Source organism: Mustelus asterias, chromosome 5, assembly GCF_964213995.1.
Source record: "Mustelus asterias chromosome 5, sMusAst1.hap1.1, whole genome shotgun sequence".
Taxonomy (NCBI): domain Eukaryota; kingdom Metazoa; phylum Chordata; class Chondrichthyes; order Carcharhiniformes; family Triakidae; genus Mustelus; species Mustelus asterias.
In genome coordinates, this window is record NC_135805.1 from 80,494,015 (window position 1) to 80,988,120 (window position 494,106).

Below are 494,106 nucleotides of genomic sequence, written 5' to 3' on the forward strand. Positions count from 1 at the left end.
ACCTTCAGGGCCATTGGTAGGGGATGTCCTCCCAGTCTGTAGGGTTTTAGATTCTCCCACAGAATGTGGCAGATATGAACGGGAGACTTCTTCAGTAGACCTCTGGTCATGTGATGCAGCTCTGGATCCAGCCTCCTCATCGCCTGGGTCTTGCTGGGTCTCCCCTGGACTATGGGCCTCAGGCATGGCCTCCTCTCAAAGCTGTTCCAGGTGGCACTGGGCTCTTCACCTTCTCAATCAGAACATTGCCATCAGGAAGGAAACGCTGAGCACTGGCTCCATTCTTTAATCCTCCTCCCTGTGGACTGATAGATGCAGGAGATTAATGTATTAGGGCAAATATGTATTTGGACTCCCACTTGCATACAGTAGGCTGCTGTCTTGCCCTAGTGTCTGTGTTACTAGCTACTCAGTTATACGGCCTTGTAGCTGATGCACACACTCGCAAGTCTAGGTGACCAAGATACCAACCCTGATACTTGACACCTCAATCCCACAGAGGTTGGCAGAGGTTTGGAGACATTTACGAAATATGCCATCTTACCAAAGACAATATCAGACCAAGCTAGAATCCCAGGCTAGCCACACCGACACCCGCTGACTATGGCAAGGTCTGCAAGACATAACAGGCGACAAGATGAAGGCATGTAAAATTGCCGGCTCCAACGCACTCCTCCCTGGTGAGCTCAATGCATTCTACACCCGGTTTGAGCAAGAGATCAGCAAGAGCATGCCCTCTACCCTGGAACTCTGGATGAACCTGTGTCTGGGGTCACCATTGCAGATGTCAGAGCAGCTTTCTTGAAAATCAACCCACGGAAAGCAACTGGCCTGGATGGGGTACCCGGACGTGCACTCAGATCCTGCGTGGATCAGCGGGGGGGGGGGGGGTTATTCACAGACATCTTCAACCTCTCTTTACAACAAGCTGAGGTCCCTATCTGCTTCAAGAAGGTGACCATCATTCCGGTACCTAAGAAAAACCAAGCAGCGTGCCTTAATGACTATTGGCCGGTGGCTCTGACATCCATCATTATAAGAACATAAGAACATAAGAAATAGGAGCAGGAGTAGGCCATCTGGCCCTTCGAGCCTGCCCCGCCATTCAACATTATGAAGTGCTTCGAAAGGTTAGTCATGGCACGAATCAATTCCAGCCTCCCGGACTACCTGGATCCACTACAGTTTGCCTACTGCTGCAACAGGTCCACAGCAGACGCCATCTCCCTGGCCCTGCACTCAACCCGGGATCACCTAGATAACAAGGACACCTATGTCAGACTCCTACTTATTGACTACAGCTCAGCCTTCAACACTATTATTCCCACGAAACTCATCTCCAAACTCCGTGGCCTGGGCCTCGGCACCTCCCTCTGTGACTGGATCCTGAACTTCCTAACTCACAGACCACAATCAGTAAGGATAGGCAACAACACCTCCTCCATGATCATCCTCAACACCGGTGCCCCACAAGGCTGTGTTCTCAGCCCCCTACTATACTCCTTATACACCTATGACTGTGCGGTCAAATTCCCCTCCAGTTCGATTTTCAAGTTTGCTGACGACACCACCATAGTGGGTCGGATCTCAAACAATGACAAGACAGAGTACAGGAATGAGATAGAGAATCTGGTGAACTGATGCGGCAACAATAATCTCTCCCTCGATGTCAACAAAACAAAGGAGCTTGTCATCAACTTCAGGAAGCGTAAAGTAGAACATGCCCCTGTCTACGTCAATAGGGATGAAGTAGAAGGGTCAAGAGCTTCAAGTTTTTAGGTGTGCAGATCACCAACAAACTGTCCTGGTCCCGCCATGCCGACACTATAGTTAAGAAAGCCCACCAACGCCTCTACTTTCTCAGAAGATGAAGGAAATTTGGCATGTCAGCTACAACTCTCACCAACTTTTACAGATGTACCATAGAAAGCATTCTTTCTGGCTGTATCACAGCTTGGTATGGCTCCTGCTCTGCCCAAGACCGCAAGGAACTACAAAAGATCATGAATGTAGCCCAATCCGTCACACAAACCAGCCTCCCATCCATTGACTCTGTCTACACTTCCCGCTGCCTCGGCAAAGCAGCCAGCATAATTAAGGACCCCATGCACACCGGACATTCTCTCTTCCACCTTCTTCCTTTGGGGAAAAGATACAAAAATCTGAGGTTACATCCCAACCGACTCAAGAACAGCTTCTTCCCTGCTGCTGACAGGCTTTTGAATGGACCTATCTCGCATTAAGTTGATCTTTCTCTTCACCCTAGACTGTAACACTACATTTTGCACTCTCTCGTTTCCTTCTCTATAAATGGTATGTTTTGTTGGACATAGCGGGCAAGAAACAATACTTTGCACTCTATTTTAATACATGTGACAATAATAAATCAAATCAAATCAAAGGCATTCCTGCAATCTCTGGTTTGCTGATCAAGCTGAACTGGCACTCCAGCAATGACTGGGTGACCTTTGACCCGTTTTTTATGCCAATTAAAGAAAGCACATCAGAGACTTTCCGTGATGATCTGACAGATATTGAGTAGCTGTGCTTCCTTAAAGGTTTTCCATTCTCACATGCTTCTCTGTTAATGTTCAAGTGGATTAATGAGCATTGTGAAACCACTGACTTATTCAATCTTCTTTTAAAGCATAACAAAAGGCAATGGTTCCAATTGCAACTTCTCATTTCTCTCAGCTGTGATGAAATTTCAATGTTGAGTCTAAAGCCAGTTTGAGGATATCCCCACACCACCTCACCACCTACCCCCTAAAGAACCTTACCCATTGTGCCACTTGCCCATACAAAAACATAAAATACTGGGCTGACAGCATCTGTGTGGAGAGAATAGAGTCAATGTTTCGATTCTAGATGACCCTTCGTCAGATTCCTGAATCCGCAGTGTTTTGCCTTTATCTCCGTGTCACTTGCCCACTTACCTCACCCACCCTACCCACCCTACCCACCCTACTCACCCTATCCACTTAAACATTTCCCTCACCCACCTACCCATCCTCCAATCCTACCCATTCACTCATTCATCCATTTACCTATTTACTGACATTAAAACTGGACATTTAAGCTTGTCATTCGGCAGCCATAGAAAGAAGGCATGTCCTGTCTTTCCTGCAACTCTCCTCCGCAAAGACGGAGCTCTCCAAGGGAATGTTAGGCAGCACATTTATGGGAAATCCAGGTTCGGAAGGTCCTGGAAGAAAGGCGGAGCAGTGGCAAGAGGGAGAAATGTTTGAGTAGTGCAGCAATCCAGCGATGATTGCTGCTCCTCGGAAGGTTTAAATTTTTCAGTGCTGGATGAGCACAGCAGAGTAACAACACAACAAGTGAAAAGAACTGTGTTCCAGAACATATGGGTTGAATATTCAGATTACTATTCATAATCACTGGGGAGAAATACTGGCATGCTTATGGAATACTTACGATAATACCATTGCAGGGACATGTTTTGGATGAGGCACATTCATGGCAGATTTCCATCACATTTTCAGTATCTTTTTCCAGCTCTGCTCATGTCCGAGATCATTTAAATAACATGAAAATTGTTTCTTTCATTTAAGACAGACATGAGGAGGTTTTTTTGTTCTCACAGAAGGTCCTGAGTCTTGGCGACTCTCTTCCCCAGAGATTGGCGGAGGAAAGGTCATTAAATAATTCAAAGGCAGAGGTCAATAGATTCTTGGCTAACAAGGGAGTCAAAAGTTATTGGGGGTAGGTGGGAATGTGGAGTTGAGGCCACAATCAGATCAGCCATGATCTTATTGAATGGTGGAGCAGGTCAAGGGCCTACCCCTGTTTCTTATTTGTGTGGTCGTATGACAGCATTTCCAGGCCAGAACCTAGTGATTTACACTGTAAAGTGGAGGCCTTGGCAACTACTGAGTTTGATGCTGAGAGACAAGTGTGTTGCAGCTGCTAAAATTTGATAGCCTTGGCTGAAGAACTCCATTCTCTGCAGCATGAATTTCCCACTGCAGAATCCTCTATTGTTCATCATGACAGAGGAGTCGGAGATGAAGGAAAACTGAGTGGAGCTAGGAGTCGGCCAGCAATTAAAGAAGACAAACTCACTTAGATGCTTGATTCCTCCAGTGAGAAAGAAAAGAATATGAAGGTCCTGCCGTTATTGGTAAGACCTGGTTGAGGAACTCTGAATGACAAAAATAAGATAGAGAAAGGATAGAGAAGAGCTGTCAGTTTCTGAAAGATGACATGCAGTCTGAATCAGCAGCCCAAACTGCTTTGCCAATGGATGTGAAATCCATCACTCTCGGTGAAAGCTAGAATGGGGAACTTTGACAATAACACCCACGGTTCTATCCCGGCATATATTCACTGGCTGACATGCAATCTTCAGAAGTGTTGATGAGTTAATTCTGTTTGGAATGACTCCAGAGTATCACTGAGGCAGTTTTATCATGCTTCTAGATTCTCCAGAGTGCACGACACCATTGATGGTGTTCATGTCACCCAGAAAACTCTCACAGTCAGTCCTTTGAATTTTGTCAAAAAAAGGTCTACCACACTTGTTATGTAAAAGTGTGCGGCCAGCTGGAAAGGATATATTTCTTGATGTGCAAAGTAAGTGCTGGCCTTATTATGGCAGCAGTCAGAACTTCTCCTGCCCCAGTGATATACTGTAGCCCCTGGCAGCGGGGCGGGGGAAAGGGAGCACTTGGTCCACTTTGGCTTCCATTTGCTTGCTCCCTGCCCTGTGCTCAGAGTATATGATCTGAGTGTCCCTGACCCCAAGGAATATGACCCATTTGCTGGCAGTGCATTTCTGATGCAATTGCAAGAAATTAAGGCAGGATGGCCTTATGAGGTTAGCTACAATTCATTAGAATGGGATTTCCATTCTTGCATTGACTATAGGAAAAGAAGCATTCCCTTGGGAGCGAGTGTGAGGGAGATTGATTCTGAAAATTGTTCAACACACAAATGCAAGTGCGGCTCAAGAGTTAGAATACTGAACTGTAAACTCTGAATGGTCTTTCAATGTCCTTGACATTTCTTATGCCTCTTGTGTTAAGATAGCTCTTACTGCCAGCTGCAGTAGAGATGAATTTATAATTTCAAACGGAAGACGAGAATAATTTTTAGTGGTTGATTTGCAGGTTAGCATATCTCGAGCTGCGCAACATTTTCTTTCAAGAATTGTTAAGTCATAGTTTATAGAAAAAAAAAGAACCTGTCAGCTTATTGCCTTTTAAATACAGTAAATGATGCCCAAGCAAAATATAATGAAAGCCATCGATCCACCCAGGTTATTGTTAAGAAAGCCTTTGAGATTTAGAAAAAGTCACTTTTGGTGACTGTACCAATCTTGAACCACTTGCAAATAGGTTTCAAAAATGCTGCGGTAGTTCCTGCTTGTCGTATTTCACACATTGTTACTGATTGCAGCGTCACAGAGGATTTTTTTTACACTACGACCTTGAACAGCGGAATATTGAATAAGAGCAGAATGCTCTTATTGATCAGCAGAAAAGAAAATAACTGAAGTGGAACAAATGAGCATTCTGCTGCACCTCTGAAACATAAAATTAAAGTAACTCCGCACAACTTCCAAACCCACAACATCTACCACTGAGAAGGACAGGGGCATTAAACACATTACACGCATGGGAATGACACCACCTGGAGGTTTCCTTCCAAGCCACACACCAACCTGACTTGGAAATACATCACTGTTCCTTTACTGTCATTGGATCAAAGTCCTGGAACTCCCTCTCTAACAGCACTGTGGGTGTACCCATGCCATATTGAATGCAGAAGTTAAAGAAACAGCTCACCACCACCATCTCAAGGGTGGTGGCAACAATGCCCACAGACCAAAATAAAATTGTTGGAAGTCAATCATCTCAATCCTGGGAAAACCTTGCAAGAGTTCCTCAGGGTAGAGCCTGGGCCCAACCATCTTCAGCTGTTTCATCAATGACCTTCCCTCCATCGTGAGGTCAGACGTGGGGATGTTCAGCAGCATTGCAACTCCTTAGATACTGAAGAAATCCATGTCAAAATGCAGCAAGACCGGGACAATATCCAGGTTTTGGGCTGACTAGTGGCAAGTAATATCTGTGTCATACAAGTGCCAGGCAATGGCCATCTCCAACAAGAACAAATTTAACCATCACCCCTTCCTCACTCTAAACACCTGAGAGCATGATTTTCCTGGTTTTATGTTTGTCTGCTCATGGCATTCCAAAAAAATAACCGAGGTGAACCAAAGATTACCTGCTTGCAGCGTTACTATAGCTTCGATCTTATTCCCAGCCTGGGGAGTCTATTCAATCTTTGAAGCTTCATCTCTGCAGTTTCAAATTATTGTTTTGTCCACTTTTTTATTTGCTTGTTCATTACTAACATCTTCAGTTTTCCACAGTCCTATGAAATCATTATTTGTAGGATCCCCTCAATGACCTTCTGGACATTGTCCTATTCATCATTACTATTATGGAGGACAAGGAGAAGCAGGAAAAGGAGTATGAGGCACCATGGCAGTAGATGTATATTCCGAGCATTTTATTGTCTTCTATCTCAGCTTCTTGGGTTGACCACTGGCCCAAAATATTTTGAGATCCGTGGAACACCTGGGTATTCACTGAAACTCTGCAAATTAGTTTCTTAGGAAATTATAGCTCAGAGTCAAATTTGGTTTGATAATGCTCATGTAAAGCATCTTTTGATGCTTTACTGTATTAAGAGTGCTTTATAAATGCAAGCTGCAGTTCTAGTGGCCAGTTTGTGGAAATTAAGGCAGCTGGAGGCTGCTAGCCGGTGTTAGCCCCTCAGCCAGCAGGTAAATCACAGTGAGGAGATTCTGAGAGGAGAGAATGGGAGGCCCCAAATACCTCCCCTTCAGCATAAGGCTGTATCTTTACTCTTCAACCTTGATGCAGTGCTCACTGATGCTGCTCTCTCGAACAATACTGCTGCCACCAGCTTGTTTGAGTCTCATGTTCTGTGTGTCTTTCCCTGTAAGGAGTCTAACAACACCAGGTTAAAGTCCAACAGGTTTATCTGGTAGCAAACGCCACTAGCTTTCGGAGCGCTGCTCCTTCGTCAGATGCACTATCAATCGAGCCGAGACTAGTTGTGAGCAAGACAAATAGGCTTTTATTGGCAAGAACTTGGAGCCATCTCTGTCGGTGCTCTGGTCTGAACTAAGAGCAAGAGGGGAGGAGCCACCGCCTTTATACCCAGACCAGGGGGAGGAGACTTGGGCGGAACCAACAGGGATGTGCCACATATACAGGTAACAGATAGCAGATAACAGTGGTTTACCACATTCACGCCCTGTTTAAAAAAGAGAGTCCGTCGGGGGTGAGGCGGAGTGAACAATATGTACAATATTTACAGATTGAGTCTATCTGGAGGCCTGCTCTTCCACTGCGATCTCCATAGTACTGGTTCCGATGTGGTTTCAGGTCGCGGTGTCATTGTGGGCGCCGGAACATAGCTGTCATCCGTGTTTTCATCCGCCCCTCGGGTGCGTGGTGCCGACTCCTGGGGCTCAGGCGAGCTTTCCACATCACGTCTTTCCCTGCCCGTGGTTACTGAGAGAAACAAATGGGGGGGGGGGGGGGGGTGGTGGGGGGGGTGGAGAGACAAACATCGAAGTGTCATGTTGCTGAAAAGCACAGACCCATTCACCTTCAATAAAATAAAGGCAAAATACTGCGGATGCTGGAATCTGAAACAAAAACAGAAAATGCTGGGAAATCTCAGCAGGTCTGACAGCATCTGTGAAGAGACAATAGAGCCAAAGTTTTGAGTAAGGTTGACCCTTGACTCGAAACATTGGCCCTATTCTTTCTCCGCCCATCCATCTTTAGTTGTCCCCTCTGAATCCGGAGTGAACAAGGAGAAAATGAAGAATTTGAAAAGGCCAAAAAAAATTGAATGTTGTCCAACAACTCTTACGATAAATTGGGAGTTGAATGTGGTTTCTAATCACATTTGCCTGGTCAAAAGCGATTTATTCACACACAGTACACCTGCTGGACCCAGTCTACTGAACCCAATGCATTTAATACCCCCTGCCTTGCCAGGTTTAAATATTGTTTATTTCATATTAGCTACTTGATTGTGTTTGGGAACGGTGTGTTCTCTCTGTGGTCAGTGCTGTCCACACGTACCTCTGCATTACAGTTAAGAGAGATGACACAGGTCACACACTTCCCCTTTTGTTCTTTGCAACATGCTTCGATCAGTCTGAGCAAACAGCCTAGCAAGGTTGGGTATAGAAATGACAACTTAATTGTCAACACCACTGATTCAGTATGGATTCTTTTATTTCAGAAACAATACTCTCAAAAGAATTTCAAAGTAATGTCACAGTGAGAACATTATGATTTAAATCATTGGTACGGAGGCATTATTTTATGTAGTTGACAGATGTGGTATATCAAAAAATTGGCATTTTGATAAACTACCTGTAATTTTATCACACAATTATTTCTGACAACATTACTTGATATGTCTTTCTACTGCTGTGCTGATTAATGTTGGGATGTTGGTGGCATTCAGCTCTGAAGGTTGATATACGCTGTGATAACCAGCTGTGTACTACAGCAAAATCTTTAACCTGTAAATACTCAAATCATTAGAGATTTGTATTTTATTCAGAACTATCATAAAAACAATTATGATATGCCATTATTGATAAACAGACTACTATCAAAATAATAGGGCTATATACTTTGTTCCACAAGACTGGCAGCATTAGTACAGGTGGACAGAATAGGTACGAATAAGATTCGTATGGGTGGAAGTTACCTGTTAAGCTGGCTTGAGGTGCCCCGCACCAAATTTGCAGCAATTTCACTTAAATATTAAAATGTATGGGAACATCAGTGTGATGAACACAATTCCCCAGTCTTTCCCTTGAGTGCATAGCACAATGTCAAATGTATCTCCTGCACTATAAAACGTACCATAGATGCCAATCATTTGATCTGCTATTAATATATTTGTGCAATCAGAGAAAATGCCCTAGTTGCAGTTAGAATAAAATGGAACTATATTTAATTCCATGAAACTGATCATTGACTAGAGTTTTTTTTCTACTTCCGTGTTTCTTCATTTTAATAATGCACTGATTTTTATTTATTTATGTACTCTAGGGATGTGGATGTCACCGGCAAGGCTGGCATTTATTATCCACATCTAGCTGCCCTGAGGAGATAGCTAAGTGGCTTGCTAGGCCAATGCAGAAAGCAGTTAAGAGTCAACGCATTGATGTGGGACTCAAATGATTTGTAGACTCAACAATCAATTGCATACCTAGGGGCTGCCCTTTAAAAATTAATCGCCTTCTTTTCTATCGCCGCAATATTGATTTGATTTGATTTATTATTGTCACCTGTATTAACATACAGTGAAATGTATTGTTTCTTGCACGCTATACAGACAAAACATACCATTCATAGAGAAGGAAACGAGAGAGTGCAGAATGTAGTGTTACAGTCATAGTTAGGGTGTAGAGAAAGATCAACTTAATGCAAGGTAAGTCCATTCAAAAGTCTGACAGCAGCAGGGGAGAAGCTGTTCTTGAGTCAGTTGGTACGTGACCTCAGACTTTTGTATCTTTTTCCCAAAGGAAGAAGGTGGAAGAGAGAATGTCCGGGGTGCGTGGCATCCTTAATTATGCTGGCTGCTTTGCCGAGGCAGCGGGAAGTGTAGACAGAGTCAATGGATGGGAGGCTGGTTTGCGTGATGGATTGGGCTACATTCACGACCTTTTGTAGTTTCTTGCAGTCTTGGGCAGAGCAGGAGCCATACCAAGCCATACAACCAGAAAGAATGCTTTCTATGGTGCATCTGTAAAAGTTGGTGAGAGTTGTAGCTGACATGCCAAATTTCCTTAGTCTTCTGAGAAAGTAGAGGCATTGGTGGGCTTCCTTAACTATAGTGTCAGCATGGGGGGACCAGGACAGATTGTTGGTGATCTGGATACCTAAAAACCTGGGAAATATTGAAAATACTGATATCCCTTCCACAAGCCATTGCTATAGCAACAACGATGGAAATTGTGACACAGGCGTAGATTAAACTTTAACTCATTCAAAGCCCACAAAGTTGCACAGAGTTAAAATTAAGCCAATGGGCTCAATTTTTCCCAGTTATTGGAGATGGGCTGTGAGTGAGGTGGTCAGACTAACAATATGGCAGGTGGAGGAATTGGGAGGTGAATCTGATATCTTAATATGCCATGGTGGGTTAACATTAATGGGGACCTTAGAAGCATGTTATCCATTGGATGGGTTTTTTTCCTTTACTCTTTTATGCAATGTGGGTATTGCTGACAAGGCCGGCATTTGTTGCCCAATTGCCATGAACTGAAAGGTTTGCTGCACCATTTCAGAAAGCAGTTAAGAGTCAACCACATGTAGGCTGGACCAGGTAAAGATGGCGGCCATTAGTGAACCAGATGTGTTTTTACAGCCATCAACAATGGTTTCATGGTCATCATTACTGAGGCTAGCTTTTCAATTCCAGATTATTAATTGAACTTAAATGCCATTAACTGCCTTGGTGGATTTGAACACTTGTCCCCAGAATATTAGCCTAGGCCTCTGAATTACTAGTTCAGTGACTTTACCACTATGCCACCATCTCCCCCGAGGCCTCCTTGACTCCAGCTTCCCCAAAATAATGCACCAGACTTCAAGGGCACCTCAGCATTGAAATATCCTCTCTTTTGTGCTGTAACATCAGCAGTGGCCACTACTAGGAGTGAGGCTGCTGAGCTGCTGGTCTTCTGATAGCCCTGGCGATGGTCTGTTAATTGGCTTCCATTGGTAAAATGCCCTGGATTCTATCACCGGCTCCTGCTCTCATCCTAGGTGGTGGGATATAGTCCTCAATGGAAAAGTTCATTCCATGGTATCATTTTGTTATTACTGTCCACCCATGTATTCAACAGATGCTACCTGTTCCAGCAATGATGGTTGCAGCTGGGGGCCGGTAATATCTCTCCTCAGGCGATTTGTCTCTCAGCCTGTAGATGCAGCTGGAATCAAGAGGAAAATCAGAGGCCGGAATTTTCCGACTGTTCATGCCAGTGGGATTTTCCTATCCCGCTGCAGTGAATGGAGATTTGGCTTGTCTTCACTGTGGAAGGGACATCAGTATGTTCAAAGTCTACACTGCTGTGAGAGCATGGTGTGAACAGATGGTAAGATCACATCCAGAGAATGTCAGTTTCCTTCTTCACCAATGCATCCACTGTTCATGCCAAGAATTATCAGACCAATTTTATTTAGCCATTATCCGTGTCCTGTGCATTTCAAAAGCAAGTTAGACACTTGATACAATTTGTAAAGTGATGAAACCATCCCCCACAGTGAGGTGCTATGCGATCTACCAGATGAGTATATTGAGCAGAATGAATCTGGAATGGTGTTACACAGTTTGTAAAGAAGTCAAAATGTTTTCATACTCGGGACTGAATATGGTTTGATTTTTAATAATCACACTTATTGCATTGCAAGTTTAAAAATAAAAACAATGTGAATTAGAACAGAAAAACCCCAAAAGCAAGAACGATCTCAAAACATAAACTGCATGTATACTATAAACTAAGCAACAAGGGTTGTGAGATGAAATCCCTTCAAAAGGACGACACTAAGTAATAGAATTGGTTGCGAAATAATTTGATAAACCTCGGTTCTTTTATCACATGGTGAATATCTCTCTTCTATACTTATCACATTAGCATAGAAATCAGTTTAAAAAAAAAGGACCAATGATATTTCTTCTGCTGCCATAAATGAGAGCACCAAGCTCGTACAGTTTCTGCATTTTCTCACCTAATATAATGCTTCAGTAGCTGTGGAAAACTGCACTGTAGGAGCTGGAGATGTTGGCTCAGTCAGAAATGAAAGCTTAGTGTTCATTGTACATTTAGATTTGACATTGCTTGATGTAAGTGGAACTCATCCTGCTTCATATTATAAATTTTTGTTTCTGTAACTCTGGCATCTAAATTGTCGATTTCCAAATATATTGTGAATTTGATCTTATTGACTTTTAATTCGATTATTTTTGTACAGAGAGAAGTGAGTTAAAGCAATGCACAGGTACTAACGCCAAAATTCCCTCATTCGGGGATTGAATAATCACTTGGTCTGGAAAGGTGTTGGTGAAGTTTAGGGTGGGACAGAGTAAAAATAATCTCCATCTCTTTTTCTGCCTCTCGGAAACTCCTGGGGACATGCATAATGTGATACTATGTTAACTGCTTCAGACATTCCCTAGCAGAAACTCTCTCAAATGTCAGAGGTAAGCAAAAGCTGTTACATGCAGCATTAAATCCTCTTACCCTATCAACTGCACACCAGTGAGTCACTACAAATTGACACCCGCTCGAACTGAGCCTCTAGGTCCGTGTGGTGTCAGAATCTGTGCTGGAGCCTGCGAGGGGCAGATCAAGAAATGGCACAACTTCAGGAACACTTTTTATTCTTTTCTTCCACTGGCCAAGGGAGGCTCAATATTATCAGTGGCTGAAATAAAATAAAACAGGTCAAGGGTCAGCTTGTGCTTGGAGGGTAAACAAGGAGAAAGAAATGGATGTTACAAGTTTTGTCATGCAGAGTTTCAGTGTGTGAGTAAGAATTCAAATGAGAGTCAGAGTGAGATAAAAAGAAATACAGAAGGGTAAAAAAATGTCATGGACGGTACCTTCAGAATAATCAGGAAGATATTTTGCATATTTATCTTTAAGGGAGTGGGAAAGTAACAGAGTAACAGTATTGCAGAACCTGAGTATTTCCGAAGAAAGAGACTTTTTTTGTCAAAACTTGTCATCTTGGACTTATCAGGACATTTACAAGAATACAATATAAGGGAAATCAACAAGTTTACACTATATGAGAAGCGAGTACTGCTTGGTTGGCAAGTGGACTCTAATTGGTTGAAGTGTCGTGGAGAATGCACCAGTTGATGGTGACTGGCAGTGAACTGCCAAGCATTGTTTGAAATTTAAACCAGGCACCTTGAATCTGATTGATCAAAGCATCGCATTGAGGAATGAACCAGTCAATGGCTATCACTTATTTTGTATATATTCCTTCTCTCTGCAAATGAGTAATGTGGTATATGAATTTCAGTACCAGTGCTAGGTATGTCGGCCATACATCCCAAAGGTTGACATGTCCCAGCCATTGTTTGATTAGATTAGTTACTTTTGATTAGATGGCAGAGCTATTTGACAAAGCTAGGTTCATTATTCAAAGTTTATTTATTAGTCCCAAGTACGCTTACATTAACACTGCAATGAAGTTACTGTGAAAATCCCCTAGTCGCCATACTCCGGCGCCTGTTCAGGTCACTGAAGGAGAATTTAGCACGGCCAATGCACCTAACAAGCACGTCTTTCTGATTGTGGAAGGAAACCGGAGCACCCGGAGGAAATGCACGCAGACACGGGGAGAATATGTAAGCTCCGCACAGTGACCCAAGCTGGGAATCGAACCCGGGTCCATGGCGCTGTGAAGCAGCAGTGCTAACCACTGTGCCACTGAAGGAGCAATACTTGGGGCATTTTCCTCCCTTCCCTTCCATGTCCATTCTGTTCACTGAGTTCTCATCTCTTCCTCCATTACTCTGCACGTTTCCTTAAATATATCCCCTTCTCTGTTCTTCCTTTACCCCATGCCCTTGTATCTTCATTGCCCCTCCTTTCCAGTTCTTTCACACCCCTTCCCTCCTCTCCTCCTTTCCTTCTCCATCCATTCTTTCTCATCCTCTCTCCTTTATTGTCCTGGCCTTTCTTTTCCTCCCAATCCATTCCAGAGATATCCTCTGAAGATTATAGATCTGGGGTGACACTCAATGAAGCATTAATAACCAGTTTGACAATGTTGTTGGAAGTCAGTTAAAAAAACATGGATTTTAAGGTTACAAAAAACATTGGCGAGCACTATGTCCAGTTTTGATCCCTACATATTGTGAGTGATATTGAGAGTCTCTGAAAGGTATGGAGGAGGAACATCAAAATGATGCATATTCTTAAAAGGAAGATTTTCTGCTCCCTTTTTCAGGAATGGCAGTGGGAGTTGTTGTCCGGTGTATTTCTAATATCCTGCAGACTCATTCAGCCAGCACTGTGTATATTGGATTTTACTCAAACACCTCTGCATACATCAGGCAAAAGGACTATGCACACGAACCAATAGTAAATAACCAAATCGCAATTTTATTCTAAACAGTAAAAGACTAAGATTTACAACTTTAACAATTCCCTCTCTCTCTAGCTAATTGATCATTTAGAAATTTGTATACTATCCCGGACCCTCCTGATTCTGTCAGTAAGTTGAACTCTCAAGTCTGTCTCTCTCTCTGTGGTCTGGAGGTGAGCTGCTCTTGTCACTACCGTGTCCTGACGCGACTCTGCAGGAAGCTGGAGAGGTGGGTTCTCTCGAACGCTGCCAGCATGGCTTTCTTATACCTCACTGATTACCTTCCGAAATCTACCAAGGATTTGGCCTATCCGTGCTTAGGTCTGATCAGTTTCACATCATTGTTAATGAGTTTCTATAGTGGACCCTTTGGGCCCTGCTTTACCATTTTGATTCTAAGTACTGGGTGGATTTGAAACTGGGAATGTTTCAGATCCAACTTTTAGACCCGTTCTCAGGCGCCCCCATACGCACTCTGCCTGAAAAAATATCAGCGATTCCGTATCGGGCTGCGGAAGCCTGTGAGCGGGGCTTAACGTGCCCAAAATCCTGCAACTGCAATCGGCCCCTCCAACTACGCATGCAATAAAAAATTAAAAAATTCTGCCCCCCTGCCACATCATTCCCGGGCCAGATAATGCCTCCCCCTGGCCCCTATAGACACTGCCCCAGCCCCACAACATTACTGACCCCCTTATCCCCCACCCCCTCCGCCACCCAGATCGATCACTGGCCCCTCCCCCTTCCCCCTTACTGATCTCAGGCAGGGTGGTAGCAGAAATCCCCACTTCCCCCTCACTGATCACAGACAGAGTGGTAGCGGACCCCCCCAATTTTCCTGTCACTGATCTCAGGCAGAGTGGCAGCGCACCCCCCCTTCCCCCTCACTGATCTCAGGCAGAGTGGCAGCAGACCCCACTACCCACCCCCCCACCACGACTTCAAGCAGACAGCCATCTCAGCACTTACCTCCTCACTGCTGGAGCGCCCGAATCGGACTTCTGTAGAGCACGTCTGTTTTGCACCAATTCTGGATGGGCGAACACGGTGGTAATGGGGGAAGTGCCGGTAAGGCTGGGTGTGCAGCCCATTAAGTCAATTTAAATGCATGCAGTGCATTTAAATGGCCGTTGCCCATCGGTCAGTCCCGATCAGGTCCATTTTCAGGCCTTGGTAAAGGGGGAACCGGCACAGAGGCGGGCGCAGATCGCGCTACTCACCTCACACCTGACTTTACCAAGTGTTCGTGCCCGAAAATGGGTGCACCTTGATGGTAAAAATCGGGCCCTTTGTGTTTGTGTTCTACTTACCTAGATGTCTAATTTCAGCTTCTGATATGCATCAAATGTTTTGTTTCACTGATGCTTGTCTGCCCCATGTATATAGTGGTGATTTATTTCTCAGGATATGTGTAACTATCCCTGCTAATATGTCCTGGTGAATCTTTGGTTTTCAATTGTCTAAACTCGAATCTTGCAAAGGGCATGTCTCCAGACAGACTGGTTTGGCCTGAGGTAATCCCAGCAAACCCTGCTTTTAGGCCAATTTCTATGCCAGTCTCTACATCATTTTGCTATGCCTGCACCCCTGGCCTGAGGCTCGTCTGCAGTTGGTTTCCTTCCAACGATTCTATTTTACTCAAGCAATCACAGGCTGCTCCAGGGTGAAGATCTGAGGGAGAATCATTGGGCTAGTATTCCAAAGAATAGGAGTTCTATTTGAACTTTGGCAGTTTAGGAATTTGAATTTCAGTTGAAGAAAATATCTGGCATGAAAAGCTGATATCAATGCAAAGCTATCAGATTATTGTAAAAAAACAAACAATTTCACAAGCTGTGGAGAAAGAAATTTGCCATCGTCACCTGGACATGACTATAAATAACTACAGCCCCACACCAATGCCAGGCCCTCTGAAGTGGCCTAACATTGCCATTCAGCAGTATCAAACTGAGTAAACAGGAATGTGTAATAATTGCTGGCATTGCCAGTCACACCTACAACATGAATATTATTATTTTTAATATGTAGTGATCTTTCAAACTGTCTGCTAGCAATGCCTTGTGTTACCCTTTGCTTGACCAGTTTTAAGTAATTAAATTAAATGCTCGGGCAATTTTTAAAAATTCATTTACGGTATATGGGCACCGCTGGCTAGACCAGCATTTATTGCCCATCCATAATTGCCCGTGAGAAGGTGGTGATGAGCAGCCACCTTGAATCATTGCAGTTCCCGTGGTGTAGGTATATCCACAGTGCTGTTAGCGGGGGGGGGGGGTGTTTTATTTACCCATTATTTATTTACCCACACAAGTCACTTTGCGTTGGAGACATCTTTCTTATCACTCATGTTTCCAATGTTTTTTTTCTCCTTCTCTTCAATTCCATATTCATCTTTCAAATTTGCAGCACAATAGTTATTCCCCAAGAAAAGCTGTTTTTTCTCTACTTGCAAAAGCTTTTTATGCACGATTCTTTTTCAATCTTGTTAATCTTTCAGCATCCTGCTTTGACACAACTGTTTTGCTTTTACATCTTAATTGTTTCACAATGAAACAAAATAAATTGAGATATTGGAATTTAAATGATAAAAATCTTGACAATGGTTTCTAAATATTAGTTTACTTTAACAACCTACATGATTTATTTGTTAAATAAATAAATGGTTTTCCTACATAACTGCAATTATTGCACATGAAAAAAAGTATTCGCTGTGAGAATCACTGAGACATTTGCTGCTATATATTTGTTCTTTATTTCTTCATGGAATGTGAGTGTCTTTGGCAAGGTCAGCATTCGCTGCCCATCCCTAGTTGCCCTCAACTGAAAATTTCTGTTAAGATTCAGCCACAATGAGGGTCTGGAATCATATAAGAACATAAGAAGGAGCATAAGAACATAAACATAATGTAGGAGTCATATGGATAAGAACATAGATTTCCTTCCCTAAAGGACATTAGTGAGTCAGATGGGCTTTGATTATAGTTGCCACGGTCAGCATTACCGAGACTAGCTTTATCATAGAATCATAGAATCCAGAAAGTGCAGAAAGAGGCCATTTGGCCCATCGAGACTGCACCGACAATGATCCAACCCAGGCCTTATCCCCGTAACCCTGGTGTTTCCCCTGCTAATCTCCCTGACACTGAGGGGCAATTGAGCATGGCCGATCCACCTAATATACACATCTTTGGACTGTGAGAGGAAACCCATGCAGACACAGGGAGAATGTGCAAACTCCACAGGGACAGTCACTCCAGGTCAGAATTGAACCCAGGTCCCTGGAGCTGTGAGGGAGTGGAGCTAACCACTATGCCACCCGATTTATTAATTGAATTTAAATTCCACCAGTTGCCATGCTGGAATTAGAACCCATGTCCCCAGAGCATTGGCACTGGCTAATCACTGGATTAGTGTAGTCCTGCTACACCACCATCTCCCCATATAAATGTAACTATTTCATCACTATATTCAGGGTAAGTGCAAGAAATGATGAGAGCTAATATTTTCAGTCCTCCATTTTCTACAATCAAATTTTGTTTCTTGTACAAGTTTTGTTTTATGCTGGAGTATCTGCCATTATGATACCCTCTGGTGCTTCAGTTTCTGATATGATTTGGAGTTGTTTATCTCCTCTTCAATGGAGAAACTGTGAGAAGCTCCATCACCAGAATATGATCCATGTGTACAAGCTGGCCACTAGGGCTCTGAGTGAAAACATTAAATCAATTCTTTATCAACAACAACGAGCAAATGGTTCCTTTGTGAATGTTAGTGAGATTTTTAAAAAGCCCTGAAACAGCAAACTGGCGAGATTATACATTCATCTATCCATCAGCTGATCTGGGGCTGTTAATGCTGACAACAGTAAAAATGTGACTGTCTACTTTTGAAAAGTAGATATTGTGAACAAAGTACGGGGCTCAAATTTGCTGTTCCTTCATATGTTTTTCTCTTTAAGTAAAACTATAGAGTGTCCGAAGTCTCAGATCATAAAAAAGCTGAATCAGTCACCCAGGAGATAATCATGCTCAGATAAATTTAGTGAGGTGTGATGTGATGCTGCGCATTATTCTAAAGGAATGGGGTGAATCTGTGGACCTGGTTTCACTCCAGCTTAAAGGAGCACACTACACCAGGGGCGGAATTTTCCTGTTCCGCCCGCCACAGGAATTGCAGTGGTCAGGACAGGACCATGCAAAGGTCCGTTGACATCGGACGGGATTTTCCAGTCTTGCGGCGAGTGCGGTCAGAAAATTCCATCCCAGATCTGAGTGTGGGGGGTTCGAGCAGTGCTATCATTGAGCTGAGAGCAGCAGAACCTCACACCTCATTTTCACAGAGAGAAAGCAATAAATATAATCTTGCTTTTCTGGGTCAAAGAGTTGGGTTTTTTTCTGGAGTGGCAGATGACGGCAGATTGAAGGCCACCCATTGGATTGTATGTGATTGCCTGCCTTCAAACAGGTAAATGAGCATAAAACCCAGCCCCCATGTGCTCCTCGCACTTATTGTTGGAGGCTAATGTGGAGGGAGTAAGAGAGAGGGGTTTAGGAAGATGGTTAGCAGTGGAGAATCAAAACTGGGGGTTAATCTTTGCATTCCAGGATATGTTGGTAACATGAATAAACAAATTCAGGACCTAAAAATGCTGGAAAAACCCAGCAGGTCTGGCAACATCTGTGGAGAGGCAAACAAGGGTAAATGGTTTGAGTCTATATGACTCAATCTCAGAGCCCTGCATTCATGCGGCCTTCAATTCTGTTTCTTTTCCCATAGATGCTGCCAGGCTTGCTGAGCTTTCCCGGCATTTTCGCTTTTTATTTCAGATTTCCGGCATCTAGAGTTTTTGCTTTTATTTGACCGCAAGACCTGGTTATGTTTTGAATGGTTCCAGCCAGATCTGCTTGTGAATGGCAAAGCCACTTGTCTGCCATATCCTTTCAAGTCTGTATCCCTTGGGCTTAAGTGAGCAGGAATGAGGGGGCGGGGGGGACATTGATGAGACAGCAATGGTATTTGTGGGGGGAACCAGGGCATCAGTGGTGCAGGTGAATGTGCAGTTGAGCAAATCAATAACTGCATGTGATGAATAGAAGGCCAAAAGCCAGGCAGTTGGGAATTTGAAAGTGCAGTTGTAAGTGCACTGGGAGATCATTATTTCCAAGGATGGATAGCAAAGGGGACAGATGTTTGGCCCCCTCCTTGGATGTTCGGCATCACAAAATAGTTTTTCAATATAAATGCTGCACTACAGTACAAAGAATGAGAATTGCATTTGTCATTAACCAGTGGAGTAATGTCCTTTTGGAAACTGCTGTTCTTGTGTCTTCACACTTTCCTACACAAATGTAAAATAAAACATAGTCGGAGGGATATGACTCATTGACCAGAATTTTACCACTTGCAGAATACAATTCTCCGTTGGCCTCGGGAGGATTTTACAAGCCTCGCACGAGCGAGGTTGTAAAGCCCTGTCTGTTGTATCCATACTGGCTGAAAAATCTCTCGAGTCAAATCCCACCTTCCATCTGTTGGTCCGTGTAGGTTGTGAGGTTACGGCACCTGAAGCCCATATCTAAATGGATTTTAAATGCAGTGAGGTTTTCTGCCTCCACCACCCAATCGGACAGTGAGTTTCAGACTCCCACCAAAAACATTACTCCTCATCTTTCCTCTAATCTTTTGGTCAATTGCTTTACATCTATGACTCCTGGTTATTACCCTCTCTGCTAAGAGAATTCCTATCCACCCTATCAAGGGGCCTCATAATTTTAAACACCTCAATTAAATGGCCCTCAGCCTCACCTGTTCCCAAGAAAACAATGTCAGCCCCAATCTTCCCACATAGCTGAAACTCATAGCTGGCAGCATTCTCATCAATCTCCTCTGTCCCCTCTCTAGTGTGATCACATATTTCCATAAGTAATAAGTTATTCAGTACTCTAACTCTGATCTAACTCACTCTTTTGTACAGTTCATTTATAACCTTCCCATTTTTGCCACCTTATCTACCTAAATGAGATAAGAATGAGATAGAGAATCTGGTGAATTGGTGCAGCAACAATAATCTCTCCCTCAATGTCAACAAAATGAAGGAGATTGTCATTGACTTCAGGAAACTTAGAGAACATGCCCCTGTCTACATCAATGGGGACGAAGTAGAAAGTGTCGAGAGCTTCAAGTTTTTAGGTGTCCAGATCACCAACAATCTGTCCTGGTCCCGCCATGCCAACACTATAGTTAAGAAAGCCCACCAACGCCTCTCCTCTCTCAGAAGACTAAGGAAATTTGGCAAGTCAGCTACGACTCTCACCAACTTTTACAGATGCACCATAGAAAGCATTCTTTCTGGTTGTATCACAGGTTGGTATGGCTCCTGCTCTGCCCAAGACCGCAAGAAACTACAAAAGGTCATGAATGTAGCCCAATCCATCACGCAAACCAGCCTCCCATCCATTGATTCTGTCTAAACTTCCTGCTGCCTCGGCAAAGCTGCCAGCATAATTAAGGACCCCACGCACCCCAGACATTCTCTCTTCCACCTTCTTCCTTCGGGAAAAAGATACAAAATTCTGAGGTCACATACCAACTGACTCAATAGCAGCTTCTTCCCTGCTGCTGTCAGACTTTGGAATAGACTTACCTTGCATCAAGTTGATCTTTCTCCACACCCTAGCTATGACTGTAACACTACATTCTGCACTCTCTCATTTCCTTCTCTATAAACGGTATGTTTTGTCTGTATAGCGCACAAGAAACAATACTGTTCACTGTATGTTAATACATGTGACAATAATACATCAAATCAAAGTTTTTAAAGTTTATTTATTAGTCACAAGTAAGGCTTACATTAACACTGCAATTAAGTTACTGTGAAATTCCCCTCGTCGACACACTCAGGCGCCTGTTCGGGTCAATGCACCTAACCAGCACCTCTTTCAGAATGTGGGAGGAAACCGGAGCACCCGGAGGAAACCCACGCAAACACGGGGAGAACATACAAACTCCACACGGACAGTGACCTAAGCTGGGAATCAAACCTAGGTCCCTGGAGCTGTGAGGCAGCAGTGCTAACCAATGTGCCACCATGCTGCCCCTATCTTCAGGGATCTGTGGACATACACTCCAAGATCCCTCTGTTCCTCTACACGTCTCAGAATCCTACCATTTATTGTATTTTCTGGTTAGTCCTTATCAAATGCACAATCCTCTAGACTGAATTCTATTTGCCATTTTTTAATCCAACTGACCAGCCTATTGCCTCATCCTTCTGTCTGCATCTTTCTTCCTCACTCTCAAACACATGAACAATTTTCATGTCATTTGATAAATCATACTCCTTACATTTAAGCTTACATCATTGATATTTGCCACAAAGAGTAAGGGGCTAGTACTGAACCCTACAGAACCCCACTAGAGACAGTCGCAAAGACACCCATCGATCATAACCCTTAGCTTCTTATCAGTGAGATAAGTTTAAATCCAACTTGTCACCTTGAATTTTATCCTATGACCTTTTAATTTTCTGACCAGTCTGCCATATGTCAAAAGTCTTACTAAAATCTCAACTACATCCAACATGCTACCCTATCACCGCTCCTGGCTACCTCCTCAAAAGATTGGACCAAGATGATTAGACTGGAATTTTTGACTGTCCCTAGAGAAGAGAGTGAAATAGTGGAAAGATATTCTGGCTGATGAAGAATTTGGTCGGCCACGGCATGAAAGAAACTGCCAACTATCCACATCCAGCACATGTCCCTCCAGAATAAAGAGTCAGAGTCCTGACCTTCACTCTCCATGTAGCAGCATTCAAACCCTGCAGCTTTCAGCTTAGAAGCCCAGATTCTGCCACTAAACATAGTCTCCTTTTTTGGAGGTAGCAAGGCTTTGATCACACACTGGGGTATGGAGGTCAGCTGTTGCCCCATTAAGATAAATTCACTCAGCACTTATCAAGTTTGAATCTGGAATCTTCCTGCACATCACTTCTTCACTCAGCCTTAAGGATAAGCTTCTATCCATTTCAACAATTTTACCATGATTGGCATTCTGCATCTGATTAAAACAGCAGTACATGCAGCAAAATACTCCCTTTGGTCTTTGCAAGTCTAAAGGTTGATTGGCATTGTCAGTATCCGTTAGTTCCAACACTGATCATTCAGATTATTCACTAATCACTTAAAATTACCTTTAATAGGACATATGAATAAATCAATTTGTACCATGACATTACGCTGTGACTATTATTACAAGAATACTGTGAGAGGTCAAGAATTCTTCAACAGAATGGATTTAGATAAATAATGGTACATTTTAGGAAACAGAATGGTAGAGGAGGTTATTCCTTCACTGCAAGATCTTACTAAAGTGGAGCAACAGAGATATGGGGACAGAAATTTGACTGAGGCGGTGGCACAAAATCAATGGTATCGATTGGCACCCATTATGCACAACACCTGATATTCAGTTCCTTCGCAATCAATAGACCTTTATTGGTAAGAACTCAAATAGAAAAGATCATATATAAGCAGGTGGGCTTTCGATAGAGGGCCCGATTTTACCAAAACTTCACGCCCGAAAACGGGCCCGAAATCGCGGTAAAGTTGGGCATCGGGCCTATACTGCGATCTGCACCCGATTCTGAGCAGATCGCGGCTTTACCGACACCTGATTCGGGCATGGGTCCAGCCCGCGCCCGAATTGGGCGGCCCGATGAACCGCGCGCCCAACCCTACCGCCAAATCCCACTTTACCGTCTTCTGGCCCGATCCGCATCCGCGCTGTAAGCGACCTGCAGAATAAAAGTCTGAAGTCATCACTGCAGCTTCCGAAGAGCGGGGTCAGAGCCTCCAACGGCTCTCTGACCCAGGTCATCCTCTGGTCGGCGGGGGGGGGTTCCGCTGCCAGTCTGCAGCCGATCAGTGGGGAGGGAAGGGGCAGGGGGGTCTGCCGCCACTCTGTGGGCGATCCCTCCTCCCCACCGGAGGAATGAATCTCCCAGAGTAGACGTGCGACCATGCCATCCCACAAAACCTTCAGGATGAAGCGATTCCTTGCTAAGAAGATGAAGCAGAACCGGCCGATTCCACAGTGGATCCGCATGAAAACTGGCTACAAGATCAGTACAAGTCCAAGAGGAGACACTGGAGAAGGACTAGGCTGGGCCTGTAAAGGGATACACCATCACTGGTACACACCCAGCCACAGCCATCTCTCCCGCTCTCTTGCCCCTGCAGGGAAGAGTAATCTGTGGCTGGTAGTGTACCAGTGATGGTGTATCCCTTTACAGGCCCAGCTTGGTCCTTCTCCAGTGTCTCCTCTTGGACTTGTACTGATCTTGTAGCCGGTTTTCATGCGGATCCACTGTGGAATCGGCCGGTTCTGCTTCATCTTCTTAGCGAGGGATCGCTTCATCCTGAAGGTTTTGTGGGATGGCATAGCCGCATGTCCACTCCGGGAGGAGGGATCGGCCACAGACTGGCCGCGGATCCCCTCCCCTGACCAGAGGATGATCTGGGTCCTGCCCCCCTCCTCCTCTCCTCCTCCCCCCCCCACGCCCCCCACCCCCCAAGAGGATGATCGTCAGAGAACTGCTCTCTCCGCTTTTTTTTTCTTTCGCGCCCGGTTGCGCTTTTTCAAATTCTTTTTGAACTGCGCATGCGCAGTTCAGAGCTCCGATCGGTCCGCCAGCACTAAGCCCCGCCCATAGCGCGAATCGGACTGTAGCCGACAAAACGCGTATGGGCACGCTGGAAAGAGGATTCCAGGCTCGGATCTATTTGACGCCCGGATTCGGCACTTAGACTCAAAATGGTAAAATCAGGCCCAGAGTACCATTGAATATAAAGAGCTGATTTTGAATTCATACAAGTAATCATAGAGGACAGTTGGAGTATTTGGTACAGCATTAAAGAGGAGGTGATGGCCTAGCGGTATTATCACTAGATTATTAATCCAGAAACTCAGCTAATGTTCTGGGGACCCGGGTTCAAATCCCGCCATGGTGGAATTTGAATTTTTTTTTAAAATCTGGAATTAAGAATCTACTGATGACCATGAAACCATTATCAGAAAAGCCCATCTGGTTCACTAATGTTCTTTAGAGAAGGAAATGTGCCATCCTTACTTGGTCTGCCTTACATGTAACTCCAGAGCCACAGCAATGTGGTTGACTCTCAACTGCCCTCCAAGGGCAACTAGGGATGGGCAATAAATGCTGGCCAGCCAGCAACACCCATATCCCACGAATGAATTTTTAAAAATTAAAAAGCACATTGAAGTCTTGGGAACAATGCATCGAATATTCACTATAATTTATCAAGTAAGGAGGATTGTTGTTATGAAGAAAATCTCAAAGAATTTTTTTATTTTGCAACAAAAGAGAAGATTAAGAGTGGCTCCAATAGTGGATTCCAAAATAATGAAAAGTTTTCCAAAGTAAACAGAGTGTTTATACTGGCTAGATCATGGCCATGGATTGCCCCAGACCAAGGATACTCATGGCAAGACAGAAATAAAGATTAGAAAATCTTTTTTTTAATACAAAGAGTTATCAAAACATGAGGTTTATCACAATTGGTTATTCGGGCAAAGATATAAAAAAGAACAAGTGAACTAAACATGAAACAGAGCTCTGCAGCAGATCATATATTCTGCACCCCTCTCAAACTTCACACCACCATCATCTACATATGGAGGGTAGGAAGGGGAAAACCAATGAGGCCTCTGAGAAAAACTGATCAGCCAGCTTTTTGGAATAAGGGATCATCCATCGACCATCCCACCTACTTTTATCAGAATGCCCTATGAGCACCCAAAATGCCCAGATTCCTAAACAAATTGCATTCTATAATGTTTCTGATCCGAAACAAGTTCTGACCCCAGTTATTATTCAAGATAAATTGACCGATGAGACTTAGACAATTTTTGAAATGTTGCATCGTAAATGTGAAAATTAAATTGTCAAACATTCATCAAATAATAAAAAACATGGTTTCATCAATTATTACTAAAAGAATGGACTGAATTGATTAATACAAGTCAAGCTACCAGAAGACATGTATAATAGGATAACAATGATTTACTACATTATCAGACAGGAAGTTGTAATAAATGATTAAATATGAAAAGCTATTCTTAATGCATTTCATTTTGTAATAAGATCTCCTCTCCGCAGCTGTCAACCTTGTTAATATGAGCATCTAATGTTGTAATGTTTCACTCTTCACCTATATAAATCATGGAACAACAAAGAACTATAAAACCCTACATGAGCAGCCAGAAATTTTCTAAGTACAACAGGTTGGATTTTGTGATCAGCAACAAAGCAACAATACTTGCTCTTGACCTTGAAGAAAGCTGTCCATGAAGATCCAGCAGCTCTGTGGTGGGGATATGGCTTTTCACAATATCAGGTTGTTTTTGGGTGCCAACTCAAGGAAATCTCCAGGCATCCATAAACAGTGATGTCATCAAGAAGATATGCAGCCAATCGCAATGAAGTATTCTCATAGACTGTAAATCAGGAAGTAAAATTCACTGAATCCCTTCACTTTTTAAAAATTTTACAGACTGAAATGTATGAATGGAACATACAGCTGGGATTAAGATAAAAGCTAAAATATCATAAAAATAACAGAAAAAAATGCTATTTTAAATATGTGTGAAATTTCTTATCATAATGGAGAAATTCAACATTTGGCAAATATACAATTACACTTTCAGGGCTAGTCAGGATCTACAGCAGCAATGATAAACTTTGTATGCTATAAAAACCAAGTTACACCTCACTCAACAAGATATAACTTGTTGTGAAATCATTTTAAAAGAGAATATACTAACAAGTAAGTAGACAGGATATAAAACGTGTGGCCAGCGGACATTGTTCAGAGGAGCTTTTAGTTAGTTAGCAGCATGTGTTGTGAAAGAATTGCAGCTGTACTTTCCTATTAACAATAACTGTTGAGACTTTATGGTAAATCTGTCTTCTGAGCCACCATAGAACATAGAACAGTACAGCACAGAACAGGCCCTTCGGCCCACGATGTTGTGCCGAGCTTTATCTGAAACCAAGATCAAGCTATCCCACTCCCTATCATCCTGGTGTGCTCCATGTGCCTATCCAATAACCGCTTAAATGTTCCTAAAGTGTCTGACTCCACTGTCACTGCAGGCAGTCCATTCCACACCCCAACCACTCTCTGCGTAAAGAACCTACCTCTGATATCCTTCCTATATCTCCCACCACGAATCCTATAGTTATGCCCCCTTGTAATAGCTCCATCCACCCGAGGAAAGAGTCTTTGAACGTTCACTCTATCTATCCCCTTCATCATTTTATAAACCTCTATTAAGTCTCCCCTCAGCCTCCTCCACTCCAGAGAGAACAGCCCGAGCTCCCTCAACCTTTCCTCATAAGACCTACCCTCCAAACCAGGCAGCATCCTGGTAAATCTCCTCTGCACTCTTTCCAGCGCTTCCACATCCTTCTTATAGTGAGGTGACCAGAACTGCACACAATATTCCAAATGTGGTCTCACCAAGATCCTGTACAGTTGCAGCATAACCCCACGGCTCTTAAACTCCAACCCCCTGTTAATAAAAGCTAACACACTATAGGCCTTCTTCACAGCTCTATCCACTTGAGTGGCAACCTTTAGAGATCTGTGGATATGGACCCCAAGATCCCTCTGTTCCTCCACAGTCTTCAGAACCCTACCTTTGACCCTGTAATCCACATTTAAATTAGTCCTACCAAAATGAACCATGTTCAAATAAATAAGAATAAAAGAAATGTGAAAACAAAATTGGCTGAATAACAGGAAGCAGAGAGTAATGGTCAATGGAGATTTTTTGGGCTAAAGGCAGGTTCGTAGTAGAGTTTCCAAAGAGTCGGTATTGGGACCCCTGCTTTTCCTGATATATATTAATGATCTAGACCCTGTTATGTGAGGCAATTTAAACATTGCAAATGACATGAAATTTGGAAGCATTGTAAACTGTGAGGAGGACAGTGTAGAATTTCAACAGGACTTACACATGTTAGTGGAATAGGCAAATAGATGGCAGATGAAGTTCAATACCGACAAGTGTGAGGTGATGTATTTTGGAGGAAGAACATCAAGAGACAATATAAAATAAGGGGTAAAATTCTAAAAGGGGTGCAGAGGGACCTGGATGTATATATACACATAGATTGTTGAAGATGGAAGGACTGGTGGAGAGAGCAGTTCACAAAGCATATATATTCTGGGCTTTATTAATAGTGGCACAGACTACAAGAGCAAGAATATTATGCTGAACTTACGCAAGATACTAGTTAGACCTCAGCTGGAATATTAGGCACAGTTGTGGGCATCACATTATAGGAAGGATGTGAATGCACTGGAGAGAGTGCAGAAGAAGTTTACAAGAATGGTTCCAGGAATGAGAAACTTCAGTAATGAGCATAGATTGGAGAGGTTGGGACTGTTCTTCTTGGAGAGAAGAAGGCTGAGATGTTCAAAATCATGGTGGGAGTGGGGGGGAGTGGACAGAATAGACAGGGATAATCTATTCCCCCTTGTTAAAGGATCATGAATGAGAGGGCACAGATTTAAAATGATATGCAAAAGAAACAAATGTGATGTATGAAAAAGGTTTTTCACACAAGTGGTTTGTGTCTAGAATGCATTGCCTGGAAGTGTGGTGGAGACAGGTTCGATCGAGGCATTTAAGAGGGCATTAAATGATTACTTGAATAGAAACAATATGCAGGGGTATGGGGTAAAGCCAGGGGAATGGCTTGAAGTCATATTGCTCATTTGGAGAGCCAATGCAGACGCAATGGGCCAAATGAATCCGTTCTGCGCCATTATGATTCTGTGAATCTGTGAAATCAAACCTGCATTCAGTTTACCAGCCCCTGTGAGAGATTGGTAAGTTTATATTAAACAAACACAGAAATACAACACGGGAGCAGAAATTGGTCCTCTTAAATAAAATGAAGAAGATTTGACAATCACAGGAAAGGCCACAGACAAAATATTGTACTGTAAAAAGGTTGTATATGCATTGCAGACCCCAGGAGATGGAGTTCCGCAATAGACACAGGGCAATGAATACCTGATTTGTGCTTGATCAGCGGTGAATCAGCCATTTGGAATTGGGCAGTTGATTTTGAGTTAAACAGTACAAGCAGCGGGACCATCGCAACACCCTTGGGTGCCATTCCTGCGCAAAAGACAGAAAACAAGACAAGAAGAGAGAAAGCCTGAGCTCTGGAAAAAAAGAGCAAGGGAGAAAATTAAAACACACGCCAGCTGCATTGCTGAATCTCTCCATGGAGTAGAGAAGCCACAAATCCCCTATTGACAACATTCATAAAAGACGAGAAACATCAGGCAGATGACTGCTAACTTCCCCAGCATGAACTGATGTCCTCTGTGGATTTAAGCTTCTTTATACAGGATGGAGCTATGCTTTTTGGATTTATCCATCACAGAGCTGGGTAAACAAGCGGTGAAAATAAAGATAGTCGTTGGAAATGAGGGGTTGCATAGAATCAACACTTCAGGTCGGTCTGAGGAGGAGGAATCCTGCCAAGCTATGGAATACACTGGAGAATCAGCTTCATGGAAAGATAAACTTTAGAATGCACTGTTTAGAGCTGATCGCTTACAGACAACAGCCACAAGAATAAATCGATCACTTCATCAGGAGGTGATGTGATGAGGGCAATGACTGAGATTTATTTGATACTGAGCTGTCTGAATGAATAATGGAGCTGGAGAGAGCTTCAATGCTGATTGTGGCATTCCGAAAAGATCTTTTGGAGAAAAAGAAAGGTCACGATATTGACAGAAAATATGAAGCCATTCTAGCTGGACGACAACACCTGCAAGTGTTAGTTGTGACTACCAATATTGGTACGGTGTCTAGGGCGCAGAAAGCAAGCAAGCCATATGGGAAGTGTGGTCTACTGTACATACTGCAAAGCAGTCCTATGTTCCAAAGTCTTTCTAAGTTAGGTAAGAGGAATGAAGTGCACGAATTCTGGTTCTGGAGGTGTGACCAAAGGTAAGATGCAATCAAACAAAGGATATGTACAGCAGACTGGCAGCAACAACAGGGAGTGCACCAGAGATCCACATAACTGAAGTGAACACTTCAGCAGTCAAGGGCATTCAATCGCTGATCTTCGGGTAAACGTTCTCCAAGGTGGCCTTCACGACACATGACAATGCAGAATCGCTGAGCAGAAACTGATAGCCATGTTCCACACACATGAGGACAGCCTCCACTGGGACCTTGGGTTCATGACACACTATCTGTAACCCCCACAACTTGCCTGGGCTTGCAAAATCTCACTAACTGTCCTGGCTGGAGACAATTCACACCTCTTTAACCTGTGCTTAACCCTCTCTCCACTCACATTGTCTGTACCTGTAAAGAATTGATTACCTGTTAAGACTCGCATTCCAACCATTATCTTGCAATTGAGTTTGTGTCTACATATGTCCTGTTTGTGAACTGAACTCTTCACTCACCTGATGAAGGGGCAACGCTCCGAAAGCTCGTGCTACCAAATAAACCTGTTGGACTTTAACCTGGTGTTGTGAGACTACTTACTGTTACTCCACATAACTGCACGTACTTAATGGGGCAAGGAAGACCACTGTGAAGATACAGAATGAAAAGATCTTCAACTGAAAAACGAATATGCTTTCCACATTGTCTAATGTAATACAATGGATGTTTGGCTACCTTCCAGATTTTCCATCCTGCCCTGAACAGGCCATGATAGCTTTGGCAATGGGAGATCAAAGCTCCTTTGTTGATATGGACTGCCCTCCATTGTGTGCCAATGGCTAACTGTCACATGATCAGAACCCCACTTGTGAAAAGCTATTGTTAAGAAATCCAGATACTTACCTTAGTTTTAAATTGTAAGTCATGAATCAGGAACTCCAGCTCCCAGCAGGCTGCAGGCTCTTTGCACATGCACCAGCGAGGATACAGGTATGCAGCTCATGTCCAAGAAAGGGAGAGAGAGAGGAATCAAAAAGAGGTCCCAGAACTAGCAAGGCAGAGAAATGGGCTCCAAGTTAAAGAGAGCTGTGTGGAGCAAATCTGAAGCAAAGTGGTCTTGTGAGAAGCCCAGAAGATCCGCGAGGGCAGCCACTGGTTGATGATTCCGTGCTGTGGGCTGTAGGGGTAAAGGTACCATTTTGAAACAGTGGTGCTCTGCTTGGCACAGCCAAAGATCCAAAATTGAGCTTGGAAGGCGTATCTGGAATGTACTCGGAGATCCAGTAGCAGATCAGAGGCGAGGAATCCTGCGGCGAGTAACTTACCTCATGACTCCCTAAAACCTGTCCACCATCTACAAGGCACAGGTCAGGAATGTGATGGAATACTCTCCACTGCCTGGATGAGTGCAGCTCTAACAACACCCAAGACAAAGCAGCCCATTGGATTGACACCCCATACACAAGCATTCACTCCCTCCACCACTGATTCACAGTGGCAACAGTGTGTACCATCTACAAGATGCACTGCAGGAACTCACCAATTCTCTTTGGACAGCATCTTCCAAATCCGTAACTGCTACCATCTAGAAGGCCAAGGGCAGCAGATGCATGGGAACACCATCACCTGAAAGTTCCCCTCCAAGCAAGCCACCTTGGCGAGTTGGAAATATATCGCTGTTGCTTCACTGTCACTGGGCCAAAATCCTGGAACTCACTCCGTAATAGCACTGTGGGTATAGCTACACCACATAGACTACAGCAGTTCAAGAAGACAGCTTACCACAACCTTCTCAAAGGCAATTAGGGATGGGCAATGAATGTTTGCCTTGCCTGCGAAGCCCACATCGTATGAATGAATAATAAAAGGCAATTCCTATAGAATAGAATCTGTACAGTGCAGACTGTACAGTACAGTGCTATTCAGCCCATCGAGCCTGCACCAGCAACAATCCCAGCCAGATCCTATCCCCTTAGCCCCACATATTTACCCTGCTAATCCCTTGACACTAAGGGGCAATTTAGCATGCATGGCCAATCAACCTAACCCACACATCTTTGGAGTGTGGGAGGAAACCTCAGCATTCGGAGTAAACCCTCACAGACCTGGGGAGAATGTGCAAACTCCACACAATCAGTCACTCTAGGCCGGAATCGAACCCTGGGTCCCTGGTGCTGTGAGGCAGCAGCGCTAACCACTATGCCACCGTGCTGCTCCTGTGAAGATTGAACGAGGAGGACAGTAGCTTTGCATGACAAGTTAAGGACAGCACTTGTGTTGGTGCAAGTTAGTCCCAAAGATTTGTTTCCAAGACAACTGCAAATAAATTTATTTGGGCCCCACATTTGATTCTGGCAAATGTCTAGGCCCCCTTAACAAGATCCTTAAGAAGCTTAAGTGGCCAATAATTGGCAGCGAGCGCATTTTGCACTTTCTCCCCATTCCCCTTCAGCCCGTTGAAAATTCAAAACTGTTCTGAAGGCATCAGGATCTTGAAATGCCCTCAGCCACTGCAATTTTCAAAGCCCACCACATTTGCTCCTGACCCCATAGCCCTTTGGAAATCCAAATCAGATATAAGATATTCTTTAATATTGGCTGCATATGTAATCTGCTCTGGAAATTGAAATGACTGTATGTCATTAGAGCTCTGCTTTTATGGTTTATGATGTTATCAAAACCTGTTATCATCATGAACATTTTAAAATATATTAGTGAATCCCCATGGCATTGCTCCTGGTGAATCAGAGGTTGTTTGATAATGATAGAAACATTATACCATTAATGCTCAATGCGGTATTGTACAAATGGAATTTACTTTGGAGGAATGCTGCAAATTTGGAATTAAAAGTAATTCCACTTTTAGGACGGAATTTTCCGCTCCCAATTGTGAAGGTCGGGGCCACTAAATTTGACATGATTGAAGAAATCAGATCCCTGTTGGTGGAAAATTAGTTTGAAATTTTGTTTTTCTGGCTTTGTGGCAGGAAGAAGCCAGGTTGACTTTCCCACTGATCTGTGTCAGGGACCATTCATTCAAATCTCATGACTTCTCATTAAAAGGTCAATGTGCGGGAATTATGTTACCCCTCCAAAATAAGTACTCCGCCAACAAATAATTCAAAAAGTCTGTTTTACAATTGTATATAAGTAGCGTGCACCTGACAAGCTTCATTTCACCCATGACTTGGAGATCAGTAGATGCTTGGAGGTCTAATGCACCAATGAACAAGCAGGGCTTCTTTACAAATGCTGCACATTTAGACAAGAATCTATTATGTTCAGATGCTGCAATGTCTATGCTCTTAATTGGCACCTGATCCTTACAGAGGCATATAGAGTCATAGTCATAGAGTCATAGAGGTTTACAGCATGGAAACAGGACTTTCGGCCCAACTTGTCCATGCCGCCCTTTTTTTTTAAAACCCCTAAGCTAATCCCAATTGCCCGCATTTGTCCCATATCCCTCTATACCCATGGTACCCATGTAACTATCCAAATGCTTAGAAACAGGAAAGGCGCAGTCACTATGTTGGGGGTGTACTACAGGCCCCCCAACAGCCCAAGAGAAGTGGAAGAATGGATATGTCAGGAGATACTGGATAGGTGCAGGAAATATAGGGTTGTTGTAGTGGGAGACTTCAATTTCCCTGGTATAGACTGGAAATCGCTGAGGGCAGGGACTCTGGATGGGGAGGAATTTGTAAAATGTGTACAGGAGGGTTCGTTGGAACAATATGTGGACAGCCCAACTAGAGAGGGGGCTATACTGGACCTGGTACTGGGGAATGAGCCCGGTCAGGTCTTCAAAGTTTTGGTTGGGGAACATGTGGCAAATAGTGACCACAATTCTGTTAGCTTTAGGATAGTGATGGAAAAGGATGAGTGGTGTCCCAAGGGTAAGGTGTTGGATTGGGGGAAGGCTAACTTTATTGGGATCAGGCAGAAATTGGCAGCTCTTGATTGGGAGAGGCTGTTTGAGGGTAAATCCACATCTGGTATGTGGCAGTCTTTTAAGGGCTACAGGACAAGCATGTGCCTGTAAAAAAGAAGGATAGGAAGGGTAGGATTAGAGAACCGTGGATAACCAGGGAAATTGAGGGACTGGTCAAAAGGAAAAGAGAGGCGTATGTTAGGTCCAAGCAGCTAAAAACGGAGGGAGCTCTGGAGGAGTACAATGAAAGTAGGAAAATACTCAAACGGGGAATTAGAAGAGCAAAAAGGGGTCACGAAATGTTCTTGGCAGACAGGATTAAGGAGAATCCCAAGGCATTTTATTCATACGTTAGGAACAAAAGGGTTGTTAGGGAAAAAATCGGACCTCTCAGGGACAAAAGTGGGGACTTATGCTTGGAGCCCAAAGAGGTAGGGGAGATCCTAAATGAATACTTTGCGTCGGTATTCACAAAGGAGAGGGATGTGTTGACTGGGAGTGTCTCGGAGGGGAGTGTTGAACCGTTGGAGAAAATCTCCATTACAAAGGAGGAAGTGTTAGGTTTGTTAGAGAATATAAAGACTGACAAATCCCCAGGGCCTGATGGAATCTATCCAAGGCTGCTCAGGGAGACGAGAGGTGAAATCGTTGGGCCTCTGACGCAAATCTTTGTCTCGTCACTGGACACAGGTGAGGTCCCAGAGGATTGGAGGATAGCCAATGTGGTCCCGTTATTTAAGAAGGGTGGAAAGGATAACCCGGGTAATTATAGGCCGGTGAGCTTGACGTCCGTGGTGGGGAAGTTGTTGGAGAAGATTCTTAAAGATAGGATGTATGCGCATTTAGAAAGGAATAAACTCATTAACGATAGTCAACATGGTTTTGTGAGAGGGAGGTCATGCCTCACTAACCTGGTGGTGTTTTTTGAAGAAGTGACCAAAATGGTTGACGAAGGAAGGGCCGTGGATGTTGTCTATGTGGACTTTAGTAAAGCATTTGACAAAGTCCCTCATGGTAGGCTAGTGAAAAAGGTTGGATCCCATGGGATAAAGGGGGAGGTGGCTAGATGGGTGGAGAACTGGCTTGGTCATAGAAGACAGAGGGTGGTAGTGGAAGGGTCTTTTTCCGGCTGGAGGCCTGTGACTAGTGGTGTACCGCAGGGCTCTGTATTGGGACCTCTGCTGTTTGTGATTTATATAAATGATCTGGAAGAAGGAGTAACTGGGGTGATCAGTAAGTTTGCGGACGACACAAAACTGGCAGGACTTGCAGACAGTGAGGAACATAGTCAGAGGCTACAGAAGGATATAGATAGGCTGGAAATTTGGGCAAGGAAATGGCAGATGGAGTTCAATCCTGATAAATGCGAAGTGATGCATTTTGGTGGGAATAATGTAGGGAGGAGCTACACGATAAATGGAAGAACCATAAAGGGTGTAGAGACGCAGAGGGACCTGGGTGTGCAAGTCCACAGATCTTTGAAGGTGACGTCACAGGTGGAGAAGGTGGTGAAGAAGGCATATGGCATGCTTGCCTTTATAGGACGGGGCATAGAGTATAAAAGTTGGGGTCTGATGTTGCAGATGTATAGAACGTTGGTTCGGCCGCATTTGGAATACTGCGTCCAGTTCTGGTCGCCACACTACCAGAAGGACGTGGAGGCTTTGGAGAGAGTACAGAGGAGGTTTACCAGGATGTTGCCTGGTATGGAGGGGCTTGGTTATGAGGAGAGATTGGGTAAACTGGGGTTGTTCTCCTTGGAAAGACGGAGGATGAGGGGAGACTTAATAGAGGTGTATAAAATTATGAAAGGCATGGATAGGGTGAACGGTGGGAAGCTTTTCCCCGGGTCGGTGGTGACGTTCACGAGGGGTCATAGGTTCAAGGTGAAGGGGGGGAGGTTTAACACAGATATCAGAAGGACATATTTCACACAGAGGGTCGTGGGGGCCTGGAATGTGTTGCCGGGCAAGGTGGTGGAGGCGGACACACTGGGAACGTTTAAGACTTATCTAGACAGCTATATGAATGGAGTGGGAATGGAGGGATACAAAAGAGTGGTCTAGTTTGGACCAGGGAGTGGCGCGGGCTAATTGTTCTTTGTTTCTCGTTTCAAGGCTTCATTCTATGATCATCTTGCTGGTGCCAGTACAGAGCGAGACTGCGGATAGTTGGGAACCTGTCTCGGGGGCAGGGAATTCATATGGTGTTCGTGGAAGTGGAAATGACTAGGGTTGGGAAGCATTTTCCGATCAGGGCCATTGTGATCTCCTGGACTCGTTTCGATCGCCTCAGGGGGTCGGAGAGGAATTTCCCAGATTTTTTTTTCCCCATATTGGCCCTGGGGTTTTTCACTCTGGGTTTTCGCCTCTCCCTGGAGATCACATGGTCTGGAATGGGGGGGTGGGGGTGAGTTAATAGGTTGTAATGAACAAAGCATCGTAGCTGTGAGGGACAGCTCGGTGGATAGGATATTGGTATGTAGATAGGCTGGAAAATTGGGCGGGGATCCTGGATTCAGGATTCAATCCTGGACCGGGGAGCGGCGCGGGCTTGGAGGGCCGAAGGGCCTGTTCCTGTGCTGTATTGTTCTTTGTTCTTTGTTGTTCTTTGTTGCTTTTTAAAAGATAAAATTGTACCCACCTCTACTACTACCTCTGGCAGCTTGTTCCAGACACTCACCACCCTCTGTGAAAAAATTGTCCCTCTGGACACTTTTGTATATCTCCCCTCTCACTTTAAACCTATGCCCTCTAGTTTTAGACTCCCCTACCTTTGGGAAAAGATATTGACTATCTACCTTGTCTATGCCCCTCATTATTTTATAGACCTCTATAAGGTCACTCCTCAGCCTTCTACACTCCAGAGAAAAAAGTCCCAGTCTATTCAGCCTCTCCTTATAACTCAATCCATCAAGTCCTGGTAACATCCTAGTAAATCTTTTCTGCACTCTTTCTAGTTTAATAATATCCTTTCTATAATAGGGTGACCAGAATTGCACACAGTATTCCAAGTGTGGCCGTACCAATGTCTTGTACAACTTTAACAAGACGTCCCAACTCCTGTATTCAATGTTCTGACCGATGAAACCAAGCATGCCGAATGCCTTCTTCACCACTCTGTCCAGCTGTGACTCCACTTTCAAGGAGCTATGAACATGTACCCCTAGATCTCTTTGTTCTGTAACTCTCCCCAACGCCCTGCCATTAACTGAGTGAGTCCTTCCCTGGTTCAATCTACCAAAATGCATGTCAAATATGAGAATGGATGTGGGTTCAAACAATCTAGGACCAAGTCTGCTGCGCGGAAACAACAGGGATCCTACAAGCCTGAATGTTCCCAATGTATTGATCATGGAATTCATGCTGTCATGGCATAATTGCAAGGGTTAGATATCAATAGTTATTTTCAAGGCCACTGGAGATGAACTACCAGAAGCCTGTCTGTGGATTGTAGGACACTGGACTTTTTAGCCTAATTAAGACACTCATTGTGAATGCACAGTCATAACCCGTCCACCTGTGTCCTCCAGGTTAATATCGTCCTGCCAGGACTGGCTTTGGTAGACTATTCAAGGGGAACTGCCATTGATTGCTCAACTGTATCCATTCTCAGACACAAGGAGGACTGGAGAATACAGGTTGCAGGCAGCGCTGCCTAGTTGATGGCTTTTATTAGAATGGGGAGGAGAAGGGACTGTTGCTGATTAGCATAGCTCAGGGAAGACCATCGCCCTGAAGATCAAGATTAGCCAGGCCACAGGAAATCCCAGATGATGCCGGGAAGGGGTCAAAACTACAAAGACGCTTGGCATGACAAAGGATCTACAGAAGACAAGCTGATATATGGAAATAAGGGAAAGATCATGCACAGATGCCTTTACTTATTTGGGGATGTGGTAGCTTATATTTGCCACATTCTCCATGAGGAACTCACATTGCACAGACTTGAGAGGGAGAAGCCAATACCAGTTGCTTTGAAGGTTACCACCACACTGTCTTTTTGTCAGCAGATCCTTCCAGGGCTCCACCCGTGATATTTGCAGCAACACACAAATGCATAAGGGAAGATGCCCTTTTCAGTAAAGTTCACCATTATGTGTAGTTAGCATGGATGAAGCGAACTAAGCTGTCAGAGTTAGATTTGCAGCATTCTCAGATTTCCTGCAAATAGAGTGTGCCATCAGCTGGACACAAGTGATCTTCAGAGTTCCCTGACAGTAGCCTGTGAGATTCATTAATAGGAAAGTATTTCATTTTCTGAATGTCCAGCTCATTTGTGATCACAGAAAACAAGCCCAGCAAGTTTGTGCTAGGTATCCCAGGAACTCATACAACTCTTACATTTTGAGTTACTTGCAGGTGCCAGAGATATTTGAGCTAGTGAGCTGCTTATAGGGTTAATTCCTCAGTGGTGACTGGTGCCTCTAGATGGCATATCTGATGATGCCCATTCATTGGCCACACAGTGCATCTGAGGAGCGATACAATGCTACATATTCCACCACAAGTTCCTTAACAGAACAAACACTTCTTAAAGATGCATTTCTGATGTTTGGACAGGACAGGAGAGGCAGGGTTCCCAAATACAGAGTGTGTCATATATGCACAACCTAGTGCTCTAAAGGGGGAATGTTTTTTGCGAAAGGGACATTGAGAAGCTAGCTGTGTCTTTGAAAGAGGAGGGTTTGGAAGAGAATGACTCTGAAGAGGGTGAGGATTCAGATAAGCCACATGAGGATGTCATTGCCCAGGCATGACATGACCAAGGTGCTGAGACAGCCTCATAGTTACAAGATTTCAGGAGGAATAAGGAGAAGAGTAGTTTTCTCTACTTAAGTTCTCTTCAGGCTTTGATGCAGAGGACAGAACAAAACCTTAATTCTCAACGTCAATATATTAGATCATCAATCTCACAATGATCACAATGAGTCACCTTCTGCCCGAACAATGGGATCTTCCTTGGAAGGTGCAGTGGCCTAGGGAACATGTGGCTATTGTGCAATGTGATAAGCACTCCACCAGTTCACCTTTTTAAGCAATTACACATAGTGCACTCATTCCACCATAGCATAAAATGTCTGTGATCATGGCAGCATTCAAGAGGCTGAAATACCATTGCACACATAAATTCATTAATGTCAGTATGACAGCAGATTAGCAAGATAGCGTTAACAGGAAAAACATTTGTCAATGGTTAGCGCTTGACCATCTCAAAAAGGAGCAACATTTGGACTGGACCAGTTCTCATGGATGCAGTGGCTTCACCTTGCTACTGAGCCTCATTATGCCTTTGGACATCAGGTCACAGTGACCTGTTATTCTACATCGTGCACCCAAAGCCACAAGCTATATCTGCATTGTCCTCACAGAGGGTGGCTCAGCAGGACCATCATTTAATTATTTACATACACTCATGACCTTGCATTGATCAAAAGCCTGCCAAGTTTATGTCCTGCGATAACTTGGCACTAGGGAGAGATGTGGTCCAGTCAGTATTGACACAGCAGTCAAGGACAACATCTTACCTTCATAGATCCTGCTGGGCTCTCAGGAGAGGTGCCAAAGCATTACTTTCATAGCATTACAATCCTTGACATTGTCCATCTCACAAAGGTCACTCCATTCCATCTACCTTAAGTCAATGAGTGCACAGTCATGCAATGAATCTTTTATTCTTTTTATTCATTCATGGGACATGGGCGTCAGTGGCTGGCCAGCATTTATTGCCCATCCCTAGTTGCCCTTGGAAGGCAATTGAGAGTCAACCACATTGCTGTGGCTCTGGAGTCAGATGTAGTCCAGACCAGGTAAGGATGGCAGATTTCCTTCCCTAAAGAACGAGATGGGTTTTTCCGACAATCGACAATGGTTTCATGCTCATCAGTAGATTCTTAATTCCAGATATTTTTTTACTGAACTCAAATTCCACCATCTGCCATGGTGGGATTCGAACCTGAGTCCCCAGAACATTAGCTCAGTTTCTGAATTAATAATCTAGTGATGATACCACTAAGCCATCGCATATCATATCGAATTGTGCATTGTGCATTTACGGAAAGATTCCATAAAGTACTGCTAGGCAGCCAATCAGGAGCAAAGTAAGATCCTCACAAGTACGCATGGCTTCACCAGAGGGAACACACACCCACACACCACTGATATTGCATTCTCTCTCACCGAGAGCAGACATTTCTAATGTCACCGCGTGAAACCAACTTCCACATTCAGCATTATGCATTGGAAGACTGGTAACTAAGAAATCAATAACTCTCAGCCTTGAACATAAAGGCAAAAATAAGCCGCCTCAAGGTATGAAAGCCAGTGGTGATCAAAGATGAATTCTACTTTTCCCCAAAACTCAATGTCATACAAAAATAAATGCAATGGCGAAGTACACTTTAGACTAACAATTCTAACATTTGTTATACCCAAAAACTACAGACATCAGTGCAACAGCATCAGGGTAATCACTAACCTTGTTGACTAATTCTTCTCAGGACAAATAATGTCTGCCCAAGATCCAAGAGTCACAGGTGTATTGTCCATCCATCATTGTTCAGGTTGTAGATAAGGAAATAAATGCTAATCACAGAGATGTGATAGAGTGAGAGTTAATGGAACTGAGGATCCAAGTGGGAGCTCATTGGGGTTGATTTTGGATCCCTAAATGAACATAGGACCTTGCATCATATCAAATAGCCACGGAACACTTGAGACTTGGGGAGGGATAAATGCAAAATAGGTTTAGAGCAGTGAAAGTTATATACAATTATTAAACACCCATGCATCATTGTCTTACCATACTGCTACACGTAGGTGGAGCCCCGCCAACCACAGTAGAGGTGCAGGCAGTCTGCTAACCGCTATTCCTTGTTTCTGTGATGACTTTGGTGGGCGTCCTCTGGTGGCCTGAGGCCTGGACAACACCTGCCTGCAAAGGGCCTCCTGCTCGGGGCAGGTGCAACTTCCTCAGCCTGACTAGCTAGAGTTGATGGAGTCACTTGCAGGGAGCTTTGGAGTTGCTGAACATCCTTAGAGTGTCCAGAGTGGATTGCCCTCAGGGTGTGTAACTGGTGCTCCTCCTCCCTTTGGGAGCCCATGGACCCCACCCAATTCCTTAAGGAGAAGGGATGCCTGGAGCAAGAGTTGGGTTCCCCATTGCCCTCTCACTTAGCCACTGTTGGAATGCACCCAAAACTAGAGTAATGGTGTGCAGGTTGGAGTACAAATCTGGCTGGAATTGGACCTGGGTCTCCAAGGCAGCCATTACCCTTCCCATTGAGATTTTGATGCACTCGAATGCCACAGCCATGACATCAGACAGAATGTAGTCAGATTCTTTGATCCAGTCTGTTAACAGCCCCTGACAATTCTGCCTAATGTTCCCCTGCCTGTCTACATATCAAACACTTCTCTCAGGGCCAATTTCAGAGTCTCATCATCAGTCTCTGACTCAGCAGGGGTCTGGCCTCCTGCAGTCCTCCCAGTGTCAAGGCCTCAGTTGTCATTGCCTTTAACTGCTGTGGATCCATGTCTGAGGTGTGAACGCAAGCCTACTCCAGAACTACATACCCTGGTGGAGGGTGGAGGTGGATCCTGTGATGGGTCTTCATCAGATTGTTGTTCTGCTTCTTCATCTGAGCTGGTCTGGGGGCTGGGGATGATGCACTTACTGTAGGACATCTTTCACCTTTCCTTGCTGGTTGCTGGAATAGAGAGAAGAAATAATTAATGGTAGAATCGGCAGGTTCCAACATTATAAGCCACTGTTCACATGTGGCCAAGTGCAAACAGGATGCACCCTGAGCAGGTTTGTTGAGAGAGATTTTGATCTGATTTGATCTATTATTGTCACATGTATTAGCATACAGTGAAAAGTATTGTTTCTTGCGCGCTATACAGACAAAGCATAACATTCATAGAGAAGGAAACGAGAGAGTGCAGAATGTGGTGGGGTGCCAGTCATAGCTGGGGTGTAGAGAAAGGTCAACTTAGTGCAAGGTAAGTCCATTCAAAAGTCTGACAGCAGCAGGGAAGAAGCTGTTCTTGAGTGGATTGGTACGTGACCTCAGACTTTTGTATCTGTTTCCCAACGGAAGAAGGTGGAAGAGAGAATGTCCGGGGTGCGTGGGGTCCTTAATTATGCTGGCTGCTTTGCCAAGGCAGCTGGAAGTGTAGACAGAGTCAATGGATGGGAGGCTAGTTTGCATGATGGTTATCTCACCTTAATTAAAGTGAGATTAATCTCACCTGCCAAGTATGAATGATCCCTTTCCTCTCCAGTTTGCCCAGTGGCCTGCTCTTTGTGGTTTGAGAGTCTTCAAATCTGTGGTCCACTTCCTGTTTTTGCTCTCTGCCGTTGTTGTGGGAGATCTTGTCCTGCATAAAGACAATTGGATGGACTGTGAGCAATATGGATGAAACAGCAGTTCAGCAGCATGCTTGTGTGTGTGCTGAGACCTCCGCAGTAAGGGATTAAAACACCATTTGTACAGCACCTCACATGAAATGGTGATCTGAAAGCTGCTGACAAACATTCAGTGCTAATGTCCCATCAGCTGGTAGTGTGCAACATCCCTGTGGACTCTAACCCTTACGCTGTGTGGTGAACCATAGATGGTTATCACTATGGGGATTTGTACATATGTTACTCTTGTTACTGTTGGGGCTAGGGTTGGGGTGTTCCACCTGTTGGTATTGTTCTGTGGTACACTCCGGTTGGCTCCGCCTACCCATAGGAGTATAAAGGTCACTGCACTGCCTTTAGTCTGGGATTGTATTGTTATGCAGTATGCTCCATTCTTGTTACTAATAAAAGCCTTTATTTCCCGGGTACGATCCAGCCTCCCGAGTGAATTAATCGCGTATCAATTTTATTAGTAACAATTTTGGTTGAAAAACAAAACCATGGAGCAAAGGTTAAAACCCGATCGGCTTACCTTAGATCCGCGTGCCGCTGGAGCGCGAACACTTTCGGCCATTGGTTGAAGTGTTTCCAGGATTATATCGACGCCTCAACAGCAATTCAAAACGACGCCGATAGATTGCGGGTCCTCCACGCAAGGGTAAGCGACACTGTGTATGCAACAATCCATGATGCCCAAGACTACAAAGGGGCCATCGAACTACTTAAGAAGCTGTACAACAAACCGCCAAACGAGATTCATGCTCGGCACCTACTAGCCACTCGACGGCGGCAGCCCGGCGAAACGACGGGACAGGACCTGCGCGAACTTCAGCAGCTAGCCAGAGCCTGCAATTGCAAGCCAGTGTCGGCTACTCAATACATTAACGATCTGATCCGAGATGCGTTCGTGGTGGGAATCGGTTCATCCTATATTCGCCTGCGGCTGCTAGAGCAAGATAACTTAGACCTAGCTATGACGGTGGAATTGGCTGATGCGATGGAAACGGCCTCCGGCCAGAACGGTATTTTGCTCCGCGTGTGGGAAGAAAGGGCACTATGCTAAAGTGTGCCGAGCTAAACCACCTTCGAAGCCAAGCAGTGCGGCGTGTGACGCTCCAGGATATGTCTCCTCGTCTCCGGCTTCGTCGAGGTCTTCAACCACGTGCGATTCACAAGCGCCGCCACTCCTGAGGACGACGACGCAAGACACGTGCGACCTGTGAGTGCCGCCACTTTCAACGCCATTGACCACGTGCAATCCATGGGCGCAGCCATTTTGGTCTACACCGACGGTAGATGACCAGCAGGGGTCATCATCATCGACCATCTCAGCTGCCTGCAGTTGCAGTCAAGATTCAACGGTGGCGTCAATCATCCTGGACCAGGCCAAGCCTCACAGACTCGACAAGTCCATGATGGACATAGAGGTAAACGGACGCCTGATACATTGTCTGTTTGACAGCGGGAGCACGGAGAGTTTCATTCATCCTGACACCGTGAAACGGTGCGGTCTCCGAGTACAGACTGTCAGGCAGACAATTTCTATGGCGTCGAGGTCCCGATCTGTTACCGTTCTTGGGAGCTGCATGGTAAACCTAACGGTGCGGGGCACAGTTTATGAGAACTTCAGGCTCCTCGTGTTACCGCACCTTTGCGCTCCGATACTCCTGGGACTAGACTTTATGGTCCACCTGAGGAGTGTGACCCTGCAGTACGATGGGCCACTCCCTCCACTTTCAGTGGGAGAACAGCAGCCTCCAAATTGCCCAGCGCGCTCCACGTGCAGTCTCTCGACACTCAGAATCACCCCGCCATCTTTATTTGAAAATCTCGTGCCAGGCTGCAAGCCCATCGCAACTAAGAGCAGGCGTTACAGCGCTGAGGATCGGATCTTTATTCGCTCTGAGGTTCAGCGGCTCCTCAGGGAAGGGATCATTCAACCGAGCACTAGCCCATGGAGAGCACAAGTCGTGGTGGTTAAGACTGGAGACAAGCCCCGGATGGTCATAGACTATAGTCAGACCATTAATAGGTACACGCAGCTGGACGCGTACCCTCTCCCGCGCATATCTGACATGGTCAACCAGATTGCGCAGTACCGGGTGTTCTCCACCATTGACTTGCAGTCAGCCTATCACCAGCTCCGCATTCACCCAGAGGACCAAACATATACGGCCTTTGAGGCGGATGGTCGTCTCTACCACTTCTTAAGGGTCCCCTTTGGCGTCACTAATGGGGTCTCGGTCTTCCAGCGTGCAATGGACCGAATGGTGGACCAAAACGGGCTACGGGCTACCTTCCCGTACCTGGACAACGTCACTATCTGCGGCCATGATCAGCAGGACCACGATGCCAACCTCCTAAAGGTTTTACGCACTGCGTCTCGCCTGAATCTGACCTATAACAGGGAGAAGTGTGTATTCAGCAAGCGCCGCCTAGCAATTCTCGGATACGTGGTGGAAAACGGGGTCCTTGGCCCTGATCCAGACCATATGCGTCCCCTCCTTGAACTTCCCCTACCCACTAGCGTCAAAGCACTGAGAAGATGCTTAGGCTTCATTTCGTATTACGTACAGTGGGTTCCCAATTATGCGGACAAAGCCCGTCCGCTCATAAAGTCTACCTCTTTTCCCCTGGCAGCAGAGGCTCGCTTAGCCTTTGAAGGGATAAAAGCTGACATCGCGAAAGCCACGATGCACGCTATCGATGAGTCCATCCCCTTCCAGGTGGAGAGTGATGCATCTGATTTCGCCCTGGCCGCCACACTTAACCAGGCGGGCAGGCCCGTCGCCTTTTTCACTTGCACCCTCCAAGGCCCTGAAATTCGGCACTCCGCTGTGGAAAAAGAGGCCCAGGCCATTGTGGAGGCCGTCCGGCATTGGCGCCATTATTTGGCTGGGAAACGATTTACCCTGCTCACGGACCAGCGGTCCGTGGCATTCATGTTCAACAACACGTTAAGAGTCAAGATCAAAAATGATAAAATCTTGAGGTGGAGAATCGAACTCTCCACCTACAACTATGATATCATGTACCGTCCGGGGAAGCTCAATGAGCCCTCAGATGCCCTGTCGCGTGGAACATGTGCCAGTGTGCAGGAGGACCGGCCCTCCACAATGATCTCTGCCATCCGGGGATCACTCGGCTCTTCCATTTTGTAAAGGCCCGGAATCTACCCTACTCCGTAGAGGATGTCAGGTCGATAACTCGAAGCTGCCAGGCATGTGCTGAATGCAAGCCGCACTTCTACCAACCTGACAGGGCACACCTCATTAAGGCCACTCGCCCTTTTGAAAGACTGAGTGTTGATTTCAAGGGCCCCCTTCCTTCGTCAACGTGGTTGACGAGTACTCCCGATTCCCTTTTGCCATTCCCTGTTCAGACATGACCGCTGCCACGGTTATCAAAGCTTTGCGGGATCTTTTTACCCTGTTTGGTTACCCCAGTTATATCCACAGTGATAGGGGTTCGTCGTTTATGAGTGACGACTTGAGGCAATACCTGCTCTCTAAAGGGATTGCCTCAAGTAGGACTACGAGTTACAACCCCAGGGGTAACGGGCAGGTCGTAAGAGAAAACGCTACAGTCTGGAAGGCTGTCTTACTGGCGTTGAGGTCTAAGGGTCTTCCAGTCTCCCGTTGGCAAGAAGTACTTTCTGATGCGCTCCATTCAATCCGGTCCCTCCTGTGTACGGCAACCAACGCTACCCCATATGAGCGGATGCTTACCTTCCCTAGGAAGTCTTCCTCTGGGACCTCACTGCCGTCTTGGTTGACGTACTCAGGACCTGTCCTCCTGCGGCGGCATGTTAGGACCCGCAAGTCCGACCCTTTGGTTGAACAGGTCCATCTCCTCCACGCCAACCCTCAATATGCCTGTGTAGCATATCCTGACGGGCGAGAGGACACGGTCTCTATTCGAGATCTGGCGCCTGCAGGGGACCTGGAAATCCCTGTCGCTCCCGCACCCCTGGGTAGGGACCCCTTGCCCTTTATCTCCCCTCCTGACACGGCGCGGGCAGTAGCGGGACCACCACTTAATCCTCTTATTCCCATGTACAGCTTGCCTGAGTCCAGGAGATTGTCGCCACCTCGGGGCTTACCTGAGTCCAGGAGATTGTCGCCACCTCATGGTCCACCCGTCCGTGAGGAACTGGAGGAGTCACTGGACACCGCCTTGGAGAGAGGGTCATCACGGTCACCAGAACCGGCGCTCCCGCCAGTGTTGAGGAGGTCGCAGAGACGGTGCGGCCCTCCGATATGACTGAACTTGTGAATATATGGACAGTTCGTACTGTTTTTTTGCCCCACCGGCTTTTGTTTTTAAAGGAGGGGTGAATGTGGTGAACCATAGATGGTTACCACTATGGGTACTGAACCATAGATGGTTATCACTATGGGGACTTGTACATATGTTACTCTTGTTACTGTTGGGGTTAGGGTTGGGGTGTTCCACCTGTTGGTATTGTTCTGTGGTACACTCCGGTTGGCTCCGCCTACCCATAGGAGTATAAAGGTCACTGCACTGCCTAGTGACCCTTTAGTCTGGGATTGTATTGTTAAGCAGTATGCTCCATTCTTGTTGCTAATAAAAACCTTTATTTCCCGGGTACGATCCAGCCTCCCGAGTGAATTAATCGCGCATCACGCTGCTTGATGATCTTATGAGAGTATGAGTTTAAAGTGAGCAGGCATTTCATTACACTGGTGGAACACAGCAGATTGTTCATCTTTTTCTGCGCTGCAGGGTGGTCCTCTGTTTTTACTACAGGTGCTGGCCTCATTGGCAATCTCTTCATAGATTAGCACAGTCAGGTGGGAAGACCTACTGCTCCCACTTCTTGGAAAGAGGTCTTTCCTGGGTGATCAGGACAATCCCCAGGCAGGCGTTGCTGAACCGTGGGGCAGAGGGTTTGGATCTTGTGGGCACCACAGAGTATCTGAATGAAGCGACACCCAGCTTATAGTCACTGAATATCTGCCCAGGTGGCATTTAAATAAGATGGTAACAGTGGAATGTTCTTATTAGAGTTGGTTATTTTCTTGGAGCTGCCATTCCACTGTCATAACTTTGCTAGAAGTGTTACAAAAAAGCCCTATTTACATGCAGGGTTTCTATGGCAATACTGGTCAAGTGAAGGCAGCAGATTGGCACCAGCCCCACGGAAACTCTTGTGTTTTTTTTCCAAATTGTTGTGACTTACCTCTTTAACAAAATCTGTATTATTTCTGGTAAAGGTACAAAGATAAATGTTGCTGAGAAGCACCATCTCGCTGCAGCTGCTATAAAATTTGATTTTAAAAAAAATTGTTGGAACCTGGGACATCTAACCACATTGCTGTATTACAGCAGAGGCCTGCAGGTCACAGTTGACATTGTGTAATTCTGTCACTATCCGAGGGGAGACAGACTAACTCAATTTTTCTAAGCAATGTGTATATGTGTAATGACCTTGAACTGTGTAAAGCCTACTCTAATTCACTACTAGACATGTGTTTCAGCTTTCAGGAAATTACACAGCTTTGTAGGTATGCCAAGCTTGCTTAGGATGCTTTGACTGTCACTTTTATTTTCCCGATCACACCATTCTTCAATGAAGTATATATTATATAAAACTGTCTGTCTTACCCCACATGCATTCAAACTGAAGTTCTACCCCTCATGTTTGGAATCCACTCAGATTTACAGGTATCTCCAAGCTATATAACATTCCTTGGAAGCTGTTCTCGCTGCATCCTGAGTTCCACACTCAGTGCCATGCATCGCCATACGCACACACTCGATATCTCTCCCCAGTAACACTGACTCACCCTATCCTTGCCCCCAGTTTCATTTCATTTTTTGTCTCATCCGACGCCTTAAGAAGAAACATTTTCTCTTCCTGTCAGGTGCAAAGGAACACAGGCTCCAACAACTCATTGATACCAACACCCATCCAGGACACTCCTCGCTTTCCTGTCCCTCAGATCCCATCCCTGCAAACCCCAACCTTTGCCGTGTATTCACCATATCCTCTGACCTTCCCCTCTCTGAGGCTGAATGTACTGTACTCAGCAAAGGACTTGGCTTCATACCTTTACACCCTCTCTCAATGAATTTTGGGCTCGACATAATGCTGAACTCTTCTTCACCACCTTCATCTCCGTTCTCACTTCTTTGGGAAGGAGTCCTTTCACCCACCTCCAGCTTTCTCCCTCCACTTGGACCCCTCTGTCCGGCCTCCTACCTGCTCTTGATCTTTCAATTCAGGGGACTAAGAAATGCCTGAGCAACTGAATACATACTTTGGTTCTGTCTTCACAAAAGCGGACACAAATCGGTACCAGAAATGTTGGCGAATGCAAGATTGAGTGAGAGGGAAGAACTGAGGGAGATTAATATTAGTAGAGAAATGGTGCTGGGAAAATTGATGGGATTGAAGGCAGATAAATCCCCAGGGCCTGACAATCTACATCCCAGAGTACTTAAGGAAGTGGCTCTGGAAATAGTGGATGCATTGGTGGTCATCTTACAGGATTCTATAAACTCTGGAACAGTCCCTGCAGATTGGAGAGTAGTTAATGTCACTCCAATATTCAAAAAGGGAGGTAGAGAGAAAACAGGGAATATTAGACCAGGGAGCCCAACATCGATAGTAGGGAAAATTCTCAAATCCATTATCAAGAACATTATATCAGAGCATTTAGAAAGCAGTGGCAGGATCAGACAGAGTCAGCGTGGATTTATGAAGGGGAAATTATGCTTGACAAATCTGTTGGAATTCTTTGAAGATGTAACTAGTAGAGTTGATAAGGGGGAGCCATGTCGATGTGGTATATTTGGACTTTCAGAAACCATTTGACAAAGTCCTGCCCAAGAGATTATTGTGCAAGATTAAAGCACATGGGATTGAAGGATGTGTATTGAGATGGATAGAAAACTGGTTGGCAGAGAGGAAACAAAGAGTAGGAATTAATGGGTCCTTTTCAAATTGGCAGGCAGTAACTAGTGGGGTGCCACAGGGATCGGTGCTGGGACTCCAGCGTTCACAATATATATTAATGATTTGGATGAGGGAACAAAATGTGACATCTCAAAGTTTCCAGATGATACTAAGTTGGGTGGGAGGGTGAACTGTGATGAGGATGCAGAGATCCTTCAACATGATCTGGACAGGTTGGGTGAGTGGGCAAATCAATGGCAGATGCAGTATAATTTGGATAAATGTGTGGTTACTCACTTTGGAAGCAAAAACAAGAAGGCTGATTCCTGCCTGAATGGCTGTAAATTGGGAGAGGGGAGTGTGCGGCGGGACCTGGGTTCCCTTGTGCAGCAGTCACTGAAGGTAAGCGTGCAGGTGCAGCAGGCGGTAAAGAAGGGAAATGGCATGTTGGCCTTCATTGCGAGAGGTTTTGAGTACAGGAGCAGGGATGTGTTGTTGCAACTATACAGGGCCTTGGTGAGGCCACGCCTAGAATATTGTGTGCAGTTATGGTCTCCTTTTCTGAGGAAGGATGTTCTTGCCCTCGAGGGGGTGCAGCGAAGGTTTACCAGGTTGATTCTGAGGATGGTGGGACTGATGTATGAGGAGAGATTGACTAGGTTAGGATTGTTTGCACTGGAGTTCAGATGAATGAGACTTATAAAATTCTAACAGGACTAGACAGGGTAGATGCAGGGAGGATGTTCCCGATGGTGGGGGAGTCCAGAACCAGGGGTCACAGTCTGAGGATCCAGGACAGACCATTTAGGATGGAGATGAGAAGAAATTTCTTCGCCCAAAGAGTGGTGAGCCTGTGGAATTCATTATCACAGGAAGTAATTGATGCCAAAACATTGGATGTATTTAAGAGGCAGCTGGATATCGCACTTGGGGTAAATGGGATCAAAGGTTATGGGGGAAAAAGCAGGATGAGGCTACTGAGTTGGACGATCAGCCATGATCACGATGAGTGGCGGAGCAGGCTTGAAGGGCCAAATGGCCTCCTCCTGCTCCTATCTTCTATGTCTCTATGTTAATTGAGAACTACTGACGTGACATCGGCCGTCTCAATTTCTCTGCCCCTCTCATCCACTCTAGCCTGTCTCCTTCTGAATTTGCTACACTTCGCTCTCTTAGATCCAACTTTGACTTTGTCATCAAACCTGCTGGCAAGGACAGTGCTGTTGTTGTCTGGCGTACTGGCCTCTATCTCGCAGAGGCTGAGCGCCAACTCTCAAACATTTCCTCCTACCTCCCCCGGGACTGTCATTGACCTCATCTCCTCCAGAGATCTTCCCTCCAGAGCTTCCAATGTCATAGTCTCCCAAACCCAGACAACCCGCTTCTACCTCCTTCCCAAAATCCACAAACAGGACAGTACCGGTAGGCCCATTGTGTCAGCCTGTTCCTACCCCACTGAACTCATTTCTTCCTATCCGTCCTCTCTCCACTTGTCCAATCCATTCCCATCTACAAAAAAAAGCTCTGATGAAGGGTCATTAGCTCAAAACATTAGCTCGGTTCTCTCTCCACAGATGCTGTCAGATCTGCTGAGATTTTCCAGCATTTTCTGTTTTAGTTTCAGATTCCAGAATCCCCAATATTTGTTTTTATATAGATATATTGGGGGCGATTCTCCCAGCCCGCAGTGCTGGAGACTCAAGCAGAAGCCGTGTAGCGGGCTCTCCGCTGGCACCATGGCCTCCAGCCAACCGATTTTCGGCGCCATCAGCTCTGCGCCAGAAATCAGTGTGGAGCCGCATAAATTATTTAAATGATGATTTTAATCTCATTAGTTTGCCCAGCACTGAAGTCTCCAGGCCCACTAGAGTCTCCCCCACCCCCGCCAGGAATGTTGCACTCCAGCGGGATTTACAACGTCTCCCCACTTGCGGGGAGCTGGCGACCCGACTCGGCTGGAGTGAAGGGGGCCATGGTGGTCCCCCAGTAGATCGGGGGTAAGGAGGTGCCCCCTGGGCATTACCAACTTGGCAGTGCCAGCCTGACACCCTGGCAATGCCCAAAAGGACACCTGGGCACTGCCCACCGGGCATCGAGCAGTGCCAAGGGGACAGGGCCTCTGGGGGCGAGGGGTCCTGCTGTCACTCAGCAATCGGCGGTGACAGAGGGAGGGAGGCCAGCATTCAGGGCTGGCCATCGGGGATTGGGAAGGGGTGGGGGGGTTACCCTGCCCGAGGTGGGGGTCGGGACATGTTCGGGAGGCCAGCGATCGGGTGGTTGGCGGGGGGGGGGGGGGGGGGGGGGGGGGCTCACAGCCAGTGATGTGGGGTTGCAGGGCTGGCCAGCGGTCGGGTTAGCCAGTGATCGGGAGGTTGGCAGTGCAGGGCTACTGTACATGCGTCGCTCTCGGCGCTGACAGATCAGCGCATGCGCAGTGGCCTGCACAGCGCTATGTTGCTGGCCTCTCCAGTGGGAATAGGCCCTGCCCCCTGATTTTTAATGATATACACGCTAGGGCACTCTGCAGCATGGAAGATTCATTTTGGAAATCCCGCTGAAAAAAACAGCGGGATTTACTTTTGTTTTGATGTGAATTCAACACTTAGAATTTTTTTGGGAGAATCCCACTCCATTGTATCTTAAAGGTCAAGTCACCACTATCCCACATGACCATAGGCTGACTGGTGGTGATTCAGCCTAAGGATCACCATGCCTCAGTGAAGGTTGAGGGCTTCACGAGTAACCTCAGCCAATACAGGAATTGAACCCACGCTGTTGATGTTACTCCACATCACAAACTAGCTGTCCAGCCAACTGAGCTAAGGCCAGCTCACTAAAAAGGTAATTAACCTACACAATACAAGCAGAATGGAATAAAACGTTTTCAGAGTGGGATTTAAACCAGCTGGATTTCCCATTTTTTCACCAGGCAGGCTACAATGGTGGGTTGTCTGAGGGCAGAGTTAAATCGTGGTTGTTGTATGTTCTTTGGCCATTAGAGTTGCTTTGTGGAAGCAGTAGATGCATACTGATTTAAATTCACGATCTTGGAAACTGAGACCCCATGCAAAGAGGTCCATTTCTGCATTGCACTGCTGAAGAGGCCAGAGTGGCCCTTTAAATTATGGGCCATCACCTCGAATCAGGTAATGGCTTACTTGGCACAATTGATGCTTTATTCAGTGTCTTTGGGTGGCAGGCTCAGAAGTCTGAATGCCAGCTGCATCCCCTCAGAAGACAAAACCCTTTCTGCCCATTTTACCTCAATTGATCTCAGAATACCAACCTTACTCTTCTCAAAGACCTTTTTTATTGCTCATAGATTCAAAGAAGAAGCATACAAATTGGTAAGAATAAAACAATAGACCAGAGGACTGGGAGCAGTTTAAAATTCAGCAAAGGTGGACCGAGAGATTGATTAGGAAAGGGAAAATAGAGTATGAAAATAAGCTAGCAGGGAACATAAAAACTGACTGTAAAAGCTTCTATTGGTATGCAAGGAGAAAAAGATTGACAAAAATGAATGTAGGCCTCTTACAGTCAGAGTCAGGGAAATTCATAACATAATTTCTTCACCCCGAGAGTGATGAATCTGTGGAATTGACTACTACAGAAAGCAGTTGAGGGCAAAATGTTGTGTGATTTCAAGATATTAGATATAGCTCTTGGGGCTATAGGGTTCAGTGTATTGAATTTGACAAATCAGCCATGATCATGATGAATGGTGGAGCAGGCTCAAAGAGTTGAATGGCCGACTGTTTCTAGTTTCTATGTATGTTTCTAGGTATTGCGGTACCTTCTTAAGTAACTCCAGCCTTTTGGTTTCAACCATACTTCTTATCAACCATTCCAACAGTTCATCATTATCAGCATAAAGAAAGACTTCCTAAAGTTTTTACTTCACAATCCTGAACCTGGGTTCTTATCCTTGGCATATCTGAATTTATCATTCTGGGTTTATTTCTTCTATTTTGTTTAGTATTCTGTATCTTTCTGTAAAATCCCTTCTGAGTAGTTGTCTGAAGAGCACGGTTTTATCCAGTTGTTCCTCATAAGTCATATATTTAACACGAGGGATCACTATTAGTTCTTATCTTTGCATCACCTCTGGGGATTGATGATCTTGTAATGTTGGGTTGACTGGAATATTACTCAGTCCTCCAGAAACAACATAACCAGAGTATTGTACTTCTTCTAGCAACTTGACCTCTACTGATTTTACATTATAATCCACCATGCTACATGTTTAAAGTTTTGCCACTTCGTGAGTCAACTAATGGCCCTAAATCCTGTCCTAGTTTTCCCCTTGACAAATTCCATTTCAAGTGCATGTGTTAATTAATTTTTAATTTCAAATTCAGTAAAGCACTTGTCCATATTGAACTTTATTCACAACTAAACAGCCCAAAATTAAAGCCTTGCTGAGCTTTTTTTGTAGGATTCAGTGAGTCCACAATCCCTCCATTGCTTGGTGTCTACCTTGCATTGAAACTGAGAATATAGGTCATTTATGTACAAAAGGAAAGATACTCACGCAGACCCCTGGGCACCTACGCAATGTCTAACTATTTTGTCCTACTTCCCTTAATGGCTGCATTTTGTTTGCTTTCCCCTTGGTCATTTACCAGTGCAAGTTGCTGTCTTACTGATTTTAGTCGAAAAAGGAGTCTCTCAAACAAAACTGGATGCTGGTCCTGGTTCAGCCATATTAAGACAGCTTGTAAAATTTATTATTTTGTTGTAGAAAGGTAATGATTAGTGATTCTGTAACCAAGTGAAATCTGTTATACTTATTTTATGTAAGTGCTTAACTTTCATTCCTCTAATACATTAAATTTGAAATTTAAATCAAGGATTTTCCTGTGGGCTTCAGGGCTACAATATTGGGACCAAATGGACGTCCTGAGTCCATTCATGCCGGAACCAGGCCACCAAACTATGTTCCCAGGGATGCCTTCTAATTGGCTGCCACCATCCATCCAATTAAGGGTGGCAGCTGGGTCCCCGAGTCTGGAGTGCCAATGGAAGGCCAACCTCCCTGTCAGAGATGGAAACTACTAAAGTTTGCAGGAAGGCACAAGGGTTCCTCCAATACTGGTCGTTGGCAACAAGTGAGGGATACAAGAAGGGTCAAAAGGGTTAGCGCCATCGTACAGGATGGATCAGCCCTCCGCACCACCTCCCCCCCACCCCACCCCACCACTTCCCCACAGCAGTGTGGGTACTGCCTTCAGCCGTTTATTAGTGCAGTGCCTTCCTATTGAATGAAATCTCCAGCTCCAATGCCTCACCCTCCAGCTAACTGCTGGGAGATTGCCTCCATTGAGCTGGTACCCTCTACATGTGGCAGGGGGCTGCTTTACCATCAACAACCTTGGAGGGGGTGAGGATGCAAGAAGGAGAGCGGGAATGGAAAAATGGAACAATGGAAGTGAGAAAGAAGGATGATAAAAATGAATGAATGAGATGAAAAGAAGAAACAGAATGAAATAAAATAAATGGAAATGGGGTAAAGGTGAAGTGGAAAGTTCATGCTCTGAAGTTGTTGAACTGGCCATTGCCTGGTCCTGGGAAAATTCCACAGCAGTGGGAATACATTAGGGAGCTGTCCCAATGTGGCTCTCCCCTATTTTCCCAGTCCTCCCATCTTCAAGCCTGCCCCACAGAGGCAGGAACATTTTGCCCATTGTGTTATTTATCTACTATCTGAAGACTGGAAGAACGTACCAATTTGAAAAGCGATTGCAATATCTGGGGTTCTGTTCAATTGCAGGTGTCATGATCCCAGCTGATGATAATACTGGACAAGTCAGACTCCAGAGTGATACATGGCTTAATAGATCCTAATTTATTTTTTAGAAGCCATGGGGGTAATTTATTGAACAAATACACAGGAGTCTGTTAATAAACATTTAACAAAAAGAATAAAACATTTATCGGACAATGAACTATATCACACCAGACAAAAAGGTTGGAAAAATCTCAATATAAACACAAGATAATGATTCAATTTCCCAATATTCATTTTATCCCAGCATTTTATCATTTTATTCCTTACAGACACAAAAGCCCAGTGAAAAATTCACCACTATCCTAACACCAAGATTTCTTGCTGGCCCAGTTGCAAACAGTTTTCTTCCAGCGGGTTTCTGACCATTAGATTCTTTATTCCCAGCTCTCCCTGAGAGACCAAAAAATATACACCAAACTCACTATTACTTCAACTGCAGAGCAAACGCACGAGTTCCCTAAACTCAGTCCCCCAGCTGCCATGCAGAGAGCTTAGCGCTCCTGTCTTCTTGACACACTCTGAAATTCTTTTCTGTTTTTCCCTATGTCTCTGTGTCACTTGACCACTGTCACTAGGCAATAGCCCAGTTTTTTTCTACTTTGTGTATTTTCCTCAAAATCACAACTTCAACCCATGTCTTTAACTGCAGGGGTTGTAAAGCCTCATTAAAATGTGTTTTTTTTAATTCTTTCAATAAATGCTGGCACAGCCAGCAATACCCACATCAAAGAGTCAGCTCCATTGCTGTGGATCTGGAGTCACATGTAGGCCAGACCAGACAAGGATAGCAGATTTCCTTAAAGGACATTAGTGAATCAGATGGGCTTTTTCTTCTGACAGTTGACAATGGGTTCATCATTAGACTTTTAATTCTAAATTTTTATTGAATTCAAGTGTCACCATCTGCTGAGTGCATTTTCCAGTCATAGGTCTTTAAGTTTCTTCTTGATTGTCCTCTTTCTGTTGCAGTATCTTACTTAATTTTCTATATGTAAATCCCATTCGAATGTATGGGATTTACATATGGCATATGAGAGGTCATTTGGTCCTTTTAGTCCTCTTGCCTTCTGTCTGTAAAAGCAATTAACTGTGACCCAATTATCTGTCCTATTCTTCACTTAAAGAAAATCTTACCTTTGGTGACCTGGGGAGGTCACTGAGCTTGTTCTGACACTCCTTATGCACTGCCACCTCCTCCCACATGATCCACATTGGTATCTGCGATGGTCTCTGCCACAATGACATTGCATTTCTTCAACTTATGTCAGTAGGGTTTCCATATCAGCCTCCAGTGAGTTAGACACTCTCCATTCCCAGCTAAATCTCCCTTATACGAGCAGACATATCAGATAAGTTAGAAAATGATCTCACATTTTCCTAAGTATTTATTGTAAAGTGATTTCAGTTTTGCACTTGTAATAATACATGGAAGTGAGTCCCAGGCCTTTGCATGAAATCTATGGATTACATCATTCAAAGTTAACCCAGGTCCACTTTCTGACCTTTTCCTCCATTATATCAATAATTATATTGTTCCTAACAAAAGGGTATGGATGTGTACTCGATCTGCTTCTCATGTCCAAACATTCTTTACCTTCACATAGTCCATCCTCAACTCTTCCATCTGTTATCCTTCTAGACAATGAACTTTCCACAGATATCAATTATACATTTATTACAAGATCACAGGCATAAAAAACAAGAGAACAAGCAAGCTCACAGGTCCTCATAGCTACATACATTATGAATTTTTTCTATTTTTTTTCTTGAAATGACAGCTTCATTATTTTATTTGTTATGGCTCTGTCAGATTTGCTTTGATGACTAACTTTCTGAAGCACAGCTACTGAAATTATACTCATTCACCTCTGCTGATGATTTCACCATCAGTTGAGATCTTGGACCATGTTTTTCTCATTTCCCATTCTGCGATTCTCAATCTTTTCCCCTCCTTGTTCATCAATGAAAAGATCCCCATTGTCCACATTTCGTATTCTTTAATCTGCCAGTCACTTTCCCTTCTTTCTACCAATTTAGATATAATCTATGCAATCATTTCAGTTTTCCTTCACTCTTTATGGTCTGCAGGAACTATAGTCACCTTGCTAATTTTTTTATTAACCTATCAGCTGCTCTTCCTTGAGCATTTTGCTTTGCAACCACAGCAAGCGAAACAAATATCCCTCCCAACATACCTACTTTCTAAATTAATCATTTATGTATAACTCCTCCAGTTTCATATACTTACAGTGCATCCTGCAGCCGCAAAGGGGAGAAATCAATTATAAATGGGGTCATCGCTTTGCTGGATATTTTATTCCATCCATAAGTATAATTCTGACTGACATCCTTTCCCATCCCATTTTTATTCCAATCTTTGCTCCTCTGCACTTTACCGGCTAAGCTCACACAAATTTTATGGACAGTTTTTCACCACATCCTGGGCAGCCTTCAGTGCTACTCTAAAAGTAGATTTCAATGACTTTAGCTATCTCTTTATACTTGTCCTGTACTTTTTTCCATTCCAGCTATATCAAATTTAGCTTAAACCCTTTTAATGCCTTTCCAAATGTTAGTACATCTAATGGCTGACTGAGTTGATATTTTTATAGTACAGATGTTATACTTTATTTGATCATTTGAAAATATGTCCATTTCCTACTAAACATATTGTGTGCCTCTTTCTGAAAGTAATTCACGTATTTGAATTAAAAGCAGGAAATGCTGGATAAACTCAGCAGGTCTGGCAGCATCTGTGGAGAAAGAGATTATCTGGATGTTCCTTCTACAGAACTATTTGAATGTTTGACCTTTCTGTTTCCTCCTTCCATTCTCTTCTTCACTGACACCCTGTCACAGTGGTTAGCTCTGCTGCCTCACAGCGCCAAGGACCCGGGTTCGATTCCTGGCTTGGGTCACTATCTTTATGAAGTCTGCATGTTCTTCCCGTGTCTGAGTGGGTTTCCTCCGGGTGCTCCAGTTTCCTCTCAGCCCGAAAGACGTGCTGGTTAGGTGCATTTGCCATGCTCTAAATTCTCCCTCAGTCTACATGAACAGGCGCTGGAGTGTGGCGACTAGGGGAATTTCACAGTAACTTCATTGCAGTGTTAATGTAAGCCTACTTGTGACTAATAAATAAGCTTGAACTTTGTCCTCACCAACTCTATATAAGGACATCTCCAAGTCATCATGTCAATATTGATGAAGGGTCACAATTGAAACTTTCATGTATATTGCACCTTCAGGTCCTGATTCTTACAGGAAGAAGCGGAGAGCCTGGTTTACATCTTATTACATTTTAATTTCCACTGAAAGCAAAGGGTGGGCGGCTGAAAACAATCCCATCCATTTCCCAGCAGGATGGTTCGATTAGAATTATCCCCACTTCATTTCCAGAATTTAATGTTTCTATTTCTTTGTCTGTCACCCTGAGCTGTTGTTTTATAAAACAATATTATAATAACAATTTTGTACTTGCCAAATCATATATCCCAACATATTGATGATAGGGGATATCTAATTTTAACTATACTTTATATTTTATCAAATAGTGGCCAAATTTCAGTGACCTGCGTCTCCATCACCATTCTAATTTAATTTCAGGTTCAAATCCAGCTGATTTGGTTTCTTTCCCTCCCTCATCTCATGTCTTTCTCAGTCATTCCACAATCCTTAACACAGTGAAACAATTCATCCTCCTTCACTGCCTGGCTTCAGTGTTTGCCTCCAGAGGAGTACTTGTGTTTGGTTGCACTCTCGCCTGTCCCATAGAAACCATCACGCCTCCAGTAACAGCTTGTCCTCCTGCCTCTACATGGGCACCTCCAGGCCTCCCAAATATTCAAACCTCAGTCTCCCCATTTCCTCATTTCATCCCCCTTGGTAATGTTATTTGTCGTCATCAAGTCAATTTCCATCAGCTGGACTTTATTTTTCAAAATTGGGTGCACTGGGATTGCGCCAGTCTCCAATAAAATGGAAAGGTGCCGGAATTGACAGCCCGTCCGTTTTGGAAACATTAATTAGCAAGCTATTAAGCTTGTAAATAACCCAACTGTCTGGAATTTTTCAGCTGTAAAAAAGCTGTTTGTGAGACTTCTATATTAAATGAGGTGGCAATAGGGTATAGAACAGGCCTACCATCAGGACCATGGTTGAACATAGCAGCAGATTCTGTTGGGGAAGGTGGCAGCATCTGTATGATTTTTAATGACTAACATTTTTAGCACCTTCAATGAATCACAAAGATTCATTTTGAGAGCAGGGATTCCAGCCTTGACCATGACATTACTCGCCCTAAGCCGTATGACATCCCAGCCTACAGTGCCAATTCTCAGAACCCACAAGTTATTTATTCACACCAAGGTGTGATTCATATTCCTCTGTGAATGCAGCTGCAACAAAAAATTCATCACTATATTATTTTTATATTCACTCAAAGTCACAAGAGCTGACTACTGCGACTTCTAAAAACAGGCATGAGAAGCTGGTCTTGATAATAACTGCAAGATTGGAGGGGAGCAAGGGGAATGCTTTGTGATTAGGAAGTAAGCTTCCTCTGCACATGTAATTCTCTCTTTCCTGATGAGTGCCCACTAATTGGCTGCAACACACCTTATTTGGCGTGACAAAACTCTTCTGAGGCTGCCTCCATCATCCTGCCATATAGCATAAAATCCAGCCCCATATGGACAATGACAACACCAAGATCAACAACATTATCAATTCCACAACCTTATTAGCTGTATCAGATTGCTTGATCAAAACATGGATGAGCCATAACTTCGTTCAATAGCTCATCAAAACAATTAAAACCATCTCATTTGGTGACTGTCAATAATTACATGTAATTGAATTGTTTTCCGACCCACTCTAGCCACTCACTGCAGTATGGTCCGTAACTTCATTATCCCACTCAAAGCTCAGCTTCAACCACAACCCCTCCCCTTAAACTCCTCCATCGGCCCCTCAGCATCTCTGTAGAATTGTTTGCATTTACCTCTACCTCGTGCCTTTCATAATTGAAACCCTTAGCCATGCTTTCATCGTCTCTGGTCTCAACTTCTCCAATGCCCTCTTCACTCACTTACAGATCTCCACCCTGCACAAACTTTCAATTTCCAAAGCTTTTCCATCCATCTCTTGTCTTGTTAAGTTCAACTCACTATTTATCTCGGTTCTTACTGACTGATATTGATTCAATGCGCTCCAAGGCCCTGAATTCAATTAAAGTCTTTATCCTCATTCATAAATGTTTAATCCAACCTAACTCTGCATCCTGCCAAATCCTTCTCATCCCACCTGATGCTTTCTTGTCGTTCTTATCAGATCTGTCAAACATCAGTGCTCTGCCTCCACTCCATGTTCATTCAGCTATCTCAACCTAAGTTTCTGTTACTACCTGCTTAAATATTATTACGTTGTAATATTTCTCCCCACTTTTGAAAACTACTGTGCTTTTGCCTATTGCCCTTAAATCATCTTCAACCACTCAATATGTTTCCTGCACAAAAAGTGCAATATCGGTGTAATGTGTATGTTTGCTAATATAATTAAAATTGCCAGTAAGTTTTTTCGGATGGAAACACACAACTTAGACATGTAGCATTTGGCCATAAGGAGTGCACTAGAGGCAACTCAGTTAGGAGAATTTAACTCTCCCTCCAAAATGATGCCAATGGCCTCCATAATAGATAGCTTTGAATGTTATCAGCAGTGATAAGGGAAGCCTAATTATATGATTATGGAATATTTCCAAAGTAAAATTGAACTTTATATTTATATAAAGACAATGCTGAATTGATTGATGTTGGCTGAGAGAGTGTGAGCTGTTTTGTCTTTTGATTCTGCTAAGTAGCTGATTCGCAAACCATTTGCTTTTATTACATTTTCAAATCTACCTTAGACGATTCAGAACCAAGCTGTTGGAATTCATTAAGGGTACACAGAAGAGCCTCGTGTTAACAACTTTGGGTGCTTGGAATGCTTTGATTTTAATTAAATGAGACATCAAAAGACTTTATGAGAAATAGTGCAGAGTGGCTGTTGTAGTCATCCAAGGAAAAACAGAGCTGCTGTTAAAGTTTCATTTCCCTGAGGCGTACCAATCCTAATCTTGGTCAACAGGATTCTTTCTGCTTCAGCAGTGATGCAATGAATGAAATTTTCAAAAGCCGTAAGATCTTTTTTGTAAACAATGGTCAGAGGGTGCCTCCCTGTGGTACATTTCTTTGGAAGAGTGGATGTTGAGCCTGGGCTTATTCATGATTGACCCCTGTCAGTAATACCAAATCAATACAAGTTAAAATGGAAAAGAAAACTCTGATATGAAAGCTAACTATCTAAAAATAATTATCCAATTGATAAATTAGATCATCCATATTGTTTAAAGAACCTCCGCATTTTTCCAAATGTGTGATGTGGAATTGAATTATGAGACAATGTATTAAACCATGAACAGATTAAGCAATCTGATACTGAGCAGTAAAAGCCAGAAAGGAGAAAGGTTTAGTCCCTGACCTATGCTGGCTTTGCTGGTCTCAGTTACAATTGGGACCCCACAGTAAGCTTCGGGAGTGGAACATTGGTCAGGATCATCCACTCCCAGTTGTTATGTTGGGATCACTCCTCTGCAAGGTGATGTTGTGCAAGGATCAAAAAGAGTTCAACTCTGAAACTCAAGTATTAGATTAGAGTGTGAGTATTCATTATGTTGGATCACACATGAAGGCTGACAACTCATCCTATACATTAAAGAGCTGATGTTGGATCTGGGGCCATAGCTCCAAACAAGTCACTCTCTGGCCTGTCGAGGAAGGAAAAAGTATTCTGGTTATTGGGAAAATTGTGCAAAGGTTAACAAGAGATGACTGCCATTCTAGTTCTTGTTTTCAATAGCCTGAGATTTCAGGAATCGTATCCATTTACTTTCAAACTTTCACTTTCTGACTTAAATTACTACTATTAGTTATGAATCAGGTATGACATATTTATGAGAGATTATTAATCATTTCACAGTATATATCTACGGATTCCTAAATATAATATGCCAGAGAACCTTTATTCTCCTATCACTCTTTGTGCAATAATTCCTACTTCATAATCAACTAATGGGATTGCCCTTAATAAAATTGTGTATTATTGAAAATTTCAACATTTTTGGATTTTTGTCAGTTAAAGCTGCATGATTGTAACTAAAATTGAATGTTGATGGCATCCAAGTAGGACCCCCTGCACTTTCCACCTCACCTCCCTGCTGCACCCCCACTTCCCACCCCACCCTCCAACTCCAAGCTCACCACGATGGGTCTTGGAAAATTCAGCCCTGCATTCTTTTCTGAGGCAAACGGTTTGATCTTATCCATCTCTGTTCTGTGACTCTGAATTTCCTCTTTAGAATTCTAAGTTTACAATAATCTGAGTTCTTCCTCCCCATATGAGTTTAAAGCCCATCTGGTTTCTCAGTCATTCGATTCGCCAGAACACTATTCACAAGTCCACTTTAATTGGAGCTTGTACCAAAGTTACAGCTCCCTTTGTCCCCAAATGAGTTTAAAGCCCAATCTGGCTTCCCAGTCATTTGATTCACCAGAACACTGCTTACAAGTCCACTTAAATTGAAGCTAGTACCAAAGGAACAGTTCCCTTTTTCCCTAGTACGGGTGTGACTTCCCCACCAATTAAACTCCCCCTTCCCACGTCACTCTTCCAGCTAATACTTGACCTTCTAATCTGTTTCTTCCTATGCCAATCTACACATTGCTGATGTAAGAATCCAGAGGTCATTACCTATGAGGTTTCATATTTTTATTTGGATGCTGGCTCTTCAGACTCCCTGAGAAGAACTTCATTCCTAGTCCTTCCTTTGTCCTTGGTTCCTATATGGATCACAACAACCCTCTCACTCCAAGTTATTTTTCAACCATACAAATATGTCCTTAACCCTGGCACCAGGCAGGCAACACAATCTTCAGTACTCTTGGTTGTGGGTGCCGAGAACAGTATTTAACCCTAACTATACTATTTCCTATTACTAGCACATTCCTCTCACGTGCCTCTGATTGAAAGGCCCCCTGTACCAAAGTGTCACTGTAAATTTGCCCATCCTCCCTGCAATCTTTGTTCTCATTCACACTGGGAGCAAGTGTCTCAGGTTGTACAGCTTTCTTGTTCTAATTCATCTCATAACTTCAAATATTCTGTACCCATGCATTAGTTGTAAAAATGCAGGATCAGGTCTTTAATAAGACATCACACTTCATGATCCAGTATGAGTACAGCAGACAGTGCTTTAATCACAACCTCTCTACTAATCCTACCTTTGATCTCTACATTCCATGCATCCTGCCACTAAATTGCACAAAGATACATAGAAATGACAACACAGCATAGAGCCAGCAAAATGTGAATGAACTTCTCTCAGTCTCTCCTAAACATTGTTATCATGATTATACTGCCCTTTTAAGTCCCGTGGTTATATCACCATCACAAACTCTGCCAATCATTTTATTACTATAAACACAAGTACTGATCAATATCTTCAGGATGACCAGAGACATGGATGAGTGAAATTCACACATTCCACCAACCCCTCACCTGAGAAAACATCCTTGCCTTGTGCCCATTTACAAAAGGCAACTCATGCTCAGCTGAAAGCTTTTTAAATCATGTGCTAATCCCATAGAAAGTCCAGAACACCGAAGTACATGGGTAGTGTGAATTCTCATTCCCATGGTCTGCCAGTTAGATAAGGGCATATAGCGAAGTTTCACGAGCACTGCACCTGCATTCTCTTTACCAGCCAGAATTACCATCACACTCTCCTGTCCCTGACCACTAACTAACTCTAAACCATTACCCAGCTTCGGGGGTGTGACTGCCTCCTGGATCAAAATGTCCACGTGACACTCTCCTTCCCTGATGCAATGCAATGTCTATACCTCAAACTCCAGGTCATCATCTCTGTGCTGAGGCTCCTTCAGTTATGAACATTTGTGGTAGATGTGCTTGCCTAGGATCCCACCTCACTTTGCGAGGTCCCACATGCACTGCACTGCAACTTCCTGCAATGTCATCTCTAACTAAAATTGTTTTATATGTCTAATGAATTAATATTTTATGCTGTTAGCCCTCAGCATCACCCAGTGTTTAGTTTTGCACATTTATTTTGCTGAGGCCCAAAATTCCCAAGCCATCATCAGAACTGGGTCTGCTATAGGGCATAATGAAAATTGCTACATTCATAGAATCCTACAGTGCAGAAGGAAGCCATTCGGCCTATCAAGTCTGCACCGACCACAATCCCACCCAGACTCTATCCCCATAAGCCCATTCATATATCCTAGCTAGTCCCCCCGACACTAAGGGGCAATTTAACATGGCCAATCCACCTAACCCGCACATCTTTGGACTGTGGGAGCAAACCGGAGCACCTGGAGGAAACCCATGCAGACATGGGGAGAACGTGCAAACTCCACACAGTGACCCAAGCCGGGAATCGAACCCGGGTCCCTGGCGCTGTGAGGCAGCAGTGCTAACCACTGTGCCACCATGTTGGCCCTCCAAGCCTGCATCGACAATGCTGCCCGACTGAACTAAACTCCCCTATCCTATTGAGAGATACAGGGGATGGATAATATATAGGGAGGTGGGGGGGAATATATAGGGGGGTGGGGGGAATATACAGGAGGATGGGGAAATATCCAGGAATGGGGGAAGATACAGGGGATGGATGGGAAGAGGGAATAAAAAAAAAAGGGCGGCACGGTAGCACAGTGGTTAGCACTGCTGCTTCACAGCTACAGGGTCCTGGGTTCGATTCCCAGCTCGGGTCACTGTCTGTGGAGTTTGCACATTCTCCTCGTGTCTGCGTGGGTTTCCTCCCACAGTCCAAAGATGTGCGGGTTAGGTTGATTGGCCAGGTTAAAATTGCCCCTGAGATGCGTAGGTTAGAGGGATTAGCGGGTAAATATGTGGGGGTAGGGCTTGGGTGGGATTGTGGTCGGTGCAGACTCGATGGGCCGAATGGCCTCCTTCTGTACTGTAGGGTTTCTATGATTTCTATGATTCTATGATTTCTATGATTCATGTATTTGTCCAGACGACTCTTAAAACTCAGTATCGTATCTGCTTCCACTACCTCCCCCGGCAGCGAGTTCCAGGCACCCACCACATTGTGTAAAAAATGTACCTCATACATCTCCTTTAAACCTTGCCCCTCGCACCTTAAACCAATGCCCCCTAGTAACTGACTCTTCCACCCTGGGAAAAAGCTTCTGACTATCCATTCTGTCCATGCCCCTCATAATCTTATAGACTATCAGGTCGCCCCTCAACCTCCATCGTTCCAGTGAGAACAAACCAAGTTTCTCCAACCTCTCCTCATAGCTAATGCACTCCATGCCAGGCAGCATCCTGATAATTTTTTTCTGTACCCTCTCCAAAGCTTCCACAACCTTCTGGTAGTATGGCGACCATAATTGAACACAATATTCCTAGTGCGGCCTAACTAAGGTTCTATAAAACTTCAACATGACCTGCCAATTTTTAAACTCAATGCCCCAGCCGATGAAGGCAAGCATGCCGTATGCCTTCTTGACTATCTTCTCCACTTGCGTTGCCACTTTCAGTGACCTGTGTACCTGCACACCCAGATCCCTTTGCCCATCAATACTCTCAAGGGTTCTGCAATTTACTGTATATTTCCTATCTGTATTAGACCTTCCAAAATGCATTACCTCACATTTGTCCGGATTAAACTCCATCTGCTATCTCTCCGTCCAAGCCTCCAACTGATCTATATCCTGCTGTATCCTCTGATGGTCCTCATCGTTATCCGCAAATCCACCAACTTTTGTGTCATCTGCAAACATACTAATCAAACCAGTTATATTTTCTTCCAAATTATTTATATATATTACAAACAGCAAAGGTCTCAGCACTGATCCCTAAGGAACGCCACTTCCCAACGCCCTCCATTCAGAAACATACCCTTCCACTGCTACCCTCTGTCTTCTATGACCGAGCCAGTTCTATATCCACTTTGCCAGCTCACCTCTGATCCCATGCAACTTCACCTTCAAGATAGATAGATAGAGATAGATACATCGACTTCACCTTCTGCACCAGTCTGCCATGAGGAACCATGTCAAAGGCCTTACTGAAGTCCATGTAGACAACATCCACTGACCTACTGTGGTGAACCATAGATGGTTACCACTATGGGTACTTGTACATATGTTACTCTTGTTACTGTTGGGGTTAGGGTTGGGGTCTTCCACCTGTTAGCATAGTTCTGTGGTACATTCCGTTTGGCTCCGCCTTCTTACAGGAGTATAAAGGTCACTGCTACTTCCTAGTAGCCCTTAGTCTGGGATAGTATTGTTAAGCAGTGTGCTCTATTCTTGTTGTGAATAAAAGCCTTTATTCCCGGGTACGTCCTAGCCTCCCGTGTGAATCAATCGCGCATCAATTTTATTCACAACAAAATACCGAAAATTCTGTTCGAAGAAAAATGGAGCAGATGCTGAAACCCGATCAGCTAACTTTGGATCCGCGTGCCACTGGAGCGTCGAATACTTTCGACCATTGGTTGAAGTGTTGCGAGGATTACATCGACGCCTCAACAGCAGTCCAGTCCGATGCCGACAGATTGCGGGTCCTCCACGCCAGGGTGAGCGACACTGTGTATGCAGCAATCCATGATTCCCAAAATTACAAAGAGGCCATCGAATTACTCAAGAAGCTGTACCATAAACAGCCGAACGAAATTCATGCTGGTCACATATTAGCCACTCGACAGCGGCAGCCCGGTGAAACTACGGGACAGTACCTGCGCGAACTTCAACAGCTAGCCAGAGCCTACAACTGCAAGGAGGTGTCGGCTACTCAATACACCAACGATCTTATCCGAGATGCGTTCGTGGTGGGAATCGGCTCATCCTATATTCGCCTGCGGCTGCTAGAGCAGGGTAACTTGGACCTGGCTAAGACGGTAGAATTGGCCGATGCAATGGAAACGGCCTCCAGAAGTCTCGAAACCTACCCCACCGACCACGTGGGAACATCGTGGCAAGTACAGCCACCGCCTCAACTGTACTTGGCGGCTCCTCGGAACTGCACGATAATGCTCTCAACTTCAGACCTGACGGCTGCGGCAGCTCCTGGAGGCCCACGGTGCTATTTCTGCGGATTGGCGAAGCACCCTCGTCAGAGATATCCGGCCAGGACGGTGTTTTGCTCCACCTGTGGGAAGAAAGGGCACTATGCAAAAGTGTGCCGAGCAAAGACCCCTTCCAAGCCCAGCAGTGCTGCGTGTGACTCCCCAGGATCCATCTCCTCGTCTCCGGCCTCGACGATGTCTTCAGCCACGTGCGATTCACGGGCGCCGCCATTTCCTATGACGACGATGCAAGGCACGTGCGACCTGCGGGTGCCGCCGTTTTCATCATCGACCACGTGCGATTCGCGGGTGCAGCCATTTTGGTCGACACCGGCCGCAGAAGACCAGCAGGGGTCCTCGTCGTCGGCTATCTCAGCTGCCCGCAGTTATACTCGGGATCCAACAGTGGCGTCAATCATCCTGGACCAGGCCAAGCCTCACAGACTCGACTAGTCCATGATGGACATTGAGGTAAACGGGCGCTTGGCACATTGCCTGTTTGACAGCGGGAGCACGGAGAGCTTTATCCATCCGGATACGGTGAAACGGTGCGCTCTCCGTCTGCAAACGGTCAGGCAGACAATCTCCATGGTGTCGAGGTCCCGATCTGTTATCGTTCTTGGGAGCTGTGTGGTAACCTTAACGGTGCGGGGCACAGTTTACGAGAACTTCAGGCTCCTCGTGTTACCGCACCTTTGCGCTCCGGTACTCCAGGGGCTAGACTTTATGGTCCACCTGAAGAGTGTGACCCTGCAGTACGATGGGCCACTCCCTCCACTTTCAGTGGGAGAACAGCAGCCTCCAAATTGTCCTGCGCGCTCCACATGCAGTCTGTCGACACTCAAAATTACCCCGCCTTCCCTATTCGAAAATCTCGTGCCAGGCTGCAAGCCCATCGCGACTAAGAGCAGGCGTTACAGCGCTGAGGATCGGATCTTTATTCGATCTGAGGTTCAGCGGCTCCTCAGGGAAGGGGTCATTCAACCTAGCACTAGCCCATGGAGAGCACAAGTCCTGGTGGTCAAGACTGGAGACAAGCCCCGGATGGTCATAGACTATAGTCAGACCATTAATAGGTACACGCAGATGGACGCGTAACCTCTCCCGCGCATATCTGACATGGTCAACCAGATTGTGCAGTACCGGGTGTTCTCCACCATCGACTTGAAGTCAGCCTACCACCAGCTCCCCATTCGCCCAGAGGACCGCAAATACACGGACTTTGAGACGGATGGCCGTCTCTACCACTTTTTAAAGAGTCTCTTTCGGCGTCACTAATGGGGTCTCGGTCTTCCAGCGTGAGATGGACCGAATGGTGGACCAAAACGGGCTACGGGCTACCTTCCCGTACCTGGACAACGTCACTATCTGCGGCCATGACCAGCAGGACCACAACGCCAACCTCCAGAAGTTTTTACGCACTGCGACTCTCCTGAACCTGACCGATAACAAGGAGAAGTGCGTATTCAGCAAGAACCGCCTAGCAATCCTCAGATACGTGATGGAAAACGGGGTCATCGGCCCCGATCCAGACCATATGCGTCCCCTCCTTGAACTTCCCCTACCCACTAGCATCAAAGCACTGAGAAGATGCTTAGGCTTCTTCTCGTACTATGCACAGTAGGTTCCCAATTATGCAGACAAAAGCCCGTCCGCTCATAAAATCTACCTCTTTTCCCCTGACAGCAGAGGCCTGCATCTGATTTCGCCCTGGCCGCCACACTTAACCTGGCGGGCAGGCCCGTCGCCTTTTTCTCTCGCAACCTCCAAGGCCCTGAAATTCGGCACTCCTCTGTGGAGAAAGAGGCTCAGGCTATTGTGGAGGCCGTACGGCATTGGCACCATTATTTGGCTGGCAAACGGTTTACCCTGCTCATGGACCAGCGGTCCGTGGCCTTCATGTTCAACAACACGTTAAAGGGAAAAATTAAGAATGATAAAATCTTGGTGGAGAATCGAACTCTCCACCTACAACTATGATATCATGTACCGTCCGGGGAAGCTAAATGAGCCCTCAGATGCCCTGTCGCGTGGAACATGTGCCAGTGTGCAGGAGGACCGGTTACAGGCCCTCCACAATGATCTCTGCCATCCGGGGATCACTCGGCTCTTCCATTTTGTAAAGGCTCGGAATCTGCCCTACTCCATAGAGGATGTCAGGTCGATAACTCGAAGCTGCCAGGTATGTGCAGAGTGCAAGCCGCACTTCTACCGGCCTGACAGGGCACACCTCATTAAGGCCACTCGCCCTTTTGAACGACTGAGTGTCGACTTCAAGGGCCCCCTTCCTTCGACAGATCGGAATGTGTATTTCCTCAACGTGGTTGACGAATACTCCCGATTCCCCTTTGCCATCCCCTGTTCTGACATGTCCTCTGGCATGGTCATCAAAGCCCTGCGGAGTCTTTTTACCCTGTTCGGCTACCCCAGTTATATCCACAGAGATAGGGATTCGTCGTTTATGAGCGACGACTTGAGGCAATACCTGCTCTCTAAAGGAATTGCCTCAAGTAGGACTACGAGTTACAACCCCAGGGGTAACAGACAGGTCGAGAGAGAAAACGCTACAGTCTGGAAGGCTGTTTTACTGGCGTTGAGGTCTAGGGGACTTCCAGTCCCCTAGACCTCAAGAGGTACTTTCTGATGCGCTCCATTCAATCCGGTCCCTCCTGTGTACGGCAACCAACGCTACCCCACATGAGCGGATGTTTACCTTCCCTAGGAAGTCTTCCTCTGGGACCTCACTGCCGTCTTGGTTGACGTACTCAGGACCTGTCCTCCTGCGGCGACATGTTAGGACCCGCAAGTCCGACCCTTTGGTTGAACACGTCCATCTCCTCCACGCCAACCCTCAATATGCCTATGTGGCATATCCTGACGGGCGAGAGGACACGGTCTCTATCAGAGATCTGGCACCTGCAGGGGACCTGGAAACCCCCGTCACTCCCGCACCCCTGGTTAGGATTCCTTTGCCCATTCTCTCCCCTCCTGACACGGCGCGGGCAGCATCGGGACCTCAACTTAATCCTCTTACTCCCGTGTACAGCTTGCCTGAGTCCAGGAGATTGTCGCCACCTCGAGGTCCACAGGTGTGTGAGGAACTGGAGGAGTCACTGGACACCACCTCGGAGAGAGGGTCATCACCACGGTCACCAGAACCGGCACTGGAGCCAGTGCTGCGGAGGTCGCAGAGGCGGTGCGGACCTCCGATACGGCTGAACTTGTGAACATATGGACAGTTCGTATTGTCTCCTTATCCCACCGGCCTTTGTTTTTAAAGGAGGGGTGAATGTGGTGAACCATAGATGGTTACCACTATGGGTACTTGTACATATGTTACTCTTGTTACTGTTGGGGTTAGGGTTGGGGTGTTCCACCTGTTAGCATTGTTCTGTGGTACACTCCGTTTGGCTCCGCCTTCTTACAGGAGTATAAAAGGTCACTGCTACTTCCTAGTAGCCCTTAGTCTGGGATAGTATTGTTAAGCAGTGTGCTCTATTCTTGTTGTGAATAAAAGCCTTTATTCCCGGGTACATCCTAGCCTCCCGTGTGAATCAGTCGTGCATCACCTACCCTCATCAATCATCTTTGTCACTTCCTCAAAAAACTCAATCAAGTTAGTGAGACATGATCTCCCCTTCACAAAACCATGTTGCCTCTCGCTAATGAGTCCACTTATTTCCAAGTGGGAGTAAATCCTGTCTCAAAGAATCCTCTCCAATAATTTCTCTTCCACTGACCTAAGGCTCACCAGCCTGTAATTACCTGGATTATTCTTACTACCCTTCTAAAACAAAGGAAGAACATTAGCTATTTTCCAATCCTCTGGGACCTCCCCTGTAGCCAGTGAGGACACAAAGATTTCTCTCAAGGCCCCAGCAATTTCCTCCCTTGCCTCTCTCAGTATTTTGGGGTATATCCCATCAGGCCCTGGGGACTTGTCCACCTTAATATTTCTCAAGAACCCCAATACCTCCTCCTTTTTGATCTCAACATGACTCAAACTATCTACACACCCTTTCCCAGATTCATCATCCACCAAGTCCTTCTCTTTGGTGAAAACTGTTGCAAAGTACTCATTTAATACCTCACCCATTTCCTCTGGCTCCATGCATAGATTCCCTCCCCTGCCCTTGAGTGGGTCAACCCTCTCACTATTTAGAGATGTATAAAAAGCCTTGGGGTTTTCCTTAATCCTGCTGGCCAATGACCTTTCATGATACCTTTTAGCCCTCCTTACTCCTTGCTTAAGTTTCTTTCTACTTTCCTTGTATTCCACACTTGCTTCGTGGGTTCCCAGCCTTATGGCCTTGACAAATGCTTCCTTTTTCTCTTTGACGAGGCTCACAATATTTCTTGTTATCCAAGGTTCCCAAAACTTGCCATACTTATCCTTCATCCTTACAGGAATGTGCCGGTCCTGAATCCCTATCAACTTACACTTGAAGCCTCCACATGCCAGATGTTGATTTGCCCTCGAACATCTGCCCCCAATCTACATTCTTCAGTTCCTGCCTAATATTGTTGTTTTGCAAACCACCGCAAGGTACACATGCATTATAAATTACTTGCTCTGGTGTCCTTAGTTCAGTATTAAATGAATAAATATTTCGCTTTATCTTACGACAAAAATTAAGCATAGTTTACTTTTTTTTTTGTTTGTGAAAACAATAGTATGCAAGCTTATCCTAAGCATTTCAAAAAGTTGTGTTGAATTATTTTGATTTACAGCCTTGGTGAATAGTCTTTTCACGTTTGAAAATTGATAGCTCACTGGAGTTTGTTAATATGGGGCTATTATAAAAGAACATTATAAAATAGCACAGGGGGTAGCAGCAAAACAAATTGATTCTATATCTGTGTGATTCAATGCTTCACATTAAGACCAAAATGAAAGAAGCTGTGTTTCATTTTGAATTCCAAAATAGAGCAAAACAATGTTATTAAAGCTTCGTGAAGTTTTGTGTGCATTTGAATGGGCATTGTGCAAATTTATGGATATAATTAGTGCACCAGCTAATTGAGGTTAGACTTTTTTCCTTCATTAAAAATATTAATGAAAACGTCTTAACAAACGGTTATATGAAACAAAATTCGTTGACTCCCTCTGAAGTTAAACCCTCGGCACAATACTGATTAGATGATTAGAAAGCAGTGAAAGACTATTCAGAAAATGCTGGGAAAATTGCTTAAGCACCAGCTGGAGAGGAGATTGGTCAATTTATTCAACTGCACTGCACCACATCTTGCAGTAAATGCACATGCTTTCCGGATGAGTTCATCAAATGCTTAAAGGGGTTTTGTTGATGCTATCCCATCTCTTCCTTTAAAAAAGCTAAGTGTACTTTGATTAGACTTAAGAACCTTTAATTCTAGAGGATTTTGTTTGTTTAAATGGTAAGCACAGAAGCCCTGATTAGGAAAGTAGCTGAATGCAGATAATAAGCACACAATGTAGCTTCTCTCATTGAAGGTCCACTGGTAACATCCTCAGCAATCAACACTTAAACAAAAAAAAACTTCAAAATGAATTATCTGAGTTAAAACCTAAAACAAGGTTACATTTTTTGTGCTCTGATGTAGGGTTCTCCAGACTCGAAACATTGGCTCTATCCTCTCCCCACAGATGCTATCAGACCTGCTGAGATTTTCCAACATTTTCTGTTTTTGTTTCAGATTCCAGCATCTGCAATATTTTGCTTTTATATTACATTTTTTTTATAATCACTGACAAAATAGGTGTGTAAGTAACACATGTCATGCTTTGCGAAATTTTATTAACAGGCATATAAGAACTGATCTTAATCCAGCCCATCTGGTGAAAACCAAGCTGGCTAGGAGTTAAAATGTCCACAGAGATTTATCCTCTTAAACCCCACTACTTTCCTATGGATTGTTGTTTTACTCCTCTCTTCTGAACAGGGACACCCTCTGGAAGGTAGTCAGTCCATCATTAAATTTGCAGATCTGGTTATGATGATAGTTTCATCAAGGCCCAACTGCCTTGGGGCCAATGGGGTGAAATCATTGTGCCCTCCCTGTCAGGTCTACCTGGTTGCTCGAGGAGCAATCATGTTGGTGATACAATGGCACAGTGAGTAGCACTGCTGCTTCACAGTGCCAGGGATCCAGGTTCGATTCCAGCTTTGGGTCACTCCCTGTGTGGAATTTGCACATTCTCTTTGTGTTCATGTGGGTTTCCTCCAGGTGCTCCGGTTTCCTCCCACACTCCAAAGATGTGCAGTTTAGGTTGATTGGCCACGATAAAATTGCCCTTCAACGTCAGGGAGATAAGCGGGGTAAATATGTGGGGTTATGGGGATAGATAGGCCCTGGGTGGGATTGTTGTTGGTGCAGGATCAATGGGCTGAATGGCCTCCTAGGAGCCAGCAGCAGAGGATGTCTGAAAGGCATTACTTCATTTGATTTCCTCATGGGCCTTGAGGAGCACTCCTGCCTCTCATAGCTCATAAGGGAACAATACGCTTATCATATATGCATCCATCCCTGACCAGGATAAGCTCCCAACACTCCCTTCCAACTAATCACCCTGTCCACTCTCAGGAGACCATTCCGGTGGTCCCCACTTCCTAAAATCCCATTCATGCCCATTGCCAGCAAATGGTTCCTGTCAAGTTCGGTATGGAGAATAACGCAGTCTATAAAAATGAGGTTTGGATGTTAAAATCTCTCAAGTTTTAATGCTGCAGAGGACCAAATGGTTTCCTGTCAGCATCTTCCCCACAAACACAAGCTCAAAGAAGTCTAAACAACAGGACTATGGTTGAATGTGTGGCAAAGGTAACATCCTCAAATACCAATCACTGTGTATATTGTTGACACATTTATTCAAGGGTACAGTGGCTCAATAATAACAGAGGCAGAATGGTAGTAATAAGGGAGAGATTTAGTGACCAGAAGCATGGGAAAATCTGAAAGTAGAAGGCCCTGCAATAAGAGTACACAGCATTTGCAGTCATTTCTGCCATAGCCACACAGCACTCCCTGCTGGAAGATATTCAGTAAGAAGTTTAACAACACCAGGTTAAAGTCCAACAGGTTTATTTGGTAGAAAAAGCCACACAAGCTTTCGGAGCTCTAAGCCCCTTCTTCAGGTGAGTGGGAATTCTGTTCACAAACAGAGCATATAAAGACACAAACTCAATTTACATGAATAATGGTTGGAATGCGAATACTTACAACTAATCAAGTCTTTAAGAAACAAAACAATGTGAGTGGAGAGAACATCAAGACAGGCTAAAAAGATGTGTATTGTCTTCAGACAAGACAGCCAGTGAAACTCTGCAGGTCTAGGCAACTGCGGGGGTTACAAATAGTGTGACATGAACCCAATATCCCGGTTGAGGCCGTCCTCGTGTGTGCGGAACTTGGCTATCAGTTTCTGCTCAGCAACTCTGCGCTGTCGTGTGTCGCGAAGGCCGCCTTGGAGAACGCTTACCCGAATATCAGAGGCCGAATGCCCGTGACCGCTGAAGTGCTCCCCAACAGGAAGAGAACAGTCTTGCCTGGTGATTGTCGAGCGGTGTTCATTCATTCGTTGTCGCAGCGTCTGCATGGTTTCCCCAATGTACCATGCCTCGGGGCATCCTTTCTTGCAGCGTATCAGGTAGACAACGTTGGCCGAATTGCAAGAGTATGTACCGTGTACCTGGTGGATGGTGTTCTCACGTGAGATGATGGCATCTGTGTCGATGATCCGGCTCGTCTTGCAGAGGTTGCTGTGGCAGGGTTGTGTGGTGTCATGGTCACTGTTCTCCTGAAGGCTGGGTAGTTTGCTGTGGACAATGGTCTGTTTGAGGTTGTGCGGTTGTTTGAAGGCAAGAAGTGGGGGTGTGGGGATGGCCTTGGCGAGATGTTTGTCTTCATCAATGACATGTTGAAGGCTCCGGAGGAGATGCCGGCCGCTCCAGGGAAGTACTGGACAACGAAGGGTACTCTGTCCACTGTCCACCCAGTCATCCTCTGTGTGCACCAGAAACCTCCCAACTGCTGCTGTCATGATGTCAGATAGCCATTCCGGCTGATTTGATGCACTACCTACAATTTTTGACCAAGCTGATCTATTCAACCTATTTCCTGATACATGCCCAAGATGTATTCAGCTGGAAGGAGGGCTCAGCACTGACAAAGAGCCAGGCATCCAGCCTCCAGGTTATGGTGATTAGGAGAGGTTGAATAAACTAGGATTGTTTTCACTGGAAAGACGGAGGCTGAGGGGAGACCTGACAGAGGTCTATAAAATTATGAGAGACATAGTTGGGTGGATAGTCAGAGGCTTTTTCCCCAGGGTGGAAGTGTCAATTACAAGGGGGCACAGGTTCAAGGTAAGAGGGGGAAAGTTTAAGGGAGATGTGCGGAGGAAGTTTTTCACGCAGTGCCTGGCATGCGTTGTCAGAGGAGATGGTGGAAGCTGGCACATTAGGAACATTTAAGAGGTCTCTGAATGGGTACATGAATAGGAGGGGAATAGAGGGATATGGAACAAATAAGGGCAGAGGGTTTTTTTTAAAGTTTAATTTGGGCATCATGGTTGGCACGAAGGGCATGTTCCTGTGTTGTACCTTTGTTGTTAGGTAATTTAGGATAACCTCTGTTACTGAAAAGTCCCTAGAAGTATCATAGCGTGATTTTTTAAGAATATAGGATTATAACAGCAGGAATATGTCCTATATTCCCTCAAGACTGTTCTGCCTTTCAATAAGTTCATGACTGATATTTGACCCCAAGTCTACATTCCTGTTTGATCCGTTTCCTCTGAAACCCCTGAAGTCCAAATTTCTATTGATCTCAGCCTTGAATATACACAATGACTGAAATTTCCACAGCCCTGAGGTAGAGAATTTCAAAACATCACATGCCTCTTCTCTTTTCCTCAGTCTTAAATGATTAAGCCTGTCCCTGAAACTATGCCTCCATTTCTAGGCTCTGCAGCTAAGGGAAATGGTCTCTTGACATCTATTATGTCAAACCTTCTCAGAATCATATATCTTCCAATGAGATCACCCAATTCTTCTAAACCCCAGAGAGTATGGGCCATACTTTTCAATCTCTTCTCAAGAAGCAACCTTCTCATCTCAGAAATCAATCTTTTAAACCTTTGTTTCATCTCCTCGAAGGGAAGTATATCCTGTCTTAGGTAAGAAGACTAAAACGGTGCACGGTTTTCCAGCTGTGGTCTCACCAAAGCCCTGTACAATTGTAATAAAAATTCCTCACCGTCTACAACCACCTTACAACAAAGGTAAACATGCTATTTTTTTTTTTTATTCGTTCGTGGGACATGCTGGCTGGCCAGCATTTATTGCCATCCCTAGTTGCCCTTGAGAAGGTGGTGTTGTGCTTCCTTCTTGAATCGCTGCTGTCCATGTGCTGTGGGTTAATTCACAATGCTGTTAGGGAGGAAATTCTAGGATTGTGACCCAGCGACTGCGAAGGAATGGCGATATATTTCCAAGTCAGGATGGTGAGTGGCTTGGAGTGGAACTTGAAGCAGGTGATGTTCCCGTGTACCTGCTGCCCTTGTCCTTCTAGAGGGAAGTGGTCCTGGGTTTGAAAGGCACTGTCTAAGGATCTTTGGTGAATTGCTGCAGTGCATCTTGTAGATAGTACACACTGCTGCTACTGTCGGTGGTGGAGGGGTTGAATGTTTGTAGATGTGGTGCCAATCGGGTGGACTGCTTTGTCCTGTTTGGTGTCAAGTTTCTTGACACCATCCAGGCAAGTGCGGAGTATTCCATCACACTCCTGACTTGTGCCTTGTAGATGGTGACTTTGAGGAGTCAGGAGGTGAGTTACTCACCGCAGTATTCCTCTGACCTCTTAATTTCTTATGGTTCCTGCATGCTGACTGTTTCATTGGGTTGTCGTTGCCTGTGGTGTGTACTGTTTAGATACTATTAAGCAGTCTTGTAGAAGTTACCAAGAAGTCATTATTAACATAACTGAATTATGTATATATTTACAATAGAGAGCACAGTGTGGAGAGGGCTGCATGGCCGTCCTTACTTGTTGCTACCTAGCTCTAGATTGCTGACCTAAGCTGTGGGTCAAGTGCATTCTTACATGAAGTTAAAAGTAAAAAGTTAAAGTTTATTTGTTAGTCACAAGTAAGGCTTACATTAACACTGCAATGAAGTTACGGTGAAATTCCCCTGGTCACCACAGTCCAGCACCTGTTCGGGTCAATGCACCTAACCAGCACATCTTTCAGAATGTGGGAGGAAACCGGAGCACCCAAAGGAAACCCACACAGACACGGGGAGAACATGCAAACTCCACACAGACAGTGACCCAAGTCAGGAATCGAACCTGGGTCCCTGGTGCTGTGAAGCAGCAGTGCTAACCACTCTGCTACCGTGGCACCCCCCGGTGGGTGGTTAATCACTGGTGGGTGGTACTGTACTCAGTCCCAAGTTAACCCGTAATGAACCAACTCCTTCTACTACACCTCCCCCCAAGTCTTTATTCTCTGGATATCCCTCTGCCTTTTTTTTCTGCTTCCAGGATCTTCTTTCTCTGGAGCTTTTCATTTGACTTTTCTCAACTTCCTGCTTCTTGAGTGAGGATTTTTTTGGAGCAGAAATTCGTTATTGGCATTTTTTTTTGAGCTCTTCAGTCTTTTTTACAGAGGACGTGGATTTTGATCTTCAGCTGCCACCATGTTTTGTTGAGTTGTCACTACCCATGGTGTGTTCTGCTAGACATCATTAAGCAGTCTTGTAAAAGTCCTTATTAACGTTAGTGAACTATGTACACATTTACAGTAAGGGCACAGGTATGGAAAGGACTCCATGGCCTGTCCTTACTTGTTGCTACCTTGCTCTCGACTGCTGACCTAAGCTCTGGGTCAGGTACCTTCTTACGTCACGAGTGGATGGTACTGTACTCACTACCAGGTTAACTCTTAATGTACCAGATCCTTTTACTACACTCAGCTACTCTGATTCTTGTATCTGTCATTTAAAGGTTTTCAATATTTGAAAAATATTCTGCTTTTCTCTTCCTTTCAATGTGAATAACTTTACATTTCCCCATATTATGCTATTTCTGCCACCTTATTGTCCACCCACTTAACCTGTTTGAGATGCTGTGGGAAGTTACTGAATTTTGCAATGAGTATTGCTGCTTCCTCACCAGGAGAACAGAGGATTTGTGACCTCTCCACACAAAAGTCTGCTGCTCATATGGGGGTGATGGGTGCATGTTACATTTACAGTGCCCCTGGGTGTGCAGCACAACAGGAAGATGGAGACGAGATGAGCATCTGTGTGATGAACCCTGCCAAGTTGGAGCTGGACCATGATCCTTGACAGTGCCAGGTAGCTGTTTGGCAGGTCAGTCAAACACCAAACAGTTCAGTGTTCTCCTGTATGCCCTCCCAGCAAGATCCTCACTGTGGGAAGACACTGAATCTGCCAAGTGAGACATTGACTTTTAAAACCAAGCTATAAATGTGCAGTAGTCCACCTACTGCAGACACAAATTGCTGACATAAATTGTGGAGATAAGTGTAGCCACTCAGAAGGTTGCAATTCAGTGTTGCTGAGCTAATGGGGGACAAAGAAGGGGCGTTACCAAAATGTATATGTATATAAGGCTTGACATTTTTAGAGTTTTCACCTTTTGGAATGTAGCCATCTTGTGCGAAGCAATAAAACGTAATCCGAACTTACTACCAGACCTTGTCTCTTATTGGAAATATGAGACCCAACCCATCTGGCATGAAGACCAAGCTGCTGACAGCGGGCTTCTTGCTTCCAACCACCTTCCCTTAGCCAACCTTTCCCTTCCCGATTTTCTGTTTTCAAATGCTTGAGAAATAACCCTTGCTGATCCACAGCAGCCACAAGAGGAGGAGAGAGAGAAACAGTGCAGCAACTGGTGAAGATACTTCATCTATCCTACTTCGTCTATCCCAATACTCACCTGAGTCCTTTGCAACAGTACTTGTCTGTGACCTCACCCTCCTGTCAGCTAACGTTGTGAGCTGACCCCTGGCCTGGTTACTGCCCACTTATGCCTAGTGATTCACCACATGCAGTCCCCAAATCTATAGTAGCCTCTGCAGCGCCAGTGTGTGAGCTACTGGTTGCAAGTGTCAAGTCAAGTGACAAAGTATCTTCACCAGTGCTGCACTGTTTCTCTCTCTCCTCCTCTATGCATCAGCAGGGGTTATTTCTCAAGCATTTGAAAACAGAAAATTGGGAAAGGAAGGGTTGGCTAAGGGAAGGTGGTTGGAAGCAAGAAGCCCACTGTCAGCAACTTGGTCTTCATGCCAGATCGGTGGCAGAGGGTGAGCTGGGAAACAAGACAGTAACATACCTTCATCCTCAATGTTCACAGTAATGTCAAATGCCACACGATGGGGAGAACTCTCTCATCCATAGGGCTTTGGTGATGCAGGCATCCTTGACTCCCACTGACTCTGTGCTGCTCCCGGCAACATGGGGAACCTTGTCCAGCAAGAGAGAAGTTCAGTTGTCAGTGATTGTGGTAACTACAGAACTGTCAGTTTAACATCGGTTGTGGAGAAATTACTAAAATCTTTGTGCATTAAGGTGAAAATTACTGGGCAGTTGAGCAAATACAAATTGATCAGAAGGTCAGCATGGTTTTTTAAAAAAGATAAATCATGCCTAATTAAGCAAGTTGAATTTTTCAAGGAGGTCACGCACAAATTAGACAAAGGGAGCCTATGGTTGTTAGCAACCTGGACTTCCAGTTATTCAATCAGATTCCACACAAAAGATTATTAATCCTGACAAACCCAAATCAGGACCTTCTAAGGGTCAAGAACACAGGAACTGCAAACATCGAGAATCCCTGCTCCTGGCCCCACCCTTTGTGAAATTGTTGGCATTGTAAGGGTGGGTAAAAGGTTTGTCTCTTCACAAGCCCTTTGGAATCAATGCCAAAGACAGATACAGCAGTGACACTGGTCAGAGAAACCGTGGTTGAGTTAAATTCATCACATCAATGTCTATCCTTTTGCTGTCACACTTTTCTGTGTAGATCTTTATAGCTTTGATGTTCTCTCTTCTCCACCAGTGTCTGGGTACTAATTATAGTGCTCATGGACAGCCAGAAGGTGAGTGCCTGTGCCATCTGCCTGGAAGCAGCATCAGGATGTCTGAACCAGATTCAGGTTTACTGATCGTTGGAATTGAGTAGGTGCCAAGTCCCTACTCACTGTAGCTTGTGGGAAATGATTCAGCTCCTGTGTTAATCCAGCCATTAGACCATACCTCGGGGCACAGAAGAGCTGCTTCCATGGGCAGGCAGCAGAGTGAAGCGCTTTTTGTGCAACTAGCAACAGCACTCCTTCCTTCACAAAAATAAAGGTGCCTTTTCTGGAAATGCTCACTATTATAACTGTATTTGGAGCATCCACCGGTTGTATAATTTATGCAATCATTTAACACTTGAAGTGACAAGGACATAGGACACCAAATTTCTCATTATAAAAGCCTCCCGACTGAACAGGTTGGTATTTTGTTTAACCATTCACATTCCCCCACTCAGCAGCTAAGGGGTGACTTAAATGCATACAAACCTCCCTGATTCCCCTCTGCTGGCCATCTGTTTATCAGGCATATTGCAGGAGGGCAGCAATTGAAAATTGCTCTCCTAATGTGTCTCCGCCTCAGTTTATCAAAGACACCTGCCGACACAACCTCTTCTCATTCACCAGGTATTCCAAACACAGTCTTCTCTTTGACTCCTTTTATTTAAACCTGAATATCTGGCATTCAAGAGGATCCGGCTGGCAGACTGTCAATCATGAAGGCAGTTTAGGGAGGTTTGTAATTGAGGCTGTGTCAGCATCACTCGACATGTTCAGTTTCATGGGTCAATCAGCTGATATCAGTGCTAATCATTATTAAAGGCCAGATCAAGCAGAAAATAAGGGCCATGACCCCTGGAAATACTCTATGGTAACAGTCTGAATTTTCCAATCAGCTAAGAGAAAGACAACCCCACTGAGTAAGAAGTGCATAGAGAAGAGTCGATGACAAGGAGTATAGGTATCTTGGCTATCAGGATAATTTTACCCTGACACAGTGTCAAAAAGGATGCATAGGCAGAAGTTTCTCTAGGCAATCTCCATTTTACTGTTGAACAATTAGGGAAAGAGGAGGTGAACCCGCACACTTTGACACCAGAAGAATGTTTTAACTTAAAATGCTTGGTGGTGGTTGTTATGGTCTATAATTGGAATGCAATGGACGAAGGAGAAACTCTACTTTGTCTTGCATGGCACCATTAATGTCATTAATGAATAATTCACTTTAGGGTGTTTTCGAGATTACTTGCTGAATGCATATGTAAACCAATCACCGACAGGAAATAATCTTGTCAATAATTAGGTAGCTAATTTTGGAACTAACAATTTTGCAACTCCCAAATGAATGTTGTTCCTGCTGTTTCTTATCTAGTCAGTGTTATCTCACCTGAAACAGAACATGTTTTAATTTGATTAATGAAGCCATTCAAATGAAGTAAATGTCCAAAGTTCTGTGTGCTTCTTGTCTCGCAGTGGAGCAAAGCAATTTTTTAATTGAAACAAAGATTCATTGTTAATCTGAAATCCTATAACTGCTGTCAGAAGTGTTTATTAGCCAACTTTACACAAAGATCGGGCGGCACAGTAGCACAGTGGTTAGCACTGCTGCTTCACAGCTTCAGGGACCTGGGTTCGATTCCCGGCTTGGGTCACTGGCTGTGTGGAGTTTGCACATTCTCCTCGTGTCCGCGTGGGTTTCTTCCAGGTGCTCCGGTTTCCTCCCAAAGTCCAAAGATGTGCGGGTTAGGTTGATTGGCCAAGGTTAAAAATTGCCCCTTAGAGTCCTGAGATGCGGAGGTTAGAGGGATTAGCGGGTAAATATGTGGGGGTAGGGCCTGGGTGGGATTGTGGTCGGTGCAGACTTGATGGGCCGAATGGCTTCCTTCTGCACTGTAAGGTTTCTATGATTTCTATGAAGATCTTGCACTCACAATCCATGCTGACACTTCAATTATGTGAGAGTAGTGTGTTGTCAATGTCACCTTCTTTTGGATGAGAAATCAAATGAAGATGTCGACCCTCTCGGGTAGAATTGAAAGTTTTCTTAGCAATATTTCGAGGAAAAGTAGGGGAGTTCTCACCCAATTTACTACTGAAACCGATTATCTGGTCATTTATTACAGAGCTGTTTTTGGGAACAAGTACAAGGAAAACTAGTGGGACTAAAGGCTGACTAACTCTCTGAACTAGATGGCCTGCATCCAAGGGTCTTAAAGGAAGTGGCTGCAGCGATAGTGGAATTGTAATCTTCCAGAATTCTCTAGATTCTGGAAGATCCCAGTGGATTGGAAAACTGTAAGTCTTCCTCCATTACTCAAGAAAAGGAAGAAGATAGAAAGCAGGAAACTGTACGCCAGTTAATCTAACATTTATTATTGGAAAAATGCTGGAATCGATTATTAAGGAGGTAGTAGCTAGACATTTAGAAAATTGTAATACAATCAGGCAGAGTCAACATGGTTTTGTGAAAGGGAAATTGTGTTTGACAATTTTTTAAGAGTTCTTTCAGCAGAGTGGATAAAGGGAAACAGTAAATGTAGTGTATCTGGATTTCCAAAAGGCATTCAATAAATTGCCACATAAAAGTTTCCTGTACTAGATAAAAGTTTATGGCATTGGGGTTGATATATATTGGCTTGGTTAGAGAATTGACTAACTATAGGAAACAGAGTTGGGATAAATGGATCATTTTCAGGTTGACAACCTGTAACTAGTGGAGTGCCATGGAGATGTCTGCTGGGGCCGTAACTATTTACAATCAATATTAATGACTTGGATGAAATGTCCGGTCACTTTGTAGCCAAATTTTCTGATCATGCAAAGATAGATAAAGAAGCAAGTTGTGAGGAGGTTCAAAAGTCTGCAAAGTGATTTGGATAAGTGGAGTGAGTGAGCAAAAAAATTAACAGATGGAATATATGGGAAATATGAGATTGTCTATCTTGGCAGGAAGAATAGAAAAGCAGAATATTTAAATGGAGAGGGACTGCAGAATGCTGCTGTACAGCAGGAGGTGAATGCGCTCGTATCTGAATCACAAAAAGTTTGTATGTGGATAATGGCTAGTAATCAGAAAGGAAACTTGAATGTTAGTCTTTATTGCAGCAAGGATGATGCATAAAAGTAGGGAAGTCTTGCTACAGCTGTGCAGGATATTGGTGAGACCTCACCTGGAATAGTTTGTACAGTTCTACTCTCCTTACTTAAGGAGCAATCTGCTTGTATTGGAAGCAGTTCCGTGAAGGTTCACTAGGCTGCCTAGGATGAGGAAAGATTGAGCAGGTTAGGCATATACTCATTTGATTGTAGAAGAATGAGAGGTGATCTTATTGAAACATATAAGATCCCAAGGGGATTTGACAGGGGAGATGATGAGCATATAATTCCTCTCATGGGGGAATCCAGTACTGGGAGGCATAGCTTAAAAATGAGTGGTCTCCCATTTAAGATGGAGATGAAGAACAATGTCTTCTCTCAGAGGTTGTTAGCCTTATGTATTCTCTTTCATAGAGAACAGTGGAGGCTGGGGTTATTGATGATCTGCAAGGTTGAATTAGACAGATTTTTGATCTAAAAAGGCAGGAAAATGGAATTAAGGCCACAATCAGTTTAGCTGTGATCTTATTGAATGGTGGAGCAGGCTTGATGGGCTGTATGGCCTATTGCTGCTCCTATTTCCTGTGATCTGATAATCTTCCATTGCCTCCATTAAGTGCTGCCCTTTGCCGATGCATTACTAGAGTTGTGAAGGAGATTTGGGAGTTTATCAGATTATGCTCATAGATAGTGCCAAGCTTCCCTCTGATTGCCTTTGGATTCGAAGCTGGGAGGCATATTTTTCCAACACCCAAAGCGAAATGTATTGAGGGACCAGGTATAGTATTTCTTATGTATATATCTTTGTTTGTGATTATAATGAAATTATAGGCCACACCTGGAGTATTGTGTTCAGTTTTGGTGTCCTTATCTGAGGAAGGATGTCCTTGCTATAGAGGGAGTACAGGGAAGGTTTACCAGGTTGATTCCTGAGATGGCAGGTCTGTCATATGAGAAGAGGTTAAGTCGGTTAGGATTATATTCATTGGAGTTTAGAAGAGTGAGAGGGGATCTCATAGAAACTTATAAAATTCTAACAGGGTTAGACAGGCTAGATTCACAAAGAATGTTCCAAATGGTGGGGGAGTCCAGAACTAGTGGTCATAGCTTGAGGATAAGGGGTAAACCTTTTTGAACTGAGGTGAGGAGAAATTTCTTCACCCAGAGAGCGGTGAGTGTGGGGAAATCACTACCACAGAAAGTAGTTGAAGCCAAAATGTTGTTTGATTTCAAGAAGAAATTAGAGAGAGCTCTTGGAGCTAAAAGGATCAAGGGATAGGGGGAAAGGGGGGATCAGGATATTGAATTTGATGATCAGCCATGAATGGCGGAGCAGGCTCAGCAGCCCGCTGAGGGGGACAGGAGTCGGGCTCAGGGCGGGGAGGAGGCGGGGGACAGGAGTCGGGCTCAGAGGTGGGGGGGGGAACAGGAGTCGGGCTCAGAGTTCTCCTGGAGATCAATTTTTAGGTGATCCATCTTCTCTTTTCAATGGTGGGTCAGTGATGTTTGACATCTTTACAATATTGCACCCAGACACAGTGGTGTATTGTGCACCATCCAGGCCTGCCACTGAATGCAGAATAAAACACCTGGTGCATTGTTAACGAGGTTGGGGCCAGATGATTTGGCGTGTTTTCCTGTCAGCCGCCGCTACAGGAAACACTCCACATTCCTGCCCCACCTCAGCACTTAGTCTCAAAATGGGAGAATTCCACCACTGATTTTTTTTTTTAACCCTATTTGCACAAATCCCAGAGTACGCAGAATAGACTGGGTGAGAGGAGGTCTGTACTTGGTGGATTCTTTGGATAGCCAGGGTTCCCCTTTGGTGACAGAAGGTACCTCTTTGGATAGGTTCCCAGGACACCTTTGGGAGATTAGATACCCTTTAGGATTGTTAGAATTGAACCAGGATTGCGTGCTATTTACTCATTGTCCAAACATTGAGGAACTGTCAAGCTATGAAGGAACTATCCAGCTGTTAAGGAACTGTCAAGTAACTGCTCAGCTGTCCAGGAAGTGTCAAAACTGTCAAAGCAGCTCGGGAAGCTTTCCAGAAAAATAGGTGATTTGGCATGGAGGGGATAAAGGAAAGAGGGGTGTGTGTGTGGCATGGGTTGGCAAGAGTAGACACTAAGTTAGTATTGGTGTTCTGAGGGGCAATAATGGGTGAGTAGAAGAACATTGATTGGCATAGTGGGTATGAGGGCCCATGAGGGGTGGGTAGAAAGGCACAGGTCAGTATAGGGGCATGAGAGACCATGGGGTTGGATCCCTATCATGGTCAACATAGGGGCTATGAAAAGCTATGAGAGATAGGTAGAGGCATGTTGACATAGTTTGGCAAGGATGCAGCATAAGGTGTACGTGAGTGTGTGTGTGTGTGTGTGTGTGTGTGGCTGAAGAGATATTTTCTGTTTTCTTTAGTTGTTTAAACACAGTGCTGGAGTATAGAGGCATACATTGTACCCAACCCCCTGCGTACCCAGTAGTCTACGCATTTGTTCTGAGGTCGCCTGCCCCAACTCCTATTTCAGCCCCCAAATCCCGCCCCGAACTCCTAACCCCAACCAAACATCTGAGCTGCAGGTGGACATTTTTAAAGGTCAGGTTCACTGAGCGGAGAAATCCCCCAAATCTGCAAACCTGATCCAGGCACAAAAACTTGGGCCGGGGGGTCTAAAATAGGAACATGTTCTGTTCCTAAGCAATTCCCCATCCAGTAAGCACCACAGTTTCTGATTTACCAAACATCAATTTGGTAAACATCTGAGAAGCAAAGAACTATAAAGCAAAACAATAGAATTAAGGAATTTGTAACATGCAAGTTTATTAACTTATTTTCTTTTTCACATCATTATTGACAAGAGGACTTATCAGGGGTGCAGCTGGTTCCCACACATTCAACGTCTCAACTGCAAGTTTTTCTGCTTCCAACTCTTGCATCTTGAGTTTGACTGCAAATGGTACTCTGATTTAAAAAAAACAAAAATAAAAATCAGTGAAATGGTCCCATGAATAAGGTCAGTGAAATCTTTCCCATTGGCCTGATCCTTTCATAAAGATGAAGGCTATTAACTCAATAAAGCCATCTGTGTTCACCAATTCATCATCTCTCTGTATCCCTCAATCCATTCTGTCTTTCCAGGTCACAACTGTGGTCTCTTGAAGCCATTTATACTGTGCTTTTCAATTTTATCAGGTAATTTAATCCACGCTCTATTACCCTTTGAAAGAAAACAATTCTGCCAGACTTTCAATCTCACCTCAAGTTACTTAATTTTTAAATTGTATTCTCTGGTCATCATCATTCATCATGGTGAACAATTGTTTGGATCGATTTTGACATTTGTTTTCGCACGTTCCAAAGAAAAGCAGCTGAATTTTTTTTCACTTTCATTATAATTTAATGGACAATAAAAGGGCACGCGGTTGACATTCCTCCTCTTAGGGATGGAGCTAGGAAGTTGGGTTGAGCAGACTGAGAGATGGGTTTCGATGGGAGACTCTATCTGCCCCATTTTTCCATGTTGCATGGCTCCACCACAGCCCAAAGAAGAACTAACAAAGCGATAGTGGTTATAATGGCGATTGTAGATGGGAGAGCCAGTTGGCGATCATTCTGCTTCCCTTGTGGTGGAAATCCCAAATGGCCAAATCTGCATTTATTAAAATCTTAACAGCAAATTATTTCAGGGACTTCTGCCCCTTTTCCAATGTAAGTGTCTGACTCCAGCATGACAGGAATGCATGCTGACTGCCCCACAGCTATTTAATAATTGGTTGGAAGTGAGATTTCCACCCTTTGGTCAGAAAGAAGTCCCACTTCAGAGACCAACTGACTAATCTGCAGTCTCAGACTGACATGCAACCTCAGTCATGATTCATTGGGCCCGGATGTCATGTTTCCCTCCATGACAGACCAGATTAAAGACAGACTGAAGAGTGGGGTCTCACAGTGGGACTGGTGAGGGGTCCAGGGAATGGTGGGGGAGGGAGGTGAGGGTCATGATGGCAAAGTCATTTGAGGAGGGGGCATCTGGTGGGGTATGGCAGACCATGAGGAAGATGAGATGGCATCCATTGTGGAAAGGTGAAGGAAGTTGGCCCTATCCTGCCTGAGGTCCTAGCAGGTTGACCTGGCAGGCTTCTCCCTTCCAATCCCTGACCACCTCCCACCGTTCTCAAAATTGAGGCTGGGCCTCAATTGGGAAAAGGGTGGGCTGGCCATCGTAGACCTCATCTGCCCTCTGAAAAATTGAGCACAGTTCAGGGCCAGGCAGGAGAACAGTGGGAAGGCCACCCCAGGAAGTTTACCAGCTCCCCTTTTGTAAACCTGCTGGTGGGGGCCAGTAAAACTCTGCCCATGGTTATAGCAGAATTGGTCCACCAAGAGAAAGTTCTATCCCTAAGCTTTTCAAACTTCCTCCTCTGCACAAGTATCTGCTAACACTCACCTCTCTCAATCCAGCCTGGCATTCCTTCCTTCCAACCCAATTCAACCCACCACTGTACTTTTGTCCCTATTCTTTGTTTAGGTTAGCACTTACATTCAACCCAGTTCAGATGGTAGCTCAGAGTGACTTGAGAATGAACCAGTAGCAATCAGGCCCATCTGATTTTTCATAAATCCAGTAGCAATCAGGCCCATCTGATTTTTCATAAAATAAAATAAATTGAAATAAGACACTAAATCAAATCAATAATATGGCTCTGCAATAGCAATGTTAGTAAAGTATTGATTGAGTCCTTTCAGTCTTGTTTTTTGACCATTGACTTATTGGGATATAAATTGATATTTTGCAGACTCCTCCCAAATTGGTCCATTGACCGATGGATAGATGGGCAGATAAAGGGATGGACGGATGGACGGACAGACAGATAGACAATTGGTTTATTGAAAAATCATCATGGCAGCGATTCCAACTTGTGATGGCATTCCAAATAAAACAAGTAATCATTAATGATAACATAATTATAGACAATCATTAAAATGAAAATAAATTAAAAAATAATAAAAGGGTTGCACATATATGATCATTTCAATATATAAATAATTACAATTCATTACAAAATGCAAATCTCCTTAAATTTCAGAAGCAACTGCCAACCTGGGGAAATCTGTTGGGGCCAGAAGGGGCTACGGGTGTCTACGATCCCAATGCAACTTTTGGGATCTCTGATCCACAGATTATGGAAATGATCTGGATGAATGAATGACTAAGAACAACATTGATAGCCATAAGAATAAGATTTCACATCTGCAATGCCACATGACAGTTCTTGTGTTGTTGAGTCATGGGAATGTAATCTTTGGAATAAACCCAACAGGATTTGAATTGCAAAGAGAGGAAACAAAATCAGTCAGGACTAACTATCAATGTCTAAGAATGTAAAATTAAATATACAAGGGGCAGGACATCTTCTCTGCGATAGCTCATAGAAAATAGCCCTTCGATATTCTTGTATGAAAAATAGCTACTTGAAAGTACGGAATCTGATGGCATGAAATTATAGTCCAATATGAATCAGTGGCCACAGGGGTAAAGGTTGGAAAATGGGAGGAGAAAAACCATAGATTTCAATGTTAATTGAATATCCTTCTGGATTGTTTATTTCTATTAGATAAGACACATGAGGGAGTCATTGCAGTTTTAGATGTTTCGCTTCTGGCTACTTAACTGAAGCAGGATATTAAATAATGTCAAACCACCTGAAAAGTTTGAAGCAGAAATCATTATCCATCTAAATGCCAGTCTGAATTCTTAAACGGAAGATCAGTTTTGTGAGTTTTGCAAGTTGTGAAATAATGAGATTATACAGCAAGTATGTTCTATCAAATTACCTCACCTAATAGTACAATTAAATACCTGGTTAAAATTTTTTCATTCTAATTTATTGTTTATTGAGAGAAGTATGGGAGCAGCTCTTGTATTGAATGACCCCAACTAACTATTATGAAATTCAACTGGCATCAACATTCAGATTGTTCCTACAGACCAGTGGCCTGCTCAAGATGTCAATGAAGCAGAGGTTTATGTTGTCATATCAAACAAAGGATCTGCTCCCACACACTGCTTATTAATCACTCTAAAGCATAAAAAAACAGATAAAAGGATTAGCATTGTTTACAACTATCTCCATTTTTAAACACTCACTAAAATTTGGTCAACTGGAAAACCTAAATTGAATTGGGAGGTTGTTCACTGTGTGGAACATTACATCTAAGTGCAATCCTATCCCATCTAACATCCACATAAGTCTACTTCAAGGAGCAGAAATCATTATCAATCGAAATGTGAGTCTGAATTCTTGGAGGGAACATGAGCTTTCTAAACTTTACATGCTGTGAAATAATGAGAACATTGTACAGCAAGTATATTCTATTGAACTGTCACACTCGAGGAGTTATCCTGCTGAGACGTGGAGGCCTCACTTACTGGCTGGACGATCGGCAAGAGACCCGTACTGCCTTTTTTCAAGAAGGTCCATCAAAGCACAAGCCAATCAAGCAGTGGCAAGGCCAGTGATGTGCCTTCCCCTGGATTCCAGATCCCGGGGATTGACAAATTGCCCACCGAGATCTGCCAGCCAATCAAAGGCTTGCAGTTCTTATGCTTTGCAGCACCACAGGGGAAGAGGTGACCATTTTTGGAACCGTAGGATAGCAGGATGACCCTGATCACAGATAGGTTTCCTGAGGTGGTGGGGGAGGGGAGGGGAGGGGGGTCTCAGGGAGAGGAGTGTAGGGAAGGTCAGCAGCTAGGGAAAAAGGTGTGGCTCTTAACAGGTCCCCATTTTCCCGATGTCCAGTCCCTGAATTAGGTACCTTTGATCATGGGACCCCACACTAGAGGTGAAAAGCTGCCGCATGGTTTTAGTTGCCATGCACGCCAATAGCGACAAGTCTGCCTGCAGCTGATTTGATACCAGCAACGGTAGGATAAGGCCCTCAAGTAGTCATTGATTGGCCACTTAAGGCCTTCACTAGGCGACGGGGCAGAAAGGTCGATCACGGGCCTTCCCACCCACAACCAGGAGGCGGGAAGGTTCCAGTGCAACATTATCCTACCTAATTACATGCCCAGCTTGCAACCAGGAAGAACAAAAGTTTCCAACTTTACAAACTGTATGATTTTTTTTCTCCTCTCATTTGAGCAGCAGTCATTGAATAGCAATCAGGATGCGGCTCTGTAGTTTTCTCAATTTATTTGATTTAGTTTCTCATTGCTTTAACCAGTTGAGCAGACAGGAGAATTAGTGGGAAATATGTAACCGTTTTATCCATATATTCACGCTTGAATTCTTTTACTTACACCATTTTTTTCTTGTGATGATCAATGGTTCCTTTTTTCTGGCTGCCTTTCACACTGATGGTAGGAAACATCAAATTATTGTGGCATTAACTTATTCTTTTTTAAAAATATACACAATGGCAAAGCAAAATACTGAGGATGCTGGAATCTGAAACAAAAACAGAAAATGCTGGAAAATCTCAGCTGGTCTGACAGCATCTGTGGGGAGAGAATAGAGCCAGTATTTTGAGTCAGGATGACCCTTCGTCAGAGCTGCCTAATTACATGCCCTTCTCGCTTCCAGCTTGCAACCAGGAGGAGTAGAATCCTACAGAGCAGAAGGAGATCTTTCGGCCCATCGAGTCTGCACTGACCACAATCCCACCTGGCCCTATCCCCATAACCCCATACATTTACCCTTAGCTAGTCCCCCTGGCACTAAGGGGCAATTTAGCATGGTCAATTCACCTAACCCACACATCTTTGGACTGTGGGAGGAAACCGGAACATCTGGAGGAAACCCACGCAGACATGGGGAGAATGTGCAAACTCCACACAGGCAGTGTCCCAAACCAGGAATCGAACCCAGGTCCCTGGCACTGTGAGGCAGCAGTGCTAACCATTGTGCCACCATGCCACCCCAGTAGAAGTGTCCAACATTACAATCTATATGGATATTTTTCTCCTCCCATCTGACAAAGTGTCATCCTGACTCGAAACGTTGGCTCTATTCTCTCTCCTAATGGCTTTGTATGTGACTGATATATATTATCATATATTTATGTATAAATATGTATAAAAATATATAAATTACCTCAAATTTAGAATCAGCTTGTTCTATTGATCAAAATCTGTAGCTGCCTTAGATTCTTTTATTTGACAATCTATAAATTTAGATGTAACTGTGTATGCATGCAGTAGTGGCATTTTTGTACCAAAACACAAACATATTTATAAATGTTCTATTATTAAGTGATGAATGATGCGATACTCTATATATTCCTTTAATTCCACATACAGGATATTACATTGTGCTTATAAGTTAGCTCAGTTGTCTGGACAGCTGTGTTGTGATGTGATGTGACGCCAACAACTTGGGTTCAATTCCCACACCAGCTAAACAACCTTGCCCCTCAGGTTAAATCATCACCAGTCAGTCCTCTTTCTCAAAAAAGGGGAGAGCAGCCTATAGTCCTCTGGAACCTTGGTGACTTTCATTCATTTCGTAATACTGGAAGCATTCCTCCAAGCACCGCATATGATGTTGCTGGTGGATATATTGAGAGCATCTGGTATAATTTACTAATAATACCGAGAAATCACCAAACAACCTGATGTCCTACCTCACCATCAGCTTTGCAGTTATTTACAGTTAAATTAAGTGTTTATATAATCTGGTGCAAGAGCAATTGCTTTGATCTTTTATCATAAGTGTCTCAGATACTCAGCTATCTCAAGAAAGAAACATGTTGAAGGCTTTCCCTGAGCATAAATGAAACCAACCAGTTTGATATTTTATGGTAACATCTGGTTGTTTCCTTCCTGCGTTATAAAATTGACTCAAACCTCAAATGGTCTCAATCATTCATGTAGCTGCAGGCTTTCCCATTCAACTATTAGTCCGTAAAGCTGTGCTTCTCAATGTTTTGTTCATTCAAAGACCCTCTTCAAATGGATTAATAATCAAGTACCCACCATTAAAATTATAATATAGGACAATCAGAACATAAAAATAGTGCATGCAGAGAGTGTTTTGATAATGTGTTGTCTTTTAGAATCTGCTCATTCATATTCTGATATCAGTAACCATAAAATATGCACCAATATGGCCCAAAATCTTTTTCCTGCTAAAGATCTAGAAGTTTGCAATCCTCCATCTCACCCCAAGACATACACACAGACACACGCACATGCACACATGCACACACACACACACGCACATGCACACACGCACATGCGCACACACATACACTCTCACCCACTACCTGGGTGATCATCGTGTCATTCTCAGCGCTCCTTCATGGACACTCCCCTCCTTGGTGAGGCAGCTGGCTCACTGCACATGTGATGATTGCACCCCATTCCCACATCCTGACTCACACCATGATGCTTCCAGGCAAATATGTTGGGGGTGATTCTCCCAGCAGAGCTGATTTAAATATTAAAATTTGAATTTGAATATCATTATCAAGCCCAGGATCTCCCCTGGATCCCCAATGGCCCGGCATCTCCGCTCCTCCCACCCCCCCACCCTCCCCGCCCGGCCAGGAGTGGTTCACTCCGGCTGGATTTACAACAGCTCCCCAGTAACAGGGAACTGGCGGCTCGACCCCACTGGAGTGAACAGAGGCAATGGAAGCTGCCCCCACAAAGTCGGGGGTAAGGAAGGGTACCTCCTGGGCAGTGCCAACCTGGCCCCCAGCACTGCCCAAATGGCAGTGACAATGCCCAAGGGGCACCTTGGTACTGCCCACCAGGCACTGGGAAGTGCCAAGAGGGTGGGGATGGAGCCAGAGGGGCAGGGCTTATTGGTGGGCCTAAAGGGGGGCAATTGGTGGGGATGTGGAGTCCCGCTGCCACTCTGTATAGGGATTGGTGGCAGAGGGCAGGAAGGGGGTGATTGGGATTGCCATGGGGGGTGGTGGAAGACATCGGGACTTGCCCGGAGAGATCTGGGAGGCTAGCGATCGGGAGTGGGGAGATCAGAGGGGCAGCAATGCAGGGTCACGGGGCTGGCAGGATTGGGAGACCGATCTCGACACTGACACATGTGCAGTGGCCCACTCAGCACTATGCTGTCAGTCTCTCCAGTGGGAATAGGCCCCACCCGCTGATTTTTAATGTGAATCTCGCTATGGCACTTTGCAGTGCTCAGAGTGTGGGAGATTCATTTTGAAAATCCTGCTGAAAAAATAAACAGGACTTACTCTACTTTTCATGCGAATTTGGCACTTAGAAACTTTTTGGGAAAACCGCCCCCGTTTACTTTTGTCTCAACCTCAGCACCACCCTGGGCATAATTGCAAATTGTGCTTCCATATTAACAATTATAAATCATTATACATTTTGTCCGATTTGAAAATTAATGTGGTGCAGCAAATGTTTGATGTTGTCAATGTCTCCCTTCCTCTATGGTAAAGTATGGTCAACAAAAACCCAACAGCCTTTGTGATTATTTCACTGACCCCCACCAAAAAGTCTCCGTGGGCTTTGAGGCATGCGCAGAACCCAGTTGGAACTGCTATTCCAATGATCTCAAGCTTAGGGGTGGCAAGTGACTTGTAGTTAGTTAGCTTTGTAGCTGAGGCCTTCAGTTGACACAAGATAGTCCTCCATCTACATCACAAGGTGCATCCTAAAGTATTGTGACAATTTCAGATTGTTTCCTCTTTATTCAGAAACCCAAACATTTGGTAGCAATACTTAACATTTGCTCCAGCATATATGAGTTACATTCGAAAGCCAATGCCTTTAATGTGAAGTAAAAGAGAAAGTGTTTGGCATTCTCACATAGCTGTCCAGTGCTGATGGAAACTGAGCCGATAATCACAGCTGAATTTCCTATAAGTAAGTTCATGTTCTGTGCTAAATGACAAGTTCAATTCCATTTACAACACCTCGAATACTTGAGGTAGTCTGTGGCTTCATGCTATGAGGTCTGGTAAATATTCTGACTTGAACTGATAAATATCAAGCAACATCTACACTACACAAGTACCAGGCAATATCTAGATAAATCTATCCTGTGCCCATGACATTCATTAGCATTACCATCACTGAAACCCCCAACATCAACACCGTGGGTGCTGCTATTAAGAACTGGACTGCCCACATAAAGATTAGTAAGACATGAGTAAGAGGCTGGACTTTCTGTGGTGAGTGACTCACCGCTTAACTCCCCAAAGCATTTGCATCAATTAAAAGCAACAAGTCAGGAGTCTAATGGAATTCTTCCCACATACTTGACAGAGTGGAGCTCCAACATTCAAATCTGAATACTATCCAGGACAATGAGATAAAAGCAAATTACTGCAAGGAGATGGAAACGCTCATTTCCATTTGGTATCAGCTGCATGGCAATTTCAGGCTCGAGCAGCGCTGGGAGAATCGCTCCCCCCTCCCCACAATCTTTCGCCGCTCATGATCTTACCGGCACCAGATACTCGGCGCGATCAGCCTCGTGCTTATTTCCAGCGAGTGGCTGAATAATTTATTTAAATATATTTAAAATTGAATTTACATAGATTTAATGAGCCCAGGGATTGTCCGGGCTCACTTGCCTGTGTGACCTCACTGGGAGAGGTTCTCCCCAACAAGAAACACAGCTGGTCCCCAGCAAGAGGGACCAGTCGTGAAGGCCTCGTCGGTGGAATGGAGGCCATTGAAGCCCCCCCTCGGGGAGGTCAGGGACAAGGGGGGTATCCCTTGGGCAGTGCCAGCCTGGAACCTTGGATGTGCCCACCAGTCACCCTGGTATTGCCAAAGGTTCTGCAGTGAGGCAGCAGTGCTAACCACTGTGCCACCATGCCACCCCATTGTGGACAGATTGTGGACAGACTTTGGGGAGTCAGGAGGTGAGTTGCTTACAGAATTCCTCAGCTCTGACCCGTTCTTCCTGCCACAGTATTTATATGGCTGATCCAATACAGTTCCTAATCAATGGTAACCCTCCAGGATGTTGATAGTGGGGGATTCAGTGATGGAAATGCCCTTCAATATCAAGGAGCGATGACTGGATTCTCTCTTATTGGAGATGGTCATTGCCTGGCACTTGTGTGGTGATGCGCTATCAATAAGGCAAAAGACTACCGGTGTGCCAATATAAGTGTAGGCTTTTATTCACAACAGAATCAGGAGCAGATCCCAACAAATAACCAACCTGGACTGAACAAGGGGGAGGAGACAGCCACCTTTATACTAGGTGCCGACGGGAGGAACCAAACTGGAAGGGGATGTGTCCAGGTATGACAAGCACACACAACGGTGGTCCATATAGGACAAAGGCACAACTGCGGTCCACCACATTCACCCCTTCCTTTTAAAAGTACAACACGGGGTGAAGCGCAAACAATATTACAAGTTCAGACGAACCGGTGGCTTGATCCGCTGTCGCGATCATCGTAGTGCAGGTCGCAGAGTCGTCCGAGCAGGGAGCGATGTCGGCCCAGGCTCCGTACAGTGAGTGTCGAGAGAAGGCGCCAGGTGGTGTGAAGCGGACCGATCCGTCGTCCCGTCCAGTCGTCGGGTACTGCGTGGCGACGGCTCCGGCGACTCAAGCGAGCTGTATACAGGGGCGAGAGGAGCGAGCAGTGGCCCTGGTGGCGTATGGGGAACAGTGGGAACCGGAGCTAGGGGGTGGGGGGCCGCGACAGGCTCTGGGCACACTACATTGAGGACAGAGACTGAGGGAGGAAGAGGCGTAGCAAACTCCGAGTGGACAACACCAGGGACCGTGGGGCGGAAGGACGTGGTGACCTCAGGGGCACCCGCGGGTGCCAAGTCACGGACAGAAACCGTGTCCTCCCGCCCATCAGGGTACGCTACATAAGCATATTGAGGATTAGCGTGGAGCAATTGGACCTCCTCGACCAAGGGATCTGCCTTATGGGTCCGAACATGCTTCCGAAGCAGGACGGGTCCCGGGGACATCAGCCAATCCGGGAGCGAAGTACCCAAGGAGGACTTCCGGGGGAACGAAAACATCCGCTCGTGAGGGGTCGTATTGGTCACTGTGCACAAGAGTGACCTAATGGAATGTAATGCGTCCAGAAGGACGTCTTGCCAACGGCTGACTGGAAGGCCCCTAGACCGTAACGCTAATAGAACGGCCTTCCAGACGGTTGCGTTCTCCCGCTCTACTTGACCATTTCCCCTGGGGTTATAGCTAGTGGTGCGGCTGGAGGCAACGCCTTTGGCGAGCAGGTACTGCCTCAACTCGTCACTCATGAAAGAGGACCCACGATCGCTATGGACATAGGCTGGGAAGCCGAACAGGGTGAAGAGCTTGTTCAGGGTCCGAATCACTGTAGCCGTGGTCATGTCCGAGCAGGGGAAGGCAGAAGGGAAACGTGAGTATTCGTCAATGGTATTCAGGAAATAAACATTGCGGTTAGAGGAGGGGAGGGGGCCTTTAAAATCAACGCTAAGGCGCTCAAACGCACGAGTGGCCTTTACAAGGTGAGTCCTACCTGGCCGGTAGAACTGCGGTTTGCACTCAGCGCAGACCCTGCATTGCCTGGTAATCGTCCGGACTTCCTCAAGGGAGAAGGGCAGATTACGGGACTTGACAAAATGGAAACGTCTGGTGACACCCGGATGACAGAGGTCGTTATGGAGGGACTGTAGCTGGTCTAGTTGGGTGCTGGCACATGATCCACGGGACAGGGCATCTGGGGGCTCATTGAGCTTCCCAGGCCGGTACATGATGTCATATCTGTAGGTGGAGAGCTCAATCCTCCACCGCAAGATCTTGTCATTCTTAATCTTGCCCTTTTGCCTGGTGTTAAACAGGAAGGCAACTGACCGCTGGTCCGTAATTAAGGTGAATCGCTGGCCCGCGAGATAATGGCGCCAGTGCCGGACGGCTTCCACGATGGCCTGGGCCTCCTTCTCGACCGAGGAGTGTTGAATCTCAGGGCCTTGTAAGGTCCAGGAAAAGAAGGCCACTGGACGGCCCCTCTGGTTAAGGGTGGCGGCAGGAGCAAAGTCAGACGCATCACTTTCCACTTGGAATGGGATGGATTCGTCCCCAGCGTGCATCGCGGCCTTCGCGATGTCTGCTTTGATGTCGTCAAAGGCCCGGCGGGCCTCCTCCGCCAGGGGAAAAGAGGTCGATTTTAGGAGCGGACGGGCTTTATCTGCGTAACGGGGAACCCACTGGGCATAATAGGAGAAGAAGCCCAGGCATCTCCTCAGTGCTTTGAGGGCAGTAGGGAGGGGAAGCTGCATAAGGGGACGCATTCGGGCTGGGTCGGGGCCAAGGACACCATTTTCTATCACGTACCCAAGGATGGCGAGGCGGCGTGTCCGAAAAACACACTTCGCCTCATTATATGTGAGGTTCAGGAGAGTGGCCGTACGAAGGAATTTTTGTAGGTTGGCATCATGATCCTGCAGGTCATGGCCGCAGATGGTGACGTTATCCAGATACGGGAAAGTGGCCCGTAGCCCGTGCTGGTCTACCATTTGATCCATGGCCCGCTGGAAGACTGAGACCCCATTGGTGACACCAAAGGGGACTCGGAGGAACTGGTAGAGGCGACCGTCCGCCTCAAAGGCAGTATATGGGCGATCCTCCGAGCGGAGAGGGAGCTGGTGGTAAGCCGATTTCAAATCGATCGTCGAGAAAACCCTATAGTGCGCGATGCAGTTGACTATGTCCGCGATACGGGGAAGAGGATACGCATCTAGTTGAGTATACCTATTTATGGTCTGGCTGTAGTCAATCGCCATGCGGTGTTTCTCCCCCGATTTAACTACGACCACTTGCGCCCTCCAGGGGCTGGTGCTGGCCTGGATAATCCCTTCCCGGAGCAACCGTTGTACCTCGGACCGAATGAAGGCCCGGTCATCCGCACTATAGCGCCTACTCTTGGTGGCTATAGGCCTACAATCCGGGGTGAGGTTATCAAATAAGGGGGGGGGGTGATCTTGAGGGTCGAGAGACTGCAGGTGGTGCGCGAGGGGCGCTGCTGTGACGGCGCCTTGCAGACGGAGAGCGGGGGATAAGGGCCATCATACTGCAGGGTGACGCTCCTATGATGGCTGAGGAAATCTAACCCCAGCAGTACAGCTGCGCAGAGTCGCGGCAGCACGAGGAGCCGAAAACACTCGTAGATTGTGCCCTGTACCGTCAGCGTCACCAAGCAGCACCCGAGGACCTCCACTGAGTGGGAATTCGAGGCCATGAAGATGGTCTGGCTCCAGGGTCGCATGGGAAGGGCATAGTGACGCACTGTGCGAGGGTCTATAAAACTTTCTGTGCTCCCACAGTCAAACAGGCAGTTTTCTGCATGACCATTTACCTTGATCTCCATTATGGACTTGGAGAGTTGATGAGGCTGCGACTGGTCCAAGCAAATCGATGCCACCGTTGAATTAAAGAAGAATCCATCTTTGTCGCCGTCTGATGACGTCACGGATGAAGCTTCCTGCTCAGCTCGCCTTGATGCCAGTCTCAAAGATGGCGACTCCCGCACTTCCGGTGACCGCATCAAAGATGGCGATTCGCGCGCAGCCGCCGCCTGCATCAAAGATGGCTGCGCCCGCGGAGCACACATGGCTCCACGAGGCTTCGGAAGCGGCTTTGCTCGGCAGACTTTAACGAAGTGGCCTAGCTTACTGCATCCGGAGCAAATCGCGTCCTTCGCCGGGCAGCGACGCCGAGGGTGCTTAGGTAGGCCACAAAAGTAACATTTGGGCCCCGCCGGAACAGCCGTCGCGGTGGAGCCGTCGGTGGAACGGGATGCAAGGTAAGCCATCGTGGCTGTTCTTCGGAGATCTAGGTCATCTTGTTCAAGCAGGCGCTGCCGGATGTATGTAGACTCAATGCCCGCAACGTAGGCGTCACGGATCAGGTCCTCCGTGTTCTGAGCTGCTGTAACAGCCTTGCAGTCACAAGCTCGAGCTAGGACCCGCAGGGCGCGCAGAAATTGGGCGCACAATTCTCCTGGCTGCTGCTTGCGGGTAGTTAGGAGATGTCTGGCGTAAACCACGTTAGGGCTCTTTCGGAACTGCCCTTTTAGGAGTTCGATAGCGTCCGCGTAAGTAGCAGCGTCCCGGAAGATTCCATAGACAGCTTCGCTTACCCGGGTGCGGAGCACGTGGAGTTTTGCGGCGTCGGTGTCAATAGCCGTAGCGGTGTCGACGAATGCTTCGAAGCAGTCCAACCAATGATCAAATTTATCAGAGGCTCCAACCTCTTGAGGGTCTAATGCTAACTTATCGGGTTTTAGAAACTGCTCCATACTGGTAACTGTTGTGAATAAAATTGATGCGCTATCAATAAGGCGAAAGACTACCGATATGCCAATATAAGTGTAGGCTTTTATTCACAACAGAATCAGGAGCAGATCCCAACAAATAACCAACCTGGACTGAACAAGGGGGAGGAGACAGCCACCTTTATACTAGGTGCCGACGGGAGGAACCAAACTGGAAGGGGATGTGTCTAGGTATGACAAGCACACACAACGGTGGTCCATATAGGACAAAGGCACAACTGAGGTCCACCACATGTGGCATGAAAGCTACTTGCCACTTATCAGCCCAAGCTTAAAAGACAATCATCCCGGTATCAAAGAAAAGCCAGGCAGCTTGCTCTAACATCCATTATAATGAAGTGCTTCGAAAGGTTAGTCATGGCACAAATCAATTCTGGCCTCCCAAATTGCATGGATCCGCTACAGTTCACCTACCACCACAACAGGTCCACAGCAGACGCCATCTTCCAACCCTGGAACACCTAGATAACAAAGGCACCTGTGTCAGACTCCTATTTATTGACTACAGCTCAGCCTTCAACAGCATTATTCCGATAAAACTGATCTCCAAACTCCTTGGCCTGGGCCTCAGCTCCTCCCTCTGCGACTGGATCCTGAACTTCCTAACCCACAGACTGCAATCAGTAAGGACAGGCAACAACACCTCATCCACGATCGTCCTCAACACCGGTGCCCCACAAGGGTGTGTCCTCAGCCCCTTATTATACTCCTTATACACCTATGACTGCGTGGCCAAATTCCCCTCCAACTCAATTTTCAAGTTTGCTGATGGCACCACCGTAGTGGGTTGAATCTCAAGCAATGATGAGATAGAGTGCAGAAAGAGATAGAGAATCTGGTGAACTGGTGCGACAACAATAATCTCTCCCTCAATGTCAACAAAGGAGATTGTCATCGACTTCAGGAAGCGTAGTGGAGGACATGCCCCTGTCTCCATCAATGGGGACAAAGTAGAAATGGTCAAGAGCTTCAAGATTTTAGGTGCCCAGGTCACTAACAACCTGTCCTGGTCCCCCCATACCGTCATTACAGTTAAGAAAGCCCACCATACCTCTACTTTCTCAGAAGTCTGAGGAAATTTGGTATGACCACTACGACTCTCTGTCCATTAATATGATAGGCAAAGGAACAAACCATTTGTGTCGCATTTTTGTGCTATTATTTGCATGTCATAAGTGTTTGACATCTATTCCTACTCAGGCATTCAAAAATTTACGTCTATCAAGGCTAAATTTATCAGTGTAACTATGATTCTTGTGAAGTATTTTTGTTAGAAGATAAAAGCTCCAGACAGAGAAATGTATATGATCAGATAACCATATGCCTATCATTGACCTGAGGTGACCCTATAACAATATCTTTCCGAGGGCAGCACCTTGCTGTGATGGGAAGATTTGTGATTCTGAGGGTTATCATTGCTGTCAACTTAATTGATCTGTTCTTTGTTATTTAGAAAGTAAACCATAGAACCCCTACAGTGCAGAAAGAGGCCATTCGGCCCATCGAGTCTGCACCGACAACAATCCCACCCAGGCCCTATCCCCATATCCCTACATATTTACCTGCTAATCCCTCTAACCCTCATATTTACCCGCTAATCTACGCATCCCAGGACACTAAGGGGCAATTTAGCTTGGCCAATCAACCTAACCTGCACATCTTTGGACTGTGGGAGGAAACCGGAGCACCCGGAGGAAACCCACGCAGACACGGGGTGAATGTCCAAACTCCACACAGACAGTGACCCGAGCCGGGAATCGAACCCACGTCCCTGGAGCTGTGAAGCAGCAGTGCTAACCACTGTGCTACCGTGCCGTCCTGGAGGTAATGATGAACCTGCTTCAGGGAATCTCTTTGTTATAATGGCAGCTGTTCCTAACCCAATGGTAGACACTGTACCTTAACCATGTAACTGTTTTGATAAAATGCATACAAGTGACACACTGGTAAGTACGAACGAGTAAATCCACCTGCTCATTTAAAGATATTTCCATATTTTTATACATGATGTTTTGTTTGCAATATTTAATTGATTAGATCTTTTTGAAACTTTAAATCCCTTCAATTTATTTTTCTTTGTAAACAAAACATAATTGAGTTCTGGAACTCAGCAGGTGGCAGCATCTGCTTCTGGCTTTGAAGGAGTGTCAATTTCGACTCAAAACGTTAGCTCTGTTTCTCTCTCCAAAGGTGCTGCTAAGCCTGCTGAGAATTTTCAGCACCTTCTATTTTTATTTCAGATCAGCATCCGCAGTATTTTAGAATCATAGAGTCCCTATAGTGCAGAAGAAGGCCATTCGGCCCATCGAGCCTGTACTGACAACGATCCCACCCAGGCCCCATCCCTGTAACCCCATATATTGACCCTGCTAATCCCCCTGACACTAAGGGACAATTTAGCATGGCCAATCCACCTAACTCGCACATCTTTGGACTGTGGGAGGAAACCGGAGCACCTGGAGGAAACCCACTGTAAGTTTCAGGGCAATCCTCCATACGTTAAAGGACTCAGAAGAAATCTTGACAGTTTAAAAGTGAGCAACTCTGGCTGCTGCCTGATGGAAAGCTTCCCAGAAGGCTCGGCAGATCAAGCATAGCCGGCCTCGGACTGGGATAAGGAAATGTGTGAGCCAGCCTTGAATATGCAAGCAGCCAGTGGAAGTAGAAAGGCAGACACACCTGTGATTTAATCATTGGAACAAAGGCAGATGGAGACCAGCAGACGAATAAGTAAACAAATCAGCGGGGGGCAATGGCCATGGAAATCGGCCCATCCCCAGAAGACAAGAAGACCCATCCCACTAATGGGATACCATTCAGGAAGCTCCGGAGGGACATCAAAAGGACAGTAAAATATCAATCAAGGCAGTTTCAGCCTTTTGTGTTTGGACTTGGCTCAATTTAAACTAAGACTGCGGGTGGCTTTTGCTACCAAATAAACCTGTTGGACTTTAACCTGGTGTTGTTAAACTTCTTACGGTGATCGAAAGCACATTGTCTTTGAAAGTATCTACGGGGGTGGAGTCGATCGGACCCTTTTGAAAAGTCAAGACTTAAAAGATACAGGTTCAAAGCAGAAGGTGTGCTTCAGTGCTTCAGTGCTTCAGGTACTGCAGAGTTGTTTTCAGAGTTGTGGTGCTTGAAAGCCGTTTTGGAAAAGTTAGCTGGAGAGTGTGGCTGTTCAAATGGGCAGAAGTCAAGATTGAGAAAGCAGACAAGCAAGGCCAAGCTCCTCTTCCAGAATCGCAAACTCCCTGCACTAAGACGGTCAAGCTCACCACAAAGGGACCCCTTTTTTTTGGATTGTGAGTATCCCAGCCAACCTTGTGAAGTTCCTGAAGATAGGATAGAGCTTGAGGGAAAGGGGAGGGGTGGTGTATTGTAATTTTAAAGTTCAGTAATCTTGTTTGAACTGTGTAAAGTAAGATTTTACTTGTGTCCGTTAGCATTTCTCCCATAGTGATAGCATAAAGCATAAGTTTTATTCATGTGTGGTGTGGCATTGGAGAGGTTGATTCTATTGTTAAGTAAATCACTGTAAGTTTGAAACTCGTTTTGGAGTTCGTCTTGCCTCTTGTTCTCTCATCGACGCACTCTGGCGAGGTCACAGTTTCAATATCCCTTACCATAAATCCGGAGTCCAGAACCGAGGGTGATCTGAGCGATTCGAACCCACTCACTCCAGGGAGACTGCTGGTCAGGAGATGAAGGATCAGAGTCTCTCTGTTTCTCTCTCTTGGGAACCCACTCGAGTGGTGTGGGTACAGGGTGGCTACTGTCCCACCGACAAGGGAGAGAATCACTCGGGCCTTGGTGGTAGTTCTGGTATAGCTGTGTGATATAAGGATCAGGCTACTGGTCAGGTATAAACGGTGAATCTGGTTCAGCGCTCTCTCCTGCGGGGCTGCCCCAGTGCGACCTTCCCCGATCCTTTGAAATTTGTAGGAGAGAGACACAGCTATTGGCAGACCCCCAAATACCGGCCCGCAAGTGGAGTAAAAAGAAAGATCCCGCTACACCACGCAGACACAGGGAGAATGTGCAAACTCCACACACACAGTGACCCAAGCCAGGAATCGAACCCAGGTCCCCAGTGCTGTGAGGCAGCAGTGCTAACCATTGTGCCGCCCTCTTTTTTTTGCTTTTATCATACAAGTCTATCAATGTTCAAGATACCCTTGATGCAGAAATTCTATTGCTTCATCTGGAAACTATGGTGGCCGCACAGAAATGAATAATTTATTCTTTCTCATCAAATTCAATGGTAAATATCCATGAAGCAAACTTTAATTTTGCACATTCTGTGTAGGTGAGAAAGTGTTAGGATATATATTGCTTCACTCATAGAGAAGAAAATGCAAAGAATCTTATCCAATGTATTGTTAAAATTAGTCCCATTAGAAAATATTGGATAGATTTGATCAAAATTCACAGTAATAGCATGATACTTGATCTGCTGGGAGGCATGTCAGAAATTTTGATGCAGGAAAAGCTCGTGCATAGTAATCAGAAACAGCAATGATTATTCTGTCTTTCACCCCTCCTATCCGAGGGAAGGTAATTTTCCAGCCTAAATTAGGCAGGATTGCTAAGGCCGATGTGTATTTTGTAGCAACTCGATTCCCATGTCTGGATTCACTTTCCTTGGCAGAATTTAATGTTATTCCTAGAGGTGAGTTTCAAAGCAGGGGCCATTTCATCAGGTCAGAGGGTGCCCCCAACTCTGCTCCAATTAAGTCCAGGGTAGGAAGGTTGTCTAACAGCCTTCCTGGCCAATACCAATCGAAGCTCCTAAATGGGCCTTGATTGACAGGCCGGCTGCCTATCGGGTTTGCTTGTGGGCTGCAGGGGCTGGTGTTGTGAGGAGGAGGTTGGTACAGCCCATCCAGTGTCAGGTACTCGAGGGTATTGGAAAGAGGGGGAACACAAAACCCCCTTTCCTCTGCCCTTTCCTCCAACACCCCACCCCCCAGCCAGCAACCCCATGATTCCCATCTGATCCTCACCTGTGTCGCTGATCCTGGACCTCTGGTGCGTGCATTGCTGGCAGCCACTGCCACTCTCTCAATGGCAATGAGGAGCTACTGTCTTCTGATAGCTCACAGCTCATGAGGCACAGTACTTCTGCTCTCATAGAATCATAGAATCCCTACAGTACAAAAGGAGGCCATTTGGCCCATCGAGTCTGTACCAACCACAATCCCACCCAGGCCCTATCCCCGTAACCCCACATATTTACACTGCAAATCCCCCTGACACTAGGGTTAATTTAGCATGGCCAATCAACCTAACCCACACATCTTTGGACTGTGGGAGGAAACCGGAGCACCCGGAGGAAACCCACGCATTCACAGGGAGAAAGTGCAAATTCCACACACAGTGACCCGAGGCTGGAATTGAACCTGGGTCCCTGGCGATGTGAGGCAGCAGGATTTCAAGGTCTTCGGTCCCAGGAAGACCCATCAATGGCCACTGAAGTGCCTAACTGCCACCTAAGGGCCTTCTCCAAAGGAGGCAACACAGGGCTCTCGTGGCTCACCAATGGCAGGTGAGGCCTCGCCCCCACCCCCACCCTATTAGCTGAATTAAGTTCCATCCCTTATTTCTAAAAATAAAGCTATGAAGGCAACAGTGTGACAAGCATAATAACAAAGAAGATTTTTGTGGAATATAACTAGAAAATACTGTAAATATGCAACACTTTCTGTCACTCCTTGAAAGGGTAAGCAAATTCATAATTTTAGATAGAACGCTTCATCAAAGTTATACTGGGAGGTTGGCCAGTCAGGGAGATACTGAGTACTGATTGTGTCTTCAGGAGAAATGGGGCAAGTGTGGAAAATTGGCATGGAGAAAAAAGATGATCGAGGCCCCAAATGGTAAAATCTTGTATTAAAATGCTCCCGGCATGAATCACATATAAAGCAGGGAGCTGGGTCTGCCCGCTTTATGGTGCTCCCAATTTTCTGGTCATTAATTTTTACCTCATTTGGTTTTTGTTCATTAAAGATCATGCGGAATCTCAGTTTGATTCATGCTGCCTGCAGCTGTTTTAACAAAGACCATCATCCATCAGAGCAGCTTAGGATGTGCATTATGTCCAAATGGGTATATAGAACCATCTTCCATCCTGTGGATGTACTCAATCCACTGAAGCTGTCTCTGTTTAATCAGTGCTAACAGACTTGGGAGTTCTGCCTTTGAGAGAACTGCCACATTTGTCTTACTAGGAAATGTAGCACAGACGGCAAGGATGGAAATTGTCGAATTTCTTTCCTTGATAGTTGTAGGTAGTCCATGTTTCACAGCCAAGTGCTGAGAACACAGGACATATAAACTGTCAGCAGGATGGAAGACAGTTGCACACTCAACATCTTTTTGGTGAGGTAGCTGGAGCCACAGGACCAGTGGGGGCATTCACAGCGCTGCTTCAAGGAGCCCAAAAGAGAAAATGCTGGAAAATCTCAGCAGGCCTGGCAGCATCTGTAAGGAGAGAAAAGAACTGACATTTCGAGTCCAGATGACCCTTTGTCAAAGCACTTTCCCTTTTGGTTTCAGATTCCAGCATCTGCAGTATTTTGCGTTATCTGCTTCAAGGATGCTTGTGAATATGGCATGACGGCCCTAGATATCAACTAGCATACCTGGAAGTCATTGGCTGATGGCACAGAAAAATGGCCCTATGGGTTGTGGTGCACCATCTCAATGGCCAGTGACTAGAGCAGTTAGGCAGGAGCCACCAATTCCGTAAACAACGACCCACAATGACACTCAGTAGCTTCATGTGCGGCACTTGAGGTAGAACCTGCCTTTGGAGGATTGACCTCCTTAGACATTGACAGAGGTGCACCAAATGAAGACACCAAAACTTAAATATTGCATCATCTTTCAAAGATGTAAGATTGTCAGAACCTGTGTCCAAATGTACCTTCCAGCCAATAATATGTTAGAGTTTTCAACTAATGCAGATATGAGCATTTATGTTTGCAGCCATTTAAATGTTGCTCCTTCATGCTCAGCAGGTCAGTAGCCAACTTGACTATTGTGGGTGAATAATAATAAAGAACAAAAAACAAAGAAAAGTACAGCACAGGAACAGGCCCTTCAGCCCTCCAAGCCTGTGCCAATCATGACACCCTAACTAAACTAAAGAAAAAAACCTTCTGACCTTACTTGGTCCGTATCTCTCTACTCCCTCCCTATTCATGTACCCATCCAAATGCCACTTAAATGTTGCTAATGTGCGTGCTTCTACCACCTCCTCTGGCAGCGCGTTCTAGGCACCCACCTGTTTTTGAGGCAAAGGCATGTCCAGGTGTTCCAGTGCAAGTGCAGAGCATGACATGGAGACAGGCCGTGCATGGTCATTTTCTGGTGCTCCTCCACAGCTGCAGAGTTTGGGTGTGTGCCTGTGTGGTGAAAAACAATGACCACAGGGCCGGAGGCACCCAAATGATGAGCACATGAGGCAGGAAATCAGGAGCGGGTAGAGCGGAGGGTCAGCTCCATGCAGCTAAAGCGCTGCCATTAGCTCTTTGCTGCTTGAAATTGGAGTTCAGAGTAACCGGGGCAGTGCCAATTCAGTGAAGCTGGCTGTTGGGGCAGTATTTGGATGGTGCAGCTGAGGGGGGGTGGGAACTTAGAGAAACGCCAGAGGCAGTGGCAGCTCAGTGAAGCTCACAGCTGGGGCAAAGGAAAGCCTGTGAGCAGAGGGATTCAGTTCAGAGCAGCTGGGAAGCTGGGATCATGCCCGTGATCAGATACCAGGGTGAGGTCCTGTGAATCCAGTGGGACACTGGCTTGGAAGAAGAGATTGAGCAACTGAACAGTTGTTGGGGCAGTCTCAGTTGGAGCAGGTATTGAGGAAAATTAGAAGAAATATCCTCGAAAGAGAGGAGCTAGAGTTCCTTGGGAAAAATTTAATGCATTTCTGTAACTCACAATGATGACAGGGATCTGGATGGATGACTGTGAAAATTCAGGGACCTGCCTCATTGTGCCCGTCATTCAATATGCCATTCGTGGTATGTTTGACAAAAGCTTGCCAGTTAATTTATTTTTACTTGTTAATTTTGTATGTTGGAGTATAAGATAGAGAATATTGACTGTTTGCTTTGTTGACTATTGTATAGTAAAAAATCTTCTGTTTGTTTAAAACCATGGAATTCTGTGACTTTGTTCTCTTAACATACCTGGGATTTCAAACTCTGTCTACATTAACAAAAAAAAGTTACTAGTTGCTAACCGTATCATAACCATATTTGGGGCTCAGGTCTGGGATCGTAACACAAAGCGTCCACAATAACATGAGGTTACAGAAATCAGCGACCTGTAATAAGATCTGCAGTTCAGCAATTGAGTCCATGAACCAAGCCACATTTATATTCGTAACACTTCCCAAAGAAATCCTCAGCCACAGAATGTAAATTGTAGCTGTAAAACAGATCTATCAGTCACACAAGCCATACTTTGAAAGTGCTGGAAAAAAAATCACATTTGCTATTAAACATGGGATAATTTAGTGTTAGAAGTGGAAAGAAACACTCAAAAGAGTTTGACAATCATTTGTGCATAATAAATGAACAGAAAACAAAATGCTTTATAAATGAAGGGAAAGCAGTTGACAGATTAAAGAACAGGAGTTTAATAAATATGCTGTAGATTTGAAAATGATGAGAAATGATGAATCCCTGTCATGTACGCAGTAGGAGTTGATAACGAGTTAATAATGTGGACAAAGATGGGTTATGAGATGTAATGTTTACAATATGTAATCTGAATTACCTCTGAACTAATCTGGATGAACTTTAAATTGAGTTCAAGATCAACGGAGGATTGAGAAATTGCCTTAAGGTGCGCAAACGATGATATATTATCGAGCTTGCTACAACTGCAAATTAGCAAACTATAATAAAAGTGGAATGAGAAAGGCAGAATTACTCAACTGGTTGTCGCGGTAAAGGATAAGGATTTAGCTGGAAGATTTTGAACTGATGACTATAAATGAGGTTCAGAGATGCATGAGGAATCTCAATAGAAGCGTCGCAAGTTCATTTGACCATTCATCCTTGTGCTATAGTGAAAAAGACTAGTGCTCCAATGCCAAACTTAAAACCCAAATCAATAAGTTACAGTGGTGCTTAAAAAGATTTAAATTCTTCTGCATCTTATGAATTTTCATTTTTAAGTCACTAGCCATGAGGATTTATTATTATTAATATCTACTAAGACATAGCAAAGTGGCAATAGAAATGCTATCTGTATCATCTAAAATACAATTTTCTACATAATGTTACTAGGCCAGCACAATTTCTAAGAATTATAATACTGAAGAAAGATGTGCTAGTTGATGTTCTCTAACACATTTTAGGATGAGGAAAATTTTGATATAAATATATGTACATATAACCATAAGAATTAGGAGCAGGCAAAGTTCACTCAGCCTCTTGAGCCTGATCCATCATTCAATAAGATCATAGCTGATCTGATTGTAATCTCAACCCACATTCCTGCCTATCAATAACTTTTCCTTCCCTTGTTAATCAAAAATGCTGGAAGAGTGCTGTCACTCTTCTCGTAGATGTACCAATAACATCTGGAGATAGAAACATTTTGAGCTGATCTAAACAAAGAAAAATAAAAACAATATATATTCAAATCAGTAGCATTGAACCAAGGAACACCCATGCTGCAACTAACAGCACAAACATTAACTCTAAACCTAGAACTGAAAAGCAGACCTTGGTTAGGCCACACTGGAAGTACCGTCAAGCAGTGGGAAAAGGATTTACGAGAACGATGCCAGATCTGAGAAGTTCAATCTATCAGGAAAGATTGAACAGACTAGGTTTCTTCCCTCTTTTATAGAAAAAACTGAGAGGTAACCTGACACAGGTTTTAACATTATGATAAGGTAAATGTACAGATCGTTTCACTTGCAGGGGAAAGCAGAACTAGGGGCTGCAAATATAAGATAGTCACTAATGAATCCAATAGGTAATTCAGAAGAGACCTCCTTACTCAGAGAATGGTTAGAAGCTGAAACTCACTGAGAGGAATTTTCCTGTTCCGTCCGCTACGGGAATTGTAGCGGGCAGGAGGCGGACCATGCAAAGGTCCGTTGACCTTAGGCGGGATTTTCTAGTTTTGGGGCGAGCATGAGCAGAAAATCCCACCCACTATCCAGATTAAGGTGAATAAGTGCATTTAAGGGGAAGCTAGATAAGCACATGAGGAGTCAATTTTCAATCCATAATATATTGGTGGGGGTTAGATGAAAAACGGTGGGAGGAGGCTCATATGGAGCATTAACATTGACATGGATTAATTCGGTCAACTGGTCAGTTTCAGTGCTGTAAATTCTATGCACAGGATGAAGGTAACCTGCATCGCCAGCAAGAGGAGGACATGAAGAAGAATTACTACATATTATAAGCCTGCAGAAAAGAAACGCAGGCACCATCATAAGGAAGGCTTCCACCAGCAAGAAATGAAGGAAAAAGAGTAACAGGAGTAACTTTGAATACACTTATACAATATAAAAGCAAAATACTGCGGATGCTGGAATCTGAAACAAAAATAGAAAATGCTGGAAAATCTCAGCAGTTCTAACAGCATCTGTAGAGAGAGAATAGAACCAATATTTTGAGAGATGCTCTGACGAAGGGTCACCTTGACTCAAAACATTGGCTCTATTTCTCTCTCCACAGATGCTGTCAGACCTGCTGAGATTTTCCAGCATTTTCTGTTTTTGTGTTGAATATACTTATCTTCTGCAATAATCTTTCATGTGCCAGTTTATCAAATGCCTCTGAAAATCCAACTCCACAGATTATTAACTTTCAGCATCTGCTATTAGTTTGGACCTTAGCTCCTCAGGCTCCCTCAGCAGAATCTCATTCCTTGTTCTAAGCAGGTTGTTGGTTCCTATGTGGGTCATGCCAAATAGATTCTGGCTGACTCAGATCAAATGGAGCTACTGGGCTGGATTCTCCAACCTCGCCCATGCCTGGGGTTCTCCGGTCCCTCTGGCGTGAACAGAGATTTAGCTGAGTGCCAAATTCTCCGTTCTCACTGGCAGCAGTGGCAGGGCTTGAACAGCTGGAGAATTCTGACCACTATTTCTGGTGGCTTTAGGACTAAATCCATCGAGCAAAAAAAGTGAAAGATCTTACATACCAGAGGATGAGTCAGAAAGATTGTGAGGTTGTACATGGTGCAATAGTTCTGCGGGAAGCAATGCAAGTGGTTGTAATTTCATGAGTTGTATCTTTGTCTCAACTCTTTAAGAAGAAATTCATCCTTTTGAATGAAATACAACATATTTGTTAATTTATATTAAATTTGTTTGATTCTGATTCGTGTTAAAGTAAAATTTACAAAAAGTAAAATCTTGTCTGGCAATTTCTTCATTTGAGTGCTGTTCATTAGTTCATTCTTATGGTTCATGTATTCCCATGAGGATCATAATATATAAACCTATTCCTTTTTGTCTGACCAAGTCTCTGTGCAAATGTTTTCCTATGTTAAAGAGACTATATAAATTCAAGCTGATATTGTATCTAATATTGTTTTTCTATGTATTTGAGGAAAGACTCGTATATTATAATTCCTTCAATAGAAGTGAGTGGAGCTGAATCAATTATTTTCTTTTCTAAAAAGAAATACATGCAGCCAAACTTCAACTGGGGGCGAATGATAACATTTACTGGGAAATCGAATGAGTGCTATCTCTATCATCAGTGACACCGCAAGATTATGAAAGAGTAATGCTGGATTCCAGCTGAGCTCTTACAGATTAATATCAGAAGTTTGTGAATTCAGTTCAAAAATCAAGACTTTATGTTGCGACACTGGAAGAAAGCAATATTAAAATGTATGCTTTTTGTCAGCAGTACACTGACAGTGTAATATAGATTAAAGCCATTTTCCCATACCAGTGATGCCTCTTAAAGTACTTGGCAAGGTTTCCCTCTGTAGTCTTCCACCAGGGAATCATCTCACAATGAGTACAGCCAATGTCATGTGAAATAAAAGAGTTACCAAGGTTTCTAATTTAGTCCTGTATTTGATGTGGTGCATGAATCAAAACGGTTGAAGTGAGATCACAAAATCCCCTCTCCATAATTTTAACAGAATTATGAACCTGTTAAAAATAAATGAGTTAAAGCCACTGATAAAGTGGTAAAGCAAGGAATTCCATACAGAGTAAGCTTCCATACAATGAACGATTACACTATAATTTCAGGTCCAATATGTTTTGACTCGCTGCCTGGAGAATTCCATTGACCACCAACAGAACTGCTTGATTCCTATCTCAATTTTAAATTTCCCAATGTGTAATTTTGTTGGTGAAATGTAAATTTTAATAAATAATAGTCATAGCTAGTATTGAAGAAGACGCAAAATTTTGCAAATTTCTGCATCAAATATTTAAATTCACTGTAGTAAAAATCTCAATAAAATACAGTAACATACCTATGGTTAAGCATCAGTTTGATTAAACCAGTTGTGGAAGTCAGAGTTGAGCTATTGAGTATGGCAGGGCTTATCATCTGCCAAGATGTCATTGGGGAGTCCATTTCTGAAATCAATAACTGTGCCTTGCGGCCAAACGAAAGACATATTAGTCTCTTCAGGTTAAATACCTTGCTATGCACACATTATAAATTTCTTTGATCATTGCATTGTCAACTTTCCACTATTTGTCCATCAAGGATCATTCTACCTTTGGGCAAAATTGTTCTTACTGCCTGATGAAAGTATATATGCAGTCACATATATATATCACACAATATATATCTGCAGTGGGTTTTTTTCAAGTAATTCATCAAAGATTGGCAGCTGATAATTTGGCAATGAATACGCCAAAATTGTAACCTTTTCAATAAAGCTATCAGCAAACATTCATTTTTCCAGGTGCAAAGGTCAGAAAAACTGAGTACCAACCTGTTTCACTCAATCACTTCCTCTTTCATGTTACCTTGAAATTTCCAAGACTTTCCTGTGGAGAGAGGTGGGAATGAATTTAAGCCTGTGACTACAGTGACACGGGGTCAACATACCAATGTATATGAGACAGGAAGGAATATTTCTGGCCTCCCACCTCATTTTTCTGGAGGAATGCTTGATGGGCTGCCCAGGCATAGGCACCTAAAGAAAGTTACCATTAACCATACAGAAACACACCACACTTGCAACTCTTCAAGTAGACTTTCTAGTCACCTAATGTGGAGTGTGCTAGTAAGCTTTGCCCTGGTTGTCCAATGCAGTAAGAGTGCTGCTCGTGTGCACGTAACATGAGAAGACTGGAAAAAATGGAGGAATGCAATGGCAGGAGGCAGTCAGATTCAGATTTTTTGTCTGTGCTGAGATATGCCAGTTCGGATGGCAGCTGATTTGGTCTGCCTTAAGTGAGGCGAGAGCGGATGCCCTTGACATCAAGCCAACATTTTGAGTGTGACTTCTTCAAGGAGCTCTTGTAAATAAAAGTCAGTGGAAATCAGGGAGAAAAGCTCTCCACTGGTTGAAGTCATACTTAGACAAAGGAAGACGTTGTAGTTTTTGGAGGTCAATCATCTCAGCAGGGCATGGCTGCAGGAGTTACTCATGGTGGTGTCTTAGGACCAATCATTTTCAGCTGCTTCATCAATGATCTTTCCTCCAACATAAGGTCAGAATTGAGGATGTTCCCTGATGGTTGCACAATGATCAGTATCATTTGCAGCTCCTCAGATACTGAAATAGTCCGTGCCCACATGCAGCAAGATAAGGCCAACATTCAGGCTTGGGTTGATTATTGGCAGGTAATATTCAGGTGCACACTAATGCCAGGAAATGACCATCTCCAACAAGAGAGGTTGTAACCAGCTCCTACAGAATCATAGAATTGTTACAGTGCAGAAGGAGGCCATTCAGCCCATCATATCTACACCAGCTCTCTGAATGAGTGCCATTCTCCTGCCTTCTTCCCGTAAAATTCTTCATTTTCAGATAGCAGTCTAATTCACTTTTGAATGCTTTGACTGAATCTACTTTCACTCCACTATCAGGCAGTGCATTTCAGATCTTAATCATTCGCTACTAGAAAAAGTTATTCTCATATTGCTTTTGCATCTTTTGCCAATTACTAAACCCATGCCCTCTCACACTCAATTCTTTCACGAGTGGGACCAATTTCTTCCTATTTACCTTATCTTGAGCCCTCATGATTTTGAATGCCTCCATCAAATTTCCTCTCGGTTTTTTCTCCAGGAAAACGGTCCTAATTTCTCCAAGATATCTTCTGATATAACTGAAGTTCCTCATCACTGAAACCATTCTTTTTTGCACACCCTCCAATGCCTTCACATTCTTCCCAGAGCTGCATGCAGTACTCCAGTTGAGGCCAAGTTAGTGTCTTATACAAGTTCAACTTAACCTCCTTGTTCTTGGATCCTATGCACCTATTGATAAAGTTTAAGCTGCTGAATGATTTATTAACCGCTCTCTCAATCTCTCCTTCAATGGATGTTTAACTGTTAACCAATCCTTTTAGAATTGTATCCTTTATTTTAAGACATGACCACCTTCATTGTTGATAATGAGGGATTCACCTTCACTGAGCCCCTCACTATCAACAGCCTGAGGGTTACCATTGACCAGAAACTGAATTGGACTAGCCATATAAATACTGTGGCTACAAGAGCAGGTCAGAGGCTAGGAATCCAAAGCTTGTCCACCATCTACAAGGCAAGTTAGGAGTGTGATAGAATATTTTGATTTGATTTGATTTGATTTATTATTGTCACATGTATTAACATGTGTGCCCAAATTCCCCTCCAATTCGATTTTCACGTTTGCTGACGAAACCACTGTAGTGGGTCGGATCTCAAACAGTGACGAGACAGAGTACAGGAATGAGATAGAGAATCTGGTGAATCGGTGCAGCAACAATAATCTCTCCCTCAATGTCAACAAAATGAAGGAGGTTGCCATCGACTTCAGAAAGCGTAAAGGAGAACATGCCCCTGTCTACACCAAAGGGGACGAAGTAGAAAAGGTCAAGAGCTTGACGTTTTTAGGTGTCCACATCACCAACAATCTGTCCTGGTCCCCCCATGCTGACACTATAGTTAAGAAAGCCCACCAACGCTTCTACTTTCTCAGAAGACTAAGGACATTTGGCATGTCAGCTATGTCTCTCGCCAACGTTTACAGATGCACAACAGAAAGCATTCTTTCTGGTTGTATCACAGCGTGGTATGGCTCCTGCTCTGCCCAAGACCGCAAGGAACTACAAAAGGTTGTGATCCAATCCATCACGCAAACCAACCTTCCATCCATTGACTCTGTCTACACTTCCTGCTGCCTTGGCAAAGCAGCCAGCATAATCAAGGGCCCCACGCACCCTGGACATTCACTCTTCCACCTTCTTCTTTCAGGAAAAAATACAAAAGTCTGAGGTCACATACCAACCGACTCAAGAACTGCTTCTTCCTTGTTGCTGTCAGACCTTTGAATGGGCTTACCTTGCATTAAGTTGATCTTTCTCTACACCCTAGCTGCAACACTATATTCTGCACTCTCTTGTTTCCTTCTCTATGAACAGTATGTTTTGTCTGTATAGTGCGCAAGAAACATACTTTTCACTGTATGTTAATACATGTGACAATAATAAATCAAATCAAATCAAATCAAATCCAGTGGGAAATAAATACTGGCCAGTGATGTCCACATCCCATAAATCTATATGATTTTTAAAAATCCGTCTGTTTTTAAAAATCCATATGTTCTTTTTCTGCTCATGTAAAGTAACAGAAATATTTTCCTTACTTTAATTGGCTTTAATTGCCACTCCCACCCACCCATCGGTGTTAAATTCCATGTTCCTGTTCTGCAGTGCATTTCATTTAGACTTTCCAGAAAAGTGGTCAACTTTATAGCATCAACAATCAGGTGACTGATGGCAGCCATTTTTCAATCAGTGCCTTTACCTATTCTTTTTTTTTAAAGTGTCTTCTTTAAACAGTTCAATATGTCTGTAGTTAGTGGGTTAAGTTTTAGGTAGGCCTCACTCACAGTTTCCTTTCATTGTGACAATGCTCACATCCCAAGAACAAATAAAACAATAATGTTCTTACTCTGCTGAAGTAAAATGCCCAGTTGTTCCTGATTGCTACAAATACTTGAACTGTGCCTTTGATGTGGTAAAAATATCCAAGGCCCTTCACAGAAACATTAGCAGACAAAATTTGATAATGGGCCACCTAAAGAGTTATTAGAACAGAAGGCTAAAAGATTGGTTAATGAAGTAGGTTTTCAAGGAGCACTTTAAAGCAGAGAGATTTAGAAGGGAATGCCAAAGCTGAGGGTCACGATAACTGATGATAAGGCAATCATGAGCAGAAGGAAAACAGAGATGCATAAGAATAAGAGGAACGCTGTTTTCATGCAGTTAAAGGGTTTTGGTGATCAGAGCAACAAAGGCGAAGAAGGTCACAGAATAAAAGTTTAAAGTTTATTAATCACAAGTAAGACTTACATTAACACAGCAATGAAGTTACTGTGAAATTCCCCAAGTCACCACACACCGATCGATGCACCTAACCAGCATGTCTTTCAGAATGTGGGAGAAAACTGGAGCACCCGGAGGAAACCAACGCAGACAAGGGGAGAACATGCAGACTCCGCACAGACAATGTCCCCAGCCAGGAATCGAACCCGAATATTAGAAAACAATGAGAATTTCAAGTTTAAGGCATCAGATTGCTTTACAATGATCTCTCTCAAAGGTGAAAGGTGAAACTTGGTACTTCTCCACAGTCAAACAGTCTACTGATCTTCATCAATGTTTAGGTTTGCATATGGCTGCTTTTACAAATTACCCAAAGGTGACAGTGATATTGAAATTGCCCCTGATGTGAGTTACTGTCTTCGAAAGAAAACTGGAAACAATAACCTAACTATATATTTACACACACTCTACCAGTTCCAGCAAACACTTTTAATTTATTCCAATTTCATAGCTGAATGTAGGAAAAATTGTGAATAATAAAAACAAAATATAACAGATGCTGGAAATTTGAAATAAGAACAGAAAGTGTTTGAAAAATTCAACAGGTCTGGCAGTACCTGGGGAGAGGGAAACAGAGTTTTGTATCCCCAATATGACTCTTCCCCAGGACTGAAATGCTGTGATAATTTTTAATTATCCGGTTGAATTATGATAAAGAATGATTGGGCATTAACAGTGTGGCAGTGTTTTGTTTCACTGAATTAATGCTCACTTGTGTTGTTTTCACAAGTAGCTACTGTCAAAATTAGCCAAGTGAAAAATCAACATGACATTAAAACAGGAGTTCAAAAGCAAATATTTTCAGTTCTTATCTGCTAGGTGATTTAATGGCCGTAATGCCAACTCTTATACTTTCCTTCCACTGCTATAGTTTTACAAAAAAATGGTTCTGATTTTTCTTAATGTAAAATAATCAAGGAACTTCACTGGAAAGTATTTTCTTCATCCATTCTTTGGAACACCACAACAGAGGATACCAATAGCCAATGAATGATGGCAACTGCATTGAGAGGTGAATTGTGACAATATGACTATGTTTTGCCAGTCAGTGCACACTGTGAAATAATCTCAATATATCTTTGCTGTCCAAAATAAAATATGATGTAAAATGATTGGTAGATGTATTAACTATGGTGGTGATTTGGTTGTTCTACTCACTGCAGCAAAGTGATTAATGGGATTCAAGTACGGCCCTAGTTGAAGATTTAGCACCTGCACTGGCGCAGTGGACTGAATGGCCTCCTGTGCTACAGTTGCTGCGATCCTCTCTGGTCTATGTGACACTATGAAAGTGAGGAGAAAGTGAACAGCCCCACTGTCGAAAAATTAGCTGGAAAACTCAATGCGCAGAGTTTTGCTATTCTTGCACTTCATAGAATCCTTACAGTGCAGAAGGAGGCCATTCTGCCCATCGAGTCTGCACCGACCACAATCCCACCCAGGCCCTATCCCCATAACCCCACATATTTACCCTGCTTATCCCCCTAACACTAGGGTCAATTTAGCATGGCCAATCAACCTAACCCACACATCTTTGGACCATGGGAGGAAACTGGAGCACCCGGAGGAAACCCACGCAGACAGGGGGGAGAATGTGCAAACTCCGCAGAGACAATAGCCCAAAGCCGGAATTGAACTCGGGTCCCTGGCGCTGTGAGGCAGCAGAGCTAGCCGCTGTGCCATGATGCCGCGCATAGCACTTGAATGGCAGTCACATACATAGAACATAGAACAGTACAGCACAGAACAGGCCCTTCAGCCCACGATGTTGTGCCGAGCTTTATCTGAAACCAAGATCAAGCTATCCCACTCCCTATCATCCTGGTGTGCTCCATGTGCCTATCCAATAACCGCTTAAATGTTTCTAAAGTGTCTGACTCCACTATCACTGCAGGCAGTCCATTCCACACCCCAACCACTCTCTGCGTAAAGAACCAACCTCTGATATCCGTCCTGTATCTCCCACCACGAACCCTATAGTTATGCCCCCTTGTAATAGCTCCATCCACCCGAGGAAATAGTCTTTGAACGTTCACTCTATCTATCCCCTTCATCATTTTATACACCTCTATTAAGTCTCCCCTCAGCCTCCTCCGCTCCAGAGAGAACAGCCCTAGCTCCCTCAACCTTTCCTCATATGACCTACCCTCCAAACCAGGCAGCATCCTGGTAAATCTCCTCTGCACTCTTTCCAGCGCTTCCACATCCTTCTTATAGTGAGGTGACCAGAACTGCACACAATATTCCAAATGTGGTCTCACCAAGGTCCTGTACAGTTGCAGCATAACCCCACGGCTCTTAAACTCCAACCCCCTGTTAATAAAAGCTAACACACTATAGGCCTTCTTCGCAGCTCTATCCACTTGACTGGCAACCTTTAGAGATCTGTGGATATGGACCCCAAGATCTCTCTGTTCCTCCACAGTCTTCAGAACCCTACCTTTGACCCTGTAATCCACATTTAAATTTGTCCTACCAAAATGAATCACCTCACATTTATCAGGGTTAAACTCCATTTGCAATTTTTCAGCCCAGCTTTGCATCCTATCTATGTCTCTTTGCAGCCTACAACAGCCCTCCACCTCATCCACTACTCCACCAATCTTGGTGTCATCAGCAAATTTACTGATCCACCCTTCAGCCCCCTCCTCTAAGTCATTAATAAAAATCACAAAGAGCAGAGGACCAAGCACTGATCCCTGCGGCACACCGCTAGCAACCTGCCTCCAATCCGAAAATTTTCCATCGACCACCACCCTCTGTCTTCGGTCAGACAGCCAGTTACCTATCCAATCGGCCAACTTTCCCTCTATCCCACACCTCCTCACTTTCATCATAAGCCGACCATGGGGGACCTTATCAAACGCCTTACTAAAATCCATGTATATGACATCAACTGCCCTACCTTCATCAACACACTTAGTTACCTCCTCAAAAAATTCTATCAAATTTGTGAGGCACGACTTGCCCTTCACAAATCCGTGCTGACTATCTCGGATTAATCCGCATCTTTCTAAATGGTCGTAAATCCCATCCCTAAGGACCTTTTCCATCAATTTACCAACCACCGAAGTAAGACTAACCGGTCTATAATTACCAGGGTCATTTCTATTCCCTTTCTTAAACAGAGGAACAACATTCGCCATTCTCCAGTCCTCTGGCACCATCCCCGTGGACAGCGAGGACCCAAAGATCAACGCCAAAGGCTCTGCAATCTCATCCCTTGCCTCCCACAGAATCCTAGGATACATTTCATCAGGCCCAGGGGACTTATCGACCTTCAGTTTATTCAAAACTGCCAAGACATCCTCCCTCCGAACATCTATTTCCTCCAGCCTATTAGCCTGTAACACCTTCTCTTCCTCAAAAACATGGCCCCTCTCCTTGGTGAACACTGAAGAAAAGTATTCATTCATCACCTCGCCTATCTCTACTGACTCCATACACAAGTTCCCACTACTCTCCTTGACCGGCCCTAACCTCACCCTGGTCATTCTTTTATTCCTCACATAAGAGTAAAAAGCCTTGGGGTTTTCCTTGATCCGACCCGCCAAGGACTTCTCATGTCCCCTCCTAGCTCTCCTAAGCCCCTTTTTCAGCTCATTCCTTGCTAACTTGTAACCCTCAATCGAGCCATCTGAACCTTGTTTCCTCATCCCTACATAAGCTTCCCTCTTCCTTTTCACAAGACATTCCACCTCTTTTGTGAACCATGGTTCCCTCACTCGGCCATTTCCTCCCTGCCTGACAGGAACATACCTATCAAGGACATCCAGTATTTGTTCCTTGAAAAAGTTCCACTTTTCATTAGTTCCTTTCTCTGACAGTTTCTGTTCCCAACTTATGCCCCCTAATTCTTGCCTAATCGCATCATAATTACCCCTCCCCCAATTGTAAACCTTGCCCTGCCGTACGGCCCTATCCCTCTCCATTGCAATAACAAAAGACACCGAATTGTGGTCACTATCTCCAAATTGCTCTCCCACAACCAAATCTAACACTTGGCCCGGTTCATTTCCCAGTACCAAATCCAATGTGGCCTCACCTCTAGTCGGCCCATCCACATATTGTGTCAGGAAACCCTCCCGCACACACTGCACAAAAACTGCCCCATCCAAACTATTTGACCTACAAAGGTTCCAATCAATATTTGGAAAGTTAAAGTCCCCCATGACAACTACCCTGTGACCCCCACACATATCCATAATCTGCTTAGCAATTTCTTCCTCCACATCTCTATTACTATTTGGGGGCCTATAGTAAACTCCTAACAACGTGACCGCTCCTTTCCTATTTCTAACTTCAGCCCATATTACCTCAGTGTGCAGATCCCCCACGAAGTGCCTTTCCGCAGCCGTTAAACTATCCTTGATTAACAATGCCACTCCTCCACCTCTTTTACCAGCTTCCCTACACTTAGTGAAACATCTATACCCCGGAACGTCCAACAACCATTCCTGTCCTTGTTCTACCCACGTCTCCGTAATGGCCACAACATCATAGTCCCAAGTACCAATCCACGCCCCAAGTTCATCTACCTTGTTCCGGATGCTCCTTGCATTGAAGTAGACACACTTCAACCCACCTTCCTGTCCACCAGTACCCACCCTTGACCCTGATACCTTCCCCAATACCTCACCACCCTCACTGACTTCTGGACTACAACTCCCTTTCCCACTCCCCTGACAAATTAGTTTAAACCCCCCTGAAGAGCCGTAACAAATTTCCCTCCGAGGATATTGGTGCCCCTCTGGTTCAGGTGCACCCCGTCCTGTTTGTACAGGTCCCACCTTCCCCAGAACGTGTTCCAATTATCCACGTATCTGAAACCCTCCCTCCTACACCATCCCTGCAACCACATATTTAACTGCACTCTCTCCCTGTTCCTCAACTCGCTATCACGTGGTACCGGCAACGTACCAGAGATGACCACATGTTTCATCTTGGCTCTCAGCTTCCAGCCCAGCTCCAGAAATTCCTGCTTTAAATCCCCGTCCCTTCTCTTACCTATGTCATTGGTACCAATGTGCACCACGACTTGTGACTGTTTCCCCTCCCCCTTCAGAATCTGGAAAACACGGTCTGAGACATCACGGACCTTGGCATCCGGTAGGCAACATACCATCCGTGAGTCTCTTTTGCTGCCACAGAACCTCCTATCTATCCCTCTAACTAACGAGTCCCCAATAACTATCGCCCTCCCGCTCTCCCCCTTTCCCTCCCGAGCCACAGAGACGGACACAGTGCTGGAGATCCTCTCACTGCGGCTCCCCACTGGTATGTCATCCCCCTCAACCGTATCCAAAGCGGAATACTTGTTGCTAAGGGGAACGACCACCGGGGATCCCTGCACGGACTGCTTCCTCCCAGCCCCTCTCACCGTCACCCATCTGTTTTCAATCCTCGGAGTAACTGTATTCCTAAAGCTTGTGTCTATGGCCATCTCTGCGTCCCTGATGATCCTAAGTTCATCCAACTCCAGCTCCAGTTCCCTAACACGGTTTTGGAGGAGCTGCAGATGGGTGCACTTCCCACAGGTGTAATCAGTAGGGACACTGTCGTCGTCCCTCACCTCAAACATAGTGCAAGAGGAACATTGCACTGCCTGCACACCCATCCCCTCTAGATACCTTGCCAGTACCAGGTAGAAAGTGCAAAAATGAATTCAACTCACCCCTACTCGCCCTTTCTGCCTAAGCCCTGTGAGCCAAAGTCTTATAGCTCACACTCTGCTTCCCACACACTCCACTCCCCGCTCCCGACGCTGCCCGCTGTATACTGCAGCCTACCTTTTATACTTCACGCGCTTAAAAAACCCTTCCCAGACTCCTTTGCTGCCCACTTCTAGTTTTCACTTTAAACTTGAAAAACTGCTGTTAAAGTAAAGGCCAAAAAAATACACACACTAGCTGACTAATTAAATAAATAAACAATTCAATTAATCCAATTAATCTCTCACCAGCACTGCTGCCTTCAATCACCCCTCTCAGCTTGCTCCAGTGGATCAATGAGGGGGAACCTCCCAGGTAACTGACTTTTAAAGTTAAAATAAAAACCCTTCCCAGACTCCTTTGCTGCCCACTTCTAGTTTTCACTTTAAACTTGAAAAACTGCTGTTAAAGTAAAGGCCAAAAAAATACACACACTAGCTGACTAATTAAATAAATAAACAATTCAATTAATCCAATTAATCTCTCACCAGTATTGCTGCCTTCAATCACCCCTCTCAGCTTGCTCCAGTGGATCAATGAGGGGGAACCTCCCAGGTAACTGACTTTTAAAGTTAAAATAAAAACCCTTCCCAGACCCCTTTGCTGCCCACTTCTAGTTTTCACTTTAAACTTGAAAAACTGCTGTTAAAGTAAAGGCCAAAAAAATACACACACTAGCTGACTAATTAAATAAATAAACAATTCAATTAATCCAATTAATCTCTCACCAGCACTGCTGCCTTCAATCACCCCTCTCAGCTTGCTCCAGTGGATCATGTTTGAGGAATTAATAGGGAATTACCAGAGGAGTACTGAAGCTGTCAGATACCAGTGTCAGGCCACAAGCTACAGTATAACTAATATGCAGCATGCTTTCTTGCAGATATGTATTTCTATTTCAATGCCATTTATCACTAAAACAATTGCTAAGAAAATTTTAAAATTCTACAGCATCTTCTATTTGAGATTCTGTTGCATCTGGGAATAACTGGATCATCCTTGCTAGTACAGGAAGGATTTTGAACTCATGTGTAATCTTATCTAGCAGTATGGATATCTGTGTAGGCGTTCTGACTTAAATTGGTTTCATGCTACCAAGCTTTGTAGGTAGCAGAGATTGTCAGATTTAACACTAGTCTTGACAAAACATTACTTATATCTGTAACCAATTTGTATTTTTTATTTGTTGCTTTTTTTCCAATTTAACCACAGTTATGTTGTCATTCATCTCCCTCTTTAATTATAGTTCAGCATTGATAGCATACACATCCACTGTCAGACAAATTCAAATTAAAAGTCTAGACAAATCTAACCTGTAATACTATATGAGTGGATAAAATTAATACTTTTAACAACCAAGCAATTTTTAATTTGTTTTTAAGATATATAAACACTGCCTCGCAGAGAGCTGTTTTTGATTTGTCGGTCAAATAGATTGCAAAGCGTTAACTGTTTGTCAAATTAGGAAACAGCTTGCTTATTTATCTGCCTGAGCTCAAAGTGAAATCTGCTGCTCTTGTTTTTTTTAATGTTATCAGGGACGTGAGCATTGCTGGCTGGGCCAGCATTTATAGCCCATCCCTAATTTCTCTTGCACTGAGTGGCTTGCTAGGCCATTCTAGAGTCCATTTAAGAGTCGACCACATTGCTGTGGATCTGGAGTCACACCAGACCAGGTAAGGACGGCAGATTTCCTTCAGATGGGTCTAAGTTGCATTGCAGCTTTGTGGATCTGTAGGTTAAACGCTGTTGGAAAGTCGTTATTCTTTCTAAGATGCACTTTTATGCTGTAGGCCCCTCTTTCTGCTTCACTGTTTGACTGTGGGTATCTTGGGGAGTTGGTACAGTGGTGGAAGCCATAAGTGATGACAAATTGGGTGAAGTCTTCATTTGTAAATTATGGACGGTTATCCAATGCTATCTGGTCTGGGGTGCCATGGCTCATGAACATCTCCTTCAATGCCTTCACCACGAGCACTGTGGTTGCTGTGTACAAATTCTTCACTTCAACCCATCATGAGAAGTAGTCCAATACAATGAAGAAGGATCTGCAATTGAAGATGAATAAATTGATGCCCAATTGTTCCCATGGCTCGTTAGGCATTGTCAGGATAAGGGGCTCTCTCTGGTTCTCCTTGTGTAGCACACACACCTGGCAGCTTGTTATCATGTCTCCAATTGCCTGGTGAAATGTGATTCCACTACACTGTGGATTGGGCCCATGTCTTGTGTTTGGTAATGCTCAGATGTTGCCAATGCTTTGGAGGATTTCCGACCAAAGGAAGGCTGGAATGACCAGTTGCTCATTGTACACCAACAGATCATCGATAATGGTAAAGCGCTTCAGTTGTTCAAACCAAGTCTTCATGGTGCTACTGCTCAGTCTCTGCTTGGCCACCTTTGTTGACAGTAATGGCAGATGAGGGCACACTCCTCATCACATATTTGTTCCTGATGGATTTATTGGAGTTTTCCTGTGAAACCGGGTGGTGTTTCCTCACCAGTAGAGAGTATGATTCAAGTCCCTCTATCAGGTTGGCATCATGTTTCATTGGAAGGTCTATAGTGACCTGGGAAAGTGTGTCCGTCACTGCTTGGTTTTTTTCCCCGAATGTATACTGTCTTGTATGTGAACTTCCTGAGGTGTAGAAGGAATCTCTGGATTCTTGGGCTTCTTTGCCAGCTCCTTCTCATCTAGCAGTAAGACCAGTGGCTTATGATCGATTTCAGTGGTAACCTTTAGATCAATGATGCAGCCCAAAAATTTCTTGCATGGCCATGTGATTGCGAGAGCTTCTTTATTAATCACAGCATATCATGCTTCTGTGTCCAACAGTCCTCTGGATGCATAATCCACTGGTTGGCAACATCTGCCCAGTTGTTCCTGAAATAAGACTGCTCCAAGGCGTGTGGATGAAGCTGCCACTGCTAAGGTGGTGGGCAGTGAGGTGGGCCAGGATGTCAATTGAAAGCAATGCTTTCATACAACCAAATGTTTGTTCTTGATGTGTGTCGCAGCACCATGCCTGAAATGGCAGGACTAACCCATGAGGAGCAATTATATTGGGGTTAGGCTTATATTTGCTAGAGTTTAGAAGAATGAGGGGGGGATCTCATAGAAACCTATAAAATTCTAAAAGAATTAGACAGGGTTGATGCAGGAAGGATGTCTCCGATTGGTACGGGAATCCAGAACCAGTGGCCATAGTCTAAGGATACATTGGCTCCAATTCAATGTTTGTGAGATGACCATGAACCAAGATGTCCGTGCTCCAGAATGAAAATCCCTGATCTTTGACCTCACCTCAGAAGCTTGGTTGTGTCTCCGCTTGTCATGGTACCTTGACTTTTGGAATCATCTTGGATCATCTGTGCATCTGTTTGTACTCACTTTGTACAATCACTTTGTGATTGCAATTGAAACACTATGCTGAGATTGCTGGGCATTGATCATGCCTCCGGAGTTGCTTGGCTCCATAGTGCTCTCATGGCCATCCACCCTCTAGTGCTTGCTGAGTGCATTGCTTCCCTTGGCCTGAAGTGTCCTTGCTCTTCTGCTGGTTTATGAGCTGGACAGTGGGGGGTTGCCCTGTAACATGGCTTTCTTTCACCCTTAAGGTGGTAAGTGGATGTTGGATTGCCTGGCAATCTGAATGGCCATTCCAAGGGTCAAATCTTCCTCAGTTTGAAGCATAACTGAGAGTGCATCATCCGCCACTCTGACAACAATACTGTCTCTGATTTGCTCTGATTTCAGGATCACCATAATCATAGCCTGCAGCCATTCTATTCAGTTCATTAATGAAGGAGTCATCAAACTTTCCTGGATGTTGACATGTTTGTTAAAATTTGTTCTTTCAAGATCCTTGTTACTGCCCATATTAGAATATTTGTCAAATGATTTTAAAACTTCATCAAATTGTGTTGAGGGTTCATTGATTCCTTGCCTAGCTATTATATCATCGGCTTTTGGACTGGTTGAATAAAGCAGGGTGTTAACCTGTTCAGTTTCTTTCTTTATGTCTAAGACCTGAAGCAATCCTGTATCTAAGGAATCCTCTTCTTCTAAAGTCCCCAATTTTGTGACTGGTCAGGGCCTTGGATGAGCTCAAACTGGTCCGGTAAGGTAGATTTTTAATCCATGGTCATTTAAAATTAAAAGTGTGTGTAGCTTTAAATGCGGATAGGAAATTCTTGATGGTGCTACCATAAGCTTCTTCTCAACAATGTTTCTCGGGCATGTCAGTTTTGACAGGCTGCTGCTGTAATGGCGGACATAATAAAATTTTTGGCAGCAGCTCCCAGGGTCGAACTTTCTTGAGTCTTCCCCAGAGTTTTTGGTCGTGAAACTGTTGATTCCCAGTTTTCGAGCATGTTTTCTAGCACCAATCGGGATTTTGGGCAATTCACAGTGCATTTTAAAATGGCAATTCTGGCCGCTGATGGCTTAACATTTTTTCAAGTTAGTTTTTAGCCCAGCCTTGCTAGATCTTCTGACTCCACACTCTTTGATGTTAAAGATGGGCTTCCATTGGATTCAACTGAATCTTGATTTGATTTGATTTATTATTGTCACATGTATTGGGATACCGTGAAAAGTATTGTTTCTTGCACACTAATCAGATAAAAGATACCATTCATAGAGTACATAGGGGAAAAGGAAAGGAGAGGGTGCAGAATATAATATAAAAGCAAATTACTGCGGATGCTGGAATCTGAAACCAAAAGAGAAAATGCTGGAAAATCTCAGCAAGTCTGGCAGCATCTGTAAGGAGAGAAAAGAGCTGACGTTTCGAGTCCAGATGACACTTTGTCAAAACAGAATATAGTATTACATGACCTAGGGTGTTGATAAAGTTCAGCTTAATATATGCTTTTACATCATAGAAACTAAGAACAGGAGTTGGCCCTTCGAACCTGCTCCAACATTCATTTTGATCATGGCTGATCATCAAATTCAATATCCTGATCCCCCCTTCCCCCATCTCCCTTGATCCCTTTAGCCCTTAGAGCTATATCTAATTTCTTCTTCAAGTCAGACAACGTTTTGGCCTCAACTAAATTCTGTGCTAGTGAATGCCAAACATTCACCACTCTCTGGTGAAGAAATTTATTTTCACCTCAGTTCTAAAAGGTTTACCCCTTATCCTTAAACTATGACCCCTAGTTCTGGACTCCCCACCATTGGGAACATTCTTTCTGAATCTACCCTGTCTAACCCTGTTAGAATTTTATAAGTTTCTATGAGATCCCCTCTTCTAAACTCTCTCCTCATATGACAGACCTGCCATCCCTGGAATCAGCCTGGTAAACATTCTATAGCAAGGCCGTCCTTCCTCAGATAAGGGCACCAAAACAGTACACAATACTCCAGGTGTGGCCTCACCAACACCCTATACAATTGCAGTAAAATATCCTTATCCCTATACTCAAATGCTCTTGTTATGAAGACCAACATACCATTTGCCTTCTTTACTACCTGCTGTACCTGCGCATTTACTTTCAGCAACTGATGCACGAGGACTCTAAGGTCTCGCTGAATATCCATCTCTCTCAATTTACACCCATTCAAGTAATAATAACCTGTCCTCCAATTATTGCTACCAAGGTGGACAACCTCACATTTATCTACATTATTCTGCATCTGCCATGCATATGCCCACACACCTATCCAAATCTCGCTGAAGGATCTCTGCATCCTCCTCAGAGCTCACCCTCCCACCCAACTTTGTATCATCTACAAATTTGGAGATAATACATTCAGTTCCCTCTTCCAAATCATTAATATATAATGTGAATAGTTGGGATGCTAGCACAGAAGCCTGCAGAATCCCACTAGTCACTGACTGCCAATCAAAAAAAGACCCATTTATGCCAACTCTTTGCATCCTATCTGCTAACCAGCTTCCTATCCACCTCAAGACATTACCTGCAATTCCATGTGCTCTAACTTTATATAGTAGTCTGTTGTGTGAGACCTTGTCGAAAGCCTTCCGAAAGTCTAAATAAACCACATCCACTGGATCTTCTCAGTCGACTCTATGTGTCACATGCTGTGGGTGATACCGTACCCAGTCCCACGTTAATCCTTTCTATGTCAGACCCTTATCCTACAGTTTCTTCAAAGGAGCCATAGGCAAAGAATTTGAGGTCTGCAGTGATATTGGCTGTAAAAAAGACAAAGTTTTACGAGCTGAGGTGCACAACTCTGTCACAGCCTTCTTAGAGAAGCAAAGCCTTAAGTGCTGTTCTTCAGTGAGCTGCATATATTTCTAGGGCCTATAAAATTCACTGGGAGTCAAAGAATTCCTCTGAACACATCTCCTTCTATTTGTCCTCTCTACAGTTTTAGCGCTGTTTGCTCCTTCCTTCGACCACTGAAGCCCTTCCACATGCCAGGGTGAGATTGCTAGAAGGACCCCCTATAAAGAAATATGTATGAATGGCAGAAAGCCCAGAACAGTCCACAATGTCCCAACAGGCATTCTGAAATTTCTTAATGTAAAACCCCACCAGACAATTAAAAATAATCTCCTTTCACTCTATATTAACTGTGTTGCCATCAATACTAGACAGAAACCCACAGAAATTCGTTCTGGCCCACCTTACCCGGATTAGACAAGTTTGTGGTCCATACAGAATCTCTGGCCTAATTCTTCCCCAAATAGGATTCTAGGGCAAAATGATACAGTTGTTTCTTTAAAAAAAAGACTTACAGCAGTTGGATACTTCTCACTCCATTTGCTTTCCAACCGGTTGGCCCTCTGAATGAGAAAATCCCAGTACTGAATATATTCAAGCTGCCACGGATGTGACCTCACAGTGAGACGTGACATCACAGAACAGAGTCAACAGATTCAGTTTCCAGAAATACAAAAGATGCAAACTCAACCTCGTCTTCTTTTTCACTTAATTTGAATGTAATTAGAACGACCACGACCTTGCAACATTCCTCTATTTACTCCACAGAATTGTCAATGCAATTGATGTCCAGAAGTGGAGCTGCAGTAAGAGAATTGGTGCCATGCTGATTTAAGTGAGCTAATAAATATTTATGTCGCTGAATGAACACTGTTAAACTGCATTCTCTTTCTGATGTGCTAATAGCTCAGATGATATCCTGCAGTCGTCATTATTATAAGGGGTTTATACTTATATATTTTTCTGACCAGTCCTACTCTTCAAGGTGAAGGATGCTTGTGCTGGGGAAAACTGCACGCCCTTTCCACTATGGATATCAAGTATTCCCAGATTAATCCATAACATGGACCAAATGCAAATTAAAACTTTCTCTGACCTGTTGCAACATGGGCGAGGATATTCCTCAGAGCTGCTCCCTGTCCACTGCTGTAACTTGAGAGGATATGCAAGGAAACTCTATTTGGCCCTAGTGCCAGGCATTAATAAATTCATAAGAATGGTCCAGAGTGGCTCACTCCCTGATTTGTCCTCCCATGCCTTCTTGAAAAGAGGATACGTAAATACATACACACAAACATACTAATTAGGAGTAGGAGTAGGCCATTCGGCCCCTCGAGCCTACTCCATTCATTGAATAAGATCACGACTGATTTGATTGTAAGTTCAACCCCACATTCCTGCCCACCCCCATAACCTTTCACCCCTTGTTAAACAAGAATCCATATAGCTCTACCTTAAAAAATATTCAAAGACTGCTTCCACTGCCTTTTGTGGAAGAAAGTTCCAGAGACTCACAACCCTCTGAGAAAAGATTTCTCCTCATCCCGGTCTTAAATAAGTGACCCCTTATCTTTAAACAGTGACCCCGAGTTCTAGATTCTCCAACAAGAGGAAACATCCTTTCCACATCCACCCTGTCAAGACCCCTCAGGATCTTAAAGACTTACAAGTCGCCTCTTCCTCTTCTAAATGTGAGCAGGTAAAGGATACACTGGAGGAGCAGCCTCCACGTTTGCTCTAGTCCAATGTTCTTATCTATGGTTACTGTGGTGAACCATAGATGGTTACCACTATGGGTACTGAACCATAGATGGTCAGCACTATGGGTACTTGTACATATGTTACTGTTGTCACTGTTGGGGTTAGGGTTGGGGTGTTCTACCTGTTGGTATTGTTCTGTGGTACACTCCGGTTGGCTCCGCCTACCTGTAGGAGTATAAAGGTCACTGCACTGCCTGGTGACCCTTTAGTCTGAGATTGTATTGTTACATAGTATCCTCCATTCTTGTTACCAATAAAAGCCTTTATTTCCCGGGTACTATCTAGCCTCCCGAGTGATTTAATCGCGCATCAATTTTATTAGTAACAAATTTGGTTAAAAAAAAACCATGGAGCAAATGTTAAAACCCGATCAGCTTACCTTAGATCCGCGTGCAGCTGGAGCGTCGAATACTTTCGACCATTGGTTGAAGTGTTTTCAAGACTATATCGATGCCTCAACAGCCATTCAAAATGACGCCGATAGACTGCGGGTCTTCCACGCGAGCGTAAGCGACACTGTGTATTCATCAATCCGCAATGCTCAAGACTACAAAGGGGCCATCGAACTACTTAAGAAACTGTACAACAAACCGCCAAACGAGATCCATGCTCGACACCTTCTAGCCACTCGACGGCGACAGCACGGTGAAACGACGGGACAGTACCTGCGCGAACTTCAGCAGCTAGCCAGAGCCTGCAATTGCAAGCCAGTGTCGGTGACCCAGTATACTAACGATTTGATCCGAGATGCGTTCGTGGCGGGAATCGGCTCATCGTATATTCGCCTGCGGCTGCTAGAGCAAGGTAACTTAGACCTAGCTAAGACGGTGGAATTGGCTGACACGATGGAAACGGCCTCCAGAAGTCGAGAAACTTACATCACCGACCACGTGGGAACATCGTGGCAAGTACAGCCACCGACTCAACTCTACCCAGCGGCTCCGAGAAACTGCGCGATCGTGCTTTCAACCTCGGACCTGACGACGGTGGCAGCTCCAGGAGGCCCGCGGTGCTATTTCTGTGGATTGGCAAAACACCCTCAGCAGCGACGTCTGGCCAGAACGGTATTTTGCTCCGCGTGTGGGAAGAAAGGGCACTATGCCAAAGTGTGTAGAGCTAAACCACCCTCGAAGCCTAGCAGTGCGGCGTGTGATTCTCCAGAACCTGTCTCCTTGTCTCCGGCTTCATCGAGGTCTTCCACCACGTGCGATTCACGAGCGCCGCCATTCCTGACGACGACGACGCAAGACATGTGCGACCTGCAGGGGCCGCCACTTTCAGCGCCATCGACCACGTGCAATCCATGGACTCAGCCATTTTGGTCGGCACCAACCGCAGACGACCAGCAGGGGTCATCATCATCAACCACCTCAGCTGCCTGCAGTTGCACTCAAGACTCAACGGTGGCGTCAATCATACTGGACCAGGCCAAGCCTCACAGACTCGACAAGTCCATGATGGGCATAGAGGTAAATGGACGCCTAATACATTGTCTGTTTGACAGCGGGAGCACGGAGAGTTTCATTCATCCTGACACCGTGAAACGGTGCGGTCTCCGAGTACAGACTGTCAGACAGACAATTTCTATGGCGTCGAGGTCCCGATCTGTTACCGTTCTTGGGAGCTGCGTGGTCAACCTTACAGTGCGGGGCACAGTTTATGAGAACTTCAGGCTCCTCGTGTTACCGCACCTTTGTGCTCCGATACTCCTGGGACTAGACTTTATGGTCCACCTGAGGAGTGTGACCCTGCAGTACGATGGGCCACTCCCTCCACTTTCAGTGGGAGAACTGCAGCCTCCAAATTGCCCAGCGCGCTCCACGTGCAGTCTCTCGACACTCAGAATCACCCCGGCATCTTTATTCGAGAATCTCGTGCCAGGCTGCAAGCCCATCGCAACTAAGAGCAGGCGTTACAGCGCTGAGGATCGGATCTTTATTCGATCTGAGGTTCAGCAGCTCCTCAGGGAAGGGATCATTCAACCGAGCACTAGTCCATGGAGAGCGCAAGTCGTGGTGGTTAAAACTGGAGACAAACCCCGGATGGTCAAAGACTATAGTCAGACCATTAATAGATACACGCAGCTGGACGCATATCCTCTCCCGCGCATATCTGACATGGTCAACCAGATTGCGCAGTACCGGGTGTTCTCCACCATTGACTTGAAGTCAGCTTACCACCAGCTCCCCATTCGCCCAGAGGACCGAAAATATACGGCCTTTGAGGCGGATGGTCGTCTCTACCACTTCTTAAGGGTCCCCTTTGGCGTCACAAATGGGGTCTCGGTCTTCCAGCGTGCAATGGACCGAATGGTGGACCAAAACGGGCTACGGGCTACCTTCCCGTACCTGGACAACGTCACTATCTGCGGCCATGACCAGCAGGACCACGATGCCAATCTCCTAAAATTTTTACACACTGCGTTTCGCCTGAATCTGACCTATAACAGGGAGAAGTGTGTATTTAGCAAGCGCCGCCTAGCAATTCTCAGATACGTGGTGGAAAACGGGGTCCTTGGCCCTGATCCAGACCGTATGTGTCCCCTCCTTGAACTTCCCCTACCCACTAGCATCAAAGCACTGAGAAGATGCTTAGGCTTCTTTTCGTATTACGCACAGTGGGTTCCCAATTATGCGGACAAAGCCCGTCCGCTCATAAAGTCTACCTCTTTTCCCCTGGCAGCAGAGGCTCGCTTAGCCTTTGAAGGGATAAAAGCTGACATCGCGAAAGCCACGATGCATGCTGTCGATGAGTCCATCCCCTTTCAGGTGGAGAGTGATGCATCTGATTTCGCCCTGGCCGCCACACTTAACCAGGCGGGCAGGCCCATTGCCTTTTTCTCTCGCACCCTCCAAGGCCCTGAAATTCGGCACTCTGCGGTGGAAAAAGAGGCTCAGGCCATTGTGGAGGCCGTTCGGCATTGGCGCCATTACTTGGCTGGAAAACGATTCACCCTGCTCACGGACCAGCGGTCCGCGGCGTTCATGTTCAACAACACGTTACGGGGTAAGATCAAAAATGATAAAATCTTGAGGTGGAGAATTGAACTCTCCACCTACAACTATGATATCATGTACTGTCCGGGGAAGCTCAATGAGCCCTCAGACGCCCTGCTGCGTGGAACATGTGCCAGTGTGCAGGAGGATCGGTTACAGGCCCTCCACAATGATCTCTGCCATCCGGGCACCACTCGGCTCTTCCATTTCGTAAAGGCCCGGAATCTACCCTACTCAGTAGAGGATGTCAGGTCAATAACCCGAAGCTGCCAGGTATGTGCTGAATGCAAGCCGCACTTCTACCAACCTGACAGGGCACACCTCATTAAGGCCACTCGCCCTTTTGAAAGACTGAGTGTGGATTTCAAGGGCCCCCTTCCTTCGACAGATCGGAATGTGTACTTCCTCAACGTGATTGACGAGTACTCCCGATTTCCTTTTGCCATTCCCTGTTCAGACATGACCGCTGCCACGGTTATCAAAGCTTTGCGGGATCTTTTCACCCTGTTTGGTTACCCCACCTATATCCACAGTGATAGGGGCTCGTCGTTTATGAGTGACGACTTGAGGCAATACCTGCTCTCAAAAGGGATTGCCTCAAGTAGAACTACGAGTTACCAACCCCAGGGGTAACGGGCAGGTTGAAAGAGAAAATGCTACAGTCTGGAAGGCTGTCTTACTGGCGTTGAGGTCTAAGGGTCTTCCAGTCTCCCGTTGGCAAGAGGTACTTTCTGATGCGCTCCATTCAATCCGGTCCCTCCTGTGTACGGCAACCAACGCTACCCCACATGAGCAGATGTTTACCTTCCCTAGGAAGTTTTCCTCTGGGACCTCACTGCCGTCTTGGTTGATGTACTTAGGACCTGTCCTCCTGCAGCGGCATGTTAGGACCCGCAAGTCCGACCCTTTGGTTGAACAGGTCCATCTCCTCCACGCCAACCCTCAATATGCCTATGTGGCATATCCTGACGGGCGAGAGGACACGGTCTCTATTCGAGATCTGGCGCCTGCAGGGGACTTGGAAGCCCCTGTTGCTCCCGCACCCCTGGTTAGGGACCCCTTGACCTTTATCTCCCCTCCTGACACGGCACGGGCAGTATCGGGACCACCACTTAATCCTCTTACTCCCGTGTACAGCTTGCCTGAGTCCAGGAGATTGTCGCCACCTCGGGGCGTGCTCGAGTCCAGGAGATTGTCGCCACCTCGTGGTCCACCTGTCCGTGAGGAACTGGAGGAGTCACTGGACACCGCCTTGGAGAGAGGGTCATCACGGTCACCAGAACCGGCGCTACCGCCAGTGTTGAAGAGGTCGCAGAGATGGTGCGACCCTCTGATACGACTGAACTTGTGAATATAAGGACAGTTCATACTGTTTTTTTTTGCTCCACCGGCCTTTGTTTTTAAAGGAGGGGTGAATGTGGTGAACCATAGGTGGTTACCACTATGGGTACTGAACCATAGATGGTTAGCACTATGGGTACTTGTACATATGTTACTGTTGTCACTGTTGGGATTAGGGTTCGGGTGTTCTACCTGTTGGTATTGTTCTGTGGTACACTCCGGTTGGCTCCGCCTACCTGTAGGAGTATAAAGGTCACTGCACTGCCTGGTAACCCTTTAGTCTGGGATTGTATTGTTATATAGTATGCTCCATTCTTGTTACTAATAAAAGCCTTTATTTCCCGGGTACGATCCAGCCTCCCGAGTGATTTAATCGCGCATCAGTTACGAGAGCAAAGGCTGCTGGGAGGATAGGAAAATTGGCAACAATACTGTTGTACAGGAGGCCATTCAGGTCAGGGGAATGGAAAGGAATGTGGTTATGATGGAGGATAATAGTCATGATGTTGGCCATGGTTCTCTGAAACCGTGATCAGGACCTCCGATGGGCTATCCTTGTGGCTGGAGAAGAACATGGAACAGGACAGGAAGAATCTAGTTGTTGTGTCCACATTGAAACCAACAACAACATCAATAGAAGCACGAATGAGGTTCTATTGATGGAGTTTGAAGCGATGGAAACTTCGAGGTTTTATGGAGAAGGAATGGGGAAAATTAGGGGACATGGAGTGTGGGTGAGGGGTTATAAGAACAATGTTGGAGAGCTGGGCTGATATTCCAGTAAACTGAGACAGTCTTCCTCGCCAGTCTGCCTCATCATCCACATTCATCTCATGCTGCCTCAGAGATCAGAAAATCCAAACCCTGCTCACCCACATCTCCAGGAGGTGACAATATGACAGGCGATGTGCTCGGGTCTCTGAATCAGGAAATGGCCTAACTCACATTTCCCAAGCCCAACACATAAACCCATCCCCTGATCTCCTATGATCTTGCCATCTTCAAACAATCTATATTTTAAACTCAACCCTGGCATCTTCTGATCACAACTTCTTGCTTTAACTCATTTCCTCTCTTTTGCTCTTTTTAATCTTAGTGCATCTTTCACTGTGAGAATTAGTCTCCCACCTGGGCTTCTCAACTTAAAAAAAATCAGCAAATCTGATGCATTTTGAATGTCAATGTTAAATTATTTATTTCAGCATTATCCAGTGAAACTCTCTAAAATAAACTAATTAGCTATCCTCTGTATGTTCAGCACTTGACTACACAATATTGTCACTTAACCAGTCATGTTCTATAAACCAGCAAAAAGATATTTAGACTGTACTTTTATACAACCCTACTGTCCTAAGGATACAGCTGGACCACAGCAGATCTGATCTCCTCAAGAGGAAATCTCACTTCATGTTAAAGACCACGACCACGCACCCCCCCCCCACCCCACTCACTACGCTCCCCCCCTCCCTCCCCTCCAACATCACCCCCCACGCCACACTTGGCTAGCTTTCTTGCTGTTTTTAAGACAATGTTTAAATCAACTCTTCCCAACCCTCCCAACGCCCCCCCACCCCCCCCCCCCAACCCTTCCCACCACCATACTCTCCTCAGGTAATCCACACTGAACCCCCACTGCTCCACCTGGAACCTCCCTTTCCCTCCAATGTCCTTGAGCATGTTATGAACTGTGAAATTCTTCAGTTCATCTTTCTCTCAACTCCAATCATGTTTCCAAGCCTCCCATAGCTCTGAAATTAATCTAATCAAAGTCACAAATTACATCTCACATGACTGTAGCTATGGTGAACCATCCCACATGGTAATTAATATCATTAATATTCAGAAGGCTGAAGCCATTGTCTTCAGTCCTGGTTACTCTCTCCAATCCTAACCATCGACTCCACCAAATAATTGCCAAATACAACAATTCGTCTCCCAACCTAATTTCACATGTTTACTAGGGGCAGGAAAACAGGAATGTGAATTGTAAACACTGCTCTGCGCACCTATTTTGTGCACAACTGAATTTATAGGCCTATGTTTGCATTACATTCCTGTGCACACAATCTTTACACAGGTTTTAACCCATTTCAATTACTTCAACAGCTCTAGTGCGCCTTCAAGTGGTCAGTTATAAAGTAGCGTTTGGTTACTTTTCCAACTCTTTCCATCAGCTTCCTCCGCATTGGTGAGGACTTCATTGGAATACAAAAAGAAAATTAAATAAATCTACACTCAGCCCCAAGATAGAATATAATAAATGCTGAACAACAAGCATCTCATGGAATCAATTCCATACAATCTATTCAGTTATGTCTTACAAAGAAAAATTATCAAGCAAAAATCCTCAGGAAATTTAATGGTTTGAACATGTTAGGATGAAGAGCAGTTGAGTATTGAGGCTCAGAGCTCCAGGTCACTTTTGACTCACAGACACAGAGAAAAAAAGGTTGTGTGTTATATATTTCAGAAAGTTACAAAGTTAAGGTTTTGTTATCATGTTTGCTCCCATTAATGCATTATTATCAGAACACCAGTGTGAAAGGACCGTTTTCATTACTTATCAGCACTACAATTTCATTTGGCTGTTTCTTGAAAAATTGCTTTCATTGAAAAAAATTGCTTTTTGATGAAAAAGCTTCCTAGTGATACAGTGACTAGGAGTTTGGCACAACTGGAGTTATGCAGTAACATATGCTTATTTCATCTCAAAATGTGTATCTGGGAATGAAGCAAGATGATTTAATTTGCATTTCAATTCTGAATCTTCTGAGAATTTCAAACTGCTCATGCAATATTTAGCCGCAAGTTTTATTTTTCTCTCTGCATTTTCTTTTAAAGTTTATTTATTAGTGTCACAAGCAGGCTTACATTAACACTGCAATGAAGTTACTGTGAAAATCCCTTAGTTGCCACACTCTAGTGCCTGTTCGGGTATACTGAGGGGCAATTTCTTTAGCATGGACAATGCACCTAAACTTTTGGACTGGGGGAGGAAACCGGAGCACCCGGAGGAAACCCATGCAGACACGTTGAGAACATGCGAACTCCACACAAACAGTGACCCAAGCCAGGAATCGAACCCGGGTCCCTAGAGGTGTGAGGCAAGCAGTGCTAACCACTGTGCCACCGTGCTGCCCCCTGTATTTCTACTGTATTTTCTTTTCAAATACAGCTCATTTACTGGAGCTTTCCATTGATTATTGGTGATATGCATCATCAGACAAGCAGAGAGACAGGAACCCTAAGATAAAATTAATTGGTAGGCAAACCTCATTGCCAATCTGCAGACAGCAAGATTCCACAAATATCAGTGAGATAATGGATCAGATCATCTACTTGTATTGTAATAGTGTTTGGCCTGGGGATACTTTCAGTCCAGCACATCTTCAATGATTTAAGCTTAATGATAAAAACATTCTAGTAACTGATAAATAAAACACAAGCAATTTTAAATCAATGCTCCACCTGTCAACATATGGTGCTGCCAATTCTTTGCAGAGTCTTATTAAAGGACTATTCTCCATGGCAAGAGGAAAGTAACCTGGCTCCAGGATGGTACATCTCATAATGGACATTCAGTGCCAAGTCCATTTTCTATGGCAGATTTGTTAGCCTGATAGGCAGGTGTTTGGTATCCCAGGGCACTGATGTTGATTGATAAGCCAATCTGACTCACCAATGGAACATGCATGAGTTGAACTGTAATCAGGGCTACAGTTCTTCACATTTGGCCTCTGGTATCCTTATTAATGATGTGGAGATGCCGGCGTTGGACTGGGGTAAACACAGTAAGAAGTTTAACAACACCAGGTTAAAGTAATTATTTAGGTGTGGCTTTTGCTACCAAATAAACCTGTTGGACTTTAACCTGGTGTTGTTAAACTTCTTACTATCCTTATTAATGCCCCAAAGGGGTATTTCTTCAGAATGTGGGGGAAGAATTGAGTTAATTCAGCAGCATAGTCCAGAGTGTGAAGTCTTCCCAATCATAAAATCATAGAATCCCTACAGTGCAGGAAGAGGCCATTCAGCCCATTTAGTCTGCACTGACCACAATCTCACCCAGGCGCTATCCCCATAACCCCATTCATTTACCCTAGCTGGTCCCCCTGACACTAAGGGGCAATTTAGCATGGCCGATCCACCTAACCCACACCTCTTTGGATTGTGGGAAGAAGCCAGAGCACCTGGAGGAAACCCATGCAGACAAGGTGAGAATGTGCAAACTCCACACAGACAATGACCCAAGCCAGGACTAACCACTGTGCCACCCTATCCTTGTAAATGATTTCTCTAATTCTCTAAGTGATCTTGGAATCAGGTCTTCATTCATTTTACTAAACATTTTCATGTATTTAGTTCATAAGAACATAAGAAATAGGAGCAGGAGTAGGCCATCTAGCCCCTCGAGCCTGCCCCGCCATTCAATAAGATCATGGCTGATCCGAAGTGGATCAGTTCCACCTACCCGCTTGATCCCTATAACCCCTAATTCCCTTACTGATCAGGAATCCATCTATCTGTGATTTAAACATATTCAACGAGGTAGCCTCCACCACTTCAGTGGGCAGAGAATTCCAGAGATTCACCACCCTCTGAGAGAAGAAGTTCCTCCTCAACTCTGTCCTAAACTGACCCCCCTTTATTTTGAGGCTGTGCCCTCTAGTTCTAGTTTCCTTTCTAAGTGGAAAGAATCTCTCCACCTCTACCCTATCCAACCCCTTCATTATCTTATAGGTCTCTATAAGATCCCCCCTCAGCCTTCTAAATTCCAATGAGTACAAACCCAATCTGCTCAGTCTCTCCTCATAATCAACACCCTTCATCTCTGGTATCAACCTGGTGAACCTTCTCTGCACTCCCTCCAAGGCCAATATATCCTTCCGCAAATAAGGGGACCAATACTGCACACAGTATTCCAGCTGCAGCCTCACCAATGCCCTGTACAGATGCAGCAAGACATCTCTGCTTTTATATTCTATCCCCCTTGTGATATAGGCCAACATCCCATTTGCCTTCTTGATCACCTGTTGCACCTGCAGACTGGGTTTTTGCGTCTCATGCACAAGGACCCCCAGGTCCCTCTGCACAGCAGCATGTTGTAATTTCTTTCCATTTAGATAATAATCCAATTTGCTATTATTTCTTCCAAAATGAATAACCTCGCATTTGTTAACGTTATACTCCATCTGCCAGATCCTCGCCCATTCTCACTCAGCCTGTCCAAATCTCTCTGCAGACCTTCTACGCCCTCCACACGATTCACTTTTCCATTTATCTTTGTGTCGTCTGCAAACTTTGTTACCCTACACTCAGTCCCCTCCTCCAGATCATCTATATAAATGGTAAATAGTTGAGGCCCCAGTACTGATCCCTGCGGCACGCCACTAGTTACCATCTGCCAACCAGAAAAGCACCCATTCATTCCGACTCTCTGCTTCCTGTCGGATAGCCAATCCCCAATCCACGCTAACACCCTACCCCCAACTCCATGTGACCCAATCTTCTTCAGTAACCTTTTGCGAGGCACCTTATCAAACGCCTTTTGGAAATCCAAAAACACCGCATCCACCGGTTCCCCTCCGTCAGCCGCACTAGTCACATCTTCATAAAAATCCAACAAGTTCGTCAAGCCCGACATTCCCCTCATGAATCCATGCTGCGTCTGCTTAATCGAACCATTCTTATCCAGATGGCGTGCTATTTCTTCTTTAATGATGGATTCCAGCATTTTCCCAACTATAGACGTTAAGCTAACCGGCCTGTAGTTACCCGCCTTTTGTCTATTTCCTTTTTTAAACAGCGGCGTAACATTAGCCGTTTTCCAATCCGCCGGTACTACCCCAGAATCCAACGAATTTTGATAAATAACCACTAACGCATCCGCTATTACCTCTGACATTTCTTTCACTACCCTGGGATGCATTCCATCCGGGCCTGGGGACTTGTCCACCTTCAGTCCCTTTAGTCTACCAAGCACTGCCTCCCTGGTAACATTAATTGTATTGAGTACCTCTCCTCCTACCAACCCTCTATCGTTAATATTCGGTAAACTATTTGTGTCTTCCACCGTGAAGACCGACACAAAAAACTTATTTAAAGTTTCAGCCATTTCCTCATTTCCCACTATTGAATCCCCCCTCTCATCCTCCAAGGGTCCAACATTCACTCTTGCCACTCTATTCCTTTTTATATATTTGTAAAAGCTTTTACTATCATTATTTATATTTAGAGCTAGCCTAGCTTCATAACCTATCTTTCCTTTCTTTATCGCTTTCTTAGTCGTTCTTTGTTGTTTCTTAAAGTTTTCCCAAGCTTCCGATTCTCCACTATTTTTGGCCACTCTGTACGCATCGGTCTTTGATTTAATACTCTCCTTAATTTCCTTCATGATCCACGGCTGGTTATCCCTTTTCTTACAGCCCTTCTTTATCACGGGAATATATTGTTGCTGAGTACTGAAAAGGATCTCCTTAAAAATCCTCCACTGTTCCTCAGCTGTCCTACCTACCAGTCTGCTCTCCCAGTCCACCTTAGCCAATTCAGCCCTCATCCTATCGTACTTCCCTCTGTTCAAACAGAGGACACTGGTATGGGACCCTACTTTCTCCTCTTCCATTTGTATCAGAAATTCGACCATATTGTGATCACTTGACCCAAGAGGGTCCTTCACAAGAACATCCTTAATTCTACCTACCTCGTTACACGTTACCAGATCTAAGATAACTCGTTCCCTCGTCGGTTCTGTAACATACTGTTCAAGGTAACTATCCCGACAGCATTCTAAGAACTCTTCCTCCATCCCACCCCTTCCAACTTGAGTCAGCCAATCAATATGCAAGTTGAAGTCCCCCATGATTATCGCCGTTCCGTTTTTGCACGCATCCATTATTTGTTTGTTTATAGCCCTCCCCACCTCAACATTATTATTTGGGGGCCTATAGACCACGCCTACTAGTGTCTTTCTCCCCCAACTATTCCTTATCTCTACCCATAACAATTCCATGTTTTGTTCCTTAGAGCCTATGTCATCCCTCACTACTACCCTGATATTATCTTTTATTAACAGAGCTACCCCACCACCTTTTCCTTCCTGTCTATTCTTCCTAAATGCCTGATACCCCTGGATATTCATCTCCCAGTCCTGGTCTCCCTGCAGCCACATTTCTGTAATGGCCACTAGATCATACCCATTAGTGCTGATTTGCACCATCAACTCATTAACTTTGTTCCGAATGCTTCTTGCATTCAGGCAAAGTGTCTTTATTCCAGCTTTTATCTGGACCCGATTTGATGAAAGGCTATCAACCTCTCCCTCGCCCTCTACTCCTTTAACTACTTGAATGCCCTCATTCACATGCACTCGCTCCCTCTCCTCTACCATTGATTTCGTAATTCCTCTTACCTCTGCACCCTCCCTCCCCATAAATTAGTTTAAAGCCCTATCTACAGCCCTAGTGATACGATTCGCTAGGACTCTGGTCCCAGCACGGTTCAAATGGAGACCATCCCATCTATACAAGTCCCGTCTGCCCAAATACTGGTGCCAATGCCCCATGAATTCGAACCCATTCCTCCCACACCAATCCTTGAGCCACGCATTCGTCTCCTTAATCCTTAAGCCAATTTGCGCGTGGCTCAGGTAGTAATCCAGAGATTACCACCTTGTTGGTTCTGCTTTTTAATTTCACTTGTGGATTCCTCTGCTTCCCAGCTCCCTTTCCCCTCACCATGATGTGGGCAATGTTTGGATGGGTTATGTGTCAGCTGTTTCACTTTTCGTATTATCATCCATAAAACTAAAACAGATAGTGGCCTTGCCAGAGTTGGTTAAATTTAGGAATATTTTTTAAAAGCCTGAAATCAAGTTCAAGAGCTCTTTCTATTTCAAAAACAGAAAATGCTGGAAAATCTCAGCAGGTCTGACAGCATCCATGGAGAGAGAATAGAGCCAATGTTTTGAGTCCGGCATCCAACGAAACATTGGCTCTATTCTCTCTGCAAAGATGCTGTCAGACCTGTTGAGATTTTCCAGCAATTTCTGTTTCTGTTTCAGATTCCAGCATCTGCAGTATTTTGCTTTTCACTCTTTCTTTCTTCCTGCCTCTCATTGTAATGGCTTGTCAAAAAATATTTTGATGCCATCTTCTTGAGTCAATATTGCAAGATATCAGGAGCCATAATTATAAGTGACCATTGGCACCAAGAATTTTAGCATCCTGCACAACATAATGAGAGAAATACATTCATTTAGCCTTTGTAACAAATAAGAATTTTGCAACAATAGTGTGTTCTTTGATTACTCAGATGTTACCATGTGATCTAAAAACGAGTAAGTAGAAATAATAAATTACTAAATAGTTCCATTGTGGGGCAGTGAAAGGTCACTAAATATGGCAATTAATTTTTGGTTTATGAGCAACAGGACAAAGTTGCTGAGGCTGTAAATTTATCTTTGGAATGCTTTTCCCACCACATACATATATTTGATAGACAATCGTGTGCCTGAGAACAATAAATCCAAGTTACTGTTATTTTCTGCATCGGGCATAGAGTTCTACAACATTTTTTTTTCGATTGAATGCAATATTTATTGTAGTGTAAATTGAGATCTTATGATGGGCAAGGGAACTACATTGCAATTTTGAGCTACACATTATTTAAAAGGATTGCTAGAAGCTGTTGAGAAAATGGCCTAAGTTTTGTTTGCTTATAGAAAGGAGGAACAGGGGAGTTTCTATTAGGCCTATAAAAAACACTCCACCCACTGCCTGCATGAGGTGACCACTCATTGCGTGCCTCAAATGAAAATCAACCCCTTCCGGTCTCATTTCAGGAAGTGCATTAACTATAATTCTCTTCAGTACCCTGCTGACTTGATGGCAAAACTAAGGACCATTGGCTGACCCTCGCTTTGAGGATGATGTTTGCTCTGTGTTACGAGCTTCTGCTGGGGCCTTGGGGCTAACATCCAATTCTCAACCCACAAATCTCTGAGCACAAGGGCAGATATCCCATGAGGTAGTGGGATCTGGAGTGCATTACTTGCTTCATTTTCTTTTCTTCTTTACATAGTTACTCAAAGCATGATGCAGTCTGATGGACAAGTTGTCATCAATTTGAGTGATTTGTAGCAAGCTCCCATCCAATCATTGATGTCAATGCTGCCACGCCTCAAGTATTTGAAGCATTTTCTTGTCCTCCCCTGGAACATTGACCACTTGAGAGTTGAGAGAACAGGAGCTGGCAGGAGAGAAGTTTATCTGCCATCCAGACACAGTGTCCAGTCTATGAAAATAGATTTTACAATAGTTTTACCTGAATGCTTATGGAGTTGGTTTCAAGAAGGGCACCTGCATTTGTTCGAAAATCTTCCCACTCAATCCAGAGGATGTGGGGGAGGCATGACTGATGCAATTTCTTTTGTGCTTTTATGTGTCACTGATACACAGTCCAGGTCTCACTGCAGTACATGAGTATGGTGACAGAAACTGCTCTGTACAGGAGTTTTGTTGACTTGCGGAGCTCTTTGTTGGTCAAACACTCACTGCCGTACTTTGCTGAAGGTGGAACTGGTTCATCTGACCTAGTGTTAGATCTCCTTGACAATGGTGGCCTATTGATAGCGGCGGCTGCCAAGGTATGGGAAGTACTCAGAATATTCCAGAGTCTCTCCTTCAACATATCTGGAAGATGGAATATTTGATTCACTAGTTGTGGGTTGGCATGTGAATTTTGTTCTGGCAAAATTTCAGGGCAGGCTGAGTATCTTGTAAGCAGAATTGAAGAGATTGCGAGCTGCTTGCAAATATGGTGGAGAGTGGGCAACATGCGGTCATCCACAAACTGTAAATCATGTATATCCATTGTGGTTAGTTTAATTATGGCAAGAAGGCTTTTGACTTTAAAGAGTTTTAAATCCAGAAGGTACTAAATGCTTACACCAGAGGGAAGTTGATGATGTGAATACCCACTGTCAACTAGCTTGCAGATACGAAGGGGGCTATCACTCAACCTTGCTTGAAACTGGTCTGGATTTTGTAGGGGACTGTTTCAGATCTCCCATTCAAAGCAGTTGCAGTCATACCATCATGAAGATGTTGCAGGATTGTAATTAAGTTTCTTGGACATCCACACATTTGGAGAAGAATCCACACGGCCTCATTTTTTTACTGAGTCAGATGTTCTGGTCAGGTCAATTAATGCAATGAAGAGCTTCTGGTATTGTTCTGGAGAACACCAGACAAAGCAAGCTATAATGGATAAAGTCCAATTTTAATGAAGTGCAGTTCAATTTCTTCTCCTGGTAACATAGTCAGTAGAACAAATGGTAGGAATGATTAGAACAGACCTTCCAAGATATGTTTTACTAATTTTCTAAAGGTACAGTAGTTATCAGGATTTACCACATCTTGGATTAGGTACATCACTTAACAGACAAAATTAGAGGTATATATATTTGCCTCCTTCCTCATCTACTTTCTTTCCATCCTTCTTCCTCCTCACTTGTCGATTGTGATTGACTCCGGCATACAGTTTCAAGAAATTAACAACACTCCAATCCCTTACACAAGTGACAATTATCAATTTGCAAGCGTGTATATCAAGTACTTGCTAACTATCCTTACATAGAAATCTACTGCTGATACAGTATGAGTGGCCATGTATGGCTAAAGGTGCTCACGGTTACTCAGAGATCCAGGATAGTTCCAGTTTCTGTTGCAGTGCCTGATGACTCAGATCGCAGGGTCCAAATCACAAATGGCCATTCCTTTCGAGTTAGGACAGTCCACATGAGTCAACTATGCTGACAGATGTACACCATCAGTTCTGAGGAGGAATTCACTATACAAATCTGCAGTCTGAAATAAGATGATTGTGTATTCTATCAAAAACTTAATTAAAATAGTCCAGGATATTTTGATTTTTAAAATGATGTTCACCTGTATCAATTCAATTCATATTTTTCAAGCACTTCTGTTTTAAAGTTAATGCAGAAAAAAAGCAAATAATCAATCTGCGATTACTTAGCTTAAGAAGGAAAGATGCCTCAAGCAGATTCAATTTATCAGCCTGAAACAACTGGTTTGCAACCTTATCTGATCCTCCCTACAATCTAATAGGAACACAAGCTGATGTGTTTGCAATTCATGTAATTTCTGACTGATGTTTCAAATGAAACTTCGTATCTCAAATTTAATATTGTTTGGTTATCTTGTGACAAGTTGTGATTGGAAGGAGCAGTTGAATTCTTTTTGTACAAGAGCAGCAGCGAGAAAGGTTAACCTAAAGGAGGGCAATCCCAGAAGGATCAGATCATCTTTCAAGTAAGCTCTTTAAATTTTGAGAATGTGTCACCCTTACCCACTTTTGCTCTCCTCTCTCCATTTCCTGTTTGGATCCTCATGGTTTTTGGCTCACAACACTGACACTATAATCAAAGTCACCAACTGACATCCTGTATTATTGTGACCACAGCTCATCGACCCTTCTACACTTTCACCATGATTGACAACTGCATTCTAGGAATACTATATACATTCTTGGATGCCCTTACCTCAGTGTTTAAAACAAAAGGTTAATCCCATATGGCCTGAAAGATCCTTCCAGCAAAGATAAAGTATTTTGAGATTCTAGGAGAGGCAGCTGTCCTTAATTAGCACTCTGATCCCAACCTGACAGAGGCTCCGGCACATCAGACTGATGAATGTGTCACGGTGCTTGAGCAAGATAACTTAAAACACCTCGGAACCCAATGATTTCAAAGAGTGTGCCCCCACCCCCCATCGCGATTAAACTCTGAAAAGAGGAAAGGAGTGAAGCATGTAATTAAAAGTCTTTTTTTCCTCAAACTAATTAAAATCTGGCAATTATTGCCACTGACACAGATGTATTCAGTTGAATAGTACCTGAAAGAGAACTGTGTGCTCACGAATCATCGTGACTGGTTACTTTTGAAATTTCCTTTGTGATATTTCAAAGTTGCTTTAATAATACGAACATGTATTTATTATGGAGTACAAGAATGAACCTGCTATGCTGAATTGTAATCTTTTGGGTAATGAAAGTAATTCTGCTGTAGCATGCGAAGCAAAACTGAGGTATTGAGATATACATTGGGCAGGATTTTCCGGCTGCGCTCGCCCCAGAACCGGAAAATCCCGCCTGAGGTCTACAGACCTTTCCATGTTTCGCCCCTCACCCGCTACGAATCCCATGGCAGGTGGAACGGGAAAATTTGCCCCATTGTGTACAGCTTACTGTTGCACCTATGACAGTTTAGATTACACTGATTAATGTTTAAGGTTTCATTTTTTTTTGTATTCCTGTCTGAAATCCAGCTGGTTTGTAGCAGATACATCTGGAAAATAAAGGGGTGAAGCATTTGATAGCAGTGATAAAAGTTTTGATTTGCCTATTTGGAAGCTCTTCTCCATACAGCACTTAATTTTGTAGACCTTGGTCTCTGTTGACTATAATTACTGCTGTTCTTCCTTATTCAGGGCTCTCCTGCCCCTTTAAGGTCCCTCATTAACACTTTGAATGTTCTCATGGGTGTCCCCAGAGCAGAACTGAAGCACCATCATATTTCCCTCCCTTGTGCAGCTAGTTTTGGCAGGTGGGATCCAAACTTGAGTATTTGGTTATCTTTGCTGAAATCGTCACTATTTAATCTTGAGAAGATATTAATTATATTACCATCTATGTTACATAATGTAGTGTTAGCTTCTGCATTTCTGTCTCCAAAGCAATGTTTGATGCTTCTGGTAGATGGATAATAAATTAAACATCACAAATCTGAATTCATCTGGTTTGGTATCTTGTTTTATGATTTTTGCAGTCAATGGTTTTGAAAATGAATCATATTTGAGTGGCATGCTTTAGATGAAAGTGGGTTCACACAAATTTGGAATTTTTTCTTAGAGACACATACTGCTGCTACTGATAAAGGAAGGCTAGTCACTTCACCATTGGATGTTAAACACTTAAAGCTGATTTTCTATCCATTATATCCCCCAGTTGTACTGGGGGAATTTAACTTTACAAATATTGACTGGAAAAGCTATAGTTCGAGTACTTTAGAAGGGTCGGTTTTTGTCCAGTGTGTGCAGGAAGGCTTCCTGACACAGTATGTAGATAGGCCAACAAGAGGCGAGGCCACATTGGATTTGGTACTGGGTAATGAACCAGGCCAGGTGTTAGATTTGGAGGTGGGTGAGCACTTTGGTGACAGTGACCACAATTTGATTAGGTTTACTTTAGCAATGGAAAAGGATAGGTATATACCAAAGGGCAAGAGTTATAGCTGGGGGAAAGGAAATTATGATGCGATTAGGTGAGATTTAGCTGGCATAGGTTGGGGAAGGAAACTGCAGGGGATGGGCACAATTGTAATGTGGAACTTGTTCCAGGAACAGCTACTACGCGTCCTTGATAAATATGTACCTGTCAGGCAGGGAGGAAGCAGACGTGTGAGGGAACCGTGGTTTACTAAGGAGGTTGAATCTCTTGTGAAGAGGAAGAAGGAGACTTATCTTAAGATGAGACGTGAAGGCTCAGTTAGGGTGCTTGAGAGTTACAAGTTAGCCAGGAAGGACCTAAAGAAAGAGTTAAGAAGAGCCAGGAGGGGACATGAGAAGTCTTTGGCGGGTAGGATCAAGGAAAACCCTAAAGCTTTCTATAGGTATGTCAGGAGTAAAAGAATGACGAGGGTAAGATTAGGGCCAGTCAAGGACAGGAGTGGCAAGTTGTGCGTGGAGTCTGAAGAGATAGGAGAGGCACTAAATGAATATTTTTCATCGGTATTCACACTGGAGAGGGACAGTGTTGTTGAGGGGAGTACTGAGATGCAGGCTGTTGGACTGGATGGGATTGATGTTCATAAGGAGGAGGTGTTAGCAATTCTGGAAAGGGTAAAAATAGATAAGTCCCCTGGGCCGGATGGGATTTATCCTAGGATTCTCTGGGAGGCTAGAGAGGAGATTGCAGAGCCTTTGGCTTTGATCTTTGTGTCATCATTGTCTACAGCAACAGTGCCAGAAGACTGGATGATAGCAAATGTTGTCCCCTTGTTCAAGAAGGGGAGTAGGGACAACCCTGGTAATTATAGACCGGTGAGCCTTACTTCCGTTGTGGGCAAAGTATTGGAAAGGATTATAAGAGATAGGATTTATAATCACCTAGAAAGGAATAATTTGATTAGGGATAGTCAGCACGGTTTTGTGAAGGGTAGGTCGTGCCTCACAAACCTTATTGAGTTCTTTGAGAAGGTGACCAAAGAGGTGGATGAGGGTAAAGCGGTTGATGTGGTGTATATGGATTTCAGCAAAGCATTTGATAAGCTTCCCCATGGTAAGCTTTTACAGAAAATACAGACACATGGGATTGAGGGTGATTTAGTGGTTTGGATCAGGAATTGGCTAGCTGTAAGAAAAGAAAGGGTGGTGGTTGATGGGAAATATTCATCCTGGAGTTCAGTTACTAGTGGTGTACCGCAAGGATCTGTTTTGGGGCCACTGCTGTTTGTGATTTTTATTAATGACTTGGATGAGGGCGTGGAAGGATGGATTAGTAAATTTGCAGATGACACTAAAGTCGGTGGAGTTGTAGACAGTGCGGAGGGAAGCGGCAGGTTACAGAGGGACATAGATAAGCTGCAGAGCTGGGCTGAGAGGTGGCAAATGGAGTTTAATGCGGAAAAGTGTGAGGTGATTCACTTTGGAAGGAGTAACAGGAATACAGAGTACTGGGCTAATGGTAAGATACTTGGTAGTGTGGATGAACAGAGGGATCTGGGTGTCCATGTGCATAGATCCCTGAAAGTTGGCACCCAGGTTGATAGGGTTGTTAAGAAGGCATACGGTGTGTTAGCTTTTATTGGTAGAGGGATTGAGTTTCGGAGCCAGGAGGTCATGCTGCAACTGTACAAAACTCTGGTGCGGCCGCATTTGGAGTATTGCGTACAGTTCTGGTCGCCGTATTATAGGAAAGATGTGGAAGTGTTGGAAAGGGTGCAGAGGAGATTTATCAGGATGTTGCCTGGTATGGTGGGAAAATCGTATGAGGAAAGGCTGAGGGGCTTGAGGTTGTTTTCGTTAGAGAGAAGAAGGTTAAGAGGTGACTTAATAGAGGCATACAAGATGATCAGAGGATTAGATAGGGTGGATAGTGAGAGCCTTTATCCTCGGATGGTGTTGGCTAGCACGAGGGGACATAGCTTTAAATTGAGGGGTGAGAGATATAGGACAGATGTTAAAGGTAGGTTCTTTACTCAGAGAGTAGTAAGGGCGTGGAATGCCCTGCCTGCAGCAGTGGTGGACTCGTCAACGTTGAGAGCGTTCAAGTGGTTATTGGATAAACATATGGATGATATTGGAATAGTGTAGATTAGAGGGGCTTTAGATTGGTACCACTGGTCGGCACAACATCGAGGGCCGAAGGGCCTGTACTGCGCTGTAATGTCCTATGTTTTATATAACTCACCTGATTTGACTGGATGAGTCCCACAATGTGGGGCGGGAGGGACACTTGGTGGATTTGGTTGAAGGTGAAAATTGGTGCTGTAAGTGAAAATTAGCCCTGAGGTGCTTATGTATTAGTGGACCAGGCAATGAAGATAGGCTTTCACAATGGCACAAGACACTGGTTGATTGATTATCTCTGGTGTGTGTGCGTGCATGCGTGTGTGTGTGTGTGTGTGTGTGTGTGTGGTCACGCCTCTTTTATAAGTACATTTCAGGAAGTATTAACGTGATGATGAAAGTAAGATGTGCGAGCTGCATTACAAGAGAATAATGACAGAGCCAAAATTTGTACTATTTATTTATCAACATCTTTGAACTGTGAGACAGCCAGTCTGAGCAAATTTAAGCATCTTATTAAACTCCAAGTATAAATAGTAAATCCAAATCCGATTTTATGACGTTTGAGGACAAGAAGGTTTGTCTGAATCTTCAATACAATATTTCTCACAAATTCAAAGGAATTTTGTGCTAATCAATCCTGTATCCCATTGTCTTCCACCATCCCTCCATCATGATTACCTTAGCGCAGCAACTCAATGTTCCTGGGGACCTCCATCTCAAACTACTTCTCATATGTTTGCAATCTTTAATTCTTTACCAGCTGCCTGGATTCTACAACAATTCCTGCACAGTCAGACACTAAATTGTTAATGAGCCAAACTTCTAAAGGGCTCAACATTTGCAATAATAAAGTCATTCGGCTAACCTTGAATCCCACTGGATTGTCAGTCAAGTTCAATACTGGGACACACACACGTAATTTTCTAATTGACTGTAAGTTTTAAATCTAACATCCAGTCCATCAACAAGACTGTCTAATTCCACCACCTCCATCTTATCAATCATCCAGCTCTGACAAAGGGTCATTCAAACTTGAAACATTGGCTCTATTCTCTCTCCACAGATGCTGTCAGACCTGCTAAGCTTCTTCAGCATTTCCTGTTTTTGTTCCTATCATCTACATTTTTAAGTCACATTATTACCACTGAAGGCCTCATTCATACATTTGTCATCTCCAGATTTGATTTTTCCAATGTAATTGCTGCTGACATCCCAAGTTCCAGGCTTCAACTGATTCAGAACTTTAGCACTTATTTGACTTCCAAAATATTTGTTCTTGCCCTTCTCAAGGGTGATTATGGATGGGCAATAAATTCTGACCTTGCCAGCAAGACTCACACCCCATGAATGAATTTTTAAAAGTCTCTCCCTGGGCCCCTCCCTACCTCTCCATCATTGTTCACACCTGCTTTTCAAAATCCTATCTTCCATTTTGTTCTCACAATCGCAACGTCATTCCTCACCTTCAAGAAGCTCTTAAAATCGATCTCTTCAGCTATTCCCTCAGCCATCTTGCCAAGCCTCCTCCTACACTGGCTTAGGTCTGAATGCAATCATGAGGCATTTGGGGACATTACATTATGTTAACGATGCAATATAAAATAAGTTGTTGTGCTAATAAAATTTTTACACCAAAATCCAAACTAAAATGAAGTTAAAGTTCCTCAGCCTTTCCAATCTACTCCTGCCAAACTCCAGTAGACCATAGAATTCCTACAGTGGAGTTGGAGGCCATTTGGTCCATCAAATCTGCACCCACTCTCTGAAAGAGCATCTGACCAAGCCCACACCCCCACTCTATTCCCGTGCATTTACCATGGCTAATTCTCCTAACGTACACAACTTTGGACACTAAGGGCCAATTAACACAGCCAATCCACCTAACCTGCACATCTTTGGACTGTGGGAGGAAACCAGAGAACGCAGAGTAAACCCACACAGACACAGGGAGAATACCCTGGCAGAAACAGGGGGACGATGTAAGGGATGAAGGCTCTGTCCATTCTTGACAAAACCAGTGTTGTGGAGGGTGTCGGAACATTGGGAGTGCCTACCACCTTAAACTAGAATGTTAGCAAATCAGGTCAGTGGAAAGGAGTATTATTGTCAATTGTGGGACCAATTTGGAAGTCCAGATTGGGTTGTGGCTTAGATCTCAGTGCAAAGATGTAATTCAATTTTTATGATTCTGTTTAATGTGGCCTCTTCAAGAGACATTTTACCAGTTTCTTGAGTTCCTGACATCCTCCTGACGGGGCATTACTATCACACCTTGTGGCATTCTGGGGATTACCGTTGACCAGAAGCTGAACTGGACTAGCCATATAAATACTATGGCTACCAGGGTAGGTCAGAGACTGGGAATTTTGCAGTGAGTAACTCATCTCCTGATGCCTGTCCACTATCTACAAGGCACAAGTCAGGAGTGTGATGGAATACTCTCTATGTGCCTGGATGAGTGCAGCTCCAACAACACTCAAGGAGATCAATTCCATTTAGGACAAAGCAATCCACTTGAACTGCTCCCCCATTCACCACCTTAAACATTCACTCCCTCCATCACCAATACACATAAGCAGCAGCGTGTACCATCCACACAATGCAAAACAATAACTCGCCAAGGCTGTTTTGACAGCACCTTCCAAACTTGCAATCTCGACCAGCTAGAACAGCAAGGGCAGCAAATGCATGGGAATACCACCTTCTGCAAGCTCCCCTCCAAGCCACACACCATGCTTACTTGGAGCTATATCACCGTTCCTTCACTCCCACTGGAACATCTTTCGTAACAGCACTATGAGTGCACTTATACCATTTGGACCGCCGCAGTTCAAGAAGGCAGCTCACTATCATCTTCTGAAGGGAAATTAGGAATGGGCAACGAATGCTGACCTAGCTAGTGAAGGCCTAATTCTGCAAATGAATACCTTAAACATGTACAGAGATGAGGAGAGTATTTTTCTCTCAGAGGGTTGTGCAACTTTGGAATGCTCTGCCTCAGATGACGATGATAGCGGAGTCATTGAATAATCTTAAGACAGAGGTAGATGGATCCTTGTTAGGCAAGGGAATCAAATAATTGTCGAGGGTGGATAGGAATGTGGAACTCGAAACACAAAATGACCAGCCATGATCTTATTGAAAGGCAGATTAGGCTCGAGGGCCCAAATGGCCTACTTCTGCTCCTATTTTTTATATTCATATGTACAGCCAACCACCCACGTTTAAACCAAATGACTTCCACTAACCCCATTCACATCAGCAAATTTACAATAATTAGAAGAATGCTAACAATAAGAAATAATTCTAAATTGGCTAACATTTAGTAGCACAATGCAAACAAATTATTTTTTGCAGATGATCTGAAACAAATTGTCAGGGTTGGAACTTTAAAACAGAAATGTAATTCAGCGCAATAATAGGTGTTTTGCAACAGCTGACCTGCAGAGGGCGAAGACAGTCCATAGCATTGCAAGAATTTAGCAGAAAATGTTTTCACCATGGATGATCTGAAATAGTCAGATGATGAACATCTGATTAGATCATGTTGTGCTGGCAACACAATGAATCTTTCAGTTCTGAGTGCCTCTGTCTGTTTGGTTTTTCTCTTTGTTGCCATATGATTCAAATCAGTTACATACAAGCTCAGGAAAGATCACAAAGATCCTGTTTGAGTCATTAGTAATATTTTAAAAAGGACTTTCATTTAATCAGAAATTTTGGATGTGAATCATGAACTATATTTACATTTGTATATACTTTGATTCTTGGTTAAATTAAATTAAAGCTTATCCAGTCCTTTTTCTAATGTTACTGATTATTTTTCTATTTTTCAAAGGATAGGTTTCGATGGTTAAATTTTTTGTCTTCACTGCTGGTAACTAATCTGACCGAATGGTTTGTCCACCATTTGTAGAACCTGCTCAATTCCATTGTATTAATCTGCCTGGAATAAAAATCAAGCATTTTCTACATCAGGTCCAGCTCCACCCAGGCAGCAAAGAGAAAAATTCATCCAGTGGTATTAGTAAGATATCTCAACACAGTAGCATTGTGAGGACAACACTCTCCTCAGTTGATTGCCACATACATGCACATATCAGCTTTTGGATATTGATCAAAAGCAGGAACCCAACCTATTCCCCCCCCCAACACCCACTTCTCCACCTCTCTCCCTCACAGAGATTGCATCTTATTGCAGATATCCTGGGGGCGAAATCAGACAGCTTGATGCAAACCAGCGGTTTTTCCTGTGTGTGTGGTTCAGTTACTCACCAGATAAATTATTGGCAGCAAGAGCACGCAAGTTTTTATTCTGAATCATTTGCCAGGGGGCTCCCGGGAGATACAAAACACAGGGAATCAAAGAGCAAGTCTCCCTTGTGAACCTCTTTGTGACTAGGTCAGGAACTGAATTGGCAGAGGTTTAGAAGAGGTGATTTACATGGCACCTTCTCTACTGTGCATGAGGAGAAAGGGACACTGGAGCGAGAGAAGAAAATACATTTTTCAAAAAAAGTTTAAAGGAGAAAGTAAGAAAAGAAGAAATAAGAGCAGACATAGGTCATTCAGCTTCAATCTGCACTGCCATTCAATACAATTATGATTAATCTTCTACCTCAACACATAGTTAATTCCATTGACTACAATGGTTGCACAAAACTGGCAGCCAATCCAATACTGACAATTTTGTACCAGTCCCTGAAATGAATTTCTACCGAAGGGATTTTTAAAATGGAATGGAACAACATGAGATGCTCAAAGGAGGAGAAGTTATCAAAGAAGTACGGAGACAAGAGTGAGGTGTGATTTAATGATGAGGGCTTTAACACCACTACAGTTGTTTACAGTAGGGATAACAGCATAACAGATATCCAGATGGGTAAGTTTCACTAAGGAGATGATGACAATGTGATTCTCTAGATTAAGCTCATGGATGGCCAGCCCTTACTTAGAAGTGAAGGGCATTCTGGAGAGAGATGTGGAGAGGGACAGCAATATCTGATCTAGTGCAGAGCCCAGAAGGTCAGAGCAGGGAGCAAAGAAAGGCACAGGCGAATATTGGTAAGATTAGTCCTTAGGAGCATTGGCACACAGAAGGGTCTGGGTGTACAGGTCCACAGATTCCTGAAAATGGCAACACAGGTGGATCAAAAAGGCAAACAGCATGCTTGCCGTCATCAGCTGAGGCATTAAATATAAAAGTTGGCAAGTTATGTTACAGCTGTATAAGACTTTAGTTTGGCTACATTTGGAATATGTTGCGTGCAGTCTGGTCGCCACACAACCAGAAGAAAGATGCTTTGTAGAGGGTGCAAAGAAGGTTCATCAGGATGTTGCCTGGTCTGGAGGGCTTTTGGTATGAGATGAGCTGAGATAAACTCAAATCGTTTTCACTGGAAAAACAGAGGCTGCGACCTGATAGAGGTCTACAAAATTATAAGAGGCATAGGGAGGTGGATAGTCAGAGGCTTTTTTCCCAGAGTGGAAAGGTCAACTACAAGTGGGCACAGGTTCAACATGAGAGGGGGCAAGTTGAGGGGAGATGTGCAAGGGAAGTTTTTTTATAGAGTGTGGTGAGTGCCTGGATTGCACTGCCAATGGAGTTGATGCAAGCATGCACATTAGCAACGTTCAAGGCCTATCTTGATATAAACTTGAATGGGAGGTGAACAGAAGGATATAAACCATATATGGACAATAAATAGTGCACCGAAATAAGGATTGAGAATCGGCGCAGGCTTGGTAGACCGAAGGGCCTGTTCCTGTGCTACATTGTTCTTTGTTCTTTGTCAGGTGCACAGAACGGGGAGAGAATAGAATAGGGAAATTAAAGTTTCTGCTTGTTAGGAGGCAGTGCTTGGTACCTTGATGGATTTTACAAAGATTGTAAGAGACACATATGAAAGCTGTTGGATCATTTAAGAGGGAGTCAAGCCTGAGAGGGTGGCAGGACAGTAAGAAGCACAATGAATGCTGAAGAAGAGAGATTTGTGAAGGTAGAATAAATAAAGGGTGGAAAAAAGAAAAGAGGTGTGATATTGTAAAGGATAAAGAGAAAAGAGGAAAAGGGAAGAAAATGGCAAAACAGAAGTCATAGAGTCATAGAGGTTTACAGCATGGAAACAGGCCCTTCGGCCCAACTTGTCCATGCCGCCTTTTTTAAAAAAATCCTAAGCTAACCCCAAATGCCTGCATTTGGCCCATATCCCTCTATACCCATCGTACCCATGTAACTATCTAAATGCTACTACTACTATCTCGCATTTGTCTAAATTAAACTCCATCTGCCATTCATCAGCCCAATTGATCAATATCCCATTGCAATTGGAGATAACTTTCTTCACTGTCCACAATGCCACCAATCTTGGTGTCATCTGCAAACTTACTAACCATGCCTCCTATATTCTCATCCAAATCATTAATATAAATGACAAATAACAGTGGGCCCAGCACTGATCCCTGAGGCACACCGCTGGTCACAGGCCTCCAGTTTGAAAAACAACCATCTACAACCACCCCCTGACTTCTGTCAAGAAGCCAATTTTGTAACCATTTAGATACCTCACCCTGGATCCCGTGAGATTTAACCTTATGCAACAACCTACCATGCGGTACTTTGTCAAAGGCCTTGCTAAAGTCCATGTAGACAACATCAACTGCACTGCCCTCATCTACCTTCTTGGTTACCCCTTCAAAAAACTCAATCAAATTTGTGAGACATGATTTTTCACTCACAAAGCCATGCTGACTGTCTCTAATCAGTCCTTGCATCTCTAAATGCCTGTAGATCCCGTCTCTCAAAATACCTTCCAACAATTCACCCACCACAGATGTGAGGCTCACTGGCCTGTAGTTCCCAGGCTTTTCCCTGCAGCCCTTTTTAAACAGAGGCACAACATTTGGCACTCTCCAATCTTCAGCCACCTCACCCGTAACTATCAATGATTCAAATATCATCAAAGTGATGGGCTTGGATCCAGAGCAGGAGCATGAGAATGGACACTTGATAACTAGGTTATATAGACATGGTTACAGTCAGTGAGCAAGTTGTTGTCTAAGTGCCAAGACAGGTGATGGTTGAGATATATGTCAGAGAAGAATTGAGATGTGAATTCCAAGAGCAGGAAGTGTTTCCTGGGGCAATATTGAATAACTGCTTGCTATGTACAAAATGTGATGATTGGTGAAAAGCAAGACATATTATTGAAGCAAGGAATCGTAGAATCATACAGCACAGAAGAGGCCCTTCAGCCCATCGAGTCCACACTGACACATTAGAAAAACCTGAAGTCCCCCCTAATCCCATCTGCCAGCACTTGGCCCATAGCCCTGAATGTTATGACGTGCCAACTGCTCATCCAGATACTTTATAAAGGATATGAGGCACCCTCTACCATCCTCCCAAGCAGCGCATTCCAGACCATCACCGCCCTCTGGGTAAAAAGGTTTTTCCTCACATCCCCCTTAATCCTCCTGCCCCTCACCTTGAACATATGTCCCCACGTGACTGACCCTTCAACTAAGGAGAACAGTTGCTCCTTATCCACTCTGTCCATGTCTCTCGTAATCATAGAAATCATAGAAATCATAGAAACCCTACAGTGCAGAAGGAGGCCATTCGGCCCATCGAGTCTGCACCGACCACAATCCCACCCAAGCCCTACCCCCACATATTTACCCACTAATCCCTCTAACCTACGCATCCCAGGACTCTAAGGGGCAATTTTTAACCTGGCCAATCAACCTAACCCGCACATCTTTGGACTTGTACACCTCAATCAGGTCACCCCTCAGTCTTCTCTGCTCCAATGAAAACAACCCAAGTCTATGCAACCTCTCTTCATAACTTAAATGTTCCAACCCAGGCAGCATCCTGGTGAATTTCCTCTGCACCCCCTTCAGTGCAATCACATCCTTCCAATAATGTGGCGACCAGAACTGCAGACAGTGCTCTCGCTGTGGCCTCACCAAAGTTCTATACAACTCCAACATGACCTCCCTACTTATGCAATCTATGCCTCAAATGATAAAGGCAAGTGTCCATATGCCTTTTTCACCACTCTACTAACATGCCCTTCTGCCTTCAGAGATCTATGAACAAACATGCCATGGTCCCTTTGCTCCACAGAACTTCCTAGTGTCCTACCATTCATTGAGTATTTCCTTGTCAAATTACTCCTTCCAAAGTATATTACCTCACGCTTTTCAGAGTTGAATTCTATCTGCCCATTTAACCATTCCAGCTATATCTTCTTGTAGCCCAAGACAATCCGCCTCACTGTTAACCCACCCGGCCAATCTTTGTGTCATCCACAAACTTACTAATCCTACCCACTACATAGTCATCTATGTCATTCATATAAATGATGAATAAATACTAGGGGGCCCAACATAGATCACTGTGATAAGCCACTGGACATTGGCTTCCAGTCACTAAAGCAGTCTTCTGTCATCACCCTCTGTCTCCTACAACTGAGCCAATTTTGAATCCATTATATCAAATTATCCTGTATCCCATGTGAATTTATTTTCTTTACAAGTCTCCCATGTGGGACCTTGTCAAAGGCTTTGCTGAAATCCATATAAACTATATCGACTGCACTACCCTTGTCTACACACCTGGTCACCTCCTCAAAAGATTCAATCAAACTTGTTTGGCATGACCTCCCTCTGATGAAGCCATGCTTATCCCTGATCAAGTTTTGCCTCTCCAAGTGGACATAGATGCTCTCCTTCAGAAGTTTCTCAAATAGTTTCCCTACCACTGACGTGAGACTCACTGGTCTGTAGTTCCCAAGTATATCTCTACAACCCTTCTTAAAGAGCGGAACAACATTAGCTGTTCTCCAGTCATCTGGCACCTCCCCCGTGGCCAGAGAGGAATTGAAAATTTGGGTCAGAGCCCCTGAAATCCCCTCCCTTGCCTCCCACAGCAGCCTAGGGCACAATTCACCAGGACCTGAAGATTTATCCACTTTTAAGGCTGCCAATACCTCCAATACCTTGTCCTTGCCTATGCCAATTTGCTCAAGAACCTCACAGTCTCTCCCCGAATTCCATACCATCGTCCTCATTGTCTTGGGTGAAGACAGATATGAAGTATTCATTCGACACTCTACCAATGTCCCCTGGTTCCACCCACAAATTGCCCCCTTGGTCCCTAATGGACCCTACTCTTTCCCTGGTTACCTCTTCCCATTGAGATATTTGAAGAATATCTTGGGATTTTCCCTACTTTTCTCATATCCCCTCTTTGCGTTCCTAATTGCTTTCTTAAGATCCACCCTATACTTTCTATACCTCACTAAGGCCTCCACTGATTTGCTCCCCTTGTACTTTTTAAAAGCCTTTCTTAAAAGTTTAAAATTTAAAGTTTATTTTATTAGTGTCACAAGTAGGCTTACATTAACACTGCAATGAAGTTACTGTGAAAATCCCAATAACAGAGTCAAACTCTGCAACCAATCGATTGACACACAACTTTCAATCTTTGCCACTTTAAATCTTGAAAACTTTGACATGCTTTTTTTCCATTCCATTAATTTTCCTTGCAGGAGATGGAATGAGTAATGAATTGCTAATTTTCTCAGACAACTGCCACATTTAAACCAGTCATCATAGCAGCCATTCTGAACAAAGATTAATTCTAGTTTGGGCATTGGATGTGAATGTAAATTCACCCTGTGGCATTTCACATTGGTTACCTTATCACTGGAACTATCATGAAGCCAACTTTTTAACTGTAATTATCAATAATATGGCCAGCTGTTCTGTAAAAATGACATGAAGCGTTTGGAATCCGGTTAGAAGAGTTTCCGATTGCCATGCATTGTTCAGATTTCAGGTGCATCCTTTCCTGATGTGCCACAGCTTGATATGGCTCCTGCTCTGACCAAGACCACAAGAAACTACAAAGGGTCGTGAATGTAGCCCAGTCTATCACGCAAACCAGCCTCCCATCCATTTACTTTGTCTATAATTTCCACTGCCTCGGAAAAGCAGACAGCTTAGTCAAGGACTCCATGCACCCTTCTTCCATCAGGAAAAAGATACACAAGTCTGAAAACACATACCAACTGACTCAAGAACAGCTTCTTCCCTGTTGCCATCAGACAGATATTAAGCTGATCTTTCTCTTCACCTTATTGGTAACTGTAACACTATATTCTGCACCCTATGACTTCCTTCCACCCTGTATATTCTATGAATGGTATGTTTTCTGTATAGTGCACAAGAAACAATGCTTTTCACTGCATCCCAATACATGTGACAATAATAAATCAAATCAAATCAATCAATTTCACCAATTGGACAACAAAGCAGAGCCTGGCAATAGAATTCTGCACCCCTGGCTTGCCACCACAGTGATATTTACAGTATGAAGAGGGCACGAAGAGATATTCCACTTTGTGTTACGATGCATTAAGTAACTGATAAAAACAATTCTCACGTCACTGTGGTTGTAACGGTTGGAACCACTTGAATTGTTTAGTTTAAGTTTAATGGCTCTCATTTGGCAGTGTGTGGTTGCTGGAAGAACATTTGCTGTTTTGTAAACAAAGGGAAGTTAAAATTGAAGTTGTGGATTATCTGTTATTGTTCCCATATGCAATGAAAATATTATCCCACAGGCTGAACAAAGAAGGCCATGGTATAAATCAAGTTAGAGTAGGTCTCCCACAGTGTAAACCACCATTTAGGGTGATAATAGCAAGACAGAAATAGCATGATAGAAAACATAATGTGGCTTGAACTGGGTGAGAAGCTAGGAGTTTGGTGAGTGAGGGAATGAGTCAATCTCATTCTAACAATCTAGACTGGTCTGTATCTTGATATATAACTGAAATTTACTACATAAGTAAAGTAAAGATCTTCCAGCCTTAAGCAGGGATAAGGAAGCTCTACTGGTTTAGCTCTACTAAAGTAATGAGTTAGTTAGCTAACTAACCTAATCTGGTTTCTGCGATTACAGCAGAGCTGACTCTTCTGAGTTTCAGATAGTGTAAGTACAGGAGACTGAGCACAGCTTGCATAGGGAGTGTGGCTTGAAGTAAGTGAGAAGCGAGGAGTTTAGAGAGTGAGTGAGGGAGTTTGATGAGTGAGGGAGTTTAGTGAGTGAGTGAGGGAGTTTGGTAAGTGGGTGAGAGAGTTGGGTAAGTGGGTGAGGGAGTTTGGTGAGTGGGTGAGAGAGTTTGGTAAGTGGGCGAGGGAGTTTGGTGAGTGGGTGAGGGAGTTTGGTGAGTGGGTGAGGGAGTTTGGTGAGTGGGTGAGGGAGTTTGGTGAGTGGGTGAGGGAGTTTGGTGACATCGCAATGGGGGAGGAGGGAGGTGCTCCTTTCTTTTTCTACCATTTTCACACTCCAGTATTTGGCACTTACATCGGTACAGAAGAAGATGCTGGTGGGTGAGTAACTGGCAAACTATTCCACTTACAATAAATCATTTTAACAGTCAAGATACAGCAGGATAGATCAACCAAATGGAATGTGCCTCCTGTGGTAGGTGGGGGGTTGTGGATGCACCATGTGTCCTAGACAAACATTTATTTTCCAGTTGCAAAAGGAATTTGAGCAGCAGCTAAAATCACCGTGGTGCATCCACGAGGCTGAGAACTATGTGGATAACAAGGTTCAGGAGGGGGTCACACCGCAGGTTAGGAGCGTACAGGCAGAAATGGAATGGGTGACTGCCAGGCAGTTTAAGAGATCTAGGCAGGTAGTCCATGAGTCCCCTGAGTCTGTCTCGCTTGTCAACCAGTTTTCCATATTGGATATTGGAGAGGGCAATGGTTGAGAGGAGTGCAGCAACAGCCAAGTACATAGCACCATGGGTGACCCAACTGTACAGAAGGAGATAAAGAAGAGTGGAAGAGCATTAGTGAAAGGGGATAGTTAGGAGACCAGACAGGTGTTTCTGCAGCCTTAGATGTGACTCCAGAATGATATGTTGTCTCCTTGGTGCCAGTATCAAAGATGTCACAGAGCAGCTGCAGGACATTTTTCTAAGGGAGAATGAACAGCCAAAGGTTATGGTCCACAGTGGTATAAATGACATTGGTAGGTTGAGGGATGAGGTCCCTCTGAAAGCAGATTTAGGAAAGAAATTAAAAAGCAGCATTTAAAAGCAATAATCTCAGGATTGCTCCCAGTGTCAGGTGCCAGTGAGCATATGAATAGGAGAATTGAGTGATTAAACACATAGAATCATAGAATCTCTACAGTGCAGAAGGAGGCCATTTGGCCCATCGAGTTTGCACCGACCTACCTTTATGTTATCTTACCCAGGCTATATCCCTATAACCCTAATAATCCACCTAACCTACATACCTTGGGACACCAAGGGGCAATTTAGCATGTTCAATCCACCGAGCCTGCTCATCTTTGGACTGTGGGAGGAAACCTGAGCATGACAGGGTGGATGCGGATAGGATATTTTCCCTGGGTGGTGAGTCTAGAATCAGGGGACACAGCCTCATAGAAATCATAGAAATCATAGAAACCCTACAGTACAGAAAGAGGCCATTCGGCCCATCGAATCTGCACCGACCACAATCCCACCCAGGCCCTACTCCCATATCCCTACATATTTTACCCACTAATCCCTCTAATCTACGCATCCCAGGACACTAAGGGGCAATTTTAGCATGGCCAATCAACCTAACCCGCACATCTTTGGACTGTGGGAGGAAACCGGAGCACCCGGAGGAAACCCACGCCTCATAATAAAGGGCTGATCATTTAAGACCATTTCTTCACATAGAGGGTGGTGAATCTTTTGAATTTTCTATCCTTGAGGACTGTGGAAGCTCAATCATTGAGTATATTCAGGTCAGAAATTAATCGGTTTTTGGATACTAATGGCATCAAGAGATAGGGGGATGGGGGGAAAATGGAATAAAGGTGGATTTTTGAAAATACATTTATGGGATGTGGGTGTCACTGGCTTGCCAGCATTCATTGCCCATCACTAGTTGCCCTTCAGGAGGTGGTGATGAGCTGCCTTCTTGAACCATTGCATTCCCTGAGGTTTGGTACACCCACAGTGCTGTTAGTGAGGGAATTCCATGATTTTGACCCAAAACAGTAAAGGAATGATATACTTCCAAGTCAGGATGATCAACCATCATTCATTTGATTGGTGAAGCAGGCTCGACGGGCCAAATTGCCTACTCTTGCTTCTATTTCCTACGTTCCTATGTTCACTCCTACTTCCCTGATGTACATCATTAAGCAAATATTGATTTTTTTCTGGGGAGGTGGGGGGGGGGGGGGGGGAGTTTGTAATTGATATAAAATTCTTCAAGCTATCTTATAGGAGCGAGGAAACAAATTCTATCTTAATCAAAATCATATATTTTTTCCAAGACTTGATAGATAGCAGTTCTCATGTGCACAACTGTTGTTACAAAGTCTCACATGAGATGGAGTATTAGAAAGAGAGGAACATGCACAATGTCGAAGCTGATTCATGTCAGCATTGAATTATATACATTCTTTCCTGTGCCATATGTTATGTTCACTATATAGTTATGGTTCAATGCATATGTAAACATCTGCTGAACATATCCACAGATTGGCATCATCAAAAAGGACCAACAATTCTTCACTTCTCTCAATGTTAACAAAAAGGTTAAAGTAACAAGGTACATTAAACCTCCTAAGAAAGTGATGCTTGTCACAGATTGAACTGAACACAGCAAGGTATTGTCAACATTGGTCTCTGCTCTGCTAATCTCATAAACCCCTTAAAAGGTCCTTTGGAGCAATGGCATCCAACGCCGGCTGTCAATCCAAGTTCAAAGCTGACACTGCTCTTCAAGTATGCACAATTCCTCCATCATTTGGTGAATAGATGATTGTGTGTGAAGGTTTACAACTAAATACGTTGCAAAGGCCTTTGCCTAAAGGCATTTATGTTTTAAAATACCCATGTGTATTCAAGGAGTTCACAAAGTAAGGATTAAAGGAAGCTGCTGGCTTTTTCACGTCTGTTCAGTCCTATCAAAAATCACGCAGAATCAAGATCAAATAACACATGAATTATTTTCGATGAATCTATGTACCTCCAGCTTTCAATACCTGCTAAGTTGCTTGAGGCAAGATAGCCGGTTATAAAAGTACAAAATATTCAGATGGAATGTATGCTTGATGGGAACATTTAACTTTAGAAAGATTAATACCTAGAACATGCAAAAGTGCACAAGTTGCTCAGATTTTCAGTGCAAGTTTAGGAGAGGTTCCAGATGTGGTTGGTCTGAGGTGGTGGCTTGTATGTGGTCAAGAAAGAATTTGGGTTAGTTTCCGATCCCCAGGATAATCTTGGAGCAGCAAACAGCTTAGACAAAGATAAGGAAATTATGTTACAGCTGCAGGGAGATTGTACAGTCAGCGCCAGTTGTGCCAGAGGTCTTTGAGATGGATATACAACCAGGAGAAATATTTGGGGTGGAAGACCTTCCAGAAGTTTGCTGTTACCAGAGAATTGAAGGTAGAGTTGAGCCAATAAGAACATCAAGGTCACAGCATTTGTCAGAGCAAATGAAAGATAAATCAGGATTGGAGAAGGCACTGAGGGTCAGTTGTCTCATCACTGGTTGGTGTAATACCCAACAGAAAGGAAGATGGCTGTGGCTGTTGGAGATCAACTATCTCTGTCCGAAAACATCACCACAGGAGTTTCTCAGAGCAGTGTTCTTGCCCAACTATCGTAAGCTGCTTCATCAATGATCTTCCCTCCATCATAAAGTCAGCAATGGAGTTGTTCGCTGATTGCACAATGTTCAATACAATTTGTGACTCCTCAGGTACTGGAGCAGTCCATGTCCAAATGCATCAAGACTTGGACAACATTCAGGCTTCTTGCTGATAAGTGGCAAGTAACTATTTTTCTTTAATCTTTCATATCACGTGGGCATCGCTGACAAAGTCAGCATTTGTTGCCTGTCCCTAATTGCCCTTCAATTGAGTAGCTTGCTAGGCCGTTTCAAAGGTAATTAGGTTTTACAACAATCAACAATAGTTTCATGGTCACAGTTACTGAGATTAACTTCATATTTCAGATTTATGAATTGAATTTAAATTTCACCAGCTTCCATAGTGAGATTCAATGCTATGTTACCAGAATGATGGCATGGGCCTCTGAATTACTAATCCAGCAACATTACCACTATGCCACTGCCTCCTGAAGTGCCAGGCAACCATCTCCAACAAGAGAAAATCTAAGCATCTTCCCTGTTACATTCAATGGCATTACCATCATTAAATCCCCCACTGGCAACATCCTGGGGGTTATCATTGACCAAAAACTGAACTGGAAAGCCATATAAGTACTGTAGCTACCAAAGCAGGTGAGAGCTGAGAATTTTGTGCCAGGTAACTCATCCCAATTCCCAAATACTTGCCACCATTGACAAGACACAGGCTAGAGTGCGATGGAATACTCTCCACTTGCCTAGATGAGTGCAGCTCCAACAATGCTCAAGAATCCCAGCACCATCCAGGACAAAGTAAGTCTCTTGATTGGCACTCATACACCCCCTTAAACCTTCACTCCCTTCAGCACCAAATCACAGGGGGCAATTTTACTGGCTTGTCACAGCCTGGTAGGTTTTTCAAGATTTTGTGAATGATGCGCCTTGGCAAATCGAATGACAAGCGGGACAATTTTGAATGGCAGCAGGAGCCACTCTGTTGGAATGACCTTAAGCTTAGGCATCCCTGTTTTGCTGCACATCTACCATCTTTGTGTGGTGGCTATATCAATAAAAGTTATTTCTTTAATCCTATCTTGTGGCTATGACACTTCTAGTTTTCTGAAATGTATCTTACAATATCTTACAAATTGGCCTTTGACCTTTCAGTACCATTTGGGCTCAAATCCAAGATGGAGGGAGAGACCCAAAGTCAGAGTAAAACAGACAAGTAGCAATGTCAAAGTTACAGAAATGAAAACAAAATTTAACTTAAATTAATGAAATTAGAAGAGAAGGAAATTAGAGAAGAGAGAATGGCGAAAAAGGCAAGGAAGGACAAGTAAAGTTAAAATCGTTTTCTTTCATTCTATGCTGTGGGTTAGGTGTTTATTTTTGCATTGTAGGATTAACTATATAGTAACCAATGCCTAATATTAACTTTATTACTGTAACGTCAGAGTTTATTTTATCACCACATCTTGTGAGTTGAAAATTTGAAAAATACTGGATCCAATCCCCTGAATAAACCCACAATCCTAAGGTTAATCAAGGCAAAACATGTGGAGCTTAGGCAGCTTTGATAGTGGATGAAATGCTTAAGGAAAAGACTGTATTCTTCAAATAAATAACAAATTGGCTTCAATTGATATCTGATAAAGTTTCACGATGCAGCAGAAACAATACTCCTACATAGAGCGTTCTTATTAAAGTAGCAGGACATCTCCTCTTGGATAAAAATAATATTTTCTTTTGAATCACTATTTTCTGAAGATGCTAGAGTTTCTGACAGATGGTGTTTAATGTTCCTTAAAATAATATTTGATTTAGCCCTGTTCAATTAAATTTCATCTGTGAAGATGCAGAGCAGGGGTGGGATTCTCCCAAAAAAATTCTAAGTGTCGAATTCGCCCAAAAACTGAAGTAAATAAGGCTGCTTTTTTATCAGAGGGAGTTTCAAAATGAATCTCCCACACTCTGTGCACTGCAGAGTGCACGAGCGTGATTCACTCCAGAAACCAGCGGGTGGGGCCTATGCCCACTGGAGAGGCCAGCAGCATAGCGCTGAGTGGGCCACTGCGCATGCGCCGATCTATCAGCGACGAGATCGGCACATACGCAGTGGTTTCTGAATCGCCGGCCCTCCCACTCTCCACGGCCTGATCGCTGGCCCCCTGAACATGCCCAGGCCTGGCCCCAGCCCCCCACCCTCCTGGCCTGCCTCGATCTTCCACCCACCCACCCCTACCCCCCACAGCCCCAATCTCCCGCCCTCCCCCCCCCCCCCCCCCCCAACGGCAGTCCTAACCATCCAACCCTCAGCCCTAACCCCCCCAGCAGGCTACCCCACCCTCCCCACCCCAATGGCCAGCCCCGATCGCTGGCCTTCCTCCCTCCTTCCCCCACCAATCCCAACTGCAGAGTCGCAGCAGGAACCCCGCACCCCCACCGATCTCCCCCCTCAGAGGCCCTGCCCCAACAGGACCCCCCCCTTGGCACTGCCCCATGCCTGATGGGCACCCCAGTTTGCCCCTCAGGCAGTGCCAGGAGGCTCATGCTGGTACTGGCAGCCTGGCAATGCCTAGGGTTCACCACCCCGGTGTCTGACTCTCTGGTGGGGCCTCAATTGCCCCCCCCCCATTCACTCCAGCAGGATTAGCCCGCCAGCTCCCAGCAAGTGGGGAGCTATAGTAAACCCTGCTGGAGTGAACCACTCCTGGCGGGGGGAGAGGCTAGTGGGCCCGGAGATTTCAGTCCCGGACCACTGATGGGATGCTAACTGCAATTAGCATAATTTATACAGCTCCGTGCCACTGAGCTGATGCAGAACTGACTCTGCCGGAAATCCGGAGCTGGGAGATGCACGCAGGCCATGGCGCCCAGCGGGGAGCCCGTGAAACGGCCTCCGCCAGAGCCTCCTGACCCACTGCACTAAAAAAGCAGCACAGCAGGATGGGAGAATCACCCCCATGGTCTCTCACGGCTCTAACTATTTTTTAGAGTAATTTAGATTCCTGCAGAATCACGGGTATAGGCTCTTGCATATTGCTGTCTGCTTTAGTGAGAATGACTTGCTACATAAGATGGTAACTACACGTTTGTCATTTGTTACAAAGTTGAATAGAAATGGGTTTTTTCACTCTTTCTGAATTCTTTCTTAGCAAACAAATTTAATATGTGTGGCTAACATGGATCACTAACTTAACCATCTTTCGATGGCCTGGCATAAACTGTATAATGAAGTTATTTTGTTCTATTTGAATTTCACTAGTGTCACTATTTATGGTAGAGGTCTAAATTATTGGGTCAAGTTTCCTAGAACTGGGTATTCAAAATCTGCTCAAGATATCTGTTTGAACCAGAAATCCTCTTCGTCATGCCAGTGAAAAATATGTTTTAGCTTCGAACGTTGCATGTAAAATTCCAAGTACATCAAGCTTCCTGATATTAAGATGACTGACCATGATAGAACAGTTCTACAATTAACAACATTATTTTAGCAACATAAAGCCAGATTTGGAGGTATCTACCTTCAGTTAAAATGCAGGCAAGCCCAAAAATGCTGCCAATGTATTGCTGATCAGTGAGCATCTGAAAGCCAGTTAGGAAGCATTTCAACTGGGACTCCACAGCATTGCAAATCCAATGAGCTACTGCAAAGTTATTGCATCTCCTTCACCAGTGCAACAGTACTCTCAGCTATACAATCAATTAGGATGGATAAGCAAGACAAATCCATATTGTAGCCTAGTTGCAGTTGCAAATGAAATGTTTTTAAAAATATTTCTAAGAACTGTACTACTTATTGATAATATTGCTTCCTTTAAACACACAACCAACAATGAATAACGCAATGGAAATTGATGCAAATCCGTGGGTTATGGACGTCCCAGAGTGCACAGTTTTGAGGGATGTCATTTACACTAAAGTGACTAAACATTTAACTTCTTCAGTTAAGCAGTATTAGGATTGGGCATTGGTGTTTCTGATCAGTGCTGAGGGATGTGCTGTTATCCTTTCGATGTGGTACAAAGTGTTACAGCTCTCTGAGTTATCAGAAAATAGCTGCAGAGTTTAACTACTTTCCTTCTTTAAACATATTTTAAAAATGCTGACAAGTATCGATCACGTTGATTTAATCAGGCCATTTGATCTGACCGTAAGCACAAAACTGGAAGACATAAACTCCATAGGATTATGTAGGATTACAGCATATAATCAGGTCATTCAGCCCATCAGTCCAGCCAGTGTTTATGCTTCACTTGAGCCTCCTCCAATCTTTCCTCAACTAAATCTATCATCATAACCCTCTATTTCCTTCTCCATCAGCAAGTTACGCATTCTCACCATGCTTTGGATAAAGGACATTTTCTCTGAATTGCCTATTGGATTCCTTAATGGCTATCATACATTACTGGACTCTAGTTATGCCTTTTCCTACAAGATGAAATGGTTATTTAATCATTCACAGGATGCGGACGTTGCTGGCTAGGTTAGCATTTATTGTCCATTCCTAATTGCCCTGAGAAAGTGATTGTAAGCCACCTTTTTGAATCTACTGCTGTCCACGTGGTATTGGTACATCCATGGTGCTGTTATGAAGGAAGTTCCAGGTTGTTGACCAACTGACAGTGAAGGAACAATGATGTCGTTCCAAGTCAGGATTGTTTGGGTTTTGGAATGCAATCCCTGCTACATGTCCTACCTGACTTGCAGTAGTCATGTGACTTCTGCCATGAGGGTCTCATTGCAGGCAGCCAATTTACATTCAGTTCAATAAAGACACTATACTAGAAAGAGTGTAGTCTTTGAACTCATAACAAGGATGGTGTGTGGCTTGGAGGGGAACCTGCAGGTGATGGTGTTACCATGCATCTGGTGCCTTTTGTATCCAATCTTTCAAAATACTTTTAAAGACCTCTGATTGATGGTCAGCTCCTCCGCCTTCTTTTTCAAGGGAACAGACCCATGGGGCAGAATTTTCCCATCCTGCCCGCTATGATTCCCGTGGCAGGACCATGCAAAGGTCCATCGACCTCGGGTGGGACTTTCTGGTCTTGGGGCAAGCACAGCTGGAAAATCCCACTCATCCTGTCAATCCTGTCCTGGTGTGCATGCCCATGCATTCCTGGTTTCCTCTTTATAAATATCCTCTGAATCACATCCAGTGCCTTTATATCCATTTTATAATTTTTTTTATTCATTCGTAGCTCATGGACATCGCTAGTTGGCCAGCATTTATTGCCCATCCCTAGTTGCTTGAGAGCATTTGAGAGTCAACCACATTGCTGTGACTCTGGAATCACATGTAGGCCAGACCAGGTAAGGATGACAGATTTCCTTTCCTAAAGAACATTATTTAGGTGGGTTTTTCTGACAATGGACAATGGTTTCATGGTCATCAGTGGACTATTAATTCCAGATTTTTTTTATTGAATTCAAATTCTACTATCTGCCGTGGCGGGATTCGAACCCAGGTCCCCAGAACATTAGCTGAGTTTAATAGTCTCATGATAATACTACTAGGCCATCGCTTCCCCAGTGAGGTGACCAGAATTGCATACAGGACTCTGCGTGGTCAAAATAAGATTTGATAGAAATTGAGCATAACTTCCCTACTTCTTAAATCTGTCCCTCTAAAATATAATGCATGGTTTACATTTCTGTGGCCTTGCTAACCTGTAGCATAACTTTTAATGATTGATGTATTTGCACTCAGATCCCTTTGTTCCTCTACCCCACTTAGACTCTCACTTTCCATGTAGTAAATGACCTCTATTCTTTCAGCCAAAATGTACCACCTCACATTTATCTGTGTTGAACTTCATTTTCCAATTATTTGGCCATTCTATAAGTTTATTCTGCCAACTATGGCAAGGCAAGCTCCAGATATGTGTTTGATAAAGTATCTCATCATGGGGTAATGAGATTACAGGACCAGAGGCAGAATGGATATGAAATTAGCAAAGGTGCAGAAACCAAAGAGTATTGATGAGCCATCGTTTTCCAGTTTCCTATGAAGTTTAGAATAGTGTCGCCGGAGATCAGTGTTCGGATCAGTTTTTTTGCAGTATGTTAACAACTCGAACTTGAGCAAACAGGGCATATTTGGAAAATTGTAACAGGCTTCAAGATGACAACATCAAGCATGGCAGTGGTGAGGGGGGGGGGGTTAAAATCAAGCCAATGTAGCTTTATTTTCTTGTTGTCTAGTATTGGAATAGATACAATGAATTAGCATTTTGTAGATTAATTAATCTGGAAGAAGTAGAGAAACCAGCCCTGAAATCTTGAACAAAATATCCATCTATCTCTTTTGCAATGTAGTAATGATATATGTTAATATATTGGAAAATTTATGTATGAGGTTTCAGCTCTGGGAGTCACCAAACTTGCATCTTCCAAATTAAGTCTCAAATAAGCAAAGTTTGCTGGCCATATTTACCATTTGACAAGTGCTGAACAGTAGGTCCTTCTCCTGAGTTCGTTCCTTGATCAAAGGACATTGTTGATGATATTGTTGTCTCCAACTAAGGACAGATGTTGGACAGAAACATAATTATGTTATGAAGTTTTGTGTGTTTTATTATTTGAATCATTGAGCAAACAGCAATTCAAATGAGCATCTGTGGAGATATTTTTCAGGTTCAGGTGGCCTCCCAATCATTTTGATGAGCTGTCAGAAGTAATTAACTTTTCAGCAGCTAATTAAGCTGGTCTCTGATTCAAGCTTTTGTTTCTGAGCAACATAATGAAGCCCTGGGCCAAAGGCCTGACATACCACAGATATACGAACTTTAGTCAAAGAGAGTGCTGAGGACATTTGGAAGCCAGCTTGTGATGGGAGAGAAACTGTATCACTCTAGTAAAAATGCTGGAATTACAAGTGAGATTCATTTTAAAAGAAAAGGCTCCTATCATTTGTGTTTGGATGGCTAAATCATTCAGAGCCAATGCTCTTTGCTGGATAATTCACTTAATCAAAATGTTCACATCTTCTAACACCCAGTGTTTCAGAACATAACTGTTTATCTATTTTTCCCTTGCATTGTAAATCATTCCTTGATATATTTAAGGGTGTAACCTTGTACAGATTTATTTATTAATGGGTTTATCACAAAAATACAACGTTCTTACTCAGAGGGTCTAATCTATCACAACCAGTTTTAAATATTTGAAAATGATTTTTTTTTAAAAGAACCATGTACTGTTTTCATTGATGTACACTAGCCAGTTACTTAGAAAATTAATTTTGTTTTTAATGAAAAAGTGTCCATTGCACCCAAAAAATAGATTAATTTTAACAGCCTCTTTGGAGATTCGCAAACATGGCTCATTTTGTGGGCAGGACCAACTGCGGGCAATATTTTTTATTTATTAGTGTCACAAGTCATTAAATTATAGAAACCCTACAGTGCAGAAGGAGGCCGTTCGGCCAATCGAGTCCACACCAACAACAGTCCCACCCAGGCCCTATCCCTGTAGGCTTACTTCATTGCAATGAAGATACGGTGAAAATCCCCTAGTCACCACACTCCGGCGCCTGTTCGGGTACACTGAGGGAGAATTTAGCATGGCCAATTCATCTAACCTGCGCATCTTTGGACTGTGAGAGGAAACCAGAGCACCCAGAGAAAACCCACGCAGACATGGGGAGAACGTGCAGACTCCGCACAGACAGTGACCCAAGCCGGGAATCGAACCTAGGTCCCTGACGGAGTGCTAACCACTGTGCCACCGTGCCGCCCTGTATTTTATATGTATTTCAAAACAGCACAAAAGTTAATGAAAACTCACTGTGCACTGAAAATAACTCTTGCTTGAAACTCTTCGATCTTTTATGTTGACTTGTTGATTCTAGACAGGTCATGCTGCAACCAGCAAGCAACTAGCATGACCTAGCAGAAACTGCACCCTATAAAGGGACTTCTTAGGGTTAAAGTCATTCAGTTTTCACTCACCAATTATGATTGTTTGTGCACCACTTGCAAATAGAACGCTTTTTAAACAGCACAGTGCACCACAGCAGAATATTCCAGAATAAAGCCTGGACCCATTTGGTAAAACTTGATCCACACCTCACTCAAAGCTGCTTTAAAAAAAAGTCTAAGGATTAAGTAAATGTGTTTTCAACGTGTTTGATCTTGAAGTTATTTGAAATTAACCTAGAGGAGATCAAACCTTGGAATGTGCATATGTATAAACCGACAGGGATCTTGTCACTTCTCATTCTTAGCTCCATGATTATGATCATTGTATGCATTCAAAGCGAACAACTCAGAAAATAAAAATGTTCGTATCTTCAATACTATGCAGGCAAAAAGAAAGCTGGAAAAAGTCTGTTTAAGGACTGATTTTGGAATCACAAAAGTACTTGGTATAATTGTGAAAATGCGAATGGAATGAGAATTTCATCCCTTTTGAATATTAAAACACATACAAGACCTTGGGAATATTTTTTCTTATTTTTCATTTTCTGATTCCGTGTTGTAAGACTAATGGCACCATTGGTGAGGCCAGCAGTGCCAGAACGATGATTTGAAATACTGAGCTGAGGTGACGCAGTCTCTAAGCTAATGGCTGATATTTTCACAGATGTCAATTTAGGATGAACACTTACATTGAAGCTAGTGAGCTGGGATTAGCGGCTGTGCTTCGGGTTCCAGACAGTAAAACCTTATTTATATTGCTTGGCTCCAGCCTGGCTGGAACTTTGGTGTTGGGCCCATTTCAAAAAATAGATTGTGTTTAAAGGCGAGAATCCATATTCTCTAAACATTTAAAATAAGGCCAGGTAGATTTACAAAGTGTCCAGAGGATCCAAAGTGAACTTTGTGAATCAGGCTTCAACTGCACCAAATTTATAGTCTATGGGAATAATTTTAATTTTGGCCGATAGTGTAAAACGGAAAATATTGATTCATCCAATCCCAATATTCATTGCCACAAAGTCAGTGGACTTTCCAGACAATCCAGATTGTTGTCAAACCATCGCGAGTGAGATTATCGAACCCTGTCTTACACTGCCAAGCTGAGCTGAACTTTGTTTGCCATAGCAGAGTAAAGGCATTCTTACCTCTTTCATGCTGTGAAATTTAGGGATTCCTAGGCAGTGGCGTAGTGGTACTGTCACTGGATTAATAATCCAGAGACAATAAGATCTGGGGATCCGAGTTCAATTCACACCACAGCAGGTGGTGATATTTGAATTCAATAAATAATCTTGAATTAAGTCTAATGATGATCATGAAACCATTGTTGATTGTCATAAAAATCCATCTGTTTCCCTAATGTCCCTTAGGTAAGGAAATCTGTGTCCTTGCCTTGTCTGGCCTACATGTGACTTGAGACCACAACAGTACGGTTGACTCTCAAATACTCTCTGAAATGGAGGGCAGTTAGGGATGGACAATAAATTCTGATCCAGCCAGTGACGCCTACATCCTGTAAATGAATTTTTAAAAAACCTATTGCTTAAGTTAAGAAAAAAATCTTTAAAAAGCTTATAACAATAGTTTCTTGCAATTTACTTGATCTTTTAAAATAAGTTAACTGGTAAGAATCTTCTTTACCCTCAGGTAGGCATAAATGTCACGTGGAACTATCTGGTGATGTCCTGGTCAATATTTATTCCTCAACCAAACTCACTAACAACTTAACCTAACATTATCACATTGCTGTTTTTGAGACCTTGCTGTGTGCTAATCAAGTCTCCTGCTTCCTAAATTACAACAATGATTAGATCCCAAAAGTACTTCATCGGCATTTTGAGGATGCGAAAGGTGCTGTATAAACACTATTTCTTTAATTTTTCTTCCTTATTATAGACTCAGTGACCAAATGGTTAAATCTAGAGATCCTGGAGCCAGATTGTAAAGTGTTGTTGACATGGCTTTTTTATATATATAATTTATGGTTCTACTCATTAAAAGCAATCTTTTCTGATGGTGATCTCATTCCAAAAACTGCTCCAGGTCCAATTTCCTCACACAGTAAATTTTATCATTGTTCATGAACAATAATGAGGTTTCAAAAATACCCGTTGTAATTATCCTGAAATTTCACAATTAAATCATTAAAACATTGTGGGAAATTGCAATAAGCTCAATGTAGGAAATTACATTGACTATTTGAAAGAGTCTTTTCAAAAACTCAACCCGAGTGAGAAACTCGGAAAATGTGTTTTCTGACATTTGTTAAGCATAATATTAGTATTATTCTTCTAAAAATACATGGTTTACAGACCAGTCTTTGTGTTAGTACACGGTACATTTGCAACCGCTTGTGGATAGTTTTAAATTGACCATTTGTTCAGTGTAGAGCTTGCTCACAGTCGAACGATACATTTTAAGGCAGCACAACTTTCTGACAACTCTTAAGCTATAACTCCTTGGGCAAGAGAATGTTGAGAGGAGATTTTATAGATGTATTCAAAACCATGAGGGGTCTGGACAGAGTTGATATAGAGAAACTGTTGGTGGAAGGTTCAAGGAACAGAAGGATTTAAACACATTTAAGGTAATCGGCAAATGAAACTATGGCAACATGAGGCAAAATATTTTCGCAGTGAGTGGTTGGATCTGAAATGCACTGCCCGAGACTGGTGGAGGCAGGGTCAATTGAGACTTTCAAAAAGATATCGGTCGGATCATTATCTGAAAGGAAACTTTTGCAGGGCTATAAGGAAAAGGCAGAGGAGTTGCTGCTTCAGAGGGTCAGCATAGGCTGAATAACCTCCTTCTCGATTGTAACCATTCTATGGCCGGCATTTTCTGATCTCCACAGGGCGGGTTTTCTGTCGGCAGAAATGGATTGTCATTGGCCGGCGGGATCCTTGGCAGCGGGGCTAGCAAGCAGCACGAATGGCCATTGACTTTGGAGGGACTGGAAGATCCCACCAGTGGTCAATGGTGTACCACCTCTAGTGTCAGAAAACTTGTTGTTGTCGGGTGGGGGGCGGGGGGGGGGGGGTGGGAGGGAGCGGGGGTAGTTGAAATCCTGCCCTATAATTCTGTGAACTTCAATGTGAGTTGAGTGGAAAGGCTACAGATTAGGCCAAAACTCAGAAAGATGAGGTACCAGCCATACTTCAGGAATTCCATAGAACCCAATAAGGCACAGAGGCACCAACTGATGCTAAGGAGGTCACTGGTTTAGGAGGCAACAAAGTTGCACAAACTTAAGATAATCCAAGATATCTGCTCTGCTCTAATTCTGGCCTCTTGTGCAGATCAGATTTTAATCTGTCCACTATGGTGGCCACACATTCAGTTGCCAAGGCCTCAGTATCTGAAATCTTTCCCCCTCCGCCTTTCGGCTTCTCTTCCACCTCTTTGACCGAGCTTTTGATTATATGATATCTGTCCTGTTATCTCCTTATGCGGCTCGGTATCATCTTTTGTTATATAATGCTCCTGTGAAATGCCTTGAGGTGTTTCATTACACTACAGACACAACATAAATATGTTGTTTGTTGTTGATATGGAAAAAGTACTTTCTCCAGGGTTAAAAACAGGACACAACACCGCTTCAGTGGCCAGCAGTCCTGGGGCAGCGTTGGCCAATTCAGAGGTTGCCAGTAGGGCTGCTATCCAATTGGACAGCGGTCCACTTCCAGATGCTGCTGGCACTGTCAGAGAGCCGCCAGCTCAGCAGCGGCATTGCTCGCGGTGGCCATTGCTGAAGCTGCAGCTGCAAGGAGAAGACACACTCGAAGGTTGGCAAAGGAGGTCAAGCATAATAGAGCTTGCCCAATTGACAAGGTCACATGGATGAAAGGCACAATCCAATCCAATTCTGCAGAGGAGAGTCCTTACCGGCTTTGGGGCATTCAAAACAGCTCTTCTGTGTTGGTCAGTGACTTGCCTTCATGTTGAGGTGCGCTCACTGTCCCCACCTACCTTAGTAGTCTCCACCCCTCTTGGTGGAACAACAAAGCTCCTGAACTGCCAGCACTCTGGTAAGTCCTTCAGCTGTGAAAAACTGCTGCCATCCTTAATTGGACAGTGAGTACAGAGGCGGCTAATTCGGAAACAGCTTCCTGGAGGATTGTGCTGCCACTCTCAATTCCAGCAAGTGCAGGCTCAGGAATCCTATTTACTCCCGACATCAAGGTGCTGAAGCCCATGGACATTCCAGCATAAAAGTGCTTGATTCTCCAATCTACTTTTTGAATGAGTGGCAGTTATTAGGCCAAGCAGGGCCAGGCATACCATCACTTCAAATAGAACCTGCCTTGGGGAGCGGGGTGGGGGAAGGGGCGGGGGGGGGGGGGGGGGGGTGGTCAGAGTTTGGACTTCTGAAGACACCAGTTGAAGTATTTTTGTTATTGTTGCCTTATCAAAGAGGACTAAAGGAGAAAGAGTAGATGCTTTCTGGGATCGGGCCCTGACATTCTTTAATGGGTCAATACATGGCAGCTGTAATTTGAGCCCTCCTTCAGCAGGTACCCCACTGTACCGCTGGTAGCATGGACACCCATCCATGCTCTACCAATAATTAGCCTATTGCTGACCCCAATCAACATTGAAAGCAGCACCTATAGATTTTTGCCACATCTCTTTTGCTTCATGCAGAATATAAATTAGGTGAATGGAATCATTTAATTAGAATGTGTTTCAGGATAATTGAGAGCAACTGTTTTGACCATTAATCATTCCCAGTTATCAGGCCTATTTAATCTATAATCTGAACAAGATAAAAATGCATCATTTCCCCCCACAAGACAACACTCTATAGCACAATTCAGAATAACTTTAGAGCATGGATTTAATGGAAGGATATATGGCATTTGTAATGCAGGGGAAAAGTCTGAATGAATTGAAAGCAAATTGCACTGGAAACAATAACAGACATAAACCAAAGCATAAGTTCAGCAGAAAAAAAAAGCTTGTATGTCAACTGTTCCATATCATAATGAACTTTGATGCTACTACATTATGTCCCTTCAAAAGAAAACAAATCAAAACATAAAATAAAAAACATTGCAGTTTGTTTGATAGATTCAAGAACTTTGTAAAAGTTTTGTTCAGAATGGAGAGGTTGAACACCCTTAAATAAATAAATGTATTAGAATCATAGAATCATCATAGAATCCCTACAGTGCAGAAGGAGGCCATTTGGCCCATCGAGTCTGCACCGACCACAATCCCACCCAGGCCCTATCCCAGTAACCCCACATATTTAACCTGCTAAACCCCCTGACACTAAGGAGCAATTTAGCATGGCCAATAAACCTAACCCACACATCTTTAGAGTGTGGAAGCTGGAGCACCCGGAGGAAACCCATGCAGACACGGGGAGAATGTCCAAACTCCACACAGTCACCCGAGGCTGGAATTGAACCCGGATCCCTGGCACTATGAGGCAGCAGTGCTAACCACTATGCCACCGTGCTGCCCTATTGATTAAATGAATACATCTATGTTTTACAATATAAATGTTCGCCTCACATTGCTTGTTCCATGTGCTTCCAGTTAAAAGATAGAGCAAAGAACCTCTGAAAGCATTCTCCTTTTTTTGTTCATTTTAATTTATCCGGAATTAGCTGCTGGACATCGTAATGTCAACAGGTCACAGGAAGTCACTGACATCTGGCAAGAAGATAGGAAATGACTGCCGGAGCCAATGATAGGAGATGGCAGCAGCGCAGCAAGATCTGCCATTTAAAGACTGCTGTGCCTGCAGCCCCTACCTGAATGGCTTTTTCTGCTTTGTTCCATTCAATTTATTCAAGCGGTGAAACAATAGCTTTTTAGTTGTATTTATCTCCAGCGACAATGCTTTATTATTATTCCTCAGGGAAGCATTATGAATTAAATGGCACTTGACCAATCATACTTAAAAATGGGACCGGTTTCAAGAACCAAGTTGATGTAATGCCATAACGTTACTATTAATTTCCTCCACTTCTCACGCTGTGGTACAGATGCCAAGAGCTCGCCAGTAATTCACAAAAGTGAACATTCTTCAGGACAGTCCTAAACAGTGAGTTCATAGGCTGTTCAGAGAGTGATACCCTGCTTATCCCTTTGTCCATATTCCTGTGGTTTCCACAGGAGTGATTGGATTTCAGTTTGGAACAGGTTTATTTTGTTCCCCCTAACTTGGGGAATCCAATGGCCAACTATAGCACTTCCTGCAGCCTGGCTGGGACTAGGCAACCCTGTGGAGGAAGGGGATCGAATTTAAGAGCCCCCTGTTTTGTGTGGCTCAGCAAGGCAGCAGGAGATGCCTGTGCGCAAGTAATATTCTTAAAAACTATTTTTATCCAGCAAATATAATCTCACGAATTTTAAAACAACTTCACTTTCCATTTAAAGTTTGTCATTTGGGAAGAAGCGGTAATAATGTATCATATGAGACAAAACTCCTGAATTGCAAATTAGTAATAGTGAGCCAGGCTCACAGTTGGTGAATATCATAACCAAGTATCTGAACCAAGTATTACAAATTTGAATTTTTAAATTAACTGTGTAGTCAATTAAGCAGCCGCTGTAAGTGTAATTGGATCCAGATGTTCAAACTTGATTAGTGACTGCCCAGATTGTTTTTTTATTCAGCAGAGACATGCAAACTGAAATCAACACTCACAGCTACTGCAGCAGTAAATGGATTTAAAAAATTTAACCTTTAAAGTCTTTGGGAATTCTGTCTCCCAGTGGAATGAATCACAACGAGAGGTCAGTGTAACCCACTGGAAAGCATAAGGGACTCAGTTGAACCCAGTTTTTTTCTCATTTTTTTTCTGGACTGCCATGTAAGGGGCAGATACTCCCGACACCAAAGTTTTCTCTTCCCCAGTTCTTTCAAGACACAGCCTGAGACCGAAGACTGCAAAACACAAAATGATGAGGCATTCTGACCTCCTTGGTGGGCAGAAGTGATCCCCACACCTGTCCCCTCCCACCCACCCCTCCCCAAAAAAGATGTAAACCAGACAAGCAGTCTAGACATACAACATGGCTGGAGTCTGCAGTGGGGGGGGAATGGGGAATGTGGGTGTTGAGAGAGGGCTGGAGAAATCCCTCTAACGTGCCAGATTTTGTTGTTGCCTAGGGAAGGTGAGCATGAGGGATGTGTCTGCAATGTTGCCGGTATCTGCCTGTCCCATATAAATGGGGTGTTGTCACATTGACTCTCTACAATCTGGTAAGGTCCATACAGGGGACGTCAGTGGGCACGTTCTGAGTGAACCATTTAGGATCATATCCCAGGGATTTTCAGGGACATTTCCATATGTGGTGCAATGAGCATCATATTTCAGCTTATTAACTGTCTTCATGAACAATACTGTAAAAACAGTAGTATCCTGCTGTTATTGAGTTGCACCCCAAAGCATGAGCTGTAATGTTCCTATCACACAATCAAGGTAATCTCCAATGTGACTGCTAACTGTGCATAAAAGGAAACTTTCGAACAAAAGATTAACTGCTATTAGATGATGAATAGAATAGCAGCCATTTTAACATCCATTGATTTCAGTAGTTACAAACAGAAGCAGTTATGATATCAGTTAACTCAAATCATAGTTGGGAGTTGGAAACATGCAGAATTTACAGACTGAATTTTACCCGGACCATTAGGGACAGGTTGGGAAAGCTGGTAAAGTTGCTGGTGGGTGCCCAGCACCATCATGCCATTTTGTCAGCAGCAGAGAGGTGGTGGACAGCCCACCCAGCCAGAACCTAATCAAGCAACTTAAGTGATCAATTAATGGCCTGCCTCCCCCTTCCCACCCACCTGTGTGGGCACTTGACCAGGTGCACTATAGCAGGGTCTGTAGGGGGCCTCCTAATTGCCCCCTCCACCTCTACTCCTATCCCCCACTGCCCATCTCCCCAAGCAGACTGCAGTTTATACGGCTGGTTCCACACTCTGAGGACTCTCACTGATATTATGGAACAATGACCCCCCCCACCTTATCTCAGTGCCTCTCCTTAGAGGGACTTGTTATTTGGTCCTGCTGCCTGCAGAAGCAGCATCACCCTCCACTTTAGGCCCTGGTGATAGTCTCCCTCTCGCCTACATCAGACCCAACCCTCTATCTAATACACATATCCATCTCATGAATAGGAATCTATCAAGTTCCAAGGAACAACGCAAAAGAGTTCCTACTGAAGTCTCATCATTGGATCGACACCAAGAACACTTTTGTATTGTCCAACAATTCAATCAGAAGCTAGATCATTTTACCAATCTATTTTTACTTATTGGACTGTAAAGGTTTACGTAAGACCATAAGACATAGGAGCAGAACTAGGCCACTCGGCCCATCAAGTCTGCTCCACTATTCACTCACGGCTGATATTTTTCTCATCCCCATTCTCCTGCCTTTTCCCCATAACCCCTGATCCCCTTATTAATCAAGAACCTATCTCTGTCTTAAAGACACTCAATGACCTGGCCTCCACAGCCTTCTGCGGCAAAGAGTTCGACATCTCAAGATGATGTCAGGTCAAATTCAGTTTTAACGATGAGGAGGAAATCCAGTAGTTCTGTGGCAGTTGCATTGTAATTTTATTGAAGAATTGATTTTTCAGGCTGCTGTACATGGGAAACTGTGGGTGTAATTCTCTCAAGTCTCCATCGGCAGCTTCAGATGTGGGGGGGAGCGGGGGGAGGGGGGTGGAATAATTCAGCAGGAGGCCCAAATTCAGTTTTATGTCGGTGTGAATATCCTATGGGATCTCCCACTGGTGACCAGTATGGCGGATTGGGAAACCCGCTGGAGGATGGCGTGAACCTCATTTGCATCCCTCTAATTGAATGCCCGAGCAGAATCTCCCTCCGCCAATGCCCGATTCTCCACGGTGCCAATGGGTAAACACACCAGTGCAAAACCCATTTGGATCAACTTGGCTTGCTGATGTCAGGACCCACCTGAACAAAATCTGGGCTGTCTTTGGAGTTCAGGATGGAGGCCGTCAGCAGCCCTGGATCCCGGACACCAGAGCAGTTGGAGCATCTGGAGTTGGACCATCCAGATTCAGTGTCCTCAGAATGTTCCTGGCACCTGGATAGGATAGAAGACTATTCACCATCCAGGTTTGCCCGCCACAGAATACGATGCAAAACCCCCAGCTGCATAATTAATGAGGTCCGAGCTGGAAAGTTTGGCATGCTTTCTTGCTGGCCTCCGCAGTGGGAAATACTCCATGTTCCTGCCCCCGCCACGGGATTTAGAGTTGAATTCTCCAGCCCTTTCTGCCAGCAGGATCTTCCAGTCTTGTCGAAGTCGAATTTGAGTCACTGACGGCAGCATAGACAAGGAATGCAAGTCACCATCGACATCAACAGGATCGGAATATCCTACTGGTGGCCAGTAGTGAGCCACCTCCACCACAAGAAAACTTGCCGTGGGGAGCTGTATAATTCCACCCTTAGTACCGGGATGGAAGAATTCTGCCTTGTGTGTTCCCTTGGTGTGAGGATTAGGTAAAAGGCATGGGGAAGAACTACCTCAATTGGGCAACCTTTGTCTTTCCTTGGCATGACTTCTTTCATGTTTCATATTACCTAAAGCATGAAATGCTGCGATTGGGTGCTTTTGAAGAACCACCAGGTTTGTTCAGGTTTTCACATATCTTAGTGCAGCCACACTCTGATTTGGTATTGATCCAGGCCCAATCAATCTGACCGTTAAAAGAACAGAAAACAATTTGCATTTGGAAAGCTTTAATAGTTTTCTCTTGTGTTTTAAAATTACAACATTTTTTTACACAGTAAAATATCAAGTATTTTTGTCATGGTTTTGTGGCTTAAGGTTCTGAATATACAAACCTTGTTAACCCATCACAAATCTTTAATGGAATGTCAAAGAGAGATTCTGGTCAATCTGATTTTCTGGATTTTTTTTTCACTGGAACTGTCTATAGCAGTCACAAATGAAACCACACTGCATGACTGTATACTCAGTTCTCCTGTATGTCAAAAAAGCTGAGCATAAACGCTTAACAATTCTTCAGTCTGAGTATACTGAAATATTGATGTGACTCATGTCACCAATGGAAAGTACTAGAAATACACAGCAAGTCAGGATCTGAAGTCGAAAAATATTTTGATGTTCACCAGACCTTCTCTTTCTAGCATTTTTCTTTTTCTTTCAGTTTTCTAGCATGTGCATTATTTCTTTTTATCACCCTCCGGGACTAAAAATTGATGCTCAGAAAACTGGGCAAGCTGACTCTTATTTGTGCGCACTTTGTCACAGTTCTCACCAATTTCAATGGTGAGATCCTAGGAGAATAGTAACATTCAGAATAAGCATTTCCTTTTGTAAATCTTTATCCAAGAGAAGATCACGCTTTGGTCTTGTCCAACTAACCTTTGGTATATTACATTCATACATCCTGATTTGGTCATTTATAAAGTTTTGTTGATGCAATAAAATGTTTTCTGCAAGGACTTTCCAATCAACAGCAACAAACAAGTTGGAAACGCAAAGGCACATTCATGAGTATTTCTCTGAAAATCACTATTCAACCTCTTTGAGGCTTTTGTTCCCTCAAATGTTGTATATCCAGCAAAACATGAAAATTCACAATTAAACTTTAACACATAAAATAACAGGATTTTATCCCTGAGGCACCAGTTCAGATTTGCCACTGGAAAATAAATCTACAAACTTGTTAAATAAGATAAATTCCTTGATGAATTAAGGCTGAGGTCATTTAGTGGATACTGGTAACAATTCATTCTTCAGTTATTAAGGAGGACAAATTGGCTTGAATACTTGGAGAAGTTCTTTCAAATGCTTATTGAAATTAAGGTTCTTTACTCCAGTTACGGCTCTGGAGATGCACCCAGAGCTGAGGATAACTATAGTTCCAGTCACAAACAGCTGGTGGGTGCTGAAAGCACCATCATGTCTTCCAAACCATTACCATATCAAAATTGCAGACCTAGATGACACATTAGTAATAGCGATTCAAACTCCTAGTGGCAGGAATGTCTGGCTGGCCGTTCATCCAAATCTCCCGAATTATCCGTTCTCTCTCTTCCAACCTCTGTGCCCGTTCCAGTTCTTCTGCTGAGGTAAAAACGTTCATGTTTAAAGTTCTCTCGAAGCGGCGGTGCCGCCTGGCAGATAGATCGGAAGTAGTATCAGAGTTATCATCATCACTGTCATCGTCATCATTACTATCCTCCTCATTTGCAGCCTTGACCGTTGATTTCCTAAAATCTGTCCGGCAGGATATCCTCACTACCAAAGCACACAGTGTTAGAATCAGTCCGATGCACACCCCAGACACGAAATACAAAGCGGTCTTCTCAGGATTCTCTGTAAAGGAAACAGAATCAGTTTAAGTTTTTCAATTGCTTTGAATAAGAACATGGTGCATCCTCCTTAAAAACTTGTATGTCCATCCTTTCTGCATATAGAAGCCACAACCCAATTCTCTTATTCAGTTTATCAGAAGATCAGGAGAGCACAGCTCACCACTTCTCAACAGATGCCATCAATGAAAGTGCATCAATGTATACATTTGGGTAAAGGAATGTTCGCTGCTTTCTATCTCCTTGATTTTTATCTGCTCCGTCCAATGTAATGACTGAAATGTTTCAGCTACCCCTATATCCACTTCTAAGCATTTTCCTAAAATGTCTTCCAGTTGATAATAATTGATGCATAACAGCTGTTGCCACTGTTAATGGTCTTGGAGACAGCAGTTAAAATCGATATCTTTAAGCAACTTCTTTAATTTTCATCTAAATTGCAACAGTTAATAAGAGTGGCTTCATTTAGATTCCACTTGATCTGCATCCTTGCGTAGCCCCAGTCCATGCTGACCTAATTCAAGCAGCCCAGGAATTCCTATTATTTCCAATGGCATAATATAAATTCCAGTCCTCAATACAAAAAAGAAATATCTTCTTAACGGTTCAAATGTCACTCTATCCTTCTTAGTTGCGAGCTGTAATTGGCGCCAACCTTTGCATGTTTGCTGAAAGGCTTATGTGCCCTTCAAGTTATTGGTCAGATAAAACTTTTACTTATTTTGCCATTCACCGAAACTCAGGCTGTCACTCTTGTTGACAAATTTATTGAGTCACTGTTATGAGTATTTTCAAATTTTCCTTTTATTTGAATCAATGGTAACCTAAGTGATAGAAAAGGCTTCTACAGATAAGCCTCAGTTTCATTATTTATAGTAGTTAATATTTAACGCATGTAACAATTCATCAATCAAAATGAAATTCTCCTCATTGTAGCCAAGTGTCTTGCCATGCTGCCTTGTTAATCTTTAACCGCCTGAGCCTAAATTTATTCTATAGCCTGTAGCCCAATGTGGTCCTTAAGTATCACAGGGCACTGAAATTTACACCCGGGAAACAAATTCATTTGCATTTTAATTAACAAAAATAAGAGAACATCTATCAAGACAAGTTCATGTGTATGGAAAGATAATTAAACATATTTATTTTCTCTGAGCAGTTTCCTTTTGAGCTCCGACTAAATTTGTTTCATCTACAAAGCTTGCTTTTCTTGCTGAAGCTTCAGATTCTAAACAAATAATGTGTTGTACATGCTTGCTTAGCCAAGCTATCTGTAGATTCACCGATAGATTTGCTTGTATTCAGTCACCATGTGAAAATTGATTAAAGCACTTGGTTAATGCATAGCCATGGGAGAAGTCAGCTGCCAGTGGGAGGGCATTTATAGCTACCCACCCACTGTATTTAACTGTACTCTTACTGGTTGTCAAAGCTTTGCAGTAAAATGTAGAGCACCATCTAATCAAATCACAAGACCATAAATAACTGTCAACTTTAAATGACTCCATATGCACTATTTCAGGATTAATCCTTTTGTCAACTTTACTTGCACTCAAAAATTAAGTTAAAGCTCCAACATTTCTTTTAAAGGCCAATGACTGACTTAAAACTCATTTTTTGGAATAAAAAAAAGAGTTAAAAACAAACGTTCAGGTCTGCAAGTTCCCTGTGTGGACTTGAGAAAGTGTCCTTTTCTATCAATGAATCCAGTTACATGTCAGAGTGAATGTTTTTCTAAATGGACGCAATGCCATCAGCCATTTGTCCAAAATTGGGAAAATTCTGTGTTTACCAGTCTTTTATTTTGAAGTTGAAGGTCGATTTGGAGGGGAAAATAACTATAATACACATTGTTAGATGTAATCAGTTTACAACCCAACAAGGTATGCAACTTGGCAAAACAGGACATTTAATTATTAACTATTGCTTGCAGATGGGCATGGCTGTATTGTATTCAGCAACTTTTTGTATAAAGTGTAACTTCAGGATTCATGTGCCACTTCTGCACCAAAATAAAAAGTGTACTGTTAATAAAATTGAGCAAATGTAGTTTATTTAGGAATTACTGTAGATTGCATTGCAAATATATTACTAATTATGAAATAGTTACAGAAGCAGTGCTCGATATTCATTTGCCTTTTGTTCATTATTCCTGTGTTAGCCAACAGCCACTTTTTTTATGCATTCATGGGATGTGGGCGTCGCTGGCTGGACCAGCAATTATTGCCCATCCCTAATTGCCCTTGAGAAGGTGGTGATGTGTCACCTTCTTGAACTGCTGCAGGTCACGTGGTGTAGGTACACCCACAGTGCTATTTGGAATGGAGTTCCAGGATTTTGATCCAACAACAGCAATATATTTCCAAGTCAGGATAGTGAATGACTTGGAGAGGAACTTCCAGGTGTTGGTAACCCCATGCACCAGCTTCCTTTGTCCTTTTTAGATGGTAGATGATAGTGGTTATGGATTTAGTAGATGCTGTCAAAGAAGCCTTGGTGAGTTCCTGCAGTGCATCCAGTAGATGGTACTCACTGTTGTCACTGTGCATCAGTAGTGGAGGGAGTGAATGTTTGTGGATGGGGTGCCACAGTGGCATTGTGGTTAGCATAGAATCATAGAACCATAAAATCCCTACAGTGCAGTAGGAGGCCATTCAGCCCATCAAGTCTGCACCGATCACAATCCCACCCAGGCCCTATTCCCGCAACCCCACATATTTACCCTACTAATCCCCTGACACTAGGGTCAATTTAGCATGGCCAATGAACCTAACCTGCACGTCTTTGGACTGTGGAAGGAAATCGGAGCACGCAGAGGAAACCCATGCAGGCACGAGGAGAATGTGCAAACTCCACACAGACAGTGACCTGAGGCCGGAATTGAACCCAGGTCCCTGGCTCTGTGAGGCAGCAGTGCTAACTACTGTGCCACCGTGCCACCCCACAGCAGTAGCACTGCTGCCTCACAGTGCCAGGGACCAGGGTTTGATTCTGGCCTTGGGCGACTGTGTTGAGTTTGCATGTTTTTTTGAGCAGTCCCATTGTCACTGATAGTTTAACAACAACTTGAGATGTAAGGAAGAATCTTTATAACATTTAATGTGTTTGGGCCACAGATTGTGTGTGTCAACAATCCATTTCCTTCCTCATTCATTATATAATTTTTCTGTCCTCCTTTTCAATTAGTAATACTCTACAATCACATGAAAACTATGTCAATTTATTGTTACAGCATAACTTTCCACATGATCAAAATTATTGTCAATCATACTCCAGCAAAACATATCAGCATGACAGACAAAATAATCCAAATCATATTACAAGCAGAACCATAAAGTAGCTCCAAGAGCTATTTTCTGCCAGACTCACCGCAACCACCCACGCTTCCCCCACCAACTTAAAATTCATGGTTACCACAAGAGAGACAAACAAGATCCATGCTGACAAGATAAGGTATTGCACCCTATCTTGGGCTTGATCTTAGCCAAAAGGGCAGGAAACGTTGGCTCTGTTCTCTCTCCACAACAAGCAATTAGATAATATTCGCATTTCCCACAATATCTCCGGAATTACAATTCCCTCAGCTCATCGTACTTTCCTGAGCAGATCAATTCTTAGGAGCCATTGTTCACCTAATGTAATAAAAAACAGAAAATTATGGAAATACACAGCAGTTCTGGTGGCATCTGTGAAGAGAGAAAAGCAGAGCTAATGTTTGAGGTCTATGACCTTTTACCAGAACCTCTGCAAATGATGTGAATGCTGCCGGAGATGGGGGTGAAATAATTATGACAGAAACAAACAGGCAAGAGAAGTCACTCAAAATGCTGGAGATCTGAAACAAACATAGAAGGTGCTGGAAAAACCCAAGAGGTCTGGCAGCATCTGTGGAGAGAGAAATGGGGTTAATGTTCCGAGTTCTGTATGGCGGTTTTTTTGGAAGAAGAATTCTTCCACTGAGGAACAGTCTCCAGGTTTATCTTTAGTGCCTGTGTATTAAGGACCATCTGGGCAGGGGGCAGGGATGGTCGCATGTGCACAATACTGGTTGCCCAATTTGCCTTCCATTGAGATAAATGGAGGAGAGACGCAAGGCCCTGTTACAAGAGTGTGATCCTACCCTTTAGACTCAGCTCCTCCTCTAGGCAATGCTTAATTCGGAAGTGGTAAGGATTAAATTGTACCCAGCATTCCCTAATGACTGCATGCTCAAGCCTGTGAGCCTCGCACACAGAGCATCACGGCTGACATTCCCATATTCATTCACGGGATGTGGGCATCACTGGCAATACCAGCATTTATTGCCCAACCCACACTGCCCTTGAGAATATGGTGAGGAGCCACCTTCTTGAATCACTGCAGTTCACGTAATATAGCTACACCCACACTGTTGTTAGTTAGGCAGCTCCAGGATTTTGACCCAGCAATGGTAAAGGAATAGTGGTATATTTACAAGTCAGGGTGGGGTCTGACTTGAAGGGGAATGTACAGGTCATAGTACCACCATATGTTCACTGCCCTTGTCTTCCTAGATGGTCGAGATTGAGAGTTTGGAAGACTCTGTTAAAGGAGCCTTGGTGAAGTTGCTGCATTGCATCTTGTAGATGGTACACACTACTGTCTCTGTGCAATGGTGGTGGAGGAAGTGAATGTTTAAGGTAGTGGATTGGCTGCCAATCAAGCAGGCTCTTTTGACCTGGGTGATGTCAAACAAACATCTGCTAGGTGATCAGTAAGTTTGCGGACGACACAAAACTGGCAGGACTTGCAGATAGTGAGGAACATTGTCAGAGGCTACAGAAGGATATAGATAGGCTGGAAATTTGGGCAAGGAAATGGCAGATGGAGTTCAATCCTGATAAATGCGAAGTGATGCATTTTGGTGGGAATAATGTAGGGAGGAGCTACACGATAAATGGAAGAACCATAAAGGGTGTAGAGACGCAGAGGGACCTGGGTGTGCAAGTCCACAGATCTTTGAAGGTGACGTCACAGGTGGAGAAGGTGGTGAAGAAGGCATATGGCATGCTTGCCTTTATAGGACGGGGCATAGAGTATAAAAGTTGGGGTCTGATGTTGCAGATGTATAGAACGTTGGTTCGGCCGCATTTGGAATACTGCGTCCAGTTCTGGTCGCCACACTACCAGGACGTGGAGGCTTTGGAGAGAGTACAGAGGAGGTTTACCAGGATGTTGCCTGGTATGGAGGGGCTTGGTTATGAGGAGAGATTGGGGAAACTGGGGTTGTTCTCCTTGGAAAGACGGAGGATGAGGGGAGACTTAATAGAGGTGTATAAAATTATGAAAGGCATAGATAGGGTGAACGGTGGGAAGCTTTTCCCCGGGTCGGTGGTGACGTTCACGAGGGGTCATAGGTTCAAGGTGAAGGGGGGGAGGTTTAACACAGATATCAGAAGGACATATTTCACACAGAGGGTCGTGGGGGCCTGGAATGTGTTGCCGGGCAAGGTGGTGGAGGCGGACACACTGGGAACGTTTAAGACTTATCTAGACAGCTATATGAACGGAGTGGGAATGGAGGGATACAAAAGAGTGGTCTAGTTTGGACCAGGGAGCGGCGCGGGCTAATTGTTCCTGGTTTCTCGTTTCAAGGCTTCATTCTATGATCATCTTGCTGGTGCCAGTACAGAGCGAGACTGCGGATAGTTGGGAACCTGTCTCGGGGGCAGGGAATTCATATGGTGTTCGTGGAAGTGGAAATGACTAGGGTTGGGAAGCATTTTCCGATCAGGGCCATTGTGATCTCCTGGACTCGTTTCGATCGCCTCAGGGGGTCGGAGAGGAATTTCCCAGATTTTTTTTTTCCCCATATTGGCCCTGGGGTTTTTCACTCTGGGTTTTCGCCTCTCCCTGGAGATCACATGGTCTGGAATAGGGGGGTGGGGGTGAGTTAATAGGTTGTAATGAACAAAGCATCGTAGCTGTGAGGGACAGCTCGGTGGATAGGATATTGGTATGTAGATAGGCTGGAAAATTGGGCGGGGATCCTGGATTCAGGATTCAATCCTGGACCGGGGAGCGGCGCGGGCTTGGAGGGCCGAAGGGCCTGTTCCTGTGCTGTATTGTTCTTTGTTCTTTGTTCTAGCCTGTTAATGTCCTGTTGAATGCAATTGGTAGCATCCTCACTGCCGGCCATTATTTGTTATTATTCCTCTCAGTATTGGAATATATTTTCAATTTTAGTTTTAGCTTTGATTAAACAGGTATTTCTTTAATGTAACCTTTATAAAAATGCCTGCTTAGATGCACAATTACAACAAATAACTACTTCTACCATGCTGTTAGGGTCTGCTTTTTTCCATCTGTTTAATGACATCCATTTCAATTGCGCTGTAGATAAACTTTTCCACATTAGTATACCCATCCATATGTCGGAATCTATTAAAGGCGCTGAACTATTTCAGTAGCTCACTAGATCATGAATATTCAGAGAGATTTATAAATTACAACACCCACATCTTTTTTCCACTCGAGAGATTTAAGTTCCTCGTGATGCATGGTGGACACAGATGTGGTGTTAATCTACACATATGCTGTATTAAATGACTTGAGTATTAACATTACAGCTAAATTTTAGGAAAACCAAAACTTGGCTCCCACCAGAAATTCTACTTCTTGCAGCTCCTGCCCAGCCATAGTCGAAGAATAAATCAAACATCCACTCCCTCCACCATCGACGCTCAGTAACAGCAGTGTATACTATCTACAAGATGCACTGCAGCAATTTGCCAAAGATCCTTACACAGCACCTTCCAAACCCACGACCATTCAAGAACAGCTTCTTCCCTGCTACTATCAGATTTTTGAATGGACCTATCTCACACTGATCTTTCTCTACACCCTAGCTATGGCTGTAACACTACATTTTGCACTCTCTCCTTTCCTTCTCTATGAACGGTATGCTTTGTCTGTATAGCATGCAAGAAACAATACTTTTCATTGTAAACTAATACATGTGACAATCATAAATCAAATCAAATCAAAATCATCTAGAAGGTCAAGGGCAGCAGATATATGGGAACAGCACCACCTGCAAGTTCCTCTCCAAACCACTCACCATCCTGACTTGGAAATATATCGCTGTTCCTTCATAGCCGCGAGGTCAAAATCCTGGAATTCCCTCTCTAATGGCATTGTGGGTCAACCGACAGCACATGGGCTGCAGCGATTCAAGAAGGCAGCTCACCACCATCTTCTCAAGGGCAACTAGGGGTAGGCAATAAATGCTGGCCAGCCTGCGACACCCATGACCCACAAATAAAAATTTTTTTAAATTGAACAGTTCACAATTTTATCAACATATTCAATGTCAAACTGATTTTCTAACCCCAAAACCTCTCCATCACAAAACTGCCACCTCCATAACATCATCCATGTCCAGTCTCTTATAGGTCATCTGCAATTGCCACATACATGCCTTTATTACTATGTATTACTCCTGTCTGGGTACCTGTCTTTTACATTGATTAACGTCAGTCTACTTAAAATGGTGCCACCAGTGTGCCAGGGGCAGTGCTGAGGCATTGGGGCCTGAGTAGGGGTGGATTAGAGAGGCAGTCTTGATGGGGGGGAAAGTCAGGGAACTTGATGGGTGCCATGTCAGGCAGCGAAACCCATTGAGAGGGCCCCAATACTACCAATACTGGCCCCAATACTGGTGACACATGTCGGGGAGGCGGGGTGAGGGAACATACTGCCAATGAGCGGGGGGGGGATTCCGGTGTCCGTGGGAGAGAGGGAGGGGATCTCCCAGTGCACTGTGAGTTTGGGTCGTCCTTGTGAAATGGCACCTGCACTCTGAAGCTGAGCTCATCGGCGTGTTTGGGCCCAGTCCCCCAGTCCCATTGCGAAACTCCAAACTCACTAAAAGTGACTGTGTGGGAAGATTGTGGTGCAGAGCATGCCTGAGAGATTGGCACGGATTGCTCCATTACTCTCACCATTATTACACTTAGAAATTTTTTGGGAGAATCCCACCCAACGTTGCCAAACACAGCTGTGTGTGTCATTATTATTACTAGTTTTAATCCTTTCACCAAATTAACCATTAATATGTTATATTGAAAATGATTATGCAAGAAAATATATGATAGTAATGTCACCAGGTATTTAACATTTAATTTTAGTGGCTAGGTATGAGGAGGAATGCATTAGCTACAGTATAAATATTGTTGCAACGGGAATAGAATATAAAAGTAAGGACATTTTCCGACAGTTGTATGGGGCGTTGGTGAGACCACATCTGGAGTGGTGTACAGTTTTGGTCTGCTTATATAAGAAAGGAAATAAATATGTTTGAAGTACTTCAGAGAAGGTTCACTTGACTGATATCTGTGTTGAAGGGGATCTTATCTTATGAAGAAAGATTGACATGTTCAGCCTGTATCCATTGCAGTTTAGAAGAATGAGAGATGATTTTATTGAAATACAAGATCCTGTGGGGGCTTTCCTGTCACCTTCATGGAAAATCTAGTGGCAGTGGTGGTGGTGGGGGGAGGGTGAGTGGTCGGGCCTTCAGCTGCATCCCATTAATGTGATGCAAATGAGGTTTATGCCAGCCTTTGGTGACTTTTCCAAACCATCTTTGGGGACATTAGCAGAAGGATCCATTGTAAATGCACGCCAAAGTGAAACCGGTTTCTGGGCCTTCCGCCCCTGCCAATGAAACCAATGGGGGGGGCGGGGGGATCATGAGAGAATTCTGCCTGTTGTTAAGTAGAGAAGGAAGAGGATGAATGCTAATATTCACCTCCTCCTGGCTCAACATTAAACTTTAAAATGCACATATTTTTGTGCTGACCAATTGGTGAGGATCTCATTCCTGCTCCATTCAGGGTTGTCCAGTTCCTCTGACAGATCCTAAAACAGATATCTTCTACTTAATTTGAGCATGTGAGGGCTCTAACACCTATTTTAGATGGCCATCCTACAGCTGAAAAAATGCCCAGACTCAATACAAGGTCAGAACTGTAAGATAAAAATAAAATAGTGCAGATGCTGGAATCGGAAACAAAAACAGAAAATGCTGGAAAATCACAGCAGGTCTGACAGCATCTGTGGGGAGAGAATAGAGCCAACATTTTGAGTCCAGATGACCCTTCGTCAGAACATTTCTGACCCCCCCCCCCCACCCCTTCATCGGTTTCGATGGCAGGTGGTGGAAGGCCCAGAGTTGTGTGCATTTACAATGGATCTTTCTGCTAGTGCCCACCAAGATGGTTTGGAAAAGCCACCAAAGGCTAATGTTCTGACAAAGGGTCATCTAGACTCGAAACATTGGCTCTATTCTCTGCTCACAGATCTGTCAGACCTGTAAGACATCCTTCACATACAGGTTAAAAGCAGATGCTTTTGTTTCAGATACAGGATGGATGTTGGTCCCTAAATGACCATTATCTCACACTTATTATTAAGGACAAGGACAAGTGTTCAATCCCTCTTTATCTTTGTTTATCCATGGCCCTAATTTCTTCCAATTGCATAACTCTAATTAAACTCTACGTTCCACTGGTAGGAACCTTTTATAATCTCCTTCCTTTATCTCATCACTGACAGCAAAACTTTCGACTGATCCAGGGCCCAGTCTCTGGAATGCCTTCCAATAGTGTATTTGCCTTTCCACATCTCCCTCCTTTAAAAGCTTTCACAGAATCCATCTCTTTAACCAAGCCTTCAAATACTAACCTCTCTCTTCTTAGGTATGCATTCACCTTCCTGATGATTATCTATGACGCACTGAATAGAATTGCAAGTTGCCTTATTTTAAGAAAGGAATGTTTCTTCTATTACTGTTATTAGTTTTTACACAAAGTAGTAAAACAGAATTGGAAGCATTGACCTACCTGTGATATAAGAATAGGTTTCCAAAATGTTGCTTAATAATGCCATTTCAGTCTGAATACCCCTCGTTTCAAGAAGTTGTTTGTCTATCTCATCCAGTGGAGCTGGTAGGGGCTTAGCATCCATTGGGTAATCAAAGGCTGATCTTCCTTTTTTCTTTTCTTCTGCATTCATACACCAAAGCATCAAGTTAAATATTGAGCAGTACATAGCATTTAAGGCAATGATATGAAACAATCTTAGTTATGAAAATTATAAAATCATGATGTACTTACAATCAAATTTCAAACAATAATTTTAAATCATACAGAAAAGAAGACATTGATATACAGCAGATGAGTGTCAGGGCTGCAATCCACCATGTGTGACTGTTGTATAATGTGACTATTTCTAGACTTTAGACCAAATACATTAAACCATTGTTCACCACTTCACCAGAAGCAAAAGGTGGAGCTGATGGATTTTATTACTAACTTCAAAGGCTTTTTTATTATATTTATCCAAGACAAGATATAACTTCTCCTCACAGGTTATAGATAAGGACTGTTAATAATTTAATTTAAATTTGCTGAGGGTTGCCAATGCTTCTGTAAAACCGCCATTGAGCTTTTATCAGTTACTTCCCAAGCTTTGTTTCCAGCTGTTCAATTTTGATATGTTCCAAACAAGTTTCCAGGAAATCCTGAGTTTCTGCTGTTAAAAATCTGTCATTCAGTTGTTACAAAAGATTAGAAAAATCAACTTCTTTGCATTTCAGATCTTAAATAAAGTTAAATATAATGGAGCCAAAGATCTGCAGTCCTTCTAACTCACTCCCATTCTACCCCTTCATCAAAGAAGGGCGGGATGTTAGACCAGGACACTGATGCTGTTTATGGCTTTATTCCTGGTGATTCTATGTGATCCATCTGCCCCATACAAGACCAGTGGCATTGGTCAGGATGGCATCATGAATTCCCAATACAGAAATTCCCACATGTCCAGCCTCCCAATCCGAACAGCAGGCCGTTCCTGGTTTCTCACCATTATGACACTTTGAAATCTTTTGGGAGAATTCACCAAAAAGAGATTTAGGAATGAAATTTACTATTGATTCAATTTAGAGGCAGCATTGTTAGGATTGGTGCTAGGCTTTAAAAGGTGCTCATCCATACTCTATATATATTCACTTAAAGGAGGAGGTTTGACTCTTGGGTGGGAAGGTGGCTTAATGAGTGGGAGGCTGAGTCAATTTTAACAGCTGAGCCCCATGGACACGACTCTAGCTGACTTTCCAACCAAGTTGACCAGAGACCACCAGTAAAAGACTCCAAGTATACAACAAATATTGACTTCAACAGTATAATCACCCAGGAAAGATATGAGGAGCAGCATGTTTAAAGCTTAACATAATGCATAAGACGAAGAACATTCAGATGCATAATGATCACAAACAGGCATGACATTACTGCACTAGTATGTTCCTAAACTATAATCACATGAGAGAAATTGTCCTTAAAGAATTGAAAGAAACAATTTATGAACATTTGGAGAGGTATAATATGATTAAGAATAGTCAGCATGGCTTTGACAAAGGCAGATCATGCCTTATGAGCCTGATTGAATTTTTTGAGGATGTGACTAACACATTGATGAAGGAAGAGCAGTAGATGTAGTATATATGGACTTCAGCAAGGCATTTGATAAGGTGCCCCATGCAAGGCTTATTGAGAAAGTGAGGGGGCATGGGATCCAAGGGGACATTGCTTTGTGGATCCAGAACTGGCTTGCCCACAGATGACAAAGAGTGGTTATAGATGGGTCATATTCTGCATGGAGGTCGGTCACCAGTGGAGTGCCCCAGGGATCTGTTCTGGGACCCTTACTCTTTGTGATTTTTATAAATGACCTGGATGAGGAAGTGGAGGGATGGGTTGGTAAGTTTGCTGATGACACAAAGGTTGGAGGTGTTGTGGATAGTGTGGAGTGATGTCAGAAGTTGCAGCGAGACATTGATAGGATGCAAGACTGGGTGGAGAAGTGGCAGATGGAGTTCAACCCAGATAAGTGTGAGGTGGTTCATTTTGGCAGGTCAAATAGGATGGCAGAATATAATATTAATGGTAGGACTCTTGACCGAGTGGAAGATCAGAAGGATCTTGGGGTCCGAGTTCATAGGACGCTCAAAGCAGCTGTGCAGGTTGAGGCTGTGGTTAAGAAGGCATATGGTGTACTGGCCTTCATCAATCGAGGAATTGAGTTTAGGAGTCGTGAGATAATGTTGCAGCTATATAAGACCCTGGTCAGACTATACTTGGAGTACTGTGCTCAGTTCTGGTCGCCTCATTACAGGAAGGATGTGGAAGCCATAGAAAGGGTGCAGAGGAGATTTACAAGGATGTTGTCTGGGTTGGGGAGCATGCCTTATGAGGATAGGTTGAGTGAGCTCGGCCTTTTCTCCTTGGAGAGACAAAGGATGAGGGGTGACCTGATAGAGGTGTATAAGATGTTGAGAGGTACTGATCGAGTGGATAGTCAGAGGCTTTTTCCCAGGGCTGAAATGGTTGCCACAAGAGGACACAGGTTTAAGGTGCTGGGGAGTAGGTACAGAGGAGATGTCAGGGGTAAGTTTTTCACTCAGAGGGTGGTGGATGCATGGAATGGGCTGCCAGCAACGGTGGTGGAGACAGATTCGATAGGGTCTTTTAAGAGACTTTTAGATAAGTACATGGAACCTAGTAAGATAGAGGGTTATAGGTAAGCCTAGTAATCGCTAAGGTAGGGACATGTTCGGCACATCTTTGTGGGCTGAAGGGCATGTATTGTGCTGTAGTTTTTCTATGTTTCTAAACAATACTCTCATTATCTTATTGAAGGGTATGGAACAACTAAAGATGTAACCAAGTATCAATTCAGAGATCTGGTCTGAAGAAATTTGATGAATGTGAAAGGAATTATTTGCAGATGAATGGATGATAATAATCATAAACACTTATTAATATAAAAAAGCTACAAAATGGGAGAGCCCTGTGAACCTTTGTGATAATGCAGATTAGCCACCAACTGCAGCAAATAAAGTTTTCTCAGAGGAAAGTTGATAATAATCAGCAATGTTTTGTGGACAAACATATGTTAGTAACTTGCATAGTTGCACATGACTTGCTGAGGAGTCTAAGATTGTGCATTCTTTTTCTTGTTACTTTTAAGAATGGAGATGAAGCTGCCAATCAAGAACTAAGTAGAAAATAATTCATACTTTGAAAGCTGCAATATCTTCCCTTTACCTTTTTGTGCATTAAAAATCTTATATCTGCATCTATTTCCTGTCAAGTTTTTCCCATTATCAATTCCTATAATGGAAACTGTACGTGTAAACTTGATACATTGCACATCAATAAAGACACAGTAGCACATCAGCTTCATATTTCACAGCAACTCATTCTGTACTGAAATTCATATGATCTATCTATCATCACTTTTCTGCTTCTCAAACTTCTGCAAATTCTGCTGTTTAGCTATAAATATTAAATCAGTGTTACACAAAGTAGGGACAGAATTTCTGATTTCAATAGGGGGGTGGGATTTTCCGGTCTCATCCACGATGGGCTGTTGCCAGCAAGAATGGAAAATTTATTGTTCCAACCAAAACTCCAATGACTTTCAGCGGCACTGGAAAATTCCAGTCGCAAATGAGGAAAGAAGATAGATCCAATACAGCTGGACATCTTATTCAATTATCTCCAACCCTCTAACTTCTAATTTATCCAAAAACTGCACTTGATTTTAACTTGTGTATGTGCAGTTTAACATGTCTACTGGTATTTCTGCACATGTCCTGGCTATGAAACGTTTTTCATTATACCTACATTTAAAATGTAACGGCTTTCTCCCATCCCAATCCTGAAACTAACTCCCCACCACTTGCACAAATTACATTCTGAAAATGTTTCATAGGAGCATGCAGGGCAGGTAATGTTTTGTCTAGATATAGTCATTACGTACTGGATTTTATTGGATGCTGTATTCACCACTACCCTATGCCCACAGAAGTCAATTGAAAACCATTAATTGGCCACTTAATGATCTCGGTCCAAGGGCAAATGAGCTGCCTGACTGTTCCTAAACTCCCTGTGAAGGGAAAGACTGGTTGGGAAGGCTACGCCCAGCATTTTACGATCCCTCTGCTTTAAACAGGCCAGTGGGAAACTGTAAAATGTGGCCTCATGTAGTAGTATCTTGCTTTCCCTTATGTTTTCCTGAATATTAAATATATTGAAGTTATGCTTTTTCCTTAGTAACTGTCATATTGAAACAAAGTAAATTTTACAAAATGCATGTTGCATTAACATTATTACATTTATCCACTGCAATATCCTGAGTCTTTTAATGCCTCCATTAAAGTTTCTCTTGAACAATTCAGCCTCTCCCAAATAACTGGGATTGAGTTTGGTGTTTTGTTCCCAGAACACTTGTTGGCTGAAGGCAGCTCAGGTACACACAAATTTCCCAGAATGCACCGGCAGCTTTTAAATTCAAATCACTGATTATTTTTTGAAAATAAAAAATGTGTTACTTTATTTGTAGTTGAGGGCCTTGTATTCATTCATTTCAATTTAGTGATTGTAGGACTCAAGTCCTCCATCTAAAGGGACTGCGACGACTATTCTGCATGGGTGAACATCAGAGATCTCTATGCCAACAAACTCTGCAACTGCAAATAATTAAACAAATGGCATTTAAAAAATAAATAAAATTGGAAGCTTTTATCCAGAAGTTTTACTTCCAAGTAAAAATACTTACCTGGCAAAGATGCTTCTGTTATAAAGGGTAACACATCATGGGGAAAGACACCGTCACCAATAATGTTCGGATCATAAGGTTTGGGGTGTGGTGGAAAATTAGGGTGATGAATTCCTTTATAATGAGTTGGCTTGGGGTTGGTTTCATCCAGTAGTTTCTTAGGCACTGTAACACAGAGTAAATTGTGTTGCATTGAGTCACAATTAAAGCTGTAGAAAATTGATCACATGGAAACCATATCCGTTTGTAAGCCTTAATTTACTTAATTAAAACCATAAATCAAATGTTGCTCTCCCCATTATGCATCCTGCCATTCACAGAAACACAAAGCTCTGGGTAAAAAACGTGGTAACGCAGTATCATATAGACAAACTAACAGTGGATATAACCCAACCAACCTGCTTCATAATATTAGGTTTTTTAAAAAGCCCAATATTGACTTAAATTTGCATTAAGATTCAGTGGAACGTATTACTAAATTTGTTGTTGTAGGTTGGAGCAGACATCTGAATATTTGACACTCTGATTTCAAACAGATCAATGCTTCGGGTAAAATAGGGGATAAAGGAAGTCAAGTAAACATATTAAGCATTAATCTGCTATTGCAGTCAGCAACAATTTCTACTCTTCTTTACAGTCAGTTTATCATAATCCTATGAGCTGCCAAAATTTCCAATTGAAAATGTTTATTTGTATAACGTTTGTCAATTTATTATAATGAGCCGAGTTTGTACAACAATTAGAGATAGAAATTAACCATAAATATTGCCCCTGATCATCGTCTGGTGACAGTGGCAGACGTGCATATCAAGAGAGTGCAGGCTTGGACTTCATGATACCATCACATGATCAAATAGTCTGGCACTTTCTGTCAAGGTTCACGCTATAGGGTAAGTGGAACTGGTGAAGTTGTATGCACAAGCTGCTACAAGTAATTTTCTGATTGCCTGATTTTTAAAATAAGCATTATGGAGTAACACAGAACAAGGCTTCAAGCCACAAGCCCACATTCCAAAAGGCAGCTCTGGTGTCTCCAGGGACAAAGGAAGAAGGCAGAAAATTAGAACTTTGGTGAAACTTTCCTTTTCTGCACAGAGTGATGGTTGAAGTGAGAAAACCAACATGCATCTCACTAGCGCCTCAGCCGGGTTTTCTCATCACATTGTGCATCAACACTATGCAAAAAAATAAAATGCAGGTGTGGGCCACACCATCACGCTGGTGGGGCAGAACCAGATAAAGCCAGCAGCAAGGAATCCAGCGATCAGGGCTTGGATAGGCAACACAGGACCACCCCTTCATAGACAAGGACCCCCCACCACACACGCATCAGGGGAACACCTCCCCGCAACCAGTAAGGGGAATCCCCCCCATGGATCTCTGCAGAGAACATCCCAGCCTTGCCAGGGGCAGTATTAGGGTACTGCCTCGGCATGTCCCTTTTCACCCGGGGTTATACTTACCTGTGCTCCCCCGGTGGGTTCCCTTCAGCCAGTTCCAGTTTTTAAAAAGCAATTGTAAGCATTGCCGATGTGACGTGACGTCGATGAGGGGGGAATTCCTAATGCAGGGGGAATTCCTAATGCAGGGGGAAGCCCACTAATTGTACTTAAATGTTTTGAAAATAAGTTGGGGGGGAGGGGGGGCGAGGACAAACTAAGGTGCAAAATTGCGGCAAAAAATCTTTCATGTTGTAGCAATTCAGATAGTGAGACTAACCGATACTCAACAAATAATATACAATTCCAAATCAATGACTAGGAAAGAAAAATGTTCCAACACAGATACAAGTTTCTACTTCATACAAAGAAAAGCAAATTATATTGCAATGCCTGTAAAAGCTGTTTGCTGGAAATTAAAATATTGTGCAAATATTTTTAATGATTTAGAAATGATTTCAAATTTGTAAAATATTAAGGTTGCAAACTGCTTTACTTCTGAATTTGGACATTCGTTTTGTTATTTTTGCTTTGTGGTCCTTATACATCTTGCAGCATTCCTTAACTAGGAGCAAAGCAAGTCAGCAATTCCCAGGTAGTCATGTGACGTTCTTCATCTCTCAGACATTAGCTCTATTTATTTTGGCAGAAACTGTTTTTTGAACATACCGATTCAAAATGCAACATAGAAATTTCAGGATTTGGATATGTATATAGGGTCTCTGCCCTCCCCCGGGGCATGTTTCTTGGCAGAAGTGGGTAGCACGCTGGTGGCGGGAGCTTCTGGTCCCATCGCTGTCAATGGGATTTCCCATTGAATCCATCCCACTCTGCCAGAAAACTCATCAGTGTGCTATCAGGTGGCGGGGGGGAAATCCCACCATGAGGTTTTACCTACTGAAGATTATACATTCAAATGTGAAAATATGTGTGCAATGCAGAATATAGCTGGAAATGAGTTTACAATTTGCTCTTTACAACTGTGGTGTTTTAAGTGACTCGGCAGCTCCTGTGGTCACATGTGATCTGTGTTCAGGGCAGTGGGCCACATTTTATCCCACATCTGTCACCTAAGAACAAAGGTCCCACCATCTTTGTTGGGGCCATTCCTTACTCTCCCCGCCCCCCCCCTCCCCCTCCAATGAGGTGGGTGCAGCAAACCAGGACATTTCCCTGCTCTACACACCTATCTCAAGAGTGAAATTCTATGCCCATGTGCCTGGATGTCAGGTGAGGACAGAATTGAGCTTTGTTGTGATAGCAAAAATCATTATTTAGATTTATAAATGAAGAATTGCCACTTGTCAAGGTACCAGAGAGCAGCCAAAACCCTTAAAAGGAATCAGTACCTCAGGCAAGAAGGCACAAAAATGAAGGCAGATAAAGGAGAGAGGCAGATAAAAGAAAAAAATAGTCTCCTACTTGCCAGCTCCACTGGTCCATAACAATCTCATTTCAGATGCAAAGTAAAGAATGCCATAATTCTTTCTTATTTTGAAAAATACACATGGTAGAATAGAGTATGTAAAAATAATGCCTTTGCAAAGAAACCAAAAGAACCTAGCTGTTTTAGTTCTTGCAGATGCTGTGATGTTGTGCTTACTGTGCTCCTTATATATTATTTATTTGTCTCCTCTTTGAAGGTGAAATTAACCATTGTCATAAACTAAGAACAATTTTTTCAGGTATTTTGCATCTTGGTAACCAACCAAGTGCTTAAATTCTTTTTTTTTAACGATCTAAATGTTGACTTCAGATACACAAAGAAAGTGAGAAAATCCAAGCTGTTGGTTTTGGGACACAGCTTCAGAATTTTTCATTGAGCCTAAATAAGCCTTTGAGTTCTCCTCCAATCTTTAAAACATCAGTTGACCTTCTAGTTGAATTGAAAGAGTGAACAGTGAATATCGTGGTTATGACTCAGCTTGCATTTAATTTTATGACAATCAGGGCACCACATGGCTTGAGTTAGATTAGTTTGACAGGAAACCAGTCATTACCTGGAAATGGATTGGATTTTAACAGAAATAAACTCACTGATTAAGATTTAGGTTGGATTTACATGGGAGACCTTTCTACAGATCAAGTTGATGAGACGTTAGTCACTTATTGGACGTTGTTTAGACTCATGAGAGCCCAACAAACATTCAACAATAATCTTTACTTTGAATTTGACTTGGGTTTACTATGGTGAGAATCTGGTTGCCAAGCCATTGCATATCACAGTACAGTTTAATTAATGGTATGGAGCTATGAAATATAGGAATAGGATTTTTTTTTTAATGCATTGCAAAGATTTGTCATTTAAATGATAGCTGATTTAATCTGGTGTTAGTCATGATAATGGGTCACTGACACTGCTGAAATCCAAAATTAAACCTGTAGGAAACTAAAGCAATAAATTGTGGTAATTTTCCCTTTTCAGGATCAATCAACCTGGTAAGTCTGGTATTCAGATTCATCTCGGGAGCTGATTGCAGCCATGAGATTGCAATCCTCTGTATAGTTTTAACCTGTAAATAAACAAATTGTGTTTATCCCAAACTGGTGAATGCGCATCTTTACATTTGTCAATGGAGATAAAACAAAAATGATCCTCAGACTGTGAGTATCCAGGTTGGATTGAAGTTGAGAAAAGAAGGGTAGTCAACATTAGACTCCTCCATCGAGTACTGGACACAATACGCCTTGCGCCTTGGACATTACTTCCAAGCAAATTAAATAGAGAGGAGGCAAAGCACAAGGCTTTGCTCCTGAGTGTGTGTGTGGAACCCAAACTTATAATCTGATTTGCAATCTCACAGCCTCAAGCACGCTCAACTCCAAATCATTCAGTGAGCTTGTGGAATTGGTGAAGTCACATTTCTAGCCTAAACCATCAGTCATAGTCATACTCCAAAGATATAAGTTTAATTCAAGGGAAAGAGCCCCAGATGAAACAATTGCAAGTTATTTCACTAAATTGAAATAGATTTCGAGGTATTGCGATTTTGGAGTCATTTTGAATGATATGTTATGGGACAGATTAGTCTGTGGGGTGACTAACGAGGTGATTCAACTGAGATTACTTGTAGAGGTCAATATTAATTTTAAAGGAACAATGCAGATAGCGCAGGCAATGGAAAGCACTGAAAAAGATGCACAAGGGTTACAGTATGCAAAATGGCAAGTTAGGCTGCAATCAGAGTGGCACCAAAACCAAATAAGTAGCTGTGGAGTTGGAAACGAGTTAAGCCACAAATAAGACAGAAGATTTAGAAGAGGCAATCAATTAGTGAAGTTTGAAGTGGAATATTACTGATGTGGAAGTAACCATTTCACTGAATGCTGTAGGTATAAGGAGGCTGAATCTTTCCATTGTCAGAGGAGAGGCCACTTAAGGCAAAGGTGCAGAGCCAAGTCAAGTTACCGAATACCTGATTAAATAATGTGTCACCAATATACAATGTGGAAGAGTCCAGCACCAACTATTTAAATATTCATTCATTGTTTAATATAAAAGCGGGCAAGATAGCCCCTATGACTGTCATGCTTTGGGTAATTGGAAAGCCTCTTAAGATGGAAGTTGATACAGGGGCACCAGCTACTGTACTAATTGAGCATACATATCAGTACTTGAGAAAAGGTGTTCGACCATTGAATTTGAAGAGTACTGTGTCCAAGTCAACAGCTTATACTGGAGAAGTGATAAAAATAGTGGGCTTCGCAATGGTACCTGTAAGCGAAGGGCAACTGCCTGCCCAACTCTCAGTGATCATTTTGACAGGCATATGACCAAACCTTCTCGGCCATGATTGGCTTAAAGAAATCAAATTAAATTAGATCAAGATTTTCCATATGCAAGAAGGAGGGTGCTTGAACTGAAGGAGAAATATGAGAGTATCTTCAGTGATAGGACAAATAAAAGGTCTGCAAGCAAAGATTTATGTGGACCCAGATGTGACCCCCTTGATTCTTTAGGGTGAGACCAGTATCATATGCGTTATGAGAGAAACTAGATACTGAATTAAAGAGATTGGAAGAACTGGGCATGATTCAGTTCAATTCTCTGAATGGACAGCACCCAAAGTTCCCTAATGGAAACCAGACAAGACAGTCTGTCTTTGTGTTAATAGTTAACAGGGCTGACAAGTTGGATAAATATCCATTCTTGAAGACCTGTATGCAGAGTTGGCTGGAGGTGAATCTTATACAAAGTCGAATGTGATTCACGCATATCAACAACTTGAATTAGTCAACACTTCCCGAGATTATATCACGATAAACACACACAAAGGGCCTGATTTTACCATTGTGTTGCGCCCGTTTCTGGGTGCGAAAACTTGGTAAAGTTGGGTGTGAGGCGAATAGTGTGATCTGTGCCCACGTCCGCACCGATTCCCACTTTACCAAGGCCCTAAAATGGACGCGATCGGGACCGCGCCCGAATTGGGCGTGATGTCAATTTAAATGCATTTGCATGCATTTAAATTGACTTAATAGACTGGGCACTCAAATTTACCCACATTTCCCCCTTTACTATTGCGTTCGCCCGTCCAGATTCAGCGCAAAACAGACATGCTCGGTAAAGGTCTGTTTCAGGCGCTCCAGCTTCTGAAGAGGTAAGTTCAGAGCTTCTGGCGGCTCTCTGAATCAGATCGGTGGTGGGGGGGGGGGGGATCCGGGGGGGGGGGGGGGGGGGGGAGGGAGGCGGGCCCGATCGTTCTCTGATGGTGGGGGAGGGGGAGGAGGGAGGCCAAATCGTTCTCCGGTGGGAGGGGGAAGAGGAGAAGGGAGGCCAGATCGTTCTCTAATGGGGCGGAGGAGGGGAGGAGAAGGGCCAGATCGTTATCTGGTGGGGGGGGGAGGAGGAGGAGGGAGGCCAAATCATTCTCTGGTGTGGGGGGGGGGCGAGGGGAGGCCAGATGGATCTCTGGTATGAGGGGGGCAGGGGGGGTGCTGCTGCCACTCTGCGGGCAGTCGGTGGGGAGGAAGTGGGGCAGGGGGTCATGATCGGTCTGGGTAGCGAGGGGGGTGGGTGGATAAGGGGGACAGTTATGTTGTGGAGGTGGGACGATGTCTGTGGGGGCCATTGTTCCCGGGCCGCTTTATCCGCTTTTTGCGGCCCGGGCGTGATGTGGCAGGGGAGCGTTTTTCAAAATTTTTTTCACTGCGCATACGCAGTTGAAGTCTCCGATCGGAGCAGCAGCGTTTCAGGTGCAATAAGCCCCACCCACAGCACAATTCAGACTCGTGACTTTTCTTTCAGGCTGAGTGAGTATGGGGGTGCCGGAGAACATGGGTTAGAAGTCGGATCTGAATCACGCCCAGATTCAGCACTTAGAATCAAAATGGTAAAATCAGGCCCAAAGAGTTGTTCCAATACTTGCCCCTGTCTTTTGGCGTGTCTTCAGCATGTGCAATTTTCCAGAGGACAACAGAGAGTCTGCTGCAGGGGCTGTCATGAGTTGTGGTATAATTTTGATGATGTTCTGGATCGGCAGAAGCCAAGCAGCTAGCTAACTTCGAGGAGGTGCTGAAGAGATTTCAGAGGTTGAGTCCACCTCAAGAAGGAGAAATGTACTTTTTAAGCCACTGAGGTAACCTATCTGGGCTACCATATAGATGCACAAGGATTACACCCCATGGAAGACAAGATCAGAGCCACAAAGGTGACACTAGCCCCCGAAAACATATCTGAGCTCAAGTCATTTTTGGAAACTTGTCAATGTTATTGCCCCCCCCAACTCTTGCATATTCTGCTAAAGAAACATCAGCATTGGTCTTGGAAGCCTCCCCAGAAAGAAGCTTCCAACAGAATAAAACAATTGCTGCTTTCTTCAAACTTATTAGTACATTTCGACCTGTGTAAGGAACTGGTGTTAACCTGCGATGCCTCTCCATTTGGCTTTAGTGCGGTGTTGTTCCATGAGATGGACGACGGCTCTAAAAGGCCAATAGGTTTTGTCTCAAGAACCTTCTCAAAGACTGAAAAAGGCTACTCACAAATTGAGAAAGGAAGGTTTTCAATATTTTTTGGTGTCAAGAAATTTCACCAGACTATTCCACCAATCACATCAGCAGGAATTCAACGATGGGTGTTATTTCTAATAAAACAGGGGCCCAATTTGAGCGACAACAATTCTAGGGACCCAATGCGACGAAATACCAAAATTCCTCACCTACAAGGCGTCATAAACGACTGAGTTAACTGACATGAATCATGACTTGCCTTCTGACTGCTTTGGCTGGCCTCTACCCTCCCAACAAATTAGGAGGCTCAGTCTCATTCATTAACAACTCTGTTAGGGGACTCCCATTGTTGCATATGGAGTGGTCAGGCAGCTAAGAAGGAAGCTTGAGATTCTGGCCTCCAGGGTTCCTCTTGACTACTTAAAAATGAAAAAATCTTACCAAATGATTTTAAGTGCAATCAACATAATTTGAGGTTAAGATTAATATGGGCTCATCAGCAAGCTGCTCGATATGCTTTTGGAATAGCATTCAAAATCCAGCTAATGCAAAACAGGCTTTGTATTACACAATATGGCAGTAGTATTCATACTGACTGAACAAATAGATTTCTTGCAAGACAGGAAGAATATTCATGGTGACGTACTTAATGATTCAGTCAGCCACAGTTTTAATTTTAACAAACCAGTCATTATGCTGCTGCTGACTTTCTGTCATACTAACTTTTTATTTCTTATTATTCACAATAATGGAAATGCCACAAAATTGGTGCCACTGTACAAATCCGTTTATTTCATTAAGCAGAGCTAGAACCAGCACATATAATTGTACAGTCAGAAAGCGATCAGATGAGGAATTGCTGTACTATGAATAGATGTACAGTAAATATCCTGATACTCCAGTAGTAAAAGTCAAATGTTAATGCCCAAAGTGAACCACAATTAGTATTTTCCAATTACTGCTACAAAAAACAAAAACTATTGCAAATACATAGTGGACCCATTGGATATAGGTTAATATTCTAGGTGGGAAGCTTCCATCACAATTCAAAATGGTTAACAGAAACATAAGAAAAAGAACAAAGAAAAGCACAGCCCAGGAACAGGCCCTTCGGCCCTCCAAGCCTGTGCTGATCATGATTCTATTATGAAACTTTAAAAAAACCCTTCTGCCCTTACCCACATTGTATCCCTTTATTCCCTCATGTGCCCATCCAGATGCCTCTTAAATGTTGAAATATTAACCTTTCCGATTTTCCGATTCTTTTCCGATTCTTCAGACCTTGGGGGCTGGCTGAGTGCAAAACACACTTACTTACCAAAGTTTCAGGCTGAGGGTATTTGAATGCCCAGGCCACATTTACATGCTTACCCAAAACAGGCAGAAAGCAGCAGCTGGCTAGTGGGTGGCAAAAGACATGTGGGTGACCAAAGGTTTCCAGCCAGCATGAAGGAACAACTTTCTGACAAGCAATTGCAGAGAGGAGAGGAGTATTTGGGACAGTAATGTGATAGGGAAAGGAGATGGAGGAGTCAGAAGCATGGGAGGCTTCAACCCTCCTCGTGGATGGAGCTCAGAAGATCACTGTTCCTACAAGTCTCACAAAGGAAAGTTTTACACTTAACTTAAATCCACAAACCTGCTTCAGTTTGGAGGGAAAGCTTCACTGCTCAGGCCCCAGTTAAAGTGCAAATTGGGGTCCTGCAATTTAAAATAGGAGATGGAGATGTTACCAAAAGGATGAATTTCAAATCGATAAGCAACCTGCTCATTTTCTAACCGCTATCAAGCATAGTTCCAAGTGAGTCACAAAAATTAAGTCAGAAGTTGTCTGTTTCTAGAAATGTGTTTAAATGACAGATTTTACAATATTTTTCACATGTTTACTGCACATTATCAATAATCTGTAAACACGTAAAACAGAGAGAGTTGGCGAGAGGTGAATGAGGGTGAAATGGGGATCACAAGGTGGGAGGGGGGGGTCGCTGGTTGGGAAGGGAGGGGCAGGGCATTGTAAGAAAAGGTGGGGTGTGGTTCTCCATGTTGTCTCCTTTGGGGAAAGGCCAATCAGATTAAGTGCCAAAATGACCCAGTGGTAGGCCAATCCTGGCTGGGTCAAGGACCCCCAAGGGCTGCTGGCCAATCAGACGCCTTCACTCTCCATTGCAGGTAATACCACCAGTAGCGGTGGCAGCTACCAGCAATGCCCCCACTAGAGGCCCAGGATCAGTGAGGGGCACCAGGCAGGAGGAGAATGTGGGTGGGATGGGGATCACAAGGAGGTTAGGGCATTGTAAGAAAAGGTGGGGTATGGTTCTCAGTGACCCCCCCCCCACCCCCTTTCCTAATGACATGTCCTTCGATCAAGCAATGAGTTTCTGTCAATGAGGAACATCCTAGGAACCCATAAATAAACCTGACAAGTATTTGCTTTTTGGACACCCAGTGTAGCAATTGTCCCACCCACCACTGGTTGAATACCAAAGGCAGTGGGATAAGGCCTTTAAGTTACCTCAGTTGGCATCCCTCTTTCCCAATTTAAGGTATTTTCCTTGAAATTCAAAATTGTGTGTACTTAATGGACTAGTATAGTGGCCAGTGGGCAATGAACAGTGTCAGCCATTACTTACAACTTCACTCGCTCATTGATTTTCTGTGGGCTTTGGAATGGGAAGTTCTTGCCACACAACAAGCCAAAGCACAGTGTCCCCCCACCCTGTCCAGGTGGGATATATGTGAACAGGGAAACAAACTATGGATAGAATTTTCCATTTTTTAGACTAGGTGCGATGGTGGGCAGGATAGTCGATGTGCTTCCTGAAGCAAGTGGACAATTCTGCCCTATGTATCTCCTTTACCCAATCAGATTGAAGAATCATTAATAAGCAGCACCAAGTCTAAACCAGGAAGCGTCCATTAGAATTTTGATTTCATTGCCAAATAAGGTATAGAAAGTAAATAAAAGGAGGGGCAGAAAGAGTAGGATTGAGTGAGAGATAAAAGAGACAAAAAGAAAAATAATTTAAAAAAATCTCCAACAATAACTAAAATTTGAAGGAATATGAAACACCACAATATTCAGGTGAATTTTCAGTGCTGGAAAGACTGGGGGAAAATGTGCTGAGTGGATAATTTGTCTCTGCCTTCTCACGATCACTACTATCTAGAAGAACAAGAGCAGCAGATACCTTTCTACACCACCATCTGAGGGTTCCCCTCCAAGTCACTCACCATCCTGACTTGGAAATATATCACCATTCCTTCACTGTCACTGGGTCAATATCCTGGCTCTTCCTCACTGACAGCATAGTCACATTTTACCCTACCTGAAGCCCACTCCAACTCCATTCCAGAACCTACCTGAGGGTCACTACCAGTGAGAGATGGCCCAAAATTGAAGACTTTGCTTGGAAGAGTTACCTGTGAAGGCACAAGCTGGAGTGCTGGTCATGCCAAGTATGTTGATGAGGACCAAGCAATCCTCAGACGTCTTGCTTTAGGCTTGTTTTGGTCGTGCAGCACCAAGTCAAAATCTGGATAAGGGTCTAGACTAATTTATACTCCTAGATCACTTGCTGTTTTAAATACCTAAGTAAATTATTGTTCAGAGGCCTATGCTACAAATTGGTCTATAATATAGGTATGACTGCAACAATGGAAGGTGGGCTGTTTCTGTTTAAGTCATTACCTCCTGGGTACATGAGTAATGCTGAGCTACTGCTGATTTGAGCCATATGTTAGCTATTACCATAGAGTTTCCTTCAAAGCCGGAAGTGGAGTAAATTCCCAGGCTGCTCTATATTTAGCCTCCAGTTACAATATGCGTTTATGTTGAGAAAAGTAACTGAAGTGGGGAAGGGGATATTTGCTGTTAAATTATCCCCATTTTTGAATTTAAGGAACCTTTCAGATTACAATAGGAAATAACCCTTTAAGCAGTTCATTTCCTTTGCAGCTTTGTACGAACAGGCACCTGCTTCCTATTATATTTCATCTGTCACAGTGGCTTTCTGTAATTTTGTTACTGTTCTGTATTGTCATCAGAAAAATGCATACAGGTACACATACAGAATTTGTGAACTGAGATAACTGCCTCAAGAAAATTTTAGGAAAACATTTCCTCCTTCTTGTCATCTTGAAATTCAGCATCTCAACTTATATAGATGTTGTTAGATAATGTGACCTAATACAGGAAAATACCATTCAATGTTCACAAAGTTACTCTTTTCATGTTTTCCAAAGAGTGATGGAATTTTCTGTGAAGTATGGTTAGAAAGCTTTCAAAAACTCAAATGATTAGATGCTGTTTATGTTCTGTCTGTTTTCACCTGAGGGAAGCCGCAAAGCTTCTTCATGACAAACAAAAAGATGAAATATCAGCAAAATTTGACTGCCCCCCCCCCCCCCCACCCGCTGGGTATGCAGGCGGGCAAGCTGATAAAGTTCCCCAAGTGCCCTTTGCCACCCCGAAACCATCTGCAATTTTAAGAGGGTAGAGGAGGAAGCCTTGCCCCAATTGAAGTCATTGGCCACTTAAGTACTGCTTCTCTCCTGGCTGCAGTTTTGAGGCAGGTGGCGGGAGGTCAGGGACTGGGGAGGCCCAGCAGGTTATGCTGCTCGGGTCCTGGGCGGGAAAGGAGGGGATATCTTCCACCTTGACCCCCTTTCCCAATCTGGATCCCTTCCCATTCTAGCCAGGCATTCCATGGCTTTTCCAATCTGTTCCCCCCTCCCATGAGCCTCTCTTCCAGTCTCCATTAAGAGACTAAAACAATCTTGTAACCTGTGATATTTATTTATTTATTAGTGTCACAAGTAAGCCCACATCAACACTGCAACCAAGCCACTGCGAAAATCCCCCAGTCGCCACGCATGGGGCTCCCAGTACTTAGACTCATGGGACTGCACGTAGTTCTAGCAATGGCTACTGGCTCCAGAGGCTTTTCTGGGACTACATAGTTGCTGACCAATCAGATTAGCTGGCAGCCCTGTTGGGGTGGGACTTCCAGGAAGTGTTAAATGGCTGTGGGGCTGTTGCCACCAGCAGGGATGCATTCCCCACCAATTTTTTTGCCCACTTAAACAAGACCTGGGGCAGAATTTTCCCAAGCCCCCAATGTGGCAGAAAGTAGCACGAAACTCAAATCAATTTCACTCCAGCGTGAATTCACAGCAGGATCTTCCACTGGTGCCACCTTGGCAGACGGGATAATCCACCAGAACCCGGCATGAGTCTCATTTGCATCCTGTCAATGGAATGCAAACGAGGGCCCAAACCGCCACACCAAGTTCTCTGTAGTGCCGACAGGAAACATGTTTGGCATGCAGGTGTTGGAACTCATCTGATCAATGCCTGGGACTGCCTCTGGAGTTCGGGATGGAGGCCACTCACAACTCTGGGCTATGGAACACCACAGCAGTGGGTCAGGGGTGCATCTGTACGTGAATCTTCCAGATTCAGTATCCTGGAGGGGGATCCACCTTCCAACCCTGGAATGTTCCTGGAGATCCATCTTCAGTCTCAGAAGGTCCTCAGGGTGCTCCCGGAAACCTATCTCCATTTTCAGGAGATCCATCTTCTTTCTTCAATAATGTTTGGCACCTTTTCAATATGGCGCCCAGACACAATGATGGACTACGTGACATCTAGGTCTTCCCCGCCACTGAGTACAGCATGAAGCACCTCCGTGCATAATTAATGAGGTCGGGGCTGAATGATTTGATGTGTTTTTCCCGCTGGTTGTCGCAGCAGGAAACATTCCATGTTCCATGTTCCATATTCCTGCCCCGCCATAGCACATAGTCTCAAAATGGGAGAATTCTGCCCATGGATTATGCTGGTGTTGTACAATCCAATGCTATCAGACCAATTGCCTTACTCCATTCAGAATCTGATTATCACCCATAGCTGTAAACTCGGCAAATAATCCTGGTTCAGAAAGTGTACAAAGCGTAACCATGCTTGAAACTAAGGCCAACACATGAATATTCATTGTTATAAAAGACACCGAGAATGAAGTAGGATTGACAGCAAGGCAGGAGCAGCAAGTATAAATTTTGTGAGCATCGGTAATCACAGAAGTAAAAACATTGACTTTTTTGGGGGGGTTTATTCCCTTGAATTACTTAGGAGAACATTTGAGAAACTGAATCATAGCCAAGAGCTGTAAAAGAGCTTTAATTTTATCCAATAGCTTTAATCGCATTTAAAGAAGCTAATATTAACTTAATTTAAAACATTGCGAAACAACAACTGCCACTTATGCAAGAAAGGTTCTCCAATCCAAAATATAAATGAAAATAATGCATGCAATATAACTTTTCTACAGCTCTTGGGGCTAAAGGAATCGAGGGATATGAGGGAGGGAAGGTGGGATTAGGATATTGAATTTGATGATCAGTCATGATCATAATAAATGGTGGAGCAGACTCGAAGGGCCGAATGGCCCATTCCTGCTTCTATTTTCTATGTAGCTTTGCTATGACTTCAATCTTCTATGTGAAAGAATATTTTACTATGTGTAGATGTTTTTTATGTAAAATGCTACCTGAATGAAGATAAACCATATCAGTACCAAGTTTTAAGTAACAACTGTTGCAGTTTTCCATGGCCTTCGTTAACTGTTCATACCGCAACTTAATTACCTGTGTTTCCCAGATCAATGCTAAACATTCTTTACAATCTCTGGAGTTAAAAGTATTTTTGTACAGAACATTGGCAAACAAGATCATTGCTTTCATTTGAAAGAAGTATTCCCACTCCCACACAAACTTCTATTCCATCAGTAGTGTAAACATTGACTCAAAATATGGTGAAAACTTAACTAAAACTGTTTCACTGGAACAATGTGATAAAAAGCAGCATTAGAACCATATAATCTTACAGCATGGAAGGTGGCCCTTCAGCCCAACAGGCCTGTGGAAAGAGCTTGGAAAGAGCTGTCCAATTTATCTCACTCACATAGGCCTGCAATTTTGTTTTGACCTGATTATTTTGCCTCCTTACTGTGCCAAGAATAGTGGCGATAAAAGGTATCTTATCAGTATGACATAAAAATAATCTTATCAAGTTTTGGCTTACAATTCAGCCAGTTTAACTAAATCTTGCCCTCTCATGTACATTAGTCACTGCACAAAACAATGCAATCCTAGACAAATCAATCGCTCCTTTCAGACAAATGTCCAACACAGATACGTAACACATGACTTCTGTCTGCAATGTTACTATGTACTTATCAAATGCTGTTATAATAACATAGAGATAAGAGCTAAGGTTCCCCCCCTCCATACGCTTAGTTGTGTTGCAAACCTTAGACCTCCGAATATAATTACATGGTCTATCAAATGTTCAGAAAAAGGCATCCCTAAATTAACAGTTGAACATATTTTATGCAAAACATATTTCTTTATGAGTCAGAACTGTGGTAAACTGTACAGACAAGCTGCATGAACTTACATCTGACCACAGTGATGAATAAAGGGTAGATTGTTAATGTTAGAAAATGGAACTCAGCATAACATGGCAATTCATGACAAAATATTTGTTTATGATTTGTTTATAATTTTTTTAATACCACAAGTTCTCACACAAAGCAGAGGAACTGCAATTTTTCTGAACTGCACATTTAAAGACAACTATTCATTATCTACTGTGAGTTGAAGGGATGTGGGGATTTGTTTTATTGAAACACTACATCAAGAGGAAGTTTATATTTGTGGTTTTTGAGAGGTGGAGCTGAGTGTTGTGTATATTTATGTGGTGTGTGCATTGAAAGAAAATCTTGCCTTTATAAATCTTGCCTTTATGAAGATGGCCCAAAGCACATCATAACCTATTATATACTTTTTATTATTATATACTTATACTGCCAGACTCCAAAACAGTCCCACACCTTGCCTTCCGACTGTCGTTGACCATCACAGTTCTCTCTTGGTCACAATGTTTGCATAAAAACCATCACAAAATAAACATTGCAAACCAAATTTATAAATGAAATCCTGCCATGTTGCAGACAAAACTAATCACTCTTATGCATTCCCTAAATGCCTGCTTTCAGTGTGTATGACCTAGCAGTCCAATGCATTGTCACCCTAGTGGCTGCAGCATGGTTGGTGGAAGGCTGCTGACTTTCAGTGGGGGGAAATTGCAGTTGGCCTTAGAGGATGATCTCGAGCAGCTCTGAATCCAGAAAGCTCAGTTGTGGATTGCACCATCACATCATGGGCAACAGCAGTCTGGGTTGACTGGCTGACAGGCAACACCAGGGGCATTATTGGTGGAATGGCAATAACAAAATCATGAATGCTATCTTCAAGAAACAACAAGTTTGTGCTCCACAAAGCCACTACTACTTACCAGGCCAGCCTTGTGGCAATCCTAATAACTTGTTGGAGGACAGATTGCTGGACTGCTGTGATACCCTATTGCACACTGTCTTCCACAGTCATGTTGGTAGCAGCCTGAGCTTGCATGGCAGCAAGCAGACTTTACATAGGTTATCTGAGCTTCCACTGCAGAAGTCAAAGTCCTGGTGGTTGCTTGTTGTACAGCAATAGAAGCTGAAACATTCGCCTGGTACTGCATCATGGCTGAATCTACATGTGCTGATAGATACTATTAAGAAGTGGCTCCAAGGTCAATACAAAGCCCTGTGCCAAGTTGAACTCTTCTATTCTCCCTGACTAAGCAATGCCTCTTGGATAGGCTTTCCAATACTTCAATGCTTGCAATGTGAATACTCATCAGCTTTCTTTTGCAGACAGCCCCAAAGTCCTCATCTGAGTTCCCTTCAGCCAAACCTATGTCTGACATCATCCTTGTGTGAGCTGGCACCTTTATCATTTTTAGTTCCTACTCTGGCTGCAGGCCCCTGGTGCCCAGTGTCTCACCACAGGGAGTCCCAGTTCTATAAAGTATCCTCTAATGTACATGCGGTTTCTGTATCTGAACTGCAAGCTGCGAGTGTGAAATCTAGTAACAGTGTGATTTCATTATCACTCTTAGTGTTCTTCCACTGCCTGGTCAAGTTGCACTTTTTTAGTGTCCCAAATTAAGGCACAAGAATAATGTTGTGGTGAGGAGTTGGAGCAGTGGAGGAGATTAACCAAGAGATGTATGTTTACATCAACTACAGTTTGTGATGAGAAAAGATTGGAGGATGAGGGGAACTTGGAATGTGAGAAGAAGATTAGATATGAGGATGGCATCATCTCTTAAGGGTTCAACCTCTCCACTGGCTACAGCCACAGCTATGGGCATCCAGCGTCCCATTACTGGCCAACACTGTCTCCTCCGTGAGGATCAAGTACATGTAATCTTGTCACTTCATCCCTCACCGGTGAGTTCTTGTGTACCACCTTGTCCTATAAGAGACAGGAAAGTGTGTCTGTGAATCTGTTTGGGTGATGGGTGTCGAGATTGAATAGCTGGCTGTGTGTGCCCATTGTGAGATGTAGGCATGAGGCTGGCAGAGGTGCCAGATGTAAAAGGGTGTGGTGTAACATACGAATGCCAGGTATGAGTCTGATATAAGTTGTTGGTAGGTGAGTGATGGGGGTTTGGTTGATTGAGCAGTGGCTGATGGTAATGATGCAGTTGGTGGCAGATAGTATTTAAAGATGCATTCATTGACTCTGACCACTAACGTGAGGTATTGAATTTCTTGAAGCATTGCATCTAGGCATCCAGGACACGGCTATCTAGTTCCACTGTTTTCAGAGCATGTGTCTCCTGGTTCTTTGCAAATGCAGAACATCACCCTTCTTTCCCACCTTTCTGCTAATGTTCCAGTGCAGCATCTTGGACCTTGGAGCCTACACTCTCCTGTGCTGTGCCACTCTAACTTTTCCCATGTCAGAATCACTTTCTTTACGATTCCCAGCCCCTGCTTCTGCCACAATACACCTCTTCTATATGAGGTGCAGGGTAATTTTAAGCACCTCATTTTTTGATTATAACCTCAACACTGAGTTCATTAATTTCACACCATGAACTCCATCCACCATATTGATTCTGTTTTTCGGTCACATCTTAATTTTGATTTTCATGTTTTTGTTTTCATTATTCAACCATTCACCCTCACTCTGAACACACTGTTTCTTTACTACAGTTATTATTATTCACTTTACATTTTGTTCTATGACATCTTTGTTACTTAGCCTCTCCTGGCCTCTACCCTACTCCAGGCTTTCTCTTTTGTTCTTCCTCCCCTCCCCCTCTCTGCTGCATTAAACAGCATAATAAATTTCTACCCTCCTTCAGTTCTGAAGAAGAATCACATTTGGCTTGAAACATTAACTCTTCTTTGCTCCACAGATGCTGCCTGACTTGCTGAGTATTTCCAGCATTTTCAGTTTTTATTCAGATTTCCAGCATCCGTGGTATTTTGCTTTTATTTTTAAGCAATGTGTCGGCCAGCCTTAAGTGGTGCTAATTACTCATGATGTTGTTCCCTTTCTCAGGCATCCAGCTAATCAACAGCACGGCTAAGTGCTGGCGGATCGTTGAAATGGCAAGCAACAAAACCAGGTCATGCTGTCTGCATTACAATCAATGATTGCAGGTGAAACATACATCATGATCCCTGTGCATGCTATGGGGGCCAATGAATTTGGACTTCCACTGCCGTGGCAAGTAATGGATAAACAGCTACAACAAAAGCAGGTGCTTGTTTAAAAGTGCAAAAAGGTCTCAGAGACTGAAGATATCCAGTAATTTCTAGCTTGCGTTTAATATTTGCATCTATTGCCCTGAGCAACACTGGCATGCTGATGGTTCCCAGTAAATGGGAACGTTTATCCAATCCATGACAAGTATAATTTTGCTCTTAATCAATTGCAGGTACAAGACTGTTCCTTGCTGGGAGCAATTACAGCGAGATACTTTGTGTGATTACAATGTGCCTCCCTCTTTATTAAAACAGGACCAGGACTATTTAATGAAATTTGATTATGTAGTGCAACTTGCTCAGGAACAGATGTTTAAACTAATCAGCAATTCCACATGGCCAATGTTATATTCTGCTATTGGGAAACACAACAGTTTCTTCAGACTTGATTTCATTTGGACCCAAATATTACTCCCTAAAAATAAATTTCATGCAATCCAAATTTTCATGATGTGCAAATTGAACAGTAAAGATAGTTGAGCAGTTAACTGCATAACACTACTTGCTTTAGAATATCTCTCTACATAACTGTTCAATAAACTATCCATCATCAGCTTTACAGTAAGATACTTTCAAAAAAAATCCTTTCTTCAAAACCGGTATAAATAGTAATTAATGTTACTTATTCGGTCATTTATTGATATCTATATACCTTGTCGTTACTATCATGAACTTGAAGACTCTATCAGTCATATATATGAACAGAACATGTGAAATAATATTCACCAAATGTATTGCAGGTTTCAAGTTTAATTTGATAATTTACTTTTGACAGGCATTCTGTAGTTTCACATAAGGGAAGTGAGGTATTTATTTCAAAGCTCTGTTTTATGTCCTCCTCTGTTGAGAGAGGAAACAGGCAATAATAACTTGCCTTGACAACCATTCTCTTTTTAGTTGTCAACAGCAGAAGTTTCTCAAATATTTGCTACAATATGTCAAACAAAATAAAGCATGTGGAAGTCAACAGCATAGCAAAATGTTCTGCTTGGTATTCATAGCAAAGGTTTCTTAAATAAACAAACATACCATCTCTGATAGCTTAGAATGTAAATACGAAGGGGTAATCTTTCAACTTCCTGCTTGGGGCATAAAACTGACGTTGCAGATCAGCCGCTCATTATTAAAACTGCCCAATTGCTGCAAGCAGAAATGTAAGGACCTGGCCCTTGGTGTAAAAAGAGTCTTAGAAAGCAGGAAGGACACAGGGTTGATCCCTGTTTCTGGTGAATTAGCTGGTCACTGGCAGAATTAGGCAGGCAAAAATCAACTGGAATTCCCATTGCTGACTTCTGGGAAAAGGATGTGCACTGGATAGATTGGCCATCTGAATGGCATATTACAGGGCTGTCATCATCCATGGGATTGTAACCAGCCTATGTTACCTCTTCAGGAAAGAAAAGCGTGCTGGCATTTTCAAATCCAAAGCAGCAAAACTAGATCAAAAGCAAAATACTGCAGATGTTGGAAATCTGAAACTAAAAACAGAAAATGCTGGAAATATGCAGCAGGTCAGGAGCATCTGTGGAGAGAGAAATGATCCTTCATTAGATTTGATGATAGTTAATGTTTCAGGTCAATGACCTCTGTTCCTGCCTTTCCAGATGCTGCTTAACCTGCTGAGTGTTTCAGCATTTTCTGCCTTTTGGATCAAAAGTTTGTTTTATATGCCATTTAATTTGCAGACTGCTTCCAGTTTGTCTTCTATCTCATGATACTTCTTTTTCATTCTAAGGGGTTAATTGCTGTTTTCTTGATCTCCTCAGACACAAGTCAATTATAACCTGCTTCTATGCCTCAATCAACATTCTTCTGAGCCAGCCACTAAACGTTTGCAAGAGTGGCACAGGGATTCTCTTAGATTTCCCTTCCCACTCTGGGATGTACCTGGCCCCTGACCATGGCTTCTCTCAGAAGTGGAGCTGGAAATTCATTGCTATGAGGCAATTGCAAGTGTAACCCCTTATCCCGCTACACAGGGGCGCCTGTTGCTGCACCAATAAACTACACTATCTTGTTTTCACTCCTGTAATTTTCTTCCAAGAGTATGCATTTCAACAGATGCAGTTGCTTACAGGCTAGAAATAACTATGGTCTTGCTATCATTTCTAGACTGCTCCCCATCACAGCATTTTTAAAATAAAATAATAGGATTTCCAGCCCACAGTAATGATATGGATGGTATTTTGATTCCTTTTTGTGGATCATAATTGAGTTTTTGTCAATTTGTACTTATGTATTTTCATAATTTTTAATATTTTGTTGTTTACATGAGTGTTATTAGCCATCTTTATGAAGCAATTTCTTCACTGCAGCCTCTTTTGACTTAATCCTATATCTATAATAATCTGATGGGACACTGCATTAAGAACAGATATCCTATTTGGCTTCAGCATAGGCAGAACTGTTTCAATGAGAAATCCAGCTCACCGCAAATATAAATCTAAGTGAAATTAATAATTTAGCATTGCACTTTTCAGTTACTACAGCTCAAAAATAGGAACAAATTATTCCAGAATGAGATGCTGGCAATAGCCATAAGGGCTAAATGGACTTTATACTGCTCGAAAAAGTCTAACTGGCATCTCCAACACAAAGGTGAGCCCAGAAGCAAACTATAACCATGAGTTTGTGCTTAACTTTGATGAACTTCAGAAAGCAACTCCTTTTCGCGGAAGAAGTGTGTATCATAAACTAAGAATAGCCCCCAGCAACATAGAGCAAAATATTTAGGAACCACCATTCCACCATCCAGTAACAATTATGTGCCTTGAAGAAATCAAAAAATCGGAAATGAAGTCAAATACCAAGAGCGCAAGGCAAACACACCTAAATGTCAGACACAGTAGCAACGTGCACACAATTCTCCAAATTACCCCAATCTTTACCAACCAAGGAATCAGAGGAAGTAAAACAACGGTACCTCTTCACTGACGAGATGAAAAAGTCAGATGCATCAAGTAGGCTGAAGTGTATTCCTGCTCCTCACAGTTTCTTAAATGAGCAGTCAGAGTTACAGTTACAAGATTATTTTCTTGATCAAGGGCAGTCTGGATTCCAAAGCCAAAATTCAGTGGTAAATCCAGTTTTCTCCCATTACTGCTTATTGACAGTAGGGACAGAGCAGCACACAAAGCGACAGCTTGTTGCAAGCATGCAGGAAGTGAACAGCATCTGCTTTCCTATTTAAGCACAAGAGCATCTGTGTTAAAAAGCAGGCGTGCGTTGCAGCCACAAGGAGCAGCCCACCTTCAGGATGACTTCAGCAGCACACAGACGTTACTCCAGTTAAAGCATTCAGTGGAAAGCAGTTCAGTCAGAGGAGGAAGGTGGGGCAATTTCCTTCAGCTTCAGACAGCTGCAGATACTGACAGGATTAGAACATGAACCAGCAGTCTTTCCTTGTACAAAAGAAGATCTATAACTGACCGAGTGGCCAGTTTGGGCCAGCCGGATCCTATAATTAATATATCTTTTAACCTTTCCCTCCTGCTCCCTAGCAGTTCTACATCCTGCAAAGCAGCTAGAAGAGGAATGTGACATGGAGAGAGCAAGAAGAGATCGAGGTACACCCACAGCCCCAGACAAATTGAAATCTGTGCGAGAAACGAGAGAGTTCATGGACAGAAACAGGAAATGACACTGAAAATTTTCAATACTCCAATACAAACTTTGGCTCCCTGACATGGATATTTTTTTTAAACTGCACAGTCTCAAAAACTGCTGGCTGAAGCCAGGGCAAGAAACTCAGCACAACATATTAAATTGAAAGGGGAGGAAGTAAAAAGAGAGCACGTAATATGGTTTTATCTTTATGACTGTGAACAACGGATTAATGTTATGGTTTACTACTAGTTTAGGAAAGTACACAGCATTACTAAATTTTTCTTTCAGTTCAACACTACTACCAGCGTGTTGTGTGTACCAATAATATCTTTTATTTGTACTCATCAATAAATCCATGATCTGTTTTTCAAATCAAAGCAACACATTGGTATCAATAGCATCCCTGAAGCTTCAAATCCGTCCAGTAGTTCATGGCAAAAATGTTACAGGTCATACATTGGAAACACTCAGTTCATTCATACCTCAAACAAATGCTCAATTCTATGTGAAACAGCATACCTATATGCTTCATTTGCTTCCTTCAAAGACACACTACCCTTATTTTCTTTGGCAGACCTAGACACTTGTGACAAACTGACTCCTACAATAAAACAAAACTGATCTATGCACATTATCACAATGCTCAATGCCTACAAAAGACTCCTTATTCAATATGTAGCAAGGAAATCTGTTTTTTAAAAAATATTCTTTGAAAATATAGTTCTCACATGCTCTTGTTTTCTCGCTCTTATTTTTGCAGATCAAACTTTTTGAAGCAGCTTGAAGATTTCCAACAAACTAGTTTGTAGACGAGAATTAGTGCCGTCTACATTGTTAGTGGTTTCTAAGATCCTCTCTCTATGGACCAACAAAAGACACCCCAAACTCTTTTATGTAGGAGAAACAAACATTATTTATATTTTCTTTTTGAAGGTTTAATCACTTATGCCAATAGCCTAACATTTTCATATAAAGATAATTATATAGATTTTCTTAGAGTAGACTCTTTGATGCCTTGGGAAGAAATGTTGAAACCATTATTACTTGCAATATTAATAGTTCATCTGTTGTTTTATTTTCCTTATTTCAATGCTTGCCAACATAGCTGGAACTCCCACAATAACACAGCACTCCGGTTACACATCCACCAAATGGAGAGCATTGGTTCAAGAAGGTGGCAATGGCAATTAGAGATGGGCAGTAAATGCTGGTTTTGCCAGCAATGCCCATATCCCATGAAAGAATAAACAAGTCTGAGGCTATTCTAAGATGTAGCAGTGTTACCCATATTGAAGTGTATAGGGGTCAAGGATGAGGGAGAGAAGATGTTGTTCATGCTCCTTATAAATGGGAAATTACTCCATCAGAGAGATGTTTCACTGGTGATTAAGTGTATGAGCATGGAGAAACTGACAGATCCTGTTACACATGATACCTTGTTAATCTGGCACCATGATAATCTAAGGACCTTGGAAACAGCATGGAGCTTGCCATGGAAGGAAAGGCATTCGAGCTGTGCAAAGTGAACATCAAGCTAGAAGCAATTGTGAAGATTTGATATACATAGGCGTGGTTCTGGTGCTTTTATTTCTCCTCTGGATAAACTTAATCAGTTCTTATTTCCTGCCTTGTTGAAGCAATCGTTGGCACTTTTTGAGAAGCCCAAGATCATAGAGACTTTAGAAGGATCGTGGTTCAGGTCCTAATGTCTGTTTTAAAGAGATGGAGTCGTGTCTGATTAAACTTTAACAATGAATAGTTAAATGTTTTTTTTTAAATAGATTGGACTGAAGAAGTTTTCCACTCAAAAGTTAATGTCTGACCTTGGCAACATCATTGTGACTGAAAATCCTTCAACTATTATTTCAGTGAGAATATTCCATATCGGTTCACACCAGGGGCATATGGCTAAGTTAGTGAACTCCAGCTCAAATCACTGTACTTTCTTTTTGAAAAAAATACAATGAATGGAATAAATTGGATTACACTGAAATAAAATAAAATGGAATGCAAAAGAGCAACCTTGAATTTCTTCTACCAGCAGTCCAAAAGTTATACCAAATTATAATGATGCTTAGCAAACAATAGTTGCATTACAAACTTCCCAATTCACCCTAAACAAACAAAACTGAATGTCATTATAAAATGACAAATCTCTTCCTCGGATTAAAAGAATCAGCTAGGGAGGGAAAAGAAAGACTCGGAAATATTCAAGGTCAGCTATATCCATGTAAACATCTTCCAGTTTTACAAGTAAAGGATTCAGCTTTAATTGAGTTCCTGTTTCCCCGCACAGTCGGAGTAGGAGCAGTACAACCAGGTGGTTCACATTCAGCCTCAAAATAACTGCAGTTAAGCTAATAAATATTATTCACAGATGACAAGATGATTAGCTAACTACAATAGGCATGTTATGAAGTGAATCCAGACTACTGAGATTCCTTTTAATTCTGAGTTCAAAAGATTGCTAACCTTTGTTACAGGATTGTAGGAAATGTGTTCAGCGCACATTAAACAATTTCAATAAAGTAGCTACAAAGACTGTTTTATTCTAAAACATTAGAAAACCGTATTATAACCCCAAACCTGAGTCCAAATTAGGCAAACTATGCCCAGGATACTAACAATCCTGGAGTATAATCAGTCTTTACAAAATGTTGCTGAGGTATCCATGGGCACTCTCTCTGATAGTTCCTCTCTTTTCCTGTAAATGTGTTGGGTTCCTGAATTACTGACAGCAAGGACTTTCAACAAAAGTAGCTGAGCAGTCCCTGGAATAACTCCTGCCCTCCCTTCATGTGAGCTCTTTTGTAGCTGCGTTGTCACATTCTCACATGACCACTTGCTCTACATCTTCCTGTTTAGTTGAAACACTCAGTGGCATGAGAGGTAACGGCATGCGCATTAGCAAACTATGTACAGACCATTGTGTAACATGCAAGTTAAACAAGATAACAATGCATAACTATTTACATATGCAGCGAGCATGGATTAAGCTATTGCAGCTGGATCATAGCCCATTATGTCTCCTCCTGACCATTTTTGTAATAGAAAGCTTAAAATTGAAGGCCAGTTTTCGGCTAAGTGGTAATAGAAACATTGAAAATAGGCGCAGGAGTAGGCCTTTGGACCCGCTATTCGATATAATCATGGCTGATACTTTATTTCAATGCCATATTTCCACCTTCTCCCCATACCCATTGATGCTATTAAAATCTAAAAAAAATCTATCCCTATTACTTTCTTAAATATATTCAGTGATTTGGCCTCCACAGGTAGAGAATTAATTATCTTGTAATGATTACCTTAAAGATTCATTACCTTTTGAGTGAAGAAATATTTCCTCATCTCAGTCCTAAATGGTCTACCCTGTATCCTGAGACTGTGTCTCTGGTTCTAGATTCCTCAACCTGGGAAAACATCTTTCCTGCATCTAGTCTGTCCAGCCTGGAGTCCTAAAGTCCTGGAACCTTGTGTTCAGTTTGCTCAGACACCCTGAGCATGTGGGTATGCTGGTTGATGGTGTTGTAGTCTTTCTCTGGCTGGTGTCCTTGGTGTGGGTAACCCAGAATGTTCTGTGGGTGCAGAGCTTGCTGCGTTGGCCTCTGGAGTAGTCTGCGTGTCCACTGGTGTCGTGGGCCTGTGCCACAGTCCCAATTATTCAAGTGCTGAGTGTGTCATTCGTTGATGCTGGTTCCAATAACTATAAAAGGTGACAGCAGTTGTATCCAAAGTGGGCACCCTCTGAGGCTACCACGCAACAGTTTGATTGCAGGGCACGTCAATGTACCACCGCCAACTAGTCATGCCACATGCAGTCTGCATCCTAACCACTTGTCCAGGTGTTAGAGGACCATGTCTGTGGGCATCTCAATCGTAGTACGTTTTGTTTCTCAATCTGCATTGCATGAGGGCATCATGTACATTAGTTTCAACTTTGAGCTGCAGCAGAGCCTTAGCAGTAGGAATCGTAGTCTTGGGATGCCTGGAAAAGATTCACTGTGTCAACAAGGACAGGTCCTGTTGTGGTAGATATCGCACCTGTGCAGTGCAGCTTAGTAGTCTGTGTGATCCTGTGCACATCTCTCTAGAAGATGATTGGCTGAGTGAACTGTCCATAAAACTGTTTGACTATGAATATAGGGGGAACTTTTTGTTGTGGATATCGGGGGCTATTCGTGATATGCTCAAAGTTCCATTTGTGCGCAAAGTTCTGAAATTCCATGGAAACGAATGGGCAAGCATTGTCTGTCATGCATCTTTGTGGGATGTTGCGTCCGACAAAGTATCTCTTGAGCTTGCTGATGACTGGTACTCGTCATGTTGGGTAGGTAGTTGGCTTCAAACCACCTGGAATACAATAAGACTATGGGGGTGATCTTACCAAAACAATTCTTAGTACCGAACAGTGTGAAAACGGGAGAGAATCGCACCCATGTTTTTCGGTGAACTCTCTGATGCAATCATACAGCACTTGGTGCCAAAAAAGAGGCAAAGTGTGATTCATGCCAGTAGGGGGAATGGACTGAGTTTATCCTCACTGGAAAGTCGGCTGCTGACTGCAAAGGAAGCTATTGTGCACATGTCTTGATCTCTCAGTGTTCTGTGTACAGATCTGTCAATCTCGCTAACCCCCCAGCTATCGTCCCTCCACCCCTTGGATATTCTCCCCGCCTCCCCCGCACCCCCAGACATCTCCCTTGGATGATCACTACCCTGGTAATCCCAGTCCAGTTGATCCCCGCCAACTCCCAGTCGACCGCCGCCCCGATACCCCCTCCCCACCCCCCTACCCAATTTCAGCAATTTAGCAATGATGTCACAGTTGCAGACATCTTTATATGCTGCCATCTCTGGGGTTTGGAGTTGTAGAGCACTTCTGGACCAAGTTGAATGAGCCCCAATATAATGATGTCCTGAAGACCTAGTAGTGGCCTTGCATTCTGGTCAACTATATGAAACTTGAAATTGTCCTGTGTACAATGGAGGGTAGCCACACCTTTGGTGTGGATGGTTTGTCCGCCATAAGCCAAGCGATCTGCCTGGGTGTTGGATCTAGTTCTCGTAACAATCAGTTGGATAATATGTTACACTTTGCTCTAGTGTCAACATTTATCTTCAGTCTTGCGTCACTGCAAATTATGTTGAAGATGGTGGTGATCTCACCCTTTTCTGTGACTTTGTCCACACTCTTGCAATAGAGTGTTGTTGGAGGCTCTGTAGCTTAGCTGCTTTGGCTGATCTCCAATTCATTCATCTTACTGAGGCTCCTACCCACGGAGGACCGACCAGCTTTCATGTTGCTGATGGCAGCGGAGGGCCATTGCTTCCACTGATCACTCACAGACTGATGATCTGAATTGCATGTTTTGGAATTAACAGTGCAAAGAAGAGTTCATTAAACGGATGGAAATTAAGTTTACTGTTAATGTTGTCAATGCACAGGTTAATGGAACAAGATATTGTGAGTATTGTTTCATATCATTGCACAACCCACACATCTCTTGCATTGTACAATAGGAGAAATTTCAGGCAATTACAGCAAACTGAACCACGGAAATGGATTAAACAAAAGCAACTTAAAGTTAAAAAATGATCCAGTTAAAATTTTCAATTTGAATATGCTTCCTTAATGACATTTATGGAGAAATAGCAGTAGAACAAGAATGAAAAGTTATTCTTTCACCATTTAGTTTATAATTTATTAACGTACAGCTCAATGTTAATCATCTTGTTGTGCGAATGTTTGTCAAAGAACAAATAAAGAACAAAGAACAATACAGCACAGGAACAGGCCCTTTGGCCCTCCAAGCCTGCACCGATCATGTGTTCCTAACTAGACCATCCGTTTGTATCCCACTATTCCCAGTCTGTTCATGTGGCTATCTAGATAAGTCTTAAATGCTCCTAGCATGTCTGCCTCAACCACCTTGCTTGGTAGTGCTTTCCAGGCCCCCACCACCCTCTGTGGAAAATATGCCCCCCGCATATCTGTATTGAACCTTGCCCCCCTTACCTTGAACTTGTGACCCCTTGTGTTTGTCATTTCTGACCTGGGAAAAAGCTTCCAACTGTTCACCCTATCTATGCCCTTCATAATTTTATAAACTTCTATTAGGTCGCCCCTCAACCTCCGTCTTTCCAGGGAGAACAACCCTAGTTTACTCAATCTCTCCTCATAGCTAATACCCTCCATACCAGGCCACACTCAATCTCTCCTCATAGCTAATACCCTCCATACCAGGCCACATCCTGGTAAACCTCCTCTGCACTCTCTCCAAAGCCTCCACGTCCTTCTGGTAGTGTGGCGGCCAGAACTGGATGCAGTATTCCAAATGTGGCCGAACCAACGTTCTATATAACTGCAACATTCAGAATGTCAGCATTCTTAGAACATAGAACATAGAAAAAATACAGCACAAACAGGCCCTTTGGCCCACAAGTTGCGCCGGTCATGTCCCTACCTACCTAGGCTTATATATAGGCTTACCTATAACCCTCAATCCTATTAAGTCCCATGTACTCATCCAGAAGTCTCTTAAAAGACCCTATCGAGTTTGTCTCCACCACCACTGACGGCAGCCGATTCCACTCACCCACCACCCTCTGAGTGAAAAACTTACCCCTGACATCTCCTCTGTACCTACTCCCCAGCACCTTAAACCTGTGTCCTCTCATAGCAGCCATTTCAGCCCCGGGAAAAAGCCTCCGAGAATCCACCCGATCTATACCTCTCAACATCTTGTACACCTCTATCAGGTCACCTCTCATCCTTCGTCTCTCCAAGGAGAAAAGACCAAGCTCCCTCAGCCTATCCTCATAAGGCATGCCAACCAATCCAGGCAACATCCTTGTAAATCTTCTCTGCACCCTTTCAATCATTTCCACATTCCTCCAGTAATGAGGCGACCAGAACTGAGCACAATACTCCAAGTGGGGTCTGACGAGGGTCTTATAAAGCTGCATCATTATCTCCCGACTCCTCAACTCAATCCCTCGATTGATGAAGGCCAGCACACCATACGCCTTCTTAACCACCTCCTCTCCCTGCGAGGCCGATTTAAGAGTCCTATGGACCCCGACCCCAAGGTCCTTCTGATCCTCTACACTGCTAAGAGTCTTACCCTTGATATTATACTCCTTCATCCCATTTGACCTGCCAAAATGGACCAGTACACATTTATCCAGGTTGAAGTCCATCTGCCACTTCTCTGCCCAGTCTTGCATCCTATCTATGTCACGCTGCAGCTTCTGACATCCCTCCAACCTATCCACAACACCACCAACCTTCGTGTCGTCGGCAAACTTACCAACCCATCCCTCCACTTTCTCATCCAGGTCATTTATGAAAATGACAAACAGCAAGGGTCCCAGAACAGATCCCTGGGGCACTCCACTGGTGACCGACCTCCATTCAGAAAAAGACCCGTCTACAACCATTCTCTGCCTTCTGCAGGCAAGCCACTTCTCAATCCACAAGGCAACAGCCCCTTGGATCCCATGCCCTCTCACTTTCTCGAGAAGTCTTGCATGGGGGACCTTATCGAACGCCTTGCTGAAGTCCATGTAAACCACATCTACCGCTTTTCCTTCGTCAATGTGTTGAGTCACATTTTCAAAGAACTCCACCAGGCTCGTAAGGCACGATTTGCCTTTGACAAAGCCGTGCTGACTACTTTTGAGCATACTAAACTTCTCTAAATGTTCATAAATCCTGTCCCTCAGGATCTTCTCCATCACCTTACCAACCACTGAGGTTAGACTCACTGGTCGGTAATTTCCTGGGCTATCCCTATTCCCTTTCTTGAATATAGGAATCACATCCGCAATCCTCCAATCCTCTGGAACCTCTCCCGTCTCCATCAACGATGTAAAGATCATCGCCAGAGGCTCTGCAATCTCTTCCCTCGCCTCCCACAGTAACCTGGGGTACATCCCATCCGGTCCCGGCGACTTATAGAATCATAGAATCATAGAAACCCTACAGTGCAGAAGGAGGCCATTCGGCCCATCGAGTCTGCACCGACCACAATCCCACCCAGGCCCTACCCCCACATATTTTACTCACTAATCCCTCTAACCTACGCATCCCAGGACTCTAAGGGGCAATTTTTTTAACCTGGCCAATCAACCTAACCCGCACATCTTTGGACTGTGGGAGGAAACCGGAGCACCCGGAGGAAACCCACGCAGACACGAGGAGAATGTGCAAACTCCACACAGACAATGACCCGAGCCGGGAATCGAACCCGGGACCCTGGAGCTGTGAAGCAGCAGTGCTAACCACTGTGCTACCGTGCCGCCCCATCATCTATCTTGATGCTATTCAAAATTTCCAACACATCCTCTTTCTTAATGTCCACATACTCAATCTTTTCAGTCCACCTCAATCCTGTAGTACAACCACTCAGGTCTTTTTCCACTGTGAATACCGAGCTAAAATATTCATTAAGCACCTCTGCTATATCTTCCGGTTCTGTACAGACTTTCTCACCTTCACCTTTTATAGGTCCTATTCCTTCACATCTCATCCTTTTACTCTTCACATATTTATAGAACGCCTTAGGGTTCTCCTTAACCTTACCTGCCAAGGCCTTCTCGTGACCCCTTCTGGCTCTCCTAATTTCTTTCTTAAGTCCCTTCCTACAAGCCATATACTCATCTAGATCCCTATCATCGACTAGCTCTCTGAACCTTTTGTGCGCTTTCCTTTTCTTTTTCACTAAGTTCAGCGCAGCTTTCGTGCACCACGGGTCCCGTAACCTACCAACACCTCCCTGTCTTATCGGAACGTTGTCATGCAGAACTCCAGACAAACATTCCTTGAAAATCTGCCACCTTACTGAAGTAAGGGAAGAAGAACTCAAAGAATGTTTGTCTGGAGTTCTTCTTCCCTTTCAATTTGGGTTTGCTGATCCTTGTGCTCAACTCTATATTCTATGCACTCATAATGTGAGGTTTTGCGATGGGAGCAGGGTTGCTTATTCTAAACAATGGGCAGAATATTCCCTTCGTGCTCCTGAACCCCGTGTTCAGGCTCAAATGTAGGTCAGAACCCCGTGCTGTGTGGAAAACATCTGTGACTGGCCCCACCATGGCCAGAGTACACGCTCGCTGTCCAATTCAGGTCAACAGGCTGGATCTCAAAGAGGCTTCCAGCTTGCAAGCAGCAGCAAACTGGACTGAAAGGTCAGTAAAGCAAAGGGCATTTCAGAATGCAGCTGCCTCTCTCCCAATTCTTAAATTCTAAAATTAAAAAAGTATTTTTGAAGCCAGGCCACTATTGTTGCTTGGCAAGAAGGGGGCATGGAGTGGGCCAGAGGCCTGAGGCTGCTACTACACCCAGGCAGGCAGGCAGGTCCGCTAGGCCTGCCTGAAGTGCTAGTCCAGCAATTTGCCACTGGGTTTCTGCCTCCACGCAATTGACCTGGAGGCCAACTGGAACAATCCAGTCAATGTCCCTTATCTACACGATGCACAATTTAAACTTGTGCTGAAATCTCAAAAGGGCTCCTCCACAAAACAAATCCATATAATACTGCATTATAAATATTCACTTGCTGACACACAGGATTAACAGCAAATCGGGCATTTGTGCATCACTGTTTGTGCTCTTTAAAGGTGCAACATATAAAGGCTAAGCTTGCCGGCCAGAGTGATTGTTCAACACAAGAGGGCAGATACAAACAGGGAAATGGCCAATCATTTCACCACGTATGAAGAAGCTACATTAGATTTGATTGGTTATGGAAGCATAGAAGGAGCATAGAGCACTGACCTGCCCCATTAATATAACCCTGCCCTTGTTATATATTCTTCACCGGCTCACCTAAACATTCAACCCCAAAACCAGCTTAAACAGTATAGTGAAGTGCAAGCACTGTTTGGAGGTATATTTTACAGACATTCACTCTTCTGTTGTAGATCTGAAAGAAAGATCTGTTACCGCAAGCAATGGTTCTGAGTAACCAGGGATGGCACAGTGGTTAGCATTGCTGCCTCACAGAGCCTGAGACCCAAGTTCAATTCCGGCCTTGGGTGACTGTGTGGAGTTTGCATGTTCTCCCCATGTCTGCATGGGTTTCCTCCAGGTGCTCTGGTTTCCTCCCAAAGATGTGCAGGTTAGGTGGACTGGCTATGCTAAATTGCCCCTTAGTGTCCCAGGAGGTGTAGGTTAGGGAGACTAGCCATAGTAATATGTGTGGGGTTGGGGGAATAAGGTGGGGGAAGAGGACCTGGTTAAGATACACTGACAGACAGTTGGTGCAGACACGATGGGCCAAATGGCCTCCTTCTGCGCTGCAGGGATTCTATGATTCTATGAAATCAACACGACAAAAATCAGCACCATTCATACAACAGTTACAAACAGGTCTCCACATAAATGCTGGAGAATTTAGATAGAGAGCTTTGGGAGATACGACTGGATAAGTCAGAGTATGCTGCAAAGGGAGCATATCCTGGTGGCAATGGAGAAATGCAGCCTTGGTGCTTGAGGGCCAACCTGCTTCCCTCTCCAGCTGCTGTGCCCAAAGATTCAGATTTCACAGCGCTTTAGTTATATTTATAAGGAGCTTTGCAATCATCCATTGAAGGCATTTTAATCCTATCAAATTACCTCATGTCTGATTGGGAGTGTAAAAGAATCAATAAGCAGCACTGCAGTCATGCAGGAGTTGTCATCTACCATGGACCACATGGCAACTCCAGGGACATCTGCAATAGCACCCCCCAATAGATTAGGTCCTAAACTTAGTAGGAATACTTCTTATAAAAATTCAAACTGCTGTTTTGAAAACCAACGTGTCCAATATATCATAAGAATCAGAAGAACTAGGAGCAGGAGTAGGCAATTCAGCCCCTCGAGTCTGCTCCGCCATTCAATACGATCATGGCTGGTCTCAACTCAGCCCCAACTCCACTTTCCTGCGCTTTCACCATAGCCCGTCAAACTCTTACTAATTAAACATCCGTCCACTTCTTCCTTAAATTTAATCAATGTCCCGGCATCCAACACACTCTGGGGTAGTGAATTCCACAGACTCACTACCCTTTGAGAGAAGTAATTTCTCCTCATCTCTGTTTTAAATCTACCACCCCTTATCCTAAAACTATGACCTCTTGTTCTAGATTGCCCGACAAGCGGAAGCATCCTCTCCATGTCTACTTTGTCGATCCTGCTTCTCCTCTCATACACCTCAGTTAGATCTCCTCTCATTCTTCTAAACTCCAGGGAGTATAAGCCTAACTGCCCAATCTCTCTTCGTAAGACAAACCCCTCCTCTCTGGAATTAATCTGGTGAACTTCCTCTGAACCTCCAATGTACCTACACCCCTTATCAAGTAAGGGGACCAAAACTGTACACAATATTCTAATTGCAATCTCACTAATGGTTTGTACAGTAGCAATCACACTTCACTACTTTATTCCTTTAGCAATAAATGCCAAGATTCCAGCATGCTTCTACATGCTGAGAGTTTAGATGCAGAGAATGTTGTTACTCTTATTATACAGATTATCTCATGTCTGCTGCTCCACAGATCAGTATAAAGTGAAGTCCAGCAACAAGGCTATGCTGAAGAAGGTTTAGATGAGGCTGTATGCTGTCGCCCTGGTGATACTATATCCAGATCCTCGAAGAATGTATTAGTTATACAGCAATCTTTGGAGCCACTCACAATAATCTATGGATCCAGTGCAAGCGATGAATCCACTTTGTGAAGGAGTTATAGGCTAAATTATAAAATTATAAAAAATATGCCACACTAACAGCAAACATCATGGGAAAATACAATAAAATCACTGACACATGGCACACATTTTGGTGATAAATTGATCGTATTGTCCAGAGAGTTTGTTTCTGATTGTGTAGAAGCACTAGAAAAATGAAGGATGGCCATCATCTCTAGTTGAAGAAGTGCAAAGGGCAATGTTGCAGACGATGTTCGAAGTCATTGGCAGCAGGATTCCTTAAAGGTGCAGCTCAGGCACCAGCACCAGGACTCTTGGCCCAGCATTTGCTCAGGCAAGAGACATTTAACACAATAGTAGGAAAGAATCATCGAAGAACATAGCTTCACTGTTGGAGGTTATGAAATGTAACTCTGGAAGAAATTGTCTTCTGGGAAGTGGATTCATAGAATGCACGAGATCCATAGATTATTGTGAATGGCTCCAATGAATGCTGTATAAGTAATACATTCTTCTAAAGGGAGATTACTTCACTGAAGTTGAGAGTTTTTATATGGACACTGTAACCTTTCAATGGATCAACCTGAAACTTTAAATCTGTTTTCCTCTTCACAGATGCTGCCAGACCAGCTGAGTATTTCGAGCATTTTCTGTTTTTATTCCTTCATTCTGGAATTTGATGCACATGGTTTTCATTTTAGAATTCATGCATAAGGCACAGCCCCAAGTTTTAAATGATTCAATTGTGGGAGTATTCATTATGCTCAAGAGATGAACAATGGACTTGTGTGTATATACGAGTGGAGATTTTAGAGTCAAGGAGAGGGAATCGCAGGCCTTTAAAGAAGACATTAGTTCTAAGGCATGCACGGTTAATTGCGAGTTGACAAGCATTCTTAGCAGTATTTGATCAACTCAAAAACCTCTACCTCAATGAGATTTCCATTTAAGAATTGTTGGATTTCTTGTCATAGAAACCAAATGTTTTGCAACATGCTTGCATCCTCATGACTATATAAATAAAACTGCAATGGGTATCTTCAATCCCAAAATATGTTCACACTTTTTCACCCATTTCTATGACATAAGGCCAGAGTCACAGCTCCCTCTCAAATTGATTGGATGTAGATAACAGTATCACCAACAACAGTCATGTAAGATTTAGAAATATTATTTTAAATGTACAAAATTCGGTTGAAGGGTAAGTAATGTTCATCTAGCCACTTTTGTTGCATTTTCCATGATTTTCTGATTTTAATTTAGATTCAGGAGATCCTTTAAATTTCACAAAATTGAAATTTTCACTGACAAACCCTAACCTAACCCCATTCAGTGAAGATGTTCTCAATTTTCATTTACAATTAAAAAGGAAATAAATCAAGGGTGTAAATTAATTTGATGGAAAAATGTAATTTCCAGAGGTGAAAGATTACTTGATTTTAACCTATTCACAGTTGCAGATCTAAAGGATATATTGTGCAAAGTGCTTTGTGGGTGGCCATGTCCTGACTTTCAGTATGTGTTGTTTTCATCTGGTTATTAGCACATTTAAGTCATAAAATGTCATTAGACATTCTGATGTGGATGACTTCTAATGTGCACTGAAGTGGTTTGGCATTCCGAGAATTAAATGCACACAAAACAGATGTGATCCAACATCTGTTTGAAAAGGCAAACATCATTCATTTTGCAAATAATAAAGAAAGATATGAAAGTTACAATAATTGTAGTAACTAATAGCTTTTGCACAACCACAACACATAATTAATAGTATTAAAATCACAGAGCGAAAATGTAAAATATATCCACAGTATATTAACATATTTAAATCAAAGAAAGAAAATCATAGGATGGTTACAGCACTGAAGGAGGCCATTTGGCCCATTATATCTGTGGTGTCTCTCTGTGACAGCAATCAGCTAGTCTCACTACCCCATTCTTTCCCCATAGCATGAAAAAGAAAATTGCAATGAAAACTTTGTAAACAGTGCATGCATAAGTCTGAATTCAACGGAATAGATGTATGGAATAGATCTTTGAAAGATGCCAGCAAAGGGCGCAACTGATTTAAAAGGCAGGATTACATCATTCAGTTTTCAATGAGGAGGAGGAAGTGGCTTTTGTAACTCGTTAGTTGCATTAGTAAATTAAGGGAGTTTTATTTCCTTTATGTTTAGTGTGTTAAAATCACTCAATGGGGAATGTTAATGATCTTGCTCTACTGGGAAGAGCTGCATTAAAATGAATCAAGATTCAGAGAATCAGTGCTACCATAAGAATTTTGGGTGCTGCTGACTCTATTTTGAAGTTGGATGTAATTCTAAAATGTTTTATGCTAATGATGCTAATGTATTTAAAGGTATGAACCCGTCACAGGCCAGCATGAGGTTCGACATACTGCAAACATGCCACTGACTCTATCTCTGTGTCTCAAACCACGATCAAGAAATCGAGATTCTGTAGCTTACCTAATTAAATCACTCCCTCAAACCATATTTCTCGGTCTTGAGGGCTCCATAAAATCCATCCCCTACATGTCTATTATTCAAACGGAAATTAAAAGAGGTATTTTTTTCTGATTTTCCATTTGATACACATTGAATATTGTGATTGGAAAGGGTGCAAGGACTTACACTTAACTGGAATGTTTATTAAATAAACAGTGAGGTCAGACTGATATAGGTGGACTCCTAAACCCACGAGTAACCCAAAACAGATCAGAATCCCACTATATCTTGCTTGGTACTACCAGCTTGGTACTACCAAGTACTATTTACTTGGTACTACCCTAGCTATAACACTACATTCTGCACTCTCGTTTCCTTCTCTATGAACGGTATGTTTTGTCTGTATAGCACGCAAGAAACAATACTTTTCACTGTATGTTAATACATGTGACAATAATAAATCAAATCAAATCAGCATGGAAATAAAGGAGTTGCAATTCTGAAAAGCAAGTAACGTAGAAATGCTTTCTTAATAACTGCTCAGTTTATGTGCAGTTAAAGTGGGATATATTGTTAACGATATGTGATTCTTCTAAAATCTATCCACACTTCTTCCAAGTTGTTCCGCAGAAGAGTCATATTGGACTTGAGACATTAACTTTGCTTCTCTCTCTGCAGCTGCTGCCAGACCTGCTGAGTTTTTCCAGCATTTTCTGCTTTTGTTTTTTTGAAGCTCTGTTAAATCACATCAACAAATGTCAAAAGCTCACAACACAAGATTTTGACGTTGTGCGATTGTGTAAAATAACAGAAAGCAAGTCGACACTACGGGCCCGATTTTACCATCAAGTTGTGCCCGTTTCCGGGCATGAAAACTTGGTAAAATCGGGCGTGAGGCGAGTAGCGCGATGTGTGCCCGCCTCCGCACCGATTCCCCCTTTACCAAGGCCGGAAAATGCCGCGATCGGGACTACGCCCAAAACGGGTGCGACGGCCATTTAAATGCATTTGCATGCACTTAAATTGACTTAATGGGCTGCACGTCCAACCTTACCGGCACTTCCAGCTTTACCACTGCATTCGCCCGTCCAGAATCAGCGCGAAACAGACATGCTCCACAAAAGTCTGGGCACTCCGGGGGGGGGGGGGGTCGGTCCACTGCCAATCTGCCTGTGATCAGTGAGGGGTAAGGTGGGACCACTACCACTCTGCCTGTGACAGTGAGGGGGAAGGGAGGGTCCGCTGCCACTCTGCCTGTGATCAGTAAGGGGGAAGGCGGGTCCACTACCACTCTGCCTGTGATCAGAGAGGGGGAAGAGGGGGCCTGCAATCAGTCTGGGTGGCGGAGGAAGTGGGGGGATAAGGGGTTCAGTAATGTTGGGGAGGTGGGGCAATGTCTGTGGGGGCCAGGGGGAGGCATTATCCGACCCGGGCGGGATGTGGCAGGGGAGCCGCATTCTATCATTTTTTTTCTGCGCATGCGCAGTTGGAGGCGCCGATCGGAGCTGCAGGGTTTCAGGCACATTAAGCCCTGCCCATAGGCTTCTGTAGTGCAATTCGGAGTTGCTGATATTTTTGCAGGCAGAGTGTGTATGGGCGCGCCTGAGAACGGGTCTAAAAGTCGGATCTGAAATACTCCCAGCACTTAGAATCAAAATGGTAAAATAGGGTCCTACATCTCCCCAAGTTTTATTTCAATTAAAGTCCTGTGTGGAAACAACAAAGCAACAATTTATTTATTATTAGTGTCACAAGTAGGCTTACATTAACACTGCAATGAAGTTACTGTGAAAATCCCCTAGTCGCTACCTGTTCAGGCATACTAAGGGAGAATTTAGCATGGCCAATGCACCTAATCTGCACATCTTTGGACTGCCGGAGGAAACCGGAATAACTACTGTTTGCAGTCATTTAATTTTATATTTCCTCAGACTGTGCCAATCTGGTACTCCATTCCATCTATTTTTTTCTCCCCGTCTCTCTTCCCTTTGTATACTTGACGGAAACAATTGCAACGACAGAACGTTGTGTCAAGTTATGGGCAGGATGCTGATGAGGGACCAAGTTAATGATTGATTGGCTGAACTAAAGAATGTGTCCTCTGGGAATGTGATCACTGGTTTTATTATTTTTTAACAATTTAACCTTCCTGAAATGATTCCAGAGTCTGTAAAATTCCTGTAACATTTTGAAGAAGGAATACTGTAAACATTGGAAATCTGAATCAAAAACTGCAAAATGCAAGAAATGCACAACAGATCAATCAGTATCTGAAAGAGAAAATATTTTACGTAGGACCTCACCTGAATCAACTCCCACTGAAGGGCACATGCAAACAAAAATCCTTTGTGCATTCCAGAATTGTTTTATGTCGTTTAATCTTATTCCCAGATTTCTCTCTTTCCTTGATCTGCAAACATTTCCCATTACTTTAGATTTTACATGAGTTTTACTTTTCAACAAAGAAATCTCTGTGCATGATTTTTACATTGCTACAAAGGAATCTCTGTGCATTACTGTCCCAGTTTTAAAGTCCATGCCACAAGTTATGGAACATGGGTGTGCTGAGTTCCAAATTCTCTCTAAATAAATCCAATAAAGCAGGATACATAGGAACATAGACCATTCAGTCCTATGAGCCTGCTCTGTCATTCAATAAGATCGTGGCTGATCTGGCTGTAGAGTCATGGTGGATCAGGTTGAGCCCTCAACTCCACCTTCCTGTCCCCCATAACCCTTGACTCCCTTTGTCTACCAAAAATCTTGAATAAATCCAATGAGCTGGTCTCCACTACTTTCTGGGAAGAGAATTTCACATACTCACGACCATTTGAGAGGAAGAATTTCACCTGACTGGAAGTCTCTGAGCCTCCTTAGCAAGCTGAAATCTTTGAAAGCCACTCTACTGCATTGAAAATATTTGATTTGTCAATTTCAAAGTTTCAAAGGTTTCAGCTTGCTAGGGACTGTAAGTACTGAGTAGAAAGAGGGAATGTTGTGTTAAAAGCAATCCAGAGCATTTATCTTCACACCCACTCGTCTTCCCCCAGCTATAGACTGTCTCCTATCTCTGGCCATGTCTTGCCCACGGTGGGGACCTGCCTGCCAACTGAAGATCTTCAATCAGCATGGGGGAGGGGCTTTAATGTACCCTCTACCCTCTTAATTAGCTCAATCAGCTTCTCATCTGCTGCTGGTGGACTTATGGCTGCTCCCAGAAGTGCCCTGGTCTCCTGGAAAATGGATGAGAATCTAGACTATGCCAAGGAAGCTACACATGGCCAGCAGCAGCAGAAGATTCTGGGTTTGCCCAACTTCATTCCCACCTCCACCTCATCATAAAAACCCAGCCCCAGCTCTCTTCACTCACTTTAATTAACCCAATAGCTATAAATCAATAACATGTTCAGAGAACACATTCCTGTGAGTTTACAGGTCATTGATTTACTGTCAGTTTTTACATTTGGGAGTGGAGCCAACACCAGAAGAGCTGCAGTCCAATACTGTAAAAGTGTCTAAAACGTGTCTTTTGCTAGTTCACCTTATCAGGTCTCAAACAATGATTATAACTCAACTCTGGAGCACATTTGATTGAGCAATTCTCCTCACAAGGTCCTGACACAGCACATCAAACAAAGGTAATATTCAGATTTGAACTTCATTATTGATTTTCTCTGCTCCTGTCTTAAAACTGCTGACTCATACTTGGACAAGACTCCAAAGGAACAGCAGGCTATTTCATTAAGCAGAGAACACAACAGAGCCAAGTCCTCACTCACATATCTAACAGAGGTCACTAGATGGTAATCAAGAGTGGGAACACTGGCTGATTTCCCCTCACCACATCATGACTCTACTTCCAGTCTAAACCATTTAAGTGATGACATCTTTTTGAATTAAGCGAGGCCAGTTTTGTTTACTTATAAATTCGTGGGAAATAGATTGGAAGAGCTGTCTCACAGACTAGTCATGCAATAACCTGATGCAGTCATATTCACAGAATATCACCACCTGGAAGTTCCCCTCCAAGCCACCCACCATCCTGACTTGGAAATATATCGCCATTCCTTCACTGTCGCTGAATCAACATCCTGGAACTCCTTTTCTAACAGCACTGTGGGCGTACCTGAACCACATGGACTGCAGCAGTTCGTGAAGGCAGCTCACCACCACTTTCTCAAGGGCAATTAGGGATAGGTAACACCCACATTCCAGGATTTTAAAAAGAAATCAGTTGAACCATGGTTGTGCCAATGCAGTTACCCTCTTGCATCATTTCAAGAAGTTGGTAATGTTAGCTTTCTTAGTGATTCTGAATGAATATAAATAACTGTCTCTCTCTCTTCTGGTCCCATGCTCTGGTGATGATGTGGAGATGCCGGTGTTGGACTGGGGTAAACACAGTAAGAAGTCTAACAACATCAGGTTAAAGTCCAACATCTTTATTTGGTAGCAAAAACCACTAGCTTTCGGAACAGGCTGTTCCTTCGTCAGGTGGGTGGGAGTTCTGATCACAAACAGAAAATGGATTTTCCTGTTTCCTTTTTTCCATTTTCCTGTTTGTGATCAGAACTCCCACCCACCTGACGAAGGAACAGCCTGTTCCGAAAGTTAGTGACTTTTGCTACCAAATAAACCTGTTGGACTTTAACCTGGTGTTGTTAGACTTCTTCCCATGCTCTGGTGACCAGGGACTTCCATGTTAATCTTGCTCTAGAGGTGTGGATCATTTTTGTTGGTGGTACAGTCATCCAATTTGCAAGGCTCTCAAAAGATCGTTCTTTGTCTACCTCAGTCTCTTTCACTATTCATCTACCCATCAGCATCAGACTTTCTAAATGATGATTTCTTATTACGTGTCCAAGAAATTCCAACTGCCTCTTTCTGATCTTGGTCAGCAAAGTTATTTTGGTCTCAGATCTTACTAGCACCTCTTTATTGGTAGTGTGACTTGTCCAACATATCTTCATTATTTGCCTCAAAACTTCAGCCTCAATTCTTCCCTGTATTGCTTCACTGATCATCCAATATGCGTCAAAGTTGGTGTGATCGAGCATTCCCATGATCTTCAGCTTTGTTTTCGTGGCTAATTTTGCGTTGATCATAAATCTTTTTCATTTTTTGAAATGCACCTTTGGCCATTCCAGTCCTTCATCTTACTTTTCGGTCGCACTTTCTGTCTAATGTCAACATACTTCCTAGGTATCAAAATTTATAAATGACTATGTCACCAAAGACTTCTAGCCAGAAATTCCTGTTTGCAAAACGACGGATTATCAAAAATGGCGGAAGTGTTTTCTTTTTTTTAAATCTGCAATAATTTTGCTTTGGAATACTTTCAAAATGATATCTGTAGATTACAAATTCAAACTTATCCAGGGGCAATTTTATCATTAAAAATATGGAGTGTCTTTATGCCATCCAGCAAGTCGAAGCATTTTAAAATAGGTGTGCAAAGATTCAGGAGCTGACCTGGAAACAGTAGAGTCACTGAATACTTAGAAGGGGGTTAACAAGGAATAGAGAGGTAAATTGTAGATAGCAACAAGAAGAAATCCAAATAAATATGCCCACTGTGTATGTTTGGAGTGTGCAAGAATAGATAGATCTGTTAAGAGATAAGTGAGTTGAAATATTAGCTGATCAAGAAATGCAAACATGTTAAATTGATTCTTCACTTCTGTCTACAAACAAAGACTGCAAACAAATTTCAAATCAAATCTATTCATATCAGATTTTGATCTTAAATATAATGGTTTCAAATTACCTAGGAGCTAGAAATACATTCCTGCTCTATGTCAGCTGGAAGTGCATTGTGACTGGTGGGAATTTAGACATGACGGTTCCAGTCCAGTATATTAACCGATGGCTCCTGGGACAAACAGAACCTTTGGCCACTGCACACAGAAGCTCATGACATTGAAAGTAATGGGGACAACAGGAGGAATGTTACACTTGGGAATATCTTTGATCCTGGTCATCCTACCACCCAGCAATCTGCTTGCCCAGATAAGCCACATCGGCTAAGGGCTATAAATCGGGCTCATGAGAGTCTCCAGGGTTGTGGCAGTACTTCTGGGAGTGTAGCCCCACAAGTTATCATCCAGGGCCAATTTCCTACAACCCCTCCAGAAGTGAGCAGCTAAGGTGTGCTCGTACTGTTACTGGTGTCCACCAACTTTATTATAATTATAATGACCTCACCCAGACCCCAAAACTCAAGCAGATTCAGGAGAAGAACTCAGCAGGGTCTTTTCCATCATACTTAGACTGACCAAGTGTGATCTTAGTTTTTCAGCGTCTCTTTTAAGTCTGCTAATTCATGCTTGGATAAGCTTCCAAAGGAACTGGCACCATATTTGTACATTACCCAAGTAAGCAATTCTCATGTGCAAATGTTGATACTGAGGGAATTTTTCATCCTGCCCGCCATGGGAATCGTAACGGGGGGGGGGGGGGGGGGGGGGGGGGGTGGACCATGCAAAGGTCCATTGACCTCGGGTGAGGTTTTCCAGTTTTGGGTGAGCAAGGCCGGAAAACTCCACCATGAGAAACAGCAGGCTAGCAGGCTCTTCAGTCTTCTCGCATATACCTATGCTCCTGATATGTCAATGGATACTTCATTAGGGACACTGATCCTATGGGTAGCTCACCAAAATGGTTATCCTTCATGTTTGTGCCTGAACCATGAGAGTTGGCAAGCTATTCATGTGTGTGGGTGAAAGATCGCAGAAACAGAAGTCAGTTACAGTATCACAGAGTCTTTACAGAGCATAAGGAGGCCATTCAGCACATCCAGTCTGCACTGGCTCACTGAAGGAGCATTCTACCTAATCTCACTCACCTGCCTCATCACCATAATCTTGCACATTAATTTCTTTTCAGATAGCAATCCAATTCCCTTTGGAATACCTCGATTGGACCAACTTGCCACCATTTCAGGAAATTTGTTCCAAACTCCAAACACCCACTAAGTGAAATATTTTTCTTCACAACACTTCTACTCCTTTTGCCCATTATTTTTATTCTGTGCCCTCTAGTTCTTGATGCTCTCTTGAGTGGGAACAGTTTCTCAATATTTACCCTGTCCATAACTCACAGGATCTTGAATATCTCTATCAAGTCTCTTCTCAGCCTCTTTTCCCCCAGGGAAAACAGACCCAACATTGTATAGGAGTTACAAATAGGAAGGTGAGCTGCTACATCTTATCAGGAGGGTGAAAGGTTATAAGGGTAGGTGGGAATGTGGAGTTGAGGTTATAGCCAGATCAGTCACGATATTATTAAATGGTGGGGCAGGCTTGAGGGACCAAGTGGCCTACTCCTGCTCCAAACTCATATGTTCATATGTAGGCACCCTGGCTGGTCTCTTACACACGCAGTCTCTTCAGTTGAGGAGCACCAGCGATGTGCTCCCTTGGCACTATCGGCCTAGATCTCCTTGCAACATGCCATGACTTTGCTAACTTCAACAGAATCAGCAGCATTGGCCTCAGGAAACTCAGAACCGACGAAGGGTCATCCTGACAAGAAAGTTGGCTCTATTCTCTCTCATGATGTGAAGATGCCAGCGTTGGACTGGGGTAAAGACAGTAAGAAGTCTAACAACACCAGGTTAAAGTCCAACAGGTTTATTTGGTAGCAAAAGCCACTAGCTTTCGGAACAGGCTGTCCCTTTGTCAGGTGGGTGGGAGTTCTGATCACAAACAGGGCACAAATACACAAACTCAATTTACATGAATAATGATTGGAATGTAAGTCTTCACAGCTAATCAAGTCTCAAAGGTACAGACATCCAGGCAGGTTGTGGGGGTTACAGATAGTGTGACATGAACCCAATATCCTGGTTGAGGCCGTCCTCATGTGTGCGGAACCTGACTATAATGATAGCCAGGTTCTGCACACATGAGGACGGCCTCAACCGGGATATTGGGTTCATGTCACACTACCTGTAACCCCCACAACCTGCCTGGATGTGCAAAATCTCACTAGCTGTCCTGTCTGGAGACAATACACATCTCTTTAACTTGTGCTTGATGCTCCCTCCACTCACATTGTCTGCACCTTTAAGACTTGATTAGCTGTAAAGACTCACATTTCAATCATTATTCATGTAAATTGAGTTTGCGTCTTTGTGCCCTGTTTGTGATCAGAACTCCCACCCACCTGACAAAGGGACAGCCTGTTCCGAAAGCTAATGGCTTTTGCTACCAAATAAACCTGTTGGACTTTAACCTGGTGTTGTTAGACTTCTTACTCTATTCTCTCTCCACAGATGCTATCAGACCTACTGAGTTTCTCCAGCATTTTCTGCTTTTGTTTCAGATCCCAGCATCCACAGTATTTTTCCTTTACGTAGTTGAGGTACTTGATGGACTGAAATTGATAAAGAAGCGGCGTTGGATAGGTTGGCTGTAAATTGAAGGCTACCAGGACCAGATGAGATGCATCTAAAGATATGGAGGGAGGTAAGGGTGGATATTTTGGAGGCACTCACCATAATCTCCTAATCCTTCACAGATACAGAAGGCTGAGGAATTGCTGATGTTAAACTTTTGTTCAAGAAAGGGTGTACGGATAAATCCTGCAACTAGAGGCCAGTCAGTTTAACCCTTAGGGAGGGGAAACATTTAGAAAGGATTGTTCAGGACAAAATGAACAGCCATTTTGGCAAATGCTAATTAACTAAGGAAAGCCAGCACAGATTTGTCAAGGGCAAATATTGGTTAACTAACTTGCTTGAGTTTTAATGAGGTAACAAAGTGGGTGAATGAAGGTAAAGCAGTGCATGCAGACTTCCAAAATGATTTTTAAATGTGCATATAACAGGCTTATGTTCAAAGTTAGAGGTGATGAAATAAAAGGCCTGTGACATGGGTACAAAATTTGCTAAGTGACAGGAAGCAGAGTAGTGAATGGTTGGTTTACTGACAGCAGGAAAGTTTAAAGTGGGGGTTCCACAGGTGTCAGTGTTTCTTGATAGACATCAATGAGATAGACTTTGGTGTATAGGATACAATTTCAAAAACTGCGGATAATGCAAATCTTAGAAGCATTGTGAACTTTGAGGAGGATAATGGTAAACTTCATAAAAAGACATAGTCACACGAGCAGAATGACCGGACAAGTGGCAGGTGTAAATTAATGCAAAGAAATGTAAAGTGATTCATTTTGGTAAGTAGAAAAAGGAGAAGCAATATAAAAAAAGGTACAATTCTAAAGGTGATGCAGGAGCAGAGGGGATGGGTGTATGTGTATATAAAGCATTGAAGTTTGCAGAGGAAGTTGAGAGTGCAGTTAATTAAGCATACAGGATCTTGAGGTTAATCAATAAGGGCACAGAGTACTAAATATGTTATGATAAACCTGTTTAAAACACTGGTTGCTTAAAGTGGAGTAGCTCCGGGCAACATACCTTAAGAAAGATGTGAAGACATTAGAGGGTGAAGACAGGTTCGTTAGAATGATTCTAGGGATGAGGAACATCAGTTACATTGGAGAGGCTGGGGCTGCTCTCCATGGAGAAGGGAAGGTTGAGAGAAGATCGAGGATCTCAAAATCATGAGAAAGAGTTCCCATTGTTGGAAGGATCAAGGATGAAAGGACACTGCTACACTTCATGGGGCGGCACGGTAGCACAGTGGTTAGCACTGCTGCCTCACAGCGCCAGGGACCCGGGTTCGATTCCCAGCTTGGGTCACTGTCTGTGTGGAGTTTGCAACGGGCGGCACGGTAGCACAGTGGTTAGCACTGCTGCTTCACAGCTCCAGGGACCTGGGTTCGATTCCCGGCTTGGGTCATGGTAAATTCTCCCTCAGTGTACCGAACAGGTGCCGGAGTGTGGCAACTAGGGGATTTTCACAGTAATTTCATTGCAGCCGACTTGTGACTAATAACTAAACTTTACTTTACTTTCAGTTGTCGTTAATATTGTAACAGGGCATTGTGCATATTAAATTAATCTCAATGCCCAATAAGCTTATTCAAAGGATTTCCATAAATCAGGCAATATTGATAATAAATATGCATCAGCTGAATTCTGTATAACGGCCTTTCTTGAATACTCAGATATGATCTGTTATTAAGTGAAATCAAAAATGAAGAATAGTTCACTGTGACTTTGTCTGGGGATTGTGATTGCAGCGTGCTGTGGCCAGCATGGGTGAGGAGACTGGATGGTCATAGAACAAAGAACAAAGAACAATACAGCACAGGAACAGGCCCTTCGGTCCTCCAAGCCCGCGCCGCTCCCTGGTCCAAACTAGACCATTCTTTTGTATCCCTCCATTCCCACTCCGTTCATATAGCTGTCTAGATAAGTCTTAAACGTTCCCAGTGTGTCCGCCTCCACCACCTTGCCTGGCAGCGCATTCCAGGCCCCCACCCCCTCTGCGTAAAATATGTCCTTCTGATATCTGTGTTAAACCTCCCCCTCTTCACCTTGAACCTATGACCCCTCGTGAACGTCACCACCGACCTGGGGAAAAGCTTCCCACCGTTCACCCTATCTATGCCTTTCATAATTTTATACACCTCTATCAAGTCTCCCCTCATCCTCCGTCTTTCCAGGGAGAACAACCCCAGTTTACCCAATCTCTCCTCATAACTAAGCCCCTCCATACCAGGCAACATCCTGGTAAACCTCCTCTGTACGCTCTCCAAAGCCTCCACGTCCTTCTGGTAGTGTGGCGACCAGAACTGGACGCAGTATTCCAAATGCGGCCGAACCAACGTTCTATACATTTGCAACATCAGACCCCAACTTTTATACTCTATGCCCCGTCCTATAAAGGCAAGCATGCCATATGCCTTCTTCACCACCTTTTCCACCTGTGACGTCACCTTCAAGGATTTGTGGACTTGCACACCCAGGTCCCTCTGCGTATCTACACCCTTTATGGTTCTGCCATTTATCGTACAGCTCCTCCCTACATTATTTCTACCAAAATGCATCACTTCGCATTTATCAGGATTGAACTCCATCTGCCATTTCTTTGCCCAAATTTCCAGCCTATCTATATCCTTCTGTAGCTTCTGACAATGCTCCTCACTATCTGCAAGTCCTGCCAATTTTGTGTCGTCCGCAAACTTACTGATCACCCCAGTTACACCTTCTTCCAGATCATTTATATAAATCACAAACAGCAGAGGTCCCAATACAGAGCCCTGCGGAACACCACTAGTAACAGGCCTCCAGCCGGAAAAAGACCCTTCCACTACCACCCTCTGTCTTCTGTGACCAAGCCAGTTCTCCACCCATCTAGCCACCTCCCACTTTATCCCATGAGATCCAACCTTTTTCACCAGCCTACCATGAGGGACTTTGTCAAACGCTTTACTAAAGTCCATATAGACGACATCCACGACCCTTCCCTCGTCAACCATTCTGGTCACTTCTTCAAAAAACTCCACCAGGTTAGTGAGGCATGACCTCCCTCTCACAAAACCATGCTGACTATCGTTAATGAGTTTACTCCTTTCTAAATGCGCATACATCCTATCTCTAAGAATCTTCTCCAACAACTTCCCCACCACGGACGTCAAGCTCACCGGCCTATAATTACCCGGGTTATCCTTCCTACCCTTCTTAAATAACGGTCATGACACAGTGGGCTCAAGACTTTTTAAGCCTCAGATCCTGCGGGCGATTCTCCCATCCCACTGAGCTATAAAAATAGCTGGGAGAATCTCTCAGTGGGCGAAGCGCAAGATTTGTGCATGCGTTCCCGGATTTCCGGCGACATCTGCTCCATGCTGGAAATCGGCGGGAGACTTGGAAATTATTTAAATAATAATTTCCGTATAATTTCAATGCTATTAGCGGGCCGGGGACTGAAGTCTCCATGCCTGCTAGCCTCTCCCAGCCTGCCAGAGTGTTTCACTCCAGCGAGGATTACAGTAGCTCCCCACTTTCGGGGAACTAGTGGCCCAATCCTGCTGGAGTGAAGGGGGGCAATTGGGGTCCCCAGGGGGTCAGGCGACAGGGGAATGATGCCCCTGGCAGTGTCAGCCTGTGCTCCATGGCACTACCCAAGGGGCGAAGTACCAATGCCCAGGGGGCATCTTGGCACTGCCCATCGGGCATAGGGCAGTGCCAAGGGGTGGGGCATCCCTCTGCCATTCTACATAGGGATTGGTCAGGGAAGGAGGGAGGCCACCTATCGGGGTGGGCTTGGTAGGGGGGGTGTCAGCCGCCTTGGGGAGGGGGCAGCACTGGGGGGGTGGATTGGGACTGCAGGGGTTGGGGTTAATGTCGGGGGTGGGGTTACTATCGGGGGAGGCTGGAGATCACAGCAGGCCATGGTGGGTCAGGGCTGGGCCCGGGAATGGTCACATCCCCTGAAATTAAATGATATTCACTCTGGTGTGCACAAAGTGTGGGAGATTCTTCTCTGAACTCCCACTGAAAAGAATTGGCATGAATTATTCCAGTTTTCATGCGAATTCGACACTTAGAAAATCTTTTCTGAGAATACCGCCCCATAAATGCAATCTGGAGGCAAGTCTCACACTCAAATTAGCTGAGAGCAGACTGGAGAAGTAAGAGGCTGCCTCGAGGGATATGTGGGAACAGTCCTGGGAACAACACATTCATTCTCCTCTTAACCTACAAAGAAACCAAAAAAGATGAAAAATACATACATTCCTGCGTCTCTTCTGCCCACAATCCTTGCTTAATCCAACACTGAGCATCACTGTGGTGAATGGCAGTAAAAATCACACCAGGGTCCAAATTATGTCAACAGAACCTGATACTTAAATATTTAAAAATACTCCTACCTTCTTTGAGCCACAGGTACTTCCCCGGGACCAGAAAGGCAGCATGTACAAATGTTTCAGGAATGCTGCAGAAAGTTCCCAGCTGTGATTATAGCCAACCTCCTGCCATGTGCTTACCAGATAAGCAGGTTAGAATTGAATCATAAGTCTCCATATGTGACCACACTTCTATCAGTGAAATTGAAGTTATGGTTCAGTGTCCTTAAAAACATTTTGGTAACTGTATCTTGTGTTCTTCAGACTGACAAGCATTTCTTGCATTCCACATTCAAGTACAACTTACATATAACTGATCCCATTTCAATAAAATACTGCATCAAAAGGACGCATACCCCCATTCTTTCCTGGACATATGAGAAGGAAGGCGTTTCAGTAAACCATAGTGAGTCACAAGAGAAACTTCACCCTTTGTGAAAGAACATTAAGTAACTCAGTAATGCAATGTCAAAAGTCTTTGATCTGTGAAGGTTAAGAAATCTATGCTCCTACGGTTGAGTTAATGATGCTCAGAGTTTTACTCAACATTGTGACTTCAAGCAGCATCCACATCGAGGGAATTCATTAAATTGGCAATGGAAGAATTTCCCCACCTACACAGAAAATGTGCCGGCAGTCAAACTTGTGGAATATTTTAACTCCACATTTCTGGAATGTTGAGCCACTTGTGAAAGAAATCTTTTCAAATCGTTCAGTATCGATTGATTTTCCCAAGTCCCCTCCTACTCTAAAGCATAATAAAGCCCCTTGTGTAGCAAAAGAACAGCAACTTAATTTGCTGCATGAATTGCGGGAATAAGTCAAGATGAATTATTGGTGTCAGTAACAAAGACAGACTCTATGACAATGAGGAGTTTCTACTTTCAGCTTGATAGGACCCCTGGTTGCAGCTCAGCTTTGTATAGAGCTCTGTAATTACGCTCTTTCTTTTAAATTCAATGGAGTAATGTTTGTTTTTTTTAACGTTTTTAATTACTTTTAGCAGCCACTTCATTTACCAAACCTTGGTCTTTAACATCTTGGCTGATCTTTCTGCTTTCAAATAGTAATTAAGAGTTCAGTCAAATTAAACTAGAAAAAGAGCTGTGTGTAACATGGGGCAAGACTTCCTCTGTCCAGCATGTGTAGCAAAATGAGAGATGCATTTTCTTCCGTGCAACTTTCCTGATTGGGGAATGAATAAATCTCCAGCCAGAATTCCTGCTCCTGGCAGCTATCCATTGCCCACCGCAGCTCAATGAAACCAAAAGTAAAAATGTTCAGACATCACCAACCTCAATCTGACTTGCTGTGGCAGTTGACATGACAGGGCTTTTAGAGTAGATTCTTCTTGACTGTTCCAGGAGTTGAATCTATAAAAACTCACTGTTGAAGTGAAAAAGACACTTGTTTCATCTGACTTGCCTTGTTTAAATACCAACTCATGCTTGCGTACAGTTCCAGAAGCTCACGTCACTCTTCAATAGAATGAAACTCATAAAAGATATAACGCCTGGCTGAATTGATATCACCAATTTTACACCATCATCCAAACTTAAAATTATTCCTATTGAATTTTGCCAGGCTATTCATCCATGGAGAATATCACATTAACCCTCACTTAACCAATATCTAGATATATGCACTGTACAAATGAATTCAAGGGTTATGATCGGAAGTGGAATTCCCAATTGATTTTTCCATAGTCGAGCCTAAATTGTATAATTTCTAACTGACAATCCGGTTGGAACTAGCACGCTAAGCAAAATGCAGAAATCCAGTTCGCTGTCTTTCCATTCCGTATAGCTCAGTTGCACACTTAACAATGCTTTCACCAGCTGAACCATTCAGAGTTGCAGTACCCATCCAACACAATAGAATTTGAATAATCAGATCAGAAAGACAAAATGGCATAGTTCTATACCAAGGGCATTCATTTTTTGATCAGACATAATTCCTTTTGCAAGTAATAAGATGCAAGTGTCTCATCAATGCCATACCAATGTCATTGCAGAGTCAATCAATTTCGCAAGTGATTCAGTTCTTATAAAGAGACATAACAACATCCCAAATCATGATACTGCTTTAAATTTCTTCATTCATGCCACATGGGCATCACTGGCATGGTCAAGCTTTATTGACCATCTCAAATTGCCTTTGGGAAAATGGTGGTGAGCCACCTTCCTAAACCGGAGTAGTCCATCTGGTATATGAACAATGCTTTCAGGGAGGAAGGGAGTTCCAGGATTTTGACCCATAAACAGTGAACAAACAACAATACAAGTCAGAATGGTGAGTGACTTGAAGGAGAACTTACAGGTGGTGATGTTTCCATGTACTCACTGCCCTTGTCTTCAAAGGTGATAAGAGGCCACAGGTTTTCTAGTGGGAAGGTGCTGACGAGGAAGCCGGGATAAGTTGCTGCAGTGTATCTTGTATATGGTACACACTACAACCACAGTGTACCAACGGTGAAAGAAGTGAAAATTTAAGGCGATGGATGGGGTGCTAATCAAGTGGGCTGTTCTCTGTCCTGGATGTTGTTCAGCTTCTTGAGTGTTGTTGAAGCTATACTCATCCAAGAAGATGGATAATATTTGCTCACTCTCCTGCCTTCTGGATGATAGAAAGAATTTCTTGAGTACAGCTAGTTCAAAAAGTTGGCTTATTACCATATTCTCCAAGCACTGACTGATGAGCAATAAATGCTGGCCTTGCCCGCAATGTACACATTCCAACAACTTATTTTAAAAAGTAACTCCTTACAGGAGAGCAAATAAGAAAAATATAGAAAAAAGATAAGTATGTAACGTTATTTTCCAATCAGATAAATGTATAAGTCATTGTTTACTGTGCCACCTGAACATTCTGATCTTTTTTATTTATTCATGGGATTTGGGCCTCGCTGGCTAAGCCAGCATTTATTGCCCATCCCTAATTGCCCTTGAGAAGGTGCCTGTTAGCTCCTAGCTTCCTCCCTCCTGGCAATTATTGTTTATACAAATGTATCATATTTGCTCATGTTACAACTTCAGAGAGAAGGATACTACCTCCCTTGAACCGATCAGCCGCACAATTGTTTTCTCAGCTGGATCAGTACATGGAGCAGCCGGCAGTTCCTAATCTGAGGAATGACTGACATTCCATCTCCTGCCGCCTGTCAAATGATCCCTGGCAGCTGGCCTTGCCTGCACCAATTCAGCTCACTGAAAAGGAGAAAAGTGGAGTGGGTTGACAGTGAGAAACAGGTAAGCTGCTCTCAGCACTAAGCCACGTCTTTACTTACCAAAAGCAGTGCTTGCTTTCCCCAGTACCACAAACTGCTACTCCAAAGCTGAAAGCTGCATTGTGCAAAGGCAATAAAACTATCCATCCGGTTAGGGGGCAAACTTCAGTCAGCACAGCGGGATAGTTAATGAGTTAACGATGTCTAGATCAACTTTTCCCATGGGATCATGTTTTAGTGTCTTATTGTTGGCATAGGAGTTATCACACATAAGCAGAAGCTTGCTATGCATTTAAAGCAGATGCCTTGAAAACAGTTAGCGTTCTGCTACTTCCTAGGTAGACACAAGTGTTTCCTTCATCACAAAGAGTCATCCTATGATCTTCAAAGATTAAGTGGCTGCAACGTATACCAAGATGAGAAGGCCAAGAACAGAGTGTGGATAAAGAGAACACAGGTGGGCTGTGTTATGATTAATCGCTTCCCAGAAAATGTACAGGTAACTTTATCCTGCACATTACAAGCAAGCCATTCATTTGTACTTTATAACAACCAACATCAAAGATCACAAAGGCACGCCACTTTTACACTGACATATTTTTTATCCCAGTCAACTCCTTACAGGGTGAAATCAATTATCCTGCACTCCTACAGTGTGCTTAAAGGGAGCACAGGGTGGAGATAAAAGTATGACACTGTAGTCCGTTATTTGACCTTCAATCCCTTTGAACACACTTCCCTAATGGAAGCGTGGGGTCAGTGATTTTAGTGTTCTGATTCTACACACATTGCACTGTGAGGTTTGGGAACCTCTGCTCACTGTCACAGATGCTAAAAGCATTCATGTAGCATTTTTGAGTACCAAAGCATGAGTAGTCTAGACAGAACTGATAGAGAGAAACTGTTCTCTTTGACAGAGGGATCAAAAACTAGAGGACACCGGTAATCAAATAAAGAACCAAAGGCCACACACAACTTTTTTTAAAGATACATCAAGTGGTTAGGATATAAAGCACTTGTCTCAAAGTGTGGCAGAGGCAGATTCAAATGTAACTTCCAAAAAGGGATTGGATTAGCAATTGAAGATGAAAGATCTGCAGGATTGCGGGAAAAGGGCAGGGGAAAGGACTAGTTGAATTGCTCTTGAAGAGATCAGGTACAGACTTGATGGGCTCCTTCTGTGCTGTAACTATTCCATGATTCACATCACTATTGCAGGAGGAGGAAATACTGCCCTATGCCACTGAGTTCACAAATCTCAGAAACGCTGCTGGATGGAGCTTCAGAACTGAAGGACAGAATTCTGCCCGAAGGAGACTATGGAATTTAGAAAGAGAATCATTCTCATCTTATCACAATCTCTAATGGCTAGCCACAGGCAGCACCAGGAGAAGCATTCTGCTTGTCCTCCCAGCTACAGATGATGCATTGTGTGACACAAGCATACCATGGTGAACAAGTGGAAAATAGAATAACCTTTTTCTCCTTGTGGAACCCAGAAGCTGAGACATTAGCCCCATTAGAAATAACAGAGATTTGTGAAGCTGTCAGTTATTACTGTCTCTTCTAAAAGCGCACTATTACTTACTGATTCCAACTCAGTTCTCAATAAAGTGTTGATGAAATCCATAAAGTGACCCTTCCTCTCCATGTTGTAAATCTAATAAATAAGAGACTGCCCCTGAAAGGGCCCCCTGTTCCAGCCACGGGCTTCTCCCACACTGCCTCAGACCTCCCCCGTGGAGATTTCTTTAGTTTCATTTTTAAAATGTGTCATTGATTCGGGATCTCAAAGTGATGGAGTTGCACTTCTACTTCCAGACCAGCTTTGAGACTCCCCCAATTACCATTCACATCCCTCTGAGGGTCCTGAAACCTCGCGACGTGGAGGTAGACCTCCTTCCAGTTATTCTCCAGACTCCCCCGATAACCCCGGACCCCACTGTCATTGTGGTGGACATTCCTGCCCTCTCCTTGAGCCAATCACCATAGATGTGCCCATGACCCATGTTGACCTCACCATATTATGAGCAGAGTCGCCCACCATGAGAGCTTTTATTCCCCCCCAACCTTTATTATGTTTTCCCCATTTCAAGGCTGCAGATGCTTCCCTTGACCATCCCACTTAAAGCCCAGTACTGAGCTGCCACCACATGACCACTGAGTACAAGACAATGACCATGGCCTACACATCTCGCTGTGTCTGATAGCCATTGAGCACACTCCCTGGAACTGCATCATAATGTGTGTGCTATGCATAGCCGTGCAGCACGGCCCACGAAGTCCCAGGGCTCCCTTTAATCTCTGGACCAACCTGTTGGCCTCAGTCCCGGGACACCAAAGACACCCACTGTGAGCAGCACCAAGAGACATCTGAAGCACTGCCACCTGGTTACTTCCCGGGCATGACCATCTCCTTCCTTGGGGGCTTTCCTTATTTGTGTGTCCCTAACGGGTTTTGTTCACCAGTTCTCCAATTTTCAAAACCTTTTGTAAACCCTGCCGACATCACACCGGTGGGGTGGGGGGGAGCTTTCCTACACGGGGCGATGATACAGCTAGGAGACCCGCTGTGTACAAGTTAATGCATTATTATGCATTTACGACATTGCATGGCAGGAACCTGTTACTTCACTGGAAGGGAGAAGGGATAATCAAGTGGGGAAATCCCACCGGTGCGAAAGCCATTTTGGGACTCTCCCACGATTCTCTGCCAAAAATCAGGGATGGAAAATTCACCCCATCCCATTTGTGTATCCAGCAATGTGCAATTGCTAATGATAGTGGGCAGAACAAGATAATCAATCTCACACAGTTTTGATGAAGATATTGACACAACATGAAAACTTGTGTACACCATCATTTCCTGGGACTCGTACAGTGTAAAAGAAACCTCACACCATATATGCGGCATTTCAATCGGACGTGTCTCCAAGAGATTCGGGACCATAGTGTTACAAGGATGAGCAGTTTACCATCAAATTTGAACCAACTTCTATTCCCTGGATCAGCAGGAAAACTGGGCTCAGTTTCAGCTTTCCATTCTGTCATTAAAAATAATAATGTTTATTTCAGCCCGAGATGGAGAACTTCTGGCTTTGAGTTGACATCAGATAACCACCCACAACTCAGAATTTGGATCCAAATTTGCACATGTATAATAGATAATGCTCAGAATTCTCCGACCTCACCCACGGCTAGGCTCGCTGCAGTGAATGGAGGTTCGCTGCAGTTGAGTGCTGGAAGCAGTAGCGGGCGTGCCAGACTGGAGAATTCCAGTCAATATAACACGCAGGCCAAACATATAGTCCTGATTCTTTTTCTTTGTCTCGCTAGCTTACATTTAGACAATAATCATTTTAATATGGTTTAACCTAACAGGAAATGCATTGACACAACATGGCACAGCACCACATGCTTTGCCAGAGTTACTGTATTGTGTCCAATTCCCCAGATAACAAGCTTCCAACCTCAGAAATGGCCCCTGAGGAAATGGAGCCTTCACTGGGAAAGAAAAGAATATGAGGAGGAGAGTCAATCTTGAATACTCTCATACATTGGACCCTCTGAGTCAAAAGGTTATGGGTTCAAGTCCTGCACCTGGACTTCAGCACAAAAATCAAAAAGCTGACACTTGCAGCACTGTGAGAGGTCTTTTGGGCAAGATATTAAACTGTAGCCTGATCTGCCCTGTCAGGTGGAAGTAGAAGACCCCAGAAGAGCTGGGGTTTATATTTATCTGAGTCAGAAAGTCCTGTGTTCATGTCCCATTTTAGGACTTGGTGACTACGGAAGGAGCGTTCACAGTGTAGTTCAATAGTTTTGTTACTCAGCCTGCAATCTTTTCAACACTTCACAATATTCTCTAAAGGGAGGAAAGAGTGTGAAGATTTGCAAAACTGCAAAACAAAAATAAACAATCAGATTATCCTGTCATTATCACAATGCTGGTTTGTGGGAGTTTGCTATGCACAAAATTAGCTGTCTCATTTCCTACATTCTTACAGTGCTTACACTTCAAAAGCACTTAGTTGCATGTAAATCACTTTGGGATATGCTGAGGTTGTGAAGGGGGTGTGATACAAATGCAATGCTTTCTTTCAATAGAAGGGACATAAACAAAGCTAACAAAATAATACTGATTTATGACATTGTGAAACTGTCATGATATTTAATGCAAACAATGTTTTCCTGTCTATCTGCCCCTGTGGGAAAGTGGCTCTGCCAGGGCCCTTGTGAAGCCATTTTGATATAGTGCACTGGTGGAAAGTGGCTTCTGCTTCCTTGTTACTTAGGATGGGAGGCATCAGTAGCCCTCATTCGTAGTTGAGTATAAAAGTGTGGAATGTCTCATGCAGCATCATGTAAGACACTGAAACAAATGTGCAAGTCTACAGGATATCAGGGACAGGCTGCTGGCAAGAATCCTAGTGGCTGGCTCTGTGCTGCTCTACTGGCCACTATCCATAAGTGACAGACTTAGAATCATAGTATCCCTACAGTGCAGAAGGAGGCCATTTAGCCCATTAAGTTTGCACTGACTCTCTGACAGAGCATCTTATCCAGGCCCAACTCCGCCCCATTCACTTCACCCCACACATTTACCCCACTAATCCCCCTAACCTACACATCTTGGGACATTAAGGGGCAATTTAGCATGACCAATCCACTTGACCTGCACATCTTTGTGACTGTGGGAGGAAACTGGAGCATCCGGAGGGAACCCACGCAGACACTGCGAGAAACTGCAAAGTCCACACAGACAATGACCCAAGGCTGGAATTGAACCTGGCACGGTGAGGCAGCAGTGCTAACCACTGTGCCACCATGCCGTCCTTTGTTCAGATTTGGATAGTGATTTCACCTGAAAAGTTTGGGTACAACCTCTGCTGTACCATTTGGCCCATCTGGGCAACTGAAAGGAAGAATGTGTAGGAGCATGGTGGGGGTAGTGGTGGTAAGTGCCTCCAGAAACACAACAGGCCAAAGAGAGTTCTGTGCTGTGACAGGCTCTAGGGTAAGGAATGCTACCAACTGAGCCACAATACCTCTTATTGCTGTTGATTGAGGAGTAAAAATTAACACAGATGCCAAGGATAACTCTCTCTCCTGCTCAGCTTTAAAAGAGTGTCATGGGTATATTTTGCATCCACCTGGGGGGGGCAGATGGGATCTCAGTTTAAAATCTCTCCACAAAGATGGTGTCTCTGACATCAAAGTACTTCTTTAACGCCACAGTGGAGTCTTAGTTAAGATTTTTGTTTCAAGCCTGGAAGTGGGAATTGAACCCCAACCTCTGACTCAGAGGCAAGAGTACTCCCAACAGAGCCACACTTGACACTATTTTCCAGCTGAGTGCAACTGTTTAATGGTCACAATGTGCACGCTGTTGGTCTCTCTCAAAGTGGCACCAAAGTAGCTCTAGCTATGAGGGTTCCAACCTGGTTATAATAGATGACAATTTTATGAACACTAAAGAGCATTGCTATGAATCAAGGCTCCGGGAACATAGCCAACAGTTGCTAACTACTCTTGTTTTGAGAAAACTGTCCTCTTTTCGAATGATAATTCCTGAAACTTTTGAACAGATTTTTTGGTTGGGGGGTGGGAGTGCTTAAATCAGCTCACAAGTCTTTGAGCTACATATTTCATTATTGCACTCACAGCTCTTCAAACGTTCTTGGGTGATTTGAGGTTTCAAGCTGGTGTACAATGTCTATGGTCATGCTTTTTGGAGTGGGTTCACTGCTCCATGGCCACTTCCACGTGTGCAACCTGGACTGAAGTCGCTTGTCGTGTCTCTCCAATCTATGGTCATGTCCAGAAAGAGCAAAGGTTACAATCATCTGGGTGGCCTAATGTTTATAGCTTGTGTTTCTTTTTCCTGCTGCATACTGAAGTATTGTGCTGGAACCAATGTACGGTACAATAAAGAAAGACAAGGCCCTGTGTCACTATCAAGTAATAACCATTAAACTCTTTCCAAAGCAAACTGAAATAACAGTGTTTATCTTTACCCACTGTATCTCTGTTTTAATGGCATATTACATATTAACTTCCAATACATTGTTTGATCAGCAGTGCATTCTGGCCTTCATTTCACAGGTGAGCAAGTTACTCCAGTTTTTCTCACAACTTCTAAGACACAACTGAATGTTAATTTGAGAATGCGCAATTTTTTAGAATCTAACTTACTTTCTGAGCTGCAGGTCTGGACCTGGAGTTCAAGCTTGCAGCTGCTTTGAAACCTATGTACGTCAGATAGAGTGATGTGCGCAGCATTCCCTGATCCTCCAGTAAATTGAACAATCCAAAAAACATATAATCAATGAGCTCATTTTGCTGCAAAAATATTACTGCACAAGAAAATAATCACTTAGTCCTTATTTCTAAACCTAATTATCATGTGCATCCAAATAATGGGTCTATCACTATCTGCTGCAAGATATCTTCCAAATGACTGTGCTGTTCTAGTAGGATGTGGTGTAACTTCCATCCATTCCTTCAACCTGGCTACTATCTCAGCCCATTTTCCTGACTCAAGAGGGATTAAATGGATGACTGGCTCCCAGTGAAGCTCTTGTAACCAACAGGAAACCCCGATAATTAATGCGTGGCTGCAAAATCCCAGTGGTGTTACTGCAGGGCTGCAACAGAGAAGAAGCAGACAAGTACTGAAGGTGCAGAAGATCTGAAGATGGATGGATGTGCAGCCTTGACATAGATTAAAAGCTGCACAGGTTGAAGGTCAGAGGGACTTTAAGGGTGTTATTATTGCTTCCCAGCACTAACTGCTACCTTCCCCAGGATGGCTCTACAAACGCTAATAACAAACATACGGAAAATCAGCTGGGAGCCATGAAACCCTTAACCATCCCACTTCAATCGAGACCCAGCAGTGAAAATATAAAATTGCTTGCCTTGCATATGCAGTTGTATGAGGCATTGGGAATTCTCCTAAAAACCTCGCCACCAAGACTAAAACTGGGGAGGGGTCCTCTTCCACCCTAAGCAAAGTCAACTTCCATAGCTTCAGCACTCTGCAGTCTACCATAGACAGTATGACCACCTCCAAGAATACTGAGTCATTGGTAGCGTCAAGGCTATTCCAAATACCCTGTTTCTGCCATGGGTGGCTACATAGGCTGATTCTCACCCTGTGGATCTCTGGGCATATGGCACATACCATCCCATGAGGTTGTTGGATCCAGAGTGCAGGATTTGCTTCCTACTCTTTCTTTCTCTGCTGCTGCTCTGCCTCATCATTAGTACAACCGGGATCTTGGGTTCATGTCACACTATCTGTAACCCCCACAGCTTGCCTGAGCTTGCAAAATCTCATTAACTGTCCTGGCTGGAGACAATATACGTCTCTTTAACCTGTGCTTAACCCTCTCTCCACTCACATTGTCTGTACCTTTAAGATTTGATTACCTGTAAAGACTTGCATTCCAACCATACAGCATCTCCACATCATCATTAGAATGTCATGATTCAAATGTGATGCAGCTTGATGGACAAGTTATTGCTATTCTGAATAATTGGTAGCATTCTCCATCCAGTTATCAAGGTCAATATTGTTAAACTTCAAGCAGAGCTTCAGAGAGTCTTTAAAGCATTTTCTTTGCCATCCTCTGAAACGTTGGCCATTGGGGAGTTGAGGAAACAGGATCTCAAAGGGGAGATGGTTTATGGCCATCCACACACACACACACTGTCCAGTCCATCAAAACTAATTTTGCAGTAGTATTGCCTGAATGCTTGTGGAGTTGGCTTGAAGGAGGACACGAGCTATTGACTGATTGTCCTCCCATTGAATCTGGGAAATGCGGCAGAGAGATTACGAATGTAATTCCTCTCGCACTCTCATGTGTCGCTGATCCTCAGTTCAGTCTCACTGCAGTACAGGAGCGTGTTGATGACAACTGCTCTGAACTAAGACTTCTGTTGACTTGCTCATATCTTTGTTGTCAAACACTCACTGTTGTAATTCAAAGAAGGCCGAGCTGGTGCTGCTGATCCAGTCACTGGAGTGCTCCCTGACTGGACTAGAACGCTCTGGAGTTGAGCAAAACAGCAAGTTCAAGGGGTAAGTTGAGAAACTGAGCGCAGAGCTGAAGAGTTTAGTGAGAGGGGAGACTAGTCAGAAAAAAAAACAAATTAAAAAAATAAGTAAAATGGGGATGCAGAGCCAGGCGATATGTGGTAAGGGGTTCTATAATCAGGGGTATGGATAGCGTCCTTTGCAAGCAGGATCGAGTGTCCCACGTGGTGTGTTAACTACCTTGGTGGCATGGTGAGAGACAACTCCAACCAGCTTGAAAGGATCTTGGAGAGGGAGGGGAGGGATCCACTTGTTGTGGTCCATGTTGGGATCAATAACATCGGCAAGAGGTCCTGTTTGGGGAATATCAGGAATTAAGAACAAAATTTAAGAACAAGACTTCAGAGGTTATAATCTCTGGATTATTACCTGAGCCACATGCAAATTGGCATAGCGATAAGAAAATTAGGGAAGTGAATACGTGCTAAAGGAATGGTTCGGGAAGGAGGGCATTTCGTGGGGCACTGACCTCAGTATTGGAAACTGTGCTGTTGGGATGGGCTCCACCTGAATAAAGAACAACAAAGAACAAAGAACAGTACAGCACAGGAAACAGGCCCTTCGGCCCTCCAAGCCTGTGCTGCTCATTGGTCCAACTAGACCATTCGTTTGTATCCCTCCATTCCCAGACTGCTCTTGTGACTATCCAGGTAAGTCTTAAACGATGCCAGCGTGTCTGCCTCCACCACCCTACTTGGCAGCGCATTCCAGGCCCCCACCACTCTCTGTATAAAAAACGTCCCTCTGATATCTGAGTTATACCTCGCCCCTCTCACCTTGAGCCCGTGACCCCTCGTGATCGTCACCTCCGACCTGGGAAAAAGCTTCCCACTGTTCACCCTATCTATACCCTTCATAATTTTGTACGCCTCTATTAGGTCTCCCCTCATTCTCTGTCTTTCCAGGGAGAACAAGCCCACTTTACCCAATCTCTCCTCACCGCTAAGACCCTCCATACCAGCTAACATCCTGGTAAACCTTCTCTGCACTCTTTCTAAAGCCTCCACGTCCTTCTGGTAGTGCGGCAACCAGAACTGGATGCAGTACTCCAAATGTGGCCTAACCAGCGTTCTATACAACTGCAACATCAGACTCCAGCTTTTATACTCTATACCCCGTCCTATAAAGGCAAGCATACCATATGCCTTCTTCACCACCTTCTCCACCTGTGCTGCCACCTTCAAGGATTTGTGGACTTGCACACCTAGGTCCCTCTGTGTTTCTGTACTGTTGATGGCTCTGCCATTTATTGTATAACTCCCCCCTACATTAGTTCTTCCAAAATGCATCACTTCACATTTATCTGGATTAAATTCCATCTGCCATTTCTCCGCCCAATTTTCCAGCCTATCTATATCCTAACAGATCTGGGACCAGTGTCCTAGTGAAAAGGCTAAATAGCGTGGTCACAAGGACTTTAAACTAATAAATTGGGGGGGCGGGGGAAAGAGTCAATACAGTATCAAAAATAACTAACAGGATAGAGAGTATAGAAACAGTCAGGAGATCAACTTTCGGTACAGCGGGTAATGGCAAAACTAGTAGAAGCATATTGATTAAACCAGAAGAGAGAAATAATAAACAGGTGAATAAGGCTGAGTGTCAGGTTAGAATGTATGGCCCAAATAAGAGTTCTGTCTGCAAATGCACAGAGTAAGAGGGATTAGCGGGTAAATTAGCGGGTAAAAAAAAAAAGGGATTAGCAGGTAGGGCCTGGGTGGGATTGTGGTCGGTGCAGACTCGATGGGCCGAATGGCCTCCTTCTGCACTGTAGGGTTTCTATGATTCTATGAAATTAGGCAAATGTGCAGCAAAGGCAGAGTAATATTAATGGGGGACGTTAACTTTAACATAGATTGGGAGAGACAGACAAGCAGCTGTCAGAAAGGTAGTGCATTTCTGAAGTGCGTCTGGGACAGTTTCCTACAGCAATATGTCTTGGACGCAACAATGAGTAATTAGCCAGATTTAATGAGTCACCTAATTGTGGGGGATTTATCAAATAGTAATCATAACATGATCTAGTTCAATGCAGTGTTTGAAAGCAAAAAGCACGAATCAGCTACTAGAAATTTAGACACAAAACAGAAAATGCTGGAAAGGGCCATCCAGACTCGAAACGTTGGCTCTATTCTCGCTCCACAGATGCTGTCAGACCTGCCGAGATTTTCTAGCATTTTCTGTTTTTGTTTCAGATTCCAGCCTCCGCAGTATTTTGCCTTTACATTAGAATTTTAGATTGAGGTAAGTCCTAACCTGGTGGCTGGCTGCAGTAAATCGGGAATATCTGCTAATGGGTAAAATAACTGAAGAGCAGTACTTTTTAGATGGTATGAAGTTAAATATAGTAGATGTCCAAAGAGACTTGTGGGTTCAGGTGCATATATCTTTAAAGTGCCATGAACAGGTGCAGAAGATAATCAAGGAGGCTGATGGAATGTTGGCCTTTATATCTGGAGGACTGGAGTATAAGGATGTAGAATTAAGCTGCAGCTGTACAAAACCCTGGTTAGACCCCACTTAGAATACTCTGAGCAGATCTGAGGACTGCACCTTAGGATTGGCCTGGGAGGGAGTTCAGCGTAGGATTATAAGAATGATATCTGGACTTCAGGGGTTTAATTATGAGGAGAGATTATACAAATTAGACTAAATTATACAGAAAACAGGTCTAATTCGTATAATCTCTCCTCATAATTAAACCCCTGAAATCCTCTAAATTATACAGAAAACAGGAGAATCAAGGAATGATCTGATCGAAGTCTTCAAAATGTTAACAGGAAAAGACAGGGTAGATAAACTATTTCCACTGGTTGGAGATTCTAGAACTGGGGGCACAGTCTAAAAATTAGGGCCAGATCGTTTAGCGGAGATATTACAAAGCACTTCTATGCACAAAGGGTGGTAGAGGTTTGGAAGTCTCTTCCACAAACAGCAGTTGATTCAAGATCAGTTGCTAATTTTAAATCTGAGATAGGTAATTTTTTGTCAGGCAAAGGTATTAAGGGATAATATGATGAGATCAAAAAGGAGGTATTGGGGTTCTTGAGAAACATTAAGGTAGACAAGTCCCCAAGGCCTGATGGGTTATACCTCAGAATACTCAGAGAGGCAAGGGAGGAAATTGCTGGGGCCTTGAGAGAAATCTTTGTATCCTCACTGGCTACAGGGGAGGTCATGATGTGGAGATGCCGGTGTTGGACTGGGGTAAACACAGTAAGATGTTTAACAACACCAGGTTAAAGTCCAACAGGTTTATTTGGTAGCAAGTGCCACCAGCTTTCGGAGCCTGTTTGTGAGCATTTCTCCACTCCACCTGACGAAGGGGCAGCGCTCCGAAAGCTAGTGGCTTTTGCTACCAAATAAACCTGTTGGACTTTAACCTGATGTTGTTAGACTTCTTACTGTGTTTACCCCAGTCCAACGCGGCATCTCCATATCATGACTACTGTCGGTCAAAGAAGACAGAGGGTAGCAGTGGAAGGGTGCGTTTCTGAATGGAGGGCTGTGACAAGTGGTGTTCCTCAGGGATCAGTGCTGGGACCTTTGCTGTTTGTAATATATATATAAATGATTTGGAGGAAAATGTAACTGGATTGATTAGTAAGTTTGCGGATGACACAAAGGTTGGTGGATTTGCGGATAGCAATGAGGACCATCAGAGGATACAGCAGGATATAGATCAGTTGGAGACTTGGGCGGAGAGACGGCAGATGGAGTTTAATCCAGACAAATGTGAGGTAATACATTTTGGAAGGTCTAATACAGATAGGAAATATACAGTAAATGGCAGAACCCTTAACAGTATTGATAAGCAAAGGGATCTGGGTGTACAGGTACACAGGTCACTGAAAGTGGCAATGCAGGTGGAAAAGGTAGTCAAGAAGGCATACGGCATGCTTGCCTTCATCGGCCGGGGTATTGAGTTTAAAAATTGACAAGTCATGTTGCAGCTTTATATAATCTTAGTCAGGCCACACTTGGAATATAGTGTTCAATTCTGGTCGCCACACTACCAGAAGGATGTGGAGGCTTTGGAGAGGGTACAGAAAAGATTTACCAGGATGTTGCCTGGTATGGAGGGCATTAGCTATGAGGAGAGGTTGGAGAAACTTGGTTTGTTCTCACTGGAGCAACGGAGTTTGAGGGGAGACCTGATAGAAGTCTACAAGATTATGAGAGGCATGGACAGAGTGGGTAGTCAGAAGATTTTTCCCAGGGTGGAAGAGTCAATTACTAGGGGGCATAGGTTTAAGGTGCGAGGGGCAAGGTTTAAAGGAGATGTACGAGGCAGATTTTTTACACAGCGAGTAGTGGGTGCCTGGAACTTGTTGCCGGGGGAGGTAGTGAAAGCAGATACGGTAGTAACTTTTAAGGGGCGTCTTGACAAGTACATGAATAGGTTGGCAATAGAGGGATATGGTCCCCGGAAGGGTAGGGAGTTTTAGTTAAGTCGGGCAGCATGGTCGGTGCAGACTTGGAGGGCCGAAGGGCCTGTTCCTGTGCTGTAATTTTCTTTGTTCTTTGTTCTTTGATATGGACAAAAGAAGTTATGGAGTTAGACCATGGGTCTTCATAAACTTATTAAATGACGGAACAAGTTTGATGGGCTGAATGGCTTACTCCTGTTCCTATGTTCAATGATGGTCTTTTGAGAGAGGTGGCTGCCAAGGTCTGAGAAGTGTTCAATATATTCCAGAGTTTCATGCAAAGAAGCTGATTTATCAGTTGTAGGTTGATATACAAGTTCTGTTTTGGCAACATTCAAGGACAGGCCAAGTTTCTTGTATGCAGACTTGAAGAGATCAAGAGTGACTTGCAGATGGGAATTGGGCAATGACATTGAGTTCATCCACAAACCATAGAATCACGTATGTCTATAGTGGTCAGTTTAGTTTTGGCATCGAGATGACTAAGGTTAAAGACTTTTCTATCTAGGTATTTAATATTGACACCAGAGAGTAACTGAACTGCTGAATAGCCACTGTCATGTAGCTTGTAAAAAATAGTATGGAGGCTATCTGGATTTTGAAGTAATCTGTTTCAGATCTCCCCACTCAAGACCATTGCAGTCATTATCATATCATCACAAAGCAATGTCAGGATTGTGACAAAGATCAAAATCTTTGGAGAACAATCTATAGTGCCTCTCAATTTATGAAATAAACTGCAATTCTTCTATTTGGACTGCCAGGCCCTCATGTTAGGACTCCATCTTCCCCTTTGATGGAAACTCAAATGGCTGCCATACAGGACCTAGGCACAAACCTGTGCTGCGCCTTGGAAAGTTGAAGGTCTTCTTTGGTGAGTTTGATGGATCAAGTCAACTGCAGTATTCCTGAAGGTAGTAACATTTTCCCACAGATGAGTAATATTGCTGAGCCCTAGCTGCTTGGAGTGACAGTGTCATGGTGAGAGTTAGTTACATTGACCTTCTCAGGCTGTCAGCACATTTGTTCCCACAACCCTTCCTAAAGCAAAATCCAGTAGCTGGTAAGAAAGCTACTTGAGCCAGGCTGCCCAGCGGAAGCAGAAATCTCTGTCAGGGATAATTAATGATGCTATGTTTTCCATTTTAAGCTTAAATACCTCGGCAGATCAAGTCAATGTATGCATTAAGCCCAGTATAAATTTAGAACATTAATTATACAAAAACATTTTAACTTCAATGTATTCTGAACAAATGCCAATATTTATATATCTAAACAACAAATGTAAGAACCCTTTTAAATGGATATTTTAGGCAATGATCACATCTAAATTTTCCATGATTAAAATTCAATAGATTTCATAATCATATACTTTACTGTTAGTATGTACATAATTTCCTTCTATATATTAATGCTTCAAAGCCACCAATTCTCATTGTTTAATGGAAGCAACTGCACTGGAGAAAATCTTGTTTTGTCACCAGGGCAGATTTTCATCTCGATAACTACCTCACGGACCTAGGCATCGGACTCAGAAAGGATAGAGGCACACCCAGCTCAGCTCACACTGCAAAGTTACCCACATTAAAATCAGGTGAAAATTTGTCCAAGTGTGTCCTGTCCACAAAAAGCAGGACAAATCTAATCCGGCCAATTACTGTCCCATCAGCCTAATCTCAATCACCAACAAAGTGATGGAAAGTGTCAATGAGAATGCAATCAGCTGCATTTACTCACCAACAGGTGTCAATTTCAAATGCACTCATATTAATTGTAATAAAATCAGTATAAAAGGCATAAAGGACAAAGATCTTAAAATGCAGCACTCTTAAAAGACATTTGCGATCATGCTTAGCCAGTGTAGCAATCCAATTTCTGGAGTTAGTCCCAGAGAAAGAAGCCAGACAGTTGGAAGGTGCATCAATCAGAGCATATTTTTGTGGTAGTGTTTATAATTCAGTTAAATTTAGCCTTTTCCCCTAGCCCTGCAAATGTTTTCTCTCAAGATAATTATCCAACTCCCTTCTCTAGGCCTCAACTGAATCTGCCTCCACCACAGTCTCAGACTGTGCGTTCCAGATCCTAACCACAGGCTGTGTAAAAAGGTTTTTCCTCATGTCACTGTTGCTCCTTTTGTCAATCACCTTAAAGTGATGTTCTCTGGTTTAAGATCCATCCATCAGTAAGTAAAAAAAATTCAACTCTCCCTCAATAATCCTGTATCAATACAAACTCGTCCCACTTCCCCACTCTCTTCCAATAAAGTGGGTCAGATCATCCAAATTTCAGATATCAAATGCAAATTTTCAAAAGAATCTGGTGCCTACTATTAATCACAAGTATCCATTTACAATAATTACAACAGCTTGACAAAGAAAAAGGGCAAGTCTCCCAAATCTAGACATCACTGGTCAAGGTTCGGTATAATAAAGCAAAAAATGGTTCAAGAAGATGGCTCACCACCACCTTCTTGCATAATTAGGAATGGACAACAGCAAAACTCTCTTTCCATGAATGGATCAAAAGAGGAAAGCTTATGTAAGATGCTGAGAGTTAAACCCTGCAAAATATCTAGAGGAGTTTAGGAAGTGTGGGGGTGAAGTTAATGAAGAAATAATGAAAGCAAAGCAAGGGCACTGAAAAATATTGGCCAGTAAAATGGAAGATAACCCAAATATGTTCATAAACACATAAAGAGCAAGGGGATAACAAAGGAAAGACTAAGGCTTTTAGGAACCAAAAGGTTAACCTGTGTGGAGACAGAAGATGTGGGCATAATTCTTAATTAATACTTTGCATCTGTCTTCACAAAAGAGTGGCATTGCAGGCATAGTAGTTACAGAGGAGGAGTTTGAAATATTAGATAACCAAAATAAGAGAGGGAACATTAAGGGGTTTAGCATCTTTGAAGTCAATAAATCATCAGGCTTGGGTGAACATATCCAATTAAAAGAAGCAATGAAGGAAATAGCAGAGGCCCTGGCCATCATTTTGTAATCCTCCTTGGCTACATGCGTGGCGTCAGAACACTGGAAGACTGTGAACATGAACCGTTGTTTAAAAAGGGGAAAGGAAAAAACCAAGTAATTACAGGACAGTCACCCAAATCTCCACGGTGGCAAATTATTGGAAAAAATTCTAAGATGGTATGATCATTTAGAAAGCACAGATTAATCAAGCATAGTCATTATGGATTTAAGGAAAACTCATGTCTGGCTAACTTGATTTAAGTTTTTTGAGGAGCCAACAAAGAGAGTCGATGATGATAGCACGTTTGATGTGGTCGACGTGGATTTCAGCATGGCTTTTACCAAGGTCACACAAGGTCAGAAAGGAAATATCAATGGGATGCATGGGAAAATGGCAACTTGAATCCAAAATTGGCTCAGTGATGTGAGGCAGAGAGCAATGGTCAATTGGCATTTTTGTGACAAGAAATCTGCTTCCAGTCCAGACGGCTCACAGCACGGTTAATAAGTTTTGAGATGATACAGTAATTATCCGTGTGTTTGGTAGTAAGGAAAAATGATGTGGATTGCAGGAAGATATCAATAGGCTGGTCAGGTGGGCAAAAAAGTGAGATAATGCATTTTGGAAGGGCAAACAAGGCAAAGCAATGTACAATAAATATAGGATATTGAGAAAAGGAACAGAAACACCTTGGAGAGCATGTCCACTGATTCTGAAGTCGGCAGCACAGGTAGATAAGATCATTAAGAAGACATACGGGATACCTTCCTTTATTGGCTGAGGCATAGAATATAAAAGCATGAAGATTATGCAAGATCAATACAGTTCTGGTCACCGCATTGCAGAAAGACTGTGAGCACTCTAGAAGGATAACAGAGGTGATTTATAAAGATGTTGCCAGAACAGGAGAATGTTAACTATGAGGAAAGATCTGAGAGGCTGGGGATGTTTTCTTTTGAATAGAGGAGGCTGAGCAGAGAATTAATTGAGGTATATAAATCATCAAGTACCAAGATATCTAAAAAGTAAAAGGGTAAAGTTGCCATAGTCCCAGATGACCATCTGCTTTGAGGGGGAAGAGCTGACTAGTGGGATTTTAACCTGAGGATCACCGCACCTCAGGCAAGGGGCAAAGTTGAGAAGGCAGGGTCTTCATGAATAACCTCAGCCAGTACAGGAATTGAACTGGCACTTTTGACGTCACTTTGCATCACGACCAAGCTGTCCAGCCAAGTGAGCTTGGTGTACTTTGCAAGCCATTGCTTTGTGGGATCACAGGTTCCGTGTTTTCTTGTCAGTCCAACTGCTACAGCAATAAAGGACAGTTGCAATGACGATCACCTCCTGTGCATTCATGTGTACCCATTGATCTTGAAAAGTAATGAGGCCAAGAACATAACAAACTAGCGATGAGGATGATGGACCTTTGCATAATGACTAATGCCACTGGAAAAGTAAAACTAAAGTAAGGAAATGTTAATGTTCACCTGAACCACATGTTGGATTTATACTGCATTGCAGAAAAAGGCTGGCAGTTAAATACAGGAACAACATGAAACCTGCAGACTTAAAAAAAAGGGAAACTGCTGAGTATAATGAAAAAAAGATTTAGCTGTTTGGAAAATTTAAGAAAAAATGGCAATAAGAAGCATTGTTGCTTTAGGTTAACAAAATCAGGACATTAAAAAAAATTAATGAGATAGTAAAACAAAATTACTAGTCAGACTATAAGCCCACCGGGACTCCCGAAGTGTGGGAAACAGAGAGTGAAAATCTCTGCCAAGAAAAAAACAATCTCTCAAATCACCAAAACAAGGAACAGAGATTGTTGCTGTGTTTTAAACATTTTAAAACAGAGGGTAGCCATGTTGCTGAGGAACCCGCCTAAACTCTGGAAGCACAAGAACTTGCAACAGAGAAAGTCGGCAACTTCAGTGGTATCTTGAAGTGAAAACAAATCGGTTACAGCTCTTACAGTGGCAACACAAATTTAGGTTTTACAAAAGAAACCAAAAAGAGGGAGAAACAATTGTGTAGTATGTTGCAGAACTTGAAAAGCTCATTGAACATTGTGAATTCAATGAAGTAGTGAACAATATCCTCCGTGACAGGTTGGTCTGTGGTCTTCTTGGTGAAGACATCCAGAAATGCCTCCAGATAGAGTCTAACCTCACCCCTTGCAGAAAGCCATAGTGATTGGAGTGTCCATGGAGCTGGCTGCAAAATGAAGTAAGAAGTTTAACAACACCAGGTTAAAGTCCAACAGATTTATTTGGTAGCAAAAGCCACAAGCTTTCGGAGCCTTAAGCTCCTTCTTCTTCAGGTGAGTGGGCGCATTTTGATGAGAAGCTATTAGAATATCTTACCATCACATCACACAAAGATAGTACAGATATTGCCGTTTGTCTTTTGGAATAACATCAGCTCCAGCCCTGTTTCACAGGGCCATAGACCAGATCCTGAGTGGCTGGCCTGGAATTCAGTGCGACTTCGATGACATCTTGGTAAGGGGCAAAACTGATGAGAATCATCTCAAAAACTTATATCCCACCCGACAAAGGCTAGAGAAGTATGCCCATGGGTTCGCAAAGACAAGGGTGAGTTTTTTCAGCACTCTGGAATATTTGCAGCATGTCATTGATGCTGCTGGATTTCACAAAGACCCTCCAGCTACTCAGACTATCAGCCAATTTCGCTCGTTCTTATGACTGCTGAATGATTATGGGAGATTCATGCCACAGCTAGCAACCCTGCTGAAACCACTGCATGTGGTTTTACATCAGAACAAAGCCTGGAAATGGACAGAAGTCTTTGATGCTGTGTTCAAGAAGCCTAAAGCATCACTGACAAATTCCAAGGTACTGACACACTTTGACTCCCTTATTACCTCTACAACTTGCATGTGATGTATCACCTTATGGAGTTGGGGTGTTCTTTCACACATAACACCCTCTCAGGGTTGGAGAACCCCACAGAATTCACTTCACGGACTTTGAGTAAAGCAGGGAGCCAATATGCTCAACTTGAGTACGGAGCACAGGGGATCATTTTTACAATCCAGAAATTTCACCAGTGCCTATTTGGATGGAAATTTACACTCTTGACTGATCATCAACCACTCACCTCTATATGGTCCATACACAGGATCTCTTCTTTAGCTGCAAGCATAACACTGGATTGGGCATTGATGTTGAGTGTTCACACATATGATATCAAAAGTCATGGCAATGTAGATGGTCCTTCAAGGCTATCATTACCAGTCAGCCTTCGGGGACACTGCTTAAGAAGACATCTTCTGCGCAAATGGAGAACACACCCATCACTTCAGCCCAAATCAAGAAGTACAGTCAAGTGGACCCAACATTGTTCAAAGTCAATGACCTTGTGATGCATGGCAATTCTCCCCTGGACTTCCAAGTCTCATCTTATTTTCATCCTTATATTTCTAATGGGATGGAGCTTTTAGTCTGTAATGACTCAGGAAGCCCAAATGGAAAGGAACACAGTTTATTACAGAATGCAAAGTAAAGCCACTATTGTGGTGTACACACACTAGTTCCTGCCTGGGCCTGCCTTATAAAAGGCTCAGGTGATGAGTTCCTGCCGGGCAGGCACTGCCTGTTACCAGAGGAACTCATACTCAACAAGACCCGCAGGGAGATCAATCAGTGATTCCTCATAGACCACGTGGGGGTTATCATACAGTTCAGGATGTTGACTTTGGGGCATGTGAGTTATTATCCCACCAACATTGAGGAAACCAGTATTTGACCAACTGCATTCAGGACACTGGAATAGTTCACATGAAAGAGATCACAAGAAGCTACTTTTGGTGGTCTGGCCAAACTTTGAATCCAAGGCAAGATCTTATCCTTCATGACATTCAATGGTATTACCATCGCTGAATCCTCCACTATCAACCGCTAGGGGTTACCATTAACCAGAAAATGAACTGAACCAACCACAGAAATCCAGTGGCTACAAAAGTAATTCAAAGGCTGGATAGTCTGTAGCCTCATGACTCTCCAAAATCTTTCTACCACCTACATGGCACAAGACAGATTTGTAATGGAATACTCACCAATTGCCCAGATAACAGAAGCTCCAGGAATACTCAGCAAGCTTAACATCAACCAATACACAGTAGCCCCATTCATTCCCTTCACCCCCAGTGCACCATGACAGCAAAGTGTATCATCGAATATATCACTGTTCCTTCTCTGTTACTAGATCAGAAGCCTTGAACTCCATACCGAATAGCACTGTAGTGGTCCAATCAACACACAAATTGCAGCAGTTCAAGAAGGAGGCTCACTACCATCTTCTCAAGGGCAATTCGAGATGGACAATAAATGCTGGCCTTGCCATAGATGTTCACATTCAAAGAATGACTTAAAAATAAAAGCCAACTGGAAGATACAGCTACCTACCTATCACGTGTGGTAGACCAGAAATGAAAATTGATCACAACATTTCTTGCATGTAACATGTCTTAATAGAGTCATAGAGTCATAGAGGTTTACAGCATGGAAACAGGCCCTTCAGCCCAACTTGTCCATGCTGCCCTTTTTTTTAAACCCCTCAACTAATCCCAATTGCCCACATTTGGCCCATATCCCTCTATATCAATCTTATCCATGTAACTATCTAAATGCTTTTTAAAAGACAAAAATGTACCTGCCTCTACTACTACCTCTGGCAGCTTGTTCCAGACACCCACCACCCTGTGTGTGAAAAGATTGCCCCTCTGGACACTTTTGTATCTCTCCCCTCTCACCTTAAACCTATGCCCTCTAGTTTTAGACTCCCCTACCTTTGGGAAAAGATACTGACTATCTAGCTGATCTATGCCCCTCATAATTTATAGACCTCTATAAGATCACCCCTCAGCCTCCTACGCTCCAGAGAAAAAAGTCCCAGTCTATCAAGCCTCTCCTTATAACTCAAACCATCAAGTCCCGGTAGCATCCTAGTAAATCTTTTCTGCACTCTTTCTAGTTTAATAATATCCTTTCTATAATAGCGTGACCAGAACTGCACACAGTATTCCAAGTGTGGCCTTACCAATGTCTTGTATAACTTCAACAAGACGTCCCAACTCCTGTATTCAATGTTCTGACCGATGAAACCAAGCATGTCGAATGCCTTCTTCACCATTCTGTCCACCTGTGATTCCACTTTCAAGGAGCTATGAACATGTATCCCTAGATCTCTTTGTTCTGTAACTCTCCCCAACACCCTACCATTAACTGAGTAAGTCCTGCCCTGATTCAATCTACCAAAATGCATCACCTTGCATTTGTCTAAATTAAACTCCATCTGCCATTCGTCAGCCCACTGGTCTAATCCTTCAAAAACTACAAGGACTACAAATTCAGGTGTGTCTTTAACACAGGTTATTATGACTAATGATGTCCCTGCAGAGCAGAATAAAGAATATTTGCTCATGTTCACTGCGTCTTTGGGCTTTGTCTTCAGTGTCAGGCTCATATTTCAACCTGCAAACCTGATGAGCCTTTCCCAAAACACTCTTGCTATACAATCCACTCAAAAGTAACAGTTGCTGCACCAATACGCAACTTAAAGTATTAATGATAAATTACTTCACATTGAACAATATGTAAAGTGAATGTTACATTTTAGCTGTATAGTATTTGGTAACAAAAGGCAACATGACGTGAAAAACTAATTCCAGCAAAATACAAACAAAATGGATGTACAAAATTCTTCAGAGGAAATGTCACCAGAAGAACACATTCACTACAAGGTGCTCTGACGTATTTCTCTTGGTCTCAACTCCCACCGATAAAATGCAGTGCTCAGTTAGATCATTCATACCACATGACACAAAACAGTCTCTTCAACAACCTCTTTTCACCTTGGCAGACCAAAGCTAATTCTTAGTGCAACTAAGTTTGTTGACTCAAGAAGCTAAACAGAAAGTCCCTGAAGGGGACTTGGTATCAAGTCAGGGAACCTACTTCCTGGAGGCAAGCTCTCTTCAGTCCATTGTTGAAGACACTCAACAAGCAAATTCTGATCTCACTGACATTCCCTGACACTTCTCACTTTCTTTGCAAATCAAACAAGACACAATGTGCTCCGTGTTGATAATGAATAACAATGTACATTTTTGAAACAGATGCCTCACTGCCCCTGCTGGGCATGTTATTGACTCTTATCATCTCTCTAGCCTAGAGTTAGGAATTAAACATCCCTGCACACTTACTTTCTGAAACATGAGATACCTTAACACCTCAGGCTAAGGTTTGCTGTGATTACCAATTCCATTAAACTCACCTATTGCTTTCACAGTTGCACTAAAATCTAACTGAAATTGTTCCCAAATTTCCTTGAAATCTTCAATACTTACACATTGTTGTGCTGAAGAAAATTGAGGAAACTTGCATTTAATGTGTTACGCTACTTACACAACAGATTTGGGTTGCCTCTGCAGCTGCTTTATTTGTGTCAGCATCACAGACTAATATCCATATACCAGCCTCCCACGATTGCCCTGGAGTTATCATTTATTACCACTTAACCTTTGGCATACTGCTGTGGGCAACTCAGGAGAAATAAATCACGGGGACCTTTTTTAAAAATGGTTTGAACATTTTTGTTTATTAGTTGTGAAAATGCCAGGCATGGGAGGTGGGTGCGGGGCTGGGGTACTGTAAACTGATAGTGGCAACCTAACCAATCAGATAGTGAAGAGTATATTACCTTCCTGATTGGTGTAGGAAGGTGGTGCACCATGAGATGGACATGTCAGACAACCAATGGTCGGAGTTTGGAGGCAGAGAGCATGCAATGAAACTTCCAAGAATATGCACAACCAGAGTTGGCAACCTTAGTGAGAGGTTAGTTTGCTCAATCTTTTCAGCAGCTTTGATGATACATCTGTCCAAGCTCCGTAGGGTTTATCTATATACAAGTGTCACTTACCTGATGGCACTTTACCTGTGAAGTGCCTGTTTTCATGATGCTACTGTACACTGGGAAAATTAGATCTATATAAAACATGTGCAGCGATTTAGTCACTTGATTTTAGGTGGTGTGGGAAGCTTCAGTGCTTTGAAGAATTTGCTGATTTCTGGCTTGGCAACCGATTTCTCCCACAGTTTTGCTCATTGAGACTTGTACTTGAGGCATCCCCCCACTCACTACCCCGCCCTACACCTCAGCCATACATATTTTGACTACTACTCATCCATCCATTTACTCAGAATAGCTCGAAAAGATTTAACATTTCACCTGGGCATACCTCTCCAGGCCATCCTTATGGGGATGGAAAAGGAAGAGCAAGAGAGAAGACAAAGGGAATAAGATATGGCAAAACTGTTTCTAGTATGGTTCCACACAGTTTCACAGTAAGCACAGTTGGTAGTCTCACAACACCAGGTTAAAGTCCAACAGGTTTATTTGGTAGCACGAGCTTTCGGAGCGCCGCTCCTTCATCAGGTGAGTCAGACTTACAGGGTTGGGATTGACCATTACTTGTGGCCCTCCTGCCTCAGATGACATGTCATTGGAAGGATGAACGAGAATGAGGATGAACAGAGACTGCTGGAGTTGTGTGCTTACCACAACCTCTGCATCACCAACTCATTCTTTCATACCAAACTCTTGTCACCAGGTTTCATGAAGACATCCAAGATCATGTCGGTGACATCTGCTGGACCTCATCATCACCAGGTGAGCTTTTATAAACAGTGTTCTAATCACACACAACTTCTATAGTGTAGACTGCAACACCAATCATAGAATCCCTCCAGTGCAGAAGAGGCCATTTGGCCCATCGAGCCCTCACCAACAACAATCCCACCCAGGCCCTACCTCTGCAGTCAGAATAATGTGCAATGCCATCAACGAAGCTTTTGGGCCAATCATCAAAAAGGCCATCTCCCTCTCAAGTCTAAATCAGGAGAAACAATCACTGACCAAAGCAAGCAAATGAACCGTTGGGTGGAGCACAACCTAGAACTGTACTCCAGGGAAAACATTGTCACTGATGCTGCCCTCAGTGCAGTTCAGCCTTTGCCATCATGGGCAAACTAGACAAACAGTGAACAGAACCAGAGCTCAGCATTGCCTTCTATGCTCTAGCCAGCAGCAAGGGGCGTTGAAAGGATGGCACTACTCTTGAAATAATCAAGTGGGCCAAGCCAGCTATACTCTCAAAACTCCACAAACTGCTTTGCCACTGCTGGGATGAGGGAGCAGTACCAAGGGACATGAGCCATGCCAACATCATCACCCTCTGTAAGAACAAGAATGACCGCGATGACTGCAACAACTACCATGGAATCTCCTCGCTCAGCACCGTAGGGAAAGCCTTTGTCCGAGTCATTCTGAACAGACTTCAGAAGCTGAGTGACCGTGTCTACCCTGAGGCACAGTGCAGCTTTCGTGCAGGGAGATTCACTATCGACAGGTTGTTCGCCCTTCGCCAGAGCTGGCGGGCAGCAGCAAAGGTGGGAGTGAAAAGAGACGAAGAGAAGAGATGCAGCAGCTAGCAAGATGCGAGAGGGCCCCACAAAGAGAGAGCCAGACACTGTCAAACCAATCAGCAACTCATTGGCTCATTGTCTCGCGAGACAAGAAAAAAAAATCTCTAAACAGAGAGATGAATAACCGGAGCACAGGAATAAAGCAATTGGTAGAAGGATTTAAAGGAAGTTCAGAGTAAATTGGGACTAGAACTGACTGTTTGAAAAGGTGGTAGAATCAGAAACTCTCATCACACTTGAGAAACTGTGGGAAATGCACCTAAATTGCTTTAATCTACAGGACTACAGACCAAGAGTGAGAAGGTGGGACTACACTGGATAGCTCTTTATTGGATCACACAGACTTGATGGACTGAATGGCCTTCTTCTGTGCTGTAAATCTTTCTGTGTTTCAATGTTTCTAGGATGTTGGCAGTGATTACCAATAACACTCCCCTCCAGGCAGCAAATCCAATACACCTGAATGGTTAATTGTCTGCCCCACCCAGTAATCTGTTCCTCCTACTTTCCACCTTTTCCAAAAGGGTAGATCTTATTGTGATAAATTCACAACCTAGTTGTCCTGCTTTGATATCCTGTGGGCATATCTGGCCTGGAACTGCTCAATGTTCTGGCATAATACACTTCAGTAGAAGTTGCCTCGAAAATTCAATTAAAGAGAGAAGGACCATAGCATCCCTTTGTTATCTAAGATAACTACACTGTAGAGACTGTGCCAAATCAGCACTGAGGGTTCCTAAAAGTTTCAGGCAGCACCTCTACTACACAATTATGACAAAACCTATCTGACTTCATTTGCAAATTAACTTACCCAGGAAACTTGTGTGTATCTCCCTCTGCTGGTGAATGGCATAACATTCTGGTATAACAGCAACATAACTGATAGTGAGGACATTTAGAGATCTCTTACAACCCCTTGTTTCAATCACCTTGCTTGAAAATAGACAATAGTGACAGTCTTCGAGCCAATTTGTTCCACTCATAGAAAGTGAGAATGTGGCATGGGTATAACTGGCATCCATCTGGCCAGAAGGTGTGGGTTTGGAAATTGAGTTATCGAAGTTGCTATAGTACATGTTGCAGATGGTACACACTGCTGCCACTGTGCATTGGTGGTGGAGGGATGAGTGTTGATTGGGATGCCAATCAAGCGGGCTGCTTTTCCTGGATGTCACCACATAATTACCACTTCAAAATGGACAAGCACTTCCATTGGTCACTGAAGTAAGTGGCTAGGGATCAGCAGATATCTTCCCATTTCTCACCTCATCTATCCAATTTGTGTTGCAAAATCAGAAGGATCGAGGATGGTAATTCAATGCTAACAGTCAAGTCACACATTCAAAATCAATTGACATGTCAGTGAGGTTTCCACTTTCAGCTTCAAATGCATTTTGAAGAACATCGACACAACGGATCCCGATTGATAAATTCACATTTGAATTCTGCTAGATCAATATTCAAATTGCAGTAACACAGACAGACATTGACTACACTTCAAAATACAATATATCTTATGTGGGATTTTGCTGAGAAACATGATAAGGTGCTATTTAAATATGATTCATGCCTTTTCCTTTTAATATATTTAATGTTACAATTTATCTTATTCATCAATGATACTAATTTAATAGTCAAGCAAAAACATGGCTTGTCAGATTAGATGAATAATAATAGATCATGAAGAATTACAAATTATTAACTAAAGATAACTAAATTAGAAAGGAAATCATAAAACCTTCAATGTATGGCATAGTCTGACACCGACAACCAGTAAGCTATCTAGCAAAGATTGCGGAAGGACTGAAAAAGAGAGGATGCCTCATAAAGCCATTCAGGAAGGGATAAGAGAGTGGATAATTTGATAATTTGAGGCCCAACTTGAGTCATCAAGTCATTCATAAATTTTGAAACATTATAATTAATGTACTTAAATATAAATTGAAGTTTACAGTCCCTAAAATTGGAAGACAGAGTGCATTTCTTTTTCCATAACTTCATCCTATCTCTGGTTCTGTCTAACATGATGGAAAGTTCGCATGTGTGTAGTTTTAGCATCACAAAAGCAGACAGTAAATGGCAATAACTTGCAAAGGTAGGATATTTGAAACATTTTTTCAATCGCTTTGATTGACAGCACACAAATACAAACTGCCTTTCTGACCTTTGTCTAGTAAATAGAGCAAACCATTTAATGGTGTTTTCAGAAAAGGTTCATAGTCTCTTCCTGACTTTAGCTAACAATATTCATACATGACAAAAAGACTATGAATTAAGGTGGATGTGCAATCCAACATTGATTGGTTAAGAGTGAGATTCATTCAAAAGACATCTTGGAAATTATGAGAGCATATTTGCCATCCTTGAGTAATGGGCAGAAATACACTAATTGCATGATTCACTATTTTCTAAGGTGTGTCTGTTCCCTGCAAATCATGGCATCACCTCACAATCCCACCAGAAGTCAGAAGTTTTGTGCGATGAACACATACCCAATAATTCTAGTAATCTCTTCCTTTATTAATTCCGCAATACTTGTGCTCCTAAAACAGACTGGGAATGGGAATGATTGAGTGAATGTTAGGCATGATTTTCAGTTTGCCGGTGTTTGTGCTACAATGCAAGTGATCAATTTTCAGATTTCAAAATAAAAAAATGAAACCTCAACACATTAGCAGATCTACGGTTATGGAGTACCAATCCAACAAAATTATTTGAATCATTTGAGTTCCATTATCTACCTTTGTGGAATTTGGAATCATTGTGTGTTGTGTCTGTAGGATTGATGCTCGGAGCATGGAGGCTGACAAACTAAAGGAGCTTTATTAACAAAATGTGTTCAGTACAGACTGATTCCTAACTCTGCACAGTTACCCGTGAAAGCAATCAGTAACATCATGCATATATTATTATACAAAACTCAGTGCAGCTTCAGTGCTGCTTCTCCAGATTCAATATAAATGCTTACCATTTCCTTTCCCGTTTAATTTGAATGTCCCCAACAAATTTAAACAAGTGTAACATGAACAATAATCAAACAATCAATATGTCAGACGGCTTGGGGTCAATGGCTGCTGGCGAACCTCAGGCATCTGCTTCTTCGCACTAGTTGTAACTTCTAGCATTTTCGACTTTGTACAAGTGTCGTCTGTGGTTGTTTTGACTGGTGTTGACGTTATAACTAGAGGTCAACTCTGCACTTGGTTTGAAATTGAGGTGCTGTTTCCCTCAGCCGGTTTTGTTGGTGCTAGGGTTTCAGGAAGGTTCAGTTCAGAACCGTGCACAGTTGAATTCAGATTCACTGCAGGTTGTATCCCCGATGGATTGGTTCTCACCAGCAACAGCTGATTCACATTCTTTCTCCAGATGATCTCATTCTGGGTTTGGACAGTACACAAGACAGGTCTAGTCTATATGATGATTGTGGCAGGAACAAATTTCTCTCCTGTAGTGTAGTCCCTAGCCAAAACTTCTTGCCCTTGGCGGAAGATGCAATGTTGTAACCGTTCTCTTTCAAGAAACTTTCAAATTCTTGAGAGACAAACTGATCCATTATCACTCATTAATTGCTCAGGAAATCCTAAAGATTTCTCCTAAACTCTCAATCATCTTTTCTGATGAAGTTGACTTCATTATGACGACCAAAAGAGAAAATGCTGAAAAATCTCAGCAGGTCTGGCAGCATCTTGCTGCCAGACCTGCTGAGATTTTCCAGCATTTTCTCTTTTGGTTTTAGATTCCAGCATCCGCAGTAATTTGCTTTTATTCATTATGATGACTTCTGGCCACTTTGAGCATCGACTTTTGTCCTTCAAAAGGCCCTGCGTAGTCAATGTGCACTTATTGCAAAGCCTCTTGCAGCCATACCCAAGGCTTTTTATACATATATAAAGAGCAAGAGGGTAGCCAGGGAGAAGGTTGGCCCACTCAAGGACAGGAGAGGGAATCTATGCGTGGAGCCAGAGGAAATGGTACTTTGCATCAGTATTCACCAAAGAGAAGGACTTCGTGGATGATGAGTCTGGGAAATGGTGTGTAGATAGTTTGAGTCATGTTGAGATCAAAAAGGAGGTATTGGGGTTCTTGAGAAAGATTAAGGTAGACAAATCCCCAGAGCTTGATGGGATATATCCCAGAATACTGAAAGAAGCAAGGGAGAAAATTGCTCGGGCCTTGAGAGAATCCTTTGTATCCTCACTGGCTACAGGGCAGGTCCCAGAAGATTGGAAAATAGTCAATGTTGTTCATTTGTTTAAGAAGAGTAGCAAGAATAATCCAGGTAATTACAGGCCGGTGAGCCTTACATCAGTGGTAGGGAAATTATTGGAGAGGATTCTTCAAGACAGGATTTATTCCCACTTGGAAAAAAGTGGACGTATTAGTGAGAGGCAACATGGTTTTGTGAAGGGGAGGTCGTGTCTCACGAACTTGATCGGGTTTTTTGAGTAAGTGACGAAGATGATTGATGAGGGTAGGGCAGTGGATGTTGTCTACATGGACTTCAGTAAGGCCTTTGACAAGGTCCCTCATGGCAGACTGGTACAGAAGGTGAAGTCGCATGGGATCAGAGGTGAGCTGGCAAGGCGGATACAAAACTGGCTCAGTCAAAGAAGACAGAGGGTAGCAGTGGAAGGGTGCGTTTCTGAATGGAGGGCTGTGACAAGTGGCATTCCTCAGGGATCAGTGCTGGGAACTTTGCAATTTGTAATATATATATAAACGATTTGGAGGAAAATGTAACTGGTTTGATTAGTAAGTTTGCTGACAACACAAAAGTTTTGTGGATTTGCGGATAGTGATGAAGACTATCAGAGGATACAGCAGGATGTAGATCGGGTTGGAGACTTGGGCGGAGAGATGGCAGATGGAGTTTAATCTGGACAAATGTGAGGTAATGCATTTTGGAAGGTCTAATACAGATAGGAAATATATAGTAAATGGCAGAACCCTTAAGAGAATTGGTAGGCAAAAGGATCTGGGTGTACAGGTACACATGTCACTGAAAGTGGGAATGCACGTGGAGAAGGTAGTCAAGAAGACATACGGCATGCTTGCCTTCATCAGCCGGAGCATTGAGTTTAAAAATTGGCAAGTCATGTTGCAGCTTTATAGAACCTTAATTAGGCCGCACTTGGAATATAGTGTTCAATTCTGGTCGTCACACTACCAGAAGGATGTGGAGGCTTTGCAGAGGGTACGGAAAAGATTTACCAGGATGTTGCCTGGTATGGAGGGCATTAGCTATGAGGAGAGGTTGGAGAAACTTGGTTTGGTCTCACTGGAACAACAGAGGTTGAGGGGCGACCTGATAGATGTCTACAAGATTATGAGGGGCATGGATAGTGTGGATAGTCAGAAGCTTTTTCCCCAGGGGGAAGAGTCAATTACTAGGGGACATAGGTTTGACTTGCGAGGGGCAAGTTTTAAAGGAGATGTACGACACAAGTTTTTCTACACAGAGGGTGGTGGGTGCCTGGAACTCGCTGCTGGGAGAGGTAGTGGAAGCAGATACAATACACAACAAATACACGAATAGGATGGGGATGGTGGGATATGGTCCCTGGAAGGATAGGGGTTTTAGTTCAGTCGGGCAGCATTGTCGGTGCAGGCTTCGACGGCCGAAGGGTCTGTTCCTGTACTGTAATTTTCTTTGTTCTTAGCATTCATGTCGAGAGGGCTAGAATACAAGAGCAGGGATGTACTTCTGAGGCTGTATAAGGCTCTGGTCAGACCCCATTTGGAGCATTGTGAGCAGTTTTGGGCCCCATATCTAAGGAAGGATGTGCTGCCTTTGGAAAGGGTCCAGAGGAGGTTCACAAGAATGATCCCTAGAATGAAGAGCTTGTCATATGATGAACGGTTGAGGACTCTGGGACTGTACTCGTTGAAGTTTAGAAGGATGAGGGGGGATCTTATTGAAACTTACAGGACACTGTGAGGCCTGGATAGAGTGGACATGGAGAGGATGTTTCCACTAGTAGGAAAAACTAGAACCAGAGGACACAACATTAGGCTAAAGGGACGATCCTTTAAAACAGAGATGGGGAGGAATTTCTTCAGCCAGATTGTGGTGAATCTGTGGAACTCTTTGCCGCAGAAGGCTGTGGAGGCCAGGTCATTGAGTGTCTTTAAGACAGAGATAGATAGGTTCTTAATTAATAAGGGGATCAGGGGTTATGGGGAAAAGACAGGAGAATGGGGATGAGAAAAACATCTGCCATGATTCAATGGCGGAGCAGACTCGATGGGCCGAGTGGCCTAATTCTGCTCCTATGTCTTATGGTTATGGTCTTATGATGTGCAGTGCTAACAGTGGCAGGTTTCACATCTTTGCATGCCTTCTCCTCTATTTCTCCATCCACTCCAGGCCACCAGAAATAGCTCCTTGCCATCTCTTTCATTCTCACAATTCCAGAATAGAATCCATAAAATCCTACAGTGCAGAAGGAGGCCATTCAACCCATCAAGTCTGCACCGACTACAATCCCACCCAGGCCCTTTCCCCATAACCCCATACATTTACCCTAGCTAGTCCCCCTGACACGAAGGGGCAATTTAGCATAGCCAATCCACCTAACCCACACATCTTTGGACTGTGGGAGGAAACTGGAGCACCCGGAGGAAACCCACACAGACACGAGGAGAATGTGCAAACTCCACACAGACAGTGACTCAAGCCGAGAATCGAACCCAAGTCCCTGGCGCTATGAGGCAACAGTGCTAACCACTGTGCCACCGTGCCACCCCCCAGACAATGGTACTGGTCTCATTTGTTCAACCTTCGTCTTCTCAATGGTGGCAGAATGATTACTCTGAGCCCCCAAAGAAAGCATCTTGACTGTATGGGTACCTCCAGTCGTCAGGTGGAGTATGGTTTCAGGTCAGGTTTTGATTCTTAGCACCGTACCCAGTACTTTGGGTAGTATTGGATCACTCCAGGTGTACTTCTTTATTTGTCCTGAAGTGATAGATGTACTGCCTACCTGTTCAAAATAGATGGAGCTTCCAGTCAAATTATTTGCTGACAAGCTATTTGGTAGCGATAATCGAGAAAGTCTATCTGCATTACAATCAATACTTAATTATCGATAATGAATGGTATAAATATATGCAGACAAAAACAATGCCCATCTCTGCATTCTACTTGCTGCAAGTGATAGAATTCCTGAGTGTGGTCCAAAGATTGTCATAAATTGAAGATGTTCCGTCAACTGGATGAACTTTTTTCCATACAAGAATTGCTAGAATCTATTCGCTCCAAGGATAATTCCCAAGGCTTCTCTTTTGATTTGTGTATAGTTACTGTAAGTTTGGCTCAATGTTCTGAATGCAAAAGCAATGGATTTCTCTTCACCCAACAGCATGGTGTGGGATACCACCATCCGAACACCATAGCAAGATGCACCACGTGCTAGCTGTAGAGGCAGGTTTGGGTCAAAATGTATCAGGGCTTCAGATTTGAACAACACCTCCTTGCCTTGCACAAAAGCATTGTTGCGCTAATGCGACCACTTCCACTTCTTGTTTTGGCACAGGTTATGCAGCAGTTTTAAAAGGTTGCCAAATCTGGAACAAATCTTCCGTAGTGCTTCAATGATCCTAGGAAGGATCGCAACTGGTTAACATTCTGAAGTGTGGGTGCCTCTCTGATAGCCTTGACCTTCAAGGGAGATTCATGAAGGCCCGTGGTGCCCATCATATTTCCCAAATACTCGACTGAAGACTAGAAGAATTCGCACTTGTCCTTGCCGACTCTCAGTCCATAGTCATCCAATCTTTGAAGTGTGACAATCCAGATTCCGAAGATATTCTTCTTCGTCTTTATCAGTAGCCAAAATGTCATCCAAGTAACATTGGACTCTGTTTAGGCCATTCAGGATTTGGTCCATTGCTCTTTTGAAAAATAGTAAGAGTTTTAACAACACCAGGTTAAAGTCCAACAAGTTTATTTGGTAGCAAATACCATAAGCTTTCGGAGCGCTGCTCCTTTGTCAGATGGAGTGGAAATGTGCTCTCAAACAGTGCACAGAGACACAAAATCAAGTTACAGAATACTGATTAGAATGCGAATCCCTACAGCCAGCCAGGTCTTAAAGATACAGACAATGTGGGTGGAGGGAGCATTAAGCACAGTTTAAAGAGATGTGTATTGTCTCCAGACAGGACAGCCTACAAGTCCAGGAGGCAAGCTGTGGGGGTTACTGATAATGTGACATAAATCCAACATCCCGGTTTAGGCCGTCCTCATGTGTGCGGAACTTGGCCAACAGTTTCTGCTCAGCGACTCTGCGCTGTCGTGTGTCGTGAAGGTCGCCTTGGAGAACGCTTACCTGAAGATCCGAGGCTGAATGCCCGTGACTGCTGAAGTGCTCCCACAGGAAGAGAACAGTCTTGCCTGGTGATTGTCGAGCGGTGTTCATTCATCCGTTGTCGTAGCATCTGCATGGTTTCCCCAACGTACCATGCCTCAGGACATCCTTTCCTGCAGCATATCAGGTAGACAACGTTGGCCGAGTTGCAAGAGTATGTACCGTGTACCTGGTAGATGGTGTTCTCACGTGAGATGATGGCATCCGCGTCGATGATCCGTCACGTCTTGCAGAGGTTGCTGTGGCAGGGTTGTGTGGTGTCGTGGTCACTGTTCTCCTGAAGGCTGGGTAGTTTGCTGCGGACAATGGTCTGTTTGAGGTTGCGCAGTTGTTTGAAGACAAGAAGTGGGGGTGTGGGGATGGCCTTGGCAAGATGTTTGTCTTCATCAATGACATGTTGAAGGCTCTGGAGGAGATGCCGTAGCTTCTCCACTCCAGGGAAGTACTGGACGACGAAGGGTACTCTGTCCACCGTGTCCCGTGTTTGTCTTCTGAGGAGGTCGGTGCGGTTTTTCGCTGTGGTGCGTCTGAACTGTTGATCGATGAGTCGAGCACCATATCCTGTTCTTATGAGGGCATCTTTCAGCGTCTGGAGGTGTCTGTTGCGATCCTCCTCATCCGAGCAGATCCTGTGTATTCGGAGGGCTTGTCCATAGGGGATGGCTTCTTTAATGTGTTTAGGGTGGAAGCTAGAGAAGTGGAGCATCATGAGGTTATCCGTGGGCTTGCGGTACAGTGAGGTGCTGAGGTGACCATCCTTAATGGAGATGTGTGTGTCCAAGAATGCAACCGATTCCGGAGAGTAGTCCATGGTGAGTCTGATGGTGGGATGGAACTTGTTGATGTCATCATATAGTTGTTTCAGTGATTGCTCACCATGACTCCAAAGGAAGAAAATGTCATCGATGTATCTAGTGTATAGCATTGGTTGAAGGTCCTGTGCGGTGAAGAAGTCTTGTTCGAACCTGTGCATGAAGATGTTGGCATATTGAGGTGCGAATTTGGTCCCCATGGCTGTTCCGTGTGTCTGGATGAAGAACTGGTTGTTGAAGGTGAAGACATTGTGATCCAGGATGAAGCAGATGAGTTGTAAAATTGCATCTGGAAACTGGCAGTTGACAGCATTGAGTACTGAGGCATTGAGTACTTTTGAAAAATGCCAGAGCTGATGTGATAACAAATGTTCATCTTCAAAACAAATATTTCTCTGTCTCAATCGTCTTGAGACTTAAGTTCTTGAGGCTTCTGGTTTACATTCATTTGTACGTATGCCTGGCTTAGATCAATCTGCCTCCTGCCTTAGAAACAAGTCATCAGTATGGGGCAGAGGGTATTGTTCCACACACAATACTGGACTAAATGTGACTTTGAAGACTCCGCAAATCTGTACAGATCCATCCTTTTTAATAACTGGTGATTGGTGTAGCCTATTCACTAATGTTGGCAGGTTCCAAGACTCCCACCTTCACCATTCGTCAGCCTCTACTTTTGGCCTGGTAGCATAAGGTACCGATCTTGCCTTCAAGCATTTCGCTTGGCTCCCTTCTTTAATTTAACTGTGATGTCTTTCATACTTCCCATTCTCCATTAAGCAGGCTGTTGTGTTTCTTGAGAATGTTCGTAAGGCCTAATTCTGCATTAGTCATCAGGTTGACTTCGGCCTAATTTAGTCAAATAATTTCTAACCATTTCGACCCATCAATGCCACATAATTACCCTTTAAAATATGTCATGACAAATCTGCCATCTATCCATTCCGTTGTATAGCTATGTCAATGTGCCCCTTCATTGGAACCACTTCACCAGTGTATGCCTTCAACACTATTTTTGAAGGTTTGAAAGGAATGTGTCTGAGTTTTTCTTTTTAGACAGTCTCTGGCACCAGCAGGACAGCTGCCCCAATGTCTACTTCCATCTTTACTGGCTGTCCATCCAACAGTGGAATGATCCGGTTTCTATTGGTAGCACAAGCAATGACTAGAACATTCAATGACAATTCGCCTTCAGACTGCAAGTCTCTTAATTTCTCTCGATCCTTTTGCACAGCATAAACACATTTTCTTCTGTCCTGCCTGCCTACATGTTGCTTTGATTTGTTCTGGTTTCTTCTTATGTTTGCTCGTAGTTTGTTTTTTCTTCCAGTATGCACACTCTATGTGGCCTCTTTTACCACAGCTTCTGCACACAATATCCTTGCACCAGCATTCCATCGCTGAATATCCTGTCTCACATCTGTGGGATGTACGAGTTTGAGTTTCAAAGCCCTTAGGCGTTGGCTCAGACGACATTTTGTGTATCCCATTACTCGTACTGAGCTTCTGAGCTTCTTTTGCAGCCAGCCCCTTTAACACAGCAATTTCCACGGCCTTTTTTAAGAGTGAGATTACTCTCACTTAGCATCCATTTCTGTATTGCCTTGGTTCTCAGACCACAGACTAGTCTGTCCCAAATTGTATCTTTAATACATCACTGAACTCACTGTACTCTCTGCAAATCTTTTTAAAACAGCCACAAATTGTGCAATTGATTCCCTCCCTCTGCTTGATTACGTATGTGAAATCTGAAGCACACTGCAATCACTAAAGACTCTGGTGAATATTGTGCATACAGAATTTCTATGATTTCTTCATATGGATAAAAAAGCTGGTTAGCAGATAGGAAGCAAAGGGTTGGGATAAATGGGTCTTTTTCTGATCGGTGACGAATGGGATTCTGCAGGGATCTGTGCTAGGACCCCAACTGTCCACATTGTATATTCATGATTTGGAAGAGGGAACTGAATGTATTATCTCTAAATTTGCAGATGATACAAAGTTGGGTGAGAGGGTGAGCTGTGAGGAAGATGCAAAGATGCTTTAGCATGATTTGGACAGGCTGAGTGTGTGGGCATCTGCATGGCAGGTGCAGTATGTGGATAAATGTGAGGTTATCTATTTTGGTAGCAATAATAGGAAGACAGTTTATTACTTGAATGGGTGTAAATTGAGAGAGGTAGATACTCAATGAGACCATGGAGTCCTCATGCATCAGTCGCTGAAAGTAAGTGCACAGGTACAGCAGGCAGTAAAGAAGGCAAATGGTATGCTGGCCTTCATTGCGAGAGGATTTGAGTATAGGGATAAGGAAGTTTTGCTGCAATTGTATAGGGCATTGGTGAGGCCACACCTGGAGTATTGTGTGCAGTTTTGGTGTCCTTATCTGAGGAAGAATGTCCTTGCTATAGAGGGAGTACAGCGAAGGTTTACCAGGCCGATTCCTGGGATAGCAAGTCTGTCATGAGGAGAGACCAAGTCGGTTAGGGTTATATTCACTGGAGTTTAGAAGAGTGAGAGGGGGGAATCTCATAGAAACTTATAAAATTCTAACAGGGTTAGACAGGGGTAGATTCAGAAAGAATGTTCCCAATAGTGAGGGGTCCAGAACTAGGGGTCATAGTTTGAGGATAAGGGGCAAACGTTTTAGAACTGAGGTGAGGATAAATTTCTTCACCCAGAGGATGATGAATGTGTGGAATTCACTGCCACAGAAAGTAGTTGAGGCCAAAACATTGTCTGATTTCAAGAAGAAATTAGATATAGCTCTTGGGTTAAAGGTATCAAGGGATGTAAGAGGAAGTGGGGGGATCAGGATATTGAATTCGATGATCAGCCATGATCAAGATGAAGGCAGGAGCAGGCTCAAAGGGCCTAGTTTCTATGTTTCTATGTCTTAGAGCCTGGCTTCTCTGGCTGCACTAAACTTCTGAGGAGATTAATCACTTTTCCCCCCTTAACTCAGGAATGTGGGAACATAGAACATAGAACAGTACAGCACAGAACAGGCCCTTCAGCCCATGATGTTGTGCCGAGCTTTATCTGAAACCAAGATCAAGCTATCCCACTCCCTATCATCCTGGTGTGCTCCATGTGCCCATCCAATAACCGCTTAAATGTTCCTAAAGTGTCTGACTCCACTATTACTGCAGGCAGTCCATTCCACACCCAACCACTCTCTGCGTAAAGAACCTACCTCTGATATCTTTCCTATATCTCCCACCACGAACCCTATAGTTATGCCCCCTTGTAATAGCTCCATCCACCCGAGGAAATAGTCTTTGAACGTTCACTCTATCTATCCCCTTCATCATTTTATAAACCTCTATTAAGTCTCCCCTCAGCCGCCTCTGCTCCAGAGAGAACAGCCCTAGCTCCCTCAACCTTTCCTCATAAGACCTACCCTCCAAACCAGGCAGCATCCTGGTAAATCTCCTCTGCACTCTTTCCAGCGCTTCCACATCCTTCTTATAGTGAGGTGACCAGAACTGCACACAATATTCCAAATGTGGTCTCACCAAGGTCCTGTACAGTTGCAGCATAACCCCACGGCTCTTAAACTCCAACCCCCTGTTAATAAAAGCTAACACACTATAGGCCTTCTTCACAGCTCTTCTGCTGTTTTGTTTGCTTGCACATAATAGCCAAACTGTACCGTATAGGAGCTCCACCACTCCACAGTTTTGTCCAAGTGTCCCATGGTGCCAAAAACTCCCACCATATTCTTCCTAATGGAGGTTCCTCCATATGCACAGTGAGCAATGCGTTTTCAGCAGTTACCTTGTTTTTCCCTTGTATAACAAGGCACAACTCGAGCTTCAGACTCTTTTTATAAACAGCCCCAGCTGTATGTTTGCTTCTGTGCTCCCTCTTTAATCACCTTGCAGGGCAATCATTAATCACATCCACTGAGCCGGTTCTGCCTGGAGCACGTGGAGTCCTTTTTCCAGTGATTTATTTCCTTCCGGTGACTCGTAAGCGTCGTTCAACATCCTCGTCACCAATTTCTGTGCTGTGTCTGCAGGATTGATGCTCGGAGGCACGGCGACTGATAAACTAAAGAAGCTTTGTGAACAAGGTATGGTTTGATACAGGCTGCTTCTTTACCCTCGCTAGCAATCAGCAATGTCACTGTATATTTATTACATAGTGCTCAATGCAGCTTCAGTGCTGCTTCTCTGAAATCAATATAAATACATAACATGATGAACATCCACTAGATTACAGGAGTTACTATACAAAAGCTCATTCATTCCAAGTACATATTGAAAGGTTTTATTAATGAGACCTCATTCCAAAATGTTCACCAACAGTCATGTTCTGCACTCAAACCAATGTAAAACATTATAAATTAAGTTTGTCTTAATTGCATTCAATAATTTAATAATGGGCAACACGGTGCCACAGTGGTTAGCACATGCTACCTCACAGCTCCAGGGACCTGGGTTCAATTCCGCCCTTGGGTGTCTGTCTGGAATTTGCACGTTCTCCCCGTGTATGCCTGGGTTTTCTCCGGGTGCTCCGGTTTCCTCCCACAGTCTAAAGATATAAAGGTTAGGTGGATTGGCCATGCTAACTTGCCCTTTGCTGTCCCAAGATGTGTAAGTTAGGTGGATGAGTGTGATTACAGGGATAGAGCTGGAGAGAGGACCTGGGTGAGACACTCTGTCAGAGATTCAGTGCAGACGTGATGGGCCGAATAGTCTCTTCTGCACTATAGGGGTTCGATGATTCTATTAAAATTTCCCTTTGCACTAGATTAATATCAGTGCATTGTTACCCAAGGATGTATTTATATTTTGGAGAAGAATTTTAATGGGGGGGGGTCCCCAATCTACTCCCACAATGTTCAAGATCCACAAAAACATAGGAGAAAGGACACAAGCCATTGTTTTTATCCATTTATGTTTTTTCATTGAGTGAGAGAAGCAAGTCTCACTCCTCTTTACTCCACAATTGGATCAGCATTTAACTCCACAATTACACTGCTCAAGTTTAATAGCATCCTCTCCTCATACACTGAACTGAATATTCGAGGAACTGCGTAATTTACCACTTTACACCAACATCAAGATTACATTTCAGAAAGTTATCTTCTAATTCATTTCCAATTTATCTGCCATCACAATTCCACACTTCCAACATTATATCTGACTTACCAGGCGGGGATTTACGGCCTCTCTCATCCCGAAACCGTAAAATCCTGCCCGAGGTTAACGGACTTTCCCATGCTCCACCCCGCACCCGCTCCAATTCCTGTGGCAGGCGGGGCGGGAAAATTTTGGCCATCAAGTGTACAATGCTAACATTGAAGACAACTGCACAGTAGTTTTGCAAGAAACATGAGATTACAATGCTAAATTCAAATTAAAACACAACTCGTTAGTGAAGCATTCCAAACTGAACTCTGAGAAATCATACTGCAAACTAGTTCAAGGGTAGAAATGCAGAAGCAGATTTTGTTTTTCTCTAGAGTGTAACAGATAGAGATACATGTTTTACATTTTGGGATGGGATTCAACAATTGGAAGTTGAAAATTAAATCAGTTAAGATAACTCTTTGTCCATTCTAAAAGCCTACATTTCCTTTCAATTTTGTTTTCACTTTCATTAATTTTATCCCATCACCTCCTCTTCCACGCAAGCCTCCCATCCATTGACTCTGTCTACACTTCCCACTGCCTTGGAAAAGCAGCCAGCATAATCAAGGTCCCCTCTTCCACCTTCTCCCGTCAGGAAAAGATACAAAAGTCTGAGGTCACGTACCAACCGGCTCAAGAACAGCTTCTTCCCTACTGCTGTCAGACTTTTGAATGGACCCACCTCACATTAAGTTGATCTTTCTCTACACCCTAGCTATGACTGTAACACTACATTCTGCACCTTCTCCTTTCCTTCTCTATGAATGGTATGCTTTGTCTGAATAACGCGCAAGAAACAATAGTTTTCACCGTATACATGTAACAATAATAAATCAAATCAAATGAAATCCTATAGGAAGGTAAACACTTTCCACTGTATGATTGTGTTATTTCTAATCTTAAACGTAATCTTTCTGACTGAGTTGATGGTATTCATATTATTACAGCTGAGTTATTGAAGTATATTCAGACTCATTTCAGGTAGTAATATCAGAAGGATTTGACTTCATGCCAACATGCCTGGCTAAGTTCAGATACAGGTCAAAAACATAAAAAGCACTATACCACAACACTAGTATGTTACAACATAAGAAAACAACCGGTTGGTCCATCAAGCTTGCCTCACACCAGGATATCTGACGCATCCCTCCCCACTACCAAACCTCCTGCAGCCATGTAATCTCCAAGGAGAGGCAGAAACTCAGGGTTTTGAAGAAAAGAAATACACCAGAAATTTCCTCTCAGGTGATCAAAACTAGTCCAGGAGATTACACAGTTGTCACCCTTTGAGTTATATTTATACAAGTTAAATAATGAGCTGCTGGATGTTGACAATGTTGAGAGTGAATTCCACTGTCTTACCGCAGGTGTAGATGACATTGAGGAATTTGCGGATGCCTGGATAACAGGGATCACCAAACTCATAGGAACTGGCATATACACTGCAACTTCTCTTCCCGTGGCATCGTTTAGTCATAATCTGTAAAGCTAAGGTTGACTGGCAGTCTGGAAGAAACATAATAATGAGGCATAAGTAGTGATTCAGATCTCCGCACAGCCCTATGTTTAAATAATTCAGCAGCTACTAGTCAAAGGTAGCTCTGTCTATCTGGACAAAACGCATTGGCAACATGAGTCAATTTTTAAACTTCACTTTACATGTTCAGAAAAGAATCAATAGCTGATACAAAATGTCTATGTTTCTCGTAATATTAATCTTGCTTCCTTGAACAGCAAAGAATACAGGCAGCTAAGGACAAAGGCAATCTAGAAAGACTGAGGAGTCCCAACAAAATCAGACAATTCATCCTTGCCCGCACTGAGGAAAGCCATGCAGGTCAGCAGTCAGGATCTACAGCCATATTAGAATGCACAACAAATCATCCTCATTAATAAAGGGAGACAGGCGATGACATGATAACAACACCTAATCTGTCACCGTGGCCTGGATGGTATGTATCTCCTTGTTCTCACCAGAACGACAGAGGTTGGGAGCGACCTGATAGAGGTTTACAAGCTTATGAGTAGCATGGACAGAATGGATAGTCAGATGCTCTTTCCTCGGGTAGAAAAGTCAAGTACTCGGGGACATAGGTTTGAAGGGAAAAGTTTAGAGGAGATGTGCGAAGCATGTTTTTTTACACAGAGGGTGGTGAATGTCTGGAACGCGCTGCCTGGGGAGCTGGTGGGAGCAGGTACGATAGCAGCATTTAAGGGTATCTAGACGAATAGAAGAGTAGAATGGGAATGGAAGGATACGGATTCCGTAAGTGCTTACAGTTTTAGTTTAGGCAGGCATCATGATCGGCGCAGGCTTGGAAGGCCGAAAGGCCTGTTCCTGTGCTGTACTGCTCTTTGTTCTTTGTTTCACAGTAACTTCATTGCAGTGTTAATATAAGCCTTACTTGTGACTAACGAATAAACTTTACTTTAATTTCTCTTTGTTCTTTGGTAAAGGCAGATACAAAGTATTTATTCAATACCTCAGCCTGGCCCCTGCCTCCATGTTTAAATCCTGTTTTTGGTCCCTAATTGGCTCAATTCCTCCTTTTCCAACCCATTTACTATTTATGTGCCTATGAAAGAATTTGGGATTCCCTTTTCTGCTGGCTGCTTAAATCTTAGCCAGGACAGGGGTCGAACCTGCAGCCATGCTACTCTTAGCACCATGCCCTTATCATCTGAGCAAGCCCCCAATGCAGTACTCTCCCATTAGGGTTTGCTGGGCAACCTTTGGAATGATGTGGAGATGTCGGCGTTGGACTGGGGTAAACACAGTAAGAAGTCTCACAACACCTGGTTAAAGTCCAACAGGTTTATTTGGTAGCAAAAGCCACTAGCTTTCGGAGCGCTGCTCCTTCGTCAAGTAAGTGGGAGTTCTGTTCACAAACAGGGCATATAAAGACACAAACTCAATTTACAAAATAATGGTTGGAATGCGAGTTTATACAGGTAATCAAGTCTTAAAGGTACAGACAATGTGAGTGGAGAGAGGGTTCAGCACAGTTAAAGAGATGTGTATTGTCTCCAGACAGGACAGTTAGTGAGATTTTGCAAGCCCAGGCAAGTCGTGGCGGTTACAGATAGTGTGACATGAACCCAAGATCCCGGTTGAGGCCGTCCTCGTGTGTACGGAACTTGGCTATCAGTTTCTGCTCAGTGGCTCTGCATGTGTGTCATGAAGGCCACCTTGGAGAACGCTTTCCCGAAGATCAGAGGCCGAATGCCCATGACCGCTGAAGTGTTCCCCAACAGGAAGAGAACACTCTTGCCTGGTGATTGTCGAGCGGCGTTCATTCATCCGTGGTCGTAGCATCTGCATGGTCTCCCCAATGTACCATGCCTCAGGACATCCTTTCCTGCAGCGTATCAGGTAGACAACGTTGGCCGAGTTGCAAGAGTACGTACCATGTACCTGGTGGATGGTGTTCTCATGTGAGATGATGGCATCCGTGTCGATGATCCGGCACGTCTTGCAGAGGTTGCTGTGGCAGGGTTGTGTGGTGTCGTGGTCACTGTTCTCCTGAAGGCTGGGAAGTTTGCTGCGCACAATGGTCTGTTTGAGGTTGTGCAGTTGTTTGAAGGCAAGAAGTGGGGGTGTGGGAATGGCCTTGGTGAGATGTTCGTCTTCATCAATGACATGTTGAAGGCTCCGGAGAAGATGTTGTAGCTTCTCCGCTCCGGGGAAGTACTGGACGACGAAGGGTACTCTGTCCACCGTGTCCCGTGTTTGTCTTCTGAGGAGGTCGGTGCAGTTGTTCGCTGTGGCACGTCAGAACTGTCGATCGATGAGTCGAGCGCCATATCCTGTTCTTATGAGGGCATCTTTCAGTGTTTGGAGGTGTCTGTTGCGAAGCCATGGTTTGGAAGCTATGGGAAAGCGATGTGACTTCCATTAAAACCCTGTGCTTCCACCAAATTGCAATGGGCTCTGCAATAGTTGGTATCAAATGGCCGGTTAATCTGCCTAACTGACATTGCGTTGCCAGCAGACATGGTTCCCTTGATGGGCTCTTCCCACCCCCAATTTAATTAAGAAGAGTTTTCCAGAAGCCAGAAATCCGATGCAGGTACTCACATCAATTCTCCTGCAGGAAAACACATCACAGGCAGCTGGAAAATCCTGGCCACAGACTTGAATGGAGCAAGCATGAGGGGTCAGATCCCCTTTTCTCTCAATAAACCTCAAAGGTAAATAGCATAATTCACACTTCCACCCTAGAGCTTCACCGGCTTTTCTACTTAATTTACAGGAATGTGGGTATCTCCAGTAAGGCCACCATTTATTGTCCATCAGTAATTTCTCTGGAAAAGATGATGGTGAGCTGACTTCTTCAATAAGATTGTATGTTTTACTAGGCTATTTCAAAGTACAGCTTAGAGTCAACCACATTATCCTAGTCAAGAGTTAGATATAAGCCAGACCAGACAAGGATGGCAGATTTCCTTCCCAAAAGGACGGGAACCTGAGGTTTTGTTTTACAACAATCTGATAATTTTGTTAATTACTGACACTAGCTTTTTATTCCAGATTTTATTTAATTAATCAACTTGAAATTCCCCAGCTGCTGTGGTGGGCTTTGAACTCATATCTCCGGATCATTAGTTTAGGCCTCGAGATAGCGAGCCCAATAACATAACCACTACACCCCTTTTTTGTGGATGCTGAAACCAGAAGTAAGAGGAGAAAGTGCTGGAAATACTCAGCTGGTCTGGCAGCATCTGTGGAGATAAAAATAGAGTTAACAGGCGCATTTTTGGGTTGAGTGGGAGATTACATCGGGCGGGGAGAGGTGGCGGAGGAGGTAGTAAAGAAGGCTGGAAGGTGACTCGCTTTGTGCCAGCCCACCCCACAACCATAACATGTAGTGGGCAACCTTGGGGCGGCACGGTAGCACAGTGGTTAGCACTGCTGCTTCACAGCTCCAGGGACCTGGGTTCGATTCCCGGCTCGGGTCACTGTCTGTGTGGAGTTTGCACATTCTCCTCGTGTCTGCGTGGGTTTCCTCCGGGTGCTCCGGTTTCCTCCCACAGTCCAAAGATGTGCGGGCTAGGTTGATTGGCCATGCTAAAATTGCCCCTTAGTGTCCTGGGATGCGTAGATTAGAGGGATTAGTGGGTAAAATATGTAGGGATATGGGGGTAGGGCCTGGGTGGGATTGTGGTCGGTGCAGACTCGATGGGCCGAATGGCCTCTTTCTGTACTGTAGGGTTTCTATGATTTCTTTCTATGAACCTAAATTGATGGAGATTGGGATTTCCGCCCTTCGCTCAAAAGTGCCATCCTTGGGAGCTGCCAATTGAATTGGCCAGCAGCTCCATCAGTCCCGGCATGCCAGGGCTGAGTGGTGGACACTGCTGGGACTGAGGAAGATCATTGTTGCTCCAAGTAAGCAAGTCCCTGGGCTTTAGGGCAGGAGGGACCCATATCCCTTCCCAGATCCCAGGGGTGGGGTAGGGGGGAGGGAGGATCTGCACAGGGCAATCCCAAATGTAGTCCTCCGCCATTTCTTTTCTGTTATTTCTAATGTAGGCTTTCAAAAGTGGCCTGCCCACTCTTGCCTGATGGCCCAGGCCACCATTTTATGGCATGGTGAGCGTATTATTAAGGTCAATCGGTTTGTTAACAAGCCTAAATAACCCTTAATTATTAATTTATATATGGTGCCAGACCCACCCATTCATGTTATCAGAGCAAGCTCGGGGACGGATGGGAAACTGGAGGACAGTCACCCAACCGATTTTGCATGCCCTCTGCCAAAAACACACCAAGCAATGGCACATAAAATCCAACCCAACATTTCAATTATGTCTTGGATTCATGAGATTGCCTGACCTCATCACTCAGATTCCCAACATACATTTCAAGCCTGATACCTGTCAAACCTTAAACACTAAAAACTAGAGGCAAAGAAATGAACTGCAAGTCCATTCATAACTACAGCATAGAAAGATAGGTTGATGGGTTAATGTTTCAAGTTCAAATTGTTTGTCAGAATGTCACCAGAAGGAAGTCTACTCTGAAACATTAGCGTAGCTTTTCCTTTTACATATACTGATGGACACCCAGCATCTAATGAGGTAATCCCAACATGTAAAATTCATAAAGACCTTCTGAAATCAAGCTCTGTCGGACTTTAAAGAAACAACCTGCAAAATGATATTGAATTTTAATGGAAATTAAAGAGCTAAATATTATATCAGTCATTGATAAGATTTGATTAATTGTCAAATTTTAATATTGATAATGGCAGAGTTGTAATCGGCTCAAAGGTTAACATAATTGATGATTGCCAGACATAAAGCAAAACTAAACTGGCATAAAAACAGCTTATTGTTTCATCTGCAATAAATTGTGTTGATGTTTGCGTGAACTATTCCTCAGAATTATTATTGTACAGAGATATTTCTTCAACACATTAATTTCGCTTGCAGGGAGAATCTCTCTTTTTAAGGGCCATTTCCTCAGTCTTATGTTTTTCTATCACACATACAAGAGGAATGGGAGTACAGTCGCCTCAAGCCTCCATCAGTGTCATTCTAAAGTTATAATTTAGCCTACTGGTGGATACTTTAGGAAAGGCAAGATGGTAAATCTGCCTCCAATCTTCCTTTCTCTCTCTAGAAAAATATTTCTCTGCTCAGACATTCCAGGGGCTGAAATTAGCAGGGCCATTTTCTAATTGCAACTTGCCAGTGGGCAATCTTGATGAGTTGCTGCATTTTTCAGGGGACAAAAAAAGAGAAAATTAAAATATTTTGACCTTTGGGCTGTTGGGTGAGGTTCCTCACTGCCTGCATCTCATCGGTAAATCAGCTTTAAATCTCAGGTCGTGTAACATTCCTCAGTCAGCTTCTGTTTTGTGATTAACCCAAGTGATAAACGCTGATATCAAGAACCACAAAATGCCATCACATTTGTGGAACTCAAGCTCTAAAACTTCTGCTACTGACTTTTGCATCAATAAATCTGAAGTGTTACCAGACAGTCCCAGCAACTTACTTAGACTGAAATCATTGCTCTCAGTCAAATCACCTCAGAAACATATCTATGTTACACTACTGTTAGCTAAGGCTGTAGGCTTATACTAGCATTAATTTGGTCATAAGATGCTAAACAACTCTAATTTTGCTTTTTTGGTATTGCTTAAACCTTGAGTTTTCTCCCTTCCCATTCTGCCTCAGAAGTACAGAATTTGATGAATTTGGTCATTGGGATAGGTCTGGTATGGCCTCAGTGCAGACCCATCCAATGACGGGAAACTGTGCCAGGAAACAGGCAGAAAACAGCCACAGGCCTGGCCATTGGCCTTGAGGTTTTCTGGCTCCTGTTGAGAAAACAACATCTAGAAAGCCTTCATGCCCAAAGGTTGTTCAGGAACTATAAATTAAATTAAATCAAACCTCAGCCTTCACTGCCTGAACCCAACTATCTTCCAAACGGAGGGAGTCCTGGCATTAAGCCTAACAATAGCTTCATTTGGCATCCTTGCCAGGGAGGAAAAAAGCATCTATACCATCCAGGCTTGTTGTCATGTATCTGCTGTATTTGAACAAGCACTGAAAATTCTGGAACAATGTAAGGAAGCAGAGACCAAATATAGCATGTTTCCATCCCCCTTTCTTCTCCTAAGAAATCCTGTTACAACTGAGAGAGGTGTTAAGACCTACACCTACTTCCTAAACCTGATAACTTGTTCCCATACATCTAAACTGCCTTCCTATTTAGGCTAACTCAGTGATCTGTTCCTGCCCCTTTCTCATATTAAACAACCAATTTATATTAAAACTTTCACATTACAGATAATTGTAAAATATTATCAACAATTACTGTCATGGCATTTATCTACAATGTTAACTGTACCTGGACTCAGCACAATTTACAATATCATACAAGCCAGCATCACTGTGTTTCATTCATATTCTTCCTTTGCTATCTTGACAAGCGGAGAATAGGAACAAAAGTGAATTTGTTTCATATTGTCAACAATATGAAAGAATGCATTATTTTAAGAAATCATTTAAGTATATTCCAAGTGGAAAAGGTCAATTGCACAAGGCAGAAAACCTTTCAGATTTTCTGAGCAGCACAGCTGAAATGTTAAGGAAATCCTTGCACACCTCAATGAAAACATAGACACGGAGACCACTTGTATATACAAGCATTTTATGAAAAAGTGCTTCAATGACCTAAAGAGTTAAATTAAGTGTCAGAAAGCAGAGTCTTATTTTCTTCTTAATCAGCATGAAAAATTCATGCCTTATATCTCGGGGACAGTTGTAGTGATTGATGAGCGGTTTATCAGTACAATGGATCTCACTGTCATACTGTTCACTGACAAAGCTTCGTAAATAACTTTGCCAAACCCTGCTTGCTCAAATTTCAACCCTACACTTTGTTACTTATTGTTATACCCAAAATTACAGAATGTATTTGAACTAGGGAATGTGGCCTCAGGTTACAGAAATAATACATTTCTTTCAAAGTACAGTGTGAATAGCCATACTTTAAATAATAGTGGCACCTGGTGGGAATACCTAGTCCCACCAGCGGTGGGCATCATCGCACGCGGGACAGGAAAACCTGGAGAGTGGACGTTGGCCGCTTTCCAAATTTTCCCATCCCACTTCTGACAATGCCTACTGCTGGCAGAACCGGAAATGATCGCCCATAGTGACAGGATCTATTCTCCACATGGTGGATGGAATTTTTAAAGTTTATTTATTAGTGTCACAAGTCGGCTTACTTTGACACTGCAATGAAGTTACTATGAAAATTTTAGTCCTCTGCCAGCGGATTTGTAGGCAAGGGAGCTTATAAAATTCTATGGGTGACCTTCCCACTGCCTTCCTGCCGGCCTTTGACCATTTGAGGCACGTAACGTTTGCTGGATCCGGTGTGCTCAGCCATTTCTTCATATCATGCAGAGTGAATGAAATTGGCTGAAAACCAGATTCTGTGATGCTGAGGATCTTAGGGGGTGGATGAGATGGATCATTCACTCAGCACTTTGTGGAGAAAGAGGGTTCCTAACACTTTGTCTTTTGCACTCATGCTGGGCCCCGCTATTATTGTGATGATATCCATCACTCTAATGAGATAAGAGGGGCATTCCTGGATTTCCCACTGTCTCAGAAAAGCAGCCATCATAATTAAGGAATCTACGCACTCCGGACATACTCTCTTCCACCTTCTTCCATCGGGAAAAAGATACAAGAGTCTGAGGACACATACCAACTGCCTCAAGAACAGCTTCCTCCCTGCTGCCGTCAGACTTTTGAATGGACCTACCTCACATTAAGTTGATCTTTCTCTACACCCTAGCTATGACTGTAACACTACATTCTTCTCCTCTTTCCGTATCTATGAATGATATGCTTTGTCTGTGTAGCATGCAAGAAATAATATTTTACACTGTACACCAATACATGTGACAATAATAAATCAAATCAAATCAGAATGGGGATGTTCATAGATATTCTGGCTGTGGAGTTCTCAGAAAACCCATGAAATTAGGACAGTGCTGGTGTACATCAGCAAGAAGCAGTGACCCAAGTTACCCATTTTAATGAGAAAGGAGGGGCATTCCTAGCTTCCTATTTCATTCTCCTGAGCTCTGACTGTTGAGTGCACGAACAACCCCATGGATCTGACTGGAACCACAGCAGAGCATAAGATGTGAGGGGGCTAGGAGAAAGGCGAGGAGTAGCCTAAAAGGTAAACTGATGTTATTTTTAAAAATACCCATTGATTGCATTATGACTTCTTGTGGCCTTAATGCTTTGCTGTCCAAGTAACATAGTTGCAAGCTTCAAGAGGCCATATATTTTAGAAAAACACAAGGCAACATTGTTTATACTTCATCATTTGGATCGAAATTGGGTCAAGAAAGCAACTTTGTGTTTTTAACTAATGTTAATAAGGCTGTGATTGAGACCAATATAACATCATCCATCACAGACACAATGGACTGAATGGCCTCCTTCTGTGCTGTACTATTCTGTAACATTGGGCAGGTTATTTTCCCGCATTTCTGCCTATCGTTCCCAATGATAAAGTTATCTTCATAATAAGAGTTTTATAATAGTAGTAGTAAAACTTATCAGGAGCAGTATGGTTAATTAAAATAAAGATAAGTAAATATAAATTAAAATAAAATAATATCTAAAAACATATCTATGTATTTCTTTTAATTGTAGGTGGCATTATCTCTGATAAGGACAGTAAGTTATAATATGCATAAGGTAAGAGTAAAAAATTATTTTGTTTTTCCCAGTTGAAGTCCATTACAGTTCTATTAATACATGAATGATTAAGCATTTTCTCTAGCGCATTATGAAATATTCAGCGTGTATTAAATGTATTTAACCTTATTCATGGGGACATGATTAGTGCATATGCCCGATTTCAATCTTGTGGCCCATTGAGGTGAAGGAGGGTCACTCGTTTGGCCCACTCGCTCGCCTAGGTTGTCCATTACTGCACCAGACAGTACCCAGACATTGCAATCTATAAGTAGAATTGTATATACCTGAGTGTGGCACAGATCCTGTCAAGGTCATAACCACCCTAACTTTTATCCCTAAGAATCATTTCAGGTTTCCTCTAAGGAAATCAGCAATATGTCAGTTAGCTACCCACACAAGTGTGCAGCAAGTAGATATTTCATCCAGCACCTTGTTGGTGAAGTAAGAAACTAGAAAAGACAAGCAGGTTTCTCAGTAGTATAAAGAGAGACTTCTGGGACATTGAATGTTGGTTAGGGAGGAGGCAGACATTTGTAATGCTGCATTCTGTAAGTAAGTACAGTACTAAATACTGTGCTTATTTACAGAATGCAGCATTACAAATGTCTGCCTCCTCCCTAAGCAACGCTCAATGTCCCAGGAGTCTCTCTTTATACTAGTGAGAAACCTTTGGGGGACATGTGAAAAGTAAATACCCGCTTTGAAAGCGGCATTTTTATGTTACTTTAACTAAAATAAAGACTTGAAAGAAAACTTATCAAATTTAAAGGATATATTTGAGGTTATACACTCCCACAAGTCCACTGGTCATGGAAAGCCTCATGAGTACCAGTGGCTACCTCCACAGGGACACCCTGGACAGCCTCCCTCTCCAGGGACATCTGGTGCAGACATAGCCATGGAAGAGAGGCAGGCAATCAGGCTGGGCCTTACCTGTCCCACTGCTTGGACCTCTTTCAGACCACCTTGGCCAGGTACAGGTGCGGTGCAGACAAACAAGGAGGTCCTTTGATCTCTTCCCCCCCCCCCTCCCCAACTCTCCCCTCCTCGCTGGGCAGCCAAAGATGAGGATCATGCCCCCTCACACATTCTGCAACAACATGGAACAGGGACTCATCAAGTTCTTAGAAAATACAGGCAGCAAGCCTCTCTTTATACTCTTTTGAGCAAAGGAAAACAAATGGTCAAATTAACAAATTAACAACCTCGTGAAAGATCACTGCAAAACAAAAATTACAAAGGAAACTTATCAAATTAAAACAACATTCCCGGCACCGATGATGCACTCTGGCCCCTTAGACATTACTCATTCAGTGACATTACTGCCATGTCACCACCACTCGTCTTCATTTTTGCCAGCTGCTGTGTGGGAATATGCTCTTTTAAGCAAACTAAAACAATTAACCCGGTTAACGAATGAACCATCCTTTAAAGAGGCACTGTGGCAAAAAAACAATTACAAAAGAAACTTGTCAAATTAAAATAACATTCCCGGGGATGATGATACACGCCAGCCCCTGCAGAATGTAAGGCCTCAAGCATTGCAGTGAATACCATGCATGCTCCCCCTCCAATGACACACATGTGGTCGTAACCATGAAAGAGAGGCAGACAATCAGGTTAAAGGTCCCCTCAACCACCCAATGCCTGGACCTCTGAATGGTCATCTTGACCAGATCTAGGAGCAGGTTAACAAGAGGATCTTCCGAGGTTTCAGAATCTGAGCTTAAGTGAAATCCAGTCCAAATGGGGATTTGTTCGGACAGGAATCCACCATATGCCTGAGTCACCATGAGTGCAGCTGGGGCCAAGCATCATGATTTTAAGGCTTTGGAAGGCTATGGCCTTGAGCTAGACATTGACAGACACAACTTGTTAAAGTTCCTGTGGCATCATCCAGCCTGCTCTTCTGCTAACCAGCATTTCCCCGAGTCTAGTCACCCCAGCAGTCCAAGCCATCTGTTCTACCAGTCACATAAATTAGCCCACATTGATGGTGATGGGGATTCTGGAGCAGCAACTTTCGGACAAATGCTACGACTCCTGAAGGGAGAGAGCTCCAGCAGAATGCAACCATGTTCCAGACTTTGCTAAGTTCACAGTAAAAGGAAGGAAGATAGGAGACTGCCCAGGTCTATAAAGAGGAGCCGGAGGTCATAACTGAGGCCATGCACCTTGCGGCAGAAATACATCACCACTGAAAAGGACACAAGCTCTTTCATGTGCTCAATGTATTTAATCAATCAATGTCCTCTACCTGAATATCCTGAACATTAATCATGTAATTAGCATGCTATTGACGCAAGCAATACCATATTTGTTTGAGCAAGGACTGTCAGAGTGCTGTGCACTCTTACAGCTGACAGGATTTCCAATGATGCAAGGGTGTGTAGATTTATCTATGAGTTTATCTACATGCAGTAATGTGCCAGTATCTAGTAGTTTGAAACCTTCAGTGCTAGATTATGTTACCCAATTCCAATCTCTCCCAATGCCTCCATTGCAAACTTTCACACTAATATTTAACCCACAAATACAAGTTTCAGGATAGCTCCCATATAGTCAAGTCCATTCTCGACTGGATTAGATACCGCGCAGGTGTCATTAAATTGGTTCACCAGCTGAGTGCAGTTATTGCAGTGTGTTGGCACTGAGCACAATTATTATTGGCATGTACCAAAACAATCAATGATCACAGCATTGGCATTTTGAAGCAACACTTCAGTTCCATGTAGACACCTCATTGAGAATGTTATGCCCAGTTTTGGGTTTCGTCATATGATAGGGTTAATGGAGACTTTGAAAGAGGTACATGCATGGGCTACAATATTGATTCTCAGTTTACTACACTTTAGCTACCTCGATAGTGGCACCGTGGCTCAGTGGTTAGTACTGCTGCCTCACAGCACCAGGGAGCTAGGTTCGATTCCCGGCTTGGATCATTGTCTGTGCAGAGTCTGCACATTCTCCCCGTGTCTGCATGGGTTTCCTCCCACAGTCCAAAAGAAGTGCTGGTCATGTGTATTGGCTGTGCTAAATTCTCCCTCAGTGTACCCGAACAGGTGCCAGAGTGTGGCGACTAGGGGATTTTCACAGTAACTTCATTGCAGTGTTAATGTAAGCCTACTTGTGACTAATAAATAAACTTTAATTTTAAGCTAGAAGAATCGTGAAAAGAAGCATAAATCAGAGTGATTTGATCAAAGATTATAGAATAACAAAGGGACAAAATTATGTTTGCATTGATAACTGATTTTAATTGGGTGAGTTAGGGTGTTTGGGTTAGGGTAGTCCAGGGATTATTCTTACAAGTTGCCTGAGCGCAATTTGGTGGGATGTCAGGCAGTTTTACTTTTCCAATGGAACGGTAGACCAAGTTAGTGGTTTATGTGGTTGAACACTGATCTGTTATATATTGTCAAGTGTGACCTGGTGTTCTTTGTAGCTGAGCCATAGCTTATGTTATTCAAGAGGTAAGCACCCTGTCATCTAAGTCAGTGTGATCCCTTGGCCTAGTTTCAATCGTTTTATAGGATTGTAAAAGTAATTTTCCAATTTTATTTTCTTTGAATTGACCTGGGTTCTTAATCTGGTTCTTTGCTTCTGCAGCAGATTAAATGGTACCCAGTGGGTAGAGAGTGCTTCTATTGTGATGCATGAAGCATCACAACTATAGGGGCAGGGTGTTTGGTGCAGCTGATCTTTATTGGTCCAATATTCTCATTGATGAGAATACTGTAATTCAATCTTGCTAAATTGTACACAGATATTGTTGTACACCACGTTCAGTATAACTTCCTCCTGTAAAGCTATGCCATCACGGAGACATGAGAAGAGGAAATACCCCAGGGACCACATAGACAATGCAGTCAAAAGAAAAATTATAGAAAGGATATTATTAAACTAGAAAGAGTGCAGAAAAGGTTCACTAGGATGCTACCGGGACTTGATGGGTTAAGTTATAAGGAGAGGCTGGATAGACTGGGACTTTTTTCCTTGGAGCATAGGAGGCTTAGAGGTGATTTGTAGAGGTCTATAAAATAATGAGGGACAGAATCACACATTGGCTTGGATGGCCATTTGGTAAGAACAAATATTTAACACCTTTGCTTAATTTACAAATGTATACCCACAGCACTGACAGTCCTATACATCATTCCCTGCTTTGAAAAATATGCCTTCACTGAGATTGACTTCAGGAAACTCTCAACCTGCTGCCTTGTAAAACATGCTGGAAGCCCTTTGTAGAAACACTCACTGAATACAACATTATGTTTGCATAAATATTTGAATCCTTAGGCCCTGGCTGGTCAGAGGATCAGAGTGATCACTCATACCTAAAAACAAGTGCTTTTTATCCTTAACATGGGCATTAGGCCAGGGATCAGTGTTGAAAGTCTTCTGGTTGCTATGTTTGGACAACAGCCTGAAAGGCCCTAACCAAAGAGGTCTTTCAGGCTGGCTGCAGCAGCAGATTTTACTCTCATACTTGCAGATCGTAATGAGAGCATGCCAAAAACTCAAACTCATACTGATGTGCAGACAGAGTGCCCACTGTAAAATTAGCCCTTCAATGTTGAACCAGATCATATGCTAGTGCTTAGAGTTTTCTTTTCTTGTGTGAAATACATGTTCACAACCTTAGCTTATTTTGTTCCCTCCCTGGCAGAACTGTGAGATGGTTGAAGAGGACTTGTAAGGTGGACCTGCGGATAACTGTGTGTTTTCTAGCAACTGTGCAGCCATCAAACGTCACTGGAGAAACATTCCAGATTTATTTGCATTCTGAAAACAGCAACAACTTCCACGTCCATTTAAACTGCACTCCTACTGCTAAGCACTGCTTCATCATGGCCAGTGAATATCATAACTACATGTCTCATGGCACCATTAAATCATAATGTGTTTACTTCATGGTTTTCGCCAACCAATCAGTAAGCTGGTTAAAATAGGAGGAGATAACTCATGCAACTTTGGAACTCAAAACCTTTATGACCTCTATATCTGAAAATCCATGGAAGAAGCACCAATGACCAAAAGGACCTCTGTCTTTGAAATTTCACTGCAGATGATTCTGCAGTCGCCCTAGGTTCTTTGGTGCACTGCAATATTAAGAAAACATCATGTTGAGCTTTGTGCATGCATTTAGTAAACTCGTTCATCCAAGTCAACATCCTACACTTGACCTAGTCCCCAGTCCTTGCACTAACACAATAATCTTAAAAACAAATCCCCAGGTTCAGCAGCCATGGCAGGGTGCAAGCTGACCCTCCAGGAATCAGGTTCCTCCTCTGCCTCTGCTGCCATCACCAATTCATCACCCTCACACAGTGCTTTCCCTTCTAGCTTGATCCCCAAATTCCTCAGGGTAAATGTATCAGAGCTGGTTCTTGGGACGGACACGGTGAATGAGAGCATGTGCAATAAATTTCTGGCATGGCTGGCTTTTATGGGATCTGACTGTTTGCTGTGGCACAGCTAAACAAAAGAGGTTGGAAGACTGGTAGCAATTATGTCCCGGAAGCAGCCTTCACAAATACCTCTCAGTGTTATGACAGAGACATGATTACAAGGTTACCAAGGTTGGGAAAGAAAAATGTGAAGGGGTTTGGCTGGGGAGCAATGTGTTACATCAGACTGCTAGAATTAGCACCAGAAGTTGTTGGCCAGGTCCATTTTCAGCTCCCTCACAAATCCTGGGACTGGCTCATAATACTTACAATCTCCCATTTGTGGTCAGTTATATTACAATATCATAGAAAGTACCTCACGCAACATTTTTAACTTGTTTATGTCCTGAGCAGCCAGAGATATTTGTGAGTCAATTAACCCAAATGACATGTTGAGGTCTAGCTTTGCCAGGACCTGTGAAGGGAATTCTTTGTTGCACTGGAAACAGGAAGGCTCCTGCCTCCAACATTCAAATGGTCTCGTCCTGTTAGTTAACGTGGGGCCATGAGCAAGCTCTGTCCCAGATTTGCAGGCTTCCTGAAATCTGAAAGCCAATAATCTTTATCATATCAGTAGAGAATTACATCAAAATTATATTGAAATACCACAACTATTCCAGGTGATGTTTATCCTGAAATTGAACAGCACTTGAAAAAAAAAATCCCATGCAAAACCACAGCATAGACAAGGAAAGTACCGTCCCTCATAAAGGAATGGGGTTTTAATTTCAATTCCCAATACTTCGCTGAAGGACAACTTTGGTCATTCCATTCTGCATTGGCTGCAGGAAGTACTTTGAAGAGAACCTAGAGACTTCATGAGGCTGATGCTTCATTCATGATAACATTGCCATGACTACAAACACAGCAGCCCAGTACAACATGACTCTTCGTAATACAAGAGGCAAAGACAAAGATAGCTTTAACTTACTCAGGATCTTCATTAATCAAAAATGCAAGTTTCTTTATCTCGAAACAAAGACACACTTTTTTATTGTCACAACATGGATGATAGTACACTAAGCTTGTATAAGTGCTGATATCCACGCTACTGATGAATGGGTGTGTGAAAACGCCATGATGGATTGGTTTTCTAAGTGAGAACAAACAAAACAGTCTCTCTTTCATCACCATGCATGTAGATACTTGGCTTTTATTTTGCTTATAATGAACGTTCCATGAAGCTGCTGCCCAACAGTTGCATAGGAAACCTGAACTAAGTGAGATTCCACCTTTTCTTTAAAAACACTATGTAAAAAGGAATTCACAATAATCAGTCACCTGCAGAGTTATTCCTTTCAACACTCATGTCTATACAAGTGTGGGTGACTTCTGGCCACAGGATTAATGCAAGAAATTAAACAAAGATAATAATGACTTAACAAAGCTGGAAAGAAATTTAATGACCCTTAAAGAAGTAAGTGGCATGAATCAGTCGCCCTGCCCTTGTTTGTGTCAATCTTGGGAACAATGGTCAATTAACCCAAAATGACATCTGACCAGGATAAGCATTCCTATTCAGAGTATCCACAATATAATTGGTCCAAAAAGCAAATTACGATCCACCCTGAGCAAAGTAATGCACTACCAGATTGGATTTGGATCAGACTTATACTTACCAATAGTTCATCAGGGACTTTTTCTTTTCTATTTGTTCTTATATGGGCAATGCTGACAAGGTACCTTTTTTTTTATTCGTTCAAGGGATGTGGGCTTTTCTGGCTAGGCCAGCATTTATTGCCCAATCTTCAATGCTCCTTAAGAAGGTGGCAGTGAGCTGCCTTTTTGAACAGAAAGCTGCCTTCTTGAGGTCCATGGGCTGAAGGCACACTCATAGTGTTGTTATGGAGGGAATTCCGGGATTTTGACCCAGTGACAGTGAAGTAACGACGGTGTATTTCCGAGTCAAGATGGCGAACCTCTAGGTGGTGCTGTCCCATGTATCTGCTGCCCTTGTCCTTCTAGATGGTGTTGGACATGTGTTTGGAAGGTGCTGTCTAAGAAGCCTTGGCGAGTTCCTGAAGTGCATCTTGTAGATGGCACACACTGCTACTAGTGTGATTCAGTGGTGAAGGAATTGAATGTTTGTGAATGGGGTGCCAATCAAGTGGGCCGCTTTGTTCTGGATGGTGACGAACTTCTTGAGTATTGTTGGAAATGCACTCATCCAGGCAAGTGGAGAGATTCCAATGCACTCCTAACTTGTGACTTGCAGATTGTGGACAGGCTTTGGGGAGTCAGGAGATGAGCTATTTGCCACAGGATTCCTAGTCTCCGACCATCTCTTGTCACCCCAATGTTTATATGGCTAGTCCAGTTAGGTTTCTGGTCAATGGCAACCACCAGGATGTTGATCATGTGGGATTCAGTGATGGTAATGTGGTTGAATGCCTGGCACTTGAATGGCACAAATATTACTTTCCACTCATCAGCCTAAGCCTGAATATTGTCCAATCTTGTTGCACTTGAACATGGACTGCTTCAGTTCCTGAGGAGTCATGAATGGTGCATATCCCCACTTCTGACCTTATGATTGAAGGAAAGTCACTGATTAAGTAGCTGAAGATGGTTGGGTCCAGGACACTATCCTAAGGAAGTCATGCAGTGATGTCCTAAAGTTGAGATGACTGAGAGGGAGTGTTTTTTTATTCATTCATGGGATGTGGGTGTTGCTGGCTAGGGCAGAATTCATTGCCCATCCTTAATTGCCCTTGAGAATATATGGCAAAGTCTGGAATGGTGTGTATCTTGGGATGGGAAATGGAGCTGATGGGTGTTCCCAGGACATCTTGCACTTGTTTTTATCTCAGTGGCAAAATTTGAGGTAGGCTAATAGTGTTGACGAATTCCTTGATTAATTGCTGCAGTGTTTCATCTCGATTATACTGTGGCCACAGTGCACCAAGAATGGAGAAGGTGGATATTGAGTCCAGTGACAGGACTGTCAACCAAATACTGCTTTGCCCTGATGGTATTAAGCTTCTCAAGTGTTGTTGCAGCTGTACTCATCCAGGCAAATAATGAGAATTCTATCAGACTCTCCCAAGCCTGATAAATGGTCCTTGAGAAACTTCGAATAGTCAGGAGATAATCCACTCTTCAATAAGTATCCAGCATCATCTTGTTCTTACAGTCGTGCTGTCGATATAATTTGTCTAGTTAAGCTTCTGGTTAATTTGATCAAATCAAATCAATGTTCTTTTTAAATGTACCTGGAACTTTACATTGTGTGTGAATAGAAGGTGAAATCACTGAAAATGTATTAAAGAAAAGATCTCTTTATAATCCAGACTTGAAACTTTGGCTCTATTCTCTCTCCACAGATGTTGTCAGACCTGCTGATTTTTTCCAGCATTTTCTGTTGCTGTTTTCAGATTCCAGCTTCTGCAGTATTATGCTTTCACCCCTTTATAGAATGCACAGCGAGTTTGGGCGAGGTTTCTCTTTTGGGAGGTATACAAAGTTAAAGATGTTGAGCAGCACATCAGTTTTGAGAAGATGATATAATATTCTTTATATAAAGGATTAAACACAATTAAAATTGATTTGCCAATTCCCTCAGCTAATGAGCCAGATGAGGTCACCCTATTCAATGTGTGGCCCAAATCGAGCACACACATCAACCTGTCCTGAGGGAGTGAGGGCTAACCCTGTTCGCATTGCTCTCTCTCTCTCACTTTGTCCCCCACGCATTCCTTTCTGTCTCTTTGTCCTCCACTCAGCCTGTCAACCTCTGTCATTTTTTCCATGCATGTTTTTTCTGTTTGTCTATCTCTCTCTCTGTCTAGCTCTCACAGCTTAGTATGGCCCCTGTTCTGATCAAGACCACAAGAAACTACAAAGGGTTGTGAACGTAGTCCAGTCTATCACGCAAACCAGCCTCCCATGCATTGACTCCCTCTACACTTCCCACTGCCTCAGAAAAGCAGACAACATGACCATACAAAAGTCTGAGATCACGTACCAACTGACTCAAGAACAGCTTCTTCCCTGTTGCCATCAGACTTTTGAATGGACCTACCTTATATTAATGCTGATCTTTCTCGACACCCTAGCTATGACTGTAATACTACATTCTACACCCTCTCCTTTCCTTTTTCCCTATGTACTCTATGAATGGTATGTTTTGTCTGTATAGCGCACAAGAAATAATACTTTTCACTGAATACCAATACGTGTGATAATAATAAATCAAATCAAATCAAATGGTAACTCCCAAAATGTTAATGATGGGAAACTCAACAAGGCTAGGAAAGGATAGGATTTCTTGCCTTGAAGGTAACACTCATGGCACAAACCTGCCACTTCCCAATCCAGGCCTGAGTGTTATTGTGATTCTGCTGTAGGCTGACGAACACAGCTTCTTTATCAAAGGAATTCTAATTGAACAGAATCATCATTCAATCGTCATTGAACATCCTCACCCCCAACCTTACGATACCGGGAAAGAGTTTGTTGAAACAGCTGAAGATAGGCTGGAGGCACTTCCATGAGAAATTCCTGCAGTGATTTCCTGCAGCTGTGATGTCTGGCCTCCAATAACTACCAACATCTCCCTACGCATAAGCCTCTGAAGAATTCTCCTGTTGACCACCAATAACTTCGGATTTGATAGGACTTTTTATTGCTTGTTCAAATGCTGTCTTAATGGCAAGGGCAGATAGTCATTTGGGACTCATTTCTTTTTCCCCCAACTCTCCTCTTAAAAGTAGAAGGACCTTGATCTTCATTCCTCGCTCAGCGAGTATTAATGACTGACCCTGAACATGTGCTTGAAACCTCTTTAATTGTCTCCTAACGAAGGAAGTCAACAACTATACATTTCTTCCCTGTCCAAGGGTTACTCAAATGGTCCATTACTTAAACTGGCTATGCACTTGTTGGATGGAAATCCAGCCAAACTAACCATGCATCATTTACGTGTGTAAGTGATCCACTGGAAGCATTGGAAATGAGTTACCAACCCGTCCTCCATTGCCCCATATAGTTTAAAGAACAATGATTGTCTCATTTGGCTTTATTGTACAATTTTATCCCCTCTTTTATCCCTGGCTAGAAGCTGGATTTTAACTCTTTCTGAACACACCTTCAGTCAATATCTTAATGTAAAATTTATCTAAATCTTTCAATGGTAAATTGGTCAAAATCCCAAACACAACACAACACTCCCTGCCAAACCCAGCAATTCACCGCAACACCTTTATGAATCATGCCAGAAGCAGCCAGTAGCATTCTAAGGACCTTCAGTTTCTGCAATATCAGCCCAGTGGCATAGATTTCCAGCCCTTACTAAAACTCAAAACAAGGAAAGTTTTAAACAAATCTTAAACTAGCAAAACCTGGGTAGCTCAATTGGTAGAAAAGGAAACTCTTAATCCCAGGATCATTGTCTTGAATCCTACAAGATAATTCATTTTAGAGATGGAAGGAGTATCCAGCAGGTCAGACTCACTATGAAGCAGACCGGGAGGAGTGTGCGGCAGCTCAGGCTCACTATGAAGCAGACCGGGAGGAGTGTGCGGCAGCTCAGGCTCACTATGAAGCTGACCGGGAGGAGTGTGCAGCAGGTCAGGCTCACTATAAAACAGACCAGAAGGAGTGTGCGGCAGATCAGGATCACTATGAAGCAGACTGGGAGGAGTGTGCAGCAGGTCAGGCTCACTGTGAAGCAGACCGGGGAGGAACGTGCGGCAGATCAGGATCACTATGAAGCAGACTGGAACGAGTATGCAGGAGGTCCGACTCACTATGAAGCAGACTGGGACGAGTGTGCAACAGGTCTGACTCACTATGAAGCAGACTGGGAGGAGTGTGCAGCAGGTCAGGCTCACTATGAAGCAGACCAGGGGGAGTGTGCAGCAGGTCAGGCTCACTGTGACGCAGACCGGGGGAGTGTGCAGCAAGTCAGGATCACTATGAAGCAGACCAGGGGGAGTGTGCAGCAGGTCAGGATCACTATGAAGCAGACTGGGAAGAGAGCGCAGCAGCTCAGGACTGTTATTTGATTTATTATTGTCACGTGTATTAGTATACAGTGTAAAGTATTGTTTCTTGCACACTAAACAGACAAAACATACCGTACATAGCGAAGGAAAGGAGAGAGTGCAGAATGTAGTGTTACAGTCATAGCTAGGCTGTAGAGAAAGCTCAACTTAATGCGAGGTAGGTCTATTCCAAAATCTGATGGCAGCAGGGAAGAACTTGTTTTTGATTTGGTTGGTACATGTCCTCAGACTTCTGGATTTTTTTCCCAATGGAACAAGGTAGAAGTGGGGTGCCTGGGACCCTTGATTATGCTGGCTGCTTTTCCAAGGCAGCGGGAAGTATAGACAGGGTCAGTGGATGGGAGGCTGGTTTGAGTGATGGACTGGACTTCGATCATGACCCTTTGTAGTTTTTTGCGGTCTTGGACAGAGCAGGAGCCATACCAGGCTGTGATACAATTGGAAAGAATGCTTTCTATGGTGCATCTGTAGACATTGGTGAGAATTGTAGCTGACATGCCAAATTTCCTTAATCTCCTGAGAAAGTAGAGGCATTGGTGGGCTTTCTCTGTGGAATTCCCTGCCCAGTGAAGCAGTTGAGGCTACCTCATTAAATGTTTTTAAGGCAAGGATAGATACATTTTTGAACAGTAAAGGAATTAAGGGTTATGGTGAGCAGGCGAGTAAGTGGAGCTGAGTCCACAAAAAGATCAGCCATGATCTTATTGAATGGTGGAGCAGGCTCGAGGGGCCAGATGGCCTACTCCTGCTCCTACTTCTTATGTTCTTAACTATAGCATTGACATGGAGGGACCAGGATCTGGACATCATCCGGGGCACTGTGAAGAACCCCCAGCTTTTGTCGCGACACTACGGACTTCCTACAGAAGCTCAACGCACATGGAGCAGTTGAACCAGGAGCACTCCTCGTCACAATGCATGTCTCGGCACTCTACGCCAGCATCCCCCACAATGATGGCATTGCTCCAACGGCCTCAGTACTCAATGCCATCAACTGCCAGTTTCCAGATGCAATTTTACAACTCATCTGCTTCATCCTGGACCACAATGTCTTCACCTTCAACAACCAGTTCTTCATCCAGACACACGGAACAGCCATGGGGACCATATTCGCACCTCAATATGCCAACATCTTCATGCACAGGTTCGAACAAGACTTCTTCACCGCACAGGACCTTCAACCGATGCTATACACTAGATACATCGATGATATTTTCTTCCTTTGGAGTCATGGTGAGCAATCACTGAAACAACTATATGATGACATCAACAAGTTCCATCCCACCATCAGACTCACCATGGACTACTCTCCGGAATCGGTTGCATTCTTGGACACACGCATCTCCATTAAGGACGGTCACCTCAGCACCTCACTGTACCGCAAGCCCACGGATAACCTCATGATGCTCCACTTCTCCAGCTTCCACCCTAAACACGTTAAAGAAGCCATCTCCTACGGACAAGCCCTCCGAATACACAGGATCTGCTCGGATGAGGAGGATCGCAACAGACACCTCCAGACGCTGAAAGATGCCCTCATAAGAACAGGATATGGCGCTCGACTCATCGATCAACAGTTCCGATGTGCCACAGCGAAAAACCACACCGACCTCCTCAGAAGACAAACACGGGACACGGTGGACAGAGTAGCCTTCGTTGTCCAGTACTTCCCCGGAGCGGAGAAGCTACGGCATCTCCTCCAGAGCCTTCAACATGTCATTGATGAAGACAAACATCTCGCCAAGGCCATCTCCACACCCCCACTTCTTGCCTTCAAACAACCGCGCAACCTCAAACAGACCATTGTCCGCAGCAAACTACCCAGCCTTCGGGAGAACAGTGACCACGACACCACACAACCCTGCCACAGCAACCTCTGCAAGACGTGTCGGATCATCGACGCAGATGCCATCATCTCACGTGAGAACACCATCTACCAGGTACACAGTACCTACTCTTGCAACTCGGCCAACGTTGTCTACCTGATACGCTGCAGGAAAGGATGTCCCGAGGCATGGTACGTTGGGGAAACCATGCAGACGCTACGACAACGGATGAATGAACACCGCTCAACAATCACTAGGCAAGACTGTTCTCCTCCTGTGGGGGAGCACTTCAGCAGTCTCGGGCATTCAGCCTCTGATCTTCAGGTAAGCGTTCTCCAAGGCGGCCTTCATGACGCATGACAACGCAAAGTCGCTGAGCAGAAACTGATAGCCAAGTTCCGCACATATGAGGACGGCCTAAACCGGGACGTTGGATTTATGTCACATTATCAGTAACCCCCACAGCTTGCCTCCTGGACTTGCAGGCTGTCCTGTCTGGAGACAATACACATCTCTTTAACCTGTGCTTAATGCTCCCTCCACCCACATTGTCTGTATCTTTAAGATCTTGCTGGTTGTAGGGATTCGCATTCTAATCAGTATTCTGTAACTTGATTTTGTGTCTCTGTGCCCTGTTTGAGAGCACATTTCCACTCCATCTGACAAAGGAGCAGCGCTCCGAAAGCTAATAGTATTTGCTACCAAATAAACCTGTTGGACTTTAACCTGGTGTTGTTAAAACTCTTACTGTGTTCACCCCAGTCCAACGCCGGCATCTCCACATCATGACTGCAAAGCAGACCAGGGAGAAGTGTGCAGCAGGTCAGGCTCACTATGAAGCAGACCGGAAGGAGTGCAAGTAGCTTGATTAGGTTTATAAACAGTGAAAAGCACAATGATGATGCACTGAGATTAGACATCACTGACTTGATCTGCTGCTAACAATTTTATCTCCATTATGTTTAATCTAAATAAGAAACCTGAACACCAGTAGTTTGTCCTGTGGCAAAAGGAGCAAAGTAAAACAAAAAGTACATTCATCCTTGTTGCCAGGCAACATAGGTGGCAGCATTTAAACTAATTTTCACAGCAGCCTCTTCCAAGAACTAAAGCTGCCCTAAAGCTCTCTAATCTCATAACAATACTTCTTTAATTCATAATGTCTGCAGTAATTATATCCTACCTAAGAGTGGCTGGGAGCCACACAAAAAGGAATCAATGACTGATTGAACTGTAACTGTGCAGTCTGAGTCTTGATGAAATTCCTACTTTTATCCAATTTGATACACTACCTATGGCTGATTTTTAGCCCAGTTTCAGTCAAAAGGTAGACTGATAAAACTCAGTATTGGGAAACATCTTAAAAGATTATTTTCTGAGCCTGAAATGTTTCAGAAATAGCCAAGTACTGCTGAATTTTTCACCATTTAAAGTCATGATGGAAACTGATTTTTCTGACATTACTTCTTCCCATCTAAAAGAAGAATAATGTCTGCTTTTGTAAATTATTCATGGTTAAATGGCAAAAAAGTTATTTATATTCGCAGGAACTGCCATTGAAATTAAGAGCCGAAGAATGAAAGGAATAGGAGAACGTAGGAACAGAAGTTGGCCATTCAGTCCCTCGAGCAAGTCCTGCTGTTCAATTAGATCTTGGGTGTACTTTACCGCAAATCCATTTACCCACCTTTTCCAAATCCCTTGAAAGCTTCAACCAACAGAGATCAATGCATCTCAGCCTTGAACATTTCAATTCACCCAGCATCCACATCCATCTTGGGGAGAGACTTCCAAATTTCCCCTACTCCTTATGTAAAGATGTAACTGATACCAGATTTCAATTGCAAATGAAGATTTTGAGCAGATGGAACACTGTTTGCTATTTTGGAATGGAGGCATCAGACCATAAAGTTCCAAGTTTGATTGCTGAGCCCAAGTGTGGAGCCAGTGGAGATGCTGCGATTGCTCTTGGCCTTGGAGAGCGAAATGACTGCTGCTCACTATCCGAGAAATCTGCCATTACGTGAGGACAGGATTGAGCTTGGCTGCGATGCCTCCTAGAATCTGACCAATTTTCATGTATAAGTTTATTCTTATTTATTATAATTTGGTGAGATACTTGTCAGGATTTGTAAAAATGTAACTCAACATAAATCACTACCTTTAGGGACAGAAGAGGATGGGGAAGCACAGAAATAACAAATTTCCTGAACATAATTTCTCATAGACACAATACAATGACTGCATTGGATATCATCGCCATCAAAAACAAACTGATTGTTAGAGTTCTTTTAACTTCAGACATAAACAAATGTCTTCCATACCAAATTGTGAAAATTGCATCCCTTTAAATTGGTTTATGGTAAAACAGTATCGCTCGAGTTGAGGGAAAAGATTATTGAGCAGAACTAGTTTCAGCAAAACTACTGCTGGTTACCTTCACAGGAGCAGGGCTCCAATTATTATCTCAGCCACATATCAGTGGCAGTAAATTAAATATTAAATCATCAAGAAAAACAAACAGCAGCCACTAAACTAACAAGCACTGCAGCAGGCACCCTGTTCTACGTCTGAAATCAGAGCAGGTTTATTTTTCAAAGCAGACTGTAGTTTTACATTATCATAAACGATACTGTTGAAAGGGCAAAGAGTAAGTGGGAATCCTGTCTGCCTCAAAGGATAACATTTTAGTGTGTGAAAAGCCATCAATCACACATCATTTAAAATGTTTTGACTAACTGTTAATGTCAACAGACCTCAGCGGGGCCTCTGAAAGTTAGGACTTGTTAAATCAGTCATCTCCATAGTAATAATCACACTGGCTGGACAGTTCTTCTGTTGTAGAGGTGTAGAAGTAGAATTCCAAAGTCTTTCAGAACAGAGCTGCAACAGCCTACTGATTGTCAATGAGATGTGCATCAATAGCTCAGATGTGGAACTTGGATTATACGTTGCTGTTTTCCTCCCCCACTACCATTTTATACATTATGCCCTACTCAGCAAATAATGACTAGCTCTGTATGAAAGGTGCAGAGTTCCAGATGATATTACTGTCCAAGAGGGTTCACAGGAAGAGAAGTACCATCCCCGGAACTCATCAAATCCTGCAAATGGCTAAAATGCAGATTAAAACTCCCTGGAACCACTTTAATTTCATGTTTCCATAAAGCATTAATTACCTCCTGTATCACCCAACATATTCCCCAGTCCGATCATCCTCATGGTCTCTGGAGTGGAAATTGTTAACTTAGTGGAGTCTGAGTTAAATTTAAGTTAGTTTTGGAAAATTGACCTCCTCTTTGGTAATTCAGGTTCCAGGCGGGTGCACCTTTAATCACCCCCCCCACCCAGGACTGTGATCCACTCCTCCCAGAGGCCAAAACTGCCTCCCCAACAGCATGTCTTCATAGTTTCGCTTCCTGCTGATCCATTGGTTGAGGTTCCAAGATGGTGGAGCTCAGGTTTTATTTCCAGACAAGTTTCAACTGTCTATGTGTGACCGTAGAAATCTCTCCATTCATCCTAAAGGAGCATAATGTACATGTTTCCCTCCCTCCCTCTTACACTCAGTCCTCTCCCTGTGATCCTTGATCCCATTGTAATTGTGGTTGATTTCCCTGTGTTAAACCCTGAGTTTTTTGAGGTGGATGTGCCTATGCTCCATGAAGACCTTACCCCTCCCTACCTTGAGACTTACTGCACAGTCACATATAGGAACCATCCCACCCCAACCCCCCTGAGACCATCGAGTGCCTATCTCTACACGATACCTGTTCCCCATCTACAGGCTCCAGGTGCCTCTCCTGACTGTAACTGCACTATCTGTAGCCAAGTACAATGACAGGAAACCCCCAGACTGCCATACATGAGGTGACCACACACTGCACAAACTATGTTGGGCATGACTGACAGTGGACTGACATGCACTCTCCCTCCCTGTACTGGGACAGGGACTGTCTTTGGAAGCTCAGCAATGTAAACTCAAGTGCTTCTTCATCCTTCAATCCTCCCACTCTGACCTCAACTTGCTTATGTCCTTCTATAAGAGACTCTCTTCTAATTCTGGCCCAGAGCACACTTCTCCATACCCATCCCAGTCATGTGTCTGAGTGTAACCTTCCCCGGTCTCCCACCACCCCGCCCCCCACCTCCCCTCCACCAAATTGAGCCCTTATCCGCCAGCCCCTTCTCTTTCCTCTCTTATCTCCCCCCACCTTTTCCCAGTTGAGCACTCACACTGCATCGCATTGCAGCCACCCCTGCCTTACCCCTGGTTTTGTATATAGGGCCTTGTCTCTGTAACCCTCCTTGAAAATGAAGTGGTGTTACCCACGAAGACAGCTCAGAGTCCGAGGAACCACGAGTTCTATGCAATGCAAGGTAGGCAAACCAATCTCAAAAGCACAAGTAAAATGAAGTTCTCCTGCAAATAAAGTGCACGTTGCTTATATGTGGTTGTGAATCATGCCAATCTAATTAATCACAGGCCAGCTACCTTGGCAATGGCATTCATGATATTCCAATGTATTCAAATAGCATTCCCAACATGGAAAAGCATGGAAAGCACACTGCCATTAAGGACAAGAGCGGACAATTGCAAACTTGTATTGCTGCCATTCAAAAATCACCAATGAAGCCCAACATCAATGTTAACTTTTGAAGTTAGTCTGGATCCTGCAGATGTACATAGAACATAGAACAGTACAGTACAGCACAGAACAGGCCCTTCGGCCCACGATGTTGTGCCGAGCTTTATCTGAAACCAAGATCAAGCTATCCCACTCCCTATCATCCTGGTGTGTTCCATGTGCCTATCCAATTTTTACTCTGATGGGAAGCATGACTTTTTTTCCACCTGCTGTTTTTCCCTTTCTCCCACCATTACATCCACAGCAGTTGCGGCCGGGCTCAAACTTCCTCATAGTTTACTGGAGAATATGCACTGAAGACCCTGCCAGTCAAATGAAATGCTGTGAGTGTCAAGTACAAAGCAACATTTGAGATTGTAAGTATGTGTCTACATCATTGATTTGTGTATACAAATCATCTAATCTATCCCACTGAACACCTATGCTCAGAAATTCCACAGCTGCCTACTCCATCACAAATGTGATATGGCAAGAGCTGCATCTGCCAATCTGGCCTGGCATCGATCCAGTACCAAATCCTGGGGACAAGGTGACATCCTTAAAGAGGAAGGCACTTCTAGTGCTTCCTGGGCCTTTGCCTCCCAGTTGGACAGGATAAAAGAACAGCATCTTGCTGGTCTATTGGTGGTGCTGACCATTCCAGTCACAGACTGAATTGTTCCGCACATTATCGATAATTGTATTGCTGCCATTCAAAAATCACCAATGAAGCCCAACATCAATGTTAACTTTTGAAGTTAGTCTGGATCCTGCAGATGTACATAGAACATAGAACAGTACAGCACAGAACAGGCCCTTCGGCCCACGATGTTGTGTCGAGCTTTATCTGAAACCAAGATCAAGCTATCCCACTCCCTATCATCCTGGTGTGCTCCATGTGCCTATCCAATAACCGCTTAAATGTTCCTAAAGTGTCTGACTCCACTATCACTGCAGGCAGTCCATTCCACACCCCAACCACTCTCTGCGTAAAGAACCTACCTCTGATATCCTTCCTGTATCTCCCACCACGAACCCTATAGTTATGCCCCCTTGTAATAGCTCCATCCACCCGAGGAAATAGTCTTTGAACGTTCACTCTATCTATCCCCTTCATCATTTTATAAACCTCTATTAACTCTCCCCTCAGCCTCCTCCGCTCCAGAGAGAACAGCCCTAGCTCCCTCAACCTTTCCTCATAAGACCTACCCTCCAAACCAGGCAGCATCCTGGTAAATCTCCTCTGCACTCTTTCCAGCACTTCCACATCCTTCTTATAGTGAGGTGACCAGAACTGCACACAATATTCCAAATGTGGTCTCACCAAGGTCCTGTACAGTTGCACTATGTACTTTCATAGTTGAAACTGGTGATATTGTCCTATCAAATATCCTCTTCCCCCATTTATTTTCAGTAACAGCAGAACAGAAAGGAGCTGTGTACCTGAAATGCCCACCATTACCCCTACTCCTCCCTCCCGCATCTGATTTTTTTTGAAAAAGGAGTTCTAACTGAATTGTGCATGGTGGCTTGGGCAAATAAGTGGCAAGTACCATCCACGTCACACAGGTGCCAGGCAATGACCTGGACTCGCCGTATAAATACTGTGGCAACATAAAAAGGAAAGAAGCTGGGAATTCTGCAGTGGGTAACTCACCTCCCAACTCCCCAAAGAATGTCCACTGTCTACAAGGTACAAGTCTGATATGGAATACTCACCATTTGCCTGGATGAGTGCAGCTCCAAAAACACTCAAAGAGTTCGACACCATCCAACACAAGGCAGCCCGGTGATTGACACCGCATCCACTACTTTAAACATACACTTCCTCCACAGTGGCAGCATTGTGTACTATCTACATGATGTACTACAGCAACTCACCAAGGCTCCTTCAAGAACACCTTTCAAACTCACAACCTCTAATATCTCAAAGGACAAGAGCAGTAGGTGAATGGGGACACCACCACCGACAAGTTCCCCTTCAAGCCACGCACCATCCTGACTTGGAACTACATCGTCATTCTTTCACTGTTGCAGGTTTAAAAATCTTGGACTTCCTAACAACACTGTGGATATACCTACATTATCATAGAATTATAGAAACCCTACAGTGCAGAAAGAGGCCATTTGGCCCATCGAGTCTGCACCGACCATAATCCCACCCAGGCCCTACATATTTACCTGCTAATCTCTCTAACCTCCACATCTCAGGACACTAAGGGGCAATTTTTAGCATGGCCAATCAACCTAACCTGCACATCTTTGGACTGTGGGAGGAAACCGGAGCACCCGGAGGAAACCCACGCAGACACAAGGAGAATGTGCAAACTCCACACAGACAGTAACCCAAGCCGGGAATCGAACCCAGGTCCCTGGAGCTGTGAAGCAGCAGTGCTAACCACTGTGCTACCGTGCCACCCATTATATAGACTATAGCAGTTCAAGAAGGCGGCTCTCCACCACCTTCTCAAGGGCAATTAGAGATGGGCAATAAATGTTGGCCTAGACAATGATGCCTACATCCCGTGAAAGAATAAGTTTTTTAAAACTTTGCTCCAATTGCACTGCATCAAATGTGACAGGCATCAAAGCGGAGTTGTGACAGAAGATAAGCAATGGCTGTATTGAATGGAGATGCATGCTCATGGGGCTATACAGCCAACCACTAATCCTATTTCTTAGTATCAGCTGCCTCTCTAAAATCAATGAGAGTCACAGTTACACTGCCTAAATGTATTATAGGAGAAAAGTAGAACTGCACATTTGCTCCAACAAAAGAATAAACTTGTGCACACAGTGGTTCCTAGATCTCCCTCTGTAAATTCAACAGAAAATCAATAAAAACCCAAGGGGCAATCCCTGCCCCCGACCTCCCAGGGGGGTCTCAATGGCCTCTGTCCCCACCAGCGGGGTGATCACGCCTGGTCTCCTTTGATGGGGGCCAAGCTTTAATCCCCGCTGGTCAGATCCTCTCCCTGCGATGGGTGGGGGTGGGGACATTAGTGAGCCCGAAGAATATCATTCCAGGCCCACTAATCATAAGGAAAATCAGCACGAAGCTGATTACATCAAAAAAAAGGGCCTGGGAGACTCGCGGTCAGCCGAATGCTGGTCTCGAATCCAGCTACAGGCCCTCCCATTGATGTCTCCCGGCCTGCTGCGCTACTCAAGCCGCATAGTGGGCTGGGAAAATAATCCCAATAGAGTAGCAAGGCCTATCATAGACAAAGTGTGGGAATTCTGATGGGAATGTGGACAGAGTCAACCTGCAAGAAATGCACCATGCAGAAAACTCCAACCATTCAGTCCACATTCCTGGGTACCAACTCATTATAAACAGGGATAAAAGGCATAAGGTCTAGCTATGTCAAGGAAAGCTCCACTAAAGAGGCAAAAAACCTAAAATCAGATGACCCTCACTTCATCTAAGCAGATAAACTGACCAACATAAATGTCTACAAGCATTTGATTTATGGCTAAACATTGTAATACACCCTGACACTGCCCATGGGGAACCCAGCCATTGCCCACCAGGTACCCTAGCACTGCCCACAGGGCACCAGGCAGTGCCAAGGAGGCAGGGCCTGAGGGGGAGAGGTCTATTGAGGGCTGGGGCCAGACCAGAGGTGGACCACTGCACACTCTGCACAGCAATCGGTGGAGGGGTGGGGCGGTTGATCGATCTGGCCAGGTTAGAGGGGGGCAAGGGTCCATTGGCCCAGCTGAGGCGGGGGGGGGGGGGGGGGGGCGGGCTGCTGAGTTTATGCCATGAAGGCTGGCTATAGGTAGCAGAGGCTGTGACAGATCTCTGCTGTGGGTAGAGACTTGCACATGCACAATGGCACCTTCTGCTGCTATCTGCCGGCTTTCTTGCAATTTAAGTCCCGCCCCCTCCACTACAGGCGAGAAACTATTTTCAGCTTCTTTAATGCACAAAGAGCACAAAATTTGAGATTTGGACTCGCCAAAAAAAACAGATCCGAAACTGTCCCATTTTCACGCTCTTTCTGGACTTCAAATTTCTTTCATAAGATTGCCAAAAAAGGCTTTTCTCATAAGCTGATGACTTGGCCCTGGCTTTCCAGGCCAAAGAACCTCAGGACACTGAAGTCTACTTTAGAAAATGGAGACTTTGACCAAACATTGGCTCTATGCATTGGCAACATGAGTGGTATTTGCCACAAATTTGGCATTCTTATGTCAGTCCTGGTGAGTGCAAGATGAAAAGCTTTGACAGCATGTCTCTTTTTTTCAGTAATCCTCTGATTTTAATTTATAACATCAAAGTTATTTGCCAGATGTAGTGCATATGTAGACATGACTGCATATTAGCTCTAAGATGGAAATGTATAACAAATAGTCGGAAAGTTTATGACCATTTTTAAATTTACTTCAACAGGAAGCATTAATGTTTCAGTCCTTCAAGGAATACTGTTTTGGACTTACTAATATCGATTTCTGGAGATGATTTTTTTGAACTCGGAACATTTAGCTGCCAGCACTCTCAGTTTTGGGAATGTTTTATGTGATTAGGAACCAATTCTCAGAGTTTCCTTTTAGAAACTTAGGTGATGGGCCAAAATCCTCAGCGCAGAATTCTACCAAGTTTGAAAAAAAGCGATCGCAGACTACAAGGCTTCTTTATCAGGACATTTTCTCATCACAGAACATTTTATCTCATGCGAAGGAAAAATTGGCAAGATCCATCACTGTCAACATAATGATTCTAGGCTAAGCTCACAGTTGAAAGAAGGTTCAACAATGGCCCATATCTTTCTGTAATAATAGTGGGCCTGTCAGCGCTCACCATTATTATAGGGTAAAACTGAAGGCAACTTTTGGCATCTGTGCATGTTTAGTTAAACACAGAAACCCAGAACTTCCTGTCAGTGATCCCTGCTCCTCCACAGGCTCCGCTGTTACAGTCCTCGCAGATAGTCATGGCTTAGAAATCATAATAATGACATGAACATGGAGCTCGTGCACTATCTTCACACTAAAGATAGCCACAAAAGTTAGGGAATGTGCAATCAGGAGTGGATGAGCTTTGTACACTGTGTTAAGTAATAATTACTTCTGAACAGCATCTCTGACCCTGAAAAAATAACCTTACAGGTGTGAAGTTGCAATCCTTCAGAAGAAAATTAATATTGTAAATTTAAAAAAGGTAAAAGTAATTTTTTTTAAACTTCTTCTGTTTGTCTCTTTTTTGTTCCTTAACCCCATTAGTATTGCTGGTTTCTCTATATAATTTAAATCTCATTTATACTTCCTGCTGTATTATTTCTGGTTTGAACGCCTGCATGTCTCAATGAGGATTCATCAGTCTGATTGGTTGACAAGCCTTGTTGTTTCTTATTCTGTCCACAGATTCCCTGCAGAGGGCACTATGCTGAAACAGACAGGCCTGGATTTTCAGTGAGTCGTTGGAGTCCATAGAAAATGGCAGGCAGGTCCCAAATCCAGGATTCCTGACTCCATTCCCAGGTTGCCTAATTTTCAAGAGTGCCTTTAAAGGGTGCAAGCTCGTTCCTGTCAGAAGCCCACATCCAGCACTCCCGTCCTGGCCAGGTCCATAGCGGAGACAGGCATGTGCTAGTCCTCCGCAATTTTCATGGAGTCCGGCCAAGTTTTTCAAGAGTCATGATCCACGGCCCTTCAGAGGATTTGTGAACCTTAGTGTGCATGTACAAAAGGTAAGTTCAAATGGTTCCCCACATGCCCGTTATGCTAAACTCTGCCCTTCCATACAGCCCCACATGGCCTCTGTGCCCAGCTCTACCCTTCTATCCATCTGCTAAGTCCCCTCGTACTCCTATAGCAAATTCTGCCCTTGCAGCCACCCTCCAAGTGCTTTTATGCCCCCTATGGAAAGCTCTCCTCTTCCACCCACCCCCATGCCCTCTCATGCCCATGTGCCAAGCTCTGCCATTTCCATGCCCATTGGCCAACTATACATTTTCTAGAACAAATGAACACCACAGTGTAAAATAGAATATGTAAAAAAAAGTTTTTTTTTAAAATGTAATCTTTTGATCACTTTCTACTTGAAAACAAGTATGGACAAGTAATACAAATGTCAATCATCCAAGCACTTTGATGTTTCACAAAACTACGAACATTTGAAAGCACATGAGTAATGTAAATAAACATTGTAAAATTGACCACAACAATTAGGGAGCTTGAACTGTCAACAAAGGAGTTGGAAAAGTGATAAAGAACTACATATCTTTACACTGTGGTGTTCATTGGTTCTAGAAAGCATACAGTGGGTCGATTGGCATGGAAGTGCCACAGCTTGAAATAGGTAACATAAGAAGATGGGGCAGGTGGAAAGGCAGAGCTTGGCATAGGAGGCATTGGGGAATGTAGGGGATGGGTGGAAGGACAGAGTTTGACATAGGAGGCATGAGGAGCCTGAGGGTGTGGATGGGGGAATAAGGCAGCATGAATTGGGCATGGAGACTATTTGGAGGGTGAGGATGGTGTGAGCGATGAGGACTGGAGAACATTGGTGGTTTGTTTTCACTGGGACAAAGTCCCACTGCACCTTTTAAACAGCCTGCCTCCACAACCAGCAGCTCCTGTAGCTGCCTCTGCACTTCTTCCTGGGTCAGCTAGCCCAACTCCAGCCCAAGGATGAAAATCTGGGTCCTAATGATTGGAAGTCTCTACTCAAAGGCTGTCAACCCTTTGTGAGCAACTGTCAGTAAAATCCAGGCCGATGTGACCTTTAACCTTCAATTCTGAATCAAAAGGTTGTTGTTGAAATCCTGTTTCGGAATCGAAGGTAACACTTTGGCACTGAGTGAGCGCTTCACTGTCAAAGTTGGTGTCTGCAGATAAACCATTAAACTGAGATCAGTCCTCTCAAAGAAGAACAAAGAAAATTACAGCACAGGAACAGGCCCTTCGGCCCTCCAAGCCTGCACCAACCATGCTGCCCGACTTAACTAAAACCCCCTACGCTTCTGGGGACCAAAAGAAAGTGCATGTTAAAGGTCTCACAGCTCTATTCTGATGAAGAGCAGGGGGTGCTCCCTGGTGCACGGTCAATGTTTATTTCAAACCACACCAGTGAAATATATTATCATCATTGTCGCATTGTTGATTGTGAGCCCTGCTGTGCACAAATTGGTTGCTGTATTTCTTGTACTGGTTACTATATTAAACAATGACTATACCTCAAAGGTACATTGGCTCGAAAGAAGTTTGGAATGTCCAGAGGCTGTGAAAGGGGCTATATAAATATAAGTCTTTCTTTCATAAATGTTATGGGGAAAAACCGGTACCAGTGTCAGACTTGAAGGAGGCAACTCTAGTACCAACGGCATAACTCAAGGAGGCAGCACCAGAACTGAAATCAAATCAGAAGAATGTTGCACCAATGCAGGTATCAGAACTGAAAGCGGTAACATGAGTATTGACACCACATCAGGAGGAAGTAGCATCAGTATTGGCAACACATCCTAAGGTAAGTATATTGGTACCAATACCAGAGCTGAAGAAAGCAGCAATCAGAGATATTAAAGAGGGGATTTTGAAATAATACAGAAATGGCTACAAGAGTCAAAACTGTTTGATTTGTCCAGTAGATTCAAGGAGCTGATTACTTTCATGAGAGGATGAGTAGGCAGTTGTAAAAGGATTTGGACATGTCGTAAAATGACTTCAGGTACAAATAAAAGCATTGTATAGTTAGTAGCTTCCAGTAACAATCGTAATGCTATACTTTTCAGCCTTTATGTTTGGAGACCCACAGACCCTCTCTTCTGCAATCTGCACTGAATTTACTAAATTATAGCCTGTCATGGCTTCTAGAATATTACCTTTGAGTGCAGGGGTGTAGAACCACTAATCTAAATTATCTCTTATAGTCTTAAGTTTCCTAATAGAAAATTTAAAATACTACATACAAGACAGTAAAGTGTGCACTTATAGTAAATTGTACCCCTATAGTGGCCGGTGCAGATGAATATCTTTCAATTTTCCCAGAGATCTATAACACCTTATTTATCAAAGAAGTTTCCTTATCTAATCAATCATGGATTCTGGCTTTCTTCACTCAGTAATAGCAAGGCTTCACAGGGTTTAAGCTGCTTCTTCAACAGTATCTTCAGAAATGTGAGCAAAACAAACAAATCTAGAAAACCAGATACACTTCAGCAGTGCAACTAAGAAACTTTAATCCTGTATTCAGAAAGCAATACTGATTTCTTTGTAACTAAACTAAGCCATTGGTGTGAGCAACAAAAGAGCATTTGTGCATTTGGAAAATGAGCCCTAGCTTCTAACAAAGCGTTTAACTTATTCTTGGTCCAGTTGTCCAATGGTTTCAACCATTTGTCTAGCATTTGCCACTGATTGTGACAAATAATACTCCAGTCAGAGTTTAATGACTCTGATCTTGCTATCAGACCTAAAGCTGGAAATGATACCTGATGCTTATCTCTGCCTTTTTCTATGAGGAAACTAGGACCTACATCTGCTATTAGTCCATTAACTTTGTGCTCTCCACATGATTTATCAATTCTAATCTCAACTGCTCAATCTCAAGGCCTTGAATATTCCTATTTTTCAACCATCTATCTATATCCCCTTTAAATAAAGTTATGGACCCTGCTTCAACAATAGATTTAAGTAGAGCATTCCATGTTCAAACTATCTCCTGTGTAACTTAACAACACTAGGTGCATGAGTAGATTCAGGGAAACAAATAAATGTGGCGCAGGGGTGGCCATTTCCAGTGAAATGATTCTGGAAAAAAATTAAATGTGAATTCTGGTGCAAAGAATCGCAGCTGGTGACTCCATAAATATCTGAAAGTAACTTATTATCCGGTGTCATTCCATCGATTCCCAGGAATTCCTGGAAGAAGCTACAGTGTGAAAATATTTATTATTGCATCAGTGTAATCTCAATATTTGCCATTTATTTCTATCACAAGAGTCCTGACTTCAGCAGAATTGCAATAAGGTAATCAAGGCTTTAATCAATGTTGTTTCCTTAAGAGCTTCTTGGACATACCTAAGGAGCAATCCATTTCTTGGTTTAGTAGCAATATAAATATTGCCAGCAGAAACAGAGGCTGCCACCTTTGTTTGGTCACTGGCAGACTGTACAGTTCAAGCCGCTCATGTTAGCTGCCAATTAATTACTTTTACCAACTTCTACATTTATGGCCCAACCACAGAGATTGAAAATGACACAGCAACCAGAACCAAGCTTGTAAATCACTACTTGAAAACATTGTACATGCGTAAGCCTGTGCATCAGTGCTGGCGAGTTTCCTCTGCATCCCCCCATCCCCGCCCGCCCTAATGCACACCCAAAATATAAATAAAAATGGATTACACTGCACCTGGACCCTCGGGCAATATTACTGGAACAAACGATAATTACGGTATATTTCCCTTGCTTCGTGGTAGTTGTAAACCATGAGACAGTAATGTTTACTGACATAACAGCCGGTGGTGTTGAACCACAAAATCCACAGTCCTATAACGGTGAGTTATGTTGTATTAATTCCAGATGATAATCTGTTTTCAGAAAATGGCCTTTTACAGGTCACTCATCCACATAATGGAGCAATAAGTCATTGCTATAATCATCATTCATGGACTGCAACATTTCTGTGTTTTAGGCAAGTAAAATTTTTCAACGAAAATAAATTAAACTGATTCTTCAGATCACCAACCTGAAACATTGAGTTGCATATTACAGCATTTTTCAGTGGGCAGATTGCTGACCCCTCCTTTGCCATCGTAGTGCACAATAAAACAACAGCAGTCACCTAATCGATGACTACAGGACACGGTTTCAGCGGCCAAGTCACGGAGTTATTGTTCCCCGGCCCAACTGGAGATGGAGGGCTGCTGGCCAAAGGTACAGGCTGTGACCCAGAAAGAGGTCATGGTCACCAATTTAAAGGGGCATCTGGCACCTGACAGTTCCCGTTGTCCAAAGTCAGAAGGACGGTTTTGATTTCTGTCTGAAGTATTATTAATCTGAATGATGTTAAAAATTCTGCAGAGGCTTAGAATGAAGTGTATTCAGCAGGGAATGCAAGAGGCATGCATTCTGATCAACTACATATTATTGAGATCTGAATATTCTGCAGGTGATTGATCCTAACATGCTTTTCTCCACTGATGGCCAAGAGTATGGAGCGAGGGGAGGGAGAGGGAAGAAACCCCGTGTTTCAATGCTGACTCCCTCCGAGCCATCCTCTGGGCTGTGAATGCCCAGGTGAGAGGTCCTGATGCCAGTGGGTGGGAAGAGGCAGTCCCTCAAATCATCCACCCTGCCTGGATAGAGGTGGCTGCAGAAATCAGCAGTGTTGGTGTGGTGCCTCAGAACTGAATTCAGTGCAGGAAGTGACTAAATTATCTTTTGAGATCCGCGAAGGTGAGTAAGTCTTCACTCGGTGTATTATTGTACATGGAAGGCTCAATGATGCTCGAGTATTGAGAGTACCTCTGAAGTCTGGGACACAGCACGGTGATGCTACTTGTGGCCCCAATGCCTCTATGAAAGTGTCCTTGTGGAATCAAGGTGAGGAGGGGGAGTTTGGGTCTTAGACTTGTGGAAGGTACACAGCATGTTAGCTGCCAACCATTGTGCAGAGATTGTGCACCCGTTCCTCAGAGCTCGGAGACTTGCTGAAATTTAAACACCTGAAAATAAACATCACAACAAGGTCACACTCACTTGAGGAAAAGTTTGGTTTAATGTCTGTAAGGATGTCATATAGCAATCCATATAGTGCTAATGATGTTGAATACTGTGACCTTTCACACCCCATGAAAGACAAACGCATGCATTTTCTTCTGTATGCCCTGCGCAGGTGAACCTTCTTCTACTGACCTTGCCAGTCCCGAGGGAATGGACTCCAAGGAGGAAGAAAAACTGTGGAGTCCGGCGTCACACACTCTCCCCCGTGAAGCACCAGTGCAGATATTGGCAGAAATTAACATATTGGGACAAGGGCAGGCACTGTCCCAGCATGGTGGCACAGTGGTTAGCACTGCTGCCTCATGGCGCCAGGGATCCAGGTTCGATTCCTGACTTGGGTCACTGTCTGTGTGAAGTTTGCACATTCTCCCCGTGTCTGCGTGGGTTGCCTCCGGGTGCTCCAGTTTCCTCCCACAGTCTGAAAGACACGCTGGTTAGGTGCATTGGTCATGCTAATTTCTGCCTCAGTGTACCTGAACAGACGCCAGAGTGTGGCAGCTAGGGGATTTTCACAGTAACTTCATTGCAATGTTAATATAAGCCTACTTGTGACACTAATAAATAAACTAAACAATCTGGTGAGGGCACTTCAGATTCGCACATGCAGCTGCCAGAGAGTGCGGTGAAGCAGACCTCGGGCAGTCGGAGGAGTGTCCGGGGTGATCCAGAGACTGAGACCGTTTAAAATGATGAATCTCTGGAGTTATTTGTGAGGTAGCAGATGCTGTATGTCCAGTGTGAGGCATGCTGAGATTTGGAGGAGTTGCGTGCTCTGGCCCAGACTGTGGGGGTGTCCATACTGTTCACGTGTACCACGATCACCCACTCTTCAGAGAACCAAGCTTCCCTCATAGACAGACTGATAACTGCCCTGGGGGATAAACTGCAGGGTATGTGCACTATCAGCCTGGCTGTGAGCTCAGGAGTCTAGAGGCACAGCGACAGGGAGACTGGGAGCATGGGCACCAAGCTCCTGGGAGCGGACAGGAAGGCAGGGAGAACCAGTCAGTCCTTGTGGCAGAGAATGAGCAGCAGCTGTTGTCATCTGGAACCACCTTTTAGGGCACTTCTGAAGGGGGTAGCCTGTCCTTCGCATCTCCAGCATTGGCACAGACCAATTGCCATGGCGACAGAAGGTCCTCCTGCCACTCATCAAAAGTCTTCTAATGTGGCAGTGCCCTCAATACTTCAGCTGTACAGAGGGTAACCCTTGTCACCCAGAAGCTAATCATCCAGGGCAACAGATCCATTAAACATGTCTGGCACCTGGGAGGTCCAGAGAATGTAGAATTAGTGGCTGTTGCCCAAGTACCTGGCATTTGCCTGATAGCCTTTCCTGCCTGCAGGACCTTTATGGTGATGTGAGTGTAGTCTGCTGCTCCCTGAACCCTGGGGAAAGCAGCAATTGCCACAAAGTCTCTGGCTCGTTCAAGTTGACTGTGATGGTCCATTGAAAATGCAACATACTGACCTGTTCTTCAGACCTTAATGCAGTGATATGCAGCAAGTTATAGAAAGTCACTGAAAGGACCTAGTGACAAATTCAGCACAACAGTCATCTTGCTGGCTACTGGCATTGGTGACCACCCATGCAGTTTGAAGCCAACTTCCCTGCCAGAATCTCATAGAGAGAGATCACTGTGTCTTCAGAGAGCCCACCTCCTCCGGCAATGTGTCTCTGACATTTGAAGATAACTAATTCTGTCTACATACGCGATTGGTAGCATAAGTCTGTGCCTCCTTTACTGCAGCAAGATGCCCGCATCATCTTCTTGCATCGGTGCAGATCTGCCACCCTCATGCACCACCATCTTGCCTCTGTCCATCTGGCCTTTGCCCTTTCCTCTTTCTCTCTCCCTCTCAGCTCCATGACATTACTGCAGGAGTTCCTCAGGATGTGTCCTAGGCCCAACCATCTTCCGCTGCTGCATCAATGACCTTCTTTCTATCACAAGGTCAGAAGTCAGGACGTTCACTTATGACTGCAAAATGTTCAGCACTATTCACAACTCCTCAGATATTGAAGCAGCCCATGTTCAAATGCGGCAAGACCTGCACAATATCTAGGCACAAGTGGCAAGTAACATTCGTGCCACACAAGTGCCAGGCAATAGTCATTTCCAACAAGAGAGAATCTAACCATGGCCCTTGACATTCAATGGCATTATCATCCCTGAATGCCACACTATCAACACCCTGGGGGATTGACCAGAGAAACTGAACTGGACTAATCATATTAATACTGTGGCTACAAGAACAGGTCAGAGGCTAGGAATCCTGCAGCAAGTAACTCACCTCCTGACTCCCCAAAACCTGTCCACCATCTACATGGCACAAATCAGGAGTGTGAATGAATACTGCCCATAACTTTTTGCAGCTTCACTTGTCCACCTGTTGTAATGATACCAGGGTATTTCAAGTATCTTTCAATAAAAAACAACTGCATAATCCTACTGCATTAGATTAATAAGAATGCATGATTAGAATTGCTCTTCCATTCCTATTTGCGTTATGGAAACCTGAATGCAGAGGAAAGGAGCCACACTAAGGAGGCCCAAAATGCCACAACAGAAGTCAAAGACAATCTGGAGTCAGTTTGAAGTCAGACTCTAATTCATTGTAAAATACTGGAATTCTCTGCTCTGCTTGATCAGTCAAACATTTGTTTTCCACCCCTCCTGCATTCCACAAGCTCCTACAACCCAAACTTGACACCGCCAAACCACAGTTTCTTATTTTATTTTTTTGTCTACTCTTCAATTTTAGAAGTGTCTTGTACAATGGGCCTTGGTCATTATATATAAAAGCAAGTGGGCCAATTTTCTTTTCAGGTCTGTTGCAGTTTTAGAAGCTTCAAATGCAATTATGTTCTGCTGCAAGCAGTAGCAGATTTCCATTAAGAACAATCAAATCGAGATACTGGAGTTGGACAGTTCCATTGAATATCACCAGGATCCTGATCTCGTCACATAACTACTTAACCTGAAAGTTTCAGCTCATGATAACCTCCAACCAGCTGTATTGGTTTGCACTAAAAGCATGTTCTTTCAGTTCTATCTCAGAGTCAGCTCTCTTATTTTCACCAGTGAAAGGGCCGTTAGTAGCTCTTTTTCTGTAGAAGTGATTAATTACAAGTGTCTTTCACATTCTGAGCAAATGATCAGGTCCAGTTACTCCAACATCATTTTTAAAAAAACAATATACAATACTGCTTTCATGACCTCAGGTCTAATGGGAAGGAGACTTCTTATACAAATCTGAGTCATTATTATCTTTCTCTGTGAGACAGCTAAGAGTGAAAATAAAACTGCTTTAAGCTATGCCCAAGAAAATTATTTCTAATACCATACACAGAGACATCACTGTTTCCCATTATTCGTTAGGTTCTTGGCAATGTACCAGGGGAAGCATCACAGCTCACCGTAACATTGTACATAATAATCCATCTAGTTCCCACATATCTGCAGTGAAGTGAGTGCATTTCTTTTAGTTTAGTTCATGAACATGCTTGGTCTTCACAATTGATTGTACCACCCATTTTAATTGCAGCAAGAGAAGGAGTTGTGCATCACACTGTGCTAAGTTATGACATTACATATCACTCCTGAAAACAGCAACACTAAATTATCAAACCTAAACTTATCTAAGTACTTAAGAAGTATGTTAATGCGAATTTTCAACTGGATAGTATTAAAATTGAAGGTGTATTTACAGACAAGGCTACTTTATGTCTTAAAATAGTTCAACATCGTTTGCACTTTGTGGATATGTGTTTACTCCATTCCTGATTTCTTTTATCAATTGTGTTAAAAACAAGTCTATTTGTTTGTGTTCATTGTAAAAATTCATTTTGGTTAACAAACACTGGGATTTGATCAATACAAATAGAAGTAATTTGGCTGAAAAAATATTATTTTTTCAGACGAAGCAGCTGTGCAACAGAACTGCAGTAAAAGTTGTAAAGCTGTAACTGAATATCACAGATGTTGAAGCCTGCTTACATTGCAACAGGAAATATGTATTCATTTGTTGCTCTTCTGGATTTAAAGAGATCATGTAAACCAGGGTAGTTTTATTTCTGTTGTGTAAATAATCAGCCTACTGTTTAAAAAAGTATGATTTAATTCCTCGTCATAGCCTACCCCTCCCATGATAAATGAAGATACTTTCTAATGCTTGAATTAATGCAATGTTCATGGAAGGATATGCAAATTCATCAGTTCAAATCAGTAAAAATGAAAATGAATTTAATCGTACTTATAAACTTATAATTGTGTATGTGGTCCAGGAATGTTCAATCAGTTAGTTTACAGCAATTTCCATTATTCTGTAATGAAAAGGTTAACAAAGGTTTGATTGTTCACTGGCATCTTTCATTGTTCACTATGAATACTGAAATAAGATTAGTACCAATCAGTTTAACATTAAATAATAAGCTGCAATAAGCTATGCCTGATACAAACTAATAATTTGCTTCAAAAACTTCTTGGTATAATCTGATATAAAAACATTGGTCACGACCTTTCCAGCCTGGGGCACCGGTCGATCAGTTGAGAAGGGGGTGGGGAGAGCTCTGCAGAAGCAGTGATCGGCGTAGGGGGGTTGGGGGGGAATTCTGTAGGGGTGGTGAGGGCGATCAGTGGGGGATACTCTGCAGAGGTGTGATTGGCAAAGGAGGGGTGTGCAGGAGGGGTGAAGCAAAGGGAGTGTGTGTGAGAGGGGGCTGCGGAGAGGTTGGGCCACAGAGGGAGTCATGAAGGGAACTCATCAGGAGGCTGCCGATGGGTGCCCTGATGCCGGCGACCTGTGTTGCCATGGGGGAAGTTAATACTGCGCTGAAGATGGGGAGGTGTGGGGTAATGTCCATGGGGGGGGCACGGGTGGTGGCAGGAAATCTCCCGGTGCACTGGGAGATCGGGGCACCTGCGCAATGGCGCTCGAGAGCTCTGCAGCCGGCTCCCCCGACCAGCTTAAGTTCTGCTCCCCCCACCAGCGCAAATCTCCCGACTGCCAAAGAAATTGACAGAGTGTAGGAAGATTGCCTGGGGTAGCTCGTTGAAAAACACCCCAGTTTTCAGACTTTTATGACACTTAGAAGTGTTTTAGGAAGATTGCGCCCAGTAACTTTTGAAAATGAATCAGAATAACAAATCGTGCTATTCTAAAATTTGATACAGGGGACACATGCTGCACAAACAATATGCTGTTGCTGCATCCTTCATTACTGACTCATTGAAAACTCATATCAGTCTTGGTCATATCAAAAATCCCATCATCAGGGTCTGCAGTTCCTGCTACACCTCTAGGTGGCGCTGTAATAGTTACCTTCAATGCTAAAGATATCATGGCTGTCTCACGCACACTCGCTTACCCCTGGTGTCACACAAGAGCTGACATTTAGTGAGAGTTTATGGTTAAAAACAGCTTGGTATATAGTATATAGCTGCAGGCTCTGTCCGCTAGATGTCACTGTGGAGCAGTTCAACCTTCAAAGCATCACCCTTCCATGTGTCAGCCATATTGGTATTGCTAATTGGAAGTAAGAATTAAAATTTGCTCATGTTCAGCTGCTCAAAGTGGTTCTGGACCCTTTCCACTTTTTGACAATAAACTTAACTTTCCTGCCTTTCTACCACTGTTTCAATCATCGTTTAGCCACTGCAGTCATAACCTACTAGAGACCCAACTACCCACCACTCCAATCACCGTACGATAACCTGAGCTGCTTTATTTGTTGAACTGCATGTACTTTTGAAATGTTGTAACATTTTACATGTATTTTTAAATCTATATATTATAATCCATGTATTATACAATGTCAATAAACATTACACAATATGCTCTGCATTTATCTATACATCATATTTGAAATATTTTTTTAAAAAGCAATCCAAGTATGGAAAGCACATTTATTATAGCACTTCACAGAAAATAAGGTAATATTATTCCCTTCCTCCATTGTTGCTCACCTTTCTCACCCTCCAAGGTCAGATACAACCCCGCACCCCCCCTCCCCCCCCCCACAAGCCCTGCCTCCCTTCCCACTCCATGGTCTGTAACCCCAACTTGCAGTCGTACATCTCAGCCAATATCCAGCAACCCTCCAACCTGGTGTGAATAATCCTACCCATTCTCTACCTTCCCCATTTTCTCCAGCTCTAATGCTTCTTTGCCCCGTCTAACCCCACTCACCTTCCACCACTTTCTGACTATTCTACTTTCCCCCTGCCCCAATTTCTATCCATGGTCTTCTCTTCCCATTCACCCAGCCTCTAACCTTCCTCTACCTTTGACTGCATAGCCTCTGGTATTATTCCCTGAGCTCTCTTCACCTTCCTCTCTGGCTTCCTCACAGCATCACACTCCTCTCTCAACCTTATTCCAGTTTTACGCTTGAAAGATCAGCTGCCATCTCCAACTTTGAAGGGAGAGTCAAATCAGAGGAAGTGTGCAAGGTAACACTGAATGTGCAATGGAGGAGTGAAAAAATGAAGATCAGGATTAAATGTACAGGCAGATTGGACCTTGGCAGAAAAGAGCTGTAGGAATTTAAAGAGATATTTTTTTAAAAGCACAAGAAAAAACTCAATAAGATAGAAAGAGAATAAATACTTGTGAAATTATTGGCAAGTAGTTAAATTGAGCAAAACTCCACAACACATAGCTAACCTTAACATTTGCTTTAAATGTTCTAGATAAGTTAACCATCCGTAGCATGGCAGTTCCACCTGTCCCAATATGGAAGCACGATGTATCAGTTTATCTTCATCTCTATTTCTGTCGAAAGCTTTCTTACCTTTCTAGCCTTAGTTTACAGCTGAGCCTGGGGTTGTCCTCACCCAATATCCATACATGTACACATCCAGCAGATCTCCACTGGATAATGAACAGGAAAAGATACATGGCCCAATTTTTCCCTTGCTAACTTTCGGTCACTGAGCTCTATTAGACATTCAGCTGAGATCTGCTAACTGCACCTTCCCAATCTGTGAAGCTTCACTACTCGCTGAATAATCAGGAGAACTGAATTCAAGTTCCACTAATGAAAAAAATATATTTTAATAGTTTATTCATTGGAATGAATGCAAGAATATACAGTTGGAGTTAAAAAAGCAACAGTCCTTCCATTTTGCCTGTATACACCAATTGCTTAAACAATTCTAATTTATATATTTGTATTTAGTCAATTCTTAGCTTTGGCAATACATCATACTTACCTATTGCTGGAGCTCCAACATTCTGGAAAGGACATTCCAAGCTTCCCTCTTGTGATCGACCAAAGATGGCAGAGTAGATGGCTATCACCATACTTCGTTTACAGTTCAGTCGTAGTTTGTCATCTTCACAAGCCACTTTACTCTTGTATTCATCTGTAATTATGTAAAATGACTTGTTAAGCTCTCCTTTTAGCCAACCAAATCAGAATTCCACATTTTACCCTGTTTCTGGAAACTGACAACTAAACTTATTTCAACCATCATATTAAATGCTAAAGTTCATGATCAATCAACAGTAATTAAATTATCACGTTCCCTTGGTTGTTCTTAGCTGTTGAACTTGAGGATATTTTACCATCTTCAATAGAAAGAAATTGGAGGAAGGAACATAACATTTAATAGTTAGATGCTAATGTAAAGTATATTTATGCAAGTTTTTAAAAAAATAATTGAAACAAAAGGTGATGTAAGCTCTGATGAGCTAAGCTTTAATGTCGTTAGTCAGAAAACTGATAAGCAATTTTCCAGCTGTATTGAGAGGTCCCTGTTCCCATGTACTTGACAGTGATTGTCTGTCTAAGTTTACAGTCTAAGAATAACTCTTTTTTTCCCCCAAATCCATTCTGGGAACAAATGACCAAAATAAAGTCCTGAAATGTGATGATTCACTTCCCCATAATTTGGTCCATACAGCTTGGCAGAGAAACTGAGCGCTCACCACGATGCTTCCCAGCAATATTGCCAATGCTACTGAACACCAAGGTCCAATGGCCTGCATGAGATCCTGTCCAAGGGATGTGTCACTAGTGTACCTAGGGTCTCTAACCCTTTGTATCATTTGTATCAACTATAGTTCCACACATTCTGGGGTAAGGTGCACCTACCAGGTGATCTGGACTGTGTAACTCCTGAGGCTGGACTGCTACATCCAGGGACAGTATCTTGGCACTGCTCTTGGGTTCTGCCACAAACTGCCTGCAATTGTCCAGCTGCCATTTAAATGAGATCCTGATGCTAACATGTGCGATTAGCCCATCACCCAGCTGAGGACACTTGGTTTCTCATGTTACCTCTTGAGCCCCAGTGAGAGACATCTATTTCCTGAAGCAGACCTGCTTCCTGAGGACACCATGTCCTCCTGTGTAACTAGACAATGTTCTTGGAATGTGCTGCCCTTTTTTAAAAATCAGTCCGTGTGGTGAGAGGTGAGCTTTATTTCTGCCTTATCCTCAGGTACGGCCAGCTGAACCATCGTAAAACCCCGTGGCTTGAATCATCTAAGCTTCTTTGAATGGTAATAACCCCAACATCATCTGACTCATCAGCTGCCCCTCATACTTCTACGGATTTTGAGCTGATCTTGTGGCAATTTTCCCTGTAAAATTTTATTACGGTGCACAGCCAATACATTTAAAATGATTTTGTTTATTTATTTACTTAAGATACATTTAAATTATTTTAGATGGTCGTGCACACAGAACAAGACCTGTGCTGTTGTTATGTGGCTGTGCATATGCAGAGCTCAGCAGGAACATTGCCCCGAGTGACCCACATTTGAAATTGCCCCAGCACTCAAGTTTCATCACATGTGTGAGGCACACACCTTGTGCTGTGGTAATTGACTTTGCAGTGCTGAACCAACAAATGCCAGCCCCGAGCTGCATGTTTATATCCCCCTCCTATCTACAGCATTCCATCTTAAAACATCAAGCAACATGGACAATCAAGCTTTCACCTCTGTGATCCCTGTGTAACCAAAATATTCTAAACAAACTCTGCCCATGGTACATCTGTGGTCATTCAGTCCATGAACGCAAGCAACCTTCCTTTTATGCAATAGCAATCCTTCACTAGGCTACCACGCACTATTGTGAAAAAAGCAACCAGTGAAGGGCGGCACAGCAGCACAGTGGTTAGCACTGCTGCCTCACAGCGCCAGGGACCCAGGTTCAATTCCCGGCTTGGGTCACTGTCTGCATGGAGTTTGCACGTTCTCCCCGTGTCTGTGTGGGTTTCCTCTGGGTGCTCCAGTTTCCTCCCACAGTCCAAAGATGTGCGGGTTAGGTTGACTGGCCATGTTAAATTGACCCTGGTGTCAGGGGGGCTAGCAAGGTAAATATGAGGGGTTACGAGAATAGGGTTTGGGTGGGATTGTGTTCGGTGCAGACTCGATGGGCCGAATGACCTCCCTCTGTACTGTTGGGCTTCTATGATTCTATGAATCACAGCCTCCTTAGCTGCTTCCCATTTGCCACAACTAGATGAAAGTAAGCTGTCAACCTATCCAGAGTGGTGGTTATTGCGTAACTGGATAACTCTTTCACAGCCCACACAACTTCCCAGCAGGATTGTTCAGAGACATGGCGAGGCCGTTTTCAGGTAGGGAAGTTGTGGAGTTTGCTTGTCCAGTTTGAAGACTGGGCCTCATTAGAATGGTACCCCAGTTCTGAGAGAGTGGGAACTGGGCTGTCTCCTGGGCTTGAATCAGTTGGGGGGCCATGAACAGCGGGCCAGAACCTTTTAGAGAGGCCCTTGAAGGGGGACCACTCCCACTCCTACTCAACGCACCAAAGAAAGAAACCAATTAAAAGTTTACTGGGCGGCTTTGTGAGTGGCCATCTGCTGTCCCATTAAGAATTCACATCCGATTGGTGTAGAAGCAACAGTAAATTGCTGATCTGCCTTTATATCAAATCCTGGCAGGCAGCATGAGACCACCTACTGCACCAGGAACAAATAACGAAAGCTCTGTGATGTGAACTTCAAAACATTCCTAAGTGGTCCAGCCTCTTTTGCTACATTTTTTTAAACTTTTAAATGTGAGCAAAGAGTTGACTGGAGTTGGCTGACATTAAAATACAACTAGCATTATAATCAGGGCTGTGCGCAAAGATACAAGCACACGTGTTTAGCTCCAATTTGTCAACCAGGCACAATATGAAGCCAGTAGTATAAGCCATTTGGTGCTTCGCACTGCTATAAAACAGAAGCTGGTGTCAAAGTGCCTGTAATATCAGTAGGATAGAGTCTTCAGACTGCTTTAGAAAAATGGCAAGAGCCTTTGACTACAGTCAAAAGTTACAATGGGTTTCTCTTTAACCGTTCCTTGTTGAAAATCTATAATTCCTGTTTTGCAACGTGTGCTTATATGCTTTTGTTTTACTATTCTTTTGCTTCAGTCACGCTTTTGCCAAATACACTAAAGCAAACACTGGGAAGAATGATGGTCTGTTGTTATAAATGGATTTTAACGGATTGGGAATGCCAAATATTCAAAAGGTAGAGAAGTGTATGCAGTCTGAAAGGTTTTTTTAGAATAATGCAGTTCTGCTTCCCCTGAGGTCAAAGGTGATGACCTCCACCCCTCCATTCTAAAATTGTATTTACCCACCTGCCTTGCAAAGAGTGTCTTGGTACAAAAGCTTGTCTCCCTGTGCAGCCCTCTCATCAATACAAAAAGCTGCCTCAAAGGCCATTAGCTTCTGTAATGAAACAGTGCCACAAGCACATTACAAAGGCCACGTGCTCCAACAGCACCAGAATGGAAGCTCCTTGTGATAGAGACATGAGTGGCTGAATTTAATTGTAGTCACACTAGTGATGAAAGAAATTATCTACTAACTAGCAGCAGGATCAAGGATAAACCAAAATTAAAATGCCTTCCAGTGGTAAGTGTGTTTATATAGGAGATAAACTGAAATTATATATAGGTGGTCTCAGTTAATCAAAGATGTAACACGCTGACAAAAGTGCTGTACTCTGCAGGCAGTTTACAATTTGACACTTGGGTAGAGGAGTCTGGATGTGGAAACTTCCTGAAGTTATATCTCTAATAAAATAAGCAGTTTAAACAGTGGCATCGAGTGAGAGTTGAAGGAAAGCAACTAGCCAGTTTGACCTAAGAATAGTCCATATGATTGGCAAACCTAAAAGAGGTGAAAGAAAATATTTTTTTAAAATTTCAACCTGACAAAACAGAATAATGTTAGTGACTTTTCAGCCCAGGCTAAATGTGAAAACAGAAGCACTATTTATCGAAAAACAGCAGATTCTTTTATTTATGAAAGGAAGCAAAACCTAACCAACATAAATAACCATTCTACAGTTTCTACTCATCTCAGCTCAGCCTCATCCATGAAGTCTGAGCCAATGGCAATGTTTGACTGTTTTAAAAAAAATGCTGAACATAAATCAGGTTTTAAAAAAGTAAGTTGGTTTCATTAATTCATCTCTGCACACAAGTGTTACATTTATCTTGAAACGACAAACTGCAGAGGTCATTTATTCATGCTTACATTTGGTGTTCCTTATAATGTTAACAAGCTGGGTTTTGTCTAAGAGAAGATATTGTTTCAGTAAATGGTTGGTAACCAGATAGCAACTCATGCCAATACTACCTACAACTCTGACAATGAGACCTGATATGAGGAACGCATATTCCACTGATTCCATTAGTACTGACAGTTTTGCCAAGTAACAAAGGAAGCATTTATCTCCTGAAAACAAATAGCATCAAAGTTAGTTGCTTTGTTTTTTTCCTCTTGGAAGGACATGAACCACAGAAGGCTGTTGACTGCTAAACCCATTTATTAATTTCTACTAGCACTACTCCATGAGATTAATAAATTGTTTCTCTTTAAGATACAAAAGTCTGCAATCGTGTACCAACTGACTCAAGAACAGCTTCTTCCCTGCTGCCATCAGACTTTTGAATGGACCTACCATATATTAAGCTGATCTTTCTCTACACCCTATCTGTGACTGCAACACTATATTCTGCACCCTCTACTTTTCCTCTCCTCTATGTACTCTATGTATGGTATGCTTTGTCTGTATAGTATGCAAGAAACAATACTTTTCACTGTATCCCAATACAAGTGACAATAATAAATCAAATCACACCACAGGCTCAGACTCCACAGGCAGGGAGGGAATGGGTGACCACCAGGCAGAGCAAGCGAGCAAGGCAGGCAGTGCAGGAATCTCCTGTGGCTATTCCCCTGCAAAACAGATATGCCGTTTTGGATACTGTTGAGGGGAATGGCTTTTCAGGGGAAAACAGCAACAGCCAAATCTGTTGGTTCTGTTGCAGAGGGGAGGAATAAAAAGTGTGGGAATGCAATAGTTATAGTGGATTCAATTGTAAGGGGAATAGATAGGCGTTTCTGTGACCGCAAACAAGACGCCTGGATGGTATGTTGCCTCCCTGGTGCTAGGGTCAAGGATGTCTTGGAGCGGCTGCAGGAATTCTGAAGAGGGAGCGCGAGCAGCCAGTGGTTGTGATACACATTGGTACAAACGACATAGGTGAAAAAAAAAGGATGAGGTCCTAAAAGCAGAATATAGGGTGCTAGGAAGCAAGCTGAAAAGTAAGGCCTCAAAAGCAGTGAGCTCAGGATTACTACCTGTGCCACCTGCTAGTCAGAGTAGAAACAGCAGGATACATAGGATGAATATATGGCTGAAAAGATGTGAGGGGGAGGATTTCAGATTCCTAGGGCATTGAGACTGGTTTTGGGGGAGGTGGGATCTGTACAAACTGGACGGGTTAAACCTGGGCAGGATCAGGACTGATGTTCTAGGGAGGGTACTTGCAAGAGTGGTTGGGGAGGGTTTAAACTAATGTGGCAGGGGAATGGGAACCTTTACAAGGATTCAGAGCAGGGGGAATTAAGAACAATAGGAAAAGACAGTAAAGAAAATAAGGAAAGTGATAGGCAGAGAAGTCAAGGGCCAGAGTCAGATAAGGACCAAGTAAAAAATAGTAGAAAAGGGAAACTAAATGTCAAAAGTGCCCACCTTAAGTTTTGTACCTGAATCTCGGAGCATTCAAAACAAAATTGATTAATTACTTACACAGATAGATGTAAAGGGGTATGATATGGTGGTATTACAAAGACGTGGCTTCAAGGTGAGCAAGGATGGGAAATAAACATTAAGGGCTATTTAGTGTTTAGGAAGGACAAATGGAAAGGAAAAAGTGGTGGAGTTGCATTGTTGATTAAAGATAATATTGATATGATATTGAGGAAAAATATTAGCATAGATGATGGAGAATCTGTATGGATCGAGTTAAGAAACGACAAGGGGCAAAAAATGTTGGTGAGGGTGGTATACAGACCATCAACCTGTAGTGGTAATGTTGGGGCAAGCATTTAGACAGGAAATCAGAAATATATGTGTTAAAAGAACATCTGTGATTATGGGTGACTTTAATCTGCATATAGATTGGGAGAGTCAAATTATTCACAGTGCAATAGAGGAGGAATTTCTGGAGTCCATATGGGATGGTTTTCTGGAGCAATACATTGAGGAACCAATGAGGGAGCAGGCCATCTTGGACTGGGTGTTGTGCAATGAGAAAGGATTAGTTGGCAATCTAGTTGTGAGACAATCCTTGGGGACGAGTGGACATAATATGGGAGAATTCTTTGTCAAGGTGGATACTCTTGTAGTTGATTCTGAGATCAGGGTCCTGAATCTCAGTAAAGGTAACTATGATTATATGAGGCATGAACTGGCCATGATGGACTGGGAAATATTACTGAAAGGAAAGACAGTGGACAGGCAATAGCAGGCATTTAGAGAACGAATAGGTGAACTCCAGAAGTTGTTTATTCCTGTTTGGCGCAAGAGTGGTATGGGAATTGTGGCCAAACGATGGCTTACAAGGGAAATTAGAGATAGTATCAGATTCAAGGGAGAAGCATACAAATCGGCAAGAAAGAGCAATAGGCCTGAAGATTGGGAGCAGTTTAAAATTCAGCAAAGGAGGACCAAGGGATTGATTAAGAAGGGGAAAATATAATAGGAAAGTAAAGCTAGTGGGGAACTTAATAACTGACTGTAAAAGTTTCTATAGCTATGTAAAGAGAAAAAGATTGATAAAAACAAATGTAGACCCCTAACAGTCAGAAACGGAAAATGGCCAAAGAATTAAATTTGTACTATGCTACAATCTTCAAAGGAAGACATGAATAATGTACCAGAAGTGCTGAGAGATGTTTTAGTGAGAAGCTGAAGGAAATCAGCATTAATCGAGAAATGGTTTTGGGGAAATTATTGGGATTGAAGGTGGATAAATCCCCAGGTCCTGATAATCTTCATCCCAGAGTAATAGAAATGGAAATAGTAGATCCATTGGTGGTTATTTTCCAAAATTCTTTGGACTCTGGACTGGTTCCTACAGATTGGAGGGTAGCTAATATCAGCTCGCTATTCAAAAAGGGAGGTAGAGAAAAAACAGGAAACTATAGACCAATGAGCCTAATGTCAGTACTGGGGAAATTGCTAGAGTCTATTATCAAGGATTTCATTACTCGGCATTTGGAAGGCAGTGGTATAATCAGACAAAGTCAGCATGGATTCACAAAAGGGAAATCATACTTGATGAATCTATTGGAATTTTTTGAGGATGTAACTAGTAGAGTTGACCAAAGAGAACCAGTGGATGTGGTTTATTTAGACTTTGAGAAGGCTTTCAACAAGATTTTATTTATTAGTGTCACAAGTCAGCTTACATTAACACTGCAATGAAGTTATTGTGAAAATCCCCTGGTCACCACACTCCGGCGCCTGTTTGGGTACACTGAGGAAGAATTTAGCATGGCCAATGCACCTAATCAGCACGTCTTTTGGACTGTGGGAGGAAACCAGAGCACTCGGAGGAAACCCACGCAGACATGGGGAGAACGTGCAGACTCCACACAGACAGTGACCCAAACCAGGAATCAAACCCGGGTCCATGGCACTGTGAGGCAGCAGTGCTAAAACTGTGAGGCAGCAGTGCTAACACTGTGCCACCATGCCGCACTAAGGTCTCAGATAACAGGCTACTATGTAAAGTTAAAACATGGGATTGCAGGCAATGTCTTGAGATGGATATAAAGCTGGTTAGCAGATCGGAAGCAAAGAGTTGGCATAAAGGGTCTTTTTTTGATTGGCAGTCAGTGATTAGTGGGGTCCCACAGGGATCTGTGCTAGGACCCCAACTGTTCATATTATATATTAATGATTTGGAAGAGGGAGCTGAATGTATTATCGCTAAATTTGCAGATGATACAAAGTTGGGTGGAAGGATGAGTTGTAAGGAGGATGCAGAGATGTTTCAGCATGATTTGGACAGGCTGAGTGTGTGGGCATTTGCATGGCAGATGCAGTATAAATGCGGATAAATGTGAGGTTATCCACCTTGGTAGCAATAATAGGAAGACAGATCATTACTTGAATGGGTGTAAATTGAGAGAGGTGGATACTCAACAAGACCCTGGACTCCTTGTGCATCAGTTGCTGAAAGTAAGTGCACAGGTACAGTAGGCAGTAAAGAAGGCAAATGGTATGTTGGCCTTCATAGCGAGAGGTTTTGAGTATTGGGATATGGATGTTTTGCTGCAATTATATAAGGCGTTGGTGAGGCCACACCTGGAGTATTGTGTGCAGTTTTGATGTCCTTATCTGAGGAAGGATGTCCTTGCTATAGAGGGAGTACAGCGAAGGTTTACCAGTCTGATTCCTAGGATGGCAGATCTGTGATATGAGGAGAGATTAGTCAGTTAGGATTATATTCACTGGAGTTTAGAAGAGGGAGGGAATCTCATAGAAACTTACAAAATTCAAACAGGGCTAGACGGGGAGATTCAGAAAGAATGCTCCCAATAGCGGGGGAGTCCAGACCGAGGGGGTCATAGTTTAAGCATAGGGGGCAAATCTGTTAGAACTGAGGTGAGGCAAAATTTCTTCACCCAGAGGATGTATGGAATTCACTACCATCGAATGTAGTTGAGGCAAAAATGTTGTCTGATTTCAAGAAGAAATTAGATATAGCTCTTGGGGCTAAAGGGATCAAGGGGGGATCAGGATATTGAATTCGATGATCAGCCGTGATCAAAATGAATGGCAGAGCAGGCTCGAAGGGCCAAATGGCCTACTCCTGCTTCCAGTTTCAAACTTAAATCAAACAAAGGCCCAAATAATTATATCTGCAATACATATATTTCTTCTATCATCATTCCAATGACTCACAACAATAATTTTACTGTTAATCAGGAACAGGGTTACCAAAAAAGGAAATGCTTTTGGTTTCAGATTCCAGCATCCGCAGTAATTTGCTTTTAAACAGGGTTACCAACTCTGGGCATATTCCTGGAGATGTCAGTGAGTCCTGGTGGTGTGATGCAATTGGGGAGCCCATCAGGGGGGAATAAAAATGTAAAATCCCAGGCACTAGCAAGAGGGTATGGGTTTCTTCAATGCACATAAATGAACAAATGATAGACAGATATACACGCGCATGCACACGCACACACACCAGGCAAGTAGCTGTCTTGGGTTCCACTCTCTGGTCAGTAGTGGCTGGGGCCCTCTCTCTCTCTCCTGATGGTCACGTTAACAGATTCATGCATCCTAGGATCATGGCCTCACGCTCTACACCTGCTTTCTGCAAACACCAATTCCCCTGCTGGCTCACAGTGCACTCACCTCAGTGGGGAATATACGTAGGCAGGGCAGCAACAGCAACATCCATGAGCTCAGTACATGTGCACAGTCATGACATAATGTGCTACATCATCATGCTGGCTGCATCTGTGCAGGAGTGCTGGCTAACCTGCCGTGAAATGGCAGTCAGTTAGATCTAATTGAGGTATATAGGATGCTAAAGGGAATTGATAGGGTAGGCGTAAATTGAATGTTTCCCCTTGTTGGACATTCTAGAACAAGAGGTCATAGTTTTAGGCTAAGGGATTGGCAGATTTAAAACAGAAATGAAGAGGAATTACTTCACTCAAAGGGTCGTGAATCTGTAGAATTCTCTACCCCAGAGTGCAGTGGATGTCAGAACACTAAACAAATTTAAGGAGGAGAGAGATAGGCTTTTAAATAGTAGCGGGATGAAGGGTTATGGGAAGTGGGCAGGAAAATGGAGAAGGGGCCGAGATGAGGTCAGCCATGAACATATTGAATGACGGAGCAGGCTCGAGGGGCTGAATTATCCACTTCTGCTCCTAGTACTTACGTTCTTATGGCATGTTCATATGAAATGGACTCCATAGCTGCCAAGACGGGAGTCAGTCAATTAACGGGGAATCCTATCAATTTAAAATCTTCTGGACTGCTGTTAAAAGCCCATTAATGTGTGTTATATTGTCACATTATTTATAAAGAGTTAGGAACCAATTGTTAAGTAGATGTATATTCAGGATGCCACATTTACTGCTGCATTGCAATCCGGTGTTGAGCAACAAGGTATCAGTCCACCAGCTACATGAAGAGCTGTAAAAAATAGAATCATAGAAACCATAGAATCGTAGAAACCTTACAGTGCAGAAGAAGGCCATTCGGCCCATTGAGCCTGCACTGACAACAATCCCACCCATGCCCTATCCCTGCAACCCCACCTATTTACCCTGTTGATCTCCCTAGACACCAAGTTGCTCTGCACCTCCACAAATTCCACTGAACTGGTATCTCACTGTGAGATTCGACAATGAAATACATGGATCTGCATTAAATGCAGTGATATATGGCCATTAAATGTGCCAAAAAAAGTTAATCTAGTGTAAATACATTTCAATGGTATAAATCTGAAATGTTGACAAACAACCTTCTGACACTGACATTAATTTTTATAAGTGTGCAGTTTCATTCCTTCACATTTTAATTATTGTTGGAGATATGAAAGAAGAGGTTTTTATTAAAAAACCTTTGTCTCTTTTATATCTCTCATCTTTCTTTCCCTCTCTATATTTTACTTTCTGTACACGATTTGGAATTTAATGATCTGTTCCAAGTTTCTAGCTCAGATTCTGCAAGTTTCTAGCTCAGATTCTGCAAGTTTCTAGCTCAGATTCTGCAAGTTTCTAGCTCAGATTCTGCAAGTTTCTAGCTCAGATTCTACAAGTTTCTAGCTCAGATTCTACAAGTTTCGAGCTCAGATTCCGAATGCTTCAGTAAATATTTTTTCAATCCGATTTGGAAGATACACAGTTGCTCATTCTTTTCACACAGGTTCTAGATGCCTTGTGGAGGAAGTCGTGTAGAAATGGATTTCTTTTCACTGCAAGCTCTAATGCAACAGTCTATGGAAAGACTGTGGGCATGAGTAAGTGCAATAAACAACCAATACAGTTAATTCACCACCAACTGCAAAATCCCAGGTCATTCTCTTTGTACATCTATGTATACACTCACTGTAAATACTCTTAGGTCTGAATGTTCAGGGTGGCGGGGGCTCGGCCCCCCAGGATCTGAACAGTCAGCAGGAAACACATCATTCCTGACCTCAACAGCCATGATGCCATATTAGGCTCTAATGAATGTTGATTGTGAAGAGGTCCAGCCAATGAATCAGATTAGCAGCTCTCCTGTCCCTTCAGGCACAGCATTGCAGTGGCCAGAAGAGGCAGTCACTGCAGTGAGCTGTCAGGCACTGGAACTGGAGGACAGTGGGGTAAGTGACAGGGGTTTCGGGGTAGGGAACACCTGGAGAGTCATGGGGGGAGGGGGGTGGGGGGGGGGCACGGTGGTTGATCAGGATTTTGGAGAATAGGCCAGGGAAAGGGGGGTTGTGAGAGAGGTTCTGAGGTTACCAGGACTTAAGAGTTAAGGGAAGTCAGAAGGGGACTTCTGGTGGAGGTGCCACAACCCACTTCCTGTCTGGGTTGCAACTTTGTTCAACTAGTTGTAGCAACTCACTATTTGGCCAATTTATGTGTGCAGATAACTTGGGGTAGGGGATAGGGCATCACATTTATGTGTCTTGGGCAACCCAGACATCTGAGGGCATGGTGAGCCATGAGGATAAATCCTATTATATACTTCACAAGGTAACTCATTACTCTTACACAAGCCTAAGAAATGTTTTGTAACTTGCTTTTAAGCAGGACTGTGCTGTCATGCTTGGTGACATGTCCAATGGTAACAAATTTGGAGCCCTCATTAAGAACAACATGTATTTTGTCAATATAGTCGCACTTGTTGAGGATGACTATCCCAGTTCCTTTATCAGGCTTGGAAATAGATCTACATTGCAGGACAGATTCATAGCATCAGTTGCAATTCAAACAACTGCATGAGCTAGCTGTTCAAAAGTCACATTTGTAACTCCTAAGTGTTTGTCAATAGGCCTCTCAATGCAGCACTGTTCTTTCTTTCAACTTCTTACATTGAAAATGGCAGTTATTATCCAAGCCCATTGGTACAGCAGAAAATACTCTCTATTTTTCTAGTTGAACCCAACAGAAAACAGGAACAGGAAGAGCATCAAGAATCAGAAATAGACAGGAATGTAAAACTGTAATGTTTTGACAATCAAACATTATTTAAGTAATTTCTGAGTCATTAACAAAGCGGATCATCAGGTCAGATAGTCATGGTTTGAAGCAATATATATTTGAATATTACAAAGATTTTTAGTTGCTTTATTTCTAAATCACATGACCTGGCTTAATTTCTATTTGACAGTGAGACTCCATTTTAACCTTAGCTATTTTTAAAGCACTATACAGAATGAAGGCAGGTTATAACTGTAATTGACAATAGAATGAAATTTTGAATGGACCGCCAGAAAAAACCCATCTGGTTCACTAATGTCCTTTAGGGAAGGAAATCTGTCGTCCTTACCTGGTCTGGCCTACATGTGACTCCAGAGATACAGCAAAGTGGTTGACTCTCAACTGCCCTCTGAAATGGCCACTCAGTTGTATCAATCACTACAAATTCTCTCTCCCTAATGCAATGTGGGTCAACCCACAGCATATGGGCTGTAGCATTTCAAGAAGGCAGCTCACCACCACCTTCCCAAGGGCAACTAGGGATGGGCAATAAATACTGGCCAGCCAGAGATGCCCATGTCCCATGAATGAATAAAAAGAAACAGATACAAGAATCACATTTCAGCTTTAATTTTTGTTATAATTATTGCTTTAGTTATATTATAGGTTAAATATTCAAAACCATTAATAGCACTAAAATGTTTCTCATCATTCAAATTTAAATAAAGGCTCTATGAGCTACTTACTTGGCCGGCACTTGTACCATACGATGAGGTATTTACTGGTTCCAGGACAAGGGTCTGTACCAAATATTCGACCATTAACGAGAAGCTGACAATTTCTTCTATCCTGGCATTCATCCAACATTTTCTAGAGAAATACCAAAAAAAATTGGCCAAATGTTATGTGATTTTGCAATTTAAAGAAGACACACACACAATGGTAGACCTTCCAAAATAACGTGAAAATGCAAGCATGACATTTTCCATTTTTACATCAGTCCTGTGTCCTGTCTGATGATTTCTCAAACTTCCGTTTATTAGGGCATCACCTTATAAGGAAATTGCTGAAAATTGATCTCCACAAATGTTTGCTTCATTCTTAAACCACTTGTCAAATCATGTTCCCATGATTGTTCTATGAGTTTACCACACTAATCTACACAGGACATATTGGCCCAGAACTTCCATTCCCCGAGGGGTTGTATCCCAGAGGTATCCAAGAAGATGCAATGGAGGACCCCCTTTTCCCCAACCCGAGTCCCACAACAAAGAACAAAGAACAGCACAGCACACAGGAACAGGCCCTTCGGCCCTCCAAGCATACGCCGATCATGTTGTCCTATCTAGACCAACCGCTTATATCCCTCTATTTCCCGTTTGTTCATATGCCTTTCAAGATAAGTCTTAAATGTGGCTAATGTAACTGCCTCAATCACCTCACTTGGTAGTGCATTCCAGGCCCTCATCAACCTCTGTGTAAAAAAACTTTCCCGGCGCATCTCCACTGAATCTTTCCCCCCTTATCTTGAACTTGTGCCCACTTGTAATTGTCATTTCTGCCCTGGGAAAAAGCTTCCAACTGTTCACCCTATCTATACCTCTCATAATTTTATAAATTTCTATCAGGGCTGTATAGGAAACTTAAATTTCCAATGAGCAATTGTCCTGCACTGAGAACCATCCAATCAGAGACTGTGGTTGGTTCCAGGATAATTAGCCAGGAAAAGTTAAAATATTAAACACTTTTAACCCTTGGGTAACTATGGTACTGACCAACCCCTGACCCCACCAGCCATCCCCTTCTCCCGACCCTCTGATTACCCCTCATACCCGTCACTTCCTGCCCACCCAAATAGCATCCCAACACCTGACTATCCACTGGCTTCCCTTCCAACTACCCTCCCAACTTCCCCGACTACCCTCCACCTCCCCAACTAACCTCCTGACTACCGTCCACAACCCCCAACTATCCAACTGACTTGCCAATTGCCACCCTATCAACTACCCACCCCACCCTGACTACCCTCCTGACCACTTAACTACCCCCCACCCCCCAGAATACTCAACCAACCCTGACCAAGCCCCTCCCACCTTCCAACTACACTCCAAAACCCGCCTGAACCACCCAACCCCCTAACTCCCTTCACCCAAACCCCGACCACAAAACCAGCCCCCCCAGCTAACCAATCCCCTCGACCACCTGACAGTCACCCCTCCTCGAACGCCCGACCACCCTGCCCCGTCATCCAATTGTCTTACACACTTTCAACTAGTGCCGTAAAGGAGATTGTGGCTTCATTTCCCCCAACACTGCCACCCTGTACTGGAGGGACTCTGGAGATGCTGCACTGCATATTTCTCACCAGCGAGTAACGTGCAGCTCCCGACCTGGGTAAGTAAAATGGAGCAGATTGGCAATCTTATGGTGATGGCCACTTGACAGAAGCTCTATCTGCTGCCTGTGCTGTTCTTAGTGGGGCAGTAATAGGCCACCAGATTTAGCCACAACTCCCTTGAGTGAGGGTGCCGAGGAGGGAACGAAATAGCTTTCATTTTCAAAGCTTCTGCGTAAACAATAGCCTCTTAAGACTGATATTGGAGGTTGCCAATCATCTAGGAAACTGTGATGGAGTGAGCATCACATCTTTAGGCAGGGGAGGGAAGGGATAAGTATACATCTTCCTGATTGTTGTTTGCCTAACCTGTTAAATAAATAATCTCATGACATCAGGATTAATGTGTGTATTGCCCTCCAGGCTCACAAGTTATCTAATGCTGACTCATATTTGGTAATGGTTCTGTCTTCACTGCCTGGGTAATAGCAGCTCACACACCTACTATAGAACCCAGCCGATATTCATTCTGCAGAATCAATATAAATCTGGTGGGTCCCTAAACGATGGGTGGCAGGTTCCAATTGTGCACCAGCTTGACAGTGAAGACAAAAATGTATCCAGTCTTTAATCAATTCCTGAACTCTACCCGTTCTCGCAGGAATGTATTCTCCAAATTACAATACTGATTTGCACATTTTGTTACTAATAAACTATTAACAAACAAAAAAACACATGTTAAAGTGGTCAGGAAATCTCATTCTGATCTCATTAAGGATTTGGATAGGAAATTCAGTGCTCCCAACATGGAGTCACTCTGAAAGGAAGTGTACATCATAAAATAGGGCTACATCCCTATCACTTTATTTCTTGGATTACACTTCAGTTTGTGAACATAATGCTCGGAAAGCTGCAGCTCAAAAATTATCCGACAGCTGTTGATTTTCACAAAACATCTCTAAAACTGACTTTTTATCATTTACTAAGGGGATTTCCCCTCATTTGTGCTGCCTCTGATTTAAATGTCATGTAGTTGCGTTCAGAGATTTACCATTAAAAGTCATTACATTCACTTTATTATCTTATCAGATTCTTCCCTGTCTTCACTAATCTTCGTAAATAAATTTCCCACTTTGATGCCCCTAAACCCTCCGCCTTATTGCTGACTGTGTTGCTGAATATAACTGCCCAGCAATAGTGCCGTCCCTCGTTAGAAAGGGGATTAGGGTTACAGTTGGATTGACATTCAGAATTGAGCTAATTAGGATAGGGCGTAAGATTAGCTTTGCAGAAAGAGTTAATTAGAGTTGGACTGAGGGTTAGAAGTGCCTTGAAGGCTAGAGTTCAACTGGAGGTTGGAGTTGGATTATCAGTTTGATTTGAGATAAGGAATACATTTGAATGAGGGTAAAGACTGGGGGGTGACTTTGTTTTACTTAAGGGCAGTGTTTATTTCACTAAGGATACTATCCTAGATAGATCTAGTAGAGCAAGAGCAGACCTATTTGTTGGAGTAGGGTGCGGTGACAATATATTTCTTGAGATTGGGTTTGATAATGTTACCAGTGGCCGCCTTGCTGCTGAATGAGATGTTGACTAATCCCTGGATTCAAATATATAGAATAAACCTGCAACGCAGACAACTTGGTACAAGTGGACTTTTCATTAAAATATCTTTAAGTGCCTACAGCATCTATAATTTACATAGATGGCTCTATGCCAAGCCATTTCAGTGTCAGAGGTATTGGGCTGTGTGGCACACAGTAAGTTTTATTTTATTGTGCATGTAAGAGTACACCAACCTGTGATGGCACAATCTAGCCACCTGGCTCCCGTAAATGACATGCTTTCCAAATTTAGCGTGACATGGTGACACAGTGGTTAGCATTGGGGGGCAGCAATTTTATACTGAGGTGGACAAGATCTCAGACAGAAAACCTTCTCTTGCCCCAATTGAGGCCTTGAAGTGGCCAATCAATGCCCACTTTGTGGTATTTTTAAAGGATAGGCTTGCAGACTATGACAGTACAAATAATCGCAAGTTTTATTGGAAAGATGTTTACTCTTCAGGCTGTTAGGATAGACTGCCCATTCGTCTGTGCAAAGAGCCAATGACATCATCAATACATCATAAGATCAGTTCTTTAAAGTGCCCTTGCTCCAACTAGTAACAACATGAATATGCAACACACTTAAGGGTCATTTCCCACTCAGACTCAATTTTTAGGCTGGTGGGAGTATTTAACAGGCATAGGGGAAGCCCAAAAAAGAATAGGCCTTGATCTTGGGGGGCGGGGAGTGGGGCGGGAGGGGGGGTCGTGGGGGGGGAATATAAATTGGAGTTGACAGAGATGTGTTCCTTGACAACTCTTCAGATGGCGGGAAGGGAGACCCCCACCATCTGAAAAATTCAGCCACTAGATTTGATGGGGTGGGGTTTTAAATGAGACAGAGTGGAGGCAGAGAATGACAGCGAGGAAAGGGGTGTGAGCATCAACCTTCACCAAGGTTTAAGTACCAATCAATCAATAGTGTTGAAGTAATATTTGACTTGGTTTGTAGCACTTTTGTTCAGTAGTTCTTTTTTCAAATGATTTTCGTGAACTATTATGATTAAGTTTATACCGATTGTTTTTGTAAAAACAAGGGAGGCTGGATATCTGCATGTTTGTGCAAGATAGAAAACACACCTTTTATAGCTTTGTTTAGTATTCTATAAACTTCAGAAAATACATTAAGGTGGGGAAAAGAGAGACAGACAGAGGGATTAAGGCCAGAGATAAGAGAGAAAGGGGGAGAAGTAGAACTAACATGTTAATGTTAGTTCAATTTTCAAAACAAATCAGTTGAATTTCTAAATCACATAATTATACACCTGTGTTTTGTCTACAGTTGGAAAAGACAATTGATAATTTCTTACTCCTACAAAACAAAACCCATTAGTTGCAACACCTGTGAGGCTGCATGTGAGAAAAAGGCAGGTGAATAGTATATTTCCTCATTCTAATTTGATCTCCTTTCTGAAATAGTTTAGCTGAGGGAACCAAATCAGAATAGAGAGAAAAAGGAAAAAAAACAGAGGGAGGAAGGAAACTGGCTGAAGGCAAAAGAATCTTGTCATGCACCTACGAGAAAAACACCAAGGGCAGAATTTTCAATGTCTGAGACTAAGTGCGGTGCTAGGCCGTTCCAATGGCGTCTTTCCTGCTGACCGAAATGGCAGGATCCCACACCAGATTCTGCGCTTGGAACCGCATTAATTATGTACAGGCAAGTTACCTCCCGAATCACCTGGGGGGTAGGCAGCTGATTCATACATCTACCGTGAGCTGGCAGTCCCAGCGCCATATTAGACACCAGTCCAGCACACTCATATCACTCTCTCCAGCCCACCTGTCTTCACCAGTCTGTGTAAAATGTCAGCACCCCAGAGGGAAAGTCTAGCAGCCTCAAGAAGAAGTCTGTTGCTCGATTCCACCACCCTTCCCCAGAGTTCATCACCTGCAAGGTGCCCATGCCCCACTTGGACCTCTACCAACCCCATCTGGAGTCTTCATGTATCCCCTTCCAGTAAACAATGTGGTATCCCTGGTTTGTGAGCTTTTCATGCAGCCATGTCGGAGTCCAGCTTCCCTCCCTTCAGTCTTCCCTCTGCCTTCCATTATTTGTCTTCGTCATCCACCTCCTCGCTCCTCTGCATGCCATGGTTCTCGCCTTTCCCCCCACACTGCCCCATTGTCATTGTCAGGCCACCAACACTCCCCTCCTCACCTCACATTCCACCCCCAGTCGAATTTCAGACCTTTGTTACGGTGACCTCATGAGTCCTGCAGCACAGTGCAATCAATGGTGTGTGGCACCAGGGGGAAAGAGACTCCTGTACTCCCTAACTCCAGGTGCTGTACTGATCCAACTCGGTGACACAGAAGGGTCCATGGGTCCAACAGCTGTCCACGAAGACCAGCTCAGCATGGAGATGGAGGGCAGGAACTGGTCTGCTGTGTAGACTGGTGTACAGTGCATCCGGAACAGAGCAGTATATGCCAGAAAGGTTTTATTGTACTCACCTCAAACCATCTTGCGAACTGAGGACTGCCTTTATCGTTATCAGTTAGGTTTTAGCCCAATATAATTTTATGCTGACATGATGCAGGATTGGAAGGCCTGAGGGGCCAGCTGTTTAATTGAGCATTCATGAGCTGCAAATGAATGTAAATGACGTTCATGCCAGTGTGAAGAACAACCCATCATTAAACCGCCATTGGGATAATTGAAACTTGATTTTACACCAGCAAGTTTCTGACTTTTTGGCTCCCACTAGATTATCCGCTCCGGCCCACCCTCAAATCCTCCGTGGGGGAGATGGGAAAATTCTGCCCAAAGAGTTAAGGAGAAAGAAGAGAAACAGAAGAAGATAGAGAAATGGCAACATAAATAAATATATCAGATTGGTGAGAAAGTGACTGTATTATCTGACTTGTTGGGCTGGATTTAATGAAGGCGAGAGGAGTCTTGCCGTCCAGCTTCAGAGCCAGTGGGAACACTATGTTCCCTCTTTTAGGGAAGACCTGACTAGATAAGTGCCACTTATCCAAATCAACTGGACAGTGGCAGGCCTTCCTCTGGATCAACAACACCAGGCGTGGAAGTTCCACCCATCGGGAGCAGGCAGCCAGCCAGAGGCTGCTGCCAGTAAAGACCCAGCTGAGGCCTAGGATCAACACTGGATCTCATCCACAAAAGAGTAATGGTGGGAGGGAAGTTGTGGTGGTGGTGGGGTTCATGCAGAAAAGGCAGGGGTGGCTCTCAGCATGCCTCCCCTACCTCTTCCTGATGCTGGGTCCCACTGAGTGCCTTTGAACAATCTCACCCAAGCAGCCCTGCATTTGGGTTTGTTTGTTTGCATGGTCCCCACTGGGTACCAGCAGTGACGAGATGTAGTCCTTAAGTAGGCATCAATTGTCCACCTAAGGGCCTCAATTGGTGACGGTGCAGAAAGGCCATTCATGGATTTTCCATTCACAGCAATGTGCCCACCCACCATCTTGCTGCTTGATTAAATGCCCCCTACCACCAATCTCGCCTTGGGAAGGGAATTAAATTTCACTCATTATGTGCAATGCCAAAGGATATCAACTGATATTAAATTTTGGCCCCAAGGGATAGGAAAAACCCCTCCAGTATGATATACAGGATATCTCCTCTATGCAGACGGTGATGTGTTGTTAGCTAAAACATAGTGATGATTGCTTGGCATTCCTGCACTTGATCTGCAGTCTGGGCCTGGCGGCATGGATTATCACTGACAGACAAGGCGTTAAATTGATGTGCACTGCCTGCAGCTAGGAACAAGCTGGCTGACTAAAATATTATTGTCAAACTTGAGAGGTTCCTTCAAATTGTGTCACTTCCTTGTTCAGTAAAACAAAAACAAATAAAACCTTTACTTTGATTTTCGCAGAATCATGCTTGACTGCACAAATCCTTGATTAAGAACACAAGACAGAAATGGCCAAAGAATGTCCTTATCTCATCAGATTCAATTTGTGTCAGTCAGCACCTTGTATTTCTGCTCCTTTATCAATGTTTTCACTACGCTGTCTAGAGTTACTGTAGAAAATAAACTCTCACTGCATTAATGAATGAGATGGCGGGACTCTGCTGGACTGAAAACAGAAAGCAGTATTATCCAAAACCACTAAAAATTATACTAAGTTCAGCTTAGAACAGAGTCTTTCAGAATCCAAACAGCTGCTCAGAACATCTAAGACAATCACTTTAATGCCCTGTATAAAAGGTCACCCAGTTATCAGGAATTGCTGCTTTGTAGGGCAGATGTTTCTGGGCATAAGTTTTGGATTAACTAAGACGGCAGCAAAATGAAACTTCACTACAAGCTTTACAAACTCATCCTCCTACTTCCACCCGCCATCCCCACAACCCTAGCTGCAGGTTAGAAACCCTTCTCTAAATCCTCATGGATGACATTATTTGCTGTTCAGGGGGAGTTGCCAGCATCTGCAAGATCATGATTAGCAGCACTCGCTTAGATTTGCATTTGCAAAGCAAAACATGTATATCTCTACCTGGAGTTCCATGAGGCCCAACAATTCAGCTTTGGAGTCTTCAGATACGGAAGGAGCCATTTTGCCTTGAGATCTCCCCTGGAATCAACTAATGTTAGAACCATAGAACCATAGAAAATTACAGCTCAGAAACAGGCCTTTTGGCCCTTCTTGTCTGTGCCGAACCATTTTTTTGCCTAGTCCCACTGACCTGCACTTGGACCATATTCCTCCACACCCCTCTCATCCATGAACCCGTCCAAATTTTTCTTAAATGTTAAAAGTGATCCCGCATTTACCACTTTATCCGGCAGCTCATTCCACACTCCCACCACTCTCTGCGTGAAGAAGCCCCCCCTAATATTCCCTTTAAACTTTTCTCCTTTCACCCTTAACCCATGACCTCTGGTTTTTTTCTCCCCTAGCCTCAGCGGAAAAAGCCTGCTTGCATTCACTCTATCTATACCCATCAAAATCTTATACACCTCTATCAAATCTCCCCTCAATCTTCTACGCTCCAGGGAATAAAGTCCCAACCTATTCAATCTCTCTCTGTAACTCAACTTCTCAAGTCCTGGCAACATCCTTGTGAACCTTCTCTGCACTCTTTCAACCTTATTTACATCCTTCCTGTAACTAGGTGACCAAAACTGTACACAATACTCCAAATTCGGCCTCACCAATGCCTTATATAACCTTGATGTGGAGATGCCGGCGTTGGACTGGGGTAAACACAGTAAGAAGTTTAACAACACCAGGTTAAAGTCCAACAGGTTTATTTGGTAGCAAAAGCCACACAAGCTTTCGAGGCTCTGAGCCCCTTCTTCAGGTGAGTGGGAATTCTGTTCACAAACAGAACTTATAAGACACAGACTCAATTTACATGAATAATGGTTGGAATGCGAATACTTACAACTAATCCAGTTGTTGGATTAGTTGTAAGTATTCGCATTCCAACCATTATTCATGTAAATTGAGTCTGTGTCTTATAAGTTCTGTTTGTGAACAGAATTCCCACTCACCTGAAGAAGGGGCTCAGAGCCTCGAAAGCTTGTGTGGCTTTTGCTACCAAATAAACCTGTTGGACTTTAACCTGGTGTTGTTAAACTTCTTATTATATAACCTTACCATAACACTTCAACTTTTATACTCGATACTCCGATTTATAAAGGCCAATGTACGAAAGGCACTCTTTACGACCCTATCCACCTGTGATGTCACTTTTAGGGAATTCTGTACCTGTATTCCCAGATCCCTCTGTTCAACTGCACTCTTCAGAGTCCTACCATTTACCCTGTACGTTCTACTTTGGTTTGTCCTTCCAATGTGCAATATCTCACACTTGTCTCCGTTAAATTCCATTTGCCATTTTTCAGCCCATTTTTCGAGTTGGTCCAAATCCCTCTGCAAGCTTTGAAAACCTTCCTTACTGTCCACTACACCTCCAATCTTTGTATCATCAGCAAACTTGCTGATCCAATTTACCACATTATCATCCAGATCATTGATATAGATGACAAACAACAATGGACCCAACACCGATCCCTGCGGCACCACTAGTCACAGGCCTCCACTCAGAGAAGCAATCCTCCACAACCACTCTCTGGCTTCTTCCATTGAGCCAGTGTCTAATCCAATTTACTACCTCCCCATGTATACCTAGCGACTGAACCTTCCTAACTAACCTCCCATGAGGGACCTTGTCAAAGGCCTTGCTGAAATCCAGGTAGACAACATCCACCGCCTTCCCTTCATCCACTTTCCTGGTAACCTCCTCGAAAAACTCTAATAGATTGGTCGAACATGACCTACCACATGTTGGCTCTCCCTAATAAGTCCCTGTCTATCCAAATATTTGTAGATCCTATCCCTTATCACACCTTCCAATAACCTGCCCACCACCGACGTCAAACTTACTGGCCTATAATTTCCCGGATTTCTTTTGGAACCTTTTTTAAACAACGGAACAACATGAGCCACCCTCCAATCATCCGGCACCTCCCCCGTGAATACTGACATTTAAATATGTCTGCCAGGGCCCCTGCAAGTTCAACACTAGCTTCCCTCAAGGTCCGTGGGAATACCCTGTCCGGTCCTAGGGATTTATCCACTCTGATTTGCCTCAAGACAGTGAGCACCTCCTCCCCTTTAATCTGTAAAGGTTCCATGACCTCCCTACCTATTTGCCCTATTTCCGTAGACTCCATGCCCGTTTCCTCAGTAAATACGGATGCAAAAAAACCATTTAGTATCTCCCCCATCTCTTTTGGTTCCATACACAGTCTACCACTCTGGTCTTCAAGAGGACCAATTTTATCCTTCACTATCCTTTTGCTCCTAACATACCTATAGAAGCTCTTTGGATTTTCCTTCACTCTGTCTGCCAAAGCAACCTCATGTCTTCTTTTAGCCCTCCTGATTTCCCTCTTAAGTAGCTTCTTGCATTTTTTATACTCCTCGAGCATCTGATCTGTTCCTTGCGGCCTGTACATTTCATACAACTCTCTCTTCCTCTTAATCAGTGTTACAATCTCCCTCGAGAACCAAGGTTCCTTATTCCTATGTACTTTGCCTTTAATCCTGACAGGAACATACAAACTCTGCACTCTCAAAATTTCTCCTTTGAAGGCCTCCCACTTTCCATTTACATCCTTACCAGAGAACAGCCTGTGCCAATCCACACTTCCCAGATCCCTTCTCATTTCATCAAATTTGGCCTTTTTCCAGTTCAGAACTTCAACCCGAGGACCAGATCTATCCTTATCCATGATCAGGTTGAAACTAATGGCATTATGATCACTAGATCCAAAGTGTTCCTTTGCACTCAGCTCCATCACCTGCCCTAACTCATTTCCCAATAGGAGATCCAATATCGCATCCTCTCTAGTTGGCACCTCTATATACTGATGTAGAAAATTGTCCTGAACACATTTTACAAACTCTATCGTGTCTAAACCTTTAACAGTATGCGAGTCCCAATCTATATGTGGAAAATTAAAATCCCCTACTATCACAACTTTGTGTTTCTTGCAGTTGTCAGCTATCTCTCTGCAGATTTGCTCCTCTAATTCTCGCTGCCTATTGGGTGGTCTATAATACAACCCCATTAATGTGGTCATACCTTTCCTGTTTCTCAGCTCCACCCATAGGGCCTCTGTAGACAAGCTCCCTAACCTATCCTGCCTGAGTGCGGTTGTAACATTTTCCCTGACCAACAATGCCACCCCCCCACCTTTTATCCCTCTGCCTCTATCCCGCCTGAAACATTGGAACCCTGGAACATTGAGCTGCCAGTCCTGCCCCTCCTGTAGCCAAGTTTCACTAATGGCTATAATGTCATATTTCCATGTGTCTATCCACGCCTTCAGCTCATCTGCCTTCTCCACAATACTCCTAGCATTGAAATAGACACACCTCAAAAGGTTATTTCCACCACACTATACATGTTATAGACAAGGTTTCTGAAGGGGAAGGGGAGGTGGTGGCCTGGTGTTATTATCGCTAGACTATTCATCCAGAAACTCAGCTAATGTTCTGGGGACGTGGGTTCAAATCCTACCACGGCAGATGGTGGAATTTGAATTCAATTTAAAAAATGTCTGGAATTAAGAATCTACTGATGACCATGAAACCACTGTCAATTGTTGTAAAAACCTATCTGGTGCACTAAAGTCCTTTAGGAAAGGAAATCTGCCGTCCTTACCTGGTCTAGCCTACGTGTGACTCCAGAGCCACAGCAATATGGTTTACTCTCGACTGCCATTGGGCAAGTAGGGATTGGACAACAAATGCTGGTCCAGCCAGCAACACCCATGTCCCACGAATGAATGAAACATAAAACAAATGGACCTGCACTGTCATCCTGTTCCCATTTCAGTTGAAGTCTTTAAAGAGTGTAAAGGCAGAATTCGTGAAGAAACCCAATCAGACATTTCCCTTGATGTGGGAAATTGGGTGGAAGATGTATCCAGGACCTCCTCCCTCCGCTGGAATTTAAACTGTCTGAGTGGGTAGAATTCTGGTGTAATTGAGTTTTGCCTAAAGTATCCCCTTTCCCTCCAAAGCAGAAATCAGATTTATGCCATCTCCAGCCCCAGGAATTTAAGGGCCATTGTCTTCATATGAAGGCAATTATACAATTTTCAAAAGTATCTTAATACCAAAGATCACAGCAAATCCGCACCATGATTTCACAATGTAATCTCTGTTATTTCTAATGCAGCAGCCTAAATGGCTGGTGCCTACCTACAGGGTGGATACAGAACTCTCAAGCAGAAGAGGAAGTTTGTTTTGTGTTAATCTCTGGTGGTGTGATGCACACTGAAGTTATGCTTGGATCAGTCTTTTGGTTTGCTTGTCTGGGCTAGCCTGTGTCGAACAATTGTGAGGGATACTATCCAGAGTTACATTCCCTGAGGATTTGTATTTGTCCCAGACTCAAAGTGTTAAGCTTCCTCTTTATATTTTTTCACCCTGACATCTTTTATCAGTGGTTGAATGTAAGCCCTTGGCACAATACTAATAAGCTTTATCCAGAACATGTTATAAGCTTATTGCCTCTGGTAAGGCACTAATCACATCTATTTTGTTCTATCCTCAGGACTGAAGTCATTTGCTGCCAACTCTCTTGCTACAGTATTACAAATGTTAGAGTGCTGAGTATTAAAGAATTATTAGCTTAGAAATCTTACTGCACTAAATCTTTACTAACACTGGTTATATGTGATTATAAACTGGAATAAAACTGCAACTTGCAAATCAGATGTTTTGGGGAGGCAAGAATTCAGTTCTTTTTCAAATTAAAGTAATATATTGCTGATAAGTATCACTAGCAACATATTATGCATTATATTTACAGAGCACATTCAAGATATTTGGGGCATTAAGACTCTTGAAAATCTGGGCTTTAACCGTTGGCCTGGGATTAATTATTTTGCAGTTTGAGTGTTTGAGTCTGGGCACCAATGTGAATAGGAAATGAAGCTCATTGATACCACCTTCTCCATGTGTAAAAACTGACTTTGATGCATTTCCCATGATAGGTGTTTCAAGTGCTTCATCTAATGATGCCAATGGTGAAGTCCACAAAATAAAATGCAAAATCAACCTAGTTGGAAAAGGGGAAATCAGAAAAAGATACTATTCAATTCTCCGACATGGCTTAGAAAAAGGTATTTTAAACTGGTCTGCATCCCTCTAATTTGCAGAGCTTGACATGGCTTTCGACTAGTTTAGAATTATAGAATCTACAGTGCAGAATGTGGCCATTTGGCCCATCGAGCCTGCACAAACAACAATCCCACCCATGTCCTATCCCCGTAACCCCATATATTTACCCTCCTAGTCCCCCTGATATTTAAGGAGCAATTTAGCTTGGCCAATCAACCTAACCTGCACATCTTTGGAGTGTGGAAGGAAACCGGAGCACCCGGAGGAAACCCACGCAGACACGGGGAGAACGTGTAAACTCCACACAGACAGTGACCCGAGGCCGGAATCAAACCCAGATCCCTGGCGCTGTGAGGCAGCAGTGCTAACCACTGTGCCACCCCCAAATTGGTGAACTTTTTCATTTTGTTTTCACGGAAATTTTGTTTTCACGGAACCCAGTTTTATACATACAAGATCAAATTTTAGACCTTTTTAAAAAAATAATGAATAGTAGAACAACAATCCTAGATACTGTAGAATTTTCTGGCAAACGTCATGCTTTCCCTCAGGTCAAAAATTAACTACAGTTTCAATTTTATTATCCCAGCAGTTCTGTGCATAACTCATGAACAACCCAAGACCTGAAGTGTGAATTTTAATGTTTACAGTAATTTTGTAAATGACTAAACGTGACAATGATTTACCCATTGCTGTAATGCTGTAATACAGTAAATTTACTGATAGTAAAATATTAAGCACTTGAATCTTGAAATTTACAAGCTTCGTTGATATATGTATGATATTGTTTAACTTATTGCTTTACAAAATTGGTTTAAAATGCAAGCAGCATTGTTGTTGTCTCCCAAATATGTTGAATTAAATAGTACTGGTGGGAAGGCCATCCCTGCTGCTGAATGCATGCTGTGTGTGTCTGAGAGAGGGCACTGATGGAGCCAAAATGGCATTTGCAGAAGAAAATTGAAGACATTAAGGAACTGATCCTTGTAGCCTTGAAAATTATCTTGTTTTCCTTTTCATTCCTTTCTGCATTTTATCAATTAGCTGCTTGATTTAAAATAAATAAAACACTTTTTTCTTCTCCTATCTTCCGCAATGGATTTGCATGGTCCCAGTGCCAACATTCATTCCTATCAATATCACAGCAACCTCAACCTAAAACCATTCACTCACAAATCCAAATTCATTGATTAGACGGTTAAAAAAATAATAATAAATAATTGTCTTTTTCTCCGGTCCTTACATCTTTTAGTTACGACTCATGTGTCATTCTAGTTGATAGGATATAGATTGTCATTATACAATTGGGATGAAATTCCGAACTCCCATGATGGTTACATGATGGTTCCCTGCTCTTCTTTCTTGCTATCACATGATATGGGATGTGACACTTGATTCTGGTTTTACAGTTCTACAGGTAGAGGGTGAAAAACGACACAAACTAACACTAAAGGCAAATCACACATACATAAAAAGCGATCAACCTTCCCCTCCTTTGATCAGGGAGATGCTTGTGGGTATCAGAGGTCAATTATCTCAGCCCCAGCAGATTACTGCAGGAGTCCCTCAGAGTTGTGGAGATGGTTGGGAGATGGGCCCAACCATCTCCAGCTTCTTCATCAATAATTTCTCCCCCTTCAACATTAGGGCAAAATGTGGATGTTAGCTGATGATTGCACAGTATTTATTCAGTGACATTTATGACTCCTCAGATATCAAAGCAGTCCATACGTAGGTCCGCACAGTAGCACAGTGGTTAGCACTGCTGCCTGACAGTGCCAAGGGCCAGGGTTCGATTCTGGCCCTGGGAGACTGTGGAGTTTACACATTCTTCCCGTGTCTGTGGGTTTCCTTCGGGTGCTCCGCTTTCCTCCCACAGTCCGAAAGACGTGCAGGTTAGGTGGATTGGTCATGCTAAATTGTTGCCCCTTAGCGTCACAAGATGTGTAAATTCGGGGAATTAGTGGGGTTATGGCGGATAGGCATGGGTAAGATGATCTGTTAGAGACTAGGTGCAGATCTGATAGGCCAAATGGCCTCCTTCTGTACTGTAGGGATTCTGTGATACCTGCATGTAACAAGACTTGGGCAACATTCAGTCTTGGAGTTATAAGTAAGTTTAAATTTATTTATTAGTGTCACAAGTGGGCTTACATTAACACTGCAGTGAAGTTACTGTGAAAATCCCCTAGTCTCCACACTCCAACGCCTGTTCGGATAAACTGAGGGAAAATTTAGCATGGCCAATGCACCTAACCAGCACGTCTTTCAGACTGTGGGAGGAAAGCGGAGCACCCAAAGGAAACCCACACAGACACGGGGAGAACATGCAGACTTTGCACAGATAGTTACCTTAGGCCGGAATTGAACCGGGGTCTCTGGTGCTGTGAGGCAGCAGTGCTAACCAATGTGCCATCATGCCACCCTTTGTCGCAAGCAACATATGCAGCACACAAGTGCCAGACAATATGAGCATATATGAATGTATGAATTTGGAGCAGGAGTAATCCATTCGGACCTTCAAGCCTGCTCTGCCATTCAATAAGATAATGGTCTGATTGTAACTTCCTGCCTACCTGTTAAAACCTTTCAAAAAAATATTCAAAGACTCTGCTTCCATCACCTTTTGGAAAGGGTGTTCCAAAAACTCAGGACACTCAGAGAAAAAATTCTCCTCATCTCTGTTCTAGGGCAAGCCCTATTTTTCAAACAGTAACGCCTGGTTCTTGATTCTCGAACAAGAGGAAACATTATCTCCATACCCCTCAGGATCTTAAAGGTTTCGATCATGCCATCTCTTACTCTTCTAAACCCCAATGGATACAATCCTAGCCTATCCAACATTTCTTCATAAGACAACCCACCCATTCCTCATATTTATCTACTAAACCTTCTCTGAACTGCTCCTGACACATTCACATCCTTCCTTAAATAAGGAGATCAACACTGTACCATCTCCAACAAGAGACAATCTAATCATCATCCCTTGCCATTCAGTGGCTTAACATTGTTGAATCCCGCACTACCAACATCCTGAGGGTTACCTTTGATCAGAAACTTAACTGGACCAGCCATCTAAATATTGTGGCTACAAGAGCAGGTCAGAGGCTGTGAATTCTGTGGTGATTAAGTCACCTCTTGGCTCCACAAAGCCTGCCCAGCATCTACAAGGCAAAAGTCAGAAGTTTGATGGAATACATTCCACTTGCCTGAATAAGTGTGGCTCCAACAAACAGCTCAATGCCAGGACAAAACAACCCGCTTGATTGGCACCTGTTAACCAATTTAAACATTTGCTCCCTCTACCAGCAACACACAGTGACAGCATTCTGTACTGTATACAAGATGCACTACAGCAACTCACCAAGGCTCTTTCAACAGCTTTTTCCAAACTCTCAACCTCTGCCATCGAGAAGGATCACAATCTGCCTACTCGGCATGCTCCTGATAATAATGCTCTCACTAAAATGCCATTCAGAGCACAATGCACCAGAAGCACAGACGGCTGATGTGGACTCATTTTGCTACCAAAATGAACATTGGTAGCAGCGAAACTAAAGGCAATAGATGGCCGATTTTGTGGCCTTAGCCTGTGCGTGAGAGAAAGACTGCATGAATTTGAGATGAAGCAGATTTACAGACTGAACCTGCGAATGGGAGGAATGGTTCTCACCAGAGGCCTGTGCATGCTGGCAGCTGGCTCGAGTAATTATGTTAGCACATAATGAGCTCACCTGCTTCTCCTGGTCTCAAATTGTAAAAGATAAAAACTATCTTTGAGACATGTTTTGGGTAGCTTCCAGCATGCCTTTAAAAAACCATTGGTTAAACCACTCAACACCAGTTACAAATGGGTAGAGCATTGGTGCTTCATACGTTGTCCATTGTGCCTTGAAATTGTAGTCAGGCTTATAGGTTATATATTGTTATAGGACCTCAATATGTATATGACAACTATTCAGCTGTGAAATAGCCAGGCGTCAACAGAAAAAAAGAAGCACATATTGTGAGATAGGTAAGAATTCCTCCCACCATTTCAGAAGTGAAGTCTGAAATTTACCTGCAAGGACGTGATGGCTGAACAAGACAAATCTTCCTTTTCAAGGTCTTTGAAAGTTTGTGGGTAGCGAGATGGGCACATCTGGTGGCTGGGTGCTCTTCTGCCATAAAATGAAGACTGGATACTGATGGTTGTTCTATGAGGGCATCGCAGTGAAATATATTCTCCATCACAGGCATGCTCTGTATAATTCCTCAAAACCCTTGACATATACCCTGTCAAAACAAGATGGGAAATTAAAGCTTGAGAAGAAAATAAGGTTACTAGGTTCAGTCCTACATTAACAGCCCAAAATTCCCTCCATGTCACACAATCACTATCAATGCCCACTCCACTTGTCACAGTACGTTCCGATCAAAGTGCAAGACCTGACCTGCACTTTCAGCTCTTCCCTTCCATCCAAAGTCCCAAACATTCCTTAATGCTGAAGCTGCAATTTCTATGTACTTGTATCAGTTATTATACAGTAGGCATTGCTCAGAATGCTACACCGGATGTTGATTGAGTGGTCAATTTTCCATTAAGACTAGAAGGATGATCCTGAGCTTCCGACCTTCTTGGTCCTACCCTGATCTCTCTGTCCTCAATCTCCTACAATGTTCTAATGAATTCTCAGAAAGTTTAAAGGAGGATCAGGGAACAGTACACTATCTTATTTTTTGCTTGGTACTTCACAGTCTTCCAGAGTCAAGACTAAGTTCAATCATTTCAGATCATAATCACCACTGTCATCAGGTGCAGATGCTGGTAATGTTTCTTCTGTTGCCGTCTGCACCTTTCTGAGTCTCATCTTTTTGTTTCCTTATTTTTACTATTACCATATGTTTTGCTTTGCACCTTTGGCACTTTGGTCATGTCATATTATCCTGCCTTGTATCCTATCACAGACCTTTTGTTTGTTTTTCCTCTCTCTATCCCACTCACCACACTGTCCAGCTCAAAGTGGCACTACACAAATTAATTTATTTCCCAATCTCTGTTTTTCTCACCATATTTGCAGTCTTGCCCAAGTATTTCCAGCATTTTCCATTTGTAGCTATGTTGTTGGTTTCATGACCCAATAATTGAAAGAATAGAGCAATTTCAAAAAGCTGTATGTTACACAGCACAGGGAGGAATGACAAGCAAAGTACTGCGGATGCTGGAATCTGTGCAGAGGGTAGACCTTGTGTCTGGAAAAAAAGTGGAACTGGAAAAGGTTTTTTTTAAAAATTCATTCATGGGATGTAGTTTAGACCAGAGTTGAATGGCAAAGTACCCTCGAGGGGCTGAATGGCCTACACCTGCTCCTATGTTCCTATATCCTTAACAGGCTTTAAGCAAGTTCAAAAGCAAGAAAAGTAAGCAGGGACTGAAGAACAAAATAGAAGGTGTATGGCAGGTGGGAATGTAAGAGTGATTATATGACAAACGGATGATGGTGTGAGCAAAAGGAGATGATAATCATTTTATTCTTTCATGAAATGTATCAAATTGATGTCTCAGGAAGTAAATGAGAATAGCAGAATCATTACCAACAGATTGCTGGCTAAAAATAAAGCAGTGGTTAGAATCTGAAATTATTGAATGTAATGTCAAGTCAAGAAGTAGTTTTTTCAACATTTTGTAGACAATTAATTGAAGTGGTTTGATTTACTTGAGTATCAAGACCACATGCAGGTGATCAGCCATTTTCTTCTGGCAAATCTGAAGAATTCTCTAAGTAGTCTTGAAAATTTAGTAACGAATTGTAACCAGCCACTAAGTTATTCACTAGAAAACACACACATTGACTTTATATAAATGGAAACAGTAAGAAAATGCTTTTTTTCAAAAAGCCCTGCCCATTAGCACACTTTGTAGCAGAATCAGGTGATGAAACCTCAATGTTGTCTGTGTGGCCAAATTAGCCAAACATGAATATTTTTTGGCTGATTGATGACTCTCACTTTGCTTACAGATACTTCAAATAATAATTTAAGAAAGGAAAAATACATCCTGTATGTGTGATTGATGCCAGGAAGCTCCAGATCTGAAGAGATGTAGTTAACCTAATTTGTTGAGGCTTGCCATAACGGCAATCTCAGCCTCTGCCATTCAAAAGGACTGTAGCATATTCCAGTGATTAACAGCTTCAGATAGAACAGAGAAATACTTAATAATTCTCATTTATGTAAGGGTGAACCCTGAGACATGGCAGTTCATTGTCATTCAGGTTATTCAAATAATAAATGAAACTTTCAGTTTAAGTTGTCTTTAAAAAAAAATAGGATTTATTCACTTATGAAATGAAAGATATAATAATGGAGGGACTCCCAGCTCAGTTCAATCTAAGTTTGCAGTGGTTATCATTGGCTTTTTTCGCCACTCTTTCTCATGTTTGATAATTACAGCCTAATTCAATGGCTTAAATCTCTGACAGGATGGGATGCTGTACTTGGCTTCATTGTCCTCTCAATCACAGAACAATTACTAATCAGCCAGAACCCTGTTCCTGATTGCTAACCATTGATTGCAGCTGGAAACTGCATGTGTATTTATTTGCATTGAGAAAGGATGCAATTGACTTGGTTTTTAAGACCCATTATATAGACTCAGGTGAAGCAATGTATGAGAGGATGTCTGAGTAAATGCAACCATACATCAAGATAGCATTTCTGGGAGCAAAAAAGACAATGGACTGAATAATAGGTCCTGCCACGACACATGAGCTGCGCATCCAGATACGGTCAACACTCAGATTTTCAAGCCCGCCACCTAAAGACATCAAATATTCAATTGTGCCACTTAAGAGTGCTGAGCAGGTTCCTGACTGCAGATTGAGAGTATCCCACCCAATCAGAGGAGTAGGGATGGATCAAAAACAGAAAATGCTGGAAAAACTCAGCAGGTCTGGCAGCATCTGTGGAGAGAGAATAGAATTAGCATACTCGATATGTTAACTCTATATTTTCTCTCCACAGATGCTGCCAGACCTGCTGAGATTTTCCAGCATTTTTGTTCCAGATTCTAGCATCCGCAGTAATTTGCTTTTATTATAGTAGGGAGAGATTACAGCACATCAACCAAAGATCAATTCAAGGTGACAGACATAATTTAAAGAGCCACTTTGGCCTCTTTGCCAGTGCAATGCAGAAATGGACCTCTCTACATGAGGTCTCAGGTTCTAAGATCATGAATTTAAGTCAGTATACATGTACATCTCCCACAAAGCAATTCCAGTGGCCAAAGAGTACAAAACAACCAAGATCTAACTCTGCTCTCAGACAACCCAGCATTATAGCCTGCCTGGTCAAAAAAATGGGAAATACGGCTGGCTAAAGTCTCACTCTGGAAGGGTTTTATTGCATTCTGTGTGTATCATGGAGGTCAATTGCCTTTTTAAATGATCACAACTAGCCTATTACCTTCAATTTCCATAGGGCAAAGAGGATACCGATTTCTGGACCCACCCATCCACTAACTCTATTATCCCAGATGGGTGGGATGACACCAGGAACACAAATTGATGTCCTTATGATTAATAAAACATTGGCGCATGCGCGTTTCACTCCAGCTCTTGGAGCGCATCATTCAGGCCAACAATTGAGAAATACATTTTTAAAAATACAACTGCATTTTCGTCATGCATATATTAATGCATGATAAATACATTATTTATATAGCACCTTTAATATCGTTCAAAAATCCCAAAGCATTTCACAGGAACATTACCAAACAAAATTTGACCCCAATCACAATAGGAGATATTGTGACAGATGATCGAAAGCTTGGTGACATCTGACAGGAGAAGAGAGCTGGTGAAGTTTGTGTAGGGAGGAATTTTCAGCATTTAAGGTCATAGTGTGCAAGAATCCAGAATTGGATACGCAAAGAAATCTAGGAGGGTTGTAGGACTAAAGGAGTTTTTTTAATTTATTAGTGTCACAAGTAGGCTTACATTAACACTGCAATGAAGTTACTGTGAAAATCAGGGTTCCAGTGTTGAGGAAAGGTGAGGCCATGAAGAGATTTACATTGACTTCTGGTCTGGCAATGCTCCAATTTTAAATTCTCCTTGTTGTTTTCAGGTCAACAAGCATAGGGGTTATAACAAGGCTTATTGCGAGTTTGGATATGAGTATCCAAAGGGCACCATTTTCCAGCCGCATGTAACCCAATACCAGAAATTCCCACCCAAGGTCAACGGAACTTTGAAAGGTCTGCCGAACTTTCTGTCCCACTACGATTCCCATGGAGGGCAGGATGGGAAAATTCCACCCTGGTGTAAGAAGGATAGAAACCAGCCAAGAGAACATTGGATTAGTCAAATCCTGAGCTAACAAAGGCATGGATGAGGGTTTCAGCAACAGATGAGCTGAGTTCGGGCTGTTAGTGAGGTCTTGCTAATGGATCAAATAGGTGGTTGGAAGTTCATCTTGGGATCAAATGTGACACCAGGGTTGCCTGGTCTCATTCAGCCTCAGACAATAGTAAAGGAAAGGAATGGAGTCATGGCTAAGGAACAGAATTTTTGGCAGAGACCGAAGACAATGGTGTTGATCTTTCCAATGTTTAAATGGCAACATAACAAACCAAAGCTTGATGCTTTGGTCAAAAATAGTCTGTTTCAATCCTTTTCTTCAAAAAATTGATCTTTTATTTCCATTACTTTGAAGGTTGCCTTAATTTCATACGTTTGTCCTTTAATCTCAAGTTGTGCAGACCTGTTTTCACATTTAGAAACATAGAACATAGAAAAACTACAGCACAAAACAGGCCCTTCGGCCCCACAAGTTGTGCCGAACATATCCCTACCTTTTAGGCCTACCTATAACCCTCAATCCTATTAAGTCCCATGTACTCATCCAAGCGTCTCTTAAAAGACCCTATTGAGTTTGCCTCCACCACCACTGACGGCAGCCGATTCCACTCGCCCACCATCCTCTGTGTGAAAAACTTCCCCCTAACATTTCCCCTGTACCTATCCCCCAGCACCTTAAACCTGTGTCCTCTCGTAGCAGCCATTTCCACCCTGGGAAAAAGCCTCTGAGAGTCCACCCAATCTATGCCTCTCAACATCTTATATACCTCTATTAGGTCTCCTCTCATCCTACGTCTCTCCAAGGAGAAAAGACCGAGCTCCCTCAGCCTATCCTCATGAGGCATGCCACTCAATCCAGGCAACATCCTTGTAAATCTCCTCTGCACCCTTTCAATCTTTTCCACATCCTTTCTGTAATGAGGCGACCAGAACTGAGCACAGTACTCCAAGTGGGGTCTGACGAGGGTCTTATATAGCTGCTGTCTTATATAAATATAATATTTATTTTATACTTGCTTTACTTGCTGGCAGTATAATCATCTGCTAAATTCAGTTTCTGGGACTGAGATCAGGATTCACCAATAGGTGAAAGCAAATGTAAATTGGTTACTTTCAACATCACACAAATAACTGTAATCATAGAATAGAATCTCTACAGTACAGGAGGAGGCGATTCGGCCCATCAAATCTACACCGGCTCACCAACAGAGCATCTTACTCAGGACCATCCACGCTTTATCTCCGTAACCCCACATATTTCCCGACTAATCCCCCTAACCTACACAGTTTGGGACACCAAGGGTCGATTTAGCATGACCAGTTCACCTAACTTGCACAGCTTAGGACTGAGGGAGAGAACCAGAGTACCCGGAGGAAGCCCACTGTTATATTTCAGGTCAGAGACTTCAAAGTGTTTTATGAAGCTCGCCTGAGCCATGAGTTTTGCACCTTGAATTTGACTAGGATAAGCATGAGATGTTTCACTTCAGGTATAATTCAAGTGATCCACTAGGGAGCTTTTATCAAACACAGTTTATTTAAGAATATAGTTAACATGTATAGTAAGAAAATTAGCAAAAACTTTTATCAATTGCAAACAAGAAACAAAACAACCACAATAATACATAACTCTTAATGAATATCTCCAATCTGTTCCAATTAAAATCAAAATCCAACAAACAAAACCTTTTAAACAGATTTATCACTGCACACTGCTCACTTGATACTGGAATCCAGTTCCCTGGGTTGAATGCTGATTTCAAATGACCTTGAAAACTCAGAGCAGCTTGTAGCCTTCAGCTCCCCAAAGACACCAAAAAAATAGATTCTTTACTGCAGAATGGCAATAAGCTGTGTTTTCAGTTAACTAGTAAACATTTTCAATGCAAAACAGAGAGAGAAAGAGACTTATTTTCCAGCTTGCTTCTAAGACTGCCTCTAACACTACAGCCAAACTAAAAACCTTTGTCACCTGATCTGTACAGTTTTTTTCTCTTCCCACCAATGACATCACCTAAAGCTGTGACAAAAAAACCTCTTAAAGGTACACTAACTTCACACCATGCAGACACAGGGAGAACGTACAAACTCCACACAGACAGTCACCCAAGGCTGAAATTGAACCCGATCCCTGGTGTTGTGAGGCAGCAGTGCTAACCACTGTGCCACCGTGCCAGTAAATTCCTATGCATACACAAGAGAGAGACTTTGCATTAATAATAATAATTGAAACAAAGTGTGCGATCTTACGAAAAAAATTTGAAGTGCCAAATGAGTGAGGGAACGGGAGAGAATGGCACCAGTTTTTTCGGCAAGCCGTGAGTCACAGTCATGTGGCACTTGGTGCAAAAAAAGAGCCAGGAGGCGATTCTCGCCAGTGGGAATCGCACTAAACCACCCAGTGGGATGTTCACTGGTTTTCCCACTGAGAACAACACTTGAGGCTGAATTCTCCAATTTCATCCGTAGCTGGGATTCTCTGACCCCGCTGCAGTGAATGGAGATTTGACTGAGCGCCAAATCCTCTGTTCTCGCTGGCAGCGGTGGTGGAGCAAGTGAGATCGGAGAATCCCGGCCTTAGAAATCTTTTGGGAGAATTCCACCCATTAATTCTGTTCCACTCTCGTCAGATGCTGCCTGACCCATTGAATGTTTCTAACATTTTATGGTTTTTATTCCACAAGCATTGTATGTAGTTGTGGCATTAACATGGGTTTCTTACCCAAGATGTGGAGATGCCGGCGTTGGACTGGGGTGAGCACAGTAAGAAGTCTCACAACACCAGGTTAAAGTCCAACAGGTTTATTTGGTAGCAAATACCATAAGCTTTTGGAGCGCTGCTCCTTTTTCAGATGGAGTGGAAATGTGCTCTCAAACAGGGCACAGACACAAAATCACGTTACAGAATACTGATTAGAATGCGAATCCCTAAAGCCAGCCAGGTCTTAAAGGTACAAGGTGAGTTCACCTGAAGAAGGGGCTTGCAGCTCCGAAAGCTTGTGTGGCTTTTGCTACCAAATAAACCTGTTGGACTTTAACCTGATGTTGTTAAACTTCTTACTGTGTTTCCTGATTTGTCAGAGGAAGATCATGCTATAAATTCACACCAGCGTAAAACCGATTTCTAGGCCTCCTGCCGAACTCGCACCCCTCACCCCGGCCGCCATTGAACTTACCAGCAGGGCTTGGGAGAATTCACCCAATGCTTTTTTTTAAAGAATTCACCCACAGAGTGTTCAATTGTTAAGTACGGTGACTATAAAAGACAGCTGATTACAGCTGACAGAGTTCCCACCTCAGCAGGGGTCCATTGTACAAGGTGATTAAGTCTAATGGCTGGGTCCACACCCAGCTGAATGCACACGTTGGAATGAATTTTCACAGATATCAGCAAAGGCCAATGTCGAGTGGGAAAAGCGCATGTCGAAGGCTTTCTTTGCCGAATAGTCCCACACTTTAGATGAATGAACTTAAAGGGGCAGGTCCCACGACCTAACGCTGGTGGGGCAGCCTCTGATTCACCCACACTTCCAGCTGCTTAGTCCCTCGAAGATAAAGGCACCATTTTTAAAGGCCACCCCCCAGTGCAAAGAAGTTCACCTGGAACCCCACTCCCCACACACCCCTCCCTGGGCACCACACTGATAGTGCCCAGGCATGATCCTTCACCCCCGTCCCTGAGCGCTGCACTCACCTGAGCTCCCTGGGAGGTCTCATAGAATCATAGAATCCCTACAGCACAGAAGGAGGCCATTCAGCCCATCGAGTTTGTACCGACACAATCCCACCCAGGCCCTATTCCCACAGCCTCACACATTTAGCCTGCTAATTCCCCTGACACTAGGGTCAATTTATCAAGGCCAATCAACCTAACCCACACATCTTTGGACTGTGGGAGGAAATTGGAGTACCCGGAGGAAACCCATGCAGACACGCGGAGAATGTGCAAACTCCGCACAAACAGTGACCTGAGGCCGGAATCGAACTTGGGTCCCCGGCGCTGTGAGGCAGCAGTGCTAACCAGTGTGTCACCGTGCTGCCCCCGTCCGTTCAGCTGATGCACGCTTTGGCAGGCCAGTCATGATTCATGTCGTTCTGCCCTCATGTTAAAGTGAATGAATTTTCTGATGGGGGTGGCAGTAGGGGTGATTCAGGTGTTGAAGCCTGATAATTAGATAATAATGTGTTCAAATGATATTCGCGACAGAGCACGTCCAATCACTGACAGGGGGAGCGGTGACAATCACGTCACATGTTTACATTGGCGTGAAACAGTTTGGAAGTTCTCATGGGATTTTCTGCTCCCGTTGCCAAACCCGCCCAAGGACATAAGGAGCAGAAAGTCCTCGCTGTTATAATTGGATGCTGTGTGAATAGTTCAGGAGAGGTGACATTCACACTCATCCAAATTGATTGTCTCATTTAGACTGCTTCTAGATGGCCTGGTCCCTTCCTCATAGCTTTATAATTTGTAGGTTACAGCTGTGTAAATGTTCGGCCATCTTAGAAACTGCTGTTTAAGTCACTTAAAATGTGGCTGTTCAATCTTTTTCTACTTATCCAGTGGTTTCAGCGCATTCAATGAATAGTAATTTATTGATATAAAATGTGGTTTTAAACACATTATTGCTTTATTTAATAATTTGCAAACCCGTTACCTTCAATAAAACGATTCATCATAAAAAAGTAACGGACATAGTTACAAGACACCAACTTGCAAAAAATATACATAATGCAGCAACAGAAAGCAAAGCTGCACTTAAAGGCTTCTCATTTTAAGCAGCCTAAAGCTCTGACACTAACACTACATCTGCAGATGTACAGGAAGTGCTTCCCTAGCTTTGCAACACAAATAAACTTGATGCTAATTGAAGTGAGAAAGATTGCTGCTGATGAATGCAACACCTCCCCATTTCAAACACTTAGAACTCTCTCATATTTACAGCACAGATTTGGACCATTTGGCCAAGCATTTCTATGTCAGTATTTATGCTTCACACAAGCCTCTTCCCACTTTCTCTAACCTCACCAGCATATTCTGCTGCTCCTTTCTCCCTCATGTGTCTATCTAGCTTCCTTTTAAATGTACTTATGCTGGTGGCCTCAACTGCTCCTTCTGATAATGGTTCCATATCCAAACCATTTGCTGAATAAACAAGTTTTTTTCCTGAATTTCCTATTGGACTTACTGGTGATGATGTTATATGTACGACCTCCACACTATCGAGCCATTTGATAGTCTTGAAAACTTACGTTAGGTCACCCCTCAGTTTTTCTTTTCTTGAGAAAAGAATCTGAGCTTTTACTACCTTTCCTGACAGGCAAGAGCCCACAGTTCTGATATCGTTCTGGTGAATCCTTTTGTAGCCAATTCCAGTGCTGCCTCATTATCCTTTTGACAATATAGAGAGCAAAACTGTACTATTTAAATTCTTCACTTCTTTTCAATTTAATCATTCTAGAAATGAACCCCTGTGCTTTGTATATTTCTTTATGGCCTTATTAAATCATAGCTTTTAGTGATGTGGATCAGTACCCAGATCTCTCTGTTCCTCTGCCTTGCTTAGATGCTCAGTTTTCAAGCAGTAAATGTTCTTACTTTTCCTACCAAAATGTACCACTTCACACTTACCAACATTGAAATTCATTTACCAATTACACTCTCATTCAGTAGGTTTATTCATGACTTCCTGTATTGTAGCATTCCTCCTCCAGCAACTATACCCAACAATTTGCTGTCACAAGTTTGGAATTGTGCTTCTAATTCCTGAGCCTGAGTTGCTTATTGAATTGATGGACAACAGTGGCTCCAGCACTGTTCCTTATGGAGCTCCACTTTCTGCCTTTTGCTAGTCAGACCTTTACTCTGCAGTACCTAATGGAAGACCACTAGCATCAAGGAATCCCACCTCAGTGTAAGGAATCAGGACGCGAAAGAAAAGTTGACAGCAAGTTTTACAACATAACATAAGAACATAAGAAATGGGAGCAGGAGTAGGCCATCTAGCCCCTCGAGCCTGCCCCGCCATTCAATAAGATCATGGCTGATCTGAAGTGGATCAGTTCCACTTACCCGCCTGATCCCCATAACCTCTAATTCCCTTACCGATCAGGAATCCATCTATCCGTGATTTAAACATATTCAACGAGGTAGCCTCCACCACTTCAATGGGCAGAGAATTCCAGAGATTCACCATCCTCTGAGAGAAGAAGTTCCTCCTCAACTCTGTCCTAAACTGACCCCCCTTTATTTTGAGGCTGTGCCCTCTAGTTCTAGCTTCCTTTCTAAGTGGAAAGAATCTCTCCACCTCTACCCTATCCAGCCCCTTCATTATCTTACAGGTCTCTATAAGATCCCCCCTCAGCCTTCTAAATTCCAACGAGTACAAACCCAATCTGCTCAGTCTCTCCTCATAATCAACACCCCTCATCTCTGGTATCAACCTTGTGAACCTTCTCTGCACTCCCTCCAAGGCCAATATATCCTTCCGAAATAAGGGGACCAATACTGCACACAGTATTCCAGCTGCAGCCTCACCAATGCCCTGTACAGATGCAGCAAGACATCTCTGCTTTTATATTCTATCCCCCTTGCGATATAGGCCAACATCCCATTTGCCTTCTTGATCACCTGTTGCACCTGCAGACTGGGTTTTTGCGTCTCATGCACAAGGACCCCCGGGTCCCTTTGCACAGTAGCATGTTGTAATTTTTTTCCATTTAGATAATAATCCAATTTGCTATTATTTCCTCCAAAGTGAATAACCTCGCATTTGTCAACGTTATACTCCATCTGCCAGATCCTCGCCCACTCAATCAGCCTGTCCAAATCTCTCTGCAGACCTTCTACGCCCTCCACATGATTCACTTTTCCACTTATCTTTGCATCATCTGCAAACTTTGTTACCCTACACTCAGTCCCCCCCTCCAGATCATCTATATAAATGGTAAATAGTTGAGGCCCCAGTACCGATCCCTGCGGCGCGCCACTAGTTACCATCTGCCAACCAGAAAAGCACCCATTTATTCCGACTCTCTGCTTCCTGTCGGATAGCCAATCCCCAATCCACGCTAACACCCTACCCCCAACTCCGTGTGACCCAATCTTCTTCAGCAACCTTTTGTGAGGCACCTTATCAGCTGTGAGGAAGTCTGTCCACCTCTGTGTATACTTGTGCTCGGGCTCTTAATGATGACAATTGATTCCCCTCTCCCCACACCCCCCCCAATGTTAGACTGTCCATTCCCTCATGCCAACGTGAATCACAACAGGTACCACACAATATGAACCTGGTGAATAGAATCCACCAGAGGCTCACAGGTGAGTACAGCCCCCAGGGCAGAGAGGGTCATGCCCAGGCAGTACCCTGGGATGTTGTGGGACCCACCTCTTCAATTTTTTTCTCAACTATTCTATCCCCTTTTCCACTGTTAAGGATTGTTAAGTTCTAGTATTATGTATTCATGTATTTTCAAAGTCCACAAGTCTATAAAAAACCACTCATTAACTCTTTCTTTTGTAGAATTGACAATTAAAGTTGAAGATTTTGTTTAACTGTGAAAGCTAACTTCTATTTAGTTTTATTTTCTATAGTTTTATTGCAATCATTTGAAAAGTCACGAGAAGAAACAACAGGAAATTACGTCATGTATCTTTTCTTAAAGAGTTAAGAATTAAATTGGGAATATTAAGGTTAACTAACTCATTAAGGTGTGAATAATAAAATTTCATTAGAGGCAATGGTGATATTCTAGTTATTGTGTCAAGGTATATGTGTCAGTCTTTAGTTCTGGATATTGAGGCACATCTAAAGCTTGGCAGGTTTGAATTTTAAATGTTCAATTACGTGAATTTTAAATAGATTCTGATTATCTCATTACCCAGGTTGTACCAAAAAGGTAATCTTGTGTGAAAAACCTTGTACAAAAGGCCAAAGCATTTGGGAACAATTGGAGTTTTAATCTAAAATGCTATCTTCCTTCTTCAGAATGTTTTCTTTCAAAGTTTTCTTTAAAAATAACAATTCCATTTCTACAAAACCTCATCAAACATGAAATCCATACATTTGGGTCCACGATGAACGTTACAAATGATTTTTATTGGTTTCAGACCCTAAGGATAAAATCTGTAGATAGTTAAAGAAAAGATGCCAAAGAATAAGGAGAGGAAATCAAAATAGGGTTTGGTTATCTTCCGATTGAGAAGGTTTTTCAAAATAGGTTACATGATGCAAGAAGTGACAATGTTTTGCTCTGCCTCTTAAGATCAAGCAAAAAAGTCAAACGCTCCTGCTGACAGCTGCTTTTTTTTTTCAATTCACCACAAAACATTTATATCAATTAACAAAAATCATAGAATACCTATAGTGCAGAAGGAGGCCCTTCAGCCCATCGAGTCTGCACTGACTTTCCGACAGAGCATCTTACCCAGGCCCTCCCCTGCCCTATCCCTGCAACCCCACTAAGCTACACATCGTGGGACACTAAGGGGTAATTTAGCATGGCCAATCCACCTAACCTGCACATCTTTGGACTGTGGGAAAAAAAACAGAGCACCCGGAGCAAACCCACGCTGACACGGGGAGAACTTGCAAACTCCACACATACAGTCATCCAAGGTTGGAATTGAACACATGTCCCTGCCACTGAGGGATCAGTGCTAACCACTGTACCACCCATATATTTTATATATTGGACAATACTGAATTATAAGTTTCTAAGTTATAATTAAACATATTAATCCATTGAGCTGCCAACCAGAGCAACAGTGAATTTTGTTTTGGTTTTTTTCTTTTAAAGCACATAATGATGGTTTTCAGATTCACATGAGGACTGATATACCACTGCAAGAGATCTTGAAGTTTAATCATTTACGAATTTACCCACAAATATCAATTTTTTTAACGACAGGCTTTGCCTTTGGTGTTTTAACTCTTCAGGTGAGTTATTATCTTTTGAGACAAAGTGCTTGAGAATGGGCGATCGTAAATGGAAATTAACTCTGAATTGATTGCAAGCACGTCTCTCTGATGTAAAAGCACCACTTAAAACCACAAGTCAGGGAGTAGTTCTGAAAATTGGAATTGATAAAATAAATTGATACGAGTTGCAGTTACAAGTCCTGAAAGGAAAGTCTACTTGATCACACAAACCCTGGTTCAAATCTCTAGCATTTGAAATTCAGTGATCTGTCTCCTATTGCTGAACATGGTGAAGTCTCCCTAACAGGTGAAGATACCACTTTGAAATGCGCAGTCGATAATGTTACTGCCGACACTGTTGAGCCATGTCACCACAAGAGTTAATCCCCACAGCAAAGAACATGTTACGACATCTGTATAATTCAAGCAGATACTGCTCCCATGAAAGAAAGAAACTTAGCGATCAGCGTTCCGTAGATTAAAGTCTGTAAAAAGGAGCTCTCATGCACACGAATTGTTTCTGCTGCTGGCAGGCATTTATTTCCACATTCTCTGCCTAATCTGAGTGCACCTGTCAGCACACTTCTTTTCTCATTTCACGTCTGGAGCCTTAGGCCTGTGATTTCTGATCTTCTCATTTCAGTTAGAAAAGAGAGTCTGCAAAGAATGCTGATTATTGGGCCTACAAGGCTGAACATGACTGAATCCATTACAATGTTATATTATGTCCATGCAAATACTTTGATAGAAGTTTTCATTTTACCGCTATTAATGTGATACAGGAATCAACTTGGATCCATATCAGACAAAGGCTCTGGTTTGTGGGGTTGAAGGTAAACGTCCCACTCATCTGACATACATCCATCTTAAGAGTTGTAGAAAGCCTCTAAAAAAAGGTGCAATAAAACTGTCTGTTCCTTATATAAATTTTCTCAGATAATTACTTTCCACCTTCTCTCTTATTTGCTGCCTTTACAAATTGATATTCCACACTTGAGATAGAAATCATTTTTGGCCACACACTAGCTTATTTTCTATTTGATTCACCTGAAAGTGTTCCAAGAAAGTAAATGATTGAAATTAATCGCTTTCTCTGAGAGTCAGATGGGTTTCACGTGCCAACAGGTATTATCTTAAATAATAATCTGAGGCAAAAGACATCAATCAGGCCACCCTCAGTCTTTTTGGCGGGAACTTTTAACTTGTCTGATTCTGAAGCAGGTTGGCCTCTGGGAATTGCGGCTGCTTGTTGAGTGAAAGCAGTCTCAGTTCTTTTGTTTGTCTTTCCTAAATTAACAGAGAAAAAAAACAGTACCATGGGCAGATACAGTTACATCATGTAGAACATTTCCATTAAAAGATAAAAGTGAAAACACAATGGGATGTTTCATTGTTTGGATTGACTCCAGGACAAATATGAATCCGTAACTTCTTCGGAATGGTAACTCCAGTGGATTGCCACTCTGGATGGATTTACCCACATTGAAATTCCAAAGCCCTTACCTTGTCCATCCTTCCTCACTCAGCCTAGGTGAGACCAGAGCAGTGAAGCACACCCCCATCGGGAACAAAGGCGCTAGTTGCCATAGAGATGTTTTAGGGGACAATTTAAAGGCAGAGATGTGTTTCAATGGTAACTGGTCCAGACAACCAGGGGAAATCAGGAGGGGACGGCGTCGGGTCGGGTCAGGTTTGGGGCGGGCATTCAGGCCGGACCGGAAGGGGTTAAAGGGGAGGGATGGGGGTGGATCAGGTGGGGTTGGGGGGTCATCAGTCCAGACTAGAGGCAGAGGTTTGAATTTGAATAGGGATTGGGTTGGGTTGGAAGCGGGGGCAGGGGCAAGTCAGGGGTGGGTCTGGGTGTTTAGATAGTAACTCTGGAATTAGAAGTGATTTTTCTCCTTCTAACTCTTTCGGATTAACTATAAAGGTAAAATGGCAGAACCATCCAAAATTAGCGGTTTAACTCACTTCTGTCAGACAGTCCCCAGCCCAGTGCAATTATCCAGAGGAAGCTAGCACTTCTGGGCAATTGCCAGCTAAACCCTTATGTGGGAACTTCCTGCAGGGATTCCCCAGTGCATCATTGGAGTATTCTCCCCCCCCCCCTCCCCCCCCCCCCTCCTCCACCCCCACCTAAATGCAACACTGGGGAACCCAGAAGTTATGGGCCATTATTTTCTCTGGGGTGCTTTAATTCTGAGAGTCAGGTTATAGATTGGAAGCATGATTTTTTGTGACTTAATTCCTTGACCCTATTAGCTATGTACAAATTACACTTGATAAACAAGAGGCTGAATAAAATAGCGAGGTGAGGAATGGTTGTACAGTCTGCCACGCCCACCCCTCCCTGACCCGCTTGCTTCATATCAGCCTAGAGCCCAGACATACCGCGCTGCAAGTGGGCCTAACAAGGGGCAATGTGGGACCTTGCCTCTCATCAGCCCCTCCAATTGGCCAAAACTCCATGAATCACGCAGTGCCAAGGCACATTAGTGGCTGCAGTCAAGACTGCACCAAGAGGAGTAAGGAGGCCCATGATTCCCAAAGATGCTGAATCTGGGGTCTTCAACAGGATGAAGTGGAGAAAAAGAAAGAAGGGTTTCCATCTTAGAGGATGTCCACCTCAACCACAAAGGGCAGCCCCCAAAGATTGAACCATCCTTTCCTTCCTGCCCTTTGAAGAATGGTGTTAAAACAAAATCAGGCTGCCCATTCCAGCCTACCTGCCTAGCATATTGTCAGGGTCCATTGGTTTGGTAACAAGCTTTATTAACCCTGGATTACCTATTTAAATATGGGGGTAGCTGCTATTTCGGCACCCACTCCCCCCCCCCCCCCCCCCCCCCCCCCCCCCCCCCCCCCCCCCACCACCCCCCCCCCCACCACCCCCCCCCCCATATTATGGGGGGTGAGCTCGTGGCTGAGTGGTAATATGCTGGGGTTGGCCACTCTAATTCACATGCCCCTGCTGGAAACACAGCTGGTAGGGACATGTAAAATTCAGGTCTGTTAAATTTAAAGGCCACTTGCAATTAACACAAACATGAGCATCAAAATAATTTCAACTGGAGGGTGGCACTGTGGCACAGTGTTTAGCACTGCTGCCTCACAGCTGCAGAGATCCGGGTTCGATTCTGGCCTTGGGTGACTGTCTGTGTGGGGTTTGCATATTCTCCCCATGTCTGCTTGGATTCCCTCCAGATGCTCCGGTTTCCTCCCACAGTCCAAAGATGTGAGGTTAGATGGATTAGCCATGGTAAATGTGTTAGCCATGGTAAATGCGATAAGTGGGGTGGGATGCTCTTTCGGAGAGTCGGTGCAGACGCGATGGGCTGAATGGCCTCCTTCTGCATTGTAGGGATTCTATAACATCAAACAGTTATTTTTTCAATACTTGCAGAAAGCTACGTGGTTGCTTCTTTGATACCATTAATTATTGTGTTCAGATGCGGCCTGGCATGTGGCGAGTTTCATTCGATTCAGATTTAAAAAATCATGGTTTTACTCAGGTCAACTCTATGTGCTTCTCAGCAGGTGTCATCCTTGATTACTGCCTGTTGTAGTATATTGTGGAGCTATCCTCTGTGTTCTGTGGGGGAGATGCAAATCAAATTAAATCCATAATGGCTGCCTGCATTGGAGCATATGTGAGTTTTACTCAGCACAAAACGCAACAGAAAGATGACAATAAAGCTGGACGGAATTTCCTTTCACATTTCGCTTTAGAAATTAAGCACAGCAGAACATTGTGACATTCTTGCTGAAACGTTGAAAGTTGATCTTAAAAGAGCAATTTAAAAGATTGTTCCAAGTGCATATCATGGTTAGGTACGCATTGAGTCAGCACAGTGCATAATTCAAAAGAGATGGTACTGAAGACATATTTGTAGGCAATGGGGGAATCAACCCTAACAAAAGGTGGACTGGTGTAAGTATGAACAAAGGTTATACATTTGGCTGAAACTGAATGAATTAGGAGATGAAGATAAAGTAAATGTTTATCTCAGCCAAATGCTTTTGTGATGGTGGCAAATTAATGTTGCCCAATACACCTCTGTACCATGAACCATTCTGAAATTAATGAGATTCTGGACTCACATTATGAGATTGCACTGAGAGTTGCACTGTGGGTACAGACTGAGCTTAAAAATCAACCTTATGTCCATATGGGGCTTGAAGAACAGTAAGATCCAAGCCAAGCTTTTGAGCAATGGCAATAAGCTGACAGGAAAGGAGGCCCGTGATGAGGCCACAACCATGGAAATCGCAGAAAGAGACAGTGGCAGATTGCAAGGGAGTTCTTTTCCTGTGCTGGCAAGGGAGGTCCTCCAGATTTCAATAAGATCCAGGCCACAGCAACCAAGTTCACTGACTCTGAGTCATAAGTTTAGATGCTACCATTGCCATGGCAGCCACCAACCATTTAAATGCCCCCATTTCCAGTCAAAGTGAGAGGGTTGGTCATAGCCAGATAGCATGGAGGAGTAGGGGAAATAGTAATGCCCCAGGTCATGCTAAAACTCCAGATCGCCACCATGCACTAGGTCAATGTTGTACAAACACATAAATTAGGAGGAGGAGTAGGCCACACGACCCCTCAAGCCTGCTTCACCATTCAATAAAAATAAGATCATGGCTGATCTGATTGTAACTTCAGCCCCACATTCCTGCTTACCCCCAACAACCTTTTACCTCCTTGTTGATCAATGATCTGTCTCGCTCTGTCTGAAAAATATTCAAAAACTCTGCTTCAACTGCCTTTTGAGGAAGAGAATTCCAGAGACTTACAAGAAAAAAATCTCCTTATCTCTGTCTTAAATGAGCAACCCGTTATTTTTAATCAGTGACCCCTAGTTTTAGATTCTCCGACAAGGGGAAACATCCTCTCCACATCCACACTGTCAATACCCCTTAGGGCCATAAAGGTTTTGATCAAGTTGCCTTCTAAACTCCAGTGGATACAAATCTAATCTCTCCAACTTTTCATCATAAGGCAATATGCCCACTCCTGGTATTAATCTAGTTAACCTTGTCCGAACTGCTTCTAATATATTTACATCTTTCCTTAAATAAGGAGACCAATACTGTAAACAATGCTCCAGATGTGGTCTCACCAATGCCCTGTACAACTGAAGCATAACCTTCTTACTTTTGGAATCCATTACCCTCAAAATAAATGATAATATTCTATTAGCTTTCCTAATTACTTACTGAGCTTCCATTTTGTGGTTCATGCACTAGGACACCCAGGTCCCTCTGCACCTCAGAGCTCTGAAATCTCTCACCATTTAGATAATAAGCTTCTTTTTAAACTTTCAAAATGGACAATATTACATTTGCCCATATTATACTCTATTTGCCACATTTTTGCCCAATCACTTAACCTATGTCCCTTTGTAACCTCCTTGCATCCTCTTCACAATTTACTTTCCTCCATGTTTTTGTCTCATCAGCAAATTTAGCAACCATATCTTCAGTCCCTTCATTCAAGTCATTTATAAAGATTCTAAAACGTAGAGGCCCCAGCACTGATCCCTCTGTCAAATCCTGCTAACCAGAAAAAGATCTATTTATTCCAACTCTTTCCTGTTAGCTAGACAATGTTCTAACCATGCCAATATGTTACTACACCAAGAGATGAGCTTTTATTTTCCAAATAAACTTTGATGTGACACTTTATCAAATGCCTTCTGGAAATCTAAATACAGTACAATGACTGGTTCCCCTTCATCCACAACACATGTGGCTCCTTCAAAGAACTCCAATACATTGGTTGAAACATGGGCTGCGATTCTCCCATCCTGTCGAGGTGGGAGATGCGCATCACTGGCCTTGTACCGGGATTTGCGCATATACCAGGAATGCATGCGCATCCCCCAGAGCCGGCCAGTCGCCGGTCAGACCACGCTGGAAACCGGCAGGAAGACAGATAAGTAATTTGAATCTTTTTAAAATGTATTTTAAATATGTTTAGCAGTTCATTATCGGGAATTTTCAGGGCCCGATTAAATCTCCCACCCCGCCAGGAGCACTTCATTCCAGCGGGGTTCAGACTAGCTCCCCATGTTCGGGGAGCTAGCGGGAGACCCCGCCGGAATGAAGGGGGGCAATCGGAGACTCCCAGGGGGTCGGGGGTCAGTGCCCCCGGCCAAGGGGTTAAGTGCCCATGCCCAGGGGGCACCATGACACTGCCCATCAGGCATCGGGCAGTGCCAAGGGAGCAGGACCTAGGGGAATTGGTGGGGGTGGGGGGTCCCACTGCCACTCTGCAGACAGGATCGGTCTGGGATGGAGGGAGGGCAGTGATTGGGGTGGGCTGGGGGTGGGGGGATCACCACTGCGGGGGTGGGGAGTCTGTGGGCTGTGAATTGGGGCACTCTGCAACAGGGCAGGGGGTGGGGGGGTGGGGGGGGGGGGGGGGGTCAGGGCTGGCCTGGGAATTGCTGTGGGATCTGCGATCGGGCCATTGTGGGGGACTGGAGGGGCAGCACTGCGGGGGTCCCGGGCTGGCCAGCGACTGAGCTGGCCAGCAAATGGGGAGTCTGACAGATCGGGACCACTGCAGATGCTCAGAGTTCTAGAACTGTCAAACTCCGGCGTGAATAGCACACACACCACCCCCCCAAAGGTTTTTAATGATATTCATGACTGGGACTTCTGCAGTGCACAGAGTGGGGAGATTCAGTTGAGAAGCAGAACTGACAAAACAGTTGGGATTTAGAACAGTTTTCCCGCCAATTCAGCACTTTTGGGAGAACCGCCACCATGATTTCCCTTTGACAAAACCATGTTGACTCTGCCTGATCACCTTCACTTTTTCCAAGTGTCTTGTTATACTATCTTTAAATAATGGCTTCTAACATTTTTCCTCTGATAGGTGTTAGGCTAACTGGCCTATAGTTTACTGTTAGATCTAAAGCTCGTTCAGGTGTCCGAAAATCCAAATGTGCATATGATAGATATGGAAACAGAAGTTAATGTTATTGGTAGGAAGATCAAGAGCTGTACTCAGTTAGAGAGCGAGAGAAACAGCACATTGAAGATGAGAGTAACAGGGCTGAAGATATAATTCCAGCACCCACAGTAGAAATGGAGTCAGAGATTCACAACTTACTTTCATTGTTGATACAGCTTCAGCAATGTCCATTGTCTCAGATTATAAGCACTTCCCAAGTTACCATTCCCTTTCTCAAAGCTAGTGTGAAACTGACTAGTTATTCCAATAACAGTCTCCCAGCGTTCGGTAAAGTTGGGATCAGGGTGGAATATGGCGATGTGTACTATTAATTGCCATTGAACAAAGTTGCCCTGTTGGACAGAAATTGGCTTAATAAGTTACGGTTAAGGTGGGATGAGTTATTTACAGTAGGAATCAGTAAGAGTAGGAGAAAGTGCTAAGCGAACACAAAAAGTGGCCTTTGAATAAGGATGAGCAAACGATTAAGCCATCAGTACAATAATAAATATTGCGTCAGCAGTTCATGCAACTGCGGCCATTCTTTCAAGATTTCCCATGAAGAATCATTTATTTCTAACCACTGAATTACATGTGAATTACTTTACATACACAAATGACATGTCAGTATCTGCCAGAGTAATTACTGAAGAAACTCACAACGATGCGATGCTCAGTAAAGTGCTCAATTATGTCATGAATGTCTGGTTTAATGATTGTGATAAAGAGAAATATCAGGAGTAATTCACATGTAGGAATGACTGACTGGAGATCAAGGCTGTCTCCTCTGGGGTTTAAGAGTCATTATGCCACAAATATTTAGAGAGAGATTGCCAAAAGAATTACAGGAGTTGGTGAAAAGTGCTGAAAATAAAAATCCACCAGGTGGAATTTTCCACGCAACCCTCTGTGTGTTTCGCAACAGCAGGGGCAGCTCGCCATTGGCCGGGGATGGGATCTTCTGGTTGTCAATGGGTTTCCCATTGAATGCATCTCTCTCTGCCAGGAAACCTGTGGCAGGAGTGCGCCATTGGTGGGATTGGAAGACATTGCCGGCGTGAACGCCCAGAAAGTTCCAGCCACAAATTGTGAAGCAGTCTTTACAGAAGTGTTTGTTAGGTGACAAGCTAGGCAGTAATTCCCATGTTTCTCTTCAACATGTATTTTCTGGTCTCTTACGAACAGGTTGCTCACTCTATGAATTATTGATTAAACATGCTCCTTGGACAAGATCTGTTTTTATTTCAGATTTTCAGCATCCTCTTAATTTTGCTTTTTTTTTGCTTTGCTTAAGCCTGATGTCAAAGTAAGAGAAAAGACCAAGGAAAGAAGACTCATGATACACCAGACATGAAACTGAGAGAATTCATCACTGGTCAGAAGGTCATTGTGAAAAACCAAGGTGATAAGGAGAATTATGTGATTGGAGTTATTGTTAATAGATTAGGTGTATTCATATACTTAGGTGAAGATTGAAGAGAGTCTATCACTGTCATGTCAATCATTTTCTTGAAAGAGGAAATCTGACAAACTCTCAAAGAGATAGTCAGAAAGGAAGTGAAACTTACACAAAAACAAAGGGTGAAATTCTCCCATCTGGGACTAAGTCTAGTAGCAGAGGCAGGAATGTGGCATGTTTCCCACTGTGGAGGCCGATGGGAAACCACGCCATATCTTCCAGCCCTGACCTCATTAATTATGCACCAGGGGTTTAACCATATCACAGTCACGCTTTGGCACAGAAGGAGGCCATTCAGCCAATCATGGCTGCACCAGTTCTCCAAATGAGCATTATGACTTAGTGCCATTCCCTGCCTTTTCCCCATACCTCTGCATGTTGCTTCTATTCAAATAATCAATTAATACCCTCTTGACTGCCTCGATCAAACCTGTCTCCACCACACATCCCGGCAGTGCATTCCAGACTCAAACAATTCGCTGTGTGAACAAATTCTCCATCATATTTGCTTCTTTCCCAAATCACTTTAAATCTATGCCCTCTCATTCTTGACCCTTTTACAAACAGTTTCTCCCCATTGCTCTGTCCTGCCCCCTCATAATTTTGAACATCTCCATCAAATCTCCTCTTAATTTTCTTCTCTCCAAGGTGTATAGTTCCAATCTATCCACATAACTGAAGTATTCATAAAGCCATATTCCATGATGTGATTCTTGCCATCACATGCAGATGCCATACTGAAAAGACACCCATCACTGACCCATCATTGAAGAGAGTAAATGGAGCTCCTGAAAAAGATGGACCTTCAAGAACAATCTGAGGCTAGAAGATGGGCTTCCTTCATGACTTTGAGTCTGGAAGATCCACCTGGAGGTGCTCCCTCCACCCATGGCTGTGGGTTCCTGGTCCAGGATCTCTTACAGCCTCCATCCCAAACACCAGAGTCAGCTCCAGGCATTGTTCAGCTGAGTCCCGACATCGGCACGCTTCGCTATTCCAGACATGTTCTGGACTGGCGTGTTTTCCTGGTGGCATCAAGGAGAATGAGCATTGGTGGAAGATTCTGATCATGCCTTCATCTGCATCCCTTTAGGGAGATGCAAATTAGTTTCACGGCAGCCTCCAACAGGTTTCCTAATTCACCATGATGGGCACCAGCAGAAGTTCCTGTGGGAAATTCACGCCAGTGAAAAACTGATATTTGGACTTTCGCCAAATTCTCCCCTGCCCCACTGCCTATAATTGAACTTGCTGGCAGCGTTATTGGCAAATTCCACCCGAAGTTTGCCCATGTTATCTAATCCACCCACTGAGTCAGGGTCTTTAATTAAGGCAAATCAATTGACGTCTTGGTCCCAAAGTTCTGGGTTGACACAGTCAGAGATGTTGGGAGAGCAGAGTGGAGGAAGATACCCAGGCAGAAACAGAAATAATAGGTTAATTGAAAGAGTGGAGGTGGAAAGAAGAAAAAAGAACAATCTTTTTCTTCTTTTCATTACTTATTGTCAAATGATGATATATTTGTTAAGCACATTCACTGAGGCTGTTTTTTTTTACATGTAAATTACTCTGGTAGTATCAGTTACGTATACTTTGATTGTGCTTACAATAAAACAAGTATACAACTCAATTTTAGGTATTGTTGATATTGGTTTAGTCAAATTGTGTCTGGGAAATTATGTACATGCAGATTTTAATGTATGGTTTTTGAAGTGCAGAGGGGGTATAGTATATGGTCGAGCTGCCCTCTCTGCTGTGTTGCGGACATGTATCGAACTAATATTATAATGTGGACCAAAGTAAAGCATTTTACTTCCATCCTATTGGAAGATTGTTCCTTCATATTGTAAATTGCTCCTGTTCTTGGCATTCTTGTTCCCCATATCCATTCCTTCATGCACGAGACACAACAACCCTCCTGCATTCATCAGGAATCTTCCAGCCCTTCCACATGTAAATACTGTGTTGGTTAAATCACATCATTCAGTTGAGAGAGAACAGGAGAATGCTGCAGAAGCTAGGCTATACAAGCATTGCAACAGTGAAAGCTTCCAAACATTTAGGTGTCCATTTACTCCTGTGATGATTCTGGGATAGCTTTATCTCCAAATTTGTTGTTAACTTTTACTCCCTCTCCACAAGAGAAAATACTTGCACAGCCAGCTGTGAGAAAACAATGGGAAATCAAAATGAGCAGATAAAAAAGATTTTAAAAAGAATAATAATGAGGATGGAGACAGGATATACTAATGACATTTGGCCAGTTCCTGCAGTCTGTGAGATAAGTGACGCTTGTGGATTTATCATGTTTATTTTTGGTATGAAAATGTTTGCTAAATTTTGCCAACTTTGCACGTATCTCAAATGCACTCAAGGCAAAAACAACAATGGCTCCATTTACTTTCATTTGAATTTTGTATAAAAATCAAGTGTTCCTCATTTAATTATCTCACTTTAAAAGTATGCCCGATAAAGATCGATAAAGGCAGTGACATTCAGTTATGTTATTTCCTTCACAATCCTAGAGCATTAAGTACAAGTGCACTATGACCATATTTAACCAAAGTGACAGAACATCTGCATTTTATTATTGTGTGCACAAAACTTCTGAAATTCCTGAATGCAAAACAGTGAGGCGTGACTGTGAAATGTTAGAATTTATCTCATCCATGCAAAATATTTGACATTATTTTTCCATGCAAAACACGTTGAAATTATCAAGTCAATTTGACACAACCTAGAATTTATTTTCCATTGTCTGTTTAGAAAAAATGTGTTAATACCTGAAAACTTCAAAATGCAATTTATTTAATTTCCATTGTCTAAAGGAGATAGCTCACTAATAGATATGAGGAATTCCTCCCCCCCGCCCCTTTGAAGTGTTCATCAAGTTATGGGACTTTGAAAAATTATCAAACACCCACTGGTCATTTCAGGAGTCAATTCAAGAAAAGAGGGGGATTTAGAACTAATTAACCCAGCAAAACTCACTGAACCTTGAGGAGGAAGTCTGCAATGTTATGGGATGGTAACGTCATTGTGCTTTGTTAGAAGTCAACAAGTGGCATTACTTTGAAAAATGATGCCATAAGCCCGTGGTAATTTCAGCAGGACACACGAGAAATTGGACGCTTTCAAACTTTTTAGCCTCATACAATCATGACAGGCCCAAAGGCTGTGACCTAACTCAACCATTTAAGAAGTAACTATTTTCAAGGAATGAGTCAGCTACAAACTGGAATTAAATAAAAAATGTAGCAAATTTTTAAAAAAGAGCATTTTTTTTAAAAATGCTTGAAGTCACAAGTTTTGAATTCACACTTAAGATCACAAAAATATGAAACCTAAAATGAATTTACAGAAAATATTAATCATAGAATCATAGAACCCTACAGTGCAGAAGGAGGTCATTCGGCCCATCGAGTCTTCACCGACCGCAATCCCACCCAGGCCCTATCCCCATAACCCCATGCATTTACCCTAGCTCGTCCCCCTGACGCTAAGGGGCAATTTAGCATGGCCAATCCACCTAACCCGCACATCTTGGACTGTGGGAGGAAACCTTAGCACCTAGAGGAAACTCACGCAGACACAGGGAGAATGTGCAATTCCACACAGGCAGTGACCCAAGCCGGGTCCCTGGCCCTGTGAGGCAGCAGTGCTAACCACTGTGCCGCCCTAATAAATTACCAATATGATGGCTGGGAATCAAACCCGGGTCAACTGCTTGGAAGGCAGCAATGCTCACCACTATATCACCATTGCTCGCTTATAACTTCCTATGCTGTACTGAAGATGGTCAATTTTCTACATGACATGAGGTTGGATTGTGCAGTGAGTTAAACTACATTTCAATTTCAGATACCTGGCTTCCAATTCAATTTTCAATCGAAAACAGGGAGATGAGATTGGAATGCTAGTCATTGCGGGTAACCTTTATTGGATTTGACCGCCAGTTATGAGAATTCCTAACAGAGGCCAATTGAGCAGCATATCTGCTCATCTTCTGGTCATCAGTGTGATATTTGGTTAAATATGCTGTTGGAGTAATTTTTTGATAAATTTGAAGTTAAAATGATTTAGAGTTAGCCAGAACAAAAGTATGAAGCCAGATGCTTATCAACCTGGTGGCTGATTTGTTTGTTCAGCCCCACAAATGTTTACAAGAGCAGGGACTGTTTTGGAATAAAGGAAATTTCCCAACAGTACATTCTGTTTTTTCTATTTTTGAATTTTTTTATTGGAATTTTTCTATCACACAAAATACATTTTGATGAAAGTCCTTTGCAACAATTGTAACCAAGGGTGATAACATCTTTATTATTTAAACATATTAATAATTAATTTGTTAAAATAGTACCAAGATGTATTTCATACATGTGTTACTGCCTTTGTAACTAAGAAACAGCACAATTTCAACCCAATGTTTGCTGTGGCAACTGGTAATTGATATATCTGAAGTTTTCTGTCCTGGTAGAGTGGCTATGGTGAGTTCCTTTCACAGTATAATGGAATCATTAGCCAGGGGTACTATTTAGACAAAATCCTCCAGCCAGTTTGTTGCCTTTGTAAATTGTCAACACAAAATAGCCATAAAAAGGTTAGTGATCTGGAGTTCTTTTAAACAAGAGCTTTTCTCACTGCCCTTAGTGTCCAGGTTCACAGGTATGGAATCCAGTGGAAATTGACTCCAGCATATTCTAAATATGCCTCGCTGATGGTCAAGAATCATCTAACCATGCATACGATCTGTCAAACTTAAATGGACGTCTTTCACCATTCAAAAAGAGGTAGGGACCACTGAAACATGAGCTTGACAGCTATTTGTCCAAGATAACCTTTAGTCACTAGAGAAATGCAAGATCAATATAGAAAAAGGTATCATGCTTTCCAACGCAAAGCTCCTCAAAATGGACAGTTTCCAATTGCCCAAAGAGGCAACCAGTCTCCACCAGCGAACTGGATGATTATTAATTCTAAAACAATTTCACTGGGTAGTCAAGAAACACAAACTGTGGGGGAAAAAAGAGATATATTTGTTTTATAATTTGATCCACACTGACAACCAACACAAACCAAAAACAACAATACATCATGTAAACTAATCACACAGGACCTTTGGACTAAAAATTCATTAGCCCAGATTTTGGGGCACTGGAGTCACGATTTGCAGCTTGCCTGCTCCAGTTCAGACTGAGTGAGGCAACATGCTCGAAGAAACATCTCATCTGAACAATTTTAGCACTAGCTAGTGTACCTCTAATTATGCTATCCATTGTTGAATGCTGCTACTGAACCCTGCACACAGCAGGCGGTCCTAGCAGCATTGTTTGCAGAAGGCAAGCTATAATTTAAAGGGAAGCAGAATGAAAAGATGGAATAGAAATTCTTGCAAAGTAAACACTTGGGCAGAGAGAGAGATTCACAGTGTCAGACACGGCACTAGAGGTATTAGTAATGCAGGGGGTGAGAGGAGAGTCACCATGGTCCCAAGGGGGCCAAGATCCTCCAAGGCATTGAAGGCACACTTGCCTTCATCGGTTAGAGCATCGAGTTGGGATGTTACGTTGCAACTGAACAAGACATTGATAAGGCCACATTTGGAGTACTGCATACAATTCTGGTTGTCCTGCTATAGGAAGGATGTTATTAAACTGGAAAGGGTGTAAAAAGGATTTACAAGGGTGGTACTGGGACTGGAAGGTTTGAATTATAAGGAGAGACTGGATAGGCTGGGACTTTTTATCCTGGAGCGTAGGAGGATGAGGAGGTTTATAAAATCATGAGGGGCATAGATAAGGTGTATAGCCAAGGTTTTTTCCCCAGGATAGGTGAGTCCAAAACTAGAGGGTATAGGCTTAAGGTGAGAGGGGAAAGATTTGAAAGGGACCTGAGAGGCAACTTTTTCACACAGAGGGTGATGCGTGTATGGAATGAGCTTCCAGAGGAGGTGGTAGAGGCGAGTACAATTACATTATTTAAGAGACATTTGGACAGGTGCATGGATGGGAAAGGTTTACAGGGATATGGGCCAAAAGCAGGCAAATGGGACTAGTTTCATTTCGGAAACCTGGTCAGCATGAACGAGTTGGGCTGAAGGACTTGTTTTCGTACTGTCCAACTTTATGACTCTATGACAATGCTCAGAAGAGAGTGGAAGCAGGTGGTCAGGAAGAATCTGGACCCGAAAGCCTGGCAACAGTGCTACAACAAGTCTAATGACCTCACATAGGGGTCACATGCCATTGAATGCATCTTCATATATATCAGACCCACCACAACACCACTCTCATGCTACTCAATACACCAACATCCCCATCATTCACCAAGCAGCACTTTCTGATATTCAGGATTCACATTTAATATCTAGATACTCCACCTCATCCTCCTGCACATACCAATGCTGCCAGCCTCATACCCACCTCCTGCTGCTTCCATATACCTCCAGCTATTCAGCAATGGATGACACATAATTTAACACAGTGTTATACAACCACTAACATTCTGTCCTCTTGCTTGTAGAACCAGATTGCCTACAATAGAACATAGAACATTACAGCGCAGTATAGGCCCTTCGGCCCTCGATGTTGCGCTGACCAGTGAAACCAATCTAAAGCCCATCTAACCTACACTATTCCAATATCATCCATATGTTTATCCAATGACCATTTAAATGCCCTTAATGTTGGCGAGTCCACTACTGTTGCAGGCAGGGCATTCCACGCCCTGACTACTCTCTGAGTGAAGAACCTACCTCTGACATGTGTCCTATATCTATCACCCCTCAATTTAAAGCTATGTCCCCTCATGCTAGCTATCACCATCTGAGGAAAAAGGCTCTCACTATCCACCCTATCTAATCCTCTGATCATCTTGTATGCCTCTATTAAGTCACCTCTTAACATTCTTCGCTCTACCGAAAACAACCTCAAGTCCCTCAGCCTTTCCTCATAAGACCTTCCCACCATACCAGGCAACATCCTAGTAAATCTCCTCTGCACCCTTTCCAATGCTTCCACATCCTTCCTATAATGCGGTGACCAGGACTGTGCGCAATACTCCAATTGCGGCCGCACCAGAGTTTTGTACAGCTGCAACATGACCTCCTGGCTCCGAAACTCAATCCCTCTACCAATAAAAGCTAACACTCCATTCACCTTCTTAACAACCCTATCAACCTGGGTGCCAACTTTCAGGGATCTATCCACATGGACACCGAGATCTCTCTGTTCAACCACACTACCAAATATCTTACCACTAGCCCAGTACTCTGTAATCCTGTTACTCCTTCCCAAGTGAATCACCTCACACTTTTCCACATTGAACTCCATTTGCCACCTCTCAGCCCAGCACTGCAGCTTATCTATGTCCCTCTGTAACCTGCAACAACCTTCCGCACTGTCCACAACTCCACCGACTTTAGTGTCATCCACAAATTTACTAACCCATCCTTCTAAGCCCTCATCCAGGTCATTTATAAAAATGACAAACAGCAGTGGCCCCAAAACAGATCCTTGCGGTACACGACTGGTAACTGAACTCCAGGATGAACATTTCCCATCAACCACCACCCTCTGTCTTCTTACAGCTAACCAATTCCTGATCCAAACCGCTAAATCACCCTTAATCCCATGCTTCCGTATCTTCTGCAATAGCTTACCGTGGGGAACCTTATCAAACGCTTTACTTAAATCCATATACACCACATCAACTGCTTAAATAGAAAGGGGTTGAGTAGAATCAGTGAGGAACAAGGGGCATCATCTCCTGAGACTTAAAGGAGATGGCAAGAACCAAGGCTTCCAATGTAATTGAGAACAGTTAGGGTGATAGCATCTTTCTGCCTTATGCCCCAACTCCCAGCTCACTTTCATTCTGCTATCTGGCATGGTGAGCAAGCTGCTGATGGTGCAATCATGGAACTCAAACTTCCCACCCCAACCCCATTCCCTCCAACAACTTTCCCCTTCCCATTTCCTGCTTTCAGGTGTCTGAACTGCCACATGCCCAGCCACAGGAGGCCCAAGAGCAGAAAATAAAGCAATAAACCAGCACTGACAAAGAGTTCCTGATACTTGATCTGATCTGGCATGCACAGCCATCAACGCACTGGCACAGCACTTACCTTAGAGGCTGATATAGGATCAGCACAAGATGAGTCATTAGACATGAGTGGGCTGCTTTCACGTCACCTGTAATTAGGGTCCTTTAAAAAGCACTTTGGTGCACACCTTGCAGCGCCACGCTTCTTTTTCATGACTTAACAACACAGACACTGCGTGGGCATTACACCAGCCAATGCTTGGTACGACATCAGGACAGTGCCAAAGCAATGTTTTCTGGCACATGCAAATTCTCCACATACGTGCTGCCATATCCTCACAGGATGTTGTGTGGGCTCCATGGTAAACTGTAGGCAGCGCATTTTCTGCCAGGAAATGATGATCAGGCACCCAAATGGTGAATTTCACTTTATTTGCACCAGGAGCACAAGGTAACTAATGTGAACACGTGCTAAGTACAGTTTCTGAACCTCAGCTAAACTGGGGGGAAAAAATTCAGTGAAATAGAAAGCTGGCTTGTAAAGTAATTGACTGAGGTATTGTTCTACAGTCCTGGGTGGCCTCATGACAAAAAGATTCCATGATGGCCAATCCTGATACTCACAATCAGTTTTGCACACAAGCCTATAATTCTTTTACTTTTGGCCAGCTCTGTAGGAGCACACTGGATCGGAAAGTTTACTGTGCACTGTCATTTGTATGAAAATCCACCCCATTGGTGCTAAAAATTATACATTTCAACATTTAATGATGAAGGATTTGACATTTCTTGGCTCTTGTTGATAGAATAAGATTTGTGCAATAGATTAGACCTGCAACAATATATGATTTCTATTGTCAACTTCTAAAAGTGAAAAATTACAGTACCTGCCTATCTGAAAAAATGCAACTGGTAAAAGTGAAACCCCATCCGAAACAATGCTTTCCTATTTTAAACTAATATAGGTAGCTCAATAAGGAAAAAAATGTTTTGACACATTATACCATGCTGGCACAATGAAATTGCTGTGTTAAGCGGATGCTGTGGGTTGTCAGCTATTACAACGAATCACTCAAGCACATGTACTATTGAGTTTTTTTTAAACTTGGCAGAGCACATGCTATCCCCAGAGGTCTGACAAAACCGCTGCTGTGAAAATCAGATAAAAGTACAAAGAAATATATTAATTTACGTTGTACCTTATCATCTTAGTGAAATATCCCCAAATGCTTCACACCATCATTTCCATAGTGAGGTGACTTTTAATTTTGGCAACTGTTACAGAGAACATAAAAGTGAAAAATAATGCATTGTTTGAATTCTTAGAGAAGGGGTTTTGAATCTTGTTTGCATTATTTTGGAGTGATACAGTACAAAGATGAACGCAGTGATTCTCCATCGATGGCAATGTACAATACTAAAAGTTCAGCCATTCCCAATCTTATTCCAAAGAATGAAAGCTTCATTTGGGTTCATTAAATCAGGTTCTCATCCCAAGATGAATTTTTCTTCCATTTTATGCAAGTGTATGATGTGACATAGGATTGTTGGAATTTTTTCCACATTCACATTTTCAGCACCATCCTCTTACCATCAACATATCTGCAGAATGCTTCAACTCTAATGGATGCACAAAACATGAAAGCCTCGCCTGCTTGCCCAATTTGTACCACCAAGATAAGGGAATTATGTTTTGCATCTTTGCTTCATTGAACGTTTGTGACAATGTCATAGTCTGGATTTCAAATTAATGTTTTCTCATAAAACTAAAGGGCTTTACAATAGAGGAGGAGGGAGTCCTTACATGTCGGTGCTGAAGATAAGGCTGAAGTATTTGTATCAGTTGAAGCAATTTGTACTGTTGAGGCATCTTCAGTCAAAAGTGTCGAGTAGGCATTCCAGCTCAGTCTGCTCCTGAGGTCCTTAAGATGCTTTGAAGAAGAGTCATATGGGCTCAAACTGTTAACTCTGCTTTCTTTCTCCACTGATGCTGCCAGATCTGCTGAGTTTTCTGGCATTTTTTGTTTTTGTGTCATAAGATGAAAATACTCAACCAATTCAACTCACTCCAGGTGATTTCAAGAAATGGTTGAACACATTGGATATGGACCTGACAACATCCCAGATGTAATGCTAAAGGCTTGTACTCCAAAACTAGCTCTGCCCTTAGCCAAGTTGTTCAAATACAACTACAACACTAGCATCTACCCAACAATGTGGAATATCTCCCAAATGTGTCCTGCCCACAAGAGGCAGGATGAATCTAATCAGACCAATTACTGCCCCGCTGGTCTACTTTGGATCATCAAGTTCAGAAGACAATCCCTTCATCCCAGAAACCAACCAAATTAACCTTCTCTGAACTGTTTCTAATGCAGGTAAATCCATCCTTATGTAATGAGAGCAAAACAGTCTGTCCAATTTTGTTTTACAGTCTGCAATAGCACTTGGACAACATTCAAGCTTAGGCTAACAATGACAGCCATTATTAGTGCCACACAGGTGTCAGGTAATAAGCATCTCCAACTAGGGAAAGTCCAGCCAGCTACTCTGATCTTCACTGCCATCACCATTTCCAAGTACTGAACCATCAATGTTCATTAAGTTACTACTGGCCTGATGTTTAGCCAGACCATGTTTATGGTTGTAAGCTCTGGGTGAAGGCTGATTACACTGCAACAAGCAGCTCCCTTCTAACCACTCTAAGTCTCTTTACTACTCACTTGGAGCCACAACACTCAAAGCTTGACACCATATAAAAAATAGCAGATCATTGGCCTCAATATCCACCTTTTGTACAACAGATGCAGTTTAGCTGCAGGAAACAATATTCAAAAGGTGAACAGCAGCAACTCACCAATGTTACTTTGATAGAACCTCCTAACAAGGACAATAAAGATGTCTCACAACACCAGGTTAAAGTCCAACAGTTTTATTTGGAATCACGAACTTTCGGAGCACTGCTCCTTCATCAGGTGAGACTTTAATCTGGTGTTGTGAGACTTCTTACTGTGCCCATCCCAGTCCAATGCTGGCATCTCCACATCAAGGACAAGAAAAGCAAAGTATAGGAACAACATTTTTAAATTTTGCTCTGTGTCAAACAATCCTGACTAAGCCATATGTTACCTTTCCATCATCATCATTGGGCCAAAACCTTCGCAATTTCCTCAACGCTATCGTTGAAGCATCATTGCCACAAGAAATTGATGTTGAAAAAGGAGATCCACCACCACAGCTGAAGGCAAATAGGAATGGGCAATAAATGCAGCCTTGCCAGCATTGCTCACACCCCAAGAACAATTTTTAAAATGTGATGTTAGTATTACTCCAGCAAAATAACTCTACAAAAGAAATCTAGCTTTTTAGATTTAAATTACCTCACAGTTTTTAGGATCAAAAAACCTTTGCCAATGGCAAAAATATTACCTGGTATGTACGTGAGTCTCAAAATAATTCTTCAACCACAATATTACATTTCTGAATATATTCTTTATTAATTTCTTGAAATCATTAGCTATGTTTAACAAAGAATAATTAGAATCCCAAAATCTAAATCTGTAATTTTGGTCAAAATATGGCCCTGTGAAGCAATATTATATGACAGCCTATTTTTATAACTCCTGTAGATGGAGTTGTGGGGTAACTTTATATAACTTGGAACCTCCGAACTACTGTATGTTGAAATCACAACAGAAAATGAATGGGAGCCAGTAACCCATCTGAACATCATTGGCATTTTATAAAGTTTGAACCTGTTAACAGCTTTATTTTTAAAAAAATACTTCTAAGAAGTACTGTTGAAGAACTGTTTGTCAAGCTCATTCCCCACTTGAGGCACAACGCACCCCACTCCACACCACCCACCCCCGATACCACGCACCAACTGAGGCATTTTGAAATTCCAATTTGAGGTACATTTCCAAGCCCCAGTTCATGTTTCCTTCGACCTATCACTCCTTGCTGTGGCCCTCATTCCCTCTCCTACTCTCCCTCCTCCCTTTCCTCCTGTTGTCTCTCCTCTCCCATCAGCAAGCCAAAATGTTCCAGTGAAACATTATCTGGAGATTATTTGTCCATCATCTCAGCTCAGAGCATGTGGGAAGATCCACAAGGGACATGGAGAGCAAACAAAGACCATCAAATATTAAGCAATTTTAAAATTAAATGTATGGCAGTTAGACAACACAGCATTAAAAAAAATCGATACTGATAGCTTTGTGACAGAGAAATTGAAATCAGAGCTCACATGCTACTAAGAAATTAAAATGAGTTGGGGAGACCAAGGAGCACTTGCTGGCAGTTGAACCTTTCTTATCTTAATCAACACCGGTTAAACGTGCACTGAAATAAAGACAGTATATTCGATCTTTAGGATAGCACTGATTGACATTGCAGAAGAACTAGCCATCCATTTCCAGCCAAATCCAGCAGTTTACTGCATTTATTCCTTCCCCTGTAGAGGTTGTTCTCTTGGACAACATGTTCAGTTTTGAAACCAAAATTTTATACAACTGCTAGCTTTATTCCCAGTTATACTGTAATGCTTTCTTGCCCATTAGAATACTTATTGTTAAAAAGCATAATAAATCAAATGGATTTTCATTTTGGTGACAAAAACTACTTTCGCTCCTAAAGTAACTAAACCAACATGTTTTTGCTGCCCATGCAATGAGTCATTTCAAGCATTTCAAGCTAAAGTTTAAAAAGGGGAAATAAATTCAGATTTGAAGACATGTACCCTTTCATAGAAACATTCAAGCTAGATCTTCAATCAACTTTCTATTGACAGACTAACACATAAGATACTACTTTGTGATTTGAGAATCATGTGAGTAAAAATGTCAAATAAACATAACTAAAAGTCTTGATACAGGGCATTAGTTAAACACATTCTCTGACATTGACACATGCTCTGCAAAAAATAATGTAATCTGGTGAACTGGTGCTATCTCTCCCTCAATGTCAAGAAAACAATGGAGATAGCCACCGACTTCAAGAAGCACAGTGGAGGGCATCCCCCTGTTTACATCAATGGGGACAAGGTAGAAATGGTCGAGAGCTTCAAGTTTTTAGGTGTCCAGATCACCAACAACCTGTCCTGGTCTTCCCATGCCAACACCATAGTTAAGAAAGCCCACCAAAGCCTCTACTTTCTCAGAAGACTAAAGAAATTTGGATGTCTGCTACAACTTCACCAACTTCTACAGATGCACCATAGAAAATATTCTTTCTGGTTGTATCACAGCTTGGTATGGCTCCTGCTCTGTCCAAGACCACAAGAAACTACAAAAGGTCGTGAACAAAACCTAGTCTATCACTCAAACCAGCCTCCCCCCCCGCCCCCCCCCCCCCCCCCCACCATTGACACTGTCTACACTTCCTGCTGCCTCAGAAAAGCAGCTAGCATAATCAAGGGCCCCACGCACCCCTGACATACCCTCTTCCACCTTCTTCCATTGGGAAAAAGATACAAAAGTATCATGTACCAACCGACTCAAAAACGACTTCTTCCCTGCTGCCGTCAGACTTTTAGAATTATAGAATCATAGAATCCCTGCAGTGCTGAAGGAGGCCATTTGGCCCAATCGAGCTTGACTGACAATAATCCCACCCAGGCCCTATCCCCGTAACCCTACATATTTACCCTAGTCCCCCTGTCACTAAGGGCAATTTAGCATGGCCAATCAAACTAACCCACACATCTTTGGACTGTGGGAGGAAACTGGAGCACCCGGAGGAAACCCATGCAAACACAGAGAGAACGTGCAAACTCCATACAGACAGTGACCCAAGGCCGGAATTGAACCTGAGTCCCTAGCACTGAGGAAGCAGTGCTAACCACTGTGCCACAGTGCTGCCCCTTATTGAATGGACCTACCTCGCATTAAGTTGATCTTTCTCTACATCCTAGCTATGACTGTAACACGACATTCTTCACTCTCTTGTTTCCTTCTCTAAATACGGTAAGCTTTGTCTGTATAGCGCACAAGAAACAATACTTTTCACTGAATACTAATACATGTGACAATACTAAATCAAATCAAATCAAATCAATCAACGAGTTACTTCGGCAATAGCGATTTTAAAAATAAGATCCAATAGAATGGCACTGAGGATAATCTAAGAAATAGTTGATAAAATCTTCCATACTATGGGCAACTAAGGAATTTATTATTTTTCTTTAGTCTGCTCTTGAAGTGTGTCCTGTACCCTGCATCCATGCTCCCAGAACTCTACCAATTCCACTCTGAAACCACAACTGAACAAAGGTGGCTGATAATAATTCTCCTCTTTCCAATTTTCTTTATTTTCTTGGTGTTGTGCTGAAATTTAGAACTTGATGCATGGATGAACTAAATGGTGTCATGAGTTAGAATTCCAATTTAATGTTCTACCACCCTTAGGAGGCAACCAATTCAAATATTAATATTCTTCAAAGCAATGTATTTCTAGATTCCTTTCACTGGTGATGGGTGTCATATCTTTTTGCGCATATTTTGTGTCAGTATTCAGTATTCACAGGGATTACCATCTGCAAACAAATTAGATTTTACTTGATATTGCCACAAGCTGTCTAATATAATTGTATTAGACGGAATGCCTGCATCACAAAAATAGATTGAATATTATTTACGTGTCACATTCATGCAGTTGGTATTCAAATGGATTTTACAAAAAAGTCTGCTATCTGCTCTGAAATTTAACGGCATGGTGGCAAAGCGGTTTGCACTGCTGTGTCACAGCACCAGGGACCTGGGTTCCATTCCAACCTTGGATGACAGTCTGTGTGGAGTTTGCACCTTATCTGCGTGGGTTTCCTCCGGGTGTTCCAGTTTCCTCCAACATTCCAAGATGTTAGATGGATTGGCCATGCTAAATTGCCCCTTAGTATCTAAAGATGTGTAAGTTAGGTGGATTGACCATGGTAAATGCATAGGGTTACGGAAATAGGACGGGGGTGCTGGGACTGGGTAAGATGCTCTGTTGGAGAGTTGGTGCAGACTCGATAGGTCGAATGGCCTTCTTCTGCAGTGTAGGGATTCAATGGATTAAGTTCCCTGTCTGATAAGGGTAACGTGATCACTTTAATCCACCGTCTACCTATATGTCATGGAGCAGCTACTTCTTTTCTCCAATCAGTGCCTGACTGGAGAAAACTCATAATTTCAAATTCCTTTTTGTCATTGCCCAGATTATCTTTCACTACTTTGCCTTGTTCAGCTTTACTGCTGCTGTTGCTCAAGTAGCCTCGCCTCTGGCTACTGTGGCCTGATTTTGCCTAATCCCAATAAAAGTAAAGCGTAAATAGAAAAGCTTTTCAATGGACCTGAGCTATTGACAAACAACAGTTTATATTCTAGCAGTTGCATAACAAAGACAACTGCTTTCTTTTAATTGAGGAATCTAAATTAAATTAAAGGTTCATTACACACCACCAAGGTTGAAAATAGTCAGCAAGAAGCAAGTAGGTCAGGAAACGTGACTAAAAAAAGTGAGCAGATTACACGAGGAACAAAATAAGACGCGTTGGGGTGGGGTGGGGGGGGGGGGGGCAGGTTGGCAAAGATTTGCATAGTTTTGAGGTTCTAGAAAGCTAAAGTTGAGAATAGGAAAAAGTGCAATTTTTATTAGGAAGTTGAATGTATGAATTCATTGACCTTAAATTCCACCAGCTGCCATGGTGGGATTTGAATCCCTGTCTCCAATGCATAAACCTGGATCTCTGGATTATCAATCCAGTGACTTTATCACTATGCCATTATCTCGCCTATATTAAATATAACATGATGTGGAGATGCCAGCATTGGACTGGGGTGGGCACAGTAAGAAGTCTCACAACACCAGGTTAAAGACTCACCTGATGAAGGAGCAGCACTCCGAAAGTTTGAGATTCCAAATAAACCTGTTGGACTTTAACCTGGTGTTGTGAGACTCCTTATTGTGCTCAAATATAACAAACAGTAGAGTCTCTGAAGAAGTCATACAGACTCAAAACATTAACTCTGTTTCATTCCCCACAGATGCTGCCAGACCTGCTGAGTTTATCCAGGATTTTCTGTTTTCATTACAGATTTCCAGCATCCGCATGCAGTATGTTACTTATATAAGAAACAGAAGGTAGTGTGATTTTATAATATTATTGATACTGTTCAACCAATACTAAATATGTATTGAATCAGCAGGGTTATGTAAAGTACTAACTTTATTGTAACACATCTTAGTAACACATCTAAGATGTAACACATCTTAGAAGATCCTGAGAGGCAGGATTTATGAGCATCTGGAGAGGAATAGTATGATCAGAAATAGCCAGCACAGCTTTGTCCAAGGCAGATCATGCCTTACGAGCCTAATTGAATTTTTTGAAGATGTAACCAGACACATAGACGAGGGAAGAGCGGTAGATGTAGTTTATATGGATTTCAGCAAGGCATTTGATAAGCTGCCCCATACAAGGCTTATTGAGAAAGTGAAGGGGTATGGGATACAAGGGGACATTGCTTTGTGGATTCAGAACTGGCTTGCCCACAGAAGGCAAAGAATGGTTGTAGATGGGTCTTTTTCAGCATGGAGGTTGGTCACCAGTGGAGTGCCCCAAGGATCTGTTCTGGGACCCTTGCTCTTTGTGATTTTTATAAATGACCTGGATGAGGAAGTGGAAGGATGGGTTGGCAAGTTTGCTGATGACACAAAGGTTGGTGGTGTTGTGGATAGTGTAGAGGGATGTCAACAGTTGCAACGAGACACAGATAAGATGCAAGACTGGGCGGAGAAGTGGCAGATGGACTTCAACCCAGATAAGTGTGTGGTGGTTCATTTTGGCAGGTCGATTAGGATGAAAGAATATAATATTAAGGGTAAGACGCTTGGCAGTGTGGAAGATCAGAAGGATCTTGGGGTCCGGGTTCATAGGACGCTCAAAGCAGCGTCGCAGGTAGAGGCTGTGGTTAAGAAGGCGTATGGAATACTGGCCTTCATCAATAGAGGAATTGAGTTTAGAAATCGGGAGATAATGCTGCAGCTGTATAGGACCCTGGTCAGAGCCCACCTGGAGTACTGTGTCCAGTTCTGGTCGCCTCATTACAGAAAGGATGTGGAAGCCATAGAAAGGGTGCAGAGGAGATTTACAAGGATGTTGCCTGGATTAGGTGGCATGCGTTATGAGGATAGGTTGAGAGAGCTAGGTCTTTTCTCCTTGGAGAGGCGAAGGATGAGAGGTGACCTGCTAGAGGTGTATAAGATGTTGAGAGGTATTGATAGAGTGGATTCTCAGAGGCTTTTACCCAGGGCTGAAATGGTTGCCACAAGAGGTCACAGGTTTAGGGTGCTGAGGAGTAGGCACAGAGAAGATGTTAGGGGTAAGTTTTTCACACAGAGGGTGGTGGGTGCGTGGAATCGGCTGCCAGTAGTGGTGGTGGAGGCGGATTCGATAGGGCCTTTTAAGAGACTTTTGGATAAGTTCATGGAAGTTAGTAAGATAGAGGGTTATAGATAAGCCTAGTAGGTAGGGACATGTTCGGCGCAACTTGTGGGCCAAAGGGCCTGTTTGTGCTGTAGTTTTTCTATGTTCTATTCTATGTTCTAGTGCTGTGACTACTTCATCCATGAGACTGCACAGGAGAGACAATCATATGATGTTGCATCACTTCCTGTGATGATTTTTACAGCATCTGATTATAATATTAAACAATTAGAATTTACCCATTAGACTACATCTCTCCCCAAGTCTCTGATTTTAATTTCTATCAGTGTATCCGGACAGGCACCGGAGTATGGTGACCAGGGGATTGTCATAGTAACTTCATTGCAGTGACAGTAAGCTTACTTGTGACACTAATAAATAAACTTTAAACCTTATTACAAAGATCAAACAAACCACAACTTCAAACTCTGATGTGTTGCAGTCATTGTTCTAGTTTTCATCTCTCTTCCCTTCTTATTAGGACAACCAATATCGTGGTTTCACAAGTTTACTAGAATGAGTATTTTTTTCCTTTAGAAGATGTTGGGGGTTTGAGGGCTGAGGTGGTCTTTCAGGCTATGCAGGGCAGCAGGGAATTGGTAGATGTCTGAAGTTCACCAGTCAGGTTGTCATCTGGTTTGGTGGATGAATGTCACATCTGTGGTTGGTTAGATTGTGTAGATGACTATTTCCATGAGGTAGGAGGCTGTTTCTGTTTCGCAGCCAGTGAACATATATCCATCTTACCATACCATGCTCTGTTTTGAATTAGGACCATGAATATAGTATCTATTCAACCACTTGGTCTTGGATCCAAATTACCTCTCCCAGTTGGAGGTCTAACAGATTGTATACTTTATGATGTTTGCCATAGTTCCACATCTGGCTGGAAAAACTTTTGCCACCTTTCTCTCTCACTTTGTCCAAGTCATCAGCTTGTACTTGTAGCATGAGTTTTCAGAATAGGGAGTTGAGTCTTCTTCGCTTGAGAAGTTCACATCGTCATGATGGGAAGGAAGATACCATCAATGGTTCTCTTGTCTACTGACAATGAATATCACAAGTAATACATCTAGATATGGAGCGGGATTTTCTGGCCTCACTTGCCCCAAGGCTGGAAAATCCCACCCGAGGTCAATAGACCTTTGCATAGTCCATGTCCCCTCCTGGGAATCGTAGAGGGCGGGATAGAAAATTTCTGCCCATCATCTCTTCCAATGACTGTGAAAGACCTTGTTATCAAAAGGAATACCTTGCTTTGGCTCAACATTTTGTGATGTCCTCAGAGCTCTTGGTATGGCCATTCTCTCATCATAGATAAGTAAATCATCAACTACACTGAGGTGTTCTCTCTGTTCAGAGTATTGTCTGAGAATGGGATTGTGTAGCATGTATGTTGACCATCCTTTAATGCAGTATTCTCTGATCCGAGCACATTCTTCATCAGATTTCTGTGCACCTCTTCTTTTATTCAGTCGCTGAGTTGTTGCAGGTAGAGTTGTGGTTGTTGCTGATACAAAGGTTTCTACCTCTTTAATAAGGGCTACTTCACCTTGATCAGGTCTTACTACTGAGATATGGGGCAAAACATTTGCAATCTGTTGATTTCCCGTCTGTCTTTACATCAAACCTTATCATCCTCAGTCTGAATCGTTGTGCTTGTGGATGCATTTTTGCTAACTGCTTAGAATTTAAGAGCGTCACTAAGGGTTTATGGTTTATCTTTAACTTGAAGTGGAGACCAAGAACATAATCTGCCCATTTTTCTTTCTCTGTCACTGCATATCTCTGTTCAGTCTCTGTCAGTGAATGGGATACCTAGTAAACTGATCTACCCTTTCCATCCGTATCTATCTGAAAGAGTACAGTTCCCAATCCTGTAGAAGATTCATTGACAGCAATGATAGTGGGTAGCTGTGGGTCATAGTGAGCTAAAATATCAAGTGATACCAGCATCCATTTGATTTTCTCAAAAGACCAGGGCTGGAATTTTACTGCCCCGCCCACCACAGGAATCAGGGCGGGTGAGGGACGGACATTGGGAAGGTCCGTTGGCCTCACACAGGATTTTACAGTTTTGGGATGAGCAGAGCAGTAAAATCCCGCCCCAGGTTTGTGCTTCCTCCCAGACTACGAATTGTTCCAAAAAAGTTTCATATTAGATTTGAAACATTAACTGTTTCTCTCCCCACAGATGCTGCCAGATCTGCTGAGTTTTTGCAGCATTTTCTATTTTTATTATTATAAACTGTCCTGTCGAACAGCGGATGTAGTGACTCATTGATGATAGGCATCTGTCAATGCCCGACTTGGTTTACCACACTCAGGAATCTCTGGAGCTGAGACATGTTCCAATGTGCTGGAAACTACTTGATTGCTCTCATCTTCTGTGCATTAGCTCTTGGCACCAGATGCATCCACAATATGCCCAAGGAACCTAGAGTCAGCTGCAAGAATTTGCATTTGTTTTTGAGTGTGAGTCCCACTTCCTCTGAGCATCACAGCATGGCTCACATTTTAGTGTTATGTTCTGTCTGAGAGGATTCGTATATCAGGATATCATCCATGTTGCATACTAGTCTATCCAGTACCCCTAGAATGCTTGCGATTGTCCACTGGAAGAGCTTTGACACCATCTGAAAGCTCCCCTCCAAACTACACATCTTTCTGACTTGGAATTTTATTGCTACTCTTTCACTGTCACTGGGTCAAAATTCTGGATCTCCTGCCTTAACAGCTCTCCCTGCACCTGATGCACTGTAGCAGTTCAAGAAGACGACACCAACACCCTCTCAAGGCAAATACAGATGAGCAACAAATGCTGGTTTTACCAGAGATGTTCACACCCCATGAATTCATAAAATAAGGACTGTTGGGTTATAGAACTGTTATGGGGCGGCACGGTAGCACAGTGGTTAGCACTGCTGCTTCACAGCTCCAGGGACCTGGGTTCGATTCCCGGCTTGGGTCCCTGTCTGTGTGGAGTTTGCACATTCTCCTCGTGTCTGCGTGGGTTTCCTCCGGGTGCTCCGGTTTCCTCCCACAGTCCAAAGATGTGCGGGTTAGGTTGATTGGCCATGCTAAAATTGCCCCTTAGTGTCCTGGGATGCGTAGATTAGAGGGATTAGTGGGTAAAATATGTAGGGATATGGGGGTAGGGCCTGGGTGGGATTATGGTCGGTGCAGACTCGATGGGCCGAAAGGCCTCTTTCTGTACTGTAGGGTTTCTATGATTCTATGAGATGTAATAGAACAGGTTACATTTTTTAATCAAAATTTGTGATTTTCATTCTAAATGACTAACTTTAACTGGTCTGCATGGGAATGATACTGAGATTTGAACCAGGCTAAAGGAGTGCAATAAAACAGAGGGGAGGCGAGGCAGGTCAAGGCCCAAAGAAAATCGGTTGCAACTTCAGCTTTGAATACTGGTCAAAGGATATTGAGTGCAAAAAAAGGAGCTGTTTTTCAAGGGCTCAATCAATCTTGCACTGGAATTTTGGCAGAGAACCTGAAGAACCCATGTCGAAATTCACCCCGCTAATTTTATTTAACATAAATTCACTTTGAGTAACATTATATTCTTGGTCTTTTCCTGGGTTGTGGCTTTCATAGTGATGGATTGGCAGACCAAAGCCAAGTAATCCCACCAACCTATATTCCAAAATAATTTCTAGCCAGTGAGTTGCATGGTCATTCACATGACAGCAAGTCAACTTCAATGGTAATTCCAGCTGATCTGGAGGAAGGGTGCAGCAAGACCCATTATAGAATCATGGAATGGTTAAAGCATAGGATGCGGCCAATCGGTCCATCATGTCTGTGCTGGCTGTCTGCAAGTGTAATTCACCTCATGTCAACCCCCCACCAACCATTTCCCTATAGCTTTTTCACATTTTCCTCTTCAGGTAATGATCTTTTGAAAGCCATACTTGAATCTGCCTTCACCGCTTTCAGTTTGTGCATTCCAAATCCTATGCACTCACTGTGTAAAAAAACTTTTCCTCATATCACCATTGCTTCTTGTGTCAATCATCTTGAATTGGAGTCCTCTGGTTCTCGATTCTTTCCCCAACGGAAACAATTTCCCCCTAGTTACTCTATCCAGAGCCTCCTTGATTTTAAACACCTCTCAAATCTCCTCTCAACCTTCTCTTCTCCAAGAAGAGCAATCTACCTAAGTACAGATGTTCCTCATCCCTGGAACCATTCTTCTGAATTCTTTCTGCATCCTTTCTAATTCTTTCATAACAGTATGATTTAACAAAAAAAGAGTCTGCATAAGCTATAAAAAATACATTAAAGAGCACACAAAAACCTAAAGGTATATCACCATGATCATCTTTGAGACGCAATAGCCTAAAAATTTGCTCATAGCTGCTTATCAATCACTGCTCTGAATGGGTTGTCCATCTAACATATATTGAAACCAGTAAGCTGCCAAAACCTGCTGGGCATACCGAGGTAACTCACCTGCCTGAGGCTTTCAACTTCAGGTTGCTGCAGTAGTGGCAGTGGATTCAAGTAAATGCTTAAAAGGGAACCCAAGATGATTGGTATGGGAACAACTGGGAATGGGGTGTATGATTGGAAAGTGCACGATCAGGAGCAGGAGATGGGGGCAGGGAGTGGTAGGCACCAATGACCTGTGGTTTTGATGTAGAACTTCCTACTTCCACATCTGGGTAGTTAATTAAATATATAAAAGTATCTTTTTGGTGACAGCTCCAGTAATTAGGTTGCATATAAACCTTATTTCCTTGGCACAGCTGGCAACTTATTTGCAAATGAAAAAGGTTGACACTGTTTCAAGTCCAGACCTTGGATACATATTGTTTGCCTACACCAATATGGCAGGCAGTGTACTTCTGGCTTTTAATAAGCACTCCCTTTGGCTCCTAAAGGCTGGATGTGGCGCCATCAACATTCGAGGCCAATAATTATTTTAAAGGGCATTATTAATCCAAAAAGTAGCTCATGGGTCAGTGGACAGGAAGAATCTGTCATGTCCTTTGATTTCATCAAACCAGATCATTTGCACTGGCGCAGAAGGGCAAAGCCTACTTTGATAGCACTGATTGTAAAGCAGTTTTGGTGGGAAGAAAATGTCTTGTTTAAATGATTGTGTAACAATAAAGCTGTCTTTTGTTGCCACAGCACAATTATGCACCAATTACTCTAAGGGTTTCCTGTCATGTGCCACCAAACAGTAACTTTGAAACAAGTTGGATCCTTCCCAAAAGAAAGGAGGAAAACTCAAAGAGAAACTTGCCATATTTGAAGGAGGGCTGTGTTGAAATAAGCCCGAAAGAATGTTACTTGTTTGTCATCATCATTGGAAAATGTTGCTTAAACGAGGCACACCTATAGAAATCTGGTTACTTCATCAATATTAAACATTCAACATGCTTTCCCAGCAGAACAATTCCATTCCAGTTGTAAATGAATTACCACAGTTTAATTGTTGAGAATGATTCTGTTCCTGAAGGAAACACAATTTATTAAAAAGAGTCTTTCATGCATGGTGGAATGATTGTACAAAGCTGCAACATGTACTTGCAGAACACAAGAGTTATTGTTCATGGCTCACTGCATATTTTTATTACAGGGTTCCAATATCTGTTTTCCTTATCTGATGCAGGATGCATTCCAAGGTATACAGTGTTATAGTCACATTGTACAACATCCCATTTAACCTCAACTGGCCTCTATGATATGACTGACATTTTTTGGAAAATTATTTTACAAGCTTCGTCAGAAATAAAACAAAGAATTATCATATGCCATCAATTAATGCTCCTATTTATTCATGTTAAGCACCATTAGAATTCCAATTGGGGTTGTGTTGAAATATCAGTTCTGTGTAAATAGTATAGTAAGCTTTAAATTAGTAAAGATGATAATTAAGTCCTTGCAGGTAATTTTGCTTAATCTGAAATATGTTATCCTGTCTCTGTATGGCTTTAAGTAGAATTTTTAAATCCAGCTGAACATGGGCCAATAGTTAAAATATTTAAAGGGAAGTAGAAAACCACAAACCAGTGGGAAAATCTAAATTGAATTGTTATTGAATAAACCTAAAGAAAGATAGTGGGAAGAATTAATAATAAATATATGTATTAATCATAATTTAATACAATATAAATCCAGTGAATCCCTCTAAAAGGCAATAGTTTGACTGGTATAGTTAAGCAATGATGGTGAACAAATGAACTCAGAGATAATATCAAAATAAAAGAAAAGGTGCATACAAATGCAAGGAAAACTAAAAATTCAGGACACCGCAAGGGGTAGAATAAAGCACGAAAAGAACAGAAAGAAATTAATGAGCTACAAAAGGAACATGAATATTTGCAGGGGGTAAAGCTAAAAAAGCAATTTTTAATACATTTTTTAAGAAGAGAGATGTAAAAAGGAATGAGGGCCAATTAAAGTCAGATACAGGCAAGCCTCTAAATAATAATGAGGGAATGGCAGACTTGTTAAATGCATACACTGGCCTTGTTGGAGGGGAGTATGGCAGCATGGCGTGTCCAACGCATCTTGTTATAATAATTTTCTTCCATTCCCTGCCCAGCAGTTGACCAAATTGACTGTGGGAGCCTGATATAAATAGGTTAATGAAGTGTCCCACCTCTTATTGACTATCAGACAAAATGAAACCCAATGTCATAGGAGCAGACACATACTCAGCTGGGGATAAAATCCCCAGTTTTTAAATCCCTGAACTCTCTTCTGTTCTTTCTGGGAGGTTTATGGTGGCCTATGGATCCATCTTGAAAGTAGGAGAAGAGGACAATACAATACATTTGTGGTACAAGGAAATCTAATAAAAAGTCAGGGGAGGAATTAAAGTAAAAAAAGGCAAGAGAGAAAATAATGGGACTTAAGAAAAGAAAGTCTCCAGGATTTGATTGTTTTCACCATGGAAAGAAATAGGTGAGAAACTGCAGCTGCGTTCATCATAATTTTCCAAAGCTTTCTAAGTTCAGGATTTGGATTTAAAATTGCAAATGTCTTTCCGTTATTGAAGAAGGAAGGAAGGGATGGGGTGGGGCAGGGGGTGAGACAACTGGACATGATCTGAGCGGGAACTTTTTCATGACATGATCAATACACGAGGGAATCTGGGCCATTAAAACAAACAAAATAAAATTGATCAAAATGATTTGCCGGCCTCTTCTGGCCTATAATCTGGCTCCTGTTAGGTTGGGCCTGACAAGGTCGCTTTCATTGCTTCTCCACTCAGGCTTTCAAATGAATTGCAAGTCAGGTCGTAATGATATTATCTGATCCAATCCACCCACATCCTTTCTGTAGCTGTGGCACTTCTCTAAACAGCAAATTAAGACTGGGACACAGCAGAGTAAGCTGGTATCAGGAGGTAAGCAATTAGCCTCATTTTAACAGCCATGACTGCATGAGTTAAATTTGGAGCCAAAGTGACTGAGCACTAGGACAAGTTTCATTTGATCAAAGAGAGTCAGTATGAATTTGTGAAGGACAGCTCATGGTTGACCGAACTTGTTGAATTTTATAAGGCAGCCTCCGTTAAGCTGGATAGGGCAGTGTATAGCAACAATGTATATATGGACTTTGAAAAAGCACGTTACAAGGTTCTGCACTAGAGACTGTTAGCAGAAATGAGAGCTTACTGAATTGGAAATAACTTTACGGTATGAGTTGGTAAATTTGTTGGAAGGTAAGAGACAGAGCACAAGGATAAAGGAAAGTCCTCTGGCAGAATGTGACAAATGCTGTTCTTAGTTCTTGCTCAAATATGTTAACCACCTGGATGAAGGAATAGGGAGTTGTATACCCAGGTTTGCAGATGACAATACCTTTGGAGGTACAGTAAGTTGTGTAGATGGGAGTAGAAAGTTACAAAGGTATGTAGACTAAGTGAGTGGGAAAAACTTTGGCAGATGGAGTTCAATGGGGAAAATGCAAGGTCATTCACTTTTAATCTGACAAAGATAAAGTTAAAGATTATCTTTACGATGTTAGAATAGGCGCAGGGGAGCAGAGGAGAGATTTGGGATACCAAACAAACAAATCACTAGAAATTAATCCATAGGTTGAAAAGTAATTAAAAGACGACAGGATCATTGGTCTTTATCTCAAAAAGGGTTAAAATACAAAAAGGGGAAGTCCTGCTTCAGTTTCACACTCACTCAGAACCCACCTGGAGTATTCTAAGCAGTGAAGCTCAGGAACAATATTTGTCCTTGGAAGGGATAATGGCATCGAGTCACCAGCATCTCTATCACCTGTGCTGGGCGGCACGGTGGCACAGTGGTTAACACTGCTGTCTCACAGCTCCCAGGGGCCTGGGTTCGATCCCCATTTTGGGCCACTGTCTGTGTGGAGTTTGCACGTTCTCCCTGTGTCTATGTGGGTTTCCTTCAGGTGCTCCGGTTTTCTCCCAAAGTCCAAAGATGTGTGGGTTAGGTGCATTGGCGATGCACTGGGATTTGTAGGTTAGAGGGATTAGTGGGGTAAATATGTGGGATTAGGGGGATAGGGCCTAGATGGGATTGTTGTTGGTGCAGACACGATGGGCCGAATGGCCTCCTTCTGCATTGTACGGTTTCTATGATTCTATAATTCATAAAATCAGGGTCTAAATAATTAAGTTATGAGGATAAGTTACATAAACCTGGCTTGTATTCCTTTGAACATAAAATATTGAGGGGTGATCTAATTGGGACACTTAAATGATAAAAGAATTTGATACGGCAGATGCAGAGAAATCATACCGTTTTGGGTAATCCAGAACAAGAAAACCAAATCTTAACATTAGAGCTAGGCCATTCAGTAATGAAATCAGGAAGTACCTTCTCCACACAAAGGCTAGAAATTTGGAATATTTACCTCAAAAGATTGCGAATGGGGGACCAATTGAAATTTGCAAGACTGAGGTTGATGGATTTTTGTTGAGTTAGAGTATCAAGGGGTATGGAGAAGTCAGGTTAATGAAATTGAGGTGTGGGTCAGCCATCATTTAACTGAATGATGGAACAAACTCGAGGTTCTAAGTGACATTCGGTTCCTATGTTTTTCCTCTTGAATAAGGTGAACAAAAGCGAAGAAAAACCACTTCATCTCTTAACCCTTTGGGTTTTGAGTCTCATTCAACTCCTGTTGTTACTGCTAAAATACCAGCAGCAGTCCAAGTAAATAATTACTAGGTTACGATCCATGATCATTACCATTTCCAAGTGATTATTCACAGCTTTAACTGAAGAAAAGGAGGAGATGATGATTCTGTATATGGGCTTAAATAACAGGGTGAGTTCAGCAGGTTGAAAGGCTTATTCTCATTGAAAGTCCCAGATGCAATGAAGCTGTAAATCAACCGTCATGTTTATCTACGATAGCATAATTGTGGAAGAGGTGTAGCTATTAGTGGCAATAACCATTGTGTGTTTTCACTTGGATGAAGGCTTCTATTAAGAATGGAAGAAATAGGAGCAGAAGCAGACCAGTCAATAAGATCATGACTGATCTTTGACCTCAATTCCACTTTCCTCCCAATCCCCTTAGTCCAAAATCTATATGTCGCAATGTTGAATATACTCAACAACTGAGCATGCACAGTCCCCGGGAGTAGAGTATTTCAAACATTCACATCTCTCTGAATTAAGAAATTCCTCCGCCGGAATTCTACTGCCTGGCCCACCACAGAATCGCAGGCGAGGGACGGACAACGGAAATGTCCGTTGACCTCGGGCGGGAATTTCCAGTCATGCTTGAACAAGGCCATAAAATCCCACCTTCCATTTCATTCCTAAATGACTGACCCCAGAGGTTAATATTACAATTATTGATTTATTTTGTTATTCCAAAGATTATTTGTTCTTCGCCAACATTTAATAAATAAGTCAGTAATTGTGATCATCTATACAGGAATATAAATACGTACAAGATCTCAGGCCACAGTTGGGGGTATTGTATACAGTTTTGGCACCTCTATGATATGCAGGATACAAGACTGGTGGAAAACGTGCAGGGTTACGTCCTTAGGATGTTACCAGGGATGAGAGGTTGCAGCTATGACAAAAACATTGAGAAGAGAGGTGACCAGCTCAGAAGAGAGCAGTAGCGAGGCAGCAGAGCTGATAAGTGAGGGGTGGGGCAGTGGTACCCATTGAGAGCAGTTGGGGGTCATGCAAATGTACAACAGCAATCTGGGAACTTATGGGATTGGAATTCTCCCAAAAGAATTTCAAGTGTTGAATTTGTGGGAAAACTGGAGTAATTCACGCTGATTTTTTCAATGGGAGTTTCCACTAGACTCTCCCACACTCTGTGCAATGCAGAGGCATCAAGCATGAATATCATTAGATTTCAGTGGGTGGGGCCGATTCCCGCCCAGGAGGCTGAAAACAGTGGGCCTCTGCGCATGCGCAGTGGTCCTGAACTGTCAGCCTCCCATTTACTGGCCAGCTCAATCATTGGCCAGACCAGGACCCCAGCAGTGCTACCCTCCCCCCAACATCCCCACGGCCTGAAGACGGCACCCCCCCCCCCAGCCATTCCCGGGCCCCCCGTCTCAGACCGTCCCGATCTCCGGCCTCCCCCCCCCCCCCCCCCCCACCACAATGCCAATCCCCTCCCGCAGAGCTACTCTAAACCCTGCTGGAGTGAAACACTCTGGCAGGGTGGGAGAGGATAGCGGTCCTGGAGAATTCAGTCCCGGGCCCGCTAATAGCATTTAAATGATACTTAAATTAAATTAAAGGGCAGGGGTGTAGGAAACTCAGCTTTTGTAATTGTCCAACAGGTTTGAGGCTCTCACAGCTTGTTTTGATGAGAGTTTGGGCAGAAGGGTAGATGAACTGACTGACCATAGCACCATGATACAGGAAGCTGTTCAAGTGGGAGGAGCAAGAAAGAATGCAATGGTAGCAAGGGACAGTGTAGTGAGGGGGATTGACACTTCTCTGCAGCAATGAGCGAGAGTCCAGGCGGCTGTATTGCCTGCCCAGTGCCAGGGTTCAGGACATCTTTTCGGGGCTGGAGAGGAGAGTTCAAGGGGAGAATCCAGTCATCTTTGTCCACGGGGGTACCTATGACATTGGTAGGACCAGGAAACAGATATTGCATCATCAGTATGAGGAACTAGGCACCAAATTAAGATGCAGATTATTACCTCAATGGTAATAATCTCTCAATTATTATGTGAGCTACTTGCAAATTGTCACAGGGCAAATAAGATTCGAGAAATTAATGCATATCTCAAAGACTGGTATGGAGAAGTGGTTTCCAGTTTGTGGGGCATTGGCACCAGTACTGGGGAAAGTGGAATCTACTGGGACGGTCTGCACCTGAATCATGCGGGGACCAGTGTTCTAGCAAGCTGTGTACCCAGGAAAGTAGAAAGGATTTTAAACTAAATAATGGCTGCAAGGGATCTAATTTTGGAAGATGTGATAAATCAAAGAGCAGAGATAAGGTAAGAGAGAAAGGTACTAATACGGGAAATGATAAACAAACTGTGACAAGAAGGGATAAAAAGTACAAATTTAAGAGTAAATCACAGATAAGGCTAGAGGTTACAAAAATAATAGCAAAATCATTTCTAACCAATTTATTGGAGTTCTTTGAAGAAGTAATATACGCTGTGGATAAAGGAGAACCAGTGGATGTACAGTAATTCAATTTCTGGAAAGCAGTTGATAAATTGCCACATAAAAAGTTATTACTGAAAGTAGGGGGTAACATATTGGCATGGATAGAAGACTGGCTGGCTCACAGGAAACACAGACTAGGCTTAACTGGATCTTTTCTGGTTGGCTAGATGTAATGAGTGATGTGCTACAGGGATCAATGCTGGGGCCTCAACTTTTTTACAATTCATATAAATGACCTGGATGAAGGAACCGAAGGCATGGTTGCTAAATTTGTTAATGATTAAAAGATAGGTAGGAAAGTAAGTTGTGAAGTGGACATAGGGAGGCTACAAGGGGATATAGATGGTGAATGGGCAAAGATTTGGAAAATGGAGTACAAAGTGGCAAAATGTGAAATTGTCTGTTTTGGCAGGAAGAATGAAAAAGAAGCATATTGAGTAGAATTTTGAGTAGTCATAAGTCAAAGCGATGCATCCTGCAGCTGTATAAGATTTCCAGCAGATTTGTCCTACAATCATCCAAAACAATCATCCAAACAGATTTTACACATGGTGGTGGTATTTAAGGAACTCACCAAAAACTGAGGAAAACACCTGGAGATGGTCACTATAAGTTACTGCTCGACAAAACAGTGATACAAGAACACATTGGTAGCTGGAAGTGACAGTGGACTAATTCCATGAGGATCTGATGTCTAGTCAAAGTAAAAGGGGAATGTTCTATTTTGTAATTTAAAGTATATGTTGCCTACAAAAAAGATAGCTTAGTCAATAGTGCTCATCAGTATTTGTTATGGTAAGAGTTTTAAAATATGAAATCTTGCCTTGTCATTCTTTCAGCTAGTAACTGGAAGTTCAGATTACTTTTTAAAAGTTATCAGTCTCTACAAGAATGGTATCATGTTTTAAAACAGGGAATGGAATTCAGTGAGGGTTATAATCAAATATTTGAATTCCCTGGTCCGACTGGAATATGAATCCAGTCCTTGGATTCTAAAATAGCCGGCTGCAGGCACATGTCTGTTCCATAATTCTTAAGTGTGCAAAGCATATAAGTTTCTGGAGAACAAAAGAAACGGATTAACATACAACCTCGCCTTGATCAAAAATGGCTCATATGTAATAAGCAATGGAGGTGAAATTGGGAATGTTAAATCCTTGACCTTTTAGTCATACTGATAATCCTCCAAGACACGTTTGCATCAACCAACCTGACCCTACGGCCATGCCACGATGAAAAGCCATCAACCAAAGGGAAAATTTCAAGAGGTAAAAATGAATTAACAAAATTGCTTCCAGAAGTGCACTGAAACAAAACTGTAATATTCCTTAGTCATAAATTAAAGTTCGTGAAACATTCTTCAGCATCAGTTCAAATCAGTAAAACATTTCTCGTTAAGTATTTCATTGACTGTAAAGTGATTTGAGATGTCCGGTGGTTTGTGAAAAGTGCTTTCCCAATGGAAGTCTTTCTTTCTTCCTTTAACATTGTAATTCTTAGCAGCATTCCTTGGCACCAATGTAAATCTCTGAAATATTCCCCAAAATATCTATGAAATATTCCTCAGTAGCACTTTAAATCCCTAAAAAAAAATCTTTCGGTGACTTGCAGAAGGATTTTGGCAGTAACAATCCAATCGCAAGAACAGTAAAATTTAAACATTTTGCCTCAGGACTCAACAGCCCGTGGCCAACTCTGAACTGCATCTGGGAGTAGCAGGCCCAAATCCATCCCACATTCACCCACCCTGGAGTAAAAATTGCACCAATCAAGGCCCTTTTTCCTTGAGCAGGTACGCGGAGCCGGGAGGTTTTCTGATGAGCGACTGACTTCAGGAGAAAAATCTTCAGTCTATATCTCATTCATATAAACCTTCAGTGAGGGCACTATCACCTACATGGGGTATCCTCAATGTCAACATCCAACTTGACATCCTCCTACTTGTTAGGAAAAAGAACATAGCCCAAATAAACCCACCACAACTAATTCCACAGCACATATTATGAAACTTTATAGATAAATTTAATAAATGCAAGACAGTAATCTCACCTTGAGGTTCAAATCATAGGCCCTTGAATGGATGTGGCAAAATTGCATACCCACTAATACACTCAGTAGTGTTTTTATTTCAATGCCGGCAAAACAACAATTGGAAAAGCCTAATCCAGTAAAAAGTGTTCGAAATGTTGAGCATGTAGTCTTCGTTTGAGAGGTGTAGCAGACTATAATGGAAGGCTTCAAAATGGAGGCGCCGTCTCTACAACTTTCAAAATCTTTAATTAAAAAAATAGATTTGGCATGCATGTTTGTGGGGAAACACTCCACGGGTCAAAATGCACCTCTAGGCCTGCCTGAGCACCGGCCCACAGACCAGGTGCCTACCTCCAGACTCCAAAAATGGGCCTCCAACACCTGCAGGAACCTGGAGATGCCCGTAATGGACATGAGGCTGAATAAATTATTTAAATTTATTAATATTCAAATGGAATTAGCAAGCCCAGGACGCTTTCATCTTGGCTCACTTGCATGTATGTCCTTGCTGGGGAATGTTCTCTATGGCAAGGTTCACATATGGTTCCCCATCAACAGGGACCAGATATGGTGGCCTCACCAGTAGAACTGGAGGCCATTGAGGTCCCCCCAAGAGGTCAGGGGCAAGAGGCAGTGCCCCTTGACATTGAAAGGCTGGCACCCTGGCATTGCTCACTGGGCACCCTGGCATCACCAGTCTGGCATCCTGGCAATGTCCACCAGACACTGCTGCACACTCTGCACAGTGATCAGTGGGGGGGGGGGGGGGGGAAGAATGGAGGGGAGGATCACTGCCACGCTGCACAGCGATCAGTGGGGGTGCGGGGGGGGGGGGGGGAGGATGCTGATCGTTCCGGGCGAAGGGGTTGCGAATGGCTCTGTGCTCAGTGGTAGCGTCGGGGGTGGGTGCCGGGGTGCTGGGCCACAGAGGCCGGCTGGCTGAAAGCAGCAGAGGCAGTGACAGGTCTCTGCTGCTCTCAACACATAAACCTGAGCATGAGCAATTGCGCACTCTGCTGCTATCAACTGGCTTTTGGGCAATTTAGGCCACACCCACTCCCCCTGCAGGCAGGAATCAGATTGAGGGAATTTTTTAAATACAAAGTAGATAAGATTCGACTGGTAGCCGTGTCGAAAAAACAGATTGGAAACTCTCCGGTTTCACGCCCGCTCTGGACTTAGAATTATTTTGGCAAGAACACCCCCTATGGAACACCCCCCTATGGAACACCCCCCTATGGATTACCCTTGAATTATTTTGCTTCAGTTCTTTGTTTTTACCTATCTATTGCTCCACAGCAAATTGAAGAAAATCCACTCAAGTTTCTTAAATTCTATTCGCTTCCATTCAATAGAATAAAAATATTGAGATGGTGGCAGTCAGCCCAACATTTACACGCAAACACATCAGTGGGTGTACAACTTAAAAGGAGAATGTGTGGGGTGGCTATCTTCATCAAAATTTCTACTGCGACTAAAAACTAACATTAAAAGTTTTTGTTTTCTGCTATTTTGCACCAGTCTGGGAGGAGGGCTACAACAAGCCATCCTGCTCACGATTCTGAACTATACTAGCTCAAACATTCAGTTCTTGTTTAGCCTGAACTATGGTTCCTTCCATAGAGGCTGGTTTACACTGGAATCTGCAGGAGCTAGTTTTGTCTCTCCCATCCAACCAACCTACAAAACCCAGCAATTGATCGCTCATATATTCGAAAAAATTATAGGACAAGCAATGAACAAATGAGTTGATGTTAACCTCCCAATTTCTTAGCCAGCAAAATGCACTGCCAGATCAAAGTTTAAGGCTTGTCACATTTTAACTCCTTGGGCCGCAGCAACATTTCACCAGGCCAGTCGTCTCTGCTTAAAATTGATGAAAATTAGCACTTGGCCTATGGGCAGAACAAGAATCTTTTAAAAATCTATATTATAATAGACATTGTATCCTTGCTAAGGATAAAAAATTCCACTTAAAAATATCTTTTCTTAAGATTTAGCCAACTGCTTGCAAGAAAATTTAGTTTTTCATGGATCAGTATTCTGAAAAATAATAAGGTTCCCTGTTGAAAATCTTTATTAGTAAACTTTAATCAAATGATGAATGAGTTCAATCTCTCACAAAATTTGTCAGTTGAGATTTAAAACAAAGCACTAAGGTTTATCTTCGTGTGACTTAACAGTCTTTAATACTGAAGAAAAGAGGATTAAAAGCTGCTGATTAAGAAGGCTTTTCAGATCTCATTTAGACTTCTCTTTAATCCAGTCTCAAGCAAGACAACATTCACCTAAATAACCACAAATCTCTCGGAGAAGTAACAAAAAAATTACTGGGAAAAGGCAATCACTGATCCTGGATAACTTGTCTGTCTCAGAACCCCAACTGGGATCCAAGTTAGATCCACCTGTCATCCCCAAGTCATGGCACAGACAGGGGGTTTAATATGATCACTGTCAGCCAATTCTTTTCAATGAATAGTCTACAAAGAGCTCATGAATTGGTCCTTGGTGTTTGAAGCTTTATTTTCTTTGTCAATGAATTTATTAAACAAAATCTCACCTGTGAAAAAAATAATGAAACCAAATATGTGCAGCTTTCATGATAAATAATTCATATATTCTTTCACTTTTAATTGAAGTTAATTGTTTTTCTAGAAATTGTTCCTGTACATCCATTAGGAAGCCTTTGATTTATAGTAATCAGGGGAAACTGTTCTAGGTCAGGAAATTGATGAGAACTGGAACTGTGTAAAAGTTACTCTACAAGGTGAGTGTTCAAGACTTGCAAAATGCAAGTTGTATTCACTTAATTCTACAATATCTGTGGGAATTTGATACAATTTAATTTACATATTATTTTAATTATCTTTAATTACACAATTATTTAATGTCTTTTAAACATTCATTACTTTTTGCCTACCACTCTTTAAACCTTTAAAGAGTTACACACTGTTCCCTTGTCCAAGCAGGCAGCTTACTGCCATAATATCATCGAAACATAGAGTCAGAGAAAATAGGAGCAAGAGAAGGCCATCTGGTCCTTCAAGCCTGCTCTGCCATTCACTATGATCATGGCTGATCATCCAACTCAATAGCCTGATCACACCTTCCTCCCATATCCTTTGATCCACTTTGCCTCATGTATCTAACTGCTTCTTGACAACATACAATGTTTGGCCTCAACCACTTTCTGTGGTAACAAATTCCACAGGATGACCATTCTCTGGGTGAAGAAATTTCCCCTCATCTCTGTCCTAAACATTCTACGCTATATCCTCAGACTGTTACCCCTGGTTCTGGACACCCCCACCATCGGGAACATCCTTCCTGCAACTATCCTATCTATTCCTGTTAGAATTTTATAAGTTTCTATGCGATTCCCTCCTCATTCTTCTTAACTCCAGCAAATACAATCCTAACCAACTCAATCTCTCCTCATATGTCAGTCCTGCCATTCCAGGAATCAGTCTGGTAAACCTTCTCTGCACTTCCTCTAGAGCAAGAACATCTTTCCTCAGATAAGGAGACCAAAAAGGCACACAATATTCCAGGTACAGCCTCACCAAGGCCCTGTACAATAGCAGCAAGACATCCCTGCTCCTGTACTTGAATCCGCTCGCTATGAAGGTCAACATACCATTTGCCTTTTTTACACATTCCCCTCTCCTAATTAATGGCAATTCAGATAGTAATCTGTCTTCCTGTCATTCATATGCTTACATGAAGTGGATAAGAGATGTTCAGAGAAACTCCAGTTTAATTCTCCATCTCTAGAAAAGTGTTGGCAACAATTGGGTTTACCCAATAAAAGAGAAAATGCTAGAAATTTTCAGCAGGCCATGCAGCATCAGAGGCTAGGAATCCTGCGGCAAGTAACTCACCTCCTGATTCCCCCAAAGCCTGTCCACCATCTAAAATGCACAAGTCAGGAGAGTGTTGGGATACTCTACACTTGACTGGATCAGTGCAGCTCCAACAACACAAGGATTTCAACACCATCCAGGATAAAGCAACCTGCTTGATTGGCATCTCTTCCACAAACATTCAATCCCTCCGCCACCAGCAGTGCACTGCAGCAACTCACCAAGGCTCCTTAGACAGCAACTCCAAACCACGACCACTACCATCTTGAAGGACGAAGTCAGCAGACACATGGGAACACACCCTTTTGGAGGTTCCCCTCCAAGCAATTACACCATCCTGACAGTCTTGGAAATATATCGCCGTTCTTTCACTGTCACGGGGTCAAAATCCTGGAACTCCCTTCCTAACAGCACTGCGGGTGTACCTCCACACATGGACTGCAGTGATTCAAGGAGGCAGCTTCCCACCACCTTCTGACGGGAAATTCGGAATGGGCAATAAATGCTGGCCTAGCCAGAAGCACCCAACTCCCATGAATGAATTTTTTTAAAAAATCTGTGGAGAGTGGAATGCCGTTTCAGATCGATAATGTTTCATGGATTCTGCTAAGATAACAGGCCTGAAACATTAACTCAGTTTCTCTCTCCACAAATGCTACCTGACCTGCTGAAAAGAGCATTTTTGTTACTCTTTCAGAATTTCAGACAGTATTTTGTTTTCTCACTTCTTTTATAGCCTGGAAAATCATGATACAAAATAACATTCATTATTCCTCAAAGAAACACTTTGATACACCTATATTCTACATTCCATATCATGCCCCTTTATTTAAATAGCAACAATGGGTGGAATTTTCCTATCACACCTGCCACGGGAATCGTAGCGGGCAGGACAGGACCATGCAAATATCCTTTGACCTCAGGCAGGATTTTCCGGTCTTGGGGCGAGCGCGGCCGGAAAATCGCACCCAATATCTCCATCTGTTGACCATCAGAAATAAGTCAAAGGTGTAAAAAAAAACATTTTATTTTAAATGTTAAATTCAAGAAGGGACACTTATTTGTTTGGATAATGTCTCTATTTGAAACCTAAGCTCCTACAATTCTTTCATTAGGTCTGGCATATATTCCAATCCCGTAACCTCCTACCTCATTCTACCATTTGGTTCTCTTATCAGTCATCCAGCTCATCACATCATGAGAACTCCTGCAACAGCTATCATTGCAGGGCAAACAAATCATTGGATGGTCCAGGACCACACACGTGCACCAAATCACAAATAGTTTCCCTTTTCTGACATTCTGCCAACTCTGTATTCCAATTGATGTTTTCTCTTTCTAGCTTCCAGCTGTCACTGTCCCTTACTTTGCAAACAGCTAGAACAGCAATAACTGCACTCGGTGGCCCATTACAGGAAACAGCCCGACTCCCGCAAAATTCACGAGACAGATCACAGTTGAATAAATGGGCTTCTAGCTTTTAAATATCTGATCCCACTCAAGATCAGTCAAATGCTGGAGGGTGAAACTAAGAAATTACATCGCATGATCAAAGAATATGTAATACCTATGGAACAAAACCTCCATGTGTCATAATGTACTGTTGTTGGCAGGTCTGACATGAAGCAACCAGTCTCCTTTAGGGTGCCTTTTTATCAGTTATATTTATTTTTCATCTTGGCTTGTAAGTGATTAAGGAATTTAAAAATCTGAAAACTTCGTTTGAAGAAGCTCATCAAAAACAACCAAAATTTCATAAGTGTTTATTAAGAAAGATTCCGATCAGTACTACTTCACAAAATCAGTGGAATTGACTTGTTATGAATTATTTATCCTAGTTTCCATTGACCTTTGTTTAAAATTTGATCGTTTGATGGGGGGAAACTAGCTTAGAAAAGACAGGGAATGCAAGAAAACTGAATAAACTCACATATTAGTGAACACAGGAAAGGAAGAACTTAAATATAATTGCATAAACCTGGTTTGTAAAAGTGCAGCTGCCTTCAAACAGAAGCAGTTTTTGTTACTGGGATTTCCACAGCGCAACATTTGAGGAAAAGGTCTGAAGCTCCCGGAGGGAAGATAGCCTTTTGGAGAGGTCAGATACCCATTTGGGACTGTGAAGAGGATTGTGAGGGGCGAGGGCTGTTTTTTGCTTTCTCATTTATATAACGGGGACGAGGTTCCAGAGCACTGAGCCAGACTTTTTAACCAGCCCACCTCGGCACCCGGTATCTCTCGTGCCTGTCTCTGAACTCTTTCTGCGATTGGTGGACCCAGCTCCCAAACACACCACTCATCACAAACACACCCACCCATCACCCCTCCACCCCCCCTCCCACTACCTCCCCCCTCCACCCTCCCCCCTCCCACTACCTCCCCCCTCTCCTACTGATACCCTCCCCCACCCCCGCCCCTCCACCACCACCAGCACCACTCCCCCAACCCCACCCTGGATTAAAATCAGAAGGCTCAGGGCGCTTTCTCTTGTTAGATTTGCTGGCTCTGTACCCCTGGCTTGGGAGCAGAAATGCAGCCCCGGGAGATTGCTTCTCCAGGCTGAGGAGTCCAGAATATGAGCACACATACTCAGGAAAAGGGGTCTGAGATGAAGGTAAACTTCTTCACTCAGGGGGTTGTGAATCTTTCAAATTCTCCACCTCAGAGAGTTTTGGATGCTCCAACATTGAACATATTCAAGGATGAGATGGAAATATTTTTGATCTCTCAGAGAATCAAGAAATAAGGGGAGCAGGTGGGAAAGTGGTGCTTGAGGTCAAAGATTAACCATTATTGAATGACAGAGCAGGCTTGAAGGGCCATATGGTCTACTTCTGCTCCTATTTCTCATGTTCTTATGAATACCACTTTCCAGAAACTGTTTCACAAGGAAGTATGATCATATTAAATATAGCTTTGCCTTTTTCCTGTCTTGCTCCTGTTTTCCTGATCTCTGGAGCATCAGTTGGGATGCTACAGTTGTTCTGAGCATCTGAACTAAAGAAGGCAGAATGAGCCCCAGATACCCCTTCTTAATAGTCATCCATTGAATATTGCTGGAAAGTACATTTATATGGTCAACAGGTGCGGATTCAGTTGGACTCAGCTGTGGTTACCTGTGGTTGAACAGCCTGATTCAACACAATGCTTGGCTCATCCTGAAAGAATGACTATTTTAGAAGAGGTACTGAAACATTGGGCCCAATTTTACCATTTTGATTCTAAGTGCTGGGCAAACTTGAAACTGGGAGTGTTTCAGATCCGACATTTAGATCCGTTCTCAGGCCCCCCCCCCCCCCCATATGCACTCTGCCTGAAAAAATATCAGCAATTCCGAATCGTGCTGCACAAACCTGTGGACAGGACCTAAGGCACCCGAAACCCTGCAGCTCCGATCAGCGCCTCCAACTGCGCATGCACAGAAAAGGATAGAATGTTGCTCCCCTGCCGCATCCCTCCTGGGCCAGATAATGCCTCTTCCTGGCCCCCACAGACATTGCCCTACCCCCACAACATTACGGACCCCCTTATCCCCCACCCCCCCCGCCACCCAGACCAATCATGGTCCCTTCCCCCCATTCGCCCCACTGATCTCAGGCAGAGTCGTAGCTGACCCCCTTCTCCTCCACTGATCTCAGGCAGCGTGGCAGCGGACCCCCTTTCACCCCCACTGATCTCAGGCTGAATGGCAGTGGACCCCCCTTCCCCTCCACTGATCTCAGGCAGTGTGGCAGCGGACCCCCTTTCACCCCCATTGATCTCAGGCTGAATGGCAGTGGACCCCCCTTCCCCCCCACTGATCTCAGGCAGTGTGGCAGCGGACCCCCTTTCACCCCCACTGATCTCAGGCTGAATGGCAGTGGACCCCCCTTCCCCTCCACTGATCTCAGGCAGAGTGGAAGCAGACCCCCCCTTCTCCTCCACTTATCTCAGGCAGAATGGTAGCAGACCCCCCCCCCCCCTTCCCCTCCACTGATCTCAGGCAGAGTGGCAGCGGACCCACCTACCCCCCCCTCCCACCACCACCCCCCCTCCCACCACCACCACCACCCCCCAATCTCAAGCAGAGAGCCATCGGACGCTTGGCACTTACCTCCTCATTAACTGGAGTGCCCGAATCGGACTTATATGGAGCCTGTCTGTTTCGCACCAATTCTGGATGGGCAAACATGGTGGTAAAGGGGAAGTGCCAGTAAAGTTGGGCAAGCAGCATTAAGTCAATTTAAATACATGCAAATGTATTTAAATGACTGTCGCGCCCATTTCAGGCACAGTCCTATCACAGCCATTTTCGGGCCTTGGTAAAGAGGAAACCGGCTACTCGCCTCACACCCGACTTTACCAAGTTTTCGCGCCTGAAAACGGGAGCAACGTGATGATAAAATCGGGCCCGATTGGGGTCCTACATCTACCTCCCCCCCCAAGATTCAGCAGAGAGTCAGGGAGAAAATTAAGTATGTATAGGTATTAATTCAAGTTAATCACGATGTTGGGAAGAACACCTCTCAACCAGTTCATCTGATGGCATGTCACCTTCTTCAAGAACATAGCAAGATAAAAAAGCTTTATAGACTTCTTTGAATATCTCAAATATTGCAAAAATGTGGCCATGGGAACATGAAATAAAATCAAACCCACATACATGCAAAAATGTTCAAATGCTTCTAAAAGAAATATAGTGAACAAGCATGGGTTCTGAAATAAAGACATTTTAAAAGATGTACAATGCTGACACTAATTTGAATTTTACAGAAAGGGATCTGCCCTAATACTAAAGACAGCTTTTGACAAGAGAACACTAATAACTGCACTACACTATTGTGTTCTCAGTTGTTAGTATAGCGTGCTTCCTTGCTGTGATTTTAAAGCTCCCTTAAAAAGAACTGGGAGTAAACCTTGTTTACAGAGTAAATTACACACATTTAAGAACATCTGATTAAGTTAACGTTCAGTAATGTATGTGTACATAGCTTATAAATAGAGTCTAAAAGAATATAAGCATTTACTGTTCAGCTATAGTCCAACTCTTTAAACAATTGTGCTTTGAAGAACCAGTGGTCTCTGCCAAACAGGTTTATAATGATGCTGTAAACCTAAAAGATTATGTTTTCTTCTACTCCCGAGGATAATGTGAACATATAGCATGTGAACATATAGCACAAAAGTCAACCCCTGTGTATTATAGGACTCCAAGTCTTTTGGTGCCAAATGTTTAGGCCTATATACTTAGTATATAAGTTGCCCCCCTCCCATCCATCCCACTTTTCTGCTGGGACACATTATATTTGTACATCTAGGGACATAATTGTATTAGGAGTTGGTCTCAATTTTTCACCTCAGAAATGTATGGTTTACTCTTCTTATAAGTTGGCACATGGGATCAAACAGGGGATATGGGTCATGTTATCAAAAGGAGGTGCAGGAGTCTATTACACATCCACATAGAGAAGACCATGCATGGAGAGTGACTGACAGGAATGGGTTCTCCAATAAAAAGTAAGCCGGTTTCAAATAAAAAGTCATGATATTGGCAAACTCATCAAGTAACTGTGCTGTTCCCCCTTCTAAAACAGTCCAGGACAAGTGGTCACAGTTGTAGAGTAAGAGGGGGGAGGTTCAAGACAGAGATAAGAAGCTACTTCTCAGAGGGTTGTGAATCAATGGAACTCACTGCCTCAGAGTGCAGTGGATGCAGAATCAATCAATGGATTCAAGAAAGAGATAGATAAAAAGAGATAGAATTAAGGGCAATGGGGAAAAGGCAGGGAAGTGGAGTTAGGATGGGATAGAGATCAGCCATGATCATATAGAATGGCAGGGCAGGCTCGAAGGGCTGAATTGCCTACTCTCGCTCCTAATTCCCATGTTCCTATGCCCTATACTTTAAGTCACCATAGTTCCAGGTAACCATAGGCTGCTCTCCCCTTTGAGGGGAAGAGCTCACTGGTGGTAATTTAACCTGAGGAAGGCCCGCCCTCTTAACCTGGCCTCAGCTGAGAGGCAAGGTTGAGAAGGTGGGCCTTCATGAATAACCTCAGCCAGTATGGGAATTGAACCCACACTGTTGACATTGCTCTGCATCACTAACCAGTCATCCAGGCAACTGAGCTAAATAGACTACAATTGATATTATCAACTGCTTCGGGTTACTGGCTGGTTGATGCATTCTGGCTGTTGGTATAATTCTACAAGCGTTTGCAACTTTCCATAACTGTTTCTAGTTGCAAAAGTGTACAAGAAATGGTGTGGCAGAATTTGGACAGCATTTCGTTGACTTCAGGCTCCTGCTCAAAAAGCAAGGAGTAGGAGAGGAAGTCATTTTTGCAGAGGGTCTTTAGCAATCAGATTTATTGGATGGCCCTTTGTCATCTGTAGCACTCAGACAATTGTTGGGTGCAGTTCATGCTGAAATGGAAGCTGCGATATTGATGCTGCTTCATGGATGGGTGCACAACTGTGCCCATGGGGCTGGCTACCACTGCCAACATGGAAAGGATGGGCTCCAAGTTATACACAAAGCCCTGTGGCAAGTTGGCATCAAACCCCTCCATATTCCTGGATATTGAACTGAAGCATCCGGGGAGCTAACCAATGCACCAAGCATTTTGGTGCGTATGACCATGAGCCTTGTTCCGTTCCTTTCCTGGCACCTGCACTATCCTTGCCCCTTGTCCTGACTTCAATATATTTGTGCCCGGTGTCTCACTATGTGCAGATCCCATCTCTATGATCAGTGCAGTATCAGTAGCTGAGCTGGTGGCTGTGAGTGAAATCAAGTGATGGAGTGACTTATCATCACTCTCTCCCTGTTATTCCTCCACTGCCTGACCAGGCTGCATTTCTTGAGAACGTGAAAAGTCAAAGGAGAAGGGTAAGGTTGTGGTATGGGTGGGAGAAGTAAGAGTTGTATGCTTACACAATCTGCAGCTTGTTAATCAGAAGAAATTAGGGAAAAGTGGGATGGAAGGAGGAGGATTAGAAATGAAGATACCATCAACCTTGGTTGTTTCAGTCCCACCACCTACCATGGCCTCACCAATGGCTGTTCCAATAATGGCCAGAATTGTTCTATCCTTCTGTTTAGGACCTGCAACCATGGCTATTCCCCTGTGGTTAGTTCTCATTGCCTCTAGTTGTGCACTACCTCATCCCACAAGAGATAGGAAAATGCGTGAGTGATTGTCTTGGAATCTGTTTGGTTGATAAGGCTGTCATGGTTGAATAGCTGGCAGTCTCTGCAAGCTGTGAGATGTGGGCTGGAGGTTTCCAGGAATGCTAAGTCTGTGAGGGAGAGATGAAGCATATGAATGGTAGGCATGAGCTCCGATTGATAGTGATTGCTGGTAAGTGTATGATGGGACGAGATGAATACAACAGTGAGACTATTGGTGCAATTTGGAGAATATGACATTTGAAGATGCATTCTCTGAGCATGGCCGCTCATTGAACTCATGTGGCACTATTTATATGCAGTTACTCAGGGCAACAATGCTGGAATTAATTTCCACAGTTATCTGCTCCCATTGCCTTGTGAGTGTGTATCTGGAGGATCTCCTGTGGATATAGGATACCTCTCCTCCTTTCCATCTCCTGCACAAGACCACCAATTCAGTGTCAGAAAAACGTGGAGCATGCATTCTCCCGTGTTGTTAGATTCATTTCCTGCATGACTTCCAGAACTTGCTCCAGTCAAAGAGGCACAGGCTGGATTTATGAAATGCTGGCAAGTTATGATTTTGGGTCTCTTCTGATGCGCGCAGCCAGTGAACAGTGTTGGAAGTGCTGATTGCACAGATAAATCATTACAATGAGAAGGCAGCATGAAGTTGGCGTGCTGCCTGCATCTCAAACAATGGATGTGGGTTAATCATACACAGGTTCCCAAGCCCATTTGTGGGAGCTATCCAATTTAACCCACAAAATACCCAGGAAGCCCCACGGTTTAATCTCAGAGCTGTGTTATTACAAGTCTCAGCCAAAATGGATTTTGCTCTCAGTTCCCGGAGAGTTTTGAGAGGAGAAAAAAAGTAGGGTTGTTGCTTTTGGTAGCGATTTTGTGCCCACGTTAGCTGTCAACAAAAACGGCAATGCAAGCACAAAATATCGCAAGAGGCGGGGATGTGAATGTTGTCTGTGAGATTGTGTTTCCCAATTTTCCATGCCCCTTGCTGATGACGTAACAAGGTTCTCACCCACAAAGGGCAAGAAATTCATTGTAACAATTTTAATGTAATTAACAAGCCCCCCACCCCCGCCACATCATCCCCCTCACTTAATATTCATACTCATCTCAGCGAGGTTTACAACAGATTTGTGAAAACGGGAAGCAGGTGAGTGGATCCCGCTGCCCAGGTAGGTATAGCCTTCAGGGGAGAGAAGCACTGGTTGGCACTGCCAGTTTGGCATTGGAAGTGCCCCCAAGACTGCAGTGTGTGTTTGGGGGGGGAGCAGGGGAAAGAGTACCCTGTCACTGTGGTAAGGGGGTGGAAGGGAGGGGAGGGGGGGGGGGGGGGGGAGTGCCCCCAAGACTGCAGCAGTGGGGGGGGGGAGGGGTAAGAGTTCCCCCAATACTGCAGTGGTAGAGGGGGGGAGAGAGAGGGGGCAGAGTGTCGCCGAGACTGGGGTGGTCACCCCAATGCATGCGAAAAGTAGGAGAGGGTGTGGGAGAGGGGAGAACCCTGATGCCTGCCAAGTGCGAGCGGGAGGGGGTGGGAGGGAGGAGCGCAATGCTGTGGTGTGGGTGGGGAGGCAGAGCTCCATTGTTTGTGCTGTGTTGGAGTGGGGGTGGGGGGGGCGGGGCACGAGCTTGTGAGAGGGGGTCCTGTGTCCGTGGGGTCGTTTACGTTCTGTGCTGATTGGCGACGTCCTTTAAAGATGGCAGCACAGTCTCTTTGGGGCTGACCTTGCTGGCATTATCCGCACCCCACCCACCCCACCTCACCCCCTCCTACCACCACCACCACCGGAGTGATGGCAAAAATCACGCCCATTCAATTATTTTTCTTGAATTCCAGAAAATCTGGACTAAAAACCTGGCTGTGCAGCTGAAGAGCTTCACGCCGGTTTTCAGTCAGAGTCTGACACTCTGAAAAAAAATGGGAAAATTGCATTCTTTGACTGATGCGCAGTGAGCACTACTGAAAGTGTAAGGGCATCATTGCTACGTTGCTCAATTAAAAAGCCCAATACTGTCTACTGTCCAAGTTCACTTAAGGATAAACAAACATTCGGAGAAAGTTTGCTGTCCTGGGACCATATAAAGTAAAAGTTTATTTATTAGTCACAAGTAAAGCTTACATTAACCCTGCAATGAAGTTACTGTGAAATTCCCCTGGTCGCCACAGTCCGGCACCTGCTCGGGTCAATGCACCTAACCAGCACATCTTTTCAGACTCTGGGAGGAAACCGGAGCACCCGGAGGGAACCCACGCAGACACGGGGAGAACGTGCAAACTCCACACAGACAGTGACCCAAGCCGGGTTCCTAGCGCTGTGAAGCAGCCGTGCTAACCACTGTGCTACTCTGCCGCCCCATATGCAACTACAGGTTTTGTAAAGAGCGGATGGGTATTGCAGGTCAAAAATCAGGCTGCAAAAATGTTACTTTCAATCACCAAGTGTGAAATAAAATGCTCTCAGTTTGGCTTCCCTGTCCTCTGCCTGCAGCACCGTTCCAGTGAAACTCAACGTAAGCTCGAGGAACAGCACTTCATCTTCCAATTAGGCATTTTATAACCTTCTGGGCTCAAAATCGAGTTCAATCCATAAATTCTGTCCCCCATTTTGTTTCTTTTTTTAGAAGCTTATTTCAATTTTTCTCTTATTTTTGCTTTCGGTCCACATCCCACCTGCTCGAGGCACATCTGCTGCTTCTTTGATCCTTTTCTTGCCTCATCACCATTCCCTTTGGCCTGAACTCATTCAGTTTCTCCTGTCTTTCACCCCTTCACACATTTTCCTTTTGTCCTTGTCCCACCCACCCCTTGCTCAAAACTTGTTGCACCTCTAACTTTTCCCAGTTCTGATGAAAGGTCACAGGCCCAAAACATTACTGCCGGAATTTTACCGGCATGCCCGCCCTAGAATCGCAGCAGGCGAGGCTCACAGAATGGCATTCTCTGTTGGCCTCATGTCCAAGAGTGCCTGCCCTGCTATCTCTTCATGTGGAGCAACTGAGATTTACAAGCTGTTGTCAAACTACAAAATTCTCCTATCAGAAAGATATGCCCATTATCAGTAATTGCAAAAGTCCAGAACAACAACAGAAGGACCCCACCCCAAACCTCAATAATAAAGTCACTCACACAGTCAGGATGGGTGGTGTGCAGTGACAAAGGTGCCCACCCCATTGTTGTGAGTCACTTTCACATGAAAACATGATTTCACACTGAAATGGCCCAGCTCAGTTTTAAATTTGTATCCCTTTTCTCTTATCCATTTGCCAGAGGAAATATTTTCTCTGTGTCATAAAGTCATACACGTCTACACCTCGATTAGATCTCCCCTCAAACTGCCTAAATACAAACCAAGTTAATGCAATTTGTTTTCATAGTCTTTCAAATCCTGATATCACTCAAGTTACACTTCATCCGAGGTTAGCACAAGCCCCTCAAGGTTTAGTGACCAGGACTGAATGCTGTACTCCAGTTGGTTCTGACTAAAGCTTTGCACAACTGAAGCATCACTTCTACACTTTTGTATTCCAAAGCCCTTGAAAAAGCCAACATTCCATGCACCTTTCCAATTACTTTTTTCTAACTGACAACAGGATAATACATTTTGCATTACTGGATATAACACTCCTGTCATTCTAAAACTTCTTTGGTCTGACTTGCTGGCTACAAGTTTCCAATCAGCAAATTGTCCCTGCCTTAAAATAATCCTGGCAAAGAAGGTCACTCATCAAAATTTCTCTTTCTGTATATAAACAGGGCATCTGCTCAGTAGGCTTTATAAAGTCAGATCATTATTAAACAGACTTCACATTCCATAGTCGTGGCTGCCCTAAGAGTAAAGCTAAAATGGAACAAAACTGCCTTCCTCCCACCTGGTAGGTTATCCAATCTTCTTAACCATGAGTCAAAAAAAATTCATGTGCAGTAAAAAGCGCACTGGAGTGTCAGGTATTGATCACATTTGGGTATGAATCAATTCAGATTTGAGAAAAATGTTTGAGCAGTGTCACCAAGCCACCTAGCGTAATGTGTCTGAATTTTAAAAATATGATGGCGCATGAGGCCAATCAGTTGTTCTCAAACTTAACTCTCAGCCCTGACCAATATTTGAACTTGCCTCACATCACCTCATTGGTCAATTCCTGTAAATTCTCAGCTTGGCCATTTGTGGACATGCTCCCTGCTGTGTGACTAAACAAGTCGAATTGATGCCAGTTATATATCTTTCGACTGAAAGGTAGTCAGTATAGGATTGGGGAAAATGGAGCAAAAACTGAAAATTTTGCATTAAAAAAGATATAGGTTAATTTGGGATTGATAAAGGAATTTTCTGGTACAGGTGTTTTTGTAGCACATGATCCTATAAGCTTTTAATTAAACAATTCTGTTCTAGCAAGATTTTGTTACAGTATTGAAAGAACTAAGGCAGGTATAGACTATTTAATCCACTGTGACCGCTATTTGTTATTTCTGCTCAAATGTGAGCTACCCCATAAAAACATATTAGGAATTTGCCCCTGATAATATTGCTAAACAATGCTCCCTCATGCAAAAGAAATGTAGTTGTGTACCTAGAAAAAAAATCCTTAATTCCAGAGAGCAGGGTCAGCAAGAAATTTACGGAAACCACAGTCTGTGATTTAAATACAACCCACATAGGATAATAAGTAGGTGTGTCTATTTATGGTTAACACATGCAGAAATTTATGATAAAATTAAAATTCAAGCATTTGATGGGGTGCGAGGGCGGCACGGTGGCACAGCGGTTAGCAGTACTGTCTCACAGCGCCAGGGACCCGGGTTCAATTTCAGCCTCGGGTCTCTGTCTGTGTGGAGTTTGCACATGCTCACCATGTCTGTGTGGGTTTCCTCCGGGTGCTCTGTGTGGATTAGGTTGATTGGCCATGGTAAAATTGACCCTAGTGTCAGGGAGATTAGCAGGGCAAATAAGTGGGGTTACGGGAATAGGGCTTGGGTGGGATTGTGGTTGGCGCAGATGGCCTCTTCTGTACTGCAGGGATTCTATGATCTATGAATGGATAGCTCCAAGGTTTGCTGCCGGGCCACCTCTCTGCACTAGAATACATTCTCAAACAGCAGCAGTATTTGTCCAGTGCCATTAAGAATCTTTTTCAAATATCATCTTGTACAAATGGAGTTCACATTCTCCTCCCCCAAGCCACTTCACCACCACCAGGAGCTTCCAGTCAGAAATCCAATGGAGCAGGCTCAAAGGGCTGAATGGCCTACCCCCCACACCTAATTTGTACAACCACACAATTTAATCCTTCTCTCAGCTTGTTTAATACAGGAGCTTCTCCCAATTGCTGTGTGAAACACTCCAAAAATTTCAGTGACATGTTTAGTCTTTCAATGTGCATCAAACCTAAAATAAGCTTCAAAGAGAGAAAAAAATTGAAAACTTTAAGCAAAATTCCTTAAAAGGAACTTATTTAAATAAGTTTAAATAATATGGATAATAAAAATTAACCAGTCAGGCATGGGAAGCCTCACAAGCAAGTGCACTTCCTCTTCTCCTCGGGTAGACTCCCAGAGCGAGAGAAATATGGCCCGGCAATAAACCCCAGCCAACTACTACCATTTATATATGGTGGGGCTGTAGTCCAGAAGGCCAGAGGGAACCAAGGAAAGTCAGTAGTAGGTTGTTTGGGTGGCAATTCACAGGTGATCGGTCTGAACTTTCTGATTTTCTTCAGTTGTCCATCTCAGGTCTACACAAAAGTGGGAGCAACCAAAAAAAGTCCACCCCAATCTATTATTGCTGTGAAGGCTGGTCTTTTGTTTAAACTAAGTTGTCCCTTTAAAACCATCAGATTAAATTACTGTACATAAACACATCCTGGAGTCAATTACAAACCAATTGTTATTCTTGAGCAAAAGTGGTAGATTGTCAATCACAGGTCTTCCCTTTGGGAAGATGCTAGGTTATCAAAATTAGAAGGACCTGATAAAAAATTACATTCAATTTTTTTATGTCTGATTTGTATATTGATAGATTCCTTATTTGATTATAATTTATCTAATCAATTTTATATTTGAGACAATCGGGTGTACTTTCTATATATTCAAACTACCTGACAAATCAAATATCAATTCTGAATTAGAACTGTGAGCTTTTAATACTTGCTTCTTGCAACCACTAAACCACCTTCTTTTTTAATAAAAAAACTATACTACCTTCCTCCATTATTAAAAGAAAACCTTTTGTACCCACACCTTGCTTCCAGTGAACAGAATTATTTCCAATTGCATAATTTTTGTAATATTCTTAAATCAGAAGTCAAAATAAAAATATGTCAATCTTAAAATGCAAAATAATTTTAAACGTGTTTGTGAATATTATTGCCATTAGGACTAAAAATATGTCAATCTTAAAATGCAAAATAATTTTAAACGTGTTTGTGAATATTATTGCCATTAGGACTTGTACTATTCTGAACTGGTGCGAGCTGTTGTTAGATGTGAAGTTAGAAATGCCACTGATTTATCTTTGAAGGTTATCTCCACACATGCTAGGGATTTTTCCCCACTCCAACTCACCAGCACTGGGATCGATTATAGCTTCTATGTGGTCAAGATCATTTAACTACCATAGTACAGAAATAAAACCAGTCTGTATGTTCCACAAAGCATTATTTCTTGAATTAAAGAGAAAGTATATTAACTTCAGGAGTCTCAAAAAATCCAATCATTGTTGTGGTAACGCCACAAATAAATGACACAACAGTGTGTTTCAAAGTGGTCTGTCTGTGTTGTAGCTTTATCCCGTACAAATTGGTTTAGGTTGGAGGGTCACAGTTTTTTTTTTAACTGGTCGGTGCAACATCGTGGGCCGAAGGGCCTGTTCTGCGCTGTAATGTTCTATGTTCTATGTTCTATAAACAAAATTATCCTTAAATGACAAACAAGAAATCAATAACAGATAATAAAAATTAATCACTGGTTTTATTTTTAAAACATTATTTGAGTAACCAAGAATGTTTTGAAAGCTCCGCGTTAAGAGTTTCCACAGTGGATTATGCTGCATAATTGAATGCAGTTTTCAATGTACCTATCAGATTGCATTTTGTCTTAACTGAAAGAGCTGCACTGTCCTTTTTAAAAGTACTCGAGAGGAATGAGGACGCCTTATATAATGCTGAAGTAAAGAAAACCCCATCATGATCTATAAATTTAATTATTAATTGAAGAAAAATCCACTCCGTTTCCTTTATTTTACCACTCTTGACTTACAAACCATGACAAGTTAGTGCATGAGGGACTTTTCAATAGATTAGTAGTTCCTGTTGTTACGAAGACAGGATTGTGATGTACTTGTGTTTGAAGGAAGTGCATTCCTCACATTGCTGAAAATTACATCAGGCACAACAGCAATACTTAAATGAATTACTTCATTGATTAGATCATGGCAACAAGACCTTCACAGTTCCAAAGCACAGAAAGAGAATAGCAAGATATCAAAATATTTGGCTTGCTCTACTCGCTGTTCTGGAAATTAGAAATACATTTTGGTAGAAGGGAACATAAAAACACATTAATAATTTACTCTGTACAACTTTTTTATTTGAAGATGAGCTTGCTTAAAATTATCTGTATATTCACAATGAAAACATCCAAACTAGTGCAAAAATTGACATGAAATCCTCAAGGATTCCACTTCTGGAATGCACTAAAGAAAATCAATTCTAAAGTGTCTGTTAAAAATTAAGGCATGCAGAACAAAATGATTCCAGGTTTGATCCCAATCAATGCTGAGTTAACTGATCTCAGCTTGGAAAGGATTAGGGTTATTGCAGTTGGCCTTAGACTCCCCAAGTCAAGGATGGGGGAGGAGTCTTATGCAAAGGGCTACTGCTTCTCATCATTTTCTACTGATCCTGGTGAAAAGAGAATGTATGAATGTAGAATGAAGGCAGCTTTACATTTGACAGTCAATCAATGCACTGTCTAAGTTAGCAGAGGAGGATCATCTACTGGAGGTCGTCTTGTGATGCAGTAGGTAACATCCCTACCTCTGAGCCAAAAGCTTTGGGTTCAAGTCCCACCACATGACTTGATGGCCACAGAAGGTGTGTTTGTGCCATGGCCAAGTAGCTTGTTTGTCAACCTGTAAATCCATCTAATACATCCATGACCTTGTGGTAAGAGCAGGACAGTTTCCTGGTCTTCCTGTGGCAATGCGACATGTTAAAAGACTCCATGTGCAAGCTCTTGCTTCATGTGGGCTCTGTGGCAAGTGTCCTTCTCCCCTTTGAGGGACTGGTAGAGGGAGGATTCTCTCTCAAACATGAGGCAACATTTTCAGGAGACAAATTAGGGAGTAGTGAGAACACCACAATGTGAAGGGCAAACACCAACTAAAGATCACCATTAATGAGGAGTGATGGTGTGTGCACTTCAGGAGATACCTCAGTTATGATGCATCATGTGGTTACATTAACTGATGTGGAGATGCCGGCGTTGGACTGGGGTAAACACAGTAAGAAGTTTAACAACACCAGGTTAAAGTCCAACAGGTTTATTTGGTAGCAAAAGCCACACAAGCTTTCGGAGCTCCAAGCCCCTTCTTCAGCCAATGTTGTCTACCTGATATGCTGCAGGAAAGGATGTCCTGAGGCATGGTACATTGGGGAAACTATGCAGACACTGCGACAACGGATGAATGAACACCGCTCGACAATCACCAGGCAAGACTGTTCTCTTCCTGTTGGGGAGCACTTCAGTGGTCACGGGCATTCGGCCTCTGATATTCGGGTAAGCGTTCTCCAAGGCGGCCTTCACAACACACGACGGCGCAGAGTCGCTGAGCAGAAACTGATAGCCAAGTTCCGCACACACGAGGACGGCCTCAACCGGGATATTGGGTTCATGTCACACTATTTGTAACCCCCACAGCTTGCCTGGACCTGCAGAGTTTCACTGGCTGTCTTGTCTGGAGACAATACACATCTTTTTAGCCTGTCTTGATGTTCTTTCCACTCACGTTGTTTGTATCTTAAAGACTTGATTAGCTGTAAGTATTCGCATTCCAACCATTATTCATGTAAATTGAGTCTGTGTCTTTATATGCCCTGTTTGTGAACAGAATTCCCACTCACCTGAGGAAGGGGCTTGGAGCTCCGAAAGCTTGTGTGGCTTTTGCTACCAAATAAACCTGTTGGACTTTAACCTGGTGTTGTTAAACTTCTTACTGTGTTAAATTAACTGTCAACCTTCACTGTTTAAGCACATTCATTAAGAATGAAGTGATGGAATGTCTGTGAAACTGTGCCCTAATGTTGAGTTAGCATCTTCAGGAGACATGAAAAGAAAACTTGGAAATATTTTCTTGTCATTAATTTGAGAAAACCTTTCTTTGGATAACAAGAAATAGAGGTACTGGGTATAGCCAATCTTGACCTGGCCAAAGCTGCATCAACAAGGCAATAAAGGCCTCAAAATAAGGATCTGTCAATTCCACAAGGTCATGGATGTATTAGATGGATTTACAGGTTGACAAACAAGCTACTTGGCCATGGCACAAACACATCTTCTGTGGCCATCAAGTCCTGTGGTGGGACTTGAACCCAAAGCTTTTGGCTCAGAGGTAGGGATGTTACCTACTGCATCACAAGACGACCTCCAGTAGATGATCCTCCTCTGCTAACTTAGACAGTGCATTGATTGACTGTCAAATGTAAAGCTGCCTTCATTCTACATGCATACATTCTCTTTTCACCAGGGTCAGTAGAAAATGATGAGAAGCAGTAGCCCCTTGCATAAGACTCCTCCCCCATCCTTGACTTGGGGAGTCTAAGGCCAACTGCAATAACCCTAATCCAAGTTGCTGACAGCTTGTTGTCATCCTCCAACTGCACCCTCCTGTTCGTACCAATTCATGCCATGCATCAGAATGGAGAACAATTTTAGATTCTATTTTAAAAGCAAATCAGAACAGAGATAGATTTTGATGGAAATGGAAAGCCTTCCTGCCTCTGCATTTTTGACTTTTCTTAAACTTGTTGGAAGTAGATATGGAAACCATATACATACAAGTGTCTTAGTATTCCAGATAAGTGTCCTCAATATGCATTTTCTTTGACAATCCTGGATTTTTCAGTAATTTCTGCACCAACTTATTGCACAATACTTGAGGCAACGAGCATCCTAAAACTACATCGTGTCCCCGGCATTCAGATTGACGTCTGCTTATCATCTAAATGTTCATGGAGATAAATTTTACCTAAGTAAAATAAATAGCGATGGTTAATGAGGTTTGTAAATTTTCTGGCTTCACATTAGAGGCCAACTGCTTATCAAAGTAATCTGTTAATAATTTGTAAAACAAAGGGGTTACAGTGGTGTGTGATTATGTGAATAAGCATCAGGTCTATTCCCATCAAATAAAACTATGCATTATCAAGAATGAAATACAAGTCAAAGCAAGATTACTGAAACGTATCCTGCATTTACCTTCATTTTCTTTAGCGATTAAATGCATTTACAAGGAGGCATGCAATGGAAAGGCAGCAAGGCAAGAGATGCGGGGAGAAGGAAACTGAGATCAATACTATGCATCTTAAGACCATAAGACTATAAATATAGGAACAGAATTAGGCCATTTGGCCTATTGAGTCTGCTCCTCCAATCAATCATGGCTGATAAGTTTCTCAACACCACTCTCTCACTTTTCCCCCGTAACCTTTGATCTCTTTACCAATCAAGAACCTATCTATATCTCTGTCTTAGATACACTCAATGACCTGGCCTCCCCACAGCCTTCTGTGGCAATGAATTTCATAGATTCACCACCCTCTGGCTGTAGAAATTCCTCTTCATCTCAGTTCTAAAGTGTCATCCCTTTACTTTGAGGCTGTGCCCTCAGTTCCTCGTCTCTCCTTCTAATGGAAACATCTTTGTCACATCCACTCTACCCACGCCTATCATTATTCTGTAAGTTTCAATGAGATCCCTCCCTCATCCTTCTAAACTTCATCAAGTACAGAACCAGAGTCCTCAGACGCTTCTCATACGTCAAGCTTTTCATTCCTGGGATCATTCTCATGAACCTCCTCTGGACCCTCTCCAAGGCCAGCACATCCTTCCTTAGATACGGGGCCCAAAATTGCTCACAATATTCTAGATGTAGTCTCACCAGAGCCTTATAAAGCCTTAGCAGTACATCCCTGCTTTCGTATTCTAGTTCTCTCAAAATGAATGCTAACATTGCATTTGCCTTCATAACTACCAAGTTAACCTGCAAGTTAATCTTAAGAGAATCCTGAACTAAAACACCCAAGTCCCTTTGCGCTTCTGATTTCTGAATCCTCTCCCCATTTAGAAAATAGTCTCCACCTCTGTTCTTCCTACCAAAGTGCATAACCTCACACTTTCCCACATTGTATTCCATCCACCATTTCTTTGCCCACTCTCCTAACCTGTCAAAGTCCTTCTGCAGCCTCCCCACTTCTTCAATGCAACCTGTCCCTCTGCCTATCTTTGTATCATCCGCAAACTTAGCCACAATTCCCTCAGTTCCTTCATTTAGATCATTGATGTATAAAGTGAAAAGTTGTTGTCCCAACACTGACCCCTGCGGAACTCCACTAGTCACCGGCTGCCATCCTGAAAAGGGCCCCTTTATTCCCACTCTCTGCCTTCTACAAGTCAGACAATCTTCTATCCATGCCAGTACCTTGCCTCTAACACCATGGGCTCTTTTCTTACTCAGCAGCCTCCTGTGCGGCACCTTGTCAAAGGCCTTTTGGAAATCCAAGTAGATAACATCCACTGGCTCACCTGCTCATTACCTCCACAAAACATTCTAACAAATTTGTCAGGCTTGAACTCCCCTTAATGAAACCATGCTGACTTTGCCCTATTTAACCATGCACTTCCAAGTATTCCGAATTCTCAACTTTAATAATGGACTCTAACTAATCTTAACTAAAGGAAAGAGGAATGATAAAATGAAATCGTAGATGAAGAAACTTGACTTGACACCAGCTCTCTGTCTGCATGTAATTGAGTTCAACATAAACCCACATAAGGAATGATGAGGATTGCTGAAAGATTAGTCTCTTTTCATGGTTTTCTCAGGATTTGCTCGCTTCTTACTCGAGAAGACATCTTGCTGAAGGCAATGGCATTTTGTTGAAATCCCATTTGTTTACATGTGCAGGTTAGGTGGATTGGCCATGCTAAATTGTCCCTTAGTGTCCCAAGATGTGTAGGTGAGATGGATTAGCCATGGTAAATGTGTGGTGTTACGGGGATAGGGTGGGGGCAAGGGCCTGGATAAGATGCTCTATCAGAGAGTTGATACAGTCTCAATGAGCCAAATGGCCTCCTTCTGCACTTCTCTGATACGTCCTCCTTTGAGAAGCTGAGTGATAGGGCAAACTGAGATTTGGTGATGAGATTTGGGCAGCACAGTGGCACTGCTGCCTCACAGCACCAGGGACCCGAGTTCATTCCAACCCACCCACCGGCCCCCCCACCCGCCCCCAACCTCACCACAACAGTATAAATCTCATCTTATTTCCAATCGCCTTCAGCTCCAAAGCTCTGATGAAGATTCATCCAGACTCAAAACATTAGCTCTGTTCTCTCTCCACAGACACTGTCAGACCTGCTGAGATTTTCCAGCATTTTCTGTTTTTGTTTCAGATTCCAGCATCCGCAGTAATTTGTTTTTATCTTAATTAATTTCAATCTTCGTTTTATTCAAAGATTCAACTCTATCGTGAGTAACTCTTTGTTCAGTAGAGAATTCTCCAGTCGCTAATATTTGGTCATTTGGAAACGCCTTGTGGTTATACTGTGTGTGCTTAAAAGTGCATTTTTGAAGAATGTACTGAAATGCAGTGTATGTGGGAGAGAATGAGGTATAACCAACAGCCAATACAGAAGATTGAGTTACATGGAGTCATGTTAATCTTTGCACTGCTCCACGCTTCTCTGCCTATCTGTCAACAACACAACAAAGGCTTCATTACTAAATTGAGAGGCAATGCCTGGTGCACCCTAGGTTAAATGTTACAACCGACAGGAATTAATTTGATTCAATCCAGTTAAAAGCGGCAGTAGCTCATAAAAGATTAACAGATTAGATGCTTAGAGTTGGAGGCACACAAATACCACAATCTCCCGTGATGCCGTGGTCCATCTGAAAAAAAAAATGCACTGTACTTTTTAAACTCACTGCAACCAAAGCTTATCTTTACTATTGATTTCCCCTCTAATTTTTTTCACTTTACTTACCTGTTTGTTTTTACTTCTAACCTTGGCGGTGTCTCATATAACACGGTTGATTTAGGGTGTGTGGTCCAATCAATTTTTTAAAAGATACTGCATGCTAGTCCAAACTAGTCTGGGAGATTCTGTGCCTCCAAACTTCAGTCTAATGCATTGTTTACTTCAGCACATCAAACTGCAGACTCTCAGACAGAAGTCTCAAATCTAAAGCACCTGGTAAATGTGAAGCTGAGATTAAAGTACCTGCAGATACAATGAAGACTACTGTGTAGCACAAGGAGCTGCACAGGCATGTGAAGGTATGTAGGACATTTGGCAAAAGCTGAATAAAGTGTGCATACGACTGGATGGGCCAAAAGCCAGCATCATTATCAGAACAGTTGTAGCTGACAATCGGGCATGTTAATCCATGCATCATTGAAGTCCAAACATTTCATTTTAAATATCCTGCCTGTCAGAAAGTGTTAACTACTTTGTTGACTAGTTTTACTGCAGTAGTATTTAAATGTCCCAACATAGCACTGTGATAGCACAGGCACATTCCTTTCATAACAAATCAATAAAATCATGCATTGCAATAAAAAGAGATGGCAGGTCAAACCAACAGTGTTTCTGTTTACATATCACAGGTAGTCATAGAAACAAGAGGTGTCACTCTAGGTTCTGTATGCTGATAATATCACATCAACTTGTTTTTCAACAAAATTACTCAGAACTTTCTCCAGCTCAGTTTTACCAAGACCACATTGGCTGATGCCAGAAACCTCACAACCTGATACACAATTCCATCTCCCTTTTCACAGAAACCCAATAACCTGCTAACTCAAGTGAGAGTACCAGTTCATGTTTTCTGCTCAACCTGAACTGAGTTTAAGGTTCCGTATCTAGTCCATCACCAATTTCCACTTCTGTAATACCATCTGCTTCTGTCCCTGCCTCACCACCAGAAATTGTCATCTACTTCTATGTAATCAACTTTTCTGATACTGACCTTGCTGCGTCACAATCTCCATCTGATACAATTTCCAACTTATTTAAGACTCCACTGCCCATATCTCATCTTGTACCATGCCCTAAGTATCTATTAACCCTTCCCTTGGAGCCACTAGCTCTCTAATCATCAGCATGTCAATTTTAAGCTTCTCCATTCCCATTTCCAAAATCAACTATAGTCTCACTTGATCTCTTCCAGTTCTACCTGTCACTTCTTTGTTGATAGTTCTGATTATTAAATAAAACAGGTGGACAGGTTAAATCTGAATGAGCACATTAAAACTAATCATGATAATGTGACATTGTTTAAAGTTCCAAAAGAATGGGATGGTGAGGGGAAATTATTAAGAGATTTATTATTATCCATTCATGAGGTGTGAGCATCACTGACAATGCTTGCATTTATTAGCCCAGTCTTACTTGTCCTTGAAAATGCCACCTCCTTGAATGGTTGTAATCTATGTGGCTTAAGCACCACAGTGCTGTTAATGAGGGAGTTCCAGATGTTTGATGGACTGTGTCGATAGAAACAAATTATCTTCAATGATTGAGACATCTAGCATGAGGGGACACAGATAGAAGATTAAATATAAAATATTTAGGACACATATTAGACAACTTATTCTCCTATTATTTTGATGCAAAAGATGGTGAGGCTGTGGAATACATTTCCAGAATTAGAGACTGAAACCAAAACCATGACAGGATTTAAGAATAGGCGATTGAAGGACAGGGGAATAAAGGGATACTGGACAGGGCAGACACATGGCCTGGTGTTCTATTTTCCTTGTTTAAAATTGTAGCAACAGCAGCCCCTGGTAATTCAATGCAGCTTCCCTTTAAGAGGGACCGACTATATTTAAGAACAGATGGGGGTTGGCTGCATCATGTGCACTCAGCACTGCACCACAAGGGTCTCTGCTATCCACCCAGATAGCCAGCACTGCAGACACCAATCAGCCCAATGCTACTACCACATAAATCAAGAGGTAGTAACAATTTTGTGTATTTTCCAGCTCCACCAGAACCGACACAGGATAGTCATGTATCATGACCCCGGCACCAGAAAACCAGGGGAATCAATTTTCACCCTATTTTTTTAAAGGATTGTTACCTTCATAAGATATGTTTGCATATAGCGGAATAACCATGTTGAAGTGTAATGATGTATTACGTGCACATGATTTGCTAAACAGTTTGTCTTGAAAATAGTGCGCCTGCAAGTTACTTATCCCATACAATTTGCTTTTGTCAGACACAAAAACCTCCAAGTATTCTCCTAATACTCACTTCAAAGCTCCAGGATAAGTATGCGCTTCCTTACTTGCTTCGAAAATGTCCGGTACCTGCTTGTCACTATGGCTGTCAATAGGATCCTAAACTTTATTATCTGTTCACTCAACTCCACAGAGAAGCAAATTATTCTGTGAATTTTCAGATTGAATGTCTTACACAACACTTGTGTACATTTGATCTTAGAAAAAATAATTTGAACTTTAAACAGCCCGTATTTTTTAATTGGCATTTTAACATCACCGATAATCCATTGGTCCTACTAATGTTAAAGTAACACTAATTATAAAATTCAAGGGATAGAATCAACTTTTACTTCAAATTAACTTAAGAATGCATCTTCAAATAAAAATGTCACATTTCCAATTCTATGTCCATTTTGTACATCAGACATCTATGATGACTGATGGAGATTACCAAATTTGGCATCAGTTCACGCAGAATTATGGATAGTTTTGTGTTGTGGCCCCGTGCCCAGTAAGAATTGGGGCCATCAACTGAATTTAATTTCAGTGTTTATACCTTCCGTTGCATCAGTCTAGGTTGGGTTTCAATCCAGATTGCAGGTAAAATATTAGTCTGCTAATTCAGTGCTCCACCCAATCCGTCAGCTTTTACTTTTAATCGTATTTGAGTCTCCAGTGATTAATTCCGTGAAAATTAATGTTATTCCTGCCCACTTTAATGATACACCCACTGATAAGTATAAGCTGGCTTCACAAGTACTAACTAGTAGCGGGAAAACAATTTTTCAGCATGTGCCATCCATCAGTGTCAAAGTGGCTCTCCCTCCATGGGAAGAAATTGTTACTTACTGTATTTGCCTTTTATAAGTTTCTGATTCAAATGATTACAGCATATAAAATGGTCGCTAGTTTCCATGAACAGCAGATTTATTCACCAATGACAAAGATTCACCTGTTGTTTGTTAATTATAGTGTTTCGCTTGTACAATTAAATCAGGATCATGTTATAAACAGTGTAATATTTTCTATCTTATTTCTCCCATACGCAGCAGTAAGTCCAAAATGACTGGCCAGAAAGTTAGTTAAGGTCCTCATAAAATTAGTCCTAGGTAATAGCTTCATCTTCTGTCCCTTCAATTGACATGGTTCATTTTGACCTTTGAGATTTGTTTATATGTCTGTGAGGCCCTGCCTGTTCAGCTGTGCCTAAACTATTTGTAAGCACCTTAGCAGTATCCAATTTCCCATTCACAGTTGGGTAAAAAGGCAGAAAGAAGATCCTTATGGATCTTTCCTTTAATCTAACCCAAAAGCAATGACAAGGAAAGGAGGATTCAATCCTTTCATTGCTAGTCTGTGAATTAATGATTACTTCGCTAGTTGCATGCTAAAGTTGGCCATTCTGCTTGGTCACAGGCCATTAATGAGATTTTGTTTATTTGCCTCAACGGAGACTGAAGTTGCTCACTGATTTTTATTTATCCAACTATACAGTAGTCAAATGACAAAGGTGGGTTTTGTAACAAGCTGACTTTACTATTCAAACAATTAATGGTAATTAAGTTTGTTTGCTATACTAATGAATGTCTGATCTCACTCACCAATCCCAGCACATGGATAATGCAAGGCAGGAGAAAAGAAAGCCATTGAAAGAGAAAGTGTAGATTTCAATGTGGAGAGGCCAGGGAGCTTTCAAGCTGTCAATTAAAGCCCTTTAAAACAATACTTCTGCCTTTGGAAAATCCTTGTGGCATTCCAGCACACAACATTAACCGGGTGCTAATTTACCCTGACTAATTCAAATGCTGAGGGTTTATATTTAAACTCAAAGATACTGCAAAGCTTTATTATGATGTTAATGAAAAAGACATCCTCAGTTTGAAACTGATCTGTCTAAATCAAGTTGACCTGCCAATAGGAGTAATAATGCCAGCAGAAGGCCATATATAGTTACAATTAGCCTCTTTGCATTTTGGCTACAGACATTGCAAGTGTGGCTAAGTGCTATTTGTGCACATTCATTATTTTGAACCAGCTGTTCGTGCTCAGGCACCAATGGTTGAGTTTTCCACTGGCTTTGGTACAGCAGAGAGGTATTTGTACCTTTTCCATATAAAGTTACATTTTTACATCATATTTTTGTGCACAATTTGATCTTGCATATTAGCCATCCACATTTTGAAATACCTGCTGTGGTTCTTTGCTGCTGGTGAGGATCATGCATGAACAAATTTTGTTTTCTCAACACAACTTTTTTGGGGGTGGAAAAATTCACACTAGGAGCGACCTTCTGAATCTGAGACTTAAAGCACATTGCTGGGGCAGGCAATCAAATGCTTTGCTTTACTCTGCTTCTGAGCAGTGCAATAATCTGTCCTGGTACCAACTGACGCTGACACTAGAATAGTATTCCACCACCAACACAAATGCCCTCACCTTGAAAAGTAAAAAGGACAAGCCAGCATTCAAAGCCCCGTTCTGATGGCCATTGGTCTTTGCTTCACTCTTATTTGAAGCCTTGATACCATATCAATACAATTACTTACACGAGTTCAAGATGTTTTTTGGATTATCTTAATACAATAATACAATAAAACAGTACCAATAATCCAATTCAGTCGTTGCAAAATGTCAATTCTGACAGTCCCTGTGATTACCCACACGATTGGGGGGGGTCTCTTATCAAAAACTGGCAGAATGTTGTTTCCGACAAGAAAACTAGTGTGATAGGATCTACAGAGAAACACGCCATTTTTCTCTCCAGATTTTACCACACTCTGCCAAAAAAAAAATCAAGGGGACATGTTTCACGCCATCATGTAAAGCGGTGGGGCTTCAACATGCTGGCAAAACCTCGCTGCCTAGAGTTGGAGCACCATCTTTAAAGGGTGCCCCAATCATAACCTGAGCAAGCCTCCACCCCCAGCCTACCATGAAGGTCTCAGGAGCCCCCCCCCCCCCCCTCTCCCCCACAGTGGCCATCACCACAGCATCCCCAGCTCCTCCAGCATCCCCCCCTCCCCCAAATGAGGCTCCCACTAAGCCCCACTCTTTGGCACAGGTTAACATTGCCAGGTTGACATGGGCATAGTGCCATGGAAGTGTCAACCTGTGCCAAGCGGCAGTACCAGCGGCATTTCCAGGGCACTACTGACCATGACCGTTTCCCCAGGGGCTATACTTACCTTCATACCCACGAGACGACCCCACGACAGGTTCACATTTAGGTCAGGTCGTCGCGGTGTCGATATACAGGTTCAATATCTTGTGAGGAGGCGGATTAATTATATTATTAAAATCTATTCAAATCCATGTATGGATGTTCACACCTGTTACAGCCGTGAATTTGATGACATCACCGGCGAGGGGATGGAAAGATCCAAAATCACGTTCTTGGCCAGCGAGAACTGCGACTTCCGTAACTTGAGCCCTCATCGGCATTTGCACGGATGGCTAACACAGCTCAAGATCACCCCCCCACCCCCACCTTGTTTATCATGAACCATCTCCTTGATAGATGAAGGAAAAGTAATTTAGAGGATATGGTAAGTGGGTAAATGTAATTAGAGCTATTTAGAGCTAATTAGAGTGATTAGGGCAACATTATGGCACAGTGATTAGCATTGCTGCCTCACAGCTCCAGGTGACTGTCTGTGTGGAGTTTGCACGTTCTCCCCGTGTCTGCATGGGTTTCCTCCGGGTGCTCCAGTATCCTGTCACGGTCCAAACATGTGTGAGTTAGGTTGATTGGCCATGCTAAATTACCCCTTAGTGTCAGGGGAATTAGCAAAGTAAATTCATGGGGTTATGGGGATAGGGCCTGGGTGGGATTGTTTCGGTGTGGGCTCGATGGGCTGAATGGTCTCCTTCTGCACTGTAGGAATTCTGTGATGCTCTGATTTTATTTACTCATGTAGGATAAATACCAACACAGCTTGGATGGGCCGAATGGTCATTTCTCATGTCGTAACTTGTATGCTTCTTTTTGTAATTATAACTGTAAGTTGATTACATACATCCTGCACTCATAATTAGCAATAATATTGCATCTGCCATTTCCTTCACAAGAATAGCAGTAGCACTTACAATCAAAATATTCAGAAAAACAAAACACACGTGCACACACACACATACACACACACACATGCACATAGTCTACATCAACTAACAGCTTGTCATTCTTGATATTAATTAATCAGAATAGGTAATTACTTTCTCTGCTCAACTCTTGCAACTAATTTACCACACCCACAGCGGAAGCCACAGATCAGCTACAATGACCTTGCACACGCTTGAAATACATCAAACATTGCTGATGGCAAAGATCCAATTATACCAACTGCTGTCTCAAGCTGGGATTTGAAACAAACGTTATAACCTGAAAATCAAACACTCTCCATTCCCCTAAGGAAAGTGGCCAAGGTTCTTAAGCCAGGGGTGAATGTGCTATATCCCTACATCAACAAGGTCACATTTCAAGGGCATGATATTTTCCCCACAGGAAGTGTGTAGAATCAACAATCCAGAATAACTTTATCACAGAAAGACAGCTAACTCAATAAGATCTAAGCATCTAAAACATAACCCTGCTGCAATCTATTGGTTTTAAAACAGTATCTCAAAACTTAATACCCTTCATTGTAAGGAGAATGCCCCACTTCTACTAACTGTATTAGAATTGGAGCATCCTGAGTTACAAACCATCCACATTAAGAAAGAGGAACGACGGCTCATTTTCCACTGATGCCAAATGTTGGGAGCAGAGAGATGGTCTCAGAGATTTCTTCCTTCCTCAATGTAGGGAGGAATCTGGTCTCTCCATGTAGACCAGATTGAAATAGGAAATTCTGCATATCGGGATTATAAGATGTGTAAGTACATCTTAGGCTCAGATTCTAACATGTTGCATGGGTTTTTATATTGAGACTTTGCTTTAGAAACTCTTCTAGTAAAGATATTTCACACTATCATTACCACTGTTGTTCCCCCTCAAAATCATTCTTCTTTTTGAGACATTGGTGAGTGGAGGTGTAGGGAAGTATTGCACTGTAGAAATAGGACCTTAGTTTTCCAGGTCTTTAGTGAAAAGCCCATTTTCTCATATGCTTCATTCTCTCAATGCCCCAAACCATCCCAACCTGGACGCCAGGTGGGCAGAATGCACCTGAAGTGTGCTTCACCTATTTAGAACTACAAAGAACAGTACATTACGGGAACAGGCCCTAATTCTAGCATCCAATTCGATGTGCTTAAATATCAGATAGTAACCATTCTTCCATCTCATGCTGACGGTTGATGATCATGGGCAAAACATTCCTTTACAAAGAGATTACAGATTGGGATTAGCATAACATTTAATTTCATCCAGGTCCCAGCTGCAAACTGGAAGCAATCATCTCTCATTTGAGCCTAACACTATCAACTTTTGCCTCGAACACTGTGTTAAGTCAATGGTATGTTGAGAAAGGGCACAGATTGAGAGGGGTGTTGTGAAAATTAACTGTGATATTCATCACATAATTTTGATGTAGGATAAGGTAAAGTATTAAAGTGACATATTTCTAGCTCTCAAGATGTGCATGGATACTCATGCTTTCAATTAGTTTGGCTAACCGCAGATATTTAATCTGTTTCCAGCAATGTCTGGGCATGTGTTTGGCAGTGATGCTGCCACTGCTTCCACCACCTTTCTTCACAAGGCTTGCACTACCCTCTTCAGTGGTTTCTTGTCCTTAGTTGTCATGAAATGGTCCCTCTTTTTCCTTAAAAATAGAGGTGACATATCCACGGGATGTGGGAGACCTGAGGCTCTTCCAGCAGCTGACTCTCCCTCACTCATTCCACAGCTTTGTTTCGTTCCTGAGATCCAGATTTTCCTTGCAACAGCTACAGTATTTTACACACAGCATTTTTCCTCCCTCCCAGCTGTGGTAAGCCAGTCAATAGTGAGGACACCGCCCCAAAACAGCCCTAGGTAAACTGGGACCACACAAACAGGGTGCATTTCAATCTGTCCGTATGAAATTAAAATTGGAGTTAACACATGCTCCTAAATTCACTTTTTAAAAATTAATTCACAATAATAAACACACATTAAGATAACTATCCAAAGGTTCTAAACAAACACAAGTCAAATTGCCATTTTTAAAATTTGTTATTTGAGACAATGGACGGGATTTTATGGCCTCGCGCATCCTGAAAGCATAAAAACTCACCCGAGGTCAACGGACCTTTTCATTGTCCGCCCCTGGCCCGCTCTGATTCCCATGGTGGATGCGATGGTAAAATTCTGGCCAATGTATTTATCGCTTGCTTCATAAGGACTGTCAACAATTTCCAATCTCACACAGTACTGATTTTAAATTGTTACAATGGTATATTTGCAGTTTCTCTGAACCTATCATTGATAATAAATGGCTTTCTGAGGAAGGAAGTTCTTGCTATAGAGGGAGTATAGCAAAGCTTACCAGGCTGATTCCTGGGATCACAGGTTTGTCATATGAGGAGAGACTAAACCAGTTAGGATTATATTCACTGGAGTTTGGAAGAGTGAGAGGGGATCTCATAGAAACTTATAAAATTTTAACAGGGTTAGACAGGATAGATTCAGAAAGAACGGCCGCGATTCTCCCATTGCGACCCACAACTTTTCTGTTGGGTCGTGGTGGGAGATGCGAGTCTCCGGCCTTGAACGGGGATTTGCGCATGCGCTGGGAACGGATGCGCATCTCCCAGAGCCGGCAAACAGTCGCCGGTCAGACCACGCTGGAAACCAGCGTGAAGGCAGGTAAGTCATTTAAATCTGTTTTAATATGTTTTAAATATGCATATTAGTTAATTATTAGGCCCTTTCAGGTCCCGATTGAATCTCCCACCCGGCCATTCCGGTGGGGTTCAGACTAGCTCCCCACATTCGGAGAACTAGCGGGAGACCCCGCTGGAATGAAGGGGGGACAATCAGGGCCCCCAGGGGGTCAGGCGATGGGGGGGTGGTTCCCCCTGGGCATGGGCACCCTGGCACTGCCTAGGGGACAAAGTGCCCGTGTCCAGAGGGCACCTTGGCACTGCCCACTGGGCATCGGGCAGTGTCAAGGGGGTGGGGGGGATCCAGTTGCAACTCTGCAGGATCAGTCTGGGACGGAAGGAGGGCAACGATTGGGATAGAATCATAGAAACCCTACAGTGCAGAAAGAGGCCATCTGGCCCATTGAGTCTGCACCGACCACAATCCCACCCAGGCCCTACCCCCTTATCCCTACACATTTACCCGCTAATCCCTCTAACCTACACATCTCAGGACACTAAGGGGCAATTTTAGCATGGCCAATCAACCCAACCCGCACATTTTTAGACTGTGGGAGGAAACCGGAGCACCTGGAGGAAACCCACGCAGACACGAGGAGAATGTGCAAACTCCACACAGACAGTGACCCAAGCCGGGAATCGAACCCAGGTCCCTGGAGCTGTGAAGCAGCAGTGCTAACCACTGTGCTACTGTGCCGCCCCACGGATGGGCTAGGGGGAGGGGGGATCACCATTGTGGGGGGGTGGGGCCTGGACATCAGGGCGCTCCGGGACCGGGAGGGGGGGTGGTTCAGGGCTTGCCCGGGAATTGCTGTGGGGGCCACGATCGGGCCGTGGGCGGGTGGGGGGTGCTGGAGGGGCAGCACTGCGGTGGACCCTGGCTGGCCAGCAAACAGGAGGTTGACAGTTTGGGGGCCACTGCGCATGCACAGAGTTCCAGAACTGTCAGACTCTAACGTGACTAAGCCCCGCCCCCTGGGTTTTTAATGATATTCACGACTTGGGCCTCTTCGGGATTCAGGTGAGAACAGTCAGGATTTAGAACAGTTCTCCCACCAATTCAGCACTTTTGGGAGAATTGCGGCCAATGTTCCCAATGGCGGGGGAGTCCAGAACTAGGGGTCATAGTTTGAGGATAACAGGGAAACCCTTTAGAATTGAGGTGAGGAAAAATTTCTTCACCCAGGAGGAGAATGTGTGGAATTCACTACCACCTAATGTAGTTGAGGCCAAAACGTTGTCTGATTTCAAGAAAAAATTAGATATAGCTCTCGGGCTCAAGGGATCAAGGGATATGGGGGGAAGGAGGGATCAGGATATTGAATTCGATGATCAGCCACAATCAAAATGAATGGCAGGGCAGGCTCAAAGGGCCAAACAGCCTACTCCTGCTTCTAGTTTCTATGACTATATGAGAATACAGGAAAAGTTGTTCCTATAGTCCAGGAGCAATTACTTTTTCTAGGATGAATTCAGGTTAAACTCTTTAATTACAGCCTTATTTAATCGCAATATTCCTGATTGTATCAGTTGAAAAAGTTGCCACAATGTTTCTGTGTAGAAATCGGGTGCTGCAAGGTGGCACAGTGGTTATTACTGCTGTCTCACAGCACCAGGGACGTGGATTCAATTCCATCCTTGGGTGACTGTGTAGAGTTTGCACGTTCTTCCGTGTCTGTATGGGTTTCCTCCGGGTGCTCCAGTTTCTTCCCACACTCCAAAGATGTGCAGGTAGGTGGATTGGCCAGGCTAAATTGCCCCTTAATGTCCCAAGATGTATATGTTGGGGGATTAGTGGGATAAATATGTGGGGTTAAAGGGAAACGGCCTGGGTAAGATGTTCTGTCAGAGTTGGTGCAGACTCGATGGGCTAAATGGCCTCCTTCTGTACTGTAGGGATTCTATAAATTAAAATCAATGATAAATATGAATCCTCTGCTAATTTAACTCTATTTTTCTGATTATCATGCTCAGCTGATAGGCTTGTTACAGTGCAGAACTGCCAATAGTACAACTTTAACTCTGCATAGTTGGAACAAAATTATGACATTTACCTCAAATCATATTTGTGACAGTGATGTCACACAAGTGTAAAGGAACATTTTGATATTCTATTTCCATCTACACTTGTGCTGTAGTTTATATCTCCGTGTTTTAAAATAATGTAATTGGTATGGTAGGTGATAAGATTCCAAAGCTAGGAGAAATTATCCATCGTGATTTTTTGGATATAAACTTGGCATTTTTCTAGATATAGAAAATAAATAGATAGTGATAGATTTTTGCTGAAGTTTTCAGAAATCTACTGTCCAATATGCCATGTTCTTTGACTCCAAGTGGAGGTTTCTTTGTTCAAATGCTAATGCAGTACCAAGTTTAAACATTTGTTGTCACATCAAAATTAAATGTTTATGCACAATTAAAGCAACCTAAATGAAATCTATACTTTTTTCAATTGTAACTGCACTTCGGAAAGATAGCACTGAATTTAATCATTTAATTTGGGCTTGGTAATTTTTAGCATTTGTATGAGTATCAGTTCCTTTGTATCACATAATGACGTTATCAAATTAGTGCTAACTTTTTAAACTTTTGACATTCTCTATAATATTGATTCAGAATGGCCCTGCTTTGATAGTCAGCCACCCAATCCAGGATCCAATTGTTAACATAATCTCCAGTTCTCCTATCAAAAGTTCCTACACACTCCCGCACCCCCCTCTCCCATCCCCCCTCAATGACAGTACAATTACCAATGTGTTTTATCTGCTATTTATGTTCCTTCTGAAATCCTTTGCCACAAACTACCCTCCCATGTGATCATTCATCATGAGGCCAGCTTTAGCCCTCTGTCAGACCATCAGGCATTTTCAAGAAAAGCATGCGAGAACCTACAAAGAAATGAGGAATTAAAGTCCTATTCTGTTGTTCGCAAGAGAACAAACAAATAACACTGAATGTAGCCAAATGTTGAGTCTTGGGTATTATTACAGCAATACGTTATTAATTTAAGACAGCAGTGGGCAGATGGAATTTGCCTAAATTTGACAAGGAAAAGCTTCTCTAAATGGAATTGACAGCAAAAATACACTGACAAAGACAGCTGAAGAGCATGTTATTGAGATAAACATAATGTTTATAGTAAAACTCCCGCGGTTTCCTCATTTTATCTATCATTTTGCTGCATATTCATCTGTGGCAAGTGGATGTACCGCAATGACAAACAAACCCAAAGCAGAAGGCACACAAATAGTGGGACACCACACTGTTCAGGTTACTGCAAACAGAGCTGTCTCTTCCCAAATGATCTGCAGCAGCTGGTCAGACTCAGTTGCATCTGTCAGAATTTATCTTCTCTTAAGTTGACAGTATTAATGACAGAAAAGGCTTTGTACTCTAGTTTATTAGGGGAAACCAAGCTGTATTGTTGACTTCAGATTGTTACTTCCCCAGCTCTTAGCCTTTATGAACCTGGCAGTGGGGGTGGGGCGGTGGGCAAGGACGCAATGTACTGGCTTTTAAAGTCTCCTCTACACTTTCTGGGATTTTCACCATCAGATCAGCCAAAATCCATTTGTACCATATTAGGGCTTATTCCAGGATAAAAAATTGAGGAAATTCAAAAGCAATACTGGAAACTGATGAAAAGATCAAAGCTGTTATAACATGCATTATTGAAGTGCTTTTATTTCTGCTTTTGTCAAAGAAAGAACACAGAACAGACTATGATCCAACCTATTTAAAATATATTTCCAAATATGGCACACTATTTGTATTTTTCATTCTTTCATGGGATGTGGGCAGCGCAGGATGGGTCAACATTTATTTCCCATCCTTAATTGCTCTTGAGGGAGTATTTAAGAGTCAACCACATTGCTGTTTATCTCAGTTGTCTGGACAGCTGGTTAGTGATGCAGAGCAACGCCAACAATGAGAGTTCAATTCCCGTACTAGCTGAGGTTATTCACGAGGGCACCACCTTCTCAACCTTGCCCCTCGCCTGAGATGTGGTTATCCTCAAGTTAAATCACCACCACTATGATCATTTGGGACCAAGGCAACTTTACCTTTACCTTATCTTATACTCCACCTGAGTCATCACTCATTCCATCGACCTCGCCTCAGCCTTTCAACACATTTTTCTACTCTCTTGTCTCTCATCAACAGTATGTACCCATTTTAAGTTGAGGTTGGCTTGTTGGAAATCACAACTTTAAGTGAGACGACTTCATGTGAAGCGTGATTGCCCATCGGGATTAATGTTAAAGCTGGAGTTAGGTTCCATAGGACATTTCTTGCCAAAAAAAAATGTACAATTTGAAATAGCATGCAGTAACAACACAGTGCATTCCTAGCTGAAATAACTTGCAACATAAAACAATTTCACTGTTACACTGATGGCTTTTCTTGCTTTCTTGAAAGCAGCTGGCACATTATCAGCACGTACTGGGTGTTTCTGTTTCCTTTGAAAAGTGGTTTAAAAGTCTCACCCACAGCAGGCACTCCTAAAACCCCAAGATTTAAATCAAATTTAAATCCATCTTCTTGTTTGAAAAAACTCAACTCTGGCTTTGGATGTCTCTGTTGTTTTTTAACAAAAGTTGTTGTTGCCTTTAATACAGTACAAACAGCTTCCTTAACCATGCTTGGGTCACAGACTTGGGTCTCCTTCTGCACTGTACGGATTCTATAACACAACATTACATGAAGGGAACTGATGTGCAATGACGCGTGCTGCGTGATGACAACAGAAGGTGATGATGCATGCACCAGTGAAGACAGATGGCAATGAAGATGGGCTGCAATGCCGTGCAGTCACACACGTGCAATGAGAACGGGCAGCAAAGATGGGAGGGAGCAAAGCAATGATGTAAAATGACTCCAAGGTAGAAATTGCTACTTAAATTGGGGGAAATGGACCTAAAACAAAACTGACTTTAAAACAAAGCAACTTGAAATTGGGTACCATGAAACAAGGATTTGAGCTTATTTAATTTCCATTTGGAAGTTTCTTGACCCAACCACTTCCTATAGGAGCATGTTCCATATTGTAGTCATTCTGAAAAAATAAATTTCTCTTTACTTCCCTGTTGGCTGTATGAGTAGCTACCTTGTACTTGTGATCTTGAGTTTTGGATTCCTCCAGAAGTGGAAACATCTGCTACACATCTATCCTAACTAACCCATTGATAATGTTAAAGAGGTCTCTCGGGTCACCTCTTTTCTAAACAGAAGGCCTCAACCTCGTCAAATATTTTGCACCAGCTGTAATCTTCAATTTTGATATGAAACTAATGCAATAAATTTACATCTTCTCTGATGCTCCTGTCCTTTTACAGTATGGAAACTAGAACTGTGCACAATACTCCAGATACAGCCTGACCATATAAATAATTGACAAAGGATTTGACAAAGGGTCATCTGGACTCGAAACGTCAGCTCTTCTCTCTCCTTACAGATGCTGCCAGACCTGCTGAGATTTTCCAGCATTTTCTCTTTTGGTGGCAGCCTGACCATGTTTCTAAACAGCTCTAGCATTGCTTCACTACCTGAGAACTCCAAACCCTAAGAAGTAGATTCCAATGTTTTGTTAGGACATTTTAATTGATTTACTAACCTTCGATGCTGATTTTAATGATTTGTTCATCTCCATCACTTTGCCCTTCTTCCCACTTTATGTTATTTTCTAAGATCTAGTTGATATCCAGCCCATTTTTCCAACACGGTACCAAAATGGTCTTTATCAACGTCAGAAATGGCATCCCATGTGAGTGTGTTAAGCCACCCCTCCTCATCTTTGTTGACCTTTTTGCAGCCTTGTTAACAATTGTTAACATCATCCTCCTCCAATACCTCTCCTCCTCCAGCTGGGTGGAACAACACTCATCTCTTTCCATTTCCATCTATCAAGTTGCAGCCAGAGAATCACCTGTAATGGGGCTTCTCTTTCCGATCCCCCACTGCTGACCTCTTGAGTCTTTGAGCCTTTGACAAGGTACCGCATGGTAGGTTGTTGCATAAGGTTAAATCTCACGGGATCCAGGGTGAGGTAGCCTGTACAGGAAGTTCTACAGGACATTGGTAAGGCCACACTTGGAATACTGTGTACAGTTCTGGTCACCCTATTATAGAAAGGATATTATTAAACTAGAAAGAGTGCAGAAAAGATTTACTAGGATGCTACCGGGACTTGATGGCTGAGTTATAAAGAAGAGCTGGATAGACTAGGACTTTTTTCTCTGGAGTGTAGGAGACTGAAGGGTGATCTTATAGAGGTCTATAAAATAATGAGGGGCATAGATAAGGTGGATAATCAATATCTTTTCCCAAAGGTAGGAGAGTCTAAAACTAGAGGGCATAGGTTTACGTGGGAGGGGAGAGATACAAAAGGGTCCAGAGGGGCAATTTTTTTTCACACAAAGGGTGGTGAGTGTCTGGAACAAGCTGCCAGAGGTATTAGTAGAGGCGGGTACAATTTTTTTTTTATAAAGCATTTAGACAGTCACACGGGTAAGATGGGTATAGCAGGATATGGACCAAATGTGGGCAATTGGGACTAGCTTAGTGGTTTAAACAAAAAGGGCGGCATGAACAAGTTGGGCCAAAGGGCCTGTTTCCATGCTGTAAATCTCAATGACTCTATGAGTACCCCAAAGATCTATCCTTGCCCCCCACTGCGCTACCGCCCCCCCCCCCCCCCACCCCCCCCCCGGAACCTCTTTTTTTATCATATACATGCTGACCCTTGATGACGTCAATCACAAACATATTGGCAGATTCCACATAGAATTAAATGTCATCAATACCTCACTTGACTTCTCCATTGTTTCTAATTTGTCACACTGCTTGTTCAATATCCAGTATGGAATCAATACTAATTTCCTCCAACCAAACATTGGGAAGTTAGTAATCATGAGTCCCATCTCAGTTTCCTAGCCACTTACTTCATTCCCCTCCCTGGAAACTGCCTGTGGCTTAACCAGATCATTTGCAACCTTGGGTGTGATATTGACCCTGATCCCAACTATTTAGTCACTTCATTAACACAACTGCTTCATCCTCCATCTGCAGCAGGTCATCTGCTACTGAAACCTATCTTTGTTATCTCTATGACTATTCCAATGTCCCTCTCCCTGCCTTCCCATTGACCTCCCATCTTCCACCATTCATAAACTTAAGCACATCTAAAACTCAGCTTCCAATATCCTACACTGCACCAAGTCCCGTTCATTTATCACTCTGTGCTCACTTACCTCCATCGCTTACCTCCTCCCAGTCCAGCAACATCTCAGCTTTAAAATTCTCATTGTTGTTCTCAAATCTTTCCATGGCCTCACCCATCTCTATCTTTGTAACCTCCTCCAAACCTACAACCCTCCAAGATATCTGTGCTTTTCCAAGTCTGGCCTCTTCCACATCTCTAATTTTAATTGCTCCACCACTGGCAGCCATGCCAATTCCATTCCTATACCGCTCTGTCTCTCCACTTCTCTTTCTTTAAGTTGCTCTCAAAAGCTTACCTCTTTGACAAAACTTTTGGTTTCTGTCTTCATTCTCATGTAGGTTGGTGCCAAATTTTGTTGTGTGAAGCACCTTGGGACATTTTACAATGTTAAAGGTGCAAGATAAATGAAAGTTGCTTTTCCAACCAAATGCATCACCTCACGTTTATCTATCTTAATGTCCATTTGCCATTTAATTGCTCATTTTGCAAGTTTTCTAATGTCTTCTTATATTTTGTGACATTTTTCCCCAGTGTTCATTATGTTGCCCATTTTAGTATTATCCACAAATTTTGACATTGTTACTTGTCTCCAAGTCCGAATCATTTAAGTAAATTATGAACAACAGTGGTCCCAGTACTGATCCTTATAGAATACTGCTTCCTCCTCTCTAAATTGTTACCCTTTAACCCTAGCTCTTCTTTGTCCAGTTTGCTGTCGAATCTGCTACTTGTTCCCTGACTAGCCACGTCCTAACCTTTTTCATGAGCCTACAGGGTGGTACTTTTTGGAATCCAGTCATATTGAAAACCCAAAACTGATTAAAACTATCTTCTTAAAGTACTGGTAACCATAGCTTTAAAATATCATGTACTGTATCAAAGCAATGGTTTGATCACTGAGTTCAAGTTGCAATTATCATTAAAATATTGCATGTCATTTATATTATACAATATTGTACAGTCATATGATTTTCTGTTTCATCATTTTACTTCCCTCAATAATTACTTACTTTTGGAGACAAATTCTCTCCAATCTGGGTGTCTGAGTTTCATTAAGCTGCACTCAGAGATGGGAATGGGAGAGAAACAAAGAACAAAAAAAAATGAACAAAAAACCCAAATAACTAAATGCAAAATCATTGCAAAACAGCAATTAATAGAAACATCAGAACTTCCAGCAGCAGTTTTTTTTTAACTAGCCCTGGGCACTTTCATCCAGTAACTTGTTTATCTAGTCCAGGATATCCTTCAGCACACAGTACACAGTAAAACAAAAGAGAATGTGATTTATCACAGCAGTAACTCTACATCAGTTTACTGACTTTGACAAGCTGAACTAAGCCTTTTAAAGATTTGACCTGGCCATATTTCTACAATTTTGCATTGTTGATATGTTCCTCTGGCCATTTTCATTTCAATATTTGTGTGTTCATGTTTCCTCCTGAAAGCATTGACTCCTTGGTGCTGTACAGTTCTACAGGTTTTGGGAACCCTCTGGTATCTTTGGCCAAAGGAGCATTATTCTGTCGAGCTTCGACCTAGCATACTTGTAGGCTATTTGTTCATGGGGTGTGGGGGTTGCGGTGACATTGAAACCAAGACAGATTCTGTTCTCACCCAGCAAACACGCATGCACATTTCTAGGCAGTGTCAATGGATAACATTCAGAAGATTATTTATTATTTGCCCCTTCATAACTATTACAACTTGTATTGATATAGCACCTTTGACATAAAAAAAATTAATGGCAATTCACAGGATATAAAGAGAAAATTTACAGTAAACCACATAAGGAGATTTTAGGGCTTTTGGCCAAAACCTTAGTCAAAGAGGTAGGTTGCAATGAGCATCTTAAAAGAGGAAAGAGGTAAGGAGATGGAGATCTTTAGGGAGAAATGTCAGAATGTAGGGCTCAGGCATCTGAAAGCATGGCCACCAAAACAAGATGGTGATGAGGTGTGGCAGACATGGGTCCTAGGTGGGATCCGGAGTGTGAGGAGCATAGCAGCTACTATGATTGTGGGACTTGGTGCCTGGTGTTGGCAGAGACCAAGTGGCTGAGTGAGGGAAGGGGTTGGGGGTGCAAAGGGTGTGTGAGGGGGTCCAGTGGGAGACTATGGGACAGTACTGACACATCCTGGAGCATTTAGTACATGCTTCCTCTTAATGCAGGAGACTAGATTAGTTGACCGTGGCTTGTAATATTGTTGCATTATAGTCTGTGGTCAAGAAACTTCCCAATCACAATAAGTAAATGGATTCACCATTGTCAACCCCAATAGGTTTCTTGGGTTTTTTTATTTTTCTTCTTTTGATTGAAGAAGTCCATGTCATCTAAATCATCTGTTGCATCTTTCTTCTTGTTGTCCTCTTCATCTACCTCTGGAACCTTCTCCTCCACACTCTCTGATATTACACTAGCCCCTGAGCTAAGATCGTTCATCTTCTTCCGACACTGCTGCCCTGACCTTTTCTGGAGTGCACTTGACACAGACCAGGGCTGCCACTACATCCCAGGCAGGGGTGGTCACCCTGCTGGATGACCACCTCCTGGAACGGGGGTATAGGTTGTCCTGCTTCTGCGCCACTCTCTCGAGCAGTCCGGTGAGGACCCCTTCTATAAAGTTTGGTGCCTGCTTCTTGTCTGCCATCCCCTGCTGTCATTGTGGAACAAGTGCCAGGGAGCCATTTATATGAAGCTCCCTAGTGCTTGCAGCAGTTAAGTCATTATGCAGCAGGCAAGTCAGCAGGAACACACTGGTTGAGCAGTGTGAAACTTGTGACACTAAAAATTAATACGAATGAGCTGTAAGATTCGGACCAAAAAAACACTGGTGCCATGGGCAGGCCACACTTCGTTTTTCGAGCCGGAACCAGACTGACTTTTACATTCCATTCCCCTTTCAGTAAAAACAACATTCCATATGCCTTCCTAATCACTTGCTGGGCTGCATTTAAAGGACACCACAGGGGGAGCGAAGTTGGGGGGGGTTGAGATTTGGGGGGTGGGGGGGAGGGTTCAAAGGGTGAGCACAGAAAATAGGGCAGGTGCCCAGCCCACCAGCTTCCCGCCCACACCTGAGGTCACCACCATAATACAACGGGTGGGCAGGTGCTGAAATCAACAGCCTGACCATCATATTTAAACAATGAAGGGTCAATTGTTAACAAGACAAATTGACCTTGATAATACGCTGCCCAAACCATAAGCGTGGAGAGCAGGTGGGAGTGGGAGGCCACTTTTTCGAAGGGTGGGAAGGAAGGGAGGAGCTTTCTTTACAGGATTCTTTGCAGATCGGGGGCAGCTACCTACTTTCCTACCCACCAATCCAACCCCACACCCACTGCCCCACCACCCTCCCTAGACTACCCATACCCTCCTTGCACAAGACCCCAGATTTACCTGGCTCTAGGATTCATAGAATCCCTGCAGTGCAGAAGGAGGTCATTCGGCCCATCGAGTCTGATCAAGGGTCATCTAGACTCAAAATGTTGGCTCTATTCTCTCTCCACAGATGCTGTCAGACCTGCTGAGATTTTCCAGCATTTTTCTGTTTTTGTTTCAGATTCCAGCATCTGCAGCTTTTTGCGTTTAGTTTGGGCTTTAGTACCATCCAGCTATCCCAACATTCAGCTTATTTGCCAGCTTAGATACACAAACTGGTTCACTGTGAATCATAACACTAAAAAATGAGACATCATTGGCTTTGAGTTTTATGAAACATTGAACCATTAGAAAATACAACAATATGTATGGGATTAGCACTGCTCCCTCAAAGCGCCAGGGACCCAGGTTCGATTCCAGCCTCGGGTCACTGTCTGGAGTTTGCATGTTCTCCCCGTGTCTGCGTGGGTTTCCTCCGAGCGCTCCCATTTCCTCCCACACTCCAAAGATGTGCAGATTAGGTTGATTGGCCATGCTAAATTGTCCCTTAGTGTTAGTGGGACTAGGAGTGTAAATATGTGGATTTATGGGGATAGGGCTGCATGAGATTGTTGCTGGTATAGGCTCAATGGGCCAAATGGCCTCCTGTAGATTCTATGATTCTATGTGTCCTTTCTTAACCAATTCAAATGAAAGATATATACTCAAGTACCTTCAAAACATGCAGACCACCTACACTGATGCTTTTTAAGTTCTATGTTCATTTTTCACACCACTGGTCTGCCCTCTTTCACAGCACAAAATGAAGAATTTCCTTGGAAGGGCGGCTCTTGTGATTACTAAAGATTGAGTTTAAAAAAAACAGCTGGGGGCTGAGTGTGGACAATTAGTTTGCAAGTCACGGGGCTCTTGTTCAACTTGTTGAATGAACCCATGCTCAGAATCCTCTACTTAAAATAAAAAATTGGGGGAAAGAGGGGGAAGAAATCAGCGAAATCCAATGTGAAAGTAGGAGTCGCAAATTATTTTTCCCTTCAAATAAAAACATCCCATCAGGTGACTATTGATCTGCACAGCCAGTTCCTGCCAGATGTGACTCAGTAGGAAAGGCCCTTATCTTAAACCCATTCACTTTCACTGATTTAATGGTACAGCTGCACTGAGTTCCAATCCCCTTTCTCCGTGGGTTTTCATTCATGGGTCTTCAACTGAGCGAGAGGACAGAAAAAGAGAAAGAGTGGGAGTGCATTTAAAAAAGTGAGGTGGGCAAAGATGAAGTTGAAAACAAAGTCAGAGGCAACCTTGCAGGAAACGAACAATGGCACAGAGCATCCCACTGGGGTCAAGCACGATATAATCATTATCAGCACAACTAGGATAATTCCTCTGTGTTCTTAATAATGACATGTTCTTCAGCACACAAAAACATGACAATACTGAACTGGGGTTAAGCTAGGTCATACCATCTTATTTCAACCTCACCCAAACTACATTGAAGCAAATAGTTCAATAAATGCACAAGCAAATGGACGTGTTGATAAACTATACCTTTTCCAGGCACTTATTTATCTGGCAAACTAACCCTGGTCTATAATTATTGCTAACCTTTAGAGTGTCACATTCCCTTTATAGCTTGAAGCAGATCAACATTTTTTTAAACCTGCCCCACCAAAAATTATACTTCAGAGTTGTCATTATCAGTGTGAAAAGTTATCATTATGAATTGAATGTTCGAGTTGGGTGGGGAGGTACTACTTTAGAACCCAGGTGCTGGTAAATTACTGTCATCTACTTTGCCCCTCAGTTGAGTGATGGCCTTTATATTATATCAAATAGTCCTATCTTTGTAAGCATCTGAACATCCACTGAAGAAATATCATCAACAAATTCACTTAACTTGCTGTGAAGATGTAGATAAAGCTGAGTAAATGGGGTACAAAGAACAAAAAGAATTCCTGGATTCCAGTTCAGATTTTTAACTGTGTTCTCCTAATGCACGTTTTATGTAATCAAACAGTTATGGAACTTTCTTCCCTACAAATTTGAATTTTAATCTGCTCCAGCTGTGAATTTGAGGCACTGTCATAGCAACAGACTGGGATTCAATGGTGACTTAATCTGCTTGAGTTTTAGCCTTTAAAATATTCACCTCTTCCAATGGCTTTAACTGTCACAGAAAAACAGGTGACTCGTATCTAAATGGTTCAGTTTTCTGTTGAAGATCTCCATCATAAAATATACTCCATATTCCAAAGAAGAATTATGGAATTACTGACTACAATACAAAAAAGCTTTTGCTGAAAATGTAACTTGGTTGGCTACTAAAATTCTACCAGAGACTTCAGACTGGTAATAGTGGCTGACCAGAATGATATTCAGAGAATCACGATATTTAAATTCTCAGCTTAAGGGCAAAATACCCATTTGAACTAAAAACGCAAGAATAAATTTGCTAACACAATTGCATGAAGGCGCTGCTTTGAAAACGATGAATTTTGAGAATCTGATTCCATCAACGGGTCATTGCCTCTGAGAAAATGAGACACCCATCTATTTTTCATTAAGAGGAATTTTACCTCCTAGGTTTTCTGAATCTAATATCAGAAATTAGTTGCACTTACAGGCACTCTGTTCTGTCTCCCTGAACATGCATCGATTTAGCCTTTGCTCCTCTTTTCTGCTGCACAGATAATATGAATGGAATTTGAGAATAAAGCTCTTTTCTTCTTGTTCACAGTGTGCACTGAATTGAAGCTTCTCATATTTCATAAACCTAACTACCGTCATGCCAGTCTGCATTACTGCCTCTTCAGCTGCACGATTCACCAAATAATCCTGAAAGGTTTGGAGAATTGAATATGTTTGCGTACCAATTATCAGAAATGTTGAGCTTTTTAGAATTGCTTATGGAATAAACTTCTTTACTTTGGTGCATTGCCCTATAGAATGGCCCAGATTTTGCGGTAGTAATGATGGTGAAACTGTCACTGATTTGAGTCATTACTCTGCTAAATCTGACAGCATCTTCGGCAGTTTGCAAATGAGTAGAATACGGACAAATGGGCTTGAGTATGCCATTCGGCCCCTCACGCCTGCTCCTCCATTTGATTAAATCACAGTTGATTGGATTGTGGCCTCAATTCTACTCTCCTGTAAACCTTGATTCCCTTGTTAATCTAGAACCTATTTAGTACAGAATTAAAATATTCAATGACCCTGCCTCCACTGCTCTTTGGCAAAGAGAATTCCACAGATTAGCAACCATCATCTAAAAAAAAACTCTCCTTAAATAGGAGACCCCTTGTTTTTAAACTGTGTCCCCGACTTTTAGTCTCTCCCATAAGGAGAAATATCCTCTCAGCATCCACTCTGTCAAGCCTCCTCATGGGGATCACCTCTCATGCTTCATGCAGTGGTGCAGGCTCGAAGGGCCGAATGGCCTACTCCTCCACCTATTTTCTATGTTGTTTATGTTTCAAAACTTCAATTGATACAGTTCAACATGTCCAACATTCCCCAGAAGATAAATCCTTCATCCCAAGAATCAGTCAAGTGAACCGTCTCTGAACTGTGTCTAATGCAATTATGTCCTTTATAAATAATGGAGACCAAAACTGTGCACAGTTATCCAGTTGTTGTCTGACAGACTACTCTGTACAAATGTAGCAAAACATCCCTGCTTTCTCCTCTATTCCCCTTACAATAAGCAACAACATTCCATTTGCCTTCCTAATCACTTACTGTTTTTGCATATCAACTTCTTCTGATTCATGTACCAGAACACCCAAATCCTTCTGTACCTCAGAGTTAAATCAGGTTTTAACCCCATTACTCCCATTTGATCTGTTGACAGTCAGCCATATTTTAGTGACCAGTCGAGTCTGAAAGGGACTGAGGGCTCCGAGTAAGGGAGAGAATCACAGAGACCCTGAGATGGAGAGCAGAAGGAAGTAATGATTTCACTCTTCAATATATCTGGAGCTTTCATTCTCCTCTGGTTGGTGAGTGCTATAAAATTTTTCTTGTGGCAGTAAGAGGATTAATTTCCGTCACTGTTCCTGAATATACATTCCAAAGTGAGTTGTGCAATTCTCACCATTTAAATAGTACACAGTTTTTCTGTTCTTCCTGCCAAAAAGTGTAAAAGTTCACATTTTCACACATTATACTCCATCTGCCAAATTTTTGCCCAATCACTTTGTTAATAGCATACTAATCACACATAAAGAGGGGTCAATTGGGATACCAAGTGTTGGAGGAGAGGGATGAGTCTGAACAAAATCAATAATCTCTCTTGGTTAAAAAAAAACACTGGAGCTTGGCCTTGACTTCACCAACCGTCTCAGATTGTATGACATTGGAGAGAATGGTTGGCCTAAAGGTGAAGACTGGAAACTAAGACTTATTTTCAAACAGAACATTGTAATTGGATTTACTTTGGAAAAGAATGGCAGAAACCAAGTGTAAAGTATCAGGGCATGATTTTCCACTGTTGTTATGTGAAGCTGAACCTCACGACCAATGGAAGAATGAAGAATGAAGAATGAACAGGACTGGGTGTAGAGTATTTTCACAGCTAAAAGCAACTGGGGACTGAGGAACATTTAGAAAATGTATACAATAATGTATAAAAAAGTTGATTTGTTAAATATATGTGAGGTCAGGTCAGACATCGATAAATTTAGAAGGATGGGCAGTTATTACATGGAAAAATATGTCAGGTTGCAGGAATCCCTAACTCAATGCTTGCTTTTAAATTGTTGAATTTTCTTTAATTCATTCTTGGGATGTGGGCATCACTGGGTAGTCCAGCATTTATTGCCCATTTGTAACTGCCCTTGAAAAGGTGGTAGTGACTTGGCTTTTGAACTACTGCAGTCCACATAGTGTAAGCATACCAAAAAGTGCTGTTAGGGAGGGAGTTCAGCTTTTTTGTCCAAACTGAGCATCAGTGAGCAGATTATTGCTAAGCAAGTGCTGCTTGATAGCGCTGTTGCTGATCCCCTTCCACCCCTTTACTGATGATTGAGAGTAGGGTCGGTAATTGGGTGGGTTGGGTTTATCCTGCTTGTGTGTACAGGACATGCTTGGGCAATTTTTCACATTACTGAGTAGATGCCAGTTTTGTAGCTGTATTGGAACATCTTGGCTATGGATGCGGCAAGTTCTAGAACACAAGTCCCCAGTACTACTGCTGGAATAGTGCCAGGACCCATATCCTTTGCCTTTAACTGTCTCTTGCTATCACATGAAATGAATTGAGTTGGCTGAAGACTGGCATCTGTGATGCTGGGGATCTCCAGAGGAAACTGAAATGGATCATCCACTCGGAACTTCTGTCTTTTCCAAGATAATTGCGAAAGCTTAAGCCTTGTCTTTTCCACTAATGTGCTGGGCTTCCCCAATCATTGAGGAGACAGATAGGAGGATCCTATGTTTGCCCATGTTTGACCTAATGCCTCCTCCTCCAGTGGGTTATTTAATTGTCCACCATCATTCACAGCTGGATGTAGCAGAACTGTTTGGCTCTGATTTGCTGGTTGAGGGGTTGTGCATGCTGTTTTCATTGTTTGGCATGCTAGTCATCCTGTGTTGTTGTTTCAGCAGGTAGACACCTCTTTTTTAGATATGTGTGGTGCCACTCTGGCATGCCCTCCTGCACTCTTCACTCTGGCTTAATGGTAATGGTAGGGGATGGGGGGGTGGAAGTATGCCAGGTCATGAGTTTACCAATTGCAGTGGAGTACAATTCTGCTGCTGCTGATGGCCCACACAGTTTCATCATTGCCCAATCTTGAATTGCTAAATCTGTTCGAAAATCTGTTTTGTATTATGGTAGTGCCACACAACACGATGGAGGGTCTTCATTTCCACAAGGACTGTGCGCTGGACACTTCTACTGATACGGTCAAGGATGGACGCATCTGCAGCTGGCAGGTTGGTTAGGATGAAGTCAAGTATTCCATCTTGGTTCTCTCACCGCCTGCCATAGGCCCACGCTAGCAGCTAAATCCCCCCAGCCAGGATTTCCAGGCAACTGAGCAACTATCAACACAGCTCCCCTGGACAGGATAGACACAGGGAAGGTAATGATGGAACATTGTCTGTAAGGTATGATTCCATCAGTATGTCAGGCTGTTGTTTGACAAGTCTGTGAGACAGTTTTCCCAATTTTGGGACAAGTTCCCAGATGTTAGTAGGAAGGAGTTTGCAGGGTTGACAGGGCTGGGTTGCCATTGTTGTTTCTGGTGCCAGGTGGTCCATCCATATTAATTCATTTTAGCAGTTTTATACAACTGAGTGATTTGCTCAACCACTTTAGAGGGCATTTAATGTCAACCACATTTCCTTTCCTTAAAGGACATTAGTGAAGCAGATGGGACAATCAATAATGGTTTCATGGTCATCATTAGACTTTTACTTCCAGATTTTTTATTGAATTCAAATTTCTCCAATTGCCATGGTGGGATTCAAACCCTCATCCCTGTGTCTCTGGATTACTAGCCCAGAGACAACACCACTACACCATCAGCTTCCCTTATGCTAAAGTACTGAACATGGATAGGCTCCTGGTCTTGACTGGTGTTTAATTCTCAGTAGGATATACTTTTGGTACAGATGTCTGAAGTTTCAGGAAAATTTCTGGGGAAACTAATTTCCAGCCACTTTCGTGGCACCAATGGGACATTCAGCAATCACACAAAAGATGTATGATTCAATGCTAACAGCATTTTGAGATCATTCGGATGTGGGACCTTAGCATCAGTACAAAAGAAGAACCACAAACAGAAGAAATGAGGATAGAGAACCTTTTAGTAGCTCTAACAGATGACAGGAATTGGGTAACTATAGCAGGAGAATGAACCCCAGGAAAAACCGAGGAATGGAAACCAGGTATTTCAGATGTGACTCTAAATATCATTACGTGATGAATTGTCCAAAATCGAATAACAGGGTTTTTTAAATGAATTTAGTTTAGTTTATTTATCAGTGTCACAAGTAGGCTTACATTAACACTGCAAAGAAGTTACTGTGAAAATTCCCTAGTCGCCACACTCCAGCACCTGTTCGGGTACACGGAGGGAGAATTTAGCATGGCCAATGCACCTAACCAGCATGTCTTTCAGAATGCGGGAGGAAACTGGAACCCCTAGAGGAAACCCACACAGACACGGTGAGAACACAGACTCCACGCAGACAGTGACCGAAGCCGGGAATCGAACCCGGGCCCCTGGCGCTCTGAGGCAGCAGTGCTAACCACTGTGCCAATAACATGTTACACGTAAAATTCGGAAGGGGAGGATGATGACATTGATGATCAGTCGGAAGAAATTGTACTAGTAACCAGAAGCTATAGTCTGGTAATGGATGCACTGGTTGCGGAATCATTCAATTGTGCTGTGTTAGACAGTGAGTGCACGTCCACAGTATAGGAGTGGATTAGTTAAAGTGTTGCCTGGATTCTCTAAATAATAAAGGCTGAATTAAGGTTAAGGAGGTTGTAAGTTCTAGTTCAGGTTCAGGGATGATAACACGTTAAAGCCACCAAAGAGAGTGGCGATTCCATGGTAAATTAGCTGAGTTAAGCAATTTTATCAGCACAGGTGCAATATGCAGATATCATTGGGTAAGCTATGAAAAAGGCTCAAATGAATTTAGATATGGAACACGATATGGCAATTATTTTGCGGAAATCTGTAGATGTACAGTTTACACAATCTGCACATTATTGTATCCTGTTAACCAGACTTGACTGCTGGAATGCTACCGCCCTGCCCACCATGGAATTGGAGCGGGCGAGGGGCAGACAATGGAAATGTCTATTGACCTCCGGTGGGAATTTCCGGTCTCGCTCGAGTGAGGCTTTAAAATCCCGCCCAACATTTCTAATCATGATGTTAAAGAAGTGTCAATGACATCAGGGGGTAGAAGCTTAAAGGATAAAAGGCAAATTGTTTTAAAACTACATTGGCAATTTGCCCATTGATCTTTGTCATAGGTTAAAAATTCTACTAAAGGATGCAGGGTTAATGGATGATGGATATACTAAACTTATAGGAGATCAGTGAGAATTGCGATATATGTAAAAATATAGGAGAGCACCATCCCCATTAGCAAGATACTTTAATGAAGTTGTAGCAATGGTCGAGGGATAATGGGATAAGGACAAAACCATATTGCTCTTACACTTCATAACATGGCAACTAGATTCAGTCTGCCAACAGTAATACATAGTAAAGGTAACTGTGGACAATACAATGGAAAACTGGATAGGAACCGGATGGGAAGCACTGCTGAATTTCTAACTGACAATGGGGGTGGGGTGGGGGGAAAGAGTTTTCCAACATGAATTTAAAAGCATATGTAAAAATATAAGCTTCATTGTAATGAACACAGCTGTGGAAAGTCCCTTTAGTAATGGGCCCCGTGAAAGAAATCACAAAATAATTGATGAGATACTTCACAATGTCTTAGCTGACCAATCAAGCTGTAAACTGACATCTGCCCTGGTGTGCAAAATCCATGCAAAATTCACTTCAAATAGCTTGAGGGGGGGGGGGGGGGGGGGGGGGTGGGGGGGGGCTACAGAACCTGTTAATTAGTTCATGGGAGAAATCCAAAAATATCTTTGGTGATGTGAGATCAGCTCTTGGCCTTGGAAGGGACGACAATTAGTTCAATTTTTTTCTGAGCATTTGAGTGCTTTCCATGTAGGGAGAGGGAATTTATCAAAGCTTATGTTTCCGAGAAAATTCAGTGAGCATCATGGCACTTTGTAAGACCATGAGAAATAAATTTTCACCCAGGAGACCAGGTATATTGTAAAAGAGAAAAGCAGAAAGATTGGAAAGGCATGGGTCAGGTTATAGCAATGTTGGATTAACAGTAATTTTACAACATGGCAATCAAACCTTTGGGGTATATTCCTCAAAGCTAATTGACACTGATTATACATTTACAGAATCTGAACAGGGAATAGAAAGTGAAGAAGCATCATTTACACATATATTGGACAACTGAGGAGCAGATTATGGCTATTTATCTCAAAGGACAACTCCAAAAGTTGTCCCAGGGATGAAAGGGTTGACATACAAGGGGAGATTAAACAGTTTGGGTTTATACGCACTGGAGTTTAGAAGGATGAGAGGGGATCTGATCGAGGTATATAAAATTCTAAAAGGGATTGATAGAGTAAATGTAGACCAAATGTTTCCTCTTATGGGGCACTCTAGAACAAGAGGTCCCAGGTATAGGTTGAGAGGCAGTAGATTGAAAACTGAGATGAGGAGGAACTACTTCTCGCAGAGGGTGGTGAATTTGTGGAACTCGCTACCCCATAGTGCAGTGGAGTCTGAATCATTAAATAGTTTCAAGAAGGAGATAGATATATTTCTAATAAAAAAATGGGTTAAAGGGATATGGGGAACAGGTAGGGAGAGAGATTTGATACCGTTTTTTGTGTAGTAAGCTTTATCAAATGCCTTTTAAAATCACCTATATAGATTACCTTATATCCACATTGCCTGTTGCTTCCTTGAAGAACTCTAATAAATTAGTCAATCACTTTTTTCCTTTTCACAAAACCATGTCAACTGCATGATTGCATTGAGATTTTCTAAGGGGCCTGTTAAAACCTCTAGCATTTTCCCTATAATAGATGTTAGGCTAACTGGCTTATAGTTTGCTGCTTTCTGTCTGTCTCCTTACAATAACATAGGAGTCACATCTGCCATTTTCCAATCTGATGGGACCTTCCAGAATCTAGGAAATTTTGAAAAATTACAACAGATGCATCGACTATCTCAGCAGCCACTTATTTTAATATTCTAGGATGTAGGTCATCAGGTCCTGGGGATTTGTCAGCCTTAAATTTTAAACAGTTTTCTCAGTACTCTTTCCCTGTTGATGGTAATTTTCTTAATTCCCCCTTACCTTTCGGCACTTGATTTACGCGTATTTCTGGGATGTTATTTGATTTTCTACAGTGAGGATAGACACACAAATCTGTTCAATGTTTCCACCTTTTTCTTATTTTCCAATATTAATTCCCTAGATTCATCCTCTCGATGAGCAGTAGCCATTTGAATTACTTATTTCCTTTTTGAAGACTTATATAAACTCTTACCATCTGTTTTTATATTTCTAGCTAGCTTTCTCTCGTATTCTAATTCATCCTCTTTTTTAAGTCAATGATTGCTATTTTTATATTCTGTCCAATTTTCTGATCTATCATTATTCTTCACAGAATCGTACAATTTTCATTTCAATTTCACACCACTGAAATTTTACTATTGATTTCCCCCCATCTCCTCCCAATCACTCACACTGTCATGCCCTCACCCCCCCTGCAGCCCCCCCCCCCCCCCCCCCACCCCGCAGTGACAACCCCACCACCTGACTAGGCCCCCTGACCAGATCTCATTAACCCCCACCACTAAACTAATCTCCAACCTAACCTGACTAGCGCCTGGCCCACCTACCCACTCTCCTGCCTAACTTAGCTCAACCACCGGCTATCGCACCATCCTACTCACCTGCCACTCTACAATTCCACCCATCCAGTTATCCTACCCACCTGCCACCCTACCTACTCATTCATTAACATTTAAACTTGGTTTTGAAAATACAATGCATCACTGTAAGTAACTCTTAACAAGACATTCTGCACTATATGGTTCATTCCACAGCCCACCAGAGATGTCATTAAATATGCATTGCAAAAATCCGTCACAAAACAGCCCTAATGTAAGGTAGCAGGCTGGAAGAGTATATCTGAGCTCTAACATATGTTACTACAATGCTGCGTGCTGTAAGTTCCCAGTCTCAATTGTACTATTAGTGAGCACTGTACAAAAGTCATGTGCTTCCTCAGTAAGTGGAAGAAAAAAATGAGAAGACCATTCAGTGTCTAGGCTATTCTTGCTTTTCTATAGAGTAACATTAGCAGAAATGTAGCAATTGTATCCTCTCAGCTGGGGAAAGTACACCACAGAGAAGCGATTGGGGTGGCCAAGCAAGAAAATAATACAAAAAACTCTCCCAACAAATTACCTCGGCAGACAAATCCTACCAATAAATAAAAGCAAAATGCTGCAAATGCTGCATTTATTGCCTATCCCTAATTTCCCTCGAGAAGGTGGTGGTGAGCTGGCTTCTTGAATCGCTGCAATCCATGTGGTATAGGTACATCCACAGTGCTGTTAGGGTGGGAGTTCCAGGGTTTTGACCCAGCGATAGAGAAGGAACAGAGATACATTTCCAAGTCAGGATGGTAAGCGGCTTGGAGGGAAATTTCCAGATGGTGGTGCTCCCACGTGTCTGCTGATTTTGTCCTTCTAGATAGTCGTGGTTGTAGATTTGGAAGATGCTGCCTAAGTAGTCTTGGTGAGTTCTTGAAGGTCATCTTGTAGATGGCACATACCACTGCCACTATGCGCCAGTGGTGGACAGAGTGAATGCTTATGGGAGGGGTGCTAATCAAGCAGGCTGCTTTGTCCTGGATGGTATTGTCTCCAGCCAGGACAGTTAGTGAGATTTAGCAAGCCCAGGCAAGTCGTGGGGGTGACAGATAGTGTGACATGAACCCAAGATCCTGGTTGAGGCAATCCTGGCTGGAGACAATACACATCTCTTTAACCTGTGCTTGGCCCTCTCTCCACTCACATTGTCTGTATCTTTAAGACATGATTACCTGTAAAGACTCGCATTCCAACCTTATTTTGTAAATTGAGTTTGTGTCTTTATATGCCCTGTTTGTGACCAGAACTCCCACTCACCTGATGAAGGGGCAGCGCTCCGAAAGCTAGTGGCTTGTGCTACCAAATAAACCTGTTGGGCTTTAACCTGGTCTTGTGAGACTTCTTATTGTGTTTACCCCAGTCCAATGCCGGCACCTCCACATCAATGATATTGAAGCCACAGAAAAGGTACAAAACAGATTAATTAGAATGGTCCAAGGATAAGAATAGCAATGAGAGATTTGAAAAATGGCTGAATTAACCACAGTAAGAGTTTTAACAACACCAGGTTAAAGTCCAACAGGTTTATTTGGTAGCAAATGCCATTACCTTTCGGAGTGCTGCTCCTTCATCAGATGGAGTGGATATCTGCTCACAAACAAGGCACACAGAGACACAAAATCAAGTTACAGAATACTGATTAGAATGCGAATCTTTACAGCTAATCAAGTCTTAAAGATACAGACAATGTGAGTGGAGGGAACATTGGCACAGGTTAAAGAGAGGTGTATTGTCTCCAGACAGGACAACCAGTGAGATTCTGCAAGTCCAGGAGGCAAGCTGTGGGGGTTACCGATAGTATGACATGAACCCAAGATCCCGGTTTAGGCCGTTCTCATGTGTGCGGAACTTGGCTATCAGTTTCTGCTCAGCGACTCTGTGCTGTCGTGTGTTGTGAAGGCCGCCTTGGAGAACGCATACCCGAAGATCAGAGGCCGAATGCCCGTGACCGCTGAAGTGCTCCCCCATAGGAAGAGAACAGTCTTGCCTGGTGATTGTCGAGCGGTGTTCATTCATCCGTTGTCGTAGCGTCTGCATGGTTTCCCCAATGTACCATGCCTCGGGACATCCTTTTCTGCAGCGTATCAGGTAGACAACGTTGGTCGAGTTGCAAGAGTATGTACCGTGTACCTGGTGGATGGTGTTCTCACGTGAGATGATGGCATCCGTGTCGATGATCCAGCACGTCTTGCAGCGGTTGCTGTGGCAGGGTTGTGTGGTGTTGTGGTCACTGTTCTCCTGAAGACTGGGTAGTTTGCTACGGACAACAGACCATTGTCCGCAGCAAACACATATGTGTTCAAAATCAAGACGGTTTGAAGAGATAAATATCAAAGTATATTTCAACTGCTTAGTGAATTTACAAGTACAGAAACAACTAGGATTAGTTGTAGAAGCATAATATGAAAGTTTCAATAATTATTTTTCATATAAAAGGGTTATTAAAATATTAAATGCATTACAGGGGGCTATCAAACAGTCATTCCCAGCATGTTGATAACTCATTTGGAGAGAAATATTGAAAGGATGTGAGAAAGAGCAGGGAAATGGCATTCAATATGAAAAAGGAGCCATTTGGCCGCTCGAGACTGCTCCATCACTAAGATCTTGGCTGACCTCTTATGTCAATTTCACTTTCCTGCCGGATCCCAATATCCCTCGAGTCCTTTAGAGTCCAAAATTCCATTCATCTCAGTCCTGAACATTCCAAACAACTGAGCATCAAGAACATTCTGAGGTAGAAAATTCCAAACATACACTAACTGAGTGAAGTAATTTCTCACCTTGGTCCTAAATGACCTACCCCTTATCCTGAATTATCCTGAGTCTAACCTCAGTGGTTGGTAAACTGATGGAGAAGATCCTGAGGGACAGGATATATGAGCATTTAGAGAGGTTTAGTATGCTCAAGAATACTCAGCATGGCTTTGTCAAGGGCAGATCGTGCATTACGAGCCTGGTGGAGTTCTTCGAAAATGTGACTAAACACATTGACGAAGGGAAGGCGGTAGATGTGGTTTATATGGATTTTAGCAAGGCGTTCAATAAGGTCCCCCCATGCAAGGCTTCTAGAAAAAGTGAGAGGGCATGGGATCCAAGGGGCTGCTGCCCTGTGGATCCAGAACTGGCTTGCCCACAGGAGGCAGAGTGGGGATAGATGGGTCTTTTTCTAAATGGAGGTTGGTCACCAGTGGTGTGCCCCAGGGATCTGTTCTGGGACGCTTGCTGTTTGTCATTTTCATAAATGACCTGGATGAGGAAGCAGAGGGATGGGTTGGTAAGTTTGCCGATGACACGAAGGTTGGTGGGGTTGTGGATAGTCTGGAGGGATGTCAGAAGTTACGGAGGGACATAGATAGGATGCAAGACTGGGCGGACAAGTGGCAGATGGACTTCAACCCCGATAAATGTGTTGTGGTCCATTTTGGTAGGACAAATGGGATGAAGGAGTACAATATAAAGGGAAAGACTCTTAGTACGGTAGAGGATCAGAAGGACCTTGGGGTCCGGGTCCATAGGGCTCTAAAATCGGCCCCGCAGGTGGAGGAGGTGGTTAAGAAGGCATATGGTGTGCTGGCTTTTATCAATCGAGGGATTGAGTTTAGGAGTCCGGGGATAATGATGCAGCTATATAAGGCCCTCGTCAGACCCCACTTGGAGTACTGTGCTCAGTTCTGGTCGCCTCACTATAGGAAGGATGTGGAAAAGATTGAAAGGGTGCAGAGGAGATTTACAAGGATGTTGCCTGGATTGAGTGGCATGCCTTATGAGGATAGGCTGAGGGAGCTTGGTCTTTTCTCCTTGGAGAGACGAAGGATGAGAGGAGACCTAATAGAGGTGTATAAGATGTTGAGAGGCATAGATTGGGTGGATTCTCAGAGGCTTTTTCCCAGGGTGGAAATGTCTGCTACGAGAGGACACAGGTTTAAGGTGCTGGGGGGTAGGTACAGGGGAGATGTTAGGGGTAGGTTTTTCACACAGAGGGTGGTGAGCGAGTGGAATCAACTGCCGTCAGTGGTGGTGGAGGCGAACTCAATAGAGTCTTTTAAGAGACTCCTGGATGAGTACATGGAGCTTAATAGGATGGAGGATTATAGGTAGGTCTAGAAGGTAGGGATGTGTTCAGCACAACTTGTGGGCCGAAGGGCCTGTTTGTGCTGTAGTTTTTCTATGTTTTTATGTTTCTATTATTTAAATGGTAAAAAAATTGCAGCATGCTGCTGTGCAGAGGGACCTGGGTGTCCTTGCGCACGAATCACAGGGAGTTGGTTGCAGGTGCAGCAGGACATTAAAAAAGCAAATGGAATTTTGTCCTTCATTGCTAGAGGGATGGAGTTTAAAAACAGGGAGGTTACGTTGCAGCTGTATAAGGTGCTGGTGAGGCCACACCTGGAGTACTGTGTACAGTTTTGGTCTCCTTACCGGAGAAAGGATACACTGGCAGTGGAGAGGGTGCAGAGGAGATTCACTAGGTTGATTCCGGAATTGAGAGGGTTGGCTTATGAGGAGAGACTGAGTAGACCGGGGCTATACTCATTGGAATTCAGAAGAATGAGGGGAGATCTTATAGCAACATACAAGATTATGAAGGGAATAGATAAGATAGTCGGGAAGTTGTTTCCACTGGCAGGTGAAACTAGAACTAGGGGGCATAGCCTCAAAATAAGGGGAATCAGATTTAGGACTGAGTTGAGGAGGAACTTCTTCACACAAAGGGTTGTGAATTTGTGGAATTCCCTGCCCAATGAAGCAGTTGAGGCTACCTCATTGAATGTTTTTAAGACAAGGATAGATAAATTTTTGAACAATAAAGGAATTAAGGGTTATGGTGAGCAGGCAGGTAAGTGGAGCTGAGTCCACAAAAAGATCAGCCATGATCTTATTGAATGGCGAAGCAGGCTCAAGGGGCCAGATGGCCTACTCCTGCTCCTAGTTCTTATGTTCTTATGAAACAATGACCACTAGTTCCAAGCACTTCAGGCAAGGAAAACAGTCTCTCAAATCCATCCTGTAAAACCCTCAAAGAATTTTATACATTTCAATGAGACTCTCCCTCATTCTTCTAAACACTGCAGAATGGGCCAGCTAAGTAGCTCGATGTGTGGATATTTCCAACATCAAGATGGAACATAGAAAAAGGAGTAAGATATTCAGCCCTTTGAGCCTTTCCCACCATTCACTGAGATCAGAAATGATCTGCATCCTAATTCCATACATCCACCTTGGTCCCATATCCTTTATTACTTTTGGTAAGCAAAATTCTATCCCTTTCAAGTTTCAAGTCATTAATTGAGCTAGCATCCAAAGTTTTTTTGTAATGGATGCATCATATGTCTAGCCCTTTTATGTAGAAGTATTTCCTAACTTCTCTCCTGAATGGCCTTGCTTTGATCGTAAGATTTTATGTCCCCTTGTCTCAGATTCCCCCAAATACAATTTTTATCTACCACACAAATTTCTTTCAAAATCCTAAAAGCCTCAAATCAAATTTTGACTTAACTTTCTATATTCCAGGGAATGCAAGCCTGAATTATTTAATCACTTCTCATAAAATAATAGAGCTCTGAAAATTTTTTTAACAATCAGTGCAGTCAATTCTCACCATTCGTGGCCCCCTCTTTCACACTAATACTATGCCAGTTAATATTTGCCCTGCTTTATGTGGACAAAACATACCTCAGCTTGGATGTCAGCTTTGTAGCTGTACTGGAAGAGACTTTGCTCAGAGGCATAACTAGTTCTGGTAATCAAGTCTTCAGCACTACAGCCCATAGCTATTGCTGCATGCTCCGCCATTTCTTGATATCATGGGAGTGAATCAAATTGACTTGGCCACTCACTGGTCCACACAGCAATGGCCACTGATGTGGCATCAGCACCACCTACCCTCAGTGAAACCTCTGCCCTCATCAAGGCCTGTCTGATTGGCCCCAGCAACCCCAGACCCCAATTTAGCCTTTACCATTTACATTCCCTTTGTCTATGCCATTCCTATCAATTGCACCCCTGCCCCCAACAGTATAAACGTTGTCTAGTTTTCTTTGCTTTCAGCTCTGACAAAGGGTCATCCTGACTTGAAACGTTGGCTCTAATCTCTCTCTCCACAGATGCTGCCAGACCTACTGAGATTTTCCAGCATTTTCTGTTTATTGTCCCAGATCCCACTTGGCTTTGCGGGTGTACGGCCATTGGATATAGTTGCAGCCCTGGCAGTGGTCACTGCTCCTGGTGACATTGCTAAGCTGTTGGTCCTCTGATTAGGCTGGCAGCTCTTCAGGGCTGGCCTGCCAAACTTAATGAGATGGCAGACACTTAATTGGCTTGTGTTGGTAAAATGTGACCCTGGATCCCACTACATGCCATAGCAGACTCCCCCTCCCCCCCCCCCCCCTCCCCACCCGTCATGCTTTCAGCCCTGCAGCAGGACCCTTGCCACTTGCACAAAAAAATCAGCCATTGTCTTTGAAATTCTTCCAACCACTTATTATCCATAACACATCAGGTTATTCATTTTCCTGTAATTCGTTCTTATGTAATCTGTTAAATATACCTTCCAATCCTATGGCGTGTGATTATAATAGTCATGTTCCCTCTATTTCAACTTTAACTGACATTTGCAAACTTCCATGTCAAAACATCCTCAGCATTCCGATGGCAAAGTACAACATCCTAAATTCATCCATTTCAAGACTGTATAATTGTTTTAATGATTTTAGCCCCTTCAAGTTATAGGAAATGGTACTCTGTACACTCTGTTAACATTTAGCATTCCCGGGTCAGGAACAAGACAAGCTACATGCGGAGTTAAACTCGCCATGTCCTGCCTAAACAATACACCCAGACCTTCAATCTTAGAACAGCATCACCCCCTGCTGCACCAGTAAGTTTTCCTACCTTCTACCATAAACATCTTTAATTCTTCGGAGTGCCCAAATTCTAATCAGTTCTGATAGTCGGCAGAAACAGCAGGTTTTTCGTTTGACTATTTTGGACAGGATTCAAATCCCATGTTCCAATGGTGAAAGGACACTTTCTACTTAGTACCTTGTAATTTCCTTTCTGGCAATCATTATCCTAGATTTACACTAAACGCTTCCAGCCTGTTTTTTTTTCTCTCCCTCCCGCTGTCACATGTTAGATCTATCTGCCAAGAAAGAAGACGAGGGTACAACTCACCTTTTTCAAACTCAAACTCAATATCAAAGTCTATTTAAAGACCATTCAAAATCGGTGAGCATGTAGATCCCCTCGATAATCATCTGAAAAGAGCTTGTCAAACAAATTGTTTTTTATTATGGTCTGATTAAAGGCAACGGGCGATTTTGTCTTCAGACCCGCGCACAACTAAACCGAATAAACATACATTGCCAATTAGCAGATAGGTGACAATGGATGGTTTACATTTTAAACGACTCATTATTAAACAAATGCATCTTCGCTCGCAAAAACACCCCGGGAGATCCACAAAGGCGTGAAAAGGAACTAATAGCAAATCTGCTCCAACATCTTGCCTCAGCTTGAGTTTTGCCGCGGTCCTGAATAAAAACTTTTTGTCTTGTTTGTGTGCGAGCCATTATTAAAATGCTGATATGGAAGAGAAAGTGGAGCTGGCTTCGTCTTATCCTCGGGCTTCTGAACTTAGTGTGTTCTCAACTGAAAATGCAAAACGCTGAAGTGAAGTGTAGGATCTGAGGTGAACATATGATTTCCGAATGAGTGCTCTTCCTTATGTTTTCTGCAGAGCTCGGACAAAGTCATTCAAAACTAAATCAAAAGCATCAAGCCCTCTTAATTCAAGCGTCCCAGGAATGTGGCAAATATGATTATTTCAATTATCTTCTAAACAAACTTTGCCAACACATTCATGTAAAAAAAGACACATTTTGCCGCTAGATTGACAAGTAGGATTAAATTCACTCCGGCGTCATTAAGGGAAAGGAGGCTGCAATTAGGGACAGTTTTACAGAGATAGCAGAAAGGAAGGGGGCATTGGGCTGGTCGGTGCCTCTCACAACCTCAGGAAGACAGACATTCCGGAATATTACTAGAAAAGTGAATTTAAGACAGTTTAGCGTCTCACGACAGAGTTATATGTATATGAAATGTGAAACATTGGTTACTCCGTAAGAAGGAGATGCATCTTTAAACCCCTTTGAAGAAACTCTTGTGTATGATTCTCAGTCATTCTTAAAACGCATCAATGTTTATGAATACGTGCGGAATAAATCACCTTGTTGTTCTAATTCCCAATGCTTAAAACAAAACTAGATTTACTGTCAACTAGAACGTTTCAACTAAACAATCTCACTCCTACTTGATTTTCAGTTTGCAATGTTTCCAACTTTTTAAACTTTTAAACTCTGGTAAACCATCTCCCCACAAAACAATTTAAAACAAGAATACTTTGCTTGAATGTGAAGCACATTTATTCTTTAAAGGATTTAATGGTTAAAACTCACTTCTCTCCCCTCTTCCCCCCCCCCCCCCCCGCCCCCCTTCAGTGTGTTCTTGGATAGTCATCACCTACCGGAGAAGTCCGAAGAAGTTTTAGCAAAACTGCTCAGCCAAACCAGACCCATCACTCTCAGCAAGATCACATCCAAACGTGAGCAACGCGCATCTGGGGAAAACATCCTTGAATCAAGCGCGATTTGGATTTCCACACTTATCCTTTGTCAGTAGTTATTCATCCCGGGAAGTCATATTTTGAGGCTGGTATTTCAGTGCGGTGCCAGCTGATCCCATTGCTGGGATACAGCCCGGTGCTGGCTGGCTGCTGGTGGCTGTGCACTGAGAGGAAAGGACAAGCAGCGCAGCTCAGTGACTGAGGGTGAAGCTGACAGGCTCCTTCCTACCTGAGGGAGCAAGCTTCCCGGCAGGTCCTAACGCCCCTCCCTTCCACACCTTTACAGGGCAAGCCGCTCCCTTGTCACTTTCTGAATTGATTTTCTCTCTTGGCCAATGCTACAACTGTATGTTTTAATCCTTTTAGTTTGGTCCTTGCCAATGATTTTACGATTTTATTTGCACTACAAAATATAGGCATTTATCTTCCACTGTGGTCTCATTGACAGCCGCTGCATTTATTTCAACAAAATATATTCTAAGCTTCATGGACGCAAACAGTAATTTTCAATGCTGGAATAAAGAACAAAGAACAAAGAACAGTACAACACAGGAAACAGGCCCTTCGGCCCTCCAAGCCTGTGCCGCTCATTGGTCCAACTAGACCATTCATTTGTATCCCTCCATTCCCAGACTGCTCATGTGACTATCCAGGTAAGTCTTAAATGATGCCAGCGTGCCTGCCTCCACCACCCTACTTGGCAGCACATTCCAGGCCCCCACCACTCTCTGTGTAAAAAACGTCCCTCTGATATCTGAGTTATACCTCGCCCCTCTCACCTTGAGCCCGTGACCCCTCGTGATCATCACCTCCGACCTGGGAAAAAGCTTCCCACTGTTCACCCTATCTATACCCTTCATAATTTTGTACACCTCTATTAGGTCTCCCTCATTCTCCGTCTTTCCAGGGAGAACAAGCCCAGTTTACCCAATCTCTCCTCATAGCTAAGACCCTCCATACCAGGCAACATCCTGGCAAACCTTCTCTGCACTCTCTCTAAAGCCTCCACGTCCTTCTGGTAGTGCGGCGACCAGAACTGGACGTAGTATTCCAAATGTGGCCTAACCAGCATTCTATACAGCTGCAACATCAGACTCCAGCTTTTATACTCTATACCCCGTCCTATAAAGGCAAGCATACCATATGCCTTCTTCACCACCTTCTCCACCTGTGCTGCCACCTTCAAGGATTTGTGGACTTGAACACCTAGGTCTCTCTGTGTTTCTGTACTCTTGATGGCTCTGCCATAATTTTAAGGAAAAGCTCCACATGATGTTGTCTCCCGAAAACAGCATTTTTTTACTGTTAGCCCTCGATGCTGGACAATGCATGTCTTTTGCTTTAAGGCCACTGGCTCACAGAAGTAAGACCATAAGATATAGGAGCAGAATTAGGCCATTCGGCCTGCTAAGTCTGCTCCACCATTCAACCCCATTCTCCCGCTTTTTCCCATAAGCTTTGATCCCCTTACCGATCAAGAACCCTCTGCAGCCTTTGATATAGTCAAATACTGGATCTTGCTTCAACATCTACTTGCATTGTGGAGCTCAGTGGCACTGCCCTTGCTCAATATCTATTGTACCTAGACTGACCTCCAGCAATAGCTTCTCCACCCAGGCCTACAATTTGATTTGCCCCCTTACTTTCCTACTTTATGCTGTCCCCTGCTGACATCATGCACAAACATGGAAATCAATATCTACATGCATGCTAACCACTCTCAGCTCTTTTAGAGAGTTGGTGCAGACTCAATGGGCTGAATGGCCTCCTTCTGCACTGCAGGGATTCTATGAATTCTATCTCCATTCTCCTCCAATCTCTGTTTTTGTGCACTCTGATTTTCTCACTCCATCATCGGCAGACAAGCCTTCATCTACCTTGTCCCAAAGATTTGGTATTTGTCCAAACCTTCTCTTCCCCAACTCTCTCTCTTCCTTAGAACCTATTCTTTGACCACACTTTTGGTCATCTGTCCTAATGTTTCCTTATTGACTTGGTCTGATTCCACTCCTCCTAAATTCCTTTTTTTTTTACTATTTTAAAGGAGCTATATAAATGTAAGTGGTTATTGTTCTTTTTGCTGGCCTTCCAGCTTCCAACCTGCATAAACAAGCTCTCATCCAAACTCATCCAAACTCTGCTGCTCATACCCAATTCTAATCAGATATCATTCAACCATTACCAATGTTCTACGTTGGCTATTAGTCCATTAACACTTAAAATTTAAAACATTCATTCTCATGTTAAAATAGCGGCATGGCCATACCTTTCCCCATCTTAACCTCCTCCAGCCTTCCAACCCTCTAAGAACCCTGCATTCCTCCAACTTTGGCCTCTTGCACATCCTGACTTTCTTGAGCTTATCATTGGTGGCTGTGCCTTCAACCATACAGAATTTTCTTTGAAAGCTACAGGGAAAATTTCAGAAGTCAATTCAAATGTGTGATGTTTTATGCAACAATTTTGAAATCAAATGGATAAAGAACAGTCCAAAATCCCAAAGATGAAATGGATTTGCTGTTTTCATGGCCATATGCATTTGTCAGTGTGGAATCCAATTAAAGACAAAGAACTACTATTGATCTGCCCTGCCATTAGATTGGGAACTGTTCTACGTACTCATTGCCAACATGGAACGATCAAAAAAGTAATTTATTTATTAGTCACAAGTAAGGCTTACCTTAACACTGCAATGAAGTTATTGTGAAATTCCCCTAGTAGCCACAATCCAGGGCCTGTTCGGGTCAATGCACCTAACCAGCACGTCTTTCAGAATGTGGGAGGAAACCAGAGCATCCAGAGGAAGCCCACGCAGACAACGTGCAAACTCAACACAGGCAGTGACCCAAGCCAGGAATTGAACCCGGGTTCCTGGTGCTATGAAACAGCAATGGTAACCACTGTGCTACCGTGCTGCCCAGATTGTGTGAGTATTACATGTCAGGTTTCAATTTACCCATTTTTAAATAAATCTACCTTTCAAATGATCCCATTTGGTAAGTTTTTCCAGGCCATCTAAAATTACACTTCATTGTCCTTTGCCACTCCAATGCACATTACCACTGTATTTTTGGATAGTTTGATTCTTAAAATAACAAAAGTTTATTTAAATTCAACTTAAGTGCTGTCATTAAAAAAAAGTACACATGTCATATATCAAGATAAACATCTTCAACATAATAGATTACTTACATTCTCATGGTAAAATAGACCAGAAGGAAATGTCTATCACGTCTACAATAATTCAGTAGTTTATGGTAAATCCACAATAAGTATTGTGGTACAAGGATGTTCAGCATAGCAAGGGTTAATATGGGATTGGATAACAGTAACAGTGTGATGTATTGTAGAGAGACACATGACAGTAGACAGGGGACAGTGTTGTATGGAGTGATTCGAAAAAGAGTCAGCATGGAGTTAACTCATAGTTTGGGCTATACATTTTACATATGTATATAGTTATGAGTTTCTTAATAAACATTACTGCTCAATCTTAGAAGTCTCTGAACCTCTTTGTGAGACTTCCCAAACAAACTGTTACAACAAGTAAGTACATTTGAGACAAAACCCATCAAGACAGCCCTCTCACATCCCCTCTCCTCCACTTCCCTCCATTTGTTATGGTTGGAATGAGCTGATGAGAAGAATTTGAATCTGGGGAGAACAACTGCGGAAGATTTCACCTGAAAGTAGGAAGGCACATACTCATGGTGTCTAATTTGGTTGTATTGTAGAGAGGTAAAACCTCCTCTAAAAATCCTACTTAAGATAATGGTAATAAGAATGTGTCTGTAAATGTCTATGTCTTGCAGCTCTTGATTGTCAAAAAATATCATATTCAGCGCTAAGGTTCAGAAAGAAGGAATAACCAAAAATGTGGAGGTTAGGTGGATTGATCATGCTAAATTGCCCCTTAGTGTGTGTGTGGGGGGGGGGGGGGGTGGGGGGGGGGGGTTGTTGCTAGGGTAAATACATGGGGATAAGGCCTGGGTGGGATTGTGGTCAGTACAGACTTAATGGGCCGAATGGCCTCCTTCTGCACTGTAGAATTCTATAACCTGTGGAAGACAAAAGGTGGTCATGGCATTGAGAGTACACCCCTCCAGGCATGTGTATTCATTTTGCCAACTCATTGATTTTATCTCATTTTAGTTTCTCTTTCATCTCGATTCTAATTTAATTCATGGCTTCCTTTTTAGGTTATTTTTAAAGCCTTATCTTTTCTGGTTCATTTTTGAAATTAAAGAGGTATCAAATTGTTGAAAATGGAAACACCTTTATTATGGAGCCAGAGAGTTTGGCAAGGTAAAGGTTCCAGGCTTCAAACCTGCACTGTGCTGAGTTAGCTGGGCATGGAAGTAATTATGGCTGGCTTTAGTAACCCTGGACTATAACCCTAGACTATAAGGGGAATCAAAAATGTACAATCCCCAATTTTGTTTAGTATCCAGTAGCCTCTGCTGAAAAGTGAGTACATTGGATGACAAATTAGGACATAGTCAGACTTGGTTGTAAATGTAAATCAAATTGTTTATGGCACTTAATCCAAGCTGAGAGAGGGCAATATGGGTATGTTAACAATAGGTTCCTGATGCCTTTGGAATAATATTCAAGCATTAATACGGGTGATGAAGTGTAAAGAAAGAAATTTAAAAGAGAAAAAGATATAAAGTAATTTTCAAAGTCTGATATTGCAACAGATTAATTTGGGGTGCCCATCTGAAAAACTAAGTTCCTATATTTACTATTTGATTGCTGTTTCAGGCCCGATATGATCATACAATCCCAAAAGCAAAGCTAATGATGGGAACCATCATCAGAGCTAATATATTACAGTAATAAAAAAAGTCATTGTTATAATGTCCTCCTAAATACCTACAGAACCATATGATACAGATGTTAATGATATAGATGCCAATGTCTATGAGGAAGCTTGAAGGAAGCAGTAGGAATCAGGCAGATTTGCTCTCAGGAAACCAGAAGAATGGGCTGCCTAAGGTCCTACCAATTTTAATGGCAGGATCAGAACAGCTTTTTTGTCACCATTTCCCAGGCACAGCCAGTCAACTTGAGAGGCTGGATGGCTGACAGCAAGTCATTGGCACCACGACTTGGATTGGAAAAGAAAGGAGGCAGAGATCAGGTTTTGATTGGGGGAGATCAGAGGTTGAAGGTTGGGGATCAGAATGCAGAGCACAGAAGGGCTGCTGGTTGAAGCACAAGATTGTGAAGGTGGGAGATCAGAAGAGACAGGGGGAATTGAAGCCTGCAGCTGTGAAGCACAGAAAGGAGGGAGGGATTTGAAAGACTGGAGATGGGACAGAGATCAGAAAGCTGAGAAGAATGGTGGTTTGAAGGGCTTGGCGAAAGTGGAAGGATCAGCGAGACAGGGATCAGAAAGACTGGGTCAGTGACAGAGGGAGATAGATAAGGTGGGTCAGTGAAAGATCGGAGGAGTGATCGAATCATTGGGACGGGGGAGAGAGATGGAGAGTGGCCAGTTGCAGGAGCACAGGGAAAAGAGGGAGGGATGAAAAAGATGGTTTTACAGTGAGTAAAATAAAAAAAGCCTGCAACAATAATTTAGTTGCAACACTTGGAAGGAAACAGGCTGAGCTCAGGGTTTCCTCGATTGAAAGAAAAAGAAGCAAAGTAGTGCTAAAAACTTAGTGACACATTGTGTTTACACAAGACCTTCCCATAGTAAAAATGGCTGCAGTTTTTGGTGCCGTGGGACCATATGATAAAGACATTGAGCAATGGAGCTCATGTACTGAAAGATTCGATTATTTTGTTCGAGCAAATAAAATTGCGGCAAATATTATAGTCCCAACTTTCCTGAGTACAATGGGGGGGTCATTCAACATGCCGAGAAGTCTGGTGCAGCCAGAAAAACCAGGCTCAGAAACCAAAATGAGATTGTGCAGATATTGCATAGCCACTTCTTACCTAAACCTTTGGTCATTGCTGAGAGGTTCAAGCTCCATAAATGTAACCAACAAGAAGGTGAATCAACCACACAGTTTGTAGCTACTTTAAAAAAATTAGCTGAATTAGTGCCGGATTCAGGCATAAGCTAAACAAGCTACAACTTAGGGCCTCACAATCCGCAGGGGCCTCACAAAATTTCAGAAGGTTTACAATGAAGAGAACATTTAAGAGCGGATACCAGAAAAAAAAAAGAAAGCACCAGCTTGAAGAGCAACTCAAAAAATTACCAAAATTACCTAAATCTATGGGAGAGATCAAGCCAGCCAAATGATAAATATGTAATCAGTAAATGCATTCATTTGAAAATAATTTGTATTTTTCACTTTAAATACCTTGCTATTAAATAATTAAAAGGCATAATTATGTTTTCAATTTTTTTGTGGTGACCCAAAGTCCTGTTTTGGTACGCACCTTTGTGAGACCTTTTGGTGTAACTTTTTAACAAGGGGCCTCCAAGCTTTATATAGCTTAGGGCAGTGGTTCCCAAACTTTTTTCACTGGGCCGCACTTTCGGAATAAAAATTTGCTCGCACCACACCAAATTTTTTATTGATAAGAAATACATTCAAAAACAAAAAAAAACAACTCCTAGCAGTGCCTGATTCATAACATAGAACACAACTACTTTATAATATGATCATGGGACATCGTCCTCAGCATCACTTGATGCTCTTGCTCTCACTTTGGAAAAATATCTATCCATGTTTAAATGTTTTTTTGATTGTCCTTGAATCTTCCCGCCACACTTGCCACCCTCTCTCGCCGCACCAGTGTGGCGCGCCACACCCTTGGGGAACCACTGGCTTAGGGCCTCACCAAGTCTAAATCCGGCACTGGCTGAATACTGTGAACTTGGAGATGACTTGTACAACAACTTATTGAGGGTAATTTTCCCATCCCGCCTGCCACGGGAGGAGCAGACCATACAAAGGTCTGTTGAACTTGGGTGGGATTTTCTGGTTTTGGTGCGGGAGCGGCTGGAAAATCCCACCCAATCTGTCAAAACAGAGATTGGAAATGGGTGGATCAGTGCGAGAAGGCCATCATATAAGTTAAGAAACATTATTAAAGTCAGAAGTACTGACACGCTTTGATCCAAAATTACTCTTGCAACTGGCTTGCAATGCATTACCTTATGGGGTTTGGGCAGTGTTTTCTCACATACTGCCTAATGGTGAAGTGAAGACAATAGCGTTTGTATCAAGATCCTTGAACAAAAGATGGAGAAGGAAGCTCTCAGCATCATTTTCAGGACCGATACGTACATGGAAGGAAATTCAATTTACAAATAGATGATCGGCTTCTGTTGACAATACTCAGGCTGCACACTGGTATTCTATCTCTAGCAGCAAGCTGGATGCAAAGTTAAGTATTGCTGTTGTCAGCACATGCGTACACAATAAAATATCATCAATCAAATCTCAATGGGAATGCTGATAGACTCTCTAGATTACCCTTACCTAATGAGTTGTCAATGAATAGTTGGAGTGGTAATATTTTCTATTTTGAAAAAGTAGATAACACTCCTGTAACTGCAGAACAAGTTTAGAAGCATGATAAAACATGCACAATGTTTGATTAATTGGAACCGCCTAAGACAAGAGAAATTGTTGAGCGGAAACAGCAAAGTCAGGTTCTGTATGTGAAAACAGGGCTAAATGTTGTGTCTTATTGAAATTAGTTTTGTAAAATATTGACAAGGAACGATACCACCAGTGAGAAGTGGATACCTGCCATCATATTAGCACAGACAGGATCTGTCTCCTACACCGTTCAAACTCAGGACGATATAGTGTGGAGAAGACACGCTGATCAACTTTTATCAACTAGACTAGTTTACCAGAGACAGAGTCAACTGAGCGTCTGCAACAAACTGTGCCAAGTGAAGAGCTAGACATTTCTTGAGAACTTGACAATACCAGAAAAAACTGTGGAAGACAATACCTCAACTGAGGACACTTCAATACTGAGTAAACCTCCAAATTCTATGCCAACTCTGGTTGAGACAACTACAGACAACATCCCAACTAAACCAAAAACACCAGAGGTTGCAGCCGACACGAAAAAGCAGACACCTGAGGTTCGCCAACAACCACACAGGAACCGCGTCCTCTGGAACATCAAACTTATTGACTACTGTGTTTGTTAATTGTCCATATTGTAAATTTTGATTGTTAAAGTTATTTTGTGTTTCATTGCAGGAATCTCTAATGTAAAGGGGGAGGAAACTGTTGTGTATTCATATGTGTTCCTAATTGGAACAAGATGACTTTAAGCGTCCGATCACGTGATGTATTAATGACATCAGCTGCTGTTTGCACAGGCAAATAGACAGTCTATCCTAACAACCAGTAAACACCTTTCCAACAACCTCTCATTTGTTTGTATCTTTGTGGTCTGCAAGTCTATCTTTTAAAATTATCACTTCAAGGCTGGAATTTTGCCTGCATGCAGAAGCTCGCAGAACGGAATTCTCCGTTGGCCTCGGGTGGGATTTTACAAGCTTCGCCCAAGCGAGGTCGTAAAATATCAGCCCAAATTTCCTCTCAGCCTCCATTTTTGCAAGGAGAACAGTCCCAACTTCTCCAAACTACCTTCATAACTTAAGTTCCTCATCCCTGGAATTGCTGTCGTGAATCTTTCCTGCACTCTCTTCAATGCCTTCACATCCTTCCTAAAGTGCAGTGCCCAGAACAGGATGCAATACTCCAGTCAAGGCTGAACCAGTGTTTTATACAAGTTTAGCATAACTTTCTTGCTCTTTTATGTTTGCCCCATTAATAAAGCCTAGGATACTTTTTAAAATTCATTTACGGGATGTGGGTGTCGCTGGCAAGGCCAAAAATTATTGCCCTTCTTTAGCTGTCCTTCAGAAGGTGGTGATCAGCTGCCTTCTTGAACCGCTGCAGTTCTTGAGGTGTAGCTACACCCAGAGTATTGTATGCTTTAATAACTACTCCCTCAATTTATTCCACCGCCTTCAATGATTTATGCACAAATACATCTATGTCCCTCTGCTCCTGCATCCCTTTTAGTGTTGTATTCTTTATTTTATATTATCTCTCCATCAGTGTTAGAATCTGAGGCATGCAACTTCACAAAAGTATTTAAATGAGGGGTCCACTTCCTGGGTGCAACTTGGTTACCTGCACTCTGTCCAGAATTCATTACAATTGGGTTCAAGCCAAGTGGCATTCAGGTTTGTGAATTTTAACATTTTGATATCCTATCTGACTCAGACCTACCTTTAGTTTCAACCACAGGACTGTACCACATACAAAGAGCCCCCATTAGGTATATTGTAGCTGTATCAACTCTCTGAGAGAATTATCTAGTTAGTCCCACTCTGCTGCTCTTTCTTTCTGGTCCTGCATTTTTGTTTTCCTTTCCAAGCATTTATCTGATTTCCTTTTGAAAGTTACTGCTGAATCTGCTTTCACCGCCTATTTCAGGCAATGCATTCCAGATCATAACAACTCAGTGTAAAAAGATTTTCCACCTTCGGGCAGCGGAGAGAATCGGACCAGCGAGGTACACGTTTCACCGGGACAGTGAGGTGAGAGAGTGTGAGGGAGTACTTAATGAATGGCAGGACACCCTGGAAGTTCAGAGAAACAGAGGGATCTTGGGGTAATTATTCACAGATCCCTGAACTCAGCAGAGCGTGTGAAGAAGATAGTTAAGAAGGCAAATGGGACACTTGGTTTTATCAGTTGTGGCATAACGTATAAGAGCAAGGAGGTAACGTTGGAGCTGTACAGAATGTTGTTTAGGCCACAGCTGGAGTATTGTGTGCAGTTCTGGTCACCTCACAACAGGAAGGATGTGATTGCACGAGAGGGAGTACAGAGGAAATTCACCAGGATGTTGCCTGGGATGGAGCATTTGAGGTATAAGGAGAGACTGTAGACTTGGAACATTTTGTTTTAAAGCAATGAAGGCTGAGGGGGACATGATTGAGGTGTATAAGATTACAAGGGGTACAGGCAGAATTAAAAGGAAGCAGCTGTTCCCCTTGGTTGAGAGGTCAATTACAAGAAAGCATAGTTTTAGAGTGAGGGGCAGGAGATTCAGGGGGGATTTGAGAAAAAAAAATTACTCAGGGCTGGTGAGAACCTGCAATGCACTGCTTGGGAAGGTTGTGGAGGCTGGAAACCTTACAACCTTTTAAAAGACCAACGCGACCTTTAAAAAATATTTGGATGAGCACTTGAAATATCATTCAAGGATATGGGACAAGTGCTGGAAAATGCGATTAGCGTGACTTTATGGTAGTTATTGTCGATGCAGATTCAATGGGCCAAAGGGCCTTTTCTGTGCTGTACGACTCTATGACTATGACTCATTTCCTCTCTGCTTCTTTTGCCATATGGCGTAAATCTCTGTCCTTCAGTGTCCTTCTGCAAGTGAAAATAGTTTCTTTCTTCCTAGCTATTTTGCCAAAAACATTCATGATTTTAAACACCAGTAATAATCTTCCTGTAATCTTCTCTGCTTTAGGGAGAGCAATCCAGCTTCTTTAATCTCTCTGATCTATATAACTGAAGTCCCTCATCCTTTGCATAATTTCAGCAAAATATTAAAAGTAAGGGTGGTGGTGAAAAAGGAACATCAAATGTGTAAAAAGAACATATGCCGTTATACAATGCATTTATTTACTGAGTCTTAAATTATCAATTTGTATTTCCATTACTGACTTAAGTATTAGCTCAAAATTTTCATTTATGCTTTTAAAAATATACTTGAAAGGCTATTTATATGAAAAAGTATTTGCGAAGAGTTTTTTTTTTGCACATGTAGAAAGTACACGATAAAGAAGAAATATATAATTCGTCATGGCCCAGGACGAATCATAGGCATCTCTCACTGTTAGAAAGAGTTAAGTGATTATGCAGTTTGAGGGACACCACTCTGCGTCAAGCATGGTGCAAGGGGGGTCAGGTCTTCATGAAGAGGCTGTACAGGGATTGAATCCACACATTGCTGTCACACTGCACACTACTCTAGCTATCTAGTCAAATAAACTAACAAACCTTCACAAATAAAGGTTACTAAGTACTTTGCAGAAGATATTATGCTTTTAAATTTTGTATTTGTAAAATTGTACAACAATGAGACAGTTTAGATTCCATTAAGTAAACAGTGTAAGTCAGGAAGTTAACTAAGTGATAACCTGTCATGAATTTTGTATGGAAATTCCTATAAAATACAAATTCACATAAGAGTTACCTTCCCTCATAAAACAAAGGTTAGAGGGCCCCCTGGTGAAGGTAGAGCATAACACCAAATGGTTTCAGTGCCCTGCTTTTATCTTATTTTCGCTCTCAGACAGAAGTATACCTGCTCTAGGCACATCTTTTATATATTTTTTATTTTCTTGCCCTATCACCATTCACTTCTGTCATTCAATCTCTCCTGTCTTCCACACTATCACAGACCTTTCTTTGTCCTTGTCCTACCCACCACTTGCAAGGGGGAAAATCCTCTCCACTCACAGGATGATGTTTCTCTTCTTAAGGATGACAATGCCATCCATCAACACTGGAAAGAACATTTTCAACAACTCCTCAACCGTGAATCCACAGTGTCAGCTTCCCCATACCATGCAGTAGAATCCATGGGTGAACCACCAATGATAAGAAACAAGCAATCAAATGGATGAAAAACACCACAGCCTGGTATTCCAGCTGTGGTTTTTCAAAGGTGGTCAACTTAAGCTCACTTCACGACTCCATGCACTCATCCTACGTATTTGGAAGAACGCCTGCAGCCCAGTCAGCCTTCTACAAATCATAGCAGTGAATGCTTGACAACAAATACCTCCTCCGCAAATCAACAAAAGTCCTAGTGCAGAGCAGTTGGTGTCACCAATAAAATGTTTCAAAGACACTGGTTCTCTCCTTGAAGTCATGATGTGGAGATGCCGGCGTTGGACTGGGGTAAACACAGTAAGAAGTCTAACAACACCAGGTTAAAGTCCAACAGGTTTATTTGGTAGCAAAAGCCACTAGCTTTCAGAACAGGCTGTTCCTTCGTCAGGTGGGTGGTGATCAGAACTCCCACCCACCTGATGAAGGAACAGCCTGTTCCGAAAGCTAGTGGCTTTTGCTACCAAATAAACCTGTTGGACTTTAACCTGGTGTTGTTAGACTACTTACTGTGTCTCTCCTTGAAACACAGCATCATTGCCCTTAATGAGAAAGGAGTTTGCTACTAATCATGATGACAACTTAGCACTCTGGATCCCACAGACATTCTTTCTGACAGACTACCATTATCGCCACTCAGGTTCACTCACTTTCAGTGACCTGCAGCCCTCTAACAGCAACAACAGTGCTGGGTAACCAACCCACTCTCTCCCACTTTAGTGAATTTCTGTGACAGGTACAACCTGTGACAAAGCCTCATTCTGCATAACAAATTTGATCAAACCAAGAAGGCTCAGTAGGATCTGTTGTTCCTCTTTCTAGCGAGTGCAATGTTTGCAATGCAGTAATTCTCCAGTCTACAGCCTTGAGATTACAATTGTTTCAGGGTATACTTTGCACTATTTTTATATAGTACTTCATGAATATGTTTAACTCCTTGGAGTTTAAAATGTAATATAGAAATACAGAAGATAGGAGCAGGAGGAGGCCATTTGGCCCTTCGAGCCTGCTCCGCCATTCATTACAATTATGGCTGATCATCCAATTCAATAGCCTAATCCTGCTTTTTTCCCATAACCTTTGATCCCATTCGCCCCAAGTGCTATACCTAGCCGCCTCTTGAATACATTCAATGTTTTGACATCAACTACTTCCTGTGGTAATGAAATCCACAGGCTCGCCACTCTTTGGGAGAAGAAATGTCTCCTCATCTCCGTCCTAAATGGTCTGCCCTGAAACCTCAGACTGTGACCCCTGGTTCTAGACTTCCCCACCATTGGGAATATCCTCTCTGCATCTACCCTGTTTAGTCCTGTTAGAATTTTATAAGTCTTTATGAGATCCTCCCCTCATTTGTCTGAACTCCAGTGGAAACAATCCTAACCTCGTCAATCTCTCCTCATACATCAGTCCTGCAATCCCCGGAATCAGCCTGGTTAAACCTTCGCTGCACTCCCTCAAGAGCAAGAACATCCTTCCTCAGAAAAGGAGACCAAAACTGCACACAATACTCTAGGTGCGGCCTCACCAAGACCCTGTATAACTGCAGCAACACAAACCTGCTCCTGTACTTGAAACCTCTCGCAATAAAGGCCAACATGCCATTTGCCTTCTTTACCGCCTGCTGCACCTGCATGCTTATCTTCAGTGACTGGTGCACAAGAACACCCAGATCCCGCTGCACACTCCCCTCTCCCAATTTACAGCCATTCAGGTAGAAATCTGCCTTCTTGTTTTTTTCTTCCAAAGTGAATAACCTTGTACTTATCCAAATTATATTGCATCTGACATCATTCTGAAGGATCTCTGCATCCTCATCACAGTTCACCCTCCCACCCAACTTGGTATCATCTGCAAACTTTGAGATGTTACATTTTGTTCCCTCATCAATCTAGTGTCAATGATTGCTCTTTAAAACATAAACACAGCCCGAGAGGCTGACAACAGTATACAGTTGTGGGATGACAGGTTGTAGAGTTCAGATGAGTCTTAGAGAGAAGAGAGATCAAGTAATGTATAGTGGAACTCTGGGACCACAGGTAGAACACAGAATAGAGAGCAGTGGGAAGAAGAGCATAGATATACTGTACAAATTGCATCTAAATGTCCTAAGTAAAGAAATAGGTTCCTGATAAACATTCCAGGAATTTACAGTGCAATATTGGCAACTCTATGAAAGAATCAGCATTTTATTACAACTTAAGTATCATATGTTTTTAAATATTACTTGCACAGAAGTATTTTCAGGTGGCTGGTAAGTCTCTTATCTGCTCAAACCAAGTTTAGAAAATAATCCAGGCCATTTGATCGACTAACTTCTGCTACCTTTTTTTAAAAACACAAAGCAGATTTATTTGATTTTTATCCAGAATATATAACTGGGCTAGATTTATTAACATCAACAGAAACAGATCCCGATGAACATGGTCCAAACATGAATGCCGTTAGTAACAAAATCAAATTGCTGTTGTTAGTTGTGAACTTGCTGGTTTCTCAACAGATGGGATGGCTGAGTGAACCCCTTCTGACACTCGGAGCAGGTGAACGGTCTCTCCCCAGTGTGACTATGCCAATGAATTTAATTCCAGCTGGGATGATACAGGGGTGGCATGGTGACACAGTGGTTAGCACTGCTGCCTTACAACTCCAGGGACCCGAGTTTGATTCCCGGCTTGGGTAACCGTCTATCTGTATGGAGTTTGCACATTCTCCCCGTGTCTGCATGGGTTTTCTCTGGGTGCTCTGGTTTCCTCCTACAGCGGGTTAGGTTGATTGGCCATGCTAAATTGCCCCTTCATGCCCCGAGATACGCAGGTTAGAGGGATTAGCGGAGCAAATATGTGGAGTTTCAGATCAGATATTTTACAGGTAATGTAACAGATGGATGTTTATTTCAGTCAAGTAATCTTTGATATATAGAGATAAATTACCTCTGAGACAATACTTCCAGGTATGATCCCTTTGAGATGGCAGATGTGTGCTAGCC

General features: G+C 43.1%; 1 protein-coding gene across 2 annotated transcripts; it reads right to left on the reverse strand.

The window, feature by feature from the left end:
* Positions 1-181,192: 181,192 nt before the first annotated feature.
* On the reverse strand, positions 181,193-479,713 carry LOC144493630 (protein eva-1 homolog A-like). 2 transcript variants are annotated; one of them, XM_078212884.1, is made up of 8 exons: positions 479,383-479,713; positions 363,579-363,793; positions 346,696-346,819; positions 333,681-333,833; positions 288,935-289,078; positions 197,449-197,613; positions 192,672-192,833; positions 181,193-182,812 (listed from the first exon to the last, which is right to left on the reverse strand). In XM_078212884.1, the coding sequence occupies exons 1-8, from the start codon at positions 479,486-479,488 to the stop codon at positions 182,445-182,447; spliced, it is 1,437 nt and encodes a 478-aa protein (XP_078069010.1). In that variant the 5' UTR covers positions 479,489-479,713; the 3' UTR covers positions 181,193-182,444. The 2 variants fall into 2 exon arrangements, with proteins under 2 accessions (XP_078069010.1, XP_078069011.1); XM_078212885.1 differs by lacking the exons at positions 288,935-289,078; positions 333,681-333,833; positions 346,696-346,819; positions 363,579-363,793; positions 479,383-479,713 and adding an exon at positions 218,430-218,678.
* Positions 479,714-494,106: the final 14,393 nt, after the last annotated feature.

What these genes read in the sequence shown, in the direction of transcription:
- LOC144493630 (XM_078212884.1), bottom strand. Translation starts at nt 479,488, where the DNA reads ATGTTTTCCCCAGATGCGCGTTGCTCACGTTTGGATGTGATCTTGCTG. An exon ending in AACTTCTTCGGACTTCTCCG is followed by an intron (nt 363,794 to 479,382) that starts GTAGGTGATGAC and finishes TTGTTTTGACAG; the next exon opens with GGTATATGTCAAGGGTTTTG. An exon ending in ATGGTACAAGTGCCGGCCAA is followed by an intron (nt 333,834 to 346,695) that starts GTAAGTAGCTCA and finishes ACATAATTACAG; the next exon opens with ATGAATACAAGAGTAAAGTG.